Source organism: Mchenga conophoros, linkage group LG15 (genome assembly GCF_057382185.1).
Source record: "Mchenga conophoros isolate Kocher_MC1m ecotype Shallow Benthic linkage group LG15, M_conophoros_male_GT1.1, whole genome shotgun sequence".
Classification (NCBI taxonomy): Eukaryota; Metazoa; Chordata; class Actinopteri; order Cichliformes; family Cichlidae; genus Mchenga; species Mchenga conophoros.
Window position 1 is genome coordinate 14,206,022 of NC_140540.1, and position 492,405 is coordinate 14,698,426.

The following is a 492,405-nucleotide window of genomic DNA, read 5'->3' on the forward strand; positions in this document are numbered from 1 at the left end:
GCTGCATTGCCAAGCAGAATTGTGCCCAAGTGATTGCTCTGATTAGCCGAAGATGACCCTGTGGATAACTGATTTACTTATTGTAGAAAGATTAATGCAAATATTAATTGTCTTACAAAGTAGAAAGTTCATCTTAATGCTGGTGAGAAATTGTCTCTTTTAAATGTAGCTCTCTTTACTTTTGTGCACTTTAAAGATATTTGTAATTTTTTTTTTTTTTTTTAGTAGATTTAATCTTTTAGCCTAAGGTAATGAAAACAGCAATGTCATTTAAACCAAAGCATGGGCTTCGTAGACTCCTTTTCTGGCCTGATGATCCATTAAATTATTTTGGGAGATCTTGCCCGAGTGATTAATCAGAGAGGTCCTGCATTTTTTTTAAAGATAGAGCCTGAAATTTAAAGCATCTAGCCCGCATCTTCTTGGGTAATCTGATCAATTTATAAAAGTTTCCAATAAAAAACTTACAGCCAGATTTGAGGAAAGTGTAACTGAAATGAACAAGAATGAACTTTTTACCCCATAAAATTTGAGTTTACCATATCTTCAAGAACTTCCTATAGTAGACAGCCTCTTACTGTTGTTTATTATAATGAAATGTGTCAGGCATTTAATCATGAAGACAGTTAAAGATGTTGCTGGAATTGTGCAGATCGCTTCATGTCATCCTCACAGCATTAATAGCGTGTTACATAACATGTTTGCAGAAATCTATACAAAGATACAAGCACAAATCTGTGATAGCTGCGGAGAAGGAGCATCATTGTTTATGTTGGCGAGCAGATGTGGACGTTACCGGAGTTGTCAGTTCAATTTAAATAAGTGCCCAAGGAGCTGAAGAACAATCTCTGTGTGTAATGGACAGCGACAGTGTATTTACCTGAATATGTAAACAGAGAAAGCAGTCTTGGCCGAAGCAATTGTCTTGTTTAATAACACACAGGGTGCAAAATGTAGCCACCACCCAGAGAGTGAAATAACAGCCTTATGCAGAGTCATTAAGAGACGATAAGTCTGATTTAGATCGTTCCCAGACACCAGAGAGAATGTTCCTATTGATCGATTGCACAATAAAGTGCAACCAAAAGAAGATTTATGTGATGTTTTCTTCATTTCTGCATGCAAATGTGGCAAAAATAAAGAGATCAACAGTGCTTATGAGTGGAATGGTGGGCAATCAGTAAACTCCTGTCAAAATGTTATCCGTTACTTGGGGTGTTTATTGATTTTTCATCCAGTGCAGCTCTTCTTTTTACCTTAGTGAAGCTACAAACTGACAACTCTGTGCTGCAGTGTTGTAAACCTTTCCAGCCCTGTCATGAGAAATTAGTTCAGCATAAGTTTCCAGCAACAGTTTCAGAAAACACAACAAAGGGTACATTGCCCTTAAAATTGTCTGTCAAGCATTTGTGGGCTGTCACTGAAAAACAAGTTTGATTCATGGAGGGCCTGCAGGTATACCAGTCTGCAGGTATCCTGCACCACCCCTTTGAGTTCATCCTTCAAAAGGTCAGAGCAGTTTCAGTGAAACAAGGCAGATCTATGCAATATTAATGCAGCTACTTAATGCTGTGGCTAGATTTTATAAATGCATGTACTATCCTATTGGAATTTTTACCTTTTAATAAAACAGGAAAAGCCCATATATAATTTAATAAAGGCATAATGCTACAGTAGAATACTGTACTGTGCTTATACTTATATAAACAATGATGCAGACGTTATTGTCAAATTGAGGAAAGTCCCTCTGAAACAGCAGTGGTGCCTGATTTAAATCCCATCATGTAGCTCTTAGTACAGCATGCCCACTAATGGAGCTTTGGCTGGATGCCTTGATCGATCACAAGACCGCAATGCTGAAGATGTCCTGATTTCGACAAATCGGGACCCATCCTCCAGTTTATGTCCTGCTGACACTCCAGCACTCAGGATGCAGAAGGACTGCTTAATCATGGTTGCTGTGGGGTGGGGGTGGTGCAGGACAGGTGCAGGCGAGATGGACAGGACAGGGAATCACGCAATGCATGCGTCACTGACATAAATCTGAACATCTTGGCTACTACATCACCTCCGCTGTGAGAGGAAAAGGCTGAATGTTGATGACTTTCTGATGGATGACTGATTCAGGAGCCATCGGATCCAATGATGGATCACAGCCAGACTGAACAGGTCGTTGGCCACACTAAAACTGTCAGCTCAGGGGTTTGAGGGAAACGTCGCCATGCAGAAGGAAAACATGCTGATGCGGTTTGCGCATATTAACTGTGAGTTCAGTGGAGCATCGGGCTTTCTTGGAGGATTTTTTTTTTTTTTTCATATTTCTCATTTGACAAACATCTTTAAAATAGAATAGGACGTAAACGCCCCTGGAAGCAGAGGTTCATTCGCCATACATTAAATTTTGACAACACATAAACCACCTGAATTCTGCCCAACCAGCATTTCAATTTTCAGGCTTCCAGAGTTTTATTAGCAATTTAACAGTAGCTTCAAGGAGAATGTTTTTATGGCATCACAGTGGTGATCCATCAGTAATCATCAGTGGGAGGAAGATTAAGATGACAAGAAAGCCTATTTCTTTCAATGTATTTCATAAACAAATCTAAATCACCCCTCCAGTTACAATTTCTTAAGGAAATACAGTTCTTTTTTTGTGTCACATATAAAGTCCCATCTGAGTTTTTGGGATTTCCTTATTAGAAAGATTCTCTACCTTAAGCAGTTCAAAGCACTATAACAAAATATACTGCAAGGTCACTATACTTTATGGGATTATTGGTATTTTTTTACTCATTTCAAGAGAAGTAATGGTGTTTTATTGCAGCATGAGCGATAAATAGCGCCCTAAAAGGCTGTCATTGTTAAAGCCTGGACTTTGTGAGGATGGGCCAAAACCTTTTGTTCTCTCATGGGGAGACTGGCAGGAGTCGGGAAATGAGGACTGAATCAAGAGCACTTACACTGAGCGAGTGAATTTGGCAGGACTACAGCTGCCACTTTACTCACAGATCATTTCAAATTTCAGCAAGGTGGCCTCCCAAGCTGATCCTTTTTGCAGAGTCAGGCTGATGGAAGACTCAGTAATAAACAAGAAATGGCTTTATTGAAGAGTACAGCGCAAAAAGGCAGCCCCTTCTTCGTATTATTACAGCAGCAATTTATAGCAAATCACTCCTTTTTAAATGTGCCCCACTATTCAGGCTAGATTAAATTTCCATTTCCCTGTAAGATCTGCATATCTTCACCTTTTATTGCCACTGTCTACCTCAGCGATGTCATATTTAATGGATTATTCTGACATTTTTATAAAACAGCCCTATTTCCTTTTTTATCCCAAAGAGGTAGGTCAGGAAATTGATGCCACTTTAATAGCGATGGGGTAGTTAAGCTTAGCACATAGATAAAGATGGACATAACAAGGTGTGATGTCACTGACTGGTTTATAGAGACAGTATAAAAGATGCATTTAGCTTCTAGACCTTAAAAGTGAAGGTGATGTACAAGAATTTAAAAGGCTGTTCACCTAATCTATGACCTTAGTAACTGTTGTCATAAGTAGTTTATGTTCTAGTTGCTGGGCTAAAACCTTATGGTCCCTTTTAGAACAAGAATAAAGGAGTAAGTCTACAGTGCCCTAAAATTGCTTTTAAAATCCTGTTTTAATCCTCAGTCATCACTTGCATTATTATTAACCCTAAGCGAGGGTGTAATTTTTGCTTTCATTAAACTGTTCTATCAAGTCTTGGCAATTAGGGAACAAAGAAAATCATCATTTTCACTCACACACATCAAAGAATATTTGATGTGCAAAAAATTCTGATTTGGCCTTCTCCAGAATAGAGGGTCGGGGCAGGAGTAAGGTTACGATTGGCACCTATGATGATTTATGGTTCATTTATTTCTACAGTCAATGTTTGTAGAGCTTATGATGCAGCCTGAACTGTTGCCAGCATCTATACCTGCAGGCTGCAATGACTGCATACAGTAGGTTACTGCACAGGGTTTCAGAAAGCATCAAGGCTCTTAGAAAGACAAGGAACTACTTTGTAAATATGTCTTAGTGTATTTATGAACTATTAAACGTGTTTAAAGTCTGGGGAAAAGAAAATCTCCAGAGAGACTGTCATGCTACACTTACAGTAAGTACATGTGCTCCTCTACATCTACATCTGTTTACTCCATTTGTTTAACCCAGGGGTCGGCAACCTGCGCTTTGGAGCCGCATGCGGCTCTTTAGTCCTTATAGTGCGGCTCTGCGTGGTTTGGGAAAATAAATTAGAAGTATTTAGCTGAAGTGTAATTTATTTATGTTAGTTCTTTTTTAACTTGTAGTTCTAAATTGGAAGATTATTGTGATATTGAAATATTTTAAAAAAAATTATATTTTATTATTTTTTCATCGCTCAAAATAAGCGTCATACTCGCGGAAGCCGGTGTATCTTCGGATCCACATTATGTCAGCAGCTGTTCTCCACCGTGAACTATGTTAAAAACAAACACCGCTCACGCCTCACAGATGACAGCTTACAGTGCTGCATAAAGATGACAGTGACTTCATACAGCCCCGATTTGCAGACGCTATGCGCAGAGGTTCAGGAGCAGAAGTCCCATTGTAAACATACCACTGCAGACCCCACGATGTTCACATGAACATGCTTTTCAGCATCTCTTTATTGACCACTTTTCACACACGGTTGCTGACGCATAAAGCTGGCTGTAGCTTTGCAGCTCACAGCCCGACACATACCAACAACAACACAATAGCATATATAGCACAGACGTTAGGGTGGCGAGGTGTGATTGTGGGTGCCGCTCAGGTGCGTCCGCCTCCCCTGCAGACCACGCCCCGCCACACACATTAACCAGGTAAAATACATATTTAGGCAGAATTTTGCAAATATGTCTTTTTAATTTTTCAGCAGCATAGTGTTTTTTTTCCAATTATCTTTTAAAAGTCAGGTCAAGGCTCCAAAAGCCCAAAGCCGATATAAGGGTGGCGGCTCACAATAGTTTTTGTTTGCTACATTGATCATTTTAGTCCAGCTGGGTATCGTTCCTTTGTACGGAGCCCCGCAGGGGACATGGGAGAAAAAAAAATTAAGACGGACTTTTGCGAGATCTCGCAAAACTATCTCGGGATCTCGCAAAACTTTTGCGAGATCTCGCAAAACAAACTCGGGATCTCGCAAAACTTTTGCGAGATCTCGCAAAAGTTTTGCTAACGGGAGGTCTCGACCAAAACTTTTGCGAGATCTCGCAAAAGTTTTGCTCGCAAAAGATCTCACAAAAGTTTTAGCCGCATTCTTCCCGTTAGCTCGAAGCTAACGGGAGGTCGAGACCTACTACAGCCGGGAGGAACACCGCTTTCCCGGCACATCGTGCCTCGACCTCCCGGTCGGCTTCGAGCCGGCGTCCGAAGAATGTGGCTAAACGTTTTGCGAGATCTCGCAAAAGTCCGTCTTAATTTTTTTTCTCCCATGTCCCCTGCGGGTCTCCGTACCTTTGGTTATATTTCTTTAAGAGTTTAAAATGTGTTCATTACATAAATGTAATTTTCTCTGTAGCACTTCATGGATTTCACAAGCAACACACCTTAGTTGTTCACACAAAGCATAAAGGTAAAAAACAATATGTATAGTGTTATCTTCATTTTAGATGTCAAAAAGTATTTGCGGCTCCCAGTGTTTTCTTTTGCGTGAAAACCGGGTCCAAATGGCTCTTTGGGTGTTAAAGGTTGCTGACCCCCTGATTTTTTTTAAGATTTTTAAAAGATTTGATTTGAATTTGTAATACTTTACTTGAATCTCTTCATCATAGATAAAATCCAACTATAATAAGAAGTAAAAATTACTTTCTTACTTATGGTGTAACTTTATGTTAGTTAGTTTGTTTGTGGCATTATAATAGCTTTGCCCATCTTTCATATACAGTCTATGGTTTGCACTAGTTTATACTGGCGGTTTAAAGCCCGCCTGCACTTGGGGTAAAGTAAGCTGCTTTGGCTTGACTGGGGGGATAGAGCACATATCGTCATTAAATACTAACTTGTCAAATATTGCATGACAGCGTCCTGTTGGGTCTTTGTGTGTATTTAACATGAACACAAGCTGCCAAAGTCTTAGACAGAGGGAGTTCAGGGGAGAGCAGCCAGCTGACAATCAGCACTGTGGCTATTCTCTAGAGAGAAGGTGGAGCTTTCTGACTGGGAATCAATTTTTTTAAATTTATTTATTTTGCTTAGCATAATGAGTGAAATCATAGTATAAATAGCTAGCCTGGCTCTGCCACAAGGTTAAGAATTACTCCATCAGAACCTTGAGAACTCACTATTTATAGATATTTATAGAGTGTATTAGTACGCTTGTGAAAGTCTAGAAGGTTTAATGTGGTTAGTATACTCTCAGAACACCAAGCCTTACCATTTCCTTCTCTTTATTTATGGCTGGTGTTTCCAATCTTTCCATCTAACTTCTCACAAGAAAGTAAATTCACATATTTACAAATACAGAGCTTTTTGTTATAGATATAAGCATGAAATATAAGGATTAAAATGTAAAAATATGAAAATAAGAAGGGCCTCGAGCAACAGAAGCAACAACACACGATGCTGTTTGAAGGTACAGTCTATCTTTTCTATTAATCAGTCACAGACACCTCATAGCTTTAATGCACCAGATCTCAGTTGCACTGGAGACGAATGGAGTCCAGTCAAAGATCATTTACATAACCGAGTGAGTAATGCTGCTGACTCTTGCTAAAATACAGACAGATGGGTTTAATTCCATTAAGTGAGCTACTGTGTGAGAGTAGAGTAGCAGCTGATCTAGGCTCTAGACTGTAAAACGAAGCCGAGCTTTAGGTGGAGATGACACGGGTGCAGGCAATCAAAGTAAGAGATGACACGTGGCAGGAGGTCAGCTAAGCAGATTACATCTCTCAAGGCCACTGACCAAATTTCAGCCGAGTGGTTTGTCAGTTATATGGTCAATACGGTCATTAAATTAAGCGATTTCGTTTCAGCATCAAGGGCAGCTGGATGTAAGCAATGCTGCAGAGATTATGTGTAGTACATAGATCATAGCTTCAGAGGAAGCTGGAGGCACACACTCCATCATCATGAACAAGCTGATTTATAAATGCTTCAAATTATTTAATGGAATTTTTCGGGGTGTTTTCAAGCAAAATACAATAAATCAATGTAGTCTACAGCTTTCTGCTTAATAACATGTACTTCCAACTTAACTTTTTTTGGTCCATTTTCTGATGAGATGCTCTGTTTACCAAATGTGTAAGTTGTAACTAATGAATTGAGTCATAAATCATTTAAGCAACTTGAACTTTTCCATTTGTAGGCTCTGAATAATATCCATCAGTGTGACCACACACCTGCAAAATACACTAATTAATGGTGATTAGCTGACATTAGTATGCTTATGAATCTTTAGTAGAGCAAACCTTTAGGTTTTAGATGCATCATTAATCCAACACAGCTGATTTAAATGGCTGAATTTCATCCTCAACTTGTCTTGAAGTTCTCCAGAGTCCTAGTAATGAACTAATGGTAATGAACATTTGATTCAGGTGTGTTGACCCAGGGTGATATCTAAACCCTGCAGGACACCGGCCCTTGAGACCTGGAGTTCCCCACCAAAGAACCACCGTCCTTTCTGACCATGCGCTGCAAAAATAACTACAAAATTACTTGAACTTAGGTTAGTAATGGGCAGGGGCTGCTGCAAGGAAACCACTGATCATTTGCAATTATTTCTATCCAACTGAAATAACTACAATCTACACAACAACAACGTTAAGTCCTAAAATCTCTGTGACCCTATCTGTGCGATAGGCTCCAGCCCCAGACAACCCTGAATCGAATAAGCAGAAGAAAACTGACGCATGCATGTGCTATTGAAACGCGCAAGAGATAAATTGGATTCTGGTTTGGAAAGTTTTGAAGCAAACTGTAATTTTATAAAGTCTGTTAACACTAACCAACGGCTTGGCTTTTTAGGTAAAACATAATCACGATAATCCGAATAACTTCTCTTCAACAATGCATTGAAACTGAATGCTGATTTTTTTGAGGGAACAGGTTTTAAATGTGTAGCCAAAATTTTGCACGTACAGATTATCTTTTCTTTTTACCTTTTTGCCTTCATTTAAAAGGAGCAGTAGAGAACAGAGAAACAGTAGACATCGTGTCCCCTGTTCTACAAATGTGCCGAGGAAGACACAATCCAGGGAGAGTGAGGTTCGTGTCAGGTACCTTAACCCCTCAAAGGGAGGATGCTTCAGTTCGCTTTTGCTGTGCATATATATTTAAAACCATTTGCATGGACTGTCACCTTGGAACATGTGATTCTCCTCCATTTTTATGGACAGAAATTCTCAGACAGCCAGAGATTCTGAGTTTCACAATAACGAAACTCAGAAACAGACAGACAGGAACACAAAAGCTGTCAGTCATTCATCTGTCCTTTCATTGATTGATCAGAGTGACAGTGAGGGAAGTGGAGCCTGTACTTTTATTTTTCATACCTATCTTACCCTCCTCATTGTTACCCATCTTTGTCAACTAATATATTTACTTTCATAACTTTATTTGCATTATTTTCACTTTATATATTCGCTGGTCATTATTAAATTGGGCCCACTTTTGCAGTCAGAGCTGACACGAATCTTCATGGCATAGGTTCAATAAAGTGCTGCAAGCATTCCTCAGAGACTTCGGTCCATATCGCCATGACAGCATCACACAGTTGCTGCAGATTTGTTAGCCGCACATCCATGATGCAAATCTCCTATTCCACCACATCCCAAACGGGTCTGTCTACTGGACTCAGATCTGGTGACTGTGGAGGTCATTTGAGTACAGTGAACTCAGTGTCACATCTGAGAAACCAGTTTCACTTTAAATAAAGCTCGGTTGATAGTAAGGTGCCTAAACTTTGATACACCTTTGATACAAGACAGGATGGATCCATACTTTCATTTTTTTAAGCCAGATTTTGACCTTACCCTCTAAATGTGAGAGCAGAAACTCTGACTCGTCAGACGAGGTAACATTTTTCCAATAATCTTTTAGAAAAACGTCAAATTTTGGTGAACTTGTGTGAATTATCACCTCAGCTTCCTGTTCTTAGTTGAGGCTGCAGGTGTGGTCTTCTGCTGCTGTAGTCCATTTGTTTCATAGTTCAGTGCTTTTTAAGTGGCTGATTAAATATTTGTCATAATGAGCACTGTTATCACAGACAGCAAACAAGATTTGATGTCTTTTAATGATGAAAAATCATATCATGAATATTGAATGCTTTTGCCTGTTAAGGAACCACAATTTGAAATACTGCCTGCTGCATGGTGCGTCATCTATAAGGAGTTTCTTTTTGAGCATGCTATACACTTTGGCCTTGGTTTCCTTCCATATAGCTACCACAAGAATGAAACTGACCTGCAGCCGCACAGGTCAAACCGTGAAAATATTTTCTTGCTCACTGGCTGAACATTAATAATCTCTCTGCTTTGCATCAGATTTAACCTTGGCCCTGCTGGTTGAGAGCCACAGATCCCCGCATTCGTCTTCCAGACATTTAATGACATTGATTTAGCATTTAGCCTTTGTCTCCACTGTGCCACTCCAGTCTGAATTGTAATATCTTCATCTTCTACGCCCCAATCTATTTTATTGCATCCATATAACTGGGTTTCTAATGGGGCTTTATTAGCAGGCCCTGTGCTCAGGGAAGACATTTGATCCTCACTGTAAACCCAGTAATACTCTGTCACTTGCACGGCAAAACAAGTCCTCAGGACAGTGAGTACACCACACTGTCAGCTGCATTTCATTGCATATACACACACACACACATAGCCACACTTTTTAAACTGTTAATGTTTCCTAAGTTGCACACTTTAAAAAGCTTAATGATCTTAAGAAGAAACGTTTTAGTGTTTTATAAGGAAATATGTTACTTAGTGTATCCTTCATGTTTCATATTTTGTCTGTCTTTCAGAATCCAAAGTGGTCTCAGAAATTATTCATCTACAAGAAATTAACTGCTTACTTTTTATGTCCCATCATCACAGTGCAAAATTTATGCTTATGCCACAGGTGATCCACATGGAGCAGATGATGTGATTAGATTTTAGAGCATCTTTCTGCATAAATCTGCATGAGATAAAACTGATTTATTAAAAAATTCTCCCAATTTGTAATGAGAAATCTCTCCTGCGAGGATACACCGGTAATCTGTCACTGCACTGGTCACGCAGTCTGTTTTCATCCAATAAAGCAATTCCATCTGGGATACAGTTGACATTCTCCAGTGAGCTATTTCTTTACTTTTGTGTAACCTAAATCCGAATTCCCAAGGTAGTTTTCGGCACCATCTTTACACAGATCCTGATTTCAAATCTGCCCGTGTGGATTTGCGCAATCGTAAACATGCTTTACCAAGCATGTTTAGCTCCCAGTAATCAGCTAAGACAATAAAGCAATGAAAGTGCCTCTTGCTTTGTTCAACTGTTAGAAAAGGGCCGGGTAGTTACAGATAGCTTTAATGTCATGTGGTGGTTTATCATTTTTTGACTCACTTTCTCACATCAGCTAGTAATCTGCAAGATGAATATATCAGGATTAACTTTATATTACAAAGAGGGAATGTGTGTTGTATCTCAAATTCTTTTGAACCTTCTCTTTTTGTTTATTGGATCTAAGCAGAGCTTTTAAAAAAACCTTTTAGATGATATATTATAACACAAGGATTATCCTTCTCCAAATATACAGAGACTTTTCAGCAACACCTAGGAAGAAGTTATGGGTAACCAAATATAGCAGAAACCCACAGAGGAGCCATCATGTGCAAATGTCTAATGCCATGTGGGCCTGCATGGCAAGCAGACTGGTTTATTCAACTTCTGTCACACTGTGAGATAAAACAGAGAAGTGTGAATGAGGCTTGAATTTCACTGATGATGTAACAACAACTTGTGACAGTTGCCGACATTCTTCAAAGGCTGTGGCGTTTGAAATTTTATTGATTGCCATTAATATTCCTCAAACAAATGCAAAAGAAACAGCCTGGACTTTTGAGAAAGGACAGGGCAGATTTGTTTGTGGTCTTATGCTGTTGTAACTCATCAGCCTATGTGTTGGATATATTCTTCGTTGTGCTTTTTGGCTAATTTCAGTTATGAGACTGGTGATCTTTAGTTACCATACCCATTTTCTTTAGCTCCAAATCAGGTTGGCTGTTCAGCTTTATCATCAACAATGTTTTTTTTGTTTTGTTTTGTGGTGAATATCTCAGAAGGTCCGTTTCAGAAATCCTGCCCTTACTGATGTGTCATAGTTCCTGGCCTCCATCTCCAGTATTTTATCTTACATACTGCCTTGCCCCATGCCCTATGCTGCTTTACAACTGCATCGTGCAGTAATCACATGATTAAGCATGTGTAGAGGTGTTCTTATTCATCTTCTTGAAGTGCCCAATGAGTTTGTCATGTGCAACCCTCATCTTTTTCATTTTCGTTGTAAAGTCATTACATTTGGCCTGGTTTTGTGGCAGGGTGGTGTTGAGAGGGCCATCAGTAATGAAAAATTATATAGTGCAAACTGCAAGTCAGCATTTTGATTTCTACACCTTCTGCAGTAGAGGCATTAGCAGGATTTTTTTTTAAATGGGGTGGACCAGGAGTGGCAAGAACACAGCATGGGAACACAGTGAGGGGGGCTACAACACATGAATGAGACCAGAAATGTAAGGTTTATGTCACAGCTGCCTGAAATGTTTCTGTAATATTTAATCCACCGGTATGTGGAAGCGCTTTAGCTGGAATTATATTTATTGTTTTACAAAAAAGCAAAAACATGATCTTAAAGCATTTGATTATTTTTCAATTAAGATGCCATATTACAGCTATTTACTTCCATTTCTGAACAGAGAAATTAGTTTTAGTGTTTTTTGTTTTTTTGTTTTGTTTTTTTACAGAGAGAAGCTTTTAGTGGTTAAATATTTGATTAATTTCTGATTTCTCAGAGAAGTCTAATGTGATGGTTTAAATTCAGGTATAAAAAACATGAATTCAATTTGTTATTTAACTAATAACTAATGTTAAACTTGATTATCCAGCATACAGTGGAGTAAAAGGAAAAGGTAGTATAAGATGGAAACAGTAAAATAAAACACAAATACATTAAAGCTCAGCAAAGCATTAATTTGGGTTAGCCGCTATTAGCCTCAGCTACCAGATTAGCTTCGCTTAGCTGTTTTTAGCTTGCATTAGTGAATCTTTCTTTAAATAGAACAACATTGTTGAACTTGGACACTTGCCGAATAAACTCTCTTATGATGTGAGCATGTAATCAAATGATCAAAATTAAATCAGAGGAAAACTGTGATTTTATTTTTTTTTAGGACATTTTATATTAGGTATAATGTTAGCTTAAAACTAGCTCCTGTTATTATTTAGCTGGCTAGTTTTTATCTGACCAGACACACTACTCAATTTCTATTTATTCAATTCAATTCAATTTTTAAATTAAATTCAGTTTTATTTATATAGTTCCAAATCACACCAACAGTTAGTTGCTTTAATTGTCTTTGTACTGTAATGTAAAGACCCATAGAAGGAAAACAGAAAAAAACCCAAAACCAAACAACAACAATCAGATAATCCCTATGAGCAAGCATTTTGGAGACAGTGGGAAAGAAAAAACTGCCTTTTAGCAGGAAGAAACATTTAGCAGAACCAGGCTCAGGGAGGGCTGCCGTCTGTTGCGACCAGGTGAGGGGAAGAAGACAGGACATAGTTATGAGTATATATTTTTCCCGTTAAAGAAACAAAAATAAATAAATAAAAAAGCTCTTCTCATTTAAAACTTCTAGAGCGTGCAAAAAAATGTGTAAAACCAAGTGTTTCAGGCAGTCTGTAGCCTGAGCTTTTGGCATGTAAAGAAAATCATAGTAGGTCCACTTTAAATCAAAGGATTACATGAAACAAATGTGGATTTTTTTTTTCTTACACTCATCCAAAGTCAGATTATGTGTTTAAAGCAATGTCTGCTGCTAGATTTTTGCAGCAGGAGGAAAGTAAATGAAGGCCACTCAGTCACTGATGGGCTGGAGACAGAAACAGAGCCACTTTGTCTTCAATAATCTCAGCGCAATATCCCTCGCATCTCATCTCCCGAGAGCATCATTTCCCTTTATGGCTCACACTCCTAAATGGCTGAATTATGCCACCAAAGATCAATGCAAAATTTCACCACTCCCTAGCGTCTCAAGACAAGTTGGCTTTCCAGCCCTTAATCTTAAAATTATAGGCCTTTGGAGCCTGTCTGGCATATAAGACCTATGAGCACAGCATTAGAAGTAAATCTCTCTTTGCCCACTAGATGTATAAGGATGTTATGATTTAGGAATATAAAATGACATAAATCTTGACTTGGTCTACATAGAATTTAAGCCACGTTTATCTTAGGCCAATCAGACAACAGCAATATTTCCATTCACCTACAGGCAGCCATGAAGGGAAATTCTCAGATCACACTGAACCTCTGCCGCCATCTGCTGGTTAAACAAAAAACCCCATCCACTCCTCAGAAGAATATATTTCTTTAATACATTTCTCAATTCACCAGTCACATTACAGCCGACATGATTACTTTTTATATTATCAAAATCACTGAAGAAAAAAAAAAAAACGCAGTATCATAAATATATGACAGTCTCATATATATATTTTTTGTACATATTCATTTCAAAGGTCCCTTAGTTTAAAAATAAGTGTACAACCCACCTAAAAATCTGATAGAAATCTGCTAAATGCAGCGCTGTTTTTTTTCCTGTAAGAAGTATTTGAAACAGAATGGCTTCTGTCTTTAAAGGGAAGCAACTATAAAGTAATGATTGCCTTGATCTCATTTTATTGCTAGAAAGATATCCTGATTCATCAAACAACCATTGAAGATCTTAACATATGTTCAATTAAATAAGATTTAAAAAGGCCCTATTAGCAAAAGCAGAAGCATAGCACACGGACATTTTACACACACAAAAAAAAAAAAACCAACAAAAAAAACAAACTGATTATTTCAAAGGTACAAATGTGAAAATGTGGAGTGTGGCTTACACGCTGACGGTGTGAATCTGAATTACAGTCAAAGACAAACAGTTCAGGTCAGGAAACAAGTGAAAAGATCAACAGGAAGACTTTAAAAGCATCTTGTGCTTATTCTGCTCCTCATAGGGGAGCACATGTTTTTAAACACCTCCCTCCCTGATTTGTTCACCATCTCCCCTCTATTTACACGTCAATCCATCCCATTAATGTTCGTCTTTATATCGGTCTCACTGCCAGTCTTCATCGTCGTCATCCTCCCCCTCTGATGAGTCCTCTTGGCTGCTGGCCTCAGCCTGCTCTGACGCTCCATTCCCATTACCTCCCCGCTGGGTCTCTGCAGCAGACACAGCTGCCGCCGCTGCTGCTGCTGCTGCTGCCGCCGCCTTCCTGGCTCGAGCTTGAGCTGCTGCCTGCTCCTCCTCCTCCTTCTGACGCAGCGCTGCAGCCTTCTTCTCCTGCTCGGCATGACTCTTCATGTGAGCGCTTCGACTCTTCACTTTATAAAACACTCTGTAAGGGAGGAAAAGGGTGCAGCGTTATGCTTGATAGCAACTGTTTGGAATAAAGCGGCGCTATTGAAAAAATAAATAAATAAATAAATATATCACGGAATTCACGGAAACTTCTAAACACACTGTGCCCCACAGAGATCAGCACACTGAGATGAACCAAAAATCACCAGCATTATTTGGACTCTTATAATGAATGAGCAAACATTCATAACACAATGCTAACAGGTCAGGAATTAACGCCAATCTCTGTGATGGCTTTTGTCGTACCTGTTGCATTTCTTGCAAGGAAAAATCTGCTCAGGTTCCTGCGAGGGCTTCAGTGGCACCCGGGGCTTCTTTGCAGCAGGCTCGGCCCGAGATCTGGGAAGTGCTGGAGACTGATGAGCCTCTTTATGAACAGTATCTGGCTCTTTGAGCACCAGCACTGTTCCTGCCTGAAGAGGCAGAAACAGAAGGTTGCGTTTTAGCACAGTTGAGACCAATGGTTCATAAAATTTAGATTTTTTCAAATAAATAAATATATTGTTTTTTCCTTATTTTAAATATATTAACTGATAAGGATGTGTATCAAAGAACTATGAAATGAAACTTACATAGTCATGAACCTGTAGTGACTGAGCGACCCTCGCCTGCTGTTTTCTCTCATTGATTTGCTCTAAAGACATATTCTTCTTGTCATCCTCATCCGCTTCACCTTGAGTCATCTTCGGCTGCTGTGAACTCTGTAAGGAATCCCACCAGGGAAATTAGGCAGACTATGACCCAGAATCTTAAACATTACTTCAAGACAATAAGATCCTTGTTTCTTCATTAAAGGGGACCCGTTGTTTATTTTTTTACCCTAGTCTTTCTTCTTAATTGTCCCTCCCCCCCCCCCAAAAAAAACCCCAAACAAACAAAAACAGAGGTTTTCCTTAATAAAGTCGCAGCTGTTGAGAGTTTTGCAGCCTCCACTCCCTGGTACACTTGACTCAGCTTTCTCAAGATTTCCTCAAAATGCTTTCTTAGTTGCCAGACCCCCCCCCCCCCTTCCTAAAAAAAAAAAGAAAGCACATTAACAGTGGATACACAAAATGTATTACTCTATTCAAGGAACCCAGATGAGGGGCAGCCAATCAGAAGTAAAGTGGGTATCTTGTTTCAAACTAACAGGCTCTATATACGGGGAAGGATAGGATTAGATTAAAAATTGGATCTAGACATCTTTATATAGAGTAATAATCATATACAAATATGATTATTACTCTACATTTTTAGACCAGCTAATGTGCAACCCTTCTTTTCTCACAACCACCAACTCATCGTTCTTGATTCCAGTGGTCTTAACATTTTGCGTGGCCAGAGCACATCCTTATTTTGGTACTTTTGTAAATAACTGCTGTCAACCAGAGAATAGGTCCAGGGGTTGCTTTATTTAGGGTCACACAAATACATGTATCAGAAATGCTGAAGAAAGCCACTGGCTGAAGGGTGTCTGTTTCTTTTTGCTGCCGTGTATTTAAAATAACATAGCAGCAAAAAGACGTGGCACAAAGCATATTTCTCCATGTGCAGACATCTGTATTCACACACAATGAAACCCCTTCTTAAAAACACTCAAGTTCCATTTGATTAGTTGAAAAATGTTGACGACTTTTAATTAATCCTAAATATATTCAAACAGATAAATATAACATGGAAGACACATTCAACCATGCACAATGAAACGCACATGAGACATTGCAAATACTACATATACGGTCATGGTAAACAGTACACCAATCAATTCAAAGGTTTTATGTACAAGCACATAATCTAAAGCACACCTGGTGTACTTAATGCTAGGTAAATACAACCTCAGATGAGCAACAATACAACATATTACAAAGTGTTATTATTTATTTAACAACAATTTTGCCAAAAATTAAGAAGCAGTGTTTGAAAAGCTGAGTGCATCCCATAATTCAAGAGCTTATTTAACCACCTTTAGAAGCACTAATGTGAAGTAACTGTTTTCTGTGACTTAATCAGTCTCTCACATCATTGTGGAGGAATTTTGTCCCACCCTTCTTTACAGTGTTGCTTCAGTTCACTAAAGTTTGCAGGCATTTGTTTATGCACAGCTCTCCAAGCTCCTGCAAAAACATTTCAGTCAGGTTGACGTCGGGTTTTTAATTGGACAATTATAACACCCAGAAATGATGTTGCAGATTTACTGCTGGGTTTGGGGTCGTTCTCCTGTTTTATAACTCTAAGCTTAAGCTGTTGGACAAGTGGCCTCACATGGTTGACTTTGACTGCAAAACCAAGCCCAAATCCTCACTCCTCCACCAACGTGCCTGACAGTTGGTATCAGGCGCTTGTGCTCTAATGTGTGTTTGTATGAGAGGAGTTTCAGCAGATGTGGCGCTATTAATTATGGCCATGAGGCTGTTGAAGAGGCCTTGGTTTCAAGCCACACTGAAGTCATTTATTGCACGTCTTCCTCCTGCTCTCTTACCCAGCTTTCCCGATTCCTCTCCACTGCCCTATCTCAATAAAGGTTAACAAAATCAATCAAATGCATTTGATTAGCAGCACCTGGCTGCCACGTAGCCTCTTGAGGCTGTAATTTTTCACACAGTGCTTCTGCATTTTGGTTTAACTTTTGTTTGATAAACAACAAATTAAAGGACCAGATTACTTCACCTTAGAATTCAGGATGTGCTTTTTATTACCATGACTGCATATTGACTCTTTAAAATAAAGGTCAGATTTAACCGCGCTTACCTTGACGTCCACGACTGCCTCTGCGTGTTTTTCCACAGGTGAATCAGGAGGGCCGAACATTAAAATCCCATTGCGACCAACTTTCACCTGCTTCTTGTATGTGTAGTAGAACTCCACACACTGAGCCACGGTCTTAGTCCGCACCTTTAAAACAGTCAGAGAAGCGTGCACATGTAAAGCTTTATTGAATAATAAGAATACGTAAGATAATCCTTGAGAAGTCACTCTGTCTCAGCTTATTTTACCGCTTTTTTTTTTTAAAGCCCACATTTCCTATAAAAATAGTCATTTCCTGTCGCAAAGAGGATGTGAATTTTTCAGTCTGAATGACTTTTTGAACCTTTTTAAAGATGCAGCTCGTCTTTGTGTTGAGAGGTGAGCGTCCTCTTCCTGTTTACTCATTTTCCATTACATCTAAATCTGGCATCATGCAGCAAAGACCGAACGTCTTAACTATTATTGTCTTGTTTGATTAAAGCAATTACGTGAATGCCTCGAGGAGTGCACAAAGGATTTATTGACGCTACACAGAGTGCATTTAATCGTATGCAACTGTTTGTTTGGTTGCTTTCTTCCCCCCCACTGATTCACAGTTGTTCTTGCTGCAGGGTCAAATTAACGAACATACCAGTTTCTGCACCAGAAAGAAGTCCTTCCTGTAGGCAGAGATCCCCTTATTGAAAAACCGCTTCTCCTCTGCTGTCCAGCTGTCAGAGCCTGAGGGGAAAACAAATGCAGTAAAAATAGGCGAGTGAGCAAGAGCATAAATTGCAGAGAAAGGCAAAGAGAAAGCACGTGACAGCTGATTGAAGCAATTAGCATAAAAAGCTTCTTTTTGTTGTTGTTACCTGAGTAGTGATAACCTATCAATTGATGGCCTTTGGGGAAAATTGGATCCTGATGCATCAAACGTCCCAGTGTTTCCTTAAAAGTTGGCATCACCGTGAGCAAAGGCATGTCCCTCATTTGAAAGCTATGAAACACTTATAAGTAGTAGTGTAAATAATGTAATATCTGTACGTCACTTTACTCACAAGGAAATCTCCTCCACATTCATGAAAACAGTGCAAAGCCAGCTCCTGATTGGTTCCTCCTCCTCTCAAAACGCTCGAACATGCCATGTTCATCAAATCCTCCACTACAAAGAGAACGTGAGGAGTGTCGATGGTGACAAAAAGCTCAAAGTATGAATAAAAAGCGAGGTCGGTAGGTCACATGTTATGATGGACACTTACTGGTCTCTTTGTCACCATGTTTGAAGGCGGCGTCATCAATAGGAACCCAAACCAAGTCCGCTTTGTGCTGGGCGGACTGGGAAGAAGCTTCATCTTGCAAATCAGGAATTTCTGCCTGGTACTTTTGCCCAATGTTGATCCGTCTGAATGCCAACACAGAGGGCTGAGTTATGAAGCCGTCAGTTAGAAACAAACATCCAAACAACCTACTATTAAGTGCTACTCACGGTTCGAGGCTCACAGGTGTAGCCTCGGCATTCAAGGTGAAGCTAGGCGGCGTAACGTCTGAACTCGCTGGAAGAGGCGAATGAAAAAGCTCTTGCTTGTTAAGTAATTTATTCAAACAAGTAACTCACATATATCACTGCAAAAGAACTGAAGCAAACGAGACTCACTGGAACGCAGAAGGCTCCGAGCTGCAGACTTGGGCGTAGGCGGGGGCGGCAGGATTTGGTTGGTTACAGCTATGTTAGTGAGGAAGGTGGAGAAGTAGAGTCCGGAGCCCTCCCGCACAGGAGACAGGATGGGTGGTGGCGTGTATGGGGGAAAGGTAAGAGGGTTGTCCATCAGGCGCACCGGAGAACGGAGGTTGCTCTGAAAGGAAGTGATGCTGGAGTAGACGGATGGTGCGATGAAGGTGGATGGTTTGGGGGGAGGGATGATGAGAGGTTCGGGACGTGGCCTGCGCTTCAGTTTAGCTTTTCCGTCCTCATCAAGTCCTGTATCGCTTTCCTCATCCTGGATGGAAGAAGCAGAGTTAACACAAACCTATATTTTTTATAACAATCATGAGCAGGTTTCACGCCTGACTGATCAAATTCAAGGAATAAATTCTCCCTGCTATCCTCCACCTTCCTCCTGTATTAACCTTTATTGCTCCTGGATCAGACACAACCGGCCATAAAGCTGACTGAACATTCTCACGTGGTTTATCGTGACGCAATCTAAGTTTCTCTGTGAGAAGGGAAAAGCCACACACAGACGACAACGCCTCATCAGCTGGGGTGTAAATGGATTTTACACAACAAGTCAGGTTAGAAAGGCGTTTTTAAAGTTCACCGATTTATTATTAAATCTCAGGTCCAGATCGTTAACTGTATTAAAACATCCTTTTGGACTAAACCGTTTCTGATATTCAAATTATGCTAGTGTTTTGAGACTTATGTGATAAAGTTTTGTACCTCTATGTCCAACATTTGAGGACCTTGTTGGAAATTAAAGGAACAGTCCCACACAGAACAACTGAACATTTTCTCAGGCCTGTAGTGCCATTTCTCTGTTGGTGTCAAACGCCCAGCTTTGGAGGAATTGCCTGTGCATTCAGCTGGGACTTGCCTTAATTTTATGACTTTGCAAAAAATAAATAAAACTCAGCTGCAACTCCAGAAATCCCAGCGCCCAGTTTCTCCAGTAAACGGAGAAACAGAATCAGAGCTGGCACAAGCTAAAATCCCCTCTGAAGAAGTACTAGGACCACATTAAGGAAAAGTACATTGTTGTTCATTTCATTTTAAATTTGGAGATTAAAGTTGTAGTTTGAAGTCAAACAACTCCCACGGCTGCTATACTCTCTACAAAATGCCGGGTATAGATGAGTAATTGAAACGCCAACTTTAATCTCTGTATTTTGACTGTTTTCTCAAAATGAACAATGACATTTATGTTGTTGCACTAATACTCCTACCTAATACTATCATTAATGTTTACTTCTCACCCCACTGTCACAACCACATGCAACGACATGCATGCTAGCTTAATTTGCGATTCTAAACTGAATGTGTGAATGATCACCCATTTTTTTTTGTACAAGCCCTGTGACAGATTCATGACCTGTCTGGGTTATGTGGTTATGAAAATGTATGAATAAAGTCATTCTGAAAAAGACACTGAAGCTGAATTTTGCAAATGTATTTTTGGCACGTTTAGCCCTAAACGGGTCATGGTGTCGCTTTACAGTAAGAATAAGCAGACCTCTCTTCACCAAACCTACTCGACCAGATAAAAATATCTAAGCTCAATTCGGAGTTTGTCTTCTCCCTACATTGATTTTTTTGCATTACACACATAAAATAGATTTAATCATCTGGCCCAGTGATGAGTGTACTTCCTGAATCTGACTTCACTGTGAACCTACAGTCTGTAATGATGTTCATGTGGTTCAGGATTTTGGAATTAATGAGTCACATCATCTAATTCAGTCCATAAATTGTGGGTTGGTCCAAGTTTTAGTTGCACATCTCTGTTACTCCTCAGCAGATGTCTGAAAGACTCAAAGTCTCAATGTTTAACCACTGCGAGGTCTGAGCCGACCCATGAGAAGTTGAACTTTGAGGTTGTTTGTGTAACTGGGTGGGATGACATTGTCTTTGCTAACAATACTGCTCAAACTTGCATTTTAAAGGGGGGTATCAAGGTAGTTATGCAATGTGGTCTAAGCCTGAATAAACATCTACAAACACAACGGCTGTAAATGTTTCATCGTGGTATGCAAAAAAAGAAAAAAGTCCCTTTAAAGTGACTGAAAGGAAAACAATTCAAATCTCTCGTCCTTAGGGAACTAACCTGAGCAAAACTCTCAGTCATGGTGCTTCTCAGCGATCGCCGGCGAGCCACAATGACAGAAGGTTTGCGATCGGATGGTGCAGCAGGCCGCTCGCCCTGACCGGGCCGCCCCTGAGCCCAGCCACCCTGAGGATCTGTTTGACCTCTGTGGACTGGCACAGATACTGGGATGACCAGGGGCACCATTGTGGCTTGCCTGCTTGAAGCACCGTCTTCCTGTTGAGGCACAATAAGGAAAGAGGCAGGAAGATTAGAAAAGGCAGAAGAGAGTTGAGGAAGTAGCAGGAAAATAAAGGAAAAGGGATTGAGATATAAAAAGAGGAAGAAGTCCAAGTGGTCACATGAGCTTTTTTTGCATTCGGCTCCAATTTAAAAAAAAAAAAAAAGAAAAAAAAAAAAAAAGAAAGAAAGAAAGAATCAGAATTACTGTTTCTGAACAGAAATATCTATTCTTTCGTTGTTTTTTGTAACATTTGAATCACTAAAAAGTCCCCAAGATACAACAGACATACATTTCTTACATTCACCAGCCACTTTATTAGGTACAGCTGCTTTAACTGCTCATCAGTACAAATATCCAATCAGTTAATCACATGGCAGCAACCCGGTGCAAATAGACACGGTTAAGATGATCCGCTGAAGTGCAAATCAACCACTTGGAAGAAATGCGATTTAAGTGACTTTAAATGTGGCATTGTTGGTGCCAGATGAGCTTGTCTGAGTATTTCAGAAACTGCTGATCTACTGGGATTTTCCCACACAAGCATCTCTAGGGTTTACAGAGAATGATCAGAAAAAGAGAAAATATCCTGCGAGCAGCAGTTCTCTGGGAAAATTGCCTCGTTGATGCCAAAGATCAGGGGAGAATGCCCAGACTACTTTGAGCTGTTAAATAGGCAACAGTATCTTCAATAATAACAATCAAGGTACGCAGAAGAGCATCTCTTAACTCACAACATGAGCTACAGCAGCAGAAGACCACACTGGGTGCCACTCCTGGCAGCTAAGACAGGAAACGGAGGCAACAACTCAAACAGGCTCAACAGTTTCACAACAGATGAAAAATGTTACCCGGTCTGTTGAGTCTCAGTTTCTGCACCGACATCCAGGTGGTAGGTCAGAATTTAGTGTAAACAACAGGATAGCGCACCATCCTCTCAAACTGTTCTTGAACATCCCAGTGAGCTCAGTGGCCTTCGCAGCCACCAGATCTCAATCTGGCTGAGCACTTTTGGGATGTGGCAGAACTGGAGATTCATGCAATGGACGTGCAGCTGATAAATCTGCAGTGTTATGTCATGACATCAATATGCATCAAAATCTCTGAGGAATGTTTCCAGCACCTTGCTTTAGTTATGCATACACTAGCAGATCTAGTTGTACCTAATAAAGTGTCCAGTGAACATAGAAAGCACAAAAAAAAATGCAAATAAAGTTCAAAAATATATTATTCGAATAAAAAGTAGCAATGACAACAAAAACATGATACTATCACGTCAATCTGGACAAATTTCTCTGAGACAACTCATTTAATCAATGCCACAGAGGATTAAAGAATAGAGGGGAACATGTACCCAATAAAGTGGCAGATGAGTTTACTTTTAAGATTTAAAAGCACCTAAATGATAAAGTAGTAACTTATTATTTTCCTCAAAATTAATTCCTCAACCAATAAACCACATATCAGCTTGAAACGCCATAATTAAGAGATCAATTAAAAATGAAAATTTAAAATAAACACCACAGAGCAGAAAAATTAAAGTCTCTTTCAAAACATGTGCATTCCACCTGTAAAATAAAAATAGAAATATATAAAATTTCATCATAGGGCTTTACAAGCACATACTTTGGCAGGCTTTCGGAGACGTCCACATGCCTGCCTGGTATTTCTGCTCATTCTAACTCAAAGAAAAACTAGCAAAATGAGTAATCCTGGCTTCTAGTGGTGGGGGTTAAAGCATGAATCAGTTTTGTGATTTATAATTAGTAAAAGTTAAGAACAAAAGTAAAGACACTCGTCTCGTCTCCTGACCTAGAAAACAAAGTGCAGTTTAACTAACCACAACGAAACAGCTCTGGGTTGTGAATCGCCACCTTAAACCTGTTTGGCGTGTAGTGGGGAGAAAAGGAGTGTAGCTATACAGGTTGACAGTGCTGCCCCTCCCTAGCTCTGCTGAATGACTGGGAAAAGGCCTGAGGAATGTGGAGGTGTGCAGACATGCAGCTGCTCCAACGTGCGCGCGGTGCAAGAAAGCCTTCGATAAGCTTCGTAACCCCCTGAGGGAAGAGGACTACCTGTCCGTTTGCTTGCGTTAAAATGGACTCAGACTGAGTTTTACTCATTTCTGCGACTTGTGTTTATGTAAAAAAAACAACAACAAAATAAAAACTGCTAAAGAAACCTTAAAGAAGCAGACCCCAGTGGGTGTGCCACGATTAAAGTAAATATTATATATCCTGAATAAAACGACAGAGCGTATCATCTTTCATACAGCAGTAAAATGAGGAGAGCAGATCAAAAAGGCGAATCTTCAGTGAACGGCAGACATTCAGGTTTCACCAGATACGTTGTCTGCAGTATCGATGTGCAACTTGTTAAAACAGCCCGCAATGGCTGAGGCTCAACAGCTGCACGAGTCGAGTAAACAAGCCCAAGAAAAGGATTTTGTAAACCATAGGGAAGTTCTGCATAGAAACAGAGTCCTTCCTCTTTGTACAGCTGCTTGCCAACTTTGCCAGATGAGAAAATCTGCTCTCACTTGCACAAATGAGCTGCCTGCCCCGTTCCCTCTCAAGCAACCTGAGCCTAAGAGTATTTTATTTCTTTCTTTTTTTTTTAAAATCATATTACTCTCATAAATGATTGATATATTCCCTACAGCAGCAGTGTAATGAGCCATTTCTCTTTTACCTTTACAATTTTTGCAGGCAGGGACTCCATCTCTGACGCCTTCTGTGCCAGGGTTTCCAAGTTGATCTCCTTGGATGCTCTCCTTCTCCTACGGATGACCCCTCCTGTTGTCACTTGGCTTTCCCCTGCTTTCGCAACCTGCGCACCCGCTACTCCGTTTTGGGGCGGTGGAGGCTCTTTGGCTTGAGACCAGATGTTTGTGGAAGGGGGATCCAGTGGCGACTGCCCCTCCCTGGAAAGGCGACGCGAGCGCCGAGGAGCAGCCGCGTTTGCGGGCTCTGTGGGATTTGCGCCGGCCTTTTCGGGGCATTGATCAGGAACGGCTGACGCGTCACAGCTTTGAGCCTCTGCTTCCTGCTGCGGCTCCGTCGACTGAACATCTTCTTTGGACCCAGTTTCAGATGGAGGCGGCTCGGCAGGCTGATAAGCGACGAAGTTTTGGGTCTGCTGCTGTTTTGGTTGCACCTGTGGCTGTGTCGTGTCTTGCTGTGACACATTTTGCTGCTGTAGCTGCTGCTGTTGTTGCATTTGCTGGATTTGTTGCTGTCTCTCCTGGAGCTGCTGCTGCTGCTGATACTGTTGCTGCATTTGTTGCTGCAGCTGTTGGATTTGATGTTGCTGGATTTGGTGCTGCTGTTGCTGCAAATGTTGCTGTTGTTGCTGCTGCTGCTGCAACTGAATCTGATGCTGTTGATGCAACTGTTGTTGCTGCTGCTGCTGTTGTTGTTGGTGATGATGGTGATGATGAATTTGTTGCTGTTGTTGTTGTTGCTGCTGCTGCTGCATCTGGTGTAGAAGCTGCTGCTGAGTTTTGGGCTGCTCACTGTAGGGCAGGTTCGGAATTGCCTTGTTTGCTGGAAAAACCGAGTAATAGCCAGATGAGAACTGTTGCTTGCTGGGTCTAAATGTTGCCTGGAAGGGCTGCAGCATGGACCCCTGCAAACCATGAGGTGGCACATGTGACTGGCCTTGGAGCTCCACGCCTTTGTGGCCATGTTGATAGGCTTGCAGCTGAGCCTGGTGCATTGCCGCCGCTGCAGCATGCTGTTCCCACTCAATCCCCCTGCCTTGAGCCGGAGCCTGTGTGGCATCTCTATAAACCTCCACAGGTCCGGACAGCTGATTTTCCCCTCCCATCGGCAGAGCTACACCTTCGTGGACTCCCTTGTGGAACGTCATCTGATTCCTGACATTCACTCCGCTCATGTAGGGGCCAAAATTCTGTCCCCAGGTCGACACAGGAACTTCCTGGGACCAGCCAGGGGCCTGTAAGGAGTCCTGGTGCATCCATTTTACTGGAGCACCCTGTTGATAGTGCGGTAAACTCTGGGGCCCTTTCTCTTGATTATAAACACCAGAGCTGCTGGCAGAGTCACTGTGGCTTGACTCTAAAGCTGGCGGTCCCATACCATAATAAACCTCCCCTGGGTGCTGCACAGCCTCTTTCATGGCTGCAGCACGGTGCTTACCACTCTTGTCAGTATTTACTTGAGCAGGAAGACTCATAGTAATAGAGCTTTCAGTCCCGATCTGTGAGCGTGCAAAAGCAAGTTGGTGCCTCTGTAGTGCGCTTTCACTGCTTGTGGTGAAGAAATTCTTTAACTGTGTATACAGAGGTATCTGGGAGGAAATATAAATCCCAAAGGAAAGCACAGGGTGGAGAACACGCAGTCCTCCTTCAAGAATCAAATCTGAGGCTCGCTGTCCATCCTCTTTAGGGGGTGCAAGACCTTACGATAGAAAGAAGAAGTCAGACACTTTTGTTTTCTTAGAAGACACAGAGTTTTCACTCGACTCTCAGTCGTCTTTGGCAATGAGGAAATTGAGGCCTACGCCAGCAGATAGCCCCGTTAGAGTAAAGTGAAAATATACAGGATTGCACGCAGATTGAGCAGAGAGAAAGAGTGCGCGCAGATAGGGCATTGCAAGTTTCGAAGGGACAGACAGACCTCAACACGGCGGCGCTTACAGTGTAGCTGCCATTTGGCACAACAAGAAATACAGGAAACGAAGGGGCTCGTGCAATCACCCGAGCGATAGCCAGTGATGTTTGTGTGAGAGGAGAAAAAAAGAGCAATAAGGAAGCGTCTGAGGAGCGAAGAGCTCTTAGGCAATCCAGCAGATTAAAAAGCATTACTTACACACCGTGTGATCACCTTATCAATGGTGCAAAGAGTCGCCCGTGTCCAACTCCACGGAGTCACTTTGGTTTCGATCAACTGCGCGCAGCTCCATGAAGGGATCGTGCGCAGCAAATGTCATAACTCTTGACAACTTTCCCTCGAGTTTCACAGCGCGCAATATGGCGAGCAGGCGAGCGAGCAGCCCCGCGGAAATACGCTCCAAAGTCCGGCCAGGGCCCGGGGCAGGCTCAGTAACGCCGTAGTTACAATGTTGCACACTGTATCCGCAAAACCGTACACTTCCAGGAAAACATGTCCACAACTTTCCCCCCCTCCACCTCCTCCCCTCCTCCTCTCCTGCACGCAACGTAAGTAAACCCACACGCGAGACGCTGAACGTGCAGCGGCCCGCTCGGGCACTTCCTCAGATCAGTGCGCTTTCGCTGAGAGGAAAGCTCCGAGTGTTTAAAGCCGCCGTTTCGGTTTGTCCGAGGTGCGCGGAAAAAGAAAAAAAGGCTGCGAAACTGCGCAAAACACGCAGAAAGTTGTGCACCTCCAAACGCACCGCCTCACCCCAAAACAGCTCAAGTCACATCCTGTTATCCAATCCGATTGTTTGGCCACTCCCATCGCCGCATCCGTGTGCGTTTGTTTCTCAGTGGCGGCTTCCCCGGAAATCGGAGGCTCGTCACACGGACGCAGTTTGTTGTTGGTTAAAATCAGGCCTCCAACCGGGTTTACGTTTGGATAATTCATCTGGTTCAACAAACCCCAGCTCTTCTATTAGAATTTATTCATCGTTTTATTCATTAAAGCGGGCTTATTACGCGTTATTTAAAGCCCAGCTACTCACTTTTATCATTTCATCCATGTTTATGTTTTTAACAAGAAACCTATTTTAAGCAGCTTCTCTGTTTCCTGCCAGAGACGAATACATTTCCCGTCATCTGCATCTGTCCACAGTGTTATTTACGAGCAGGCACCACACTGATTATCTGGGGTGCATGCACAAACCATTTTGTGCCTAATTTTTCACATGCAGAAGACCCACCTACACCCACCAGCCACTTTGGTGGTACACCTGCTCAGCTACATTTTGGCATGCAAACATTGTCAACATGACCTACTGAATAAACAGCGCATCAGAATGGTGGAAGAAAAGTCAATGACAGATAGTTTTCATCTTCTCTATTTAAATGGGTTGTTTAATGGACTGTACTTAATATTATTGTTCACCCAGTCGCGTGCACATTTATGCAGGGTCTTTTTTTCCCCTTTAAGCCTTAAGTTCTTCCTCACATTCCCACAGACTCACTCATATTACAAGGGATGCATCGGGAGAGTTCAGTCTCTTGCCCAAGGATACTTAGACATACAGACTGGGTAAGCCAGGGGCTGAACTGAGAGTGTGTCTCTGTTGGTTAAATAAAATAAATTAAATATAAATACAGAGCCCCAAACCTCCTCTGGCATTAGCATCAAGACAAAAGCTGTGCACTAGGAGCTTTGTGGCAGGGGTTTCCACAACTGAGCAGCTTCTGGAGGTGCAATGTGTAAGCGGCCCAGTGCTTTTGCCCATATAGTTTATGTGGAACGGGGCTCTGGGGCTTTGACTCAAACATTTTGTTCTTCACCTGCTTGTTTTTGTTAAAACAAACTTGAGGAGCGACAGGTGGCTCTGATTGAAAATCTAAAGCCACTGCATGCTCATATAGTAGCCGACTTGCAGTAAATGTTTTCTTGCTTCTCTATATTTAATAGCAACATTATTCTAAATATTGACATCATCGTGACTTTAGACTCACAAGTAAAACAGAACTCATCAATAAAATGTTTGCTAAGGTCAGAAATCCGAGAAGTCAAGTATACTTAGAGTTCTTTTTTTTTTTAGAGGGGCTGCCACTGCTAGAAATTCCAAATAATGATGACAACTTTTATAATCAGTTGTTGACCTCATGCAACACACTTTATTTATCTTAGTTTTTGATACTCATTGCATTTAAACACATAAATGAGAACACGTCATGATTTCATGAAACAGATGTGTGTTTATTTTGCATGTGTTTCAAACACACATGCCTCTGTTTGTAGCACACATGTATAGTCAACTTTTGCATGTTCAGCTCTTTATCTTTGTTTTTGTATCCCCATTGTTAGTGGGGCCCTGTATTATCGCATGCACATACAGTCAGCAATCACAAAGACGTAAACATAATACAAATATCAACTAAATTCATAGAAGAGAACACAAAAATAAAATAATAGTCAAGCTTAATATTAGACACACAAATGTGGTCACTTGGCTGCTGAGATCTACCCAAATGAGGAAAAGATGGGCCTTCAAAATGCACCTCTTTCAAATGCAGGAACTGGAATGTACCAAGTGTCACGTCATCGCAGGGGAGGCCAAGAAATGTTTACTTTAAATAGGTTGTTTATTTTACGTGACATTTGAGTTTGGTATTCAGTTGTTTTTGTTTTTTGCATTAGATTATTGATAAGTTAAACTAACTGACAAACTAGTTGCTGTTTTATTTACTTCTTATAAGATAACTTCTTTGTTGTAGTTCCCCCGTTGGGCGTCTTTGGTGTGATCAGCCAGTATTTAAGTTCCCTTTTCTTTTGTGTCTGATAGCTCAGTTATATTTTCAGTCTGGTTTTGTGTTGTAGTTACTTTACCCTCATGCCTAACCAGCTGAGTCCCTCACAGTCTGTGTTTTTACCCCTTTTGGAGTATTTTGGAGACAAATGCTGGACTTTGTTCTCCACTTCAGGTTGACATTGTTTTGTTGATTTAGATCATAAATGCTTAGAATAAATAAGCTAATAAATGATGCATTATCACAACATTTGCACAGAACAGTAGATTTAAGCTGCAATCTCTGCATGTCTTCCTTCATTGCTTCCATGAACCGCCTTAGTGGCCTTCCGCTTTTCCTCCTGCCTGTTAGCTTCATCTTCAACATTCCACCATCCCTGCTCTGTGCATGTTGAGACTACCGCCGCCTCCTTACACTCTCCTCCATCTGCTTCCTAATCTCACCATAGTTGACAATGTGGTCTGCAATCATCACAATCCATGGAAACTCCAGCCTGACATTGTCCTTTAACCTCTTCATCACAATAGCAAAGAAGAAAGGCTCAGGACCATCCCTGATGTAATCCCATGCCCAGGTTGAACCCCTCTGGTGCTGTGCAATACAGCAAATGTTGGTATAGAGCCAATAATAAGTAAATACAGGGTTATACCAATACTGATACTGACACTTTTAATATACCAAAGGCAGACAATATAGGGGAGAGCAGTGTGTCATCACTTATGAAATGACCACTAAAACACTGTGATGTTTTACTTTCCATGGCAACATACACTGAACTGAGGCTAGAAACAAAGTATCGATCCTATCAACCTAGTATCGATCTGATAGTGATATCAGCATTGGTATCGATGGTATCGATGGTATCGATATTTCGATCGGCCCGCCCATCTCTTCCTTCTGCCACTCCTGCGCATACCTCACCACTATCTTGCTCATAACAAATGAATGTCAGGACTTTGGGATAAAGTATATCTGAATTCCACTTAAAGTAATACTTTAGCATTTTTCGCGGCCCGATTGGCTTTTGGGACCTCATGTTGCCATATTTCTTTTAATTTTTATTTTGTAAAGAAAGAAACGTAATCGTCCCTGGAGACAGTGTGTGTCGCGAAGTGAAGGCTTATCTGTATGTTTTTTTTCAAGGGCACAAAGCTGCGGCTCCCACTTCGTTTCTCAGCCGCTGTATTCAGCACTAAGACTCCTTTCCTCTGGAGCGGTCTCCGTCAGCGTCTCGCGGATGCGGGACTTTGTGGAGCAATCAGTGGACTCGAGTTCTCTGACGTCACCGCTGCTGAGAGAGAGCGTTCGGGGCATCAGCAGCAGGCTAGCTGGCTAACTGCGGCTAACGTCAGCTATGGTCCACCACCATTGTCTCATTTCTGAAATAAACAACTCATTGGAACCGCTCGCATAGCTCGGAGTACGCCGGGAGCATGGGGACCGCTTGGAATTTACACTCTAGCCGAAATCGCGATAGCGCACAGGAGCGAGGTGAGAGAGGCTTGCTACCTAACCGTTATCCATTGGTAAATGTGCTAGTTAGCTTGTTTACAGGACCACTGCAGTGAACACTGTGTGCTGGCGAGGGTACCCTCTAAATGGCTTATCTTATCTAACGTCAACTGAATATTCTGTGCTATCTGTGTTATGCTTTAGCTGTGATTCCAACTAACTACACTATAGTAGGTTCTGTCTTTAAAAAAAATCAGTTAGAGAAGGTTTGGGTTTTAAATGCTCCTTTGAGAGACGTGAGCTAACATTCACATATGAGCCACATGCTCCCGTCAGAGCACAGTAAGATGACCTGTATGTTCTGTGGATTCAGCATCACGAAGTTTGCAGTGTTTTGAAAGAGGAAACTGACCTGGTCTCTAAAAGCTGGTCCCCTCTTTGCAGTGAAGTGCTTGCGACACTGATGCTAGCTGTAGGCTGTAGCTGAGAGCACTCAGGATGAGTGGGGCTGGAGAGCACACAGACATCCTGTCGGTGGGAGACGTGGTCAGAGACAGATGGAAAGTGGTAAGTCCCACTTTAGAAGGAAGAAAAATCACGCTGGTTCATTTCTTCACTATAATACACTTGTTCCGACAATGAGACTTGCCTTCCTTTTCAGGCCAGGAAGATAGGTGGAGGTGGGTTTGGGGAAATCTATGAGGTTCTGGATCAGCTGAGCCAGGCCACAGTGGCATTGAAGGTTGAGTCTGCTCAGCAGCCCAAGCAAGTGCTGAAGATGGAAGTGGCTGTGCTGAAGAAGCTTCAAGGTGAGTTATACTGTGCCAAATCACTGGCAGAGTAGCTGAAGTAATTCTTGGGCAGGGTGTTTTCTGCGCTTAAATGCATTTGGCACCCATCAGAGAGTTTTTGGGCTTCCACCAAAACATAAAGAAACAAAGGAAATTCACTAGGACTGCAATTTTTGAGGCATATTTGTTTGTGGAGGTGAATTTATTCCGGGTTAGACTACATTTGTGTTCATGAAATGACAAAAAAACGACAGGGAGATGCAGTCTTGTGTTGTCAGGTAACGCAGACTCTTTGTCTTAACTAAATGTAGACCATTCAAGATTAAGTGCAAAGTCACTCCCCACAGGCTCAGTTTGAAAAACCCTGTTTGGGGGAAAAATAGTATGTAAAATGCCTTTTCTACCATTTCTTCTTAAAAATAGAATTTCTTTAATTCAATTAAAGTTGTTATTTCATGTAAATGTGGGTCATCTAGAGCACACAACACTGCAAAAAATGTGGTGTATCAGAATCATGCTTTGTAGCTTGTTCAAACAGGAAAGTAATGGATGACTTGTGTATTATCTCTAAGGAAATGTCTAGGATTGTACCACTTCATCGATATTTGCCTGGTTGACTGCAGTTGGTTCATTGGTAAATGACATGACATTCAGAAATGGCACTGGCTTTTTTTCTGTGGTCTCCTGTCGTTTTTGCAGTCTTTATAAAGGGTGTGATACAAAGCTGAGATAATTCTTCTTTTCCCCTTGTGCAAAATAGAATATGTAACAGAAATGCAAACTATACAAAAAGAAGAAGAGCAAATTCTTGTTTTGTACATTGGCTTTTGTACATTACAATTATTATTACAAATAATCGGTGCTGGAAAATATGTATTACTGAAAGAAATGTGTATATATATTTTATATACTATATATATTTATTTGCTTTTATAAAAATATATACCGTATACAGTATAATTCTAATAAATAATAATAAAAAATAGATATCTTCGTTCAGATTTACTAAGACAGGCTGCAGGCATTAAAATGCGCAGATGATGGAAGGGTGTAAAATTCTTCGGGTGGTCTACTAACAATGCAGTAAATTCATTTTCAGCTCATTTAAGTAATGACCAGCAATCTTCCAACAGCACTGCAAATTAGCAGCTCATACATGAGGGAGCGAGTACTCTACTAACAAAAATGATACAGTGTAACACAGTTTTACACATTTTCTTTATATCATAGAAATTTAGACCAATGATAGGCAGCTGAAGGAGAATCATCTTGTTTCTGATATAATGGCTAACTCTTCTCATCTATCATAGAGGTTGAGACAGCTGTGCTCTGGATACGTCTGACAGCTCAAGTGGTGCAGAACTTTTTCTCGATCTCTGTGTGAAGCTGAAATCTGTCAGTAACAGCTGACCTGTACGACATGTAGAGGAGCAGAAAACTTTATTTGCTGTCACATCCTGACCCATACACATATTGAACTTACTGTTGATTCTTACTGTTAATGTGCTCTCTGCGTTTTTTTTCTGCCTGCCACGTGAGGCTACAGTCAGTATTGCATGGCGTAGGAGTCAGACGGGAATCCAACACATTTCAGATGCGTCCTGTTAATTGCTTCATTTTCTCTGACATTTTAATATTGCGTGTCGTAGATCTGTTACTGGGGAGCAAAATAAAAAACTACATTGGAGTCGATTTGTAATGGAGCAGAGCGCTGTATGCAGACACACTCATCTGTGTGTTGAAATATGAATTAAAAACCCGAAACACTGTAAACACATTGCTGACTGTATAAAGTAAGTTGGCTGTCTGTTATACCCAATACACGACACAACCTTGTACAGTGATGAGCCACCTCTAATTCCTTTATATTTTGGTAGGGAAATGGGTATGCTTTCACTGCAATGGCAGTGTGTTTGACATCATTGTCGTGGTAACAAATAAAGTCATTGCCAATCAAATACTTCCCAGATGATGGATCAAAACCTCTTTCCTGCTCTTCTCTATACATATTGATGATAATTGGATTAATCACTCCATAAGACCAGTTACCAGACGTGTTGATTTGGGCTGGTATTTCTTTTTAGCCTGCCTTCTTTTGTTCTCCACTTGTCCAGTTTCCTTAGATTTTTCTAAGGACACGCTTAACACCGTGCAAATGTGCCAAATTATCAGCTAACAGTTCTTTGGGAATCACCGTGTTGATGTTTATCAAACTATGTTATCTTTGATGTTTTTCCTTGAGTCAGCTAAAAACATTGGAATGAGTCATGTTTTTTGCAAAAGGCTGCTAGTATCAAAATGCCTAAAGATGCATTTTAAGAACTGGTTCTTTGCTGACTTTTCTGTTATGTGGAGACAGCTCTGGTTCATCGAGTTAGGTGCTTTTTTTATATGCAAACAAAAATAAAAATCATTCCTTTGATAATGGGCTGGTAAAAAGTCTAGATGGAAAATGAGTGGAAAAGCAACCAATGTCCAAAGATGAATTTTGAAAGAACTTCAAAAATCCTGGAGAACTATTGCTCTAAAAAATACAAGAAAGCCTGACTCATTTGAAGCAAAAAATAAAGAAATGAGTGGTGGCTCAAGACTTTTGCACAGCACTGTATATCTTGTATAGGGATCTAATCCTTTGATGGGCTTGGCTCTAAACATGTTCAGCGTGAGACTAGGTAAAGAGCTGCAAGGCACACACAGATTTGAGTCATCCACCCTTGCTAGGTGTGCGCTTGTTCTCGTAACACATTCCCTGTCATTCGAATAAATTCAGATTCGCAGAAGCAACAATCACAATCACAGACATGGTATAAAACACGCTTTTTTCTGTGTTAAATTTAGCACAATTTGCAGTAACTTTCCAGCCATAAATCGCATTAATAGCTTAAATTACTCTCTGCCAGTGTTGGTCAAGTTACTTAAAAAAAGTAATCAGTAACTAATTACTGATTACTTCCCCCCAAAAGTAATCCTGTTACTTTACTGATTAATTATTTTCAAAAGTAATTAGTTACTTAGTTACTTTTTAAAAAACACGATTTACAACCTGAATAGGTGATAAAGCAATAGATCTTACAGCCCAATTCTACTTTTTCTGCATAATCCATCATACAAAATGTAATCAAATCTCTTTTTAAAACTTGTTTTATTAGTTTTAATCTTTATGCATCAAGCAAAAATGTAATTATATGCAACATTCTCTGACTGGAAGAAATTTGTTTAACATTTAAACCTTTTTTCTGCACATTCCAGCACATAAACTCACACTTACACTCAGTCTTTCAAATAGATGCAAGTAAAACACAGCAGAAAATAAATAAAATCAAACACTAGCGGTCCTGTTGCTCTATTTTCACCTGTAAAGCAGGAGTGGGGTAGGCAGATGTTTGCCCTGGTGCAGGTGTGCCGCAGCGGTCAGTTTCCCATTACGTGGTAGCGCACTTGGTGCTTGCTCGGAAGTTTAGGGGGGTTTTTTTTGCTGTAAAAAGAAGTTTTCTTCCCACGCACAACGGACGCTAATGTTTTTGTCACTTTTTATGGAATCAAACTCAAAGTAAGGTCAATACTGCCACGCTTTAAACGCTGCATGCTCATACTCTCTCCCGCACTCAATATATTATCCATTGTTGATCTGCACACAGCTGTTGTCACGAACGTCGCACTCGCCTACGTCACTGTCATGAGACATTCTCGCAAAAAAATCACGGTTTTAGTAACGCAGCGTGCTTACAGGAAAGTAACGGTAATCTAATTACCGTGTTTGCAATAGTAATCCCTTACTTTACTCGTTACTTGAAAAAAGTAATCAGATTACAGTAAGGCGTTACTGCCCATCTCTGTTCTCTGCCCCCCAAATTTTCTGGAGCAAAAGTAGCACTGACTCTGAACCTTATTAGTAAATCCTGATGGTAGTTTTTCAACACCAAATAGGGGTTTGAACATGAAGATGGGCAAAGCTCAAACTGTATAAATCTTTCTTTCACAGGCAAGGACCACGTGTGTCGCTTTGTGGGCTGTGGTAGGAATGATCGCTTCAACTATGTGGTGATGGAACTCCAGGTAAGAGCCTTGCAAATCAGCAGTAGTTTATTTAATCTGTTCTACTTCTTGAATTTGACGGTGTTGACTTTCTCTCTGAAGGGAAGGAACCTTGCAGATTTGCGCAGAACGATGACCCGCGGCACCTTTTCCGTCTCCACAACTTTAAGACTTGGCAAGCAGATTTTAGAGGCCATTGAAAGCATCCATTCTGTCGGCTTCTTGCACCGTGACATTAAACCAGTAAGTCGACCGTTGGGTTAGATCTTGTTTTATTTGAATATCACAAAAAGAAACTTTTAAACTTGTTTGTTTCTGTTAAAATTGTAGTCAAACTTTGCGATGGGAAGACTAGCCAGCACCTGCAGGTGCTGCTACATGCTCGATTTTGGTTTGGCCCGTCAGTTCACCAACTCCAGCCAGGAAGTCCGTCCAGTAAGTACTCTGTGCCGATTATACTAGAGCATAGTTGGGCTTTTAATCATAAAGGTACTTATATACATAAAATAATATGCTGAGAAATGGTTTTATAGCATAGTCTGCCAGCTGTTAAATTTTTTTTTTTTTTGGAAATTGATTTTAAATAGTGCCCAAAATAAATCAAAAAGAAGTTAGAAATGCATCACCCATGTTCTGTATATAAAAGTGCCAGTATGTATGTACACACGTAGACTCCCTGTGTAATGTTGTGCAGTTTAAAATCCTAACTTGATGTTAAACAAAAAAATATTGCTCTAGAGCACCAGAGCGTGATCCAGGTGTAATCCAGGGATTACAGAGTCAGAGGTATACATTAGAGTTCACACACAACAGCCTGGGACTCCACACTCAGAGCTAAAGTGTGTTACTTATGAGTTTTAAATGTGGTTTTAGCTTTGTGCTTGCTTTACATTTACACCCGTTTATCACTATCACTCTGCCAAATCTCTCTTTTCTTTCAGCCTCGTCCCGTGGCAGGCTTCAGAGGAACTGTGCGATACGCTTCAATCAATGCTCACAAGAATAAGGTGAGCTTGCACTGTAGATGTATTGAGCACATCGATTATATGGAAGTTGGATGTAGCCCCTGAGTCTGAAAAGTGAAGTGCCTTAAACTTAGCTTCTCTTTAATGGCCAGCAGGGGGCGACTCCTGTTGTTACAAAATAGTTTGGGTTGTATAGAAGTCTATGGGAAAACAGACCTTGCCTCCTTCGCTCTGTGACCTCGTCTTATCTTCCCTAACGAGTTAATGACCCAGTGGCTGGTTTCAGATCATAATGAATAAAACATGAAGTTTGTCAGTCTAAGAGTCAGAAAAGAGGGTTGTCTGGAATATGCTCAAATCATGTCTCAGATCCAGTTTTAAGAATCCAGTAGGTGAATATGGTGAAAATTGCTCAAATTGGGGCTTCATAACAGAACTTCACTAATCATATGGTGACATCACAGTGGCAGTGAGGAAACACTATTCCTGAGTATATACGTCTAGTTTTGGGAGCATATGTGTTTGTCATAGACATGGCAGGAAAGTCAAAATCCCTGCTGGCATTAGGTCCAATTTTACCCTTTAACCCCCGTGCCCCTTTTTCTTGTGTCCAAATTTGCAGGAAATGGGTCGTCACGATGACCTGTGGTCGCTCTTCTACATGCTGGTAGAATTTATGGTTGGTCAGCTTCCCTGGAGAAAAATTAAGGACAAAGTATGTGCCTCAGTGAGTTCATTACTACATTTTAGCAATACACTGTAAGGTCATCCTCTCACTCTTTTCCCTCCTGTCTTCCCAGGAGCAAGTAGGAAATCTAAAAGAGACATACGATCATCGACTCATGCTGAAGCACCTTCCCTCAGAGTTTAGTACCTTCTTGGAGCACATCATGACCTTGGACTATTACACTAAGCCTGACTATCAGGTTGGCATTCACTCCCTTGTTTGGCTTATTTTGCATGTGCTGTTTTTTCTTCTGCAACTGTAAAATGCTGATGCATGTGTTTTCTTTTTATTCTCCGTGACAGCTCCTGATGTCTGTGTTCGAGAATGCCATGAAGAGCCACAACGTGCTGGAGAATGACCCCTATGACTGGGAGAAATGTGATTCAGAGGATATGCTGACCATCACTGCCGCAGCAACCACTGCTCAGCAGCTCACCCGCCTCACGCCAGCATACTTAGGGTACGTGTTTGAAATGCCGTAGGTCCATCGTTTAACTCACACTTCCTTCACACTCGGTTGGGTATGCGCTCAGTTATATAGCTGCAGCTTTTTTTAGACTCGAAATCTGCACAGTCAGATATCCCTGAGAAATCACTGCTCTAAATTATGTTATGGGAACGAGTTGCAAGGTGACCTTCCGGTCTCTTCCACAGCATGGCCAATGCTTCAGTGCTGCCAGGCGAGCTGCAGAGGGAGAACACTGAGGATGTCCTGCAAGGGGAGCGCCTCAGTGACGCTGACAACTGCCCCCCGATACCCACGCCGACCACCCCTGGTGCAGACGTATGGGAAGAGATGGACCGTAACAAAAACCATAAACACGCTCAGCCAATGATCAGGAAGGTCAGTGGAATGTACTTTAATGTAAAGTATGATGCTCTTAGCTCGGGATGTAATACTCATACAGTAATGCTGCTCTTTTGTGCTGTCGGGTGGATCATTTTGCAACACTACGCTGGCTGCTCATGCCCCCCAGTCATCACACATCATCACAGAGTGTTTCCCATAAATATGATTTAAGAATACATTTATTTTTCAATGAGAAAAGCTCTCTCTGACCTCTGCTCCTACATCTTCCTCTGCTAAACTTTGGTTGAAATTGCTCACTGTCTTCCTGACGAATTGGTAAAGAAGAAACAACTTGGGCTGCCTTCCCCTCTTTTTAAAGTGTCTTGCTACAGTTTCTGAAACTCCTTCTTCCTCTTTCTTTTTTTCCCCAGGTTGTGAGTGAGGATGAACACAGTCAGAACCAGGGAAACCAAAGTCCAAACACCGGCTCCATGCAGAGCTCACCTAGACGGGTGCGTTCAGAGACAATGTTTTTGGAACGGGCTGCACCGTTGCTCCGGAGGATGAGACACAGTCAGAGCTTGGCTTTTGAAAAGAGGCTCGGACCAGAACCCAAGCCCACCATTGAGCGATTCCTTGAGGCCTAGTCAGTAATTAAAAATTGCAATTAAACAAAAGCTTCAGCCTTTAAGCAGACACATTCTTACCTTAATGCTTACAATGTGTCATTTCAGCCTGGGCAAACAGCGGCCTGTCCTTTCTCATGTTGGAGAAAAGTCAATTCCTGAAAAAGGCCCTGAGCAGCAGATGTCTTCCTGCAATGAAGAGCGCTCTGGCACAGCAACCCCCGACCCAGAGGAAGCCGCAGCAAGCAGCGGCTTTGTTGCTGTAAACTTTAGTCCTGTGCCTCAAGAGGGAGACTCTCAGGAGTGGGTGATGCTGGAGCTAGAGCAAGGATCTGGAGGAAGCAAGCCAGCAGCAGAAGCATCACACGAGGGCAAGCCTGGGTCTCACATTGCTGCTGACACGGAGAACCACTCGTCCGAGCGGCAGGATGGCCAGTCCACCGGTGTGCCCAGCAGCCCTGTGCTGTCACAGATGGCCATGCCTGGCACGTGGTTACTGGGACACAGAAGGCTGCCGGGCATGCTGGGACAAATGCCTTCAGTCATTATGGGAAGGTCCCAGATGGAGCAGGTAGGAATAACAATAATCTTGTTGTACATTAACTGAGATCAACACAGGGGAGATGAATTCGACTAAACAGGTTCAACTTAAGGCTGACTTCACAAAGAGTTTCCACAGTTGCTATGCAAATGTAGATGCAATTTGAATGTTGGATGGATAATTTTAAGAATAAAATTTAACAGCGTACAACAGAAAAGAAATATCCAGTTATTACATGCAAGGTTAATATTATATCAGTTAGCTATTGTCTTTAATCTTAAATGTTATTCCCATCTAATAATCATCTAATTCCCTTCAGTCCTCCAGCTGTGCGCCACAATCACCTGTACAGGAGAGGAGTGATGCAATACCTCTAGAGGCACCATGTGCTAAATCTGAGGAAGGGAAGTTGGACTTGGCTCCTGTCCCAAGCCTTGCCAAAGGCCCCACAGCTCATCTGGCCAACGACAGAGACCCAGAGAGCGATTCTGGTCTGCCCGATCGCTCATCGGAGCCGAATCAGCAGCCTCAAGCCGATACCGTGGGCGGTGCTGTGGAGAGCACAGTCACCGTGTCCTCCTCGCCGCCTCCTGCTCTGCTCAAACGAAGGGACTCTCCCTCATCGCCAAGGTTGAGTCGAATCCCTGTCCGAGATCCCAGCAACCCCCTGGACTCTCCGAGCAGGGACTTGAACATAGAGAAGCGTAACCGCTGGAGCAGTCCCATCCCTGGCTCCCCCACCCACTCACCCTCTCCATCTCTGTCCTGTGACAACCTCCCCTCCGCCCTGCCCAGAGACAGGCTCTCCTCAGACCGAGGCTCCAGATCCGACTGTGCAGGAGAAGACCCTCTCTCGCTGTCCTTGTCATCATGCAGTAAAAGTAAAATCCCACGTCCTGTGAGTGCCACGTTTGTGCCGGAGCAACTCACTAGCAGGTTTCTGCCCCGGCCACCTCCTGGGAAACCGCCCATCCGCCCATGTGTAGACAACAGGTATGTGGTCCAAACTGGGGAAATGTGATACAATCATTGTTTCCCAGTAGTTTTTTTTCTCACCTGCCCAAGAAAGTGAAATGATCTATAATTGATGTACTACTAATAATAATCCACTCATTCCTGTTCTGAATGTTCAGCTGCTGCTAACCAGTTAACTCTAAACTCTGAACCAGTAAGCAGTAAAATGTGCAAATGTCTGATGTGATTTGTGTGTAACTTTTGAGGACTCATGAATGCCCGCTCTAATCCACACACAAGTACGAAGCAATTTGACCAAACATAAAATTAATTTACAAATGCATACGATTTTACGATGCATGCGCACGTGGAGATTTGAGACTAATTTCATGCTGCCGGCTTCGGACAGATCCATGAATGTACGCAGTAGTCAACTCCCAGTGTAAAACTGGGACATCTGGGCAATACATAACTGTATATCTAACACAGCAGAGACAAAACAAATTTATGTTGTCAACAAAAGTGACAAAAGAAATTAAACTACAGCCTTACATTAAAAAAATCAACTATATGATTCTGTTTGGGAACATTGAGTTTTAAAAAAAGTGAAAATAGGGCAAATAATAATCTTTTTTTTCTTTGACTGCACAAAAATCAAAGCATCCATCCGTCATATTAAGTCTGTTTGAAAACAAACAACAACAAAAGGATGGACACTGCCAATAGGATAAGCATACAATGAAACTGGAAGCACTGCTGAACTTTGTGTATACAGACAAACATAAACAATCATACTATTAAAATAACAGAATAATAAAAAGTAGGTTCTTTGCTATAATAAATTAGAACGATAAATAAATATGTAATAATCCTAATGATAGCAGCTAATACTAATACACAGTAATTCAAATAGCTGCTGAGAATTAGTTTTGTTTTTTTGTTTTTTTTGCAGACGGCGGCGGTTAAGGGTGCGTGCCAGCAGCACCAGCGACGCAGACTTCCTGGCGAGCCTGACCCAGCTGATGCAGGACCGCAGCGGGATGCTCTTCAGCCCGCCTCCTTGCCCTCGCAGCTCATCTTCCTCCCTACAGCGTTCGCTCAGCTCCTCCCCGTCCCGGGAGCTCCGCGACGGCGGGGCACTGCAGGGCCGTAGCCGCTCTCCGTCTAGCTTATCTGGCTCCCCTCCTCGGCACGCTCACCCTCCGGACAGGTCTGGCGGGCTGGGTCAGTGGAGCCACGGCTCCAGAGGAAGGGGTTCGATCTACGAGGGTAAAGGCTCCGGCAAAGTGACTTGATGTGGCCGTGTTTCCACACAAATGACTGATCCGTATCGTGCAACTTGTAGCGAGAGGCTGCCTCACATCCAGTCACCCAGATAGCATGTGTAAATATGGTATTTACTCAAGGGAATGTACTGTATGTAATGTAAAGTGTATGATAAATTGTATTTATTTATTTATTCATTCATTCCTTGGATGTGTCTCTCAGAATACTTGACTTTGGTGGCTTGATACCTGCAGCAGAAACACAAATAGTGAGAAAATCTTGAGATTGCCAACTTTTACCTCTCATATCACTACACTCTCTTAACACTCCATATAGGCCTACTATGAGACCAAAAAGGTTATGTTTAATACTTGAGGGATGTAAAGAAATCTAAAATAAAGTAATGCTAATTGTAGATATGTACCATTAGGAAAATGGTATACACTAATAGAGACCATGTACTCACATTTAGAACACTACAGTAGTAAACAACACCACAAGCAGCACACAGACATCAGCATTCATGTATAGAAGCAGGGCATGCAGTCCCATATTGACCTCACTCCTGTAAAACTGCTAGATTAATTATAGTATGTAACAATGAATTGCTCATTTTGGCATATCAGAGTGTAATAGTGTGCTCTTACTTTGCTATAAAGTATTTAACATGCAGAAGGCATCAGCATATTAGAATGTACATGTTTAAGTGCACTCATACTTTAGTATTGTAATCGTGCATGAGTGTCATTGCAAATGATTTCTGGGTTGTTTTTTTTGTTTTTTTTATTTGTACAATCGGCTGAAGCATCTGCATTTTTATTGAGCTGCTTCTGATCAAAATACATCCATGACATAGACCAGCAATGACTTGGACTATTCCTTCTCATGAGTTTTAAATTGTATCTTGTTGTTGTGCTTCATGCTTATCTTAAAGACAGTTTTAATATAGTTTACATTATAAGTAAGTAAACAAATGACAGCTCCCCCACAAAAGGTTTTCCACCCCTTTACGTCTCTGCTTCTTGATAATTAACAGAATTTATGCAGTTTCTGTTAGAATCAGCCAGTTATCAGATAAGGGGGAAAGAATGCACAGATGAACCTCGACTGAGCACGCTCAAGTGAAAAAGTGAGGTCAGACAACATCTAATATTTAGATAAAGGTAGATTAACTATACATCACACTGTGTGGTCTTTAAGATATGATGAGACCTGATTACCTGCATACAGTAGTTCATGATACTGTGATGATCACGTTATCAGCTTAATACAGTACTTTTCTCTTTGAGTGGAGGCTTACTTGTTGTCCTAAAAGTAGAATGGAAGACAGACTTCAGCTATCACAGTCCTCTACTTAGTTGTGCTGCAACAGGACTTCCGGTGATGCACTGAACACTACAATTCCATTGATGTGCCATGATGTGATGTTTGTCTACTCAACCCCAGTTTGTGTTTTATCGTCATCTTTCTATGTTCTTTTCTTTCCTTTTCCCTCATCTCCCCCAGTTGTTTATAGCAGAAAACCACCCCTCCCTAAGTTTGGTTCTGGTCTCTTCCTGTTAAAAGAGAGTTCTTCTTTTCCACTGTTGCCAAGTGTTTCCTCTTAGGGGATTGTGTGATTATTGGGATTTTCTCTCAAATATTGTAGGGTATTTGTTGGCTCCATATTTTAGTGGATTGCATGTTTGTTTGGTAAATGAAAGGTGGCAATATAAATTCAAGTGAACCAAAATGGAAATTTGCTGGCACCAGTGTACAACTTCAACAGTTCCATTAGTGAAAATGTCTTAACATTTAAATGCTAATTTTTTATTTTATTTTATTTTTTAGATTTAAAGTAAAATAAGTGTTCTGGATTCATAGCATCATCCAACATGCAGGAAAGTGTAAGAAAAAGCTTTATAGTATAAAATATGTTTATTTACAATATAAGGTAAGCTGACAGTTTTTATGTCATAATGAAAGGTCTTTAAAAGTTATGCATACATATATTCTGCTCTCCTCCAATTAGCATACAGTAGTTCATAAACAGCCAGGAACTGCACCAAATGTATGACATGCTTAATTATAGAAGGACAAAACTTTGAGCGGATGACAAAAATGGTTGGAACCCTAAATGAGAAGCCAGCACCACACGAAACCTAAAAACCACAGGTTTCTTTTGAGGTCTAGAAGAGCGGCGCAGACTGTCTGGGGTCGTCTGGTAAAACGCTGATGGAGTCCTCCGCCTTTCCACACAGCATGCAGAGCATAGTGTACTCCTGGACAACACAGAAAAAGACCCGTAAAGTAACAGAATCCACAGTGTGAATCTCGACCGGTTTGGTGACGACAGCGCTACTTGCCTGATATTCATCGACAACAGAGAATGTGTATTCGTGCCTGGCGATGACGTGGTCACAGTTTTTACAAACATCTGGAAAGACAAACAGATGACGGCATTATTTTTAAACTTGCTTCTGGATGGGTTTTCCCACAGTCTGGAAGGAAAATAAAACGACAGCAAAAAAAAGAAAGAAAGACAGATTTACTATAAACTACTGTGTATGACCATTTTGATTTAATAATAATAACAACACTATATCTAGGAGGAAAAGAAAGGAGGAAAGAAACTTGTTGCATCCTATTACAGTGCCACGCTCTGATTCGGTGAGCTCTTTAGAACGACCCATTCGCTCACAAATGTTTGTAAAGGCAGACTGCGAGGCTACGTGATTGATTTTACACATCTAAATTAAAATACTTAACATACTTTTGAATTCTAAATTAAGATTAAAACTAAATTAAGGACGTCATGTTTTCGGTGGGAGAAACGTTTCATCACTCATCCAAGTGACTTCTTTAGTCTCACCTGACTGCATGTTTCTTTAGAAAAAAATGCAAGTAATCTCTTTTAGCCCAAAATTCAGGCTTCAGACTGCCTGAAAACCCTCCATTTCAGGCATTTTCTTTCCCTAATCTTGGATCTGTATGTTGCCAGTGAGAGTGGATATCCATAATATGGTCACCTCAGACATCCCCAATCAGAAGAAGCTTGGCCTAAAAAGGGAGAGTCTGTTTTGTGTCATCCACTCATTTCATGCAGTAGATGAGGGCGCACCCAGGCCCAGCTTAAGATGAATGTGAATGAAATCAAAGCTACTCTAGTAGATTGCATACAGTTACAGAGCTGTACATGAGAGTAAGGAGTCGTCTTTAAAGACTTTCCACAAGCTTTTGGAATTTGGCTCTTATCCATCTACAAGAGCACTTATGTATCGTCCAGAGGTTATGAGATTTTCCATGGAACCCACTACGTGGAAAGGGAAATAAAAAATTGCAAGGACAGTTTTCTATAAGATGTCAGTGCAGCCATACAGGTCCTTCTCCAAACCTAACAGACTGCCTGGGAATACATAACAGTAGGTGGGGTGTGGGCCACATACTACCGCCCCATTGAAGTGCATTTTTATCTGGTGGCACTGCTATTATCTTCAGGTTTTCTCTTCTAGTTGGAGCACTGTTGGGAGAGACTAACGGTCATATGTGACGATCTCTTCTCCATCATCGTCCTCGGTGGCCTTGTTGCTGATCATCACGAAGTCCCTGTGATGGCAGTTGGCACAGCCCAGGTAGTTCATCAAGTAGGAGCCGTTCTCCAGACAAGTGTTACCCTGTGCGGGGAATAAAGCATTGCAAACATATTTTGGCTCCTTAACGTGATTCTTAAGTATTTTATCAGAGCATCACTGTTTGTTTTGGATTGTTTACCAAACGGAAGTGAGACAAACGTCACTCATAGCTAAGTGTAGCGTTAGCTGGACGGGGTACTTTAAGTTTAGTCACTCGGTATCATCAACTTACCCGGTCCGGATACTCTTTCTGCACACAGCCGTTGCACATTTTAACCAAATAAAAATTTAACTAATTAAAATAATTATAATTATTAAAGAAGAAAAAACGCCACACATACAGTAACACCCAGCTAACAAATATGTAGAAAAACCGCCTCTTCCGCACGGGACGGCGGTCTCTGTAGCCCAACCAGAGCTGTAAAACATCCTGAACGGCGGACATTGCTCGAAATCCTTCTACTTGCCCCATCTTACCTTTTGTAGATCTACGACATCTCCTTTCCTCTCACAAGCTTCCGGTCTCCGGAACGCGATTGGTGGACTTTGACGTGACGTGATTTACGCAGGCAAACATGGCGGCATTAGAGCAGTGAATGCTTGTTGCCTTGTGAAATTTACGAGGTAAATATTATCTGCAGCTAAGATTTTGTTGCGTGGAACCCAAATAGGCGTCACTTTGATGCGATTAACTTTTCCCAGCGGCTTTGGCGAATCGTAATGTCGTTAATGCTCAAAAAAGTGTTAAAACCGTTTCAAACGAGTGGCTAGTTCTGAGTTGAAGACCACGTTGAGCTAATTTTCAATGTGTTTCAATGGCTGTGCTTCTTTTCTACTGCTCAGGTTCAATATAAATGCTGCCATCAGCAATGACATGTTGAGACACTGAACAGTTTGGGGTTCTAGTCTCACGTCATCAGAAATGGCAAACGTCCAAACGCCACACGAGAAGGTGGTCAAATCCCATGTGGAGCAGAATCCTCCACAAACCTCCCAGACGTCTAAAAGCAGCTACTGCATTTTGTGTCGCAGCTGGTATTTGAGGCATGTAAGTGGCTCTTAATTCACCGAAGCATCTGGATTCTCAGTAGAGATGAATAACCTGCAGTTTCTTTATAGATAATTTGTAATCTTGATAATATGTCTCTAACTACAGGAAGCACACGAGCATATGCACAGCATGCTGCATCACAGAGAGCTGGAGTCAGTGTTGGGCAAGTGAGTACTGTGTCTAATTTGAGAAATGTGTGTTTATCACTGCTGATGACAAACACTTTTCATTCAGTCAGACATACAGTGCAGTGCAAGAGTCTTGAACCACCTCTCTTTTCTTTATACGCTGCCTCGGAGAAGCCAAAACCTTTTGCAGTTTTTCAAGTAGCCTTGAACAATATTGAAAATGACAAAGTTTCACTGACATATAACCGTATTTTTAATTCTGACAGTATATGTTGTACCCTTTCTTGAACAGAGATTCCTTTCATGACTGTCAGGCATGCAAAGCTTCCTCCATGGGTTTAAATGAGTATGCCCAGCACATCTCGACCGTTCAGCACAAAGCCAAGTTGAAGAGCTTGATGTCCAAAAATGTGAAGCCCCTGTCTCTGTTTAAGACTCTCAGCACAGAGTCTATAACCCAGATCAAGGAGAGAAACAAGGCACTGAAAAGAGAGAAGTAAGTTTTTCACCTGTTTTTAATAAAACGATTGGAATCTCTCCATGTTATAATATGTTGTTGATGGAAACGACTGCCTTTTTTTTTTTCTCCCGCCGTAGGAAGAAAGTAACAAAAAAAAAGAAAAAGAAACTGAAGCAGGTGGCTGGTCAGAGGCGTGCTCATTTGTCAAAGGGAACCACCAAAACAAAGACTGGTGCATCCAAAGTGGAAAAGCATAGACAGTCAAAACAGGTGCAGCTGGAGCAAAGGCAGAATGATGAGCACAAAGGCAGGAGCAATGGTGTCGTCCAGAACAAGGAGAACAAAGTATCCAGTAAGCAAAGACCTCCTCACAATGCAGAATCAAGCCTTCATTGTCAAAGCAGGAGACTGGCTCCTATGTCTGGAGAGCCCGAAGGTCGAAGCTGGCATAACGCTTCTGTCAACAATCAGCCCTGCCGAGTCAAACTTGTGACCTCCCAAATGGAAAGATTCGTCGAGACTCAAGGGGGTGCCACCGACCTCTGGCACCAGATGGCAGGACCTTCTGTGAGCCAGTACAACTATCGCAGCAGGAAGTATAATGGTGCAACAAACACAGTCTTCACCAGCGACCAGCTCCCTGATAATGGAGCCATCATCTTTGATCGGAGCCAAGCTGCGACTACACGGCAGGAAAGTGTACGCCGCTCAGCTCAACCTGCACCGGCCAACAGCGCAGCTCCTATACGAGAAGTTGATGTCACTGCCATGCTGAAGCAAATCAGAAGAGCGCTGGGTGTGAGGGAGCCATGCAGAGCAGACCGAGAAGCCCGGAGACAGAAGAGTGAGGCCGGCGTCCAGGTGGCTGATCCCGTGACCTCACAACAAAGCAGAACTGAGGCAGAGCAGCCAGCAGGCACCTCCGCTCTGACTGAAAAAGCTCAGGACCATGAAAAGAGCTCAGGAGGTGCAGACAGACTGCCAAACAACGGGAATAATGCATCTCAGGTGGCCACCAACGGCCTGACTTCACCTAAAAGATGTACTGAAAAGACCGCTTCATCTGAGCCGGACTCAAACAAACCTAAGGTTCGAATTGCTCACAAAGCAGGCCAAGCTCATGGGGAGAAGGAGGCTGGATGTAAATCAACTACAAACACGTTGCTTAGCTTTTCGGGGGCCAGGAGTAATCAGAACTGGACAGCGGGGCATGAGGAGGTGAAAAGGAAGGCAAAAGGCACGCAGAGGTGAGGAAATCGCCATCCAATAAGGTGTTTCATTGTATTTGTGCTTTCCCAGTTTGGAGTTGATATTTCTTTATGCTATTTGTTGTCACTGTTTAAACTTTCAGGTTTGGAATTGAGTTGTCGAATCGTCCGACTCACCAAGGCAGCTCAGTGCGTCCGCAGGACTTTGACATGCCGCTGTCCGAAGGCTTCCACTGGGAGTCGTTTCCAGACTCTGTTTCGGTGCCACACTCGACTGCACCCCCTCCATTCCGAGACACTGCTGATACTGAGCGTGACACAGGGACACAGTCAGACTCTCAGGTTCAGGAAGCTTCAGGGCAGCCGGCTGCAGCTCAGGATCCTGGCAGCAGCCAGACAGCTGCACAAATACAGATGAAAGTGGAGCCAAACTTTGAGGATTTTAATTCAGATTTAAGGGGCAGCACTAGTGCCAGCAAGAGGAAACACACCACGGTGACGGTGATTAGTACTGCATGCTGTGACGCATTTCCGAAACATCCAGTTTGCAGATGCATTTCAGTGGTGGAATTGATATGTTTTTGCAGGTTGACGGTCATTCTGACAAGGAGCCAAGTGGGAAAAAGAAGAAAACAAAGTCAAACAAAGGTGATTCTGATGATTAGTAAGATTTTTTTTAGGTAACAAACCTTTTTATATGCAATGAAATATAAGAAACTGGAACAAACATTGTCACATTTGACCTCTGACCTCTCCGTCAAGGCCAATTGATTAAGCTTAAGGTCAAAGTGACAATCATGCTATATTTAAAACGATGTTTCTTGCTGCCATGGTTTGTATTGACATCATATTGGGAATGATATATGGGGATTCTAAATATCACGTTAACCTTCTACCTCAATCTGCTTTCAAACGTTCATAAACTGTCTTTTATCCTTAAAACTATGCTTAAATTCTGAGGCAGCTTAAGATAATGTAGCAGTTTTTTGAGGGGGGGGGGTCAAACATTCGTCAGTCATTCCCACTTTTTTTTCCCTCCACTTGCAGATCAGGAACAAATGGACCAGCTGTTGGCGGTGTCACTGCGTGAGGAAGAGTTGAGCCACTCATTGCAGAATTTGGACAAGTCTCTGGTCCAGGCCCGTAATGCCCTGCAAACTGCGTATGCAGAAGTCCAGAGACTTTTGCTACTGAGACAGCAGGTAATGAAGAAATGTCCAATAAATAAATGTTTGACCTCAAAGGAGCCATTCATAAGTTTGGGTCTTTCTGCTGTTTTAGTTCACTTCTGAGGTCAACAGCCTAAGAGCCAAGCGCATTGAGATCCTGCAGGGAATGCAAGGTACGGTAGATGTACACTGGCAGTGAAAACTTGAACTCAGAATGGTTCCGTGGGCAACAAATGCCTTTCTCTCGTCTTTCTTAATCTCTTCCAGAAGGGTACTCAGGAACATCGTCATCGGCGGGAGCTGCCAGTGTTCGATCTCCCTCCATTCCTCCTTCGAGCCTGTTACCTGGCTCCTCAACAACTCAGCAATCGGCTTCCACAGCTCCAGCATTATCCATCACCCCACCTCTTCCAGCTCCGCTCGTTTTAACAGTGAAGCAAGAAATGTGCCATCGGTCCACAGTTGGACAAGCCAGCCACTTGTCCACAGCAGTGCCCAGTAAAACCGATGCTGCTCAGGTCCCTCTGAACCAACCCGTATCTTTGTTTCCCTCCCTGCTGCTCCCACAAACACACTTAGCAGCTCCCTTAACTGCTGCTGCTGCCATCTCTGCCAATCAGTCCAACGCAGAGTGCTCCACATCTGCAAATATACTTCTTTCTCTTGAATCATCTGCCAGGCAGCAGCAGCAGCAGCAAGAAACAAGAGTGGGATTACAGGACTGTACAATGACAAAGATGGTGGCCAAAGAACCAGAGCCAGCCAGTGGTAATCCCGAAAGAGAAAAACGGCAACCTGTGGCAGATGACAAGGGGAACGAGAGCGACGATTCTGTTGAAATGATCGATCGCTCCAACATGGAGGTCATAGCCGTCGATGAATCGGACTGTGAGGACTCATTTGGAAAAGATTTAAAGGTTCCGGCGCAGCCACAGGAGCCGCTTCACTCTGTGAATGCTGAGTTCAGCTCTGCAAGCACACAAACGTCTCAACAAAGTCAGGACAACAGGTGAGGTTCACGCTTTGGATCGTTTCAGGGTTCCAATCCTGAACTTTACAGGAAAACTGATCCATTTCTCTCATCCCTTCAGTGAAATTAAGCCATCAGCTTTGGAAGGGAAAGATGCCAACACGCCTGCAGGTGAGTAATCTCTGCTGTTTGTCAGCAATGATAAAACATACTGCCTTTTTTGAGCTAAAATGTACCATGAAAATTTCAAATATGTATTATTATTTTTTTAGATTCTTAAAAAAAAGAAAGAAATAAACCTAGTCGCTGTTATTTCAGCATCCGTTGATGATGAGGAGCCATCCTTGGGAGAGTTTCTAAATCACAGCGGCCCCGTGAACAGCCTTCAAGTCCACAATGGCGTCCTGTACACGTGCTCGGGGGACAACACGGCTCGGGCCTACAGTCTAGTGGTATGTTCTTGGCACTTCAAAATTTTGTCCAGTTTTATCTCTAGTGCATTTTTTTTTCAATTTGAGTCTCTGAACTGGACTTCTCAAGTATCTTTGTGGCATTGGTGCAGTTTTTAATGAAATGAGCTGACAGTTAACCACGAGCAGGGGTTAAAGTGGGATTTGGCATTGATACACGCTGGGTGTAGAATTACTAACGGTACCAGCTGAATTCAGTAAGATGTAAGCAGATATTATGTAAGATATTTGTCTAATTTCCAGTTCCTATTTGCTAAAATTTCACTTGCAGTTCCCACCTGTGAAACTGTGCAGAAACCTTGCAGACATGCTCCTCTTTAGTAGGCAGCTATAAGCTTAACTACAGCAACCTCAGCTTTATGTGTGCACCATGAATGCATCACAGGGGTGAGACAGGGTGTGTTCAAGGTGTAAATGAGCCGTGGGACGTTATTTTCTTATCACTGAAGTATCTCCAGGCCATCACCAGAAGCAACGCCGGGCTGCAGCGTGTGAACTCATATCAATATGCACTAGCCTGACTGCCAGATTTAGTTGCTCATTAGCTGAATGCCGTCTTTCCAAACCTTTCTGGTCCACTTTAGCCCTGACTATGGACAGCATAGCAGATTGTAAATGGGAATAAGAGGTTGCTGGCAGTTGATTGGAGAAATTGGTCGTAAACTTGCAGTTGTGCCATTTAATGTGGTGGTTTCAGGTCCAAGCCACACCTTTCTTTGGAAGGTAAATGTGCTCTGTTTCTGATCTGCATTGCACTTTTACAAGTTTTACTGCCACTCTGTGGTTAGTTAGCCAGTGTTTGCAGACAAGCATTTTTCATGCAAATGGATGGAAACTGAGGGCCATCTGCTAGCGACCAAATTGATCACAATGAGGTTTTTGGTACAGCACCCTCTTTGAGAGGGATTTTAATCAGACAAAAGCGACTGAATGTCACTGTTTTGTCTTTAAAGAAATGTATGTCTCTTTCCTCTATTATTAACATCTATATTTTGTCTTATGTATCCAGACCAAGGAGTGCTTAACAATATTTGACGGTCACACAAATAAAATCAACTGTCTACTGGTGTCATCCATCCCAAATATGCCGACACGCCTCTACACAGGATCCAGCGATCAAACTATCCGCTGTTACAGCATAAAGGTATATAATGTCTTGATAGGACTTAATGTGGTTGGTGTTGGACGTGTTTTTGGAAGTAATGAAGTGCTGCTGTCACAAAGTTGCCCACTGGCTGGATTTTAGTGTGAAACTCAGTCAGAATGTGTTTGTTGAAGTAAACGTGTGTTTTGTTGAGCATTTATTGATTTTGTCTTATAATCGACTGTTTTCTGCAGTCTAAGAAGTGTCTGGAGCAGCTTGCCCTTCCTGACAGAGTGCTGTATTTGCACATAGCCTGGAATATTCTGTATGCTGGGACTGCCAGCGGATCAGTTGCTAGCTATGATGTAAAGGTCAGTGAAATTGGATAATTACTGTACATGCCATAGTGTTCATTTAAAAAAAAAAAAATATATATATATATATATCCCTTCTCTTCTTTCCAACAACTTTGATCTTTTTAGACTCTGAAACAGCTGGATGTGTTCGAGTGCCACGGCCCACGAGGCGTGAGCTGCCTGGGCACAGCTCAGGAGGGCGCTCGCCGGCTGCTTCTGGTCGGATCGTATGACAGCACTATCAGCGTGCGCGATGCCAAGAGCGGCTTGCTGCTGCGGTCACTGGAAGGTCACACCAAGACTGTACTTTGTATGAAGGTGGGGAAATTCTACATCCTTTAACAGTCTGTTTTGCTGAAAACGGTTATTAAAGTTTTCATAATCAACATCAAGTCTGTGTTGACATCAGAGCATGTGGTAAAACTTGATAGTCATAAAATGACAGCAGTGAAAATGTTTTGTTTTCTGTATGTGTGGGAGGAAATGGTTGGCTGGTGTTTGGTTTATGACCTGCAGGCAGCACTTCTTGCATCTTGTTGTCTTTGGTTGTTGTTGTTTTCAGGTAGTGAATGACCTGGTTTTCAGTGGTTCCAGTGACACATCTGTACATGCCCACAACATCCATGTAAGTGACTTGACTTACTTAAAAAAAGATCAATGAAATTATGCTAGCGAGAATTTTCAGAGTTATTAGTGTTATTTAAAAAAAGTTGAATTCTGTTTTAATGTTTTGTTTTAGTTTTTTAGTTTGGGTGTTTTTAGTCATAAAATATTGATGTTTTATCACATGAAAGATGCAGACACCAAATCATTTCTGCTAGCATGAGTTGTTTTTTTTGTTTTTTTTTTAAGCCTGGTTAGCAGTCAACCATAAACGGCTCATTTTTGTCCGGCAGCCGCGTAAAAACTCAAGTTTGAAAATGCAATAACTCAAGAACAAGCTGGTGAAGGATTTTGAAATTAACACAATTGGTGCATCTACTAAACATCTCAAAAGAATTTGAATCTCAGGGAGCTCGACCTCAAGATCAAGGTCAGAGGTATATTTTTTTTTAAACGTGAACAGAATAAATCGAGAAAGATGTCACTGAAGATTTTTGAACTGCTACCGTAGAGGCACTACTAAAAGTGTCTGACAACTTCTAATCCTGATAACCTTGATCTCAAGGTCAGAGGCCAACTTTTGTGAAAATCACTGAGGATTTTTGGATTTATAACATAGGTGCTTCTACTAAGAAGCTGAGGGCTATTACTGTTGGCTGCCGGTATTTTTAGTGTAACTTTAGTAATGTGTGCGAGCCTTGTGCTTTTGGTAAGTGATGTGTGTTTTTTATCGTTTAGTTTTGTTGCCATGTTTTCCTGTCTGCAGACGGGCGAGTTGGTTCGCATCTACAAGGGTCACGGTCATGCTGTCACATCAATTGTCATCTTGGGGAAAGTGATGGTAACAGCCTGTTTGGATAAACTGGTTCGAGTTTATGAGCTACAGGTATTATGACTCTATTTTCTTCCAAAGTAGAACAGAAAAGAACGCAACAAATGATTAGGTTACAATTTTTTTTCTTTTGTAAATGACTGTTGCAAATCCATTTAGACTTTAAATGCTGTGCGGCTTTGGTTGATGCTACATATTTGTCCCTGTGCATGTAACTACACAATTTGAGGAACTTTGATTTTTCTTTTTTCACCTTTTTGGGTATTTAAAAAAAAATAATTTTTTATAAAAACCTTTGTAATCTGTTTTTAGTTACAGTTATCTGTTGTCGTGTGTGTGTGTGTGTGTGTGTGTTTTACTTTGTGTTTAGTCTCATGACCGGCTGCAGGTATATGGCGGTCACAGTGACATGGTGATGTGCATGGCTGTACATAAAAGTGTGGTAAGTGCAATTAAAGCTGGTCCAGCTGTATTTTTTTTTTTTTTTGCTTTTTAAATATAAACTTGCTTGGCAGCGGTTCATACAGGAAAGGGATGAATAAACACTGCTGACTTGTTTCTCTGTGGTCGATTGCTCCACACGCAGATCTACACAGGCTGTTACGATGGCAGCGTTCAAGCTGTAAAGCTCAACTTGATGAAAAACTACCGCTGCTGGGTAAGAACCTGATGTTATAAACTGGAACAGTGACTCCTCCACGTTCACACAGTGCCTTTTTCTTGAAGATTTTTTGTTGTATTTGCTCTCTTTCCAGTGGCAGAATTGCTCTCTGATCTTTGGCATGCAGGATCACTTGCTACAGCACCTTACTAAAGATCACAGCAACCAAAATCTGCAGACGGTCAAGTGTCGCTGGAGAGGCTGCGACACTTTTTTTGCCACGCAGCATTCAGTCAGACAGGTAGTGAACAGTTTGTTAGCGTACCTCATTAGCTAGGCTATGTGTTTTCTTCTTGTGGTTCATTCAGAGAGACCAGTTTGTCAGCTTTGTTTGCATTTTGCCGCAGGAGCTTTCTGAACACATGCAGACTCACGTGGAGAACGACAGTAACGTGCAGCCCTGATGGGAATGGTGGTAAAGTGATGCAGCAAGCCAGGGTGGAGTCTCACACGCTCTCACGTTTTTGTTTCCAGCTTGTCATTTTGGTGGTATTCTGAGATTTCAAAGTCATCAAACTGCAAGTAAAATTCAGAAATTCTCTGAGATTAAAGTTAGAAAATTGAGAGAAATACACGACACAGATTGTGTTTCAGTGAGAATGAGCAGCGGGTGATAGCTTGAGCTGGAAAACATGAGCTTCTAAATCATCTAAATCACTCTGTTGCTTTCTCCTGTAAACACACAGTGCTAAAAATCACTAGTGTGCTACTGATGGTTATAAAATAAAGCATAATGCGATAACTCATGCATGAACCTGATCAGCATATCTATGCAGAGTTAAGCCACTTGCTTTGTTTCTTCCTCTCATAAATGTGTCAATTAATCTCAGGCGATTTGTATTTTCTCACCGCTTTGTGAGTTAATAATAATATTCGGCTTTTTTCCTCTTAAAATATTCTGCATTTTTCTCCTATATTTACCACTTTAATCCCACAAAATTGAACTTCTTTTCCTTGGACGTTTATAACTGGTATTTTCTTGAAGTGCCACTAATCCATTAGATCATTTCATACTTTGTAATTTGGATTTATTTGTTAATGAAAATTGTTTCCTGCTTTTTTTTTTTCTTTTTTTTCTTCCTGTGAAGACGTCGAGTTGTCATGAATATCATTCATTTGTATGTGAAGCTAATAAACATGCAGCAAATTGAGAAACGTGTCAGAATAACTGTGAAGTAGACTGTACGGTGAACTCCACCAGCTGATGATGTTATGGAAGCTCGTGAAAAAAAAAAAAAGTTTGCTCTCCATAAATCAACATTTCAAGTTGTATATCTTGAAATTTCAACTTACTCAGAAGCACCTTAAAATTTTGGGGTATTTAGTAAGCCAAAATTTTGAGATGCGCAACTCAAAGTTTCAACTTTGTCTGGCGATTTTTAAAAACTTATTTATTTATATTTTTCCAGTGGCAGAATTGAGATTCCGTATGATACCCATGAGTTTTCTAGGAGACTCCTCGACTCCCCAGACAGACGAGAGAGATCAAAGATGATGCAGCAGAAGCAGAGATACTGTATTTCTTTTACACATAGCTGAACCGCCATGATTTTATTCACGTAAAGCCTCAATTCTCCTGCTTATTATTCCTTTATTTTGTTAGCTGACTTTTGGTCATTTTCACATTTCTGACTGTAACTCTTGGAAATGTTCTGTTTCCCTGTTTAACTTTGTTCTACATCACATATTTGAAACCAGGCTGTCCAAAGACTCTCCAGCAATCTTGTATAATAAAAGTCACGCCTTAATTTTAGTACAGTATGTATTTTATTTTGTTTAATACCTACTGTATGTGTACATCAATAAAATTACAACAAATAATCACAGTGTTTGCTTCCACTTTAAAATAAAAGCATTGATAGCCACATATTCTTTACGACTTAACAACAAAGGGAAATTCTGCATCTGTGCGTGTCTGTTTACATTTCACATTAACATCTGGTGTAACCTGGTTATCAGAGCTCAGAAAACCTACTTCTTATCTGTTTTAATATTTAAAAGATTACAGGAATAAACCTGACCATTAAATCTGAATCTAGAGGAAATTGGAGCAATGACGAGCTACGTCGTGGTGAAGTTTATTCCAATCTCACGTGATGAGTCGCCAACTGACATGGACATGATCTATGAGTACATCGTCAGCTGAAGCCACTGTAAAGAGAATAAAAGAATTATTGTCATTTACTGTAGCACAGCAAAAGCCACATTGATGATACCATTTCTGTGTTTTGGTTTTTACTGTGTGACTCAAGTCAGCAAAAAAGATATTAGAAACACCCTTCAGGGAAATGTAGTTTTCACTCTGCACATAGTACACTTCTCGATTTCTGTAGTTCCAGGCTTTTCCCCCCTCATTTTATTCCTACTTTAAGTTTTATTCTTTACAAGGTCACAAATGACCTAAATAGGACCAGATTAAGTTATGGAACGAGGCACAGAACGGCAAAAATAAGAGTGTCTTACCTCCAGCACGTTGAGCTTGATTATTCCATCTCCATCTTTGTCAAAGGCACTGAATGCTCCTATAAGAGACAACAGATTATGGAGCTGGGTAACTTTTCAACCACTCAGAGCTTTAAAAATACATTAATTCATTCTGTAAGATAATTAGATTCAGTAAAGTAAATTTAATATCACTATATCATCATAACAATGTCTTAAATCTGTCAAATAGGCTAATAATCAGTCCTATGCAAGTGTTTTTGGCACCAGATGTGTGTGGTCTGTACTTACTGAACATGCCTTCTAGCCTCACAAAGCAGCAGATGTAACTATCAAAATCAATGTTCAGGCGTTCATCTGCATAGCGCATGGCTATGATGTCATACAGTTGTTTGTTGAGTTGAAACCCTGATATGGAGATAAAAAATATATATTTAAATATGTAAATTATATCATTCTCACATTAAACTGGAACGCACAGGCAAGGAGTGCATTGGCAAAATATGTTAATTCTAAAAAGAAATAATAATTATTGTGCTACAAATGAAAAATCTGTTTTTTCTGCTCACCTGCATCATTAACAGCATTCCTCATCTCGAAACTACTGATAGACCAGGTTTTATCTTTGTCGTAACGTTTGAAGATGAGCTGCAGACCCAAAGTCGGACAATCAGATAAAAACATATCAAGCATGAGCAGACATCAGCTGTGGTTAAAGCTATCCTACCTGCCAGTCCTTGATCTTTTTCCACAAGTGTTTGAACTCCTGCAGATTCAGCTTTCCTGTCCCATCAGTCTGAGCACAAAAGCATCAGTCATGGAAACACCTGCTACGTACTGTTCAACCCAACTGTTTTACTTTGACTTTCCAGAATAAAGTATTTACATAAGGTGCAATGTTCTGTTCTGTTACTGGGAAACTGGGCAAACAGTAGAGTTATGTGCACGCAATCCTCTAATTGAAATCAGTTGAAAGGATACATCCATTAAGGCGATCATACTCCGACACGTCTCGAGGCTGAAACCTTCTGACTTTATGTTATTATCTGTGGAAAAGCACAGCTCAGTGTGAATGCCGAGCACGCTGGCGGCAGCTGTAATCGCAATCTTTTCTGCGTACTCACGTTTGGAAAGCACGTTTTTTAAGATCGTTTTGAGTTCATTGGCACAGATCTGCATGTCCTGAGGGAGCGATGATTTGTTTCATATTAGCCGATGAGAGTCTTTATAGTGTTGTCCTCAAACTAACTGTGCAATACTCACATCACCAGCAATCTGTTGGTAAATAGTCCTGAACTGCTTTTCCTCGTCGGTTTCCTCAGGTTGGAGAAGTTTCCGCTGAAGGAGAGAGGAAAGAAATTATTTACAAAGACAGGTTCACAAAAAGAAACTGCGAAGACTTAGAAACGTGAAGGAAAGAAACACTGATGAACTTTGCTGTGCAGCAGTAACTAAAGATTAGAAATAAGGTTTCAAAGTTCGAATGCTTCTAACTCAAAGAGTCCAACACCTGTAGTTGTGGAAGAAGAAAGTTTTCACAGGAATCTGTGCAGTCCTATGAAAAACTAAAGCATGGCTGATTCAGTCACTTGTAGAACTGCACAATAACCTGAAGTAATCATTTTCTGTATGACTTTATGAGTCTTTACAATGTTGGGTCAGTTCATTGGGGACATTTGTGCACAGGACCTCGATTCTTTTCTTTTTCAGTCATTCTGTTGTAGCTTTCGGCAGCTGTTGACGGATGGCCTCACATTTGGATCTAGAATACTTTGGTATACACAGGAGTTTATGGTTGACTCAATGACAGCAAGGTGTCCAGGTCCTGTGGCTGCCAAACAAGCCCACATCATCACCCCTCCCTCAGCATGCTTGGCAGTTGGTATGAGGTTTTTGTGTTGATATGTTGTGTTTGGTTTTCACTAAACGTGATGTCGTGCACCTTCACTTTGGTCTCGTCTGTCTAAAGGACACTGTTCCAGAAGTCTTGTGGTTTATTCAGATTCAACTTTCTGAGCCAAAGCTCTGCTGCCATGTTTGTTTTAGAGAATAGAGGCTTCTTCCTGACAACTCTTCCAGTTCAGTTTCTCTGAGCATTACCTTGGGGTGAACTTGGTGATACATCCACTCCTGGGAAGATTGTTGCATCGTATTGACACACAACAGAATTTTTCTCATCAGTAAACAGTCAAAACCTCTGATTTAAAGAGGTGCTCCCACTTTCTGATGATCAATTAATCAAGTGCATTTGATTAAAAGCACCTAAAAGCACTAACAGTATACGTCGTTTCTGAGAGGACTGCAAAGAAAACTTTTTTACACGAGTTATGGATATAAGTTTTAAAACTTAAGTTTATATAGACATATAAGCGATCAAAGTGGCACCTTTGAGGAATTCCCCCTTTCATCAATTCATGACCCAATGCATGCGTCCAAATCAACAAAGACTGGTTTCACCAGAAGATTAAAGTACTGGAACGGCCCAGCCAGAGCCCAGACCGGACTCCACTACTGAGTCTGTGTTTGGCTTTGAGGGGAAATAATTGTGGATAATCTTCTTCCTGCCAGACAACGATTTTTCCTGATGTTCGAAGCAACAAAGTTGGGTCATTTTCAAAAGGTTTTCACTTGAAGATTTCACTTTAATTTCATACAGAACGCTGTACACTCAGTCAGTCTCTATTTGGTACTACTGTGCAGTATCATGTAGTCCAATACATCTTCTCTATCATAGGATGCATGTATAGCACTCATAATAATCAGTTGCTGCTGACATTGTTGTAAAAGTGTAAATCAAATTTCATATAAATTAATAAAGTCATATTTAAAGGTAGTGTTACACTAAAATATATCGACAGAGTGTTTTGCTTTGTTCTTGTTGTTCTTGTGAGCAAGTCACAAAGTTATTTAATTACCATACTAACTGGTCTTTATAGGCATTATAAAGGGAAAGCAGGTGTATATATATATAAGGTGTAACATTAGAAAGGGGTTTTCATGGCTTTTATCAGTCTATTTAATCATTAAATGATTGGATGTGTTTCTCTATGATACCAGAGGAGAGCAGCATATGGGAAAAACAAGACTGCGGACAGCTAACATTAGAGTGTCTCTACAGGAAAACAGGTGCAGCTGAGTTACTTGAGCTCTACTGGCTTCAGACTCAATTGTTTTATTCCCAGTCATGTTATCTGATCCAGTAAAGATTGCATTTTGGAGTCATCAGTCACCAGGAAAATATGACAGACATGAGCTGTTTGCCATGTGACAGAAGACTCGCCACACCAAGGACATTTACCTTTGGTTTCTTCTTCTTCTCCCCCCGAATCGTGTCGTGCTCGATTTCTTTGCTGGCCAGTGCTCTATCTGACACAAATACAATAGGCTGACATGTAGAAAAGACAAAAAGAATTTAAAAAAAGAGTCAGTTTGCAGTAATCCCACTGGTCATAAACTCTACATTTAATATTGTGTCGGCAAACGCTTCTAATAGCTGACACGTGTTGGAAAGGAGCAGTGAAGAAAGAGCTCAGCAAAAAAGCAGCCTAACAATCCAACTGCTACAGACATTCATTACCTTTTCTTTCTGTTTCTTTTCTTGCTGGTGACCAATAAGACAAGGAGAGACAAAAAGATGAAATGAGATGAAATGGAGGAGGAAACACTTGGAAGTTCAAGTCTATTAGTTGGTCTGAGTACAGAACATATGCATCAGAACAAGCTAGGGAAAGTTCAAGAGTAAAGTTAATGAATATGTAAGACACAAAGCTGGGCTTTGAAATCAAATTCTAACCGACATTGCAGTGATCTGTAGGACATGCTGATCTGAAAGGCATATTAATGCAGACTTTAAACAGGTCATATTAGTGTCATATTCAGCCAGATATATGTATGTATGAATAAGAGGGTGGGCGGGGCCCTGCCACTTTTTGTTGGAGCAGCCAATTAGGAGCGAGTGAGGTTAAGTGGAAGGGAGCTTGTTTCATACAGTGGATTAACTGAAGGGGGTGCACCTAGGATACATGAGGGTTATTTTGAACCAAATATATGCAAAGCTACTTAAGTTGAGTCCAAGAATACGGAGTTGTATGTGAGCATAGTGTTAAAGTTAAATGTGGCATCTAATGACTGTCTGCTGCACTCCATGGAAAGATGAATTTAGTATTTTCATCCTTCTTGAAGCGGGATTTTCCCCCCAATATTCTTTATCTTTTCTACTTTTCATCTCTAGTGCTTTGGTGTAAGGAACTGAACCTGCATATTTGTATGTATGGATTAACAACCCCGTCTTTGTGTCCTTCATCAGAGTCCTTCAGTTATATTAAAAGTCCCATAAAAAGGAAAAGAGGTGATCTCCATTTCCATTTTGTACAAAAGAAACAATTAAAGAAGATATAGTATGGTTTACACTTCCCCAAACAGTCAATACACTGTCACAGCTGAGAAAGTCCAGTATCTTCATTAACTGAGTGCAAGTATGATGAGGGAGTGCTACAGTAAGGATGTGATGCAACCCCAACTAGCAAATTTGGCACTGTATAAATAAATAAACAAAATTGAATAGATGTTTCTGAAATACACTCACCAGCCACTTTATTAGGTACACCCATTCAACTGTTTGTTAACACAAATCAGCCAGTCATCGTGTACATTTCTTCAACAGCAGCAGAAGAACAGGAAACCGAGGCTACAGTTTGCATAAGCTCACCAAAATTGGACAACAGGAGATTGGAAAAAATTTTGGGTGGTCTGAGTCTCAATTATGGATGGTTGGGTCAGAATTTGGTGTAACCAACATGTAGGCACAGATCCATCATGCCTTGTATCAACAATTCAGCCTGCTGGTGGTGGAATAATGGTGCGGGCACCTTTTGGTCTCCTTAGTACCAAAAACATTTAACTGCCAGAGCCTACCTGAGTATTGTTGGTGACCATGTCTATTACTTTCTGACCACAGTGTATCCATCTTCTGATGGCTGTTTCCAGCACAGTAACATGCCATGTCACAAAACAGGGGCAGTTATAGCTCAGTAGGTAGAGTGGTGGCCCCATGATCGGAAGGTCGGGGGTTCGACTCCACTGAACGGTTACCCCGAGGTACCCCTGAGCAAGGTACCGTCCCTACACACTGCTCCCCAGGCGCTGCCTTATTACATTATTAAACTCAGATAATCTCAAACTCGTTTCTTGAACATGACAATAAGTTCACTGCACTCAAATAGCCTCCACGGTCCCATGATCTCAATCCAATAGAGTACCTTTGGGATGTGGTGGAACGGGAGAGTCCTATCACGTGTGCAGCTGACAAATCTGCAGAGCAAAAAGGGTACAACCTAGTACTATGAAGGTATACCTAATGAAATGACCGGTGAGTGTGTGTGATTAAAACACAGGTTTCTAAACAGGAAAGATAAACCAGCCTTTCAGTTTACAGTCCACTGCAATAAAAGCAAGAACATATTTTAACCCCACTGCTTCTAACATTACGCTGCAAACCTGCGTTTGATCTGATCCAATCGTAGTCTCTGCCTCCCTGTGGAGAAAAGCAAACATACCTCAGCAATGCTGCCTTTCTACATCTTGTAATTTTAAAAGCAATTTGGCTCTCAAGAAAAACACGATAGTAACCCTTACTCTGATGTGCTCTGCTTCTCAGAGAAGACCCTGAGGATGAACTCTCCTTCTTCGTGGGGTTTAAAGATTGTGGGGATGATGACGTACTCACCGGGAGGCAGACAGAAACGCTCCGTTACCTCCCGCAGGTTAATGTAACTCTTGCATTTTGCCTTGGAGGCTGTGTAGAGGAAGAAGTCCTTCTGCAGATGTTGATTCTGCCCACACATCTGTGAACAGGGTTGTAGAAATGGTGACTTGTTAATGATAGCAATAAGAAATATTATAATGTATTGTAACTTTTCTTTCCCCCCTTTTTATACAAGTGAAACCTCTCTTGGGGATACAAGCAAATAAAGTGAAAGATGCAAGATCATTATACCTCCTTCGGCACCTGCAGAGACACAAAAGAAGTTAAATATCAGGTTAACTTCTCAAATCCTGGACACGTGTGTACTTTCTGAAGAAAAAATGAGGTGTGATCACTACCTCGTAGATGGAAAAGCCTATGGTGAGAAATTTGGCCCCTTGATGGCGCTGCATCCTTCGACCTTTCTGCATCAGTGCCACGACAACAGTGCAGGCCACCTGCTCGTCATCCGGGTCATCGTCCTCCTCATACAGCTGCAGACGATACTGAGGGTTTGTCCAAAACGTGTCTGTAAAATACACAAAGTAAATATGCAGCACAGATTCATATAAACACGAATTATGTAAGTGAGAGGTTTTACAATATTGTCTTTTAAAAGTATGAAAGCTGATCCAAAAAGAACAAAGCCTACCTGGGAAGTTCCTACAGCCACCAGCAGAGCTTCCTCTCACCCAGCGACCCTCGTGGACCGACACTGTCCAGGTGTTTCTTTCATCCCCCTGCAGCGTGTCGGGGGTCAGGTTGCACATCTCCAGCTTGCTGAAATTCTTCTTGAAATCAGCAAAGGACATCCTGAAGTGAAACACAAAAGAAGTAAAAATAAAAAAGGTGCTTGCTGAGTAAATACAGTCACTAGGTTCATCATTCCCTCACAATGCAATGCAAACAAATGGTTCTCAAGTAGGAAAATGTTAAGTAAACAGTGGCAGAACAACTCCAAAGAGTTTTACAGATATTTGAGTACAGTTAAATACATTTAGCATTCACCTAGGTTTTATTGGCTTTTGAAATTTGACTGTAGTATTATACTGTAAAAAGTTAGAATTTGTATCTCTTTGCAGGTTCATTTTGTAGTGAACAAAACTGCTTGGTGGATGGGTTTTGCTATTTATAGGTTTTTATCAGTAGTGGGGCAACAAAGAGGCCATGCACGGTGGCAGTTGAAAAGTCATTCTATGTACACTGATATCTCAAAGTCACCATAAGGTGTTTGATGCTAAGCTGTGATTTGAGCTGAACACTAACAGTGATGGTAGCTATATTATACTGTAGTAGGAACTTCTCACAAAACTGTGGATGAAAGATTAAAAAAAAAAAAAAAGTTAAGTCATTATAGACAAAAAGGTGTGTGGGAAGGTGTTTCACTCACCAGAACTCACTTGCCTCTATGGTCTGTTTTTTCAGGTTTTCTCTGTCTGCAGCGGAAATTGTCGACCACTCCTTTGAACTGTGGAAAGATCAAATTTCCTAAATACAAACTAAGCAAATAGGAGACACTATTTTTTTAATTATGCTGGCAAGTGGTGAGACCTCCACTACCACCATGTCTTACTTAAGGGTGATATGCTGCGTTATTTAAGAGTAAAAATATACAAACTTTGCACTCCAGGGTCCTTTCCAGAGCACAAAACCCCAGGGATTGCGCAAACGAATCAGGCGAATTCTTGTGTCCTTTGAAACCTCATCACACTTGCAAAGAAGCAGGAAAAAAAAATAACCAAAAAAATGCCTTGTCCACCAGACGATGTGCATTTACATGGATGTCTCACTCTACCTCCTCCAGGCTTATGATGGAATAGGCATGACCCCTGACCAGCCCCTGCTCAGTCCGACTCTCCAATTCACTCTCTGAAGAAACCTGACAGACAAAGCATACATCATATGTTTTATTATTAGACTCCATAGTAGCTTTGACTGATTCACAGTTCAAAATAATCCTTGGTTATCCTATACTTGGTATTGTTGTGGACACTCAGTTTATTCCCTGTCCGAAATAAGTCATTTTAACTCTAAGCCATTTTAAGCCAATAACAGCAAAACAGCAGGTGGGTGGGGCTGCGTGCCTGAGAGTTACATATGACAGATATCTGCTCTCTTTGACAGAGCTGAGGGGAGGGAAAAAAATGTAGAAAACTTTGTGTGAAATCTGTGCATTCTACTTGCTAACACTTAAAATGAAGTGAAAGAAACATGACAAAGAGTGATGCTTTAACCTCAAACACATACATCTATGGAGCAGCCCATCAGTGAGCCTCTCTCCAGTGCATTCTTCATGATCTTGTAGAGCTCTGTGGGATCATCAGACAATTCAAAGTACTCGGTAACTCCACCTGTGAAATCCTCCATGGCTTCCAAAGTGTTCCCTCCTTTCAGTGCCTCATAAGACCCGTGCAACCTGAGAGAGAGGTCGATCATTCTGGTCAGTGTGCTGACATGTGTGTTCTCCGGGGCTGATACTTTTCACACAGCTGGCTGTCAATTCGGGAAATATGAGGACGCTCGAGGTGTGTCACAAATCAGTGTGAGAGTACACTGCAAAAGTACATACGGCTCAGTAACACAGTTCATAATTGGTTGCTAAATCGCAGTTTAAGACTGAGATTTGTTGTTCAGACTAAAACTTTTATTGAAAAACCTCAATTTGCGTTAAAAACACCTGAAACAGTTCAATGGCAGACTTTTTTTCAATAAGAAGAAACAAGAACTGTCGTTCGGTGTATGGACTGGAAATCTGAACCACGCTGAACAGCAACGCATGTCAGATGACGGTGTGCATGACTGCTTGACTGCATGGGACATTAATAGGCTCTGCTTACTTGGCATAAGCTTTTTCCAAAAGAGCGCTCCAGAACTCGTTCTTTCTGAAAGACTTTGTGAAAACCAGCTGGTTGTTGCAGGTGGGAATGCGGTCGTCCACGACGACATCAATCCACTCGCCATAACGCCAGAACTGAGTGTGGAAACGACAGAGAAAATCATTGATGACATGGCAAAGTATTTTTACCATACAAGGAAAATAGCTCGCCATCCACAACATGATTGATTTATTTATCAATTTTAAGTAAGGCGAAACAACTGATAACTTTTCATGTGACATGTGAAAAACATCTTTTAAACTTTTATCATCAGCTCAAAATGTGTTCTATGCCCTGGACTACTGCAATTCATTGTTTTCAGGAGGTCCAAAAATCTCCCTGAAAAGCTTTCAGTTAATCCAAAATGCTCCAGACTGAGTACTGACATATAACTGACATATAGGGACTATAAAGAGAGCATATTTCTCCTGTATTGGCTTCCCTTCATTGGCTCCCTTTTAAATCCAGAATTGAATTCAAAATCCTGCTCCTCACATACAAGGTCTTAAATTAACAGGCCCCAGCTTATCTTAATGACCTTTTAGCACCATATCACCCCATTAGAGCACTTTGCACTTGTTGTTCATAGAGTTTTCAGGCCCCTCTTCTATGGAGTCAGCTTCCAGTTTGTATTCGGGAGACAGACACTATCTCTATTTTAAGATTAAGCTTAAGACTTTCCAACAATTGCATATAGTTAGGGCTGGATCAGGTGACCCTGAATCCTCTCTTAGTTATGCTGCAATTGGTGTAGGCTGCTGGGGGACTCCCATGATGCATTAAGTTTTTTCTTTTCAGTCACCTTTCTCACTCACTATGTGTTAACAGACCTCTCTGCATTAAATCATACTTGTGATTAATCTCTGTCTCTCTTCCACAGCTTGTCTTTTATCCTGTTTTCCTTCTCTCACCCCAACTGGTCACGGTAGATGGCCCCGCCCCTCCCTGAGCCTGTTTCTGACCGAGGTTTCTTCCTGTTAAAAGGGAGTTTTTCCTTCCCACTGTCGCCAAAGTGCTTGCTCATAGGGCGTCATATGATTGTTGGGTTTTTCTCTGTATGTGTTATTATAGGGTCTACCTTACGATATAAAGCGCCTTGAGGCGACTGTTGTTGTGATAAAATTGAATTGAACTGAATAAACATGAAGCAAAAATTCTGTCTGAAAAAAGGCATCAACATTTTTCATTTGACAGAAATATCTGTATATCCTTCATCATATCATGTTTCACATTAATAGATACTATAGTATAATTCCATGTTGAGATACTTGGACTTTTTAAAAAAGGTTTTATTGTCATCTACTCAAATGTGATTTTGAGTTACGTCTTTAAAATTTTATAACACTTTATAACACTGTGTTTATTCAAATATGTTTTTGAGGCAAACATTAAACGTTTTACCCCATTGTATTCATTTTAAAGACTGAGCTATGAGTGAACATATTCACAATCAGGTTATTAACACTAAATACACTCAACAAAACCAAACCAAGGCGCATTTTTACACTTTATCCAAGAACATAAAAATGTATTTATAAAAAATTACTCTCCCACTGACCAAACGATCATAGTAAAAAACTAATATATCGAAATCTGAAATACTCTTTGACATATGTTTTACTTGGTTTTCCTTTTACTATAAATTTGACACACATAAAATGGTTTTCTGTTAACAGCACGATGCCCAAAATGTCACATTTCAACCTGGAAGTGGAAGATGCCGGCGTAGTTTTCGGTGAAGCTCTGGTCCGGGGGAATAACTCTGTACAGCAGCTTCTCGTTCAGCGTGAGACAGGCGATGGCAGCCAGCAGCCAGCAGTCACCTGTCGACAACAGATTGATGAGCTGTGATTTCATCCAAACAAATTACTTCACAGGGTAACAGAGTTGTCACACACCAAATTGCTGCAAGTGTCAGAATTCGAACTCGAACTCAGGCTCGAGGTCAGTAATTGTTCAGCATGCTCACTTGCCCCATAACCAATATAAAATCAGATGCAGATGAAACTGACACTTACACTGCTCGACTTAATGCTTTCAGGCTCTGGTAGCTGTTTTGTTTGATGTCATCCCTTTTATAAAAATTAGTTAGAGGCAGGGCTTTTGATAGTAAACTATTTGCACTGCCAATTTAGAATCACTAATTAACCTATTAATTAAAACCATGCATGTTTTTGGACTGAGCACCCGGAAAGAATCCGCACAAACATGAGGAAAACATGTAAACTCCACACAGAAAGGCCCCAGCTGGAGCTTCTTGCTATGAGGCGACAGTGCTAACTTAACATACAGGCTTAAAAAAACCACTGTAATGTCTTTTCAAAAGAGTGAAATGTGGGTAAAATCACTTTTTTGAAAGCGCAGACAGTTCAGATGTTACCTAATTCTCCCTGACAGATGTCTGTTCTGTTGGCTCCATCTATGATGAACTGGGGGTTTTCACAAATTTCCTGGAAGACAAAAAACGTCAGGAAGGGAATTTTTAAAAAAAATATGTTATGAAATCTCAGTCGTTTCACATTATGAAAGTAATGATGTACTTTTTCATTTAACCAAAGGATGTTCTCCATGACATAATGCATTTGTTATGTGTCAGCAGATGACGAAAATGACTAAAAGGCAGAATAATTGTTCTTTCCGTGGAGAATCGGTATAGAATCTCAATTGTTATATTTTCTTCATCCAGGAAGTGAAACTCTTGAGATTAAAAATCTCTTTTGCAACACTTCCTGCGTCCTGACAGACAGTTACCCCGTGAGAAACCTGAGCACCAAGAGAAAACCCAGGACTTTCTTTCTTTGCGCCACTTTTCCTTTGGTATCAAACTGCATGGAAAAAGTTGGCTTTGTATATAAAACCAGAAACTTTGGTTCCAAGTTATTTGTACAGATTAAGCTCCTGATTATAATGTAACGGATACCAGACAAAGGTTCTGTACGGCTGTTTGTGTTCATACAACTTTAATATCTGCTTTCAAACATCAGATTTATGTTTATTCAGTAATTTGTATCACAAAATTATTTTTTGACATCAAATTATTTTGATCCCAGAGTTTTGTTATGTATGTTTAAATATACGATATATTTTATACATGTATAAATCTGTAATGATTTTCAAACCTGTTATTTAAAAGCTTAGGGAGAGGGTGGCAAAAGCTTGGAAAAATAAGTGGTACTAAAAAGAAACAGCTGGGGAAACATTTTGCAATTGAATAGTTTATTTGGCAACAGGTTAGTAATATGACTGGTTTAAAAATAACTTCTTAGAGGCAAAGTTTCTCCAGAGTAAAGGGCAAAGCTTCACCAATCTGCAAAGAAAACTGAATTCACGAATTGTGGCACAATTTTAGAATAATACTCCAAAATGTAAAATTGTGACAACTTGGAATATTTCATCATTTAAAGTGAATAATATCATCACAAGGTTCAGAAACTCTGGAGAACTCTGTGTATCAGAAAGGCTGAAAATCAGTATTGGATGGTCATAATCTTTGGGAACTGAGGCAGCACTGCACGATTCTGGCATGGGAATCACTTCCAAAAATCTTTGAATGTGGACACAGTTCATTCTGCAATCCGCAAATGCTTTGTGATGCAAAGAAGAAGCCATGTATGAACATGATCACATCTAGAAATCTCATTTAAAAACGACTGAAACAAACTGAAAAACTGTTCATCTCTGAATCTACGATCGTCTCTGAACTCAGCCTGTGCATCTGAAAAGGCACTATCAGTGCTGAAAGGTATATACGGGTTTTAGAGTGACATGTGCTCCTAACGTCTATTCAGAGAGAGCCTTACTTATTCCAGAAACACAATGGTAAACCACATATTGTGTCTATTAAAAAGCACAGCTTCGTAAAAGAAAAGTCCCTGTGCTGAACCTTTTCAGAATTGGGTTTGTAAATATCCGTCTCCTCAACTCTTCTCTCCTCGTGTCATTTCCTCACCTCTTTTGGGACGGATTAAGGTCTTTAGTTGAGGAGTTTCAAAGATTTGAAGCTTGTGAAATGATAAAGGGGATTTGTCCATCCTGACATGCTGCCCTGGTTTGCTTTCTGTTTTTACCAAACTTCTCATGGTTATATTTCAGATTACCGCTTCCCCAACACTCAATTTATTTGCAATATAAAATATATAAAATATAAAAGCTTATATTTCTGTTGATGGAAAACTAAAATCTGGATTTACAACTGAAAGCAAGTGATGTAATGCCTTCTGCCAGGTCAGGTTTTGGAACCATGAGACGCCCTCTGCATTCACTTCATATTTACATGGAAGCTCCTGTTAGAGGCCCTCTGGTATAAAAGACCTCACCTCATAACTCCTGATTACAAATGTATTTGTAAAACAAGGCGTTGTTGTCCAGACTGTCTACTATAATGAATATTCACACACATATACATACATGATTTCAGCATTTGACTTAAGTATGAATTATGCTGTGGGTCATACATCTCCATTGTATAATACAGCCTGTGACTAAGGCCGTAATTCCCCTGAATTAAAATGGAAAATGTATTTTATTTGAAATTACAAAATATTTAGATTTGGTACACAGAATATAATGTAAGCAATTTTTTAGTAGTGTGCAATTTCATAGTAATTTTGAAGAAAAACAAACTATTTTTCCCCATTTTACATCATAAAATATAAAAATGCAGTTTCATGTTCCTGATTTAAAGCACCCTCCACAGCTGACCCCTGTGTGGCATTCAAGTATCACTGATCTCAGCTGAGTGTCTCACGCTTCATTGGTGAAACTTGAAGCAGCAATCAGCCTTCGTGTTAGTGTTATACTGAATTTACAAAGCAGGCATTTAAGAATGAGATTAGCGAATAATGTTGGGTTGAAAATTATTTTCTTATGATTTAATGAAAATGTAAAAAATATATCATACCATCATGCTGAAAGGAATAGACAGAGCCATATGTATGCTGTTCATACAGGTCAGTGATGATGCAATACATATATGTATTTATTTATTTCTATTTAACACCTTTTATAATCTTGCACCCGGGTTTTTAAACAACTTTTTATCCTAACTTTTGATTTTCTTTTCATTTTTATCATACTTCCGTCAATTTTGTGTAATGGAATCGAATGCCTTTGTACAACACTAAAAAGCGTTGAATAGGAAAAAAAATGTAATACTTCCACTTTGTTGTGGTTTTAACTCCACTTCCTTTATCTGATATCCTATATTACACTACAGATTTCAATTTTTTTCTTCTTTTTGTTCGCTCATCCAGCCAAAGGATCGATGAGCTGATGTCATGGCGAGGCATCAACTGTCCACAAATCTGTCCGCCCACAATTGACAAGAACTAGGTGTGTCACGAAGTGTAACAGTTTAAAGCTCTTAAATCCATGACACATACCACAATGTGGTTTTTTGTGCATATTTCCAGCCTGTACATGCTATGCAGGGTAAGAAATATGGACACTGTAGCTCATAAAGCATTTATATTATGACGGAAACATTAAATATGCTAAAGCAAAAACAGCTGATTAGCAAGGCGTCCAGTTGAATCCACTGATTTATTTACTATGTAAAGATCCAGGTGGTCAGCTTACATTTGTGAGCTAATATTTGGAATAATTCAAAAAGAGCATTTTACATTCTGGCATTGATTCATAAGTTTTGTGTAACAGGCAGGACTTTTCTCATCGCTGCTTCTGCCTCTTGGTGTTAATGTCTTTCTCAGTGTGTTTGCATGTAACGCGAACATGTCTGAATACCTTTTGCCAAATGCCACTTTAACGACTGCCAATCTGACTCATTTATCGCCAAAGGCAAACGCCCTGGAAAAGTATCAAACCCTTTTGGGAGTGTGCATCATAAAAATATGAACCCCCGAGGTCAATGCTGAGTTGCTAGTTTGAATCCCAGCACCAGCTGAGTGCGACCCTCTGCGTGAGAGTCACAGCTGTCTGTGATTGTAGAAGGTGATAACCGAGCGCAATGCGTGAGCCACCATGCAACCGTCTGAACCTGACACTCCAGCCATGTGGTGTGGAGGAAGTGATAAGGTACACAGATTTAAGAGAAGCACCTATGTAAACATGTAAGAGACTCATTCGCATTATGTGCAACTTGGCCCAAACGACACGATCCCTGAAGACTGGCACTCACCGACGGACGTTTCCATTCAATCTTCATTGAAGGTTTCCTACTGTAGAAAAGTGAGGAGTCATCTGCAGGGAACAGAGGGTCTTCAAACATAACATTCTTCTCCACATATTTGTCTCGCAGCTCCAGAAAGGTCTTAAGACGCTTGGCATCTTTGACAGCTTCATTCCTGCTGAGAATTGCTGAGTAGATGGAGTTTGACCCTGCATTTGGGTACTCAGCTTTGGTATCCAGCTGGAGAGATGTCTCAGTTTCATAAAGCACTTTCACCTTTGTTTCTTCAACGAGAAGCACTTTGCCGTCTTGTTTCTCATCTCCCATCTTGTTAGTGAACTCCTTGGCCTTTCCTTGGCTCTCTCAAGTGCAAAACGGGAACTCTGTTGCACAAGAAGCTTCGAAATAGCCCCAAAAACGTTCTTGTAACCTCCCTGATTCCAGTGCTCACTTTTAGTTCCTTTATTTAATAAAAAGTGCTGTCATGGGTCATGGGCAGCCACCAGTCTTGCTCTCACACCAGCACTCACTGTTGTGTCCCTGGAGCTCATTGAACCTAATTATAGACCTTTTAAAAGAGGGGCGGGGGCTTCTCAGAGGGAAACTCTGACCCTGTCCTAACATTTCCAAGTCACAGTGAGAGGTTAAAAAGGGTGGTCCATATTCTAAAAGAGCTTAATCAATTTTTTTAAACTTTTGACAAGAAAATCTGCAATGTGGGTCAAGATGAGACTAGAAAATAAGCTGCTACTATAGTCCTCATGCCACTTCCTAAAAAATATTAATTGAATTGTTGGTTAGTCCTTTTTATAATGTACAGCTTGATAATTACTACTTTCATACAACAGTCAAAGATACACTCACTGGCCAATTTGTTAGGTACGCCTTGCAAGTACCTGGTTGGACCCTCTTTTGCCATCAGAGCTGCATTAATTCTTCATGGCATAGATGAGACATGGTGCTGGAAACATTCCTCAGAGACTTTAGTCCATATTTACATGATAACATCACACAGTTGCAATGTGAGGAGAGATGTGAATCTCCTCTTCCACCACATCCCAAAGGTGCTATATTGCATTGAGATCTGGTGACTGTGGAGGCTATTATAGTGCAGTGAACTTATTGTCATGTTCAAGAAAACAGTTTGAGATCATTTGAGCTTTGTGACATGATGAGTTATCCTCCCGGAAGTAGCCAGGTAGATGGGAACACTGTCATCATAAAGGGGGGGACGTGGTCAGTAACAATACTAAGGTAGGCTGTGGTGTTGAAATGATGCTCAGTGGGTGCTACATTGTTTTTCCAGTCTTCTATTGTCCAATTTTGGTGAACGTGAACAAATCTGATCTGCTTCAACGTTGTATGTTTTGTGTTCTTCAATGATGTTCTTCTCTATATCTTGGATGCAGTGACTGGTTATTTGTGGTTATCTGACACCTCAAAGCGCTCTGGGAATACTCTTTCTGACCTCTGACATCAATGAGGCATTTTTACCCAAAAAACGTTGCTCACTGGATATTTTCTCTTTTCCAGACCATTCTTTGTAAACGACAGCGATTACACCAACAACCAGGCCACAATCAGAGTCACTTAAATCATTTCCCATTCTGATGCTGAGTTTGAACTTCAGCAGGTCATTGTCAGCATGGTAAATCAGTTAGTTACACAGGTGTACCTAACAAAGTGGCCAGTGAGTGTAATTAAATTTACATACATCCAGCCAATGGGCAGTGAGGAAGAATTATTCTGGAATATTTCTGTGAATTTAGAGTTCACATTTTTGTAACTTTATCTTACCTTGAAACCACAAAATATTAAAAATGCAGCATAATACTACACAAATATCTACATATCGACAGAAAAGGCTGTTATACTATCTATAAATAAATATTTAATGCAGACTCTACAATATTTTGGATTTAATACCTTTACACAAACCTAATTATGTACAACACAAAGTCAAAAGTCAGGAGGTAAACATTTTCAATTAAAAAACAAATTAAGTGGTGTGTTCTGCTTGAATTTGGACTCAATTTAAACCCAGTTTAATTCAACATTAGTCGTGTAGACTGAAAAGACACCTAGCGGTAAAACAAACGCAATAACACTGACTTCCTTGTGAATGGTTTTATTTGGCTGACAAAGACAACCATTCACCGGCATTCACTATTCAGTTGGCCTACATGTCTGTCAGTCAATGCCCATAACAAATACAAAAAGGAAGGCCGTTAAACACTGGTTGCCAGGTCTGAGAGAAACACGCGTTCCCCCCCAGTCCTTTAATAAGATAAGATAAGAGATAAGATAGAACTTTATTAATCCCTCGGGTGGGTTCCTCTGGGAAATTCGACTTCCAAAAAAAGCACAGCAACGACCAAAGTTACAGTTACAGAACTGTTATATATACACACACACACACACACACACACACACACACACACACACACACACACACACACACATATATAAATACAGAGACAAATATAAATAAAATATACAAAGGGGATAAATAGAATAAATAGGAATAAAAAATAAAAATACAAGTGAATTGCACATTTCAAGTATTGAGTCTATTGCACTGTTGACTATTTACAAAAAATATTGCACAAGGTACTATTTACAAAAAGTATTGCACAAGGTAACTATTTACAAAAAGTATTGCACAAGATAACGAAGCATTATGACATTCATGCCTTCTAAATCTTCTTCTTCATTTGTGGCTCCCTTTACATGAATAAATCAAACTGATTATGTTTAACTGTCTTAAAATTATCAGGTAAAATGATGGCCTACCAAATCAAATATTGCAAATTTGACTTATTTATCATTTTGACTTTTGGATACAAATACTTAACTTCTTGCTGGATATTTTCTGACCATTCTCTGTAAACCCCAGAGGTAGCTGATTTGGAAAATCCCAGCAGATCCTGAAAACACTCACTTAAACAGTCTCTTAAATCCCCTTCTCCCCATTCTGATGCTCAATTTTAACTTGATGATAATGATAAAGACTTATTGCTAATCAGCCCAAAAGCTGTACTGTACCAAGTGTGACACAAAAAAATTATGTTTAGGGGGAAATTCATTTTTCACACGTCCCGTTTTTGTTTTTCCTTTAGTAAATCATCACTTAAAAGACTATGTTTTCCCCTTTTTTGTGTAATTTTGTCTGCTATTAAAATCAGCTTGATTTTTTAACAGTGAAGTGGGATAAATGTACAAGAAGAAGGCAACACCGTGTAAGTTACGTGGGAACGATCTGAACTCCCGAGAAGGGGGATTCAAAGCATTGTATCTGGCAACCCACAACGGCTTTGACGTGCCCGAGCTCGTAGTGCAGTGTGCATCTGGAAGTTGTCGCCATCATATCTAGCTAAATGTTAACCTAGCTCTCAAGTCAGTTAGCCACTGTGTTCGAGGATATAACGATAATGGTACGGTTAGCCTGCCCGTGCTTCCTGTGCTGAGCTCCTGTGATGGTCGTGATGCTTTAATCAACACTTAGGACTGTGGTGCTGTGACGTTTACTCGCACTACCAGCGGCTGTTGTCAGAGCTCACATTAGCAAGAGTCTTGAGAAGAGGTAAGGGGCGGAGGACTGCTCCGACTGACGAGGTCTAGCAAGTACAAACAGCGACAGACGTTTAATGTCAGAGTTAGTAAAGTAAAGGTTCTGGGTGTCTCGTAGACTCTTCGTTAGCTGTGTCTGCTGTCGTTGAAGTTCGCAACGTAGCTCCGCAAAGCTAGCTGCAACTCCGCCGAGAAACATTGAAGATTCGCAGCTGACAGAGCTAAACCTCCGGCCCGGATTGCTCTTCGGCGACGGGAGTCTGTTAAACTGGAGCTGGCATCGTCTCATCTCCCATCTATAACATGTATGTCCATGTGTTTGTGCTCATAGTTGTGACTTATTGTGGCCTTTCCCGTTGGAGCTAACTTCCTGTTGCAAAGTCTCCACGGTGACTCTTCACCTGCAGCTAGATTAGCCGGCTACAGCCACCACGTAGTTACATGTTGTTGCCTTGCTAGCTTTCTAATAACAGTCGTACAGCCCCAGCAGATGAGAAATGACATGTAGTGTGGCGTTTATATTCCGGTGGGTCATTTTGTGTGTCCTGCAGCGGGCTGCTGGGCCTCACAACCGGGAAGATGTCTGAGGGGGAGAGCAAGCAGGCCCCGGACACTGTCCAGGAAGTGAAGCCGGAGTCCGCGGCCGCTGCACCCACAGGTCAAGGTGTGTCATCCGTGTCTCCGCCGGTGTCCATGGTGACCCAGCCTCCTGCTACTGCTGCCACGGAGGATGAGGAAGAGGAGAGTGAGGATGAGTCAGAGATTTTGGAGGAGAGCCCCTGTGGACGCTGGCAGAAACGCAGAGAAGAGGTAGGGAGGGGGGCAGTTTTTTTTTTTTCTCCACAAACTTAACTTGGATAAACACCTGGTGCATTATTTATGTATTTATTTTTACTCCCCTAAAGGTGAATCAGCGCAATGTGCCTGGGATTGATAATGCTTACTTGGCCATGGACACAGAAGAAGGAGTCGAGGTGGTGTGGAATGAGGTCATGTTCTCGGAAAGAAAGAATTTCAAACTGCAAGAGGTGGGTGCAGAGCGAGGCCGGTGTGGTAAAATACAGCTAAAGCACAGGGTGACTGTGCATGTAACCACGATTGACCTATATGTAGTGATGGTGCAGGTCTCTGTCACCTTACTCGACAGAAGCCTGTGCATTTTTCTGCTTTCTGTACTGCTTTTTGGCAATCTCATAAACAAAACTGATATTTAAACTTGATTGATGGCCAAAACCTCTTTTGTATATGCAGGAAAAACCACAGTTATGGTCAGTTATATGATTGTTGGAACTAACAGCATACTTGGAAGCAACAAAACAGCCTAACAATGGTTTTAAGGCTTTTTTTTAATGGGATTTGTTGCTCTCTTTTCTGTAATACTGCTGCTTTTTTCCTCTTTGGTTTTAAGCTCCTTAGGCAAGTTGTTGGACTCATTGTGACCAGAACCCATAGCAGAGTTCACGCTGTACCCGTGTAGTTGCAGAAACAAATCAGAAATTTGGAAGGGAGGGAGTGTGTGGACTACAAGAACAGAACAGTACAATCTGATTCAAACTTGCTGTCTAAAAAGATTTCAGTGCTGGTTGATTTGGCGACACCTGGAGTCAGTGGTGGAAACAGCAATGACAGTTTTATGCTACAGGTCACAAAATTATGGGCAGCAAATCAAATTCTTGTTTAACTAAAAAAGTCAGAAAGAATTCGGACTTTGTCCATCGTGATATGAGGAGCTATGATTGATTGATTTGGTTACCTTTCTGGAAAAGTGAAGAAGTGCAGGCCGTCTTCTTCCAGCCTACTTTGGATTCTCCTTCCTGTTGTGCCAAAAAGTGATTTATGGTAATTCCCAAAAAAGGATTGTGGCAAAACTATCTCAAACATACCTCTCATGAGTGATATTAAGTCATTTTGAGCCACAAAGAGCATTGCTATTACAAGGTAGATGCTGCAATCGTTTTTGGTTTTTTTTGGCAAAGTGACTGTTATATAAATGTCTTTTTCAAGAGACATTTGGCCAAGAGGGCAGTGGAAATTGTAACAAATATAACATCAAAGTTCTATAAAGATATTTTAAGGGCCAAAAAAGGAGTAGATTGATTATAATGTAGGTACAGCACGTTAGGATACTCACCAAACATGTCATTTCTTTATTTTATATCTAACTCCTTCATAAAATGCAGTTCAACATATTTGAAATCACATTTTAGCAGACAATCTCGCCTCTGCAATATTTGTCGCAATGATCCATCTGAGTCAAAGCGTTTGTTTATGTTTTTTTTAAAATACCTTGAGGAACAAGATTTTTAGATTCTCTCATTCTAATTTTGTCTCCAGGGGTGGATTTAGTCCAAGATAATTAACACTGTGGAATTTGCATATTAACCTTTTGGTTAATAGGCATACTGTCCAAACATGCTAAGAAGATTTGGATCTTAATATTGTTTAGACTCTGTTTGACTCTTTAACTTGTCTGCAGTAAAACAAGAACATATGGGATTTTTCATTTATGAGTAAAGTGTTTCATTTTTTTTCTTGTTTTTACCAAAGGAAAAAGTCAAAGCCGTGTTTGACAATTTGATCCAGCTGGAGCATTTGAACATTGTGAAGTTCCATAAGTACTGGGCAGATGTCAAAGAAAACAGAGCGAGGGTAGGAGTTTGTTTCATCGTTTTATTCTTTGATCATTTCATCAAATGATATAAACACCGGCACAATGGCCTGGATTCTTATTTGAATTCAACATTGTCTTTTGTCTGCAGGTTATTTTCATCACTGAATACATGTCCTCAGGAAGCCTCAAACAGTTTTTGAAGAAGACAAAAAAGAACCACAAGACAATGAATGAAAAGGTGGGTGGATTTTGAAATGTTGATACATTTGAGAGATCAAACACAGTTAATTAAAAATCATGTTTAAAGATATTAACTTCTCTGTTTGTTGTTCTTATCTGACAGGCCTGGAAGCGCTGGTGCACACAGATCCTCTCTGCTCTCAGGTTGGTGTTCTCTGTCACAGTATTTGTGTGGTGTGGCACTGACATGATTCACTGCTACACTAATATGAGATACATTTATTACAGCTTTATTAGGTTAGCTATGGTACAAAGGTCCTGGTTTTTATTTTTGACCACTGTTTGCTATTCTCCAGTTACCTGCACTCATGTGAACCTCCCATCATTCATGGCAACCTCACCTGTGACACCATCTTCATCCAGCACAATGGCCTCATCAAAATTGGCTCAGGTGGGTTCCACGGATCGTTTAAAGCAGTTTGGTTTGGTTTCTGTGTTGAAGATGTTCACTGTTATTTTCTTTTTTTCTTCAGTTGCTCCTGACACTATCAATAACCATGTGAAAACCTGCCGAGAAGAGCAGAAGAGCCTTCACTTTTTTGCTCCAGAATATGGAGGTGAGGTCCTCCGGGTGTATCGTTTTATGCTGCTGAGGTGTGCAGTTGTGTTTCTGTGATACTGATTAGGCTTCCGTCTGCTTTCAGCTGTTGCCAATGTTACCACAGCTGTGGATATCTATTCCTTTGGAATGTGCGCCTTAGAGGTGAGGCGATGCCTTTTTCTGCTCCTAGCTGTTAGTCACCTGCTCTGTTGTTACTGTGGTAATATGAGCGCAGTTTGCCTGAAGACCAAAAGCAGTGAATGCTCAACCTGTTATTTCTGTCTTAAAAATCCTTCTTTTGTACCATAACAGCGACTGTTGTTGACTGAAGGCTCCTGTTTATTTCATGAATCTCTCCTTTGTCCATTCACTTGCTCAGATGGCTGTGTTGGAAATCCAAAGTAACGGAGATTCGTCCTATGTGTCCCAAGAAGCCATAAACAGTGCCATTCAGTCCTTAGAGGACCCGCTGCAACGGGTGAGCGAGGAGCAAGCAAGCATCTAAAGTTCTCGTGGCTGTTTGGAAGAGAGATTTATAACCTGCGTGTGTTTCAGGAGTTTATCCAGAAGTGTCTGGAGGTCGACCCCAGTAAGCGACCCACAGCCAAGGAGCTGCTGTTTCACCAGGCCTTGTTTGAGGTGCCCTTACTGAAGCTGCTGGCTGCACACTGCATTGTCAGCCACCAGCGTGAGTCAAAGCACGCGCACACACACACACACACACACACACACACACACACACACACGGACGGAAAATCTGATCCTTTATAAACACATACTTTCACTTTAATAATGCACTTGATTCCCTGTTCTTCAAGCTTGCTGTTTTGGCAGCATCGACTGGGCATTCTGCTCAGCAGAGCCCCAATAAAACACTAACACACCTACCAAATATCTATACTTAGACTTTATTGCAGTAACATAAGCAGTTTGAAATAATGTCCGCAGCTTTTAAAGGACAAATAGTCAATATTTTTTAAAACCATAAATAAGTGAGATGGAACAGGTTAGCAGTTACAGTCATTATGACTCTTCCATCGTATGCCAAAATACTTTGTTATGCAATCTGCAGGCACAAAGACTTGAAGACTTAAGCACAGTCACACAAATTGCCTGTAATGTTGTTCTTATTTTGGAAAACTAACTATCATTGATCGGTGTTTTTCTTTAATAGTGATCTTCTCTGTTTACCTCAGACATGATTCCTGAAAATGCTTTAGAAGAGATGACAAAGAACATGGACCCTAACCTGGTTATCGTTGAGGGCAAAGAGGGGATTCAGATGAAGTAAGTCTGAGTGTAAATGTAGGAAATGTAAATTGTGGAGATTTGATGATTTCTGTGATTTGATCATCTTTAGTTTATCATCATTGCCTTTCATTAAGTCCTACTATGTCTAAAGTTTTCTGACTGTTTAATTACTGGAGTGGAAATAATAGTCTTTCTTTTGCTCCAGGCTTTCCCAGTTTCCTGCTCTTGAGCTGGACAAATTTCTGGAAGATGTAAGGTAAGAGAACAGCTGGAAATGCAAATGCAGTTTTTAACACATTTGCAGTTGGTTATAAATTTTCTCACTTTAAAGCTTGGATCAGTTGGCAAAATCGGCTAAGGAAAGTGAAATGAGAGTTGTTTCCGCTGCACTGAAATCAAAAACAGGAAGCTGTGGTTGTGTTTGTTGTGTGTTCAGTAAAAGCTTTTTTGGATGCATTGAGCAATGTGCAACTGCCACATTTTAACTAAAGCTGTGGTGGCTTACATTTGACGTTGATTTAACAGGAATGGAATCTACCCTCTGACTGCATTTGGGGTCCCCTGTCCTCAGCAACCCCAGCAGGAGGCTGTGAAGTCACCCATAGTTCCCCCATCGGTCAAAACCCCGACCCCTGAACCCGCAGAGCTTGAGACAAGGAAGGTAAGAGCAGAAAGCACTACTCTACATAGATTTTAATACCATAAAAATAAAATGATAATGCACGGCTGTTGTCTTTATCAGCATTTTCCTTTATAAATAATAATAATAAAAACTTGAAATCATTTTAATCCCAACCTGTCAATGCATTAAACAGTTTTCCTTTTGGTCCTTGAAGGTCCTTCAGATGCAGTGTAATATTGAGCCTGTTGACGAGGGCACGAAACATCACGTAAGTCACAGCTCTGCCAACCTGCTGAGTGATGAAGTAACGACATCTGTACTACATGTGAACGTGCTTTGTTAGAACTCTGAATGGACTGCTTTCATTCTACTTTCAGCTGACCTTGCTGTTGAAACTTGAGGACAAACTGAACAGGCACTTGAGCTGTGATTTGTTACCAAGTGAGTGTCTTGTTTTGAGAATAATATTTCACCATGCTTTCATTTTTGCATGCCTTTCACAAGTGAGAAAATGGTTTTAAATGCTTTTTCAAGGGAGCACAGGTTTGCTGTAGAGGTTTAACTCAAAGCAGAGAACTTAAAGATATACTAATGATACTACGATTTAGAAACCCCCTCCCCCCAAAAAAATACTTAAATACACACTATCTCAAAGAATATTGCTACGATCTGCTGCTGATATTTGTTGCATTGCTACCCTTACATTGCACTCATAAGCAGTGCTGGGTAATGTTGCTTTTAAAAGTAACTTTATACGTCACACTATTAAAAGTCATCCGATATGTTACAGTGTTGCCCACTAAAAATAAACACCCCTTTTCAGTTAGCTTGCGCAAGTTGGTTATGTTGTCCAGTCTGTTCGGCCTGCTCTGCATTCACTTCTTAATGTGGGCCGTGGCCCCCTTGTGGGCTTTGTAGGTAGTGCAGGTGGACTATTTTAAGCTGCACATAGGTACCTCTTAAGCGATGAAATGCTTATTTGAAAAAGTAACTAAATATCTAATTTGAGTGCTGTAACCTGTGACTTTGGCACTGATCATTTCTCAGGTGATGCAACTGTTACAAACGATAGGACAGGACAAAGTAGGCATCTAAATGCTTTGTAACCCTATCACTATTTAAATATTGTGTTTTTGTTCAGATGAGAACGTGCAGGAGCTAGCTGTGGAGCTCGTTCAGCTGGGGTTTATCAGTGAGGTGAGGTTTTATCCGTGAAGTTACCACATACTGCTATCAGAGAACAATTAGAAAGATTACTTTGACTTCACTGCCTTTTCATTTCAGGGCGATCAGCCTCGACTCGCATCTGTTCTCGAAGAGGCCTTCTCTAAGTTTTACAGCCGGAATGGTTCGCTCAATCCGGTGACTGTTTCCTCATAGCCGAGGAGTCGCCAGGCCTTCTTTCAGCCTTCCTCATCCATTTACAGCGGGACTAGCTTTTGCTTCACCTCCGAGTTGCAGGAAAGCCTTTGCGAGGACAGAGGAGGAAGCCTTGGTCTGACTGCAGATCCCACAGCCTGTTCTTGTATCTTCTAGTGGGAAAAGCTGCCACTAAGTGGTTGTTGCTTTAGATCACTTTGTTTTCCCACCAAATACAGCCATCTGCTTCTCTATTAAGAGGAAATCCTAGTTGCAATGGAAAATACAAATGTTTTCACAGTTTGGCCTATTTCTTTCAGTTCTGAAGTAGTGAAGAAATGTTAGAGGTAAGCAAGAAAATAAAAAAGGGGGTGGTAAAAGTATTTTCCTTAAGTCAGTGTTAAAATTGTATTTTAAACATTTTTTCACTTTACACTGTTTAATAGTTGTCTGTATGGAAAAACTTTGTCTTGTGTGTGAGTGTGTGTGTGTGTGTGTGTGTGTGTGTGTGTGTGTGTGTGTGTGAGAGATGGTAATGTAGGGTTAAATCTGGTTGTCTGGTCCTTTAAACTGTGTCCTGAGCAGTGAGTGAGGAATCATCGTATCTTGTATCACTTCTGGAAGGCTGAATCGCATCAAGCGAGTATCAGTTTTACTTTACAGATCTGAAATTGTGCAACATATTCATGAAATGCAGCTGAAAAACAATCGAAAGAGCTACAGATAAAAAAATATTCAAAAGATCAAACTATTTATTTGTGTTACATCCTTTTTCTCAGTGTGTATTGTACTTCAATTCCAGCACTAAGGCCGGTGGGTGTTTGAATGTATGCTTTTACTTGCCCTTTTTCTTTAAAATCACACACTTATTTATCACAACAAAAAGGTGGCACCGCTTCACTGCGGTCCAGCTACTATAAGTAGGGAATTGCAGCACTTATGAGTCGGGGTTAGGTTAATGAAAAGTCTATAGGTGACATTTTACAAACAGGGTGTTTGTTCGCTCCATGTGGGCTTCCTCTAGTGTTTTAAGCATGTGATGGATGATCATCATTGAGGTTGGTGAATGCATGTATGCTTTTCCATGCCTAAATGGAAACCGATGCATGCGGTAGACTTGCTTCTGGAGTTTGTTTAGGTTTTTTTTTTGGTTTTTTTTTTAAGATTTACTCTGATAATGTACCATGTAGAGACTTGTGTCAGCTTAGGCCTATCAACCTTTAGCTCGAGTAGCTCTGACATAGGTTTCCTTCATGGATACCGGAGCTAAAATCTTTTGAGAAGTTCAGCTAATTGGCTCAGACCGCTCTTTATCTGTTAAGTGTCTGGGGATCTCTCTGCTAGTTTGCACATTTCTGTATCCTGTTGGGAGATGTCCTGTGGCTTGTTTCTCGTGTACACCAACCGGAAGTTAAGATTTAGAGATTGAAATTCAGTCGGTGATCCAGTCTCGGTGTCTCCATGCTGTAACAGGGCCTGTTACTGTGAGAGACGAGTGTGGCGCTGCCTGGCATGCTTGTAAACATCTTGTGCACTGTATGCTGGACACTGCTCTGTCTCTGCATTACCCTCTTTTTTCACTTCCTGAAATAAAAAAAATTACACTGTCAGCACTTAATGATATTGTTGTGTGGCATCTTCTTTTTATCAATAACAAACAGATCAACTAATAAGCAAATAATAGAAAAATCATCATTCTTATTTGTGCTCAGACCAGAGTTAAAGTTATCTGCCTTGGTCTTTCCATGGGGACTCAACAGTGCTTCCTACCCAACCTCCTTAAAATCTGGTTTATTTGCATAATTTTGGCATATCTCATGAAGTCCTATCACACTATTCCAAGTTACAGGCCCTTGAAGTATATGATAGATGGATGGAATGTAATACTTTATAAATCGCCTTGGTTTTTTTCTGCATTTTTGAACTCTCATTACTTCTACATTCCCAGAGAACTAAAAATCAGCTCTGTTTAAAAACTCCCACTGAATCAATTTTACAACCACTCCAAGGGTCACAATCTCCAGTCCAGTAGGGTTTTTTTTTGCTTGTCTTTTTAAAAAGATTTTTATTCTGTGATCAACTTTAAGCATGTACACAACAGAGATGATTTAAATGATAATAATAATAATAATAATTTAAAAAAAAAAAACCCTCACCGAAAGCTGTTTCCCCGTCCTTCCCAGGCCTTTACTGCAGCCACCTTCAGGTTTGTCTCCAGCAGTGTAGAGACGCGTTATTAAGTAACTACAGTAACTACGTTATTATTGTGGTAACGAGCACGATAACTAGTTATTATGCCAAAATCAATAACGCGTTTATCGTTACTGGGATATAGGGTCGTTATTCGTGTGTTGCGTTCGTTTTACCTCGGAAATCGGAATACGAACCTGGGAATGATGTCACACTCGAGTAAACGGCGTTCTGGTTAGTCTCGTCAGAGAAGCCGGGATTTCAATATGGCGACGCCTTCGAAAACGGTTGTTTTTCTAGCCCTCTACAAAAACAAATTACTACTAAACACATATTCAGCTCATCTGCAGTCTGGATTTACCTACATCTTCCTAGTCGGAAGGCAGAATTTCCGAGTTCAGAGCACAATCGAAAGCACCACGACTGCAGTTTCCGTGTTGGACGTAAAAAGCGCACGTGACGCTATGACGTAGGCTAGAATCTTAGACCACTGAAGCACTTAATCTACCATCATATTTTACTTATCTACATGGCCCGACTGGAGGAAATATTATTTTGGTTAAATATTGACTATTTGTGAGGCTGAAAATCCTTTTAAGTTTGCCCGTCAATACTGAACTGACGGGCAAACTTGCACAGTTGATGCAGTTCAGCTGTTTTCAGTTAAGTTTACAAAGAATGGACAAACTGTGTGACTAACTGTGTTTATGTTGAACCATTTTTGCACTATTTTGATACTTACAGCTCGTAAATGGTCTGAGGCATAGTTTAATGTTGGCACTGCTAAAAGTATACTTTCTACCCATTTCAATGGCAAAAATAAATATACCTTTCAAAAGTTTCAACACACTGTATGTCGTGTTTTGCGATCCACTGCTGCTTCCTAGTGATACTACGTACGATGATAGTACTGCTGCATCAACCCCAAAATGATGTGTTTGCATTTATAGACGTTTGAAACAATAGAAATAGATTAAAAGAGAACGATAAAAAGTGACACATAAAACAAACATTGTTCATTTCTAATTTAGTTTCATTCCTTTCATCATTAACTTGCACTCACACTACTACACTGCCATTTTAGGTTCAGGCCATTGGGTGGCACAGTGCACTTGTGGCAGGATAGTGCTAACATGTAAGCAAGCTGGCATCCTTGCTGGGTATTCAGTTAGTCGAGCAACACATTAATAAGAGAATTCTGAGTAAAACCAAAGTTACTTTCCCTAGTAACTAGTTACTCTGAAAGTAACGAGTAAGTAACCGAGTTCAAAATGTCTTCAAACCCATGCCCCAAAGGCACTCTGTAACTTAGTTCAGCATGAATCTACAGATCAGAAAAGGAGATCATCTTAAATAATCTCAGTGTCTCTTGTTGATCTGTTGTGAGGCCAAATTTTTATGAAGATGATCTTTATTAGCCATTACACTAAAGTTTTCAGAAAGCACTTCCATTTGCAGAAGAAGTCAATTTTGCTCGTTTTACCTTCAAAGTCAGAAAATGACACCATAAATGGCTCCTGAGTGAAGGAACATACACATGTCTGCACAAATTAGACTCATTTGATAACTCAAATAATTTATACAAAACAGGGTCCTGGTGTATCAGGAGTGTGATCTCCAGCCTCAGAGCATCATCGTTTGAATTAACAATTGTTCGTCCAAAAACGTTAAGAAACTGTAGCCCTTGTACAAGTACATCCAGGTACATAAAGTCACAATGTGTGCTCAAATAACGGTTGAATAAAACACATTTCATGCTGACAAACACAGTGCCGTACAAAATGACAGCAGTATAAGAAGAACAGCAAGACTAAAAAATATTTTTGATATAAAACACCCTAGAAACACGCTCTAAATAAAAAGCTACCAAAATGGCGACATCCAGTTCATGAGTGTTTTTCAGCTGCGTGGGTAATTTTTCAATTCTGTACACTGAGTAAAAAAAAAAAAATTAAGAAAGAAATGAAGCAAAAACTACAAAAACAGTACATAGCACTTCAATTTAAACACATTACTCTTTCACATTAAAATTTGTGTTTTACTTCCGAGTTTGAAAGTATATAGGCACAGTAATTTCATCCGTGAGCCATGTTTCGTCAACACCGTCCCCCTTGTCCTTCCCGGCTCTGCTTTACTTCTCGGACAAGGTCGCGGTCTCTCTTTTCCAGATGCCACTGTGGAGCCACGAGCTGCCAAACATCAAAAAAATAGCGGGCTCTCAGTCGCAGCTGAAGTGAGCTTTCTTTTAAAAAAATTATCAGGTCAGTAAGACAATAAAACATCACTTAACTATTCTCAAGAGTCTCCCGGATGGCAACCAGGAATATTCATACAAAGATGCCGCCTGTTATGCAGGAATATTCCAACTCTGAAGGGTTTCATTCCAAAGCTCTGTGTTGAACGCACATATTTTGTCTGAATTTCAGCACAATTAAGATACTCCTAAATCTCTATTTACAGGCACACACAAGAACATCTTGGTGCATACTTGTTTTAAACATTTGGGGTATATTAAATAGTCACATTTACACTTTGATAGAATGGTACGAGGATCGGCCACAACCTTAAAACCAGACAGGTGAAGTGAACAACATTGATCATCTTGTTATAATTTTCAGCAGGAAGATTTTAAATTTACTTTGAAACCCACCCACTCATCTGTTTTCGGGTCCGGGTCAGAGCTTCTAGCAATTCCAGGAAGCTCTGACCCGCTACATGGTAATGGCGTTTCCCGATGGCCGCGTTCTCCCACAAAAAGTGCTCATAAGCATATGAAGAAGCGCAGAAAACAACCAACGGTACTCAGTTTGGGACAACAGACACCTGAAGAGACCATAGAAGAGTAGTCCCTCCTCTTAAAGGGTCTCAATCCGAACTCTCAATCCAAATCGAGCCCAACTCAAAACCTACAGAAAACATGCAGCAATCCGAGGACCTGCAGCAGGGCAGATCCGTGAAGGTTTTCATGGCTCAAGAGGGTCGTGCACATTATTCAGCTGGTGGTTTTAATGATGTAGCTGACCAGGTTATATAAATGTGTGCATATATACCAAATTTATTATTCAAAAATTTTTTTCTCCAATAGAGACATTTAGAGAAACAAGTTCATTATCATAACCACTGAGGCTTTGACAAAAGTCTGTATACGAATTTCTCATCTTTCTATAATCATGTTTAGACATGAATGTAAATAATGTTCACAACTCCAATATTTGCCCAAAATCCGTTAAAGATTTAAGTCTAAAATATGGCCTCTTTTTCAAAGAAAAGCCGAGACGATGAAAAAAGCGTGATGGCTGATTTCCAGTTTCAGAGTCACGTGGTTTGACTGTCACGACTGACTGAGACACCGGAACAGAAGTCAGCCACTGTTTTCTTAATTTTATGATCAGTACCTGTACTGCTGGACCTCAGTGATCATTTTGTTCTAATAAATACTGACAAATAGGGCTTTAAAAAGATATTACTTTGAATCTTCTTGTCAGTATTGCAGCAGATCAAGAAAACTCTGAATTCTTACACATCTGTAAGTTTAACACATGAACGGACTTAAATAATGTTGTTCGGTTAGTTTTACTTTCATGCCAGGAGTTAAACTGTAAAGAGCGGTTTAATTAAATATTTTACAGCTGCAGCAGAGAACCTGTCAGTGCCATCTTCCTCTGGGCATGTCCACATCGGGCACCAGGTCTTCATTCAGATAAATCTACTTGGTTTGTATCTCTGCTGACACCTGTATTTGTATTTAATCGGGATAAGTAAACCTTTTTTGTCTTCCTTCAAAAAAATGACCAGCTCTTCATATTAGATACCTCATTTTGGAGTGAAACTCTTCGACCTGTGATGTGGCAGAAAACAGGAAATATACAGAATAATATCAAGTTAGCACCATCAGTGCAGCAAAAGGCATTCGACTCGTGGAGGCTTGGCCTGGTTCCACTCATGGCTGGAAGTAGAGGACTTCGCGGTGTTGTTTAGCTCTGTGATAAACTCGTCCGGATCTGACGAGTTCTGATGAGGTGTGAAAGCTCTGGGACGTCCCCTATTTCTTCAAACACTGGTACATCAATGCTCGTGGATTCAACACGTAGCGCTCGGAGTTGAGCAACTTGGTGAGATTCTGTGGCACGTGGGGCCGGGGCGCCATGTAGGACATGCCGGGGCTCACCGCCATCACCTCGGCAATCTTCTTCTTCATCTCACTTATCTCCCTGTCCTGCTTCATCACCTTATCTGTCAGAGGAAGGTGTAGATGTAAGGAGATAGATACTGAATGAGCTGCAACGCATAGGATTTCTGTTATTTCTGCACTCGAATGTAAGCTGAGCAAGATTTTCTCTGTCCGTGCAAAATCCCCTTAATCTTAACCTTAAACTCAAATCGAGGTAATAAGCTAGATGGATTATTCAAAGAAGACTTTATCTGAGCAGAAGTAGTCTAAACTCATCGCTAAGATTTGTGGTATCAAGGGTGTTATCTACATTTGGCTGAAATTCCCCACAAGGAGGAGAAGTGGTCGTGTGAGGTCTGACAACTGAAATGTTAAAACACCCTCTATTAAACCACAAAATCATTGGGTTTAATTTAATGGATTTTTGGTCGAATGCCTGAAATCAGATCTGCAGTTTAGCACAGCTCTGACATTTCTCCAGCCCTGAGACTGGCAGTAGGATTACAGTAGCCTGTCACCTCTAGAGGCTAGGGTTATGTCTCCACCTGCTCTCAAACTGGGAACATTTCACATGTTAAGTGAATGTGTTAACCACTACACCACAGAGCCACTTTCATAGTCTCTCACTAACCATTAAAAGCATTTGCCAAAGACAATACAAAGGAAAAAATTAAGCTAGTGCAAAACTTTTTCTTTCTAATGGCCAGGAGGGGAATGCACGGTGAACAGCTCTCAGCAGCCTCGCTCTGTCACCTCAGCACACACTTTCTGATGTATATGCAGTCTCAACTGATAGTTTCAGGTCGTACTGATGAAACAAGAAGTTCACTTTGTAAATAAAGGTCCATGTTAGAGTCAGACAGCAGCATCATCCATGGTACGCTCAGAGGCTTGACCATCTGGTACCCTCAGTTTTTCAGGCAGATCAACCTTGAGGTTAAGGTAACAGGGATTTGAACACCTACTGTATCTTGGACGTCTATGCTGACAACAATACCCCATCAGCCTTTTACGACTGATGGGTAAAAAGCTGAAATGCCAAAACTGCTTCAAATCGGGACTTCATTAACCAATCGGTAACATCATGGCTGCAACCATCTGTTATACTTCCTATGCTACTGACAAGTGGCTTAAAGGAAGATTACAGAAGTTCTTGGGGATAATACGCCTCATCGTATTATCCTAATCATACGCAGTGGCACTGATGAAGCCATGTAAGCATGGTCTAGTAGTTTGTATATTACTTAACATTAGCTTTTTACTACTGCCAATTGGATTCAAGCTTCCAAAATACAACATATAAACAAAAGTACTGGAGCAACTACACACTACACCTACAGGAACTGCTCAGCAATGGAAACCCATGCCATGAAGCTCCCACTATCACTAAGCTCTTTAGAACAGCTCATTCTTTCTTTTACAATTGCTTGTAAAGGCAATGTCACTGAACAAAAACTGAACTCAAAGATTATGAGGTGTGGCCCAATACTATTGTCTATGTAATTTATCATAACTGGCATCAATTTGTGAAGAATTTGTTTCCAAATATGTTTTTCTGTATTTAGTGATAACCCAAAAGTAATCAATTTGGCTTCTTTTTTTTTTTTTTTTGAGGGAACCACGACAATGCTAAAAGAAAAACATTAAATAAACAATTTTTAAAAATCCCAGCAGTCACACGGTGGTGCTGTTCAATCCGACTCACAATTTGCCCCACATATCATAGTTTACTTTTCCTTGACAGTAATTTCTAATCTAATGGCAGTTTGCAGATCAAACTGAAGAAGGGGAAAAAAACACAGTGATGTAAATCAGGGATGTCAAACTGATTTTACAGTCCGTTTAAAGCATATCATATTTGATACATGCGTTTTTGAGACTTTTACATCATCAGTATGATTTTTAACTAATTAATATATAACATTTTTCCCCAGAGGGTTGACTAAACACTTCATTTTCAAACAAATTGAATTTTCTGGCATTTATGTCATGGTTCACGATTTAACGGATTAAGTGTGAATAATTTTAACTAGACACCGAATCCCTCAGAGATCTTAATATAAGAAAAACGGTAGATCTTCTACATGATAAAGAAATTGCTGAAAGTCATCTGACGACTCTTTGAGCATAAACTGTAAGAAATAAATGTATAAAATTACAGAAGAAATTCTGGTTAGTCACTGTCCAGACTGTCCTGTAATTATAAAATAGGTTTTGCTAAGTCACAGAAAATATATTTTCTTTTGGTTTTACATTAATGTGGACCCCTTTCTGTCATTTAATAGTTTATCTATCACTTAAGTACTTTGGTGTCGTATGAATGCCAGTGGGGGAGGTCTTTATCTATATGAAAAACCTGTAAAGCCTCTGAAAATACAATAAAAGTCCCAAATTTATGTCATAGTATCCTTCACATTTTCCAAAGCTGTCAGGTGGGTTTGACACCCCTGATCTAAATTAATATCAGAAATAAGTATATCAACCTTGGGCGATTTCTAGCTGTCTGCGGGCATCTCCCAGCGCAGAGAAGAGGTCCAGTTTGATGCGAGTCTCAGCGCTCAGGTTGTACTCCAGATGTTGAGCCTTTTCCTGCATGGCTGACAAAGTGGACAGCAGCATATCTGTCTCTTTTTCCACACAGCGGTACTTTCCCAAAGCCTGAGTCCAGAGAACACATTAGCGGTAAGAATAAGTGCAAAACATCAAAATGCCAGTAGTAATTCCTGCAGCGACCACCTGTGGGAGTTGGTGCTTTGGTTTCCTGAGTATCTTTTTCTTTTTTTTGTATTTCAGACAGGCACAGTTTACGCTCAGAAAACCAATGCACCACACACATAATTACTTCCAAACAGTGATGACGGCCAGCCAGCCATTCAAAAAACATAAAATCTGCAGCACATTATCATTAAGATATTTTGAAAGATGACTCTTTCTAGGTTAACAATTTGCCTTTTGTGAAAGGTGATAAAAAAGTGTAATGTTTTTATGAAAGACCTGGCTTCTAGTACAGCATGCTCCATGGAAAGTATGCCACTAAAATGACATCAAATACCACACAGAACCACAATTTACACACCTAATGTCACACAAAAACACCCATACAGTAATGCTGCATACTGATGTGATGACAGAGTGCATTATGGTGACTGCAGGCCAAAATAAAATGGATTACAAAAAAAATGCTCAAGTTCCTCAATGAAAACCATTCTGTTTTCTTAGGGAGTTAAACACACAAAAATCAGAAACAGCAAATCAAACGGCAAAAGAAGGACTTCATGACCAAACTGAGGACAACCGAGCACTGGATCACTTGAGACTCACAGACACTTAAATGCACAAGTTCATTCCCAAATAGAGTAAAAAGATACCTCAACATCACTCTCTAGATCTACCACACGACTGTCTTTCACTTGATACTCCAGTTGTAGTTGTTTGTACTCTGTCTCTAGCTCTTTAACCTTTTTCCTTAACATTTGGGTTTCACAGTGTTCCTGCCTGGTGTGGGAAACGGAGAAAATGAGAGCGTTTGAGCAGTGACAGAGAGGCTTTGGCGGGAACTGAAGACCAGTTTCCACAGAAAGAAACAGAACATTTGATTTGCATTATAAACACTGCTGTTTTCTCTTTCAATTATTTTGAACACACACACGAGAGATTTCTTTAAAAGAAGTAACTGCTTATGGTAAATTAAAGAATCATCTGTTTTCTTGCAGAGAATTAGAGGAAAAGATCAATGTCACTCTTGGTTAGCTTAGAGCTAAGACAGGAACGCGGGAAAAGCAGCTAGCTCGGCTTTGTTCGAAGATAGCATACGCTCTTTGGCCACTCAAGTACGCCTGTTCAACAGCTCATTAGCGCAAATATCTCATCAGCCAATCACATGGAAGCAACTCAGTTCATTCAAGCTGGCAGATACATTCAAAGAGATCAGAATGAAGAATAAAAGCAATCAAAGTCACTTTGTTTATAGCACGGCGAATGGTGCCTGTATTTTAGAAAGTGATGATCTACTGGAATTTTCCCACACAACCATCTCTAGGGTTTACAGAGAATATCAAGAAGAGAAAATATCCAGTCAGTGGCACTTGTTTTTTAAAACGTGTCAACCCTGTATTGGACTATTTCTTGGCTAACCTTTAGCGAAAGAATGCCAAATTAAACGGTAAAGTGTCGGTTAGCATGGTTTTGGTCCCACAGGTTTCAAGACTGGTAAATGTATTCCCAACCAGTTGGTGAGTGGTTGTAAAGCTGTTCACAAAGGATGCTGCACTGAAAACCTCTTTCAATTGCTTTGATTACTAGCAGGTTGCCATGGTCGCCCCTAGTTTACATGGAAGTCGCTGACTTGCCTGCAAATGCTGGATAACTATTTACTGTGCTGTAGTGGAACTTCAAAAACTGCGACATAACCCAGAAATGGAGTTCAGTGACTTTCTAAGAAAATGTTGTAACAACATATGTTGACCCAACATGTATTTATGTTTCTAGGGAGGTTACACCATAGGCTGCAGTATAAGATTTCAGTGGAGGTTGCAGTTACGACATACCTATGGCACAGACGTCCTGCTGAATCATAATTCTTGCTGTAAGGATGACCGTGGCAATCTGTGAGCAACCAAAGCAGCTGCAAGGTAGTTTTCGTTGTAGCACTCTCTTTGCAACCGATTTCACTGACCGACTCCCAGCAACTTCATGCTGAGCAGTTAAGGAATACACATTTTTACTTAGCAAGTGCTGGTTGCCAGAGGGCCACCGGCTGGTCTCTGGGCCTGCGTGACTGAGGCTTAAGGTCTAAGTGATGACTGGCAGCCTTCTTAACCTCTGAACAACGCAAGGCTAACTGGCTAAGGAAGGCTACTCAAAATAATGTTAATCTCCTCATCTAACTCTCAACAAGAAAGCAAGTAAACATCATTTAAACCAAATGTTTGGCCGCATGCTTACAGCAACATTTAACTCAGAGCATGTTTCAGGAAATATAAGAGGGAATTTAAAAGTGTGGGTTACCTGTTTGTTAGACTCCGTGCTGTGCTCGCCGCCTCCTCCAGTTTTTGAGCCTGAAGCTCAGCCAACTGCTTCTCAGCAGAGAGTCTGGCCTCTGCCTCTGCTCTGGTCTTCTTCTCCAGCATCACACAAGTCTGCTTGTCCCTCTGCTTGTTTTTAGTTAGGCACAGAATCCTGAAGGGATGACATTAAAGTGGTTTTAAATAAGTTGCAGAAAAAGAGCAGCAATATGTGGGTTACTGCCACATGCAAATGGACTCGTTTGAGATCAGCGTCAAGCATACTTCAAAAACAGACATAAATGTTAAACAGGTTTCTTATCATCCTTGTAGTTGTTGTAGTCACTGGAGAGCACCTTCCTTTAAAAAAACTGGAGCATGGCTTATCACAGCTGGTGGTGCTGATCAAAACTGCATAACATGCTCTTCTCAAATGCGATTTTATAGCCTTTGGCTGCTGGACGTGGCTTTGATGTGGTAAATGTGTTAGGAGTACCTCTGTAGTGGGATAAAATAACTAACTGAGCCTCCCTCCCCCCATTTTTTTTTAGCTCTAAATGTGCTTAGAGTGATAATCTGAGTCACATATTGGAGGAAAAGGAGGAGTGGAAACATAATTTGCATAAAAAAAATAAAAAAGTAGATACTGTGGCAACGTACAGGTAATAAAAATGGTTTGTGTGACAAAGCAGGTCTGCAGCAGTGCAGCTGATCAGCAAAGTCAGTGATCTCATCATATTCTCTTTTATATAGTGATATACTATACTTCATTCATACAGCACATTCACCTGATCTGATATTGTAGCTTTACACACAAACCTTTTCTTTTTCTTGTGCAGGTTTTTAATTCTACAGTGACAGTTAAGTTCAAATCTTTTGCTTTGTTTCATGGACAGAAGAAACAATTTCATTGTCACTTTAGGTTTGGATAAGATGGGATAAACATTTTTTCATATTTACTGACAGTAACTACAGTATTTTAAGTACTATAAAATCCGGTTTTGTGTGATAACAACTGGACACTCACTTGCTCTGGAGAAGCATGTTGGACTGTCTGAGCAGGGAAACCTCTGGTCTAAGGCTCCTCTCGCTGTTGGTCAGGTTGCAGATGTGACTTCGAAGCTCCTGTTCGGTCTGCCTGCTCGACTGCAGCTCACTCTTCAGCCTCCTCAGCTCCTGCTCCAGCCTTCAAGATAAAAAACAACATTTTAGCACTGCTGTAAGCATCACCCGAGTCAAGCTTAGCTAAATACTTACTTGCTTGTCTGTTCAGTGTGGTAACTCTGAGCTGCTGTGGCACTCTTTTCTGCTGCATCCCTGTTGGGGCTGACTGTTTTGGAGCTAGACCTGTGTTTCTTCTCAGTCCTTCCCGCAGGAGGTGAAGGAGTATTTGAGCTGCTTCTTCTGACTTTTGGTGAGGAGTTCTTAGCTGCTCGCGTTGCTTTGCTGCCGTGCTCCTCTTGAGGTAGATTTTCTGGAGTTGTTGATGATTCCGGTCCTCCTGTGCTGCTGTGCAGCAGATCTTTGGACTCACCCACACTGGGTTTGGATGATGACGACGATGACGATGGTGGCCGGCGGTTTGGTTCGGCTGACCTCACCTCCAGTGACCCTTTCTCTGTTGCTCTCTCCTCACTGCGGATCTGGAGGCAGTCCACAGTGTGTGCCTCATCTTGGGCCAGCACAGCACCGTTCTGACACTGATACTGACTCGACTCAGGCTTGACTTTCCATTTGGAGGCTGTAAAATCAAAACAGGTCAGTTTTAGGAGTCTACTATGGAGCTCAGAAACATCTAGGATGAGTAAACATTTATGGCTATCCTCACTTTGGTATGAACTAACATTTAAAACTTTAAACAGGGCCAGCATCAGTCACTAGAATTACTTATTAATCACAATGAATTCTCACTGACTTAACCCAACCAAAATATTTGCCTGCAGTCCTTTCACTGATCCTATGGAGTGATAAATAGGTTCTCCACTGCTTTGCACAGTTTACACCAGGGATGTGTCAAATCCATTTTACATCATGGGGCACACACAGCCCACTTTGATCTTAAGTGCACCCGAAACACCCCTTTCTGTCAGTGTAAAGAAGTTTAAATACACATTTAATCCCTCAGATACCTTAATATAAGAAAAACTGTGTTTTTCTTATATTAAGAAAATCTCAGTTCTTCTACATGATAAAGAAATGTTGCTATAGTGAAAAAAAGTCACTTGACAACTCTTTGAGCTTAAATTGTAAGAAAAACATGTGTGAAATTACAGAAATCATTCTAATGAATGCCAGTGGGGGAGGTCTTTATCCATAGGAAAAGCTGTAAAACTTTTTAAAAGTCCAGCATAAGCTGGTTGAGAAAATGGGTGGATTTATGACGGGGACCACATTTTTTCATATTAGCATTATGTTGTTTTCAGTAAGACACGAAAGAAATAATTTGCTCTGTAAAGTGTGGGGTTATAAATTAAGATTCTTATTTAGACTTACTTTGGCCACCACAGGATTTTGAACCACAGTGGTTTCGACTTGCATCTTTTATATACAGTCCAAATCTCACCAGTACTGACTAGTAATGTGTGCCGAGTTTGTAATTAGTAAAATAGCCAGAAAATGAAAACATGGGGAGACATGACTGTTTAAAAAAAAAAAAAAAAGCAAACAAAATCTACAACTTAAAATGTCAAATGTATTTTTTATAATGCACGTATTGAAAATTTTTTTTGTCAAAATTGTTTTAAAAATGTCAATTTTTGCACCTTTGCTTCTTATTCCTTTCCCTTCATCTCTGTCCATGTTAGTTTCTCCCCCTATCATGTAATTACCATATTAAACGATACATTTATACATCGGTATGCAGCACTTATCTATTTTCAGAAGCACTCTGAAATATTTTGATAGCACAAAGCGTCAAACAGTTGCAGTAACAAGAAGATTGCTTACTTTGTTGTGCCAGCAGCAACACATCATGTTCTAGGAGGTTATTAAATACAGTTTCAGCTTGGGACTTTTACTGTCTCCGTCTTCTCAGCGAACTGACTCACAAATGTATGTTGTAATCACCTGACTGAGTGGCTCCATAAGTGGAGATTGTAATAAACTGTCAGCTTGAAAACAAGAACGACCGAAACCAAAAGAAGAGTGAAAAACCCTCCAGATAGTAAGAATGGTAGGTAGATGGTGCAGGTGCACAGACTCACTGCTGCTGCCATCTGTGCCTGTCTTGGGATAAACCTGCAGGCCTGGGGGGAGCGAGTGCTGAAGGAGGTGCATGTGGAAGTCATTCTCACTCTGCACTGCTTTCTGTATGCGCAGCTTAAAGATGTTGGTGAAGTAGCAGGTGGCATCAAACCCCAGATAAACTACAGGATATCCAATACTGAAAGTGAATACAAGGCAGTTAGAATAGAATAGAACAGCCCTTTATTGTCATTGTACATGTACAAGGAAATTGTGGGTGCTCCACATTAACTGTGCCGGAATAAATTATAAATATTAGAAAGTAGTCGGTATATAATATTTCAGTGATGAAATATTAAATACTAAATCTAAACTTTATACATTTTGTATCAAATAAACATACCAGTGAGCGGCAAAAAGATGGGACAGGTTGGCATGTGAGGTTTTAAGGTCTTTGAGTCGAAGTGAAGCCTCTGTGTACACGAGCAGGATCCACAGAGACACAGTTGATATACAGATGCCCTTCTCTGAGGAAAAATAATCAGATGAGAAGAAAATTACTAATAAATTTAAATAAGAGAATATTTTTTATTTTATGAGATGAAGAAAGTTGGGCAGATTTTGCCAAGTGGATGATAATTGTCATACTCACCTGTGTGCCATATGTAATTGAATAACACATAGGTGCTCGCCACAAAGAACAGCCAGTGCAAAGGAACAAAAATTAAACAAAAGATGTCCAGAGTGAAGGCAGCGCAAACAAAAACAACACAAATAACCTGCAAACAAAAAGGGAAAGAAAGAAAAACAACAACAACAACAGGAAAGTAAAATGTGAGTAATTCACTGAAAATAGAAGAAAAGCCATGTTCTTGTTCACTGCGTGAAGCCTACTACGCATCACTGGCTGGCTTATCATCATCAGGGCCAGTGCACAGAATATGAAATCACACACAGCAGGAGTCCTCACCAGCCCATGGCAGTGGAAAGTGGTGTACACGCTCCCAAAGAAGAGCCAGCACGGCCACAGGTACTCCAGTCTGAATTCAAGGATGAAGTCTGCCAGCAGCACCAGTGTCCACATCACCATAAACTTCAGGAAGGTGTACGCGCTATAAAGACATGCAGACATTATTAAAAAGAAGAAGGAAAAAATCAATCCTCCTTCATTATTATTATTTCACTTTGAGCTCATGGCAAACAAACGTGCCTCTTCCTCTGAATCCAGTAAATAAAGGCTGTCAGATAAAGCACCAGATACTCACACACAGCCCAGTATGAGACGGGAAACTGCAAAAACGGCATTAACCTCTAATTGAGCCAGCTGTGTCTTAAAAATACAGTCCTTCCTTTTAAGCAGGGCCACTATAACAAGAACAATGACTGTTCCCTCATTTTATTAGGCAGCCGCAAGCCAAACAGGAGCTGTGGTTTTCCTCCTTTGTTCTGCTCATCCATAGGCTGCTATCACATCACCCCTTCTTTGTTTGGTAACCATGGCAATATTTCATCTGGAGGAGAGAGGGAGCACCACAGCATCCTTCTGCAAGTCGACAACAGCCTTTTAATTTTACTTATAAAGAATGCATTTCAATTAATCTCACTTGTATTTATATTATAACTAACTGCTAACTGTGCAGGTTGTTCTACAAAAAATTAAAAAATAAATTAGAATCAGCTGGGAGAGGGCTTTTAAACAGCATATTAAATCCATCCTAGAAGCCCAATATAGTCTTTTTTATTATCTTATTCTCCTTGAGTAGCATGCTTAATTGGCCTAATAAAACTCCCAAGCAGAGCTGATGTAACTTTAGTTCTCTATATGATGTTATTGAAACAAGCTAGTGAAGTGTAAAGGAATCACCACAGCGTCTTTAATTCTCCAATCAAGTTCTTATCTGCTTTGTAGTATTTCCAGTAGTGTAATTCAATTATATGTGTTTGTGTTTGTGTGAAATCACTGCACACAAAGAGCAAGAAATATAATATGTGACTGGCACACAAAATAAAATAGGACGTCTAAATCTCAAAAATAAACACAATCTCTTGCATGTGTTGTTTTTTGTGGAAAGAAAGAAAGAAAGAAAGAAAGAAAGAAAGAAAGAAAGAAAGGAAGGTGCACAATGAACAGAAAAAGTGGTGTTCCGTTCTTATTTGCGTGTCTTTTCTTGTCTGGACTCAGTCTAGACGCTTCCAGATTTTGTGTGCCAAATAAGCCAAAGAGGAATGCGCGTTTGTTTCTATTTTTCCAAAGGACGAATGGAAATAAATAAACAAAACGCAATGTGGCCGTGTTAATTTCACGCGCGATTAAGAGTGGGGGATAGAGCAGGCAGTGAGAACGCAGATGAGACGAAAGTAGGCCGACGTCAACTTGCACAGCTTCTGTTTTTATTCTGTAAACAAGGCGGGCTGAAGTAACCCGGTGCAACATTTGCGCCTTAATTCCGCCGCACTGAGGCTAATCAAAGCGCCACGCTGGCTCATTTAGGATGTGAGGGGCGGATGGAGGTGATGGGATGCGAGTCAGACAGGTGAGCGGGATGACGACGGCTGAAATCTACACAAAGACGGCCACCACAACAAAAGCAGCCGCCGGGCGCCGCGGCTCGCTACCTTTCAGACAGCTTCTCCGTGATTTTCAGCTTTTTCATCTTCCGTAGCCTGTTCGCGTCCACATAACGTTTCTTCATCTTATGGCTTCTGCTCCCCGCGTGCTGACGTTGGACACACTGCAGCAGAGGCGACAGCGACGGGGGATAAACGACAGAGCCGAGAGGAAAGACAAAACAGCCCGGCTCCCTCTTTGTGGATGAGGATGCTCACTTCAACCTGTGATGATGTCTGCGAGCTAATGTAGAGGACCGACACTTCTGCGCATGCTCAGTGGAGGTTGTACCTACAAGCGTTTATCGCAGAAGGGGAGCAAATCAACACACTGTACACATGTGTTCTGTTAATTATGACACACACTGCACAAAAATACTAACCGGGCTCATTATAAGTTCGATAATAAAGGTGATTATCATTCAACTCTCAGTTTTTTAGTCTCTTTCAGTTCCTTGATTTGGCTTTAAACTGCATAACTTTACTGTTTCAATCCAAAGCGTGTCAAACATCAGGTCCGGGGACCCGGCAAAGACTCCTGTGCAGCCCACTGGACAGTTTGGGAAAATGTGATGGAGGGACTTCTAACTGTATTATAGCTTTCAGGAACTCCCCCTGCAGTAATTAAGTGAGAGATAAACACCGTCTACTATAGAAATTGCTTTTTTGTTTAGTTTGTTTTGTTTTGTTTTTGTTGTTTTTTTTATTTTTTTTTGGGGGGGGGGGGGGGGGGGGGGGGGGGGAACGGGACCTTATTGAAATAAAAGCACGAGATTTTCTGCCAATTAACAAAAACTTCCGTTTTTTAATTAGCTACAGGACAGGCTGGGCAATAAGCTATTACAACTTTTTTTGTAATTGTATAGTATCTTACAATGAAAGCTCCAAAAGTTGTGCTGGAAGATGATTTTCATTTACTACAGCAGCATGTCTTTGTCATGTAGAAAATACGGTTGAGACTGCATTACCTTTTTATATTAAAATATCTGAAGGATTAAATGTGGAGTCTACACTGATTTTTGCTGTTTTCACTGGTCTGGTCTACTTAATATAAAACTGATGTTAAATGAGTTGACAGGTGAGACGTTAATTTGTTATAGCAACATTAAGTTAAACGCAAGTAACTTAAATGTCTGTGAAGGTTCTCACAGAGCTCATTGTGAAACCTGGACCCACCCTATCGTGTGATTTCCTGAGGTCAGATGGCCCAGGGTGTGAGTGGGCGTTAAGGCGTCTGGGAAGGGATCTCAAAACTGGATTATAGATGGCAGACAGATACAAACACACCCTATCACACGATAGGGTGTGTTTGTATCTGTCTGCCTGTCTGATCCTCTACCTAATGTGATTAGGTAGAGGATCATCAAGGGGTCCTTTGTCCCTCTTTGGGGGGATACTCCCACTGGGTTTAAATCTGGGACTCTCCACCATTTGACCTTTAAAACTGAAGAAGCTTCTCGGATGAGAGGTGAAACATCTTCAAGCAACTTAAAGAAGTCCAGACGCTTTTCTTTCAAAACTCCTTAGACTAAGTAACTTAAATACACTCCTCGACTGATCTGAAAACGTGAACATCAAGTCAGTTAAACTTCAGGAAATCACTCAGTCTAGTAAGGAAATATAAAACAATGTGAATTTGTTTCACCTGCGTGGATGTGAATGAAAGTGACAACAAGTGCACTGTAGAGGCAAACCGTGAAATGGACACAGTGGACCTGCATGTTTATTACACACTTTGCCATGCTATCCGGTTGACCTGGTGCTAGGAATGGTCAGCAATCTGTCAGCAGGGAAATGGAGTAAAGTGACTGCTAAACCATTTCTGCTTTGGGAAGTTTTCTTTCTTGTTGCCTCTGTGAGAAAGAAATACTTTAACTTCATTTAAATGTAATGTTTGGAGATTTTGTAATTAAAAAAAAAACAATACACAAACAAAACAGGGAGATGCAAATAAATGACACAGAAACCATTTAAACAGTAGAAAATCTGACCATGTAGAGCATGTTTTGTAGTGAATGGTCTTTACAGCTAGTTTTTATTCATAAGTCTGAATACAGGAACACATTTTGTGCTCCACTGAAATGTTATGAAACAAGTGTTTACACTGCAAGGGAGTAGATTTATTTTTCCTCAACAGAAATAAACCTGTTTTTTCAAGTAAGATAAGATTACTTTTGTGGAAAGAAATGCAGAAAGTAGAGGAAATAAAAGAGAAAGACTCCCCCTAAATGGTTGTGAATTGAATCATGATGACTGGATATACCACAGATGTAATTTGCCATACTTTGACCAACACCCTGTGTTTGATATATCATTAGCTTGCAGTATTGTTATTACAATTTCTTCATATTTTATTGTATGAATTGTGTGTTTTTGCTTCAAAGGAGAAGTTTGCGGATCTGACCAGTTCTCCATAAGCTGACAAGGATATAGAGAGGAGAAATATTATCAATGCTCTTAATCGCATTTGAATTTTGTAATACCATTTATAGTCATGTTAAAAAGGTCTTCACGGGATTTCATGCAGTTCTGTGGAAAACTAAATAGATACCATGATTCAGTATTTTACAGCAGTAAATTGGAGCAATAATTTCCTGTATGACTTTATCAGTTACATCATTGCAGAGGAATTTTGGCCTTTGATAATGTTGATAATTATGATTTGCTTCATTGACATTTGGAGACATTGATTTATGCATAGCTCTCTTTAGGTCCCACCACAGCATTTGGACTTTGACTAAACCATCACATCACATTGATTGTTTTCTTGTCCAGCTGTTCTGTTGTAGATTTGCTGCTGTGATTGAGATCACTGTCCTGTCACATGTCCCCAATTTTTTCAGAGCTCTTTCCAAAGTCAGTAAGGTTTCGATAAAAGTCAAACAATTTGGCGTCTAAGGTTTAAAATTATGGTGAAAGGGTTTTTATTTGTGACTCACAGACGTGAAGTGATTGACTGTTTTGAAAAAGGTGATATGAGTGTCTTTTGTGCGGATGAGATTGCGCTATGAAAAAAGTCTTTTTCAAAGCATCGAAACATATGGAGAAAAATTCTAACACAGAGCTGCATGTTTCAGACTAGACAAACTGCCAAAACCTCTGCTTTTACATGGATGGTCACATTTGTTAAAGTTCAGTTGGAATTCATTTGATTAGCAGCACCTGGCTAATTATCCTTTTATTTCCCGTGGAAGCAGTAAGGATGCACTTAAAGAGGACTTTAATGCAATCTTCTGTTTGATATTCAAAATTACAGCAAAAGGAAACTATGCATAGAAAAAGAAAATAAACACAGGGGTGCAGTGAAAACACACACATGCGATCCACAGACATGGTAAATGGCCTGTATTTGTATAGCGCTTTACTTAGTCCCTAAGGACCCCAAAGAGCTTTACACTACATTCAGTCATCCACCCATTCACACACTGGTGATGGCAGCCACATTGTAGCCACAGCCACCCTGACAGAGGCGAGGCTGCCGGACACTGGCGCTACCGGGCCCTCTGACCACCACCAGTAGGCAACCAGGTGAAGTGTCTTGCCCAAGGACACAACAACCGAGACTGTCGGAGCCGGGGCTTGAACCAGCAACTTTCTGATTACAAGACAAACTGCCAACTCTTGCGCCACGATCGCCCCACATGACCAAGGACTTGTCCCATGTGCGAATCGAAGCAGGTGTGGTTATTCTCTCATTAGTCCTTGAATTTGTCTGTTTGTTTCACTCATGTCTAAGTGGTCCTGCCTGTATAAATCACACATGTGGGGGTCTTGGAGGGTGACAGGTAACCGCGATGATGTACAGCTCTACCCTGCTGTGCGCTCTGGAGTATTCGTGTAATAATTTCAAATATGCGATTGACATGAGTTAATAACGTTTCCTCTGAAAAACCTGCTTATTACAGCTTTAACAGAGCTTGCAATAAGCATAAACAAAAGAGTTTTGCAGACAACAATGTGTTATTTAAACATTAAAGATTAAATGGCCATTCTTCTGCTCTGCTCTCCAAAGAGATGGAACAAGGCTGGGGCCAGTGCTGAGAAATAGGACGATACTTGATCCATTAGTCACAGGCCAGCCAGTAAGTTCCTGTTTCTTTGACTGTTTTAATGTAGTAACTAGGAATCAGTCATTTTTTTAAGTAGTCGAAGGGCACATACAGAAAATCACAGAAGCATGCAAATAGCAGCACATTATAAAATCCTTATAGTTGGACAAATAAAAAAAAAAATTAACCTTGTTTCTTGTGACATTTTGTTGGCCTAAGTTTTAGTGTTATTTCATTTAGTCTTTTTTTCTGTACTGTAATCATGTTTCATTTATTTGACCGTTTTCTGAAGGGGCGTGTCGTCGTCATCAATTTCTTAGATTTCACAAGGCAAGACAGCAAATTTCCTTTGGGTTCTTAATGTGAGCACTCATTCATTTTGGGATTTAAAAAGTGTCACCACACTGATTAAACTATCTCACTCCTCCTCTTAGCCAGCGGCTGTGGGGAAAATCTGTACATGTCCAGCTTTCAGAACACCTGGAGCAACGTAATCCAGACTTAGAACGACGAGGTGAAGGACTTCAGCTATGGAGTGGGATCTATCAATGGAGGAGTGATGGGACACTAAACACAGGTTCTTCTCCACCTTCTTCTTTGGGCTGCTCCCTTTAGGAATCGCCACAGTAGATCATCTGCCTCCATCTCGTCCTATCAATTCCATCCTCTTCTGTCACACCAACCCTTCTTCCTTCTTCACTACACCCATGAACCTTCTCTGAGGTCTTCCTCTTTTCTTCCTGTCAGGCAGCTCCATCTTCAAAACCCTTTGTCAAGTATATCCTGCATCCTTCCCCTGCACATGTCCAAGTCATCTCAGTCTCACCTCTCTAACTTTATCTCTAAAACCCTGAAACAGACATATCCCCCTGATGCATTGATTTCTAATCATGTCCATCCTGGTCACTCCAAATGAAAATCTTAACACCTCCTGTCTTTTTGTCCAAGCCACCATCACTAAACCATACATCGTATCAGGTCTCACTACCAACTTGTAAAATTTCTTTTTTAGTCTTGCTACTATCCTCCACAGGTACTGTTTTATATAAATATAGAGACATATAGTATATATAGTATAACTCAGGCACCCTTACTTGAGGTAATGCCACTGGATATATGTGTCCTTCCACAGGTGGTTTGGCACAAGTCCAATCAGATCAGCTGTGCTATGGCCTGCTGTCCCAACTCCAAATACAAGTACTTCTATGTCTGCCAATGCTGCCCACCATGAGTATAAAGCTTCCTGTAGTGATGATGTTTCTTAAAATTTTATTCACTTCAAATGATTGTTGAAGAGTAATTTGCAGTAAATGGATCCAAATGCTTTGGAGCATCATGCAATACAAAATGAATTTGGAAGCAAAAGTAAAATATAATTTCCTTTATTTTACCCTGAATGCATTCATTTTCTCTTTCGTTATTATCTTTGTATTGTGAAACCTGTTCAGCTACTCTACTGAGTGCTTTCTTATACACACAATAATGAAATTATCATTAGAAGCAAAGGTGATGGGTGAAATGCGAGCAACTTGCATCTACTTCAAACACGGCTTGAGGAAAATAGTGACAACTTTGGGCTGATATCAAGTGTTTGCTGTAATGTTTAGTATTTGATGGTCTGACCTACAAGGTCCCTAGAAGAAGGGACCTTCCTGCGGTGACTGCCCCAACGGCTGTAAAAACAAACTATGCAGTAAGTAGCATCCAATCAGAATATAATTTGTACAATTTATTCATGATCACAGATTAGCTCTACTTTGAGCAGTTGCTAAACAATGACAAAATAAATATTCTTAAATGGTGAGGAAGGTTACAAAATATATTATATGGTTTATGCTACTGTTTAATGCTTCTGTATCAGTCTGATGAGTACATTGACTGTTGCGAAGTGAAGCAACAGTGGCGCTACAATCACTCAACTGTGACTTTGTGGTTTCCCGCTTCTTGCGAGTGCACCAATCAGATCATCTAAATGCCAAATATCTGCTGATTGGTCAGCTTCAATAAAGATATGCTTATTAAAAACTTGCATTTGTGTTGTGTCTCTTAGCTTGGTCACCTAAAATTGCTACATACAAAAAAGTCAACTTGTTATGCTTTTATAGAGTAAATTGTCTATTTGATGTGTTCAGTAATTAGCAGAGATTGAAGAGGAAATTTACTTTGGTCTATGCTCCTACTTTTCTGCATCTGAGGCTGAGAGTGCTTCTCCTCAGGGGTCAACCCCACATGTCCCAGCTACACAGCGGGTTCCTGGTTCACATAAGGTTGTGTCTGTGTGAGGCAGGCTCATGCAGTCTACCAATGAGGAGCACAGATAGAGCTACAGACTCATATGGTTGGAATTCATCCCAACTGGATCCTTTTTTTCTTGCCTTGAGTTTCCACTTTTCACTAAGTGGCGGGTGTTTTCGTTTCAGCCCATCAAACTTTCCATTCCAACTTAAACATTAGATTTCCTATTGCCCGCATTGTCGCACGGACTGCCATTGTGTGAAAATTAGTTCCCTTTCCATACGATAACAAACTTGTTTTATTGAAAATAAACACTTGGACCACATTTCTGTAACCTTGAGCGCATGCCAAAAAAAGCCTCTATGCTCATCCCCAACCTTATAAACAGTACATTGCACAATGATTGAAACTAGCACCACTGAATGAATAATGGGCCTGAAGGTCAGTTCATTGATCATTAATAATGATCAATGAACTGCAGGGCTGGGGAAACCTGCAGTCAGCTAAGACTGAAGAAGTCACTTGGATGAGTGACGAAACACTTCTCCCACTGAAAATGTCACGTCCAGATGAACAAAATCAACCTTTTGGGAACGATTTGAACTATGGTTTAACATCTCCACTTGTATCCTCCAGCCGCCCTACTGCTACTGAAAAAACACCAGTTACTCACCTGCTTGCCCTGCCTCTCCACTGTTACTCTACATTAGACCAACATTTTTGCAGAGCTCTTTTCAAAGTCACTAAGGTTTTGATAGAAATCAATTTGATGTCTAAGTCTTAAAAAGTAGGTGAAAGAGTTTCCATTTGTGAATCACAGAGCTGAAGTGATTGACTGATTTGGCATATTTTGAAAACGGTGATCTGAGCATCTTTTGCACAGGTGAGTTTGCGTTATGAGAACAGCCTTTACTGTTTCGAGAACTGCATTGAGAGTGGTGAGAATGATGTTCCTTGTCATGGTCCTGGGTCATGGGACACAGTGTTTTGAGTTTCACTGTATTTTATTATTCATTCATGTTCTAGTTTCATTTTAGCTTATTTAGTTAATATTTATTATGCCTAGGTTGCTGTTATTGTTCGTTGTTTAGTAGATTCCCCTTGTGTCTTCACCCTTGTGTTTTGGTCTCCCTTGCCCTTTATGTTGTCATGTCTGCATCTCGTCATGTTCATTGTGTTTTGGCTCACTTCCCCTGTGGCGTCATAATGTTCATTCTAGTCAGCTGTTTCCTCATGTCTCCACTTCCCCTGATCACCTCATGTGTGTATTTAAGTCTTTTGTCTCTTACTGTTCATTGTCAGGTTGTCTGCCTATATTTCCCCATGTTAGTCATAGTCAAAGTCATAGTCAAAGTTATAGTCTTGTCTTACTTGTCGGGTTTAGTTTTTCTTTATTCATGAGGTTCATGTTTGTGTAGTCCTCCTCTTGATTTTGGTTTTGATTCTTGTCACAGCCCAAATAAAGGTTCGCTTCTTGTTTAACTTCAGTTCAGTTCTCCCGTGTCTGCTTTTTGGGTCCATACCTTAAACTCAGCGGTTGCCCAGCCGTGACAGTTCCTGATTGGAGAAAAACAATAGAGAAAAAATATAAACTGACAAAACCTCTGCTTTTATATGGTTGGTCACGTTTGTTAAAGTTGACTTAGACTGTATTTGATTAGCAGCACCTAGCTAATTATCCTCTTACTTCTAGTGGAAGCAGTAAGTATGCACTTAATGAGGAGTTTAATATGATCTTCGATACCCATCATCCAGATGGATGGCAAAACAACTAGTAGCTCAGTGTTCCAACATTTGGTAGAAGTAACTGTTTTCATAGCTTGAGATCAATGAGGTACCACACAAATGTTACCGCAAGGGGGAGTCAGGACGACAGGTCATGGGCAGATATGATCACCCCCACCCAACATTGGGTAACACGGCCCAAGTACGATGGAAGAAACAACATTAAGTGGGAGAGTAACTAACCTAAAAGATAGGATCATGGCGAAGGTTTCAATCTGGACCCTCCGCAACCGGCTACCAATATTACGTGAAGTACCCTCTGAAGGTCTACTAGAAGATGTGAATACAGCACTAAGGACAAACCCTACTGCACAGAAACTAGTCAGCTGATCTACACCACAGTAACAGTGATCCGTGAGATGCTTGGCTACAAGATGAACAGCCACAAGGAGCAGTACCCTCCATGGAGAAGGAGACTAGAGGCCAAGATCAAGGTAGCACAGAGGGAAGTTAACCAACTATCACAGTTGCAGAAAGGTGCAATGAAGAAGGTGCCTTGGTACCCGAGGCCTTGGAAACTGCCAAACAAAGACTCACACCCAGGCGCTTGAAGAGGTATACCAGAGAGATAGAGCCCAGAAGAACAAACCAGCTCTACCCCACAGAACCATCTAAGGTGTACTCCCAGTAGCAGGAGAACAATATGAGAACAGCCTCACCAATGTTGGAGATGGAGCAAAACTGAAATAGCATATAGGAGAAGGACACAATCCATAATCGCGATGCTCAGTGGCTAGTGGATGTAAGAGCAGAACACAGGAATCTCCCTAACAGGGTCCAGTAACCATCACATTGACAAACATCCCAGGAAAGGTCTCCGGTATGAAGAGTTGGACAGCACCAGGTCCCGCCATGATTCATGCCTACTGGTTGAAGAAGCTGACTGCACTCCTTGAGTGTATGGCAGAATGGCTAACTGAAGGTTGGACTGTCCAGATCCCTAAGGATCCCCAGAAGAGACCCTCACCATCTAACGACTGGCCAATAACCTGCCTCAGTACCACATGGAAGCTCCTGCAACATGTAGAAGATGGTAAAACAGGCAAATGCTGAGAAATGGGCCAATACCTGCTCCATGAGTCACAGTCCTGCCAGTAACGGAACGATCAGCAGTAAGTTCCTGTTTCTTTGACTGCTTTAATCCAGTAACCACAAGGAATCAGTCATTTTGAATCAGTAGTACAACCATGCATGGAAAAAACACAGAAGCATGCAAATAGCAGCACATAATGAATCCTTACATGTTGGACAGAAAAAAAAAATCCTTATTTCTCGTTTTGTTGGTCTAGGTTTAACTGGTATTTTATGTTTGTCTTTTTTCTGTACCGATGTAATCATGTTTCCTTTATTGTTTTATGAAGGGGCCCTTCGTCGTCATCACTTTCCTAGATTTCACGAGGCAAGACAGCAAATTTCCTTCGAGTTCTTAATGTGAGCACTCACACTTGACTTCACGAAGACGATGAAGATGAATTTTCTTTGATGAGTGATCTCGAACTGAGCATTCATTTGTTTTGGGATTTAAAAAGTGTCACCACACTGATTAAACTATCGTACAGGTCCAGCTTTCAGAACACCTGGAGCAACGTAATCCAGACTTAGAACGACGAGGTGAAGGACTTCAGCTATGGAGTGGGATCTATCAATGGAGGAGTGGTGGGACACTAAACACAGGTTCTTCTCCACCTTCTTCCCTGGGCTGCTCCCTTTAGGAGTCGCCACAGTAGATCATCTGCCTCCATCTCGTCCTATCAATTCCATCCTCTTCTGTCACACCAACCCTTCTTCCTTCTTCACTACACCCATGAACCTTCTCTGAGGTCTTCCTCTTTTCCTCCTGTCAGGCAGCTCCATCTTCAAAACCCTTTGTCCAGTATACCTTGTATCCTTCCCCTGCACATGTCCAACTTTATCTCTAAACCCCTTGTTTTTTTGGATAAAAAAATATTTTTATGCTTTTGTTTTATGCTTCTTTATCACAGTAACTGTCCCAAACTGAAGCAACAGTGGAGCTCCAACTACCCAACTGTGACTTTGTGGTTTCCCACTTCTTGCAAGTGCGCCAATCAGATTATCTAAATCCCACAAACGGGCTGACTGGTCAGCTTCAACAAACATATGCTTATTAAAAACATGCATTCGTGTTGTGTCTTCCCAGCTTTGTTCCCTTAAACCGCCATATGAAAAATGTAAAATTTTTATGCTCTAGGAGAGTAAATTGTTTGCTTGATGTGTAATTAGCAGAGATTAAAGAAGAAACTTACTTTGGTGGTCAACTCTGAGGACAAGCACTGCTGTTAGCCCAAGGGCCGTTAGCATTTAACTTTATAGCAGGGTTAAACTTGCAGAGAGTAAGAGGAGCAGAACCAATAGGGTGCATTTCTTAAGAGTGATCACAAAAAGAATTCAATAAGAAAAATTCATAGTTTGACCAGTACTAGTATTTCTAATTAGCCTTCTATATTTAAAAAAAAAACTTGTTTAAAATAATAACTGGCTGAATAAACCATAAATTACGATATCAAATAAGTTTTTATAAAATCTCCGCTAACACACTCACAATGAGTTAATGATTAAATATATAAATAAATGTGCATTTAAACACTTTGCTAATCACTTTCTTTATAAATAATGAACATGAACACATTATTTATGAGCTCATTAATGAAAAAGAAACATGTATTTCCCTCGCCACATATTATGTACTAAGGATGAGTAATGCTTTACCAATGATGGATTAAGCATTTACTAATGCCTTATTATTGCTTAATGTCATTGTTGTGACGTGTTACTGGTTCACACATGTCTGAGTGGTACTGGCTCTATAAATGAGACCTGCGGGCTCTTGCAGTCATTGACAGTCTTAGATTAAACAATGACGTTTTACACTTTTCTTCTGCTGTGCGCTCTGGGCCTCACTGCAGTCCTTCAGGTGCCTGGCACCTTGGGGGTAAGTAAAGTCATATATCCTCTTTAAAGTTGTTTTCATTTGGTTATTTCTTCGTTTTTGAGCAATAATTTTTTTACCATTATTTTTTCTCTCATCTCTGAAAATCACATCTGAAGCAGGGTGAGTGTGGCAGTTATTCATACATAAATCTTGACTGATATGAACTATATTTAATCTCTCATTCAAGGTGTTAATTTGCTTTTAATGCTTTCATTTAGTGACCACTACAACTGAGAAGAATGAGATTGTGAACAAGCACAATACTCTGAGGGGGAATGTTCAGCCTACTGCGAGCAACATGTTGAAGATGGTAAAACTCAGAAGTTATAATGTTAATGCTTTGCACAACTAACATTATACTGTTGTGTCATGTTCAGCTTAATAATGAAAGCACACAGCACTTTTTTGTGTACACATTTGTTTTTATCTACATGTTCTGATTTAACGGGCCGTCTTGTCCTCTGCTCCCTGCAGAACTGGAACAATGAGGCTGAAGCCACTGCTCAGAGATGGGCTAACACCTGCTCCATGAAGCATAGTCCTGCCAGCGACAGAGTGATCAGCAGTAAGTTCCTCATTACTCCTCGCGCCTTACAAAAAAACACCACAAAAGCACAGAAAAAAAAGCACTTTTGTGTTTGTTTTTTACATGTTTAACTGTTTTGTTTTTTTACTTTTAAGTTTATAAAGTGATGTGGAAGTACATTTTAGATATATTTATGGCAGCGCGGTTTAATTAACTCAGTTGTATTTGTGTTTGCTTTTGTCCCGAAGGTAAGAAATGTCAGATTGAGAGTGGCACGGCAGTGCAATACGGAAAAACAGGGAAAGATGCATATAACAGCACATTATGAATCACTATCTTAACAGTTTGGTTTGTTAACATTTTGTAATTCTTTTCTGTTTGTTTCTCTAAGTTTTAGAAAGTGTTATTTTTCTGAACTGCCATCATCATCTTTCATTTATTGGGCAATATTTTGCAAAGATGCTTTTCTCAAGTCCTTTGATTTCACAAGATGATGATGATGATGATGATGATGATGAATTTTCTTTGATGAGTGATCTCGAACTGAGCATTCATTTGTTTTGGGATTTAAAAAGTCTCACCAACCTGATTAAACTATCTCACTCCTCCTCTTAGCCAGCGGCTGTGGGGAAAATCTGTACATGTCCAGCTTTCAGAACACCTGGAGCAACGCAATCCAGTCCTGGTATGACGAGGTGAAGGACTTCAGCTATGGCGTGGGATCTATCAATGGAGGAGTGGTGGGACACTACACACAGGTACAGTGATACATATACATGCACTTAACTAAAAGTGATTCTTAAGCCCAAACCCTGGCTTTAAAAACATTTGTATTTTGTCTCTCTGTGCAGGTTGTTTGGTACAGGTCTAATCAGATCGGCTGTGCTATGGCCTACTGTCCCAACTCTGCTTACAAGTACTTCTACGTCTGCCATTACTGCCCACCGTACGTATATAGCATCTTACCATAATGATGTGTTGTATAAAATGGCATATTTTAATCTTTTGAACGTCCTCTTTTGTCTGCAACCTGTATCAGTATTATTTGTACATTTTAGACCCTCATAAGCTAAGTCATTAGTGATTCTAATATACAATGATGAAATGATCACTAGGAGCAGTGATTGAATTGCAATTCCTTCAAGAAGAATATGTGGATTTTGTCATTCATTTAATGCACAGAAATTTGCATATAATTTGTCATTAAATTGTATTTCAGAGTTGCTTTGAGTTCTCATAGGATAACTGTGACATGTTTGGGATGACATCCAGCGTTAGTGTTTGCTGTGATTTTTAATATTTGATGGTCTGGCCTACAATTACAGTGGAAACTACCAGTTAACCCAACCCTACAAGAAAGGACCCTCCTGCGGTGACTGTCCCAACGCCTGTGAAAACAACCTGTGCAGTAAGTAGAAATATCCTATAGGAATATAATAGTTGTAAACAAGGTGAGATATACATGTTTTTGTTTTGCAGACCTTTAGGGACATTTCAATGTAAGCCTTTGATAAAGTAATATATTGTGTAAAGATGAAGTTACATTGGTTCTGTGTACACCACATACAATAAGATAAGATAAGATAACCTTTATTAGTCCCACACGTGGGAAATTTGTTTTGTCACAGCAGGAAGTGGACAGTGCAAAAGTTATGAGGCAAAAATTAGAATACAATAAGAATAAATACAGTACACAACTGTACAGAATAGAATAAAATACTATATACAGTAGAATAAAATAAAATAAATATACAATAAGATAAAAATAGAATACAAATACAAATACTATATACAACTGAGTAAAAATACAACGATGACAGAAAGGATTATTGCACTTAGTATTATTGCATATGTATGGATGTGTGTGCTTGATCAGTTAAAGTCTTTATTATGGAGTCTGACAGCAGTGGGGAGGAAAGACCTGCGAAATCTCTCCGTCCCACACCGTGGGTGCCGCAGTCTCCCACTGAAGGAGCTGCTCAGTGCTGTCACAGTCTGCTGCATGGGGTGGGAGATGTTGTCCATCAGGGATGACAGCTTAGCCGCCGTTCTCCTGTCACTCACCACCTCCACTGGGTCCAGAGGGCATCCTAGAACAGAGCTGGCCCTTCGGATCACCCTGTTCAGTCTCTTCCTGTCCCCAGCAGAGATGCTGCCGCCCCAGCAGACCACACCATAAAAGATAGCAGAAGCCACAACAGAGTCATAGAAGGTCTTCAGGAGTGGGCCCTCCACTCCAAACGACCTGAGTCTCCGCAGCAGGTACAGCCTGCTCTGCCCTTTCCTGTAGAGGGCGTCTGAGTTATGAGTCCAGTCCAGTCTATTGTTCAGATGAACACCAAGGTACCTGTAGCTGTCCACAGCCTCAATGTCCATACCTTGGATGTTCAGTGGTTGCAGTGGAGAATGCTTGTGCCTGCGGAAGTCTACCACCAGTTCCTTGGTTTTACTGGCGTTGATCTGGAGGTAGTTCTGCTGGCACCAGTCCACAAAGTCTTGGGTCAGACCTCTGTACTCCTTGTCGTCCCCATCAGTGATGAGGCCGACTATTGCAGAGTCATCAGAGAACTTCTGCAGGAAGCACTGGGTGGAATTGTGGGAGAAGTCTGCAGTGTAGATGGTGAAGAGGAACGGAGCCAGAACCGTTCCCTGTGGGGCCCCCGTACTGCAGACGACCCTGTCCAATAAAGTTGCACGCAACAACAGTCAGCTTAAGGCACTTTATATTGTAGGTTAAAGACACTACAATAATACAGTGGGGATTATATGCATAAATTTTGTTACAGCACTTTCAGAATGGCATCCACTTTAATTAAATGTATTAACCAATGTTATCAATAAATGATCAGACAGAAGAGGGTTTTCAGGGATTAGTGTTAAATGTTCAGCTCTTATGCTTTTTATGTGAGAACAAGATCCAGAGTGTGATTAAAGTAATCTTTTACATTCTGAGAAAAGCAAATTGAGTCTAATATTGGAGTGAATGTAGTGTTGGAGCTGTCATTTTCGGGTATCTAAATGGATGTTAAAATCATCCACAACAATTATTTTATCTGAACTAAGCACCAAATTTAATGGATCATCTTATAGCTAAATTTATTTTAGCTGATAAACAAAGCTAACCTAAAACTGTTGTCTCCTCACCAACTTAATACTTATTATGTTCTTTATGCTTTTCTCTCTCTCGCAGCCAACCCCTGTCCCTTCTCTGATAAGTACAGTAACTGTCCCCAGCTGAAGCAGCAGTGGGGCTGCAACAACCCAACTGTTGCCTCTTGGTGCCCCGCCTCCTGTAAATGCACCAATCAGATTATCTAAATGCCCCATGTCCAAATGTGTACTGATTGGTCAGCTTCAATAAAGATATGCATAACAAAAACCTGCGTTTGTGATGTGCATTCAGAATCAGAAATCAGAAAGGGTTTTATTGCCAAATGTTGAGCAGGTTTACAACATTAGGAAATTGCTGCGGTGCTTCAGTGCAAACATACTGTCATAAATTCCAGTTCTTCTTACCTATCTAACCACCATATGCTGTTAGTGAGTAAATGGTCTGTTTGACTGGGTCAGTAATTAGCAGAGATTAAAAAGGAAATTTACTTTGGCACACTATTTCTGAGGAAAAACACTGCCGGCAGGAGCAGATGCCCTTTGACTTTACGTGAGGTGTAAACTCACAGAGAGGAAGAGGAGCAGGGTGGATTTGGCAGAGGTTAGGAGGAAATACAAAAAAAAACCAACACAAACTTGAGCCAAGAAACATCCACAGTTTGAGACCGCATCTGATAGCAGTGATTAATTATGATATACACCACAAGTAGAATTTTAGATTTTTTTCTTTTATATTTAAGTGCCTTGATTTAAGTGGTTAGATTATAATTAGATTATTTTGTATTTATCAAATACAAAATAATGGGCCATTTGTCGCAGGATCTTTCAAGTATTTTTGACTTTCAAGTTTTGTTTTTGTGGTTTTAATTATTCTTTTTGATTCTTGAGTGTTCTTCTGAGTTCCTGGTTGCATTAGAGGTTATTGTTCCTTCCTCTTGTCCCAGTACTTCTGTATTAGGGTCATCCATGTGTCTGTGTTTCCCTGTTTAGTTATCTCTTCTCACGTCCCACTTTATTGTGATAGTTAGTCGTCCCTTGAGTCTTGCTCTTGGTCTTACTTCCCTTTTCTCATCCGCCATGATTTAGTTCAGCTGTGTCTTGCTTTCCCCTTTTGTCTCCACCTCCCTGCTTGCTCTTCTGTGTGGGTACAGATAAATAGTGCTGTCCTCCCATTAGTCGTTTGTCAGAGCTTTTGTTTGCATGCACTCAGTGTTTCCTGATTTCGTGTGGTCCTTTAACTTTGTACGTAGTTTACTTTTTCCTTTCAAACTTTGTTTCACATTTCTCCCTTGCCCTTTATGTTATTTTCTCTGGACATTTTTTTAACAGCCAAAATAAACTCGTCACTTTTTGTTACAGCTCGCCTTTTTCCCCTTTTTCGCATTTTGGGTCTAAAACTCCATTACTGACAGACTGTGACAGTATTGTGCATTTACATATGACTTTAAAAGTTTTAAAGGTCGCCCAACTGATATAATCAATAAAATAGTACGCTAATGATGTAATAGCTCATACAGCTTACAATCTATCACACATTTTTCTTTGAGGAGTACAGAAAAAGGTCTCATTCACCACCAAATTAAAGTGTTTAAATTCAGGAGCATGGATAAAGACTGAGTACTAACCACAGCCATGTCAATTATCTTACTGGTATTAGCATAATGGCAAAAGGAAGACCTCATCCATATCATCCCAAAAGTACCACTTTGTCCATGATCAAGACCAGCAAAATAATAATCATCACCATCTAGCAGGTGGTAGGGCTGGAGTCTTTGTAAGAATTAAAGAGAGAGAATGATGTGAGAGCGGGCCGGGTTTCTTTCAATTCTAAGTTTCCATTTTAGCACATAACAAAAGATGCTGTCGGCCACTAAGCATCTTTAGAACCAAAACCTTCATGATATGCCACCAAAGCATTTCTTGATGTTATCCGATTGACACCGAGCATTATTTTATTGGCTTGTAGCTTCCATCTAGAATTATCATTGAAAAGAAGAGACTCGTCAAAAATATATCAACAGGGTGGGAATAGCAGATATAGGATTGTGAATGTTGAAAAGCATCCTTCAGGTTTTTCACTCATAAATACAGAATGTTATGCTGATCATGTTGGTGAACCGGATTTCTGGCCTGTCATTGCCAATCAAGACCCAGTGCCATGGTACTAGCTTTTGACCAGACCTAACCTAGCTTAAGACATAATTATGCTGTAATCCAACTTACGTATAGATGGCAGAAAGGAGCACACAAACACTCATTTTCTAAACATAATAATCCAAACTGGCATATTCAGGAGTAGCGCAAAACAACAGATATGACCTTGACCTCAAGCATAGTTTATTTAAAGACCATTTGGGTGATCATTGTGTGCAAGTTTTAATAAAAGTTGACCACTACTCTGGGAGAAGTGGGGATTCCTGTGAATTGTGGATGGATGGACAACAGATGACATCCTTCAGGCAAATGAGCTAAAATGTATTTTGAAAAAAGTGCTACTTTGGCTCTGATGCGTCTCTGTGTTTGTTGTGGCTGATCTAGTCTAAAGCAACAGAAGTCTATCTGGCTCTGAATTATGAAAGCATACACATGTTCATCATTAGCAAGATATAGGTATAGCTTAGTTTTAAATGACAACTTCCCCGCTGTATTGGCCCTGAAAATAGCATCACATCCAGAGAAGGCGGGATTAAATTGTCAATACAGACTTATCCCTCCATGACCAGTTGGATACCATCATTTTCTTTCAGATTGCATGCTTTTACTTTAACTGCTCATTTGAAAAAGAAATGCTCTTACTTTCCCACATGCAAGGCTGAGAGAGAGTGCTTCTCCTCAGGGGTCAACTCCACATGTCCCAGCTACACAGCAGGTTCCTGGTTCACATAAGGTTGTGTCTGTGTGAGGCAGGCTCATGCAGTCTACCAATGAGGAGCACAGATAGATCTACAGGCTCGTCTGGTTGGAATTCATCCCAACTGGATCCTTTTTTTCTTGCCTTGAGTTTCCACTTTTCACTAAGTGGCGGGTGTGTTTATTCCAGCTCATAAAATAGTCCAATCCAACTTACACATTAGATTTCCTATTGCTGCCTTGTCGCACGGACTGCCATTGTTTGGAAATTAGTTCCCTTTCCATGCAATAACAAACTTCTTTCATTGAAAATAAACAATTGGACTGCACTTTTATAACACTGAGCGTAAGCCAAAAAGTCCTCTCTGCTCACATCACAGCATATGGGATTCAAACCAAAAGCTGTAAGACAGATGAGTGAACTACCTGAAGTGAGCAAACGGGGGAGCTGCAAGGAGTTTCTATTCCCCCAGCAGAGGGGTGATAAGGGGATGAGTTTTTCCTCTGCCAGCGGGTGCAACGATAGCAGAGGTCTTCTGGTTTGGTCGGACTCGATAAGCCCTGTCTTGCCATCCTGTGGGGCTTATCAGCTGCAGCAGCGAGTCTCAACAGTTAGTCCCACAGCCAGAAAATGTTTACAGCTTTGGCGTCGGTTTGTCTTCCTGAAATGCAGATTGTGTAAAACAGAAATAATTACATGTTTGTTAAAGCATGTTTGTTGTTGAGTTTATTCATATCTATAATTAGCCATGGTGGATTTTGCTGCATAAGATAAATTCATTCTCTATAGTCATTTTATCTAAACTTGCATGGGCTGAGTTAAAATCAGACAGCTTATGTTAACACAGCTAAAATAGCTTGCTACATCTGCTCCAACAGACAGCTTTGCTGCATGTGTAGCAAACAAGAAAAGTTACATTTCCCTTGTTATTTCTTTTAATAAACCAGTGATGGGAGGGGAATAAGTTGACGGAAGCACAGAAGAGACATTTTAATAGGCAGGAAGACACATACATCAGTCTGTCCAGAGACTGTCCAGCCCTTATCTCGCCACATCAAATACAGTCCCTTTGGATTAGAAACAGGATGCCTAAAAAAGAACCGAGTGCATCTGAACCTGACAAAAGATCTCGAGATTCAGTGCAACAAATTAGTATTGCATTCCTCCAACTTACTTGAAAACTAAGATTAAACAATACACACACAAAAAATTAATACTTTTCCCTCACAGACATGAAGCAATAATATTATTAAAATGAAAATGAAATATTTCAAATTAAAGGTTTATTCATTTCAATACTTAATCAGTGAGGAAAATATGCTTGCTATAAACTGAACGTTTGACCAAATTTAACATTTTTCTCTGTACTTGTGTAGCAAAGTGACTTGGAAAATTTACACAATATGATCATATTCTTTGAGTGCATGCAGAGAGAAAGTAACATCCAAAAGTTAAACGCTTTACTGCGTGTCTGTCATTACTGTCGAAACCATGAAGTGGTTATTGTTCATGTTCGTTATTCATGTTGTTTAAAAAGACAAAAATATATGAAATAAAAGGTTTTTTCCCCAGTATGTTCCTTGAGTTTATCTCAAATTGGGCTGAAAATTAAACATCTCCAGTAAATGAAAAGTTTTCATTTCAAGAATTGGACATTTAAAGTGTACTTTAGTATTATGCATCACTTGTAGCAGTATTAGTAGCATTAAAAATGCAGTTAATGCATTAACTGAACTTCTGGGACAGGCATCTTTGTCTGAGCTGTGATGTCAGGTGCTTGGCTGAAGGAACTCAGTGCAGACATTAATCCAAGTCACTCCTCTTCATTCACGTAGCATCACTATTTTATGTACTTATATTCACATCTCTTACTTGAAGAGCAGCTTTGTGTTGAGAACTATTTTCCCTCCATGACCTTTTCAGCAAAGGCCTCAAACGCACAGCACACCACGCTCAAGTATCACCTGTAGGAAGTGAGCTCCCGCTACACGAACAGTTAGGAAGGCCTCTAATGAAAGCAGAGCACTCGAATTGTGCCACTTCCTTCCTTTCACTGAGTGCCATTAGATGCGGAACAACAAAGCTTGCTGGCAAGCTCCTGACCTTGCTCTTAAGCTTTCAACACAGAAAACAAGAGGAGATCTGAAGCAAAGCTCTCTGAGAACAGCTCTCCTCTGTCACATGCCAGATCACTGACAGATCACTTTTATCGATAAATACTTGAAAGAAGGAGCGCTATAGCATGGTAAACACTGTATTTCTAATCTGTATGCAGTAGTGGGTGCTGCACTAACTTCCCTTTATTGTCCTGAAAGGTTCAAAAACTGTTGTTTTATGATGAGTGCAAAAACTGAGCTCCACCCTATTAAATATAACAGGCCTGGTTCATTTGATAAATTAGCAGGCGGGTGGTGTTCGTTCTCACTGATAGCCATACTCACGCCAATGAGTACATTAGATGTACATTAAGCAAACACTTGGAGAAGAGATCCAAACAAGCTGCAGAGGAAAGGGTTAAACATGGGTGTATCCCAAACAGAATACAGGGCAAAACACGCAAAGCTGCAAAAATAAAATCAAGAGCGAGAAAAATACACAACATATCGATGATGTGGTCATAGCATTTTAAATAAAATGTGTTTATAGTTGTAGAATAAAAACGTAGAGCTCTCCAATGAGGCACCTTCATTGAGGCATTATAAAATATCCATTTTGTGTTCATTATTTTAACAGTTTAAATTCATTATTAAGAGCAACACATGTGCCTGCACATCTTTTCAGTGTTTGGTGTGTTTATAATATTTTTAAATCTTCTGTTTTTCTGTTTCATTTTCTTAACATTTCCTTCATCTTTCCTTCATGTGCTGATTATGTAAAAAAGGTTAGAGCAGAGTGGGGAATTTGCAGGAAGTAGTAGAACACAATATGCACACGCATGCATACAAATATATAGTACAATGTGGAGTCTAGACACTGATGGTGGTGAAGATGAAACCTGAGGCTTGGATGGAGCTCTGACTGACTGGGGTTAGGTGGAGGTGGGGAGGAAGTGTGTTGCATGACTGAGATTCTGAAAAGGAGAATGATGAGAACACATGGTGATGTATGTGTGTGTGTGTGTGTGTGTGTGTGTGTCTCGAGTTCATTTTGAGCTGCAGATGTTAGGTTCTAAGGTAAGTGTATGTGTGACAGACTCAGAGTAAATTGCAGGGTGTGTGTCTGCAGCAGTGAGGCTCACGTATGTATTTGGATCTCTATAATCTATAATCTTGGGCGACTGTGGCTCAGGGGGTTGGGACTCGCATCTGTAACCGGAAGGTCGCCGGTTCGATCCCTGGGCTCTCTGTCCTGGCTGTTGTGTCCTTGGGCAAGACGCCTTAACGCCATCTGACCTCAGGAATTCGCATGATAAGGTGGGGCCAGGTTTCACAATGAACACACCTGAAACTCTGGCTGATTGGGACCTACACCCAGTTTCACACCTTGGCTCAGGCGATTAGAGGATCATCAGGGGGTCCTTTTGTCCCTCTGTGGGGGGTTACTCCCACTAGGTTATATCTGGGACTCTCCACCATTTGACCTTAGAACTGAAGAAGCTTCTCGGATGAGAGATGAAACGTCTTCAAGCAACTTAAATAAGTCCAGATGCTTTTCTTTGCAAGCTCCTTTGACTACGATGACCTGGATGACTGAGAACCTTCACAGACATCTTATTTCTTAGTATGATCATCTGATTCCTCGTGTGAGAGTCTTTGTGGGATTTGTGGACTATAAAAAAAACATAAGACAGAATTGTCAGATCAAAATCAATTTTCTCTTTCAAAGTCACTGAAAAGCCATATGTTCATTTATCACAGTGTACCATGCCAAGAAGTGTTGCAGGACTTCAAAGAAATCTTATTAAATGATGTTATCAGATTTTTGTGCGAGAGTCTGAAAAATTACTCAGCTTAGAAGTGAAAAAAAAAAACCCTGTAGTTTTGCTATTTGAAGTACCAATCAAGTGTGACTCCTCCAAGAGCAGCTCAGTCTCCACAGGCTGTAATGTTTAACGTCCAACTTTAGAATGGAAATGCACATGCTCGTGCAAAAACAGTTTTGTTCTCTTATTAACAAGAATTTCCCGAATAAAGTATGCCTTTTCTTATCTTACATTTTTCCTTCATACCGAGTGTTATTTTTCTGTAACTCATTTTGAATTGTTAAGGCTTGCAGATATGTATTATTACAGGCAGGACTGTTTGAAATGAAATGCAGGCGTGGGTCTGCTGGGCTTCACCTCCACTAATTCAAGTGACTGAAATGAACCATTGTGTTTGTGGTAACTGCACCTTTTGGCCTTGTGTTATCCAGTCATACTTTGGACTGCTGAGGTGTTATTTTTATTAACAAAACATATGAGAAGTCTTTGTTGCAGTTTTGGTGAGGGAAATTCTACTATTTTATTCTAGTGCTAAGTAGTGGTTGCTGAGTGGTGCTAAATAGTAGCACATATTGCTACTATATGGCTATTATTATAAAGCTAAAGTCATGATTTCAACACAGCACTTCACAAAACAGAAGGTGGCTGTCTGTCTTATGGTTCTCACACCCTCTCTGTGGCACTTGTGCCTCACCAAACATTAGTTTCTGCATAACATTACACATTTCCTGAAATATATTCCTGCACGAAATTATAGACAACTGATATTTGAGAACTGTGACAGAACCATTTACCTGTCCTGGTGTGTATCCATAAAGTATAACACCCTGACAAAAACTGCATGAGAGCAACATTTTCTCCAGAGCACCAGTCTCACTGCAGCACTCTGGGTACCCCCCACCCACTCGGCTCTTGGCCTTAATAATAAATAAGCCTCACAGGTCTTTACATCTGCTTATCTCTGCTGCCACAATAATCTGACACAGACATTTGCCGGGCCTGACATTTACACAGAAACCTGGGAGAGCAGTGCTCCTTCTCATCCTGTGAATCTGCTTGGTATTAGCTGGTGTCAGACAGATGCACTGCCGAAATCCATAAGCTTCGCTCAGGAATGGCTTGTTCGTGCATGGGGTCGATCACTCACGGTTCATTATTTCAGTGAGCAGCAGATGCATTCCTAGTACAGCAGTTGTGTGATGTGAGAGTTTGAAAGGTCAAGTCTTCCTGGAAAGACTGGCAACTGTGTCGAGTGTTTCCACTTGTAAATATTCTTTCTCACTGCAGAACGATGGACTTCAAATTGTTCATAAACGGTCTAACGGCTGCTGCACTGGGCCCGGTCTGGATGGGCCTGGGCCCCCCTTCCCTGGCGGGTCGCGGAGTATGGGGGTGCCTACTGGGGTCAGCGGGGGAGCTGGCCCCAGGGAGGGGTCACTTGCCCCTCCCTTCCTTCCCTCCCCATCTCCAGCTGCCTCCCTCTTCCCGCTCCACCACAACCACCCACACATGCAGGGCCTTGGAGTAGGGGTATGTCACCAGGGTGCAGAGGAGGCTACCCCCCCCCCCCCCCCCTCTGTCCCCTTCTGGCTGCCTCTGCCTCAATTTTATCCCACAACTTAGACATTCACATTACTCACACTCTCATTACACATACATATAGGATCTTGGGGGTGGGCACGATACACGGAGTCCAAAGTACCATCAGGGTGTACACCCCACCCCTGGCATCGTTGCCCACCTCTCAATTTTAAATACACGTAGACATTGAGGGCTAGCAGGAGGGACCATGCGCTTACCTGCTGCTCTCTGGCAGGTAGCTCCAAGCCCTCCTGGGTTTTAAATGCACCTTAGAACACACATGCATCAACACTACAATGAGCGGGTGGAGGGAGGTTTGGAGTCTTCTCTCACCCCCGTTCTCTGCGACCTGCTGGAGCAGGGGGGCTAGGACTAGGAGGAGGAGTTGGCCGTCCGACTGCGGTCTGGAGTTTGGAGCCTTCCTGCTGCTGCGGAGTCGGGGCGGTCTGCCTCCCCCCACCGCAGGGAAAAGGGAAACACCACCTGGGTCTGGGTGCAGTTCCCCCCTCCAGGGGCGGGGGCACCTAGACCCGGTTTGTAGAGTACGCTTGGGGAGTGTGATCGTGTGTACAACGTCTCTTTATGTCTGTCTCCACGTTGGTTGAGTGTGGAGTAAGTGCATATGAGAGCATGAGGGTGGGAATGGATGTTTGTATATGTGTGTGCCTGTATGTCTGTGTCTATATGTCAGGTTGGGTGTCAGGCGCCACCTCTCTGGGGACATCTCAGGCCCTCCAAGGTTTGGAGGCCTATCTCCCCCTACCACCACTTCCCCTGCCAGTGGCGGACCCCCTCAGACATCGGTGCGTTGGTGGTTCTTTGTGTCCGGGGATGGGCGTCCAGGTACACACCGGCTCACTCCTTGGCGGCCGCTTGTCGGGGCCTGGAGCCTGGGGCTCGCTCGGGCCACTTCGGAGGTGGGGTGCCCCCGGCCTCTCGGCCTGGGGCTCGGTCACTCAGGCGCAGCTGGCTGCCGGCGGAGCTCACGGGCGCGTCACTGCAACTCCCCCTGGCTTCTGCTCCGCGGCTGCTGAGTGAGCCCTCATCTGGGACTCTCCTCAGCTCTTTCCGGGACAGTGGCGCAGCTGCCCCTCTGTTGGTCTTCCTTGGTCTCTTGTGTTCTGGGGGCCTCTGGATGTCTGGAGTTTTGATCTCCTCTACACCTGCTTCACGCCCTGGAGGACGGGGCTGTGGCCCCCCCACACCCTCTAGCAGATTATTACATGAAGGAACCTTTTAAAAAAACAAAAAACAAGCACGTCCATGCTCACAGGTGTACACACGGGTGATCACACCCACAAACTACACCCTTTTTGGCTCCTACCTCAAAGCACACTGTGTTCTGTTGATCTTATGTGCTGCACAATAATGTTTAACATTTAGTATTTACTGTCATATTCCCATATATCATTGTGATGTTGTTTATTCTATTACTCTTGTTCTCTTCTGCTTGCTTTCTTTTTTCTTTCTCAGCAGGTGATCCAGGTGATTGATATATGCATTTTTTTTCTCTGCCCGTTCTGTTGGTTTTTGTCTTTTGCCCTTCTCCCCCGTCCCTCTTCTCAGCTGTTTCTCTTTCCCTCTTTCTTTCCCCCAGTCAAGTCTGTCCCGTATTCAGTAAGTGAAAATAAAATAAACAATAAAAGGTGAATCAAATGGACCATTAAGGCAAGGCTGGGATGGTCAGTTTGGTAAAGTAAATCCGTTGGGCATCTTTCTTTGCCTTTAGACAACAATTCTGATGGCAAAAGAGCCAAACGGGACAGGCCAAAAAAAATAAAAAATAAAAAAAAAAATAAACGGTCTAATAACCCTTTCCAGATCGATGAGCAGCAACAGTTGCTTATTATTGCCGATGTCCTTACTCCTTCGCACAACACTAAAAATCAACACCGCTCACACACAGTTTGGTTCAACTTATGTTAAATTCTGCATTTTATTTAATTTTTAAACATAAAAAGTTAATTCAGGAACTACTACTTCAACAAGCTCCAGGATCTCAGACGAGATTTCAAAATTCCAGGTTGCGTCTACGTTCCAGATTACAATATTGCAGAAGACGATCTGGAGGAAGCTTGGCGATAAACTAGAAAAAGAAGCAAAGACAGACTGAGTGTTGCAGTCGATAAAAAAACATCACGAGCCAGAAGAAATTCCTCATATGTTTCAGATTATATTCTGTGGCTGTATCGTGCTGAAGGAGAAAATATATATGTATTTACTGTGACAGTCTAAATCTCATAGGGAATATAAATGACAAGATGGAGAAAGATTCATAGCAGGTAATTATTTCTATAGTTGCATAATCAGAGCCCTCCTCTCACCGCTGAGTACTCTACACTAAAAACTACTGCCAAGTGTCATCATAAATTTCAAATTTATTGTTCTCTCACAACCAGCTACAGCTTTTAAAACAGCATGTATTTCACCACAGGCATGTGAAGCATTCTCATTGTCCTCTACAGATATATGATGACAATTTAAAGCACAGTTTAGTTATATTACTTAACGTGAAAAACATAAAACACTATTCTCTTACTGCAGCAGTGGTACTGGTTGTATGTGGTGTTTCCATGCTCTCTCTGGGCACTCCAGATTCCTCCCATGGTCCAAAACACCTGGGATAGGCTCCCTCCACCCCAGCCCCCGAGCAGTATCTCCCTCACTAGCAATCTCAATGCAGAGCAATTGAGTTGAAATTCTGCAATGAGTCACAATGCAAAATCTCCACACTCTGTGATCGAACTCCAAGATGACAACACATGGAAACAATCAGAGACTTCTAAGAACATTTGGGAGTGGAGAGGATGGAGCGGGCTGCCTGCAGTCATGATCTCTACCCCAATGAGGTCAGCTTGGACTGTTCATGCCAGACTGACCAGCGCAACCAGATTGGCTAACTTGCAACCAATACTGGTTGAATGCCATCCCACAGCAGGTGTATGACCAAGCTGGCGACCGGCACAAGGATGAGGTTCCAGGTTGTTGTGGTGGTGTATGGTTCCTCAACATGCTGCTGAAGCCCCTGCTTGTTAAATGAATAAATTATTAAACTGCTAATGTGGTTTGTTACTTTAGATTTCAATCCTCCAATTCAATAAAGGACACCAAACAAGAGTCAAGAGCAGAATAGGTCGTGTGGAAGAAAAGATTTGCCGAGTGTTTCATGGGGGCAACCCCCATACTCAACTCTGCTGCTCAGCCCACAAATGCATTTTCCTTACAAATTTAGGAGGAAATAAAAAAAACTGTCCAGCAGTTTAAGATTTGGTGCCAAGAAGCACCGTTACAACAAAAGAAACAATCGACTAAACACAAATTTCCTTACTTTTCGTGATGCGCTTCTTTGAATAACTAGTCCCATGACAAATAGTCGCAAACAACCCTCACGAGAAACTGTCCGTAGCATTGCAAGTATTCAACATTAAAAATGCCACAGTTTTAACGTTGCCCACTGGCTGAGAATAACTGGCTGTTACTATACCCACAACCACAGCCTCTTGGCTATCTTACACATAAATCATCATTGTACGCACACATACATATAAATAGAACATTCTAAGAAAAAGCAAAGTATTTGCACATCGAGCAGTGTGTACAACTCAAACACGGCTTGTTAGATTTGGAATAAACTGTGACTGGCTTTCACTGCTTTGACACAAGGCGTGTGACACAAACTGTGATGAGTACACATGTGGACACATTTGGTATATATTTAACACATGTCCTAGAAGATTAATTAAAGGGAAACTGATGTAACGTTCCTCTGTTTTCACCGGCTGCCAAACAATTCTGCAAACTGTAAATGTTTTCATTGATTCTGAGTTTTAATAATTAAGTTGCTGGTTACATCATAGGTCCTCTCAGCTGTGTAGTCTGTGGTGCTGTTTGCGTGACAAGTCCTTTTCTCTGTTTTCCTCCACTCCCCATGTTGTTTGGGCTGGGATGTTTTCTCATTTTGCACCCCCCCCCTTCCATTCTTGCTATTTCTATGGGACGTCCTGGGTTGTGGCCCAATCATTTTAGTTTTTATTAAGATGTGGTGATAGTCTGGCAGGTTGATTGCCCGCATGGAGATGCATGAGGAAAGGGTGCGGCAAAGGCCTGTAATTAGGCATCATTTAAAGAAACCCGTGCTAGATAAAGCAATTACCACATCACTGTAGGGAGGCCATAGTACATTGGGATGTACTGCAGAGGAAGCTCTAGCTATCAAAGTATTTCATCCAACAATAATATCGCAGCAATTCCTTTCAAGCTGGGCAGTTTATATATAAGGATAATCAGCGTGGAAGAATAGAACAGGGGTGATATTGAATGCCCTTTGACGCATCTCCACTTGCTGCTGTCTCTGCTATGCATGCAATTAGCTTGACATTTAAAAGGCAAAAAGAAGAATGTGGCTTAGCACCGACTTTACGAGAACAAGCCTGGCTCCTGACATGTCACCCGTCGCTCCGTTTGAATGCATTTCTCATCGTTTTCTGCACCAGAAGAAATGTCAAACTTTAATAGAGTTTTAACATATATTTAATGCTTGCACTGGCCTATTATCAGATGCTGCTGGTGTTATCTTTGTAATTGAGGAAACTAGAAAGCAAAGCAAAGATTTATCTATGTATGTGAGCAAACAGAAGAAGTCCCACGGCACTGCAAAGCAACCCCCACCCCTCTGCTGGCTTTCTGCAGCTGGCCTGTTACACATACTCCCTCGAATAGACCGCGTACTGTGTGTGCAAACAGTACACATGGCTTGAAAAAACTTTGTGGAAATAATGAAGTCAAACTTACTATAGAGTACACCTGCTTTCTTCTGGTCACTGATAAACTTGCACATTTAAAAATAATCTTTATTTGCATTCAAGATAAAGCTAAAAATCAAACTGATCTGCAATGTGCTTACATTGAAAGTGAAATTTCTATGAGCCTTCTGGGTTTAAAAATGCTGACCCCTCTTGAACAGCCGTGCCTCTTTAAAACTGCCTTGAGAGGCTAAGTTGCTGTTCATCTTTCCAAGTGCCATTTCCCTCTATCGCATTTTGCACATGTGGTTAGGTCCATCGGCATAAATTCAGTATATTCGCTCGTCTGTCCGCACTCTCTTGGGACTGATGCCTGCTTTGCTTCCCATGGTAACATGATAAGCACACATGGTACCAAATCCTGCCCACACCTGTTAAACATTCAAACTGAGCGATGCAGCTATCATCATCTGCAGTTGTCTGTAAAGATTTTGAAGTACTGTACTTTAATTACTATGAAGAGGCCAGAACTGATTGACATCAAAGTATTTTTTCTTATCAAGCTCTTATCTGAAAAGCCATTTTGGCCCCATGCTATAGTTTCTGTCTGACCTCACTTTGGTCCTCCGGGTTATAAATTCACCCTACACTACCGAGATGCTATGAAGCCCATAACTGCTCTTTACTTAAATAACATTAAGTGCCACCACAACATAAACATGATGAGAGTTTATGATTGTCCTTGATTGCTAGCATCCAACATGCTGATTACCCGCCTGAACAGGCTTCCCTCCAAGTGGGCTTATCAGGGCGTACAACTGTTTCTCAGCTCTAGCCACAGGAAACGAGCAGTGGGGTGCAGACAGGGGACTGTGGTGAAAAAGTAGCTCGAGATGGAGAGAATGAGCATCCACGCTATCTCCCTTAAATAATGTTAGAAATTATATGGTGAGACCAAGGACTTCGGTGGAGGTAATGGTGCAGAAGGACGGTGATGTTTGTCAGGATATTTCACTACAGTAAAGTGTCAGAAAATTGTAGGCAGGATTAAGGATGGCAGTTTTTTTAACTACTACAGTTTTTTAAACCTCCTAGTGATTGCTTTGGTTGCTAGCAGGTTGCCCGGGCTTTGTTGTATCACTAAATATACCTCGTAATTTATTGAAGTCAGAGTCTCTAGTTGGAAATAAAAACTTTTCAAAATCTGAACAGTCAAAGAAAATACAATAAAAGCATAAAGACACTAACTCAATTCTAACAGCTGGTTCAAATGCTTTTTTTAAACAAGTGAAATGATCTCATCGCCTAGGAAAGCAGTTATTTTAAAATGAACCGTAAGGAGTACAGAATATTTCTCTTTTTAGGTCTTTGAAATAAGAGGAGACCAGATCCTCTCTCCTCTCATCTTTAACTTGAATAGACACTCACTGAGTGTCTGAAGTGGACCTCTTCTTTGACACAGTACCCCCTGCTACTGTTGTCCCATTAAAAGGCTGTGGTTGCATATAGACCTAATGACATATGTAGAGCAGGACTGCAACACTGAAACACTTTTTGCTTTTGGAATACGAGTTCTTTTAAAATAACTCACTGCACAGGATTTTAATACATTATGAATCTAAGGAAATTTCAGTTTAATGTAAATTTCTGAGTAGTGACAGATTTGTAACAGATGCCAGCACATTTGTGATTTTTGCTGATTTATCACAATTAACTGTTATATTATCACAGATTGCATCTCATTTCCAGCATGGCCCCATTCAATTACATACCGATAGCAGTCATACTCTTGGCGCACCAAAATCACTTTAAAGACAGCAACAGTCATGTGAGCTTGTAGATCTGGTCCTAGTCTTCAAAGCAACCATTTGATAATGTTCCTTAACTCTGAACACTGTCTTCTCTAGATCTGCATTCTTATTACACTACTCCTAATATAAGCTAGAAATTGTAATCACCCAGTGTCCTTGTCACTAATAGATTGCAGCTTTCATTTACCTGCTTCAGCTACATTTACAGACAAACTGTTCTTTTTATTCAATGTAATATTTTTACCTTCCAGTTTTTTGGTATTCTGGGTTTTACAGGCAGAACTGACCTGCAGCGCTGCTCTTACCATGAAACAGATTAAAAACAGAAACAGTACAACAAATGTTTCCCAGTGGATGCACTAGCTTCAGAAAAGACTTTAAAGTATCACAGCTGCCTCACAGAGCGTAAAGGTCAGCGCTGACTTCAGAAATTCTCCTCGATTTCTTCATCAGACCTCATAAATCCAGATGGGTTACTACAGATGCTGCACATGCAAATCTCTTTGGATATCAGGCACATTTCCGTGCAAAGCTGCATGTGAAGTTGCATACACGCTACATTCAAACATCAAAGATTGATTGCTTTGACTTATGAGGTGAAAAGATCTGGGTTTTGTCTGTCACACTAATGGTCTCTGTTCCTAATCAGTCACACGCATATGGAGGAATCTTCTGTATGCCGGAATGCGGTGTTGCTCCCCTGACTGTCAAACAAAGTATGTAACTTTGCATGAAGTCGGTGTAAGGAGAGTAATCATCATGATTACATAAAGGTCTTATCTTAACTGATGGTAAGTTCTTTTACAGGGGGTGCAGAATTATTAGGCAAGTTGTATTATTGAGAAATAATTTTATTATTGACATTACACATTATACATTTCTGACATTCAAAAACAAAACAAAAACAAATCAGCGACCAATATAGCCACCTTTCTTTGCAAGGACACTCAAAAGCCTGCCATCCATGGATTCTGTCAGTGTCTTGATCTGTTCACCATCAACATTGCGTGCAGCAGCAACCACAGCCTCCCAGACACTGTTCAGAGAGGTGTACTGTTTTCCCTCCTTGTAAATCTCACATTTGATGATGGACCACAGGTTCTCAATGGGGTTCAGATCAGGTGAACAAGGTGGCCATGTCATTAGTTTTTCTTCTTTTATACCCTTTCTTGCCAGCCACGCTGTGGAGTACTTGGACGCGTGTGATGGAGCATTGTCCTGCATGGAAATCATGTTTTTCTTGAAGGATGCAGACTTCTTCCTGTACCACTGCTTGAAGAAGGTGTCTTCCAGAAACTGGCAGTAGGACTGGGAGTTGAGCTTGACTCCATCCTCAACCCGAAAAGGCCCCACAAGCTCATCTTTGATGATACCAGCTCAAACCAGTACTCCACCTCCACCTTGCTGGCGTCTGAGTCGGACTGGAGCTCTCTGCCCTTTACCAATCCAGCCACGGGCCCATCCATCTGGCCCATCAAGACTCACTCTCATTTCATCAGTCCATAAAACCTTAGAAAAACCAGTCTTGAGATATTTCTTGGCCCAGTCTTGACGTTTCAGCTTGTGTGTCTTGTTCAGTGGTGGTCGTCTTTCAGCCTTTCTTACCTTGGCCATGTCTCTGAGTATTGCACACCTTGTGCTTTTGGGCACTCCAGTGATGTTGCAGCTCTGAAATATGGCCAAACTGGTGGCAAGTGGCATCTTGGCAGCTGCACGCTTGACTTTTCTCAGTTCATGGGCAGTTATTTTGCGCCTTGGTTTTTCCACATGCTTCTTGCGACCCTGTTGACTATTTTGAATGAAACGCTTGATTGTTCGATGATCACACTTCAGAAGCTTTGTAATTTTGAGACTGCTGCATCCCTCTGCAAGATATCTCACTATTTTTGACTTTTCTGAGCCTGTCAAGTTCTTCTTTTGACCCATTTTGCCAAAGGAAAGGACGTTGCCTAATAATTACGCACACCTGATATAGGGTGTTGATGTCATTAGACCACACCCCTTCTCATTACAGAGATGCACATCACCTAATATGCTTAATTGGTAGTAGGTTTTCGAGCCTATACAGCTTGGAGTAAGACAACATGCATGAAGAGGATGATGTGGACAAAATACTCATTTGCCTAATAATTCTGCACTCCCTGTACAATAACAATGGATGGAGAGGTGATCTTTGCATGGGAAAGCCCAATAAAAGCATCAGTTCAGAATAATTCAGGTTTATTTATGTAGTGTCAGTTCACAATGACTATGAATAATAAATATAGGCTTAGAACAACACATATTGCATTGTGTTATTATTTGACAGAAATTACCCCAAAAAGCAGAAGCAGTGTGTGAAAAACTAAGGCATCTCATGACTCAACTTGTAGCTTGTTGAACAACCTTTAGCAGCAATAGCCCGGAGTAATCATTTCCTCTATGACTTTATCAGTCTCTCTCATCACTGTGGAGGAATTGTGGCCGACTCTTATTTACAACACTGTCCCTGTTCATTGAAGCGTCCAGGCATTAGTTTATGTACAGCTCCCTTAAGGTCCCACCACAGCATTTCAATCAGGGTGAGGTCCAAGTTCATGACTGGCTCATTGCAACGCCTTGATTCGTTCCTTTTTCGATCATTCTGTTGCAGGTTTGCAGCTGTGCTTCATATCACTGTCCCGCAGTGTGACCCAGTTTCAGCCAGGCTTTAGCTGCCAGACAGATGGCCTCACATTTGACTCTAGGATACTTTATTATACGGAGTTCAAGGTCGACTCAGTGACCACAGTAAATTTTGTTAAAAAAATAACGACACTGTGTAATGTGCTGTGATATGATACGATAAGGATTAATCCTTTTTTTCCTATTATGTCCCGAAATGTAAAAACCCTCTGGTTTTACAATTGAAAGGAGGTGCACTTTCTTTTGACCATGACTATAAGCATCAAGTGGCAGCATGCCAGACAGTAGAAGATAAAGATTTTCTATCAATGGGAAGATTTTTTTTTCTTGCTTTAAAAACCATTCACTGCAAAAGTGATGTAAAACTACATTTTGCCTCGAGGTGTAGAGTTCATTCAAAAAGCTACTATTAGGAATGTAACTATATGCATTATATATGATATACTGCGCTTTTATACCCTATTATACTCCCACAGTTGACTTAGTACAACTCAGTACATCAAAAGACTCATTTCTCTTGTCTCTACCTCTAGCTAGCTCGAAGCAAGCCTCATTTTCTTGGTGTCTTTCTGGATGTCGTGTTTATTGGCAGGTCTTCGTGCAGGGTCTGTCTGGTGAAGCTCAACGCTGGTTTTCATAAAGTGTGCCCAACCTATTCCCACCTCCTTCTTCCGAATTTGATTTCTGCTGTTTCCACAAGTTAATGTTGCTGATGTTGTCTGGCAAATGGATGTCTTCAGTATTCAAGATTGTGTATAGGGTAAGGACCTCTATCCTGTAAAACATTTCTTTGCAACAGAAACGTCAAAAAGAAAACATTTCAAGCATAGCATAATCCAAAAAAATACATTAACAGGAATGGATATGTACAGGGAGTTTTTATGTTTTGAAATTAAAATGGTTTTATGATTCAAAAGGGAGCAATTAAAAAAGTTGTTTTGTCTCAACCTACTCTGTTTACTGCACATCAAGCAATCAAGAAATCTAATTTCATGGTGTTTTCTAACTTTGAAGTAAACATTTATTCATCGAAACAAAAGAAAAAAGTTCAAATGCGAGAATGAACCTCCAAATCTAACTTTGACTTTTACATATGGGCTTTCCAAGAATGTCCTGAAACAGAAACCTACGGCAAATTGGAGTAGTGATTAATCATCCAAGTCCTTCCCGCTTTGATCCCGTACACTGAGTCGTGCTGCCATTATAGGAAAAAAAGAAAAGACTCCCGTCTCTGACACATGGATCAAACGAACAGAGTATCAGCTGGTTTGAAAGCAGAACAAGGAGCTCTGTGAAGTCATTTATGTTGCATAACAGTTCATGAGGATCCAAGACAAAAGGAGCCAATTTAGCCCTGATGTCTTGTTTATTTTCCACAAATCTGCATTTTACGGCGGGGTTGTGGCTGAGGAAAGATAAATGGCTTAATGGCTTTCCTGGAATGCGAAGTTCACAGGAAGGCTAGATTAAAACAGATTTTTGCAGATACAAGAATGCTTTCCTTTGCTTTCAACTTTAATGTTCAAAGTTTATCCGTTTTTGTGAGCCTTAACAAGCCAACACATTCCTTTGGAGAAATAACAACAGCATTTGTTTGATGAAATCGCCAACGTATTCCATATAAACCTGAGCGACTTGCAAAGTGCAAAAAACGTGATCTTGAACGCCTCACAGATTTGCTGATACAGATAAAATCTTATTGTGCTTTAACTACAAGTGCTTTTCATGCGGTTTTCACAACATGAACAGAGAGAAACAAACAGTCTAACTTTTATTCGGCTTCAGTTTCACAAGTATACGCAAACGGTGCATCAATCATGGAGCGCTTAAAGTCTAACAGAGGAGGTTATATGGATGGAAGAAGCATCAGTTTCACCATTTTAGAGTTTCTCCTTCAAAGGGTAGCAACCATTCATGGGTCATAATAAATCTGTATGTTCACAGTGATGTAAATAAATTCACTACGAGCAAACAATTTAATTCAAAGACACTCGCTTGGGGCCCAGCTTTAAAGAAACAAATACATATAATGAAAAAGTCATTAAAAATGAATTCTTCCACATATTTAACGTGTTTATTGTTTACTTGCAGCTCACACTTGAGCATCCCTGTGGCTTGCACCAAGTGTAAAATAATAGTAATAGTAAGATAAACAACTGCACATCACGACAGAATTATTAGCTAAATTTTAAAATTTCATGTGTAAGTATTTCCCGTCCTTCCATCCATCCATTTATCTTCTGCTTACACGATGATGAGTCGAGAAGCCAGCAGCCTAAGCAGAGAAGCCCAGACTTGCCTCTCCCCAGCCTCCTCCTCCAGCTTATCCAGGGGAACACCAAGGCGTTCCCAGACTACGAGAGATACAATCTCCACAGCGTGTCTTGGATATCCTCACCTCACCCATCCTAGTGAGATGCCCGCGAACCACCGGAACTTCCTCCTTTTGATGTGGAAGAGTAGTGGCTCTACTTTGAGCCCTTCTCTAACAACTGAAGTCCTCACCCTATCGCTAAGGGAGAGGCCAGCCACCCTTTAAAGAAAGCTCATTTCTGTATTGTCACTCTTATGGTTACAAAGCTCGTGACCATAGGTAAGGGTAGGAACGTAGGTCACCCAGTAAATCCACAGGTTTGCTTTTATGCTCAGCTCTCTCCTCACCACAATAAACCAGCACAGCATTTACATCACTGCAGATGCACCTAAGTATTTCCTGAGTGCTGTTAAACGGGGAAAACTTGTCTGTCTTTTTTTTATTTTATTTATTTTATGATTTTTTTAAGGCTATATAAAGTCTGATGACAGCCACTGTGAAATGAAATTGTACAAATAAAACTAATTTGTGCTGAAAGTTCAGTTCTCCATGCATTGTAATTTTAAAGCAAACTTCTTATCACAGTATGGATACTTAAGCCCTGCGTGGAGTCATGAGGCTTACTCTCCTACACATGCAAAGTTACACACTTTGTTCGATGGTCAGGGGAACAGCACCACATTCCTGCATCTAGAGGATTCCTCTGGATAAAGAGCAACATATTGTGCAGCTTTGCACACAAATGAGCAAAAACTTATCCACCCATATCTTGTTTTTTAAAAGTCATTAAAGATCTTTGCGGTCATTTCACTCTGGAAACAGCACACTTCAAAGAAATCATTAAAAGCCCCAAATTACCATAGCATTCATACAGATGATGTCTGGATATGAACATCTTCGGTAGGCTAAGCTTTACAAATGTTGTGATGTAATTTTTCAAAAGAAAGCAAATATTGTATTTTCTCAAGCTTATTTAGTTAGATATCCAGAGCAGACAAGCATGATATCATCTTTACCCATAAGGCCTCAACCTTTGTCTAATCACTAGATCAAACACTGGCACTAAATTAAAGACTCCTGGGGATAGTCGCTGTGAAATGTGAGATTGAGAGAATGTACTGTTATCGAAAAGTAAACAGTTCTCACGCTCTCTGAAAATGCCGACGGACTAGAGCCAAGTGAGAAAAAGCTAATCCTCAGAGTTCAAAGCAATCAAGTTAATATATTTTATGTCTTAAAATGTTTTCAGATTGGAGCTTCATTTCTCCAGGGTCCAGAGTTACACTGGGAAAAATCTGTACATAAAATGGACACAGCCGAGTAGCTTATTTTTTTTCAATAACTAAAATCCAGAAAAAGAATTTAAGTCACAACAGCAGTCGCCTCAAGTCGCTTTATATTGTAAGGTAAGACCCTACAATATGAAGAGAAAACCCCAACAATTAAATGACCACCTCAGAGCAACCACTTCTCAACGGTGGGAAGGAAAAACTCCCTTTAAACAGGAAGAAACCTCCAACAGGACCAGGCTCGGGGAGGGGCCATTTGATGCAACTGGTTGGGGGGTGATGGGAGAAATAAGAAAAAGAAATAAGATAAAAGAAAAAGAAATTACGACAAGAGGAAGCTGGTGTGAGAGAGTACTCGTCACTGCCATGAATGAATGGCTACAGGTGGTATGAGGGGCCGTACAAGCCAAAATTCTTTCTTTCACTTTCACACACATACATTCTTTCTTCACATACATATACTTTAATTTTTATTCTCATATTTACACATATTTAACATGCATAATGCAATATTATGCTCTCTTATACATGTGTTGTCATTCATGCAAATAACATATGTATGTAAGAAGAGAGTGCATGCATGTCTGAAGAAAATATATGTATGCAAGAGAATAATGTATGTGTATGAAAAAGTATAGTGGAAACATAAGGAGTAGTGGAAATGGAAGGTAGAGTGTCTGCACGGCTGTGATTGGCTGAGAAGCACGAGCCGGTTACTTTCAGGTGTCTAACAGCATGGACGGGGGAGAAGAAACTTGAGTTCTTCAGCAAGCTTTGCAATATCAGTCTTTTCGATATCAGACCCAGAAACACTTTGGCAACTGAAACCACCGATCAAGGAAAAGGTAAGAACAAAACAGGATGCTACTTATCTGCACATTTGCCAAATACAAAATATTAAATATGCTTTGCTGATTTAGCAACACACTTTGGTACAACATTTTAGCACTAGCTAATTCGTTCAGATAAGCATCCACATTAAAAACAGTAAAGGCCATGATGTTTATTTAAATATTAGTGGCACTATTTGTACTTGTGACCCAAATGTAAGTTGATGCGTACTTTGATATTATTTATACTAAATTATCTTTATTAATGTGGGAGGTGGTAGCTACATTAGCTTGAAGAAGAAGACTGAAGAAGGATGAGTGACGAAACGTTTTCCCCACTGAAAACGCTACATCCAGATGAACAAAATCAACTTTTAGGGTATGTAAATATAAAAATTAAAATAAAACTTTGTGAAAGTGTAAGTATATGTATGTGGAGAAGAATGCATGTGTGTGAAAGTGAAAGAAGGATTTTTGGCTTGTTTGGCCCCTCATATCTTTCTCTGGTTTCATAAGCAGTCAGTAAAAAAAAAAAATCAGTCATCCATTTAAGGACTGTGATGTATTCAGTTCTTAACTATTTCTCTCATTGTCAACGAATCTTGACGATCAAAACAAACAAAAAAATCGGTAGCTTCTCTTTGAATTTGTTCAATACGTTCGAATATATTGTTTAAGTTATAATGTCATTTTCATTACTACTACTAATTTAACCACAATGCTAGTAAAGAAAACACAATGGCTTTGACCAGCTTCATTGCTTGGTTCTTCTGGGTTAGGTCTGGGCATGTCAAATAAGTTTTCCAAGTGTATTCCATTTTTTGGTTCAAGAGTGACTTCCTGCTTAAGGATGAACTTCCTGTGTTACAAAATGCATACACGTGAATGTCAGAATGCATGTATGCAAAAGGATGAATATTGGGATTGTATGTATATGTGAGTAAAGGAGTACAAATATCTATGCGTTGAAAAATAAAGAGTATATATATGCACGAGTAGAAATGGCTGCACCTGTAAGGGTAATAAATGTATGTCAGCATAAAAATATGTAGCATTAATAAAAAATAGAATATGTGTGAAAGGAAAATTAATGTATGAGTGAATATACATGTATACACATTTTCACTGCAATGTTGACCCTGTGCTAACTTGCATATGACAAATAAAGCTGAAACCGATATGAAATAAGAAGAAGAGTGTACAAAGATGACAATACATGTACGCATGTGTGACAATATCTGTATATGAAAGAACAATATATTTACACAAGAGTGACATAACAAACTTTAGCTTGTATGGCCACTCATAAAATGGACCACAAAACCCCATATATTTTTTCAAATTTACCAAATAGCTCACTATACCTCTCCCCACTTAAACAGCTTTGTTAGAAAGCCAGAGTTAAATTCTACATCGAACACCAATGGAATATTTAGTCAGTGCAAGCAGAGCAGTCTCAGCAGTGCAGCAGTGTTTCTGATATCTATCAAAGTGATTTCCCAAAGGGTCAGGGTTAAAAAAAAAAACAAAAAAACGCTCACTGCTCTCAGTTCTAAAAGAAGTAGAAATGTGTTAAATGTTAAATGACTATTTTAAATCTTTGGTGGGAATAAGAAAAATCCTCCAAACAGCGTAAAGATGAAAGACTATATTTTCATAGTTAAATACTTGTAGAACACACCAATGCTCCTCTGTATATCAGAGACAGATTTTTACTCTCTACTGCGTTAGTTTACCTGGAGGTTTAATTATCTTGGGATGGTTTGGTTCTCAAATATGAACATGTACACACTGGTCACATTGTTAGGGACAACTGTTCAACTGCTTGTGAACCCAAATTTCTAATCGACCCGCTGAAGTTCAAACTAAGCATCAGAATGAGAAAAAACACGATTAAAGTGACTTTGAACGAGATATAGTTGTTTCAAAAATTGCCGATCTACCATCTCCAGTGAGCAGTTGGAGATCAAGGGAGGATGGGCATTCTCCCTTGATCATATCTGAATGCACAACATGTTCAACCTCGAAGCAGACTGGCTACAGCTGCAGAAGGCACCACTCTTGTAAGGTAAGAACAGGAAGCTGATGGGATAATTTGCATAAACGCAATAATATTGGAAAACAGAAGATTGGAAAAGCACCAACTGAGCATTATTTAAACACCACAGCTATCTGAGTATTGTTTTCCGTCCACATCCAACCCTTTATCACCCCAGTGTACCCATCTTCTGATGTCTGCTTCAAGCAGGATAACACAAAATGTCACCAATCATTTTAAACTGGTTTCTTGAAGATGATGGTGAGTTTATTGAACTCAAATGGCCTCCACAGCCACCAGCTCCAACTCAGTACTAGCAAAGTATTTAACAAAGTGGTTGGTGAGTGCATGTGAGATACTTGTCGGATGCTTGATACATCCGCTTGAAGACGCTTGAACTCCTTGGTTGAGTATTTAATAAGCAGTTAATGTCATTGTATGTTGATATTAATAAGTGCTTGTCTTCAATGCTGAGATATTTATATCATAACACCTGTTTTTTGCGTTGAAAATTGGTACGTGTCTTTTGATATACCAACCTCAACATCTCGGGAGAAGTCACTTACAACAGAACAAGCTGCTGTTAACCAAAACGTTGATACACATTTATATGTGTTTACAACTACATTAGAGAGCACAATAAAGTGCTCACTAAATGTTTACACACTGCTAAATGGCGAGGGGTGGAAAACAAAGTGTTCCTGGCTCTAATCTAATCTCATCTAATCTAATTTAGAGAAAATGTGGGACAGCTAAGTCACAAAATTTAGTATTATTAATAACATGATGTTACACAAGTTCAGTCATTGTAGATGTTTTCTTGTATTAAATTAAAGGAATTGTACAATTTGATTTTCCACGTGATTACCACTTGTTATGTAGTTTATTTTAGTGACACTTTGAGGGTGTTACCAAAGCGTAGATGATTACAAATAAATTACAACAAATCCACCACAACCTTTTCTTTCTACACATTTTGTGACAATATTTCTGTATATTTTGTATTTGTATCATTGTATCTGAAAATGCAGGTGCATCAGTAAAAACACAACAAAGAAAAATAAAAAATAAGCAGCATATTAGCAGTAAATAATTAGTATCCCCTTCTATAAAAGCACGTCTTATTTGCACATTAGATTTGCATTTTCTGATGCTGTATTTCAAGACATAAAATGATGAGTGCAAAGTTAAGTAAACAAACATGCAGTAAGTTTGACAGCGCAAAATGAGTGAGAAGGAGCAGTCATTGAGTCTTTTCATGTCCGCTCATTGGCTGGGTGTCGTTACGTTTGTGTTTTGTTTTGCCCCCTCCGGCATCCACAGAGGAAACCCATCCCTCATGAGCAAAGTGCACGACGGAGGGGGTGCTCACCACCGAGGCCCTGGTCTTCTGCCTTGTCATTGGTCACGGCAAAACCTACATCAGTTTAAAACCAGACACCACTTTCTTCACACAGCACAACCCCCTAAAAAGAGAGCTGAGGAGGGAGAGGCTGCATGAGAGATAAGCAGAGTTGGTCTCAGGATGCCTGCATATGCCACCAACATGAGGACAAAGTTCCCCATCATAGCCTTGATTTTGGAGATTATCACCATCATCCTATTTGCGGTATTTGTCGTCTATGATGATGGGGAACATGGACACCATGACTCACACGACACCCACAATAACACTGACCATAAATTGGAGCCTATGGACCTCTACCCCAGTAAGTCTACCTGGAGCCGCATGCTTGCTTGCTTGCTTGGTCAACATTTTATTTCTAAATAGATTTTTATGAATGCTACATCTGTTATATCACAGTGTTGAGACTGCATCTAAAAAAAAATTTAGACTAAAAGCAGAAAATATTAGTGACACTGAAATTTTACAGAAAACAAGATGACAAACATTTTGCTTGTTTCTCATAAAAATAGCAAAGTAAACGAAATTTCCACATTTATTTTTACTTTCTTTTTCTTGAATAAAATAAATTCTATTTTAGGGGTCTAGTTAATCAATCAGTCGCTTGCAAACATAAATTGGAGGTTGTTTGCAGCGCAGGTCAACTAAATGCAATAAAAGGAGTCATGGGGTTGAATTCTCATCTGTCACAAGGTCTAATCAAACACATGCAGCTGAGAAGACAAGTGAATCCTGTTGGGAAAGGTGGAGGTCACATGTGATTTCATTACTGTGTCCAAAAAAGGCTCATAAAGGACAGTCAGGTTGAAGCTGGAGGTTTTGTGCTGCATTCAAATTGATATTTTTCAAGTTATCCTGCAGTAGCTTTAGCATTTTTTGTGAGCTCTGAGCGGTTTCTACAGTTTAGCGGCTTCTTTGCAGCTTGTGCACTTATCTGCATTCAGATAGCTGCTGTTTTACTGCGTGAGTGCCTGCTCACGATTGGGTGGGGCGGTTGTGACACCCAAGAGATTAGCTCAGCATTGAAGCTGACCATATCTTCTGCTTCACATGGGATGTTTAAGTCACATACGTTGACTATCAAGAAATAAATTCTGAAGTAAAGATCACATTTAAGGCTAGACTCTGCTGTGAACTCTGCTGTGTCTTTTCTGCACAAAACTTATGTTATCTTTGTAACACTCCATTAATTCCCAGTTAGTCATAAAGGAGTAAAAAATATGCAGTGATTTATCTTCAAAAGTTCAGAAGGGATACTTGTTTTTGGAATAACAGGCCCAGAGCTAAAACTTTTGCAAAATTTAAATTATGCTTGATAATCTAAAACCATTAGCATTTAAACTGGGACTGCACAATGTTAGAAAGCATGAGGCTTGGGGTTGCATGCTGAAAGAGATCCATTATCTCACACATCCCAGACTTCTGCAATTACAAGCTCAAAGGACAACAAATAAGCAGTTAAAACATGCAATTTGCAGAAGTAAAATTGTGGTCTAGTATGAAAAAATACCTCAAAAATGTTGTAATTGTGACTTTTTGTCTTTCATTTCTTCTTAAAGAGTGATTAATATGCTAAATTAAACATTAAAGTAAAGGAAGAGTTTGACTTAATACTTTGTAAAATGAAATAATTATTCATCTTTTTTTTGCATGGCTTGAAAAAAAAGGCTGCACAGTTGCACCTGAGGTGTCTCTCGCTTGTCTTGGTTCAGCCAGTTCTTCAGAGGATTCGCGTTACCTAACATCTAGGCGTGGTGCCAGTCACTGTGGCTGCTTTCCAGTTTTATCTCATCCCCGTCCCCCATCTACTGTTCTACAAAGAGAGCAATTCTGACTCACCCAGCTGAGAAACAGAGAGGGGTAAAAGTGCAAGTTCAGGGGCAAAAAGATTTTCTTCAAAACAGCTTCATGGAGATAAGCTTAGTCAGATGTCTACACATCAGCTTGCAGGTGCAGATGTCTTCAAAATGCTGATTGTTACTGCTAATTAAGACTGAAATGGAAAGATGTGACTCTCTTGTGGTGTTTGGTTTTGATGTTGAACTGTCAGAACTTGGAGCGTTTTTATTATAATAGAGCACACAGTAATCAGATGTTGAGCTATCAGGGCTTTTAAGCACATATACAGATTCCTGACTAAAGCAGATGTGAGTGGGTTTGTATGTTTCCCAAATACCCAAGGATGTGTTAGAAATTTGCTGACATTCTATATGCAGAAACAGTTTATGGAAATAGATGTGGATGAATTTAATCTCCCCCATTATCGCCATTTGAAAGCTGCTGCTTACAAAATAATGTACTCTGATGTAAATGGCGCATGGGAGCCTGACGCTTTAAACAGCTTTAACGCACCTACGTCTGAGTTTGGGCTTTTTAGTCTAGGGGATAAAATCAAAATGTTGAGATTGAGTTCACATTCAACCTCTATTTTTACTTTTCAAAATGCTAAATCATGATAAATAATACTTCAAACTTTTAACATAAATGTCTATCTACAAAATATGAAGCAGATGATACTTTTATAGTATAATACAAGGCCACAGCTAGGAAAGGCTGATCTTGCCTTAGCACAAAGACTGGAAACAACTAATCTGACTCTTTTACAAGTCAACAAAAATCTCCAAAGTTTAATGTTTAACACATTTTATGTAAGTGTAAAAACAACATGTTGTCAGACTGTTTCTTGGCAGCGTATAGTAACATCCTCCAGTCTTTGCCATTTGTCTGATAAACTACTGACAACTTTGTGGTAATAACACTTCAGCCATTAAACAGATGAGATGTAAAATAAAGAATTTTAGAGGCTTAAACTGGCAGATCTTTTTTGCTTTTCTTTAGAGAGTTCAAAGTTGGTCTTCTCCATTTTCAGTCTTTGTGCTAAGCTAAGCGAAAAGGCTGCTTTATATATTACACATGAACACAGCAGAACCACAGACTGTATATAAAAGATGGGCACACTCACATTGTTTCTGCTCTCATTATGTTGAAGCTGTAATTTTAGCATTTTGGCTAAATGCTAATAGAGACAACAACTAGAGGAAACTGTCTGTAGCTCTTTTTCTAGAGACAGACTAGACTATAGTTGGATGCAAAAATAGAGTCCTAAACTATCAGCTAAACTTCATAACCTTGGTTAGCAAGTTGCATTCATAATGTATACAGAAGCATAGTGCAGACATAGTAGACAGGTAGCTGCTAACTGGTGTTGAGAGACGAATGTGCAATACCACATAACAGGCTTTTCAAAGCTACCAACACCAAAAACATGGTCAAGAGGTCTAGTCCAGTGATGCTAATTAGCCTAGTGAAGCTTAGCAGACAGCCATTCACTGTCCAGCTGTTTATATCAGCACATCAGGCAGTTAGAATAGCCACACCCCTAAATAAACTCACCCACTCTCTTCTATCCATACACCAAAACCTTATTTGTACCATGCTGTAAGCATGTTTACTTTCACTGTGAAGTTCAACATTTTAAAACTAGCTTTCAGATTCTGCCACCAGTGGCCAGCAGAGGAACTGCAGGTGTTTTTTGCACTTGTTTTAAGTCATTTAAGTACTCATAACTAACTAAGAACAAACAAACTGAGAAACAGCTGTAAAAGTATTCTTTAAGGCTGCAACACAGTGTGTCCTGTCTAGACAATAACAGACACAATGTGTGCTCATTATGAACTAAGGAAATTAGTCTATTGTTTCCCAGCCTACACATACATACAGCTTGATATATTTTCCACATGTAAAGCTCATCATAGCACGCTTAAAACCTTAAGGGAAAAAGAAGTCTCCCTTCCTGCCATGATGATGACTCAAATCCCCCTAAAATGAATGTATTTGGCCTTAATCCAGACTCATCTATCCTCACTTATCAAAAAATTATATATATATATATGTGTGTGTGTGTGTGTGTGTGTGTGTGTGTGTGTGTGTGTGTGTGTGTGTGTGTGTGTGTGTGTGTGTGTGTGTGTGTGTGTAATCAAACAGGGGATATAAGATGAGCAAACTCCAAACCTTGCTGCCTTTTTCAGTCTAACGGCTGACAAAAAGAGATAAGAGTGCACAAAGCATCCCCTCCCTTTGAGACATCTTAAGTTTAGACTTATTAACATCATATGCACTTAATAGAAAAGCACAAGCCCATAACCCCAACAGGGACAGTGGGGGTATTTTCTCAGCATGCCATTCATAGTGTGATTGAATTGCTTTTCCACCTGACAGGTCACAGCTGACAATGAGGCCACTGTGGACAGAAATGAATCCTGAGAAGTCCAGCTACTTCTCAATAAGTCATTTAAACCACAAAGTTAAAAAAAAACAAAAAAACATACCACTGTGAGCAGCAGGGTCGCAGCAAATACTTTACTTTGAACTGAATAAGTGTTTCATTCAATTCAATTATAAGACCACATTCAACTGAGGTTAAAGTGGGACTAGCTAACACAGCATTAACTGACCTCCCTTCTCATGTCCCCAGTGTTTCAGGACGTCCACGTGATGATCTTCATCGGCTTCGGGTTCCTGATGACATTTCTCAAGAGATACGGGTTCAGCAGCGTGGGCATCAACTTGCTCCTGGCTGCCTTCGGCCTGCAGTGGGGCCTCCTCATGCAGGGCATCTGGCACCTGGAAGGGGGCAAGATTAAAGTCAGCATTTTGAAGTATGGCTTTCTTCGCTGCACATATCGCTTTTCAAAAACAACTGCTATAAGAAAAATGCACATGGCTGGCTGTAGGTTTGGGGTTGCTGTCATGATGCAAGTCCCTAAGACTTGCACAGCCTTCTACATCATTACCAAGTACATGCTAAATAAAGCCAATTCCTGCACATGACAAGCTCTAATAGATCACAGATGATGTCTGTTGATGTTTTTTCTAATAACTTTTGTTCTCACTCCTGCAGAATAATCAATGCAGATTTCAGCACAGCTACGGTCCTGATTTCATTTGGCGCCGTTCTGGGTAAAACCAGCCCTGTGCAGCTCCTCATCATGACCATACTGGAGATCACCATCTTTTCCGTCAATGAGCATCTGGTGGTTGCTATCATGGAAGTGAGTTCATAGTAGCAAGTGCATGTGTGTCCATGAACTGAGCAAAAAAACATAAATCCCCACATAACAACCATGAATATTCACTGTTTTATCAAACACTACTGTGGGTCTATCATGCCTTTCTCTTCAACAGGCTAGTGATGTTGGAGCATCTATGATCATCCATGCTTACGGAGCCTACTTTGGCTTGGCAGTGGCTCGAGTACTTTACAGACCAGGTTTAAGAAATGGACATGAGAACGATGGATCTGTTTATCACTCTGATATGTTTGCTATGATCGGTAAGAGAGCACAGAAAATAATTCTGTGATCATATATTAAAATGTGTTTACAGAGATAGTTTTCCCTTCTTTCCCGTGACTTTCCCTCCCTGGTGCATCACTGGCCTCCAATGGAAGTCAGACTTATGCCATCTAGTGGACACAGACAGCTGTGCAGCATGGACCTTGACATTTCCGTTTTTAACATCCTCTTCTACAGGAACCATCTTCTTGTGGATGTTCTGGCCCAGCTTTAACTCAGCCATCGCTGAACCACCGTTGAGCTACACTCAGCTTACTGCAGTGATCAACACCTACCTCTCCCTGGCCGCCTGCGTGCTCTCTGCCTATGCCATCTCCAGCCTGGTGGAGCACAAAGGAAAACTGGACATGGTCCAGCAACTTTACTCTAATAGTTATGACAGTGACAGTTCACAGAGTTAAAAGCAGAAATTCAGTCATACACTTGTCTTTATGTCTTTCTACTGCACAGGTGCACATTCAGAACGCCACCTTGGCTGGTGGTGTTGCAGTGGGAACATGTGCTGACATGAGCATCGGGCCATTTGGAGCCATGCTGATTGGGCTCGTAGCTGGCATTATCTCCACCCTGGGATTCAAATACCTAAATGTGAGTCAAAGGAAAGACAACTGGTACAACCTGGTACAGGCTGAATCTGAATTAGCAATGTGTACTTTTGTTGGTGACTAAAAATCCCCTGTCATTCCTTCTCTGCAGCCTATACTGGCATCCAACCTGGGTATCCAGGATACCTGCGGTGTCCACAATCTGCATGGCTTGCCTGGCATCCTGGGTGGGCTGGCTGGAATTGTGGCTGCAGCTTTGGGGAAAAAAGACGGGTAATAGTCACCTCACGCACTAAAAATCTCACCACAGTATTATAATAACCCATATATACGCACACATAAAAGCAATATGGCTTTGACACGATTTACTTCATTTAAAAGTCACTTCTTCTCATCCTGTCTCCTTAGTGCTAGCGCTACCATGCAAGCTGCTGCCTTGGGTTCATCCCTCGGGTTCGCTTTGGTTGGGGGTACTATTACAGGTGGGAAGAGGAGATTAATAAAACTATAAATGTTACACCCAACGGCCAAATTGCTCAATGGAAAGACATTAAGGTTTAGAAAAGGGTGATCAAACATTCATTTTCTTCTTTAAGGTCTAATAATGAAGTTGCCTTTCTGGGGACAACCTCCAGACCAGAACTGCTTCGATGACTCTATTTACTGGGAGGTAAGAAATCCCATTCCTCATAAATATTATCTTCAGGTCTCTGACTGTCTGGTGCGAGTGGCAGAAGGCAGATTTGTTTATTCAAGTTATTAACTCAGATAGACTTGGTTCATATATCAGTATAAGTAGAGAAAAAGTGAGCACATCCAGGCACAAAAACTACACATACCTGACAAACACCGTGTTTTAATAATTAAAGTATTAAATTAGAGCCAAATAATAACCAGTCAATCAGTATATCATTAGATACAGATTTTAATTCACAGAAACACATTGTGCATATCATGCATGTCCATAAATGCATTGTGCATTTGTTTGAACTGTATTTTGCTTGCCTGGTGACCATTTATGCCACAGACAAATAATTTGCATTGCTCGTTTTCCAGGTTCCTAATGAGGAGGAAGAGAACGAGGAGAGCCTGGCTCACGGAGATCAATCAAAGCACAAAGCAGATGTTTAAACAATTGCCCACGATTTTGCCTTAGCTATAAATGAAGACTTTTTTAAAAAGTCACAGTTCAGCTCCACCACAAGACCAAATATCAGTTTGTTGATGCAGGATTCGCTTAAACGTGGTGCTTATTCCATTTCTGAACTGCGAACCACGCACAGAGTTATTTTCATCATAGTAAAGTTTGAATTTGTATCGGAAAGAGCACTTAAACATTTCCGCATAAAAGCTAAAAAAAAAAAATATATATATATATATATATATATATATATATATATATATATATATATATATATATATGCATGATAAAAAATTTAAATTTGGTTAAAACTTCAGGGATTTTTTTTTTTTTTTACACTTTGATTTATATTCACGAACCGCTCCACAGCTTCACTGCTGACACGCTTGTATAAGCTCTTTTTTTTTTTTTTTCATTTTATATGATAAAAAAACATAAAAGCATGTTTACTATATGATTACAGTGTGTATTTTTCTTATACATTATATTTTTCTGTAGAAGCTCGAGCAGAAAAACTGCGCTTTGACCTCACTGGAGCCCAGTCCTCATGTGAGAGGTTAAGTCAGGCATTGTAAAAACCAGCAGTGTGGCTCTGAAGTGTGCAGGGACAGCCGTATGATATTACTGCAACTAATAAACCTTCCTAGCATTTTCTATCTTTCTGAGCGCAGCTGTAGAAAAGTTGATTGGCTGTCACTGGGTGAGCTGGGGTTTGTTTTTCACTCTGTTTTCTGTTCAGAGCAAATGTATTCCTACATGTACATACAGTTTAGATCTTAGACATGGACATGGTTAGTTTTATCAAAGCTTTAAACATAGCAACTGGTACTGAATATTTTTCAGATATTATTCAAACAGTATAAAAGGAAGCTACCTACTGATATCCAGTGCCACGATGGCAACAAACAAACTGTCATACCATAGATAGTATCATAATATCCACCATTTTTCTTTCCTCTATTGCTGTGAAATTTGTGCACTGTGCACTCCCTCAATCTAGATTTTGAACAGCATGACGGCAAAGCACTGCAGGACAGGTTAAAACACGGGACTGAGCGCTAGATAAAACTGACTTAATGATTTTCTTGTTTTTTCTCAAATGATCTATGATGCTCACACTAAAATGCATCATGATTTTGTATTTTTATACAGCTAACATGAGCTCTTATTTGTATGGTATACTATTACTGTCATAATAAACATGTTTTTGTACAGTTTTTGTGGTTATTTTAAAGCATGTTTCAATTATTTCAAGTTCTCAGTTTAACTAAAGAAATGTTATGGGAGGATTTTTTTGTTTTGTTTTGTTTTTTGTCTTGGATTTTTGCCCTCCTCTGTATAAGCAATGAGAGACAGAGCATAATTTTAATTCTACACAATATGACCGAGTTAAATGATTACCAGAATGACATCAGTGCATAATCTGACTCTTCGATGGGTGCATGGCTCAATTATAACTGCAATTTCTCCGTTTCTTATTGATTTCTTTGATGGATCGCCATGAAATTTTGTTCAGACATCCATCACTCATCACTGGACCTGCAATACACACAATATACATGAGCTCTGCAGAGCCCACTACATGAGCTGAATTATTCGTATTAGAGACAACTAAACAAACAAACATCTGAAAATAAATGCATGGAAATTTTTATTTGGGGTCACCAAAGAAGATCATCTTCTTCAATCTCACCTTATCCATAGTACCTTCCTCTGTCACACAAAACCCTCTACGCCACCACCTCCAAACCAACTATCATAGCAGGTCTCACTTTTTATGAAACTTCCCCTTCACTCCTGCCACTATCCTTCTTTTGCAAATCACTACTAATACTCATCTCCACCTACTCCGCAATGTCTGCGTGCTCTTCTTGCTTGGGATGGTTGACCCCAGGTATTTAAATTCATCCACCTTCGCTCTTACTCCTCCTTTCTTCTTCACCTTCCCATTCACGCACGCATTCTATCTCACTTCTTCTGACTTTCATTGCTCTTCTCTACAGAGCATAAGTCCACCTCTCCAGGCTTTCTTCCAACTACTTTGTACTCTCACTATAGATCACAGTGTCGTCTCCTGCCTGACCTCATCTGTCACCCTGTCTATCACCACTGCAAACAAAAAGGGATTCAGAGCCGATTTTTGATGCAATCACACCTCCACCTTGAACCCATATGTTACTCCTACTGCACATCTCACCACTGCGTTGCTGTCCTCATGCAGTGTGGGATGAACACAGCGTTTGTGTGGGACAAAGAGAGACACGTTCACAATGCTGGGATGTTGTGAAATATATAATATAGAATGCAACTTTTTTAACATTCTTACTAAGGAAATATAATAATAATAATAATAATAATAATAATAATAATATGATAAAAGAAGGTCAAGTTTATTCTCATTTATCACTTGTGATAGTTGCTGTATTCGAATATAGCTGCTTTTCTCACTGGTAACAGTCTTGGTAGTTTGGCATACCTGTTTTAAACAAATTATGACTCAGACATATTATGTCAATTCACATTATATTTTCTCCTGTGCAAAATTGAAATACATGTCTAGCAGGAGAAAAAATGACCAAAGATTTTCAATGATATTCATCAAAATCTGCAAAGCTGTAGCTTGCAACCTTCTTTAGTGCACATAGCATTTTCTTGATTTTATTTTATTCATCTAATTAGAATAAAAAGCCTTCTTTTCACATACACTGCGTGAAAAGGCGAATTTTAGATGTATCTCCCACAGGACCTGTTAAAATGTGGAACACTCTCTCAAGATATGGGAGAGGAGGACAAGGAATAAAAATATACTTGTCTGCCATTCCTGTTTTCTAATGAAGCATCACAGTTCCTCTCTTGTTAACCTATCATAACCTTTCTCTAGACCACTTATTGATTAAATTATATTCAAAACTCCTTCTCTTTATTTAAATATAATAGTATAGTAGTATGTTTTCATCGAGCAAACACAAGCAGTACGAATACTCTGCAATGAATAATATCTCTGTCGCCACTGGGGGGCGCTGTGATAGCTTTCGGTTCTTCTCGCGCCTTTGTTTTGAAAGTAGCTTGTACCGGTGCATCATGGGATACAAAATGTTTCCTAAGGTAGCTAACTAGTGCTAATTTACCGGAGATAACTGGTTATAAACTCACAGTTTACGCCTTCTTAAATTTTTTGTAGATAGAAAATATTAATATAATTTTAACTGCACCCAACTGTCGCTATGGTGAGTACAAAAGCTCAGGTTTAATAGCTTATAGCGGGGTTTTTTTTTAGCTGTAGCTCTGTAAACGTAGCACTGTGCAACGTTTTTGTATATCCATATCTCCGTATTTGTCCATTTATTTGGGGTTTTGTTATTCGTAGCTTTGCCAGCTTATCCAGGAGCTTTAAAGGGTGACCTGTTTCTTGTCACACACAAAACCCGCACATATACACACACGCAACACAAGCAATAATGATTTCTCTGCGTTTGCAGTCGGCAGAAGCGGACTGTAGAGTGTCCACCTCCTCCAGCTCCAGGAAGGATGAAAGGAAAAGATCCAGAAGCACAGGCAAGTTTCCCCCCAGTGCTTACCGGTTGCGCTTTCATTTTATTTATTTTTATTAGAGTTAACAGCCGAAGACACATGTGACGTTACGGCTGGACATAGATAAATAAATGAATAGATACTTAATTGATCTCAAGGGAAATTATAGCAGCCGACAGTGTAAAACAGTGTCTCATGTTGGTGACTGGGGATCAAAGAGTGGACTGATTGTTGCTGAGAAGAAGGAAAACTGACTGTTAAATTAGTGTTTACCTATTATGTTTACTAGTAGAATAGTAGATGCAACATATCTCTCCAAATCTATTAAAAATTTGACTGAAAGTCTTCATTTTTTGTGAAGATATAGCAGCAAAAATACATAAAAAAGACTGAGTTCACATTAGCAGAAAAACAATAAAACAGGACACATTTCCTTTATGTTTCACTGCACCTAGAGCTATATAAATGCTTAAAAATAGTAAAAACCAGAGTACAAACTATGTTTGTGTATGTCATATTCAAAATTACACCTTAGTAACCAATTATACTACCTTACTGTGTCTCGCTTCCAGACACTGTCAGTCAAGGGAAATGATGAATGGCTGCATTTGTAATTTTGTAAATATGGCTTACGTTAGTTTATTGTGTAATTACATTTTTGTTTTGCCCCTTTTTTTTCAGGAAGAGAAAAAAGGAGGCGGAAACGCAGCCGTAGCAGATCTTCCTCATCATCCTCTTCCAGCTCATCATCATCGTCTTCGTCTGCATCGTCATCTTCATCGTCATCTTCGGGTTCTTCACGGTCATCCAGCCGAAGTCGCAGCAGCTCTAGCAGTAGTGGTAAGTGTGCACTAAATGTCTGAAATGTATCTAAAGAGTCTTTTTTTTCCTGAAGTTTCTCATCACAGTGCTGATATCTGTTTGGATTCAGCTTAGTGTGTTATTTCTGTTCCTGTTAGACTCTCGCAGTAAATCCAGAAAACAGTCCAAGAAAAGGAGAAAGGAGAAACATAAAAAAGTAATTTACTGTTCATTTGTTAGCTTATATTGCCAAAGAATTTTTAAGCCCCAAGAAAACTGAATTATGCTTTTTTCTTTTCTCTCCAGAAAGGGAAGAAAGAGAAACGGTCTAAACGTAAGAAAGAAAAGAAGTCAAAAGGAGAGGAGGACAGCTCAGGACCTGTGCAGATCTCCAAGGTAGGAAAACATTCAGCAAAAACCTTTACATGTTTCTGTTAGACGAGTGTGTTATATTGGTGCATTATATCATGTAAATATATTCATGCATTTGCAAACATTTCTTTCACAGGAAGAATAGAGTGATTCATTTTTAAGATTACGGACTAGCACTTTAATCATTAGGTGTTCTCACAATGGCCAAAGATGAATTATAGAATAAGTCTATTCATCTTTATTCTTAGAATAAAACATGCAACAATTTCTACTCATCCTCCTCATCTTTGAGGTGGGAATAACAAAGCACACAAGCACCTGTCCAAATGAAGCTCGCCTCACCATAAAGTCCCCTCCAAAATCCTATAGACCATAAAGGACTTCTAATATCAAAGCCATCCATAATAGGTGGTAATATTCTTCATTTTACAACTTTGTTTTTAAAGAGTTCTGACTCCAGCCTGGCTAATATGACAGGCATTTTAAAGTCAGAACACCCAAACGTTTTATTCTTTAATTGTTTTGATCCATATTTCTTCATACTGTTAATGCGGGTGTGCATCTTCGCGTTTTCCGACATTTTTATTCCATCCTTAACTTGGCTTTTATTTTGAAAATTGACCTCATTCTTTATTCTTTTCCTGTACCTGACTTCCTGCCATCCTCATACGCCATGTGCAGCTTCCATGCATAATAAACCCAGTGCTGTGTTAAGCATCACAGAACAAAGAGCTGTTTCTGGGGCATGCTGTGGTGCATTTCTTCAAATTGCAAGTGTTGTCTTGAGTACAGTCTGTGTTTGCATTGATATTGGAATGTGATAGTGCCTGTCTGGCATTTTCCTGGGATTAGTTAGAAGTTGAACTGATAAGATTCTTTAAAATTAAATGTGTTTTTCTTTCAGTATTTGAAGGACAGGAAAAAGGGCAAATACAGCATGATTTCAGGGAAGAAGATAAAGATGAAAGTAAAGAAATCAAAGAAAGACAAACAGGTAAGCAATCAGATGTGCCTTTTTGTAGTTTATAGATTGTTTGTTTGGTTTTTTTTTTCACTTGTCTTATGTGTGCTTTGTTTTCTTACAGCGAGACAAAAATCGAGCAGAGCTTCTGGAGTTCTTGAACTCTACCCTGTAATCCCGCTGTGAACACCGGTCCTGTTTGTCAGGCCCAGACACCTCAGCAGATCTCAGGAAAAAATAAAAGCAGAGTTTTCTGAGAAGGAAAAGATGACTGTAAATTGAGTTGCCACAGAGAGGCAGCAGCAACGTTGCCGGAGTGCAGGAGGAGATATTTCTGTGGGCAAAACAAGAAGCAGTCACACCGCAGGCTCATGATGTACGCGGTGTTATTATTAAGCAGTTGGGTAAGGTCATCTGTGGTCCACCAGATGGAAATAAAGTTGCTCACCTGCCTCTGACTTCTCAGATTTGCTCGCAGTTTGTCATCTCTTTCAAAAAAAGAACTCCCTAATTAGGTCGCAACATACCATTTCACAAAATACAGAATTCATTCAGTAATTGGTTCAGAAAAGATATGGGCTTAGATCTATATGTGTCTTCCATGTGTGAAGCTGGCTCCAACATTACCCACAGTGTATCTCAGCCACCGGCAGCCTGGTCGGAGTCTCACGTAGCAACAAAAAGAGGACTGATCAAGTCACACCCTCTGATTTTCTTTTTTAATAAACCTGATTTAAAGATTTGAAAACAGACTTTGCTGTTCTTCTTTCAGCTCTTAGTTACTTTCCCCATTCATAGCAGTCTTTCTACATTTAGAAAGGTTTCGTACGTTCATTTTCTGCTTGTAGCTGATGAGAATTGCGGTTGCAAAAGTGCAAGTCTGATTGTGTGTTGAAATAAGTTTTTAACATGTATATTATGTTAAAAATGCGAATCGACTCTGTATTGTTGAATTATTATAGTAAGTCTTATTCATAACCATTTATTCTCTCATGAACAATGTTTCAAAATCAGTTATTTTTATTGTATTGACATATAAAAACACAGACACTGTCAGTTCCTCTTGTATGGAGATAATGTCAAGATGTTTATGGATGATGGATGAAACCTTTTATGTATTGCTGAATAATGGTGGGTGACAAATGGAGCAGAAACAGCAATTAAAGTGCGTCAAAGCTTTTACTTTGATCTGACAGCCTTTGATGATTAATTCCTCTTCCCCCAACCCCTCCCCTCCAACATCCTCTTGCAAATAAAGAGCACAGGAAGAGAGCTTTCAGTTCACCGACCTTGGATGATGAATTATGTTCCTGGGTCCTTCTGTGCAGTTCAGGAGGGAACGTGTGACTCACCTTCTCATTGGATTAAGTCATTTGTTTTAAGACTGTTTTCCTTCTATACAAAAACTGTATGAACAAAATTTATAGCCCAGCCCTGCCTGTGTAGTCTGACCTAGCACCAAGTTTCTCCTCCCAATAAACAGCAGTTTAAATTAGATTAATTTCCCTATTAGGCTACATTAAAAAGCCCTCAGTGCTTAGATGCCAAATCTCTGCAAAATGAAAGAGGCATCACTTCAAGTAGTGATAATCTCATGAAAATTCTTTCAAGTACGGAAAAATATTTAAAATATGATAAACTAGAAAAAAGACACTTCAGATAAGAGAGTAAAGCAGGGTCAAATGCTGATTGGTACTGTACTGTAAAACCAGGCGGACAGATGGACTCATCCTCTCTCCTGGTGCAAAAGTGGACACTGCTACAAAGCATTAGTCCTACTGAAACGTCATTATCATCATCATCACCATCTCTGTCCCGTGAACTCCCGCATCAAACAATCTTACTGCTGCCGGTTCCTTTGTATCTAAAGTCAGGCATGCTCCACACTCTCTGCATCTTCTCGTCCTTGTCCATCCCTCTCTCCACGTCCTCTGACACGGTTTTGAGGTCGCTTAGACCCGCCCCTTCAGCTGCAGCAGTGGTCAGGCCCACTGTGCTTCCAAACGGGTTGATCTTGATCCGCGATCTAAAGTTCATGAGGGAAACGCTCATGGCACGTTTGTTGTTCCACTGGCGAGCAAGTCGCTCCGCCTCCTGCTCCTCCTTCAGGTGATCCAGAGCCTCCATGAGGACAGAGCGAAACAGACCAGAAACTTCATGCACTTCGGGCTCATTGGCCTGCATGGCCTCCCTGAACCTGTGCAAAGAAATGAAACAGTGATTGTGTGGTTGTCAGTGCGATGGTTTTGTAATTGGCTTTTTTCTTTTGGTTGTTTTGTGCACCCTTTCTACAAAAAGACGCCATTAAAAATGTTTTTCATTTAAAAAATATGAACATTATTAGCAATTAGCTTCTAACTAACTCATACAACAAGTTTGAATCATTTAGAGTCACATTTCCCACCTCTATATACTTGTTAGGTTCAGATGCTTGTAAACAAAAACATCAAATCAGCTAATCGCACGGAAGCAGCTCAGTGCATTTAGGAATGGAGACTTCATAGAGACGACCTGCTGAAGCTCAAACTGAACATCAAAAGGGGCAAAAGAAAGGAGATTTGCTACAAGACAGACTGGTCTAAGTATTTCAGAAACTGCTAATCTGCTGGGATTTTCCCGCACAACTATCTAACAAGCAGATTTATTAGATGAAATCTGAGCATTGTGAGATAACAAATGGTGGAACCTAGGTTCTTTGTCTTGTGTCCTTAATGAGTCCAGTGGAGTGACAGCAGATGCCTTTTAATACAAACGTGCTCACATTATAACACCTGCTTGCTCTTCTAGCTGTGAATCACTTGAGATCCTCAAAGCAGGACTGTCTATATATATGCTTTGCTTTTTTTTTCTTTTCTTTTTTAAGTAAAGTGCACGTGTGAAAGCGACTATGGTCAAATGATCTGATAAAAGGATGCTGGTCAGAACTAACGCTGGAACTGCAGTCAGTTAATGAGCATCATCATTTTCTAGCAAATTCTGTGTTTCTTTTGTCGGTACGTTCGATAAATGAAATCTTTCACACGTCCCATGACATGTAATGCTCAGAGCCATCTTAACCTGCCTGTAACAGATGAGGATCCACGTGATGGCAAATGTTCCTCCTCTGCCAACAAGTGCCTGAGGCCCTAACAAACCTTTAAATAGAAAACCTGGGAACCAGTTGCTCAGTAAGTACTTCAAACTGACTCATAATTGGCCTTTTGATCAACTCATGCTAGCTCAGATTTAGCATCTCTGATGTTGCTTTTATGATTCCAAAAATAGAATTTTAGAAATACAGTAAAATATTCCTATTAAGGATACAATTTAGTTTGGCAAGAAATTTTAAAAGAAACGGAAATCCATCCTTAGGGCTTCATATGTCATGATCCTGGGCTGACTTCTCAACCCTAGTAATCTCACTCAATTATAATAAATACTAGTTAAATGTATTATCTAAGGTAAGATGTTCAAAAACGTGTTATTAATGTGTTTGGCTGGCACAAAACTTTTCTTTTCGGTTGTAAAACAGATTAAAAATTAACCAACTTTACCGATAGAGTCAATCAGTTTCATTTTATGTATGAAATTGAGTAAGTTTAATATAAATTTAAAGATGACACTTTTAACAATTCCACAGAAATCAGACTCACCAGACAGAATATCTAACCTAAAACTGCTTGTTTAAAAAAAAAAAAAAAACAACACTTATTTTGGGGCGGGGGGATCTCCCAGTTGCCCTGTGGCAGCTGGAACAGGCCCCAGTCTCCCTTCTAACTTGAACTGGACAAAAATGGATGAATAAATGCAATTTTACTTTGTTAAATACACTTTATAGTAAGACAGCTGAGTACTTTGCCAACATGAGGCAAACTGAGATTGTAAAAACATGGTAATCTTGGTCCCTGCTGTGTTGGTGACTTCCACTTACCATTTAGCACCTCACCTCTTACTCACATTAACGCTGTTAAACTCTAACAAGGCACCTGGAGCCTCTGCAGCTTTCTACGAACAGACGCTAAGATGAGTTCAGGAAGTCTCTGTCGGAGATTAAATGGCTTTGAATGCACCAGAGCATTAAAGTCACGCGTCAAATGACGGAGAAGCTGGCCATCTTATCAGTTTGCCTCACAAAACCTTCCCCTGGTCTGTGCCAAAGAAGACGCTTAAGTGTGTCTCGTAAAAGTGTTAACACAAACAGAATTAGGGAGGGGTTATAGTTGGTTACAGACACAGACCAGTAGCCATTCCTGTTATAAGTTTTTGAAGACCACCAGAGTGCCTCGTGCCTAGTTGATGCAATGTAGTCTCAAACTGTCACAAAAGATTTTGTTGTCTTAAAAGGAATCAACACAGTCAGCGACAATACTCAGGTCAGTGTGGATTTTAAATGATACTCAGTTGGTACTAAAGGGTCTAAACTGTGCCAAAAAATAAGCCTCATGCATTACACCACCAGGAGTTTAAACACTGATACAAGGAAAGATGAAACTATGCTTTCTGACCCTACTATCTGAATAATGTACCAGAAATCAGGACAGGAGTGGCACTCAATGTGGTCTTCTGCTGCTGTAGCCCACCTGCTTCAAGGTTTAGAGTGATGAATAACAAGGTGTATTCAGCATGGTTGCATAACCATCAGCTTGAAGTCCAATCATTCTCCTCTGAACTGCCGTTCACTGGATATTTTGTCTATCCAGTTTAAATATCTCCACTCTGATGCTCAATTTGAACTTCAGCAGGTTGTCTTGAACATGTCTACCTTTCTAAATGCATGAAGTGTCCAGTGGGTGTGTCTATAAATACCTGAGCGGGAAAAATTAAAAAAAAGGCCAGATCCAACTTAGCCTCTAGTACTTAGGAAGCATGCTAACACAGCAGTCCCCAACCCCCCGGGCCATGTGAGTCGTTTGGTACCGGCAGAGAGTTGAGGCTCGGGTGTGAAATTTATGTTTTTTAGGGTTTTATCGGTTTTTATCGTTGCTGTTCCCCCACTGTCTGTTATGAATAAATCTTCTTTTTTTGGTACCGGTTCTGGTTTTATTTTGTTATTTATCCGCAGCACCTTACAGGCCAGTCCGTGAAAATATTGTCGGACATAAACTGGTCCGTGGTGCAAAAAAGGTTGAAGACCGCTGTGCTAACACACAAAACCAAAATAGCAGTAAACTTTGTACCACATTGGCTTGTTAGCATTGCCATGTTGGTTATGGGTATTGTTACAAAAAATAAATACAATTATATATTTAAATACATTCTTACAACATTGGTGATCTTATCTTTCAACTCGAAGCACAAATCTTTTTCTAATAAATAAAGCTAAGGTTAGCATGCTTGCTAGCTAAATAGCTTTATTTATTCATTGCACTGTGTGAATGTATGTGATTGTGCTGTCATTATTATCCAGTGTTAAATAATGTGTCAATAAATTTAATCTCTGAGTTCTTTTTTTCTTCTTCTTCTTCTTAGAGAATAGAAGCTAACTTGTAGCTATCCTCATTCATTTCATAAGTAGTCATGAGATAGTAGCTCTGAAGTCAAACTGTCTTCACATTTAACAAAATTAAAGTAGATTTTTGGCGACAAGGAAACAATATGGTATGCTACTAAACTGCTATAGTGATTTTCATCTCACGCCTACTCACTATCACCTTACTTGAGTATGACCAGCCCACAACAGGATGGGGGCACCTTGGCACAGAGGTCCTCCAGGCCAAGCCTCTCGCCTGTACTGATGTTGTAGGTGGACCGGGGCGTGCTGGCTAGCCAGCTGTAGTCGACCCCAGTCTTTGTGCGTCGGTACTCGTTCTCCCTCTCTCGCTGCTGCTTCTCAGACTCCTTCAGCTGCCAGCTGAACTCGAGCATCAGGGTGTCGGTGACCACGTCGGCCGGGTCCCGGCGGGGAGTCCGGTAATACGGCTCGTTCCAGCTGAACCAGGAGGCCATGGCCATCCTTCACTGTTCACTGATGAGGGGAAATGACAACCAGACTTCAAGTTTATTTCTGAAAGGCTGTGTCTGTGAGAACAGAGCATTCATTCAAACAGGCAACAAAGTCAAAATCAGCCTAATCCCAGATTAGCTGAACTGAGCCCACATCAGCTGACGACTCAGCTGACGCTCTTTTATGCATCCAATTGGCAATACAGGTTGCGCTATTTAATCTGCATTAACCTGCCAGTTCCTGGACATCTGCAAGCCACTTTGCAACCCACCTCTGTTGCCTGCTCTGCTCTGTGAACATTTTCGCTTCTGCTGTCCCAGAGCCACACTGCCAAACTTGAATTATAGCAGATGGAAATAACATTCTTATTCTCAATCGAGTGATAAATAAATAAATAAATAATGTGTTTAGAAAGAGACACGCTTGAAATGTTTAATTAGAATCTGTGGATGTTTGAAAATGGTACCAATAAAACATAACAGACAGCACAGAGTTGACCTGCAACGAGTTTTAATGAACATTCATTTTGTAAAACAAAGCATCCTCTGAAGTGTGTTCGATATCTGCATATTTTTCAAAAAGACAACATCCACCATGCTGCGTCGGCTCTTTGTTCTGCAGGTGTCATATCCGCTCCAAAGGATCTCTATTCAAGCCCATCAATAGTGGGCCTTTTGTTAGCTTGTATTAAAAAGCACAGCTGTGCAGGCCACTGATTCATGTGTCGTGAGTCATTATTCAGGATTTTAAAGCATTGATTTTACATGATGGGACTTTGGCACCTTTTTTTTCTAAATGAAAAACACTGTTTCCGATTCACAGCTTTAAAGCTTACAAATCTAAGTCCCATTTTTAGTGGTTTTTCTAGTATAGCTGTTGTTTTCAGCATGACCAGCCCCTTTAATGCTTGACCACAGTGTTTTTATGGTAGGTTAATCTATTTACATGCTGGAGGTATCTTCTGGGCCACATCAGTTGTACATGCGCCTCCAGGTGCTGTGGCTACAATAAAACATGCGCTGAGAAAAGGTTTCACAACAGAGCGATGGAGTGAGATTACAGCCATACCTCGACCCCAAGTGTCCAGCACTTTAACCCCTAAAAATGGAGCAAGTAAAATAGTCACTGCATCAGTATGTTTTACATCAGGAAGGATAAAGGCTGCATTTTTCAATCTATCAAGTAATCTGAACACAAAACAATCTGATAGCATCTTCTTTTTAATCAGAAGTCCAAAATATTAAACTTGCTAGGAAGTAAAGTCAGAAAAAATAAAAATAAAAATAGGTGAGTCTTTTAAAGAGAAATGACATAAACTAAAACCACAAAATAACCAAGCATTGAAAGACCTGTAATCTCAGGTTGTTTTTGTAATATTTGTTAATAAATGACCTAAAAGATCACTGGATTTCCAGCCATTGTCAATTAATTTCTCTGTCAATAGCAACCATTTAAACTGACCACTCCTTTCAGCCCTGAATTGGAGACTGGTCTGCTGCTCTCTTTCAGGACTCCAAATCTGAGTGATTTCTTATTTATAAGTGGCGTGAATACCAGAAAAAAAATACATGCTTTCTTGAAGTCAGTTTTTTCAGCCTTTATTTTGAACCAGCTTGTTGCTTCAAAGAATGCCTTACCTCTTCCTTGTTTCTGAAGTTTTCTTTGGTCTCCACAAGATATAAAATCACCGTAGAGCCGGACAGTAAAAGTCCTCAGAAAGCAGAAGACCTGGGTGGATGTCGAAGAGACTGGCTGAATGAAACGCAGAGAGAAGAGAGAGGAGAAATGGTTTTTCTCTCGCCTCCTCTTCCATCCTCTCTCAGCATTATCGCCACCTCTCGCTCTCCCCTCCTCCTCCCAGGAGCCTCTCTGGCCTGCCTTTACTTGTTGCAGGAGGTTGGGGGCACCATCTCCAATGGGAGCCGTTGGATCATGGCCCCTGATGAAGTGCTTATGTAGCTCTTTACGATCCGCCGTTGCCATAGAGACACTTGTAAGCCTATTTGTCCACAATAAGCTCCATCAGCTGAAAAGGGAGCCTGAGAGCGATGAAGAGGCAGATAAACAGGACAGAGTGGGTTGAGCAGCGAGAAGGAAAGAGGAAGACAAATCAAAGAATGTTGTTCGGAGGACAGTGTTAGTGGCGTGGGAGCTCGGCGGTGCACGGACAACACATGCGGGAGGTCATCCTGTGTAAATGAACAAATTAACTTCCCACAGATAATGGGAGTCACTGGGTTACAGTGGATGGTCCTGAATTTTTGGAGGGGAGGAAATGTGCTAATTACAGGAGGAAATGTTTGTCAGTGTGTGTGATGCACAGGATAGAGTCCAGACTTAATGTGCAGTTGTTGTGTAGGAGGAAATCAAGGTTTGTTGGCTTATTCTGTGTGTAGGTGTGAGTAGCAGCAGCAGCAGCAGCAGCAACAGCAACAGCAGCTAACCTCTGACAGTTTCCTTCTGTGCATTCTCACTCCAACCTTAAAATCCTCATCACCCTTCCATTACAGCACAACACCATCCTCCTCTTTAGCGATACACCGCTAAATAAAATGCTGGATGAACCGCGACCTCTGTTTAGTCACTGCAGAAGAATCCATTACTGAGAATGCTCACTAAGTAAAACAAGAGAAACATTTATATTCACTGCTGCATCTTCTAATGATAACATGGTGACACCAATATAAAAAGAAATAAAATAAAAGCTCTAAATGTGTCACAATATTTATGGTTCATAAAAATATTGCAGCAAACAATTCAAGCAGGTCTGAAAAGTACTCTTTTTTTCACAGTGACATGACAGTAAGTTGGCGTAAACAATACTCACTGTGAATACATGCATTACTACATCTATTATTTCTTGCTATTACAACAGAAACAGGGGATTGAATTTAGAAAGTGTTGTGTCCTAAGTGCCTGGCTAAATGTAAAAAAAAAATTGTAATCATGTTGAGGAACTATTGAGGAAGTCAAAAATCAAAAAATCCAAAGATTATGTAGTTAACATTTCCCATTTACTTACCTGTCATTGTATACACTTTATCTATCTCATATCCAGAATCATCAGTTAGCCCAGCATGGATGTCTTTGAACTATGGGAGGACACGAGAGCATCTGGAGGAAACATGCAGGCACAAGGATAACGTACAGGCTGCACACAGAAAGGGCCCTCGAGTTGGTAGTGCTAACCACTATACAGCTGCTGTAGTGATGCCAGCCATGAAAACTCAAAATGTATTCATAAGAATCCTGTGGGCAACACTTGGCAATGGTGGGGAGGAAGAACTCCCTTTGAACAGGCTTCAGGCAGAACACAGATTATAGAGAGACTGTTAACAATAAATCACAGCTTAAGCTAATATCGTATCAAGGGATAGCATTTCCCATCATGCCATGAGGCTTAAAGATAAAGATGAGATGGTTTAGCAAGCTGCACCCAAAGACCATATGGGTGCATTACACAGTCCCAGGGGCCTGCTAATGAGCAAGATCCAAATAAAATCCTAGAATTTTACACACAGTCAGTCAGTATAATTATATGGCAAACAATATGGCATAGAAAACGGTATTATTTGTAAGATAAAGGCATTATAAATACTCCAAAAGGAATCAAAAGCACAACCCAGTTACTCCAGTTAGCAGAAGTGAAGCAAAGCAGAGAGCTAGTAGCTACAGCCACTTGTATCGGCATCCACCAGTCATCCAATAATAAGACTTAGTACAATTTCACCAGGAGATTTCAGAAACTGTTTTTGTTTTTTGTAGAAAACTGAGCATTTTAACATGAGCTGAGCTCAGAAAGAAGGCTCAAAACTCACGAAACTGTTCTTTCTTATATGCATGCCACAATGTGCCCCAAAAGTATGTAACAATCTATATAATGACACAGTGTTAAATTAAGAAAGTAAATCTGTCATGTGAATAAGTATGCAGTCACTGCGTTAAGAGTATGAATATAAAACACAAAGAGCTTTTTCAGTCGCCCAGGCAGCTGAAGACATTTATCCTCCGTGCAGATAGAGTGAAAGTGTGTAGGGGGAGGGTGCATTGTCTGGATTGGAACTCAGCCACAGTCTCCTCAGCCCTGCCTGATCGGGTGTGGTGCATCTCTAACCAGGTCAGCTCCACTCACCTGTTTCCTGGAAGAGAGATAAAGACAGTGCGAACAAGGAGAACAAGAGTTCACATAATTCAAGTCTGTCTGCAGTCAGCACACACATCATATGAAAGAAGTATGACATGCTGCAGCACTTCCTTGTGTTTCTGTAGCGTTTTTACGAAGGCGCTGTAAAATGAAGAGGAAGTATTTTTCTGTAAATAAGTTACAAAGTGATTTTTTTAAACAGGACAGATTATTACACCAAGCAAAACTATGGTTAAAGTGCATAGACTCTACACTTTTAGAAAGTATACGGCTCCTTTACTGGAATGATGAACAATAATTGTCGGTAACACTTTATAATACAGCCTGTCACTTAATTCTCCTGTAATTAAATTGAATATCAGGGTATTATATTTGAAATTACAATGCAATTATATTTATCTGCAAATACTTAAAGGTAGGTGCACTAGAAATAGGGGTAATAGATCAGATTATTACAGGAAACAAAAACTATTAATCCATCCATCCGTTCGCTTCCACTTATCCTTTTCAGGGTCGCAGGGGGCGCTGGAGCCTATCCCAGCTGTCATAGGGCGAAAGGCGGGGTACACCCTGGACAGGTCGCCAGTCTGTCGCAGGGTTAACACATAGACACAGACAGCCATTCGCACTCACATTCACAACTATGAGCAATTAAGAGTTTCCAATTACCTAAAAGTGTTTTTAATGTAGCTCTTAAGTCAAGTGGGCACTCTGACCATTTTCTTTTTGTACATGGTCTAATCTGTTTAATAATAGTAAACTACAACCTAAAGATCCTGTGTCACCTACAGCTCATGATTAAGTGATATTGATCAGTCAAAGTCTCTATACTGCCTAATTTCCCTTGAGTTTTTATTAAAACATGAATCTAAGGTGGGTTTTCAATCAAAAGCTGCACATGCACTGAGTTTTCGGGCACTTCTTTACAAATAGAAGATGTAATATAACACAGAATGAAGGCACTGAATACTTCCAAACATCCAACACAATTGTGTCATGGTTTCAGTCTGTCTGGCTGGATTGAGGCCTCCACTATCCAAAGGTAGTCTCTCTGCCACAGTTTGAAGGTGACAGATGGGCAGGTAAGCTCTCGCTGTAATCCAACCAGATGACAGTTTTAATCCTCTAAAGTGATTCCCTCCATCCGCCCCATGTTAAACTCAGAGTGAGCGGCGGCAGGGCTCGGACAGTGCGTCACCGGCACGGAGTTCATTTGGACGGTTTGGCAGATTTGATGTGTGATCTGACGCATCTCACTTCTGGGTAGCAAACTGGTTAGACTCACACTGTCTGCATTTGCACCTAGTCGCAAACAATTACCAGGCGGGTGAAAATTGCTTCAGTGGGACAGCGTGGTGTTTTTCTGGGAAAATAGGCTCTTGAATGGGTTTCCGTGACTGCCCGAGCATGTTTTGCACTAAATGATCAGAAAGATTCCATCAAAACCAGTCAGGATGTGCATTTAAAAAGAAACCATTCCACATTTTGCACAATTCATTCATCATGCTTATTTTAGCATGAAGACTGGTACTGTGCTGGTAGCTATGAGGTCCTAATGAGAGCTTTGCAGGCTTATTTTAATGTGTTGTTTTATCTAAACTGTGAAGCACTTTGTAACTGAGTGTTTTTTTAAAGTGCTACACAAATTATATTGTTGTTGTTTTAAATATATGCCCTAAATATGTGGGCTACTCTTGTTTACTGTGCTGCTACTGGTCACAATAATATAAGGAAGCTCTTTGGTAAAGTGAAACAGTGAAAAAACAGTGAAAAACATCAAATGCAGAGGGTTGTTTGTTAGTCTTTATTTTAGCTGTCATAGGGCCAGAAGTAGGTTATACCCTTGACAGGTTGCCAGTCCATTTCAGGGCCAAGAAACACAACCATTCACACTCATAGTCTATTTGGAATCAACAGCTAACTTAACCGACATGCTTTTGAACTGTGGGAGGAAGTCCAGTTTGAACCCGCACAGACATGGGGAAAATATGTAAACTTCACTCAGATTCAAATCCGGGGCCTAACGATGCTAACCCCTTCATCCATCCTAAAAAACAGACAAACCAAAAAGCCTTTTCTTGGTGTTTCCCGTTTTTACACAGATCATTTTTCAGGCCTAAACTGTTCCTTGTAAATTTCCTGTTCATGCTCTGTTATGTTATTATTTCAACAGGTGGCAATTCACTGCAAACAGCTCGGCATCAAGCATCAAAAATCTTTTTGCCATTCTAGTAAATTTGCTTTGATTACTAAGAGTGAACAAGGTGGTTTCATTCTACAGCTGACCGTGATAAATAAACCTCTTAAGCTCCGTGAGGTGAACAGGACACGGCAAATGTAGACAGTGAGTCAGAGTGACTCAAGCAGGGGATTGATTGCAGGAAGCCTGGAAAACAATACTGAGAAGGACATCATGCTCCAGTGAGGCAGCTGGTCGCACTCTGGTCATTTTCATGTATATACTGGGATTTGCATAAATCCACTCAAGTTCTCACTCAGTTTTATCCATGTTAAAATCTGCATTTAAATACTTTGTAATGCTTTGAACTTCCTTTGTGCTAAAGTGGCCTGCATCTAAAGTGATTTTATACTGAAGCATTTTAGCAGTCTACTTATAATCACAATGAAACCAGATGATTAAGTTCCTCTTAGAGCCTCATGCTTTTGCAATACCCAAACCCACCACAAGGGGGAAGAAGCTGACCACGTTAGCTGCCGAGAGGCTTCATATACACCCCGCATAAGCTCGTTTATTTCTTTATCTTTGCAAGAACGTCGGGTTTGCTTGTAAAATAGTCACCACAGGTTTTGGGTGGAGAAAAACGGGAGCAGATGGAGCAAGCTGTTTTGTTTTGAGAACTCATGCTTGACATTCTTGAGATGAAAAGCCTGAAAAGTTGGACCAAACAAACAACAGGCAGCCTCACCTGCTGAACAAACATTATTCCACATGCATGAACGCATTCCTGAACTATCAACACAAATGAAAGGGGCGAGGAGGACTTGTTATCTGTTAACGGAGGGACGTGTGCAGAAATGTCACACTAACCTTCAGAGCTCGTTGCGCATTAAAGTGAAGTGTCATGGTCAGACACGGTGCTGAACGTGAGCTTTGTTTCATTGTCAGCCTCTTTTCCACACGCGTCGGGCTTTGTGCGCTCCACACTGAAGTAAACTGAGTAAGAGTCACATGATGAGCCGAGCACAAAATACTGGCACTGACGTCAGAGGTCCGTTCCTCTGACACTGACTTTTTGTCTTTTTTTTCAGATATTTTCTCTGTTCCGTGATAAATATCCAGCTTGTGATTTCCCAAAACGGTTTGATCTCGCCACAGTCTTGTATTATCTCCCAAGTGACAATCTAAACTCTGGTCTCATAATCTGACCTTGAGCCCTGACCTTTATTTACTGGTGTGAAAATGCCCCCAAACTCTAACTTCAGCAAAGGTTTAGTGGATAACCTTTAGTTGTTGCTTAAGTCTACAGAGGGTCTTAAGCTTTGTGAAGCGCGAGTCTTCACAATCTATTGTGTTAAAGACTAGAGCATAGAAAGATAACTGCAATACATGCTTACAATACACATATAATCTAGAAATATGCCAGGCCTGAGGCCTTAACTCATTTAGCTTCTAACTGCATTTTAGTCTACTTGGTAACAGATGACCGGAGTCAATAACCAGCCCTCAGACACCTTGAAGGCTTGAAGTTATTACCTTGTTTGGAAGGTGTTATAGAAATGAGAAGTTCTATGTCTGTTTATAGCCATCTAAGGTGTACCATTTACTGTAACTAACGTCTTTAACCTATTTTTGCCTTGGAGGGGCAGATACCTCACTGCTTTTAAAGTGTTCACAACATGTATTTTTGTCAGAAGACATATGCTGATGTTTTCTCCTGTGTGTTAATAAACTCATCGTTTGATTGCACTTTTCTGGGGCCTCCGTGGTTTGTTTCACTGCTCGGCATTGATTGATTTCGCGACACTCACTTAAAGTAAACAAGGCATCTCATTAAAGAAGACATCATCAGGATGGCAGCATCTGTTGTTCCCTTTTTTGATATTTTGAGGCATATTTTTGTTGCAAATTTTAAAAGCAGGTTCTTCACTGTGAAAAGATTTTTAAATGAATGGAGGACTTGGTAAGGGTTTCTGTAAACCAAAGGCAAGAAAAGTAATGAAGAACTGCGATGCAGAAAAATCCACTTATCAGAGGGCCTTGGTCCTGCTATCATGGCATTTCATTGTTTCTTTTATTCAATCCACCTTCTTCATTGTATGACGCAAACTTTTGATTATTTTGTAACCCTACAGCACTGGAAGAAAGGACATGTTATCAGACTTCTGCCTGGAAGTGAAATTGGCCTGACAGCAATGTCCCAAACTGCCCTCTGCTGTGACAATGGGGAAGGAAATGCAGGGCAGATCACATGAGAGCGGAGACTTAGGGAAAAAAAAACTCCAAAATGCTGACATCCCCATTTTCATTGGCCTTTGTCCAGCGGCCCATTTTACTAGAAAAGCCTCTGTGGGGTGTGTGGATTGTGGAGTGTGTACTAAGGTCAGTGAATCTGTGCTGCGACGTGAATGCTCTCATAGATCATCGCAGTCAGAGGAGGTGGAAAAGAAGCCATAAAGAAACTTTAAAATCAAGCAAAAATAATAATAATTAAACCGTTTACAGGTACAAGATACATCACACAAGTATTTAATGAAATATTTTTTTATTCATATTCCAGTGCAAAATTACACGTTTAGGGGATTACTTGAACTGATGGTATAACACCAGTCCTTTGCATTTATGGTAACCTTCATGAAACATTTCTTAACTTTAACTGTACAGCTCTTTAACACCATTGTGCAAAAGTCTTCTGCCTAAAAAACGGTTTTAAAAAAGGCATCTAACTTAAGGGATGAACCACTGTGGTGTCTATACATGATTGATTGCTTAGCAAAAGAACGAATATTAAATATTATCGTTATGCACTTTGTTACTAAGCATCTCTGTGTCGCATCATTTGTTACCATTTCTTAGAATCTATGAAAAGTGTCAAGTTTTACAGGCATAAAACTATATTTTTGTACAACAAGGTGATTCTCAGTGAGCTTTTGGACAGATATTTGGGATCTCCACATTATGTGCAGTGTCTCAAAATAAATAAATTAAAAAAATAAGAAACCTGGACAAGGAAAAAAAAAATGGGAATCAGTCATGGATCGGCCTCCTCAGAGCAGAGTCAGATCATCTTGACAAAAATGGAACAAAAGGCAGCCGACATCCAAAGAAGAGAATTATTCCTGAAGACTGCTGAAAAAAAGACAAGACTGATTGTGTTGAAGGAGGTAATATCAAATTTTGACTTTCATTTCAAGCTCTTTCTGTTTTGTACCTTAATTACTTGAATTTTGGGTGCATGTTTGCGTGTTTCAATAAATCGTTCCCATTTTCTTAGCAAAATATAAGACAAGACAAGACAGTACAAAGTTTAACATGGTAAAACATACACTAGACACCTATACATCACACATCACTTTTCCATCCAAATTCAATCAAAATAATCATGTTTCTTTCCTCATTTTTCTTTTCCTCATCATCTCTTTAGAGAAACATCTGGCTCCATTATCCTTTTTTTGCGCACCAGGGACTTGTAGACTGTCAAACTGCTGTTTGAATCTGTGACGTTAAAAAAAAAAAAGCTGTGCGTGAAAAGCACTAAAGTGGGCTGAAAAACAAAGTGTCAAAACATTTGGTTACAGCTGAGGGGAACCGCAGAGGTGTGGGTGTGCTGAAAGCGACACCTTTAACCATCTACATCTAGCTCTCAAAACAGCTCTGTCAACAACATGTCCGAAAAAACACGAGCAAGACTAGTGATGAATTACTTTACAAAAACATGTTATGTAAAACAAATCCCAGCGTTCCCTGTTCACCGGTCTGCACTGAGATCGGCCTGCCAGCTTACAGTCGGCTAGTCAGCTTGGCATGGCCACCCTGAGGCGTGATTTGCTGGCTGTCACGGCCATATTGCAATGGCAGATGGGTAGAAATGTAATGAAACGAAAGAATAAAATCCTCCATGAAAACTGGAGTTCACCTTCTGTGCAGAATGATCTCTCTTAAGCCTGGGTGTTGGCAAATTACTGGCTAATTGATTTAGTCTATATTCAAAGTCTAGGGGAAAGCATTTGTTTTCAGAAAAGCAATAGTGCACAATAAATGTATCTACATTTGATTGACAATAACATCCATAAATTAAATTATTATTATATAGCTTTTACCCTTTGTCACTTTCCTCTGTTGTGGTTTATTTACTTTCACAACTGAGCGAACATTGTTGCACAAAATGTGGAAAATGAGAGGGAACATTTCTGTTACTATAACTACTGCAATTCACTATAACTCTGATCAACGAATAATACCAGCTAATTCCAGCTTAGCACTGAAAAACACAAAGAACTTGTACCTGGTGCTTTGAATAAATACTGTTTCTAGTCTGAAAGTACTGATGGTTATTTTCTAAGCAGTCAAAGATACACTGCAGGTTTGTTGGAAATAATGTCTTTAGCATCAATGTTCAGTGAACTGACTTTGGTGTCTTTATTGTGCAGTCAAAAAGAAACAAGCTCCCTCAGGCTGGATGGAGAGCGCTGGTGAACTTCAGTTTTTAGGCCTCCTCAGGGATCTGTTGGGATCAGATTCAGACTCTGACTAGACTACTCCCAGATTTCCTGATAGAAAAACTTGTTCTAAACCTTCAGCCCAACCAAAGGTCCTCGGCACCTTTTGGCTAACTCCCCATTGGCTGTCAGGTACCTTTAGAAGTCAGACTGGTGGAGTATGTCACGTCCAATCAGTCACAGCAGACGGCTGCCCCTCCATCTGATAGAGGGTTCTTCCTGTTAAAATGGGAGATTTTCCTTCCCCCTGTCACCAAGTGCTTGCTTAAAGGAGGTCGGCTGATTGGTGGGATTTTTTTTCTAATATTGTAGGCTCTTTATCTCACAATATAAAGCACCTTGAGGTGACTGTTCTGATGTTACTCATAGAGACCACTGGGTCTGACCCCAGCCACACTGAGCTAGACTGTGGTTGGTTCTAATCTTCTTCTGTGTAACCAAATCCAATAAATTTGGTTATTACTGATTAAATGATTGAATAATTTAACAATAATTGGTTATCATTGCTCACAGCTAACCCAGCATACATGAAAATACCAACAAAGAGAACAACCCTTCAATACAAATTCGAGGGTAAAAGGGTGTACTCTGTTGTCATTGGTAGTTCAGCTTTTAATTTATCCTTACCATAAAAGTGTTCAAGTCCAGATCTGCAGTAACTTCTCCAAATGGAGGACACTGCAGTCGTTTTCCCTCCAGAATGCCTTTCATCATAAATAATTTAAAAGACTTAATGTCCTTCAAGAATAAATGAGATGTACAAGACTATAATATGCCGGAGCGCTGGTACATGGAGAGGTTTTTATCCATGTACCAGGTCTCATCTTTGATTGTTTTTCTGTGTTGCTGTCGAATATTGAGCAAAGTCAATTTTAAACTGGGTTTGAAATATAGCAAAATGTGGAATTCACTGAATCTGTGTGTGTGTGTGTGTGTGTGTGTGTGTGTGTGTGTGTGTGTGTGTAGGAGGGGAGCATATTAAAGCCTCTTCAGTCAGGGATAGTCCTTCCAGTCGTGAGCTTGCTGGTTCTCACACACGGTGATGATAGCTTGCGCGTGTGTCAGTCGGGGGAGGAGGGAGGTACGCAGTGTCCAACAGCAGCTCATACCTGTGTGTTTGTTTCCAAAGATAATGTTTGTGAATCATCACAAATCTGTGAGCTGGAGGCGGAGAACGTCAGGAGAAAAGGAAGCGCGGCTAAGATTGCGTAACAGCAAAAGTCTGTTTGCAGCTTCATCGTGACGTGCGACAAAATGCAGAGGAGTAAATGTTCTAGCCTGATTTAATTATCACCAAACAGTTACATGATTCAAAACAACTTTATTGATCAGTGACAGGCAAGCTGGGGAAACTAGCTGGTCATTGCTTCTGCAGTCATAGCTTGGGGCCTCCCCACTGAATAGGTCAGGTTTCTCTGACGTGACTGATTAACTCACATAAAAAGGAAGTGCCGGAGTGGAGGGGGGGGGTTACAAAGCAGCTTGCAGAGTCAAGCTGAAGCAATTTAAACAGCACAGCCCATATGAGATTTGCCAACAACACATGTAGAAGAGTGCTGAGCAGTCAGCTGATGTGGGCGGACACTGAGATCAGCTGATCTTGACTAGATTGCTGGCTGAGAATGACTTTCCATGTTCAGTTTATATGCCGTTTATAAATGGAAATAGCCTATTAATAACATTTTATTGTCTTTTATGTCACTGACTTTATGATATATTCAATACAATATAAAGGAGTTGACTTTCAATCAAATTAAATTAGTTTAGGTTAAAAAAAAATCCATGTAACCGTATTAAAGTTTGGATTTTGCTGTTGTTAATAGTGTGTATAGTCTATTAATTCTTTTTACAAAATCAAACTGGGACACGATTACATTTAATCTATCCATTCTTGCTCAGTTTTTGAGATTTTCTGGTCCTTGGGAACTTCACACTTAAAGCCTAGCTGAATAAAGCTGCATAATAGGTGACGGTTCATGAGGCTGACAACAGTTTAGTAAAAAGAGATGGTAATAAAACTAACACAAATATAGAAACAGAGAACCACCTTTATTAAAACACGACTGTAACTTCAATCAGGTCAACTTAGTGCAGTAGTAGGATAACAGGATTTTGCATTAAAATGATGGGATTATGATTTTAACTCAAATAAAAGTAGCTAATATTTAACTGTCCTGTGTCCTCAGATCTTATAGAGATGATAAGCTGTTGCAGTGTCCGCATGCTGAAATGCTGAGCAGCCGTTACATGAGTCTATGAGCATAAGACATTAAAAGAGGAATCTTCCCTTTATGCAGATTGCATGATAGAGGACGGGGAGAGTGAGTGTTTGCTCTCTTCTCTTCCTATCATGCTGTTTATCAGTGAGGAATTATTTAACGCTGGGTTGAACCCGATCAACTCTGCGATCAAAGTCTGAGAGGCTGGCCAGTGAGGCCGTACAGTGCGAGCGTCAGTGAAACATTAACCGAGTGTTTTCCCTACATCTTTCTTCAACAGCTGTGAGAACAATCCAAGATTCAATTTGCTACTTTCTCCACTTTCAGTTTTTCAATTGTTTCACAAGATCTGAAACTGGGTACACAATCCAAAATCGATAGAATAAAAACACAGTAAAAAAGTATAAATGCATCTGTGCTTTGATGAAACAGCATGTCTTGACCTTTTTTCTGTTGTCCACATCTCCACAACATCAGCATTTCAGCAGCGCTGATAAAACTTTTCAGTCTACGTGTCAGCACGATAAACTGGAGATAACTTCCACGAGAAATTGATTTTTGACCTTTGAATTTGCTGCTTGACCAAAAAGAAGAAAATCAAAGCACTCCTCTTGTTAGATTCTTCCTGCAGACTAATACAGTCACATGATTTTAAAACTATATCACTGCTGTTAACACACAGCTGCAACAGCTGTATTTCATATGTCCTATTTTCAGACATGAGGATACTGTTTCAATTTCGTCATTATAACTTCCTTGTCTCCTCCCTGTAGTTGTGACATTACTTTCAACCTGTGCACTGCACTGCAGGCATGCACTCCTGCTGTGGTGCAGACCTGTTTATGATGTTATACAACTGAGTGCTTTGTCCCTGTTTCTCACCTTTATATTAATGTCAGAGTCCATGCTTAACTTCTGATGTCACTGGGAAAAGACACACATAGAGGGATTCCTTCTTTTAGTAGTTAGCTGTCATTATGGTCTCATTATGTGTTTTATTCTACTTTTGCTTCAACTTTTTTAAAACGGGGAAGATTTGTTTTTAAATGCCACTAAAAATCTGCACTTTGTCTTACTTTGTTATTTGTGAAAGTGTCTTTCGTGAGGTTTAAATGAAGTGCAAGTTCCACTTTAGGTTGACAAGGAAAATGTTACCTCTTTTACACAAATGCCTCTTTTGATGAATGACTTAGCACTTCTCTAAGGAGAGGAAACAAGAAAAGAAGAAATGATTTTAAAAAGCTGAAAGCTATTTTAACTTTGATCAGTAAATATGTGTAGGTAAATATGATTACATCGTAATTTCAGATGTAATCAACAAAAATTCTGTTTAATTCAAGGGGTGTTAAACCCTTCATCACCCTTGTGTATCTCCTCTTTGTAATTTTTGGCTTTGCGTCTGTGGCGTCAAGATCCAGCAGTTCTTCAGCTTATTCCTCACAGTTGTTTGTCAGCAACATATCAGCTGATTTCATTAAACTTGTGTGATCTTTGTGTGTTGAAAACTCCTTTTATGCCCTGTTTACACCCCACACTTGTTCCTGGACCACTCTGAGAGGCTTGTTGCCGACAGAAGTTGTTTTTTTTTTCTTTCTTCTTCATTAGAGTCATTTTCCACTCATTTGAGAGTTGCCCTGAAGGGGCAGAATATGCCTCTCGTGTCTCTTCGGTGCATGTTGACTGAGGACAGATATTTTCTAGAGCACAGATTTGCTGGCTGCAGGCGGTAACCTGACAGCACACAGCCACAGTTAGATTGTGGTGCCTTACTTTGAGGCCACAGGCGTGTAAATGGTTACATTGTAGATGTTATTTGTTGTCTTTTAACAGTATATTCCAATTTATATAATATTTATTCAATTTCTTTTTACCTTTTAATGGGAAATTGGACCATTGTGGTGGTTCCATTTTACTCACAAAGATCAGTTTGGGGTTTTCTTCGTCTCAGGATCATCATCTGAGTAACATTCCTGCACTGTTAATCTCTCTAAGATGGACAGGCCCTTTGTGGCTACAGGCCTGCCATGTGATTAAAGAGAGAAGCGTGAGAGAGGACATTCTAGTGGTGAAATCCAGGGAGATTTCTAAGTGATTCCCTTGCTTTCACTGCCTGAGCAATAGGTTTGGATCTCATGTCATGTTCATTTTCTACCTGGGAGGTCTCTGACTCACTCTGATGAATCCCCGGAAGCGTGGGCACTGATGAACTGGTTTGTTCGGTATGCACTGCATTGCTTTCCTTTCTTTGCTTTCGTTTTTTTTTTAACATTGTATAGATAGAAATGTCAAAATCAGCAATTCAAATAAGGGCATAAACTTGTGCTATGCACAAGCACAGCTGGGAAATGGTCTCGGGTTCAGTTTAGTTTACATTATCTGAACCCACTGGTAGATTTGGTCTGCAGTTCATAAGTCATATATCATGTGTGCATTTTCAAACCTAATAAGCATAGATACAATATAATGCACATATTGTATAATTTGCACATAATTCACATTCAAAGAGTGAAGTAAAATTCATCTACAACAATATGAGAGGCAGAAAAATTATTTCAAGTTATTTATGCTAAAGGTGGCTGTACAAGCTGCTGAATCATGGTATGTAGTTTTTTTTCTCACCAGGCTGCACATACTCCTGCAGAGATTTTCTTTATCACAGAACTGTAAATCAATTTCTTTTTAAGTCATCCTCTCATATTTACAGCCTAGCAACACACCCAAAACCACCCTGATCTGTCACATTTACTCAAAACAGACTCCCTCAGTAATCAAAGTTCTGCTTTTTTCACCAAAAATCCAGGTTTCAGTTCATAATATCTGAAAGGAACCCATGCCACAAGTGTGCTGTTACTCTGGCAGTCTGTTGTATCAGTCTGCTGAATGACTTGAACCAAAATAATGCATTGCTGCTGTTCGGGTTTCAGTTTAAAAACACCCCAAAGAGGCTCAAAACATCAGCAGGCCCGGAGGGGAATCGTTTCTGACCTGAGCTTGGACAACAGGTGGAGTCTCTGTGGTTTTGGCCTCCTGTCGAAGTCGCTTTCCCATTCTTCTGCTTACAAAGCATCAACTGCAGGACCTGACTGATGACTTGCTGGCTAATAGACATCCAGCCTTGAACAGGTGCTGCTGTAACCTGATGTTATTCAACTCACCTGTCACTGGTTTTACTGATACGGCTGACTGAGCAGGGTCATTTATCAGCTCAGCTGTATGTGCAGCAATAGTTTTAAAGTTAAAAATGTTTCCTAACATGAATTTATTTGCCCGATTTATTTGCCCACTGGCTTCTAATCACTACATTGTTTTGTTTTGTAGTGAACCACGGCTAACGGACCTAGAATAGTAAGATTTACTAGTGAAGAAGCCTCGAGGTTAACATTTAAACCTTTAACACTTTAGTCACCAAAATAATTTGGTAGCTGCAGGCCTAAGCTATACTTAAGTTATACTTAAGCCTCAAGCCTTAAATAATAGCTCCTTTCATTTTGATTAAAAAAAAAAAGGACAGGACATTTATGTAGCAATAACCAGTCACTGGATAGAGCCAGGCTGCTTGTTTTCTTCCCTAGTTTCCTGCCGTTATGCTAAGCTAAATTAACCAACTGCTATGTGGGTTAATAACAACCAGCCTTCATTATTGAAATAAGTGCATTTAAAAATGCAGAAATGCTTCTTTTACATCTTTAGATCCTGAGATTTTGTTTTTCATTTCTGACCCTTATAATTACTGTTTTTGAGAAACTATGACTGTATTGTTTTTTGTTGTAAACTTATTGTCCTTATATGGTGTCACAATTTAAATGGAAATTAGCAGAAAGATGCTTAGTTTTTATTTGAGATAATAACTCAGGCGAGAAATATATTTCTCCGTGGCTGAAATGAGCTTCCATAGAGTCACAACATTAACTGCTTGTGCTGGATTTAAGCTCTATGTTACATTGTTAGCTGCTATTCCAGTGTATATACTGATATTACTACACACATAGTAATAACCTTCCCTAAATTATTCCATAATTTACTCTGACATCTTAGTACTCTGCACCATTACACAAATGAATATCATATAGCACGTGTTGCTATTGTCTGTAAAGAAAAATCAATTGCTTCATCAGCTGATTGCAGTGACTTTGTGTCAGTGACCTCTGTGGGTGGCTGATATATATACTTTGCACTTTGCTTTCTAGTGTTAGGTGATAATATTTTGAGACAAACCTTTCTTTTAGTAAAAGGATTTTTGCATCACAGAACCAAAGTAGTAAACAGAATATTTCTTTAAATCCAGATGTTCTTATATTCTTAAGCAGCCTTAAGAAAAAAACATCACAACACAACAGCTTTAAACTGCTGTTAAATGAGCCTCTGTGTTTTTCACAGATTTCCGTTGCTTATCTCAGTGATACGGATGAGATGGAAACACACACAAGCCACAGAGTAGAGGATTGTTGTATTCAGGGGGCTGCAGGAGAACACCTGACTTAAACCCAAGAGTACATAATGAGAGACAACCACAGCACGAGCCCCTTTCTGTCCATATGAAAGGATCCAGTGAGAGCCTCATGCTTGTTGCCCTTGGAATGCCCCTGGGTCTCTTACATAAGGCCTCTCGGGCCAGCGGCAGCCACATATTCAGTCAGCAGCCTCTCCACACTTCCATAGAAACCCAGTTGCAGACGGAGGCCAGGATTCCCTGCTGCGAACCGTGGAGAAGAGTTGTGAAACACTGCAATTATGGACTTATGTAACTGCACAAGTCACTCAGAGAGATTTACGGCTAACCGTTATCACTGTTTAGGTAGTTGAGGTTTCTGGAGCTGGATAGAGGACATAAGCCACAAATATCCGCTTGGCCTTACAAGCTACATGAACGTGCACGGGTCTTTACACACAGCGGGCTTGTAAATGTCTCTTTCTGTGTTAATTTGACTTTAACTGATGGCTGTGACACAGAAAGATTTAGATTTCAAAGCACAAGTTTAGAAAATTCGTAATTGTTGCTTAAAACTCTTTTCTATATCCTCACAGATTCTTTTTGAGTGACAGCTTTTCACCTTTTTTTTCCCCTTAACCTCAGCAGCAAACCCACATGCACCACTTGTTTCACCTTGTGCTTCTTTGTGGGTGTTTTGTGCATTTGAAAGTTCTCACAAGTCTTTTTCTGTGGTCATTTCAGTCTTCTTTCGCAGGTTTGCTTCACTTCGTGCTTGTTTTCCGTTTGTGTTTGTTTGATTGACATGTTAAGTTAACTTGGAGCTGATCCAGGGTTACTGGACAATTTCCTGACTGAGGTAGGATTATCTAGGGCAGCAAAGGCACCCCTGGGCACTCCTTTGGTCCTTCTCTGCAGCAGGGAAAAGCTGAAAGGTGCTCTGGCTTTTGCCATTACCACCTTCCACCTTCTGTAATTTACTAACTTTTTAAAAAGTGGTGCTCTATGTAAAAATGTACATTTGAAAAGCTGGAGAAAGTAAGAATGAGACTAACTTGGGTTCTTCAGCTTTAACGAACATGTTTTGCTTTAATTTCACAATAACACACTAGACAGGTACTTTAGGTATATATGTCAATACAGTGGCATGCAGAAGTGTGGATAATTTGCAAAATAGTTTAGGTTACTGTGAACAGCTAAGCAAACAGAGGATGGATTGATCTCCAGAAGGCAGAAAATTATAGATTTTTAACATTTTACGCAAGATTTGATCTCACAAATAATTTTTACTAAAGTCTCAGACCTTAATTTGCTTTTAGGTCTATGGCTTATTCGCGATAACTGGGAAAAGTTGTGAGTTTCATATTTTAAAGCTTTATACACTCTGATATTGCTCCTCTAAGGCGCTCCATAGCAGTCTGGAGATTAAAACAAGTGGTGCCCACTCAGGAGGAGAGAGCAAAGCATTTTCAGATAGTTGATCCTGAAGTCTGCAAAGAATTTAAGGTATACTGGAAATGCAGCTCAGGTGCGAAAGACAAGGAAAACTTTGACCTTTGGGAAGATTTATCAGAGGCTGGAGACGTTGTGCACCGACCTCCTGCGCCGTGAAACGTGCAAATATGACTCATTGGAGAGTCAGCAGACGAAACTCATCAGGCCAAATAAGCAAAGGTATGCTTGGGGGAAAAAAATGGATAAGGACTTTCATTAGAAGAATACTTGTTCAACTGTTAAGCATGGGGATGGCTTTGACCATGCTGTGCTGCAGCCAGTCCTGCAATCACTGGTGAAAAGAAGAGTGGATTGATTTAAATACCGGCAAACACTGGACAAAAAGATCTGAAGATGAAGTGCAGACTTCTGACAGTTTTCCAAGACCCTCACAGTCAACCAACAGAAAAAAGTGACCATGCAGAGGGTAAACCTATTATTTACACACTTTAAAAATAAGTCCATTAACCATTATTTGCCTTTTGGAAATAAGGTAATTGTTTATTAACTAGTCACAGGAAGTCATGTTGACCAGCAGTGGACAAACTTTTGCATGCCACCATACAGTTCAAAAACACATCAGCTGATTCATCATAACTAAAATTAAAAAAAAACAAAAAAACAAAAACAAAAAAAAAACACACCACACGCACGCACACACACTTGTTTTCGATTTGCACATAGAGCTCAAGTCATAAAAGAGTAAAAGTGACCAAACATTACAAATGGAAAAAAATACATATCCCAGAACACATTTCTATAATGCAAAATAAATCAAAGAGTGGAAATCCAAAACTCATCAACAGGTCAACTTCACACGGTATCTGTGCTGATGAGGGGAAAAGTCGAAACAAATTCAAAGGCCACTGTATGGACTTCAGTTCAGAAAACAACCAGCTCGGCTCAGCTGTCCACAGCAGAGGACACACAGAGCTATATGATGAGTCATTCCCCCACACACTGTCATGAGTAATATAGTAGGATACCAGCAGACGCTGGTAAGCAGCAACTAGAGCTCTTAGTGGAGCTGTTAAAAAGTCGAACACCAGGTCTCAGTTTGGTCATGCAGACAACACAGAAGGTCCTGGATATATAGATATTTAAAATTAAAAAATAAAAAAAAAAAAAAAAACCTCCCTCAGCATGGATTGTGACAAGGTGCCGAACACATTCATGAGGGTTTTTAAAACCCAACAGGCCAACAGAAAGCTTTCCGGTACAAATTCAGACGGAGGTTTCACTAAATGGCGAACAGTGCTCGTTTCTTTGCAACTCTCTGGCTTGCGAGGCATCGAAATTTAAGAATAAACGTTTATTTAATTAATTAGGTGACTGTGCCACTGCGAGAAGTCCTGTTACACCGAGTCGACTATGCTTAGTGCCATATTGCAACAGTTTTCTTTAATTAAAAGGCAAGGTGAGAGAGGTGTTGGTACGGCTTTTGTATCCAGCTAACGACTGCAATTAAATCCGAGTCAAGGCCAGACGAAAACGTCTGAGAAACAAAATCATTATAAAAACATCACACCTGGAAAAAAAACTGAATTCAGCATAGATGGTCTGTCAAAAGATTTCAAGAAGAGAGAAAAGAGAAAAAATAAATGTTTATCATCCAAACTAAACATTACAAACAGCATCTACAGAGAATAGATCATTTCTAATAACTTAGGTACATAAATTATTATGCAATACAATACTATTCCATCTGGAGGCCAGAGGGTAAAGAAAATAGGTCTGCTTGAAGCCTACACAAAAAAACAGGAAGGTAGACTCTTTTCCAGCAGGTCCATAGGCTAAATAAATAACCTAGTGATGTGTGTGCTGTGTGTCCATTTGGAGGAGGGAATGTCCCTCTGATCCCTTCGGTCCACTGAGAAGCTTTGGCACAGAAACACCATGAGACGAGATGAGACATCACAACACGGTGCTAATGACGCTCATGCAGGCCTTGATCCAGTCCTAGCGAGATGAGGTCAGTGCAACCCAACATGCATCGCAACCATACCCCCATACTGCCAGAGCCACAGACAACAAGGGAGGGACTGAGTGGCGGAGGAGAGGCTTGGGGGGGTTGAACTAATGCTCAATGTATGAACATGGGAGGGAGTGAAAGGGGTTCAGGCGTGTAGATGGGCAATAATCGAAAATAAAAGGACCTATCGGGGGAAATGATTAAGCCACAAATAGTACAGCTTCCTGCAAATGATGATGATGTTTTTGCTCAAAGTGGAGGTTTTCTTGCTTCTCCTCTGCTCTTCTCCACACCCTTCATCTCACAGAGATGACTCCACTTCTCTGGCAATCCTGACCTCAGCCTCAGACCCAGGGCACACCTGAACTACGACCCCCGCCGCCTCTGAAGTCTCACTGATCACCTCCAGGTTTGAAGCGACTGCAGCCTTCTTGTCAGAGCCAGTGTTCTGTTTGTCCGCAGCGCCACAGCATAGCTTGGGAGCGCACTGAGTCCGACAGGAGAGCTCGCACAGGGAGTCTCGAGACTCTGAGCTGAACGTGACAAACTCGGGCTGGATGGTGGTGGCGTGGATGCCCTCGTTGTGGAAGAAGTCCTTGATGCGTTTGGCCACCTCCATGTAAGATGTGGGGTCGTGGCATTTGATGTGCGCCGTGGCGATGATGCGGCTTCCGGCCAGCTGCCAGATGTGCAGCTCGTGGATGGCCAGGACGCCGTCCAGGCTCAGCAGACGCTCGTTGAGCCGGTGCATGTTGATCTGCTTGGGCACGGTCTGCAGCAGGATGAGGGCCGACTCTTTGAGGAGAGGGTAGGTAGTGTACAGCAGGATGCTCACCATGATGATGCACAGCGTGGGATCAAGGTAAAGAACCCAGCAGGGGCCGGCGAACTTCATGGTCGGCACAGTTGGACCCACGTGCAGATCGACAACGGTGTTGTTGTCATGGTAATGGTCAGCGGAGTGGCTGTTGACGCACGGATTCACGCACTTCTCACCTTTGATGCAGGGCTGCCACACAAAGGTGAATATTACAGCGTTGACCACTACGATGACGGAGCCCAGGGCGTCGCCCAGCACATGCAGGAAGACCCCGCGCATGTTGAGCTGCGACGACGAGTCGTGGTCGGGATCCATCTCCTCATAGTGGGTGTTTCCATTCATCTGCACCTCTGTGCTGCCTTTACAGCTGATTTCTAAAGATTAAAAAGGGAAAACAGAGATTAGTTTGGAACAGTTAAATAATCAAATGGACTTTGACACACAGGTTTCACACAAATTATATAGACCAGGGTTTATCCTACATAAAGAAGCATGTGTTTCCCACACACCCTGAAAGAAGATTTTATCTGGGGCTAACAGGTTTGTTAGTATTTAATATACTAAACCATAATAACACAGTTTAGGTTATCAAATTGTAAGAAATTGCAAGGACTAAGGTAACACAGTCCCTTTGTCTAGACTGACTGTACCCCCCACCCCACCCCACGGGCCCATTCTGAGCATGGGGACTATGCACACTGAACGATTGTTAATCATATAGTTAAGATGGGGGGGGGGGAATCATGTCACCTGACAACAGAATTCTGTGCATTGTCCTGTTGTTTTTGGTCATGTGATAAGAAAACATGTATTCAGTTTTGAATAAAATTAAACCCCACTTTCCAACACCGTCAAAAACTCCCAGTGAACCCTACTCGGTTTTGTTTTTCTCCTGGTAAAAACTCTGGATGCCATCAAATGGCAGCCAGCTGTTAAATACAATGCCATTATTAAGAGCGAAAGGGGAAAAGTTCATGTGAAACTACATACAATGTTGCAGATTTCACTGCTGAAGACTTCATCTTGTGACTGAATCTGTGCTATATAACTGCCCAAGGCCACACTCAGGAAAACAACATGCCAGATGACCAAAGAAAAAAACCTAAACGCAGCAAAATGCTGCTCAGTAATTCACATTAGGCAAATTCAGTTAGTAATGGCAGGCAACACACTCTAAGCTGGGGCAACGGCACCTGAGCAACGATGGCTCGCTTCCATCCCAGGGACCAAGCTGGTCTATTCATCAGTGGCTAATGGTGTGTCTGGGGCTGTCGACTCCACAGCTACACTGATGTATGGCCCAGTAACAGCAATCAGTGCATGGAGGGGCGGGGGATATAACCCCCATTTATTGAAACTGGCAGGGTCTAACAGTGCGGGGGGAAGAATAAATGAGTTTCTGTATGTTTAACCCTTCAGTTAGACTGACCAGCAGAAAGGGCCACGGAAGCTCTCCAGTGCTGCTGTGAAACTTTTTAACTGACATGCAGACACCAACATGAGGTTATCAGTACAATCAACTTGTCTGGTAAGAAGCGTTTAATGTAACAAAAATGTATGGTGGACAAGCTGATTGTCCAGCTGCTGCCCCACTTTGGCCTTTGACCGGTTTTTCTTCCACTCAATACCTTGTAGAAGCACAATTAAATTAAGAAGAAGCTAAAATAAAAGCTGCCTGTATGCAGATGAGTTTGTTTTGCTTCTGATTCCTTGCTGATAGTGATAGCTGACAGCCAGGTGAGTGTAAAGGGGGGGCACCTACTTCACTGCATTTATTTTTAAGCTTTAGTTACTAATTATTTAGCAGATAAGGTAACTCACTAAGCCAGGGGTGCCCAATCCCGGTCCTCGAGAGCTACCGTCCTGCAGCTTTTAGATGCATCCTTGTTCCCACACACCCAAATCAAATGAATGGCTTGTTATCAGGCCTTTGCCAAACATGATGGCATGCTGAAGAGGTAATCAAACCATTTGATTCAGCTGTGTTGGAGTAGGGATGCATCTAAAAGCTGCAGGATAGTAGCTCTTGAGGACTGGGATTGGGCAGCCCTGCACTAAGCTCTTCAGGGGGTCAGGAGACTTTACAAGGATCCCACTATAAGTTTTAAATACCGGCCCAAGCTACAGTCAGTGTGGAAATTCAGGTAAAAACTTAAAATCGAGTTCAGTTTGACTCAGCTGTGTCAGTCAGAAACTTCTCGTTATCATTATTTAGAAGCCAGAGTGAAACCTGAGGCTTTACCCAGGAATGTCACCAACACGGAGACCATGTTTCCAAGGATAGAATAACCCAACAAATATGAGACGCCAAACACATATGTCAAGAAAAACCCCAATACGGATTAGTCACTTGGGCAGTTCTCAGGGCAGGCTGATGCACTGTTACACAATCTGGAGTGCTAACAGTGAAGATAAAGACTGGCACATGTATCCAGATTAATGGTGAGATAGTGAGGGTGGACTGTCCATTTCAAAACTAAAGCACCAACAACTCATTGCTCACCATTTCTTGGTCTCCCATCGCCTGGGCTGTTGTGATTTCCCACCAAGTTGTTGGTCTCCTCTCCCGAAGACCCGTTTCCAGCCTTCGAGTTCTTGCTCGTTTTGCCCCGCTTATTCTTACTCCCATGAGAGTGCCCTCCGTGAGAGTGTCCGTGGCCTCCGCCCGCGTGGCCGTGGAACAAGCAGAGCCCCAGCAGGTTAACCAGAAGCCCCGCGGCACCGACCCCGGCCACCACCACTGGAGACTCGATCTCGTGGGGCTCGGTGAAACGCTCGACCGCCTCCAGGACGATGGTGAAGCACAGCGCCGTGAGAAAGACGGCATTGACCAGAGCCCCCATCACCTCCGCTCGGATCCAGCCGAAGGTGTTCTTGTTGGTCGCCTGGGTTTTTTCCGCGAACCGAACCGCCACTAGAGCCACGACGAGTGCGATGACATCCGACAGCATATGGAAGGAGTCCGACAGCATTGACAGGGACGAGGTCATCCGACTGACCACCACTTCCACGATGAAAAACCCAAAAGTCAATGATAGCATGCACAGCAGCCGGGCACGATTGGGTTCGCAAGCCATTTTTCCTTCCTCACAGTCGATTCAAGTTTAAGTTAGCGTTGAAGAAATCAGCAGGTTTGAGAAAGCCCAAGAAATCCCCACGACATCCGCTGGTTGGCTTTCCCGTTTAACTCCGGGCTACGTTAAGCTAGCTTGGCTCCCTGAGACAATACGATCGCTGGTAATATCATCCGCGTAAAACACTCTTATTCGGCGACGGCAGCAACACTCGGCTATATCTGAGGACAAACACACACCGAATCAATTGGCGATTAAAAAATGATTCAGCAACCGTATAAATACCAGCACCTTCCTCGCTCGTTTTGCCGACGAGCTCCGCTTTGCAGACGGCTGAAACTTTGCACCCGAGCCGGTAAACTTTCCACACGGAACACGGCACATAGCGGGACACGCCTACTACGATTTCCGTTGGTCGACGAGCTACAGGGAGGAACGTAATTGGTCACGTTCTGCAACTCTTGCAAGTAGGCGGCGCAAAGAAGCCAAACAACGGTGGTTGCTACGCACGCTAATGGCAATTGTAATATCGCGATGAGGTCCGTAACTGATTCGTAAATCTTGGCGTTTCAGCTGAAACCAGGTGACTGCGAAGAATCACAGAAACTGAGCCCTTATCAGTAAAAACACTTTTTTATACAATCAGTGGTCTTTACTCAGCTTTTAATCACGGAAAAATCCCTAAATAAATTTACTGATGTTCCAACTACACACTATAATTGCTTCCTTTATTTTATATTTTATTTTCCAAATGTCCGTATACTTACGCTGTAAAATGATTTAATTTTACATTAAGTTAAATACAAGTTGCCCCCCCCCCCCTCCAAGAAAAAACCAACCAAACAAGCAAACACAAAAAAACTCAGTAATCAAGCCAGTAAGCTACCAGCTTCAATGGAAATAAAGACAGATGTAACAATAAATTACATCTAATCTGCTACTTACTCAAAGCAAAGGCTTGTTTGCAAATTGCATTTTAATATCTTTTCATTGAAAAGTGATGACCCCTTGTGGGAGCTAGTGTTATATAAAAACAATTCCATTACTATGAAAATGATCAGCCCAGCCTGTAACTTCTCTTTTTCATATACATCTATTGCTACGCTAGTGTGAAAAACCACAGGAGAAACTAGTTTTGGCCCAACTTAGACCCACTACAGTCTGTATACATATGAAATATAGCATATTGCATAACAGCCCTGTGATAGACCCCAGGGCAGATTCTTTTTTTGTGGCCGGGCAAAGATTTATCCCTGTTAAAGTAACATAGACAGCTGTAATGTCTCTAGGCAACAAACAAGAGAAGCACACATTTCCCCACAAACTGAGTGGAGTAAGAATTCCTCATTTATCAGTCATGTTTGCTTGTTGATATATCAAGTATACACATATTAGAGCAGGGGTGGGGAACTCCAGGCCTCAAGAGCTGGTGTCCTGCAGGTTTCTCACCCTGGGTCATCACACCTGAATCAAATGATTAATTCATTACCAGGCCTCTGGGGAACTTCGAGACATGTTAAGGAAGTAATTTGGCCACTTAAATCAGCTGTGTTGGATTAAGGACATATCTAACACCTACAGGACACCGGCCCTCGAGGCCTAGAGTTCAACACCTGTGATCTAGACCCTCTACACCACTTACTGTACAGGCAGCAGAACATCTTCTCTAACTGAAGGATTCAGCTCCACTGCCACCAGAACACCTCTCAGACCACATCCTCTTTCCTTCTATAATACAGCATATCTGTTTGGCAGATACTAAAATTATTACATCATTTCAACTGCTATATAAAAAAAAAACAAAAAAAACAAAAAAACCCAAATGGTATAGAACAAGTATTTATCATCACATCATGCCTACTTTAATGTAGTAATGAATATAATCACTTTGTTTATTGACATCACAGGATCATGTCATTCCACATAGTCTCCCTTCTTCTAGAGATGTCTCTAAAGAAGGTCTACAGCCATAAATACAGCAAAAAACTATACACAGTACATTGATAATCGCATTAGCTGCCCAAGATAACACACTCACTCATCAGGCTACATAAAAATAAGACAGTAACACACACACATTCACTGCACTTCCACAGCTACACATGAACATTTTCATCCAGTTGTTATGACTCCAGGCCTTCAGAAGCTTTCATGGTCACACCTGTGCGATCAGCGCAGGCCGAGGATTTGCCTGCTCTTGAGCTGGCACATCTTCTCCATTTCACTCAGAGCTTGGCTCCGCTGGGCCGCTGCCTGCAGCCTCTTCAGCAGCACCAGCTCCTGGGACGGCGCGCTCTGCAGAGCATCGGGCCGCTGGTTCTCTTTGCTCTCGCCAGCAAAGTGGACCTTCTTCTTACCCGGAGAGAGGTTCTCCGCATCTAGACCAAAACAGTCACGTAAACTTGTTAACAAATCACAATCTCAACAGCTGTGATTCTGAGGTGTGTCGTGTGAGCTTTTAGAACTGCAACTTTTTAAAAATAATTTCTTTATTGTTGTATAAAAAAAAATAAAATACATTTGATCCAAAGTCATTCACATTGTCGACACATGCGTTAAAACACACGTTAAAAGTAAACTGCTCAGCTCTGGTCTTGGTTCAGTAAGTTCAGAAGTCTTTGCTGGATTCCCATACCTATGTCTTTGTCATAGATCGGTGTCGTGTGCCTGTGGTGCTGTAGGCGGCTGTAATTCTTCAGCAAACTCTCCGCTCTGAAGCGGTTGATTCAAAATAAAGGGAAAAAAAATAAAATCAGCTGGAAAGACTGCCAAAGAATGGTTAGAATGAAAAAAAATGAATTGCTTAAATCATTTCTATCTTAAAAGTTTTTTTTTACCGCACGAGCTTCTCATTTGCAAGTCGTTCACGAACACACAGCTCCTGCTCTCTTCCTGTAATTAAAAGACAAAAATGGACAGTTTCAGTTTGGGAATTTATCCCTCACTTTTCAAGAAAGTACACCCTCTTTCAAGTCTAAACACCAGGACATCCCTCAGAGGGTCTTAAAAAAATCAGGTAATATTTAAAAGGTTTCATTATGTCTGCACATGTAAAATCTTAGAATGAAAAGAGGAGGCATTTTATTTTATCATAGCTGTGTGTGACTAACAATCTCTTATTTCCACATATTTCTGGACACACACACACACACACACACACACACACACACACACAGCTAGGAGCTGTAGGTGTAGAAGTAGGTCATCGTTTGGTTGCGACACCCCAAGCAACATGAACAAACCTGTTCCATCCACACAGGTTTCTTCAACTACACTTCCACCCTCTTAGCAAGATGTACCTAGTACTTTCTATGGTATTACTCAACTTTACTTATTGCTGCCAATGTGAAAACAAGTCCATAAACATGAGATAATACTGATGAGTCCTCTTTGCAGAAGAGGATGTTCCTGTTAGAAGTAGCCTCTTCAAACTGATGTAAATCAAATATTTCTCTACTAAAAATACAATACACAGTTTTTCTAATTTCTCCCAAAATCTAGGCCAGACTACAGCAACACTGACAGACATATGCTTGAGGTATGTGCGGCTCAAAGCAGGGCTTAAAAAGGTCTTACTCTCCAGCTGCTCCTCACGTTCTTTCAGTGCTTGTTCTCGGTCCCGCAGCGCCTGCTCCTTCAGTCTGATCTCCGTGGCCGAGGCGTGCGCCGTCTCTGCCGGTTTGTGGAGAGGAACATCAGAATCAGCTGATCTCCTTTGGAGTCGCGACTGTGCCTTCCTCTGCTCCTCAGCAACCGCCTCGCTCAGCAGGCTGCTCTGGAGAATAGATTCTACAGAAGGTCTCAAATAGTCCTGCCAAGAGAAGGGGCCCATAAATGAAACATAAATAGCCTTTTTTGTTCCTGCCAATGTGGTGCTAGTGTCGCTGCCACTGCCAGTGGTTTCATTTTGAGAACTAGTTCCCATTTCCACAAGTTTGAGGTCCAGTTATTATGTAATGCTGCTAGCAGAGGCTAGGGTAATATCTGTTGGCACTTTAAGGGTGGAAATGCCCCGAACCCATTCCAGATCAGACGCCAGCATCACGTCGGTGCAAAACCTTAGACCGCATAAAAGATGGATGTAGCCACCATGACATCCCAATCCACATGTCAAGTGTCCTTGGACAAGATACTGAACAACAAATTGGCCCAGTTCAGGATCTACCGAAGAGTGAGCAAGCGTGAGAAAGTTAGAAAAAGCACCTAAAGGCACCGTATGAATGTGTGTGAGAATGGGTGAATGTGGGTGGTGGTAAAAAGTGCTTAGAGTGCTCATTTAACTAGAATTTACAAAATTAACTTCACGTTTTATTCAGTGACCTAAAACTAGCACTTGAGTCCATAAAGTCATGGGAAAGTAGTTACTGAGGGCCAGTTTGCCATGGAAGGCACTAAAACTAGAGCAGTTGCCCCCTGCAGGCTGTTAGAAAGAATGCAAGGTTTGAAGTATTTCTGCACAGACTTCCCCTCTTCCAGATGTGGACACATGGTCCATCTTTTATACCATCTAAAATAATCAGATAGCTCAGGCACCATATCATGTAAATTTTAAAAATAAATTCAATTCCAACCTTTAAGTTGAGCATTTTGCCGAGCAGAGTGTTCAGCTCCTCAGAGTACCGGTACGGGATCCTTCTGAATTTGCCCTCTCTGATCTTTTCTGCCAGCTCTTTTTGGTTGTAAGCAGTAAAAGGAGGCCTGGAGAGGAAAAAGAAAAATGCAGGAAAAACTGCAAGATCTGCTGCCTAACAGTTTGCAGTGGGGAAATCAGCTAAAGTGGAACAGCTGGAAAACTTACGATAAGGCACAGAGTTCGTAGAGCAGACATCCCAGAGACCAAATATCAGACTTCTCGTTGTATGACATCCGGTTTATTTGTTCCTGACAGAAAAAAAAAAAGAGATTATATTTGTCCCCATTTTTTTTTAATCATGAAGTAAAACAAAGATTAACAAACAAGAATAAAATCAAAAGTTCAGGCAAGGAAAGTTGTAAGCTCAGATTAAACACTTCAAACTCCAGCAGCATGAAGCCACTCACTGGAGACATGTAGTACGGCGTCCCGACAAACGTCTTTGCAAAGCTGGTGTCATGGTTCAGGATCCTCGCCAGGCCAAAGTCGCCCAGTTTGACATTCTGCTTGATGTCGAGGAAGATGTTGGCTGGTTTCAGGTCCCGATGAAGGACTGTGGCCCTGCCGTCACTCCGCCTGTGACACTCCTTCAGGGCCAACGTGAGCTGGGCCATGACTCGCAGGATGAACTGCTCCTCCAAATAGCGCCTGTCAAGGTAAAAAAAAAACACATGCATACACCGATGAAGGGAAAGGATTCACCAGCATGCAACAGTCAGTATCATTTAGCATTCAACCCCACCTCTCCTTGATGCAGCGGCTGATGAGACTGGACAGGTCGCCGCCTTCGCAGTACTCCATGACAATGTACAGAGTGGTGTTTGTCCGGTCTATGATGCGGTCGTAGTACCTCACTATATTTGGGTGTTTGAGCTCCCTCAGCAGGTTCACCTCTGACACCAGCATCTGCTTCTCACCCTCTGCCATGGTGCCATAATCCAGCTCCTTCCACACCAGGATCTACGATACAAACCAGCTTTGAATTAACCAGAATTACAGAGATAAAAGTCAAAGAACCGTGGTTATCTGAATCAGAGATCAGAGAATGTCCTTCCATAAAGGCCAGTGTCGTAAGAAGACAAGTGGAAGCTATGGAAAAGTAAAGCTAACTCGGGCAACTTGTCTTTATTCTAGAACACGGGTGGGGGAACGCTAGGCCTCAAGGGCTGGTGTCCTGCAGGTTTTAGATGTGTCCTTGATCCAACACAGCTGATTCAAATGGCTAAATGACCTCATCAACATGTCTCCAAGTTCTCCAGAGGCCTGGTAATGAACTAATCATTTGATTCAGGTGTGTTGATCCAGGGTGATATCTAAAACCTGCAGAACACCAGCCCTTGAGGCTTGAGTTCCCAACTCCTGCCCTAGAAGAATAGAATAGAATTCAACTTTATTGTCATTGCACATGCACAGGGCAACGAAATGCAGTTTGCATCCATCCAGAAGTGCTTTAGTGATATAGATATATTACAATATATATTAGCAATAATATAGATGTGAGTATATTACAGAAATGGGTCTATTATGGTATGTTATAATGTACACGGTATGAAGTATGTTGTGAATATTGTATAACTATAAGTATGTACAGGCTGTAGTGAGTACAAGCTATGTACAGGCTATGAACAGGATATAAATATGAAAAACTATACAGAATATGAAATAAATAACTTTACAGAAATCTGAGATATACAGCTATACAGAAATGGGAACTATGCAAGTTGTAAACAGTTGTAGGATTAAAGATTATCGAATGTACAGAATGATTATTTACACAGAGCTATACAGTAGTGCAGTTAAGATAAGTGAGGGTGTAGATAGTTTCTAGAGAGGCTATATAAAGTGCTAGTGGTTGTGAGTGGTGGTTCAGTCCATGTTATTATTGTGTGTTTGAGGGTACAGTTGTCCATTGTGGGTAGGGATGGGTATCGTTTAGGTTTTATCCGATACCGGTGCCAAATCGGTACTTTTGAAACGGTGCCGGTGCTTAAACGGTGCTCGAACCGGTGCTTAAAGAATGGAGAACACAAACTTTGTCCAAAAACCTCTCATGTTCAGCTGTTTGTTTGTTTTTTGTAAAAAGATAGCAATGTTAGCCTTTTCTGCAGCTATGGGGCATATATGGTATCACTCTTGGCTGGAAGCAGTGCTTAAACAATGGAAAAAAAAAAAAAACACAAACTTTGTCCAAAAACCTCTCATGTTCAGCTGTTTCCCACTTTTTCTTTGGTCATTTTAGCCTTTTTGTCCAGGGTGAAGGGAGTATCTGCCATCAAACAAGAGGACAGCCGCATGTAGCTATGATGATGTTTGCTAGTTCACCTTACATGCATTAATGTAATAACGTGGTTAGCCTACTCAACGTAAATTACACTCGAACAACATTAAGCGACTCACGCAGAGAAGAACGGCTGCTGCTGCCATCATCATCCTCATCATTTCTGCTACACTGGCAGGGCTAGGGGCCAGGACTCTCCTCTTCGTGTTTTTGGGGGATGTTGCTCCGGGTCCGATAACTGGCAACCCACCCAACGTGCACAGTGTGAGGTCTTGCAGCAAGCTATCAAATACGGCGCATTTCTCGGCTTTTAAAAAAAACGCTATGCGTCGCCAGGTGTTTCATCGGATTCGAGGTGTTACCTCCTTTGACAGTATCACAGTATCAGCTTAAAGCACTTGTTGCTGCTGAGTTTGCATATTTTGCTGTGAAGTACAGCCAGACTTTTGACCGCTTCGCCTTGGGCATTTTTAATCTGTAGCTCTGCTCTAACTGAACGTACGTACCTGGCCCCGCCTACTATCCTGGGAAACGTAAAATGATTGGCTAGAAGTGTATCACAGCTCAGGAAAAAAAGCACCGAAATAAAGCACCGAAATGTGCGCTGCTTTTCGGTCTGGTTACTACCGTTTATGTCAGAACCGGTGCCATCATGGCACCGGACACCGGTACCCATCCCTAATTGTGGGTGTGTGTATGTTCAGTCCATGAGTTTAATGTGGGTCAGATGTCAGGAGGCAGAGAAGGATAAACTGCATACAATGTCTTAATGTACAATCAAATGTATTATGTTATGAATTGAGTTATGAAATGCTCCTTAAAATAGGGACGGCATTTAAACACGTCACTGTTGCCAATGGCTATAAAACCAGAAAAACAGGCTTTACTGTCAGACACAAACGTAAATAATAACTGATTACAGCACAGCAGGAAGAGTATTAGGTAAATACAAGAATTTACACAATACAGACCTTAAAAAGGGCCTCTGGGGGGGTGACTATATAGCAAGGCCAATCACAATCAAGGATTTCGGCACCAGTATACTCTTGTGGGATATTGATCTGGGCCCTGTGCTCACTGTCTGAGAAGCCTTGGAGAACTTGTGCTGTCTGTAACATCATTCAGCATGACCAGTGTGGTGCTGGGTGAGTAAGGGTCTGTGGAGGTATATCCATGAAGGGACTGCCATTAGGTATTGGGATGAAATCCTGGGTTCCTCCTGCCATTCAAACTACTGGGTACATTTTGGCAAAATCTACACATTATTTTTTACTTTGAGTTTCAGGGTCTTTAAATTAAGCCCTCCAAAGGTAAATCATTTAATAATTTTCACTTTTGTCAAGGGATCTGGCATCATTTTATTGCTAATGCATTACCCAGTCTATATGAGTGTAAATATCCAACATGTTTATCTCCTCATTGAGAGCTGATGTATTTTCAAAGTAACCCTTGACCCAAAGAAAGGAATTTCCTTCATTGGAATAATTAAGTTACCAACAACAACAAACGTTTAAAAAAAAAAAAAAAGATGAAGTCAGTAAAATAAAATAGTAAAACATAAATATCTAATATCAATATAAAAATTAACATAAAATATTAAGTCATTAATAACTGACCTTTTTAATCTAACGCTGCTCATTTTTAAGGTCCACATTATAAGCTAACAGCTTACATTTTCAAAATTTCTGTAACGCTACAGGCAGGTAGCTACTTGTTAGCGGTTTGAAATAAAGTTTATTGAGGTGGGGGGAGGAAAAAAAACATGACTGCGACAATATTGCCTCGCGGACTCACGGACAGCAGGTGAGTTTAACCCACAGGTATGCGGGAAGTGTGTTTTACTCACCTTTCTGTCAGCTTTTCTCTTTATTTTCTGGCACCTTCCATATGAACCGGAGCCTATAGTGTGCAGCACCTCGTAGTCCTCCACCCGGGACGGCATGCTGATTTGTAACCGATTCTAACGTTCAAAACTTACCGGACTGGCGTCACCGTCAGCTAACGGCAACGTAAATATAAACCGGAAGTAGTGTCCTTCAACACAGGCTCTCAGTTTAATCCTAAACCGCCTTTTATGTCTATGTATATGTTTAAATGGTCATTTCCTTATATTTCTTTCCTCTATCGTGTACTCGTGTGTTAACTACCAAAACAGGAAGTGATTACTCTCTGTTTAAATTGGTGCCGAAATCCTTGATTGTGATTGGCCTTGCTCGCGCAGCTAATTGGCAGCCGATTGGTCAGCGCAGAGACGCAACTTGTGAGGTTGCTAAGCGCCGGAGTACCGCGAGAGTTGAGCGGGTAGACGACGCACAGGAGTTGTGCTCCACGAGGTGGCGCCAGAATCGCATGGTCCGGGTGAGCGCAACCGCGGGTTTGGGAGCCGGCATCTGCGCAGCGTGAAGGTAAACGGGGTCAGGAAATTCATTTATTCAGGAAAATTGAATTTTACGATGGTTGTATTTTTTTTTTTTTTATACAAAAGACGGAACTGGGATTTGCCATTGATTTTGAAATGTATTTCTCTCTGAAGTGGAAGGAGATAGTATGCACAATTTTTTTTTTGTGTATATTGAAAAGAAGAATGCGGTTTTAGTAACGTGTGGCCCGACATATGAATGACACCTCAGCAGCACTGCCGGTTTTGAGCTCCCAATAAGATTACATTTCTCTTTCACAACCCAGCTTTATTAGAATTCATATATATAATACAATTGTAATTATAGGGAGAAAGATAAAACCCTTTTATACTGTTTTGCAGAGATATAGGGGGATCTAAAAATTGTCTTTTTTAAAAAAAGACACATAATAACAAAATGTAGTATTTCTTTAACTTTTTCTGCAGAATATTTATTGAAAATCATTGGAGAATTAATATATTTACTGGCAGTTTTTAGTGTTTATGTAATTCTGTTAGGTTAGTATGACATTGATTCTTTTATTTTCTACATGTAAGGTATGCACAATTTAAAATATGTAAAGACAAAAAAATTTTACTTGCTTGACAAAAGCTTCTGTTTACCTCTTGGGCTTGTCTTTTGTACTGGGGGACTGGGATTTATGGTTTTACAAGGAACAGCAGGAGTAGCTCTCTAGAATATTAATCATGCAAAGAAGGGAACAGCTCGATAAGATATCCATAACAAAGGATCGAGTAACATTTTTTTTAAGGCTATGTGGAATCATTGGAAAACCTAAATGAGGTCTGAAGCAGTCTGAACGATCAAATTAAAAACATGCATCTGTGTAAATGTTTGCCATCTCTGAAGTTGGGGGAGAATCATCTTCGGGGACACAAAAAGGTCACCAACTGTTAGTGCCCGAGACTGCATATGTTAAAAGCTGGTAGTCGTCTTATTGTCACTGGTCATTTGATTTGACCAGCAGGACCTCCTGAAGAGTCGCCATCTGAGAGCGGCAACACGAGAGACCTCTCACTCTGCTCTCACTTGCATATGTCCTACAGACAGTCTGCTCTGACCGACTGGCGCTGACGGAGAAGAGGGAGGGAAAAGAAAAAAAAAAGGTGGTAGTGGCAACTCAAATTGCCATCCACATGTTTTTGTTTGTTTGTTTTTTACACAAACAAATAATAATAATAATAATAATAATAATAATTGTGGTACTGCACGAGGAAGGAATTATATCATATATATATATATATATATATATATATATATATATATATATATATATATATATATATATATATAAGGAAGGTCCTCATATCACATGTGTGAGGACAGGGAGACAGTGGTCAGGGTAAGAGTGACAGATGGGTTCAAGGTGGGGGTGGGATTACATCAGGGATCGGCTCTGAGCCCCTTCTTCTTGTTTGCTGTGGTGACAGACAGGTTGGCAGATGAGGTCGGGTAGCAGGGTCCGTGGACAATGATGTTTGCAGATGACATTGTGATCTATAGTAAAAGTAGGGAGCAGGTGGAGAAGATCCTGGAGAGGTGGAGGTATGCTTTGGAGAGAAGAGGAATAACGTAGTAGGTAGAAGTAGAAGCAAGACAGAATACATGTCTGTGAATGAGCGGGAGACAGGTGGAAAGGTGAAGCTACAAGAAGTAGAAACAGAAGAAGGTGGATGGTTTAAATATCTGGGCTTAGGTATGCAAAACCCAGGAGAGTCCTATTCTCGGTGTAAAGAGCATTGTCTTTAATTAAAGCAGGAAAAAATAAGAGCGAATCATTAGCAGACAAAGACCAAATTTTGGACGTTTTTTCAAGCTGACGGAATCATAACTGGACAATGTTTTTTACTTCAGCATTAAAGCTGAGTGTCAAAAATCACTCCAAGGTTTCGAGAGAACTGCTTGACATCTTTGGTCACTGAGCTATCCTTTCTGTGGACAAGATTTGAATTTTAGAAACTTATGAGATACTCAGCATTTGATATCACTTATAGGCATTTTTTATTATTTGTTTTTTGGAAAATGTGTTTGTGGCGTGATGTGTTTTTTGTATTTATTTATTTATTTATTTATTTTTAGATATTTTAGTCTAATTCACTTTGTCAAACAGGTTGTATTTATGTGATTTCTTGATTCAACAGGTCTGCCAGTAATCAGGACTGGGTGTAGCGAGTGAAACTGAATTCAGGTTTCCAAAGAAAAAGTAGTTAATCACAGTTAATGATTTAACAAGAGGGGCAAAGACTTTTTCACATAGGGCCAAGTAGGTTTAGATAGCTTTATTTCCCCTTAATCGATGAGGGGAAAAAAGCATGTTTTATTTACTCAGGTTATCTTTATCTAATATTAAAATTTGTTTGATGATTTCAGTGTGACCAACATAAAAAAGGAAGAAGAAAAAAAGGAAAACAAAGTGGGCTAAGGATGGAGCCTTGAGGAATGCAACAATTAAAATTGGCAACAGAGACGCCACAGAAAAGGTTTTGTTCAATGAGTAGGAGCCTACGAACTTTTTTTTTTTTTTAGAGCAGATCCCTTAATCCCAATTCATGATTTACTAAGAAATTGATTCAAAAACTGCATAATTTAATTCATTCCTCAGATTTCTTATCGATGTGATCTTGTTATCAGCCTATATTCTCATTTTCATAATTTTGACATCCACTTTAGTGATGGGTCGTTCGCGAACGAAATGGCTCTTAGAGCCGGGTCTTTGACGTGAACGACGCGCTCTCTCTCTCTCGCACTTTTTTCCGCTTCACTCCGCATGCGAGCCTTGTGCTTTACGCTGGGCAGAGGGGGGAGGGGCGGTAGTTACACTGAGAAAGAGAGCCAGGGACAACAACATCACATTAGAAAGGTATAGTAATCATCCACAACTATTTTCGGTTGCAGATGATAAAGGATTCAGAAAGTTTATTCATGCAGGCCCATATGACAGAGAATATGCATCTTCTTTTTGTTTTCATATTTTAATTGATATTTAATTGTGTTGTGGTTTACAGTGTTTTGTGTTGTTTCACTTTAAATTTGTAAAAGGAAAAAGCTGAAGATTTAAATAGTTAAAAGTTGAAATGTGAATAGTTGATTTTTGTATTATATGATTTATTTATTACATTTTATGTGGAGTGAATAAATAAAAGTATATTTACGGTGGCCCCTAGAGACAAAGCACATACAAACTTCAAATCACGTACAAACTCTGAAGCACGTACAAACCCTGAAGCACGTACAAACTCCAAAACACGTAAAAACACGTACAAACTCCGAAGCAAGTAAAAAGTCAGAAGCACATAAAAAGTCAGAAGCATATAGAAACTCAAAACACGTACAAAAGACAACAGAAGTGCTCCAGGATGCTGGGCGCAGTGTTGAGCTTTTGTTACCTAGTGGCTACACAAGCCAGCAAGTACCAACGACCGGATTTGGTGTGTGGTAGTAACAGGTAAATGAACTTTTTTTTTTTTTAATTATTTGAATATATATGAATGCTTGTGTATAAATACACAAACAACACACATATGCTTTCAATTGTGTAATTTAAGTGATCTAGTAGCTCTGCTTTGGAAGTTCAGTTCATGCTAGAAATGCGTTTTGGAGTTTGTACGTGTTTTGTCTCTAGGGGCCACCGCATATATTTATATATAAACATATATAAATAAAACCACTTTTTTTTTACGTTAGTAATTCCTTTTGTGCATAATTTTATATTATTGTTAATAATAAATTAATTAAAGCAACAAAACAACCTGAAGAGCCGGTTCAGAGCCGAAAGAGCCGGCTCTTTTTAGCGAGCCGAAACGAAAGAGCCCGATCTCTAAAAAGAGCCGGAAATCCCATCACTAATCCACTTCACTCAGAACATGGCTTGAATAAGATCTTCCTGTATTTTTATTTCAACTTTATTCATCACAAATAAATAAAAGTAACTGTCATAAATGTATTAAACAGAATTATATAGACTAAGATTTATAGACTAAGAAAGCGCAGAAAATAAACAAAAACTGTCACAGTCTGGCGAGGGCAGACTGTATGAATTGAAAAAGGACCCAAAATGCAGACTCCAAGGAACAGGGAACAAAACTTGAATGTTAACAAAAAGCGAGCCGTTTAATATGGCTGGAAAAAAAGGTACAAACAAAGGGCAAGGCAAACTGAAGCAAAATTAACACAAACCTAAACTGGGAAATCTAAACAAACAATAAGAAAAACCTAGACAAGAAACTTGGAAGCATGACATAGGAAACATGGCGTGGACAACAGATGACCTGACAATCACATACTGAAAACAGAGGACTTAAATACACAGGAGGTGATTAGGGGAAGTGGAGACACATGAGGAAACAGCTGGCACACATGAACATAATGACGTCACAGTGGGAGAGTAAAACTGAACATGATGAACACAGAACACCAGACCTCTTCACAATAAAACAGGAAACATAATGAGACATAGACATGACAACCCGAACTTGACAACGTAAGACACAGACATGAAACGCATGAAGAGCAGGGGAGATTTAACATGGTTGGAAACACGAGGAGAAAATAATAACTAGAAACACTTAGGCATAATAATACAAACTTGATAACATAAGACACGCAGCATGAAACACGAAGGGTGAGGGGAAGCTTAAATACAGGGGAAGAAAACACAAGGAGTCTAATAACCAAATGAACTTAGATAACCTAATGAACAAAATAAACTCAAACTTAAAACGCTGGGTCAAAAGACCCAGGACCATGACAAAAACAAGAAAAGTGATGCAGCGGCTGATGAGACTGGACAGGTCGCTGCCTTCGCAGTACTCCATGACAATGTACAGAGTGGTGTTTGTCCAGTCTATGATGCGGTCGTAGTACCTCACTATGTTTGGGTGCTTGAGCTCCCTCAGCAGGTTCACCTCTGACACCAGCATCTGCTTCTCACTCTCTGCCATGGTGCCATAATCCAGCTCCTTCCACACCAGGATCTACGATACAAACCGGCTTTCTGGTTTCTGGTTGGGTCGTGAGATGATGGTCTTGGAGACAGTGACGTCATCGGTGCACTTGTTGATGTAGCTGGACACTGATGACGTGTACTCCTCCAAGTCAGTGAAGTCGCCATAAGGTGCAGCCTCCCTAAACATGTTCCAGTCAGTGCTCTCGAAACAGTCCTGAAGAGCAGAGATTGCTCCTGCTGGCCAGGTTTTCACCTGCTTCAGAACCGGTTTTGATCGCCTGACGAGTTGTCTGTATGCTGGAATTAGCATAACAGAGATGTGGTCTGAGTAGCCGAGGTGGGGGCGGGGCTCTGCCCGATATGCGCCGGGGATGTTTGTGTAAACAAGATCCAGCGTGTTTTCCCCTCTCGTTGCAAAGTCCACATACTGATGGAATCTAGGAAGCACTGACTTGAGATTTGCATGGTTGAAATCTCCAGCAACAATAAACAGTCCATCCAGGTGTGTATTTTGCAGTTCACAGATCTTTGTATACAGTTCCCATAGCGCTTCCTTAGCATTAGCGCTAGGTGGAATGTACACTCCGATAATGAAAACAGTGGTGAATTCCCGTGGTAAATAAAAGGGTCTGCATCTAACAGTCACAAACTCCACCAGCGATGAGCAATAACTAGAAACTAGCGCAGAGTTCTTGCACCATTTCGCGTTGATGTAAACACACAAGCCGCCACCGCGAGTCTTACCGCACAGAGCTGCATTTCTGTCGGCGCAAAACGAGGCCAGCCCGTTTAGCTGAATAGCGGCGTCCGGTACTCTGTCGCTGAGCCATGTCTCCGTGAAAACAAAGACACAGCAGTCTCTAACCTCACGCTGTGTAGCCTGCTGGAGTCGGATGTAATCCAGTTTATTATCCAGGGAGCAGACGTTGGATAAGATGATGGACGGTAGAGCCGGCCGGCTAGGGTTTGTTTTTAGCCTAGTCAAACCGGCTTTGAATTAACCAGAATTACAGAGATAAAAGTCAAAGAATCGTGGTTATCTGAATCAGAGATCAGAGAATGTCCTTCCCTAAAGACCTAAAGGATCTGGCATCATTTTATTGCTAATGCATTACCCAGTCTATATGAGTGTAGATATCCAACATGTTTATCTCTTCATTGAGAGCTGATGTATTTTCAAAGTAACCCTTGACCCAAAGAAAGGAATTTCCTTCATTGGAATAGGTGAAGTCAGTAAAATAAAATAGTAAAACATAAATATCTAATATCAATATAAAAATTAACATAAAATATTAAGTCATTAATAACTGACCTTTTTAATCTAACGCTGCTCATTTTTAAGGTCCACATTATAAGCTAACAGCTTACATTTTCAAAATTTCTGTAACGCTACAGGCAGGTAGCTACTTGTTAGCGGTTTGAAATAAAGTTTATTGAGGTGGGGGGAGGAAAAAAAAACATGACTGCGACAATATTGCCTCGCGGACTCACGGACAGCAGGTGAGTTTAACCCACAGGTATGCGGGAAGTGTGTTTTACTCACCTTTCCGTCAGCTTTTTTCTTTATTTTGTGGCATCTTCCAAAAGAACCGGAGCCTATCCGGTTGTTCAGTGATGACGCGACGAATCCTACTTCCGGGTCTAAAGTAGTCTGCGTTTAATATGGCTTTTGTGTTGTTAACATGTTTAATGTTATGTATTTTCTTCTATTTGATCTCAAAAAGCTCCTAAAACAGTCAGTGATCCCTGTTGACCTTTTATTACCACTAATCATTTATTTAAGCTCAGTTTTTAAAACCTTACGATGTAACTACAGCCCAGCCCATGCAGCAGTATATGAATGACTAACCTCGTATTGTGGATGGATTATCTCAGTTGTTCTCCTGGCTGAAGTTTGGTCCTTTTACAGCATCCTGCCATGCGATTACATTTGTTCCTGACCACCAAGAACACTCACGTTAACTTTTATCGAGTGGAAAAAAAGTTAGCTTGTTTATATTATGCTAACATAGCTGTGTGTCGCTAGCGGTCACGTAGCACATCATTATATACCAGCTAGCCCAACTTCAGTAACCCTACAAACGTCACTGCTGTTTAGTTTTCTGTCTTCATTTATGCTGGAAGTGATAGCAGAGCTGTACGTTTTAATTTGTTTCCAAAACCCCGCAGTCAGGACATGCTATATTGTATTTAGATAGAAGCTAGCGAGCTAACTCCCTGCTAACTTCTAACTCCGTTAAATGTCATAAATTCCGTTTTCATGGATGCCTGGATGTTAAACTCAATTGTTACACCTGGTAGAGCAGAATGCTGATCATTTTATTAAAGATGAAAGACTTTAGACAGTTTTTCAACTCTCAGTAATGCCATAGGGATCGTTTGATATATGGACCTGCAGCGGAGTTTAGACCCAGACACGGCTAGTGACGTCAGACTGAACAACCGGATAGCTTGAAGAACCGCGTAGTCCTCCACCCGGGACGGCATGTTGATTTGTAACCGATTCTACTGACGTCCGAAATCCTTGATTGTGATTAGGGCTGGGTGATATGACCCAAAATTCATATCTCGATATTTTTTAGCTGGATGGCGATATAAGATATATATCTCGATATATTTTTTTAAAGCCATAAAGTAAGAACAAAAAGAGAGTTCTTAGTCAAAGCTGTGTCCCAGATGTCACACAGGCACTTTTATTAACATAGAGCAGATGTACATAAAATTTACTCAAAAATAAATTATGAGCATTTATTAAATAATAATTTAATAAATGCTGGGCAGAGGGGGGAGGGGCGGTAGTTACACTGAGTAGCACAGGAACAGAGCCGGAGGGAGAGAGAGAGAAAGAGAGCCAGGGACAACAACGTCACATTAGAAAGGTATAGTAATCATCCACAACTATTTTCGGTTGCAGATGATAAAGGATTCAGAAAGTTTATTCATGCAGGCCCATATGACAGAGAATATGCATCTTCTTTTTGTTTTCATATTTTAATTGATATTTAATTGTGTTGTGGTTTGCAGTGTTTTGTGTTGTTTCACTTTAAATTTGTAAAAGGAAAAAGCTGAAGATTTAAATAGTTAAAAGTTGAAATGTGAATAGTTGATTTTTGTATTATATGATTTATTTATTACATTTTATGTGGAGTGAATAAATAAAAGTATATTTACGGTGGCCCCTAGAGACAAAGCACATACAAACTTCAAATCACGTACAAACTCTGAAGCACGTACAAACCCTGAAGCACGTACAAACTCCAAAACACGTACAAACTCCAAAACACGTAAAAACACGTACAAACTCCGAAGCAAGTAAAAAGTCAGAAGCACATAAAAAGTCAGAAGCATATAGAAACTCAAAACACGTACAAAAGACAACAGAAGTGCTCCAGGATGCTGGGCGCAGTGTTGAGCTTTTGTTACCTAGTGGCTACACAAGCCAGCAAGTACCAACGACCGGATTTGGTGTGTGGTAGTAACAGGTAAATGAACTTTTTTTTTTTTTAATTATTTGAATATATATGAATGCTTGTGTATAAATACACAAACAACACACATATGCTTTCAATTGTGTAATTTAAGTGATCTAGTAGCTCTGCTTTGGAAGTTCAGTTCATGCTAGAAATGCGTTTTGGAGTTTGTACGTGTTTTGTCTCTAGGGGCCACCGCATATATTTATATATAAACATATATAAATAAAACCACTTTTTTTTTACGTTAGTAATTCCTTTTGTGCATAATTTTATATTATTGTTAATAATAAATTAATTAAAGCAACAAAACAACCTGAAGAGCCGGTTCAGAGCCGAAAGAGCCGGCTCTTTTTAGCAAGCCGAAACGAAAGAGCCCGATCTCTAAAAAGAGCCGGAAATCCCATCACTAATCCACTTCACTCAGAACATGGCTTGAATAAGATCTTCCTGTATTTTTATTTCAACTTTATTCATCACAAATAAATAAAAGTAACTGTCATAAATGTATTAAACAGAATTATATAGACTAAGATATGTAAGTGTGTTATAGAAACCAAAATTGTTTCAACACTGTAATAAAATCAAATATATTTTTAAAAATAGAATAATGACAAAACAAGAATACCAAATATAGCTTAATAAGTAACAGTAAAAAAATAAAATGTGGAATATAATACAGTAAGTGGATATGTTTTTGAACATATTTTAATTTAAAAAGCTAAAGCAATAAAATATAATTATATTAAAGGCTCGGAGGTTCAGTATACAGAAACTGTACAATGTGGTGCTAAAACACATTATTAAAAGGGTTTAAACTACATAAAAGGGAGGAAAAACATGAAAGAGACTGTGCAAGAAGCTTTTCTAAATCTAACAAAAGTAAAAAGTCAATTCAAATGAAATAAATGATAAATAATTTCAGAAAGACAAGACGCATGAATTATAGAGGTTTGGTTTTCTCTTGGTCCCTTTCATTTCCCTGCGTTCGATAAAAGCTGATTTCGGAGTTTAGCAGTGATGCGTGATCTCAACCCGAGATAAACGCAGTCTCTGGGATCTCCGTCAGTAAACGGTCCTCTCAGCGGGGCAGCCACAGTCACAGCTCAGATTATCCTTTCAGCCCCTTCTCCGCTGCCAGCGCCACACACTGACACCACTCACACCACCGAGAGAGTGAGCGCCCGGGCCGGTCTGTCAGTCTGCCTCTGCAAAGGTCACTCCTACAAAGCGCTGGAGGAGTTTGGATATCAGCCAGAAACAGTTGCGGTGGGAGGAGGGTGCGAGCGGAAAACTGACAGCTAAAAACAACAGAGACAGTCGGGTGCCCGAGGCCGCTCTGACGTCAGCTGGCCCTGTTAAAGGCCAGGAGATGGGAGGGAGTGACAGGGAGGACAGAAGAGATCCATCCCATACTATCCTCCTCCCTTCTGCCGGGGTGTTGGTGGGCTGTAATGGGGGTTACTGAAAGCTTATGGGTCTTCTGTCACCTCTGATTCCCTTTTATTGGGTGCAGCTCCAGTCAAAGCCTTTTCCAAACACATAAACGTGGCACACATTTTATAGCACTATCGCTCATTCAGGTGGGTTATTTTTCTTTGGCGGACAGTGTAAAGGACAAAGGAGGCAAACACATGCTTGCAATGCATGCAGCTGCCAAGAATGAGTGCTGCCGCCACCGTGTCGGCGTTTTGAGACCGGATGTAATGGACCAAAGGGTGGATATTACTGTGAAATCTTGATCCTGGATAATCTTCCCGACTCTTAGAATGACCACAATCTACAAAATTAACTTCATTTTTTATCCAGTAAGGCTTAAAACTTGAGACTGAGCCTATAAAGTCGGGAGGAAGTGTTTGCGGAGATCACAGAGCGAGGGCGCCGAGAGCAGCTTTCCCCATAGGCTTCTATTTAAACAGAAGTATTTTTGCAACTACAGAAGTCGCCCCCTGCTGGCTGCTAAAACTATTGCCGCTTTAACCATCAAGGTTTTCATGAGTTTGAGTTCAGGACTGCAGGCTGGCCATTCCAGCCTCTCCACTCCCAAATTCTGAAGGTAGTCTCTGCAGACAAGATTTGGATTTGTTTTTGTGGGGCTATGCAGTAATTTTACTTGCCTAACTAATCTGAGATGAAATTAGTGTGTACTTGTTTACCTAAATATTAAGCTAAAATGGGTGCCATTTATGAATTCAATCAAGGATGTGAACTTACCTGAAGAGGACGGCGACAATTAAATGTACAAAAGAAGGAGAAAAAACAGTCTATAAACAGAGTCGTTTTTTAAATGAGAGCAGTTTTTGTGATTAGTGACTGTCACAGCACCAGTTCAGATAGTTTAGCTTGGATTGTTTTCAGCTTGCAAGTCTGTCTGGAAAATCATGAAGATGGACACAGCAGCATCTAATAAAGGTGCTTTAGAATAATTTGGCAGGATATTTCCAACATTACAGCACTACTACCGTCCAAGCTGCAGACACAAAACATTACAGCTGTTAAATTTAGGTTAAAACAGAAGCTGAACTTGAGCATGACTATGATCTGACTCATGAAGAAATCCTAAATAAGTAGAGATCATCTAGCTGTAATACCAGTGAGTGTTCGTCTGCACCCAGCTGTGTGGGTAACACACTTATTTGGTTAATCCGCTGAAACCAAGATATGTCGACATATTGCACTTTCTTGTCACCTATTGCATTCTAGTAATACATTACTATTAATGTATCAGCATATAAGCATTACATTGACTGGCCATTGTGATAGTTACATCTTGGTGGCTCATTCCTCAAAATTGTGTGTGCATACTGACATGAAAGCATCGTTTTGTGGGGTTCTTCATGATGGACACTTGTGTTTTTCCCCACATCCTGAAGGGGTTCTGTTGGACTAAGATCTGGTGACTATAGAGGCCATCCGAGCGCCGTGACATTCAGGAAACTTGCACGAGCTTTGCAGCATGGTGCATTAACCTACTGACAGTAGCAGCTAGAAGATGTGGACACTATATTTACACCTTTGAAGTGTGGAATAGAAATAATCTGCAATCAAAGCATATTTTGACTGATTGTTACAAAATGAAGAGTATATGTTTTGTGTTCCTTTTTTTTAATAACAGAAAAATCAGCACTACCTCCTATCAAAGAAAAATACATAAAAATACTGCCTGATAGTATTTTGTCATTTAGCTTTTACTTTTCATTTGCAGTCGTTTATTATGTGACTTGGTTCCTGATTTTGTTTATTTATTAGGATCCCCATTATCAGAAACACAAAGCACAGGGTTCAAGTTAAAAACACCACGTAATAGTTCAAAACAACATTAAAGCACCAAAAATGCTAAAAGCAGAACAAAAACAAAAGGTACAAAAACAGTAGTGTGTCAGTCACATCTAAATGAAATCCCACAGGTACTACCTTCTTGAATTGACCTGTTTATAAATTAGTTTTTATCAGTTAATCCACTCAGTGTCAGCCAGTTCTTTCTTTTTGTCACAGTGAAATGTTTCAGATCATCAAACGATATCAAATATTAGGCAAAGATAACCCAGTATTAATGATTTCATTTATTAAAGGGACCATTATGTGAAAAAGTAATTGCTCTGCCTTGTTAAACAAATTAAGCATACAGTGGCTTGCAAAAGTATTCGGCCCCCCTGAACTTTTCCACATTGTGTCACATTACAGCCACAAACATGAATCAATTTTATTGGAATTCCACGTGAATACAAAGTGGTGTACACGTGAGAAATGGAACGAAAATCATACATGATTCCAAACATTTTTTACAAATAAATAACTGAAAAGTGGGGTGTGCGTAATTATTCAGCGCCCTTTGGTCTGAGTGCAGTCAGTTGCCCATAGACATTGCCTGATGAGTGCTAATGACTAAATAGAGTGCACCTGTGTGTAATCTAATGTCAGTACAAATACAGCTGCTCTGTGACGGCCTCAGAGGTTGTCTAAGAGAATATTGGAAGCAACAACACCATGAAGTCCAAAGAACACACCAGACAGGTCAGGGATAAAGTTATTGAGAAATTTAAAGCAGGCTTAGGCTACAAAAAGATTTCCCAAGCATTGAACATCCCACGGAGCACTGTTCAAGCAATCATTCAGAAATGGAAGGAGCACATGAGGAGTCTTGGGAACGGGCTATAACAAGGATACGATCTTCCACCTCCTGTGCTCGTCTTGGACTTATTCAATTTAAGGTCATACACAGGGTGCATTTCTCTAAGTCTAGACCTTCTGAATTGTATCCAGAAGTGGAAAATAAATGTGATAAATGCCATGGTTCTCCTTGTCACCTTAGCCACATGTTTTTTCTGTGCCCTGAGCTACAAGGTTTCTGGACAAGGTATTTTGCTATTATGTCAACTGTTCTTGGGGTAACTCTTCATCCTTGTCCTCTGATTGCTGTGTTTGGGATTCCTGCTCGCTCACTTACACTTGATTCCACACAAAGGGATATTATAGCCTTCACATCCCTATTAGCGAGACGTCTAATATTGTTGCATTGGAAGTCTGCTAAGTATCCTACTATTTCCCGGTGGCTTAAAGATGTCATGTTTTTTTTAAAACTTGAAAAAATTAAATATACGTTGAGAGGTTGCACAGCCAAATTTTTTCACAAGTGGCAACCCTTTATCTCTTATTTTGCTAGTCTAGAGGTATTGCCTGTTTAAATCTACTTTTGTTACTGTTATATTCCTCTAATATGTTTGATGGTTGTGTTGATCTGTGTGGGACTGGGGGGGGGGCGTTGTGTTTTGTTTTTGTTTTTTTTGTTGTTTTTTTCATATATATATATATATATGTATGTATATGTATATATGTATATGTATGTATATGTATATATGTATATGTATATGTATATATATATATGTGTATATATATGTATATATGTGTATATATATATATATATATGTATATGTATATGTGTGTATATATATATATATATATATATATATATATATATATGTATATGTATATGTATATGTATATATATATGTATATGTATATATATATGTATATGTATATATATATGTATATGTATATATATATGTATATGTATATATATATGTATATGTATATGTATGTGTGTGTATATATATGTATGTGTGTGTATATATATATGTATGTATATGTTAATTTACTTAGGAAAATTAAGAAAGGTTGATTGTATTTCGGTAACTGCAAGTACTGTTTTCTTTTTTCAATAAAAATATTTTCAAAAAAAAAAAAAAAAAAGAAATGGAAGGAGTATGGCACAAGTATAAACCTACCAAGACAAGGCCGTCCACCTAAACTCACAGGCCGAACAAGGAGAGCGCTGATCAGAAATGCAGCCAAGAGGCCCATGGTGACTCTGGACGAGCTGCAGAGATCTACAGCTCAGATGGGGGAATTTGACCATAGGACAACTATTAGTCACGCACTGCACAAAGTTGGCCTTTATGGAAGAGTGGCAAGAAGAAAGCAGTTAACAGAAAACCATAAGAAGTCCCGTTTGCAGTTTGCCACAAGCCATGCGGGGGACCCAGCAAACATGTGGAAGAAGGTGCTCTGGTCAGATGAGACCAAAATGGAACTTTTTGGCCAAAATGCAAAACGCTATGTGTGGCGGGAAACTAACACTGCACATCACTCTGAACACACCATCCCCACTGTCAAATATGGTGGTGGCAGCATCATGCTCTGGGGGTGCTTCTCTTCAGCAGGGACAGGGAAGCTGGTCAGAGTTGATGGGAAGATGGATTGAGCCAAATACAGGGCAATCTTGGAAGAAAACCTCTTGGAGTCTGCAAAAGACTTGAGTACGGTGTACATTTTAGGACATCGTCAGGTCTCAAGAAAAAAGTTGTCAGGTATCAGACAAAAAATTGTCAGGTCTCAGTTCTCAAAAAAAAAGTTGTCAGGTATCAGACAAAAAATTGTCAGGTCTCAGTTCTCAAAAAAAATTGTCAGGTCTCAGTTCTCAAAAAAAATTGTCAGGTATCAGACAAAAAATTGTCAGGTCTCAGTTCTCAAAAAAAATTGTCAGGTATCAGACAAAAAATTGTCAGGTCTCAGTTCTCAAAAAAAATTGTCAGGTATCAGACAAAAAATTGTCAGGTCTCAGTTCTCAAGAAAAAAGTTGTCAGGTAGAACACAAGGTACCATACAGAGAGAAAATCTTCCTGCAGGTGGCGGTGTTGTCATGTCCCACCCAATGACACGACAGCTCCCCAAAAATGAAGCCAAAACGTCTCTATCGCCCCCTGGTGTCTGGCTGCAGTATATACGTCATAAACCCCGCCTCCTCCACATTAGCGGATGGGACTGGGGTCAGACTAAAATAAAGTTATTCTCCTCAGATAATTTTTTTCCAAAGATTCTTTCTTTTGTTATCAATAGTTCTCATCACACTGATTGATGTTCAAGGGGTCTCCTCTCCCATAAGTTTGATTCTAATTCCTACCGCGGTGATGTTAAATTGGGGTGAAACGTCATCATAACAGCTTTGACTGGCAGCTGCAGTTACGGAGAAACTTGCGTATCTCTGTTCGGGAATAGCAGATAGAACGTAGGCTCTGAGAGGAGGGCCAGCGTTTACGCTACGAAAACACGACCGAGTGTTTTAACCTGACAGCCTGAGGTGTTCTTCAGTAAACTGGACTACCCGACAGAAGGACCCGAGGCCCTGCTGCACTTTTTCGGTAAGTTAAACGTGTTTGTCAGCTAATCCGTAACTACCGTCCTTAGCTCGGTCCTGAGACCTAGCTAGCTAAGATGAGGACTCGGCTGTCAGGGTTCGTTTAGCTAATCTGTGCAGGTGAATGAATTTACACCGACTAAAGAAATCAAGAGAAACGCTCCGGGCTACTCAGTCACTAATTACTGTTACTGTACTTTTATTACAAGTATTATACTGTAAAATCAACAGGCTGCATCCTGCTTCAGCTCCTGTGCAGAGCTGATTATTAAATATGTGCAAACAACAGCATGTTTTCAGTCTCTTGCCACATCTGTAAAGACAATAACTTTAAAAAAAAAAAAAAAAAAGAAGCTTGTACCTTGTAGCTCTTCATTAATCAGGAACTATGGATTAAAGTACTGTAGTGTACTGTAATACTGAAAAAAATGTAAGAGAACAACTTCAGATCCTGAGTGTGTGAGGACAGAAGAATCAGCTTTATTTCAATTTTGAGGGATAAAATTTATATTTGAGTTGGATGGTTCTGTTCTCTTTGTGATTACAGGAGCTGCCCTCAGATTCAGACCTCAGCACCACCCCGTGACAGCAGACAGATCATCCAACATGTTCACATGTTAACTGCAAAATGAACTGATGAAAACAATACAAAGGTTAAAGTACCACATGTGCTGTAGTGAAAGCTGCAGCTGTTTTATTGATAAAGTTAAAGACAAAAAAACAAAAGGATTAATCACCCATGTAACTGTGTCACTATATATCAGCATTAACAGGACCTCAGTTTTTATCTCAGACCTGCACAGCTTCCGTTTTAAACACTTGATGTACTCAGCTGTATAAAGAGCACGTTTGAGTTTCTCTAGCACAATTAAATAAAACCTGATGAAGGTCAAAGGTCACAGTTTTCTGCAGATAGTGTGTTATTTACCATAAAGTGATTCAGAGTTATTCATACCAGAGTAACCAGAGAGGATCATATCTTTTTAAATATATAACTTTCTACAGGACTGAATATAATATCTTTATGTAAAAGTCCGGAGCCTCTGGGGAGTATCCGAGTATTTATAACATTACACAAACCAAAGGTCTCCATCACAGTGTTCATGAAATGCTGGGTTTATCCATCTTCTGGGGCGGGCCTACGGAGGAGTGCTGAAGATTTCCCTGTGAGGGAGCTGCTGGTGAAGATCATGAGTCCTGCTTGATCAATGCGATGAGCTTCAGTGTTCCTGGTGTTTCTTAAATGATGCCTCTTTCAGTGGGTCAACAGAACTTCTGGCACAGGACAGCTGTGATGAAAGAAAGGGAAGAAGTTTCTCCAAACCTCTGGACCCAGGAAACCCAGCTTGGTCCTGATGGTCTCCCTCACTAGTTTCTCTCCAGGGTGAAGAGATTTAAACAGTTTTAGATCCATTACACTCACAGTCTTAAATGTTAAAATCTCAAAGGACAGCATTATATTTTTGATATTAACAGTAACTCTGGGCTTCTGTGGAGTGTGTAGCCGATCTCATCGCTGTCTAAAAATGGATTTTAAAAAAAACATAAGAAGTGCTGAATCCTTCAACAACACAGACTATTAGAGTAGCAGCTGTCTGTGTGAAGCACTTGCTGCAGGGTTGCGCTATGAATGTATTCAGCTGCCAACAAAAAGCAGGACTCAGTGCGGGCAACTGCCATGAGTCTGACGATGTTGGGGTGAGACAGTCTCCTAATAAAACAGAAACATCTCCGAATAAAAAACAAAAAAAAAAATCACGTTTCAACACTGTCGCTAGCTAGAATGAATTAGCCATACAAAAATAGTACTGATTTGATTTCGTACAAAACTAGCTTTCCTTCTGATATGTAACTTTCACAACATAACCGCAACTTAATATAATACAACTGTGGCAAAAATATGAACAAAAGTTAAACTTACCTTGTGTCGTTAGGAGCCTGCACCGCGGTAAAACTCCAGTGAGGTCAATGACCTTACGCTCTCCCACAGTCACACGTTGATGACGTATTTGGAAATCAATTCGGGTGGGACATGACAACACCGCCACCTGCAGGAAGATTTTCTCTCTGTATGGTACCTTGTGTTCTGATACCTGACAACTTTTTTCTTGAGAACTGAGACCTGACAATTTTTTGTCTGATACCTGACAATTTTTTTCTTGAGAACTGAGACCTGACAATTTTTTGTCTGATACCTGACAACTTTTTTCTTTGAGAACTGAGACCTGACAATTCTTTGTCTGATACCTGACAACTTTTTTCTTGAGACCTGACAATGTCCTAAAATGTACACCGTACTTGAGACTGGGGCGGAGGCTCACCTTCCAGCAGGACAACGACCCTAAACATAAAGTCAGGGCAACGATGGAATGGTTTAAAACAAAACATATCCATGTGTTAGAATGGCCCAGTCAAAGTCCAGATCTAAATACAATCGAGAATCTGTGGGGAGATCTGAAAACTGCTGTTCACAAACGCTGTCCATCTAATCTGACTGAGCTGGAGCTGTTTTGCAAAGAAGAATGGGCAAGGATTTCAGTCTGTATTTGTGCAAAGCTGGTAGAGACATACCCTAAAAGACTGGCAGCCATAATTGCAGCAAAAGGTGGTTCTACAAAGTATTGACTCAGGGGGCTGAATAATTACGCACACCACAGGAACAGTGGTGAAGCTTCCCAGGAGTATCAGCCCGACCAAAGTTACTCCAAGAGTAAAGACCTGCAGGTCTCACTAGACTCAGTTAAGGTCAGAGGTCACACAGCTCCAGGTAGGTTGGCATAACTTTTAGACCTTAATAAATGAAGCTATTTAAAAATTGCATTTTGTCCATCATTACAGACAAATGAAAATAATAATAAATGAAATGGGTAATTGCTTTTTCACAGTACTGTTTCAGTACAACGGTGTGCATGAATAGCAGAAGACTAAGTGACTTATGTATGTATGTATATATATGTATATATTGTACTATTCTTAGTTAGCGTATTGTCTGTCTTGTCTTAATGTTGGTTTAAAATGGAGCACTGTAACAAAAAATAATTTCCCCCAGGGATCAATAAAGTATTCTGATTCTGACTTCTCTACACTTAATCATCCACAGGTAGCCAGGATAATCACTTCTGCATCACACACACCTACACCTGGCTGCTTTATTCTGCAAGTTTATTACTTTTAATTATTATTATTTTAAGATGCTATGACCAAACAACAACAATCACACCAGCAGTGCGAGGTTTTATTTTTCTAATTAATTTCATTTTTCTGACTGCTGATGAGTTCCAGCAGGATCTGTTGACAAGTATTTGCACATGAGATATGAGCACAGAGGGTTCAACCAGCATGACAGGGAGGAAAAGAGAGGGTGAGGACTCTGATGCCCATGGCTGTTGCAATGACATTCAAGCCTTCTCTCCACAGCTGGATGTTTTAGTGCTTGCTGACTCAAGGGACACCGCCATCACCCGAGCATTCACGAAGGAGCAGCCATCAAGGCGTGACATTGAGGACCTTGGGGAGCAGTGCCCGTGAAATAGCTCATTGCAGGTGTCCGAGGAGGAATGCCGGTGCTTCTGCAGAGGACAGTAAAGTTCCTCTAGAGACTAATGTTTCTGTGTAATGCGGCCGACCTTGGGAAGAGTTCTGCTGAGGAGCAGGAGAGTGATGATGCTCCTCCCTCCATCTGATCACCACAGTGAGCAACAGCCACCGTCGCTCCTCACTCTTAGCCCTTTGGTATGTTGGTGAAGCTCGGTGCATGCGTAATCCCATTTTCCAGCTCACTTCCTGTCTTTTTCCCATTGGCGTGTGGCATCCCGGAGCTGTGACCCGTCAAATTTCACTCCAGCTGCTGCAGAAATGTCACGCTGGCCTTAGTTTCTGTTTAGTCTGCAAAGCCAATAATTTTAGGGCAAATTGGCAAAACAGGAAAGGTGGCATTTGGATTTCTGTCAGTGCATCTGATTTGGGAATATAACAGTGTTTGTTGACCAAGTGGTTTAAAGTACCAAGTGCACTGCCTGGCCACCACTGGGATTTAACTAAGCAAATAGGTAGCAGGTTTCCACTGGATAATCAGTGCAGCTGGCAACAAGTTATTTAACCCTAGCCGATGCGGTCAGAAGTTGCTGAGTCATTCCTGCTATTCAGTGCCATTTCAAGGTGGCATTATTGTGTCAAATAATTCAACTTTCTATTATTTTGTTTGTTAAACTGTTAGAAAAATATACAAGTCCACATTCTCCATACAGAACACAGGTCAAAGGTTCCCCCTTGTACAATTTTATTTTTAGCCACTTTTGCTCATGTGATGAACAACAGGCTCATGAGGACAAGACTTTTAGCAACCACATGTTCAAAATGACAAATGACAGGTTACACTGTAAATGACACATCAGCGAACCACTAAAACATGATGAAAAGAAGTTGATGAAAGCGTGACGATTACCCTGATCTTGCGTTATCTTCCTGGTTTAAATAAAAGATTTGCATTGCAGGCATTTTATTTTTCAGTATGAAATGGGGCTGCATTTATAGATCATTTTTCTTACCTCAGTTTGCATCGACACTTTGGTCAATTCAGAATCACCAGTTAACCTAACATGCAAACGGACTATGGTAGGAAGCTTGAGAAGACCCATACAGGCACAGGGAGCATATGCAAACACTCCATAGAAAGGTGACAGAGCCAAATAACCAATTATAAAAACCTCAAACAGGCAAGGCTTCTGGGGCATGAAGGTCAGACTGAGAGAGCAAACATAAACTTAGACACCCTGTTAGAGTTGGACCAGCCTTATAGATGATGATAAACACGCACTGATGGGGAAACGCAGTATGCTTCAGAACTGCGTGATGTTACGTCTTGACGTGTCGGGTGTCATGATATTTTTATACCAATGTTAATCTGTGATTGATGCATCTGTGGCCCTCTCACCAACGTAAGATCATCTCCATCTGCTGCCGAGAGGCCTCGTAGTGTCTGAAATCAGAGCTCTGTAACAGAACCCAGTTACTTTGAACAGCCAGACATCGATGCCACGGTTAAACAAAGGGTACAATACTGAGCAAATACAGGCCTTCGGTTACCCCAGGACCTCTGATAGTTTGTTACCTCACTGAAAACAAGACGGGAACATTTGCTGGCAGAAGAGAGGAACCCTTCCTAGACGACCAGAATTAAAAATCAGCAGGAACTGACGATTTTCACAGCACGATTTAGGAGATTAATTCTGCACATTCATCTCCACTCGGATCTTTTTTTAGACTCCTTTGGGTACATTAGTTTGTCATTTCCAGTGCATGTGTGAATGACAAACTTCCAACTGAAAAGAAAATGGCTTGATCTGCGTTTCTAACATTCAGTTAAAACATGCACCCCACCCCAAGTTTTGAATTTAGATAAATTTTTTGAATTTATCTAATTTTAGCCGTTGGTAGCTTTACTTTTTTTTTTCTCCTTTAAATCGATCTATTGATCTACTAGGATTTTCCTACATAACCATCTTTAAGGTTTATAGAGAATGGTTTGAGCCCAATTGCTTTAAGCTGATAGGAAGAAAACAGAAAACAAATAACCCCTCCTTACAACCAAGGTATGCAGAAGAGCATCTCTGAAGGCACAGTGTTTGAAATAGGGCTATGCGATATGACCAAAGTCTCATATCCCGATATAAGAATTCTATCGTCTTGATAACGATATAAATCACAAAAATGTAAGCTGCACGTCATGTAGCTTGAGTCGAGTGTTTTAACCGATGTATGAAACTATATATTTCTAGACATAAGTTGTAACGGCCGTTTTTATTTTTTAGCACCTGGCGGCTTTTTTACTTCTCATCCGTAAATAATCTGCTCTTTCACGTGATTCAGTTTATTTTGAAAAGTCTCAACAGGATCTTGAGCTTTATTGTGAAAAGTTTGTGGAAAATAACCAAGCGGACACGCGATGGTGTTACCGTTGTTGTTGCTAACCATAAAGCATAAAAGAGGCGCTTGTCCGACCGTAGTGTGGTTAGATTAAATATAAGAGAAAGAAAGAACTTTGAGAAATTAATATAGCCACTACAGTGACCATCAAAACGATGAAAAAAAATATTGCCGTAAACAGTTTATTTTGCGACACTACGAAACAAACGATAGCGTAAAATGAAACTAGACGTTTTTATTAGTGATGTGCGATACCACTGATTTCCTTTCCGATCCGATACCAAGTAATATTCAGGGTGGTATCGACGATACTGATCCGATACCGATACTTTGTACAAAACGGATTTTATTTATTGTATCTCAAATTATAGCGTCATAATGATTACAGGACATCAGAATACCTTCTTCTTATCACTTAATAATGCAGAGTTCATCATATAGAAATAAAAAAACTAAAGTTGTGTGCTATTTGAGCACCTTGCCTGCCTGGAGGACTAAAGGACTCCGTGAGAGACTCTCACCCTAGCAGCACCTGTCCCTCTCCTCCTCTTCAGTTCGCCTCAACATACGCTCGTCATATTTTGTGATATGATTTACTCTGAGGTGTTTGACAAGGTTAGTGATGCCAACCATACATGCCAACCCTCCCGATTTTTCCGGGAGAATCCCACCTTTCTCCAGATTTTCCACCCGGACAACAAAGTTGAAAAACCATATCGCAGAATTCATAGCGCGGCCCAGCCAATTCCAGTTTCCAACAATGACGGCAGCGACTTAGTTTTAATATCACTCTTATTTCTCTTTCTGGGTCGCAAAAAAACTTTTAACATATTTTCAGGTGAGAATGTAGCTGTGTAAACTTCAAATATCTGAGCCGACCGACACATCGTCTTCAAACCCCCGCGGTCTTTCACCACTCGGGTTAAACATGATGTACAAGTCACTTTGATAACTTAAAAATGTTCTTGTTTGGCTTTTTCAGTGTTTTATTTGTTCGTGAGTAAATCGGTTTGGCTGAGATTAAAGTTATTAGATTAGATTAAATTAAATTAAACTTTATTATTCCCTCGGGAGGGTTCCTCCGGGGTTTTCACACAGCTGAATAAACGTCAAACAGAAAACTGATTAAACAGAAGAGTTTACGTCAGTGTCCGGTTATATTTTAGACAGCAAGGAGCAGACGGCAGAGTTTCACTCCACCGAGGGAGCTCGTGACGTACTACCCGGCTTTCTTTAGACCGCGAAGGCCGGTCCTCAGGTGGAAGCAGCCTCTGAATTTGGACACCCCCGCTGTTTCCGGGCCGGCCAATAATAACGGTGACATTTAACGTATTTTATCCGATAAATAAACCCTGTAAAATATATTTATCCGCCCAAACAGCCCTTTTGAATGTCTCCCTAATTCTGAGGTCTCAAGGTTGGCAAGTATGGCCACAACACCTCCCTTTTTTTGCCACATTTATTGCAAACCACGGCTCAGCTGTTTGTGGAGGTAAAATACATCCGCACAATTACGCTCAGCCATTGTTGTGAGTGCGCACGCCAAGGGGCTGCGAGACATTTATAAAGCCGTATTTCGCACATGACTATGAAAGGCGGAAGAGGAAGTAGTTCCTTTGAATGTAGGCAATCCGAATGTTATAGTTTCTTTCCACTGTGTTCCTGTTAATGATAAACTACAAATTTACTCTAAATTACTAAAATATCGATATTTTAATGTGAGAATCGATTCTAGAACATAAATGATTGGTATTGGAGGAATCGATATTTCAGGATCGATCCGCACATCACTAGTTTTTATATCGTCATCCGATATACATTGTTATATCGAACAGCCCTAGTTTGAAACCTTGAAGCAGAAGACCACACTGGGTGCCACATATGATAAATCTCCAAAAACCGTGTCATGCACCTTGTTGAAGCCATGAATAAAAGCAAAAAGGGCTCTAACCCAATACGACTTCTTTTTTTTTTTTTTTTTTTTAAGAGTGCAAGAATACATTGACGAGAAGCACACCGTTAGGATCTTTATGTTTTATTCCAGCACAAGTTTGTTTGTGTTGTAAAATGGCTGTGTAGCTAGGAATTAAAGGAGAAGTACAAAATGGAAAATTACAGACAGTTCTAGTATAATTTGTTTAAATCCCTATTGTGTTTATGTCCTAAAACCACATCTAGGAAAACATGATTTCCCTGCCTTCTTTGGAAACATGGTCAACAAATTGAAAAAAGAGGGGGGAAAAAAAAGATTTTAAAAAATGCTTCAGTTTAAGTCACGCTCACAATGGAGGGGAATCTGAAAGGGTCAAAGGATGAAACACCATTACAGCCTGATTTTACATGTTTTCACCTACCTAACTAGCCAGGTAGCCCTTTTTTTTTTTTGCATTTCACACATTTTTTTATTTTTATTTTTTATTTAAATCAACAGTGGCACAGAGGGAGGGCAGCAGCTACTAGAAATGCACCTTTTGGGCATTTTTTTTACAACAATAATAATCACTGCTCCTCAATCATTTTCATATTAAAGCAGGCTAAGCAAAACCACAACATGAGTACATTCGAGAGAGAACATCTGCATCTTCGCAGGGGCCCTGGTGGAGTTTCCCCCTCAGAGATTTCTCCCTCACTGGACCAGTTTTACCTGGACACCCCAAAATCTTTCCTCACAGCAACGTTTGTCGAGCGTTTAAAGCGAGGGAACAGCATTATTCAGAGGACTGTGGTCAACCAGAACATCTGGTAAGGCGTTAATAGTTTTTCCCGCAAAACTGGGACCGTGTGTCGCTTTTCACATGGACCTACAGCAGCTATAACCTCACAGAAACGGATCACACGTCAACTTCCTGGTCAAAACAATACGGGATAACACTGATAAGTGAAGAGGGGGAGGGGATAAAATCCTTGCTTTCTTCCTATTTTTTTTTAAAAAACATTCATATCTTGAAATAAATTGTTTTGAAATGTTCACGAACCAAAAAGAAACAAAGAAAAGAGACAGGCTTCAGTCATTTCACACATTTCCTCAGCTTTGTTATATACAAGATTTAAACATACTGGGACATAAGGACAGAGCAGTTCAAGTAATTTAAAAAGAAACTAAAAATTTGAAACCGCAGCCACACTCTGACAACACAGAGCAATACAACTTGAATCATATATCAACAATGGTTGGATGGGGGTGTGGGGGGGAAATAAAGACGACCACACACTCACTTAGGCAGGTTATGCTGTAAATTTACAGTAATGATGACACCTATAGTTCTGTAAGCCAAAATTTCTATTGTAGAATGCATTAGGGTATCTTTCTATAAAAATCATGTTTATTTTCCGTGTCTTTTTCCCCACCTCGACAACAATAAGCATATGGCTTAAATATTTGTAAAACTACGTAGTCCGATGGGGGAACAGTGTCTCTGCCTTCTCAGTCTTGCTGAAGCGATCCTCTGCTGTATCGGTATTTATTTTGGAAAGCAGAGAAAGTAGGGTTACTTTTTTCAAATCCAAAATCTTGCCAGTACTTTTCTTTTTGTTTCATTTGAAATAAGTGTTACATCAAATCTCACCAAGGGAGGAAAAAAAGAAAAAGAAAATCCAATCCCTTAATCAAGCGCCACATTATAGCCATCGTCCCTTTTAGCGTTTTCAGTCAAGCCACCAGTGTAAACATGATCCCCCCGTTTCTCAGCAAACTCACGGACACGGAAAAAAAGAGTCCAGACAAGAGAGAAAAAACAAAGAACACTTTAGAAAAAGAAAAGAAAAGAAAAAAGAAAAAAAAAGACATCAACAACAAATACAGTGGCCGTTGTTGTGAAGATATGCGGGCTAAATGAGGAGAAAAAAAAGAAGAAAACACCGACAGCTACCGTTCAGGAGGTTTTCCTGGAGCAGGGAGCAGTTAGGGCAGTATGGATCCTTAGTGCAATGACAGTCAGAGGAGCGGCCGGCTGCTCGGCCTCAGCGTTCGTACGGCCGCTCGCTCTGCAAAATGTAGCCAGCTGACTCATCAGCGGACCGAAAGATGTCCGGTGGGCTTCGTCGACTCTCGCCAGAAGGAAGAATAAGGGCAGACATGATGCTTCTGGTCACACATATTCCTGCACACGCATTCGCATCCATTCACACTTTACTCTGTAAAACTACTGCGGCGAAAGCCTGGGAGGGGGGAGAGGGGGGAAGAGTCCAGTCCAGAGCATCTTCTGGAGGAGTCCTGAGCCTCATATCGTTACCTTTGAAACAAAAGTCATGTACGTGTGAGTGTCTACATGTATGAGGACGTGTAAACATCAAAATGTGGGTCGTGACAAGTGAGATTATTCTGCTAGGCCGCCTCTCTCGTGTGTGTGTGTGTGGGGTGTTAGGGTTGTGTTAAAGTTAGTTAACTATGCCTGTAACCAGTTTCATATCGTATGGGGTTTGTGTGTAATCTGCGTGTTTTTGTACTTTGTCTTCATATGTTTTCCTGTCAAGTCTCGCCTCTGAAAATTGTACATTCATCCATCGTATGGGGGGAGGGGGGTTATGTATGACACTTGGGCCACACACCATCCAATCCTGAGGCTCTCCCAGTGGTCCAATAAAGACTCCCGTCTCATCAGCGCACTCAGAATAAACAGCAGTAGATGTACTGGAGGACGCTGTACCACATGTAGCCTGAGGCGAAAGCAAACGACTGGATCAGGCACAGCCACACTGGGTCGAGGGTCATCTGCCGGGAAACCGCCTCCTTCTGTCCTTCTGGAGGAGGGAATGATCCTGTTGGGGGACGAATAAATGCAGACTCATCACCAGGATGCTCTTATGTGCTTTCTCTTGGGTTTTGTGCTTATTTGGTTATGATAACTTGTAACTACCAACAGAGGTTCAGGCAAAGCACCCCCTATTTTGGTCATAAGTCTGGGTGCTCCTGGTAACTTATTTACTTACTTGTTGTTCCTAGGCTATTGAAAAGTAGAATGGGGGGCTGCAGAAGGCTGCAGGGAGTTTTTCCTTCCCACAGTTGCCAAGTGCTAGCTAATAGTTTTACTAGTCAACTAATTAGCATAAAAGTAGGGGAAAAAACTGAGTAATAAACTGTAGGCAAAAGTCAGTGAAGCAACTTTCATGTACGAAACACTAGGAAGGCAAACTTTGTGTTTATATTTAAGAGAATTTGAAAGAGTCAATAACATGCTTCACTAATGAAACTGTATTTTAAATGTTACCTAGTGCATTGTGAATAACATTGCTAGTTAGTTTTTGCCACCAAGTTGGAAAATACATGTTGTCCCTAGCGACAGATGGGTGCCAGGCGGTCGCTGACTGGTCTATAGACCTGTGTGCTTATTCACTTGCCCCAACATCTAGTGTCTAGCTGACTAGTGACAAACATCCCCAATATAGAGTAAAAACATTAAGATTTATTTTGAAATTTCTACCAGTAAGCAGCTCATCAGCCTCATTACTTTATAGATGAATCTGGTAACAGGTTTGCATTTTCCATCAGTGTGGCAATGTCAGGTAATATTTCCATTGACAGATGAAGGTACCTTATATTGATTCTTACTGCACCTGTTGTGTAAGGTTGCACAGTTAAGACATTTTCACATAAACATTGGACAATTTCGGAGGGGATTAGGATGGAATATTTTTTTAAGGGAATTGCTTGTACACTGCTGGAAAAGTCGGTGCTTTTGGTGAGGAAGTAGGATGGATAAATTGTGCAGAAGAAGATGCCCACCAAATGCACCAGGTACCTCGCCTACACTGCTGGAGTCCAACATTATAGAGATTTTGTATGCGAGAGCATGTCTCGGTTTTTCTACAAAATGTAGAAATGCTGCTGTAGTACATGACAAATGTGTCAGCACGATTGTTTGGGCTTAAATTTAAAGAAATAAAAGTGCAAAATTGCAGAAAAGGTTCTAGCAGCTTATTGGCCAGACTGCTCTGTAGTTATGAAACAAAAGGTTTTGTTAATTTAAATAAATAAATAATTTAAAAAAAAAAATCAGCATTTTCTGTGAATTAACGGATTCATTTATTACCGTGAACCCATAATAAAAATGAACATTTCTATAGAAGTTAGTAAAAAACACATTAAGTTTTATGTAATGTATATGTTTATAATGTCCAAACTTTATGCCCTCCTTCACATTTTCCAAAGTGAAGACATTGCTAGGTCGATTTTGGCCCGTGGTCCTCATGTTTGACACCATCGGTATAAAAGATGGACAGCTACAGTGACATCACAGACAGACCTCTGAAATCCCTTTCTGACATCTTGCAATAATCTTTTTTGGCTTTGTCACTTTGGTATCCTCAAACTGCATTTGATGCAAGCGGGCGGATCGGACTGTGAAAGTGCACCCTCATTGATTACCAACTCATCAATTTTAGATATATGCTGGATAATCATCTCTTCTAACTTTAAGAACGACCAAATTTTACAAAATGGACTCGATATTTTATCCAGCATGACCCAATAAGGGTGACTGACACTGAAATTCATTAGTAAAATATATATAGTGGTTCACTATCCCATATATTTTAGTAGGACAAGAAGTCTTTTTGCAACCACACACATCGCCAACTGGTGGCTTTTAAAATGAATGCAGGTTCAATGCAAATGAACATTGGCTTCACTTTTCAGAGCCTGAAACTAGCTCCAACTTTTTGCCTGTTTTAACTGTGTTAAGCTAGGCTGCTGCACACTATTCACTGTTAGACTGAGTATAGTTAACTCAAACTGTGCTCTTGTTATTAGGAGCACTTTTGTCATCTATTTCTGGCTTGTGCACGCTCAGGGAACAAATGTGAAGTGCTCAGGCAGGTGTATTTAACATTCAACTGCACAGGTTCTCCATTCTTGATCAATACTATCAGCATCATCCACTTTACACCCTGACATTTAGAACAGGGTAAAGGAGAAAGCAGCATAGCCTCAAACCACAGCAAAGCGCAGTAAAGACAGAATATTTAGCTGAAATGAGACCACTGCCAATAAATTGAAGTCATAGCAGTGGTATTGGATAAAGCTGAACCAGTTCATCCCTAGTACCATAGTTCTTCAGTTTGATTTTACCACAGTAACATACCTGTGTCGTAGAAATGGGCCAGTAGATCTTCTTTCTCCACAAACCTCTGATATAGCCAGTCAGTCAGGGCCTCAGCCTCCACAGGAACCTCTTTTATCGGGTACATCCTGAGGAGAGAAAGAAAAAAAAAAAAAAAAAAAGAGCCGGGCAGTCAGGGAGAGACAAAGATGAAACACAGCAAAGGGTTTCTGGAGTCTCACTCAGCAAAAATTGTCTGGATTGATCTGTCGTGCAAGCTGCAGTCCAAAATCCCAGGGAGTCAGCTGTGGACCCTGTGCACAGCAGTCCATTTCAACCTGGCGTCTATTACAGCAGCCTGTGTTTGCTGTAGCTTCAGCTTGTTTGGGGGACTCATTAGCTGGCCAGCTCATCAGAGTGTCACAGAGAGACAGAAGTGCTGAGGGAGCCCCCGACAGCAGACAGACCACTCACTGAGCTCGCTCAAAGGTGAGTGGGAGGAGAAAGTCAGATTTTCTCTCTGTCCCTTTTTTCCCCTCAAACTGACAAAGTTAGATCAGTGCAGCTCTCAACAAACATAGAAGCTACATTTGTAAGTCACAGAGAAGCCACACTATTAAATCCTGGAAATTCAGCTTCCAACTCATCTATAGCCATACAGAGGAACTAGTAAAGCTGCAAACTGCAGTTACTTCTTAATCATCTGGTAGTTTCTTCATTTATAACTTTGCATATAGATGCTAGGGACTTATAGTTACGGTGCCAGCATTTGTTACCCGCCAGGCCTCGGCCTGAGGTCCTTAGGTATTGACAAAAAGGTGATCGAGCATTTATTTATTTATTTTAGACTACTGAGCGTTACACGGTTATATTCCTCATGTACTTGCACTTGAGTCTTGTACAGCTAATTTCAAAATTCACATTCTAATGCTTTATTATGTTTAAATGTGTCTGCATGACGCACTTTATGCTTCTTTTGATAAATGCTTTTAATTTTATGATCATGTAAAACAAAGAAAACAGCCATTTCTCACATTAGGAGAGCAGAGTCTGGTAGAGATTTGATACATTTTTGCCTTGAAATGACTCAAATCACTGTGAATCACTTGTGCTTTATGAGATGTTTTCAGTGGTCATGAATATTTATATTCAAGCATTCCCTTCGTAAAACTTCGCGTAGTGGTTCTCAGACTTTCACTGGCACCCTCCCCCTCACTCGCTCACTCACAATAAAGAAGGATCCAAGTTGAATGTTAGCAAAACAAAAAGTTCATCTTGTAAGATCAGCAAAGCCTTCGATATATTGCTTACACATCATTTTGAATTCAAACTGAAAGTAACTGTTTCTGTACCTCAAAAACTGACTTGATGAAGGTATGATAGGAAAAGTGTCTGAAGAATAAAGATGTACTAAAGAAGACCTGAATGGATCTGGACTAAAACTAATTAAAACCTCCCTGTAAGTGTTTAAGCAGCTCTTAAACACTCTAAAAATGTGACAACCTAGAAGACGAAGAAAACTAGAAAATATTCCCATTTAAGAAGACATCACAAAAAAAAATAAATAAATAATAATAATTGTATTTTTCGTTAATAAATTCATCACTTCTAGATGGCTCAAACTCAATTTTGGATGAGAAATCTGTGTCTGAACAAACTGAATGACTGATTTGGTGGCTGACGTTGCACAAACTGTAGGTGGCTGATAAAAACGGTCACTGTTAAACAGCATAAAAAGTGCCGATGAAATCTCGTCTCTAGCCAGAAGGGGTCTCCAACAGGCTGCACTCCCACACAGCCTGCCTCTGGTCACCTTCAAATAGAGGTTACAGTCTCCTCCCTTAGACAAAGCATTTCCTCTGCGCTCAATATTCCTGACCGGATAATGTTTGCAGTAAAAGTACATCCGCACCATTGAGAAAAGCATCTTACGAAAGGAATAGCAAGTAACGAGTATGATGCTAAAACGATCATTTAAAATGTGACCTGTGGGTTCATCGTTTAAATGTAACTGAAGAGAAGAGGCACGTTTCTAAAAGGCCTGCTGCAGACATGATTGCCATGACGATTACCTGTGCAACTAAATGAATCAGTATTCACATGAGGCTCTGAATACAATTATAAATATTAAAGAAACAATGAAAAATGACGAGTAATAGCCTGGATAATGTTTAATCTATTAGTTATCAAGCCAAAAGGAATCAATTAGTTGCCCCCAGTTGGATGAATTTATTAAAATCAACCAAGCAAAACAAGAAATAAGGGATTGAATTGATAAAATAATCTTTACTTGCAGACTTACTCAACAAAATGAATAAGAAGATACTCTAAATGAAATTATGACTTTTTAATAACCAGAGCAAACAGTCACATGAAACCTTCCATTTCCAAGTTTAAAATGTTGAAATTTTTTTTAATTTGAAACAAATGCTTATCACAGAGCATTTTTTGTCTCTTTTTTTAATGTAATGGGTTAAAAAGGCTCAGTGTAAAGGGACTGATGCAAAGATGGAGAGTCGCTGCAGTAAAGACTTGATCTTTGAACTGAAACCGTCAGTATGACCAAATGAGGGAAAGGCTCGGCCTGCTTGCCCCACAAACGAGGAGGACAGGAGCTGGTGATTGTGCACAAGCTCCCTCGTCTGGTTTATATACTTCAAGCGCATGTCTATAGACACTCCTGCTCATTATCCAGCAGTTCACGGTGTGGGTGTTGCTCTGAACAAGATCCTGTCTAAGCAGACCAACTTTTATGTCCCTGCCAGCAAGAAACGCCTGTTAAAATTCAAGTTAAAGCTGACTCAAGTCAACCACTTTCATCCGTTAAAGGCTCTAACAGAGCTGAACTTTTGAAGATAAAACAGCTTTTGACCAACAGCTACATTGGGCCCCCTGAACGGCTCAGCCTGCCCAGAACTGCTGTGGAAACCTGATCGGGTGATTAGAGGCCAAAGCAAGACGTTCCTCGAAGCTTCTCCTCCTGTGTTTGCAGGTATCAGGTCTCCTCCTTGTTACTGATGTGTCATAGGAGCCAACAGCACTGAGGCTTTGTCTGAGCACTAAGAAAAGAGAAACTAAGAGACTGAACGCAATAGGAACATTATTATCTTTTAATAACAGTACAGAAATCAAGCGAGTTACCACCATAACAACAAAAGCCACTAAGTGCTTCTAGTTTAGTTTATGGTTGGCCATTTTTGACTTTGGGTGCATAAATAGCGTCTATTAAAAGCACAAATCTTCAGATAATTGACTGCCTTTTTGCAGTAATGATCATCAATGTGGCATCATTAAATAAAAGCGAATGAATTAATTAATTTATGATTTGCAAAGCCATGCAAGGCTTGAGAGTCTTTCACACCTGCTCCACTATAGGATGCCTTTGAAGGGCTCTCATGCTCCAAAATGTAAACCAATAGTGCTGTAACTGTGGCAGAGGGAAACAAAAACCGACTCGGGCCACTTATCAAGAGGGTTGGAACGTTTAGGGCGTTGGGTAGCAGGTGGCTGCCACAGTGGTTTCCTGCAGCTGAAATATTCATGCACAAATCAGGATCTTGTTGGTGTTCAGAGCAGCTGCAGGAGCTGAGGTTGAAGGCGGTGATGCTGGTTCGGGCCCACAAACAAAAACCCCCACCAAAAAAAAAACCAAAAAACAAAACCCAACACGCATAGATAGAACACACTCGCCCGTATCAGCTGCTTTCTCTGCTTTATCAGCCTGGTTTGTTTGGCGAACAATGGCCATAACCACATCTGCAGAAGTGGCTCCAGATAAACCACTGACAAACCAAATCACTCAGTTTATGGGATGTTCACTGGTTTCATTTCCTGCTCAGAAACCAACTGACGCTTCATTTGCATCTCACACCAGCTGCAAGAATATTTTCTAATTACAGCTCTAAGTAACCATCATGATCATTTATCTTTCAGGTTAAGCGGCTTTTTCTTTCTCCAACAGTACAGTGGCACAGTGGGTAGCACCATCACCTCAGACCAAGAAGGTCTTTGGCTCCCACACAAACGCAAAGCAGGAGATGAAGCATCGCCAAATATGTTTCCAAACCATCTTCATTCTAAGCCAAAGACTAAAAAAATATGGTGAAGCAAATATTCCCTTTGGCTTCACCTGCACAAGTGCATAATTGGTTTTCCCTGCGTCAGGAGCAGGCGCTGGGCTCTCCAAATCACGGACAAACAGAATTCCACATTCTTGATTTTTAGTTCACAAACACTTCTTATAACGACTCCTTGTAAAGCAAAGGGGGGTCTAGCAAAAAAAGTTTGGGAACCACTGGCCTAACCTGAGGCTTCAAAGCAGGACTTCAGAAAACGGGGGATTTGCTACTAGTAACCTGATCTGACAACATTATTCTCCCTGACAGATACAAAACTAATAATAATAATAATAATAATAATAATAATAATAAATTATTTTTTAAAAAGGTGAAATGAGGTCAAAATAGACCTGGGTACCCCGCCCACTTAAAGTTGTGGGGAAATACTAGAAACAACTTTATACGTCTTTCAGAAAATGTCCTCTAAAAGTGAACATTTAAAAACCTCTAAACTATCCATGCACAGTATGCAGCATTTGTCTATACTCTAAATCCATCTTTACAGAGTATTTAAGAAAAATATGAAGGATTATATGTCCTATTGCATCTGCACAAGTTACTATGACATAATTATTGGCTGCCTTCACTTTAAATCTCTTAAAATTTCTTTCTGGTGTCACTACACACAAACAAAGCTCTGCTGGATGTATGTATAAGGATATCACTCCAAACACTTTTTTTTCTTTCATTTTTAATAGCTGGTAAATTAGCAAGAATCCAAGAGCATGTGACACTGAAAAATATAAATCTCTAAAAGTTAAGGATTTAAATTTTAGGTAAGAAGAAATTTTTAGGTTAGCGATGAGGGCCACGACTCTGCTGGCTGCTGATGTTTTAAAGTTGTGAACATCATCATGGTCTCACTCACAGGAAACAAATAGACCGGTCAATCAGTGCATCGCTGCACCTACGGGTCGCATCATTACAGTGGCTGCCGGAGGACGAGCCGAGCGCTCTCTAACAATGCTCCGCTGCGTTTGCAGTGGTGTGAAAAATGAAACGCTGCTCTGCTGTGCCAATGTTGTGCTGAGAGAGAAACAGAGTATGGTGGTGTTTGTATCTGCTGTGTGCATAGTTTCAGCACCACGTGTTACAGCGTACAACAACGGTGGCGGCGGAAGCAAAGAACCGGCGGTGATGTGTTGGCGCGGGGCCACGGCTGCGCTCTCATTTCCACCCTAACCCACTTGGCACCGACTCGCTTGTTAACCTGAAACTCTGGCGAACGGACAGACAGCTGGGGGAGAGCAGCAGTTTCTCCTGTCAATAACCTTCAACGTCAGGCTTTTACAGTGTGCTGACCTGCGCTACGGGCAGCAGAGGACATAGATCCTCACTGACATGTGATGTACAAACTACTGCAGTCATTTTCAGGACTTCGGTGAATAAATGACCAATTTTAATAGCATAATTTTCTTGGATTGATGTGCACGTGTTTATTCACCAGGAAAACAAATCAGGGTAATAAACAGAGTAAATAAGAAGCTTTAAGGCCTTCATATTTACAGTCTTGATTGAGTCATTTAGCTTCTGTACAGCTCTTATTCTTGAGATACTGTTTCCACTCTGAACCGGCGTAGGAAGCTAATTAAATTTGGACAGTGGCTGTAAAAGCCTGTCCACTCGACAAGACTCTTTGGAGCGAAGCCAGTCATTGTTTGGGGACTCTATAAGGTCCTAAATCTCCGGCTGTGAAATCTCGGGAAATAAAGACTGTCTGGGAGATCTGCACTTGGACACAATGGTGCAGAAGGTGAATATTAAGATTACTGGCCAGCGTAGCTCAGGGACAAAAAGAGAAAAAAAGCCTCCTGTTCCTCTTCCTGTATCTTTCTCATATAGATAAATGTTTTCAACAGCATGCAAAAAACCTGCCGCCTCTGATTTCAAACTATCAGTCTTCCTGAAGAGTGAAGGTACACTGCACAAGATGAAACAACAACAAGTGTTTTATTTCTACTATGCTACAACAACACACCACAACAGCGGTCATGTGATTTCCTCGAGGTCAGTGCCAATCCCAAAGCAAACCACACGCATGCTCTCTGAGAATCCTAAGGGTCGCTGCTTGTGAAACACCAAGAAGCCCTTATCTGCAATCAGAGAGAAGTTGAGGGATGGTAGGAGTGTGCTCGTTAATTGCTCCATTTAGTCTTTAATCTGCTTTCTCTCCGTCTCAAGACTGTCTGTACTGGAGGAAATGGTTTGATGCTGGCATCAAGAGGCACGACCAAAACAGATATAAAAAGACCACAGGCAGAGGGAGGAATGGTACTTTCCCTTCACATATAAAACTAGGGCTGCTCAATTAATCGAATTTTAATCACGATTACGATCTGGGCTTTCAACGATCATTAAAAATGACTGAGCCGATTATTAGCCCCTCCCTCATTTATCCGCGACACCTTAAAGGTCGGTCCGTGAAAATATTGTCGGGCATAAACCGGTCCGTGGCGCAAAAAAGGTTGGAGACCGCTGATTAAGAGGACCCGAGGGAAGCTCGGAAAGCTAAGCAGAAGTTATTTGGAGAGGAAAGTGACTGCCGTTGGTTGAAAAGAGGTAAAAAAAACTTCAGTGGTGTTGCACACTATTTTATATTATTTTTTAAAGTCATTATTCAATACGTTGTTATTGTTAACCCTTTAAAGCTGGTCAGAGCTGCACGCTCCGTTTTGTGTAACTATTTTTAAATCCCTGTAGAACCTGAACCGGGTAAGCTAGCGCAATATTTTTTTTTTTGCATATGAAACCAGAGGAGTTGTACTTACATCTGATGCCATCAGCTTGTCCTCGGTCACGGTTTCCTTCCACATATAGCTTTGCAAAAACTGCATAAAAAGCGCTTGCAGGAACAAATATAATATTCCAGAAACACGCTTTGCCGATCCGATCAGCTGTTCCTAACACTTCCCACAGTGAAACCGACATCAATGCGAACTATCGCATGTCCGCCATTTCCTGCCCGAAACCGGAAGTGATGTCATTTTCGTGGAAAATGTAGTTTTTTACTTGTAGGCCTTAAAAGCCTATACTGGTGTTTTTATAAGTCATGTTTGACTTTTCTGAATAGTTTCTGTGATGCTTAGAACTCGTATTGCACTGCTGGAAATAGTTTATTTTGATGCACCTGCTGTTTTCTTTGCAAATTTGCATCATAGGATTGTTTTTTCGTTTTTCCTGCAGTATATAAAAATTGTGTATCTCCAAAATAAAACTATGAAGACACTCAAAATAAATTTCCTGTTGTTGTAAACTATTTTTTGCAACTTTTTTGTATTTAAAGTTTTGAGGGATAAACCTCTTAAATTTCTCCAAGTAGAAATATATGTAAAAAACAAAACAAAAACGATTTTCAATTTTTTTGTAGTTTATTGCACTTTTTTGCAATTAATGTAGTTACTATGGACTTAATGTATACATATTATTAAAATATGGGCTATAACAGTTGTATAGCAACTTGAAATGCTCCCACAAATGGCACTACAACATGTAAAAAAATAATATAAGCTCTGGCGGACTTGGTTCTATAGTAGGTCGTAAGGGTTAAATAAATATCGTCAAATAATCGAGATCTCAATTTCAGTGAAAATAATCGTGATTATCATTTTTGCCATAATCGAGCAGCCCTATATAAAACTAATTCACAATACTTTTAACTCAGTTCAATTCAGTTGAGCTTTATTCATATAGCACCAAATCATAACGACAGTCGCCTCGAGGCACTTTAAACTGTACGGTAAAGACCCTACAATAATACAACAATCAGACGACCTATGAACAAACCCTTGGTCACAGTAGGATGGAAAAACTCTCTTTTAACAGGAAGAGACCTCTGGCAGAGCCAGGCTCAGAGAGGGGCAGCAATGTGCCACGACTGACCACTTATTTTGTAAAGTTGTTTTCCGATTCAGTACACAAAGACGCACCACGTCTTCAGTATCAAGCCTCAGTAGCAGCATGATTTCCCCATAGCAGCTGAAACTGTATGAACAGAAACATCAACTTGAGGCCCAAATTTTTATTTCCTTAACCCAAGCATGTTAAACAGTTACCAACAAACACTCATGTTTTTGTCTCAACTTTGATCTTTTGCATCCACGTGGCAAGATCAAAGTTTCACCTTGTTAAAGTGACCACACACACCCCCCCTCGACAGACTACTGCTCTTGTCTTGCAGAGATTAAGGGCCATCAGGGGAGCATCGACCTGTTATCACTGCAGAGGTTAAGAGTAAGGGCATTAAAACCACTGTCAAACGTAGACGTGGCACCAGTCCTGAACTAACTTAACGGTCACAACACAGATGTCAGAGCATCCTGTTATTTACGCGGATTCATAAAGGTCATTTTAACTAGGTCTCACACACACACACACACACACACACACACACACACACACACACACACACAAATACAGTAAAATAAAGCACTTAAGTTCCTTTAAGGTTTCCCAATATGAACTACTTCTGTAGTTCATATTATATACTGCATGACGTAGATATTCAGGTATCTGAGGTAAATGTAGGCCTTTTTAATCCACTACATTATTCACACATCAAAATATTCACACCAACTGACAGAGCGACATGAAACACAAAAACTCTTATTTATAAAAAAAACATATAAAAAATAAAATAAAAATCTAAATGTGGCAATGCTCCAAGCTGCATATTTGCATCAGACACCTCAACTCTGTCTGTCAATAATGAGTGCTGATAAAATCCCAGTGTTTCCCTTTTCTAATTTTAAATTTACAATACTTAAAACTCACTGGATTTTATTTAATTTAAAGCTTCAAAAAAAAGGCCGGGAAGTGAAGAAGGGTTAATAGAAACTGGCTGGAAAGAGGGGAAAAAAAATAAAAACAAAAAACCCCTCGCCACCTCTCTAATCTCAGAGGTACATTCTTCTTCATGAGATGAAAGCAGCTAGTCCAGTGCAGCCTGAAGCACAATTATCAATGTTCATACAGCAGTGGTTACGTCTCAATTTTGCACAATGACCAACCAGTCAAGTAATATTGCGTGTCTAATCACTGGTAACAGAACAACTTTCAGCCAAAAACATGAGAAGCACTGGTGAGAAGCTGATACGCATGAAGAAGAAGAGAAGCTTTAGATGTTAACAAATGCAGGACTTTTCCATTGAGGCACTGCTAATTCTACCGAAATATCTGACTACTCTGCTAATGAGCCTCTGGACGAGGGTTCACTATCGAGTGGAGCAAACACGGGTGGGGGATGCTTCCTTTAATGGGTTTCTATAGCAACACCAGCCCTTTGAAGACCCTAAGCTTTAGGAAATAAAACTATGTCTTCTACTCCTGTTTTTTTTTTTTTTTTTTTTTTTTGTATTGCAACATGCAATCTATAATCACAAAAACACTCATACTGTTACAGGTAAGACACATGAGACGTACTGATCCTGAGAGTAATGTTGGGACATTGATTAGCACACAGCGTGTATGTAGGGCTGGACGATATGACCCAAAATCCATATCTCGATATTTTTTAGCTGGATGGCGATATACGATATATATCTCGATATTTTTTTTTTTAAGCCATAAAGTAAGAACAAAAAGAGAGTTCTTAGTCAAAGCTGTGTCCCAGATGTCACACAGGCACTTTTATTAACATACAGCACAGATGTACATGAAAAATTACTCAAAATTAAATTATGAGCATTCATTAAATAATAATGCTCCATAAATAAAAGAAAACAATGTTGTTTTTGTGCTAAACAAAGAGCTCACAATTGTGCAGTCAAAATGTAAACTAAAAGACGCTGAGCGTAATAACAAAGACAGATTTCACAGCTGCTCTGTTCCCAAGTTTTACTGCGTGACTGACAGCCTGGAGTTTGAAATCCGCTTCATAACCACGTCTCTTACAGGTGCCATTTATGGTCCTTATACACACACAATACGGTAATATTACGTTGAAGCACAGTACGTATCACTCCGCGAAGCTCTTCGGTAGCCGTAATGCGCTGACAATCCATCAAGTGGTGCAGCTCCGTAGCTTACCAAAGTCGTACTCAAACATTTTTGACAGATTGCTGAGCGCCGTGTTCCACATAAAATCGGTTTGCGGCCATCAAGCACAACCAGAATTCATACATAAGGCGCGCTGTCAACTTTTGAGAAAATGAAAGGATTTTAGGGTTAGCGCGGTTAGCTCGTTAGCATGTTTAGCTCGTTAACACGTTGACGCCGTCCAGCCCCACGCATGGGGCGATGCGCAGTAACTCGTTAACGGAGATTTGCCGTGTCCATCTTGTCGCTGCCTGCACGTGAAGCGATGGGGGAGGAGGGGGAGTTGTCTTCAGTGAAGGTGAGGCGGAGTAACGTTGCGTCAAGACAAAAGTGGACGAAAGAGAGGCAAACCTGCGGCTATATAGTTATAATGTAACATAGACTATATCGATATAAAGGATATTGTCACATCTTATATCTCGTATAAAAATATATCGATATGTTTTAAAAACTCGATATATCGCCCAGCTCTACATGTATGTACTATGTAAGGGCTCAGAGAGGGGAATGTGTTATATATTTTAACAAAGCTATATGTGCAGTTTGCAAGCTCAACACTTCTATGTGAGTCTGGAAAGCCAGGTGTGTGGCTCAAAAGCACCCATGTGATGACCAGGCAGACTCCAGAATCCGTAAATCATGTCACCTTTCAGATATTTTCTAAACAGCAGCTTTCAGAAATGTACACAGCAGCAAAAAAAAAAAAAAAAAAAAAAAGGAGGACAAGGTACATTTAGAAAGAAGGATTTCACCATATTTAACACCCACCACTGCCCTCGTTCGGCCTCTGTACACCCACCTAGCTCTTCCATCTGCCATTCACAGAGAGCTTATGATGCCGCAATCTGGGAGGCTGAGATTATACGGAGAGAGGGCAGGAGACACAGCGAGGGAGGGTGGAGTTGAGGGATGAGGACTGGAATAGTGAAGCAGAGGTGTTCAACATGGATCCATCTACATCATTACCCAAAATTCAGCTGCCCGTTGTGTAGCTGAAGCTCAGAGGGTAGCCAGCACCTTTGGAGCCCCCTTAAAGCGATAACACGGGAGGAAGACAGCAGCTTATAATGAAGCTCAGTTAACACAGAAACAGTCAGGCTGAAGCAGTTAACTGCAGGATCCCCGACGCATCAACACGACCTGCCTTCTGTAACCGCTGGACCTGAATGCACCCAAACTACAGCAAACATCTAGCTGACATACATATCTCGCGCTTAGAAAGCTGGAAATAACTAGAGGAAAACTAAAAATACCCAGCATCTCAAAAAGAGAGACAAACAACAAACCATTTTTATGCTGCTGTGGTATTGAGTTAATGGGTTTTTTGCTTGTGGGATGGGGGTGTATGCAAAAAAAACATAACACGACCCGCTAAATGGGTGAAATCACTCTTTTACTAAGCTGAGTGGACAGTCAGAAATCTCTCTCTCAAACAGTCTCCCTGCTGAATCATGATAATCCTACAGATGACTTTCAACTTGGTGTCACAGCCGCTTACTCTGTATGTGATGTCTATGGATCATCTTTTGGGATAAAATGAGCAATTCACAAGGCAGCCTAATAGCACAGCAACGGTGGGCAACTAATTTTCCCAAAGGGGGCCACATTAGAAACTGTGGAAGGCCGCACCATACAACGAACTCAAGTCTGTTCAGTATTAATGTTATAAACTACTACTGGTAAGAGTAGATGGTACAATTATAAACATGATGCGGCTTTGCTAGCAGAGGTTCAGATGCCCCTTCCGGCTCTGCATCAGTCAAGCTCTTGTAATGATGATTCAAATTATAAGCCTTAAACTCAGCAATTAGCTATCCACAAACAAAACACACAGCTTCACCACTGACTTCTGCATTACTGTTTGTTTTCTTAATTTAAGTTGACATCTTTCAGGGCTAGCAAACATCTTATGAATGTTGTTTCCAAGGCATTTACAGTGAAGGTGCATTCACTTGCACGCATCTACATACGTACATTTAAAAAACACCAGTTGCCTTGGAAATAAACATTGCTAAAGTTGTATTGTTATTTCATACAAAACTTATCACCCCAGGTGTTAACTAGGTGTGCAACGATACACAAAATTCACGGTTCGGTTTGATACTTTGGTGTCACGGTTCGATGTTTTTTCGATACAAAAAAAGGAACCCCATTGTGTTAACTACTAGCTCCATTGAGTAAGCATTAAGTAAACTACATTTCTTCATTTATTTTAGTTCAACTGTACTACTAGCTTTGATTTTGACTATCCTTGTTAAAATATGACTCAAGGTGTTTAGTGTTATGGAGGGAAAATACTCATCAGTCCATGTAATCCCTCTAGAATCATGCATCCTGAGTATCAAGTGGAGATGGGCTTATTTCCAGCACCATATTTTGTTTTTGTACTCTGAATCATGCAAAGCTACCATCAAAGTTTAAAAATAATCCTTTTATATCTTATACTTGGACTTGGCGCAGCTCCTCTGAGTTTTGTGCCCAAGATGACCATTTTAGGGATATCTGCTCTCAGTGGAATATTCCAGAGCCAAGAATTACAAAAAATAAAAACTGCCTGAAAAACGGCAATCTTTCACGGCATTCCTTATTCTGAATTATTTGTAGCCATGACAGTGATTAAATGCTACTCTCACAATAAAAATTCCCCTTAACTGACCCAGCAGAAACACCGCTGTAGGGTAGCACTTGTCCACCCGCGTCTCCTATTCGCATCACCAAAGTGCATCGCATTGCTCACTCCCCTACAGCGCTCCCTTGATCAGCAAGGAGATTAATCCTCTTGTTGACTCTGCACCTGTACCAGCATGGGTCTAAGTTGTCTATGATCAGCACTGTCTGCACGGCATGGAACTGAGTGCGCACGCTTGTAACAACTGTAGTCGGGTGGCTTCTTGTCCATCCCCTGGCTGCAGAGATGCTGACAGAACAGGGGAAGCTGATTGTATCGATGGCTGATTAGAGAGTCTCGGAGGTGGGGAAGAGAATCCAGCATCCCCTCTAATTACAGAGCTGATGAATTCTTAGTCGCAGACAAAGTGAGCAGAGGGGCCTCTCTAGAGAGGGGGCGATGGGCCAGGGTTCATAAATCAACCTCTATCACACCAAGGTGTAGACACACACCTGAGCTGTTTGAGGAAGTTGTTCAAGGCAACATTTAGGCTCACTGTGACTTCTACCTGATGACTACTGCTTTGATGCCTGGATACATCTTTTCTGATCTACCCTAGGGGATTATATTCATCTTGAACACAGTCTACAGAAAATCTAATCCTAGCCCACCTTCACTTTATCCTCAAGTGGATAGAAAAGCAATAGAGAGGAGAATCTGAAGGGCAAAGAGAGCAGGACAACGTGGAGTGACACCTGCATTTGCTTTTCATACGAAGAGGAATATTCTTAAGATGGCAGCCATATACTGTAGCTTATTTCTACATTTTGTTTTTCCAGATGTATTTTTTAAACACCCGGACATTGGATCCTGATTTTCTCAATATTTCACATATACTAAAGCCTATCATAGACAGGTACTGGCACATGTTTACTCCAAAGGGGGCAGTCGTTAAAGAGCAAACATATAAATCTGTTTTTTGTTTGTTTTTATGCTGCTAGATAAGGTTCAGCCAGAAGCCAAATCAGACAGGTATGAAGGGTGAAAACTGAAGGCATCTTTTAATTCTTTAATGTCAGAATTTTACAGCAGTGGTTGAACCTGCCTCGCAAGGGAAAACTACTTCCGCTAATCCCAAGAATATTTAAAATTCATGAGACACATCCACAGTAGTATTAAACCCAATGTCCACACTAGTGGGGGTTTTAGGAACCCTAAAACTGAGACTTTTTAAAAAAAATGCTGCTGACCCAGTTTCAGCTATAATTTGAATTATAATTTAGTCTCAAAAGGGCAGAACTGGGGACTTTTGGAAACTATGAAGCACACACCCACATTCATTTCCTGATTAGATCTTATCAGTCACACAAATTAAGCCAAAACATTATTATATCAAGGCTCACATACCATCTGTGAATTCATCCCACTTGTGTGTGCTGCTTTTCCATAATGATCCCATAATGCTGCTCATACTGCACTAATGTGTCACCATATTTGCTTTGCAATGATTCCCAACGTTAACAGGTTTCCTGCCAACATGACTGCCTTTGCATATAGGCTCCACTTAAGGTCCAAGCAAAGTAATCACTAGTCTTGTACTCATTGCTCTTCTTCCTGTTTTGTCTAAGCAACCAACCTCCTGCTTCCTGTTTACATTGGCAGAGCATGTCCAGTGAATACTAATGCTCAGTGTCCTATGTCTACAGGTGTGTATTAGGATGGCCAGACTATTCCTGACACTTTGCTAAAATATTATCTCACTAATATTACAATATTAACATTTGCTAAAGGCATCACTATTAGCATACTGTGAGGTAAAAACGGAAAGGCAAAGTTGGGTTGGTGCAGCTGCAGCTGCTTTGTTGCTGCTGAAGAAAAGAGTAAATCGAAGTTTATAGTCACCACATTGGTGGTTGCATGTGCCACCTTGTAATTTCGCCACAGCCCTGTAACCATTTATCCTGTCGCTTGAGGTGCAGCAGACTCCCTGCAGTCTTCTCCTGATTGATGAGTGCCACCTCTCAGAAAAAACGCTTACGCATCAGCAGCGGCACAGAAGCAGATAAAGTCTAAACAGAAACCAAAGAGACTGCTTTTGTCTCTCTCACATCTTTTTCCAGAACCTCTCACCTTTACTGCAGTATTCCCCCCTCCCTGTAATTTGACAATCTCTGAGCTTCTGTACTAAAATGACATTTAAGTGGCAATAAAGACCAACTCGATCGCACACTCGTGCCTCCAACTAAGACATGTTTTCCAATTTACAACCAGAACGACGTAGTACTTCATCCAGCTCACAATTCATCACATTTCACAGGTTATTGCACATTAAATTACAAATTTAACCTCGAGCACAATTTGGGCGAAGATCCATCAGGTGGTAATTGTGTGCAAGTTTCATTTGTGCATTGTGGACAGGTCGACTCCTTGATGTGGTTTAAGCTGAGCCATCTTTCATCAGGACGAGCTCAAAATTGAAATGTGAACAACCAGTCGAAAAGACGCACAAGTGGTATGTGTACCAGTAGCTGTGATGTCACTTTTGGTGCATACTGCACTTCTTTAAAGTGAGAACAGTGAGCATAATTCGGTGTAAAAAGACACCAAAGAGTTGATTTCCTATCTTTAGTAGGAAAAGAAATCAGCACAAGCCATCTGCCAATCCAAACAGAGTTGAACATACATATGCAACCAGCTTAAGTTCATTATTATCTGTACGATGGCTGGACCCTCCCTCAAAGAAAAAAAAAAAAAAGGGAAAAAAGAGAAAGAAATAAACCTCTCAAAACACTTGCTTGACATAAATTTATGTGGGAGTCGGGACTAAAATAAGAGCACCAGCTACAACACTCAAAGAATGATGAGAAGTAAAGAACGAAGGGTCAAGAATGTGACAGTAAAGAGCAAAACATGCTCAGCTGCCAATGCTACATCAAAGCTATGCAAGCACCTGCAAAGACCATGCTAGCAGCGAGGCCTCAGGTTCAGAGTGATGATAAAGGGCAGCATCTGACCCAAACCAGACAGGCAGGCTGACTTCCATCAGGCAGCAAATGCAAACATGAACAGGTGTACATTAGCACCTGTACTTGTTTCTACAGTGGAAACACTGACAACAGTTTTCTTTACTAAATTGGGGATTTGCATGATGTGTGTGCATATAAAAAGTTAATGTACACGATTGCAACTGTTAATTCTGAAGGTGCTAATACAGAATAATACAAAAGTAATACAAAGGTGGTGCAACAAACTACTTTCTACAGGGAGTAAATACGTAATACTCTTTACCCAAAGTGAAGAGTAAAGAGTATTACAAAATACACAACTTACAATACACACAAAAAAAACAATGTGAAATTCAGTGCTTTCAAATTTACAATCACAAGTGGATGGATAACAGCTGAACAGGTACAACTGGATCTGAATGCTAACATTCTTCTGGCTGTTAGTTTTAAGGTTTTATTTTTTAAAGTTTCCTAACCCTTTCACACTTTAAAAACAAAACAACACAAAAAAAACTCAAACAGAAATGTGAACAGCAGCCTGATGAGATAAATCAGCAAATTTAATAGCTTTAGGGAAATAAATAAAAATCCCTGAACATCTTAAGATAGACATTAAATGTCTGATACCAGTGCATTTATAGCTTAAGTGACTTGATTTCAAGCTTATTTTTATTTTGTTAAAAAAGAAAAAACAACAACTTTTGTTTGCTGGGAAGACATAAGGAGGCGGCCTATGTGAACTGAATGACAGAACTGACCTTAAATAATGACCTGAAAACACAACAAGCACAGTAACACTGTGGCTGATCAACTCTCTCTGCCGACACAGACGTAACTTTGTATTTATTTTAGTGTTAATATGCGTATTAGGATTTTTATAACTGCACTGGCAGAAGGGAGACTGACAAAATAGTGTAACAACTGTGCGGTGTGCATATGACAACAGCACTTCAATTAACAACTAACATGTTCAAGATTCAGCAACATGGGCCTCTCCCTACATTGCGCTGTCTGATTTTGTGATGTAATGTGATTTTCATGCGACAAAGTCTTTGCTGCACGCGTGCTGCAAAGTACATTTGCATTGTGGTTCTGTTTTCCCTCCTGTGAATGTGACAGATTAGTTTACTGTTCCCTGCATCTCATGTGAAAATGCTAAAGGTAAATGGAGAGTTTAACGATCCAACATTTAATTCTTACCTGTAATGTACATGTGTGACTGTAGGAGGCCTGTAGCCAAAGATCCAGGTCTGGATGTCCATCGGTCTTGCTTTGGGGTACGCTATGGTCATGTCTATAACCCACTGCAAGCCTTTACGTTTATTAGCTGCCAGGGAAGAAACACAAACGCAGAAAGTGAGAAGAACTGGATAAAATCAGTCATCCAAAAACGTTCACTGACACTTCAATAGCTGAGATCATCCTGATTTTTCCGCTTTAAGACCGTATCTGTAATCAGAAAGTTTCCTAAATAAAATACCAAAGCATGCAAATTAGGGCTGGTTACCTGCCAAAAAGACTGGTGGAGTACCAGCTGAAGTCCCTGTTTGACAGAACTTGGCTGGCAGCTATGTTTGTGAGTCATAGCAAAGGAAACATTTTCACCTCTACAGCTAATCTTTCATAACATGTTTTTCTATCAGCGAACTCTTACTGTTGTTGTTACTTTTAGTTCTAATGGAAAAGGCAAGAGGAAAAAAAATAGACGGGAAAGCGGGGGACGACAGATGGGGGAGGGAATGCCAGACATGCGATTAAATCTGGGAGTCAGCTGCAGGGTGCATGTGGGTGAGTATTTAGTTGCATTAAGCAGGGTCAAGTCTGTGCTCACCTGCTCATAATCACAAAGACAATAAAATAAATTAAGTGATGTGTGTAAGGCCAATTTGTCGAACCTACACTCAACTTCCTGCTTCTTGTTATTACAGGTTTGGATATGACTCTAACATTACAGCGATGTGAAGCCTTCCACCCTGTGTTCCTTCTAGGAAAAAAAAAAAAAAAAAAAAAAGCAGAGAGAGCAAAACACAAGCCAGTCTCAACATGTCCTCAACCTGCTTCTTCCATCACTACACAACGAAGAAGTTGAAAACAACAACTGACACTGGGAATCAAATTAAGTTAACGGGACTGCAAAACATAAGATGATGGTGTGAAAAAGTGCTTTCCCTTAAGCTAATACTCGGAACAGGCTTGTCAAATGTAAAACAGAGGAGACCAGCAGTCTGAGCTGTAAAGCAAAGCTGACGTGGAGCAGTGCAGCATATTTGACTGCTAAGGTCGCAGTCCTGTCTGCTGTTACTGTGCAGCAAGCACTTCCCCCTCAGAACACACTGGCGTCTTTATGGGAAGTAAATATGCCGTGTCACAAACTGGAGCTAAATTTTACAGATGACTGACTACAGCAGTTAGAAAAAAGGGAAATAATGCAAACTAGTTATAAATGATGGGAACAAAATGCAGAGAAAAGCAGGGAAAGGGAGTTAAAAAGTGCAGCAGAGACGTTATCAAGTGGAGTACAGACAGTTACACTTCACGTGTTGCTCTTGTTTAGGTGACCTGTCAGGTCAGTACAAATCAATAAGGTTATGTTGACAGGAACAGGTTATGTTGACCCGTTACTCTAGATATGTTGGCAAATTCTACAAACTAAATTGCCAAAAGGTAGGCATTTAAAATTTAAACATCTATGTTTAATTTTCCTTGTGAACTGCAAAAAGTTTAATTATCACACAGCAAAAGTTTAGCTGCCCCCAGAGACAATCAAGCCAGTGTTTCTTCTAGGGTGTACTCCTGTTTGACTGCAGAATACTACCAGAAAGATTGTACCATTTTACAACGCTACGCCATCGGCACAAATCAGCGTCACAGAAGAGGCATTCCCACCTCGAAACAAGACTGAAGTGGAAAAATATCTATTTTTTGCAGTGACTATGAGGAAACAAATATTCAGAAAAGAAGAATTTTATGAAGAGAATAGCCCTCCTCAACTGTTAAATATAGGGGTGCATTAGTTTGGGCTTGTGTTGCAGGCAAAGGCTCGGGAAGCATTTCACTGCTAAAAGGGAAAAAAAAATGGATTTAATAAAATGCCAGCAAAAATCTGACATGATGAAAAAACAAAACAAAAACATCACAGTGTCCAAAAGTTTAACTGCTCCTGTTGTTCGGGTGTGAGAAGTATGAATGATCAGCACAAAGTGGTAAAACACTAACAGGATTGAATGGGTTACCCAGATAAAAGGCATCCAGATATGCTTCAGTTTCAGTAACAGTCATTCAAATGATGTGTACCATGTAAACTGTAAAATGAAATAAAGGTCTTTTTAAAAAAATAATAAAAAATAATAATAATAAATGCAATTTTACAATGGTATTTCTACTGCCACTGAGGCTTGGCAGAGTAAAGACCATTATAAACACTGCAGAGCTGAAGAAGTAACCTGTGTCAAAGTTGATGTTTGAGTTTTTGGCATTTTGAATGTTGAGCTTTTAATTGTCTGCATTCTGGTGAACTTTATTAATAATAATAATAATAATAATAATAATAATAATAATAAATTTTCTTTTAAAGCGCCTTTCAAAGCACTCAAGGAAACTGTACACAGCAGAATAATAAAAGCAACATAAAAGAAAGCCGTTTACACAATCATAAAAGCATAAGACATAAAACAAATGCTCCCCATGGTGGCAAGATGGGGAGAGGGGACAGAGAGAGAAAGAGAAGAAGATCTCAGACACCGAGATGGGATGGAGGTATGGAGGGGAGAGATGATGAATAGTCTTAAATGTGAACAACAGTATTTTGAAATTGATGTGATATTTGACCAGGAGCCAATGAAGCTGCTGCAGGACAGGCGTGATGTGATGGATAGAAGGGGTCCTGGTGATAATACGAGCAGCAGAGTTCTGGACGCGTTGGAGCTTGTGGATGGATTTTTGAGTAAGACCAAAAAGAAGAGAGTTGCAGTAGTCGATCCGGGAAGTAACAAGGCTGTGAACAGGCAGTGGCATGTGGGGTGAGAAAAGGACGAAGATGATGCACCGCATTATGGTGTAAAGTCACTATTAATGTAAAGTGAGATGTGATGAAGCAAGGCTTGGGTACTGCTTTCAAATATTTATTGAAACAACTGTCTAATTATATACATGTCATCCACACGGAGTCGAGAAACATTCTGTTGTGTTTGTTAAGTAACCTTTTTTTAAATGTGAAGGTGTCACCTATTCATGTTGGTAATTAATTTAATTTATCAACCCCTAATCTGCAGACATCAGTGACCTGCAGGGAACCTGTAAACTGTGGAGGATATATATGCGGGCCCATCAGTGGGGGTTACTGGATTTCTTCTGGGCAGCTGGGACAATATAACTGATTACAAAGGTTGTCTACACTTCTATGAATCTAGATAAGAGACGAGTGCGTAGAAAGCTTGACCTTTAAGAGTACACACCTCTGTTTCTATAGTTTCAACACCAGACAGAAGACAGAAAGAAGCAGCTGAGGAGCAAGTCGACTGATTCATACCAATATTAGTGACTTGACAGGCATCCTTGGTATTAATGGAAATAGCTAACGTCAGTTATCCCTGTGTGGGTAACTGGATCCCTTCTCTATCAGTCTCCCGTGAATGGCTGGTCAAAGAATGGGGCCCTGAGCCAAAGTATTGTTGGCACCCTATATGCTGTGGCACACAATAGTGTAACAGCACCGGCCACGGTAATTTAAAATGACAACAGATAGGCCCCATCCTTTGGTAAACAATTTGAGGAAGGAAACACTGTCTCTCTTTGAGGCCACTCCTCAGGCCAAATTGCTGCACTTTAAGCCTACAACTGTCTGTCTATCCTACTGACTGAAAAGTGGATTTAACCACTTTTGGTGTTATCGAACATGTTGACTTTTGGGTGATTAGGAGCTCCCTAATGACCCACCCTAAATGACTCACAATGGCGAACTTTGTTTCCTGGCAACTGTAAATACAGTTTTATGACACACACCTTACTGGTCCAAGGGACAGCCCTTTCCACAGAGCTGTGCTAATCTTTGTGTTTGCACCGAGTGGCATTTTCAGCCCGGGTGACATTGCATGGCTGCATCAAATCCCATTTTCTCCAAGTGGCCCGGTTGTTTCCGAGTGAGTCAGCGAGCTCTGGGTACCTCTGCAGAGCATCAGTGAGGGTCAGAGGGAGACAGAACTGTGTCTTTCATCAGACAGCCACACACACATACACAAATGAAGAGCACAGGGTAGTGAGGGACACAACGCTCCTTTGGGCATGTGTATTTTCTTGACCTATGTTTTAATGCCATTAGCTAGATTTAAGTGGAAGGACAAGCCCTGCTGCAACAACCAGCTTCCCCTCCTCCTGAGCTGCTGGAACGGAGGAAAGGACATAACATGAACGAGGATATGAACTGGATGTACAGCAAGGTCAAATTATAATGCACGATTACACATGAATAAGACTGACGTGCCTAAAATGCTTAAAAAACGTTCGTAATAGTTTGCCTTGATGGAGATTATAAACACAAAAACCTCTGCACACACCTACGTTTGTTAACGCAGTAAATATTTTGAACTTAATCAGACCGGTGCATTAAAAAAAATGCACATTTAGCACCGTCAGTATGTAAATAAAGCTGCTGTACTCATTTAAATTTTACAGTGGCCAATCAAGAGACACCTCATCTTCAGTCTGAGTGTCTGTCCTGCAGAGGAGTAATCAGACAGCATCTTGCTGTTAGTGCTGAGGCTGTAGGACACAGAGCTGCACTAGCAAACTTGAGGAAGGCTAAAGTCTGGGCCACATTCTCAATAATGCTGGCTCAAAGTCCCTCCAATTTGCTATTAACACCAAACCCCCGTAAATGGATTCTGAACGAAAGCCAAGAAGAGTCCGCTGGGTCGACACTGAGTGTGCAGCGTACACAGGCATTTGGGGGGGGGGGGGGGGGGGGGACTCGTTGAAGCTTTACATTTATCGCTGTTTTAATGCCTTCTTTTTACTGAGGACTGCTCCAAGCAGCAGATTTACTGAGTTATCTGGATAAATTTGCTGAGTAAAAAACAAAACATGTATTCCAATATTAGTCCACAGAGCAGATTTAAGTGGGTCCTCCTGAAATAGGGCCCAAATTGAGAAAGGATTGGTAAGACTAGATTTCATGAATTATAAATATAATAATAATAAATACATACATAAATAAATCATTTAATTTATCCTCATATTTCTTGGTCATGTGTTAAGGAAACGTTGGGAGAATATGTATTTAATTATAAGAGTTTATTATGGGTACATGTTAGAGGATTGATCCCTGAGGGCAGTATGAAGTTGCGTCTTGGACTGATTGAGGTGGAATTGGTAGTAAAAACATTACAGGAGAGAGACAAGACCCTCAACAAATCAAAAAAGGAAATCTATGGGAGAAGTCAGCAGTAGCAAAGATGACACCTGTCACACCCCTCACCCCAAAGAGCCCATCAACAACTGAACAGGAAATGTGAGCAAATCGTGTAGTTGCATTGATGCAAGTCCACACTAGAGTTTTACAACAATTTCTTCATGTAGTTGCAGGCATGTTTCCCTCCCTGTTATTGTAATGATGATCCACTGTTTCTTGGTTAGACTTGAGCAATAGCACAGCCTCCACTGGAAGCTGGTGGGAGGAGCCTAATTGATACATTCAGTATCAATTCATTTATGGGTTGTTTTTTTTAAGCAAAATTGCTGTATAGAAAAACTGACAGGTCAGACATTGCAGTGCTTTGTCCCAGCAAACCAAATATGGCTTCTTTCTTTTAGAAGTACTTTGATGGCAGTAAGAAGTTACCTGCACATCTGGAAAAACTGGAACCTCCTAGATTTGTACAATGGGTGGACACTGTAGTGGTGGTATCTGTAATGATCAAACTAATATCTTAACTGTAATATGAAAGATATTTCTTCTAGAAAAGATAGACAAATTCATTTCCTGCACTCCAAAAATGTCACACAGTCACACTGTGATCTGCATATATCCATAGGTACAAAAAGGTAGGTGAGTGACACATTAAAGGAAAACTTAAAGGCCACTAAAAGTAACCGGATTAAACTTATCATGGAAGCCACAGCAGGAAGGAGCCACTAGGGGGGGGAACAGGATTCAACAGCATGACGGTTTCACTCCCTTCTCAACTAAAAATTATTTCTCAACATAAAAGTTAATAACATTACAACAGTAAAGATGACCAGAGGCGTAGTTTATGGTGGAGCTGCAGTGTGTCCATACAGAAACAATGGACCCAGATCATGTTTTTCTACAATATACGATGCTTGTTAAATGTAGTTCAAAAATTTGCAAGTAAAAGACAACAAGAGTTAAATATTAAACCCATCTAACTTCCCTGCTTATCCAATTTCGAAGGTTCAAAAAGCTTAAATATGAAGAAAAGTGATTTTTTTCAGCTGCTCCCATCCACAAAGCAAAAACACAAACTGTATATGCACACAAACTACTTGTTTAGTTTGCTGTGACCCTTAAATCTGCAGCAGCCCACAGCAGCCATCCCATGTTCACGTCATGATACCCACAGCTAGCATAGGTTAAAAACTGCACAGCACTTACTCTGCTACATTTATTTTACAGATTTAGTTACCAATTAGAAATACACATTTATAGTATTCACATCAAAGTAATAATAAACTACTGTGGCTGTAATTGTGGTCCCAACAGCAGGTGGATCAGCATATTTATCACATTTTTAAAACAAATAAATAAATAAATAACAGACACAAAGCACAAAGCACAATTTGTCTCTCCTGCTGGTATCAATTTAGGAACTTTCACATGTCAGGTGAAAGTTCAACTCTTTATATAGGGTCACTCCATCTGAATTTAACCAAGCCTTCTGCTAAACCGTCTCTGATATGCATAAAAATTTCATGATGCAAAGTCTGAACAATGCTGTGAAATTGTAGCTTCATATACGAATCCTTTAACATTTTTTTTTTTTTACTGTTATTGTGTTTTGTTAAACTGTCTTTTGATCCACTTTCAAATATTGCATCCGATTTTTGGGATAGATGTTCCACAAATTGCTTGATTTGAGATGAAATGACCATATGTGCTATAATACTCCAGGTCAGCTTACCCAGCAGTATGTAAAAAAAAAATCAACATTAGCTTATTGTGGCCCATAGGAGCCACTGGGAAAACAGAATAAAGTTACGCTTGACAAATAAAATTTGTTACAAATTTTAATAAAGTTAAAAATAAATAAATAAATTTTCACCCTCAAAGCTTGTTAATTGCTGCATTATCATCCTCTTCATTGGCTGTATTTAGGGCTGGTCTCTAGACAGAAAAATTACTCCCCTGCAAATCACGGCTGGGGTTTTCAGGGATACTGATGCAATTTCTGGCACCTCTGTGCGTGTCAGTCCTTTCCTTCACTGGTGGTTAGAGCTGGGCGATATATCGAGTTTTTAAAAAATATCGATATATTTTTTATACGAGATATAAGATGTGACAATATCCTTTATATCGATATAGTCTATGTTACATTATAACTATATAGCCGCAAGTTTGCCTCTCTTTCGTCCACTTTTGTCTTGACGCAACGTTACTCGGCCTCGCCTCTCCTTCACTGAACACAACTCCCCCTCCTCCCCCATCGCTTCACCTGCAGGAAGCGACAAGATGGACACGGCAAATCTCCGTTAACGAGTTACTGCGCATCAACCCGTGCGTGGGGCTGGACGGCGTCAACGTGTTAGCTAGCTAACCACGCTAACGAGCTAACCACGCTAACGCCATGCAGCCCAGAGGTGCTGCACGGCCTAAAATCCTTTCATTTTCTCAAAAGTTGACGGCGCGCCTTATGTATGAATTCTGGTTGTGCTTGATGGCCGCGAACCGATTTTATGTGGAACACGGCGCTCAGCAATCTGTCAAAAAATGTTTGAGTACGACTTTGGTAAGCTACGGAGCTGCACCGCTTGATGGATTGTCAGAGCATTACGGCTACCGAGGAGCCTCACGGAGTGATACGTACTGTGCTTCAACGTAATATTACCCTACTGTGTATAAGGACCATAAATGGCACCTGTTAAGAGACGTGGTTACGAAGAAGATTTCAAACTCAATGCTGTCAGTCACACAGTAGAAGTTGGGAACAGAGCAGCTGTGAAATCTGTCTTTGTTATTATGCTCATTGTCTTTTAGTTTACATTTTGACTGCACAATTGTGAGCTTTTTGTTATGCACAAAAACAACATTGTTTTCTTTTATTTATGGAGCATTATTATTTAATAAATGCTCATAATTTATTTTTGAGTAAATTTTATGTACATCTGCTCTATGTTAATAAAAGTGCCTGTGTGACATCTGGGACACAGCTTTGACTAAGAACTCTCTTTTTGTTCTTACTTTATGGCTTTAAAAAAATAAATAAATAAATTTAAAAAAATCGATATCTTATATCGCCGTCTAGGTAAAAAATATCGAGATATGAATTTTGGGTCATATCGCCCAGCCCTACTGGTGGTCTTTACCACCAGTCGTCTACAGTTTAAAGGACAGAGACGTGCAGAGGTAATGATCTAAGGTTTCATATTTGAGGCATGATTTATCCCAGCTTTTCTACCAAAAAAAAAAAAATCAAATAACTACAGTAAACGGGAGAGAGTTCACAGAAACCAAGAAAAAAGAAAAAAAAGAAAAAGGGAGAAACAACTTTATCCAGACTCTGCTTTTTAAACCCCAGAAAACTTCCTGAGATAAAATCCTGCACTTTCAAAGAACACCTTCAGCCTTGGCACCAAGTCTAAACTAACAGTTTCTATATCAGTTTGTCTCACTTTAAACCAAAGGCTTTTCCCATGTGTGTGTTTTAGTTACCTGTCGTGTTCAGCATGCTGGTGTCGCCGCCCACACTGCCGTTCTCCTGCTGGGCTCCCAGAGTTTTCAGTATGACGTGGCTGGCCCCGAGACGAGGCAACGTGACGTGGGTCAGATGGGGGAGCGAGTGCTTCTTGGCGAACAACTGGCTCGTTTCCCGCCTCTTGCGAAGAAAGCCGCCCTCAGGAAACAGCACTATCCACTTCCTGTCACGGCTGTGGTAGTATTTATCTAGGTGCTCTTTCAGGTAAACCAGCTGCTTGTCTCGGTGAGCTTTACCCTGAAGAAACACAGAAAATAAGCATTTATTTTCAAAAGAGGTTTCAGGTCTATTTTTCAACCTAAAAATTCAACTTAAAATGGGCTGACCGCATTTAAAATAAGCAGTTCTCTTCACTAGTTGCCCCAAGGATACAAAAAATTTGGGGCTACACCCTAAGTTCATTAACTTGATAAGATAGAAAGCATTTTCGACAGAGCAGAACCGACTAAGCAAATGAATTCAAACACACACAAATCACAAGTTAGGTGCAGTAACTCCCCGAGCCGCATTAACGGCACCACCGAAATGGATGCAAACATGATGGCCTTGACAACATTAAGAGCATTAGCAGGAACAGGATGAGGAGGACCGGGATTGATTTTTATGTTAGGCCTGGTCAAAGTTCATTTTAAATGCATTAGGACAGCAAGCTGCTCTCTGTGAGCACATGTGTTTATTTAAGCAGCTGTGCCTACTACAACTGCTGCATCACAACAGCTACAGCCGAGTATTCGGCCAAGAAGGTCATTTCAAGATTTATTCTTAGCGGCAGCTACAAATGCTGATTTCCAGAGGTAGAAAGGCATTAGGAGACTCCACACATCACAAGCTCAAAAATGACCTTGATACCGTTGATGTAGTTTAACAGCAGCTACAAGAGCCACATGAAAATGAAGAGTATAGTCCACGATGTTGCTTTTAGAGTTACGGTGCAGTGGGCAAAGGGAATGATCTGCAAGCATACAGCAGCTTTCTCACAAAGCACTTACTCAGGTTTTTCCAATTTAAAGAGAGAAACACGTGCAAGGTGCCGGTCTATTACTGGAACCAATCTTTGGTTAAATCTTGCCCAAGAACACTTTGGGATCAAACCTCTAACCCTGGGGTCCCCAACCCCTGGGCCTCGGACCGGTACCGGTCCGTGAGTCGTTTGGTACCAGGCCGCAAGAGTTGAGGCTCAGGTGTGAAATGTATGGTTTTCAGGGTTATTTTGTTATCGATTTTATCGTTAACTTGGTTCTCCTGGGTCTTTTCACGTGCCTTATGAATAAATCTTATTTTTTCGGTACCGGTACTAGTTTTATTTTGTTGTATATATCTGCGACACCTTAAAGGCCGGTCCGTGAAAATATTGTCGGGCATAAACCGGTCCGTGGCGCAAAAAAGGTTGGGGACCGCTGCTCTAACCCATTGACAAGTGGACAATGTGCTCAAAATAAAAGTTTTCAAAATATGGACCTGGACCTATATGGCCTAAATATGGACCTATTTTCGACCTGGATGGGTAAATATTGCAGCTAAAAGGTGAAGAACAAGAAATTGTTCATTGTACATTTTGTGACTTGACAGTGTAGGACCAGAAAGGTTCTGGTAGTATCAATGTGTCACATTATTGTTGTGCCATAACACTACAGTTGGCCAAGTTCCAATGTCAGGTAAACCATTCCTAGAGTTAAAAAGGGGCTGCTACTGACAGTCAGGGTTTCTGTGGAGAAGCGAGGATTTCCCCAGTAAGGCAGGGTTAGGAGAGTTCATGTCTTGGTGCCATAATTTATGCCATTCTGGCAGCAGTAAATAAATACGTCTGTCAGTTGCTGTGCTATCTGGCATTTTTGCTTCAAGTTAAACTTGAAGATGTTCAGAGAAAGGCTGATGGGCTATTAAAAACACATTAACTTCAAGATACAGAAAATATTTTTTGCTTCTATGGATAATTACCCCTTCATAACTCTATAGGGGATTTATTTATTTTAATAATGCCAGAATTAGGGATACGACCATTTGGCACAAGTGTCCCAACTTCGATAGCATGAATTGTTGTTTGCTAGTTACTGAACTTGACCACCGAGTTTGTGCTGTTGGCTTCTACTGGAGCTTTTAATTTTAATCTTTTTGATTTCTTTAGCCTTTAGGACAGGACAGACTGTATGCACATGCACAGCAGATCAAATCACACCCAAGCTGCTGAAGCCTTTTGGCATTTTGATTTAATTTACTGACTAATAAAATGGCTCGCTGTGAGATACGGACTGCAGCCTGCCTAAATGTTTGTGCTTCAGTTCTGATGAATAAAGTTCTAGGATCTTGGTCATGTATGCACTGCACCTGTACAGTTTATGGAAGCTGCTTTTTAACAGAGATGATAGCATTTACTGATAAACTAACACTACTTTCCTATTCAAGGTCACGTCTAGCTCCAAGAAACCAACATTGTGGTGGCAAAAATGCTAAAGTTGAGGCTTCAATTTATGGAGCTCAAATCCAATATGTGACCTCATGTTGGCTACATTCATATTTACAACACATTTCTCATCTCTCTATGCTTCTCTCCCCCTCCCTACTCTTCCTGTTAAAAGGGCGTTCTTTGGTTTCCCTGTCACCAAGGGCGTTGCTCACAGGGGTCATAGGCTCATTCTCCCTATCTCTCTAATACGGTGTGTACCTTACAAAGCAACCTGAGATGGCTGGTGTTGTGAACTACTGCTAAATAAATAAAACTAAATTATTACAGGATAATATTACATTTAGATTTGGGGTTTGATGTGACTCAATATTCAGCAGCTGAATTTATAAATGAAACTAATGTACTCCACCTGTCTCAGCTTTGTTTTAGCTACCCTCCCACAGGCTTTAGTCAAGTATTTACTCACTTGCCAGTTTATCGGGTCCACTGAGATAAACTAAAGCAAACAATAGTGCTGCAATAAATCCTAATATAAAGGTTAAAGGTGAATGGAGGTTTCTTTCACTTAGGAGGCTGGAGGTTGTTTGTTTTATGAGCTAACAAATGTTTTTCCACTAGAGAGGAAGAAATGCAAGGTGGTGAAGGCAATGCTCTTCAATGACAGCAGCATTTAAAATGACCATGAAGTTCAATTTCAACAACAGCTCTAAATGACACCATCTTCATAAGGGTTAAAGAGTGTGTGTGTCTGTTATTTCCTTTAAGGTAGGGCTGGGCGATATGGCCTAAAATTCATATCGCGATATAATTTGAAGCATGTGTGGTAGCGATAGATATCACAATATATTCTTTTCTTCTATATAACGTATTTTCCACACTATAAGGCACACTTAAAATCCTTTAATTTTCTCAAAAATCAAGAGTGTGCCTTATGTATGAATTCTGGTTGTGCTTACTGACCTCGAACCGATTTGGGCGTGCAGAAATCTGTTAAAAAAAAATGTTTCAGTACAACTTTGGTAAGCTGCACTGTTTGATGGATTGTCAGAGCATTATGGCTGCCGTAGTGAGTTGCTTCGCGGAGTAATCTGTGTCCAAAACTCAGTCCTCTTCAGGTCCCAAAGTCAAACAAACACTAAGAGTTAAAAACGATCTAAATTCTTTCATCTTTAATTAAATCATCAGCGTTGCTGCTTTATTGGGTGTAACAATTAAGTTTAACATCCAGGCATCCATGAAAACATAATTTATTAAATTTAACGGAGTTAGAAGTTAACAGAAAGTTAGCTCGCTAGTTTACACCTAAACATTTCATACCATGTTCTGACTGAGAGATTTTTGAAACGAATTAAAACGTACAGCTCTGCTACCACTTCCAATATAAATGAAGACAGAAGACTAAACAGCAGTGGCGTTTGCAGGGTTACTGAAGTTGGACTACCTGGTATATAATGTTGTGCTACGTGATTGCTAGCGACACAGCTATGTTAGCATAACATTAGCACAGTGAAGCTGGAGGATGAACGCCAACTCTTTTTCCACTCGATAAAAGTTAACGTGGGGGATTCTGGTGGTCAGGGACAAATGCAATCACATAGCAGGATGCTATACACGGGCCAAACTTCAGTCAGGAGAACAACTGAGATTATGCATCCACAATACAAGGTTAGTTATTAATATACTGCAACAACACGGGACAAGAACAGCTGCAAGAGAATTCAACACTAATGAATCGATGTTACGGAAGTGGAGGAAGCGCAGTTTTTGGCTTTCCCCATATTTCAAAAGTGCTTCATCTCTTTGCTGTGACTGTCGCCCACCATAATTTGCAGATGATAATGGTTTTAGCCGCTGTGATGCTTTCGACCAAGACAGGCGCAGCTTGATGACATCGTCAACATGCGCTATCGCGATAGAGCGATATAGTCAAAATCTCTATCGTTGGCCAAATTTATATCGTTTATATCGTTTATATCGCTCACCCCTACTTTAAAGAATGGTGGACTGTGTTTTGCATAACAATGTCTGAGACACGTCTGGCAGCCTGGGTGGACAGCAGATGCTCAGAGTGGCCGGGGCAGCTGCTTGCTGCACTGTGTGGATGTGTGAAAGATTCTGAGGAAGGATGTCAAGAATGCACGCGCAGGAATGCCAGAGGGGACTTCAGAGAGAGACGAGGGCGGCAGAAATGACTGAGCCCGCTCAGACTTCCTACTACGGCCTGTCCAGCTGGCTGTTAGCAGGCTCGGGTTGCTTCACCCTCGGCACGGTGGCTGATGTGAAATTCCACGGCAATGCATTTCCATGACCTAAAAAATTTAATTCCCTCTTGTCAGGGCATTTCTGCTCAGCTCAGAAAGTGCAACAACAGCATGATAAGCGTGAGGAGCGTGGGAGCCTTCTCATTCAACAAAACAAATGTGGATCAACACAGACAGCCCCTCAGCAGCGCTTCTGTTTAATATTAAGTCATGACCTCCGAGATTTTGTCCAGTTGGAAGCTAGTGCCGTTTAGGTTCACCGGCTTTATTTACTCAGTGAAGTTAAACGTGCTGATTTCTAACATCCAAGGCAACAAATGTTTATGTAACCCGATAAATGTTTATTACATCCTGTGTACTCTGGGACACAGGGGTACGATAGTCTGGGTGATGAATATGAATATATGGCTTCAATTTCATGACTGAATGCCTATCATGAAAAATCTGCTTTGTCTTTAGAAAAACCTTTTTAAAAGCTTATTTTTAGTCAGAAATAATGCAACTAAATAATACTATTGCAGATCACTACATTATGTTTCATGACTAATCTACATTCACTAGATGTACACCTCTTTTTATATTTGCGATTATTTTGTCTTGCCCCTTCTTTGCTGTCGCTTGCCTCTCTGTGTGTACTTAAGCTTTTGCATTTGTGTAGCCCGTCCTCTCTCGTGGTTTTCATCATTGTGATATCAAGATGCTCACGTCCCATTTTTTGGTAAAACTTGGAAATTGCCACAATATAGATGTGCTGTGCTGTTGTAGTTGATATCTAATAGATGTCCCCTTGGTTTTGTGTAAGTGTATCACTGACACTAATGAGTTTAGCACAAATCTTGCCTAAAATTAACCTCTCAAACTTGCATGATATTCCAAGAATTCCCTGGCCAGTCAGAGCCCTGTAGGATGTGTGTGTAGTCCTGTCAGAGCTCTGCTTCAGCTGCCCCCACAACAAAAGAGCCCAGTCTGACCCAGAGGGGCTCAGCAGGCCTCCCACACCACTCTCTGCTGACATTTTCCCCTTCTCGGGACACCATGGCTGCAGGAAAGCCTGCTAACATATCTGCTGTCCAGCTGGAACAAGCAGATGGATAGCAGCTTCACTTGTGGACAGCGCAGAAATAACAGGCTTCTAGTAACTGGGGTTTAATGAGATGGGTTGCGACTTCAAAGCTCTGTGGTTTGAACTCTCAGAACTTCAGGGGAAGAAAACAAGGTGTTGACAAGTGTGGAAAAACAGACTTTTATCCTTTGGCAAAAAAGTGTTTCTGCAAGCTTTGAGGCTAATATGCCAATTAAAAAAAAAAAAAAAAAATAGGCTAAGAATGTGAAGCAGACTGTGTTAATGCTGACAACAACCAAAGAAAAGAAAAAAACATATTAAAGTCAAAAGTAAAGATAAAAGTAAGACCTCCAGATTTTGGGCTACTTACCTGTCTAATGAAGAAGTCCCCATGGATCAAGGACACTAGGCCAAAGTTGGTGTATTTAAACACGTGGTCCATCAGCCACATCATTTTTCGTACCACCTGCAAGAAAGAAAAAATTCAATAATCATTTAAATAAAAAACAAAAAAAGAAATTAAATAAGCAGAGTTTACGTGAACAGCACAAACTGATGCTGCCCCTCTGAGTATTTCTGCCCTCGTGACCTGCACCCATGTGGCTTTGGCTTACTGTCCTTTCAGTGCTAAGCGGATAAAGTGGGCCGGGATGCGGTTGTTGAGGCGAATCATGTCATCATGTTTGTGCAGTGTAGCTCGGCTGCCCCGATCCAATGCCAGCTCTCGGCAAAAAAAAAAATAAAAAAGGGAAAACAACAACACTGCCCTCTGCATTGATTTTTATAGTGCTAGCCAATTAACAGGAGTCCTATAAGAACGCAGGCATGACATACATTTAACTAAACACATGTTGACTGAGGTTAGTTATTACTCCTGGAGGAATAGGTGTGCATGTGCACTGACATTACACTTCCCTGTATGTTTACAGTGATCGGTGTGGAAAAATGCAAGAGAGCCAGCATCTGCACACTCCCATCACTATTGCTCTTTCTCAAGGAGATAATAAACACATTCCCCTTGGTGCTATGAAAACTCAAAGCATGAATCTATTAACACAGTACAACAGTAGTTTGAAAACACTTAACGCTGGAATTCACTAAACATCACTAAGAATTCATAGGGAAAATTTCCTGTAGCGGTCAAAAACAATTTTTATTGTGACGTTAGCAGCGGACTAGACAGGTAAAATTGGGGGTGTTCCTGATGACTAATTTACAAGTCAAGCAACATCCACTCATTTTCAGCATCCTCTGTTCTGATCGGTGACCAGCTGGTTAGCCTCAAGCATGTCCACTGGTCTGTTTGGCAACACACAAACAAGTAAATAGTTGCAGGGTTAGGAGAGTTCACATCTTGGTGCCATAATTTATGCCATTCTGGCAGCAGTTGTTGACTGCGCACCTCACAGCCACATACCAAATCATGTTATCATGGAAGCTCCTCACAGCGAGTTAAAACACAAAGTTCCAAAATTAAATCGCAGGGGGATTCACAACAAAAATGACTGAACTATCAGATTAGATTTATTGTTATAATCACTTTCACCCAACTTAACAAACACATTTTAAAGATGCTAACAGAGGAAAAGTGCCTAAAAATAAAACTAACCATCCACCTTGCCACAAGCCAGCAGCCTCAACATAAGCAAAGAAGTGAAAACATTGAGGGAGGGGACAAAAAAAAGGGAAGATATCCTGTTACCTGGCGGAATTGAAATGTTGCAACTACCGGTAACTGGCATTTGTTTTTCCTCATATAAATCTATTAAACCAACTTTGGCTTGCTACGGTAAAACATGTCAGGTAAAGGTGAGCGTGGAGTAACTTACTTACTATTATTATTTCACGAAGTCACAAAGAAAGCCTTAAGCAGGCAGCATGAGTGTATGGTATGAGCTTCCTGCAGCATTCATTTTAACAATATTTTTTTAAAAATCCAACTTTAGCTGTTTTATGTGTTCATATAATGTCATTTTGATCACTTCACAGCTGGAGTTCTCTAATGCAGTAATCAAAAGGGCTGTTCAAAGTGGCCGACTCCTGTATTTGTGTTCGAATCAGACTCTCAGCAATCATTTCAATGAATAAATAAATTAATAAATAGAACATGTTTTTTATTTATTTGTTTATTAAAGTGGTGTCCCACTGCACACCACTGTGTGTCCTCGCTTTCCTCAGTTACTACAACAGAGGTGAAACGTTCAAAACTGGCATGATGCACAAAGTCAACAGCCACATTAATGTGAAATGCTTAAGGATGAATTGAGACAAGAATTATGTTTCCAAATTAACATAATTTTAGCCAAAAGGCTTTTCAGGGTGATGTTTGTTCTCACAGGAAGAGCCCGCAGGTCCAAACGTCCGCACTGCTTTTTGTGTAAAGATGTTGACAGTGCATCCTTAACAGTGTTGCACACTTTCCCCCAAGGGGAGGTGACAAGAAAGCAACACATCCCTGTCCTTTCTTACCGTTCCCTTGTCTTGCAGGCACATCATGAGTGTGCACACATCTCCTGTTGATTGGTGGTTGACGATGACCATGGCTTCTTCCTCGGAGATCGGCCGCACATCATCACCCCATTCTGTTACTGTGAGACCAAACAAAAAGACACATGCACTTTAATGAAAAACACGCTGTGCAAGTACTACTCTTCAAACCTTTGGAGCTTTAATGGAAACAAAGTTTGTATTTACATTAGTTTTCACTAAACCTCCTGTCTTTCTGCAGTGTAACATCTTAAAGTGATGTTACACTGCAAGATGCATTATTATGCCATGGTAGAGTTGGGCGATATGATAACGATATGTATTGCGAAATAACTTTTCCTCGATAGAAAAGTTAAACTATTGCGATAGGCCTCATCTCTCTTGTCCTCTTAACAAAAACAGCCAATCCAAATTAAGTAGCGCAGAGCCGAACCAATCACAGCCGCAGCGTCACGTCACGTAACTTGTTACGTGCCGCACATGTGTATTTGTTTGGGAAGCAGCGAGCGGTAATGGAGGAAATGAGTGTGCCGACTAGAGAAAAATTTACCGAGCGTGACCGAAGGTTACCGAAGAGAAAACAGATGATGGTTCCAATGCCGGAGAGATTGTTGAACAGAAGAGCCATAGAAGTTCCGTAGTGTGAAGGTATTTCGACTATTTCAAGTCTGACAAAAAAACAGAGTAGTGCGCACTTTAAATTGTGCCGAAAGCAAGTCTGGAAATACAATAAAGCGGTGCAGCTCAATCTCTGACTGGAAGCGCTAATTCGTCATTCGGCTTTTGTCAGACTAAAGTAACTGTTAAAACTGTTTGAAAAGCTCAGCTATACAACAAGGAGAGCTTGAGAATTTCCTTTTAGTTCTCAGTTTATTTGATATTGACAAAAGTTAGTCAGTTTTGTCTGTTCTTCTGTAAAACAAACTAAGATTTATTTTTAGAATTAATATTTTGTTTCTAAGTGGAATTGACAATTTAGTAGTCTGTTTCGTTTGTTCTATTTTGAAACTTAAACGCTTTAGCGGCTGCTTGTGTAGTTTGCAATATTTGCCTTTATTTATCTGAAAAAGTCTCATGTTCCTTAAGTACATCTACTCTGTTGAACTTATTATGGGAAATAAATATTTAAATCAAAACAAGCTGCTGATTATTTCACATTTTACTTGTGAGCAACGGCACATTTAAATCTTACAAATATAGTTATTTGGCTTATATCGTGATATATATCGTTATCGCCTGAAATGAAAAAACATATCGTGATATGAAAAAAAAAAAAATCTTATATCGCCCAGCTCTATGCCATGGCTTATCTGCCTCGCAAAAGGTTCTCTTTTATTTCAAGTTATTCGGACCTCCTCAGACTTTCTTACTTCTCTTCTCTCCATCAGTGGCTGTTACTTATTTGTTGTACCAAATGTTTTGTGCAAGTTATTTTTCAACACTGTGATGAACAGCTGAAAGAAGCAAAACCCAGGAAATTAAGATCAATTAAGATTAATTTGTCATTTCTGTAGGACAAAGGGGGAATAAATAAGAACAAAAAACAAACAAAATATTGAAATTGATGAAGGCCCAGTTTTTTTTTCTGCAATTCTGAAAGGAGTCTCCAACTTGTTGCAGGCAAGTAGCCGTCTTCCACTCAAACTGTGGCAACTCAGGTAATCTGCTAGCAACCAAAGCAATTGCAAGCAGAATTTCCATGGAGCACGGTATAGTTAAGCAACTATTAATACCAGTCATGAAATGCATATTTTTCTTTAACGGCCAATTGTTGTCAACTGGACACCAACTAGTCTCCAGGCCTGTGTGACTAGAGCCTAACACACATCCTGCACACCCATTCATACTGTCATCACTCCCCTGAAGTATCACATAGAAACCTCAATAAGTAATTATATATGCCAAAGTTGTAAGCTCAGCCTTTTTTTTTTTTTTTTTAAAACCATTTTTTTAAAAAAAAATCAAAAAAGCCAAACAATCATAAACCGTATCTTCCGAAAGTTTTTCCATTCAGGCACTCCAATTTGGAACGACCAAGCGGAAAAATGAATGTTTTCAATCCATCTGAAATTCCTGGTCTGCTTCCAGACACATCAGCGCTCACTGTAAACTGTTAAGGATTTAAAGGTATTAAGCTGAGAAATAAATACACACAGGAATCAAAAACAGTTTGTTTAAGCCAGGTGTTTTATTTTACCAACACAGCAACAACAGAGGGAGTGCCAAGGTGTCTCTATTAGTGAAATCCACTTTGTCTGTCCGTAGTTCTACCTCTGGTTGAAAAACAGAGACTGTATCCCTTGTTTCTTGTTCCTCTTGCCATAACTATTCCTCCACTGTGATAAACTATCAGCTATCAGCCTGATTTGCATACTCTCCCTACCTGGATCAGCAGGTTTATTCACACGTATCTACCTCCTAAATGGGCTCTATAAACATTTACACTGTTCTGTTAATGTGCCCAATGGGTCTAAGACCATGGCAGAGGTGCCTTAGATGATTACATCATATACAGTGGATTTTTATGAGTTTCGCTGTGCCGGATTAGTCATCACCGAACATGCATATTCATCTGAGCTGAAGGTAAACAATAAACTGTTGGTCTGTGGTTTGGAAATGAGGAAAGAGAAGTGAGTTTCAGGAAATGGTAGCACAGTCACTTTCTCTATGGACCTGGCAGAGCAAAGAAGAGGAACAGCCCCATTACAAATAAAAGGATGACTTTCAAATGCCGCTTTAATGATGAAAATGTTATTTTATGCAGTGTATGAAATCAGACTATGCATTTATTTCCCCAAAAAGGTCTAAATTATGATACAGACACAAACATTTAGTATAAAAATGTTATTTTGGGGGGGTGGTGAACTTTATTTTTAGTAATAAAAACAACAACAACAACAACAACAACACCACAGCAAAATCTAAAATAATCATCAGGATATGTGTCAGACAGACAACATTGTTGTTGGTATGGGAACGCCCCGACAGAAATAACATTTTCATTTGGATAAGCAGAACGTTAGGACTACATCCTGTTACAGAGCTGAGCCTTATTTGCATGTCCATAAATAATTCTTCCCTCCTCAGTGAAACCACGTAAGGAATCCATGTACGTCTGAAGGGAACCGGGCCTTTGTTCACCGTCAAACTGATATAAATAAGACTAAGCAAAATATAGCTGCAAGCTGCAGTTCTGTGGAACAAGTACAGAAACATCAAGCAGGGCACACTGCTGCACACAGGTGCACCCAGGTCTCATCTACCCACAGAACCAGTCTCATCATGATCCCACAAAATGTTATGCAGATATGACTCATTATCTCAGTTTACAACTTTAATGCCAGATGCCACAGCCAGTGACATTTAGACATTGTGACAAAGTACATTTACAAAGAAATCTGATTCAATTAAAATAAATAATGTGAAATAGTTATGGAAACACTGGATAAATGATCACCCACTTATTGTTCAATTATGCCAATCGAAACAATTTCGTGTTCATAGCAGTAGGGCTGGGCCCTATCATACAGTTCACGATTATACCGGTATAATGTTGGGCAACAATAAGAAAATGAAATATCGCAATAGAATATGGGTAAAACGCGCACCGCTTGATGGATTGTCGGAGCATTACAGCTATCGTAGGCAGCAGCCTCACGGAGTGATACGTACTGTGCTTCAACATAATATTACCGTATTTTGTGTGTGTGTGTGTGTGTGTGTGTGTGTGTGTATGTATAACCTCTTTTTAAGTTTTGTGGATATTATACATGGTTATGCTGAGGGTATGTCGGCCAATTTCCACTGGAAATGCCTTTTGGTTAAACTGTCAGCAAGGAATTTGCATTTGCACTGTTAAATTTTTATATAGCGTTAATGCACATAATAAAACAGCTGCTTGTTTAAGTGAAAATACATTGATGGGTTGTTGTTGTTTTTTGCACTAATAAAGTTGTGGAGTTGTAAAGTATTTTGTCTAGTGTCAATTATATCGTCAGTTATATCGTTATCGCAAATTTTCAAATGTATATCGTGATAAATATTTTTTGGTCATATCGCTCTACATAGCAGTAAGCACCACAACCTTCACAGGCGATGTAGCCACCATGTGCAACAGCACACCACAAAGAAAAGGGAAATTAAAACTTCTGTGGTTTTACTTGCATTAAAGTTTTAAAATAAAAATCCAATGCCATACCCGTTTTGTTTTTTGTTTTTTAAAATCAAATATATATAATTTCTTTGTTTTCAACCATCATATTGAAACATGTAATACCGTGTTGCTCACTGAAGGCTGCAATAATGCACCTAGAATGCATTTTCCAACCACAAAAATTAAAATCAAATGCAAAACTAACTACCATGTGTGAATGATGACGTGTCTGAGATGGTGAGACGAGATGCTGCTGTTCAAACAGAAGAAACATGCAAAAACTCAGGCTGCTCCTTTATTTCCCTAAGGCGTCAACACAACAGATGGACCTTTTTTTTTTTTTGTTTGATTGCACATGCGTTAGGCCAATGTTAGCCACTGTAGTGTGGGGCTCATGCCAAAAATAAAGTTGAGTGTAAACTGTGGCAGGTAAAGCTAACACAAGTCAAACAACTTTGCACAGTCTACTGAGAACAGATCGAAGAGTGAAATGAAGGTGGAGCACGAGGTGGTGTGAGCAGTAATGCGAGCGCTGTACCAGTCTATCATCGTAAAGCAGAGCCGTGCCAAAATGTAAATTTACTAGTTAACCTCCATTCCAACTATGGTTCTAAGACTGACTAAAAGACCGATGACTAAGGGACCGAGGTCAAAAATACAAGCAGCAGAAATTGGGTTTCTCTGTAGCATGGCTAGGATTCACCATAGAGATAAGGTGAGAAGCTTGGAATTGAGCCGCTGCTGCTCTGTGTCGAAAGGAGCTAGTTGAGGTAGTAGGGTCACCTGGGAGGTTTTCCATGTACACCCAAATAGGAGAAAACCCCAGATTAGATCCACAACTAGCTGGAGAGCTTACAACCAACCAAACCTAGTCTAAAATGAGCAACTCCACTCTGGAAACTAACTGAAACTAAACTCAATTCAATAAAGAAAATATAACTAAATAAAACAAAAATCATGAAGCCTTACAGATTATAATTATAAACCACCATGATTGTTAAATAGGCCTTTACTATGAGCTTAATGATAGACTCGCTACTGTTTCCATGTAATACAATGTTTCTACCTGTCAAGTGTGATCTGTCTAACAATGTCCAGTGCTCGTCAGCGGCTATAGCAGTGGATCTCTTTCTGATTTACGTTGTCAGGCCTCTATACAGAGCATCAGGGCTATTTCACTACATTCACCTCTGATTGTTGTCAGAATACACAGGGAGCTGCAACAATGAAGGAAACATGGTTCATGTAAGATAAGGGCTGGCAACAGTAGCACTGCAGGAGAACACATGAAGCTTCCTCTCCACATTAAACACACTCCAGCAAGCTTTGCACATAAACGGAGCATCAAGGAGGGGAAAAAATCCAGCTGGACTGCAGTAGTCTACTTGTGAGCCTTGTAGTTTGAGGAGGGTCTGACAATTTACAGGTCTGTGTATTGCAAATGTTGCGTCAGTTAGGCTCTAGGGTACAGAGTGACTGAGCTCTTCCTGTCTGTGGAGAAGCAAATTTCAGGATATAAAGATAGAGGATTTTTCCACACCAGTGCCTCAGATAATATCAGGAGAATGGGGTCAGGAATAATGTCCTTCCTCATATGTAGCACACAGGCAAGTCAATGATTTTCACACATGCGTTAAAAGCTCTAGTTTACTGCGCGCTGCCAGATACAGATGGATGCAAGACGTCTGGTTGAAGTTCAGCAGGAATAATGAAGACGAAGACGACGAAGAAGAAGCTCAAATGACAATTTCTATACACATGGTAGCTTAGAGAGAAGACAGAAAGTGCAAAAGTGTTTGTGTTCATTTGGTTAAAACGGGAAGCTCACATTTCTTGTTCCCACTACTGTGTGAGTTTACACACACAAGGGCTACAGGTTTAATAAAAAGAGGTGTACAAAGAGGGAATTACGAAATCAATCTAATTTTTTTTTGTCATGACTAGTGACAAAAATGGAAAATCTCCATCTTTAAGATGAACTAAACCATTTTTTTCCAAATGAAATTGTTTAACAGAACTGGTCAAGAAATTTGACGGAGCAGAAACAAACGGGAGGTTAAAGGAGTCAAACGGAAAAATGACTAAACTGATAAACTGCCTGAGGAGCAAAACTGCTTCTAGACTGGAGTGGGCAACGTAATATTGTGCTGCAATTTTTCCCACTGAAATTTATGTGGCAAGCTTCTCCTTCTGCTGCTTCTTCTTTGCCCGAGACAACTCACTCTGCTTTTTAATGTAAAACAGCCTGAAATATTAGGGCTTCAACGAAGAGAAAAGCAAAACCTTTAGTTTTACTTTGCCTCTGGGTCTTGGGAACGAGTTCAGTGTTTCCAAACACAAGGTGGCGAGCAGTTGCTAAAAGCCAGGAGCTGCATCTTCAAGGAAGACTTCAAGACACACTAATTAAAATAAACTCAAATAGAACTGAAAGCCTTCTTAATTGCCAATTTATCCCAACTCTATGGTTCAAGACTAATTTTACCCGAGAAAATAAAAGTCCCTGAAATAAAAGTTTTAAATCTGTTCATTGTGTCACTTAAATAACAGGTGGAACCCAAAACAAGACTTGTGTGAAAAAACTGAACACCAGTCTTTGTTTGTCCATCGGTGTTCATTGTATTCAAACTTTGCAGGTAAAGCACATTGTTTGAAGTTCATCAGATGAGTAGTTCTCCTTTTTTTCTTCTCAGTTACCAGTGTTTCCTCTACAGTGACTGCTGCCTGCTCTGCTCTGTGTGTAGGAGGATGTTTATTTTTGGCCATCTTTATAAGGACATTTGATGCATTCCAAAGCCTCTTAGCAAAAGTTTAAGATAACAAATGAGTGCTAAACTCTTAAAGGTTTGTTTCAATTTCAGCATTTGTGAGTACACTGGTCTGAGTATTGTAAATGCCATATAGTGATCAGCACATGGATCTGTGTGGACTACACTACACACGCACCCTTCAAGGAGACTCTGGAGAGACGAATCTCGTTTCTCCGTCTGGCAATCTGAGGGACAAGTCTGGGTTTGGCGGTTACCAGGAGAACGGTACTTGTCTGACTGCATTCTGCCAAGTGAGAAGTTTGGGGGGTGGGGGGGATTATAGCATGGAGTTATGTTTTTTAGGAGTTGGGCTTGCTCCCTTAGTACCAGTGAAATAATGCTTAAGCACATCAAGACATGTTGGACAATTTCAAGCTCCCAAATTTGTTGAAAAAGTTTGGGGATGGTCCAGCATGACCAGTGCATAAAGCAATGTCTATAAAGACATGGATGAGCGAGCTTGGAGTGGAACCTCTGTATGAATGGTCAAAATGAGTTGAAGCAGTTTTAGCTGCAAAGGGTGGGCCCACATCACATTGAACCCTATGATTAAGAATGGGATTTCAACTCAAGCACATTTGTGTTTCAAGATATACCAGCAAATACTTTTGTCATTATGGTGACATGGTGGTAACCAGATGCACAGAGCCTGAAATCAGCCATCAGCAACAACAACAACAACAACAACAACAATCTGACATGCAAAACATTTTACATGCAGATGAGGCTAAACCAAGTCTTACCCCTTGAACATGCCTTTGTAATGCTATCAATAAATGAGAGCAGGCCAAAAAGTTCTAACAAAGATTTCATTTGATTTATTGTTTCTGGTTTCGTGTGACAGATTATATCATTCACACCTTATCTGCATGAACAGTTCTTGATTCTGCACTAAAACACATGCACGCAGCAAATACGTCCTTCCAGCGGTCCTCTTTTTCCAAACAATAACTTAATAATTGTCTGCATGCAATGTATTTAGGTTACATCTATAAATGACAGCTGTATAAACATGGGTTACAGGCAGGGCTCTAGGTCCTCTACAAGAGTAAGATCTGTGTTTCTGAAAAATTTTGCTTTTGAATTTTAACTTGTTCCACCTGCTGCTAATTGTTTAGCATGTTCACAAAGTTATTTAGTCATAGTGCCAATCCACAAGTAATTCCGCACTTCATTAGAGCTATTAAAGAACTCACTCTGTAGCTGGAAGCATGAAAGACAACTGATGACACTTAATGGAGGAAGCTCCTTCCATGGTAGACATTTGACATATTAAAGCTTCAGTAAATGAAGAAAACACAAAGAACTAACAGCAGCAATACACCAGCTGCTGAATTACTTTTCTCTAACACACGTTACAGGCTGGTTTCCAAGGTTGTATTTGAAGTACCTGCATCTCAAATCCTCATAAAAAGATCTCACTGAGGGTTTAAAAAAGTAGAATAAAGAATAGAATAAAGAACTGAATTTATTATTTGCATGTTTAATTAGGCCTTTGTTTAACCTCCAAAGATAAGACACCTGATCCACACGCACACAGACATCAGCCACATACTTTGTGAAAAATGACATATCTGTGATACAGTGACATGGGTATATGGGGTGTAAGTACCCTAAAGGCAATGCCATTTCATAAGGAGCATGCCTTCATGCTAGCTGAAGTCCCTATTTTTGCAGGCGAATAAGTGATATCACAAAGATGGGTCATCTGTCAGATAGAATACATTAGGGAAATTGTCTTTGAGAGATGACACAGTTTGCGCAGCAGGATGACAGCCAGGCTGCAGGCACAATGTCTAATCCGGTATCTATGGTCAGCTAAACGGTGTACCGCTGACCTTGCCTGTCCATCCCTATACTTGCTTCTCTCTGTCGAGGACAGATAATTGGCAAAGTATCATGACATCTACTACACAAAAGTGGCTTTCCACCAGAGTGTATAGCTGCATGATTCGGGGAGTGGGGGGGGGGAGATTTGGTTACAAGTATGTGGCACAGTTACAGATTATATCTAGACACTTATTGCTTAAAAACCCTGTCTTTCTAGAGTGGATTTTGTGAAATTAAAAACAGAATTCAACTAAAAGTCAAGAAAATCAGGTGGAGCTGATAGGAAGGGACTTTGACCGTGAAGCCTGTCTCCCAAGGGCATCTGTCACTCCCCACTGGCCTCCTCTGCCATCACTGGAGGGATGAGAGACAACAGGCCCAGGCAGGCAGGAGCATACTCCTGTGCCTGGGGAAACCTGCATGGAAACCACGTAGAGGGAAATTGAGGAATGAATAACACAAGTTTCGTCTGGTTCGTTTGTGAATAAAACACACTAGAAAAATGCCAAAGACTGGGCAACAGAGATCATTTAACTTCATTTTTTAACTACAAAAGCACTACTTTAGTGACTCTGATTGCCTACATGTGATGCATTTAGGGGAAATCTGTAAATAAACATGGGTTACGCTCTCTCTGAATGGACACGGCTCTAGTTCCTCTAAAAGAGGAATAAGATCTGCTTTCATGAGTTCAGGAAAAAAAGACATTTGAACAACCTGTCAGTATTGACAGTTTCTGCATGACTCAGTTATTACCTTGTCGTTTTAATTTAATTTTTTTAAAAATGTACATGAGTAACGGTACCTGCTGCTAACTGTTCAACATGCTCACAAAAGGATTTAGTCATTCAGTGTGCAATTTATTCAGCACTTCATTAGCAGATATTAAAGTACTCACTCTGTAGCTGCGAACACGAACAACTGACAACACTTAACAGAGAAAGCTCGCTCCATGTTACTGTTTATTAGTAACATCAAATAAGATAAGATAAGATAAGATAGAACTTTATTAATCCCTCGGGTGGGTTCCTCTGGGAAATTCGATTTCCAAAAAAGCACAGCACCGACAGAAGTTAGAGTTATACACACACACACACATATATATAAATACAGAGACAATATAAATAAAATATACGAAGGGGATAAATAGAATAAATAGGAATAAAAATAAAAATAAAAATGCAACCAAGGTAAACACACAACTTTCTGGTAAATACAGAAAATATACATTAAAAAGTCTCAGAGAGCAGCTCATGGCCACACAGTGGGCTGCGGAAGATAGTAAAGTTGGGCCAAAGAAGTGATTTACAACAGACAAATGTATGATAAAGATTTCTGATGTAAAGTTTAGTCAGAGTTGCCATCATACGTTTACAATTAAAAACAGAACCAGGGAAACAAAGCCACAGGATTTATCAACTGTCATTCTTACTCAACCGTTTGATCCTGAACAGTTTTCATTTTCGTGTTGATAGTGGGAAGGAACTGTCACGCAATTCAAGCACAGCTTTCCAATTTAAATCAACCCACAAAACGCAAATCAGCAGAATATCAAAATGAACGGCCGAAAACACAAAGAAAGCTCACGAGGCCAGCGTGATGGTCAGATTTGTGAATAAAGGTTTGTGTGGGCCGCTGAGAAGTTTCATATTTCAAACTGAGGTGCAGCAGTTTGGATTCTGGGAACAGGTGCTCCGTAACATGCCATGGGTATTGCTGCTGAAATAGTAAAGTTTGGAAACCTCACAATCCAAGCAACAGACTTTTTCTTATTTTTCAAATCTCAAATCACCGATCACCATGTACCCCAACCAGAAGCCTTGGATGAACCGTTATGTTCGTCTCCTCCTGAAGGTCCGCAACACTGCCTTTAGGTCAGGAGATGCACACGCCTACAGTACAGCCAGGGCTAATCTAAAGAAGGGCATCAAAAAAGCCAAACACCATTACAAAAAGAAGGTAGAAGAACACTTCTCCAACTCCAACCCCCGATGCATGTGGCAAGGACTCCAGACCATTACAGACTACAGGACCACCAAACCCTCCCCCGCGTCCTCTGATGTCTCCTTCCTCAACGAGCTCAACAACTTTTATGCTCGTTTTGAGCGAGGGAACCCCACAACCACAACAGACATGACGCCAGACCACCAACCTCTGACTCTCTCCCCCACCGATGTAGGAGCGGTGCTGAGCAGGATCAATGTCCACAAGGCTGCAGGTCCTGATGGCATCCCCGGGCGTGTTCTCAGAGCGTGTTCTGGGGAGCTTGCAGGAGTGCTCACAGACATATTCAATCTGTCCTTGGCCCACGCTGTGGTACCGGCCTGCTTCAAATCCACCTCCATCGTCCCGATACCCAAAAACTCCAACCCATCTAGCCTCAATGACTACCGCCCAGTAGCACTCACCCCCATCATCACTAAGTGCTTAGAGCAGCTGGTCCTAGCACACTTCAAATCCTGTCTGCCCCCCCTGGCCTCATCAGTGACAACGATGAGGCCGCCTACAGGGAGGAGGTGGATCGTCTGGCTGAGTGGTGCGACAGAAACAACCTGCTGCTTAACATCGAGAAGACCAAGGAGCTCATCGTGGACTACAGGAGGAATGCTGACCCACATCCACCCATCCACATTAAGGGGACGGCTGTGGAGCGTGTGAGCAGCTTCAAGTTCCTGGGAGTCCACATCTCCGAGGATCTCACCTGGACGACCAACTGCTCCAAGCTGGTCAAGAAGGCTCAACAGCGCCTCTTCTTCTTGAGGACTGAGGAAGAACCACCTGTCCTCAGACATCCTGGTGAACTTCTATCGTTGCACCATCGAGAGCATCCTGACCAACTGTATAACAGTCTGGTACGGGAACTACTCTGCCTCGGACCGGAAGGCGTTGCAGAGGGTCGTGAAAACTGCCCAGCGCATCGCCGGAGCACCACTTCCTGCCATAAAGGACATCTACAGGAAGCAGTGTCTGAAAAGGGCTGGGAAAATCATCAAAGACCCCAGTCACCCATCACATAGACTCTTCACCCTCCTGCCTTCTGGGAGGCGCTACAGGAGCCTCCGGACTAAGGCCACCAGGTACCGGAACAGCTTCTTCCCCACAGCTGTCAGACTCCTGAACTCTGCCTCCTGACATCTGACCCACGTTAAACTCGTGGACTGGACTGGATGCGAACACGCGCACGCACGCGATAACATGGACTGAACCATTACTCACAACCACTAGCACTTTATATAGCCTCTGTAGAAATTATCCACAAATCTCACTTATCTTAACTGCACAACTGTATAGTTCTGTGTAAATAATCATTCTGTACATACGATCATTTTTAAATCCTACAACTGTTTATAACTTGCATAGTTCCCATTTCTGTATAGCTGTATATCTCAGATTTCTGTATAGTTTTTTTATTCCATATTTATATCCTGTTCATAGCTTGTACTCACTACACTCACACTTCATAACATACTTCATACCGTGAACATTATACCATACCATAATAGACCCATTTCTGTAATATACTTACATATCTATATTATTGCTAATATATATTCTAATATCTATATCACGGCTAAAGCACTTCTGGATGGATGCAAACTGCATTTCGTTGTCCTGTACCTGTGCATGTGCAATGACAATAAAGTTGAATTCTATTCTATTCTCAAATGATTATCTGCCTTCAAAACCCTCGAACAGGTCAGGATACATTCATGACTAAATATAGTTTGGGCTAGGGCTGTTCGATATAACGATGTATATCAGATGACGATATAAAAACATCTATCGTTTCATTTTACGCTATCGTTTGTTTCGTGGTGTCGCAAAATAAACTGTTTACGGCAATATTTTTTCATCCTTTTGATGGTCACTGCAGTGGCTATATTAATTTCTTAAAGTTCTTTCTCTTATATTTAATATAACCACACTACTGACAGACAAGCACCTGTTTTTATGCGTTGTGGTTAGCAACAGCGACGGTAACACCCTCGCGTGTCTGCTTGTTTATGTTCCACATAAACTTTTCACAATAAAGCTCAAGATCCTGTTGAGACTTTTCAAAATAAACTGAATCACGTGAAAGAGCAGATTATTTACGGATGAGAAGTAAAAAAGAGCCACCAGGTGCTAAAAAATAAACCTTAGACTCAAACGTTAGAACAGGCTTTTCCCCGCAGCACGCCGTGTAATAAATACTCAAAGAAAACGCGGCCGTTACAACTTATGTCTAAAAATGTATAGTTTCATGCATCGGTTAAAACACTCAACTCCAGCTACATGACGCGCAGCTGGAAACACTTCCTGCAAGTCGAGCTGCCCGAGATTCACAGAATTTACAGAAAATGTTACATTTTTGTGATTTATATCGTTATCGGGACGATAGATGTCTTATATCGGGATATGAGACTTTGGTCATATCGCACAGCCCTAGTTTGGGCTGGGGACTCTACCCCACATCGATTTTTTTTATCCTTTCTTTTTGCGTCAAGTCCAGCAGCAATGATAGCAACCTGAAGGTTGAAGGACAAAATTTCATGAAAATATCAATTACTGGTTACCATAACTCTGTTCTCATAATACAGGAGCAGGTCATGTCCAGTGAGTGTGAAGAACAGACAGCCCTACACAGTAAAAGACCAGGTTAAATCCAGTTATCAAGGTCTCCATATCAATACAATGATTGTGGAGTATCATGAATTGCTTTTAAATTCTTACTCTCAATAAAAGCTAAAAGCCAGTTTGACCTCATTTTGCTCTAAAAGTTTGTTGTGTTACAACATATCGACATTAAAACATGGATTTACCGCATAATGCACAGTGTTCATCCAAATCAATACCCCACAGTCTCTCTCTGCACACCGGGGATTTAAACGTCAGCCTCCACTTATGCAAACATGTTTCAGGGCTTCAGAACAAAAGAGATGTTAATTTCCATTCATGCTATCGCCCTCTCCACTGATCCCGAGCCGCAGGGCCATTATTCCACTCTGGTTCACTCCTTCACTCATGATACAAGACATGACTCCAAGTCCATTTAAACCTACAGTATGTTTTCATGCACTACACACATTAAACATTTACCAAAGTGGTGCCAATACACCGACAGTACTGTTTCTCTAGGTAAAAGCTTTTAACAGTGCATGCTGTTGTTTTTATAGTGAATATTCTATCGGTGCTTTCATCTAGATGCATTTCTTTGATTACCGAGGACAAAGACCTTGTTAGCCAGTAGGATAAATGACTCAAAATACCAGCAATGCTGAGGTCAAACAGAACAGAATGCTGACAAAGACTGACGTAAACGGAGGTTGATGAAATCCTGAAAAGAGAGCAAAGCTGTCTCAGCCTAACAGGTGCGACACAAATAGCTCAAGACAGTCGAGGAAATGTCCGTCAAAGATGATCTGTGGACACCCACACAGTCCAAAGAACAAGTCTAATCAGCCAAGTAACTGCAAACACTTCCGTGGGTGTACGGAGGCTTTGACAAATGAAAATCAGCTTCAGAATGAATTTACTCCAGCCGGCCACTGTCTACTGCTCAGACAACCTGAAACACGCTCAGTCTTATGCCATAACATGGAACACTGAAAGTTATCCCCAGTTATCCCCCCAAGATGGGGATATTAGAGAGAATATATGAACAACACTACATCCAAAATTGTTCTTTTAATTATACTTCTAATCATTTAGAAGCATCTAATCACTTGAAACTCCTATCAGCACAAAAGCATCTATTCTTGAGTAGGTATTCAGAAAAACAACGTGATAATAAGTTATCATCAGCATGTTATTGTCTCTATAAAAGAATGATTGTATTGGGCGTAGACAGCAAGAAGGAATCACCATTCCTGAAAGGCGAACCTGACTTTTCACTTTCCAATACCCAAAAGCAATCAGATTACTAACTAGCATATAGTCACATCCGAGAAGCTAGAACCTGTATTTTGTTGGCAATTTGCTTTTATTCTTGATTAACATAAATTATGGTTTTAATTTCTACTGATCAAGTAGAAGGAACAAAACTAGTACTGATCAGAATAAAAAAAAAATAAAGATAAAACTCCAGTATACCAATGATCAAATCTATTTTTGCTCGCCATTAAGACACAGGTAGCTGCTGCAGACTTCTCCTGAATGATAGGTGATGTCACTCAGACAATACTGATACATCAGGGCTGATATAGGAAGAAAATAAGTGAACACCAGAAACAAAAACATTGTCTAGACATAGCTGGCTCTCCTGCTAGCAACTGGTACTCAAGACAGAGGAAAACTAATTAGATCAGTCCATTGTTCAGTATCAGTATCAGATATCCTATGACCTTTGCAAGGTTTGTAAACTTTGACCATGTGGTGCCAGAAAGTGGCTGTTCAGCATAAGCATATCTTTGCATACCCTGTAGGAAATAAAACAAACAAAAACAAAAAACAAAGCAGCCCTAATATGGAAGTAAAACTAAAACATCCCAAGTCTAACGGCATATCAAAATGTTTCCATTCTGCATTCAGGATTTGTAGCACCAAGTTCTGCTAACTGATTTTTGTATAACAGACCAATGTCTGACTATAGCTACAGACAAAGAGATACAACCCTAATAGAGCTGCGTTGTATCAGGAAGGCCATAAAGTCAGTGCAAAATCAAACACGTACATCCATCTGCTGTGGCGACCTCTGGACAAATGAGGTAGTAGCCGAAAGTACCTTGTTAGACGCGGGACATATACGAAAAAAAAAAAGAAAGAAAAAAAAAAAAAAAAGAGTCAAGTTATAGACTTACAGATCCTGATTTCAATGACTGAAACTGAGAGGGGGGGGGGGGGGAGGAGTCTGGGCTTTCTGAATTCATGGATGCAGATTATCTTCCATCATACTATAACCACAACTAAGTAGTTGTAAGACTGCATAAATGCTAGCAAGCAGTTTGGTGTGTGGGTGGCATAAAGTGACATAGACAGCGTGGAGTCTTGTTATGAGCCCATGAGTTGAAAGTTTTCAGTGTTGCCAACTTGGTCTTTTGAAACTGCATGTGACGAACAAGGGTTCATTGTGATTGTGAAGCTGCACGCTCGCTGGCTAACAACTTGTGATTGACAAGCCAGTAAGACCCCCAAGTAATGAAATGACTGCCTGAGCCCATAAAATCCTTAGGAAAGTATCTTTTAAGGCCAGCTAAAGCTACGTCGACAGTTTATACTGTCTGTGGTTTGCATACTTCTCCTGCTAACATACTGATGCGGCACACATGGTGTTTAAATGGTGATAAATTCTAATGAAGGTACAGTTTTTACAGATACCAATTCTGAACGATTTCTCTCAGTCCACACACTCAGCCGTGTATATAGTTGCGCTGCTTCTCTTGGAAACGTCACATTCCCGGTGAACAAAGAGTGACGAAAGCAAACAAGTGTGCAGAGTCTGAACATTCAGTCATCATCTTTGATCTCATCGCAGGTCAGACAGTCAACCCACTCACACAACATGAAATGAAAACTTAATCCCACTGGCTTTAATGCACCTGTTGTGAGCATGACAGTCTGATCAGACCTAACACAATTACAATGCTTTCAACAACAAAAACAACAACAACTTTCCACAGAGCACTAAGGTTCACACGTTTGAGGCTTTCTGAGGCATCTTCCTTGCTTAACATATGTTTCTTAATAGCGGGATAGTTCATATTTGATGCATGGAAGTCCTGGCAATCAAGATTTATCCTGTAAAAAGTGGCCTAATGAATTCTAACGGCCACTCTTTGTCGCAGCTATAACAGCACATCTGTGCTTTATTTCTGCTGACATAACGTAAACCAGCAGACAAATAAAAGGACAAAACATGCTGTAAAAAAAACCTTATTTATAGCATGCTTGTAGTTGTAGACGTTAATGTTAAAGTAACAGGCTCCCTGCTATTGAGATTACAGCTTCAATACACGATTCATAGGAAGGATTCAAACACTTTGGTGTGAATAATACTCGCGAGCTTAATTACAGGTCTTGCACCGTCTTTTTCCTTTTGTCATTCTTTCATGAAAATAAATAAACAAACAAAAAGTGGTGCAATTTCTTGTCCACTTCTCCTTTTTTGTGATACTCTCATTGAGCTGCATCAGTGTCTTTGCTTTTCGTTTCCTGTCCTCTGCACTTCAGCACTGTGTAATTTACTAATTCAAACAAGTCATTTCATCATTAGAAGTTTGAGCTACTGATATATTCTGAGCCCATTAGCCTGACACGTGCCTCTGGAGTCAGAACTGCTGTGTCTAGGCTAGTTGATGTTGCTAAGCTCTGATAGGGTAGGAGATAGCGGCACACCCTGGTTGCTAGTCCCTTTACAGGACTAACACAAAGAGACAGAACCTTTCATGCTTATAGCAGATTTATCTAACATGTATGTTTTGGGACTGTAGGAAGCCAGAGAGAATCCACAAAGGTACAGGGAGAGCATGCCAACCGCCCACACCTATGCAAACGGCAGGACCAAAACACAGCAACAATTCACCTTTTCTGTTAGACTGGGATCAGTTTTGAGTTTCTTCTTTTATCGAAATATGTTAGGTGATTCACCTTACTGCCTGAGGATCCTGAGGAATAACATTATTATCAACATCACTAGAACTATGTTGATCTTATGGTGCCCAGTCCTTCATTAGTTGAAGCAGATTTACGGTTTACTTTACTAAGCACATTTGCAGGACTACCACGAGAGCTCACACAGACTGTATGCCAAGCAGCATCAGTCCACTTTTGCAGTGCTACCAGCAAGTCCTTCTGCTCTGGTCCAAATGTGAGAATACCTTACAATATAATTAATATTTTGCAATACTCATTTTGAAACCCAAGCCCTGAATATATGCAATACATCCTGTGAGAGTGTAACACAGCAGGACACGCCTTTATGAGTCTGGTGATGGAATAAAGGGTGAGCAGTGCTCACTGATGTATCGCACACTCTTGATTATGTATAAGGTGTCACATTATGGCTGTACAGGTGTACTCGCAGTGACATGAGGTGTGCGTCACTTGTGCATCGTGGCGGTTTGATTATTGCTGCTGTTATCAAGCACTTTTTCCTTAATGTAACTGTACCTGTGCATGAATTTGAAAATAATACAGTGTATTTTTAACATTACTCAATAGGACTGTCAGAATAAATATTTTTATTTATTTCACTTTAAGTAATACAAATTAAAGTGCCAGTAGTATTTCAATAAAAACAATAATATGCAAATAGGAAACTAAAAATGGCTTCTGTCCGTAAGTTTAAATAAAGCTTCAAATTAGAGCTGGGCGATAGAACGATAACGATATGTATCGCGATATAACTTTTACTCGATAGAGAAATTAAGCTATCGCGATAGACCTCGCCGCTCTTGTCCTCTTAAAATAAAAAAATAAAAAATAAAAAAAATAAAATAAAAAGGTCAGCCAATCCAAACTAAGTAGCGCAGAGCCGAACCAATCACAGCCGCAGCGTCACGTCGCGTGACTTGTTACGTACAGCACAAGTGCCAAGCCGCACGTGTGTTTGTTTGGGAAGCAGCCAGCAGGTAATGGAGGAAATGAGTGTGCCGACTAGAAAAATCAACCGAGCGTGACCGAAGAGAAAACAGATGATGGTTCCAATGCCGGAGAGATTGTCGAACGGAAGAGCCATAGAAGTTCCGTAGTGTGAAGGTATTTCGGCTATTTCAAGTCTGACAAAAAACAGAGTAGCGTGCACTGTAAATTGTGCCGAAAACAAGTCTGGAAATACAATAAACTGGTGCATGCGTGACACTGTGCACCACGTTATTGTTTCGGTGAAATGAATTTCTACAATACTGTTACTGTTAATTCTACTCTCTGCAGTGTTTAAATGCTTACATATACACACAGTTACTGACCATCCACACATACGACTCGGTTCTGCTTCTATGCCGCAGCTTTGTTTACTTTTTCCCACCGAGGCTTCTAGACTTCTGATTGGCCAACATTTCTGCACGGTTAGGAATCTAGCGCCACCTGCTGCTTTGGCATGTTCATAGCAGCGTTTTCCTTCATTTCTGCCTTTATGTGTGGACGGGATTATTTTTTAAAACGAAAACGGAAAATCTCCGTTTTCAAAAATACCCGTGTACGTGTGGACGTAGCCTCAGTCTCTGACTGGAAGCGCTAATTCGTCATTCGGCTTTTGTCAGACTAAAGTAACTGTTAAAACTGTTTGAAAAGCTAAGCTATACAACAAGGAGAGATTGAGAATTTCCTTTTGGTTCTCAGTTTATTTGATATTGACAAAAGTTAGTCAGTTTTGTCTGTTCTTCTGTAAAACAAACTAAGATTTATTTTTAGAATTAATATTTTGTTTCTAAGTGGAATTGACAATTTAGTCTGTTTCGTTTGTTCTATTTTGAAACTTAAACGCTTTAGCGGCTGCCTTTTGTGTAGTTTGCAATATTTGCCTTTATTTATCTGAAAAAGTCTCATGTTCCTTAAGTACATCTACCCTGTTGAACTTATTATGGGAAATAAATATTTAAATAAAAACAAGCTGCTGATTATTTCACATTTTACTTGTGAGCAACGGCACATTTAAATCTTACAAATATAGTTATTTGGCTCATATCGTGATAGATATCGTTATCGCCTGAAATGAAAAAAAACATATCGTGATATGAAAAAATCTCATATCGCCCAGCTCTACTTCAAATTAAATCAAAAAGACTATATTTTCCCATCCAAAATAATAAGCTTTCAGAGTTTCCAGATGTTTCAGCTCATGGAGTAATGATTGCAGTGGACATGCTGTGGAGTGAGTTTTGCTCTTATCCGTGAGATGATGTTCCCAGCTGCTGATAACCACACTAAAGATGTTCTCTGTCCTGACTTCAGCCATTTGAGAGGTGCATGAACCTCTTTACAGGACAAACTCATCTATTCAATTTTGCTTAATACTAGTAAAACAGAACAAAACAAACATTTACATGGTATTAGTACATGAAGTGTCGTCACATTTTTAAAGCTGATGTCATCCTTTATTGCAACCCGAATAATCAGCAGCCAACAAACCAGAAAAGGTGCAAAATTCCCACAACTGTCCATTAATTAGGAAAGAATGCAGCTCTCGGTTGAGTATCTAGTTTAGAAAAAAAAACATTAAAAAATAAAGAGAGATTAAGAGTGCATTCACCTCATAGTAACATAGCTACTTTAACCCTCAGCCTTCACTTGCACCTTCAAACTGTGAGAAAATCTGGAATTATAATTTAATTTCATATAAACTGCCCCTGTGATCACCAAAACATCCTCATGCGAGTGTTTGTTACTGATAAAATGATCCACGATATCTACAAAGCACCACTGTTCTGTTTCTCCACAGGAGGTGATGCAACATCCGTCATGTGTGATAGTTAACCAAAAGCATAGCTTTAAGACTGCAGCGTATTAATCTGTCAGAGCCCTTCCTGACATATTTCTAGACTTTCTGGACTGCAAACACAGCCTGAACAGACTCCAACTTATAATATCCATCATACGCCAAGATATTTACTTATCAGTCTTTAGGAACATCATAGATAAAAACAAGCAGCTAGGAGGACTCCTTGTTTAACACTATGCTGTCAGTTAATTGGTATAAATAAAATCATAATCTTGTGCTTAAATGCTTCGGTCAGAATGCAACGTTTCATTCCATCCAATAAAACATTTATGTGAAATTTCATCATAAATTACTGATGAATTCTTGAGTTATGGCCAAAAAAGACATTTTGTGAGGTCATGATGGTGCAGACCATGGATACCATCTAAAATCTGGAAAAAGACCATTCATAAGATAGGATGCATGACTGGACAAAAAACAAATTACTTAATTAAAATCATTCCAAAAGTACATAAATAGTTTTTGCACAGTTTCTTAAAACATGGCTTATCTGACCAATTTATTGTTAGATTAAATGCCAATTAGGATTCTGCCGATTACACAAAACTGCAAAAAGAGTGTTTATTACGATGAATCTACAGCAAAGTTTACAACACATTTGTTTGCCACATAACAGGGCAGCACAGCATCATGTTAAGTATGGTATGCAGACCAATCATGAATACAGTCACAGTCACCCACAGGCCCATTTGGAGTCCAACTGTTAGCCAAACAGCAATGATTAGACTCCACAGCAGGAGCATTTAAAGCAACCAATACCCGCTTGTTTTCAGCATCGTAAAGTCTGGCCACTGAACCTGCTGCAAATGAAGGTGCTGAACCGTTTTCACTTTTGCTTGCAAGGCTTTCTATTAATGTTGATTTAAATTATGGGAAGATTTATGGAAAAAAAAAAAATCAGATTGCCCTTCCCTTAGAAATTGGAGTAGAAGCAATGTGCGATTTAAGATTGAGATCAAGTCTGATATCAGACTACAACATTTATTGAACACGGAAAGAAAAATATGGACTATAAATGTCGAAATCTGTGACCTTGGACAAAAACTAGAGCACTGAAATAGTGCTGTATCGTCCACACTAAAAGATTGCAAAGACAATGCGGGGAACCGGGGTTTGAGCAGGTCCGCTTTGTGTTGAGAGGTAACAGTGCTAACTGACTCAACCTTGTCCCAGTGCCCTTGAGCACAAAATTCAGACTGTCACATACAAAAGGACAACCAGGACTGCCCGCTGAACAGTTCATCTCATGCTTTTTCCGTCTTTTCCCATTTATGTTTTTTTTTTTTTCCCCCACATGTCAGAACTGTCTGAGCATCAAAGCCACAAATGAAATTTGGTCGGAGCTGCATAATGATAACATCCTCAATTGTAATTATACCGCTCGGACCAAATTGGAGCTGCATAATGATAACTTGGATTCTTAAAAGCTATGCAAGTATATTTACATAGCTTTTAAGCAGAAGTAAAACTGTAGCAGGTAGCTCCACATCTTTGACTTAGCAGAATTTTTATAACAATAACATTACTCAGACTTTGAGAATAATAATAATAATAATAATAATAATAATAATAATAATAATAATAATGTTGCATCATAGCTGGCTCATCTCTTGCGCTTATGTCCATCTGCCCAGCAAACATTTCAAACTAACCAAACGCCGACTGCTGGTCTTTTCTTGATATCTAATCGATTCAAAGTTAGTCCTACTGGAGCTGTCCAGTCCAACCACATTTGAGTTTCACACATTTTGTAAAATTTGTATTAATATTAATTATTTATTGTGAAGAATCCGTTGGTAAAGTTTAGGTATTTGCAACAAACTTGGTTAGGGTTACAAAAAGATCCCGGATTGGGTTAAAAATAAAAGGACTCTCTCGGTTGCCATGGTAATGCCACCCTGCTTTCACTGAACAAAATGACACAATGTCTTCTGTTATGAAATGTACTTCCTATTCAAATGCAATACCTACACGTTTGAAGAAAAAAATTAACCCCTGCTGGATAATGGTAAGGTTTCAACTGACTGGAAATCAAAATGGGGACTCAGTAAGCCATTTTTTTCTCTCTCCATCGTGATTTGTAATGCAGCAATTCTTAAATACAAAGTTTTCATTCATTTAAAGAAAATGTATTTTTTCTGTGGACCCACTGTAAAAACCATATCATTTATTTTATCTAATACTTATTTAATTTGGCATATTATGAATAATTAATAGAAAAAGATGTAAAACTTACGAAAATACAATTAAAAGCTCATAAATCTATACACTCCTTCACACTTCCAGAGCTGTTCAGTGGGCTCTTTGCCAGGCTGATTCTGGCCCCTGGGCCTTATGTTTGACACCCCTGCTTTAAAGTGATTTTTCAAATTTCGAAATTGCAAAGCATTAATGGCAAATGGCCTGTATTTGTATAGCGCTTTTCTAGTCCCTAAGGACCCCAAAGCGCTTTACACAACCAGTCATCCACCCATTCACACACTGGTGATGGCAAGCTACAATGTAGCCACAGCCACCCTGGGGCGCACTGACAGAGGCGAGGCTGCCGGACACTGGCGCCACCGGGCCCTCTGACCACCACCAGTAGGCAACGGGTGAAGTGTCTTGCCCAAGGACACAACGACCGAGACTGTCCAAGCCGGGGCTCGAACCGGCAACCTTCCGATTACAAGGCGAACTCCCAACTCTTGAGCCACGATCGCCCCAATGTAATTAATTAATGTAACTAATGTCCCATTTTATCTGGTTTTCATCACTTTAAAAGATCCAGAACAAATACTAGTACGTACACATAGCTATACATAGTATGAGTAGTACCAGATTGCAAATTACAGTGTATGTCATACCTTTAAAATCTGAATTAAACTTTAATGGCCAAATATCTCACTCCAAATCCTGTCGATCAAAGCCTGCAATACATTTTGCTCAACGCAAGTCCAGGTGCTCTATAGAGTGAAAGCTTTGAATTATTAATTAGCATGCCTTGTTGCTTCCTATGTTCACCACTTAGCAGTTTGTAAGCATTTTGCTCCATATAAATGAACCCGACTGTAGCCTGAGTCACGTCAAGATATCCAACCAGCCATTCGAGTGGAAACAACGACGACCTGTGATATTCGTGTCTGTCAGGTGAGTGTGTCTGATATTCTGTCTCCATCTGTCATTTGTGGAGCACACCAACAATTAGCTTCATTACTGATTTATCTGGCAACTACGCTCTCAGTTAATTAACCTATAAAATGTCAAAAACGGTGAAAAATGTGCATTGTAATTTTTTGAATGCACCAGACGCTTTTTTAATGTCCTATTGTGTCCGACTACAAATCCAAAAGCTATATGGAATTCATTTACTGATAGAAATGACAAAGAAAAGCACAAAATCATTACAAAAAGGTTTTCTTAATCTATAATTTAATCGGCTACTTTAAATGAACCGTCTGCAAATGCACAATTCTTATTTAATTAAGAAGAAATATATTCAACCTTATAAACAGCAAGCAATGCATTTCAATACAACACCACTTAAACAGAATCAGTTATTAAAGCAAGTAACCACAATTATTTGAAAAAGCTCTACTGAAAGTAGGGCAAAGTTTAGCTTTTTAAAATCAATCTCTCTTTCTTTGCTCTGTTGCACAATCTCAGTCACACTTTTCACTCTTCTTAAACTTAACTTCATTTTTATTTTTTTAAGAACTGTTGTATATAGAAAAGTTTTTGCACCATCTTACAATTATTTCCCTTGTGGGATCAATAAAACATCAATTGAACGAGCTGTTTATTTTTATTGAATCATTTGGCCAAAACATTAGTAGCTTATTAATCAATTAACCATACACCTGAAGCTGCAAGAGGTAACATGTTTCCACAACTTGGAATGTCCAAGAATAGACAAATAGCTTCCTTATTGACTCGTTTTTTCAACAAATGGTATTTAAAAAAAAGAAAAGAGGAAAAATTACTAAATTTACCCCATTTACTGTCTTACATCAACCTGTGATGCTGCATCAGTTTTAAACTATATAAATATATATTAAACTAGTGTGGAAGGATTTTAAAATGCTTCTGCTATTTATCATAATAAAGATATTACAAACAAACAAATATATCAGTATCATAAATGGCCATACTGTTTTTGTAAACGCTGATATCAGCCCTTTATTTTGCAGTCCATGCCCAATATAAAAAATAAATAAATAAAAAAAAAATTATAAAAACATAGTTACACAGGCCAAGAGACCAGTTGGCAACCACCTGTTGCTACAGAAAAAATTGCATTCTTCTGCTAGTCGTAAGTGCCTGCTGAAGGTGCTTTGAAATCAAATGCTAAAGCCTCGTTCATGTCGGCCCAGAGCGTGGCGAGTGACGCAACGATAACCATCGGTCACTATGGAAAAATGTGTATGCCACAACCAGTTTGCTATTGCTAGGTGAAGTTGGTCACAAAGTGGTATACCACACAGAAAACCTGTGACTCATTTGGCCAGTAGCAGATTGTGAAGTTCACCTGTAGTTTGCATGGAATTTGCTGATTTTTCTGCAAATTCTCGCCAACCACTGTCCGAGCAGTGAAAACTATCAAACATGAAATGCAAAGCAAAAATGACGGCCGTTCAGCTTCAACGTAAAATGTGCCCCTTTTTGATTTGGTTTGGTTCAGCAGTAATGCAAAACATCAACTTTTACAACGTTTTACAGTAGGACATTCAGCAAACCCCAAGTTTGTTAAATAACATGTTTACACAATATTTAGTTGTCATGATGCTGGGCGGTATTAGCCAATGCTTGTCTCGCTCTCTTTCATGTAAGTACATCTAAGTCACAGCAATAAGCATTTGTTTCTCTCAAACAGGTTTTGGGTTGATGTTATATGCATTAAGCATTAAAAATGTGTACTTTACCCTACAGCAAACAGAATACTTCTATTAGCTTTTGAAGACTTTGAAATTATCTTCCCAATAGCAATAACTTCTTAAGTAACCTCATAGGACCTGGAAGAAAACAGGCCTATGTGAAGAAAAGACTTGAAGCTCATACTGGTGTTAGAGCAGGCTCCTGCATTATTAGATGGTCACCACTGAACCCATCATCCCCACACACACACACACACACACACACACACACACACACTGGATGACAAAAGAGGAAAAAAAAAAAAAAAAAAAAACATCTTACCTGTATAACCTGCAACCCAACCCCATGAAGACACCATGGCCAGCAACCACTTGAACATGATGCCTTCAATGTGCCAGAAAACGGAGCGGTCCCATATTCTCAGGGGTTGAAGCAGCATCAGGTACAAGCAGTAGGATGGGATGGCTACACAGTTGTTGATGAACATAAAAGTGAAACGGAGCACGGATCTGAGGAGAACCCAGACCAGTTTCCCGGCCCCATCCAAGAGCTGTGCCATCCTGATACACACCGTCTGCAAAAGGACACACGCACGGCAGCAGTTAGCCTCTCCTACTGACTTGTTTCACAAGACAGGAAACAAGTCATGTGTGCAACTTGCATCACGTTATCCTCACTGTACACAAACTGTCTGAACCAATCCCCAAATTTACTCATAGCTATTACACACACATCCGTACACACACTCTAAACCAAGCAGAGTCTGCCGCTAACCGGCTGAGGCTATTTCACGGAATTTATATGTAACACACGCGTCCTGGACGCTGCAGTCACAGTATTGATAATGAAGATTTACTCTTAAATATGCCCGCTCCTTCTTCTTTAGCGACAGTCTGCTAGCGGCCAATCTTTTACAGTTTTCCTTGCAAAGACAGCACCATAAAAGGACCAGCCGCTCAGGACACGGTCGAGTACTTCATGACATGCTAGCTAGCGGTGGAGTGAGTTAGCATAACGAGATTAGTTAATAAATATTGGCACTATTGCAAAATAGACCGACACGCACAGCATAGGAAGCTAAGACTTAACACTCCAGTGTTTTACGAGACAATAACACACGTTAACTCGTACGCTGGGTGTCTGGAGGCTCCTGCAAAGCGCAATAGCCGTGTGCCTCATCCAGAATATAGCCCGACCCCTGTAATTGAGTAGTAAAAGTCCTGTAGCTCATGTTACTCACCCGGTTACCGTCACTGAAGCATCCAAGGACGGCCGAAGGTGCAGCTAATTGTTGGAGCGAGATAAACGCTGTCACGTGTACCCAACCCAGGAGGTTAAGTTAGCAGTATTTGCAGGTCGGCATGGTCGGGCTATCAAACGTGGGGGTCAAAGGTGGAAATACTGCGCGATAAAACTGCGGCTGCACCCATTTAGCTATAAAACGCGGACTGCTTGGGAACACGCTCAATCCCGGAGGGCACCGTTAGCTCGCTAGCTGGCTAGCAAGCGACTCCACTCGAGCGCCGCTGGCTCCATCTCAGTCAGACACCGGGATAAATCCTCTGATGCATCATCATCATCACCATCATCGTCATCGTCAAGTTAGCCGACCTCCCATTAGCGAATATTGACGAGAGGCGGCTCAGCCGACGAGGGGAGGCCTGTTGGGATCAGCCCTGATCGTTAGACAAACGCGCCTTAAAATATGCACCGCAGGTACACATCAAATACAAAGATCAGCGATTTCTCGTCTCTAGCTTCCAAGAGCCGTTGTCTTTCTCCGGATGCCGATCACACCGCGTCAATGTACACAAAAGATCAACAGGATCGGAAATGATATGATCCTGCCTTCAAAATAAAATCTTCTTAGTAGTAATCGTACAAAGTGAAGTCAGCTTTTTTTTCTTTTTTTTTTGGTCTAGATATTATGCTATTAAATGAAAATAAAAGGCTTAACTAAAAATCCTTACATGTCCACGCCAGGAACCTTTAGTATTTAGTCACTTTTGTAGATTAACATAGTTAAATGTTCTTATAAGGTTGGATTCCTCACTGAGAAGATAAAGTAGTTTGAGGAGCTCCTGAGAGAGAGAGGTAATAACAGAAGGAGGAAAGTTAGTAAATAAGGAAGTGCAAACGATTACTAAAGAGGAAGTGAGATTAGCTATTAAGAGGATGAAAAGCAGAACGGTCCATATGACATACCTGTGGAAGTATGAAGATATCTAGGAGAGAGCTCAGTGGACCTTTTTACACAGTCCACTGAAAGGATGAGGTGCAGAGGTGTAGTAGCTTCAGAGGGATAAGGATTATGATCATCATCATCACAGAGATCATTCCTGTTATCCAAATATCTGACTATAGTCTATACATTTAAACAATGATCACCCAAACAGAATTAGCAAAAATTATTGCACTTTTTTAGAGTTTAACTCAACAAATTATAAATTAAGTAAACCCCGAGCAGCTGCTGGAACAACTATCAGCCTATATTGGATGATTAGCAAGACCCCACCCCCAACGATCAGCCTATATTGGATGATTAACAAGACCCCCCATCATACTTCCAGTATTCACTTTGTTTAATGTTTTAGGAAGATCATCCATATAAAAACGGAAACAAAACACCTGACAATATCCTGCCTAGTCAGATCACGCTGGTTACTAAAAAGGATGTAGGTTCCAACGAATAAGTCTTGATTAGTTCACTAAAGATTCAAATGTCTGATTATTTACAAAGTTACAAACAGATCATTGTCACATAATCATCATGTTTTTAATCTTTGAGCTTTTTTTTCTCCATATTTATTTGTGCAATTTTTATACCTGAATATATTAGATTTTTAAATGTATTCTTTTCGCAGAGTTATGAAAAGCTTTAATGTTGATGGTGTTGTCCTGTGAGGATGTTTTACATACATTTATGTATATGGTTTCTTTTACTGTTTAGTTTTTGCCATAATAAATCATTTCTAACTTTTTTGTGTAATGAAATGTTGGGCTCTTGTATTAAGAAAATTAAATGTTTCTAAACATTTATTGTTTGGCCAGATCTTGTATAAAATAAATTTTCACATTTATTTTATTTTTTACACTTTTTTTTTTTTAATTCTCCATAATTAAATATCTTGAACTTATAATATGAACTGTATTCTTAAATGTTTATTGCTCTGGTCATGTGATCATACTCTACTTATTCTTGTTTTTTGTTTTTAATACTTTTATTAGTTCAATAAAATATTACCTATATTATGGAATAATGTTATATATACTACAATACTACCACTACTACTAATGATGATGATAATAATATTGTAATCATTGCCACACTAGTTCAATGTGAACTAGAAACTAATTTGAATTTCTATTGCACAATGAGGTCATCGAGACACTGATTTTGAAAACCAAAAGCGGATGTTGTTGTTTTTTTAAGAGCTTCTCGCTTGATCATCTGACGCCTGCCAGTAGTCTGAGTGCGCAGACTCCGAAGTGCTGATGGTTGGTTTCAGTCTACGACCACAAAAATAAATAATAAATTTAAAAAATCTTATGACTACATCTGAAGTCATCTCGGCACATTTCCAGTTAGTTTTTAAGCTCACATTTGGTTGTGGATATTTTATAATTATTATTTTTAACAGGCTTTGCCTTTTCTTCTCTAGGATTAGAAACAGCGTTATGGTATTTTAGGAACGCTGTGAGCGCAAAATTAATAATATTATAAAAGTTTAAAATAATTATAGCTCACTTTTAGGTGCTTAAATGCTGATGAACATAACAGGAAAGTCAACTGAGGGGTAAAAAATTAAAACGCTAAACTATCAAGAAAGTGTTAAATATGATGTTATAGACCAGTCATTTAGATAAATATGAGGCTGACAGCACAGATTGTAATGGTCTTCAAATGAAGATGCTCCGTTAATTACTATGGGCTGCCCCCTGTTGGCTGTCTGTGCAACTGCATGTATGTAGGACGCTAAATCCAAGGACGTTTAGCATTAAACTATCCCAGAGAGGCTACTGCACGCATGAAATCCTATTTGAGAATATGTGAAAAATTAAAAAGCTGCATTAAATCAGGCATTTGGATGTTATCCAGACAGCAAAAGATATAAAGATGAGCATAGATGAGCATAGATAAAATAGATGAGTTAAAAAAAATAAAGTGTTCAAAAAAAAAAAAAAAACACACTAAGTTATTATTTAAATCAATTTGGTATTTTAATCATTAAAAAATATGTACATATTTAATTTCTACAAGGTCAAGTGCAGAAGGTCAAACTGTAAGCGCTACTAGAAGCGAGTGTATGTGCTCCTCTGTGGCGCGGGCTGAGCTCCGCCCTGCTGCAGCTGGTGACGGAGTTGCTGGGAGTACGGGTCCTCCAGAGACTTTACTGACACCGTCGTCTTGGGCCCCGTCTTCCACTCTATGCCGCTCTCATCCACCACAGAGGCCTCCACGGTGACGGTGTGGGTGCCCAGGATGGAGAAATTCAGCAGGAACTGGGTGCTGAAGTAGTCGTTGTGGGGCTCCACACGCTGCTTGATCTCATTTGTTTTAGTATCTAGTGGAATCTGAAATGGGAAAAAAACTGTTTAAAACGTTTATACTGGTCAAACTGGTCTAATCTGTGTCATTTAATCCATCTAAACTATGTTGTAGTGAGTTGTCCAGTTTTAGAGATCAGCTGAGAAGATCTCTGACCTTTCTTAAACATAGTGAACCAGACAGCACCTCAGAGAAATCACAAGCTCATTACTCACAGCAACGCTAATGTCTATTAAGCTGCTTTGTTAGATACACGTTCTGCTGCTCAGTAATGAAAACATCCAATCAGCCAACCAGATAGCATCATCTCGATGCATTTAGGCATGCAGACGTCATCAAGACAACCTCTGAGTTCGAACTGAGCATCAGAGCATCAAAAGTTAAGGTGTATTTTTGGGCTTTTCGCCTTTATTTGAAAGTCGGGTAGTGCAGAGTAGACAGGAAAGAGGCGAGGAGAGAGCAGGGATATACGCAGCAAGGTGTCAGGGGTCGGACTTGCATGCAGAAGAGCATCTCTGACTGCACAACAGTGAAGCAAATGGGCTGCAGCTGCAGAACAAGAAACAGGAAGCTGTAGCTACAGTGGGGCAAAAAAGTATTTAGTCAGCCACCGATTGTGCAAGTTCCCCCACTTAAAATGATGACAGAGGTCAGTAATTTGCACCAGAGGTACACTTCAACTGTGAGAGACAGAATGTGAAAAAAAAATCCATGAATCCACATGGTAGGATTTGTAAAGAATTTATTCGTAAATCAGGGTGGAAAATAAGTATTTGGTCACCTCAAACATGGAAAATCTCTGGCTCTCACAGACCTGTAACGTCTTCTGTAAGAAGCTTTTCTGTCCCCCACTCGTTACCTGTATGAATGGCACCTGTTTGAACTCATCATCTGTATAAAAGACACCTGTCCACAGCCTCAAACAGTCAGACTCCAAACTCCGCCATGGCCAAGACCAAAGAGCTTTCGAAGGACACCAGGAAAAGTATTGTAGACCTGCACCAGACTGGGAAGAGTGAATCTACAATAGGCAAGCAGCTTGGTGTGAAAAAATCAACTGTGGGAGCAATCATCAGAAAATGGAAGACATACAAGACCACTGATAATCTCCCTCGATCTGGGGCTCCACGCAAGATCTCATCCCGTGGGGTCAAAATGATCATGAGAACGGTGAGCAAAGATCCCAGAACCACACGGGGGGACCTGGTGAATGACCTGCAGAGAGCTGGGACCAAAGTAACAAAGGTCACCATCAGTAACACACTACAACGGCAGGGAATCAAATCCCGCAGTGCCAGACGTGTTCCGCTGCTGAAGCCAGTGCATGTCCAGGCCCGTCTGAAGTTTGCCAGAGAGCACATGGATGATACAGCAGAGGATTGGGAGAATGTCATGTGGTCAGATGAAACCAAAGTAGAACTTTTTGGTATAAACTCAACTCGTCGTGTTTGGAGGACGAAGAATACCGAGTTGCATCCCAAGAACACCCTACCTACTGTGAAGCATGGGGGTGGAAACATCATGCTATGGGGCTGTTTTTCTGCCAAGGGGACAGGACGACTGATCCGTGTTAAGGACAGAATGAATGGGGCCATGTATCGTGAGATTTTGAGCCAAAACCTCCTTCCATCAGTGAGAACTTTGAAGATGAAACGAGGCTGGGTCTTCCAACATGACAATGATCCAAAACACACCGCCCGGGCAACAAAGGAGTGGCTCCGTAAGAAGCATTTGAAAGTCCTGGAGTGGCCTATCCAGTCTCCAGACCTCAACCCCATAGAAAATCTGTGGCGGGAGTTGAAAGTCCGTGTTGCTCGGCGACAGCCCCAAAACATCACTGCTCTCGAGAAGATCTGCATGGAGGAATGGGCCAAAATACCAGCTACTGTGTGTGCAAACCTGGTAAAGACCTATAGTAAACGTTTGACCTCTGTTATTGCCAACAAAGGTTATGTTACAAAGTATTGCGTTGTATTTTTGTTATTGACCAAATACTTATTTTCCACCCTGATTTACGAATAAATTCTTTACAAATCCTACCATGTGGATTCATGGATTTTTTTTTCACATTCTGTCTCTCACAGTTGAAGTGTACCTCTGGTGCAAATTACTGACCTCTGTCATCATTTTAGGTGGGGAACTTGCACAATCGGTGGCTGACTAAATACTTTTTTGCCCCACTGTACAAATCACACGGGCTCATCAAAATCAATCTCTAGAAGCCTGGGAAAAGTTGCCTGCTCTGATGAATCTCAGTTTCTGGTGTAACTTAAAAATACAAAATCAAAAATCCACTTGACTGTGTTAAACTGGGACTCATTTGCAGTCATCTGTAATTATTACTATTGACAATAGTGGAAACTATATCCTGCAACATATATGTGGCTGGATAGTGACTGGGAAATTCGTCTTTTAGAACCAATAACATGCTCTTTATGAGGACATGGAGACCTATTTTTATGATATTTAAACAACAAAGAGAGAGTTTACAAATCTGTGTTTAGCATTGTACTCTGTCGCAACAATTGTAAAAGTGGCAATGAAAATAAGATTTGTGACGTCTAAGTTGTTTAAGTGTCAATACAAACTAAGTACATAAAAAAACTTTGACTGAGGCCACACACCTTGTAGTCAGGTCCCGTCTTGCTCTGAAGAACTGAGGTAACATTAAGACAGACTGACTGGATCTTTCTGAAGAGTCCCGGAGTTGAGCCGTGCTGCACCACACCCTCCACCTTCAAGGTCAGCTGCTGAGTGTTCTGCACTGGGATTGGCTCGCTCGGTGTTCGCGGGGATGGTGAAAGGGCGAGCTGGAAAAAACACAACACACATAAACCTTCAGAGTACCAAAGGAAGAATGTCTTCCTTCCTCTGATGAACACCCACCTTATCGACCAAAACAGCCAAGAGAGATGTACACGTTAAAATACTAAAGTGACACTGTGGAAACGTCTCATGCGTTCCTCTTACAGCGGGCTATTTCCTGGACTATTTCTTGGCTCGACGCACTGCTTTCCAAGAAGCCCAGCCAAGAAACAGTCCAGCACATAATCCCCATAAAAACACAGAGAGGTGATTTTACATAATATATGAATTAGTGCGCTTTAGAAGTGCTGGCAGGCAGATTTTACCTCGTCTCCAGTCTTTGTCCTGAGCTGAGCCTGCCGTCTCCCTGTATTAGCTACATATCTACTCCTAAGCGATATCAATCTTATTATCCAAGTCCAATAAACAGCTAGCTTGGGGGAAGACAGCCTGTGGTGACTGTGCCTTAGAATATGCATATCATTATTGTGCTTTTCTCTTTAAACCAACTAAAAACAGTTACCTTGATGCTGGTGGACTGCAGCTTTTGGAAGAAATATCTCTGGAAAGACAGCGGCACCTTCAGCAAAGCTATGACAGCATCACAGAGACAGCTGGTGTGCTGAAAAAACAAGCAACACATTTTCATCATTTGCTCCCACTTCATTTTTGTCATTTCCATTTTTTCCCCCAACCTTAAAGCAACTGAATGGGGTCCTTTATGACCCTCGCTCTACTGTAATATGAAAGTTCTCCAATTTTTTATTTTATTTTTTTAACCGGACTTCATCTATCGGTGCGACAGGTTCACGGAAAGTTATGTGAGGTAGTTTGCAGCCCCGCAAAATTTGCTTTTTTTTTGCTTTTAACATTATAGATTTTGGTTGTTTGTCTGTGTTTGTTTATGAGATGTTCAAAAAGAACACTAAAGTCCTAGGGTTAAATAAGGTAACACAGACTCTTTGTCAGAGCTACAGTATATGCAGACCATTTGTTGTCAGCCCCTGAGAACCCTTCTAATATTTGGGGCTATATTTCTAATTATTGTAATGTTTTCAGTGTTTCTACATATTCATCCATCCATCACCTCCCACTGATCCAACTCGGAGTTATGGAGACCGCCCTGTGACACTCTCCAGTCTTTCACAGGGCTAACACTGAGAGATGGACAACCATTCACACCTACGGCCAATTTAGAATCACCAGTTAACCTATCAAGCATGTGTTTGTCTGTGGGAGGAAGCCGGAGTACCTGGAATGAAGCCATGCACGAGTTTCTGCACAAACTGTGTGAAATATTACAAAACTGCAAACAAGACGTTTCTTTAGATTTTGTTAAAAAACATTAACAAATAACAGTCACGGACTGACTAAAGAAACATAATTTCATCCACACAATTTGGGATTTTTAACTCCTTTGTCTGTGGCATTAGTACCAGACCATCGATGATGAAGTACCGAGTGTTAATCTTACCAGATGTGAGACAGGAGGGTGTTTCTTGGTGAGGCTCTCCGCTTCCTCCAGCACATGGTTAAAGACCGACATCATCCGTCGCTCATATTCGCTCTCCGTCTGGACAGACCCCACAGTGCCGTACTCCTGAAAACTACATTACAGAAACAGATGGAAGACATGTCGGGGGAATTCACAGAAGGGACCTGTTGCTGCAAAGCGCTTTCTCTACAGATCAGTCGAGTACACGGTCCAGTGGAGGAGCTTTTGTCAAATAAAATAAGGTGCATTTACTTTTATTACACTGTCATACATCTGTGTGCAGCTTATAAAGGGCTACCTCTACGTGTGATGCTGAAAGCTAATAAAATAAAACCAAAATATAGAGGAAAAATCCTTAGTTTCACATTTGTTAGTTTAGTAAAAAAAATTCGATGACAAATTGCCTGATGAGGCACTGATGGACATGTTATCTGATACTCTGAAGGTCTACCAGTCTGTGAGTCTACTGGTTTAATGTGGTGGTGTTTTCATTGTAATATATGTGCAGATTTTCATAAACCTAGTCTTTGACACACGTCCTCCATGCAACAATAGCTAAAAACACTAAAACTACCACTGAAAGTCAAAAACTGGACTGAAACTAAACATATTCAAACAACAGAAGATCTGGACTATTCTAGAAGATACACCTGTGGTATCGTTTTGAAAATCTGAGGCAACTTCCTTCTCGAATGACTGTATTTACAAGATTTTCAGAAAACCTGATCGCTGAGATTCAAACTTGTCCGAGATTTTTCTAGATATGCCTATGGTATCAATTTGAGACTCCTATGTTGCCCGGCTGGCCAGCAGGGTGACAATAATGCATTTTACGGCTGAAACAAAACTAAACTGAAACAAGAAATCTGGAAACTAAAAGTAAAGAAAACACAAAACTATAGTAACTCCGGTACAGAAAAACTCAACACAATCTAAACTAGATCCATTCAAATCAAATTATTTGTTGACACTCAGAGCAGCCCTCACCTGGCAGCCTGTGGGTCCAGTATCAAAGCTTCAATCACGTGGGAGACGAGCAAGCAGCTCTGCTGTTGTCTGGGCAAACAGTTAAAGAAAACTTAAGGACATAAGTTATGAGATGATATTTAAAAAAGAAAAAAAAAAAGAGAGAAGGAAGAAGTATAAAAGTATGATGATGTGCGTTTAAGGATACAACTCCACATTGCGAAGGGTTGCATAATCTGCATCAAACGACGACTGGTGTAAGTCAGCATAGCGAGCAGCAAGACTTCTGAACTCATCCATGCACACCTTCATCTGGAGAGAAGAGAAACGCATCGCAGCTTCACAACTATGCTTTTATTCCTCTAGATAAAGCTAGGCAAATAAAATAATTATACTGGCTTTTTGTCGTCCAGTGAAAAGATCCAAGTAAAACTGAGCTACTGACCCGGAGGCCCAAAAGGGAAAACTATATTGAACACTGACCTTAAATCAAATTTACCTCCTAATTAAAAGCAAATACCTCTTCAGCATGATGAACAATCTGCTCCAGTTTGCTGGTGCATTAACAGAAAGCCTAAATAGTGACCTTTGACATGCTGTAACCACAAATTCAAAATAAGTACATAAATAAAAGGGAGTCCACTCCTCTCAGGCCAAAGTTCAGCATGTCACCTGCATTGAGATGCGGCCACAGCGTTGCAGCTCATTTCCTGAAGTGAGGGCGATGGTGGTTGCGATGGCGGGAGGAGGGCTGGTTTTCAGACTGTTGCAGGTACAAATGAGCTGCGACAAAGCTTGCAGGGTGTCGATCCGGAGCTTAATGAACTCGCACTGGAATGTGAGCGGGCTCAGAGGAGTGCTGGCAGCCTGCAGGGAGGGATTAATCAGATAAATAAGGACACAGCAGTTAAATAGTGGCGCGGCTTGAGTTGATCTAACGAGATTCTAGGTGAGTCACGTCATTAGCAGTTAGAGTTGCTTTGAAATCAGCTCTAATGGCACCCCTCTCCACACTGGCTATCAGCAGCTCTCAGCATCCTGTCACTGGTGATAGATAAACAGTATTAATGCTTTTTGACTGAAAATAAAGGAATTTCTCCAGTCACAACAAAGCAGGAAGTTTCCATATAGTCCCTAACACTTAACACTAGTGATGTGACGTTCTGTATCGAGGCTTCGAAGCTTGTGTCAAGTAATGGAGGGGGCGTTTCCGCGATGCATGTATCGAGGCTTGCTTCATTTATGGGAGGAGCTGAAAATGATGACGTCCGAAGCCTCGGTGCCCAGCTGTACCACGTGACTGGTTCATGAAGTGGTTCGAACTTTGCCGCGAGCTATGACAGATATAAACCCCTCAGACTTCATTCAAAAATGTTGTTGTTTGATGGAGAGTTGCGGTTAGAGAGAGTTTGGAGACAGTTTGGAGGTTTATGAGAGTGAGGAGAGAAAGTCAGGAGAGAATGGAGCCAGCTAAGAAGAGGAGGATGTCCTCCCCTGTGTGGGAACATTTTGATCTTATTCCTCCCAACAAGGTATGTAAATTTCTACAGAAGATGTATTTTCATAATACTGATGGTGCAATACAATTTATGTTAAGCTGTTGTTACTTTTGTACAAGGTGAAGTGTTTGCTATGCGCCAGGGAGCTGGGATATAACAACAACACCTCATCCATGCTTAGGCACTACAGAGCTTTGCATGAGAATAAGGGGAACACCGATTGTGGAGCAAGACCAGGTGAGCCATCAAATGTCATGATAATATAGCATGCCGTAATGTTACTAAATGATATAACAATATTATACAACTGTAATAAGTTACATGTGTGATATTTATATTTGTGCTTTGTCTTTATTGTCTTTCCTCAGGAGAACAATCTCAAATAGATGAAGACCTGGTTAGCATGGTGATTGAGGACTCCCAGCCATTTAGCATTGTAGAGGACAAAGGATTTAAAAGATTTGTTAAATCATTAAATCCTAGCTATGTTCTCCCCACTAAAGGTCATAAAAGCAGTGAAAATTTAGTTTTTACAGAGTAAAATGTGAACAGGCAGGACTGAGCTGTCCATACCTCAACGTTATAAAAGCACAACCACTGTCCATACCCCAACCACACCTCACCTCACAGTAAATGATCATTTCCATTTTAAGCATTTCCAAATGATCATTTTCCATACTGCCAGTATAAATATACACAGTATACTGCCATCACTACAATATACATGTTTTACACACTCCTTTTGTTGTTGACATTTACAAGCTGTGTGCAAAAGGCCACACTCTTCAAATTCATGCCAACATATATTTTTACGTCCAGTAGGTGTCCTACTAGAGCAAATGAAGCTTCAAGAAGCTTTGCGCTGGGATGAACCAATTGGATGAAAAGCTTCAGTGCTTCATGAAGCTTCATCTGCCCATCACTACTTAACACATGACGAAAAACGACACACCGGATAAGAACACAATCAATGAACCATTTGCTAAGTCTTTAGCCAGCGAGCTAACACACCTTTGTCCAGCTCCATGAGAGCGGAGTTAGCGTCGAGCTCCTGTTCGCCATAACAAGCCACTGACAGGAATGAGCGTGCGGTGGAGAGCGACATTACTGTGCAGTTTTTACTCCTTAAAAGAAGATACACCCATGAGATGTTAGCATTTCACTGTTCAGGCGGCATTCAGGAAAACACTGAGGATACAGAGACAGAACATCCGGTCTGGAGATTGACTTTCATAATAAAACGCCAGTTGTTACTTTAGTGCTTCTGTTGAAAAGAACATTTTTACGTGTGATTTTCATAACTTTTGTTGCAGTCACAGATATTCAATTTCTAGTTCAACACTGCGCACAACCTGAAATTGTGTGTTGTCACACAACTTCCAATTATACTTGCACCACTAAATGCAGTTTGGCAGTGGTTGTATACACCAAAGTGTATTTACTAAACTAACAACTGTCTAACAGGATAAACATGCTATGCAAAGAGGGACTAGTTATTAGTTTAATCGTTTTAAAAATATTTATTTATGCTGAAGGGGCGTCTCCTTCTCCAGTTATGGTGGGAAAGTTTACAAAGAAAGCGGAAGCAGAAGCGCTCCTGCCCAGGAAGTCGCCGTTTCCACCAATGGTTGCGCGTAACGCAAGTTTAGCGGGGAATTCAGTCCTTCTGCTCGGACGATCTCTTCGTGGGAAATAGTACCCCAGCTTCGGCACAGAAAGCGGACCGGCAGAAGCTTGACATCGAGAAAAACGTTACGTTTTTATACAAAAGCCTTTGGATCGAGTTGTGCTGCAGTGCAGGGATGCTTTTCCGCTCAGTGGTGGACAGAGGAGTGGGCAGACGGAGGCAGAATGGTGAGACAGGGATGGGTTATTTGCACGGCCATGGCTGGGCTTTAGCTAGTCTAACATGGAAGATAATGCAGTCTAACATATCTGCTTTATGTTTCGAGGAGTCATGCTGCCAAGAGGGCTCCTAGAGTATCATTTGCACTTGCTTTTCTTTTGCCTTCAGTGTGGACTTTAACGTTTAATTCTACTTTCTTCGTGAATGTCTTTGTCGGGCTGTTCAGACTCTTAACTGGTGGCACACCAACAATTAGTGGTGTGCGGATCGATACTGAAATATCGATTCTTCCGATACCAGCAATTTATGTTCTAGAATCGATTCTCATATTATAATATCGATATTTTAGAACTCTGGGGTAAATTTGTAGTTTTTCCATTAAAATGAACGCAGTGGAAAGAAACTATACAATTCGGATCGTCTAATTTGGAAGGAACTACTTCCTCTTACGCCTTTCATAGCCATATGCGGAATACGGCTGTATAAATGTGTCGCAGCCCCTGGCGTGCACACTCACAACAATGGCTGAGCGCAAACAGAGTCCTGTGTGGACACGTTGTTGTGGCAACACCACTGACCTCGTCAAACACCTCTGAGTAAATCACATCACAGAATATGATAAGCTTATGTTGAGGCGAACTGAAGAGGAGGACAGGGACAGGTGCTGCTAGGGCGAGACAGACGTCTCTCGCAGAGTCCTTTAGTGCTGCAGGCAGGCAACATGCTCAAATAGCGCACAATGTCAGTTTTTTTTTATTTTTTATTTCTATATGATTATTCTGCATTATTAAGCAAAACAAACAAGTTGTCTGATGTCCTCTAATCATTATGAAGCAATATGGTTATGTTACTATTACAATTACATAATACAATTATATATTGTATTATGTAATGCAATGAAACCTTAAGTTTTGTACAGAGTATCGGATCAGCATCGCCGATACCACCCTGAATTTTACTTGGTATCGGATCGGAAAGGAAATCAGTGGTACAGGTGATTATAGTAAATGGTCCCAAAAGAAGAAAAACTCAAAATCTTCTGGTAATTCAAAGAATACATACTATTTTTTTCCTGTTAAATAAAATAGGAATTGCCCATTGATTCATTTATAATGAAACCCAGCAAATCTTCTATTTGTTTATTCATTTATTTTATTTTTAATGGTGTCTATTACTTATTTTGGTATAGTATAGCAGGCCAGGGGTGATTTGTTTGTTACTAAGAAGGCTTTAAAAATGACAATGAGTCAAATCTCTGGACCGTTAGTTTGGACTTTCGTGACGTGATCGGTTCACAAGTACAAATGATCCCGTGTGAATAGCAGCCCCAGGATCCTGTTCTTGGCCTACAGGAGCGGCAGCTGGTGTGGTCTTCTGCTGCAATGACTCCAAGGTTCAATGTGTTGCATGCTCAGAGATGCTCTTCTGCATATCTTAATTGTAACAAGTGATTATTTGAGTTACAGTTGCCTTCATATCAGCTCAAAGTGGTCTGATGATTGTCCTCTTAAATCTGCAATGCTTTTTCTGTTAGTTTTACTGCTGTGTCTCATTGATGTCCTTCCTCTGACCATGCATCATTCTCTTCAGCTCTCCCTGCAGATCCCCGGTCCAGGTACCCTCTGAGTTCCCTGCTTGAAGGCTACCGATGCGTCCGACATGATGAACATATCTCCTATGGGAACCTTGGCGACTCTGTGCCACCGTTTGGATTAGCTTTCTCCTCTGGTAATTCATTTGTGCTTATCGTTGTAAGTGCAGAGAGAGCAAGGCCCTGTTGTCATTAATCTGTCTAACTGCAGTGTCTCTTTTCTCCTGTTTGTTTTCAGCCAGGGACCTGCAGAACATCCTCGCAGCAGCTAATGAAGAAGGCATTGTTAGGCTCTACAACACAGAGAGCCGTGAATATCCACTTCTTAAAGGTATTCTTGTGACTTGTGTTCATAATTGTCATGCCACGTATTTTGAAATGTTGGTGGCTAAAAGTGTGTTAACCTTGCAGCATGGCTGGCTCATGAGAATGCTGTCTTTGATATCGCCTGGATGCCAGGGGAGCCTCAGTTAGTAAGTGCAAATTCATTCTGTTTAGTCAGAGAATTGCAGAAAGTCAGATGTTTTTGCGTCACCCTCAAATGCATGACTCATGTAATTGCATCTGCCTTACCTGGGATTACTAATTTTTGGGTTTTTTTGTTGTTCTTTATTTTGTTGGAACCCATTAAAAACTCTGAAGCCTTTTCTTATTATTCTTTGGTCATCTGTGATCTCTTCAGGTAACTGCTGCGGGTGACCAGATGGCCAGGCTCTGGGATGTGAAGTCTGGAGAGTTGTTAGGCAGCTTCAAGGGCCACCTCTGCAGTCTTAAGTCTGTTGCATTCGCACCAGAGGAGAAAGGTATACCTTTTACTGAGCTAACATTGTGTTGGCTGTGCATTGATGATATATTGTTGTATCATGTGATTAATACATTTTCTTTTGTCACGCAGCTGTGTTTTCTACTGGAGCCAGAGATGGAAATATTATGATCTGGGACATGAGGTGCAGCAAAAAAGGTATTGATCGGAACAGTAATAGACAATTTAGCAATAAATTTTAAATCATATCTTTAGCCACTTTGTTACTAGCAGCCTGTTGCAAAAACACTTATTTTTTCCTGTTTCTTTAGTTGAATTTATGAAAAATGCCACAACAATAATCAAACTTATGTCTTTCCCTCAGATGGTTTCTACAGACAGGTGAACCAGATCAGCGGAGCTCACAACAAAGCAGAGACCAACCCTCCCTCTAAAACGAAGAAGAGACGGGGCGGCATGCGCGGCATGGCTCCGAGCGTGGTGAGTTTTCTCGACAATCAGCCGTTTAATGGAATGAAAAGAGCGATGCTGCAAATGGAAATCTAATCTTTAGCTACTCCATCTTATTTGCAGGACTCCCAGCAGAGCGTTACAGTGGTTTTGTTCAGGGATCAGCACACCCTCATCTCTTCGGGAGCTGTTGACGGGTAAGAAAAGAAAGGCTTCTTGTCACCTTTTTCACATTTATAAGAGCCGTTACCAGACATTCTCGATCATTTTCTGTCTCCTTCAATTCCCTTTATCAGAGTAATCAAGATGTGGGATTTGAGGAAGAACTACACTGCACACCGTCATGATCCTGTACCCCTGCAGACATTTCCGTATCCAGGTTCTTGCACTCGGACGCGACTGGGTTAGTTCCCTAACATGCCAAGCATCACCTTTACCTGAAATGTGCAAATAACACACAAATAACCCAGCTGTCTTTTTGACGTGCTGCAGGATATTCCGGACTCGCTCTGGACTCCGCGAGAGCCAACGTGATGTGTAACTGCACAGACGACAGCATCTATATGTTCAGTGTCTGCGGAATAAAAACGACACCAGGTAAAGAAGCTCCTCGCTCTGGCTCAACAGTGCGTGTATGTGCACTAGAGTAGAATAGGTCTTTTTTTCCAGTCACCCATTCATCACTAGATGGCGCTAATGCGCTTTGTTATGGGAGCAAAGCATCCAGCAGCAGAAGCCTCTTGATGCAAATAAAAGCCATAGATGCTTTGTTTTCTACTGTTACGTGTTAAAGTCTGATCTGAAGTTCTGAATAGCAGTGGGTTAGGTGCTGTTTGACAGGTTGCAATACAGGAAACCATTTCAAAATGCATCATGACAGTTTTTTAATGGAAACGAAAGAGGAAAGTGTTACTAAATGTACAGAAACTAGAGGAAAGTTCAGCATTTCTCTTTTTATTGTTATATACACAGTACTGTACATTTTATCCTTTTATTTGATTGTCCTTAGACTTGTTTGTTCTCTGATCTTTGTGAATATTTTGTCATTTTTAAGAATTATGTTTCATCCACAGTGGCAGTTTTCAGCGGTCACCAGAACTCCTCGTTTTATGTAAAGTCCAGCGTTAGCCCAGATGACCAGTTTTTGGCCAGCGGCTCGAGTGACAACCACACGTACATTTGGAAGGTGCGTTCTCGGTTATATTTTACCTGACGTAATAAAAATTGCTTTATTTTCACTCTGGGGGTTTTCTGGTGTTGAGGAACTGCGAATTTAAGGTTTTTGAACATTTTTTTGTTACATTTCAGATCTCCAATCCTGAACTTCCTCCCATGACGCTTCAAGGTCATAGTGAGGAAGTGACGTCTGTTGCATGGTGTCCGACAGATTTCACTAAGGTAAGACGTGAGTGGTTATACAAGTATGAACACTGCTGTGAATTGGAGGAGTTTTAATGAGCCGAGAAGCACCTGAACCAGCTGCACTTTGCTGGAAGATGCGGGGCGCTCTGACTTTATTCGATTTAATGAGCTTCTGTATAAAGCCCTCTGCTCTGTTGGCAGATTGCTTCCTGTTCCGATGACCACACCGTGCGCATCTGGCGACTTCACCGAGAAAATGATGAAGTGCAGTCCTCATTAGGAGAGGCTAACCTAGTAGGCCATGCACGTCCTAAGATTCTCCCAAGTAAGTGCTTCACCTACAATGTATTCTTGTGAATAACTAGCATATAGTCATAAAAGCGTAGAGGTTTCACTTACAGTATGTGCATGTGAATTTGTGCTTCATCATAAATCACTGCTGTCCTGCAGTTAAATACAAAACATGATCACATCTGGACTCACACTACTTTATTCTGCTGTTAAGGGCCTTCCATTCCAGCTGAGACAACCCCTGCCAAGCCCCAGAGGAGAGTGAGCCTTGGTGGCATAGCCTCACCTCAGCCTGCAGCCTGTGCTCCCAGTGGAGCCGCCCTGCCCCTTTCTTCCAGCACCACTACACCCAACCGCTCACAGGACTCTAAAACTGCAGCTGTTCGGCACAGAACTCCGCCCACTATCAAACAGTGGTTGTCCCCAAGCAGCAGAACTTCCGAACAGGCTGGCTCTCCGGCCCATCGGGTGCTGAGCCAGTCTCCCCAGAGCTCTGCAAGCAGCACGCCCCCCACAGAACGACGGGCCAAACGCAGGCTGGAAACCGGTGACGGCTCGTCTTCGAACTGTGAGGGCACTGAGCAGTGCGACCGCGTTACTGAACTCTCTCCTGCAGCCAAGAGGAGCCGGACCTTAGCTTGGTTTGTGTGACCAAAACCAAAGCAAACCAGCAAACAGCAAATATCCACATCCATCATACGCCATGATATTTACTTATCAGTCTTTAGGAACATCATAGATAAAAACAAGCAGCTAGGAGGACTCCTTGTTTAACACTATGCTGTCAGTTAATTGGTATAAATAAAATCATAATCTTGTGCTTAAATGCTTCGGTCAGAATGCAACGTTTCATTCCATCCAATAAAACATTTATGTGAAATTTCATCATAAATTTCTGATGAATTCTTGAGTTATGGCCAAAAAAGACATTTTGTGAGGTCATGATGGTGCAGACCATGGATACCATCTAAAATCTGGAAAAAGACCATTCATAAGATGGGATGCATGACTGGACAAAAAATAAATTACTTAATTAAAATCATTCCAAAAGTACATAAATAGTTTTTGCACAGTTTCTTAAAACATGGTTTATCTGACCAATTTATTGTTAGATTAAATGCCAATTAGGATTCCGCCGATTACACAAAACTGCAAAAAGAGTGTTTATTACGATGAATCTACAGCAAAGTTTACAACACATTTTTGTTTGCCACATAACAGGGCAGCACAGCATCATGTTAAGTATGGTATGCAGACCAATCATGAATATAGTCACCCACAGGCCCATTTGGAGTCCAACTGTTAGCCAAACAGCAATGATTAGACTCCACAGCAGGAGCATTTAAAGCAACCAATACCCGCTTGTTTTCAGCATCGTAAAGTCCGGCCACTGAACCTGCTGCAAATGAAGGTGCTGAACCGTTTTCACTTTTGCTTGCAAGGCTTTCTATTAATGCTGATTTAAATTATGGGAAGATTTATGGAAAAAAAAAATCAGATTGCCCTTCCCTTAGAAATTAGAGTAGAAGCAATGTGCGATTAAAGATTGAGATCAAGTCTGATATCAGACTACAACATTTATTGAACACGGAAAGAAAAATATGGCATTATCTGTGATTGGCTGACGTTGGTCAGTGGGATCAAGGTGGTGGGTGGCCCCAGAAGCAGCCTTGCCTCGTCCTCCAGCTGCTGACTGACCTGGATGGGCGCAATGATGTACACTGCCGTGTCCTTACTTGAAAACATTGATCGTGTGGTTCCAAATTTGCCAATTTTGAAATTCCTAATGGTATAGGTTTTACCCTCTTTAATTTGGGAGGCCAAGTTTTCGAATATCACAAATCTTAAAACATTTGTCCCATCACATACTGCCGCACTTATATTATTGTGGACAGCTTTGGGCCTTGCACTTCCATCGGAGAAATGCTAGCCAGTGACTTTTGGGGTTTCTTTAAGACAAATCACTTTGACTGTTAGGGGTGGCAGCCTGGTGTACGGCTCACCGGTACTGCGATGATGCTTTGATGAAGCCATTCTGAAATTACACACACACACAAACACACACACACACACACACACACAGTTTTATGAGACACCATAATGTCCATTTAATCAAATATGACAAACACAGAAACGTGTTTTTGTGTTTGTCATATTGATGTTTTATATATTGATGTTTCATATATTTCCCTTGAGCCTGTGAATTAAAAATAATCTTGATGTTTGTGTAGGCCCTCGGTCATCTTACGCATGTTAGTGTTAAAAACTCATAACGTGAAACGAGGCAACTGAGGAAAACATTTAAACCCGAACATGCAGGTAAGACTTATACGTTTTTCAATGCTCTCTGTGTTAATAACTTGCAATGTAAACTTCACAGTTAATTAGCCAAGAGTGTACAAAGAGCATATGAATTTAAGAGTATAAACTGTGTGGCTAGCGGTCAGTGTACCTGCTACGGTGCTGCTAACTTGTGAAATTCAAGTCGCACAGGTGTTCATGGCTTAGTTAACGTAAGCAGAGTTACACGGAGCCTTTATAACTAAGAAGTATGTCGCATTGTTATTTATATGCTGAGAATCTGTTAAAAGGCATATAGCCTTCTGTAGGCTACATCACTGTTTTATGTTCTTGTCTTTGCATATGTCACGATAACTGAAAAAAAAGAAAAAAACGGCTAATTTTTAACAAACCAGTAAAATTGGTTTATTTCACAGATATTAAAAAAAATGTTTATGGTCATTTCTTTGTCACCTTTGCTTAACTGACAGCTTAGCTAAAGGAGTGCCTGCTAACTGCAGAATTCGGTTTTTATAACCGGAGGTTTTAGGTACTTATTATTTGTTCGTGCTGGGTTTTTTTTTGTTTTTTTTTTAATATAATAACATCAATTATGGAGTTGTTATTTATTTGGGTCTACATGTTTAACTGTGCGTTTAAATCAATAATACTCACCTACCTTTTGCAGTTACGTTTTAGACGTCAAATAACAGCCAACGGTCTGATGTTCTAGAAGGAATCTGCTCGCGACCATCAAAGTGCGTGATGGGCTCGAGACAAAAGCCTTTTATCTCGATATGCTTAGTGTGTAGAGGGGTGTCTACTCATAAGACAAACAGTCAGCTGGTTAAAAACTTTAATCATTGTTAACCATATTACAGAGGCACTGCCAGCTCATATTAATGTCATCAAGAGTCACCATGAACTGTATCTAGCAGATGTTTTGTGCCTAACATCTGCAGCTGTTACTTTTCTGCTCAACCCCCCCCCCCCCCCCCCAATATTAGAATTCACCTTGCATTTTCAGGAAATAACAAGCAAATACTTTGCAACTAACCTATAGATTGTATTATCTGTCAGGAACAGGAGGAAAGACCCAACTTTTGAAATTGCCTATGTGGCCACATTTTTGACAGCTGGAGCATAAAGTTACATTGTTGTGTAGAACAAGTCCTTTTAAGACCCTCACAGTTCAAATTGTATTTTCATTGCCTTGGGTTTAGAAGCAGTATTTCAAAAGGTGCACCGATGCAAATTTGACAGGGATTTGCCACAGAGAAACATAATGTCATTAGTTACTACAGGCATATTGGATAGAGCATTTTGATTGGCCCAATAAATTCAAACTTATTTTCCATTGGTAGAATTGTCTTCAGCAGACAAATGGTTTAAATCAGGGAAGGTGGAGTTGGTTGACGACTTTAAGAGTCATCTTTTGTGAATAGATGATCAGAACAAAAACTATATACCTCTCCCTCATTTCAACTCATCTGGACTAATTTAATGTCTCTGTTTTTCGGCTGTATCATTTATCAGTAAAATTACAATTTGTTCAAACACAACAGACACCTATCCTACACAAACTTTCCCCAGATTGCAAACAGAAGTGGTGGTGGAGTTGCTGTTTATGTGAAAAGTGACATTCAAGTGCATGAAAAACGGTGCATCCATAATGTACCTAACTTTGAATTTCTGGCTTTAAAGGTTGAAGCACCAGTCAGTGCTCTGATTGCAGTTGTGTACAGACCTCCAGACTACACTCTGAGGCCATTCCTGAAAAACCTGGTAAGCCTATTAGACTCATTAGAGATCATGGACTGTCATCCCATCATAGTTTGTGGTGATTTTAATGAGAATGTTTTATCCAGTGCAAACAAACCAATCCTGGAGCTGTTTGAGTCTAGGGCATATGCACAGGTCATCAGGTACTCAGATAGCCCGCCCTCTTTTATTGATATATATTTCATTAAATAATTTGCAGCGCCAAAAGCATCTAAAACAAAGCTTATGTCGATATTACTGTTCCAGGCTTCAAGCAAATGTGGATTATAGCCATTTATCCAAGAGTCTTTTGGATCACGCTTTAGTATGATAGTACTCCTTGTGTTCATTTTATTCAAGTATCTCTCATATTCTGCATGTGTCATCTTGCCAAGAGCTGCTCTAAACTCATGGAAGCAGTTTCAGGCTCATTCAGCAGCTGGTTCAGTGGTCTGAGCTTGTTCTTTGCTGTTTCAAAATCAACTACAGACAGGTAAATGCTGTGAGCTTTAATTATCCAGTCATAAAAGATGATTTTAAAGTCATCAACTCACTCCAACTGCCCAGATCTGAAAACCCTGTGTGCAGAAGACAAGTCCACCATTAAACAATAAGCTTGAATTTAACAGGCAAATCACAATGGTCTACTTAGTTGGCATATACTAACTACTGACAAACTATTAATCTGTGGCAAAACCCTGTCAAATCTGTCTTATTGTACCTATTGAAAAAGTTAATCTTACTACAACTGCTTAGATGCAACAGACATTTTTAGGTTTAATCTTGGCAGAGTGAGAGAGAGCTCGTTAAGCAGGCAGGTGTGAGCCTCGTTGCTATAGTGACTGCAACCAATGGCTCCACACAAAGGCACACAGACATGCGCCTCACTTGTGCTGCTTAAAATGAATTTCAGACATATACACATGTGTATATCATGTTTAATAGTATTACATACATCAATTTGTTTTGTATGTCATAGAAAATAACAAAAAAATCTTAAGTCATATTTTACAGCTTCTTTCTGAAAAGGACTAGTAGAATAAATAAAAATAACTAAATTAAATAACTAAATAAAAAATAATAAGCAACATATGAAATACATGAAAATTCAACTTTTAAAACCACAATCCTGAACCTTTAAATTGTGTTGGTTTCTTAGAACATGGCTGAACAGCTGTTTCTATCGGTCTCCTTAATCTTCTGATCAGTCTACACATCTTTTTATTACTCATTCTTCTTTATGTTTTAATGTAAACAGAATCCACACAGTGGTAAAAGAGAACTGTATAGAGATTTGAGTAAACTCAAATGAAAGCCTAAGGTGGTGACACAGTTTAACACATGCAAATAATCAAATAAACACATTAGTCCTTTTTGTGAACATGGATAAATAAGTATCAATAGCATTGTTCAGCCATGCCACTAAAGGCTTTTTTACACATTGTTTTAACCTGGGCTCAGACACAAAGACCCAAATTTAGTTAGTCCCTGACTTTGAGTTGTGGTTATGACTAATTATTATACACAAGCCTTTATCTATCTGAACTCCAAGGACACAAATATGAAAAAAAAACTATACTTACCAGCTGATACTAGGGCTGAACGATTATGGAAAATAATCTAATTGCGATTTTTTTGCCCCAATATTGCGATTGCGATGCGATATGCGATTATTTTTTAAGGTCTTTGTCTTCTGTATTAATAAACAAAGACAAGCAATACATCATATAGTATGGCCAATACTATATTACATTAATTTTAAACTGTTCTTTCCTGGAAGACAGACCTCTGTTATGATGACATGAGGTGATGCATGAATTGATGACTGACATTTTTATTTAACTTCTTCAATCACAACAGTATATTTGAACATACACAATAGTTTATTTTTAGCTTACAAACATCTGAGCATAAAGTGCTGACAAGGAACCCTGGTGTAAACATTAAAATGAAAGTCAGTACAATGTGCAGATTGCAGAAATATACATAAAAAAATCAGTGGCTTTACCACACTCAGTTTTTCGACATCTGTGAACTACTAGACAGTCATTCAATTAAAAAATAATATTAAATAAATAAAACTAATAAATAAAAAATACACACATCTTACTGATCTCTGCAGTCAGTAACATTACACATAAAGTGCAAACATAATAGCAATTGTATAAACACACACACAAACACGCCTTTAAAATTTAAAGGCGTGAAATTGGACGGTCTAGTTCTGATTAGCGTCACCGCTGTCTCGGTGGAGTTTAATAAACTCGGCCGTCTGCTTCTTGCTATCTAAAATATAACCAGACACTGGCGTAAATTCTCGACTGTCTCATACTTCTGTTTAATAAGTTTTCTGTTTGACGTTTAGTCAGCTGTGTGAAAACCAAGGAGGAACCCACCCGGGGGATTAATAAAGTTTTCTTTTATCTAATCTAATAACTTTAATCTCAGCCAAACCGATTTACTCACGAACAAACAAAACACTGAAAAAAGCCCAACAATAACATTTTTAGGTTGTCTAAGTGACTTATATATTACGTTTAACCCGAGCAGCGAAACTCCGCGGTGATCTGAAAATGATGTGCCAGGAGTTGTGCCGTTCTCGGCCGCATCAGTAACCCTCAAGCTCCCGGCTAGCTGTCGAGCTGGTGGGTAGCAGACGCCTCTGAAAACGTCGAAGCACTTTTGCAAATATGTGATATCTTGATAAACCGAGCAGATATTTGATGTTTACACAACTACTTCCTCGCCTGAAAATATGTTAAAAGTTTATTTTGTGACCCAGAAAGATTAGTATGAGTAATTTTAAAACTTAGTAGCGGCCGCCATTGCTGGAAACTGGAGTTTGGCTGGGCCGCGGTATGAATTCTGGGATATGGTAGTAATTTGGACAGCCTTCGGCGCGTCGCTGTGACGTAATCGGTCTACAAATGCGGCCTCAGGAGGATGCAGCCCATGAATTTGGACATGTCCAGAGTATAATCGCAGCCTTTGCGGTTAGAAAATTGCACTTGATCATGTCGCGATATTATCGCAAATGCGATATATCGTTCAGCCCTAGCTGATACCCCACACGACACACTAGGTGTGCCATGTGACCTGAAACTTTGGTACAAACTCATCATAATCATTCTGTTAACACTGTTTGTGTTGCTGTTCAGCAGTTTAAAATGTTTTAGATTGGATTACATGGAATGAATTTGAATTTTCTTGGGGGGTTTTGTGTGCGTTTTGTTCTTAGCAGATTTTGTCTTCCATACTGTTGAATTCCAGTTACCACATTTCTGGTCATATGACATCCCGAGTGCCCACTTAAAAAAATCCCCACAGTTAATTCAACATTAAAACAAAATAAAAATATCTTAAATAAAGGTTTGCTCTGTGATGAAATATTAAATAAGCATACATTGTACAGAGCACTAACAATGAAAACAATCCTTTAGCCTGTTGATCTGAGAGAGGCAGTCATTATGTCCATTTAAAACCTGTAATCAAAGAGTACGTTTCTGTGAAACTATAAAGTCCCATATGATCCTTATCATGTCCAGTGACTTCAGAGTGGACCCTCCCTGTCATCCGGCCAGTGTTTGATGTGTGGCAAGCAGCACAGAAGCAGGATAGCTGAGGACTTTAAAAGAAGAGCAGAAAACGGGAACTTATGTAGTTGTAAATGTAAATATCAGTGATACTTGTCTTGTCAAAGGGAATAAAATGATGAAAATGTTAACTTACACACTCATTTAGGGAGGAACTTGACACTGCACAGAGGAGGCACAGTCAGTCTGACAATGATGGTGATCTCCAGGGATGTTTTCCTGCAGCAACATTCCTGCCAACTGGCCATATGATCCAGAGTAGTTGGTTTGTAATGAACAGAAAGGTGTATATGTTAGGTAGTGTGCACTCAGAGCTGGTCCTAAGAAACAAACACATCCTGTAATAAACTGAATACCTGTAGTAGTGCTCCTGCAAATATAAAGCCCTTCATTCATGAGTGGTTTCAAAGAAGGTGTTTTGGAGGCTCAGTCACAGAAACTGTGCAGTCTGTTCAGTCCTTAGTGTCTCAGCTCTGAAGGGGATGGATCACAGAGGGAAACACCTGAGTACAGACATTACAATACACTCCAACACTCCTAAGGTCAAGTGAAAACACAATTTAAACACTTTACAAAGAATGAATATATGTTTTCATGGAAATTTTGTCATTAACCCTTTTTGTTGTGAGTAAATCTCACCGACTGCTTGTGGGACAAGCTAGAAGGAGGACTTATCACAGAATGTCTCCTGTGCTCCAGATGTGAAGTCTCACGCTCTGATCGTACGGCGATGAAGATGGTGATGATGAAGCCTCCCTGATCTGTGGCATTACAGTTTCTGGCTGCTATGTGCTTCACACTGTTGGATTTTACATATATATATATAAACTTTGCATTACTCACAGCTCATAGCTCACAGCTAATCACATGCCTAATCACTATGTGTCACTGTGATCCACAAGTATGGTCACAAATTCGTTTCCAAACCAACAAAATAATCAAAGAAAAAACATCCATGAGTCAGGACACAAAAAGAAAAAAAATGCTGCCACTGAAACAAAGCAGAAGTGTGAGGGGAAAAACTGAGCTCACAGACAGCTGCATGTGTTTGTTTTTAATAGAAATCAGAATCAGAAAGGGTTTTATTGCCAAATGTTGAGCGGGTTTACAACATTAGGAAATTGCTGCGGTGCTTCGGTGCAAACATACCGTTATAAATACTGTTATAAATTAAGCTTAAATAGACATGAAAATAAAAATGAGAATTAAAAGTGCTAAGTAGATAGATAGATACATGATATATACATGAGTGCAGGTGGTGATCAGTGCCAAACATGGAATGATGCAGTGAACACAGCGTAGGGTCATGTGTTAGTGGTGGGAACAGTCATACGGTTATTGTTCATGTGTCCAACAGCAGAGGGGAAGAAACTGTTCTTATGGCGAGAGGTTCTGGTGCGAATGGACCGGAGCCTCCTGCCTGAGGGGAGCAGGTCAAACAGACTGTGTCCAGGGTGAGAAGGGTCAGCTGAGATCCGAGCTGCACGCCCCAGTGTCCTGGAGGTGTACAGGTCCTGCAGAGATGGAGTCTGCAGCCAATCACCTTCTCAGCAGAGCGCACAACACGCTGCAGTCTCTGTTTGTCCCTGATAGTGGCTCCAGCGTACCACACGGTGATGGAGGAGGTGAGGGTGGACTCTATGATTGCAGTGTAGAATTGCATCATCGTCCGTGTTGGCAGGTTGAATTTCTTCAGCTGCCTCAGGAAGTACATCCTCTGCTGGGCTTTCTTAATGACGGAGGTGATGGTGACGCGGGGATTAGGTGGATCATGACGTGGTCAGAAAGTCCGAGTGAAGCGCGGGGCACCGCACGATAGGCCCCGCTGATCGTGCTGTAACAGTGGTCTAATGTCCTCTCCTCTCTGGTCGGGCATTTAATATACTGCTTGTATTTGGGGAAGCTCATGGCTCAGATTGGCTTTGTTAATGGTGTGGTCCTGTGAGGATGTTTTACATACATTTATGTATATGTTTTCTTTTACTGTTTAGTTTTTGCCATAATAAATCATTTCTAACTTTTTTGTGTAATGAAATGTATTAAGAAAATTAAATGTTTCTAAACATTTATTGTTTGGCCAGATCTTGTATAAAATAAATTTTCACATTTATTTTATTTTTTAAATTCTCCATAATTAAATATCTTGAACTTATAATATGAACTGTATTCTTAAATGTTTATTGCTCTGGTCATGTGATCATACTCTACTTATTCTTGTTTTTTGTTTTTAATACTCTTAATAGTTCAATAAAATATTACCTATATTATGGAATAATGTTATATATACTACAATACTACCACTACTACTAATGATGATGATAATAATATTGTAATCATTGCCACACTAGTTCAATGTGAACTAGAAACTAATTTGAATTTCTATTGCACAATGAGGTCATCGAGACACTTTGATTTTGAAAACCAAAAGCGGATGTTGTTGTTTTTTAAGAGCTTCTCGCTTGATCATCTGACGCCTGCCAGTAGTCTGAGTGCGCAGACTCCGAAGTGCTGATGGTTGGTTTCAGTCTGTGACCACAAAAATAAATAATAAATTTAAAAAATCTTATGACTACATCTGAAGTCATCTCGGCACATTTCCAGTTAGTTTTTAAGCTCACATTTTGGTTGTGGATATTTTATAATTATTATTTTTTAACAGGCTTTGCCTTTTCTTCTCTAGGATAGAAACAGCGTTATGGTATTTTAGGAACGCTGTGAGCGCAAAATTAATAACATTATAAAAGTTTAAAATAATTATAGCTCACTTTTAGGTGCTTAAATGCTGATGAACATAACAGGAAAGTCAACTGAGGGGTAAAAATTTAAAACGCTAAACTATCAAGAAAGTGTTAAATATGATATTATAGACCAGTCATTTAGATAAATATGAGGCTGACAGCACAGATTGTAATGGTCTTCAAATGAAGATGCTCCGTTAATTACTATGGGCTGCCCCCTGTTGGCTGTCTGTGCAACTGCATGTATGTAGGACGCTAAATCCAAGGACGTTTAGCATTAAACTATCCCAGAGAGGCTACTGAACGCAAGAAATCCTATTTGAGAATATGTGAAAAATTAAAAAGCTGCATTAAATTAGGCATTTTCATGTTATCCAGACAGCAAAAGATATAAAGATGAGCATAGATGAGCATAGATAAAATAGATGAGTTAAAAAAAATAAAGTGTTCAAAAAAAACAAAAAACAAAAAAAAACACACTAAGTTATTATTTAAATCAATTTGGTATTTTAATCATTAAAAAATATGTACATATTTAATTTCTACAAGGTCAAGTGCAGAAGGTCAAACTGTAAGCGCTACTAGAAGCGAGTGTATGTGCTCCTCTGTGGCGCGGGCTGAGCTCCGCCCTGCTGCAGCTGGTGACGGAGTTGCTGGGAGTACGGGTCCTCCAGAGACTTTACTGACACCGTCGTCTTGGGCCCCGTCTTCCACTCTATGCCGCTCTCATCCACCACAGAGGCCTCCACGGTGACGGTGTGGGTGCCCAGGATGGAGAAATTCAGCAGGAACTGGGTGCTGAAGTAGTCGTTGTGGGGCTCCACACGCTGCTTGATCTCATTTGTTTTAGTATCTAGTGGAATCTGAAATGGGAAAAAAACTGTTTAAAACGTTTATACTGGTCCAACTGGTCTAATCTGTGTCATTTAATCCATCTAAACTATGTTGTAGTGAGTTGTCCAGTTTTAGAGATCAGCTGAGAAGATCTCTGACCTTTCTTAAACATAGTGAACTAGACAGCACCTCAGAGAAATCACAAGCTCATTACTCACAGCAACGCTAATGTCTATTAAGCTGCTTTGTTAGATACACGTTCTGCTGCTCAGTAATGAAAACATCCAATCAGCCAACCAGATAGCATCATCTCGATGCATTTAGGCATGCAGACGTCATCAAGACAACCTCTGAGTTCGAACTGAGCATCAGAGCATCAAAAGTTAAGGTGTATTTTTGGGCTTTTCGCCTTTATTTGAAAGTCGGGTAGTGCAGAGTAGACAGGAAAGAGGCGAGGAGAGAGCAGGGATATACGCAGCAAGGTGTCAGGGGTCGGACTTGCATGCAGAAGAGCATCTCTGACTGCACAACAGTGAAGCAAATGGGCTGCAGCTGCAGAACAAGAAACAGGAAGCTGTAGCTACAGTGGGGCAAAAAAGTATTTAGTCAGCCACCGATTGTGCAAGTTCCCCCACTTAAAATGATGACAGAGGTCAGTAATTTGCACCAGAGGTACACTTCAACTGTGAGAGACAGAATGTGAAAAAAAAATCCATGAATTCACATGGTAGGATTTGTAAAGAATTTATTCATAAATCAGGGTGGAAAATAAGTATTTGGTCACCTCAAACATGGAAAATCTCTGGCTCTCACAGACCTGTAACGTCTTCTGTAAGAAGCTTTTCTGTCCCCCACTCGTTACCTGTATGAATGGCACCTGTTTGAACTCATCATCTGTATAAAAGACACCTGTCCACAGCCTCAAACAGTCAGACTCCAAACTCCGCCATGGCCAAGACCAAAGAGCTTTCGAAGGACACCAGGAAAAGTATTGTAGACCTGCACCAGACTGGGAAGAGTGAATCTACAATAGGCAAGCAGCTTGGTGTGAAAAAATCAACTGTGGGAGCAATCATCAGAAAATGGAAGACGTACAAGACCACTGATAATCTCCCTCGATCTGGGGCTCCACGCAAGATCTCATCCCGTGGGGTCAAAATGATCATGAGAACGGTGAGCAAAGATCCCAGAACCACACGGGGGGACCTGGTGAATGACCTGCAGAGAGCTGGGACCAAAGTAACAAAGGTCACCATCAGTAACACACTACAACAGCAGGGAATCAAATCCCGCAGTGCCAGACGTGTTCCGCTGCTGAAGCCAGTGCATGTCCAGGCCCGTCTGAAGTTTGCCAGAGAGCACATGGATGATACAGCAGAGGATTGGGAGAATGTCATGTGGTCAGATGAAACCAAAGTAGAACTTTTTGGTATAAACTCAACTCGTCGTGTTTGGAGAACGAAGAATACCGAGTTGCATCCCAAGAACACCATACCTACTGTGAAGCATGGGGGTGGAAACATCATGCTATGGGGCTGTTTTTCTGCCAAGGGGACAGGACGACTGATCCGTGTTAAGGACAGAATGAATGGGGCCATGTATCGTGAGATTCTGAGCCAGAACCTCCTTCCATCAGTGAGATCTTTGAAGATGAAACGAGGCTGGGTCTTCCAACATGACAGTGATCCAAAACACACCGCCCGGGCAACAAAGGAGTGGCTCCGTAAGAAGCATTTGAAAGTCCTGGAGTGGCCTAGCCAGTCTCCAGACCTCAACCCCATAGAAAATCTGTGGCGGGAGTTGAAAATCCGTGTTGCTCGGCGACAGCCCCAAAACATCACTGCTCTCGAGAAGATCTGCATGGAGGAATGGGCCAAAATACCAGCTACTGTGTGTGCAAACCTGGTAAAGACCTATAGTAAACGTTTGACCTCTGTTATTGCCAACAAAGGTTATGTTACAAAGTATTGAGTTGTATTTTTGTTATTGACCAAATACTTATTTTCCACCCTGATTTACAAATAAATTCTTTACAAATCCTACCATGTGGATTCATGGATTTTTTTTTCACATTCTGTCTCTCACAGTTGAAGTGTACCTCTGGTGCAAATTACTGACCTCTGTCATCATTTTAGGTGGGGGAACTTGCACAATCGGTGGCTGACTAAATACTTTTTTTGCCCCACTGTACAAATCACACGGGCTCATCAAAATCAATCTCTAGAAGCCTGGGAAAAGTTGCCTGCTCTGATGAATCTCAGTTTCTGGTGTAACTTAAAAATACAAAATCAAAAATCCACTTGACTGTGTTAAACTGGGACTCATTTGCAGTCATCTGTAATTATTACTATTGACAATAGTGGAAACTATATCCTGCAACATATATGTGGCTGGATAGTGACTGGGAAATTCGTCTTTTAGAACCAATAACATGCTCTTTATGAGGACATGGAGACCTATTTTTATGATATTTAAACAACAAAGAGAGAGTTTACAAATCTGTGTTTAGCATTGTACTCTGTCGCAACAATTGTAAAAGTGGCAATGAAAATAAGATTTGTGACGTCTAAGTTGTTTAAGTGTCAATACAAACTAAGTACATAAAAAAACTTTGACTGAGGCCACACACCTTGTAGTCAGGTCCCGTCTTGCTCTGAAGAACTGAGGTAACATTAAGACAGACTGACTGGATCTTTCTGAAGAGTCCCGGAGTTGAGCCGTGCTGCACCACACCCTCCACCTTCAAGGTCAGCTGCTGAGTGTTCTGCACTGGGATTGGCTCGCTCGGTGTTCGCGGGGATGGTGAAAGGGCGAGCTGGAAAAAACACAACACACATAAACCTTCAGAGTACCAAAGGAAGAATGTCTTCCTTCCTCTGATGAACACCCACCTTATCGACCAAAACAGCCAAGAGAGATGTACACGTTAAAATACTAAAGTGACACTGTGGAAACGTCTCATGCGTTCCTCTTACAGCGGGCTATTTCCTGGACTATTTCTTGGCTCGACGCACTGCTTTCCAAGAAGCCCAGCCAAGAAACAGTCCAGCACATAATCCCCATAAAAACACAGAGAGGTGATTTTACATAATATATGAATTAGTGCGCTTTAGAAGTGCTGGCAGGCAGATTTTGCCTCGTCTCCAGTCTTTGTCCTGAGCTGAGCCTGCCGTCTCCCTGTATTAGCTACATATCTACTCCTAAGCGATATCAATCTTATTATCCAAGTCCAATAAGCAGCTAGCTTGGGGGAAGACAGCCTGTGGTGACTGTGCCTTAGAATATGCATATCATTATTGTGCTTTTCTCTTTAAACCAACGAAAAACAGTTACCTTGATGCTGGTGGACTGCAGCTTTTGGAAGAAATATCTCTGGAAAGACAGCGGCACCTTCAGCAAAGCTATGACAGCATCACAGAGACAGCTGGTGTGCTGAAAAAACAAGCAACACATTTTCATCATTTGCTCCCACTTCATTTTTGTCATTTCCATTTTTTTCCCCCAACCTTAAAGCAACTGAATGGGGTCCTTTATGACCCTCGCTCTACTGTAATATGAAAGTTCTCCAATTTTTTATTTTATTTTTTTAACCGGACTTTATCTGTCGGTGCGACAGGTTCACAGAAAGTTATGTGAGGTAGTTTGCAGCCCAGCAAAATTAGCTTTTTTTGCTTTTAACATTATAGATTTTGGTTGTTTGTCTGTGTTTGTTTATGAGATGTTCAAAAAGAACACTAAAGTCCTAGGGTTAAATAAGGTAACACAGACTCTTTGTCAGAGCTACAGTATATCCAGACCATTTGTTGTCAGCCCCTGAGAACCCTTCTAATATTTGGGGTTATATTTCTAATTATTGTAATGTTTTCAGTGTTTCTACATATTCATCCATCCATCACCTCCCACTGATCCAACTCGGAGTTATGGAGACCGCCCTGTGACACTCTCCAGTCTTTCACAGGGCTAACACTGAGAGATGGACAACCATTCACACCTACGGCCAATTTAGAATCACCAGTTAACCTATCAAGCATGTGTTTGTCTGTGGGAGGAAGTACCTGGAATGAAGCCATGCACGAGTTTCTGCACAAACTGTGTGAAATATTACAAAACTGCAAACAAGACGTTTCTTTAGATTTTGTTAAAAAACATTAACAAATAACAGTCACGGACTGACTAAAGAAACATAATTTCATCCACACAATTTGGGATTTTTAACTCCTTTGTCTGTGGCATTAGTACCAGACCATCGATGATGAAGTACCGAGTGTTAATCTTACCAGATGTGAGACAGGAGGGTGTTTCTTGGTGAGGCTCTCCGCTTCCTCCAGCACGTGGTTAAAGACCGACATCATCCGTCGCTCATATTCGCTCTCCGTCTGGACAGACCCCACAGTGCCGTACTCCTGAAAACTACATTACAGAAACAGATGGAAGACATGTCGGGGGAATTCACAGAAGGGACCTGTTGCTGCAAAGCGCTTTCTCTACAGATCAGTCGAGTACACGGTCCAGTGGAGGAGCTTTTGTCAAATAAAATAAGGTGCATTTACTTTTATTACACTGTCATACATCTGTGGGCAGCTTATAAAGGGCTACCTCTACGTGTGATGCTGAAAGCTAATAAAATAAAACCAAAATATAGAGGAAAAATCCTTAGTTTCACATTTGTTAGTTTAGTAAAAAAAATTCGATGACAAATTGCCTGATGAGGCACTGATGGACATGTTATCTGATACTCTGAAGGTCTACCAGTCTGTGAGTCTACTGCTTTAATGTGGTGGTGTTTTCATTGTAATATATGTGCAGATTTTCATAAACCTAGTCTTTGACACACGTCCTCCATGCAACAATAGCTAAAAACACTAAAACTACCACTGAAAGTCAAAAACTGGACTGAAACTAAACATATTCAAACAACAGAAGATCTGGACTATTCTAGAAGATACACCTGTGGTATCGTTTTGAAAATCTGAGGCAACTTCCTTCTCGAATGACTGTATTTACAAGATTTTCAGAAAACCTGATCGCTGAGATTCAAACTTGTCCGAGATTTTTCTAGATATGCCTATGGTATCAATTTGAGACTCCTATGTTGCCTCGTTCTGGAGTTATCGCATTCACAAACTTGGATATCCACATTGCCCGGCTGGCCAGCAGGGTGACAATAATGCCTTTTACGGCTGAAACAAAACTAAACTCAAACAAGAAATCTGGAAACTAAAAGTAAAGAAAACACAAAACTATAGTAACTCCGGTACAGAAAAACTCAACACAATCTAAACTAGATCCATTCAAATCAAATTATTTGTTGACACTCAGAGCAGCCCTCACCTGGCAGCCTGTGGGTCCAGTATCAAAGCTTCAATCACGTGGGAGACGAGCAAGCAGCTCTGCTGTTGTCTGGGCAAACAGTTAAAGAAAACTTAAGGACATAAGTTATGAGATGATATTTAAAAAAGAAAAAAAAAAGAGAGAAGGAAGAAGGAAAGTATAAAAGTATGATGATGTGCGTTTAAGGATACAACTCCACATTGCGAAGGGTTGCATAATCTGCATCAAACGACGACTGGTGTAAGTCAGCATAGCGAGCAGCAAGACTTCTGAACTCATCCATGCACACCTTCATCTGGAGAGAAGAGAAACGCATCGCAGCTTCACAACTATGCTTTTATTCCTCTAGATAAAGCTAGGCAAATAAAATAATTATACTGGCTTTTTGTCGTCCAGTGAAAAGATCCAAGTAAAACTGAGCTACTGACCCGGAGGCCCAAAAGGGAAAACTATATTGAACACTGACCTTAAATCAAATTTACCTCCTAATTAAAAGCAAATACCTCTTCAGCATGATGAACAATCTGCTCCAGTTTGCTGGTGCATTAACAGAAAGCCTAAATAGTGACCTTTGACATGCTGTAACCACAAATTCAAAATAAGTACATAAATAAAAGGGAGTCCACTCCTCTCAGGCCAAAGTTCAGCATGTCACCTGCATTGAGATGCGGCCACAGCGTTGCAGCTCATTTCCTGAAGTGAGGGCGATGGTGGTTGCGATGGCGGGAGGAGGGCTGGTTTTCAGACTGTTGCAGGTACAAATGAGCTGCGACAAAGCTTGCAGGGTGTCGATCCGGAGCTTAATGAACTCGCACTGGAATGTGAGCGGGCTCAGAGGAGTGCTGGCAGCCTGCAGGGAGGGATTAATCAGATAAATAAGGACACAGCAGTTAAATAGTGGCGCGGCTTGAGTTGATCTAACAAGATTCTAGGTGAGTCACGTCATTAGCAGTTAGAGTTGCTTTGAAATCAGCTCTAATGGCACCCCTCTCCACACTGGCTATCAGCAGCTCTCAGCATCCTGTCACTGGTGATAGATAAACAGTATTAATGCTTTTTGACAAGCAGATGCCTGGCAGTTAACTGACTGTGAGGGAGGCGATGCCCTTTTGGTAGGAGCGCAAGGCCTCTGCGATGGCGCTCATGGCTCCGCTGTAGTCCCCGTCTTCCACGTGACTCAGGCACTGCTCAGCCTGGGAGAACTCCTTCAGGCTGCTCAGCCAGAAGTAGAAGTGCTCCGAGGCCACACGAGTCCGCACACACTGGTACAGCTCGCTGGAGAACTCGTGGCATCCCTGCAGGTGAACGATAAGAAAATAATCATCTTGCCGGAGATCCGAGGCACTTCGTGGCTGTTTGCAACACCGTTTTGATCCAAAAATCTCACCATGCGCGAGGCTTGCCGTGCAATGCGATACACCGTCCAGCCGTTAGCAACGTTCTCCAGCTGCTGTTTGATGACAGTCTTCACTTCGGCTGACAGAGACGACTGGCTTGCAACAAAAATCACTGTTGCCAAGGAAACCTGCAGCAGTGACAGTAGGGGGCGATGAGTGTGAAACTCTAGAAATCGGCGATATGTAAAGGCAGTAAAACAAGGAGGTAAATATTAACAGGATGCTCCTGTGAGGTTCCTCTACCTTCTATTAAAACATGAAGGCTAAATAAAACTGCATCATGTATCATTTAGTCTCACATCAGCTGATGCGTGAACCCTTGCACATCTCTCACCAGAAGCTCCTGCTGCTTATCGGTGGACGAGTGACTGGCCACCCGGTAGAGATCAACCAGATCCCCCAGCATACCGTCCCCCAGCACAGGCAGGTGGGTGGCGATGGCCGCCAGAGCGTGACACATGAGAACACGAGAGCAGTCGCAGGACAAGTGGAGCTGGCCGAGCAGGAATTCCACTGCAGACTGGCTGAGATGGGGTCGACTTTTCAGCAGCTTAACCAATGAGGTGAGAGCTGTCTAAAGTTGAAAACAAGAAAATGCAGAGATGGGTGTTACTACAGCAAAATGTAGGTAAGGGTTGGCTGATGAGTTGAATGTAAGGAGAGGCATGGAGAAACGCTCCCAAAATAATTCTCACCTCATTTGCAAAGTTTGTGCAGCTGGTATTAAAGAAAAATAGTTCTAATAGTTAACGAGTATTTTTCAGGCAAACATGAAGAACTACAGGCAACGTGCGCTCAACGCAGGCAATCACTGGGAGATTTTTGTTGTGGCAGATCCTTCGCAACTAATTTCATCCAGTGAGAACCAGAAACCTCCAGGAACCACCGTCAACCAGCTGCCGTTACACATTTCTGTCAGACAAATCCCTGAACCATGTACGCATGAGAAACTTCAATTGGTCCAGTGAGCAGGGCAGGAGTAACAATGAACCTGTAACTCTTAAAAGTCCAGCCAAACCAAACCAGTTTTCCAAATTTAAATTAAAATACATTGTGGTACTTTTTCAGATGTTTTATAATGTAAACTCTGCCTCCTCAGGGGTCTAATGTCTTACTTTCAGTGTGGCTTGTGCACTGGGGCTGTTGTCCTGACTGCACAGCATCAGAAGGGACTCCACTCCCAAAACTGTGTCCTGCTCCAGCTGTACTATATCTGAGGAGGGGGAGATGCACACAACAACAAATATTACCACACTGATTAAGAATTAAAAGCATGTCAAGCATGTCATTGTCAAGAACAATGAAATTGCGTTTGGGGCTTCCATACAACCCCAAAAAAAGAAGAAAATAATAAATACCCCTTAAAACCCAAGTGTATTGGGGTAATTTGATGAAGATGTTACAATTCTCACAGAGAATGCACAGGATAAGAAAGGAGGGACACCTCAGGTTGAGCATATTGGAGTAAAAGTTAGAGAGGCAAGGCTGAGATGTTTTGGACATGTGCAGAGGAAGGACACTGGATACACTGCAAAGGATGCCAAAGCCAGGCAAGAAGGCCACAAAGGAGGTTTGTAGATGTAGTGAAGGAGGACATGCAGAGGGTTGACAGAAGAGTGTGCTAGGGTCAGATGCGCCACTCGTGTCTATTCATGATTTCACATTATTACCTCAGAGTGATGGCTCTGGCCACAGGGTCATTACTGTGGATGACTGAAAACACCCGTTTCACAAACTCATCCACATTGAGAATCTTCTCCAAATGTTTCTCACTCTGTTGAGTCACTTTGAGTACACAGAGACGTAGAAAGTTGTTACTGGAAAAGAGAAATAAGCTTCTATTAATAAAGATGTTTGTGGCACAGTAAAGCTCATCTTTAACTTCTCGCATCTTCTAAATAGATCTCACCAACTTCAACAACATTCTATTAAAAAGTGCATAAGATGCACACCTTTATTTATTTAGGCACTTTTGAATAAAATTAAAGTTTGAAAAATCCACTTAAGTAAGAATAGTTTGTTTCTTATTCTTTCTTAAAGTGAAATAAATTCACTCTTTTCTCTACACTCTGAAATGCATTCGGATGCCTATATTAGATTCAGCTATAAAGGAAGTGGGAAACAACTGTCAGTAAAGTAGCCTTTAACAAATAAATACATAAATAAATGATCATCTAAAGCAATCATACCCGAGCCTGAAGATGTCTGCTAGTTTTAAAAAAATGCAGAGTTGATGAGGATGGGAAAGGGGTACTTCTGGAAGAGTTTGGGGAACAAAACCACAGGCTCACACTGCTCACCGAGCTTCCCCGACCTCAACCCTGAAAATAAAGGAATTTCTCCAGTCACAACAAAGCAGGAAGTTTCCATATAGTCCCTAACACTTAACACTAGTGATGTGACGTTCTGTATCGAGGCTTCGAAGCTTGTGTCAAGTAATGGAGGGGGCGTTTCCGCGATGCGTGTATCAAGGCTTGCTTCATTTATGGGAGGAGCTGAAAATGATGACGTCCGAAGCCTCGGTGACCAGCTGTACCACGTGACTGGTTCATGAAGTGGTTCGAACTTTGCCGCGAGCTATGACAGCGATATAAACCCCTCAGACTTCATTCAAAAATGTTGTTGTTTGATGGAGAGTTGCGGTTAGTGAGAGTTTGGAGACAGTTTGGAGGTTTATGAGAGTGAGGAGAGAAAGTCAGGAGAGAATGGAGCCAGCTAAGAAGAGGAGGATGTCCTCCCCTGTGTGGGAACATTTTGATCTTATTCCTCCCAACAAGGTATGTAAATTTCTACAGAAGATGTATTTTCATAATACTGATGGTGCAATACAATTTATGTTAAGCTGTTGTTACTTTTGTACAAGGTGAAGTGTTTGCTATGCGCCAGGGAGCTGGGATATAACAACAACACCTCATCCATGCTTAGGCACTACAGAGCTTTGCATGAGAATAAGGGGAACACCGATTGTGGAGCAAGACCAGGTGAGCCATCAAATGTCATGATAATATAGCATGCCGTAATGTTACTAAATGATATAACAATATTATACAACTGTAATAAGTTACATGTGTGATATTTATATTTGTGCTTTGTCTTTATTGTCTTTCCTCAGGAGAACAATCTCAAATAGATGAAGACCTGGTTAGCATGGTGATTGAGGACTCCCAGCCATTTAGCATTGTGGAGGACAAAGGATTTAAAAGATTTGTTAAATCATTAAATCCTAGCTATGTTCTCCCCACTAAAGGTCATAAAAGCAGTGAAAATTTAGTTTTTACAGAGTAAAATGTAAACAGGCAGGACTGAGCTGTCCATACCTCAACGTTATAAAAGCACAACCACTGTCCATACCCCAACCACACCTCACCTCACAGTAAATGATCATTTCCATTTTAAGCATTTCCAAATGATCATTTTCCATACTGCCAGTATAAATATACACAGTATACTGCCATCACTACAATATACATGTTTTACACACTCCTTTTGTTGTTGACATTTACAAGCTGTGTGCAAAAGGCCACACTCTTCAAATTCATGCCAACATATATTTTTACGTCCAGTAGGTGTCCTACTAGAGCAAATGAAGCTTCAAGAAGCTTTGCGCTGGGATGAACCAATTGGATGAAAAGCTTCAGTGCTTCATGAAGCTTCATCTGCCCATCACTACTTAACACATGACGAAAAACGACACACCGGATAAGAACACAATCAATGAACCATTTGCTAAGTCTTTAGCCAGCGAGCTAACACACCTTTGTCCAGCTCCATGAGAGCGGAGTTAGCGTCGAGCTCCTGTTCGCCATAACAAGCCACTGACAGGAATGAGCGTGCGGTGGAGAGCGACATTACTGTGCAGTTTTTACTCCTTAAAAGAAGATACACCCATGAGATGTTAGCATTTCACTGTTCAGGCGGCATTCAGGAAAACACTGAGGATACAGAGACAGAACATCCGGTCTGGAGATTGACTTTCATAATAAAACGCCAGTTGTTACTTTAGTGCTTCTGTTGAAAAGAACATTTTTACGTGTGATTTTCATAACTTTTGTTGCAGTCACAGATATTCAATTTCTAGTTCAACACTGCGCACAACCTGAAATTGTGTGTTGTCACACAACTTCCAATTATACTTGCACCACTAAATGAACCATCTACATGCAGTTTGGCAGTGGTTGTATACACCAAAGTGTATTTACTAAACTAACAACTGTCTAACAGGATAAACATGCTATGCAAAGAGGGACTAGTTATTAGTTTAATCGTTTTAAAAATATTTATTTATGCTGAAGGGGCGTCTCCTTCTCCAGTTATGGTGGGAAAGTTTACAAAGAAAGCGGAAGCAGAAGCGCTCCTGCCCAGGAAGTCGCCGTTTCCACCAATGGTTGCGCGTAACGCAAGTTTAGCGGGGAATTCAGTCCTTCTGCTCGGACGATCTCTTCGTGGGAAATAGTACCCCAGCTTCGGCACAGAAAGCGGACCGGCAGAAGCTTGACATCGAGGAAAACGTTACGTTTTTATACAAAAGCCTTTGGATCGAGTTGTGCTGCAGTGCAGGGATGCTTTTCCGCTCAGTGGTGGACAGAGGAGTGGGCAGACGGAGGCAGAATGGTGAGACAGGGATGGGTTATTTGCACGGCCATGGCTGGGCTTTAGCTAGTCTAACATGGAAGATAATGCAGTCTAACATCTCTGCTTTATGTTTCGAGGAGTCATGCTGCCAAGAGGGCTCCTAGAGTATCATTTGCACTTGCTTTTCTTTTGCCTTCAGTGTGGACTTTAACGTTTAATTCTACTTTCTTCGTGAATGTCTTTGTCGGGCTGTTCAGACTCTTAACTGGTGGCACACCAACAATTAGTGGTGTGCGGATCGATACTGAAATATCGATTCTTCCGATACCAGCAATTTATGTTCTAGAATCGATTCTCATATTATAATATCGATATTTTAGAACTCTGGGGTAAATTTGTAGTTTTTCCATTAAAATGAACGCAGTGGAAAGAAACTATACAATTCGGATCGTCTAATTTGGAAGGAACTACTTCCTCTTACGCCTTTCGTAGCCATATGCGGAATACGGCTGTATAAATGTGTCGCAGCCCCTGGCGTGCACACTCACAACAATGGCTGAGCGCAAACAGAGTCCTGTGTGGACACGTTGTTGTGGCAACACCACTGACCTCGTCAAACACCTCTGAGTAAATCACATCACAGAATATGATAAGCTTATGTTGAGGCGAACTGAAGAGGAGGACAGGGAAAGGTGCTGCTGTGTCTCATTGATGTCCTTCCTCTGACCATGCATCATTCTCTTCAGCTCTCCCTGCAGATCCCCGGTCCAGGTACCCTCTGAGTTCCCTGCTTGAAGGCTACCGATGCGTCCGACATGATGAACATATCTCCTATGGGAACCTTGGCGACTCTGTGCCACCGTTTGGATTAGCTTTCTCCTCTGGTAATTCATTTGTGCTTATCGTTGTAAGTGCAGAGAGAGCAAGGCCCTGTTGTCATTAATCTGTCTAACTGCAGTGTCTCTTTTCTCCTGTTTGTTTTCAGCCAGGGACCTGCAGAACATCCTCGCAGCAGCTAATGAAGAAGGCATTGTTAGGCTCTACAACACAGAGAGCCGTGAATATCCACTTCTTAAAGGTATTCTTGTGACTTGTGTTCATAATTGTCATGCCACGTATTTTGAAATGTTGGTGGCTAAAAGTGTGTTAACCTTGCAGCATGGCTGGCTCATGAGAATGCTGTCTTTGATATCGCCTGGATGCCAGGGGAGCCTCAGTTAGTAAGTGCAAATTCATTCTGTTTAGTCAGAGAATTGCAGAAAGTCAGATTTTTTTGCGTCACCCTCAAATGCATGACTCATGTAATTGCATCTGCCTTACCTGGGATTACTAATTTTTGGGTTTTTTTGTTGTTCTTTATTTTGTTGGAACCCATTAAAAACTCTGAAGCCTTTTCTTATTATTCTTTGGTCATCTGTGATCTCTTCAGGTAACTGCTGCGGGTGACCAGATGGCCAGGCTCTGGGATGTGAAGTCTGGAGAGTTGTTAGGCAGCTTCAAGGGCCACCTCTGCAGTCTTAAGTCTGTTGCATTCGCACCAGAGGAGAAAGGTATACCTTTTACTGAGCTAACATTGTGTTGGCTGTGCATTGATGATATATTGTTGTATCATGTGATTAATACATTTTCTTTTGTCACGCAGCTGTGTTTTCTACTGGAGCCAGAGATGGAAATATTATGATCTGGGACATGAGGTGCAGCAAAAAAGGTATTGATCGGAACAGTAATAGACAATTTAGCAATACATTTTAAATCATATCTTTAGCCACTTTGTTACTAGCAGCCTGTTGCAAAAACACTTATTTTTTCCTGTTTCTTTAGTTGAATTTATGAAAAATGCCACAACAATAATCAAACTTATGTCTTTCCCTCAGATGGTTTCTACAGACAGGTGAACCAGATCAGCGGAGCTCACAACAAAGCAGAGACCAACCCTCCCTCTAAAACGAAGAAGAGACGGGGCGGCATGGCTCCGAGCGTGGTGAGTTTTCTCGACAATCAGCCGTTTAATGGAATGAAAAGAGCGATGCTGCAAATGGAAATCTTATCTTTAGCTACTCCATCTTATTTGCAGGACTCCCAGCAGAGCGTTACAGTGGTTTTGTTCAGGGATCAGCACACCCTCATCTCTTCGGGAGCTGTTGACGGGTAAGAAAAGAAAGGCTTCTTGTCACCTTTTTCACATTTATAAGAGCCGTTACCAGACATTCTCGATCATTTTCTGTCTCCTTCAATTCCCTTTATCAGAGTAATCAAGATGTGGGATTTGAGGAAGAACTACACTGCACACCGTCATGATCCTGTACCCCTGCAGACATTTCCGTATCCAGGTTCTTGCACGCGGACGCGGCTGGGTTAGTTCCCTAACATGCCAAGCATCACCTTTACCTGAAATGTGCAAATAACACACAAATAACCCAGCTGTCTTTTTGACGTGCTGCAGGATATTCCGGACTCGCTCTGGACTCCGCGAGAGCCAACGTGATGTGTAACTGCACAGACGACAGCATCTATATGTTCAGTGTCTGCGGAATAAAAACGACACCAGGTAAAGAAGCTCCTCGCTCTGGCTCAACAGTGCGTGTATGTGCACTAGAGTAGAATAGGTCTTTTTTTCCAGTCACCCATTCATCACTAGATGGCGCTAATGCGCTTTGTTATGGGAGCAAAGCATCCAGCAGCAGAAGCCTCTTGATGCAAATAAAAGCCATAGATGCTTTGTTTTCTACTGTTACGTGTTAAAGTCTGATCTGAAGTTCTGAATAGCAGTGGGTTAGGTGCTGTTTGACAGGTTGCAATACAGGAAACCATTTCAAAATGCATCATGACAGTTTTTTAATGGAAACGAAAGAGGAAAGTGTTACTAAATGTACAGAAACTAGAGGAAAGTTCAGCATTTCTCTTTTTATTGTTATATACACAGTACTGTACATTTTATCCTTTTATTTGATTGTCCTTAGACTTGTTTGTTCTCTGATCTTTGTGAATATTTTGTCATTTTTAAGAATTATGTTTCATCCACAGTGGCAGTTTTCAGCGGTCACCAGAACTCCTCGTTTTATGTAAAGTCCAGCGTTAGCCCAGATGACCAGTTTTTGGCCAGCGGCTCGAGTGACAACCACACGTACATTTGGAAGGTGCGTTCTCGGTTATATTTTACCTGACGTAATAAAAATTGCTTTATTTTCATTCTGGGGGTTTTCTGGTGTTGAGGAACTGCGAATTTAAGGTTTTTGAACATTTTTTTGTTACATTTCAGATCTCCAATCCTGAACTTCCTCCCATGACGCTTCAAGGTCATAGTGAGGAAGTGACGTCTGTTGCATGGTGTCCGACAGATTTCACTAAGGTAAGACGTGAGTGGTTATACAAGTATGAACACTGCTGTGAATTGGAGGAGTTTTAATGAGCCGAGAAGCACCTGAACCAGCTGCACTTTGCTGGAAGATGCGGGGCGCTCTGACTTTATTCGATTTAATGAGCTTCTGTATAAAGCCCTCTGCTCTGTTGGCAGATTGCTTCCTGTTCCGATGACCACACCGTGCGCATCTGGCGACTTCACCGAGAAAATGATGAAGTGCAGTCCTCATTAGGAGAGGCTAACCTAGTAGGCCATGCACGTCCTAAGATTCTCCCAAGTAAGTGCTTCACCTACAATGTATTCTTGTGAAGAACTAGCATATAGTCATAAAAGCGTAGAGGTTTCACTTACAGTATGTGCATGTGAATTTGTGCTTCATCATAAATCACTGCTGTCCTGCAGTTAAATACAAAACATGATCACATCTGGACTCACACTACTTTATTCTGCTGTTAAGGGCCTTCCATTCCAGCTGAGACAACCCCTGCCAAGCCCCAGAGGAGAGTGAGCCTTGGTGGCATAGCCTCACCTCAGCCTGCAGCCTGTGCTCCCAGTGGAGCCGCCCTGCCCCTTTCTTCCAGCACCACTACACCCAACCGCTCACAGGACTCTAAAACTGCAGCTGTTCGCCACAGAACTCCGCCCACTATCAAACAGTGGTTGTCCCCAAGCAGCAGAACTTCCGAACAGGCTGGCTCTCCGGCCCATCGGGTGCTGAGCCAGTCTCCCCAGAGCTCTGCAAGCAGCACGCCCCCCACAGAACGACGGGCCAAACGCAGGCTGGAAACCGGTGACGGCTCGTCTTCGAACTGTGAGGGCACTGAGCAGTGCGACCGCGTTACTGAACTCTCTCCTGCAGCCAAGAGGAGCCGGACCTTAGCTTGGTTTGTGTGACCAAAACCAAAGCAAACCAGCAAACAGCAAATATCCACATCCATCATACGCCATGATATTTACTTATCAGTCTTTAGGAACATCATAGATAAAAACAAGCAGCTAGGAGGACTCCTTGTTTAACACTATGCTGTCAGTTAATTGGTATAAATAAAATCATAATCTTGTGCTCAAATGCTTCGGTCAGAATGCAACGTTTCATTCCATCCAATAAAACATTTATGTGAAATTTCATCATAAATTACTGATGAATTCTTGAGTTATGGCCAAAAAAGACATTTTGTGAGGTCATGATGGTGCAGACCATGGATACCATCTAAAATCTGGAAAAAGACCATTCATAAGATGGGATGCATGACTGGACAAAAAATAAATTACTTAATTAAAATCATTCCAAAAGTACATAAATAGTTTTTGCACAGTTTCTTAAAACATGGCTTATCTGACCAATTTATTGTTAGATTAAATGCCAATTAGGATTCCGCCGATTACACAAAACTGCAAAAAGAGTGTTTATTACGATGAATCTACAGCAAAGTTTACAACACATTTTTGTTTGCCACATAACAGGGCAGCACAGCATCATGTTAAGTATGGTATGCAGACCAATCATGAATATAGTCACCCACAGGCCCATTTGGAGTCCAACTGTTAGCCAAACAGCAATGATTAGACTCCACAGCAGGAGCATTTAAAGCAACCAATACCCGCTTGTTTTCAGCATCGTAAAGTCCGGCCACTGAACCTGCTGCAAATGAAGGTGCTTAACCGTTTTCACTTTTGCTTGCAAGGCTTTCTATTAATGTTGATTTAAATTATGGGAAGATTTATGGAAAAAAAAAATCAGATTGCCCTTCCCTTAGAAATTAGAGTAGAAGCAATGTGCGATTAAAGATTGAGATCAAGTCTGATATCAGACTACAACATTTATTGAACACGGAAAGAAAAATATGGCATTATCTGTGATTGGCTGACGTTGGTCAGTGGGATCAAGGTGGTGGGTGGCCCCAGAAGCAGCCTTGCCTCGTCCTCCAGCTGCTGACTGACCTGGATGGGCGCAATGATGTACACTGCCGTGTCCTTACTTGAAAACATTGATTGTGTGGTTCCAAATTTGCCAATTTTGAAATTCCTAATGGTATAGGTTTTACCCTCTTTAATTTGGGAGGCCAAGTTTTCGAATATCACAAATCTTAAAACATTTGTCCCATCACATACTGCCGCACTTATATTATTGTGGACAGCTTTGGGCCTTGCACTTCCATCGGAGAAATGCCAGCCAGTGACTTTTGGGGTTTCTTTAAGACAAATCACTTTGACTGTTAGGGGTGGCAGCCTGGTGTACGGCTCACCGGTACTGCGATGATGCTTTGATGAAGCCATTCTGAAATTACACACACACACAAACACACACACACACACACAGTTTTATGAGACACCATAATGTCCATTTAATCAAATATGACAAACACAGAAACGTGTTTTTGTGTTTGTCATATTGATGTTTTATATATTGATGTTTCATATATTTCCCTTGAGCCTGTGAATTAAAAATAATCTTGATGTTTGTGTAGGCCCTCGGTCATCTTACGCATGTTAGTGTTAAAAACTCATAACGTGAAACGAGGCAACTGAGGAAAACATTTAAACCCGAACATGCAGGTAAGACTTATACGTTTTTCAATGCTCTCTGTGTTAATAACTTGCAATGTAAACTTCACAGTTAATTAGCCAAGAGTGTACAAAGAGCATATGAATTTAAGAGTATAAACTGTGTGGCTAGCGGTCAGTGTACCTGCTACGGTGCTGCTAACTTGTGAAATTCAAGTCGCACAGGTGTTCATGGCTTAGTTAACGTAAGCAGAGTTACACGGAGCCTTTATAACTAAGAAGTATGTCGCATTGTTATTTATATGCTGAGAATATCTGTTAAAAGGCATATAGCCTTCTGTAGGCTACATCACTGTTTTATGTTCTTGTCTTTGCATATGTCACGATAACTGAAAAAAAAGAAAAAAACGGCTAATATTTAACAAACCAGTAAAATTTGGTTTATTTCACAGATATTAAAAAAAATGTTTATGGTCATTTCTTTGTCACCTTTGCTTAACTGACAGCTTAGCTAAAGGAGTGCCTGCTAACTGCAGAATTCGGTTTTTATAACCGGAGGTTTTAGGTACTTATTATTTGTTCGTGCTGGGTTTTTTTTTTTTTTTTTTTTAATATAATAACATCAATTATGGAGTTGTTATTTATTTGGGTCTACATGTTTAACTGTGCGTTTAAATCAATAATACTCACCTACCTTTTGCAGTTACGTTTTAGACGTCAAATAACAGCCAACGGTCTGATGTTCTAGAAGGAATCTGCTCGCGACCATCAAAGTGCGTGATGGGCTCGAGACAAAAGCCTTTTATCTCGATATGCTTAGTGTGTAGAGGGGTGTCTACTCATAAGACAAACAGTCAGCTGGTTAAAAACTTTAATCATTGTTAACCATATTACAGAGGCACTGCCAGCTCATATTAATGTCATCAAGAGTCACCATGAACTGTATCTAGCAGATGTTTTGTGCCTAACATCTGCAGCTGTTACTTTTCTGCTCAACCCCCCCCCCCCCCCCCCCCCCAATATTAGAATTCACCTTGCATTTTCAGGAAATAACAAGCAAATACTTTGCAACTAACCTATAGATTGTATTATCTGTCAGGAACAGGAGGAAAGACCCAACTTTTGAAATTGCCTATGTGGCCACATTTTTGACAGCTGGAGCATAAAGTTACATTGTTGTGTAGAACAAGTCCTTTTAAGACCCTCACAGTTCAAATTGTATTTTCATTGCCTTGGGTTTAGAAGCAGTATTTCAAAAGGTGCACCGATGCAAATTTGACAGGGATTTGCCACAGAGAAACATAATGTCATTAGTTACTACAGGCATATTGGATAGAGCATTTTGATTGGCCCAATAAATTCAAACTTATTTTCCATTGGTAGAATTGTCTTCAGCAGACAAATGGTTTAAATCAGGGAAGGTGGAGTTGGTTGACGACTTTAAGAGTCATCTTTTGTGAATAGATGATCAGAACAAAAACTATATACCTCTCCCTCATTTCAACTCATCTGGACTAATTTAATGTCTCTGTTTTTCGGCTGTATCATTTATCAGTAAAATTACAATTTGTTCAAACACAACAGACACCTATCCTACACAAACTTTCCCCAGATTGCAAACAGAAGTGGTGGTGGAGTTGCTGTTTATGTGAAAAGTGACATTCAAGTGCATGAAAAACGGTGCATCCATAATGTACCTAACTTTGAATTTCTGGCTTTAAAGGTTGAAGCACCAGTCAGTGCTCTGATTGCAGTTGTGTACAGACCTCCAGACTACACTCTGAGGCCATTCCTGAAAAACCTGGTAAGCCTATTAGACTCATTAGAGATCATGGACTGTCATCCCATCATAGTTTGTGGTGATTTTAATGAGAATGTTTTATCCAGTGCAAACAAACCAATCCTGGAGCTGTTTGAGTCTAGGGCATATGCACAGGTCATCAGGTACTCGGATAGCCCGCCCTCTTTTATTGATATATATTTCATTAAATAATTTGCAGCGCCAAAAGCATCTAAAACAAAGCTTATGTCGATATTACTGTTCCAGGCTTCAAGCAAATGTGGATTATAGCCATTTATCCAAGAGTCTTTTGGATCACGCTTTAGTATGATAGTACTCCTTGTGTTCATTTTATTCAAGTATCTCTCATATTCTGCATGTGTCATCTTGCCAAGAGCTGCTCTAAACTCATGGAAGCAGTTTCAGGCTCATTCAGCAGCTGGTTCAGTGGTCTGAGCTTGTTCTTTGCTGTTTCAAAATCAACTACAGACAGGTAAATGCTGTGAGCTTTAATTATCCAGTCATAAAAGATGATTTTAAAGTCATCAACTCACTCCAACTGCCCAGATCTGAAAACCCTGTGTGCAGAAGACAAGTCCACCATTAAACAATAAGCTTGAATTTAACAGGCAAATCACAATGGTCTACTTAGTTGGCATATACTAACTACTGACAAACTATTAATCTGTGGCAAAACCCTGTCAAATCTGTCTTATTGTACCTATTGAAAAAGTTAATCTTACTACAACTGCTTAGATGCAACAGACATTTTTAGGTTTAATCTTGGCAGAGTGAGAGAGAGCTCGTTAAGCAGGCAGGTGTGAGCCTCGTTGCTATAGTGACTGCAACCAATGGCTCCACACAAAGGCACACAGACATGCGCCTCACTTGTGCTGCTTAAAATGAATTTCAGACATATACACATGTGTATATCATGTTTAATAGTATTACATACATCAATTTGTTTTGTATGTCATAGAAAATAACAAAAAAATCTTAAGTCATATTTTACAGCTTCTTTCTGAAAAGGACTAGTAGAATAAATAAAAATAACTAAATTAAATAACTAAATAAAAAATAATAAGCAACATATGAAATACATGAAAATTCAACTTTTAAAACCACAATCCTGAACCTTTAAATTGTGTTGGTTTCTTAGAACATGGCTGAACAGCTGTTTCTATCGGTCTCCTTAATCTTCTGATCAGTCTACACATCTTTTTATTACTCATTCTTCTTTATGTTTTAATGTAAACAGAATCCACACAGTGGTAAAAGAGAACTGTATAGAGATTTGAGTAAACTCAAATGAAAGCCTAAGGTGGTGACACAGTTTAACACATGCAAATAATCAAATAAACACATTAGTCCTTTTTGTGAACATGGATAAATAAGTATCAATAGCATTGTTCAGCCATGCCACTAAAGGCTTTTTTACACATTGTTTTAACCTGGGCTCAGACACAAAGACCCAAATTTAGTTAGTCCCTGACTTTGAGTTGTGGTTATGACTAATTATTATACACAAGCCTTTATCTATCTGAACTCCAAGGACACAAATATGAAAAAAAAACTATACTTACCAGCTGATACTAGGGCTGAACGATTATGGAAAATAATCTAATTGCGATTTTTTTGCCCCAATATTGCGATTGCGATGCGATATGCGATTATTTTTTAAGGTCTTTGTCTTCTGTATTAATAAACAAAGACAAGCAATACATCATATAGTATGGCCAATACTATATTACATTAATTTTAAACTGTTCTTTCCTGGAAGACAGACCTCTGTTATGATGACATGAGGTGATGCATGAATTGATGACTGACATTTTTATTTAACTTCTTCAATCACAACAGTATATTTGAACATACACAATAGTTTATTTTTAGCTTACAAACATCTGAGCATAAAGTGCTGACAAGGAACCCTGGTGTAAACATTAAAATGAAAGTCAGTACAATGTGCAGATTGCAGAAATATACATAAACAAAATCAGTGGCTTTACCACACTCAGTTTTTCGACATCTGTGAACTACTAGACAGTCATTCAATTAAAAAATAATATTAAATAAATAAAACTAATAAATAAAAAATACACACATCTTACTGATCTCTGCAGTCAGTAACATTACACATAAAGTGCAAACATAATAGCAATTGTATAAACACACACACAAACACGCCTTTAAAATTTAAAGGCGTGAAATTGGACGGTCTAGCCTTCGCTAGTTCTGATTAGCGTCACCGCTGTCTCGGTGGAGTTTAATAAACTCGGCCGTCTGCTTCTTGCTATCTAAAATATAACCAGACACTGGTGTAAATTCTCGACTGTCTCATACTTCTGTTTAATAAGTTTTCTGTTTGACGTTTAGTCAGCTGTGTGAAAACCAAGGAGGAACCCACCCGGGGGATTAATAAAGTTTTCTTTTATCTAATCTAATAACTTTAATCTCAGCCAAACCGATTTACTCACGAACAAACAAAACACTGAAAAAAGCCCAACAATAACATTTTTAGGTTGTCTAAGTGACTTATATATTACGTTTAACCCGAGCAGCGAAACTCCGCGGTGATCTGAAAATGATGTGCCGGGAGTTGTGCCGTTCTCGGCCGCATCAGTAACCCTCGAGCTCCCGGCTAGCTGTCGAGCTGGTGGGTAGCAGACGCCTCTGAAAACGTCGAAGCACTTTTGCAAATATGGGATATCTTGATAAACCGAGCAGATATTTGATGTTTACACAACTACTTCCTCGCCTGAAAATATGTTAAAAGTTTATTTTGTGACCCAGAAAGATTAGTATGAGTAATTTTAAAACTTAGTAGCGGCCGCCATTGCTGGAAACTGGAGTTTGGCTGGGCCGCGCTATGAATTCTGGGATATGGTAGTAATTTGGACAGCCTTCGGCGCGTCGCTGTGACGTAATCGGTCTACAAATGCGGCCTCAGGAGGATGCAGCCCATGAATTTGGACATGTCCAGAGTATAATCGCAGCCTTTGCGGTTAGAAAATTGCACTTGATCATGTCGCGATATTATCGCAAATGCGATATATCGTTCAGCCCTAGCTGATACCCCACACGACACACTAGGTGTGCCATGTGACCTGAAACTTTGGTACAAACTCATCATAATCATTCTGTTAACACTGTTTGTGTTGCTGTTCAGCAGTTTAAAATGTTTTAGATTGGATTACATGGAATGAATTTGAATTTTCTTGGGGGGGTTTTGTGTGCGTTTTGTTCTTAGCAGATTTTGTCTTCCATACTGTTGAATTCCAGTTACCACATTTCTGGTCATATGACATCCCGAGTGCCCACTTAAAAAAAATCCCCACAGTTAATTCAACATTAAAACAAAATAAAAATATCTTAAATAAAGGTTTGCTCTGTGATGAAATATTAAATAAGCATACATTGTACAGAGCACTAACAATGAAAACAATCCTTTAGCCTGTTGATCAGAGAGAGGCAGTCATTATGTCCATTTAAAACCTGTAATCAAAGAGTACGTTTCTGTGAAACTATAAGATCCTTATCATGTCCAGTGACTTCAGAGTGGACCCTCCCTGTCATCCGGCCAGTGTTTGATGTGTGGCAAGCAGCACAGAAGCAGGATAGCTGAGGACTTTAAAAGAAGAGCAGAAAACGGGAACTTATGTAGTTGTAAATGTAAATATCAGTGATACTTGTCTTGTCAAAGGGAATAAAATGATGAAAATGTTAACTTACACACTCATTTAGGGAGGAACTTGACACTGCACAGAGGAGGCACAGTCAGTCTGACAATGATGGTGATCTCCAGGGATGTTTTCCTGCAGCAACATTCCTGCCAACTGGCCATATGATCCAGAGTAGTTGGTTTGTAATGAACAGAAAGGTGTATATGTTAGGTAGTGTGCACTCAGAGCTGGTCCTAAGAAACAAACACATCCTGTAATAAACTGAATACCTGTAGTAGTGCTCCTGCAAATATAAAGCCCTTCATTCATGAGTGGTTTCAAAGAAGGTGTTTTGGAGGCTCAGTCACAGAAACTGTGCAGTCTGTTCAGTCCTTAGTGTCTCAGCTCTGAAGGGGATGGATCACAGAGGGAAACACCTGAGTACAGACATTACAATACACTCCAACACTCCTAAGGTCAAGTGAAAACACAATTTAAACACTTTACAAAGAATGAATATATGTTTTCATGGAAATTTTGTCATTAACCCTTTTTGTTGTGAGTAAATCTCACCGACTGCTTGTGGGACAAGCTAGAAGGAGGACTTATCACAGAATGTCTCCTGTGCTCCAGATGTGAAGTCTCACGCTCTGATCGTACGGCGATGAAGATGGTGATGATGAAGCCTCCCTGATCTGTGGCATTACAGTTTCTGGCTGCTATGTGCTTCACACTGTTGGATTTTACATATATATATATAAACTTTGCATTACTCACAGCTCATAGCTCACAGCTAATCACATGCCTAATCACTATGTGTCACTGTGATCCACAAGTATGGTCACAAATTCGTTTCCAAACCAACAAAATAATCAAAGAAAAAACATCCATGAGTCAGGACACAAAAAGAAAAAAAATGCTGCCACTGAAACAAAGCAGAAGTGTGAGGGGAAAAACTGAGCTCACAGACAGCTGCATGTGTTGGTTTTTAATAGAAATCAGAATCAGAAAGGGTTTTATTGCCAAATGTTGAGCGGGTTTACAACATTAGGAAATTGCTGCGGTGCTTCGGTGCAAACATACTGTTATAAATACTGTTATAAATTAAGCTTAAATAGACATGAAAATAAAAATGAGAATTAAAAGTGCTAAGTAGATAGATACATGATATATACATGAGTGCAGGTGGTGATCAGTGCCAAACATGGAATGATGCAGTGAACACAGCGTAGGGTCATGTGTTAGTGGTGGGAACAGTCATACGGTTATTGTTCATGTGTCCAACAGCAGAGGGGAAGAAACTGTTCTTATGGCGAGAGGTTCTGGTGCGAATGGACCGGAGCCTCCTGCCTGAGGGGAGCAGGTCAAACAGACTGTGTCCAGGGTGAGAAGGGTCAGCTGAGATCCGAGCTGCACGCCCCAGTGTCCTGGAGGTGTACAGGTCCTGCAGAGATGGAGTCTGCAGCCAATCACCTTCTCAGCAGAGCGCACAACACGCTGCAGTCTCTGTTTGTCCCTGATAGTGGCTCCAGCGTACCACACGGTGATGGAGGAGGTGAGGGTGGACTCTATGATTGCAGTGTAGAATTGCATCATCGTCCGTGTTGGCAGGTTGAATTTCTTCAGCTGCCTCAGGAAGTACATCCTCTGCTGGGCTTTCTTGATGACGGAGGTGATGGTGACGCGGGGATTAGGTGGATCATGACGTGGTCAGAAAGTCCGAGTGAAGCGCGGGGCACCGCACGATAGGCCCCGCTGATCGTGCTGTAACAGTGGTCTAATGTCCTCTCCTCTCTGGTCGGGCATTTAATATACTGCTTGTATTTGGGGAAGCTCATGGCTCAGATTGGCTTTGTTAATGGTGTGGTCCTGTGAGGATGTTTTACATACATTTATGTATATGTTTTCTTTTACTGTTTAGTTTTTGCCATAATAAATCATTTCTAACTTTTTTGTGTAATGAAATGTATTAAGAAAATTAAATGTTTCTAAACATTTATTGTTTGGCCAGATCTTGTATAAAATAAATTTTCACATTTATTTTATTTTTTAAATTCTCCATAATTAAATATCTTGAACTTATAATATGAACTGTATTCTTAAATGTTTATTGCTCTGGTCATGTGATCATACTCTACTTATTCTTGTTTTTTGTTTTTAATACTCTTAATAGTTCAATAAAATATTACCTATATTATGGAATAATGTTATATATACTACAATACTACCACTACTACTAATGATGATAATAATATTGTAATCATTGCCACACTAGTTCAATGTGAACTAGAAACTAATTTGAATTTCTATTGCACAATGAGGTCATCGAGACACTGATTTTGAAAACCAAAAGCGGATGTTGTTGTTTTTTAAGCGCTTCTCGCTTGATCATCTGACGCCTGCCAGTAGTCTGAGTGCGCAGACTCCGAAGTGCTGATGGTTGGTTTCAGTCTATGACCACAAAAATAAATAATAAATTTAAAAAATCTTATGACTACATCTGAAGTCATCTCGGCACATTTCCAGTTAGTTTTTAAGCTCACATTTGGTTGTGGATATTTTATAATTATTATTTCTTAACAGGCTTTGCCTTTTCTTCTCTAGGATTAGAAACAGCGTTATGGTATTTTAGGAACGCTGTGAGCGCAAAATTAATAACATTATAAAAGTTTAAAATAATTATAGCTCACTTTTAGGTGCTTAAATGCTGATGAACATAACAGGAAAGTCAACTGAGGGGTAAAAATTTAAAACGCTAAACTATCAAGAAAGTGTTAAATATGATGTTATAGACCAGTCATTTAGATAAATATGAGGCTGACAGCACAGATTATAATGGTCTTCAAATGAAGATGCTCCGTTAATTACTATGGGCTGCCCCCTGTTGGCTGTCTGTGCAACTGCATGTATGTAGGACGCTAAATCCAAGGACGTTTAGCATTAAACTATCCCAGAGAGGCTACTGCACGCATGAAATCCTATTTGAGAATATGTGAAAAATTAAAAAGCTGCATTAAATTAGGCATTTTCATGTTATCCAGACAGCAAAAGATATAAAGATGAGCATAGATGAGCATAGATAAAATAGATGAGTTAAAAAAAATAAAGTGTTCAAAAAAAAAAAAAAAAAACAAAACACACTAAGTTATTATTTAAATCAATTTGGTATTTTAATCATTAAAAAATATGTACATATTTAATTTCTACAAGGTCAAGTGCAGAAGGTCAAACTGTAAGCGCTACTAGAAGCGAGTGTATGTGCTCCTCTGTGGCGCGGGCTGAGCTCCGCCCTGCTGCAGCTGGTGACGGAGTTGCTGGGAGTACGGGTCCTCCAGAGACTTTACTGACACCGTCGTCTTGGGCCCCGTCTTCCACTCTATGCCGCTCTCATCCACCACAGAGGCCTCCACGGTGACGGTGTGGGTGCCCAGGATGGAGAAATTCAGCAGGAACTGGGTGCTGAAGTAGTCGTTGTGGGGCTCCACACGCTGCTTGATCTCATTTGTTTTAGTATCTAGTGGAATCTGAAATGGGAAAAAAACTGTTTAAAACGTTTATACTGGTCAAACTGGTCTAATCTGTGTCATTTAATCCATCTAAACTATGTTGTAGTGAGTTGTCCAGTTTTAGAGATCAGCTGAGAAGATCTCTGACCTTTCTTAAACATAGTGAACTAGACAGCACCTCAGAGAAATCACAAGCTCATTACTCACAGCAACGCTAATGTCTATTAAGCTGCTTTGTTAGATACACGTTCTGCTGCTCAGTAATGAAAACATCCAATCAGCCAACCAGATAGCATCATCTCGATGCATTTAGGCATGCAGACGTCATCAAGACAACCTCTGAGTTCGAACTGAGCATCAGAGCATCAAAAGTTAAGGTGTATTTTTGGGCTTTTCGCCTTTATTTGAAAGTCGGGTAGTGCAGAGTAGACAGGAAAGAGGCGAGGAGAGAGCAGGGATATACGCAGCAAGGTGTCAGGGGTCGGACTTGCATGCAGAAGAGCATCTCTGACTGCACAACAGTGAAGCAAATGGGCTGCAGCTGCAGAACAAGAAACAGGAAGCTGTAGCTACAGTGGGGCAAAAAAGTATTTAGTCAGCCACCGATTGTGCAAGTTCCCCCACTTAAAATGATGACAGAGGTCAGTAATTTGCACCAGAGGTACACTTCAACTGTGAGAGACAGAATGTGAAAAAAAAAATCCATGAATCCACATGGTAGGATTTGTAAAGAATTTATTCGTAAATTAGGGTGGAAAATAAGTATTTGGTCACCTCAAACAAGGAAAATCTCTGGCTCTCACAGACCTGTAACGTCTTCTGTAAGAAGCTTTTCTGTCCCCCACTCGTTACCTGTATGAATGGCACCTGTTTGAACTCATCATCTGTATAAAAGACACCTGTCCACAGCCTCAAACAGTCAGACTCCAAACTCCGCCATGGCCAAGACCAAAGAGCTTTCGAAGGACACCAGGAAAAGTATTGTAGACCTGCACCAGACTGGGAAGAGTGAATCTACAATAGACAAGCAGCTTGGTGTGAAAAAAATCAACTGTGGGAGCAATCATCAGAAAATGGAAGACGTACAAGACCACTGATAATCTCCCTCGATCTGGGGCTCCACGCAAGATCTCATCCCGTGGGGTCAAAATGATCATGAGAACGGTGAGCAAAGATCCCAGAACCACACGGGGGGACCTGGTGAATGACCTGCAGAGAGCTGGGACCAAAGTAACAAAGGTCACCATCAGTAACACACTACAACGGCAGGGAATCAAATCCCGCAGTGCCAGACGTGTTCCGCTGCTGAAGCCAGTGCATGTCCAGGCCCGTCTGAAGTTTGCCAGAGAGCACATGGATGATACAGCAGAGGATTGGGAGAATGTCATGTAGTCAGATGAAACCAAAGTAGAACTTTTTGGTATAAACTCAACTCGTCGTGTTTGGAGGGAGAAGAATACTGAGTTGCATCCCAAGAACACCATACCTACTGTGAAGCATGGGGGTGGAAACATCATGCTATGGGGCTGTTTTTCTGCCAAGGGGACAGGACGACTGATCCGTGTTAAGGACAGAATGAATGGGGCCATGTATCGTGAGATTTTGAGCCAAAACCTCCTTCCATCAGTGAGAACTTTGAAGATGAAACGAGGCTGGGTCTTCCAACATGACAATGATCCAAAACACACCGCCCGGGCAACAAAGGAGTGGCTCCGTAAGAAGCATTTGAAAGTCCTGGAGTGGCCTAGCCAGTCTCCAGACCTCAACCCCATAGAAAATCTGTGGCGGGAGTTGAAAATCCGTGTTGCTCGGCGACAGCCCCAAAACATCACTGCTCTCGAGAAGATCTGCATGGAGGAATGGGCCAAAATACCAGCTACTGTGTGTGCAAACCTGGTAAAGACCTATAGTAAACGTTTGACCTCTGTTATTGCCAACAAAGGTTATGTTACAAAGTATTGAGTTGTATTTTTGTTATTGACCAAATACTTATTTTCCACCCTGATTTACGAATAAATTCTTTACAAATCCTACCATGTGGATTCATGGATTTTTTTTTTCACATTCTGTCTCTCACAGTTGAAGTGTACCTCTGGTGCAAATTACTGACCTCTGTCATCATTTTAGGTGGGGGAACTTGCACAATCGGTGGCTGACTAAATACTTTTTTTGCCCCACTGTACAAATCACACGGGCTCATCAAAATCAATCTCTAGAAGCCTGGGAAAAGTTGCCTGCTCTGATGAATCTCAGTTTCTGGTGTAACTTAAAAATACAAAATCAAAAATCCACTTGACTGTGTTAAACTGGGACTCATTTGCAGTCATCTGTAATTATTACTATTGACAATAGTGGAAACTATATCCTGCAACATATATGTGGCTGGATAGTGACTGGGAAATTCGTCTTTTAGAACCAATAACATGCTCTTTATGAGGACATGGAGACCTATTTTTATGATATTTAAACAACAAAGAGAGAGTTTACAAATCTGTGTTTAGCATTGTACTCTGTCGCAACAATTGTAAAAGTGGCAATGAAAAAAAGATTTGTGACGTCTAAGTTGTTTAAGTGTCAATACAAACTAAGTACATAAAAAAACTTTGACTGAGGCCACACACCTTGTAGTCAGGTCCCGTCTTGCTCTGAAGAACTGAGGTAACATTAAGACAGACTGACTGGATCTTTCTGAAGAGTCCCGGAGTTGAGCCGTGCTGCACCACACCCTCCACCTTCAAGGTCAGCTGCTGAGTGTTCTGCACTGGGATTGGCTCGCTCGGTGTTCGCGGGGATGGTGAAAGGGCGAGCTGGAAAAAACACAACACACATAAACCTTCAGAGTACCAAAGGAAGAATGTCTTCCTTCCTCTGATGAACACCCACCTTATCGGCCAAAACAGATGTACACGTTAAAATACTAAAGTGACACTGTGGAAACGTCTCATGCGTTCCTCTTACAGCGGGCTATTTCCTGGACTATTTCTTGGCTCGACGCACTGCTTTCCAAGAAGCCCAGCCAAGAAACAGTCCAGCACATAATCCCCATAAAAACACAGAGAGGTGATTTTACATAATATATGAATTAGTGCGCTTTAGAAGTGCTGGCAGGCAGATTTTACCTCGTCTCCAGTCTTTGTCCTGAGCTGAGCCTGCCGTCTCCCTGTATTAGCTACATATCTACTCCTAAGCGATATCAATCTTATTATCCAAGTCCAATAAGCAGCTAGCTTGGGGGAAGACAGCCTGTGGTGACTGTGCCTTAGAATATGCATATCATTATTGTGCTTTTCTCTTTAAACCAACTAAAAACAGTTACCTTGATGCTGGTGGACTGCAGCTTTTGGAAGAAATATCTCTGGAAAGACAGCGGCACCTTCAGCAAAGCTATGACAGCATCACAGAGACAGCTGGTGTGCTGAAAAAACAAGCAACACATTTTCATCATTTGCTCCCACTTCATTTTTGTCATTTCCATTTTTTTCCCCCAACCTTAAAGCAACTGAATGGGGTCCTTTATGACCCTCGCTCTACTGTAATATGAAAGTTCTCCAATTTTTTATTTTATTTTTTTAACCGGACTTCATCTATCGGTGCGACAGGTTCACGGAAAGTTATGTGAGGTAGTTTGCAGCCCCGCAAAATTAGCTTTTTTTTTGCTTTTAACATTATAGATTTTGGTTGTTTGTCTGTGTTTGTTTATGAGATGTTCAAAAAGAACACTAAAGTCCTAGGGTTAAATAAGGTAACACAGACTCTTTGTCAGAGCTACAGTATATCCAGACCATTTGTTGTCAGCCCCTGAGAACCCTTCTAATATTTGGGGTTATATTTCTAATTATTGTAATGTTTTCAGTGTTTCTACATATTCATCCATCCATCACCTCCCACTGATCCAACTCGGAGTTATGGAGACCGCCCTGTGACACTCTCCAGTCTTTCACAGGGCTAACACTGAGAGATGGACAACCATTCACACCTACGGCCAATTTAGAATCACCAGTTAACCTATCAAGCATGTGTTTGTCTGTGGGAGGAAGTACCTGGAATGAAGCCATGCACGAGTTTCTGCACAAACTGTGTGAAATATTACAAAACTGCAAACAAGACGTTTCTTTAGATTTTGTTAAAAAACATTAACAAATAACAGTCACGGACTGACTAAAGAAACATAATTTCATCCACACAATTTGGGATTTTTAACTCCTTTGTCTGTGGCATTAGTACCAGACCATCGATGATGAAGTACCGAGTGTTAATCTTACCAGATGTGAGACAGGAGGGTGTTTCTTGGTGAGGCTCTCCGCTTCCTCCAGCACGTGGTTAAAGACCGACATCATCCGTCGCTCATATTCGCTCTCCGTCTGGACAGACCCCACAGTGCCGTACTCCTGAAAACTACATTACAGAAACAGATGGAAGACATGTCGGGGGAATTCACAGAAGGGACCTGTTGCTGCAAAGCGCTTTCTCTACAGATCAGTCGAGTACACGGTCCAGTGGAGGAGCTTTTGTCAAATAAAATAAGGTGCATTTACTTTTATTACACTGTCATACATCTGTGGGCAGCTTATAAAGGGCTACCTCTACATGTGATGCTGAAAGCTAATAAAATAAAACCAAAATATAGAGGAAAAATCCTTAGTTTTACATTTGTTAGTTTGGTAAAAAAAATTCGATGACAAATTGCCTGATGAGGCACTGATGGACATGTTATCTGATATTCTGAAGGTCTACCAGTCTGTGAGTCTACTGCTTTAATGTGGTGGTGTTTTCATTGTAATATATGTGCAGATTTTCATAAACCTAGTCTTTGACACACGTCCTCCATGCAACAATAGCTAAAAACACTAAAACTACCACTGAAAGTCAAAAACTGGACTGAAACTAAACATATTCAAACAACAGAAGATCTGGACTATTCTAGAAGATACACCTGTGGTATCGTTTTGAAAATCTGAGGCAACTTCCTTCTCGAATGACTGTATTTACAAGATTTTCAGAAAACCTGATCGCTGAGATTCAAACTTGTCCGAGATTTTTCTAGATATGCCTATGGTATCAATTTGAGACTCCTATGTTGCCTCGTTCTGGAGTTATCGCATTCACAAACTTGGATATCCACATTGCCCGGCTGGCCAGCAGGGTGACAATAATGCCTTTTACGGCTGAAACAAAACTAAACTCAAACAAGAAATCTGGAAACTAAAAGTAAAGAAAACACAAAACTATAGTAACTCCGGTACAGAAAAACTCAACACAATCTAAACTAGATCCATTCAAATCAAATTATTTGTTGACACTCAGAGCAGCCCTCACCTGGCAGCCTGTGGGTCCAGTATCAAAGCTTCAATCACGTGGGAGACGAGCAAGCAGCTCTGCTGTTGTCTGGGCAAACAGTTAAAGAAAACTTAAGGACATAAGTTATGAGATGATATTTAAAAAAGAAAAAAAAAGAGAGAAGGAAGAAGTATAAAAGTATGATGATGTGCGTTTAAGGATACAACTCCACATTGCGAAGGGTTGCATAATCTGCATCAAACGACGACTGGTGTAAGTCAGCATAGCGAGCAGCAAGACTTCTGAACTCATCCATGCACACCTTCATCTGGAGAGAAGAGAAACGCATCGCAGCTTCACAACTATGCTTTTATTCCTCTAGATAAAGCTAGGCAAATAAAATAATTATACTGGCTTTTTGTCGTCCAGTGAAAAGATCCAAGTAAAACTGAGCTACTGACCCGGAGGCCCAAAAGGGAAAACTATATTGAACACTGACCATTAAATCAAATTTACCTCCTAATTAAAAGCAAATACCTCTTCAGCATGATGAACAATCTGCTCCAGTTTGCTGGTGCATTAACAGAAAGCCTAAATAGTGACCTTTGACATGCTGTAACCACAAATTCAAAATAAGTACATAAATAAAAGGGAGTCCACTCCTCTCAGGCCAAAGTTCAGCATGTCACCTGCATTGAGATGCGGCCACAGCGTTGCAGCTCATTTCCTGAAGTGAGGGCGATGGTGGTTGCGATGGCGGGAGGAGGGCTGGTTTTCAGACTGTTGCAGGTACAAATGAGCTGCGACAAAGCTTGCAGGGTGTCGATCCGGAGCTTAATGAACTCGCACTGGAATGTGAGCGGGCTCAGAGGAGTGCTGGCAGCCTGCAGGGAGGGATTAATCAGATAAATAAGGACACAGCAGTTAAATAGTGGCGCGGCTTGAGTTGATCTAACGAGATTCTAGGTGAGTCACGTCATTAGCAGTTAGAGTTGCTTTGAAATCAGCTCTAATGGCACCCCTCTCCACACTGGCTATCAGCAGCTCTCAGCATCCTGTCACTGGTGATAGATAAACAGTATTAATGCTTTTTGACAAGCAGATGCCTGGCAGTTAACTGACTGTGAGGGAGGCGATGCCCTTTTGGTAGGAGCGCAAGGCCTCTGCGATGGCGCTCATGGCTCCGCTGTAGTCCCCGTCTTCCACGTGACTCAGGCACTGCTCAGCCTGGGAGAACTCCTTCAGGCTGCTCAGCCAGAAGTAGAAGTGCTCCGAGGCCACACGAGTCCGCACACACTGGTACAGCTCGCTGGAGAACTCGTGGCATCCCTGCAGGTGAACGATAAGAAAATAATCATCTTGCCGGAGACCCGAGGCACTTCGTGGCTGTTTGCAACACCGTTTTGATCCAAAGATCTCACCATGCGCGAGGCTTGCCGTGCAATGCGATACACCGTCCAGCCGTTAGCAACGTTCTCCAGCTGCTGTTTGATGACAGTCTTCACTTCGGCTGACAGAGACGACTGGCTTGCAACAAAAATCACTGTTGCCAAGGAAACCTGCAGCAGTGACAGTAGGGGGCGATGAGTGTGAAACTCTAGAAATCGGCGATATGTAAAGGCAGTAAAACAAGGAGGTAAATATTAACAGGATGCTCCTGTGAGGTTCCTCTACCTTCTATTAAAACATGAAGGCTAAATAAAACTGCATCATGTATCATTTAGTCTCACATCAGCTGATGCGTGAACCCTTGCACATCTCTCACCAGAAGCTCCTGCTGCTTATCGGTGGACGAGTGACTGGCCACCCGGTAGAGATCAACCAGATCCCCCAGCATACCGTCCCCCAGCACAGGCAGGTGGGTGGCGATGGCCGCCAGAGCGTGACACATGAGAACACGAGAGGAGTCGCAGGACAAGTGGAGCTGGCCGAGCAGGAATTCCACTGCAGACTGGCTGAGATGGGGTCGACTTTTCAGCAGCTTAACCAATGAGGTGAGAGCTGTCTAAAGTTGAAAACAAGAAAATGCAGAGATGGATTGAACACAATCAATGAACCATTTGCTAAGTCTTTAGCCAGCGAGCTAACACACCTTTGTCCAGCTCCATGAGAGCGGAGTTAGCGTCGAGCTCCTGTTCGCCATAACAAGCCACTGACAGGAATGAGCGTGCGGTGGAGAGCGACATTACTGTGCAGTTTTTACTCCTTAAAAGAAGATACACTCATGAGATGTTAGCATTTCACTGTTCAGGCGGCATTCAGGAAAACACTGAGGATACAGAGACAGAACATCCAGTCTGGAGATTGACTTTCATAATAAAACGCCAGTTGTTACTTTAGTGCTTCTGTTGAAAAGAACATTTTTACGTGTGATTTTCATAACTTTTGTTGCAGTCACAGATATTCAATTTCTAGTTCAACACTGCGCACAACCTGAAATTGTGTGTTGTCACACAACTTCCAATTATACTTGCACCACTAAATGCACCATCTACATGCAGTTTGGCAGTGGTTGTATACACCAAAGTGTATTTACTAAACTAACAACTGTCTAACAGGATAAACATGCTATGCAAAGAGGGACTAGTTATTAGTTTAATCGTTTTAAAAATATTTATTTATGCTGAAGGGGCGTCTCCTTCTCCAGTTATGGTGGGAAAGTTTACAAAGAAAGCGGAAGCAGAAGCGCTCCTGCCCAGGAAGTCGCCGTTTCCACCAATGGTTGCGCGTAACGCAAGTTTAGCGGGGAATTCAGTCCTTCTGCTCGGACGATCTCTTCGTGGGAAATAGTACCCCAGCTTCGGCACAGAAAGCGGACCGGCAGAAGCTTGACATCGAGGAAAACGTTACGTTTTTATACAAAAGCCTTTGGATCGAGTTGTGCTGCAGTGCAGGGATGCTTTTCCGCTCAGTGGTGGACAGAGGAGTGGGCAGACGGAGGCAGAATGGTGAGACAGGGATGGGTTATTTGCGCGGCCATGGCTGGGCTTTAGCTAGTCTAACATGGAAGATAATGCAGTCTAACATATCTGCTTTATGTTTCGAGGAGTCATGCTGCCAAGAGGGCTCCTAGAGTATCATTTGCACTTGCTTTTCTTTTGCCTTCAGTGTGGACTTTAACGTTTAATTCTACTTTCTTCGTGAATGTCTTTGTCGGGCTGTTCAGACTCCAACTGGTGGCACACCAACAATTAGTGGTGTGCGGATCGATACTGAAATATCGATTCTTCCGATACCAGCAATTTATGTTCTAGAATCGATTCTCATATTATAATATCGATATTTTAGAACTCTGGGGTAAATTTGTAGATTTCCATTAAAATGAACGCAGTGGAAAGAAACTATACAATTCGGATCGTCTAATTTGGAAGGAACTACTTCCTCTTACGCCTTTCGTAGCCATATGCGGAATACGGCTGTATAAATGTGTCGCAGCCCCTGGCGTGCACACTCACAACAATGGCTGAGCGCAAACAGAGTCCTGTGTGGACACGTTGTTGTGGCAACACCACTGACCTCGTCAAACACCTCTGAGTAAATCACATCACAGAATATGATAAGCTTATGTTGAGGCGAACTGAAGAGGAGGACAGGGACAGGTGCTGCTAGGGCGAGACAGACGTCTCTCGCAGAGTCCTTTAGTGCTGCAGGCAGGCAACATGCTCAAATAGCGCACAATGTCAGTTTTTTTTATTTTTTATTTCTATATGATTATTCTGCATTATTAAGCAAAACAAACAAGTTGTCTGATGTCCTCTAATCATTATGAAGCAATATGGTTATGTTACTATTACAATTACATAATACAATTATATATTGTATTATGTAATGCAATGAAACCTTAAGTTTTGTACAGAGTATCGGATCAGCATCGCCGATACCACCCTGAATTTTACTTGGTATCGGATCGGAAAGGAAATCAGTGGTACAGGTGATTATAGTAAATGGTCCCAAAAGAAGAAAAACTCAAAATCTTCTGGTAATTCAAAGAATACATACTATTTTTTTCCTGTTAAATAAAATAGGAATTGCCCGTTGATTCATTTATAATGAAACCCAGCAAATCTTCTATTTGTTTATTCATTTATTTTATTTTTAATGGTGTCTATTACTTATTTTGGTATAGTATAGCAGGCCAGGGGTGATTTGTTTGTTACTAAGAAGGCTTTAAAAATGACAATGAGTCAAATCTCTGGACCGTTAGTTTGGACTTTCGTGACGTGATCGGTTCACAAGTACAAATGATCCCGTGTGAATAGCAGCCCCAGGATCCTGTTCTTGGCCTACAGGAGCGGCAGCTGGTGTGGTCTTCTGCTGCAATGACTCCAAGGTTCAATGTGTTGCATGCTCAGAGATGCTCGTCTGCATATCTTAATTGTAACAAGTGATTATTTGAGTTACAGTTGCCTTCATATCAGCTCAAAGTGGTCTGATGATTGTCCTCTTAAATCTGCAATGCTTTTTCTGTTAGTTTTACTGCTGTGTCTCATTGATGTCCTTCCTCTGACCATGCATCATTCTCTTCAGCTCTCCCTGCAGATCCCCGGTCCAGGTACCCTCTGAGTTCCCTGCTTGAAGGCTACCGATGCGTCCGACATGATGAACATATCTCCTATGGGAACCTTGGCGACTCTGTGCCACCGTTTGGATTAGCTTTCTCCTCTGGTAATTCATTTGTGCTTATCGTTGTAAGTGCAGAGAGAGCAAGGCCCTGTTGTCATTAATCTGTCTAACTGCAGTGTCTCTTTTCTCCTGTTTGTTTTCAGCCAGGGACCTGCAGAACATCCTCGCAGCAGCTAATGAAGAAGGCATTGTTAGGCTCTACAACACAGAGAGCCGTGAATATCCACTTCTTAAAGGTATTCTTGTGACTTGTGTTCATAATTGTCATGCCACGTATTTTGAAATGTTGGTGGCTAAAAGTGTGTTAACCTTGCAGCATGGCTGGCTCATGAGAATGCTGTCTTTGATATCGCCTGGATGCCAGGGGAGCCTCAGTTAGTAAGTGCAAATTCATTCTGTTTAGTCAGAGAATTGCAGAAAGTCAGATTTTTTTGCGTCACCCTCAAATGCATGACTCATGTAATTGCATCTGCCTTACCTGGGATTACTAATTTTTGGGTTTTTTTTGTTGTTCTTTATTTTGTTGGAACCCATTAAAAACTCTGAAGCCTTTTCTTATTATTCTTTGGTCATCTGTGATCTCTTCAGGTAACTGCTGCGGGTGACCAGATGGCCAGGCTCTGGGATGTGAAGTCTGGAGAGTTGTTAGGCAGCTTCAAGGGCCACCTCTGCAGTCTTAAGTCTGTTGCATTCGCACCAGAGGAGAAAGGTATACCTTTTACTGAGCTAACATTGTGTTGGCTGTGCATTGATGATATATTGTTGTATCATGTGATTAATACATTTTCTTTTGTCACGCAGCTGTGTTTTCTACTGGAGCCAGAGATGGAAATATTATGATCTGGGACATGAGGTGCAGCAAAAAAGGTATTGATCGGAACAGTAATAGACAATTTAGCAATAAATTTTAAATCATATCTTTAGCCACTTTGTTACTAGCAGCCTGTTGCAAAAACACTTATTTTTTCCTGTTTCTTTAGTTGAATTTATGAAAAATGCCACAACAATAATCAAACTTATGTCTTTCCCTCAGATGGTTTCTACAGACAGGTGAACCAGATCAGCGGAGCTCACAACAAAGCAGAGACCAACCCTCCCTCTAAAACGAAGAAGAGACGGGGCGGCATGCGCGGCATGGCTCCGAGCGTGGTGAGTTTTCTCGACAATCAGCCGTTTAATGGAATGAAAAGAGCGATGCTGCAAATGGAAATCTAATCTTTAGCTACTCCATCTTATTTGCAGGACTCCCAGCAGAGCGTTACAGTGGTTTTGTTCAGGGATCAGCACACCCTCATCTCTTCGGGAGCTGTTGACGGGTAAGAAAAGAAAGGCTTCTTGTCACCCTTTTCACATTTATAAGAGCCGTTACCAGACATTCTCGATCATTTTCTGTCTCCTTCAATTCCCTTTATCAGAGTAATCAAGATGTGGGATTTGAGGAAGAACTACACTGCACACCGTCATGATCCTGTACCCCTGCAGACATTTCCGTATCCAGGTTCTTGCACGCGGACGCGGCTGGGTTAGTTCCCTAACATGCCAAGCATCACCTTTACCTGAAATGTGCAAATAACACACAAATAACCCAGCTGTCTTTTTGACGTGCTGCAGGATATTCCGGACTCGCTCTGGACTCCGTGAGAGCCAACGTGATGTGTAACTGCACAGACGACAGCATCTATATGTTCAGTGTCTGCGGAATAAAAACGACACCAGGTAAAGAAGCTCCTCGCTTTGGCTCAACAGTGCGTGTATGTGCACTAGAGTAGAATAGGTCTTTTTTTCCAGTCACCCATTCATCACTAGATGGCGCTAATGCGCTTTGTTATGGGAGCAAAGCATCCAGCAGCAGAAGCCTCTTGATGCAAATAAAAAGCCATAGATGCTTTGTTTTCTACTGTTACGTGTTAAAGTCTGATCTGAAGTTCTGAATAGCAGTGGGTTAGGTGCTGTTTGACAGGTTGCAATACAGGAAACCATTTCAAAATGCATCATGACAGTTTTTTAATGGAAACGAAAGAGGAAAGTGTTACTAAATGTACAGAAACTAGAGGAAAGTTCAGCATTTCTCTTTTTATTGTTATATACACAGTACTGTACATTTTATCCTTTTATTTGATTGTCCTTAGACTTGTTTGTTCTCTGATCTTTGTGAATATTTTGTCATTTTTAAGAATTATGTTTCATCCACAGTGGCAGTTTTCAGCGGTCACCAGAACTCCTCGTTTTATGTAAAGTCCAGCGTTAGCCCAGATGACCAGTTTTTGGCCAGCGGCTCGAGTGACAACCACACGTACATTTGGAAGGTGCGTTCTCGGTTATATTTTACCTGACGTAATAAAAATTGCTTTATTTTCACTCTGGGGGTTTTCTGGTGTTGAGGAACTGCGAATTTAAGGTTTTTGAACATTTTTTTGTTACATTTCAGATCTCCAATCCTGAACTTCCTCCCATGACGCTTCAAGGTCATAGTGAGGAAGTGACGTCTGTTGCATGGTGTCCGACAGATTTCACTAAGGTAAGACGTGAGTGGTTATACAAGTATGAACACTGCTGTGAATTGGAGGAGTTTTAATGAGCCGAGAAGCACCTGAACCAGCTGCACTTTGCTGGAAGATGCGGGGCGCTCTGACTTTATTCGATTTAATGAGCTTCTGTATAAAGCCCTCTGCTCTGTTGGCAGATTGCTTCCTGTTCCGATGACCACACCGTGCGCATCTGGCGACTTCACCGAGAAAATGATGAAGTGCAGTCCTCATTAGGAGAGGCTAACCTAGTAGGCCATGCACGTCCTAAGATTCTCCCAAGTAAGTGCTTCACCTACAATGTATTCTTGTGAAGAACTAGCATATAGTCATAAAAGCGTAGAGGTTTCACTTACAGTATGTGCATGTGAATTTGTGCTTCATCATAAATCACTGCTGTCCTGCAGTTAAATACAAAACATGATCACATCTGGACTCACACTACTTTATTCTGCTGTTAAGGGCCTTCCATTCCAGCTGAGACAACCCCTGCCAAGCCCCAGAGGAGAGTGAGCCTTGGTGGCATAGCCTCACCTCAGCCTGCAGCCTGTGCTCCCAGTGGAGCCGCCCTGCCCCTTTCTTCCAGCACCACTACACCCAACCGCTCACAGGACTCTAAAACTGCAGCTGTTCGGCACAGAACTCCGCCCACTATCAAACAGTGGTTGTCCCCAAGCAGCAGAACTTCCAAACAGGCTGGCTCTCCGGCCCATCGGGTGCTGAGCCAGTCTCCCCAGAGCTCTGCAAGCAGCACGCCCCCCACAGAACGACGGGCCAAACGCAGGCTGGAAACCGGTGACGGCTCGTCTTCGAACTGTGAGGGCACTGAGCAGTGCGACCGCGTTACTGAACTCTCTCCTGCAGCCAAGAGGAGCCGGACCTTAGCTTGGTTTGTGTGACCAAAACCAAAGCAAACCAGCAAACAGCAAATATCCACATCCATCATACGCCATGATATTTACTTATCAGTCTTTAGGAACATCATAGATAAAAACAAGCAGCTAGGAGGACTCCTTGTTTAACACTATGCTGTCAGTTAATTGGTATAAATAAAATCATAATCTTGTGCTTAAATGCTTCGGTCAGAATGCAACGTTTCATTCCATCCAATAAAACATTTATGTGAAATTTCATCATAAATTACTGATGAATTCTTGAGTTATGGCCAAAAAAGACATTTTGTGAGGTCATGATGGTGCAGACCATGGATACCATCTAAAATCTGGAAAAAGACCATTCATAAGATGGGATGCATGACTGGACAAAAAATAAATTACTTAATTAAAATCATTCCAAAAGTACATAAATAGTTTTTGCACAGTTTCTTAAAACATGGCTTATCTGACCAATTTATTGTTAGATTAAATGCCAATTAGGATTCCGCCGATTACACAAAACTGCAAAAAGAGTGTTTATTACGATGAATCTACAGCAAAGTTTACAACACATTTTTGTTTGCCACATAACAGGGCAGCACAGCATCATGTTAAGTATGGTATGCAGACCAATCATGAATATAGTCACCCACAGGCCCATTTGGAGTCCAACTGTTAGCCAAACAGCAATGATTAGACTCCACAGCAGGAGCATTTAAAGCAACCAATACCCGCTTGTTTTCAGCATCGTAAAGTCCGGCCACTGAACCTGCTGCAAATGAAGGTGCTTAACCGTTTTCACTTTTGCTTGCAAGGCTTTCTATTAATGCTGATTTAAATTATGGGAAGATTTATGGAAAAAAAAATCAGATTGCCCTTCCCTTAGAAATTAGAGTAGAAGCAATGTGCGATTAAAGATTGAGATCAAGTCTGATATCAGACTACAACATTTATTGAACACTGAAAGAAAAATATGGCATTATCTGTGATTGGCTGACGTTGGTCAGTGGGATCAAGGTGGTGGGTGGCCCCAGAAGCAGCCTTGCCTCGTCCTCCAGCTGCTGACTGACCTGGATGGGCGCAATGATGTACACTGCCGTGTCCTTACTTGAAAACATTGATCGTGTGGTTCCAAATTTGCCAATTTTGAAATTCCTAATGGTATAGGTTTTACCCTCTTTAATTTGGGAGGCAAAGTTTTCGAATATCACAAATCTTAAAACATTTGTCCCATCACATACTGCCGCACTTATATTATTGTGGACAGCTTTGGGCCTTGCACTTCCATCGGAGAAATGCCAGCCAGTGACTTTTGGGGTTTCTTTAAGACAAATCACTTTGACTGTTAGGGGTGGCAGCCTGGTGTACGGCTCACCGGTACTGCGATGATGCTTTGATGAAGCCATTCTGAAATTACACACACACACACACAAACACACACACACACACACACACACACACACACACACACACACACAGTTTTATGAGACACCATAATGTCCATTTAATCAAATATGACAAACACAGAAACGTGTTTTTGTGTTTGTCATATTGATGTTTTATATATTGATGTTTCATATATTTCCCTTGAGCCTGTGAATTAAAAATAATCTTGATGTTTGTGTAGGCCCTCGGTCATCTTACGCATGTTAGTGTTAAAAACTCATAACGTGAAACGAGGCAACTGAGGAAAACATTTAAACCCGAACATGCAGGTAAGACTTATACGTTTTTCAATGCTCTCTGTGTTAATAACTTGCAATGTAAACTTCACAGTTAATTAGCCAAGAGTGTACAAAGAGCATATGAATTTAAGAGTATAAACTGTGTGGCTAGCGGTCAGTGTACCTGCTACGGTGCTGCTAACTTGTGAAATTCAAGTCGCACAGGTGTTCATGGCTTAGTTAACGTAAGCAGAGTTACACGGAGCCTTTATAACTAAGAAGTATGTCGCATTGTTATTTATATGCTGAGAATATCTGTTAAAAGGCATATAGCCTTCTGTAGGCTACATCACTGTTTTATGTTCTTGTCTTTGCATATGTCACGATAACTGAAAAAAAAGAAAAAAACGGCTAATTTTTAACAAACCAGTAAAATTGGTTTATTTCACAGATATTAAAAAAAATGTTTATGGTCATTTCTTTGTCACCTTTGCTTAACTCACAGCTTAGCTAAAGGAGTGCCTGCTAACTGCAGAATTCGGTTTTTATAACCGGAGGTTTTAGGTACTTATTATTTGTTCGTGCTGGGGTTTTTTTTTTTGTTTTTTTTTAATATAATAACATCAATTATGGAGTTGTTATTTATTTGGGTCTACATGTTTAACTGTGCGTTTAAATCAATAATACTCACCTACCTTTTGCAGTTACGTTTTAGACGTCAAATAACAGCCAACGGTCTGATGTTCTAGAAGGAATCTGCTCGCGACCATCAAAGTGCGTGATGGGCTCGAGACAAAAGCCTTTTATCTCGATATGCTTAGTGTGTAGAGGGGTGTCTACTCATAAGACAAACAGTCAGCTGGTTAAAAACTTTAATCATTGTTAACCATATTACAGAGGCACTGCCAGCTCATATTAATGTCATCAAGAGTCACCATGAACTGTATTTAGCAGATGTTTTGTGCCTAACATCTGCAGCTGTTACTTTTCTGCTCAACCCCCCCCCCCCCCCCCCCAATATTAGAATTCACCTTGCATTTTCAGGAAATAACAAGCAAATACTTTGCAACTAACCTATAGATTGTATTATCTGTCAGGAACAGGAGGAAAGACCCAACTTTTGAAATTGGCTATGTGGCCACATTTTTGACAGCTGGAGCATAAAGTTACATTGTTGTGTAGAACAAGTCCTTTTAAGACCCTCACAGTTCAAATTGTATTTTCATTGCCTTGGGTTTAGAAGCAGTATTTCAAAAGGTGCACCGATGCAAATTTGACAGGGATTTGCCACAGAGAAACATAATGTCATTAGTTACTACAGGCATATTGGATAGAGCATTTTGATTGGCCCAATAAATTCAAACTTATTTTCCATTGGTAGAATTGTCTTCAGCAGACAAATGGTTTAAATCAGGGAAGGTGGAGTTGGTTGACGACTTTAAGAGTCATCTTTTGTGAATAGATGATCAGAACAAAAACTATATACCTCTCCCTCATTTCAACTCATCTGGACTAATTTAATGTCTCTGTTTTTCGGCTGTATCATTTATCAGTAAAATTACAATTTGTTCAAACACAACAGACACCTATCCTACACAAACTTTCCCCAGATTGCAAACAGAAGTGGTGGTGGAGTTGCTGTTTATGTGAAAAGTGACATTCAAGTGCATGAAAAACGGTGCATCCATAATGTACCTAACTTTGAATTTCTGGCTTTAAAGGTTGAAGCACCAGTCAGTGCTCTGATTGCAGTTGTGTACAGACCTCCAGACTACACTCTGAGGCCATTCCTGAAAAACCTGGTAAGCCTATTAGACTCATTAGAGATCATGGACTGTCATCCCATCATAGTTTGTGGTGATTTTAATGAGAATGTTTTATCCAGTGCAAACAAACCAATCCTGGAGCTGTTTGAGTCTAGGGCATATGCACAGGTCATCAGGTACTCAGATAGCCCGCCCTCTTTTATTGATATATATTTCATTAAATAATTTGCAGCGCCAAAAGCATCTAAAACAAAGCTTATGTCGATATTACTGTTCCAGGCTTCAAGCAAATGTGGATTATAGCCATTTATCCAAGAGTCTTTTGGATCACGCTTTAGTATGATAGTACTCCTTGTGTTCATTTTATTCAAGTATCTCTCATATTCTGCATGTGTCATCTTGCCAAGAGCTGCTCTAAACTCATGGAAGCAGTTTCAGGCTCATTCAGCAGCTGGTTCAGTGGTCTGAGCTTGTTCTTTGCTGTTTCAAAATCAACTACAGACAGGTAAATGCTGTGAGCTTTAATTATCCAGTCATAAAAGATGATTTTAAAGTCATCAACTCACTCCAACTGCCCAGATCTGAAAACCCTGTGTGCAGAAGACAAGTCCACCATTAAACAATAAGCTTGAATTTAACAGGCAAATCACAATGGTCTACTTAGTTGGCATATACTAACTACTGACAAACTATTAATCTGTGGCAAAACCCTGTCAAATCTGTCTTATTGTACCTATTGAAAAAGTTAATCTTACTACAACTGCTTAGATGCAACAGACATTTTTAGGTTTAATCTTGGCAGAGTGAGAGAGAGCTCGTTAAGCAGGCAGGTGTGAGCCTCGTTGCTATAGTGACTGCAACCAATGGCTCCACACAAAGGCACACAGACATGCGCCTCACTTGTGCTGCTTAAAATGAATTTCAGACATATACACATGTGTATATCATGTTTAATAGTATTACATACATCAATTTGTTTTGTATGTCATAGAAAATAACAAAAAAATCTTAAGTCATATTTTACAGCTTCTTTCTGAAAAGGACTAGTAGAATAAATAAAAATAACTAAATTAAATAACTAAATAAAAAATAATAAGCAACATATGAAATACATGAAAATTCAACTTTTAAAACCACAATCCTGAACCTTTAAATTGTGTTGGTTTCTTAGAACATGGCTGAACAGCTGTTTCTATCGGTCTCCTTAATCTTCTGATCAGTCTACACATCTTTTTATTACTCATTCTTCTTTATGTTTTAATGTAAACAGAATCCACACAGTGGTAAAAGAGAACTGTATAGAGATTTGAGTAAACTCAAATGAAAGCCTAAGGTGGTGACACAGTTTAACACATGCAAATAATCAAATAAACACATTAGTCCTTTTTGTGAACATGGATAAATAAGTATCAATAGCATTGTTCAGCCATGCCACTAAAGGCTTTTTTACACATTGTTTTAACCTGGGCTCAGACACAAAGACCCAAATTTAGTTAGTCCCTGACTTTGAGTTGTGGTTATGACTAATTATTATACACAAGCCTTTATCTATCTGAACTCCAAGGACACAAATATGAAAAAAAACCTATACTTACCAGCTGATACTAGGGCTGAACGATTATGGAAAATAATCTAATTGCGATTTTTTGCCCCAATATTGCGATTGCGATGCGATATGCGATTATTTTTTAAGGTCTTTGTCTTCTGTATTAATAAACAAAGACAAGCAATACATCATATAGTATGGCCAATACTATATTACATTAATTTTAAACTGTTCTTTCCTGGAAGACAGACCTCTGTTATGATGACATGAGGTGATGCATGAATTGATGACTGACATTTTTATTTAACTTCTTCAATCACAACAGTATATTTGAACATACACAATAGTTTATTTTTAGCTTACAAACATCTGAGCATAAAGTGCTGACAAGGAACCCTGGTGTAAACATTAAAATGAAAGTCAGTACAATGTGCAGATTGCAGAAATATACATAAAAAAAATCAGTGGCTTTACCACACTCAGTTTTTCGACATCTGTGAACTACTAGACAGTCATTCAATTAAAAAATAATATTAAATAAATAAAACTAATAAATAAAAAATACACACATCTTACTGATCTCTGCAGTCAGTAACATTACACATAAAGTGCAAACATAATAGCAATTGTATAAACACACACACAAACACGCCTTTAAAATTTAAAGGCGTGAAATTGGACGGTCTAGCCTTCTGAATCAGAAGGCTAGTTCTGATTAGCGTCACCGCTGTCTCGGTGGAGTTTAATAAACTCGGCCGTCTGCTTCTTGCTATCTAAAATATAACCAGACACTGGTGTAAATTCTCGACTGTCTCATACTTCTGTTTAATAAGTTTTCTGTTTGACGTTTAGTCAGCTGTGTGAAAACCAAGGAGGAACCCACCCGGGGGATTAATAAAGTTTTCTTTTATCTAATCTAATAACTTTAATCTCAGCCAAACCGATTTACTCACGAACAAACAAAACACTGAAAAAAGCCCAACAATAACATTTTTAGGTTGTCTAAGTGACTTATATATTACGTTTAACCCGAGCAGCGAAACTCCGCGGTGATCTGAAAATGATGTGCCGGGAGTTGTGCCGTTCTCGGCCGCATCAGTAACCCTCAAGCTCCCGGCTAGCTGTCGAGCTGGTGGGTAGCAGACGCCTCTGAAAACGTCGAAGCACTTTTGCAAATATGGGATATCTTGATAAACCGAGCAGATATTTGATGTTTACACAACTACTTCCTCGCCTGAAAATATGTTAAAAGTTTATTTTGTGACCCAGAAAGATTAGTATGAGTAATTTTAAAACTTAGTAGCGGCCGCCATTGTTGGAAACTGGAGTTTGGCTGGGCCGCGGTATGAATTCTGGGATATGGTAGTAATTTGGACAGCCTTCGGCGCGTCGCTGTGACGTAATCGGTCTACAAATGCGGCCTCAGGAGGATGCAGCCCATGAATTTGGACATGTCCAGAGTATAATCGCAGCCTTTGCGGTTAGAAAATTGCACTTGATCATGTCGCGATATTATCGCAAATGCGATATATCGTTCAGCCCTAGCTGATACCCCACACGACACACTAGGTGTGCCATGTGACCTGAAACTTTGGTACAAACTCATCATAATCATTCTGTTAACACTGTTTGTGTTGCTGTTCAGCAGTTTAAAATGTTTTAGATTGGATTACATGGAATGAATTTGAATTTTCTTGGGGGGTTTTGTGTGCGTTTTGTTCTTAGAAGATTTTGTCTTCCATACTGTTGAATTCCAGTTACCACATTTCTGGTCATATGACATCCCGAGTGCCCACTTAAAAAAATCCCCACAGTTAATTCAACATTAAAACAAAATAAAAATATCTTAAATAAAGGTTTGCTCTGTGATGAAATATTAAATAAGCATACATTGTACAGAGCACTAACAATGAAAACAATCCTTTAGCCTGTTGATCAGAGAGAGGCAGTCATTATGTCCATTTAAAACCTGTAATCAAAGAGTACGTTTCTGTGAAACTATAAAGTCCCATATGATCCTTATCATGTCCAGTGACTTCAGAGTGGACCCTCCCTGTCATCCGGCCAGTGTTTGATGTGTGGCAAGCAGCACAGAAGCAGGATAGCTGAGGACTTTAAAAGAAGAGCAGAAAACGGGAACTTATGTAGTTGTAAATGTAAATATCAGTGATACTTGTCTTGTCAAAGGGAATAAAATGATGAAAATGTTAACTTACACACTCATTTAGGGAGGAACTTGACACTGCACAGAGGAGGCACAGTCAGTCTGACAATGATGGTGATCTCCAGGGATGTTTTCCTGCAGCAACATTCCTGCCAACTGGCCATATGATCCAGAGTAGTTGGTTTGTAATGAACAGAAAGGTGTATATGTTAGGTAGTGTGCACTCAGAGCTGGTCCTAAGAAACAAACACATCCTGTAATAAACTGAATACCTGTAGTAGTGCTCCTGCAAATATAAAGCCCTTCATTCATGAGTGGTTTCAAAGAAGGTGTTTTGGAGGCTCAGTCACAGAAACTGTGCAGTCTGTTCAGTCCTTAGTGTCTCAGCTCTGAAGGGGATGGATCACAGAGGGAAACACCTGAGTACAGACATTACAATACACTCCAACACTCCTAAGGTCAAGTGAAAACACAATTTAAACACTTTACAAAGAATGAATATATGTTTTCATGGAAATTTTGTCATTAACCCTTTTTGTTGTGAGTAAATCTCACCGACTGCTTGTGGGACAAGCTAGAAGGAGGACTTATCACAGAATGTCTCCTGTGCTCCAGATGTGAAGTCTCACGCTCTGATCGTACGGCGATGAAGATGGTGATGATGAAGCCTCCCTGATCTGTGGCATTACAGTTTCTGGCTGCTATGTGCTTCACACTGTTGGATTTTACATATATATATATATAAACTTTGCATTACTCACAGCTCATAGCTCACAGCTAATCACATGCCTAATCACTATGTGTCACTGTGATCAGGCATTACTCACAGCTCATAGCTCACAGCTAATCACATGCCTAATCACTATGTGTCACTGTGATCCACAAGTATGGTCACAAATTCGTTTCCAAACCAACAAAATAATCAAAGAAAAAACATCCATGAGTCAGGACACAAAAAGAAAAAAAATGCTGCCACTGAAACAAAGCAGAAGTGTGAGGGGAAAAACTGAGCTCACAGACAGCTGCATGTGTTGGTTTTTAATAGAAATCAGAATCAGAAAGGGTTTTATTGCCAAATGTTGAGCGGGTTTACAACATTAGGAAATTGCTGCGGTGCTTCGGTGCAAACATACTGTTATAAATATTGTTATAAATTAAGCTTAAATAGACATGAAAATAAAAATGAGAATTAAAAGTGCTAAGTAGATAGATAGATACATGATATATACATGAGTGCAGGTGGTGATCAGTGCCAAACATGGAATGATGCAGTGAACACAGCGTAGGGTCATGTGTTAGTGGTGGGAACAGTCATACGGTTATTGTTCATGTGTCCAACAGCAGAGGGGAAGAAACTGTTCTTGTGGCGAGAGGTTCTGGTGCGAATGGACCGGAGCCTCCTGCCTGAGGGGAGCAGGTCAAACAGACTGTGTCCAGGGTGAGAAGGGTCAGCTGAGATCCGAGCTGCACGCCCCAGTGTCCTGGAGGTGTACAGGTCCTGCAGAGATGGAGTCTGCAGCCAATCACCTTCTCAGCAGAGCGCACAACACGCTGCAGTCTCTGTTTGTCCCTGATAGTGGCTCCAGCGTACCACACGGTGATGGAGGAGGTGAGGGTGGACTCTATGATTGCAGTGTAGAATTGCATCATCGTCCGTGTTGGCAGGTTGAATTTCTTCAGCTGCCTCAGGAAGTACATCCTCTGCTGGGCTTTCTTAATGACGGAGGTGATGGTGACGCGGGGATTAGGTGGATCATGACGTGGTCAGAAAGTCCGAGTGAAGCGCGGGGCACCGCACGATAGGCCCCGCTGATCGTGCCGTAACAGTGGTCTAATGTCCTCTCCTCTCTGGTCGGGCATTTAATATACTGCTTGTATTTGGGGAAGCTCATGGCTCAGATTGGCTTTGTTAATGGTGTGGTCCTGTGAGGATGTTTTACATACATTTATGTATATGTTTTCTTTTACTGTTTAGTTTTTGCCATAATAAATCATTTCTAACTTTTTTGTGTAATGAAATGTATTAAGAAAATTAAATGTTTCTAAACATTTATTGTTTGGCCAGATCTTGTATAAAATAAATTTTCACATTTATTTTATTTTTTAAATTCTCCATAATTAAATATCTTGAACTTATAATATGAACTGTATTCTTAAATGTTTATTGCTCTGGTCATGTGATCATACTCTACTTATTCTTGTTTTTTGTTTTTAATACTCTTAATAGTTCAATAAAATATTACCTATATTATGGAATAATGTTATATATACTACAATACTACCACTACTACTAATGATGATGATAATAATATTGTAATCATTGCCACACTAGTTCAATGTGAACTAGAAACTAATTTGAATTTCTATTGCACAATGAGGTCATCGAGACACTTTGATTTTGAAAACCAAAAGCGGATGTTGTTGTTTTTTAAGAGCTTCTCGCTTGATCATCTGACGCCTGCCAGTAGTCTGAGTGCGCAGACTCCGAAGTGCTGATGGTTGGTTTCAGTCTGTGACCACAAAAATAAATAATAAATTTAAAAAATCTTATGACTACATCTGAAGTCATCTCGGCACATTTCCAGTTAGTTTTTAAGCTCACATTTTGGTTGTGGATATTTTATAATTATTATTTTTAACAGGCTTTGCCTTTTCTTCTCTAGGATAGAAACAGCGTTATGGTATTTTAGGAACGCTGTGAGCGCAAAATTAATAACATTATAAAAGTTTAAAATAATTATAGCTCACTTTTAGGTGCTTAAATGCTGATGAACATAACAGGAAAGTCAACTGAGGGGTAAAAATTTAAAACGCTAAACTATCAAGAAAGTGTTAAATATGATATTATAGACCAGTCATTTAGATAAATATGAGGCTGACAGCACAGATTGTAATGGTCTTCAAATGAAGATGCTCCGTTAATTACTATGGGCTGCCCCCTGTTGGCTGTCTGTGCAACTGCATGTATGTAGGACGCTAAATCCAAGGACGTTTAGCATTAAACTATCCCAGAGAGGCTACTGCACGCATGAAATCCTATTTGAGAATATGTGAAAAATTAAAAAGCTGCATTAAATTAGGCATTTTCATGTTATCCAGACAGCAAAAGATATAAAGATGAGCATAGATGAGCATAGATAAAATAGATGAGTTAAAAAAAATAAAGTGTTCAAAAAAAACAAAAAACAAAAAAAAACACACTAAGTTATTATTTAAATCAATTTGGTATTTTAATCATTAAAAAATATGTACATATTTAATTTCTACAAGGTCAAGTGCAGAAGGTCAAACTGTAAGCGCTACTAGAAGCGAGTGTATGTGCTCCTCTGTGGCGCGGGCTGAGCTCCGCCCTGCTGCAGCTGGTGACGGAGTTGCTGGGAGTACGGGTCCTCCAGAGACTTTACTGACACCGTCGTCTTGGGCCCCGTCTTCCACTCTATGCCGCTCTCATCCACCACAGAGGCCTCCACGGTGACGGTGTGGGTGCCCAGGATGGAGAAATTCAGCAGGAACTGGGTGCTGAAGTAGTCGTTGTGGGGCTCCACACGCTGCTTGATCTCATTTGTTTTAGTATCTAGTGGAATCTGAAATGGGAAAAAAACTGTTTAAAACGTTTATACTGGTCCAACTGGTCTAATCTGTGTCATTTAATCCATCTAAACTATGTTGTAGTGAGTTGTCCAGTTTTAGAGATCAGCTGAGAAGATCTCTGACCTTTCTTAAACATAGTGAACTAGACAGCACCTCAGAGAAATCACAAGCTCATTACTCACAGCAACGCTAATGTCTATTAAGCTGCTTTGTTAGATACACGTTCTGCTGCTCAGTAATGAAAACATCCAATCAGCCAACCAGATAGCATCATCTCGATGCATTTAGGCATGCAGACGTCATCAAGACAACCTCTGAGTTCGAACTGAGCATCAGAGCATCAAAAGTTAAGGTGTATTTTTGGGCTTTTCGCCTTTATTTGAAAGTCGGGTAGTGCAGAGTAGACAGGAAAGAGGCGAGGAGAGAGCAGGGATATACGCAGCAAGGTGTCAGGGGTCGGACTTGCATGCAGAAGAGCATCTCTGACTGCACAACAGTGAAGCAAATGGGCTGCAGCTGCAGAACAAGAAACAGGAAGCTGTAGCTACAGTGGGGCAAAAAAGTATTTAGTCAGCCACCGATTGTGCAAGTTCCCCCACTTAAAATGATGACAGAGGTCAGTAATTTGCACCAGAGGTACACTTCAACTGTGAGAGACAGAATGTGAAAAAAAAATCCATGAATTCACATGGTAGGATTTGTAAAGAATTTATTCATAAATCAGGGTGGAAAATAAGTATTTGGTCACCTCAAACATGGAAAATCTCTGGCTCTCACAGACCTGTAACGTCTTCTGTAAGAAGCTTTTCTGTCCCCCACTCGTTACCTGTATGAATGGCACCTGTTTGAACTCATCATCTGTATAAAAGACACCTGTCCACAGCCTCAAACAGTCAGACTCCAAACTCCGCCATGGCCAAGACCAAAGAGCTTTCGAAGGACACCAGGAAAAGTATTGTAGACCTGCACCAGACTGGGAAGAGTGAATCTACAATAGGCAAGCAGCTTGGTGTGAAAAAATCAACTGTGGGAGCAATCATCAGAAAATGGAAGACGTACAAGACCACTGATAATCTCCCTCGATCTGGGGCTCCACGCAAGATCTCATCCCGTGGGGTCAAAATGATCATGAGAACGGTGAGCAAAGATCCCAGAACCACACGGGGGGACCTGGTGAATGACCTGCAGAGAGCTGGGACCAAAGTAACAAAGGTCACCATCAGTAACACACTACAACGGCAAGGAATCAAATCCCGCAGTGCCAGACGTGTTCCGCTGCTGAAGCCAGTGCATGTCCAGGCCCGTCTGAAGTTTGCCAGAGAGCACATGGATGATACAGCAGAGGATTGGGAGAATGTCATGTGGTCAGATGAAACCAAAGTAGAACTTTTTGGTATAAACTCAACTCGTCGTGTTTGGAGAACGAAGAATACCGAGTTGCATCCCAAGAACACCATACCTACTGTGAAGCATGGGGGTGGAAACATCATGCTATGGGGCTGTTTTTCTGCCAAGGGGACAGGACGACTGATCCGTGTTAAGGACAGAATGAATGGGGCCATGTATCGTGAGATTCTGAGCCAGAACCTCCTTCCATCAGTGAGATCTTTGAAGATGAAACGAGGCTGGGTCTTCCAACATGACAGTGATCCAAAACACACCGCCCGGGCAACAAAGGAGTGGCTCCGTAAGAAGCATTTGAAAGTCCTGGAGTGGCCTAGCCAGTCTCCAGACCTCAACCCCATAGAAAATCTGTGGCGGGAGTTGAAAGTCCGTGTTGCTCGGCGACAGCCCCAAAACATCACTGCTCTCGAGAAGATCTGCATGGAGGAATGGGCCAAAATACCAGCTACTGTGTGTGCAAACCTGGTAAAGACCTATAGTAAACGTTTGACCTCTGTTATTGCCAACAAAGGTTATGTTACAAAGTATTGAGTTGTATTTTTGTTATTGACCAAATACTTATTTTCCACCCTGATTTACAAATAAATTCTTTACAAATCCTACCATGTGGATTCATGGATTTTTTTTTCACATTCTGTCTCTCACAGTTGAAGTGTACCTCTGGTGCAAATTACTGACCTCTGTCATCATTTTAGGTGGGGGAACTTGCACAATCGGTGGCTGACTAAATACTTTTTTTGCCCCACTGTACAAATCACACGGGCTCATCAAAATCAATCTCTAGAAGCCTGGGAAAAGTTGCCTGCTCTGATGAATCTCAGTTTCTGGTGTAACTTAAAAATACAAAATCAAAAATCCACTTGACTGTGTTAAACTGGGACTCATTTGCAGTCATCTGTAATTATTACTATTGACAATAGTGGAAACTATATCCTGCAACATATATGTGGCTGGATAGTGACTGGGAAATTCGTCTTTTAGAACCAATAACATGCTCTTTATGAGGACATGGAGACCTATTTTTATGATATTTAAACAACAAAGAGAGAGTTTACAAATCTGTGTTTAGCATTGTACTCTGTCGCAACAATTGTAAAAGTGGCAATGAAAATAAGATTTGTGACGTCTAAGTTGTTTAAGTGTCAATACAAACTAAGTACATAAAAAAACTTTGACTGAGGCCACACACCTTGTAGTCAGGTCCCGTCTTGCTCTGAAGAACTGAGGTAACATTAAGACAGACTGACTGGATCTTTCTGAAGAGTCCCGGAGTTGAGCCGTGCTGCACCACACCCTCCACCTTCAAGGTCAGCTGCTGAGTGTTCTGCACTGGGATTGGCTCGCTCGGTGTTCGCGGGGATGGTGAAAGGGCGAGCTGGAAAAAACACAACACACATAAACCTTCAGAGTACCAAAGGAAGAATGTCTTCCTTCCTCTGATGAACACCCACCTTATCGACCAAAACAGCCAAGAGAGATGTACACGTTAAAATACTAAAGTGACACTGTGGAAACGTCTCATGCGTTCCTCTTACAGCGGGCTATTTCCTGGACTATTTCTTGGCTCGACGCACTGCTTTCCAAGAAGCCCAGCCAAGAAACAGTCCAGCACATAATCCCCATAAAAACACAGAGAGGTGATTTTACATAATATATGAATTAGTGCGCTTTAGAAGTGCTGGCAGGCAGATTTTGCCTCGTCTCCAGTCTTTGTCCTGAGCTGAGCCTGCCGTCTCCCTGTATTAGCTACATATCTACTCCTAAGCGATATCAATCTTATTATCCAAGTCCAATAAGCAGCTAGCTTGGGGGAAGACAGCCTGTGGTGACTGTGCCTTAGAATATGCATATCATTATTGTGCTTTTCTCTTTAAACCAACGAAAAACAGTTACCTTGATGCTGGTGGACTGCAGCTTTTGGAAGAAATATCTCTGGAAAGACAGCGGCACCTTCAGCAAAGCTATGACAGCATCACAGAGACAGCTGGTGTGCTGAAAAAACAAGCAACACATTTTCATCATTTGCTCCCACTTCATTTTTGTCATTTCCATTTTTTCCCCCAACCTTAAAGCAACTGAATGGGGTCCTTTATGACCCTCGCTCTACTGTAATATGAAAGTTCTCCAATTTTTTATTTTATTTTTTTAACCGGACTTTATCTGTCGGTGCGACAGGTTCACAGAAAGTTATGTGAGGTAGTTTGCAGCCCCGCAAAATTAGCTTTTTTTTTGCTTTTAACATTATAGATTTTGGTTGTTTGTCTGTGTTTGTTTATGAGATGTTCAAAAAGAACACTAAAGTCCTAGGGTTAAATAAGGTAACACAGACTCTTTGTCAGAGCTACAGTATATGCAGACCATTTGTTGTCAGCCCCTGAGAACCCTTCTAATATTTGGGGTTATATTTCTAATTATTGTAATGTTTTCAGTGTTTCTACATATTCATCCATCCATCACCTCCCACTGATCCAACTTGGAGTTATGGAGACCGCCCTGTGACACTCTCCAGTCTTTCACAGGGCTAACACTGAGAGATGGACAACCATTCACACCTACGGCCAATTTAGAATCACCAGTTAACCTATCAAGCATGTGTTTGTCTGTGGGAGGAAGCCGGAGTACCTGGAATGAAGCCATGCACGAGTTTCTGCACAAACTGTGTGAAATATTACAAAACTGCAAACAAGACGTTTCTTTAGATTTTGTTAAAAAACATTAACAAATAACAGTCACGGACTGACTAAAGAAACATAATTTCATCCACACAATTTGGGATTTTTAACTCCTTTGTCTGTGGCATTAGTACCAGACCATCGATGATGAAGTACCGAGTGTTAATCTTACCAGATGTGAGACAGGAGGGTGTTTCTTGGTGAGGCTCTCCGCTTCCTCCAGCACGTGGTTAAAGACCGACATCATCCGTCGCTCATATTCGCTCTCCGTCTGGACAGACCCCACAGTGCCGTACTCCTGAAAACTACATTACAGAAACAGATGGAAGACATGTCGGGGGAATTCACAGAAGGGACCTGTTGCTGCAAAGCGCTTTCTCTACAGATCAGTCGAGTACACGGTCCAGTGGAGGAGCTTTTGTCAAATAAAATAAGGTGCATTTACTTTTATTACACTGTCATACATCTGTGGGCAGCTTATAAAGGGCTACCTCTACGTGTGATGCTGAAAGCTAATAAAATAAAACCAAAATATAGAGGAAAAATCCTTAGTTTCACATTTGTTAGTTTAGTAAAAAAAATTCGATGACAAATTGCCTGATGAGGCACTGATGGACATGTTATCTGATACTCTGAAGGTCTACCAGTCTGTGAGTCTACTGCTTTAATGTGGTGGTGTTTTCATTGTAATATATGTGCAGATTTTCATAAACCTAGTCTTTGACACACGTCCTCCATGCAACAATAGCTAAAAACACTAAAACTACCACTGAAAGTCAAAAACTGGACTGAAACTAAACATATTCAAACAACAGAAGATCTGGACTATTCTAGAAGATACACCTGTGGTATCGTTTTGAAAATCTGAGGCAACTTCCTTCTCGAATGACTGTATTTACAAGATTTTCAGAAAACCTGATCGCTGAGATTCAAACTTGTCCGAGATTTTTCTAGATATGCCTATGGTATCAATTTGAGACTCCTATGTTGCCCGGCTGGCCAGCAGGGTGACAATAATGCATTTTACGGCTGAAACAAAACTAAACTGAAACAAGAAATCTGGAAACTAAAAGTAAAGAAAACACAAAACTATAGTAACTCCGGTACAGAAAAACTCAACACAATCTAAACTAGATCCATTCAAATCAAATTATTTGTTGACACTCAGAGCAGCCCTCACCTGGCAGCCTGTGGGTCCAGTATCAAAGCTTCAATCACGTGGGAGACGAGCAAGCAGCTCTGCTGTTGTCTGGGCAAACAGTTAAAGAAAACTTAAGGACATAAGTTATGAGATGATATTTAAAAGGAAAAAAAAAAGAGAGAGAGAAGAAGGAAAGTATAAAAGTATGATGATGTGCGTTTAAGGATACAACTCCACATTGCGAAGGGTTGCATAATCTGCATCAAACGACGACTGGTGTAAGTCAGCATAGCGAGCAGCAAGACTTCTGAACTCATCCATGCACACCTTCATCTGGAGAGAAGAGAAACGCATCGCAGCTTCACAACTATGCTTTTATTCCTCTAGATAAAGCTAGGCAAATAAAATAATTATACTGGCTTTTTGTCGTCCAGTGAAAAGATCCAAGTAAAACTGAGCTACTGACCCGGAGGCCCAAAAGGGAAAACTATATTGAACACTGACCTTAAATCAAATTTACCTCCTAATTAAAAGCAAATACCTCTTCAGCATGATGAACAATCTGCTCCAGTTTGCTGGTGCATTAACAGAAAGCCTAAATAGTGACCTTTGACATGCTGTAACCACAAATTCAAAATAAGTAAATAAATAAAAGGGAGTCCACTCCTCTCAGGCCAAAGTTCAGCATGTCACCTGCATTGAGATGCGGCCACAGCGTTGCAGCTCATTTCCTGAAGTGAGGGCGATGGTGGTTGCGATGGCGGGAGGAGGGCTGGTTTTCAGACTGTTGCAGGTACAAATGAGCTGCGACAAAGCTTGCAGGGTGTCGATCCGGAGCTTAATGAACTCGCACTGGAATGTGAGCGGGCTCAGAGGAGTGCTGGCAGCCTGCAGGGAGGGATTAATCAGATAAATAAGGACACAGCAGTTAAATAGTGGCGCGGCTTGAGTTGATCTAACGAGATTCTAGGTGAGTCACGTCATTAGCAGTTAGAGTTGCTTTGAAATCAGCTCTAATGGCACCCCTCTCCACACTGGCTATCAGCAGCTCTCAGCATCCTGTCACTGGTGATAGATAAACAGTATTAATGCTTTTTGACAAGCAGATGCCTGGCAGTTAACTGACTGTGAGGGAGGCGATGCCCTTTTGGTAGGAGCGCAAGGCCTCTGCGATGGCGCTCATGGCTCCGCTGTAGTCCCCGTCTTCCACGTGACTCAGGCACTGCTCAGCCTGGGAGAACTCCTTCAGGCTGCTCAGCCAGAAGTAGAAGTGCTCCGAGGCCACACGAGTCCGCACACACTGGTACAGCTCGCTGGAGAACTCGTGGCATCCCTGCAGGTGAACGATAAGAAAGTAATCATCTTGCCGGAGACCCGAGGCACTTCGTGGCTGTTTGCAACACCGTTTTGATCCAAAGATCTCACCATGCGCGAGGCTTGCCGTGCAATGCGATACACCGTCCAGCCGTTAGCAACGTTCTCCAGCTGCTGTTTGATGACAGTCTTCACTTCGGCTGACAGAGACGACTGGCTTGCAACAAAAATCACTGTTGCCAAGGAAACCTGCAGCAGTGACAGTAGGGGGCGATGAGTGTGAAACTCTAGAAATCGGCGATATGTAAAGGTAGTAAAACAAGGAGGTAAATATTAACAGGATGCTCCTGTGAGGTTCCTCTACCTTCTATTAAAACATGAAGGCTAAATAAAACTGCATCATGTATCATTTAGTCTCACATCAGCTGATGCGTGAACCCTTGCACATCTCTCACCAGAAGCTCCTGCTGCTTATCGGTGGACGAGTGACTGGCCACCCGGTAGAGATCAACCAGATCCCCCAGCATACCGTCCCCCAGCACAGGCAGGTGGGTGGCGATGGCTGCCAGAGCGTGACACATGAGAACACGAGAGGAGTCGCAGGACAAGTGGAGCTGGCCGAGCAGGAATTCCACTGCAGACTGGCTGAGATGGGGTCGACTTTTCAGCAGCTTAACCAATGAGGTGAGAGCTGTCTAAAGTTGAAAACAAGAAAATGCAGAGATGGGTGTTACTACAGCAAAATGTAGGTAAGGGTTGGCTGATGAGTTGAATGTAAGGAGAGGCATGGAGAAACGCTCCCAAAATAATTCTCACCTCATTTGCAAAGTTTGTGCAGCTGGTATTAAAGAAAAACATTTCTTTATTCTTATAGTTAACGAGTATTTTTCAGGCAAACATGAAGAACTACAGGCAACGTGCGCTCAACGCAGGCAATCACTGGGAGATTTTTGTTGTGGCAGATCCTTCGCAACTAATTTCATCCAGTGAGAACCAGAAACCTCCAGGAACCACCGTCAACCAGCTGCCGTTACACATTTCTGTCAGACAAATCCCTGAACCATGTACGCATGAGAAACTTCAATTGGTCCAGTGAGCAGGGCAGGAGTAACAATGAACCTGTAACTCTTAAAAGTCCAGCCAAACCAAACCAGTTTTCCAAATTTAAATTAAAATACATTGTGGTACTTTTTCAGATGTTTTATAATGTAAACTCTGCCTCCTCAGGGGTCTAATGTCTTACTTTCAGTGTGGCTTGTGCACTGGGGCTGTTGTCCTGACTGCACAGCATCAGAAGGGACTCCACTCCCAAAACTGTGTCCTGCTCCAGCTGTACTATATCTGAGGAGGGGGAGATGCACACAACAACAAATATTACCACACTGATTAAGAATTAAAAGCATCCACCAAATAGGTTATTGCCCAGTCTAACTAACCTTTCTCTGGACAGGAAATGGCAATGTTGGTGAGCACTATGACCCCGTGAGCTGCTACTGCCAGGTTGCTGTGGTAACAGCATTCCTGTGCCAACTTAACCAGGTCAGTGAGCCGGGGTGGAACCAAAGAGCCACCTGAGAAGAAAGTTTTAGAGAATGCAGATCAGTTCAGAGTGGCATTCTTTGTTTCCTAAATGCAGCGATTTAAGCGTAAACATTACCTCCCACATTACTAAAATACTGTTTGATCGCAATAGTTCCAGAGAGGGTGGCGAGAACGGCCAACATCCCCAGCTTCAAACTGTTGTAGGGGATAGTCAAAGCACATTCGCACAGCACCTGCAAAGGTAAAAGCTGTTAGATTGCAGACAGATTTTAAACATCACAACAACCCTACAGTGCAACTGTTGCCATCTGGGGCTCTACCTGAGTGTTTTCTCTTATCCACAGGTGAGGAGCCTTTTTAGCCAGGAGCTTTAAATCGTTAACTGCAAGTCTCTTCACAGCTTTTCTCGGATCATCTTTTAGGTACTGAAGGAGGAGCTGCAGCTGCAAACAGATTAGGAACCAAATCAGAGGTTCACCACAACAAACCGAAAGAAAGGAGGCATTGCTGTGTGCGAGCAAGTTGGGTCTACCTGCTTGGGGATATCTATGAGGGAAGAGGCGGCCAGCTGGGTGAAAGTATGCAGGGAGACGATGACCATGGGGGTGGAAGGATAAGAGTTCACCAGATGCTGTAAAAGCTCTCTGCTGCTGGATGCCAGGCTGGCGTCATGATGCATGTGCTGCAGCATGGGGATCAACTTCAGTTTCAGTTCCACAGGAGTGTCTAAACCTGAGGCGGAAGAAAAGATCAATGCAAACGTTATGTAAAAGATGCAGATGTTATCTGCTGGGTTATATTTGGGTTCAGCAAAATGTGTATTTGCAGTCTTTTGTGTTTCTTTTTCTCTGTGATTTCAGCATGAAAAAAAAAAAAAAAAGAATAGCTGCACTCAGTTTTTTTTTTTAGTGAGAAAACTAAAAACAAAAGACATCAGTAATAATGAAGCTTTGAACCACGACAGCTCTCGTTTATCTTCACGTGATCTGAGACATTTTAAATACAGAATAAACATCTTACCTTGAATCATCTCACTAACTTTGTTGCAAATACCAGCTGCAAAGTCTCTGAAAATGAAAAAGAATTAATTAATTAAAAAGCCACACCACAATTAGATCATCTAAAACATCATCCCATACATCAGAGTTCACTTTTAGTCATCGTTTCCTTACTTTGACTGTGCAGAGAAGCTTGCGGCAGCAAAGATGGCTGCCTCGACTTCCACATTGTCGTGAGAGTCCAGGCTTTGGCGAATACTGTGGTGGGCATTCTTCCTCTCTGGGATGATGGAGGCCAAACTACCAAGCATCCTGAACACATAAGACAGCAGGAATTTTCTTTTGAAAAATCTGAGATGACTGAAAAAAACTGTGCACAACAAAGGTGAAGAAGAAAGTGCAGGCAGGGTGGAGTGGATGGAGACTAGTATTGGGGTAATTTGATGAAGATGTTACAATTCTCACAGAGAATGCACAGGATAAGAAAGGAGGGACACCTCAGGTTGAGCATATTGGAGTAAAAGTTAGAGAGGCAAGGCTGAGATGTTTTGGACATGTGCAGAGGAAGGACACTGGATACACTGCAAAGGATGCCAAAGCCAGGCAAGAAGGCCACAAAGGAGGTTTGTAGATGTAGTGAAGGAGGACATGCAGAGGGTTGACAGAAGAGTGTGCTAGGGTCAGATGCGCCACTCGTGTCTATTCATGATTTCACATTATTACCTCAGAGTGATGGCTCTGGCCACAGGGTCATTACTGTGGATGACTGAAAACACCCGTTTCACAAACTCATCCACATTGAGAATCTTCTCCAAATGTTTCTCACTCTGTTGAGTCACTTTGAGTACACAGAGACGTAGAAAGTTGTTACTGGAAAAGAGAAATAAGCTTCTATTAATAAAGATGTTTGTGGCACAGTAAAGCTCATCTTTAACTTCTCGCATCTTCTAAATAGATCTCACCAACTTCAACAACATTCTATTAAAAAGTGCCTAAGATGCACACCTTTATTTATTTAGGCACTTTTGAATAAAATTAAAGTTTGAAAAATCCACTTAAGTAAGAATAGTTTGTTTCTTATTCTTTCTTAAAGTGAAATAAATCCACTTCCCCCCCCCCCCCCCCCAAATCCTCTTATTTGGAACCTTCTCTCTCTCTTTTCATACAACTTTTTTTATTTCATTTTTTTCATGAAGAATAATTATAGTTTGTTTATTTTTAAAACCTTCCTCACACCAACATTTTTTCCTCTGTACTTACATCTATTCATACTTTTCATACAACACAATTACACATTAACACGCCTGCCCTCAATGATCAGTTTACTGGGTATGCTTAGTTTAAAGTATCTTGTACTTTTAAAGATTGATAAACATCAAGTTCATTAGAGACATCAAAGACACGCAATTAGACATTAAATATAAGAATAAAATCTATTATCTGTTATTTTTTGGTGTTTCAGAGTTTATTTTATTTTTGCATTAGCTTGAGAGTGATTATGTGAACTGCATGACGGCTTAGGCTTGTGGTTAAATTGTACGCTGAATTACTAGGAGATGTTATTAAAATTTTCTCTACACTCTGAAATGCATTCGGATGCCTATATTAGATTCAGCTATAAAGAAAGTGGGAAACAACTGTCAGTAAAGTAGCCTTTAACAAATAAATACATAAATAAATGATCATCTAAAGCAATAGTGATGTGCGATACCACTGATTTCCTTTCCGATCCGATACCAAGAGAGACGTCTGTCTCGCCCTAGCAGCACCTGTCCCTGTCCTCCTCTTCAGTTCGCCTCAACATAAGCTTATCATATTCTGTGATGTGATTTACTCAGAGGTGTTTGACGAGGTCAGTGGTGTTGCCACAACAACGTGTCCACACAGGACTCTGTTTGCGCGCAGCCATTGTTGTGAGTGTGCACGCCAGGGGCTGCGACACATTTATACAGCCGTATTCCGCATATGACTATGAAAGGCGTAAGAGGAAGTAGTTCCTTCCAAATTAGACGATCCGAATTGTATAGTTTCTTTCCACTGCGTTCATTTTAATGGAAATCTACAAATTTACCCCAGAGTTCTAAAATATCGATATTATAATATGAGAATCGATTCTAGAACATAAATTGCTGGTATCGGAAGAATCGATATTTCAGTATCGATCCGCACACCACTATAAAGCAATCATACCCGAGCCTGAAGATGTCTGCTAGTTTTAAAAATGCAGAGTTGATGAGGATGGGAAAGGGGTACTTCTGGAAGAGTTTGGGGAACAAAACCACAGCCTCACACTGCTCACCGAGCTTCCCCGACCGCAACCCTGAAAATAAAGGAATTTCTCCAGTCACAACAAAGCAGGAAGTTTCCATATAGTCCCTAACACTTAACACATGACGAAAAACGACACACCGGATCAGAACACAATCAATGAACCATTTGCTAAGTCTTTAGCCAGCGAGCTAACACACCTTTGTCCAGCTCCATGAGAGCGGAGTTAGCGTCGAGCTCCTGTTCGCCATAACAAGCCTCTGACAGGAATGAGCGTGCGGTGGAGAGCGACATTACTGTGCAGTTTTTACTCCTTAAAAGAAGATACACCCATGAGATGTTAGCATTTCACTGTTCAGGCGGCATTCAGGAAAACACTGAGGATACAGAGACAGAACATCCGGTCTGGAGATTGACTTTCATAATAAAACGCCAGTTGTCATGGTCGCAAGCTAACAAGCTGTTTTAGGGACTGTTGTATTTAAAAATATATATTTAAGTTAAATATCTAAGTGAAATATGTATTAGTATATTATTCTAGTATCTCCTTAGCGTCAAATGATAGATTATGGATGAATCGGTAACACCATAATACTCTAAATAACAACAATTACATTGGAGACATCAAAGTCATGGTGACTTTTAAACCTTTGTTACTTTAGTGCTTCTGTTGAAAAAAACATTTTACGTGTGATTTTCATAACTTTTGTTGCAGTCACAGATATTCAATTTCTAGTTCAACACTGCGCACAACCTGAAATTGTGTGTTGTCACACAACTTCCAATTATACTTGCACCACTAAATGAACCATCTACATGCAGTTTGGCAGTGGTTGTATACACCAAAGTGTATTTACTAAACTAACAACTGTCTAACAGGATAAACATGCTATGCAAAGAGGGACTAGTTATTAGTTTGATCGTTTAAAAAATATTTATTTATGCTGAAGGGGCGTCTCCTTCTCCAGTTATGGTGGGAAAGTTTACAAAGAAAGCGGAAGCAGAAGCGCTCCTGCCCAGGAAGTCGTCGTTTCCACCAATGGTTGCGCGTAACGCAAGTTTAGCGGGGAATTCAGTCCTTCTGCTCGGACGATCTCTTCGCGGGAAATAGTACCCCAGCTTCGGCACAGAAAGCGGACCGGCAGAAGCTTGACATCGAGGAAAACGTTACGTTTTTATACAAAAGCCTTTGGATCGAGTTGTGCTGCAGTGCAGGGATGCTTTTCCGCTCAGTGGTGGACAGAGGAGTGGGCAGACGGAGGCAGAATGGTGAGACAGGGATGGGTTATTTGCACGGCCATGGCTGGGCTTTAGCTAGTCTAACATGGAAGATAATGCAGTCTAACATCTCTGCTTTATGTTTCGAGGAGTCATGCTGCCAAGAGGGCTCCTAGAGTATCATTTGCACTTGCTTTTCTTTTGCCTTCAGTGTGGACTTTAACGTTTAATTCTACTTTCTTCGTGAATGTCTTTGTCGGGCTGTTCAGACTCCAACTGGTGGCACACCAACAATATGTCATGCCTTATAACCGTAGTACATATTAGGACAGTTTCTCATATTTTGATTGGCTTTGGTTTATACAACTCAAGAGCAAGTGAGAAGACAAGCGTGCGGATCTATGCTCGTAGGTCACTTTAATAGGTACACCTGGCGAGTTGGACCCTCTTTTGTCTTCCAGGCGTAGATTCAACAAGTTGGTTAAAGCGTCCCTCAGATATTTTGATTCATATTGACGCGATGGCATCACACAGTTTCTGCATATTTGTCGACTGTACATCAACGATGCAATGTCCTGTTTTACCACATCCCAATGGCTTGAGATCTGGCGTCTGTGGAGGCCATTTGAGTAAAGTGTGCTCATCGTCATGTTAAAGAAACCAATCTGAGAGGAAGTGAGCTCTGTGACACGGTGTTATCCTGCTGAAAGCGGCCATTACAGCCATTAGAGAAGGGTGTCACGTAGTAAAGGGTAACGTATAGAACAATCTGAAGTAGGCCAGGCTACTACAGACTACCAGACTAATGGAAAGTGGGAAGATGTTTGAGTATATTGTGAAAATATTAAAGAGTTATTTATAAAATAAGAGCCTCACTGTTACCAGTCTAAATTCATTACCCATACAGGTTATTATAGTAAATGGTCCCAAAAGAAAAAAAAAACTCAAAATCTTCTGGTAATTCAAAGAATACATACTATTTTTTTTCCTGTTAAATAAAATAGGAATTGCCCGTTGATTCATTTATAATGAAACCCAGCAAATCTTCTATTTGTTTATTCATTTATTTTATTTTTCATGGTGTCTATTACTTATTTTGGTATAGTATAGCAGGCCAGGGGTGATTTGTTTGTTACTAAGAAGGCTTTAAAAATGACAATGAGTCAAATCTCTGGACCGTTAGTTTGGACTTTCGTGACGTGATCGGTTCACAAGTACAAATGATCCCGTGTGAATAGCAGCCCCAGGATCCTGTTCTTGACCTACAGGAGCGGCAGCTGGTGTGGTCTTCTGCTGCAATGACTCCAAGGTTCAATGTGTTGCATCTCAGAGATGCTCTTCTGCATATCTTAATTGTAACAAGTGATTATTTGAGTTACAGTTGCCTTCATATCAGCTCAAAGTGGTCTGATGATTGTCCTCTTAAATCTGCAATGCTTTTTCTGTTAGTTTTACTGCTGTGTCTCATTGATGTCCTTCCTCTGACCATGCATCATTCTCTTCAGCTCTCCCTGCAGATCCCCGGTCCAGGTACCCTCTGAGTTCCCTGCTTGAAGGCTACCGATGCGTCCGACATGATGAACATATCTCCTATGGGAACCTTGGCGACTCTGTGCCACCGTTTGGATTAGCTTTCTCCTCTGGTAATTCATTTGTGCTTATCGTTGTAAGTGCAGAGAGAGCAAGGCCCTGTTGTCATTAATCTGTCTAACTGCAGTGTCTCTTTTCTCCTGTTTGTTTTCAGCCAGGGACCTGCAGAACATCCTCGCAGCAGCTAATGAAGAAGGCATTGTTAGGCTCTACAACACAGAGAGCCGTGAATATCCACTTCTTAAAGGTATTCTTGTGACTTGTGTTCATAATTGTCATGCCACGTATTTTGAAATGTTGGTGGCTAAAAGTGTGTTAACCTTGCAGCATGGCTGGCTCATGAGAATGCTGTCTTTGATATCGCCTGGATGCCAGGGGAGCCTCAGTTAGTAAGTGCAAATTCATTCTGTTTAGTCAGAGAATTGCAGAAAGTCAGATGTTTTTGCGTCACCCTCAAATGCATGACTCATGTAATTGCATCTGCCTTACCTGGGATTACTAATTTTTGGGTTTTTTTGTTGTTCTTTATTTTGTTGGAACCCATTAAAAACTCTGAAGCCTTTTCTTATTATTCTTTGGTCATCTGTGATCTCTTCAGGTAACTGCTGCGGGTGACCAGATGGCCAGGCTCTGGGATGTGAAGTCTGGAGAGTTGTTAGGCAGCTTCAAGGGCCACCTCTGCAGTCTTAAGTCTGTTGCATTCGCACCAGAGGAGAAAGGTATACCTTTTACTGAGCTAACACTGTGTTGGCTGTGCATTGATGATATATTGTTGTATCATGTGATTAATACATTTTCTTTTGTCACACAGCTGTGTTTTCTACTGGAGCCAGAGATGGAAATATTATGATCTGGGACATGAGGTGCAGCAAAAAAGGTATTGATCGGAACAGTAATAGACAATTTAGCAATAAATTTTAAATCATATCTTTAGCCACTTTGTTACTAGCAGCCTGTTGCAAAAACACTTATTTTTTCCTGTTTCTTTAGTTGAATTTATGAAAAATGCCACGACAATAATCAAACTTGTGTCTTTCCCTCAGATGGTTTCTACAGACAGGTGAACCAGATCAGCGGAGCTCACAACAAAGCAGAGACCAACCCTCCCTCTAAAACGAAGAAGAGACGGGGCGGCATGCGCGGCATGGCTCCGAGCGTGGTGAGTTTTCTCGACAATCAGCCGTTTAATGGAATGAAAAGAGCGATGCTGCAAATGGAAATCTAATCTTTAGCTACTCCATCTTATTTGCAGGACTCCCAGCAGAGCGTTACAGTGGTTTTGTTCAGGGATCAGCACACCCTCATCTCTTCGGGAGCTGTTGACGGGTAAGAAAAGAAAGGCTTCTTGTCACCTTTTTCACATTTATAAGAGCCGTTACCAGACATTCTCGATCATTTTCTGTCTCCTTCAATTCCCTTTATCAGAGTAATCAAGATGTGGGATTTGAGGAAGAACTACACTGCACACCGTCATGATCCTGTACCCCTGCAGACATTTCCGTATCCAGGTTCTTGCACTCGGACGCGACTGGGTTAGTTCCCTAACATGCCAAGCATCACCTTTACCTGAAATGTGCAAATAACACACAAATAACCCAGCTGTCTTTTTGACGTGCTGCAGGATATTCCGGACTCGCTCTGGACTCCGCGAGAGCCAACGTGATGTGTAACTGCACAGACGACAGCATCTATATGTTCAGTGTCTGCGGAATAAAAACGACACCAGGTAAAGAAGCTCCTCGCTCTGGCTCAACAGTGCGTGTATGTGCACTAGAGTAGAATAGGTCTTTTTTTCCAGTCACCCATTCATCACTAGATGGCGCTAATGCGCTTTGTTATGGGAGCAAAGCATCCAGCAGCAGAAGCCTCTTGATGCAAATAAAAGCCATAGATGCTTTGTTTTCTACTGTTACGTGTTAAAGTCTGATCTGAAGTTCTGAATAGCAGTGGGTTAGGTGCTGTTTGACAGGTTGCAATACAGGAAACCATTTCAAAATGCATCATGACAGTTTTTTAATGGAAACGAAAGAGGAAAGTGTTACTAAATGTACAGAAACTAGAGGAAAGTTCAGCATTTCTCTTTTTATTGTTATATACACAGTACTGTACATTTTATCCTTTTATTTGATTGTCCTTAGACTTGTTTGTTCTCTGATCTTTGTGAATATTTTGTCATTTTTAAGAATTATGTTTCATCCACAGTGGCAGTTTTCAGCGGTCACCAGAACTCCTCGTTTTATGTAAAGTCCAGCGTTAGCCCAGATGACCAGTTTTTGGCCAGCGGCTCGAGTGACAACCACACGTACATTTGGAAGGTGCGTTCTCGGTTATATTTTACCTGACGTAATAAAAATTGCTTTATTTTCACTCTGGGGGTTTTCTGGTGTTGAGGAACTGCGAATTTAAGGTTTTTGAACATTTTTTTGTTACATTTCAGATCTCCAATCCTGAACTTCCTCCCATGACGCTTCAAGGTCATAGTGAGGAAGTGACGTCTGTTGCATGGTGTCCGACAGATTTCACTAAGGTAAGACTTGAGTGGTTATACAAGTATGAACACTGCTGTGAATTGGAGGAGTTTTAATGAGCCGAGAAGCACCTGAACCAGCTGCACTTTGCTGGAAGATGCGGGGCGCTCTGACTTTATTCGATTTAATGAGCTTCTGTATAAAGCCCTCTGCTCTGTTGGCAGATTGCTTCCTGTTCCGATGACCACACCGTGCGCATCTGGCGACTTCACCGAGAAAATGATGAAGTACAGTCCTCATTAGGAGAGGCTAACCTAGTAGGCCATGCACGTCCTAAGATTCTCCCAAGTAAGTGCTTCACCTACAATGTATTCTTGTGAAGAACTAGCATATAGTCATAAAAGCGTAGAGGTTTCACTTACAGTATGTGCATGTGAATTTGTGCTTCATCATAAATCACTGCTGTCCTGCAGTTAAATACAAAACATGATCACATCTGGACTCACACTACTTTATTCTGCTGTTAAGGGCCTTCCATTCCAGCTGAGACAACCCCTGCCAAGCCCCAGAGGAGAGTGAGCCTTGGTGGCATAGCCTCACCTCAGCCTGCAGCCTGTGCTCCCAGTGGAGCCGCCCTGCCCCTTTCTTCCAGCACCACTACACCCAACCGCTCACAGGACTCTAAAACTGCAGCTGTTCGCCACAGAACTCCGCCCACTATCAAACAGTGGTTGTCCCCAAGCAGCAGAACTTCCGAACAGGCTGGCTCTCCGGCCCATCGGGTGCTGAGCCAGTCTCCCCAGAGCTCTGCAAGCAGCACGCCCCCCACAGAACGACGGGCCAAACGCAGGCTGGAAACCGGTGACGGCTCGTCTTCGAACTGTGAGGGCACTGAGCAGTGCGACTGCGTTACTGAACTCTCTCCTGCAGCCAAGAGGAGCCGGACCCTCTCTGGTGTTTGCTGCCCAGCTCAGGAGAGCCCAGCACAAACAGGCTGCCACACAGAGGACAACAATGCGGCTTCATCCAGACAGACCGACAAGGAGAACTGCTCTCCCAGAGGAGTGAACTGGCTGTCAGTGATGAGCCAGAAGCTGAGGAAAGGTCAAAGAAGCCCTAGAAGTCCCAAAGACCCCAGAAGTCCCAGTGCTGCTAAGAAACAAGAAAGCAAGACACCAGCATCACCAGTAAGTATAAAACTCACAGGTTTGGGAGTGGATTAACATTCTCATCTGAAATTATCCTCAAGTTTGGTGCTGTGATGCAAGGGTGGTGTTATATGTAGTTCAGTTATACTGAAACACAATTGGCAGCCGATGAGGTGGAGATTTTAAACCGCAGCTGCCCATCAGCCACCTACAGACGCTGCTTGTTTCCACCTCCTGCTACAGCTGCTGTAGATGGTGGAGTCAAAGCAGATATGATGCCATTCCTTAAATGATTCAAGGAGATTTTCAGCAAAATATTCTTTAAGGAAAAGGAACCCATATTGGCACATACAGCAGGGGTGTCAAAAATAAGGTCCGGGGACAGAAATCGTCCCAGCACAGAGTCCTGTCTGGCGACACCGAAAGGCTTTAAAAAGCGAATGAGTGCATGGATTTTAAACTCTTATCTGTATTTTTAGAGGTTTTAAAGCTTTTTCTATTGATAAAGAGCTCCCCCGTAGCAATTCATACTAAATCAACTATTACTATTACTCAACCTAAAAGTAGTTAAGTAATAGAAAAACACCTGTTTTTTTTGTTTTGTTTTGTTTTTCTTAATATATGTTTATTCCATAGAAAAACTGCAACGCAATGGTCATTTTTCTTAGTCTTAAAGACAGGGATGAAATATTTAGTTATCAAAGTGGGCTATATGTAGCACACGATGTAAAATGAGTTTGACAGTCCTTACATACTGTAGGCATTGGCACTGATATGTCTGGGTGATTATATTTTAATTAAATGTGGCATCCATGCATGTTGTTTTAGCTTTTAAGATGATCCTTTGTTTTTTTTTTCATTTCTGTTTTCCAGAATGTGTGCACCCCTCCAGCCATGAAGAAAATCTCCATGTATTTCACAAAAAGGCCTTTGGATTGACCTGGTTGTACCAAACTTGGTGCTTTTCTTTAAGAGGGTTTTATTCAAGGTGGTTTTTAAGTGGCACCCAAAAACTATAAGCCTCTTAAGATCACTGATTACTGAGATCAGAAGAGATCAGTCACTGAACATTTGATGGTTTGGATTTGACATCCAGGGACTGCTTTCAATTTTATATTTAAATATGTTCTTTTCTTTTCTTTTTCTTTTTTCTTTTTTACGCCTCCTACAGAAATTTCTGGTGCTGTGCAGAATTTCTGGCTGGTGACTAAAGTTGCGAACATGAGTACTTCTAAAGATGCTTCAGCATTAAATCGAAGACTCCACATTTAAAAGGCTGATTAGATTTTAAAAAGTTGATCCTCAAGTGCAGAGAAAAGCATTTGTTCACAGAACAATTTAAAAAAAATCTAGTTATTTGGTTCATTTTGTTAAACCTTTTTATGAACCGCACTGTAAGCTGCTCACAGATCAGCTCTATAACATTTGTAAGCCAGCCATCGAAGTCACGTGTTTTCCGTGTACGAGTTTGCTCCTTCATATCGGAGTTGCACACGTGGTTTGCAATAGATTTTTTCCTTACTGAGCAAATTTTTGACTTGTCTATATGTACAGAAGAACCAATGAATGATGCTTGATTTATTTGTATTTAATTGATAAATCTAGCTGTAGTCAAATTTTATTAAACAGTTTTCTGCCTGTGTGTGTATTTGTGTGTATGTGAGGGACAGAGAGGGTCTGATGGGGAAGTGGTGAGAGTTTTAGTCGAGGTAATTAAAAGAGAAAATCTAAAGACTGAAAAACATTCAAACCTAAAAAATTAAATCTCTATCATCTCACACTTTTCTTTAGCTCCCTGCAGATTCGTGTGATTAGTGTTTTACAGCTATTTTGTTCCATTTGGACAGTTTTAATTTTTTTACTTATTTTTTTTCATTTTGTATTCCAACTATAGAAATGGTTGGAAGACAATGCCAGAAAAATTGACAATCACTGCCTCTGCCCCAGAGAGGCAGAAGGGTTGTTTTTAACATGTATGTGTGATGGTAACTTATTACAGCAGCTGTGGTAAAGACTTTCAATGAAGTGACTTCCTCTGATTATAAATGCAGCTGAACTGAAGAGCACACAAACCCAACCTAAAAGCATGATAGGTGAGAAAATGGACAGTAAGTTATTAAAGAAAAAAGATGGTATACTGGTATTTGATGGTAGTTACTTAAATATTTGACTTCTGTATGACTTTCAGTCTCAGATCACTGTGGAGGAATTTTTGCACGCTCTTCTTAACTGTGTCACTTCAGTTCATTGAGGTTTGTGGGCAAAGTTTATGCACAGCATTTCAGTCGGATTGAGGTCTAGACTTTGACTGCCGCTGTGCTCCTGTTACATATCACAATTTTGGCAAACGTTAGCAGTGAGACAGATGGCTTCACACTTGACTCTATAATACTTTGATTTACAAAGGAGTTTGTGGTTGACCCAATGACTTCAAGGTACCCAGGTCCTGTGGTTGCAAAACAAGCCCAAATCACCCCCCACTCCGCCATGGCCATTGATAGTTGGTAGGAGATGTTTGTCCTGATATGGCGTGTTTGCTTTTCTCAAAACATGATGCTGTGCATTATGGACAAACCTCTGCACTTTGGTCTTGTCCATCCAGAAGACATTTTCCAAAAGGCTTGAAGTTTGTTCAGATGTAATTTTGCAACCCTAAGCTCTGCTACAATGTTTTCTCCTGGTATGGTAGCACTAATTGTACTGCCATGAACTTTAACATTTAGCATGCCGACTGAGACCTGAGATGTAGCTCTAGGTGAATGTGTAGTTTTCTTGAGCATTGTAGAGTCTGACCTTGGGGTGACTTTGCTGGGACGTCCACTCTTGGGAAGATGTTGGTAATTCTAAATGCTTCGCTTTATGAAGTGCATTTGATTGGTAGCACTACTTACCCTCTAAATTCCCGTGGAAACAGTGAGGGACTGCATAGACTCCTGTCTAATGAAAAACTTGTTAACACTTACTGTTCCGTTTCCATTATAATAGCAAATAATTAATAGGGAAAGAAAATGGTAAAAATCTACTACAAGATTGATCTAAATAGATAAAGATAAATGACAATAATTAACATTAAAGATGTTAATTATTAACATCTTTATACAATCCATATTTAGAATTTGGCCAAAGGTTTCAGGACTTAGCTCTATGGCACTCTCTTTCATAATTTAGGATTTTACAATACATTATTCTAGATTTCTTTTGTGTTACTTTTGATGTAAGTGTAGTGATAAAAAGAAAGCTTTCTTCTTGTCTCTATTACAGACAAAGTAAATGTACTAAAATAGAAACCCAATTTCCTGTGGAAAGGCCCTTATTTTAGGCTTTATACCTGTATTTTATAAACACATACAGCATGTAATGCGGAAGGCATTGAGTTAGGGCATAGCTGTCAAACTCTGGCCCGTGGGCCAAATTTGGCCCTCAGCCTAATTACATTTGGCCCGTGAAGCCATACCAAATTACTATTAGAGCAGGCCTACTGGTATTATACAGCTAATATATATATTGTTTAGTATTAAGCTTTGCTTGTTCTATATTCAGTCTTCCAGCAAAACTTATTTGAGTCCATAAGAAAAGATTCATTCTTATATCTGGAGGAAGATTTTTTTTTCCAATAAATATTAATGTTAGCCCGCGACTTTGTTCCAGTTTTGAATTTTGGCCCACTGTGTATTTGAGTTTGACACCCCTGAGTTAGAGAGTGATACAGGCAGGGCCAAAGCGTGTGTGAATTCCTGAATAACATACAGTTATTATCAGTTTTCCAGGGTGGAATGACTGAACAGCATACATCTTTAATGACCAGGGTGCACATGGTTGAATTTATTTTGGATTTTCTCTCGGGGGTCAGGAGCGTACATACAGGCTCAAATATACACTTAAATATTTTAATAAGTTTTCGGTGGGAGAAACGTTTCGTCACTCATCCAAGTGACTTCTTCAGTCTCTTTGTTATCGGAGTTTTTCCAAATGCAATATCCCAGGATCTCTTTTTTAAATCCTAAAACAATCTGTGGCTAAAAACTGAAAGTATAAGTGGGGTACTTCTTTAAAAAGCGCAAAGAAACACACGGCGACAAATGGAACTCTTATTATATTATCTTATTATTATTTTAAATGTATTGCTACGAGACGTGTGTCAGTTTTTGTTTAACGCTACTGCCTGTACCGCATCACCTATTTGTTTTCACATGTCACATGTTCAAGTCCCGCTTTCTGCGCGGCTCGATTGGTTTAAAAAGTTCTAGTTTTTTGAAATTTTCGCCTCTGATTGGCTGTTAGCAACGTCAATCAGTGACGTGCCCCCGTCAGCGCTCCGCAGTCAAGCTCACAGACACACAGTGACGGAGCGGCTTCGCTGGGAGTGTTTACGGCTGCCTGCCTCAGCTCGACATCCAGTAATTTGCTGTTTTTGACAATACTCGGTCTTTATCGAGGTCGTGCTAGCGAAACAGTCTCACACTATTCATTCGGAAGTGTGGCGAAAGGTGAAGTTTCTCTTAGGTGGATGAGGCTAACTTTCAAGCGCTAAATGAGTCGACGAGCGAAATTTAACTTCATCGATCGCGGATAAATTTTTTTCTCTCAAAAACACACTCAGCAGAATTCTGTCTAGGATTAAACCAGTGCTCGAAGACGCGGACTGTGTGTTTTACCGAAGAGCTGCAAAAAATTAACGGGGCAACTTTCTTTGGTAACTTTTCCCCCCCTCAGCAGCGGTGCAAATTGTTGTAACCGTCAGCTAATTTTAGCAGGCTAGCTAACTGTCAGCTTAGGTCTACTGTAGACAGCTTCAATCCGGCATTGCCTCTCTTATGTTTTGCAACAGGTAGACGTTTTTCGATCACAATGCAGCAGTAAAAATAATGTCAGAAATTTAGGAGCTTATTCTTGTCGTGTTGGTCGCTCCGTGCTGTGTAGTGTGGGCGGTGTCGTGTGACTAAATTCGTATTTTTTCGTATTTTGAAGACTATCCCCCTCCTCCGTATTTCATAGAGCAAGATAATGATGCAGTCTTTGGGCACAGCTTAACCTCCGTACCGACCGACCATGTTGGATCATACAAAAATAACACAAACCTTCTGATGTGAAAAGGGGAAGGAAGCTTTTCGTATGACCTAGGAGATACAGTGCAAAAAGTGTCAAGGTAGTTTTTTTTTTTTATTTTTATTTTATGCATCAAAATGTCGGCCATCTCCGCATCAGAGAAAGTGGATGGGTTTACGAGGAAGTCCATGAGGAAGGCACAGAAGCAGAGAAAATCCCAGGGCTCCTCTCAGTATCGCACTCACACCGCTCCGGTCGAGCTCTCCCCGCTGCCGCAGCTCAAAGGTAAGAGGATGAAGGGGTCCGCCGCTTAAAATAGTCTGCCTGTCATGACCGCTGTGTGTGTGTACACTGCCGGATCCACTGCAGGTACACTGTGCATGCAGCCAGAAATGCATTACACATTTTAAAGCTGGCCTGTATTCAGAAACCTGCCAAAAAATAATGCACACCTATTAACACTTGCAAGCAGCTTGTAAGAGTTGACCAAAGGGTGTTTGAAAAGGCTCTGTGCCAAAGTATGTTACATTGGTTTTGTATTCTTGGACAGTTTTGTCAGTAGTTGTATTAACATCTCTTGACCCATTGTTTTGTTTTTTGTTTTGTCCTTGCTGGATGTTGTGTAATGACAAATGCACATCCCCAGAGCCATGTTGTTCTAGTGGCTAAGAAGGATTTATGTATTTGCGTCAAGGTGTTTTGAAGGATCAGTGTCTCTACACCTGATGCACTGATTGGAAAATTCAATTTGGCTTTGATATAAGTTTTTGATTTGTCACGATTTTAGTGTTTATTTCTTGTCTTGTACACACACAAAAAAATAGTTTCCTTTTTTTAAAGTCCAGCCAGTACAGCTCTTCATCACTCTACCGTTTTATTTTATTTTTTGGCAAGCACGGTCTGTGTAGGGTCTCAGTAAACCAGGCCACGGTAGTCTTGAGGGTTTGAAAAAGAAGGCCTCTCGACTTCTTTAGGTTTCTGAAGAGGTTTCGGCTTCCATCCAAGAGGCTTCTTCAGTTCTAAAACAACGAGTCCTGGGTAATTAAACCCTAGTGGGGACTATCCCCTTTGGAGCTGATTCTGAGCATCACGTTGACTGACATGATCAATAGTGGGTCAATAACCCTTTTGTCCTCAAAAACCTAAAGAAGTCCAGTTACCTTCATGCATTGCATTTTCAAGCTTGTAGGCAGCTGGTTCACAATAATAATAATAATAATAATAATAATGATAATTGATTGCATTTATATAGCGCTTTGCAATTCCACTATTCATTCACTCTCACATTCACACACTGGTGGAGGCAAGCTACAGTCGTAGCCACAGCTGCCCTGGGGCAGACTGACAGAAGAGAGGCTGCCATATCGTGCCATCGGCCCCTCTGGCCAACACCAGTAGGCGGTGGGGTAAAGTGTCTTGCCCAGGGACACAATGACCAGGACAGAGAGCCCAGGGATCGAACTGGCGACCTTCCGGTTACAGATGCGCTTCCCAACCCATTCTGGCCCATTCTGAGCCACGGTCACCCTTGCCTCAGAATTGGCCTTTGATGGGTAAGAGTTTGTCTTGCCTGACTTAACAGAATTTTATGGGGTTTTTTTTCCTGTTATCTCTGCCCATTTGATAAACAAATATAATAATTTAAAATATCTGTTTATAAGTTTTCAAATTCTTAAAAATATGAAAAAGAATAATACCAGAAGCTTAAAAACAGACTAAATTAACTTTATTATTTTGTGTTGCAGGGGTTGATATTACAGTAGGACATTTTATATTGTAATTTATAAAAGCAATAAAGATTCAGTTTTTCAATCAAGCTGATGACTGGTAGCCAGATTTTCTGAAGGAGACCTGCTTTGTTTGACACGGGTGTAGCGCATTTTCTAATTCCTTCAGCCACCAAACTGGTAAGTTGGATGTATCTCAGACTTTTAAGATTGTAGCACAATTTTTCTTGCTAACATTGTCTATAAAGCCTGAGCTTCACAACGACACTTCACGCTATTCAAATCAACCACCCCAAACAGTGCTGTAAGAGGAGCAAAAGGAAGCACCCTGGTAAACGCCTTGATAAGTAGCTCAAATACATGAACCCCCCAAAATCTGTAATCTGTTACACTGCACAAACTGATGAGATGGATTTCATTGCTCAGTTGGACATTTCAAACACAGCGGTGAAGTGCTTTTGAATAATCTGGTTGGAGAGAAGTGTAGGCTGTGGTAAGTTTTGAATTGTCTGTGCCATTTATAGAGTGAGCATGAATATTTCCCAAGGATTGTTAAGGTAAATACCATCTTATTTGATATACCAATTGGTAAGCAAGGATGTTCCTGGCCCATACAGATATTGACTTGATATCTCTGTGCAACCCAACAAAAAAGTGACAGCAGTTTGGCACTACAGACTGTGTGGTTGTCAGTAAATATTTTAGTTTTGATTATGAAATCAGTAATTTAAAATTTACTTGAGAAAATTAAGAATCAACTTCCTCCCACAACCAGTGACTGTCACCCAAAGGACACAGAAAGGGAATCTGGATAACCACCTGAAAAGTTGTAAGACCCAACTTATCTGTGAGCAATATTGTGTTGTCAAAGTCAGACCAGCTATGTGGCATAGGGCTAGGTGCAGCTCTGCTTCAGACACACAGCTATCAGTGCAAGGAGACGGGTGAATGATTTAGCGTAGCTTAATGAGTGGACGTAAGTGGGTGGATATTGGCTGAACAAGTAAAGGTAAATGTTAGTGAGCCATAACAGTTGTCTAATGGCACCAACTCTTCCAGGCTGTTTTGTGTGTAAATAACAGTTAACAGAAACTAATTATACTGTATATGTGAGCTTAATGGTTGCAGCTTGTATCTAAAAGCTCCCCTGTGATTAGACCTGATGAGGGGAAATGCATATTTGAGTGGTTTTATTATGCATGTTTTAAAATTAATATTGGAGCATAGTTTTTGGACACCTTTGACACCGCTAAGCCATAAAATGTTTGCTTCTGTTGTCTCCTGTATGTTGTTAATGGTACAGGCTCTTAATAGAGAAGACAACTTTGTCAAAGCTGTAATCTTTTTTCTTTTCACACTGAGAAGTTTACATAGTGAGCTATTGTAAAGGGATTCCTAGTCCAAACATACTGAAATATAACTCTTTTGCTAGAGGCAGAATTGCTGCAATACTTAACAAATAAGGATGAGGCAGGGAGTCCCATACACACTCCCATACTTTACTGAACCAAGCTCAATATTTAAAGCTCAGTGCTGCAGTTTGTCTCCTGTGATGCTTCACAAGGCTGAAAGGACCAGAGAAAGCAAGAACCACCTGTTACATGCCATGACGTTTGTTTTGTACTTGTCTCATTCTCATGTCAGTGACAGCCAGTAAGCACAGCCTCTGACTGCGCAGGAGATAATGCAAGACAGCAAAATGTGATCATCAAGCGAAATGTGACACTGCTTGGTTGAAACACGGGAGGCTGGTATAAAACCTCCTGGAGTCTGTTGTTTGTGTGTTTTAGGTGGAGACAGGCATGTGGGGTGGAGGCCTGGTTGTGTTTGTTATGTTACATGCCTACCAGTTGTACTTGTGTAGACTTTGCAATGTTGTTTTTTAGGAAGTGTTCTCACCTGACCCCTTCAGAATTAGGTGTGTATTTATATTGTATGGTAAATTTAAGGCTTTACTAAATATACCAAAGTTTTACCTTTTTATAATATGGAAACTACAGGTCCTCAAAATACATAGGTCTGATTTAAAAGTCTTTATATACAAGGAGTAGACATGTGAAATTCTTGCAACTAAAAATACATTTACATTTACAAATTGCAAGAAAATTAATTTTACATTAACTTCAAGTCTCACAATCTGAAGTCAATATATAGCAGTGCCAATGGACCGATGTAATATCTGTGACACAGGGTAACAGAAGCAAGCACTGGTAACATGGATGTTTGCTCTGTTTCCTGAGGTTTCACTGAAGCAAACTTGAAAAACTGCATTTTGGGTAAACGTTCTTGGGCTATAGTACCATGTAGTTTAGAGGCTGATCAAAACAAGTTATAGCATATAATAGGGCTGCACGATTAATCGTTAGAAAATCGCGATCTCGATTCATACTTATGTGCGATCTCATTTCCAAATGACAACGATTTAAAAAACAAAACAAAAAAAAAACCTACGACGACGATTGTACCACATTTTGATCCGGGACGTACTCTGCATGAAAAAAAGCGCTCACTCTTCCTGCTCAACAAATGACAAGGGCGGAGCCTTATACCACGTGACACAGAAGCTGTGCCGTGTGATGTTAAAATTAGCAGGGAAAAAACAACGGAGAGCACGTCAGGGATGACGAGAAAGTGACAGGAGAAAATCCGTTCCGGTCAACCACCCAAACACCAATAACGGGAACCTTATACAGCGCTTCCCTATACACGTCGAACTCAAAGAAATTACGGAGGCTATTACTTACCTGACCAAAGATATGGCTCCCATCAACACTGTGCAAAACGAGGGATTTAGGAAAATGATCAACACCCGGCCTAGACAAACGCTACACAGTGCCGTCCCCCAACTATTTTTCTATTGTTGCACTACCTGCTCTATACACGCAGTGTCAAGCAACGGTGGAGACGAAATTTCAAGCAGTACAACATTTTGCGGCAACAACAAAACGTGAGACATTTGTTGTTTTTATGTTTATTTATTGTTTTTATGTTCACTTTCAACTGTTACGAAGTTGATGTGCAGTTAATAAGTGCAATAAATATTTATACTGGAAAAGAAAATCGTGAGAGAATCGTGATTTCAATTCTAAGCCAAAAAATCATGATTCTCATTTTATGCAAAATCGTGCAGCCCTAGCATATAACAAGGGCTAGTTGTTTTACCTACATTTTGATACCAAGCTGAGCTTTTATCCATGATTTCTTCTGTGTCAAAAGCTTGTGGTAAACCCATATTATCAACAACCCGGCGAGTTATCCTGTATAGTATCATATTGTTTTGTAGCATGTCAGGATATGCTCATTGGATTTACAGATTGGAATCATATATGTGATTAGTGTGCATCTAATTTGTATATATGATAGAAACAAATAAAAAAGTCAAATACGTGTATTTCGGACCATAAGGTGCACGGGATTATAAGGCACATTAAGCGAAACAAAGCAGTCAGATAAATCAAACTTTATTCAACTCATTCTTCTTGCTTCCTGCACTTCTGTACCATTGATTCATTAATGCTGTATTCTGTCACAGCTGCTCTATTACCATGTTGTTGCAGTATATTAATGACTAACTTCGTATTGTGGATGGATTATCTCAGTTGTTCTCCTGACTGAAGTTTGGTCTGTTTACAGCATCCTGCCATGCGATTGCATTTGTCTCTAACCATCAGGAACCCTCACGTTAACTTTTATCGAGTGGAAAAGTGTTAGCTTCACTGTTTATGTTATGCTAACAAAGCTATGTCACTAGCGATCATGTAGCACAGCGGTCCCCAACCTTTTTCGCGCCACGGACCGGTTCATGCCCGACAATATTTTCACGGACCGGCCTTTAAGGTGTTGCGGATAAATACAACAAAATAAAACTAGTACCGGTACCGTAAAAAAGAAGATTTATTCATAACACACGTGAAAAGACCCAGGAAAACCGAGTTAAAGATAAAAACGATAACAAAATAACGCTCAAAACCGATTAAAAACCCTGAAAACCATACATTTCACACCTGAGCCTCAACTCTCGTGGCCCGGTACCAAATGACTTACGGACCGGTACCGGTCCGAAGCCCGGGGGTTGGGGACCGCTGACGTAGCACATCATTACGGTATATACCACCTAGCCCAACTTCAGTAACCCTACAAACATCACTGCTGTTTAATTTTCTATCTTCATTTATATTGGAAGTGATAGCAGAGCTGTAAGTTTAAATTTTTATCAGAAATCTCTCAGTCAGAACATGCTATATCATGCTTAGGTAACTAGCGAAACTAGCGAGCTAACTTCCTGCTAACTTCTAACTCCGTTAAATCATTTAACGGAGTTAGAAGTTAGCAGGAAACAGAATTTATTACATTTAACTTAAATGTAATAAATTCTGTTTTCATGGATCCCTGGATGTTAAACTTAATTATTACACTTGGTAAAGCAGCAATGCTGATTGTTTTATTAAAGATGAAAGAATTTAGACAGTTTTTAACTCTCAGTGTGCTGCAGTGTTCGTTTTGACTTTGGGACCTGAAGCGGACTGAGTTTTTGGACCCAGATTACTCCCAGATTTATGAACACCTTAGTGCGACAAATACGGCAATAACAACGCCCTGCTTGCATGTTTTACAAAAAACAGTGAACACTATATTATGGCCCAGCCCTACTTGTTGGTTGTTTACCTTTAACCGGCAGGTAAAACAAATCCTACTTGCATACACACACTTGGTTGCAGAGTGAGTTTCATCCATAACAATGTGTACATTTACTTTGTGCAGGAAATTGTCTGACTTATATAAATACAGACAGTTAATGACGAGTTAATGAGCTTTATAATGGTGATATGAGAAATTATCACTGTTGTGATCAAAGAACTGATGACAGGATTTTAATTGTCAAGTTTCTTTCACTTATAACTTCAGCAAGTCATATCAAATGATCATTTTTTGTCGATACTAAAGGAAGGAGCAGACTTGCCTGATCAAGTAGTTGCAACTTTTCAACATGATGCAACTTCTTAAATGCTGGCAATAAAATGTGTTGGTATTAATGCTGACTATAGTTATACAACAGCAAAAAAGGCTTTGTAGATTTTGAAAATATATTTTATTGTTATGGTGCATCTGGAAAGCAGATGATCAAAAAGATGGGGGCTTTGGGAAGGATTTGAACACTGCACCACAGCAATGTGCACAAACTGACTTGAAACAACATGACAGATGCTGGTTTGACAAGGGTGGAAGTGACAGGCAAATTATCCAGCGTTCTTCCACTGAAAGCTGGAGGGTGATTTGTACCTCATGTTTGTGGCAACTGCTGGCAGATAGATGAGAAAATCTTTTTTTTAATTCTTTTTTTTTTTTTTTTTTTCCGTAATGGGTTTGCAGATGTTTGACCTGCTCATTTGGGTTATTGTGCCCTGCTTTGCCTCCCCCCAAAATCTTATTTCTATTTGTATTTTGTAGGAAAATGAGTATAAAGAGTTTCTACAAGCACACTTTTCCTTTCTAATAAGCGTTAGTGTTTCAATTATTTATTGGGAAGGACTTAAGCACACGATCTACTCAAAGTATGAAGTTACCTTTTTTATTTAAGTGGGTCAGTATAAAAGAGTACAAAAAAGCTGATAAATGTAACAGCTAAGGGAAACAAAGCAATGATATTTAGATGGAAATACATTCATACGCAAATGCTGCGGGATCTTAAAAAAATCGTATTGCTACAGAAATCAGGAATTATTGAACTTGTGAAATATAATGCCAGTATATTTAATGCTTATGTTAACAGCTTGTCAATAATTGTATTTAAAACCATCAGCCGTTTTGCTAATATTGTGTATATACTTCGTCAGTGCAGCACCATGTGACTCTGAGACTAACCAATTACAGTATTTCTCTTTGGGGCATCTCTGCATGTGTGTGTATGTGTGGTTGAAAGTAGGTAGAAGCAGTCTAAATAATGCATGCAAACATTTTAATTTCCAAGTATGTTGTCACAGGCAAATTATGGAGCATTATATTTGCTTGTCTCTCCAGGGGCTTTTAGACAGACTTTGATTTCAGGTGGTGGTCTTGCCCTCTGTGAGCTCGGCATGGCAGCACATGAATCAGTTCTCTACTGGCTGCAGGTTCTAGCACTTCAAACAAGAGTACAGTTCAATTTTTTACTAGGAAATACATTTGACTACTTTTGTGACATCGTGCTATAACAAGCTGCACAAATACCACTCACATAGACATTCTAGAAGATGGGCATAGCCGTTAGATCTAAAATGTGAAACCAACACTGTGCCTCAAAGCTCCCTCTTTTGATGAGCATGACAGGGCAATAACCTGTGGTCTTAAAAAAGGATTTTAGGTCCTAAGTTCCAAAATTTGTAGGAAAATGGCCCACTCCCCACTGAGTTCATGGACTTGGTTTGGGTGAGACTGAATAAAACATCAAGTATCAGAAAGGAAGATTTTTCAGGGGATGCTTACTGCCTGTTTGCCACGGAGCATGCTTGTCCTTTAGTTTGTCAGTCGGAACCAGAAACAACAGGAAAATATATATATTTAGGACAAAATAAATAAATTTTTACTTTGTTTTTTGTTTGTTTGTTTGTTTTTATACTTTTTATATATTTTAAAGTCATCCACATCCTTTGTGAGTGACCCTTCTCCTTGCAGCAAATTTCCAGATCAGATCAAAGAGTAGTAGTCTTCTGAGCACTTTAAGTACTACCCGTGCATATTAAGGCATCATTGCCAGATTAATAAATATCACCCAAACACTCCCATGTCTGCTCATACGTGCAACTTGGGGAAGTTTGCAAGAGTAACCACAATTTTTCTAGCATGTTTACACTTATTGATTAGCCATCTGTTGCCTGGTAGCACTCAGTTGTGTGAGTCATGATTCATTTACAGAACAGAGTCTGTGTTGTGGTTACATATAGGCTCAGTACACTAGAAGAGCTGTCAGTATACTGTACATTGAGGTGTTTATGAAATTATCATTTTTGCCAGTCAACCTCGAACTATCTTTAATTGGATAAGAGTGTTGGTTTATTCAGTTGCCTGAAAGCCAAAAATCACAAGTACAGTGTTAACTTGCAGAAAAAAAATGTTTTTAATTGGCACAACATAGAAATCCTTACATCATTTTGCACAAACTGCACCTACTTTTAATGAGTCACAATGGTTTTATCTGCACTATTTCTGGTTTCTGGAGTAACTCTTAAGAATGGAAATTTTTGCAGCCAGCTTTATCAGGTGCTAAAAGATAGTAGCCTGCAAAGATGCTTCTTCCCTCCTGCAGTGGAGAGGCTGGAGTGCTTACAGCTCCTGTTGTGTGATAGACACTGAAAAGATGAGTCATTCACAGACCAACATTGTTGCCATGGCAGCCAGAAGCCTTGAGAGCAAGCCAGGGAAATGTTTTACTTTCCAAATACATGCTGCTACATTTAGGTTGATATTTCTGTCCTTGGAGTGAAATTTTCAGCTGAGCCTTGGTTCCTAACTAGATCTGACTTTACGTTTGGGTGGTGTGGGTCTTTCTGTCAGCAACCTAAATGTGGCACAGTCACAGTGGTCCATGGCTTGTTCCTACATGGAAAAATCTGTTGCGCTGTGCATCTGTTTCTCACTTTCTGTCTGCCGTATTATTTTAAAAGAAGATGAATGTATAGTTTTTTTTTTTTTATTGTTTCATTTATCAGCCCTGGAAATTAGCTTTTTCCACAGTACATGTTTGGTTAAAATGTGAAACCAGAAGTCATCCTACATGGCTCTAAAATCAAATATGTGCTGGCATCACAAAAAGCCAGCAGAAGGAGACAGACTTTTTATCTGTGAAAATATTCATCAGTCTAATCTTCTCTAAATTGTATTTTGCACAATAAACAAATTGCAAAAGACCCTTTTAAAGCTAAAAGTTATAGGAATTGTATAGCTGATCGGTTCATCATTGCAGTACTGAACAACTGTTATCCCATATTACAGATTTGCCTCACATTGCACAGGCCTAATTGTTTCCTTTTGTCTTGTTTTGTATCTTTAATGGAAGTGACTAAAGGTTTGTTCACACCAAATGGGAAGCAAAGTTTTGCCTAGCTTTATTTATGAGAGTACAGTTGCTTGGAGGATCTTTGAGAACTGTTTGTTCAGAAGAGCAAACAGAAGGAGGAAGAGTGCAGCTGATAGCTGGCAACAAGTTGTAGTAACATATTTTCAGATTTTCCCAGCGCTCCTGTTTTTTTTTTGTTTTTTTAATGTCTTTAAAAACATTTTTAAAAATGGAGAAATGGAAGAAAACAGCATCAGTAAGCTTGTCCTTGTCTGATTGTCATTGTCTTGAAAATCAACATTTTATGGAAGACTCTCAGCTGATAGACTTTTGTGACACAGTGCTGCATCTTTGCATAAGCTTTGAATTTGTAATTGCAGTGTGTGAAAACTTCACTTTGGCGAACCCATCATAAGATGCTAAACTTTGTTTAAGTGAGGAAAATGTGTGTAATTGAGGCAAATGGGCTGTACCCAGACTATTTTCTTTCTTTTTTTTTTTTTTTTTTTTATAAAGCATGCGCTAAATTATAGTAGCTTTTAAGTATTAAATGTTCTGTGCTGTAATTGACCCTTAGTTTATTATAAGGTTGTGTCCATATGTTTTCCTCTCCTCTAGCTTAGGATACTAGCACAGAAAATGAGCTTCCTCTGAAGGATGTCTGGGCTCTTATAGATAAGGCGAGGAGCTTGGTCATTTGTTAGCAGGCCAGAGTAATAGTAGAGATCAGCTACTCCTCCACAATCAAAGGAGTCCATTGAGATGGTACAGGCATCTGACCAGGATGGATCATAGATGAGGTGTTTGACATCTTGGGACAGACCCAGGAAACAGCTAAGACTGTACATCTCTCAGCTGGCTTAGGAATAGTTTCGTGTCCCTAGAGGAGGTGGTTAGGGAGAGCGAGGTCTGGGTGTCCGCGCTTAGATTGCTGCACCCACAACTTGCACCCAAATAGTTGGTAGAAGTGGATGGGTGAGACCTTCGCAATGATCGAGATTTCTTTGTTCAGTATTGATAAAATGTGGTTTGATCTTTATCCACAGTTCACAGTGAATAAATGTGTAGGATAAAATCTTGTAAAACCTCCTGTAGCGTCAACAATCTCAGACATTTTCCCAAACCTTTTTTTTCTAAACATCAGCAAATATTAAGATGTTGGATTGGATGTTCATGTAAATGTTACATTAAACAGGGGGGGAGTGGACTCTGTTAACCCCCATCGATTGACAGTTGTCCCACACAGGCAGTTTCCATCATATCTGCCAGCGGATAACAAATCGATAAATAATTTCCTAGGAAACACAGGGACAAATCTTTGTGTTTGGCTGAGGTGTCAGTTGTTGCTATAATTGTTGCCTCTGGTAGGTTAGGATTTCATTGTTTTATTGTTTTTATTTCAACATGTGATGTGCAATATTGTGCTAAATACCATGCATAGATAACATTCGGAATGGGTGTTAAATATGCAATTTATATGAGTCTGTGTCAAAGCTATTAACTTTAACCACAACAACAAAAAATAGAATTTCAACTTACTTTAGTAAGTTAAGTTAGTTTATGTATGTTTTAGTTAATCTAACTTAAAAATGGTACAGGAAATGTAAGTTTTGGTCAAATTTGTCAACACAACCAGCATCAGACGGCTTTGGTTAAATTATTTCCCGAGAAGTGGGTTTCAACATATGATGAAGTTTAAAAAAAAAAAAAAAGTATTTATTGTAATATTTGATCTGAACTTCCCAAATTTTACTACAGACAAATACCCTTCTCTATTATAAATAAAAATATTAAAAAAAATTAGAAATCATATTATAACCATATATGGAAACCATATATTGAAAAATATATATATTTTGGGAAAAAAGAGAAGTAAAACTAAAGGAAAGCTGCAGACCCAGTACGGAAACTAAAAGGGAAAAAAAATGTTCTGACATATTTGTCAGTGCATCAAACAAAAAGGTATTGGCGCTTATATTTACTGTAAATGAGACTGAGTCTTAAGTGTTATGCTTGTTTTGTTATCTGTAATCAGTAAAGCCCCCCAAACAAGTCTGTATTATTAAAATAAAAATAAGCATCCAGTAGAAACTAAACTGAGCACATAAGAAAATCCACTGTAGAAACTAGAGCTGGGCGATATGAGATTTTTTCATATCACTATGTTTTTTTCATTTCAGGCGATAACGATATCTATCACGATATAAGCCAAATAACTTGTAAGAATTTGTAAGATTTAAATGTGCCGTTGCTCACAAGTAAAATGTGAAATAATCAGCAGCTTGTTTTTATTTAAATATTTATTTCCCATAATAAGTTCAACAGGGTAGATGTACTTAAGGAACATGAGACTTTTTCAGATAAATAAAGGCAAATATTGCAAACTACACAAAAGGCAGCCGCTAAAGCGTTTAAGTTTCAAAATAGAACAAACGAAACAGACTAAATTGTCAATTCCACTTAGAAACAAAATATTAATTCTAAAAATAAATCTTAGTTTGTTTTACAGAAGAACAGACAAAACTGACTAACTTTTGTCAATATCAAATAAACTGAGAACTAAAAGGAAATTCTCAATCTCTCCTTGTTGTATAGCTGAGCTTTTCAAACAGTTTTAACAGTTACTTTAGTCTGACAAAAGCCGAATGACGAATTAGCGCTTCCAGTCAGAGACTGAGGCTACGTCCACACGTACACGGGCATTTTTGAAAACAGAGATTTTCCGTTTTCGTTTTAAAAAATAATCCCGTCCACACATAAAGGCAGAAATGAAGGAAAACGCTGCTATGAACATGCCAAAGCAGCAGGTGGCGCTAGATTCCTAACCGTGCAGAAATGTTGGCCAATCAGAAGTCTAGAAGCCTCGGTGGGAAATAGTAAACAAAGCTGGGGCATAGAAGCAGAACAGAGTCGTATGTGTGGAGGGACAGTAACTGTGTGTATATGTAAGCATTTAAACACTGCAGAGAGTAGAATTAACAGTAACAGTATTGTAGAAATTCATTTCACCGAAACAATAACGTGGTGCACAGTGTGACGCATGCACCAGTTTATTGTATTTCCAGACTTGTTTTCGGCACAATTTACAGTGCACGCTACTCTGTTTTTTTGTCAGACTTGAAATAGCCGAAATACCTTCACACTACGGAACTTCTATGGCTCTTCCGTTCGACAATCTCTCCGGCATTGGAACCATCATCTGTTTTCTCTTCGGTCACGCTCAGTTGATTTTTCTAGTCGGCACACTCATTTCCTCCATTACCCGCTGGCTGCTTCCCAAACAAACACACGTGCGGCTTGGCACTTGTGCTGTACGTAACAAGTCACGCGACGTGACGCTGCGGCTGTGATTGGTTCGGCTCTGCGCTACTTAATTTGGATTGGCTGACCTTTTTTTTTTTTTTTTTTTTTTTTAAGAGGACAAGAGCTGCGAGGTCTATCGCGATAGCTTAATTTCTCTATCGAGTGAAAGTTATATCGCGATACATATCGTTATCGTTCTATCGCCCAGCTCTAGTAGAAACTCAATTAAACTTACTTCTTTTTACATGACTGTGTATAGTAATCAAAGGCAAGTTTTATTTTTTAAAAAAGGTACTTGAAGGCTTGTGAAAAGTTATACACTGCATTTGTGAGAATGCAGATGTCTGATTCAGGTCTATCAGACATTGGGTAGGTTTAAATCTACCAGTTCCCCACTGAAAAATCTGTGATTGTGGTTTGAGTTGATGTGCAAAGAGTGTGCAGATTCTGCATTCACTGGTTGTAAACGTCCTTCCTCCTGCACGCTCTATCCAGGGAGCTCCCTCTAAACCACACAGAACATTTCCACTAGTCAGAACCAGTAGTGCACACCTCCCCTCTTGAAAACATCACACACTCTAGCATATTGTGTTAGCTTCTCATTGTCTTAAAAGCAACTGTAACTGGGGCCCTTTAGAGTGACATGAAAGAACACCAAGTTGTGTTGTAGTTTAGCAGCTGAGGCAGAAAAGGGAATACGCTGCCTGTTTTGTTCACCCTTTCTCTGTGCACAGCCCTAACCTCCTTCAGCCAGATCATCTGACATTCAGCTTTCTCAGCAGCTGTAGTACATGCTCAAATTTCAGAATAACCCAGAGGTCGTGAAGAGGTAGTAAGAAGGCACTTTGTCCGTTACGGGCTGGAAATGGTGCGGCAGTGTAAAGATTAAAATAGAACCAAACTTCTCATTTGTGGACAGAGGAGTTCTGGCTTTCTGCCATAGCAGTTTTAGTTCTTGTCTCAATTTTAAATCAACATTGGGCACTGGTTTTAGTATTTAATGTACTTGTAATAAACTGATAAACAGAACTTGTTAAATAGTTTATTTTACTGGTTTGGACCTGAAGTCGACAACCAATAAAAGTTGCATTCATAAATACAAATACAAACAGAATTCAGCAGCCAACTTTCACAGTCTAGCTCAGCACGATCTCAAATAACTGAATGATGGCTGATTAACCTGCATACATTTTGTAAACAGACCCGTTAGCCTCAGCTGTTACTTACTAGCATTCTTCTGGTGACAGAGCATTCAGCTTCCTGTGCTGTTCTGATTGCTTGCCCTATTAATATAATGCTTGATTACACTTTAGTGTTTGATCACTTATGCCAGTATATTGTACTTTTTTATTAGAGACTTTGTTTGGACCGTAATTACTAAAAGGGGGAAACTTCACATCTACTTACTTATCATGTGACTTTCCCAAGGTCATTTTCCTTAATACAGCACACTGAGTGAAAATCATTAGTATATAATGAATAAAGCTTACCCTGGTGGCTAGATTTGCACCATTATCCATTCCTTTGACTCTGAGGCATGTTGCTTTTTCCCTCTTTCTCTTTGATCACAGTACACACGAATCCACCCTTCTAGCAAACCGCAAAGTGAAATCTAACAAAGTGCTTATTATTTGAAAAAGAACAAAATGGTTCATACTTTAACAAACCACAATTCTACTTTGCTTCTAAATGAAGAATGATAAATGTTGACTTGTACTGCAAATTAAATAAATGTATACAGGTGTGAAAAAGTTCTCACTGTACTCTATGCAGTCCTGTCAAAAACCAATTATCTCATGATTCAGTTGCTTGTAGAACGTCCTTTAGCAGCAATAACGTAGTTATACGGAAAATGATTTGGCCATTCTTTTGTAGATTTGCTGCCTGGGACCAGGCTTCTGTTATTTGAGCCAGTTTCAGCCAAGTTTTAGTTGTCAAACAGATCAACAGATCTCCTACTCCTTATAGTAGAATAGTTTGGTACACAGGGGAGTTCATGGTCAACTCTGTGACTGCAAGGTGACCAGGTCCTGTAGCTGGAAAAACAAGCCCAAAGCATCACCCTTCTACCTCCATGCTGATAGTTGGTATGAGGTATTTGTGCTGATATGCTGTGCTTGGTTTTCATCAAATGTGGTCCTGTGACACATGGGCAGGCATCTCCACTTTGATCTCATCTGTGGGAAGGCCATCGTTCCAGATGTTTTGTTGTTTGTTCAGATGCAATTCTGCAAACCCTAAACTGTAGTGCAGGGGTTTGTTTTGTTTTTGTTTTTAAGAGAAGAGGCTTTCTTGTTTGTTTGTTTGTTTGTTTACTTTGTTTATTATTGAGTTCTTTCAGGCACGGTCTGTAAAATCCAATTAATCACACATAGGAAAACATGCTTATTTAACAAGTAGCTACTATCCACCTGTTGTTCAAAAAAACAATACTACAGGTCTTTTTTCTGCAGGTGTCCTGTGAAAATTTCCTACCTCACCCTCACCTGCTGAATTTATGAAGTTATGAGGAATCAAAAATGCTTTGAATTAAAATGCACCAAATTTCAGCCCTCCTTATGTACTTGCAGAAAAAACATTAATAGTGTGAGGATAAATTTTTCTGCATTACTCATGTTTGTGGTTTGTAGTTTAAGTTAAAACTATTCCTGAGATTCCTTCAGCTGCCTTGTGGCTGCCATGAGGTCATATTTATGCCCACATTATGTTAATGTGCAGTCTAAACAAATGTGGTGGCTTGTTCTTAAATCGCATTGTACTTTCAGTACAGTACTATCCTATCCAACCAGTTCAGCAACAGCAGTGTGACCTACCTGGCATCACTCCTGTCATGCATTAACAGACTTCAGTTAACTCTCACTTCTGTTCTTTGGTCTTTGTTTTTTGTTTTCCCCTCCCCACATATTTCACATTCTGCACATGTTCAAGAATCAGAATCAGAAACTTTATTGTCATTGTCATGAGAACAACGAAATTAAGAATGGTCCCCGATCATTGCATCATCCCTAGCAATATCAAAATATAAATAAAACAGCAAATGAAACTCAAAGTAATATATTTTAGTGTATTGAATAGAAGGCCTTCTTATGTCTTTTCCCTTTATTTTATCTTCATTGTAAAGACTGTGTACTTGTATAATGGGCAGGAATGCAGTCCTAAGCAGTAAAAGTTAATGCTGGGCTCATTATAAATGAGCACCTGCAGATGTGCAGACTCAAAAGCTTTTACTGTCTCTTCCCACTGTGAATTATTAGCTGGTTCTCTGAACAATTCTTAGACTGAAATTCTTTCAAAACCTGTCATGAAAGGAGGATTTTTTTTTTTTTTTAAAGCAGTCTCAACCCCCAGAAAGCATCCCATGTAAAATGAAATATGCATGAGTAGAAATTATTATTACTACTCATATAAGTGAGATGTCTTTTTTGGTGGAGCGTCCCAGGTTACATGGAGTACAGAACATTCTCTAGCTGGATTGGCAGAGAGCTTTCAGGGGCCTAAAGGTTATGTCAGTTCAGTTTGTGTTATCAATTGGTAATTTTACCACACCAGTCTTAATCCTAAGAAGATTTTTTTTTCCCCCCTTCTTTATTTAACTAAAAATAACTTTATCATCAAATGTTAAGCTGTAAGACATGGACTGCTGGGGAAAAATATTAATTTGTATGTTTTTTTAAAAAAAAAAAAACAACAACAACAAAAAAAAAAAACCTATGTCTAGGTTCAAATGGGCTTCTGGAGCATTGCCAAGATAATTTCACATCTAGGGTCTCAGGATAGAACTTGAGGACTAATCTGTCACTTCAGAGGTCACCTGACCTGCATGCCTTGCCTCAGTTTGTTTTGGTGTCTTTCCACTAAGCTTTATTTCTGTGAAGTGTTGATGGGCATCAAAAGCCCAAGTATTAGTGTAAAGGGTTCTTAAGGAGTTGATGTAAATATATTTGGGGACTCCCAGTGTTTGTACCATCATGATGATTGTTCCATGTTGACAATGGCGATGTGTCCTTATAGTGTGCCTGTCACACATGCTGCCTGGGGCACAGAACTGCCCCGCTCATATGTTCAGTCTGGACCACTGGGCAAGAGTAAGGTTTAAATTTTGGTCTTTTTCCTGTATGTTGGCCTTAAAAATGAATTACATCGTCTTACTGACAAATACTGTACCCCCAGCCTACCACAAATAATAGATAAATGATTAATAATCAAATGGTTTTTTTTTTTGTTTTTTTTAATGTTTAAGTCCATTAATTTTTTTTTGTTTTGTTTTAAATTGTGCACGTGTTTGTCACAGTTGCGTCTAGTGAGATATGCTGACTTGTGTTGGGTAGTTTCCATTTCTGAACTGGTACCTAAACATGGATTTAAGTACCCAACAGTACCATTACTAATTTTGAAGTAATTAGCTCTAAATTTTATGATACAAAATTAGTCCAAGTCTCAATTGAAATATTTTTGTTACATATTTACATCTTGCAAACTGCACCAGCTGTTTGGTTGCTTTCTACAATGTCTCTGACATTGACGTCACTGCCACATTATTTGAATGCTATAATATTAAGCAGCATGATCACATACTAAGGTTTCAGACATACATGTTGTGTAATGTGTTTGTTTAACATAAACAGTATTCTAGCAAGAAATTTCATTTCAATCCGTGTAAAAAAAAAATAAAAAAAAAATAAAATAAATGCTCATCTCAAGTGGTTGAAAAAGAAATGTAATCGGCTTCTTTAGGTTTGTAAAGACATTTCACCTCTCATCAAAGAGGCTCCTTTTTTTTCTAAAAACGTAAGGTGGACAGTCCCAGGTATTTAAACTCTAGTGGATGTGTCCCCTTTGGAGATAGCCCTTGACCTACTATTAATGTTTCATCATTAACAGCCAAGGTGTGAAAAGAGGGGTGGGCCTTTACCATCAGGGGTTGGTGGCGAAACCACTATGAGACCTTAAATTACTAATGCTAGTGAAAATGCAAAGTTAAAATGTTAACCAGCACCATGAAATAAGTGTGATATCTGTTTGATGTCTCACTAAAAGTCATCATCATGCATGGGTTCAACATCTTTTGGGGTGTTATGCTTCAGTGAGAAATCTGTCGTTGCTGCATTGTAACTGCAGACCCCTCTAAACTCTATGGTATAACCCTACCTAGAAATGCACCTACATGCCATGTCGACATAGCACAACTAAAGTGAACCAGCCTGTTCAGCACCGTGGATACCTGCTGTGCCTTTCAGGCTACTCTTTTGCCAGTTTTTGAACCTATCAGTGACAGAATAACAATCATCATCTCAATATAAGGAATCAAAATCATAGCATTAATGAGGACTCACATATGTCAGGAAATTCCTGAAGGGAAGTGGCTGAAACTGTTTAAATGGATCTGAGGAAATGTACAAAGATTTGGAGAAACTAGGGACAGAGATGTTTTCCTACTCTTCAGCTTTTAGATGTTTTGTGTTTGACCTTGTTTCCTCAGATTAGATGTGTTGGCCTGTTTTGCATTTTTTGCACTACAAATATTGTATCAAATTTTGACAAGTGTAACCACAGCTGAGAGCGTTTTTCGCTCACTGCCATTGCCATGTGTGTTTCTTGTTCTTCAACGTGTTGCAGGAGTGATGATACGTTCTTTCTGTCTTTCTTCCTAACTCAGTTGGGCTTTGCTAATGAAAAAAATACATTGTTGAAGTTCCCCATCTCAGGCTGTTCATCATCAGCTTCATAACATTTCCACAGCATAATTAAACATCTTTATCCCAGAAGAAAGGGAAACCTAACCTTTATTTATTTAAGTTATTAGTTAATGGTTTGGCTGTTTAGAGCCAAACACTGAGCCTGAATAAACCACTACGCAAGCCTTAATATCAAAGCAGGGACGTGATGCATTCCCTCATAGTGTGCATGAGAGTACTGTGAGGCACTAAGTTCTTTTTTGGGGGGGATTTGAGAGAGGACACTAAGTGCTGTAGCTGCACAGTGGTATTCATCAAAATGTAAATAGAGGTTAAACACTTGAGTTCAGCTGTTACAGCTTTTTATAGCTATGTCAGCAGCGTGTTGTTAATAAAATCACCTTCAATAGTGTTAAATTCTATTTTAACTTTATATCCGATGCCAAAATCCTCCCTGTTTGTTCCCTCTGAATACTGCTTTTGTGCTTTCCTGTTGGACTGTTGCCCTTTGTTGCAGAGCACTGTTCATCAAGGGCACAACAAAACACTCATTGGGGCAATGAAACACGGGATGCTAAAATGGAAACTGATTGTGTAACTGCAGTAATCTCAGTACATTGTTTCTTTGTGTTCCAGCATCAATGATATTCAGATGATATTTTAAAATTCTGTGAAAACTGCCCACTGTGATAAAACCAGCCATCCTGCATGTTGCAGTTGGCATCAAGATTTGCGCAGTCTTTTGTGTCTGGCTAATATCAGAGGCTGACCTACGTAGGACTGAATTTGGCTGATGAGTTCCAACTTTGGTTCAAAAATGTTTTCGCATTGATTAATCCTAAGAAGTGATAGCAGAATTTTACTTTTAGGTGCTCTGCTCAGAGATCCTTGGATATCATGACCATATTTAAGCAGGATTTGCCTTTGTGATAAATCAGGTCTTCTCATATCTAATAGGTGGTCACTGGAGAGCTGTTGTGTGCAACCAAGGGCCTTGGACAAACTGATACCCATCATCATTTCTTATCTGTAAACATCTTAACAACTTCCTGCAGGGTGGGGCAATTAAACTAATTCAATCTGAATGATTAGGTTTTGACAATAGTCCTCGTGTTTAAATTGTTGTCCTCTTTCACCGAAACTCCAAATGAAGACCCAACTGACATGTTCTATTCAGCTCTAACCTACAGGATTATGAAAGTGGTTTGATAGTTGAACATAATTTAAACAGGTTGGCCCCCCACAAGGAAGGTGATGTTATTGACATTGTTTGTTTATTGTTTAGCAGGTTCCCTGAGAAGTTATAGATATATTTGGATCATATTACCAGAGGTGGGGTGTAGCGTACCTTGGATGTAGTTAACACAAATCCACACTAATTGAAGCAGGAAAAAAATTGCAAACTAATGTGGACCCAGATATCCTGCTGGATGCAGGGGCTTAGTTCGTGCGTGCTTTTGATTGGTGTGGGCTGGTTTAGTTTCTGTGGATATGAGGGAACACAAGATATTTGCCCTGTGTGCATATTAATGAGAGCCCTCATGCTCATAAATCACTGGGTGCATGTAATTATGTACTCTGCTGGAACGGATGCTTCTCTTATTGAATATTGAACTTGTACAATCTGTGCAATTAATTGTACAATGCTTCCACTTCAGCTCTTCATCTCCTTTTACCATAGCTTTCTGTAAAACCATGACTGTGTGTTGACTCTCTGTGCACGCACACCCTAACATTTTATGGTGTCTTTTTTGTTTTTTGGTAAAAGGACAGTTAAGTTTAATGTTATGAATGCAAAAGGTCTAAACATGTTTAGTCTATGTGCATAGTGGAGAAGGTTTTTGACATTAAAAGTAAAACGTGGGCACTATTTGGAATATTTTTTTTATGACTTTTCATTCTTGTCAAGCTATTCAGTGAACACCTCTACTCCATATGGTAGCATGTTCATTTCTAGTGTTTCTTCATTAAGTTTTTTTTTTCTTCTTTAATTTGTGGCTCATCTGTTTGTGGGTAATTGAATAATTCATGCCGTGTTTAGACTCTGCAGTTGTGTGGTTGTGGAGCTGAGATCATATTTCCTGTTTTGTCATCAAATCTGGTCTTTATTCTTCTTCCACAGTGCACAGTGTTTCTGTGAAACAGCCTGAGTTGTTCATGCAAAACATTTAAGTGTCTTTAAGATGATACTGAAAATACATTACACTGGTCACAACCCAAAACTGCTGCTTTTAAGAAAGTCACTGCTGCAAATACTTCTGCAAATAATACTACTACTGCAAAAACTGATGTAATTGTAGAGTTTGTTAATAACAATGACACATTCCTGACCAAACTTGCTTTGTTTCTCTAAGTCTGATGCTCAAAAACGCTTGAACAGTGACAAATCCTTCAGATTTGTTTTCTTTTCTTTCTTTTTTTTGTGGTATTTGTCTGTCTACAGAAGCTTTAAGAAATTTGACCAATGTAAAATGGAGCCCAGAAAATACTGTTACTAACAGTTTTGTGCAACATGTGGTTTCTTCATGACAGCGGTCGGCAACATTTAGTCTGGTGTTGCTAAATGTAGAGCATATGACATGCTGTCTTACTTCAGTATTAGAGTTTTCAGCAAACCAATCATCAGTATATTTTTGGAATTAATCTCTGGATTTAAATATTATTATTTATTTATTTTTAAACGTATTTTCTCAAATAATGACATCTATTCTTAACTGCTGTGTAATGCTGAGTAATCATGATTCCTTTCTCTGTAATTTAAAGGCCCTCTGTCTTTTTGAAGATGTTCAAAAAGGTCAGTAATGAATAGTTAAACCTATAATTCAGGGCTCTTTTTGTTCAGCCATCAAAATTCACTCAGTAGAGGCATTCATACTCAGAAGATTCAATAGTTCAGTGCCTGCAGAGATCAGCCGAGACACAGTTAAAGCCATTTATGAATTTTTTACTGAGCTACCAAAATTGACTCTAAGGAATAATTATATATCTGTTTTTCTTTTCAAGCCCAGATTCACTTTGTGACTCATGTATGCCGTTTAAATTACATCAAGACAGTGTAAGTGATTTTCTAAAGTTGTGTAGGATTAGTGTTTAAAAAAAAAAAAAAAGTGACTACCATTGGCTATACTAAAGTCACTCGATATACAACAAGAGTCCTGTTTTATCTTTAAGAATAAAAGGAGTGTTTGCTGCTTTAAACTTTGCATCTTTGGCAGCTTGATTAATTTGGTATTTCTGTCTGATCTCGCAGATGCTTTCATGTTCTTTGTTCTCGTTCATGGCTCCTTGGTTCTAATGGAAATATTTCCTTCCTTGGTAAGCACCCTAAGGAATTTGTGCACTAATGCATCTGTATGCGAAAGGCAAAAATAGCTCCACATTGGGGATAGCATCCACAGTGTCAGACTGTATCTAGTAGGCCCAGCCATCCTTGGTCTTGGGAGAATAAAGACAATTCCCTCTAAAGAGATGAATTTTTTTTTTTTGCAATCTCTTACATGAAACATATTCGGAGTATGTGAAAACAGACAATGAAGGGTTTCTGTTTCCGTCAAGCAGTGGCAGAGAGCTTTGTCATTTTCTGCATGACCATGAAAAATCATAAATGAATTGTGCTTTAGAGAGAAAAATATTAATAATGCACTGAAGAACGTTTAACTTTAGACTCAAAGGAACAGAGGTGCGTTTAGCAAATACCTTTGTTTCATATTGATAAATGGATGACTTGTATGGGTGACACTGAAGCTGCAGCAATGATGGGAAGAAGAGAAGCGTATAGAGAAGGAAGGCAAGGGCTCATTATCCCATGCATATCCCATCATCTGTGAAACATGGTGGAGGCAGTGTGATGCTGGAGGGATTATAGCTGCCAGTGGAACTTGGTGACTGGTGTTTATTGATGATAGCTGTACTTTCTGCTCAGATTCAGTGAAATGCTCTAAAAATGATTGTGTGCTGCTTCAGAATAATAAGCACTGACCCCCAAAAGCAGTTTAAAAACAATGAAGTCAGTCACCTAACCTCAACCCACTGGTTCTTAAACTTGTTTGGGATGTTCCAGTTTGGTTGGGGGAAATAAAACTTCACAGCCCACAAACCCTGTGATCATTAACAATAGAAACAAGTTGAATGACACCCCCCCACCCCCACACACACACACACACGAACACACACACACACACACACACACGAACACACACACACACTGTTTATCCAAGATAAACTGCCTCAACCCCAGTGAATATAATTTTTAAGTTTCTTTAAAGGTCTGCACTAGTCCAGAGGCTAGTGTTCTTCCTTCCTTCCTTCCTTCCTTCCTTCCTTCTGTTCTTTCTTTCTTTTTAATCCCTCCAAGACAATGATTTACTATCCTTTTAAGCTGAAATGACAGTTGCTGGGAACCAGTTAGCCCTGATTATTCCAATCTCATATTTTCACTGCAGGTTGTCTTGCTGGCTGGCCTCAAATGCAGTGGTCCTCAGTATCAGTCTGTTGCTTCCCTATGAGTGTTTCTTTTTCTGTTGGTGGATGTACACAAACAAAAAGGAACAAAAAAGCAAAAATGTTTGGTACTTTGAGGCTTAGTGACCACTGAACACCATATCTGTACAAGTTGCTATCACTTCTAGTCATCAGCTGTCTTTACTTCCAGGTTAACATCCAGACACCTCTGTATAAAGTGGTGCATACGTCATTTAAGTCAGGCCAGATTACTTTGACTCAGCTGACATGCAAACTCTTTATTTTGTTCTTGAAAGTACTGTATCATTTACTTCCTAAGTCTTAGGAGCATCAGGTAACTGCTGTTGTATATCAGTACAATAGCCCCACGCGTCATTACTTGACAAATAAAATATTTGCAGTGGGGAAACTGAGAAACGTACTTTACCGTATTTATTTTGTACATAAGCTGTATTGCTCGTTCTTGGAGGCTTAACTCTGTGCTCCTCACTCCCTAGATAATACTGTGTGTTTAAATCTAGCATGACTGCCCAGTGTGATGGCACCCAGGCTGACACATGTCTACCATTCACTGGGAGGAAATGGGAGCTATCCATGGGTCATTTTAACCACAGCACATTTAGGCTGCAGGGGGCATCATGGCCCTTTTACCTTTCTTGTTCCAGTTTGGTATTCTGTCTGCCCTTTCTGTATGGAATCCTTTGCGATCTGATACTTTGGAAAATTGGCATTAAGGCAAAGTCGTTATTAACAAGTAAGCATTGGTACAGTTACACTTCCATATTGAATTCACTCTGAACAGCAGCCAGTGGTCTGGCCAGCAGAGTTCAGTTGTATAAGTACCTCGTCAACGCTGCTGGAAAATTTTCACTACGTGTCAAAGTCATTGTGAATTTTTTGGCTCTGCCTCACTGTGAGATCTCCACATGTCTCACCATTTCATGGGGGTATTGCCTGTTCAGTTATGTAATATCACTCAATAACACAGTCTCTCACCCTGGCTGCTCATTCTGTTTAAAAGATTCTGTAGCAACAGACTGAGAGACCACAAATGTGTTTGCGTGTTTTAAGGCTGCAATTTTATAGTTTTAATGATTTGGTAATTTATTATTTCAACTGTTCTGTCTATCAAATATGATAAGATATTACAGTGGCCCTGAGGGCATATGCACTGCAACTTAGCAACATAACAGCAAATGGAAAAGCTCTATAAGAGCACACAAAACACAATAGAAATTGAATGAAACACATTAGAAGTGCAGCAAAAATAAACTTTACGCCAATATTTTTTCACCGTTTTAATGGTCACTGTAGTGGCTATATTAATTTCTTAAAGTTCTCTCTTTCTCTTATATTTAATATAACCACACTACAGACCGCTTGTTTATTTTCCACATAAACCTTTCAGAATAAAGCTCAAGATCCTGTTGAGACTTTTCCCCACAGCACGCTGTGTAATAAATACTCACAAAGAAAACTGCGGCCATTACAACTTATGTCTAAAAATGTATTGTTTCATGCATCGGTTAAAACACTCTACTCCAGGTACACGACGCCCAGCTGGAAACACTTCACGCAAGTCGAGCTGCCCGAGATTCACAGAATTTACAGAAAATCTTACATTTTTGTGATTTATATCGTTATCGGGACAATAGATGTCTTATATTGGGAGATTTTTGTCATATCGCACAGCCCAAATTCTTATTTTCTTTCTTCCTTTCTTAGAGTTTTTTTTTGGGGGGGGGGAGGGTCTTCTTTTCTTCTTTTTTTTCTTTCTATTTGTCTGTGTTTTGTTAAATTGCAGTCAGTTTGACTTCTCATGGCCACTGTATGAATCACATAATAAGAACCCTCTTCATTTCAGGATTTCTGGTGTCAGCATAGGTTGCAGTAGTTGCATAAAAATATGGCTTAAAGTTAATCGATTTACAAAAGTTTTCTGGTGATCAATAAATCAGTGCAACATATATATATTGAATATTTATACACATGGAGGATGTAGATCTGTTTTATTCTGGCACTGCTCACATGGACTCTACTAGAGCTTTGCATGACTTAAATAAAGATTATTTTGAAATTGATCTGATACATGGCCTTTGTCAGCTCATCCACTGCCTCATGTGGGTGGAGCTTTTGTTCACACAGTCAGAGCTGAGTTAGGGATATCTGATAATGATGACTAGGTTGCCTCTGCATGGCAAATACATTTGTTGTATTGTCCGTCTGATCAGCAGAGAAGCTGTGTACTACTCATACTGTATTGTTTTGAATTGCCGAGAACAAAAATCAGCCTAGGCAGATGTCCTGTCACACAAACAACTCACACCATTTACATCATTATCCCAAATTGACTCTTATCTATAACTTGTTTCAATGGGGAATAAAATAACGCTTTGTAGACTATATCAGCAGTGAATCAATGTATTTCCTCCTTTTGTGTGATTTCAGATGCCCCGTCCACAGAGCAGCAAGAACTGTTCACCCAGAAACTCCAACAGTGCTGCATGCTCTTTGACTTCCTGGATTCAGTCACTGACCTGAAAAGCAAGGAGATCAAGAGGGCCACACTTAACGAGCTTGTGGATTACGTTTCGACCAACAGGGGCGTTCTGGTGGAGCCAGCATACCCGGAGATCACGAACATGGTGAGGTTGCACATATGCATTTCAAACAACCTCATGCAATTCCCTAAACAACAGCCGCAATTAATCCCCACCTGCTAATTATTTAATAGAATAGATGGCTCATCTGTGTCCCGGTGTAACATCCTGTACACTTGAGCAGGATTAAAAATGAAGGCTGATCTTGTGTCTAGACAGGCGTGCCAGCAACGCACGAGGTGCATGCTCTTGTCCTCATGCAAAACCCTTTTCCATTTTAAGCACAAAGGCCATATTGTAAACACAGAAAGAGCACAATATTATTTGATTTATTTAAAGTTTTCTTTCTCTCTGCCCTTTCCTCTTCCCTGCTCTCAGGCTCTTTCACCTTCCTCTGAATACAAGTTGAGCAGTGTTTGTTAAAGTAGAACACATATGGGAAAAATACGGCTCGAGGACTAGAACTGGCCTGTGGGTTGTCTCAGCCCAGCCCCTGATTTCCTCAAAGCAAACATTCAACCCTTCCGGCACTTCTCACTGTGTATAAACAAACCTCTTCTGTGATGAACTACAGAAAAGGTAGCTGTATAACACTTAATGTTTGAATACAGCCCATACATTTCTTTGTTTTTTAAGAATTCAGATTTTATTTACTTTAAGGGTAGAAGTGTTTCTCATTTTAGGGTTTAATTTTGCACATTTGCATTTCCGCAGTCAGGAACTTTGTTGCATCATTTAAATTGCAGCATGAATTGCTAAATGTGTAAGTATGGTATAGTTTGTTTGTTTTTTGTTTTTTTGTTTTGTTCCCTCCCCGGGTTCTAGATGGTCCTCAGGGAGGAAACTATGCACATAGTCATGATTGGTGTGAATATACTAGATAGGACAAAGCTCCTTTATCACCTACCTAACATAAGTCTCAGCATGTTGCTGTTATTTTGGGGCACTTGATTTTAAAACAAAAGTTTGCGCAGTTTCACTAGACTAAATCCAACTTGCTGAAGGTATTTTTTGGTAGTCATGGAAGATGAAAACATTCTTTGGAATGTGCTAGTTTTCACTCTGGGTTTAAGATAAGATATGTGCTTCTGTTCCTTGTCTGGTGTGACTGCTCTCAGAGATTCAGTTTAATTCAGTTTTATTTATTGCCCCACTACATACCAACAGTCAGCTCAAGGTGCTTAATATTTTATTGTAAAGACCTTACTATATTAGAAGAAACTAGAACAATCACACGACCCCCTGTGAGCCAGCACTTGGAGCATGCAAAGATAAGAGAGTAATACTCAAAATATCATACAGTGGGGCAAAAAAGTATTTAGTCAGCCACCGATTGTGCAAGTTCCCCCACCTAAAATGATGACAGAGGTCAGTAATTTGCACCAGAGGTACACTCCAACTGTGAGAGACAGAATGTGAAAAAAAAATCCATGAATCCACATGGTAGGATTTGTAAAGAATTTATTCGTAAATCAGGGTGGAAAATAAGTATTTGGTCAATAACAAAAATACAACTCAATACTTTGTAACATAACCTTTGTTGGCAATAACAGAGGTCAAACGTTTACTATAGGTCTTTACCAGGTTTGCACACACAGTAGCTGGTATTTTGGCCCATTCCTCCATGCAGATCTTCTCGAGAGCAGTGATGTTTTGGGGCTGTCGCCGAGCAACACGGACTTTCAACTCCCGCCACAGATTTTCTATGGGGTTGAGGTCTGGAGACTGACTAGGCCACTCCAGGACTTTCAAATGCTTCTTACGGAGCCACTCCTTTGTTGCCCGGGCGGTGTGTTTTGGATCATTGTCATGTTGGAAGACCCAGCCTCGTTTCATCTTCAAAGTTCTCACTGATGGAAGGAGGTTTTGGCTCAAAATCTCACGATACATGGCCCCATTCATTCTGTCCTTAACACGGATCAGTCGTCCTGTCCCCTTGGCAGAAAAACAGCCCCATAGCATGATGTTTCCACCCCCATGCTTCACAGTAGGTATGGTGTTCTTGAGATGCAACTCAGTATTCTTCTTCCTCCAAACACGACGAGTTGAGTTTATACCAAAAAGTTCTACTTTGGTTTCATCTGACCACATGACATTCTCCCAATCCTCTGCTGTATCATCCATGTGCTCTCTGGCAAACTTCAGACGGGCCTGGACATGCACTGGCTTCAGCAGCGGAACACGTCTGGCACTGCGGGATTTGATTCCCTGCCGTTGTAGTGTGTTACTGATGGTGACCTTTGTTACTTTGGTCCCAGCTCTCTGCAGGTCATTCACCAGGTCCCCCCGTGTGGTTCTGGGATCTTTGCTCACCGTTCTCATGATCATTTTGACCCCACGGGATGAGATCTTGCGTGGAGCCCCAGATCGAGGGAGATTATCAGTGGTCTTGTATGTCTTCCATTTTCTGATGATTGCTCCCACAGTTGATTTTTTTCACACCAAGCTGCTTGCCTATTGTAGATTCACTCTTCCCAGTCTGGTGCAGGTCTACAATACTTTTCCTGGTGTCCTTCGAAAGCTCTTTGGTCTTGGCCATGGCGGAGTTTGGAGTCTGACTGTTTGAGGCTGTGGACAGGTGTCTTTTATACAGATGAGTTCAAACAGGTGCCATTCATACAGGTAACGAGTGGGGGACAGAAAAGCTTCTTACAGAGGACGTTACAGGTCTGTGAGAGCCAGAGATTTTCCATGTTTGAGGTGACCAAATACTTATTTTCCACCCTGATTTACGAATAAATTCTTTACAAATCCTACCATGTGGATTCATGGATTTTTTTTTTTTCACATTCTGTCTCTCACAGTTGAAGTGTACCTCTGGTGCAAATTACTGACCTCTGTCATCATTTTAAGTGGGGGAACTTGCACAATCGGTGGCTGACTAAATACGTTTTTGCCCCACTGTATGATTCAAAGGTAAGAATAGTGAGCTGGACATACTAGGTTTTATCATGGTATAGACTTGTGGTTGCAGCCGGTGGCCTGAGCAGCCCGATTTCCTCCCACAGTACAGTAATGAGTCATGTGCAGCATTTAGAAACACAACAGTCACTGCTGCAGTGATTCACTCCACACTGCAGATCATCATGATGGATACCCGTGAGCACAGGCACAGCTGAGTCGAGGAGTCTACTTACTAATGTGGGCAGCAGTTCATGTCATGCTTTAAAGCTACTGATTTAGGGTTTGATTTATGTGAAATTTGTAACTCTTAAGGTGTTTTTAACAGTGCAATTACTCAGTTAATGGTTTAGCGGTAGTAGCACGTGGGAAGTCCATTGGCAGTCCATGGACTGCCTCTCTACCTGCAGAGAGTGTCTGTTGTCAGATGGAGGCAGTGTCAGAAGTACAGCCGGTCTGTGGGCCACTCCTCTTTATGCTGTTGTGGGTGATCTAGAACAAAAATATAGACATAGGTTTGCGGTGGCTGGGGTGCAGTGACCTGGTTCTGTCTGGGTGACCCTTTTCTTTTCTTTTTCATATTTTCTTTTTCCTTTGGTGTCTTTCTTTCTTGTCATCATAATTCAGTTGATAGAAATATGAAATGCATTGCCAAACCCCAATGTGTCTTTAAACACATAGAGTTTATGTTCTGTTCTATTTTTGAAACTAAAACAGAAAAAGAAGCCAAAAAAGCAAAACTTGTTTACAACTGCACAGCACACAAACTTCAAGCTTCCTCACCATTAAAAGAGAAATATTATGCTGACTTTCAGATTTTTGTGGTTAAACTTTTAATGCTCTCACAGTAATGGCAAGTTGTGATCTACTTGCTTAACACCATCTTTGCGCCACCTGTCTTGCCTCCATGTTGCTCCATGTCTCTAGGGAGGGCACAGTTGACTAGCTAAACGCATATGCATGCACACATGGCAAATATCCACAGTTTCGTGGTAAATAAAAGCTTTTTAGATGGTTATTTTGCCATCTGCCTCGGCCTGGCATGAGAGATTGCTTCATATTAATTCAAAGTAATAAAAACAAAACAAAAGAATGTGTTATAATTTCACTCCTAGAGTCATCATAATAAATCATATTAAGCCATTAAAAAGCAATAGCTGTTGTGGTTAATTTATAATTTATATACAAGTTATTAGTTATTTGCCTGCTCATTAAAATATGCTTTGATCCGATGCGTGCAAAATATGCTTTTGCACTTTTTCAATCATGATGTGTGAAAAGTGTTTGAATGAAAAGCGGGGAGAGCAATTTAAAAAAACAAAAAAAACAACAACTCAAATCAAAATGTAGTGATGACAGTTTCATAGCAGTAAATGTCAACGCTGATGCAATTTGTTTAGCGTTTTAGTTTGTAGAAACATGGTTAGTAAGACACCAATCAGTGACAGCTGCGCCCAGCCTCCCCTGTATGTCATGGGCCATGTAGACCAGTAGTTAATGGTAGACTCAAATGCACGAGTCAAGAAGAGCGTATCAACAGGTTTAAATATAAACTGAGAGATGACTTTAAGATGACTCTGGGGAACTGGGGCAGACCACAGAGGAGGAGAGAGCCAGTATTCTGGGAGACTCGAGGAGTTATTTCCCATGATTTTTCACAAGGTGTATTCAGTGTGAGTGCAGAGGGTTCAGGTTACCTGAACTCATTTTAACTTAACTCTGCTTCGGTAGTGTTTCATTTCAGTTGAGTACAACTACATTGTCAGTGGGGTCGTTATAGCAAGGCTGTCCAAAGTTCCCGTGACCTCATTTGTATGCAGCACAAATACAACAAAACAATGTAGGACATTGAGGCATACAGCCCACTTTGATTTTAACTGGGCCAGACCAGTCTAACTCTGCTTTTTATCAGTGTAATGACACATTTAAAGTATGCCTTTAATCCCTGACAAATCTTACTATGAGAAAAAGAAATTGAGTTTCAACAATATGCAAATTTTTCCCACATGACAAATGTGAAAAATTACAGTAGTTAGCTCATGGCCTAGACAATTGTTCAGTAGATACTTCTATAGTAGAAACTGAAAATAGGAATACGTAATTATTTATGCCGAGTTTCAAATGTGGCGGGTTTGATTCTTGTAGAGAAGTTGCTCCCATGACTCATCCAATGAGGTCAGTCCCTGGCCAAATCAGTGGTATGCAGTCTTTTGACTTAACATTTTCAGCTTGACTCAGCTCCCTTGGAACCCTGGCCGAATAGGCAACAAAAATGTACCAGGTACTACCATTTAATGAAAAACCCTAAAAAAAGAGTAGAGTTGAGTTAATTTGAGACGAGTAGGTGCTAGTGGAAAAGAAGCATTAAAAAGCTGAGGGAGAAATCCTGAGGGAGAGGCCACTACTTTGTTCTTCCGCAAGAGCAGAGAACATCGGAGCAGGCAGGTGAGTTGAGAAGGTGAACCCGCTAAAGGTGCTTGCAGAAGTGAGAAGTGGACCAGCTCGACCAAAATGGGTAGCTGATTCTGGTAAATGGTCCACACTTCACCTAAGGAAGCAGGGAGACAAAGGAGTTAGCGCAGGGAATCGACAAGTTTGCATGAGTAACATAGGTAAGTGTGATTTCCAGACAGACAATCGGGCAGAGACTGGGTGCACAAACAGGTCCATAAATGTAGGTTATTAATGAGGGTGATAAGTAACAGGTGGTCAGGCTGCAGTGTGGAAGTCTGGGCTCCACCCAGAAGGTGAACAAACCTCTGCTCAGCTCCTTTAGGAACCGGACCGAGTTGAGGGACCAGAAAATGTAATAAATAAATAAAAAAACAAGCCATTGTAGGACTATGAGACTGTAACCTTGAATTGGATAAATTCTTACAAAAGGGGGATGCTTTCTTTCAAGGTTGGATCTCTGCCAACCTGATAACCTGCCCTCACCAGCAGGTTATCAGGTTTGTTACTTTAAACACTCCTGGCATTGTCATTTCTTTATAATCTCATTTGTCAGTGCTGCTTATAATAGAGAAACATGGGTTGAGCTTAAAGGGTAAGCCTAGTTCACAGCTGTCTGTACAGACAGGCTTCTGAAAGAGGTTAGACAAATAGCAGCGGCACTATCAGAAAACTGGTTTGATAATAGCTCTCCTGCATACTCCATGCTTGGCGTCACATGATAATGAAGAGGTGAGTGTTTAAAGTGATGGCAGTGATTCTGCTGCAGAGAGGACTGCTTTGATCACAGGAGTACAACAGGAAGATTTCTCATCTGAGTGAAAGGTGGTTTTTGCCTTTTCTGACAGCTCTATAATTAGTGTTACTTCACCTCTGTCAGACAGTTTTCATTAGTTTGTCATATGGAAAGACTGCAGGTTTAGCTGAAAATGAGATAACTCCCCTTTTATTCCCTTGATCTCCTACATTTTTCATTCACTGCATTCAGTGCTTGCACTTTTGCCACATCCTCCTCCCCCTCTCTCATCCTGTGTGTTGCTAGGTGTTGGTTGCTACTGCGCTCACCCTAAGACTGACCCAGCTTCCCATCATCAGCGAGCCTACGCTGGTTTCAGCTGCACCACCGTCACTTAAGAACAGCTTCTTTTTTTTTTTTCCTCCTACGTCACTTTCACATGCTTCATTTTCCCCTGCGTGAAAATTTCTCACTCGCCTCCCATATTTGCCATCCTCCTACAGTATTTTGTCTTGTTTTGTCCAACTGTAGTTATTTTTCAATATTGTGTGGTGACTTGGGGAATTAAATAAGCATGCCTGCTGCTTGCGTGGTGAAATATGTTACATAGACGGTGTGAATCAGGACAAAGAATAGCCAATGAAGTTACGGCTCTTCTGAGATGTTAAATACCTTACTACCAGTGGTTCAGATTATTCCTTGTTCATTACTCTTGAATGTTGTGGGCATTTGGCTGTCATCTGATTTCAGCTCAGTCAATGATCTGTCTCCAACCAAGAAAAGTTAAGAGGTCATTTATCTATCTTATCAACTTCGGCATAGTCTACAGATCAGTGTTTCTGCTAGAGGACCGATGAGGAAGTCAGATGCACAAGTTTCATCCTTCATCTGTCATATTTAATCTCATTGAAGTAGACATAAGTGGACTGATTTCAGCTGAATAGACACAATGGTATTAAGCCATATCATATTTTCTGGGTCCCTTAAATGTTTTTTTTTTTTTTAACTTTATTTTTTTCTACCTTTTTTGAATGTTTAAATAAAAAAATACATTACATGTGTACAAGCAACAAGATAGATCTGCTGACTTGAAGGTTGTAACGTTTTTTCTAAATTATACAAATATATCGAAGTCATGTTTGAGAGTCCAGTGGGACCTTATAATTTACACTGGCAGAAACCCTACTATAGGATAATATATTTTACAGGCATCTGGAAAGTTACCTAAAAACAAGTGATGCATCCTCGGATCTGGTCAGACCTGAAGCTGTAAATCTTTATGTACTTAATAAGTGGAAATGAATTTCCCCAAGAGGCTACATGAGAAAAAGGGATGTTGTGGAGGGTCACATCTACAAGCGGAACTCAATTCTGGTCAATATTAAACTGCTACTGAGAAGAGTAGCTGTTATAGTTGAGCCCTAATTGTGCCCCCTTGGGAAAGTTTATTGCTCACCTGGATGTGCTGTGTTGCATGTAATTATCATGCAGAAGGTATAAGTATAAGGTTATGTGATGTGCCTGTATCTAATTATTCAGGATTGCTGGAAAAACCTGAGTAGGTGGCGATATGTTGTGTAATGTTCCTCTTACAGATTAATCCACCATTATTGTGTTCTTTTGTGAATTTGACTAAATAACACAGCGTCTGTGTCTTTTAATGGATGGAAATGCATGTAGTGTTGTATGTATTTAAAGCTACTTTTGGATGCTGCTGTATTTGCACTGAGGATCAACCGTGGGTACCTCCATGTTTAATCATTTGGAGTCACTATAGAATCACTAAGTTTTATGTATTTGCTATTGGCTGTAAACAGCTCAGCTTTGAATTTTTTTTTAATTTATTTATTTATTTTTTGGAGAAGTGTTTTAGTGGTCTTTATGTGTGCAGAAGTGGAGCAGCAAAGACAATGAAGCCAATTGGCTCGTTGCAAGAATGAGGTTGGAGACGTGACAATAAGCCACCACCTGAATGAGTCTCTTCTTTATCTAGTCTTTAAGTCTGACGTCCTTGGCCGTTTCCGGGTCCAAACTCCTCTTCAGGTCCCAAAGTCAAGCAAACACTGCAGCAACACTGAGAGTTAAAAACTGTCTAAATTCTTTCATCTTTAATAAAATGATCAGCATTGCAGCTCTACCAGGTGTAACAATTAAGAAAAACAGAATTTATTACATTTAACAGAGTTAGAAGTTAGCAGGAAGTTGGTTCACTAGTTTCTACCCAAACATGATATACTATGTTCTGATTGAGAGATTTCTGAAAAAATTCTAACGTACAGCTCTGCTTTCTCTTCCGACATAATTGAAGACAAAAATAACAGCAGTGACTTTTTTAGTTTTGCTGCAGTTGGGCTAGTTGGTATATAATGATGTGCTATGTGGTGCCTAGCTACACAGCTATGGTTAGCATAACATAAACACAGTGAAGCTAGAGGATGAACGGTAACTTTTTTTTCCCACTTGATAAAAGTTAACGTGATGGTTTCCTGAAGGTTAGAGACAAAAGCAATCGCATGGCAGGATGCTGTAACCGGACCAAACTTCAGTCAGGAGAACAGCTGAGATAGGCCATCCACAATATAAGGTTTACCATCAACATACTGCTGCATGGGCTGGGCTGTCGTTACCTCGTAAGGTTTTAAAACTGAGCATTAAAATGAATAGTGGTAATAAAAACCGAGAGAGGCCAACGGTGACCATTCCCTTTTTTTTCTTTTTTTCTTTTTTTAGGGGCTTGTTCAGATTAAATAGAACAATATACAGAGCATTAAAACATGTTAAAAACACAACAGCCTTAATAAACCAGAGTAGTTAGGAGCTGGAAGCACGTCCTCACTTAATATAGATATGCTATCCGTTCTTTAACTTCTAGTTGTTGAACAGAAAGTTATTCTTTTCCAGATGGCTTAAAAACAGATTACCTAGATTTTCTAGGTTTTGCTAAAACTTGCTAGGTCCAGTATATTAAATTTGAGTATTTCTGGTTCCTGTGCAAATGACCCCAAATATGGTTTTGCATGTTACCTCTTGGAACAAGTGATGGACATCTTTCTCTATTTTCTGAAATTTGACAGGCCATATTATGAGTCGGTGAACAGGGAAACATAATCTTTTTTTTTTTTTTTTTTTTTTTTCTGTTTAGCTTAGAAACCAAAATACACTGGATACTTTGGGTCTGGCAGATAGTGAATGTTTTTGTTTCTTACTGTTCCTAAGAACAATCAACCTGAATCTCCAACTGAAGAAGTATAACATTTTCAGGCTACCAATATTTTGTCAGCATTTGGCTAAAGAATGCACAAGATGCTTAATGTAAAGGAGTTTCAATTGCCAGGTGGTGTTTTCATCTTCACAGAAGCAGCTACACAACACTATCAGACTTCTTTTAATGAAGCAGGAAGGACACACAGGCAAATACCAGCACAGTACAGGAACAGTGGCGAGCTGAAGGGCTCATTCATCCTTGAAGGGGATGGGCTGTGGCATCACCAGATTGAACGTCATACATTCCTTTCAGCTAATAGTGAAATTAGACTAAAATAGTAATGAAATCAAAGCTGGATCATCTGGATGTCACAGTAACCTAAGCATTGTTATTGAAGGTTACCATGCTCAGTGGACACTCCCACCAACTCTGTATAAGCTCAGAGAGACTTGGCCTGAGATTCAGCCGACAAATAAACAACAATATTTCATCTCTTAGAAGTGGGGTGGAGAGTTTACTGGCTGTCCAGAGTTTTGTTTGCTTGTCCAAGTTGAGTAATTTAGATTGCTTTCAGGCTGTTGCTCCATGGACAAAACAAAGTATACATTTTGGCTATAAATCGAATTGAAAGAGATTGTACTGTTGCAAGAGCAATCATCATTTGTTCATGTTCTTGGGCATATGTGCTTGAAGCTTTAGACTATAATATGGTCATGTCCATTGTGTTTTTTTATTTAGAAATGTTTTAAGGGGCTTTAAAACCAAAGGCAACTCTGAGACAGCCGAGCAAGTCACGGAAGGGAGCTTCACATGCACGAAATAAAAAGTGAATGTTTTTCCACAAAGACGCTGACCTATAAAAAATGCATCAAGTGAGGTTTTTGACAGTGACAGATGGAAATTTTGGCAGCAATCATTTCACTCTGAGAGAAACTGTTAATTTTGTCCATCTCAGCATTCCTGCCTTATAACTTTCCTCAAGGGATCACAAGGAAAATCTGCATTCACAAGAATCAAAACGGCATATAACCACAGAAAATGTACATCTCTGCTACACATAATCAACACTTTTTTCCTATGTGCTTTAAAAAAAAAAACCCTCTGTTCTTTGTATTTGTCTTCCAAGGACCCTGGGCTTTCTTTCTTTTTAGTTTTTTATTTTGGACATTCACTCATTTTCAGTCCTTGTACCTGACCATTTTCAGAGGAATGTTGTTGTTTTTTTAAAGCACTTAAATATAAATCATTCAAGCATAAAAAGGGCACTTAACTCAAGGAAAAAGTTTTGTGTCTGCACACAACAGACAACTTGGCAAAGAACCAATTTTAAATGATATATTTAGGCACTTTGTTACTAGCAGCTTATCACAAAAAAATTTTTGTTTTTATTACAGGCCATTTATTTGGTGGAATCAATGATAAATGCCAAAGATGATGCAGTTTATCAGGCAGAAAACTTGACAGATATAGGCATGGTGTGCAGGTTTTCCTTTTAAATTTTTTGGGGGAATGGACGAGTACAGGACAAAAGTGGCAGGCCCAAAAATTATCTACCACAGATGCAAAGCAAAAGGCTGACGTATCTCAATTTGCACAAGAACTGGCCTGAAAATCATGAGAAACTGGTCTTATCTAGTGGTAAGTCGAAACTTGAGTCCAAATAAATCATAATCAATAATGTACTGAGGAGGTCACTGTGATACAACATGCAGTACCATCTGGGATGCATCTGGTTGGCAATGGCTTCATTTCTCGGCATTACAGTGATCCCAGTGCACTAAAAGCATACCTGGATAGAAAAACACAGTGGAGCCCTATGAGTCAATGTTTGGCCTCCCCAGAGCCCGGACCTCAACATTATTGAAGCAGGGTGGGATCATCTTGCACATCTTAGTTTAAGACACTTGTGCAGAACTGCTGCTTTGGATGGGTCTGATATCGGTCAGGGGTCGATGCCTATGTGTAAGGTGACATTAATTTTGTGGTGGCAAAATTATAAAAGCCAAAAAGACTTAAAAATAAATAAATAAATAAATAAAAGGTCAGATATAGTTGTTATTGAGGAAGAAGTGCACTGTAAAAAAATTAGCATTAGAATTTTAATTCTTTTTAAACATCAGTATCAGTTCATTTTTGCAATCTGTAGATCAATAATTACTACATAATTACAACTCTTCATTCCTCTTGAGGTATGAAATGGAAAACTTGTGTAAGCATAATTGCAGTTTTCACAACCAATCAAAATGCTGTAACTTTACTATAGTTCTTCTGGGACTATGACAGAGTCCCAGAAACAGAGCAAGGCTTATAGATTGTAGTTTCAAATCCATGTAGAATCTGGTTATTTGATAGCATTGTGTAACAAACCTTAATTATATGTTCTAGTAAGATGTCAGTAATGTTCCGACTTGCTGTGTAAATGTAATAACTGCATTTGGATAGAAAGTTTTCAGTGGATTACTGAGCTTGTCAGAATTTGGGCTACTGTCTGGTTTTAAATTTCTTTGCTGCCTTCCTTTCCCATTAGTGTCAGTTGGATTTTCCAGCTGCCAATAGTTAATTTGATGTTGTCTTTATCACTTCAGCGTGACAGTGTGCATCCAATCACATAATGGTAGCTTTTCCAGCACCCTGCTGCCCTGTGTGTCACTCTCAAATTTACTCTTGCTAAAAATAACAAGGTGACGGTGACCTGTCTACCGGTGATTGTCTCTGCTATAGAATTTTAATAAGGGGTTGCAACTCATGCAGAATTGGCAGCGGCTTTTTGCAGGTGCTGTCCTGTATTGGCAGCAGAAGTACAAGTATGGAGAATAAAGAAATGAGGATAAAACGGTTGCCTTTTTATTCATTTTTACTACAAAGCTTCTTCTTGCTCTTGCGTTATAACCAAGCATACCCTTATCCTTTACAGCAAAGCTCCCCCCCCCCCCCCCCCCCCCCCAAAAAAAAAGCTCCAATCAAACACTATTCAGTGCAGACAAGACGACTAAAGCTTAATTTATACTTCTGCATCATTCTGTGTAGAGCTCACAAGGTAGTCTGTGCAAGTGGCAAATTTTACAAAAGAGGCAAAATTAGGGTTTCAATTAAAACATACCTGCAGTGTAGATTTAACACACAGCATTGATGTAGAGGAAATAAAACTCACAAGGTTTCCAACTCTGATCCCGTGAAGGAATATTTAACTGTTATTCTGAGCCTGAGCTCTCATTTCATCTCTTGCCTGCACCTGCATAGGGGGCAGACCAGCGAGACAGGCTTCGTGTTCAAAAACATTGACGTTCCCTGTGTTGGCCAGCACCTTCACTTGGTTTTTAATTATATTGATAGATTAAGGATTTCATTGAATAATTCCATGATATTTCAGTTAAAAAATAATCATGTTAAACAATCAACAAAATACACAAACCTACCTGAATGCCTTTCTCTACTGCTGTTTTAGCTGGCCTGATCTTATCACTAAGATCTCATCTCTCCAATCAGGCCATACAGCAGTGGACTATAGTTTATTTTGGTTCACCAGGTAGCATCAGTTGTTTGATATTTATACAAAATATCTGTACCTAAACTCAATAAGAGCTTTGTCACACTATGAGGACATGATGATCATTTGCACTACTTTACAATGTTCGATTGAAAAAAATAAATAAATAAAAGAAAACAAGGCGGGGTGTGAGAATTAGCATTAGTGAAAGCCAATTATAGTAACAGATTTTGAATAAGGTAGCTAGTATCAGGGAACTAAATGCATCGTTGGTTAAACACAACAAAACTTTGTGGGAAAATGGAGACGAGAAAAAAACCTGTAGACATAAAAAGCTGAGAGAAGCCAGAAAATCCAGGTCGCACTGTGAGAAGCTTAGAAGTAAAGAACACGTGTGAATAATGTTGTGTTCTTCTGCTGCATTGTATTCCATGTACTCCTTAAAAGTTAAACCCTCGACTTTCATTTGGTTTGGTTTTAAGTTAATGAATCTCTCCCTTTCCCATGCAGATCTGCACCAATATTTTCCGGGTTCTCCCACCAAGTGACAATCCGGATTTTGACCCAGAAGAGGATGAGCCCACTCTGGAAGCTGCATGGCCTCACATACAAGTAAGGATCTTGTGTTTCACTCTCTGATTTGAACCGTTCTGATTTAATACTTTTATGTCACAACCTCTGCAAAATGCATATTCCTATTTAAATTGGAATTTTTCTTGATATTCCAGCTGGTCTATGAGTTTCTTCTGCGCTTCTTGGAGAATCCAGACTTCCAACCCAGCATTGCAAAGAGATATATTGATCAGAAGTTTGTTCTGCAGGTGGGTTTTTGTTTGTTGAAAAGAAGGTGCATTGAATTATTCTTTTTATTTATTTTACTGATTGCAAGTAGTTGTGGAGACCTGCTGCTTTGATGTGATTTCATAGGTTACCTGATGGGAGGAAACCTGTCTCCAAACCTTCATTGTCCAACTTAGACTGACTGCAGATGCTTTCAGGCTTCAATTGAATCCAATTGCTAACTTGGCTCCATTCAGTGGAAGACTGATAGCACACTGACTCTGTGTTACTGCCATTTTGACACAAAAAAGTCCCATTACAGATGGAAACTGGCCTGCAGACCTTTTTTTAAAGCAAGATGTCTTCAAAGAAATCATTTCCAAAGCAACAACGTCTAAAGTGGTTCAAGAGTTGGCAACACTAGAGGAAAAGGAGCAGTCTCCAACCACTGTTTTCATTAGTGTAGTTGTAATATTAAAGGCCTTTGATTATTTTTAGGTATGTGTCCCCTCCAAAGAACACTTCAGACAACTTTCATAATAATGATGATGATGATGTAAATAAGCAGTTTCTAAATTACCATACCACGACCAGGTTATAGGGATTTCAAAGAAATAAGAAATTGTGTGTTTAGGTCAATAAATTAAAACCAGACAAGATAACATAAACCTTTGTGAACATTATGTGTGGAGCATTGCTACAACACAACATTTGCAGCTTTAGCAGTTCACAAAAAAATGATGGTAACCTTTCTTGATGAACATTTTTCTGATATTGTTTATATAGAGTTCACTGATTTCTCTCCGCTTGTATATTAATGACCAGCACATATTAGAAAAAATGAAAGTGCCATTGTGTTTTAAGTCTTTTAGCAATAGTTTGGTCCTTGATAATTATTTATTTGCTTTGTTATTTAGCATATTCACGTTATAATTCGAAATGAACTTCCTTTGATGCGCTCAGTCTAGAGGTAGGGTAGGTTGGGTACCTGATCTCTGCTCAGGTGAGAGGTATGAGACTCCAGGGCAAATCCAGGACAGCATTTCTCTGGGAATGTTTGAGAGCACCTCGCTGCAAAAAGAGGTGGAGAGGGAGGAAGAATGGACACTTATAATTTTTGCTGTTTTTGCTTGAATGTGACAAAAACTATTGATCAGGTAATTCTTGCAACCATTTACAGATTCTGCTAATTGTTACAGGTGGTGTCTCATCTTACTGGAGTTTGTGTGCGTGATTAAATATAACACGAGTCATTAAAGCCCATTGTGATGTGTTTTGGGAGTTCACAGGTTTCAGTGCTCTCTGTAGATGAATCAGACTGTTAATATGTTGCAGCTCGTCTCCATGTGTCCTGGATCTGTACCCACCTACTGCAGGAATGTTTCACTTCTTGTGAAGCAGCAACTAAAAGGAACCACAAGGTCTGGAATGCTGGCTGGGGCACATCCGAGGTGCCTGCTCTGACTTTCCATGATGCGAGTGTGTCGTTTGTGAGCTTTAAATAGCTGCCAGTTGTTTACTCTTAAGGAAAGCGTACTGTGGTTGAAGCATAGAGTGTGGGATGGATGTATGGGTGGTAGTAAAGGCAAGGCTTTGTTAGCCCTTAGCATAATACACACACAGCATGAGACTGAGTATTCAAAGATACTTCTAAGGTGCTCATAAAACACAGAAGAGGCTTGGATAGCTAGAGGAAGAGATAGAGGTTCACTAGTTTTGGTCAAGAATATTTTCTCTCTGGAAGGAAACGCATGATCAAAATCATGAGCTTCCAACACCACACAAGGAAAAATTCTTCTTATTGTGTCTTATACTGATAAAACTTTTTTCCTTTGTACTTTGCCGTAACTTAGTCGTTACACCTTAGTTACATACCTACCTAAAATAAACCCTGCAGTTAATTTGCACTCTATTAATATTTCATGTTTCTATTATTGCATCACTGAACGTCCACACCCATTTCCCCCGTTAAAATGGGTGTGGACTATACAGAAAACGAAACACAGCAGTTTAGAGTGAGGGGGAAAAACAAACTGATAAAAAGAAATGCATGTAAAGCTAACTGTTAGCTTGTGGTTGGAAAATTTGGGGAGTGCAGTTCCTTATGACTGAATTCTGCCGATCTTCTTGCCCCGGTGGTATGGTGTTTCAGTATGTTTGTTTGGGCTTTTCTGTTTCATGTTTACATGTTTTCCCTGTACTTGCGGGGTTTACAGTGTTCTGTCATAATTCAGTCATGGTGGGTAGGTTAATTGGTGATCGTAAATTGGTTTTATGTAAGACTATATGGCTGTTTCTCTGTGTGACTCCTGTAATCGATTTGCAGCATGTCCAGAATGTAACCAGACCATTGCTCGTGGCTTGCAGTTCAGTGACTTGATAGATGGTTACATTCATAGCTTATTTATGAGGAGTTTGATAGTATCTGTCGTATTTCCTCATTGGTTTTGTGCTTTGACCAGAATGACAAAAACCACTCAGGTCAAAAAAAATGGGTACAACTCGGCCCTGTTTAAATGCTTGCAAATTGTTGAAATTAGAAAGAAGGAAGGCGTAAATTTTGTAATATTCTCAGCATTTTGCATATTGGAAACAATATATAATAAGATGTTAAGAACTGTTCATTTAACATGGCTAGATTTATAGTAGTTAACTGACAAAGTAATTCCTCAGCCTGATGTAGCAGAGCAAAGTAAGGTGGTTAACCCAAGGAGCCATGCCACAGCATTTCTGCAGTCGACTGAAGGTGGAAAAACTGAGACATGTTTGAAGAAAGTGCATTTGCAGGGTCATCATCTTCATCTAACTTTTAAAGTTTTCATCGTCATCTGGCAAACACAAAGTCAGTCAGAATTAAATACAAGTGCTTTGTGGCAATCAACCAACACCTACAGCATGGTATGTAACCAGTTAGAGGTTGCTAAAAATGGAAAGCAGAACTCCCTCTTAGATGTCAAAATAGTGCAAGTGTACCAAAACTGAAAGTGAGAGTTCTGCAAAAGCACCAAATCCTGAAGAAGAGTAAACAATACTCAGAAAAAAGCCCTAAAATAAAACTATCTCATGTAATGTCCCAACTGTAAATGCAAACAATAACCAGGTAGTTAGTAAAAACAATAGGATTTGCAAACGTGACATACATGAAATAGTTTTAGTTTTTGGGGGGAATTGGGCTTGCAACTGCCTCCTGACTGGAGGAGTCATTTCAACAGATATTTTAACAGAATATCTGGAGCTTCATGCTACAGTGGTGTCAGTTCATTGTGACATTTGGCACAGCTACATCATAAATAATTTTTTATCGTTCAACTACAGCTGCATTTATGATCTCAGATCTAAAAGTGTTGATAATATTGTTTTTAATTTATATTTGGCGCTACCTTTGATTAAAATCTCATGTGACAATGTGACTTGATGTTTTGAATCGCACACTAAAGTGTGGTCATCTTAAATAACCAAAACAGCTTGTGAATACAGATGGACTAATTGTTTGAAGAGTCCTCTCACCACGGGTCACAGGCAGGAGGCAGATGGCCAGAGGAGAGGAGGCACTAATTAAAGAAGTGAGAGAAACCACAAGTATGAGCATGGTGCAATAATATGATATCCCTGTTAGCAGCTATGCATTGCTATTTATTTGACAATCAATAAGGACCTCCAAAACGCCCAAAAACTGAAGTCACATCTGCTAACACAGAGTGCCGTGTCATTCTCATGCAGTACAGCTGAGCCGTTAATGTGACATTGTCCGGTCAGTGTCAGTGAGTGCCTGAGGTTTTATACGCAAATAGAAAGCTGTTGTTTCACTTGAAAGTCATTGCAGTCAGTTTTTAACTCATCTTGCATGTACAGTACGTCTCTGTTCATGTTGTCTCAGCATACCTGGACAGGTCTATCAGAGGGGCCCAGTTTTTTAACATGTACTCTAAATTCAGTAATAACTGGTTTCCATGGTTGTCATCTGTGCAGACTCATAATATTGTCATATATTCCTTTACATATTCAGTGGTTAATGAAATTAAATCTGACATAGACCTCCCTTATTTGTGAAAAAATACTCCCGATGACTTTATCCAGTGTCACCCTGTCATTGTTAAATATTTATATTACCTAAGGCACAAACAATATGTCTGAATAGCATGCTTTCATTTCATTTAAAAAAACCTCCAATGTTCACATCCACATAACATTTTGTCATCACTGATAGTCGATCTGGTGTAATAAAGTTCAGCTGAGAGATCAGAGCGATTCATTTTCTGTCAATCAAGTTATTGTTTCAGCCCTGCTGCTGCTCCGACCCCCTCGGGGTATTTTCATGGAAACGACTAATCACTGTTTTGGTTTTGGCTTATAAATAAAATATTTAGTTACAGTTACATAAGTTAACATTTTTTCATAACATACATTTATCACAAAGTAAACATTAGAAAGTGTTGGTGGATAACCTTTGAAAATGACTCCTGACAAATTGAGTTACTTCATCACTTTGATGGAGAAATGTTGTTACTCTAGCAGGTGCTATGAAGCAGTCCTGCTTTAAAGAAATCAGCACAACATCTTGCAGATAGTTTGGATAGCTACTTTGGAATTAGTGTGTCGGTTTTCTGCGATTTATGTATATTTTATAAATTTGTACTCCACTCAATCCTCAACGTAGTGAGTCATGTTTGCAGTTATGCATGGGTGCTGTGTCTGCATTGTTTTGCCAGGTAATGTGAAACTGTAAAGCTGTTGAAATTGGACTCGGAGCGAATAAATCCTGAACAACAGAAAAGAGAAATGACTTCAGAAACAACTGAGTCTGTACATACAGTGGGGCAAAAAAGTATTTAGTCAGCCACCGATTGTGCAAGTTCCCCCACCTAAAATGATGACAGAGGTCAGTAATTTGCACCAGAGGTACACTTCAACTGTGAGAGACAGAATGTGAAAAAAAAATCCATGAATCCACATGGTAGGATTTGTAAAGAATTTATTCGTAAATCAGGGTGGAAAATAAGTATTTGGTCAATAACAAAAATACAACTCAATACTTTGTAACATAACCTTTGTTGGCAATAACAGAGGTCAAACGTTTACTATAGGTCTTTACCAGGTTTGCACACACAGTAGCTGGTATTTTGGCCCATTCCTCCATGCAGATCTTCTCGAGAGCAGTGATGTTTTGGGGCTGTCGCCGAGCAACACGGACTTTCAACTCCCGCCACAGATTTTCTATGGGGTTGAGGTCTGGAGACTGGCTAGGCCACTCCAGGACTTTCAAATGCTTCTTACGGAGCCACTCCTTTGTTGCCCGGGCAGTGTGTTTTGGATCACTGTCATGTTGGAAGACCCAGCCTCGTTTCATCTTCAAAGTTCTCACTGATGGAAGGAGGTTTTGGCTCAAAATCTCACGATACATGGCCCCATTCATTCTGTCCTTAACACGGATCAGTCGTCCTGTCCCCTTGGCAGAAAAACAGCCCCATAGCATGATGTTTCCACCCCCATGCTTCACAGTAGGTATGGTGTTCTTGTGATGCAACTCAGTATTCTTCTTCCTCCAAACACGACGAGTTGAGTTTATACCAAAAAGTTCTACTTTGGTTTCATCTGACCACATGACATTCTCCCAATCCTCTGCTGTATCATCCATGTGCTCTCTGGCAAACTTCAGACGGGCCTGGACATGCACTGGCTTCAGCAGCGGAACACGTCTGGCACTGCGGGATTTGATTCCCTGCCGTTGTAGTGTGTTACTGATGGTGACCTTTGTTACTTTGGTCCCAGCTCTCTGCAGGTCATTCACCAGGTCCCCCCGTGTGGTTCTGGGATCTTTGCTCACCGTTCTCATGATCATTTTGACCCCACGGGATGAGATCTTGCGTGGAGCCCCAGATCGAGGGAGATTATCAGTGGTCTTGTATGTCTTCCATTTTCTGATGATTGCTCCCACAGTTGATTTTTTCACACCAAGCTGCTTGCCTATTGTAGATTCACTCTTCCCAGTCTAGTGCAGGTCTACAATACTTTTCCTGGTGTCCTTCGAAAGCTCTTTGGTCTTGGCCATGGCGGAGTTTGGAGTCTGACTGTTTGAGGCTGTGGACAGGTGTCTTTTATACAGATGATGAGTTCAAACAGGTGCCATTCATACAGGTAACGAGTGGGGGACAGAAAAGCTTCTTACAGAAGACGTTACAGGTCTGTGAGAGCCAGAGATTTTCCTTGTTTGAGGTGACCAAATACTTATTTTCCACCCTGATTTACGAATAAATTCTTTACAAATCCTACCATGTGGATTCATGGATTTTTTTTTTTTTCACATTCTGTCTCTCACAGTTGAAGTGTACCTCTGGTGCAAATTACTGACCTCTGTCATCATTTTAAGTGGGGGAACTTGCACAATCGGTGGCTGACTAAATACTTTTTTGCCCCACTGTATTAGGGGAAAGCTAGATGTGCCGTTGGTCCGATTGTCCCCCAAACACTGGGGTGTGGCTGCAGAGGAGGTTACCCCACTTTAGCAGCCACCCCACGTAAAGCACAATGCATGGCCCAAAAGCAAAAATCAATCAGTAATAGTTAGTCTCAAAAACAACACATTTAATCTCCACTTTTTGACCTTTTTTCCTCGAAATTTTGACTTTGACTATTCTTAATGTCACACAAAATATAAACTATATAATGTGTAAATGTATCCATTAGTTGAATATCTTGCATTAAGTACATTAACCAGCTGGTGAAGGCACTGTGATAGTATATTGAAGATTTCTGAGTCTCAGAATTTTAGACCTCCTGTTTTCTCAGCATCCTGCTGAAGTGGTCTGACCAGCTGCTTTCATTTCAAAATAACTCAAAGTAAATTAAACCAAACAAACATTTCATGATCCATAGTTTGTCTGTTGTATCTCATGTTTAATTGTGATCTATACAGTTTGAAACAAACTGGGAAATATGGGAATGACCAGGATGTGCTCTAATGAACCAGAGGAAAGCCTAATAGCTAGCTGCTCATTTGCAGCATAGAGAAAGTGGTTGTGCCGTTTAACAGCCAGATTTTTGGTTCTGAGCTGAATGAATGTGAATCAGCACCGTGCAGAAGAACAACATGTGAAACCCTTTTTCTGGATATAGTTAAAAATAGATGTCAGCTCTGTCACCGAGGTGCTGATGACATGCTAGTGGAAGATGAGTGCCATGTCCCGAAGCTGATCAGAGCCTGAAAACACTCCATTTGAACTCGGTGGCATCGGCTTGACTCCCTTCAACAGTATTGTAATAATGAGTCATCGCATGTTAATGCAAGTGGCTGCTTTACACCAGGGCTCTCAAATCTGTTTAAATGATAGAGAATTCACTCACACATGCTCTGTGCTTGTTAGAGAAGATGTTGGTAGCTGGTTAAGCACCTCATGTGTTGTCTCTTATGTATATATGTTTGCATAATTTAAGGTGACAGCTGGCTCAGTGAATGTAAGTCACTTTAATCTGTTTTTAATAATAAGATGTGTCAAGAGACAATGTGGCAGTGTCAAACAGTCACTTGATGTGATGAAAGCCATGAAGAATTATAACCTGAATATACACCTCCCCCTTTCTTTACACAGAGTGGGTCTGCTGCTTTACTCTGTGAGCAGTTTGACTGTAAACTGACCCTTTTTTGATAGGGAGTAGCTGCTCTGCACCAGACAACATACAGAAATAGCAAGTTGATTACCGAATCATAAGCAGTATGCCAGTTGATAGCCACTACGACATCATATGATTTTTTTTTTTTTTTTAGAATTCTGACTATGACAGCGTTGGATTTCTTTCACCAGAAGTGAACATCTTTGGATGAGTGGGTAGACTTCAAGTTAGCCACCTTGAGTAGCGATGTGCTGCTGAATGCAGTTAAGCGTGCACTATTTTTGGCCATCAGGAGTACTGTGGAGTGTATCCAGAGGGATCTTTTATTAACTAAACGCCTTTCTTACTTCCAGCTTGTCATATGATGCAAAAATTAAGATGAGCAAGAACGAAACAATTACCCAGCTCACTTTCCTCAGTAGGGCAAAAATGATACACGGAAATAAACAGCTCCCTAGAATCTAAAAATACTGTCCAGCACTAATAATCTGTATGGGTGCAATGCACAAGCACACACATAGCTCTGCTAGTTAATGTTAAGTAACATACTAGAACTAGAACTTCACTCAACAAAACACGCGCACACACAGAATGAAGAAGTCCAGTTTAATGATTTATTTTTTAAATCTCCAAAAATAAGCTGTACACAGCCAAGAGGTACACAGAACTGCTATCACAGTGTGTGATCTTCACAACATTTCAGTATTAAGAAGAAAGCATTACATATTTACGAAATACAAAATTGAGCCACACTGCACACCAGAGGCAGTGTATTGAATGAGTCATATAGTAGTATCATAGTGAGATGAAATGCGTCATGAACTAAACTCAAAAGATGACTGATTATATCTTACCGTGACTATTATTAATCAGAGGAGCACGTCACAGCATTTAAAAATATACGCTTTTGTGTCCAACCAGTGACGACCACCAACCGACCTTCAGAAGGCCTAATAATACTGTGCTAAGTGTTCAAGTGTTTCTCTTTCTCTTTAAAGTTGCTGGAGCTGTTTGACAGTGAGGACCCAAGGGAGCGGGACTTTCTAAAGACCATCCTGCATCGAATTTATGGAAAGTTCCTGGGATTGCGGGCCTTCATCAGGAAGCAGATTAACAACATTTTCTTGCGGTGAGTTAACAGCAGTCAGAAAACGTGTCTTAGTTCATATTTTTTCTTATATGTGGTTTTAAAGAACACGTGGCAGAAAATCACCAAAAAACACGCCAATTAAGCAGTAACCACAAGCATACAAGAGGTTGGTTTTAATGATCAGAAATAAGTTATCTTAAATATATGCACATCGGTCATTCATGTGTGTAGTCACCTCCTAGAGGCCCATTTTGAGCTGGGAAAATCCCTGTAATCAGAATGTCTCTAGATCCAAACACCTGTTCCCTGTATTTGTTTTTACCTGTCATTAGCCAGTTGCTCTGAGTTAGACTAGAGCAGGGGTGCCCAATCCCGGTCCTCGAGAGCTACCGTCCTGCAGCTTTTAGATGCATCCCTACTCCAACACAGCTGAATCAAATGAATGGCTTGTTATCAGGCCTTTGCCAAACACGATGGCATGCTGAAGAGGTAATCAAACCATTTGATTCAGCTGTGTTGGAGTAGGGATGCATCTAAAAGCTGCAGGACGGTAGCTCTCGAGGACCGGGATTGGGCAGCCCTGGACTAGAGGCTTGGCCTTCTGGGACAGAAACCAACAGGCAGTAGCTTCCCGTGAAGTATGTAGTCTTACACAAGAACTTTCTCGGGGGACTAAGCTTTTGTTTCAACCTGATAAGCCAGTCACTAAATTTAGTTAAGGTATCAAAAAGTCTTTTGGGATATAATGCAAATTAAGGGCATATAAAATAGACCTAAGAACATCTATAACTTATTATGTACTGTCTTTTTACGATAATTTTTGTTATATTTACAATTTAAAAAGAGTGAGAAGAAAAAGAAGAAAGGATAAAGTTTAACAGCTGTTAATGGATACATTTGAACAGGTGTTTTATAGCACTTCACTGAGTACATGTAGCCCAATTTGATCTGTAGTGAGTTGGGCCAGGAAAGCAGCTGCACTGTAAACCCCTATGGAAAAACCCAAAAAGCACTTACATTTTTTGGTTGTCACTAAACAGACTAAAATCTTTCACATTTAATGAGATTTTTTTTTTTAACGAATAAATGTCAAGATTATTGTGGGGGTTTTTTTTGTTTGTTTGTTTTTACTTTTAGCAGGTTCTCTTAAAGACACAAAACCTTTAAAGTTTGTTTTCATTTTGTTTTGGGGTTTTGGGTTTTTTGTTTTGTTATCTGATTTAAACAACGTATTTAGATCTGATATTTTTCTCTACTGTTTCAAGAATAAGAATTATTATGTTTCTTTACTTGTGTAGTATTGGGTCATCAGATCATCTTCATTTATTTCTGACTAAACAAAACAAGAAGAGGCACAAAACCAATACAAACCTGTTTTGAGGTATCATTAGATATTGTTTTGGCCTCCTCTCCTTAACAGTTCTTCTATATAAGTTCGACCAAATATGAAAAAAGTTCCCACCCGATCCCCAAACAAATGATGCTAGATGGCCTCCCTTCCCTGAGCTTGGTTCTGCCTGAATTTCTTCCTATTAAAAGGGAGTTTTTCCTTCCCACTGTCGCCAAAGCGCTTGCTCATAGGGGATCATCTCATGGTTGGGGTTTCTCTGTATTATTGTAGGGTCTTAACCTTACAATATAAAGCACCTTGAGGCAACTGTTGTTGTGATTTGGCACTATACAAATAAAATTAAATGGAATTGAGTTGAAAATTGAACAAATGAAAAAAATGTACTTGCATACTATGAACATTTTTGCGCTACATTATGTGGTGATGTATTCCCCTCTAACACCATGATATGTTGAGGGGATTGTTAAACAGGTGAGAGTCTTGGTGTATTTGGTACTGCACTTCTGTCAGTGATGCAAATTCTGACTGTTAACGAGAGGATACGGACAACCGTACAGAAAACCCCCTGGGTTCGTCAGCATGACTTTACATTACAATTCACCGGCTGCACACCCCAGGCTTTAAGCAGACTTCAAAGGAGTGCAACAGGAATGACTTGACCGTCTTTACTCCAGCTCTCCACGTCTGCACCAGAGGTTTAAGGTTTATATCTCACAGAATAAGCTGTCCCCAATAAAATCAACTAAATATTCTTCTGAAAAAGTATTACAGCGGTATACAACAAATTTATTAGAACCAAACAACAGCTACCCTAAATTAAACATTTTCTAAATACCAAAATCATGTTGTGTAATGGTTAATTTACCTATATGCAGAAGCTCTTTAATCAAAATTATATTTTTAATGCTAAAATATAATTATTGTTGTTGTCCATGAATTTTTAAATTAGCTGTTTTATTTATTTATTTATTTATTTAGTTTTAAAAGCAGAAAAATAGTAAAGCAAATTATTTTTTTTAAATTAAGATACCAAATTGCAGCAATTAATTCCTGAACATGCACATTCTTTTTATTGGCTGAATGTTATGTTTGACTAACTTCTTAGAGAAGTCTAGTGTGTCAGCTCAAATTTGGATATATTAAAAAAAAAAGTAAAAATTTTTAGTTTTGAGCAAGTTTTTTGATAGATTTTTGAAAAACTGATGAGCAATGTATTCAGTCAGTTCTTTTCAGTTTTAGTGTTTCTGGTCTGTTCAGTTGACCACCTCTTGCACAAAGTGAGCTAAAGTCTTCACTCAGATTCACTCCAGGCCTTAAACACCAGGAGAAGTAAAACGGTTCAGTTGGAGGTGTCACTTACTCCTGGCAGCAGTGTGTTGTGTCCTTACTGCTCCTGTTGCTGCGTGACAATGAGCTTCAGATGATTGAAACAGGGGACACTTGATGTCATTTCCAACAGGCAAGGTGGCAAAACGGGTGCACCCACTTTGACCATCTGCTGTAGAGGATAAAAATAGTGCCACAGTTGTCAGGCTCTGTCTGTACATACCAGGTCTGCACAGCTAGATGGAAATGTGTTACCAAACAGACGAGCTAAATGATGCATGGATCATTTACTTACATAAGAGCCTCCCAGTGTGAAGCCAAATATGTTTGATTTTTCCAGATAATTATTCATTGCCTACATAGATTAGACTTATTTAGCTTTTTCCTTTTGGCTGCAAGTATGCAGGCGATGCCCGTTTTCTGTGGGTTTATTTTTAGGCTCCAATCATAAATTAGCTAATTATAAAGGCTATGATGGTATAATTTTGTTTGTATTCTTGATTAGGAATCATGAAATATCAGTGTAATGGTACTTACCCAACTTGGATCCCAAATCAGAGTGATAGCATTTGAAAGGAGCGCAGCGTTGGGAGCGGTGCTAATCAATTCTTCTGATCAGGGTGCTCTGCTTTCACAGTTGTGATGTGTTTGATAATTTCAATCGTCAATGTGTTTGCTGCTGTTCCAGGTTCATATATGAAACCGAACACTTCAATGGAGTTGCTGAACTGTTAGAGATCCTGGGAAGGTGAGTGACAAAATGTTGTGTGATGTAAAGTTACACAGTAACTGTACACTAAAGCTGATCATCAGACACGTTTATTGATCTATGAATTGAATGAAATTGTAACTTCTAAGAAAGATTTCTTTTTTATATAAGATGTTAAACCCATAAAATGATCCCCAATTCATAATAACCACTACCATTGGTCATAGTTTAGTCACACTTACAGTGATCAGCTAAAGGGTTTTCATCAAAATTGTGCTCAAGATCAATGTCACATACAACATAACCTGCATGGACACCACTTAAAATTCCACCAAATCCTTGATCCTGATGTGTTGATTCAACAATTTTAGCAAAGTCGTTAACATCACTTTCTCCGTGTTGATTAATTGTGCATAACAAACCATAGAAATAATCATGAAATGCTAAATGATCTTGAAATATTGTATGTTGCATATTACCTGATAGAAGGTGGTGATCATGGAGGGAGTGATCCTATTGGTTGACTCCCACACTGCAAAGGTGTGGTTGTGGCCTCACATTAGTAAAACGATGATGTGATGGTGTGCTCACATATTTTCCTGCTCAATATGGCCGTGGTTAATACTGACCATGCAGTCATAGCACTCAGACACCCTCAGTTGGTAGTGAATGAGATTAATTTGACCTGGTCATAACTTTTGAGCCCACTTGGACGTCTCAATGGGTTTTAATCCTCATTGGTTTGTGCAATACAGCCAACCAGTGACAAGAAAACGTATCACTATCTTGTGTAGTTACAATAACCTGCGAGTTAGTTTTACTTGTTAATGTTGAGGTAAAAGGCTCTTCAGGCCTTTTTAAAGCCATGCTCTGCTCTATTCTCACAGTTCATGCTGCTGTTTTGTGTGTAATCTAACGTTGTCCTGCTGTTTCTATGTTTGCAGTATCATCAACGGGTTTGCGTTGCCTCTGAAAGCCGAGCACAAGCAGTTTCTGATGAAGGTGCTCATCCCGTTACACACAGCTAAAGGATTGGCTCTTTTTCATGCACAGGTAGAGGAAACTCTTCACCATGTCCTGGAAACATTATTGGGGGTTTTGATTTGTGCCATTGCACAGAAACTGTTAGACTGTTTATAGCTGAATTATGAAGCTGCTTGTCTCAGGAGGATTAAGCAAGGCGATGGTGTAATCTCTGTACTGCAGCACCTTCTAGTGGCTTGGAAATTAAAATACTTATTTAAGAATTCACTGCTTTGTTCAACACAGTGTGGATTCATTAAAATAATTATATTATTTTCAAATGGTGTGATGCCTGCTTTGTCTGATGCAATTTTTGGGTTTGTTTGTGTTTATTTTTATCTGTGCTCCTCAGCTTGCCTACTGCGTGGTGCAGTTCTTGGAGAAGGATCCTACGCTTACCGAGCCGGTACTTTTTTCTTTTCTTTAATCATTTCTCCCACTGAAAGCACAAAGACTAGGCACTATATTTGTCTACACTGCAGAGAAATGTGTTGTGGATGCTAAAAGCTGCCCACTCAAATTGACACGAGAGAGAAAAACTCAAGGAATATTCTGTTTCTTTTTCAAAGGTGATCCGTGGTCTGCTGAAGTTTTGGCCTAAAACCTGCAGCCAGAAAGAGGTAGTCTGCATGTCTACAAATAGACAACACGTTTAAAAATCTGTATGCTGCCAGCCACATTTCAATATTCTGCACCTCCTGTCCAATTAGGTGATGTTTCTTGGCGAAATTGAAGAGATTCTGGATGTCATCGAACCAACGCAGTTCAAAAAGATCCAGGAGCCACTATTCAAGCAGATCTCCAAATGTGTGACCAATCCACATTTTCAGGTATGCTTTTAAAAATATTGCAGTATAAAAGTTTATCTTTAAAGCTGTTTTTCACACACGAAAGGTGGTGTTGCTCATAAGAAGTACAGAAGGTGGTCATCTGTGCCCAACATGTTCTTACTACAGGAAGTGCTGTTTCAGGGTTGAGGACCAGCACATTAAAGAAAAAGTGCATCAAACATTTTTAATATTTGTAATATTTTTTTTTGATGGTAGTGGTGGTTTGTGTTAGTAATTTTGTATTTTGCTGATTTATAGTTTATTAATCATTAGTTAGATGCTGTTAATATTTCAGTTAATTCAGTTTTATTTCTGTAGCACCAGTTTACTACAACGATTGTCTCATAGCTCTTTTTATTGAAAGCTAAAGACACTACAAGGGAAAACCCTAACAATCAGGTAGCCCCCTATGATCAGCCCAGTGACCGTGGGGAGAAAAAAACCTTTAACACGAAAAGACTTCCTGTATCACCCGACTGGGTTATGGGCAGCAATATCTTTTAACTGGCTGGTGAATGAGGGGAAAGTGAAAAGAGGAACATAGAGCAAAAGAACACAAGCTAGTTATAATACCAGAAAGTAGTTGCATCCCCTGGAAACCGAAGCCAATAGCAGCGTAACTAAGGGATGTTTCAGGGTGATTTTAATTCTGCGGGTTAATTCTGTGAACCCAGCTGTGGTTGTTCAGTAATGGAAGGCTTAGATCATTATGTTGGCAAGAACAGGAGTTAAATATTGAAGGGAAATGCTCAGATGGTCTGTTCTGTGTTTCTGTAGTGTAACATGAACCGCTAGTACATTAGTTAATGCTTTACTTATCACAAGCCACACAAACGCTTCCTTTGAGAACCGTGGCTCTGTTTAGTTTAGTCAGGGCAGGAAGCAGGACACTCAATGGCCACTTGAAAGCTATGAAAATCACCAGACTGTTCTCTTTAATTGTCTCACAAAGACCGTGCGTAGACCTTGCTGCTGAATGAATGAATCGAATGTCTGATAAAATTGTGTTGAGCATTTACGTTCTTTGATTCAACCTATAGGCTACAGTGCACATGTAAAAGTGGTGTAAAACCCTTAATGAAATAAGAAAACTGAATTATGTTTAGCCTGAAGTGTCTTATAAACCAACAGCTTTTCTCGTGTTATCATGACTGCTACATAGAAATTACCCATGTAAAGCTGGATTTATGCAAGAGGCACATGTCTGAAAGGGCTTTGGTCCCCTACTTTCTGAGCATCATTATCATAACACTCCCAAATTCCAGTCAGCTTTCATTGTTTAAACTGGAGTTTTTCTTCTTTCTCTGTGTTTGCAGGTAGCAGAGCGGGCGCTCTACTTCTGGAATAACGAGTACATCCTCAGCCTCATCGAAGAGAACATCGACAAGATCCTTCCCATCATGTTTGGCAGCCTGTACAGAATCTCCAAAGAACACTGGAATCCGTATGTACCGTGATCGCCGCGCGCTAGAAACAATTGTTATGTAATGAATAAAAGTCAAAGGACCGCTTTCAACCTCATCTATGAAAATGTGCACTGAAACCTGTTGCTGTGTCTGTGTTAAGGCTGCTCTCGTGAGCTTTTCTTAAGAATGTGTTGACATGTACACATGGCAGGCGAGACAAAAAGACACCATCATGTCTGGCACGTCTCACACATCATTTAGCATAGATCTTGGAGGTCAAAGTATTACAAACCTCTCTGAGAACAGTGCATGCTCTTATAACCCGCTTACAGGGATTTTGATCATGAGTGGTTAACTTGGAAAGCTTAAAACAATGAATATTGTTCAAGCTTTCCTGAAGCCAACAGTCACCTGTCACACACATTTACGAGTAGGATGTAGCTCACACGTGTTTCTGCATCGCTTTGTACTGTTTTCACTGTAAAAGCGGTGAAGCTAAAGCTAATATGGCCAATTCATTCAGCTGATTTGCCTTCCTGTTTATGATTAGCTGCGCTCGCACTTCTCGATTCAGGTTGTCAATTGCCATTTGGCACTTAGAGACTTGTTGACACGCACACACAAAACTTTAGGGTGTGTGTAATCCAGTTATTTATTAAAACAAGGTCTGAGCATCACAAAAACTACAGAAGTTTCTAACAAAAATGTAAAGTCACTAGGAGATGGAGAAATGTGTGTGAAAACTAGAGTGTTGGCTGGTTTGGGAATGATTCACCAGCAAATAGATTTTCTGCACAGTTACAGCGAAATATGACATCCACTCATGCACATTTCACAGCTGTGTTGCTGATGGCAGTCTCTGTTGTGTTGCAGGACAATCGTAGCTCTAGTCTACAATGTGCTGAAGACGCTGATGGAGATGAACTGCACACTTTTCGATGAGTTGACGTCCTCCTATAAAGCAGACCGGCAACGGTGAGTGACTCAAACACTCTTTTTCCTGTCGTGTTTCTGTTATCTAAAGGAAAAATGTCTCTGAAGTGTTAAAGTAATGCTGTGCAGCCTCTGACACATAACTTCAGAAATCATTTAGAATGTTTTTGCTGATCTCATCTCTTTTTTTAATGTTTAATAGTGAAGAAATGGTCATTTTGGTTTGTTTTATGCATTTATCGTTACACCCAAGTTCTGTGTTCTTCCCACCACAGGATTATTCATTAATTGCACAACATTCACCTGTCGTTTAGTCACTGCCAAACATTCATGCGTGAACAGATCACTTCATGCACAGCCGACACAGCAGAAGGCGTTTTAATGAATGGGAGCAGAAGACGAGTGTCGGCAGGTCAAAGTAAAACTCACGCCTCCTCATGCAAATTCATTTAATGTTTAGCAACCAGAAGCAGAGTGGAGGAAAAGGAAGAAAACGAGTATTATATCCAGCATGGCTGACAATATTTCTGCTTGTAATAATGAATGCGAATTTAGAGGATCAAGACATTTAGTTTTAATCATAATTATAATTTGGACATTTATGCTCTTTTAGTTTTTGTCAACTACATATAATAACTGACTAAAGTATAAAATGTAAAACCTTGTTTTTACCAGTGAACGTTGCTACACACAGTTTAGTCTGTTATTTTCCTTGACATCAGATGTGAAATGTGTCCTTATGTCTCTTCACTTCCTCTCAGGTGTTCACGTTTTGTCACGTTGTTAGCCAAAGCCCTCTCCTGATTCTTCAGGGTCAGATCAAATGTGTGCATCTGATCTTACTACACAGCTTAATTAGTTCAGATTGGATGTCATCTCTCCAGAACATCTTGTTTTTATGAATTTCATCATATTTTTTTGTCCTCATGCATTAGTTTTTATTTCGTTAGGGAAAAATAGGTTGTTTTGATTAAAACTGTGATGAAAATTATTGGTTTGGTGATATCAACACTGGTGTCTGGTGTTTTGCTTAGTTTTTGTTTTTAAATACTGTGGTTTCACAGGGAAAAGAAGAAGGAGCAGGAGAGAGAAGAGCTGTGGAAGAAGCTGGAGGAGCTGAAGCTCGGTGACATGCCGCTGGTCCAGAACAACAGCCACGGGCTTCCGAGTGTCCAAAACAACAACAACAATAATAGTAACAGTAACCACGAGGACCAGGAAAGGAGCGCCGCTGCCGTTACCGCAGACAACAAAGACCCCGACGCCACCGCAGCTGTCAGCAAGAGCACCCCATGTGCCAAATGACACCGGACGTCAGTGTTTTACTCTGTAACGGTTTGATGCTGCGTTCAGGACTGCCGGGGTAGGATCAACAGAGACGTAAAAACACAAATCACACCTCAGCAGTATATGAAATCTACTTAGAGTGAACGCCAGCATTTCTTTGGCAAGAAAAAAAAAATCTATATTTCAACTTCAGACTATTTTTGGATGTTACAGTGTGGCTGCAGTATACTGTTTATTTGTCTGATCAAAGATTTATCCTTTCACATTTAGTTTCTTAACTGAAAATGTTTCTTTTCGGTATATTCGTTGTATGATACGCGGAGACGGGGGAGGAGATAACGATGACTTGAATTCAATGTTTCCGATTTGTGCTGCACTTAGAAGAGCTGAACAGCTATTTAAAGATGTCTATTTTTAATGTGCTTTTTCCTCATCGCTGCCAACACTTAAGAGAACGGCAAAAATTATTATTTTTTGTTTTGTGGGGTGGGGTGGGGGGGTGTTTGGGACCAGACCCAAAAAGTAAACATTTGGTGTGCATTAAGATACAGGAAAGCTAAAGAACACAACCATTTCCTTTTTTAAAGATGGCCAAAATGGATAGAGATATTAATCCCAGATATAGAGTGAGCGCTCTGTAAATGACTCTGCCTGAGACGATGAATTTAATGAACAATAAGACTAAACACTTATTTTTGTGTTTCAGGTGTTGGTAAAATTGTATTCATCTGGGTGATGCCGATTTGAAAAATGCAGAGCTGTGTTTATAAAATCCTTTACACTAAAGTATTGAGAAAGAGCTTTTCAACAAAGGAAATATTTTTCTTAATAACTGGAGTTTTAAAGGAGGAGTTCAGCATTGTTTCTTTTTTTAAGGCGAGGGGAAGAGGTTGAATATATGTGGTGAATGTGAAGCAGCTGGCCTGGCTCTACCCTGAGAAATAAAATCCACCCAAACAGCACCTCCAAAGCTTAAAAATTAAAAAGAGATGTGGTTTGTTTAATCCATGCAGACGCCTGCGGTGTTAGAGTTGGAGAAGCTGGTGGGTGAACTTTATTAGCTTCAGGCTGCTTATTCAAACCAATCTTCACCTCTTACTCTGATATTTCCCAAGCTGCTAAACTATTCCTTTAAAAATGAAAAGAGAGAGACCTACAGTGCTATATTTTTCCAGTGTATTGATAACCCGAATATTTTTGGATGTTTCCCTTTTTTTTTGCAGCTGGCTCATGATGGGGATGCAGGATGCGCTTGAGTGTATATTTGTCGCGTGGGTGTATATGTGTATGTTAGCTTGGAGGCTACTTAAAGGGAAAATGCCACTTGGTTTCTGATTTAATGTACAGCGTAACATTTCAGTGGTCTGAGAAAAGTGTAGTCAGTGCAAAGACTTCCAAGCGTCTTAGACATTTGATGCACAGAAGGCTTTCGTGCTACCATGTATTTTTATGTCCTAACCAAATGAGGCCCTTTATGACGTAGTGCAACAAAGGAAACCCTTTCTTTTACCATCTATGCCTCTTCACTGTCTCTTTTCTACAGACTTCATGAAGTCACGATTGCTTTTATTCTCCAGTTTCTGATGTTGACAACTGCTGAACGTCTTCATTAAACTATTGTAACTGCCATTGGATTGTAGGAACGACTCGTGAGAGGGTTTCTTTCTCTCGACTCTCTCTGAAGCTCGTAGTTTTCAAGCTTTATATTTTAGGTCAAGTCTTTCTGATGCCTTTTCTGTCAGTACAGCATTCCAGCCTCTGTGACATTGAAAGAAACTACATGGGGAGCCTGTTTTGTAATCACAGATCTTATTTAGGTTTCACCATTAAATAAAGTCTACTTTATCTTTCTACTCAAAGCCTCCAGTTGTCTTTTTTTTTTTTTTTTTTCCTCCTTTGACTTTTTTGCTTTCTTGCAGTTCTTCATAGAGGTCAGCAGATGGTGCCTCAACCTGCCATAAGCAACAGTGATGATTATTATGCTTCCTATTGTGCAGCTCGGGGACCAGAACCAGCCCTGATGTGGTGCTATTATACCAGCATTGCTGCACAGGAGTGAAAATACATGGGAACTTAGCATAAAATTAAGGATTTTCAAATGTAGATCAATTATCTGAATCATTAAGTTTTAAATACTTGGTTTTTGGTTTGAAGGGCTCATGAAATCAGCTCACCAGAAGTTTGTTCTAACCTTTGTGAAGCAGGCATCAGAACATGATTGCACCGAGGTCATAAAGGGGTGGACAGGGTCAACAACAATAACCAGGTAGCCTCCGACATGCAAATGAACCCCCCCCCACTATTACGCCATCAACAGTTGATACAAGGCTTGATGGATCCATGCTTTCATGCTTGCATTTATCCAATTCTGTGTTGCCCATGTGAACTGTAGTTCAATTTCCTTTTCTTGACACAGGAAACCCACACCGGGTGTCACTCCTGCTGCAATCACCATCTGCATCAAGACTTGACGTATTGTCCATTCAGAGATGCTCTTTTGCACATCTTGGATGAGTGAGTGGTTATTTGGGTTACTCAGTTTTCCTCACTTCAAAGCAGTCTGGCCATTTTCCTCTGACGTCAACAAGGTATCTTCACCCAGAGAAATGCTGCTCACTGGATGTTTTCATTTTTTTAGGCCATCTTCTGTGAAGCCTAAAGATGGTTGTCTGAGGCAGGCTGTCTGACAACCATACAAGTCACTTATATCACTTTTGTTCCCAATTCTGATGCTCAGTTTGAACTTCAGCATGCCATCTTCACCATGTCTACATATTAAAATGTGCAAAATGAGGTGACGGACACGTCTCCCAAGAAATGTGTGGCTCGAAAAGAACCACAAGTGAATCTCCGTTTAGCAGCTGAAACAGCAGGTCCTAGTTTTAACAGGTTTTGCAACACAGCTTTCAGGAGTGTACACTTGCATGTAATCCACTTAATCTTCCGAAAAGTTTAGCAAATACAATTTTGTGCATTGGGCTCACAGTGTGTGAGCCATGCGCAGGTTTTTGAGATCTCTAGACGTCACCTATCAGTTTCTGACCTCTGCATGGTGACATGTTGGTCTTTTGAGGCCAGAAGTGTCATATTTGGATGAGAGGGTGACTAATGCACCAAACTACTAAAACACTTAATATTCACTCACCAAAAAAGAATCATAAATGTCCCAGATGGTCTATATTAGTCAAAAAAAACTCCCATTAAAAATGCTTCAAAAGGAACCACAGCATAAACACAGCTTGCGATGATCCACCTACAGGTGGAAATGAAAGCAGCCATGCCACCTTCAGTTATAAAACACCACCTTCTCTATAGTTATTGTGAGGGCAGAAATAAGCCACAAAGAATGAAAACCAGTCTTTGTACCACGCTGTGAAAAGTTCATCTAATCTCTTAAGTTTTTTGTTTTTAATGTGGAAGACTGACTCTCTTATAGACCCAGCTTCAACTGGCCGCTGGAGGAACTGCAGTTTCTGGCTCTCTGATGTGGTTTTAAGTTGAAGTCAACAAAATGTTAAGGAATCGTAATATTGCAGGATTAAAAATAAACTAAACTATAATACCTTAGAATAAATGGAAAAATAGCTAGTTAGGCTGTTAAAGCCCAGGCTCTTGGAGATATTGTGGTGGCATTTGCAAGTTAAGCCAAAGTCCTTATAACGTCCTTGTCTATAGAGCTCCTGGATCCCCATCCTCAGTGTATTTGAAGGACATCACACACTTGAGTTACCATGGCGACAGAACCCCATGCATAAAAGAAAGTCAGCCTCATCTCCCTTTGACAGACAGGACTGGATTTCAGCCACTGCAGCATCAGCAACACCAGCAGCAGCGACCGATGCCTCTGAACTCCTCTGATGGAAACCGGACCACCTCCGCCTTCACCTCCAAACTGACCCCAGCTGCTGACATATGCGTGGGACTGGCCATCTTCTCCATCGGTATGCTGAGTTATCTGTTCTCTCTATTTCTGCTTTACCTGGAAAACAAAAATGCTGTTGACTATTTTTTTTTGATAAGCTTAATTCACGCCTTTAAGTTATAAAAAGTGCTTTAATTTCCACTAAATATAAAGTATTTAAACTTTAATCATTTCATTTTCTTTTTCTTTCCATTGGTTCGTTTTCAGTGAACTTCTCAGATCTTATATTTGACTTTTATTTGTCTGCAGGGCTCAGTCGCTCATTAAACTAGTTACACTTGACTAGGAGCGCTGAAGGTGTGCATTGCAATAGCAGTAACTATAAGTAAGGATTTAACCTGTATTGTGTTGTCACTCATATAAATGTGTGCTCGGTTTGCCTCTAAGACGTCAATAATCCAGTTATTCTGCATGGTGGCTCTCACTTTGATATGTACGACCTAAAAATGAACTCCTAGCATGTCAGACTGCTGGGCAAATAGTGCAAAGTGCCCATAAGAAGGTTATTCTGCTAAAGATGGTTTTCTTAGATTTTCCACACAAGTATACAACATCTGCCAACATCAGGTGATTCTCAAACTAATGAGCAACACTTATATTAACAGCTGGATATCGCAAAATAAGAGGGAAATATTTGTTGCTGCTCCAAAAAGTCAAGAACAAAAAAAATTGTTCCTATTTGTTGTCCTTGAAACACAGTGATCAAAACAGGAATCTTGGCTGAAAAAATCAAAATGTATTTGCTTATGTGAGTTTTGTGGAATTTATTTTGTTTTTTCAGGGGAAAACAAATCGCACTGATGTAGTCAGAAAGCCTCAGTTATCAAATATGATACCCTCAGCATTAAGAGTTTAAGTGTGTTGTATTTTATTTTTATGTATACTTTTATATTGCTTTTTTAAATTGCCTTGAGGCATCATTGTGAGCCTATGTTTTTATCTTTATATTAAACAACATTGACATTATCTGTAATTAAATGTGCTATTTAAGTAAAACTGACATTGGCATATCTGATGGGAACATTTTCCATGGGATACGCTCACTTTAAAGTAATAACGATGCCCTTTTGAAGGTATAAAATATGTAAACATTTTTTGGTTTGTCTCAAAAACTTTCTAAATGTTTGCTAACATTTTGGTCATAGCAATTATAAAAATAGTGTTGCTTCCAAAGAGGCCAAATGCTAAACGAATGCAGCAGTTTCCTTCTGACCTTCTTCCCGGTGCAGCTCTGCTCTCTGTAATGGGGAATGGGCTGGTGCTGGTGATCTGTTACCTCAGGAGGAAGAAGATGGTGGGCTCGGAGCTGCTGTGCGTCAACCTGGCTGTTGTCGACTTCCTCAGCTGCATCTGCTTCTACCCGCTCGCCATCCTGTCCTCCTTCCACCACGCCTGGCTGGGAGAAAACATCACGTGCGTTTACTACGGCTTCGGCTGCTACACCTTCGGCTTGTGCGGCATGTTCACCATCACTGCCATCAGCATCATCCGCTACCTAAAGACCTGCTACAGCTTGGCTTACGGTGAGGACTGTTGTTGTTAGTTAATAAGAATTTGATGCTAAGAGTAGTAGTTTCATGTAACTCATGTCCCAAATGCCCCCAATCTTGCAGTCTCTATCCTTTTTTTTGCCTTCTTGCTGTAGCTGTGTGGCTGAAAGGAACCAACATCCGCCTCTTGTGCTGTGCTATCTGGCTGGTTGCTACAGTGTGGTCCAGCTTCCCTCTGTTCGGCTGGGGCGAGTACGTCCCCGAGCCTTACGGACTGTCCTGCACAATCGCCTGGCAGGGTTATCACACCTCCGCCAAGGATGCCTTCTATGTCATCTGCTCCTTTGCCTGCTTCACGCTGGTTCCCGTCCTCCTCATTGTGTTGTCGCAGTGCAGGATCCTCTACAAGGTGTCCCGCTTCTCCTACTTGCTGTCTGCTAGGGGCATCCGCAACAACCTGCGCCGCGCTGAGAAGCGGCTCTCCATGGTGAGCTTCAGTCTTTACATTATATCTGCAGACTTGACAAACACACATGAACTGAGAATGTTGAGAGAATCCAGTCCAGGCAGCGCTCGAATTTGCTGCTGGGTGCACACCAACAGGAAATTCTCCATCAGTGGTCGAATAGTGCCAAAAATGACCACCCGTGTCTCTTCCTGATAACTGATCCTTGACCTCATCATCAGATAACTACACCAAACTAGTCAGGTCATATGAAAGAGAACAACCCGAATATCCCGTGAAAAACATCACTCAAATACCACACCTGTAATTTTAAAGAAAAATTAATATATACTAGCCTATAAAGTGAAACCAGATGCTTTTCATATTGAGCTCAGCTCATGTTGTCTATTCACACTGGGGAAATGATTAAGTGACCATGCAGCAAAGGATATTGAATAAGGAGGTGGCACGCAGGAGGAAAAGAGAAACACCACAGAGAAGATTCAAGAATGTAGTGATGCAGGATGTGCAGAGGTGTAACAGAGGAGGATGCTAGAGGCAGGATGGAGATGGAGGCAGATGATCCAGAGAAATTAGAGAGATTTTTTTTTCCATTTACATGTAAAACTATGTTCGGCACACAAGGCAAAAACTTTATAAGAATTAGAGTTAAATAAACTGTCTTTATAGAGTTATCTCAATATGCTTTATCTTGCAAAGTAAAAACCCTGCAATATATTAGCAGCTGGTGACAGTGGGAAGGAAGAAGTCCCTCCTGACAGGAAGAGGCCTGCAGCAAAACCAGGCTGGGTGTGAACCATGAATATTACAACAGCAGGGTATGGCATTAAATGAAAAACAGGCTAATAATTAGTATTTACATGCTAGTTGCCAGTTATATCTCCTTTCCTTTCATATGGGATGGTCCAGTGTATCTTAAAGGAGGTAATAAAGAAAGCAATGAAGCATCTTTCTTTAAGTTTTGGAGCTTTTATAATTTCGAACCTTTCTCTGTAAAATTCTCACTTTGACCTCGTGGCATTAGATCAGACTTTATCAGTTATAGAGGTATCACAGTACTAATGCATTGTGAAGGTCGTACAGGCATTCACATCTTTTACTCATCAGTCATTACTCATTGCTTTCATTTAGCCCTCTGTGCATTTTTATTGTGGTTGGAGATCGGATCTAAACTTAGTTCTTCTTGGAGTTTTAAGGCAACAGCATATCTTGGTATGTAACAGGGTTTTGAACAAAGCTGATAATGACATGTATCTGTTAGAGACTTTGAAGCTGGAAGAAGAGCCTCCAGCGTTATCTCAGAACTAAACATTTGAGCCTCTTGTCTCTCCAAGTTGAGTCACACTTTATACTTGACTTGTCTTTTGTCTGTAGAACCTTTGATTTTGAATGTTTGACTGTCCTGCAGTTTATCACAGATACATTTCAGCCACATCAATCGATGTATTCTTCCTCTGAATGGAAGGGAGGATGTAATCAGTTCCGTTTGTCTATTTGTGTTTGTTAGCACTCTACTGTCCACAGGATTTCACATTTCTTTGTGATGGTAGATACCAATAACAGCTCAAGCTGATTTAAATTTGCTGAAAATCCCCTCGAGGTCACAACAAACCAACTTTATATTACTCACAATTTTTTATCGATTGTCTTCGTATTTTACAACAATCTAAACCTTGGGGGATACGAGTACCTAGGTTGGTTAAGCATTTGACCTTGACCTTCACTATTAGCACCCGAGGTCAAAGCTGACCTTGAAAAAAAATTCAAGAAATCCAGAGTACCAGGAGAGAGCCCACGAGGCCCAGAACACAGTGTGAGGCCCAGATGACCAAGAGGTTGTAGGGAGGAGTTGCCTCTGCTATGTTTTTTCTATTAATATTTAAGGGAACGGAAATGGGTTCATTCCAACCACACGAGATGGAAAAGATAAAGTGAAGGTAAAAATAACAAAAATATCGTTATATTTAAAAGAAACTCGTGTCGCTTTAAAAATAGAATTAGTGCCATAATTTTTTCCTGAACACGTCAATATTCACATGACCGTACGAGATCCGTTACTAGGAAAGTGTAGACATGAAATATTCAGTCTGCTGCACCACATGATCTTTGCTTTGTTTGAAAATGGATCGTTTCATAGGAAACCAGTTATTTGTGTGTCAGAGATGATTCATCAGGTCTCTGATTAGTTTCCAGTGTACTAACTTACCCTCTTTACTCTGTCGCTTCCCCTTCCAGATGTTTTTCTGCATCAGTTTGGGTTTTGTAATTGCCTGGGCTCCCTACGCTGTCGTGTCCTTCCTTTTCATTTTCCACAAGGAGCACCGGTACATGGCTCCGGAGGGTTTCGTGTTTCCCGCCCTCTTCGCCAAAAGCTCCCACATCTACAACCCATTCATCTACTTCTACTTCAACAAGACTTTCCAGCGGGAGCTCCACCGGCTGCTTCTCTCAACCTACCACAAGCTGGGAGGAAACCGAGTTGGGGTCCACGTTACCACAGCCCATCAGGCCCCAAACCCCATCCATATTCAGCTCCAGGAACAAGGATCCAGCCAAAAGAATAAATTGGGCTCGTCTCAGGGTGGAACTCAAAGCAAACATAAACGCAAAGTACTGCAGAGCAGCAACAACCACGACAGGCTGGTGTACACCTGCTGGGGCTCCACATCGAAGAAAGCCTCCACCATCTCCAATAATAAACCTGCCAGGGCCTCCATGCCTATCTCTATATAAACAAATTAATTAGGAGTCATTTCACTAATGTTTGAGAAATTGCTGACTTCATCATGTATCCCAACAACCATTAGTCTAACCCACGTGGGCCAGGGTACCACGTAGTGTTGCATTTGAGTTCACTGAGATGAGCAGTTCACATATTTGGGCTAATTCTGTGTTGCCAGTGTTTCCCCTGCAGTGGCCGCAGCCTGCACCACTCTGTGTGTGTTGGGGAAGTTTTACAGTAAGAAACTTTTACCAAATGTCATCATCTATGTGGTCTTAACTGATCGTAAAGAAAGCTGAAGAGGTAAAAACCACATCAAAACTGTACAGATATTTTTATTTTTTGCTATTTTGTCTCGTTTCTTGACTCGTGTTGTTTGGATGAGCAGCTCTTGAGAAAAGCTGCGACCAGTCTGCCCGTTCTGCACGACTACGTTTTGAACACACACTCACACACAATCAGTGAATGTATCTTTGTCGCTGTCCTCTTTTTCAAACAATAACTTGCCTGCATGTGATACGTTTGCAGGCTCTGTACTGCATTTGCTGATTTTGTAACTTATGCGTGAGACTGTGAGAACGTATTTCGACCAGTGTGTGTCCAAATACTTCGACTCAGAGAGAAAGCATGTGAGGACTGTTCACAGGCGTCAGACGAACTGGAATTCAGCTTGACACTGGAATTTCATTTTTTTAAAACGAGACTTGCAGTCTTTGAACATTTATGTAATTTGGACATTTCAGTGTTTCATTTTTAATAAACTTATAAAACAACTCAAAACCTGTTTTGTTTTGTTTTTTTCTTTTTCATTATGAAATATTGTTTCTTGGCATAGTGGCCATTGTTGTGGGTTTTTTAGGCACGTCTTAATATAAATGATTCATCATCAGTGTTTTAATCCCTATGTTGCCACACTAACAGCTAACTTCTGGGGAAAGCGGTGATGATTTGTCAGCCCAGACTGTGCCACGAAATTTCATCACAACTGGGGAAACCCAGTTAAATTGTTTTTTATTTAGTTAAATATTTTCTTCTGAAATAAATAAATCACTTCATCAGTGTGGAAATGTAATAATACGTCTGAATGACGACAACAACAACAAAGCCTTGATTATAAAAACTAATCATTATTGGGTGCCATTAATAATTTAAAAGGGACTGACTCTGTGCGTCTGCAGTACAACAGAATAATTGATCGGAAGTACAAAAATCAAAATTGTTGTTCAAATCGGTTGACAAAGACTGGACCACAAAACTGTGAATAGAGCATGTGAGAAGGTTACTTTAAAGATGAACAACACAAATCCTTGACAACTATTTTAAAAAGAACTGGTGTGAAGGAGCGAAAAATCCATAACCTCAAAGAATAAGACGGCTGGGATGACTTTAGCAAAAGAACAGTTCAACAAAGAAATATTAGGAAGTTATGAGATGGAAAAACTCCAACCAGACATGATTATTTACTGGTTCAAAGGCCGAGTCTGATCCTCACAGAAGCCCTACCTAAAGCCCAAAGAGCGCAAACTAAATACTAAACATGGGAACTCTGATCTTCAGTGACGCCATTCGTGTCGCATATTTAAAATAAACGCACCCTTCCTTGACATTTTATTATCTCATTATTAAGCTTATTCATTCACATTTAAGTGTAGCTGAAGTGTCTGGAAATTAATGAGAAACATTAATACAAGACCAGATCCATCTTAACTGAGAAAAAGGCTCCAAACCGGTCTATTCTCATTGTAATTATTTTCAAAATCTCTCAGGATTCTCGCATTTTTATTCAGACCATGCAGCTGTCTGAGGGTTCAACAGCTGCATGAACCAAAGCAATAAAGTTTCCTCACAGAGCAGAAATGCGAGGCTTCGTCTCGTGTCTTAATGCTTGTCTAATAACTTAATAGCTTCTGAAATGGTGATCAGTGGCTAAACGATTTGTCTAGAGCTCCTGGGGTTTAGAAAGCTTATAGAGGCACTTCCTCAAATGACTTGTGGTGCCTTGATTTTTGTGTAAATGTGTCTCTAAACAACTGAAATTTCACAGCATAGTGAAGCACAGCAGATGTATTATTTCCTGTAGCGCAAAAGCTGAGCTATGAGAGGATACACATTGACCTTCCAGTGTAAATGAGCAACTGTTTGCTGTTTACAGTTTGTTCCCGTCTCACAGAATGGTCTAAAAACAGTTACTGCTTCTATAAAATAAAAAATAAAAAAGATAATTATCAAAGTCATGCACGATCAGCTTGCAGGTATGCTAATCAAGCTTTTTGCAGAGGCTTTGACATTTGATGCTTGTGCAGACCGCCAAACAGTTTCCCACAGATTTTGTGTGTGTGTGAAGTTACATGCATGCACAAACAATTCAATTCAATTTTATTTATATAGCGCCAAATCACAACAAAAGTCACCTCAAGGCGCTTTACACACACATGCACAGAAAAAACAAACGGACTGAACGTGACCAAGAGGGCGACATTTCTGTCTTAGTGTACCAAAGCACCAAAATCCTGGACTCCGTGTTTCTATCAAAGCTCTTTGAAGATGAGCAGTGAGATGTGTAGCCGGTCTTTGTTTATGTGCTGGCGATGATGTAACCTCTCTTGACAATAGGCCGCATTGATGAGCCACAAAGCAGCTCAGTGTTTCCCTCATCATCCAAATCAGCAGGAGAGCTTAATTGCATCTCGCTGGTCTTCATCTGGAATATTACAATGACGCCAAACACTCACCAGAAAATGCTTTGAATGCTTAGCTATCATAGCTTTTTGCAATGCACTTGCTTATGTTTGTTGGCTTTCATGTTTCTCTCTCTGCCTTCGTTTAAATGTCGTCGCACCTCCGTGTTAATCATTTGCTCTTTGTTGCAGTGGTTAGCACTGTTGACTCACACCAACAAGGTCGTGGGTTCGAATCCACTGCGCGGCTCTCTCCAGGTACTTCAAATGCAGACTTGTTAGGTTAATTGGTGATTCTAAAGTGGCCTTAAGTATGAATGTTATCATCTCTGACGACTGACGACCTGTCCAGGGTGTACGAATCCAGCCCACCTGTGACCCTCAATTGAAGCATTTAAGAAAATGGATGGATGGTTATTTTTCTGTGTGTTGTTTTGGTTTAATTTCACCTCAGTGTGCTCATATATAGTCCCGTCTTTGCTCCAATCTACTGTTTTTGTTTCTTTTTGGTACATTCTGTTTCTGTGTTTAATCATTTTTGCACACTAGTATATTTAAACACATCATCAATCATGTATTACTTTTAATTTGATTCGAATGTGATACTCTTACACATGTATTCACAATTTATACCATTTAAAAAAAAACAATAAACTGTAAAACTTTTTAAATGGACTAAATTAGTACATTCTTAGAACAAGCCCATCACTGCCAGCAGACAGGAAAGATCAAACCAGTCATGAAAACAGAGGCCTCCTCTGAATTGGCCACATGCTGAGCTTTTGATAACTGCATGGAAACTTTTCCAAACAGGACTAAACAGAGTCCTCCAGGATCGTGGCCAGCTCAAAATCTTTACAGAAAGGCAAAGGTCCTGTTTGTTTGTTTGTGTGAATGTTTCCCTGCTGATAAATTAATTCTGGAGTTTCTGGAGCTTGTGTTTTCTTGCAGGACAGGTGTAATAAAGAGATTTCTGTCTGTGACCCATAGTAGGAAGGTTTGAGATTTCAGTGCTGAGTGAGGGCAAAATGAAAAAATAAACTGGGTGAACGGGGCTGTTAGCATACAGTACGTAGGAAAAAAGTGCAAAACCATATCTCAAGCTTTTAACACTAAGATATGGCAGGCCACCTACAGTAAACTGGCAGGCCAATCAAAGAGCTTTAATCAGAGAAGCAGCCAAGAGGCCCACGTTAACTCTAGAGGAGCTGCAGAGATTGACAGGTGGGAAAATCTGGACTCCCCAAATCTGGCTGTTATAGAAGAGCGTCAAGACAGAGGCCATTGTTGAAAGAAAGCCATAAGAAGTCTGCCACAAGCCATGAAGGGGACACAGCAAAGGTGCCCTGGTCAGATGAGACCAAAATTGAATCTTTGGGCCTTTATGCAAAACTGTACATTGATTTGAAAACACAATCCCAGCTGTAAAACATGGTGGTGGCAGCATCATGCTGTGGGCACACTTTTCTCCTGCAGGGAAAGGGAAGCTGCTCAGAGCTGATGGAAAGATGGATGGATGTAAACACGGGGCAAACCTGGAAGAAAACCTATTAAAGGCTGCAAAAGACTTGAGAATGGGGAGGAGGTTTGACCTTAAACATACAGCCCGACTTAAATCCTGTTGAGCACCTGTGGCAAGACTTGAAAACTGCTGTTCACAGACACCCTGCATCTAATTTGACTGCACTGGAGCTATTGTGCAAAAAAGTCAGAGTCTGCAGTCTGTAGATGTGCGAAGGTGGTAGAAACAGCCCAACAGAATTCAGTTAGTGTTACATCGCCAGTAATTAGGGCTAGGGGATGAGAGCCCTGTTATTCGTAAAACTTTTTGAACACCAAGCATCATTTTTCTTCCACTTCACTATTATGGACTAGTTTGTGTTTGTCTATCTTTTTTTTCAAATATAAAGCAGGAAGTAAGTGTGTGAGGTTACGTGGCCAGATTAGAAATGATATCTTCAAATTATCTCGAGACACTTTCAGGCATTCGTGATGTCCTGATGTTTAGTCTGTCTGCTGTGAGATACCATCAGCTCTATCAAAATAGCACCTGAGCTGGGGGACTTTTTACAGTGAGTGGTTCTCTCTGCCAGAGAAATGACATTTATTATGTGCTGAAAAAACATTTTCTCCTCCACAGTACACTGGCAAGCATGATTTCAAGTTAAAGGGATTGGCCCGACAATCAACCACAAAAACCACAGGTTAACAGCCACAGCTGTGAAAGGAGAGCAAGAAAAACATTTTTCTGAATCACAAAACCTTCATGTTCTTTGTCTAGCAAAACAAAAGTTTTCTGGGAAAAGTTGTTTTTTTTTCATCGTTCGTCTATAGAAACCATTAAAGGCAAGAATATAGTCTTTATTTATTTAATGTTTTGTAGTAGAACAAAACTGTTCTAATTTCTTTGTCTGATTATGGCCTTGAAAAGTGGCACAGTGAGAAATGGTGATTAGCTTTGTGAGTATTTATTGTGTTGAAATAAAGAGTTGTAGTCAGAGGTTTACATACACTCATCATGGGCATGAATGTCATGGCGATGTTGGGCTTAATATGATGCACAAGTTTGAAATTATTTTGGATTTCCTCTTATCCACACAGACTCATTGAGCTTATAGGACTTGATAGTATAACCTCTTAAGTAATCAGCACTGCTTAATCCCTCATGTCTTTAGTGGGAGAAGGGTAACTGCTTCACTGGGACACCTCCAGACAGCAACCAGGATCCCATGTGTAAATAAAAGATTTTAAATGAACTTATTCTTGTATAGAGCCTTTCTACTCTGGAGGACTCTTCAGTACTTCATACAACATGCCTTATTCGCCCAAGCACTTTTTTTTAAAATGCTGATGTGCTTTCTATCTAGCAGTCATACTCCGATGGATGCATCAGAGATTAATCCAAGTAATACTCTTCACCGCTGATGTGTCCAACTATATCTCCATGCCGGAAAGAAAGCTTTGCCTGCTGCATGGGTTCCATGGTTGGCTCCAAAACCGAGGCAAAATCAGTTCTGTTTCAAAAAGATCAAGATAGGGACAGCCACAATACTATAAAGCACAAGTCCCCCTGAAAAGTGAGAGTCAGGAATACGGCTACTTCCATCTTTCACATACAGTTTATGATATAGAGTAATGGAGGAGGTCAGGATGGATATGTGAAGCTATAAAACAATAGCTCTTTCCACAGGAACTTGCTGTTTGTTTCCTGTTTCAAAGCTTTGCGACACACATACTGTAACCACACTGGCAAATGTTCTTTAACTCAAATAAAGCATCCGTTTTTGAACAGAAAACAAACTTTTACTCCTGCACTGTGACATCATCACACGATAATTTATCTATTTTTTAACTTGTGGTTTGCGTGAGAAGCAGAACAGGAGGTGTGTCTACCGCTTGACTCTGATTGGCTACTTTTTATTGCACCACTCTTTAGGTTTGCCCGCTCACTCTGGGAATGGAATTATTTTAGACTTAAATACATACTTGGCTAAAAATTGGCTTTGATTTTCATTATAAACATTCAGAAGTACATCTCTATATGTTTAACAGGGACGTGGGACCGATCTGTGAGGCCTTGTTTTTCTGAGGAACCTGTTGTCACGGTATCTCACCCTCGTTAGTCTGGAAATGAGGACGAGCAGGCCATGAGAGGATGCAGGCCGATCTCATTATGGGAGGAAGCTGCCTCGCTGAAGCGTAACGGGACAGTCTGGGATGATCAGACGGAGGAAGTGGTGGCTTGGAAAAAGGTTTTAAGGGGGCGAGGGGGGGTTAGAGTGGCACTGCAGGCCCAGGTCAGCCACAAACACCCCCCCTCCCCCTCGCTCTTCTTCTGTGTGCCAGCCTGGCCTCCATTGTTCAAACCCTCATTAGCACCAGTTAGAGAAGAAGCTGTTGTGGATGCGCTCCCCCACCACATTCACAGCAGAGCCCTCAAACCGGGACGCAAACTGCTTCTCCTCTGCTTTGCCAAGTGGAAACTGTAAACTGACAACACAGACTACAGCACAGGACAACAGAGGGGTCGAGGGCTTCCTCTGGGATCTGAGACACCAGGATGGACGGTTCAGATTATGGAATTGGAGCAATGAGGAGAGGAAGCTATGATGATGGTGCAGCTTCACTGCATCCCGTAAGTATGCGCCCATTATTTACTCGCAAAGGTGATAATCGTGACAATTTTGTGATATCAAAAAGAAGAGTTATTTTGATCAGTTCCTATGCGTCTGTGAGGGGTTTATGATCAAAGACGCAGAGAGGAAATACAACATCACAACACTGACTGACTGCTGAAATGTGATTACATGACAGAAAGTGGGTGAGTGGGAGGGTTCAGGTAAAATTGGTCGTTCCAGATGAGGTTCAAAGGCGTGTGGCAAGTGAGAGGTGTAGCGATGTAGCCTCTCAGAGCTTCCACGGAGTGCAGATGCAACAGAAGCACGAAAAGCTGCAAGAAAACATCTACGAGCCTTTCAGGTTTACCGCAGTTTGTTAACTGATTATTCACTGATTTGGCCGGATCTTCATCTAAGTCAAAATTAGATAAACCAAATAGCTTTATAATACGGGAACAATTACATTTGATCTCTAATGAAAACCTTAAACTTCAAACTCTTCTGTTTAAAAAGCGATTAACAGCTCGCTCAGCTTAGCCAGGTCCGTCAACAGATGATGGACCTTCATGAAAGAAAGTTTGGTAACAAGCAGTCAGAAGGGGCCAATCTTAGTGTCTAAACCTGCAAATTTGCATCAGTGAGGTCTCTAATTTGGCCAAAAGGTGAATTTAGGCAGGTCTTTCCAAAGATGAGAGATCCTCACAGCAGAAATATGTTAACCCCCTTTTAAGGCTTGACGTTGAAACGGCCAATCACAGGGTCTAAACCTGCAAACTGGCTTATATGAGGTCAGCATGTGTGCTATGTAGATCGGGGCAACACACAGAAGCACTTTAAAAGTGCCTTTTAATCAATTCCATAACATAGAGGACATCATTGGATTTGGAGGTTTTGATTTATACAATTCAAGTGAATTCAGTTTTGTTTATACAGCGCCAAATCACAACAGGCTGGCTCTCTGCTCACTGCAGTTGCCCCCATTGATGAGTATTTTTGCCCTCACTTTATCCTGAACCCGAGCAGATGAATCCGCTTTACTGTGAAATGGCTAACCATAACCCAACCTACACTTCAACTCTCGCCGTGGCAAGAGTATACACAAGGCATCACCACACAAAATGCTGTTTACAGAGGAAATCGCATTTTTTTGTGGCAACTGCTTTGTTTCCTGTCTCTACTAAGCAATGCACGCTTGTTTCTTTGAACTGTGATAATAATATTTCCGGAACCGACACCTATGATCTCTCCTGGATAGGCTTAGGCACTCAAAACTATTTGGTTTTATACCCAAACCTAGCCAAGTTACAGCCATAGTAATAAAAAGCATTAATTTATCGTTTCCCTGGTAACAAGAAGCTTTATTAATTCTTAATAGAATGAATATTGAGTGCATTGATATTCTTATTCTTATTGTTGTGATCAAGAGAAATTAGCCCCACATGGACCCTCCTCTGTAAATATCAAACGTTCGGTAACGGAAGATTTTCCCAACAAGTGTGTTTAAGAAAACAGCCGAGCGTGAGATACTTCAGAGGGTGGGTGCTGTTGGTCTATTTGTTGACTGTGAGAGAGAAATATTATCAGCTTTTCCAAAAAGAATAAAAAAAAGTGTTTATTAGACAACAGCAGAGACTCTAAAAACAAAGCAAATCTCCATTAGATGGGACCTACAGCTTGTTAATGGTGACACTTTTGGTCCCTTAGTGGCGTGCATTTGTGGTTCCAGGATTCAGGTAACAATGAGCCTCTGTGTCCTCCGTCGCGTCCGTCATCAGTCGGCGGACTCCGAGCTGCAGGGACAGAGGCCAGAGAGAGACACTTTGTTAAGAGTTCCAGCTCTTGTTTGTTTTGTGTTGTTGTTCTCCTTCATCTCCAACTCTGCTTCATCCAATTTCTCAGTTTGTCTGGCAATTAGAGCGCAACATCATCATCCGCAGGAGCCATAACAAGGATGGAGAGAGACTGTTTGTTTTCCTTCACGCAAATGAACAAATGTCCAAGTGCGTCGGAGTGTTACCCAACAATTATTAGGCAACTTCAGAAGTTCCTCTAAACTCTTCAAATGCATTCAAAACTCCCCAAAGAAAAGCTGTTTACAAGAAAAAGGTAGAAATAGTAGAAATAGACTATTCATCCATCAGTGCAACTAAGTAAAAGAAAAGTAAGTTAAGGAAGATATACATGTGTGAATAAACAAGCAAATAAAAGAGAAATCCTCAAACACAGATCCAGATGGACTGCTCTGAATATTTCAGAAACAGCTGATCAGCTTCGATTTTCCCACATAACCATCTCTAGGGTTTACTGAGAATGATCTGAAAAAGAGAAACTCTCGGGTGAGCGACAGTTCACTAGGTGAAAATCTCTGGTTGATGTCAGAGGTCAGAGGAGAATGGGCAGAGTGCTTTGATCTGATAGGAAGGCAACAGTGACTCAAACCAACTCACAAGGTATGCAGAAGAGCATCTCGGAACACACAGCACATCAAATTGTGAGGCAGATGCGCTACAACAGCAGAAGTTCACATGAGCTCACTAAACTGGACAAGAGCAGATCAGAAAAATGCCATCTGGTATGATGAGCCCTGATTTCTTCCCTGATTTCTTGCATTTTGTAATGTAACTTGCTGCGAACAACATGAAAGCACGGATCCCTCCTGGCTTGAGTCAACGTTTCAGTTTCTTGGTACACTTTAAACTCCTTAATGCTAACTGGGCATTATTTAACCACCGCAGCCTGTCTGAGCGTGCCGCTGACCTTGTTCATCCTTTTATGAGTACAGTGTAATTACCTTCTGATGGCTGCTTCCACCATCATTACACACCATGAATGTTTCTAGCACCTTGCACCTGTGCCACGAAGAATTAAAGGCAAACAGGGAGGTCCAACCCTGTAATACCAAGATGTACCTAATAAAATGGCAAGTGAGTGTCTAGCTGTTATGTTGTCTAACTTTTCTAGTCATATTAATAGATTTAAAATGATCAAAAGTGTTTTTGATAACCCAGGAAAATAAATATTTTTTTGTATCTGAACTTTGTAAATAAATGTGCCTTAAATCTAAAAAATAAAATCAAACCTTGAGACAGAGGCGTAATTTCCAGGGGGGTTAGGGGGGTTATATTTACCCAGATGTATTTATTTATTTAGACAGAGATCTTGACCCCCCCAATGTTCAGCACAAAGTTACGCCGATGCCTTGAGAGCAATAAAACAAACCTTTTTAATGCTCAAATCAGTGTTTCATATTTGTGTCCAATGACTTGTGTCGACAATTTTATCACCTGAAGCAACTCTTTCAGCGTTTTCAGCGTTCACGTGAGATTTGTTTTTATTTGCAGATCGTTACGCGGCCCGATGCAAAAAACCTCGACACCAACTGCAGTGAGAAAATACAATCAGGCAATCAGCGTCCTAAACTACCGAGACTGAAGCTGATATGTGATGGAGGAAGTGTTTGACCCAGATTTCAGAGCTCGTATGTGTAGTTATGGCTTCAGTTTACCTTCGCTTTCCACACAGATTCTCATTGGCCCCTCCTTCATGCAAACACGTGAGACGTATTCAGTGCACACGGTGCTGACTAATTTCATGGAAGCGTAGTCTTGAATTTCAAATCCTCTCTCGGTTGTCCTTTGTCACGAGAAAAAAAAAATCTTATTATTGCACACAGATGTTTGGCCTTCAATATAGATGACAACTGAACCACACAGGAACTCATTCTTACATTTGGCTATCTCGTACAATTCCTTATATTTGAACATTGTATATTCTGTGCTAAGGCACTTGAATCCTTCAGTCTTCAGAAGAAGCCTTTATCTGTCCCCTACAAACATTTATTTGTCCACATGTATTCACTTGTTAGAGCAGAGAGGGACGACCTTCTGATTGGAATCCAGAGCATTATGCAGGATTAAGTTCAGTACTCAATACTTTAAGCAGTGAAATGTAAAATTCACCCTCTGAAGGGTGGAAATTGGTAAATGAAAGTACTTTGTGTTGTTTGCTTTCATTTCTTTTCTTGGTAAATGTATTTACTTTAATGGAACCTCTGACTGAGCAGCTATTTTAAGCGATTAAGCTGCCTTTCTTGAAGCTGTTCCTGTACTCGTTTGTCTGCAGGTGGAAGGTCACTAGGGAATAAGTTATTTCCTCAGTCTAAATATACGCTTGACTGCGGTCACAGCTCCGCCATCTCTGCCATCTCTGATTGCGGCCCAATATAAAGTGTATCCGTTATTAAATTTCGCAAATCAGCAAACCTTCTGTTGCGGTTTTCTTCCCTGACTGAAATGCTTCTGTGTCTCTTGTGTCTTGTCAGCAAAATGTTGACAGATATGAGTTAATGATTTTTATTTTCCCGGCAGACACAAAAGGTTTTGTTTATCTATCACTTCTGCTTTCTTACAGCACCTCAGACACTTGGCTCAGAGACGGCGCTCAGCTCCATCCCTGGTCTTTGGGAAGGCTTTGGGGATGCCATGGTCCCCTATCAGGTGTGCAAAAGACTCTCTTATTAGATGCATTTACACATGTGCAACCGTTATTTTCTTGTACGGCCTGGAGTCATTTTTAACACACTCTGATCATAGTGCTGTACGCACAACAGTGCCTTACAGTTTTCTGCTGCGACAGTCTCTGCACAGCTCAGCATAACTCGTAGGGAAGGAAGTGTGCGCCAAGTAAGGCTAATTATCTGATGCACAGTTATGTATTTGTTTTTATGATGGAAATGGAACACTTAGCTTAAAAATGTCAAAACATTGAAAAAAGTACTGTTTCCATAGCGATTAAGAGGATAAGTACCAGTAAAGGTGCAATCAAATGCATTTGATTAACTGATTAATGGCAAGTGTGCTGGAGCATTCACTACAACCTTCCCAGAAATCAACCTGGAGTGCAGAGCACCATGTTTGGAGAATTGTATTGTATTGTCTACGCAAACACCTCATACCAGCTATCAAGCACGGTGGTGGAAGTGTGAGGATTTGGGCTTGTCTTGCAGCCACAGGACCCGAGTAGCTATGAATCATTGAGTCAGCCATTAACTCCTCTGTCTACCAAAGTATTCTAGAGTCACATGTGAGATTTAGGTGACAGAAAGCTAAATCTTGGGTGCGATTGGGTCATTCAGCAGAAGAATGTTCCCAAACACAGTAGCAAATCTACAACAAAAGATAAAACAAATCCCCGCAAACCTCAATGACCTGAAGCAACAAGTAACTGGTAAAGTCATACAGAAACATACAGAGTCTCGTGAAGCTTTCTTTTTCACTTGGCTGTCTGATTCAGTTTGATCTAATTAGAGAGTCAGGCTCCAATGTTTAGTCAAGTCCAAAATTCAAAAATCAAAACAGCAATCACAGGAAGAAGTAGCCTCACTGTCGCCTCCACCCTATAGATGGCAGCACACTCTTCATTAGAGAATAGCCTCACACTATTATACAGACAAGCAAAAAACTAACTTCCCCTCCATCCCGCCACGTGTCACGCTTTGTCACCCTGCAGGCCACGCTGCCTACTCTGTTCAGGCCACAAACACAGATGTCCCCACGGGGAATTACACAGCAGGGTTTTGAAACAACAACGTGCACATGTGCTGTGGCTCCTCACCTCGGCCATGACCGGGCTGTGAGGGGCGAGCAGCGTGGACGATATCGATCTGTCAAGGAAACCTAATGAACCGGTTATTCTCACCCATAACAAGTTGACCTTTTTGAATAAATCAACAGGAGGTCATTACCAGCACCTCCTTGTTTTGACAGCACAAGCAATCAGTTCAATATGAAACTAAACAGCGTGCTTCCAGATATTACTACAGCAACATCTTAACTCCTGTCCCTGAGTTTAATTTCATGAACCACAAAAGGTCCTTTCTATGTTTCCCGTAAAGCAGTTTCTTTCAGTAATAACACTGGATGACTGATTTTAGAAGCTGTGCGATAACTGCTCGCTGAGTGTACAAGAAGCCAAATAATCTCTCAGTTTTAAAATAATCTTTTAAAACAGAAATTAATTCACGGCTACAGCTGCTATTTTAAACACGCTGAGCTCATATCCTGAGGGGTTTTAGCAACCTGCGGACATTTCTTTGGAATAATAACGTAGCTTATCTTATCATTGTAAGCTTAGGCCGACAAATAACCTGAAATGTTTTCTGAAAACGTTGTTAAATAGATGGAAACGTGGCCTTAGATGAGACTCAAACATAGAAAACTGAATAATTAAAATATGTTGTCAATGCAAAGCTTTTTTTTTTTTTTTTTACTCCTCTCAACAAACCCTCAGTTTGACAGTTTTTTTTGTCTTTGGGCATTTCAGACACGTGGGCTTTGATTCGGCTATAAAATTTAACCTTATAACGATCACACTCGTCAGACGTTGTCATGTGAAGACCACCAAAGCACGCAGTGGGCGATCCCTTCAAAGCAGAAAGAGAAATGTCAGACACATCCCACTCTCACACATTCAACTAATCAGCGCGCAAACGCAAACACACACACACACATCAGGCATTTCCATGAGGGGGCTGGACTTCGTGGGTGTCAGTTTCACTATGGTGGGACTGCCACTGACGTAGAGTATACCTCAGCATGAAGAGGCAGAACCAGACATATGCAGCTATATTATTTCACAGAGTTAAGCACTATGTTATTATTGGATTCTACATATATATGTGTTAATGATGTAGTGGGGTGAAAATACAGTGTTAAATAAAGCTGTGAATCATAGTTCTAACGACACTGAATCAATAGTTTTATACTTATTAAATATAAAGATGTTTAAAGCTGAACATATTTAAACACCAGGCTCCTGAGTTAGCTAATAAGAAATGCTGTGCGATGAAAGCAAAAAAACCCAACCCCTCCCCCACGTGACTATTTCAAAATAATACTCTAGTTTATTGCTTAACTAAGAAAAAGTACCTTCAATTCACTGTATCAGATTCCCATTTTCGACCAGTTTTCACGTCTTTCTGACACTATATACACTCACAGGCCACTTTATTAGGTACACTTTGCTCGTAGTGGGTTGCACGCCCTTCTTATGCTCAGTAACACAATGTGTAATCTAGTGAAGCAGCTATCAGAATATTGGTATACTGTGGTCATAAAGGCACAGACACAGTCAGTAACAATAATCAGGTAGGTTGTGGTGTTTAAACATCACTCAGTTGCTCAGTTGTCCAAAATGTGCCAAGAAAATATCCCCCGCAACATTACACCAGCAGCAGAAGCCTGAGGTGTTGATCCAAGGTAGGTGGATCCATGCTTTATTGTTGTTCATGCCAAATTCTCACCTTACGATATGAATGTTACAGGAGAGACCAAGACTCATCAGACTAGGCTGAGTATTTCTGTTCTGTTGTCCTGTTTTCGTGAGTCTGTGTGAATTGTAGCCTCAGTTTTCTAGCTTAGATAATATCAGTAACACCTGGTGTGGGTGTGATCTTCTACTGCTGTAGCCCATCTTCTTCAAGAACCTATGAGTTGTTACCGTTGCATTCTGTTGCATTCTTATCAGCTGGAAGCAGTCTGACCCCTGTGACCTGTGACATAAAAAAACAACAACATTTTGGTCTTTTCTCCCCATTCTGATGCTCAGTTTTGAACTTCAGCAGGTTGTCTTGATCATGACTGCATGCCTAGATGCACTGAGTTGCTACCATGTGACTGGCTTGATTAGATATTTCTAGTAAGGCACAGTTGAACAGGCATGATTACGCCTCTTATACCTGATTTAGACCATCTACCTCACAGGGTCACTGTGAATGGTTTACTTCAGTGCTGCTAAATTTGGACTTCTTTGTAATGAATGGAAATATTAGTACATAAAGAATATGTTAAAAAAAAAAAAGCAGTAGAACAGTAAAAAAACAGTGTTGCCCGCCTAGCTTGGTTAGCAGGCTAGGTCTGTGTTAGCTTTAGCGGAGCAGCTGGCTTAGCTTTGTTCAAAGTTTTGATGTTTAGAAACAACAAAATACATTTATGGACCTGTGTGCCAAGTAGACAAATATCTAATCTAGCCTCGTGCCTTCAATTTTAGTCCACAAAACACAAATTTAGGTTCATTTTAACCAAGCGCAGCTAGCTACAAAGCAAAGCTATCTTTTGCCTGTGTAGCCTGGCTAATTAGCAAAGCAAGAGTAGGTAAAGTGCATTTATCTTCTGATTTTACATCAATATTTACTAAGAAAAAAAAGTGGTCCCAGTCTGTAAAACTTATCTTTGAAATTTAACAAAAACAAAACAAACAAAGCAGTGGCATGCTCGTGTTAACACACTTTTACTATTGCACTTCTATGGTTTATCCTGTTGTAAGTACAAACACAAAGCTTCTCCCACAGTTTATATGCCCGTAGTTAATGTGTCATCTCCAGCAGTCAGGGGAAGTACCTCTACTATAACAATTTGAATTTCTTCCCCCGGACCAAGTGGGACGATCAACCACTAAATGTGGTTTCATATGCATTTAGAACAAACAACTCTTACTTGCTCTTACTCTCTTGTCATCTTCACAGGCTCACTCTAGACACAACAGGGAGGCAATAACATGAGCATGCTGGCTTTTTACATTCATTTTTTGTTATCTGACCGCAAATATTTGTGTTATTTGTACATTAATTCAGTGCGCCCCAGGGTGGCTGTGGCTACAATGTAGCTTACCATCACCAGTGTGTGAATGTGTGTGTGAATGGGTGGATGACTGGATGTGTAAAGCACTTTGAGGTCCTTAGGGACTAGTAATGCGCTATACAAATACAGGCCATTTACCATTTACCATTAATTAACACCAGTAGTTAGTCCAGTGAAGTAAATGTGACAAACTCCTCCATCCAGGTAGATGGTATTTATGAAGAGTAAGAGAAAACCAGCGTCTATGCATAGATAAGAATATGTGAGTCAGGTTTTAAGTTGTGTTGGTAAATGTCATTTCTGAACAAATAACCAAACTTTAGTTAGTAAGTTGATATCAGACCACTTGTCTGTAAAGAATAAGATGACCTTATTGATCCAAGATCAATCAAGCAGGGTTGGCGATGCCGTTATGCACACATCTGACATTTATTCTCTGAATTAGAGCATCATTTCTGCTCTCTGTGATATTTGGAGGAGGAACAGCGCTTTGGAAGAAATTGATCAGACAAATAGTGGTTTATTGTGTTACCCATATTGGAAAATAACCAGAAAACACAATAGCAGTGACAAATTTAAGTTTTTAGGATATTATTAGGATATTATTATGTTATATACCTATGTGGTATGTGACTTTTGTTGCCATGATGCCAGGTCTCTCTTAAAGCATCAGCTTCTAAGTATGCCACTTGAAAAACATGCCGTAGTCCACTAAGTATTAGTAATGTGACCCTGTGGTGTTATTTACAAGACAGTGTGCCTACAGAAAAGTTTCAAAAACGAGGGGTGGGTGGCTCAGCAGGCTCTAATCATCCATTTTTTCTGCACTTACGCTGTATTTCCTTAGAATTCAAATTACTTATTATCGCAAGTAGCCTAAGAGTAAAATTAAACATACATAGCGGTAGTTATGGATTCACTAACTCATTCTTCATTTTCTGGTATGTCCTCTTATGACAAGGCAGTTTCATGCATACCAATTCACATCTTAACCATCGGCTTTCATACGTTTCTGGTGAAAAACTTATGCAGCGTGTTACATATGAATTATACATTTCTACGGAAATTTGTTCTCCTGAAGTGATTAATATTCATTTTTAGCAGAAACATCTGGAGACAGATGCATAAAATTTAAGTCTGATTCTGTTTTAGTAGAAACTCATCTTTTTTTTTAGCCACATTTACGATGTTGTGCATATTCCTTTGTGCATGGTTCCTTTTTTTTTTTTTAAATAAATTCATCAAGAAGCCTGGAAGAGTTAAAAAGAATATATACATATACTTATACAGTCAATGGCCACTTTATTATGTACACCTTTATAGTACCATGTTGGGCTTAATTTTGCTTTGAGAACTGCTTTAACCCTTCGTAGTGCAGATTCAGCGAGGTGCTGGAAACACTCCTCTGTGATTTGGGTCCATATTGACTTGACAGCATGTTAGGGAAAATATTTAAGTATATCTAAGTATATCTGGTTGAATATTTCCTAATACAAATAACTACATGCAGTATTCTACCATATGCAAACTTATATCACTAAAAGATTATACTGACTACTAAATACAATTTTCCATTGACACAGCATCACATAGTTACTGCAGAGTTGTCAGCTGCACATCCAGATGTGAATTTCCTTTTCAACCACATCCCAAAAATGTTCTATTGTCCTAAGATCTGGTCACTGTGGTGGCTAAATGCACCATTATACTTCCGCCAGCAACCTGAACTGTTGATACATAATTTCATGTTGTTTATGCCAAATTCTGATCCGTCCATTTAAATGTCTCAACAGAGATCAGGTGTCATCAAACAAAGTTTTCTTATATTTAGCCTCAGTTTCCTGTTCTTAGTTGACTGGAGTGGCACCCAGTGTGGTCTTATGCAGCTGTAGCCCCTCTGCGTCAAGGCGCTCTTCTGCATATCTTGGTTGCACTGAGTATTTATTTGGGTTAGGGTTGCCTTCCTATTAGCTCGAAGCACTCTGGCTATTCTTCTCTGACCTCTGTCTGGCAAAGGATTCAAAGATTTTTTGAAACAAAAAAGGATTTGAAACAAAGGATTTTTTCTTCCAGAAAACTGCTTTTAACTTGATGGGCCATTCTCTGTAAACCCTGATGAGATGGTTATGTGGGGGGGGGAATCCCAGTAGATTAACCGTTTCTGAAATACTCAGACCAGCCCATCAGTTACCAAAACCACAAGAGCCACATTCAAAGTCACTTAAATCATCTTTCTTCCCCGTCGTTGGCTTCAACTTCAGCAGGGTCATCTTGACCATGTCAGGTGCTGGGATTGGCTGATTAGAAAGTTGAACGGTGTACCTAATGAAGTGGCCGGTAAGTGTATATATGAGTTTTTGATATTTATCCTGAACTACATCTAACTTTATTTTTCACCTGTGCTTCACCTTATCAGGATTGACTTACATGTATACGCCTATTCTTCTATGAAAAAGTCATATTATTGTTCATACATCAGGCTCCAGCTGTTAAATGAACCTGATCTTTCTCAGATGCAAAATCAGTCTCATTTCCATGTGGAAATCACCATATTTAGACTCGTTTGGCTGTGGGTTCTCCCCGTCACCCACTCCTTTTTTTTGGTGTGTATCCTCTGGCTCAGGGAGGAGGCTCCCTGCTGGGTGTCTGTGGAGCAGAGTCCATTTGTCCTCGGCCTCGCCAGCGAGAACGGAGAGCTGCTGCTGGACGAGTGCGTTCAGGTCACCGAGGGCTCAAAAACCAGGGAGAGACACCTGTTCCTCTTCAGCGACGTGATTGTCTTCGCCAAACTCAAGTAAGATATTATTAATCTAAAACCCCAGCATTTTAGCTTGTGATGATCAGATATTTTCAGGAGTGTGTGTATGAAACCCAGATAGTTTCTGCTTGTAAAACTGGAGATTTTAAAATAAATCACAACTAAGGAAACTGCCACTGTGTTGTTTTAGCAACTTTCTGTTGAAAATCATCATGTGTTTGTACAGTAGGAATGGGAGAGCGAAAGAGGAAGTGAAAACAAAATGTGTATTTTTGGACTCTACTCGGAGAGATGGGGAATCTCCCAGCAACAGACATTGTTTATGAGTCGTTTCTCTTATTTTAAATTAGTAGAAGAAGAGAGTCGGGTGGTTCCCTTAGAGTGGAGTCACATTAGGGGAAACTCAACAGTTATTTTAACCTTCGCTTCAGCTTTGAAGCGAACAACAGAGCTGCTGGTTCAATACTCTCACAAGTGCTTGTGTGGCTCAAATCACTCTTAAAATTCTTCAAATTTGAAAACCCTGAGATGTTCTGAACACTTACTCGCACCTTTTCTTCACCATTAAACATCCTAGTTATTGTTTTTCCGTATAAGTAAACCTCTGTTTCCTTTCTTTTTTAAATGTAAACAGCATTTAAATACACCTTCAGGCAATCACTGTTTACATGGCTTAGTCAGATCAGATCTGTTTGTCAAACACGGTGGAAGTTTTATACCTAATGAGTGGGAGGACATCACACTCATCTCTGTACCACAACCTGCCTACTGTTCCTGTAGACACACAGCTGGCACACCACTGTCATACAGCATAGCAGCCTTTTTTGAGCCTATAAATCTATGAGATCATTACATCTAGAGATGATTGTGTGCTACTATTATTCATTATGTGTTTGCGTGTGTGTTTTTTAGTTTGCTGTGAAGAAACAGGCACACAGCAGGTGTCGGAGGCCACTTTTTCTCATTTCTCCTACAATGTGAAACAGCCCATCTCAGCGTTTCAGCAGCGTGTAGGTGGATGGTGAGGTGGAGGTGTCACGAGCACACCTGATTTTTGATCCGCGCTTCGAGTTCGGGCCAAAGTTTAGCTCCGCTTTGCTGTTTACTTTCACTTTCTCACTCGTGGTCTTGTTAGGTTCATATTCAGAACCACTATGGCTAAGGTGCAGCACAAAACCTGGTCACTTAATAGTCAGGAGGAGATCGTATTTTGATGTCAAATGCAACCTTTCAAACAGTTAAAAACACGTTACACAGCTGTGTTGTGTTAGATTCCAGTGGTGGTAACTCTACCCAGTTCACACAGCTTTTGTTTATCTTTTAAGATGTGAACCCAGATACCAGGCACGTTTGGGGAACTTCTGATTCAGCTGTAGCATGAGCAAGACTTGAGAGGCCCAGATGTTGCCCTAATGTGAAAAACCGCCCGATAACTGACCTGTATAAGGTGTGCCTGCGGCTGAGACAGTGCATCCAGATTCACTCAGAATCAGTGGAGGCCACATATGGGTCGCAAGAGAACTGCATACCACATTTGGGCCAAATGTTCATTGCTATCAGGTCATTGTAACAGCTTACACAAAAACAACCTTTTCATGGGGAGGACAGTCTCAGAACAACAACTTATGTAACAACACCTTTAAACAATCTCTGTTGTTTTTGTTTGTTAGATCTATACCAGTCTAATGCAGAGTGTGCACAGATGGGCTGTGTTTAAACAGAAATGTAAACTCAAGCGCCAGACTCCAAATTAAGAACACGTCACAGTCCCACATAGAAAACTTATTAACATCATGGATCTCTCATTTAAGTAGGTGTCTGTACTCTAGAGGATTTCATAACTTTACATGCCTATAGTTTGCCTATAAATGCTGGCAATTTTCAATATGTGTTATTGTGATGAAATTATGACGACACACTTTGTGTATTTATAGTAAGATACTGTTGACGGAAACTGACTTTGGGCAAACAGTACTGGCTGAAATCTGCCAAATTCTGCCAAATCAAAACAACAACAGCTGTGCACATAAACAGCACCCATGTTTACTTCTATCAGTGCATCGCGTCTCTCCTTCTGTTTTAGTACCGAAACACCTCCCAGCTCCTTCTTTTTTTTATTTTTTTCAAATAATAATTCCTCTCTAATCTCTTATGAGTCACCTTTTCTTTTTTAGATTCTTATTTGTCATAAACTTGTATCTATTTTAATAAACTGGGGGATAATCGAAATCTTGACCCTTTTTTTGACACTTAGCATGTGACCATTGTTGCTTGACCAAGTGCAGCAATCAGTCCGCAATTCAGGTACAAGAGTAGATCATTGATTATTTCGCAGAAATAACCAATGATTATTCGCATGAAGGACCAACTTTCAAAACAAGCTGTCACGGGAGAAATTACGGCCTTTTTTTTTCTCTCCGTGTTTTTATTTCTGTGTTCAGTGCCAATGTTTTCACAGAGAGGAAATGCGCTATTTCATATAAAAGATATTTTTTCAATGGTTTCACAGGAGGGAAGAAAATCAATCACTCATCCAAAAATTATGGAACTGAAACCTGCTTTGTAATCTTGAGAAAACAACACGTTTAGAAACAAATTAATGAAAATTATTTAGAGGAGTGTTGGTTTTATTTTTATTCCCGTTTCGACAGGTCGCCTGCCAGCTACCGACTGAAGCATAGAGTCAGTCTTGAGGACGTCTGGCATTACAGTTTCAAGGATGAACCGGAGGAAGAGGATGGACTGATTGGTGACATTGACCTCAGGCTGACCCTCATCCTGGCCTGGGATCTCACGTTTTGTCTGGTGTGTTTCCGGTGAGAAGCTCCCCTACCCCTCCCCGCACACACAAACTCATACACACAGTGAATGACTCACATGGAAATGGCCAAGCATATTTAGTGTTGAGTCACTGATTCACTGTACACTCAAATACCTGGGTACACGTGTCTAAACATCACAGCTCACATGTGGATCTTCATTTGATTGTTGCTCTTCCTTCTTTATGGTAAACCTTTAATATTGAAATATGTAATCTAAATAAGGCAGCACAATGACACACCACGAGGAGGTCCTGGGTTCAAATCCTCCATCTGGTCTGTTTGTGTGGGCTTTGCATGTTTTCACCATGTCTGTCTCTGGGTACTCTGACATCTTCCTACAGCCCAAAGACATGCAGTTAGTGGGGTTAGATTAATGAGTTGGAGGTGTGAATGAGTATTGTTGTCTGTGTTTCTGTGTTAGCCCTGCAGGCTGTACCTGGCTCTCGCCATGTGGCAGCTGGGGAAGGCTACAGAGCCCCGTGATCCTGAATTGGATAAGCAGAAGTAAATAGATGGATAATCTCAATAAAGAGGTGTCAAAGTTGAGTTGACGAAAGGCCACAGTGGGAACTGAGAATCAGATTAGAGACCAGACTTAATTTAATTGACTGTATAGGCTTCTGGTTACTATTAGTCAGCACAACAGCCTTTTTCATAAGCTTAAAGAGGACAGCTGTTGGCAATATGGAGAATTTAATAAAACAAAATATATTTACGGTCTAAAGTCAGGGCTCAGTGGTAGTGTGGCAAGTTTATTTGAAAATAAATTGCCTCTTGGCAAACAGATACACACACCTCTCAGAGCTTAACCTTTGTGCTGCCATGCTGTGCAAGCTTTCAGGCGCAGTGGAGCTTATCCTGTTTTTTGCTTAATTCAGTATTTGCATATGTCGTAAACCACAGCTGTGAGTAGATGGAGTGAAATTTGATGAAAACCAAAAGAATAAAATTTCCAAAAGGCCACATGAGCTCTTCAAGAAAAGATTACAGAGAGACATCAAGGCAAACAATCTGTTAAAGCACTGACGGAGGAGAAAATACGAGTGTATTGCAATATAAAAACACTGTTGCAACTATAAGCTTTCTGTTTCTTATTCGGCAGACTGCTTTTTTTGCCGGTCATTCAGTTTATGAAATGCACACTCGTGCATATGTAGTAAAAGGTCAGATGATCTGTGGCCTTCATGAAATAGGGAAGTGGCAAGTAGAAAGTCCGCAGAGTAGCATCACAAGACAAAAAGGTTATAAAATAGGAAGTGTGGAGCTGGGAGGGAATTAACATCAGATGATCTTTATCTGGAAATGCTGGCCTTTACAATAAAGATAAAACACAACAGATGCTTTATGTCTAGACATTTTCTTTGTTAAAGGAGTCAAAGGAGATTTTTCTCTCTTCAGTGAATTTATGATGAAGAGCACCAAACGGCACTAAAGTCTAGAAATGCTTCATTTGGGGCAGTCACTCCCACGTTTCTCGCAAACTTATTAGAATCAAACCAAGAGCCGTTTCACAGCTGGTGCTGTATTCCAAGAAAGTGATGAATGCACTAGTAGGTTTTGAGTTGTTTTGTTTGAAAATGAGACGATTTGTTTCTCTGATTGGATGCTCGGACTCTAGTGATGATTCAGTGTGTGAAACTTTCACTCCTGCTCACTCACACCGAGTCGACCGTGGATCCCGTGAGAGGCCGCGGCCTCGTTTGTTGACACTTTCCCGTCGCCTGTGCGCAGACAGTTTATAATTAAAGCGCCTGGCATTAAATCAGGTCATGAAAGGTGAAAGCGCACAGGTGTATATACGTAGGCTCGTCTGTTTCGTCGGCGTGTTTCCACTGATGGACACGAAGCCACAGCAAGCATATGAGGAAGTGGAAGATGTCTCTGGTCGGGGCCCGCCGTGACGTTGCTTCCTGTTCCCATGACTGAGTTACACTTTCCGACAGAGCTGTTAAAAGACCGCGAGGGCCGCACTTCGTGTCATTCCTCCCACTGTAATCTGCCGGCTTGTTTCAGTCGCTCTGTGTGGATTAGTAACTCATACCATGCCGTTATTTTGCCCACAGCTCGCCTGAGGTGAAAGAACGCTGGTTAGATACTCTTCACAGGTAAGAACAAGATCATTGTTTATATCAGCAAACTCTCATTCATAAAAAGCATTGTGAAATTTTTCGATCACTTCTGCCACTTATTGTAATTGTTCTGCACATATTCATATCGGCTTCTTAAGTTATGCAAACATCGAGGCAGCATTTGTAACAATGTAAAACTGTATTTCTTTAATAATCTCTTGAGGCTCCATTGAACCACAATAACTTCATCATTTTATTTTTTGTTTTACTGCTTTATAAACTCAAAATTCAGACTTGATAAACAGTCAGTGAGTGCCACTCCTCTAAGTGTTTCATCGTCATTGCAGAAAAATTAAAGAAGCAAAAACGAGGACCGGTTCTTCTTCTTTTCCTCCAGACGTCCTGATGAAGGTGTTGAGTGGCAACATCACAGTAAGTCTCGCTATCTGCTCCGCCACATTTCTTTTTAAAAAACATAAACATTTTTAAGAGCCGTTATTAAAGAAAAACTACTCATTTCTTTCTCCCACAGACCAAAACTCTAACAGGAGGTGGCATGGAAGAATTGATTGAGTTTCCACTCGATGTAAGTAATCCCAGTTTTTCTGGCTTCTTATGGTAGAAAATGTTCAAAATAGACACCTGCTGGTAAAAAACAGCTGTGCCTCTGCGCTAACGCTCAGTGGACAGTTGTTACATAATAAACATAGTATGTTAAATGCAGAAAGTGCAAACATACTGATAAGTTGCACAATTAATGCAATAATTATATTAGAATGCTGAAAATAATTAGAAATCTGTCTTTTGAACATCTAAAAGACTAATTTAACATTTGTTCATTCACGTGTTAGAAGGCGTGCAATTTGACACAAAAAAAGCCACAACCCCTCCCTTGGCTACTGTTGCATGCTCATGTTCCTCTTCCACGTTGCTCACCATGCCACTTTTTCTTTATTTTGTCACCAGGGCAACGCAAAGATCTGCGCTGTGTCGAAGCAGTTGAATAATCAAGAGGAGAGGCAGAGACAGCCCACTGGTGAGTTTGAAAATCTCTTTACGGTGTTTTTTTTTTCTGGTGGGAGGGAGTGCCTCGCTAAATGTGCCATGTGCAGAGAAGAGACCAAAGAGAACAACCACAGACGAGAGGAAATCTAGCCGCTGATAAGAGAGAACGAGTACAGAAAGCTTGTCTTTGGCACTCGGGGCTTTGACTCTTTGCACGTCTGCCTTTGTTGCCGTGTCTTATGAGTATAAAATGTTAAATGGATAAAACATTTCTGCTCCTAACAGACACCAAGTGGAACGTGGTGAGGAGGAGGCTGTCAAAGGGCCGCAAAAAGCGACCAGAAATAGAAAACAAGATTCAGCTGTTTGGAGAGCCCCTCCACAAGATATGCCCAGACGATTGCTCACTTCCCAAACCAGTCACAGTAAGTTGCCCTTTGATAAATGTCAGAGTTGATGTCATATCAGTAGCTTAGCTCACTTTGAGAACTTTCTGTGCATTGGTTTCAAGATGTTAGCAGCCTGTGTTTTAAAATGATTTCTTAATGCTTTGAAGATTGAATACAATATGATAGCATGCGTGCACGCACAAACGGTGCACATTAATAAGCCAAGACAAAAACACACACACACACATGCAGAGCTGCTGTGTTTGTGGGTGTGTTTTTTTTTTGTTTTTTTTTTAATTCATATATGATAATCTCATCTTCCTTCTCTCCCGTCCTGCTTCATCAGGAGCTGCTGGTGCTGCTGAGGAAGAAAGGCCCCTCCACAGAGGGAGTGTTTCGAAAGCTGTGCAACATCAAGAGCATGAAAGACATCAGAGAGCAGCTGAACAGCGGCGGCAGTGTGGACATGGGCGAGCTGCCCGTCGTTCTGCTCGTCGGACTACTCAAAGTACGTTTGCATACTGAGAGGCGCTCGCACTTCACATGTTCTGCGCATACTATTAGCGTTACCACGTATGTGCAAATCCACGATTAATATTAGCGCTAAAGTACTTTCTACATCACTGATAAAGAAGCATTACGGCTGTAGGTTATTTTAACCACTGCTACCACAACGGCCACACTACTACTGCTTTACCCTCTGCTATAGTTTCTAAGAAAGCAGCAGTACTTCCTTAAATATGTTAGACCGCTTGACAAGGAAGCTGTCAAATAGGTGGTCTTGATTATATTTAATATGCTAGTGCACAGCCTCTAATATACATGTGCCTAATCAATGCCTTTCTCCTATTTATAGAGTTTTCTGAAGGAGCTTCCTGGCAGCCTGCTAAGATCTGACTATTATGACAAGTGGATGGCAGCTCTGGACATTGAAGACACCCAGCAGAGAACTCTGGAAATCACAAAGTAAGCAGTCGATGTCTGCTAATGAGCCTCGGCACTGCCTGTCTAAAAAACAAAAAACACAAAAAAAGAATTTATATCTTTAAAAAAAACAGTTATGTTCTTTTTTTTCATGACTGGTTTTGTGGTTTTGAGGGAAGTTTTTAATCATTCCATATGTTCGCTATACAATCTGACCGGAACATAGCCCACTTCTCTTTTTTAAGTCTGTCTACTGTTTTAAAAAAGGAAGAGACTCTAAAAAAAAGAGCGGCAAGCTAACCGTTTTTTGTTTTTTTTTCCTTCCTGCTTCTCCTTTTTTTTTGCTACCCGCGAGCTAGGGTGGTAGATGATCTCCCCGGGCTGAACAGACTCCTCCTGCAGCATCTGATCTGCGTCTTCCATCACATCCTGGAGAGCGCAGACATCAACAAGATGGATGCCTACAATCTGGCGGTGTGCATCGGCCCCACGCTGCTGCAGCTGGATGACACCTCGCTGGAGGAGCAGAAGGAGAAGATGCAGAAGGTAAAAAGATGTGATATGAATTTACTTTCTCACGTTGAGCGCTTTGAAGCCTCGCGGCTCACAGTGCAAAAAACCTCAAGCGGTTTCATAAGTGGGAGTGCACTAGCACATACTTAGGTGCTAATAACAAGCCGAGTATTTGGACCAAGTGAAGCACTGAATTTGTCTACAGAATCCCTTGACTTTGTTGTTGTTATTCATTTTACTAATGCTTGCTTGTCTTTGTGTGATTCTCTGCAGGTGACAGATCTTACTCAGTTCCTGATTGAGAACTGTGACATTCTTGGAGAGAATACCAGAGTCTTACTGGACACAGATGAAGGTAAATTAATTAGCAAATAAAGCCCCCAATAATGCTGAGAGACCTTTATGGGCCTTTTTTACAGAGGTAAATGAGATTAAATGGATTCTAATCATGTCTTCCTTTCCTTGCTCGACAGACTCTGTCTCCTCCCAGCATCAGGACTCTGCGTATGATAGCACAGACCCAGATGGAGATGCAGAGGTGGGAGAGAATATCATGTCCACGTCTACAGAATATGGCTCTACTTCTTCATCCTCATCGCCCAGCCCCAGCACGACAACCTCTTCTTGGTCCGATGCTGTCTTCAACACAAAGCCAGAATTCAACCGCCGGTGCTCCGAGCCCATCATCCTCCTCTCGGACGATCTCAAGGGCCTGTGCAGCCACGCCAGGAGCCACGAGGACTGCTCCACAGAAAAGGCAGATTTTGCCGAGCAGCCTCTGAAAAAGCAGATCTCCGATGACTCCTTCTTGCTCAGAGGCCGTAGCGTAGCCAGGCCAACTATGCCTTTCTTAAAATTGAACAACTCCAATGGAGATCTGCAGCCCTTCATGGGCAAAGACTGTTCTTGCTCTTCCCTCGAAAGCACTACCTCTAACCATTCAGAGAGCTCTGTTTTCACCAGTTCCCCAATGGTGTCACCAGGATGCTCGAGGAAGGCAAACGCCAGCAGCCAGCCTTCAGTGGCTGTTAAGGGACAGCAGGAGATTTCCAAACCACAAGAAAGGAAGCGCTCTCAGTCCATGAGAGTTGCCACTAAAGTCTTAATGAGGACCAGGAGCTTAGGAGCCTTTAGCAGAAACAGCCAGAAAAGAGACTCACAGAAGGAAAACGCCTTCCCCTGCGAAACCCTCCAGGAGGACTTACAGAGCGAAGCTGATCCACCGGCCGAGCCTGTGGATAGACCACGCCCTCTGTCTGCGATTGAAGTTTTCAAGCATGTTGACAGCAGGCAGCCCTGCAGCCCTCCATCATACGAACAGGCGGTGCAGAATGTGGGTCCCCCCCCACAGTATCGCTCATTGACTGTAAAGGAGATGAGGAGCAGGTCTCGTCCATCCTCTGTAAATTATGACTCTAATCCTCAGTGCATCCAAATTCAGGAATGCATTCCCCAGGAATCAGACATTGTCAATCTACGGCAGCCTTTCCGCCAGAGAGCCATGTCGGAGTCCGTGTCGACGCGTCAACACGATGTCGTGTCACGGAGATGCAGCCAGCCTGTGTTTGAGGAACTTTCCTATGCAAAGGAGTCTTACGTTTGATTGACTTAATATCTGCTCTGCAGATTGGATTTTGTCACAATCTGCAAATATTGTAGACAGAAATAATTCACAGGCATGAGTTACTGGGAGCAAAGCTGAAAGCCAGCAGCAACCCAAGCTTGGTGCACAAAGTCCAGTGTTTTTATCGTTCACTTTTTCACTTTGGATAAATGTCAGCTATGTGATGCCTTTATGGCTGCACATTCTCAGTAGTACTGTTAAGAGTACAAGTATTAACTTCGGTGTAGTTACGATGATAGATATTTAGTCTATCACAATGAAGCTATGAACACAGTTTGCTGTGGAGAAAATATGCTACGAATTTCTGTGTTTCGTCTCAAGTGTTGTTTGTTATGGTGATATTTACCGTATAGTATAATATATGTTCACTATGATTTTTGTGTGTTTGTTTGTTTGCTTTTTGTGAATCTAATTCACTTTGCATATTTCTTCTTCTTCCACTACATTAAAGCACTTTTCTGATAATCTTTTTTTGTATTTGTATGCTGAATTGTACATAAAGTAAGCTAGCAATGTATGTAATCTTTATCAATGAGTGTTTTGGCGCCATAAAACGTCTGGTTGAACAGTTTTAAGTAACAAAGTAAAAAGAATATAAGAATGCAATAAAAACAATTACAAACTAAACAAGTTCCAGTCTGTGTATCTGTGACCTTCACAAATGCCTGTACATTTGTTTGCTGCTAAATCACCCTGCAGTGCAATCATTAGTGTCTAAATTAATGACAGAAAGGAGGAGAGTGACTACTTTGGCCAGAGTTCTCTTTTCTAGACATGTTGCATAACGCGCTAACAAGCTTCATTGAGAGAACAGCGTGTTCTGGCACACATGCTAAAGCTGAAGGAAACCAGATTCTGTCACATGGGCGGATTTGGTTTTTCTGCGAATTGCTGTTCCTCTTGTCTGTGACTGCAGATGAGCTGATGCCACCTCTCCTTCCTCCTTTCTACGCGGTGTTAACACTCTTTCCTTCCTTGACGAGCTGATTTTCTTGTCTAATTTTCCAAATTTAAACTGATTGAAAGTGAGCCTGATTTATCCAGCTGAATACTGAACACCAAGACAGACACACAAAAACACACAAAAAAATCATCATAATCTGCTATACTGACAAGCAAGTGCATGCATGCACAGAAGTGGTGTCAGTATTTTGACATTCAGTGTCAAATATACAAACTATAGAAATCAGATAAAGGCAACTTGTGCAAATAAAAAAGTTAGAAATATATATGTGACAACAGAACTATTCAGTAAAAATGTGAGGATGTGCAAAATGTAAACTGTGCATGAAAAATATGCATGCATGAAGAAAATAACCCAGAAAATAAAACACAGATATAGGAGGAAGCTGATGGACAGAAGCCTCCTTCCACAGGGGAAGAACTCAAGAAGTGCATGTTCACTTTGGAGGGTTCAGCTTGAACAGTTCCCCACCAACATTAGGTGTCAAAGTGTTTGGAGACTAAACTGCACTGGAAAAAGTTTAATAATTGTAATGAATGCTTTCAGGTTAACAAAAGCTAAGCATGTGCCGCAATTCAGGAGATTATTATTCATGCAAAGGATGCGAGTCTCTTGTTTTCTTCACAGGTATTCCAGGTACCACAAAGTTCAGGCCGATGTTAATACAGGTAACTCTTTGTGACTTTAACTGGCACAGACTCAGGTGAGGATTCTCAGATTCTCCACAGGTTTGAGCTCAGGTAAGTGCTCTCTGATATCTGCAGGTTTGTGGGGGCGAGAGCGGGCCAGGCGGGGTTCTTTGTCCAGGACAAAATCAGTGATAGAGAAAGAAAGGTAAGATAAGTAGCAAAACAAAGACAGAGAGAAAGGGAGAAGGCAGTTCAAAACAAAGGAGGACCGTGACATTAGTGTCCTGCAAGTACTTTTATTACCCATTTCCATAGGAAAGCACAGAAAAACAAAAATCAACAGCAATCATATGCTGTAGGCATTCACATTGAATCCTGTGTCATATGTAAGAGACAATTGTTTAATCTATAATCTTTTAGCAAATGGCGAACAAAAACAGGAAGAACTTGTGTAATACAACAAGCCACAAGCCTCAAAAACAACCAGGGCTCTATTAGTACCTCTCTGACAGTCCAACTCTGCACATTCTTTGCACGATTCAAAATTCTTCCAAAATGTAGACCTCAGTTTATAGCTTTCGTTTTTTCTTTATTGGGGTATCTGTCGAAGGATCTCCACATAAGAACACGGTGGCTCTGTTTCAGGTTATTTCCAAACCCCCAAACTAAGATGCTGCTAGTAACATCAAAAGGTTTGATAACAAACAATTATGCAATAGAAATCTTTTGAGTTGCAATGAAAGAAATATGTTGTCTTCATTTTAAAAGTCCGTTTTTAAACTCTACTGTGGAGGAAGCTGACAGTCACTAGCACGGCGTTCTGGATACATTTGTTCAGCAGTTGGTCACTTGGTTTTTTTTTTGTCTTTAAAAGGTCAGAAAATATAGCACGCGAGGCTGCACCGCTTTGAGGTAAATGCTAACATCAGCACGCAGCGTTTCTAGTCAGCACTTAACATGAATACAGCAGAGGCTCATGGGAGTGTTTTTAGTTTTTGCAGGCTTTTGGACTTGTTTTGGGAAAAATCTGAAAAAATCTGAATCAGTTAGTAGCGTTGGTCTTATGAAAGCCTGTCATCCTGTAGTTGTTGAGACATTTCAGTCAGATTGACAAATTACTTTCAAGTCTTGTGGAAGAAGGAAGCAAGAGTTACAGTACATGAAAACATGAACCTGTTCTTAAATAATCCTTCAACTGGTTGATTTAACATTGGATAATCTTTCTGTTATCCATTTCAGCGTCGCACGGGGGGCTGGAGCCATAGGGCGAGAGGCAGGGTATACTGTGGAGGGGTCACCAAGCTAACGCAGGGCTAACACAGAGAGAGACAGACAAACATTTGCACTCATATTCACACCTATGGGCAATTTAGAATCACTATTTAACCTTACCCACTACGTGCATGTCTTTGGACTGTGGGCAGAAGCTGGAGTAGATAACAAGAATCCACACAAACATGGGAAGAACAACAACCTCCACACAAAAAGCCCCTGGCCAGTTGTTGGATTCAAACTCAGGACCCTCTTGCTGTGAGGCAACAGTGCTAACTACTGCCCCACCCCACCATGATTAGAGTTATTACACCTAATCTGATATATCTGTGATTGAAAAGACAGTTTCATTAATATTTTATCCACAGGTTAAATAAAAATAGTCCATGTGTTCTTGATCTTTTCTCTATGTGGGATCTTCTTACTCTGGAAAAATAGACTATACACTAATGAGCAGAGATGGGCAGTAACGCGTTACTTGTAATCCGATTACTTTTTTCAAGTAACGAGTAAAGTAAGGGATTACTATCGCAAAACCGGTAAGTAGATTACCGTTACTTTCCCGTAGGAACGCTGCGTTACTAAAACCGTGATTTTTTTTTCGCGAGGTCTCATGACAGTGACGTAGGCGAGTGCGACGTTTTTGACAACAGCTGTGTGCAGATCAACAATGGATAATATATGGAGTGCGGAGAGAGTATGAGCGTGCAGCATTCAGGGGTGTCAAACTCAAATACACAGTGGGCCAAAATTCAAAACTGGAACGTTAATATTTATTGAAATATATTTATTCCTCCAGATATAAGAATGAATCTTTTCTTATGGAGTCAAACACGTTTTGCTGAAAAACTGAATATGGAACAAGCAAAGCTTAATACTAAACAATATATATATTAGCTGTATAATACCAGTAGGCCAGCTCTAATAGTAATTTGGTGTGGCTTCATGGGCCAAATGTAATTAGGCTGCGGGCCAAATTTGGCCCACGGGCCAGAGTTTGACACCTATGGTTTAAAGCGTGGAAGTACTGACCTTATTTTGAGTTTGATTCCATAAAAAGTGACAAAAACATTAGTGTCTGTTGTGCGTGGGAAGAAAACTTCTTTTTACAGCGAAAAAACCCCTAAACTTCCAAGCAAGCACTGAGTGCGCTAGGATGTAATGGGAAACTCACAGAGAAACTCACGGATTCTTCCACTGACCCCTGCGGCACAACTGCACCAGGGTAAACCTCCGCCTACTCCACTTCTGCTTTACAGGTGAAAATAGAGCAACAGGACCGCTAGTCTTTGATTTTATTTATTTTCTGCTGTGTTTTACTGAAAGAGTGAGTGTAAACAAAAATATATATATTTTATTTTATGTGCTGGAATGTGCAGAAAATAGGTTTAAATATTAAACAAATTTCTTCCAGTCAGAGAATGTTGCATATAATTAAATGTTTGCTTGATGCATAAAGTTAAAAGATTAAAACTAATAAAACAAGTTTTAAAAAGAGACTTTTCCATTTGATTACATTTTGTATGATGGATTATGCAGAAAAAGTAGAATTGGGCTGAAAGATATGTCGCTTTATCACCTCTTCAGGTTGTAAATCGTGTTTTTAAAATGTAACTAAGTAAGTAAGTAATTGATTACTTTTGAAAATAAGTAATCAGTAAAGTAATGGGATTACTTTTTGGGGGAAGTAATCAGTAATTAGTTACTGATTACTTTTTTCAAGTAACTTGACCAACACTGCTAATGAGCAGGTTATATCTGTCCTCTGCTTGTATCTTTGACTCTCAGCTCTGTTTTTGACATACGAATGATCACTTGTCATAAAAGGGTTAAAAGAAATATTTTCTATCTGAAGCAGACATTGTAAATGCCCTCCATGCCTTCATCTTATCACATTTAGGCTATTCCCAATACTCTGGTCTCTGCCAAAAGTAAATCTCCTACTTCACCTGGCTCTAAATGACATGGCCTCACTCCAGCCTACACTATAGATGTACTCAGACCTCATGAACCAATGTCAGAGCCCCCCCCAACTGTTCCCACAGCCCACCTCTTTACAGAAGCCACCTTAAAGACGTTTTCTGTTAGAGACTTGCAGCTGGAGCGCGCTTTACAAGAAGACTGAGGTTAGCAAACTCAGTATCTACTTTTAACCCTTTACAGGGGCCTCACTGGAGTACCCACCATTAACTGAAGCATTACATGTTTCAAGACTTTTTGTTATCTTTTCCCCAAAATTTGCTATTAAAGGCAATTTTTACAAAAAAGCTTTTCTATAAAAACGTTTCTTATGCCCTCTCTTTTTCTTTATAGCCCTATGTATTTAATTTTATTTCTAATTTTTTATTTATTATTCTATTCAGCAAGTCAGTGTACTCTCCCTGCTGGTCCCAAGCCTGGATAAATGGCACCGGCTGCGTCAGCAAGGCTAAAATCTTCACTAAATCAAACATGCTGATCATCAAGAATGAGATATTGGATCAGGGATGAGCTGGAAGCACATGATCACTTTTTCACTACTGGTTTCACTTCACGACCAGTAAATGCCTTCCATGCAAAGCACAGGTGACCGTGCCAATCTGCTAGTCACCAAAGAAGAAGTGACCTAAGAGGTGGTTGGGGCTCGAGAGGTAATCTACTCATTGCACGTCTGGTGTTTCAGTCCCTGGCTCCTCCAGTCTGCATCTCAAAATATCCTTGGGCAGGATGCTGGACCACAACTTTCATATATGCATCTATCAAGAAGGTTTAAATTATCGCCCTGCTGGAGACTCTTTGTTTCCCATGTATGTGCGGGTCCTCTGTGGAATCACCAGCTTCCTCTCACAGAGCAAAGACAAGCATGTCAGATTAACTGAAGTGTAAGTATGAGTGTGAATGCTTGTCTGTCTTAGCCCTGTGACCTGTCCAAAGTATATCCTGCCTCTCTCCCAGTGATAGCAGGGATAGGTTAGCAGCCCTGAATCAGATCAGCAACACAAACTGACATGGCTTGTGGTCTGTAAAGCACTTTACAGTCATGTTTTGAAAAATTCTGTACAAATAAAACTTTATTTGTATTATTCTGACACTGTTTGACTGCAGGTCTCAAACCAGTGTTAAATTGGATTGATTTTACTTGTAATGGTTTTCCATCCCACACTCATCAATAAGCATGCTGGAGATTTGTTTTTCATTTACAGTAATTACCTGCCGCAGGTTTTACTACTTTCCTTGACACTGGTTTACCACTTTCCGTGTAGGCTTGGGGGCATGTTGACAGACCTAGAAGCCCTCCCCCCAACCCTCACCCGCAACCGCCTTCTGTGTGTGTCGTCACCGAAGTTCGGCACAACACATTTAGACTTGTCCTTTCGCTCTGCTCATCCAAATCCAGGCTCCCAGTGGGGTTGAAGTCTTGAACCAAAAGTACAAAAGATTATGTTGTGAGTCCATTACTGTACTGAAAAAAAAAAAAAAGAATGAATGTGTGGAAGCATGCCCTGCTGATTACATAATACCATGGCTGTCAGTCAAGACTAATGAGAAGAAACTAACAGAGTGGCAATCTGCAAAGTTTGCCCTTTAATAATGTGTAATGATTTTAATGATTTGTGGCAGCTGAGGCATAAACAATACACTGTGGTGTAATGTTAACAACAGATTACCCCCCCCCCCCCCCCCCCACCCTCACGTCCTCACCTGAATAGACATCAAGGTTCATTATTCACCCTTTTTTAGAAAACACATGATGCAGTTCCAGCAGGGGGGTTGCACTTGCAGCAATTAGACGAATTAGACAAGAAACCTTTTTTTGGATATTTAAACATTTTGCCTGTTATGTAACGATATCGACAGACAAAGGCATAATTAAATCATCGATACGGAAACGAAGAAAAGTGCCACTTCTCACCACAGAACGCTCACCTTTGTCCTCCCTCCACACAGAGTCTGGTGTCAGTTCCTGTGCCCTATTTTTCTCTGACATGTTCAGACTTTTTCTTTTTTATAAAGCTCTGAAAACTCTGTGGTTGAGCATCATCTTGAGCTGAGTTTCTGCTTTTTACTAAGACACTCATGTGGGCCAGGATGAAGTGTTAGCTGTGGGTAAAAACAAATCTGTTTTCAAGTGTACTGCTTTCTTTTTCTTGCTTGTTTTGTTTCTTTATAGGCTGCAATAGTGTGAAGAAGCACCACATTTGCACCACTGCTCACATCTGAAGTCAGACACTGAAACTCTGTTTATGTTTACTGTCAATTCTAGCTTTTAGAGAAAGTCTTACCTCGTATAGTGCTAAGAGATGTCTTTATATGCAAAAAATACAAAAAGATGCAGGATGACACCGTCACCTTTTGGCTTTCTTTTCTGTGCAGGAAGTCGTTCTTGCATCAAGAGGTTATTCTCAGAATTTCTGATGTGTTGTAAGAGTCTAGCAGGTGCTTACAATACTGGGTTTGTTTTTGACATTAATAGACTGTTTATGGGCTGAAAAGCTGTTTCTGCGTGTCTGTTTGTCTGAAACTGGCAGTTCAGTCTTGACTTTGAGATGGAGGCTTTGATCACAGCAAGAATTGAAACCTTAAAGAAAAATCGTTACAGTAGAAGCATTTTTAATGGCAAAAAGATAACAATCCACTTCTCTTTAGTCTCAGGAATTTAGTTGAGGAATGATTTAATTTAGCTCAGTTTTGAGACAAAGTACAATCATCATAGGAATAAAAGCAGTTTGATAAAGACATGAAGAAATTAACAGTAGAGGCATCGATGAGACAATACCTGAAACAGGAACAGTTTTGCAGGTGGAGGTCACAGGTTTTTTTTTCCCCTTCTTCATCTTTTCTCATCATTTTTTTTATTAGTTTTGCATTTTTCTAAAGGTTAGTTTTGCATTGTCACTGCTGGCAGCATGAGGCGATATCTGGACCCTACAGATGGTGCACAGCATAGTTCAAATCATCAATACGTGCCATTGCCAGAAGGCTTGCTGTGTCTCTCAGCACAGTCTCAAGAGCATGGAAGAGATTCCAGGAGACAGGCAGTTACTCTAGGAGAGCTGTACAGGGGTGTAGAAAGTCCTTAACCCATCAGGACCGGTATTTGCTCCTTTGTGCAAGGAGGAACAGGATGAGAGAGCTACAATGCCAGAGCTACGAAGTGACCTCTAGCAGGCAACTGGTGGCTTGAATGTCTCTGACGAAACAATCAGAAACAGATTTCACGATTGTGACTTAAGGGGCTGACATCTTGTAGTGACCCCTGTGCTCACTGCCCTGCACTGTGGTGCCACACTGGGAGTAGCTTTAGAATACTAGAAACAATACTAGAAACTGTGCTTTTCACAGATGAGAGCAGACTCGCCCTGGAGAATGTTGTGCTGCCAGAAACATCTTTCAGTGTGACAGATTTGGTGGTGGGTCGGTGCTGGTCTGGGGAGGCACATCCATAGAGGGATGCACAAACGTCTACAAGCAGGCAACGGCACCCTGACTCTCCATTAGGTATCAGGATGAAGTCCTTTGACCCATTTTTCTTTTCATTTTTATGAGCTGTATACTTGGCACTAACAAACAGCTGACTTTATGTTTTACTTGTGATTTTCACAAGACCTTCACTTACAACACATGCTCAGCTGAAACCTATACAAGTGACAGACGATATACAAAGACATACACTTTCAACTTATTAGACCACATGACCATGTGGCATGAAACTGATCTTAAAGCTGGCAAAAAAGGTTAAAGTTCAAACACATCCCATCACATGTCTTGAAGACATGAAAAAAAAATCTTACATCATGGCTACAGTTTAATCCAAAAAAGTCTAATTCTAAACAGAATTTGTCGTTTATGTCAGAGGGCTAATTTTAAAAGCCGACTCTTTTGGTTTTATTACATTCTGTATTATTAGAAAGCGAAAACCAAAAAAAGAAAAAAGAAAAAAAGAAGTGACTCAATGGACCTTATATGGTACACTTCCTGGAGACGGTTGCTACAACAGTTTGTATCCTCTTGGTTACCGTTTGTTGTCAGGCCTAAACGCTGACATTAACAAGCTAACAGTTAGCTAGAGTATCTGGGGTTTTCTGAAAGATGGCTTTTGCTTCACACAGTCACAGAGATCCAAGCGGAACATACACCTTCTCCAGCCGCCCCAGAGCTGTCGAGAACCGCTCAAAGTACAGCGAGACGTCGACTGAAGAGTACGGTGCCGTTGTTCATGGTGTCTTAGATGCGAGCTTATAAGTGGCTAACTGTACCTGAAATATAGCATATTGGCTGTGGAAATAAAATCCACTACAGCGGCTTTACTGACTGTAAGAAAAAGTAGCTGAAGTTTATATTTCATTTACAAGTAATAAAAATCCGAGAGCTAAAGCATCCTGTTACTTGAATAATTGAGTAAATCAGATAGTTGTGGTCAGAAGTTTAAATACACTCGTCATGGGCACGAATGGCACTATAATTTTGGGATTTTAATGATTTCTTTGAACTGTTCTTTTTTCTATGTTGAAATGATTATACAGCATACTTCTCTAATGCCAATAATTAGGTGCAAAAGTATAAACACAGGCTCAAATCATACATGTATCTTTTGAGATTTAAATGTAGGTGCTGAAGGTACTACATTTTTAATAGGCCAAGACCTAATAAACAATCATGATTATGCACAACTGGTAGTTTCTTTTAACCAGCATAAAAATGATTGGAGCCATTTCTATACAACTCCAGATTTCTGGATCATCAGTTCAGACAACTGTTAGAATGTGTTACCACTTTTCCAGACCTAAACGGTTACCTCAGATGAGAAGAAATTGGTTAGGATGTTCACCAACAAGGTTCAAACCTAAGAACGCTGTACCAGCTGGCTAGTATGGTGGTGGTCGCATCAAGCTCTGGGGATGTTTTGCTGCCAGTTGCACGCTTTGTGCAGCATACAAGTAAAAATAATGAAGAAGGATTACCTCCAAATTTTTCAACTTCACTTCAAATCAAAAGCCACATGGCTGAAACTTGAACAATAATGCTGAACACAAATCAAACTGGTTTTGGATTAATGAAGCAGGCTAACATTGAGCTTCTCGAATGACCTTTCCAAAGCCCCGACCTCCTTGAAAATATGGCGACTACACTTAAAAGCCATGTGTGAACCTGGAAATCAAGGGATTTAAATGAATTCTACTAATTCTGACACTGAATTGAAGTGGTTGAAGGACATTTAATCAATTATAAAGGGAGGTATGTGCAAATATTTCAGAAAGATTTTCAGCCTTTGAATTCCCACAGACCTAATAGAGTCAAAGCAGTTGATGGTTGTTTAGAAGTGGTGAACATTTATAGGTGCTGGAAATAGTTGGAAACTTTTTGCATGCATTAAAATGAATTGTCGTCTTCCTGCAGGACAAAGCGTCATTATGGAAACATTATGTATGATCGCCGTGTTGTCAGAGGAAATACGTACGCCAAGCATATCCTACCAACTGTAAGTGTGAAACATTCATTTTCTGTTTTTTGTGCAGTGTAGGTTGTAGTTCTTTCCTTCTTTTCCCCACTGATAGACAGCTCAGCCAGACCCTGCAGAGATACGAAGACAACAGGCCAACAGGAGACGAGCCATCGCTCGAAAACAGGCCAGGGAGCAATTTAGACCCAACACTCCTGAAGCACTGGAGGGCAGAAAACACACTGATGTACAAACTGGTAAAATAATTCCCTGGACAACTTCGGCACATGTAAAATAATTATTTCTGACTCCAAAAACATGGAGTTTTTATAATGAGCTTGCTTAATTTTCAGAGCTCTACCTTGAAGAACTGAGCAATATTATTGCAACTACGGACATTGAGTGTCAGACTGACCCCTTCCTGGACAGACCAGCAACTCCACTCTTCATACCTGCCAAATCTGGCAAAGATGTCGAAACACAGATAGAAGAGGGAGAGGTAAGTAGTCCCAGTGGAAGGTTTGTTTAATAGCATTAACATAGTTCTAATAAAAAAAGGTTAGACCTGTTTGTTGCCTTCTGTTTTTCTGGAGGAGCCAATAACCCAGACCTAGACTTCTCTTTATAAGGCTGCCAATCACTTTGGCTCGGAGACTAAAGTACAGAATTTACTATACATTCAGGCATGTTTTGAGGCAAAACCTTTTTTCAAATTTAGTTGGCAGGGGACAAACATGCAGAAATGAGCTTGCTTTACAGGCGTTACTTCTTTTGGTTATTTTTGCTTTCTGTGTTTTAACAATTCTCTAGTTATTCTATATTTTGTTTTGGCTTTTTAACCATTTTGACCATATTTTAACCGGGCCGATCGTGGCTCAAGAGTTGGGACTTCGCCTTGTAATCGGAAGGTTGCCGGTTCGTGCCCCGGCTTGGACAGTCTCGGTCGTTGTGTCCTTGGGCAAGACACTTCATCTGTTGCCTACTGGTGGTGGTCAGAGGGCCCGGTGGCGCCAGTGTCCGGCAGCCTCGCCTCTGTCAGTGCGCCCCAGGGTGGCTGTGGCTACAATGTAGCTTGCCATCACATGTGTGTGTGGATGACTGGTTGTGTAAAGCGCTTTGGGGTCCTTAGGGACTAGAAAAGCGCTATACAAATACAGGCCATTTTTTTAACCATATTAATTTGTAATTTGGGTTTCATTATTTTATTTTATTCACTGGAGGTCATTTAATATTATTTTTTTCTGGTTTATTTATTTTGAAGTTGATTTTTCTTTCTTATTCCATGTTGCTCTGTTTTATTATCAGCTTGTCAGTAATCAAGACTCAAGTGTTGGTCTTTGCCTTTAATTCTGTTGCCTGTGAATTGCCCAACTTTGTGGAACTGAAAAAGAAAAGTGCTGCTAATTTATTTTGACTTTGTAAGGTAGTAATGAAAACAAGTTTTTAAATATTGTAAAATTCACAGTAAAACACCACTTTTTTATACTCGCCCTATGCAGCTGTTTGACTTTGACATTGAGGTGCAGCCAGTGTTGGAGGTCTTGGTGGGTAAGACAATCGAACAGTCTCTGCTGGAGGTGATGGAGGAGGAGGAGCTTGCCTGTCTGAAGGCCCAGCAAAGAGCCTTCGAGGAGCTTCGAAATAATGAGCTGGCAGAGGTGCAGCGGCTCCAGGAGATGGAGAGACGACACAACGAGGAGAAGGTATTCAAGTTCTAGAAACGGTCTCTTTATCCAAACATGTCTGTCTGCAGCCTGTAAACCCTAAACATGCAACTGGACTTATGCTAACCAGGTTTTAAGTTTTGAACTTAAAGTACCATTTTGTTATCTATTATAATTACACTCACTGGCCACTTTAATAGGTACCCCTGTTGCACTTCCCATTAATGCAAATATTAGCCAGTCACAGGCCAGCAACTCAATCCATCATCAGCTTGGGTTCTCTTTAAGTGCTCCAGCTTCCTCTTCACAGCCCAAAGACAAGCATTTAGTAGGGTTGGGTTAATTGGTGATTCTAAATTGACAATGAGTGTGAATGTTTGTCTGTCTCTTTGTGTTAGCCCTGTGACAAACTGGCAACCTGTCCAGGGTCTGCTTCCGCTACGACTACTGGACAGGCCCCAGCTCCCTCATAACCCTGAATTAGATAAGCTGAAGAAACTGCATCGTTGTTGGCAAAATTAACATTGGAACTGCCAGACTGCTCTGAGGTGATATGAAGGCAATCAAAAGAATCACTTGTTATGAACCTTAAAGCAGATGGACTACAGCAGCAGAAGAAAAGCACACCAGGTGCCACTCCTGTCAGCTAAGACCAGGAAACTGGCTACAATTGCCTGATCTGATCAATCTTGATTTCTGCTGTGAAATTTGGATGGTAGGGTCCAAATTTGGTGAAACATAGAAATTTCAATAGGGTCCATGTCAAGCTGGAGCCAAATCTCTGAGGAGTGTTTCCATCGCCTTGCTTAATCCATACAATGAAGAATCAAAACAGTTCTCAAGGCAAAAGTGGGTCCTGCCCCTTATTAGCGTGGTGTACCTAATAAAGTGGGAACAGTTTAGACATCTATTTCCTGTCAAGATTAGCTGTTGTAGATATGTGTGGTGATTCATCATCTTTTTAAAAAAAAAAGAAGTCACACAGGGAGCACAAATAATGTTGCCAGAGAAACAGTGTCATCAAACCAAGTCTGATATGGTAGTAATGTCACAGTGCTGATGAAGCAGATTAACTGTGTTTGAGTACTAAAATTCATATTTATGAGTCACTATGCATACTCCTGTAGTGAAGCTACATGAGTATGATCTCACTGACATTTTTTAGATATAATAGAGGTCATAGTGTTTGTGCACTGCTTACACCTGCTAGGTATGGTGGAGAATTTCAGGATTTCAGACATCATGAATGTGAGTTTTTTGGTGCCAGATTAAACAGATTAATCTGGGTTCTTTCCTCCCTCAGGAGCGTAGAATTGCACAGCAGAGGGAGGTGCTGAGGAAAGAAAAGGAGATTGCAGAGAAGATCGCCGCCCGGGCGTACACCCAGCAGTACTTGGCCGGTCTTCTACCCGCTGTCTTTACCTCACTAAGAAGGCACGGCTACTTTTACAACCCCGTGGAGAAAGGTCGGCCTACTTGACACACGAGGGTGCCGCTGCCCTCTGTTGCTAAAGCGTAATTTCCTTACATCTGTGTCTATTAATAGATGAAAAGGTAATTTTCTCAAACTTTGCGGATGAATCATATCTGTGGTTTTGATTTACAGATATCGAGACTAATTTCTTCCCATGGCTGATGGACGAGGTGAACAACAGGGTGGAAAGGAGATACACAGCAAGAGAGATTCTTGACAGTAAGAGACATTAGTTATTTTATTTCATTTTTTGATGACATCCCTTTTTTTGAGATTTTTTGGGTTGATGTATGCAAACCTAAATTTGCTATATTTAACAAAAACTTCTGCATAGCTATGTTTAAGTATTTTTTTTTCCAGCTTATCATTTTCTGTAGTCCACTCATCATTGCTGTAGATTTTCTGTAATTATACTTTTATTTAGCATTAGTTTTTTTTTTTATCACTTCAAAGTGCTTTATAAGTTCAAACCAACTCAAATAGAAAGCAGAGAAATGAAAAGAATGGGACGTGCCACTCAAATTGAAATCTATTTGAGGATTCTGTAACAGCACTGAGGGTGGAGGAAGTACACCTTGCAGGTGAAAAAAGGCTTTTTAAAAACTTTATTTTAGACCCAGGTCAGCAAGTTTTAAAGCCTTTAAACATTAGATTTGACTGGTGACCATGTGTGCAGTTTATAAATGACTGATGAAATTAGTCATTTATAATAATTGGGCAAATAATTGAGAGGAAATAGCAGTTTTAAAAAAAAAAATTCTAAAAAACTTGGTTCAGGAGGGTAGAGGTCTGCATTTACTTCTTGTAAACTTTTCCCCAGCATGCATTGTGTGACTACCATCTAGTGGTGCGTGATAAACATTACAGCTGTCACTGAAGTCAAACAGGACGGGGTGGGGTTGCACCTGTGTGACTGAAACATTTCCATGTTTTTGTCTGTTTCAGCTATGATCTACGATGTAACCCAGAAGAGACTTGAGCGCTTCAACGAGGAAGAGACACAGCCAGAAAAGTCTGATTCATAGAGAGATTTATACACAAGTATTTACCACAAATAAAAGTTTTTCTTCATGAACTGGTTTTTGTTTACGGCTCCAAACCCAGGCTACCAACAGGGAAGGTAATAACTGCCCTCAGGTGGACAAACTATGCCATGTCAACATTCATACTTTGGTTGAAGGGTGGCTCTTCTTAACTTTTTAAGTTAAGTGTCTTTCATTGGCTGTTCATAAATGACTGATATGATAGATCGGTAAATAGCTAATATCAAATGATATTAGACAGGAGGCCAAGGTGAAGGTGGCAGAGCTGGAATTGAAGATGTTAAGATTTACATCTGGAGTTGCATGAATGGGCAAGATTAGAAATCAGCATATCAAAGTGACAACTCATGTTGAGTGGTTTGGAGTCAAAGTAGAAAAGTGAGGCTGAGATGTTTTGGCCATATAGTAGTGGAGGAGGAACAGAGAAAGACCTCAGAGAAGATTCATGGATGTAGTGAAGGAGGACATGCAGAGGGTTGGTGTGACAGGATATGAGGAATAGGATGAGATAAAGGCAGATGAGCCTCTGGGGAGACCTCTAAAGGGAGCAGCACAAAAAAGCAAAGATGATGACATCGGCCTGTTTGATATATCAGTTAATAATAATAATAATAATAATAATAATAATAATAATGATAATAATAATAATAATGGATTGCATTTATATAGCGCTTTTCGGGACCCCTCAAAGCCCTTTACAATACCACTATTCACAGTGCTTTAAGTGGGCCGGTACGCGCCGGTACTCAGTACCGCCACTTCTAAATATAGCTCTTGAGAGTACCGCCACCTCTCCATGCGCCCAGAACGTGCTTTTAGCGTACCGGTACTCTCATTTGCACATCTGTTATAATCGTTTGGCTGCGCTGCCGCTTTTCAGAGCGCCCTTCACAAGCACGCTTCCTAATTCGTCCCACCGAGAGCAGAGACTACATTACCCATACACCAATGTGTTTTACAAGTGAAAAGCGCATGCGTCGCTTTTGCCGTTGTCATGTCAACAACTCAACGTGGTCCGGAGAGGTTGTGTAAAACGCGCAAACAGCTGCTCTGTTAAAATACAAAAACAATGAACACTTAATATGCTCTCCTGGCTTCAGACTCTGAGTAGTAAAAGAACAAGGTCAGCATCAGAGGACTCGCTGGCTGACACCCCACCAAGCCAGAATGATATCGCTGCAGGTCAGATGAAAGCTGCACTAGTGCCGCAGCCGCGGACTACGGCACTTTTTGCGACGACGAGGACGAGAATGACACCATTTCTACCGATGACAACAGCCGCGTTAGCGAGCATGAGTGGCCAGAATGTTGGTCCCAAGCACAAGTCCGGTATTTCTCCACAAATTACAAGTGGCTGATCAGCAGAAATCAAAAGTTGGGTTGTAGTGTGTGTAGTCAAGTTTGTGCTCGCGTGGACATGCAGCAAGGGCAGAGAGTGTCGCAGGAGTGGAGTGGGTGCTTAATCTCGTCTTTTGGAAGGGACAAGGCTGCACAACAAAACTCACTACGAAAAAAAATAAAAGAGCACAGAGACTCAATTTATCACAAGAAAGCAGTTGAAATAAAAGAGAAGGCAACACAAAATACAATGCAAAAACACAATGAAGATATGAGAAAGGCTGACTACGCTTCAACTTGCAATGTGTTTAGAACAGCTTATAAGATTGGCAAGCATGGGCGTCCCTTTACAGACATGCCAATAGATGTCCAGTTGCAAGTCTTAAATGGTGTCAAGATGGGCAGAGTTTTGCACTCTAATAACTCATGTGCAAATATACTGGATCACATTGCAGCTGAAATGAAAAAGAAGGTAGTCAATGACATAGTGATGAATGAAAGAAAATTGTGTGTGCTCATTGATGAATCCACTACAATAAGTGGAAAGTCTGTGCTTGTCGTGTGCCTGCGGTCAGCTATTTCCAGTGAAAATCCAGACACAATATTTTTTGAACTGATTGAGCTGCAGGGGACCACAGCAAAGGACATCACTGAAGCACTGTTAGGATGTCTTCATAATAATGGCTTTGACCCTCACTACCTACAGGAACATTTGTTGGCATTTGCTTGTGATGGAGCCTCAGTGATGCTTGGGAGGAAAGCAGGAGTTGCTGCGCAGCTTTGTTCCAAATTCCCTTACCTGTTTGTCTGGCATTGTTCCAATCACAGACTGGAACTGGCAGTTTGTGATGTTTTGAAGGAGGTAGGAGGAATCAACCACTTTAAAATATTCTTAGATCAGCTTTACTCCCTCTACCATGCATCACCAAAAAAACCAAAGGGAGTTAACCGAGAGTGCTCACAATGTTGGACAACGTCTCCTTGTGATAGGCTGTGTTTTATCAGTGCGTTGGGTTGCTTCAAGTGAGAGAACAGTGAAAGCAGTATGGGAGAACTACCAAGCTCTGCAGGTACACTTTACAAGTGCTGCTGCTGATACCAGCAGGGACTCAAGAGAGAGAGCAAAATACAAAGGACTCAATGATGTTCTCACTACTGTTTCTTTTGTGGTCAATCTTGGCATCATGTATGACGCTCTCACAGAACTCAGTGACCTCTCAAGAATGCTCCAGAGACGGGACATGACTTTGGATCAAGCCGACAGGCAGCTGGACCGACAAATCCGGGTGTTTGAGTCAATGGTATCCACACCTGGTCCCTACACACAAACTGCCATTGAAGCTGAAAAGGAGAAAATCTTCAGAAATGTATGCCTGCATGAAAATCAGAGGGTTATAAAAATCAACCATGGCCAATTTTTCCATAGCCTGGCTGAAAATGTTAAGTGCAGGATGACTCCAACAACTTCCTCGCATGTCAGTAAAACCTCATCTGAAAAGACAGATAGTCACCTCCTCTCAGACATCAAGGTCCTCCAGTCTGACTCCTGGCCTGCATCTCTAGATATTCAATATGGGGATGCAGTGGTCAGACATTTATGTCAGAGATTCAGAGTTGGGGAGAGGGAAAGTGTCCTAGGATTTAGGGAGTATAAAGACCTTAAAGCTTCCAAGACACCAGCAGCCCTGAAGCCGCTTCTTACAGCTGTCCACACCATTGCAGTATCAACAAGTGAATGCGAGCGAGCTTTCAGCTCAATGAATGATACTTTGACAGATAAAAGAAACTCTCTTGACATCAAAAGGCTTTCAAATATGATTTTCCTGAAATGCAACGGACCACCCTTGGATCAGTTTAACGCACAAACATATGTGCAGACATGGCTGGCACTAGGGAGGAGAAGTGCAGCATCCACAAACTGCGAAGCCCAAAGTGAAAGGAAAGTGGAGCCCAAAACGTGCTGGAGCCTTTTCTAGGTAAAATGATTTGTACAGTATTTCTCATTTTTCATTTGGTGTACTGTGATTGTATTTTGCTGAATCTGCTTTTGTATATTTTTCAGGGGTAAAGAAATGAACCATCTTCAAGACTCAAGATTATATTCTACTGTTCTATGGTTATTATGTTTGGGTTGCTTCAAGTGAGAGAACAGTGAAAGTAGTATGGGAGAACTACCAAGCTCTGCAGGTACACTTTACAAGTGCTGCTGCTGATACCAGCAGGGACTCAAGAGAGAGAGCAAAATACAAATTATTTTATAATTTATTTTATATACATTTTGTGTAAAAAACAAAACAAAAAACTTTACAAGTGCTGCTGCTGATAGCAGCAGTGACTCAAGAGAGAGCAAAATACAAATTAGTTTATAATTTATTTTATGTACATTTTGTTAAAAAAAAAATTTCAATACCTTTTTGCACATTTTATTTATGTTCAGTAGCTCTTTCTAGCTCAAGCAAATCCACAAACTAATAAAATGATTTATTATTTTGTATAAGGTTGTCTGTTGACTGTTGTATATAAAACCCATTCAATATAGTTGTTGTTACCTCAGGGGAGGCGAAAAAAAATAGAGTACCGGCACCTCTTTTGGGCCACTTAAAGCACTGACTATTCATTCACTCTCACATTCATACACTGGTGAAGGCAAGCTACAGTTAGCCACAGCTGCCCTGGGGCAGACTGACAGTTGGGCTCCAATGATTAGTAGTTCTGTGGGTCTTTTTTGCACTTATGAATTCGATGCAATAGTTGTCAATTATAGACCTATAAATAGAAACAACATGTTACAACCTCAAGATAATAGAATTATTAAAAAGCTGAAGTTCAGGTTTCCTCATTTTTCCCCCTTGAAGGCAAGCTTTTTCGTTCAGTTCTGCAGTACAGTTGTTCATTTACTGCTTATCTGAATTAAGTTCCTGTGTGCTTCTGAGCTGTCAACATACCAATGAAAGAAAATCAGCCAAAATCTAATGTTCAAAGAGCAATCTTAAAAAGATTATCATCGGCAGAGCAGGCAGTGAAACAGGTTTTAAGGAACTCCAGATATTCAAGAAGAGCATTCAAAGTGCCTTCCTGTGTATTTATCCATTTGCATCTGGCATCCGACTGCAAACAGTTTATTCAGGTGCTCTAACAGGCAAATTCAAGAATGCTTTGCATTACTGTGACTGTTCGGCTCCATTATCCCAGCACCCAGAAAATGTATTTAAAGCAGCTGATAATGTCTCCTGCTTTAAAAACCAGCGAGGATTAATATGTTGGTACCAGCTTTGTTTCATGGGTTTCAGGCTAACCTCCAGGTGTTAGAGACACACCTATTTTCAGTAGACTTTGCTTAGAAAGCGGTTGTGATGACGATGATGGTGCTGGTGAAGCTGTAGTTGTTGAAAGCGAGGTAACAGCAGAAGCAGGGGCAGGCGGGACTGTCACCTCGCTCTTTGGTTTCGTATTATGGTGAGAAGTAGGTCTACCTCCGATATATACGGTCTATTTTAATCCCGTCCTCTCATTGGCCGGTTCACCTCTGACGCCAGCTCTCGGTACAGCACGCGCAGGGCGGATGACACGCGCTATTTCCCGTGTTAAAGTTTCAGCAGTGATGCAACTCCGCGCTCAGGACAGGTGACACCTGAGTCTTTGCGCTCTAAATTGAGGAAGTATTAAAAAAACAATATTAAAAGACAGTTGCCAAAGTGACAGCGCTCTTAACACGACAACTTACCGGAAAAATAAAAGTTT

General features: G+C 40.5%; 26 protein-coding genes, 5 long non-coding RNA genes and 1 pseudogene across 43 annotated transcripts; 15 read left to right on the plus strand and 17 right to left on the minus strand.

The window, feature by feature from the left end:
* Window positions 1–13,597: 13,597 nt before the first annotated feature.
* Window positions 13,598–26,557, minus strand: mideasa (mitotic deacetylase associated SANT domain protein a). 4 transcript variants are annotated; one of them, XM_085246906.1, is made up of 13 exons: window positions 26,246–26,557; window positions 24,090–25,819; window positions 21,179–21,394; window positions 19,012–19,354; window positions 18,844–18,910; window positions 18,617–18,759; window positions 18,416–18,519; window positions 18,230–18,305; window positions 18,010–18,098; window positions 17,382–17,525; window positions 15,227–15,355; window positions 14,901–15,067; window positions 13,598–14,631 (listed from the first exon to the last, which is right to left on the minus strand). In XM_085246906.1, exons 2-13 carry the CDS (start codon window positions 25,593–25,595, stop codon window positions 14,349–14,351), a joined length of 3,267 nt encoding a protein of 1,088 aa, XP_085103032.1. In that variant the 5' UTR covers window positions 25,596–25,819; window positions 26,246–26,557; the 3' UTR covers window positions 13,598–14,348. The 4 variants fall into 4 exon arrangements, with proteins under 4 accessions (XP_085103032.1, XP_085103031.1, XP_085103030.1 ...); XM_085246905.1 differs by having other exon boundaries at window positions 26,235–26,557; XM_085246904.1 differs by having other exon boundaries at window positions 26,231–26,557.
* Window positions 26,558–29,756: 3,199 nt separating this feature from the next.
* On the plus strand, window positions 29,757–41,819 carry ttbk2b (tau tubulin kinase 2b). Its single transcript, XM_085246908.1, has 15 exons — window positions 29,757–30,303; window positions 30,709–30,831; window positions 30,926–31,073; window positions 35,038–35,111; window positions 35,193–35,333; window positions 35,421–35,525; window positions 36,032–36,097; window positions 36,678–36,770; window positions 36,856–36,981; window positions 37,085–37,242; window positions 37,437–37,626; window positions 38,004–38,218; window positions 38,307–38,769; window positions 39,059–39,732; window positions 40,646–41,819. Exons 2-15 carry the CDS (start codon window positions 30,763–30,765, stop codon window positions 40,986–40,988), a joined length of 2,865 nt encoding a protein of 954 aa, XP_085103034.1. The 5' UTR covers window positions 29,757–30,303; window positions 30,709–30,762; the 3' UTR covers window positions 40,989–41,819.
* Window positions 41,820–42,815: 996 nt separating this feature from the next.
* churc1 (churchill domain containing 1) lies at window positions 42,816–45,006 on the minus strand. The gene is made up of 4 exons (XM_085246929.1): window positions 44,803–45,006; window positions 44,477–44,612; window positions 43,305–43,375; window positions 42,816–43,220 (listed from the first exon to the last, which is right to left on the minus strand). The coding sequence occupies exons 1-4, from the start codon at window positions 44,839–44,841 to the stop codon at window positions 43,128–43,130; spliced, it is 339 nt and encodes a 112-aa protein (XP_085103055.1). The 5' UTR covers window positions 44,842–45,006; the 3' UTR covers window positions 42,816–43,127.
* Window positions 45,007–45,076: 70 nt separating this feature from the next.
* znf106b (zinc finger protein 106b) lies at window positions 45,077–55,388 on the plus strand. Its single transcript, XM_085246903.1, has 21 exons — window positions 45,077–45,194; window positions 45,414–45,618; window positions 45,727–45,788; window positions 46,042–46,245; window positions 46,347–47,456; window positions 47,561–47,918; window positions 48,005–48,065; window positions 48,465–48,619; window positions 48,699–48,759; window positions 48,854–49,595; window positions 49,678–49,727; window positions 49,875–50,008; window positions 51,036–51,170; window positions 51,365–51,481; window positions 51,593–51,784; window positions 52,029–52,091; window positions 52,836–52,955; window positions 53,272–53,343; window positions 53,488–53,559; window positions 53,657–53,803; window positions 53,910–55,388. Exons 2-21 carry the CDS (start codon window positions 45,493–45,495, stop codon window positions 53,964–53,966), a joined length of 4,038 nt encoding a protein of 1,345 aa, XP_085103029.1. The 5' UTR covers window positions 45,077–45,194; window positions 45,414–45,492; the 3' UTR covers window positions 53,967–55,388.
* Window positions 55,328–71,279, minus strand: capn3b (calpain 3b). Its single transcript, XM_085246912.1, has 23 exons — window positions 70,760–71,279; window positions 67,004–67,073; window positions 66,328–66,446; window positions 64,585–64,718; window positions 63,995–64,163; window positions 63,543–63,626; window positions 63,366–63,457; window positions 63,138–63,215; window positions 62,400–62,560; window positions 62,107–62,276; window positions 62,000–62,011; window positions 61,639–61,847; window positions 61,501–61,537; window positions 59,582–59,605; window positions 59,303–59,389; window positions 57,268–57,342; window positions 57,129–57,186; window positions 56,986–57,050; window positions 56,732–56,800; window positions 56,574–56,652; window positions 56,296–56,412; window positions 56,026–56,084; window positions 55,328–55,713 (listed from the first exon to the last, which is right to left on the minus strand). The coding sequence occupies exons 1-23, from the start codon at window positions 71,075–71,077 to the stop codon at window positions 55,687–55,689; spliced, it is 2,313 nt and encodes a 770-aa protein (XP_085103038.1). The 5' UTR covers window positions 71,078–71,279; the 3' UTR covers window positions 55,328–55,686.
* Window positions 71,280–74,054: 2,775 nt separating this feature from the next.
* Window positions 74,055–82,562, plus strand: nrbp1 (nuclear receptor binding protein 1). 2 transcript variants are annotated; one of them, XM_085246916.1, is made up of 19 exons: window positions 74,055–74,333; window positions 74,439–74,625; window positions 74,872–75,130; window positions 75,226–75,348; window positions 76,868–76,969; window positions 77,080–77,169; window positions 77,275–77,315; window positions 77,468–77,562; window positions 77,645–77,728; window positions 77,816–77,874; window positions 78,092–78,190; window positions 78,268–78,400; window positions 78,909–78,999; window positions 79,169–79,219; window positions 79,489–79,624; window positions 79,800–79,853; window positions 79,963–80,026; window positions 80,727–80,782; window positions 80,870–82,562. In XM_085246916.1, exons 3-19 carry the CDS (start codon window positions 74,900–74,902, stop codon window positions 80,963–80,965), a joined length of 1,605 nt encoding a protein of 534 aa, XP_085103042.1. In that variant the 5' UTR covers window positions 74,055–74,333; window positions 74,439–74,625; window positions 74,872–74,899; the 3' UTR covers window positions 80,966–82,562. The 2 variants fall into 2 exon arrangements, with proteins under 2 accessions (XP_085103042.1, XP_085103041.1); XM_085246915.1 differs by having other exon boundaries at window positions 74,055–74,625.
* A 1,584-nt stretch (window positions 82,563–84,146) lies between these two features.
* Window positions 84,147–98,350, minus strand: LOC146558047 (macoilin-1). 2 transcript variants are annotated; one of them, XM_085246913.1, is made up of 11 exons: window positions 98,108–98,350; window positions 96,462–96,603; window positions 96,144–96,270; window positions 95,895–96,018; window positions 95,512–95,690; window positions 93,566–94,049; window positions 93,336–93,494; window positions 92,313–92,483; window positions 90,674–90,800; window positions 89,789–89,963; window positions 84,147–87,367 (listed from the first exon to the last, which is right to left on the minus strand). In XM_085246913.1, exons 1-11 carry the CDS (start codon window positions 98,182–98,184, stop codon window positions 87,177–87,179), a joined length of 1,956 nt encoding a protein of 651 aa, XP_085103039.1. In that variant the 5' UTR covers window positions 98,185–98,350; the 3' UTR covers window positions 84,147–87,176. The 2 variants fall into 2 exon arrangements, with proteins under 2 accessions (XP_085103039.1, XP_085103040.1); XM_085246914.1 differs by lacking the exon at window positions 98,108–98,350 and adding an exon at window positions 96,757–97,372.
* An 8,669-nt stretch (window positions 98,351–107,019) lies between these two features.
* LOC146558048 (cysteine-rich venom protein-like) lies at window positions 107,020–112,972 on the plus strand. Its single transcript, XM_085247737.1, has 7 exons — window positions 107,020–107,200; window positions 109,336–109,427; window positions 109,592–109,682; window positions 110,259–110,401; window positions 110,495–110,589; window positions 110,969–111,051; window positions 112,834–112,972. The coding sequence occupies exons 1-7, from the start codon at window positions 107,020–107,022 to the stop codon at window positions 112,959–112,961; spliced, it is 813 nt and encodes a 270-aa protein (XP_085103863.1). The 3' UTR covers window positions 112,962–112,972.
* A 25,263-nt stretch (window positions 112,973–138,235) lies between these two features.
* Window positions 138,236–145,471, plus strand: rhag (Rh associated glycoprotein). The gene is made up of 10 exons (XM_085246924.1): window positions 138,236–138,505; window positions 142,676–142,859; window positions 143,102–143,252; window positions 143,386–143,533; window positions 143,733–143,905; window positions 144,006–144,143; window positions 144,252–144,373; window positions 144,509–144,582; window positions 144,697–144,770; window positions 145,157–145,471. Exons 1-10 carry the CDS (start codon window positions 138,322–138,324, stop codon window positions 145,229–145,231), a joined length of 1,323 nt encoding a protein of 440 aa, XP_085103050.1. The 5' UTR covers window positions 138,236–138,321; the 3' UTR covers window positions 145,232–145,471.
* Window positions 145,472–148,291: 2,820 nt separating this feature from the next.
* On the plus strand, window positions 148,292–151,833 carry LOC146558050 (uncharacterized). Its single transcript, XM_085246927.1, has 7 exons — window positions 148,292–148,468; window positions 148,721–148,800; window positions 149,458–149,612; window positions 149,732–149,790; window positions 149,880–149,969; window positions 150,850–150,939; window positions 151,031–151,833. Exons 1-7 carry the CDS (start codon window positions 148,466–148,468, stop codon window positions 151,079–151,081), a joined length of 528 nt encoding a protein of 175 aa, XP_085103053.1. The 5' UTR covers window positions 148,292–148,465; the 3' UTR covers window positions 151,082–151,833.
* Window positions 151,834–151,874: 41 nt separating this feature from the next.
* rd3 (retinal degeneration 3, GUCY2D regulator) lies at window positions 151,875–164,127 on the minus strand. Its single transcript, XM_085246926.1, has 4 exons — window positions 164,023–164,127; window positions 158,467–160,968; window positions 156,542–156,850; window positions 151,875–153,103 (listed from the first exon to the last, which is right to left on the minus strand). Exons 3-4 carry the CDS (start codon window positions 156,835–156,837, stop codon window positions 152,737–152,739), a joined length of 663 nt encoding a protein of 220 aa, XP_085103052.1. The 5' UTR covers window positions 156,838–156,850; window positions 158,467–160,968; window positions 164,023–164,127; the 3' UTR covers window positions 151,875–152,736.
* Window positions 164,128–175,359: 11,232 nt separating this feature from the next.
* slc30a1a (solute carrier family 30 member 1a) lies at window positions 175,360–182,039 on the minus strand. Its single transcript, XM_085246918.1, has 2 exons — window positions 181,089–182,039; window positions 175,360–178,959 (listed from the first exon to the last, which is right to left on the minus strand). Exons 1-2 carry the CDS (start codon window positions 181,660–181,662, stop codon window positions 178,067–178,069), a joined length of 1,467 nt encoding a protein of 488 aa, XP_085103044.1. The 5' UTR covers window positions 181,663–182,039; the 3' UTR covers window positions 175,360–178,066.
* A 1,443-nt stretch (window positions 182,040–183,482) lies between these two features.
* Window positions 183,483–190,789, minus strand: nek2 (NIMA-related kinase 2). 4 transcript variants are annotated; one of them, XM_085246921.1, is made up of 10 exons: window positions 189,649–189,703; window positions 189,542–189,567; window positions 187,035–187,252; window positions 186,700–186,940; window positions 186,458–186,540; window positions 186,231–186,357; window positions 185,236–185,470; window positions 184,497–184,551; window positions 184,295–184,371; window positions 183,483–184,037 (listed from the first exon to the last, which is right to left on the minus strand). In XM_085246921.1, exons 1-10 carry the CDS (start codon window positions 189,689–189,691, stop codon window positions 183,829–183,831), a joined length of 1,314 nt encoding a protein of 437 aa, XP_085103047.1. In that variant the 5' UTR covers window positions 189,692–189,703; the 3' UTR covers window positions 183,483–183,828. The 4 variants fall into 4 exon arrangements, with proteins under 4 accessions (XP_085103047.1, XP_085103046.1, XP_085103045.1 ...); XM_085246920.1 differs by lacking the exons at window positions 189,542–189,567; window positions 189,649–189,703 and adding an exon at window positions 190,417–190,789; XM_085246919.1 differs by having other exon boundaries at window positions 189,542–189,703.
* A 15,964-nt stretch (window positions 190,790–206,753) lies between these two features.
* LOC146558054 (uncharacterized) lies at window positions 206,754–208,343 on the minus strand. Its single transcript, XR_014888725.1, has 2 exons — window positions 208,021–208,343; window positions 206,754–207,810 (listed from the first exon to the last, which is right to left on the minus strand). It is a non-coding gene; the product is annotated as an uncharacterized LOC146558054 (long non-coding RNA).
* Window positions 208,344–211,555: 3,212 nt separating this feature from the next.
* On the minus strand, window positions 211,556–279,837 carry lpgat1 (lysophosphatidylglycerol acyltransferase 1). Of its 2 annotated transcripts, XR_014888568.1 has the most exons (9): window positions 279,267–279,837; window positions 278,348–278,600; window positions 252,949–253,067; window positions 250,850–250,945; window positions 244,709–244,988; window positions 236,026–236,152; window positions 219,104–219,210; window positions 216,573–216,782; window positions 211,556–216,256 (listed from the first exon to the last, which is right to left on the minus strand). XR_014888568.1 is itself a non-coding variant. In XM_085246925.1 (8 exons), exons 2-8 carry the CDS (start codon window positions 278,583–278,585, stop codon window positions 216,631–216,633), a joined length of 1,119 nt encoding a protein of 372 aa, XP_085103051.1. In that variant the 5' UTR covers window positions 278,586–278,600; window positions 279,267–279,837; the 3' UTR covers window positions 211,556–216,630. The 2 variants fall into 2 exon arrangements, 1 of the variants encoding a protein (XP_085103051.1); XM_085246925.1 differs by having other exon boundaries at window positions 211,556–216,782.
* A 2,385-nt stretch (window positions 279,838–282,222) lies between these two features.
* On the minus strand, window positions 282,223–290,544 carry LOC146558056 (integrator complex subunit 7-like). Its single transcript, XM_085247846.1, has 8 exons — window positions 290,352–290,544; window positions 288,514–288,708; window positions 288,050–288,153; window positions 287,863–287,931; window positions 286,855–286,987; window positions 285,904–286,002; window positions 285,200–285,385; window positions 282,223–282,601 (listed from the first exon to the last, which is right to left on the minus strand). The coding sequence occupies exons 1-8, from the start codon at window positions 290,400–290,402 to the stop codon at window positions 282,320–282,322; spliced, it is 1,119 nt and encodes a 372-aa protein (XP_085103972.1). The 5' UTR covers window positions 290,403–290,544; the 3' UTR covers window positions 282,223–282,319.
* A 465-nt stretch (window positions 290,545–291,009) lies between these two features.
* Window positions 291,010–296,521, plus strand: LOC146558057 (denticleless protein homolog). The gene is made up of 14 exons (XM_085246767.1): window positions 291,010–291,194; window positions 292,777–292,914; window positions 293,016–293,108; window positions 293,189–293,250; window positions 293,460–293,580; window positions 293,673–293,738; window positions 293,905–294,020; window positions 294,114–294,187; window positions 294,287–294,393; window positions 294,483–294,587; window positions 295,064–295,176; window positions 295,299–295,388; window positions 295,554–295,677; window positions 295,858–296,521. The coding sequence occupies exons 1-14, from the start codon at window positions 291,143–291,145 to the stop codon at window positions 296,292–296,294; spliced, it is 1,698 nt and encodes a 565-aa protein (XP_085102893.1). The 5' UTR covers window positions 291,010–291,142; the 3' UTR covers window positions 296,295–296,521.
* A 6,704-nt stretch (window positions 296,522–303,225) lies between these two features.
* On the minus strand, window positions 303,226–304,238 carry LOC146558058 (uncharacterized). The gene is made up of 3 exons (XR_014888710.1): window positions 303,634–304,238; window positions 303,414–303,517; window positions 303,226–303,309 (listed from the first exon to the last, which is right to left on the minus strand). It is a non-coding gene; the product is annotated as an uncharacterized LOC146558058 (long non-coding RNA).
* A 2,261-nt stretch (window positions 304,239–306,499) lies between these two features.
* LOC146558059 (integrator complex subunit 7-like) lies at window positions 306,500–317,528 on the minus strand. Of its 2 annotated transcripts, XM_085246998.1 has the most exons (14): window positions 317,333–317,483; window positions 315,767–315,898; window positions 315,248–315,394; window positions 314,693–314,790; window positions 313,912–314,151; window positions 313,568–313,705; window positions 313,269–313,475; window positions 312,836–313,030; window positions 312,372–312,475; window positions 312,181–312,249; window positions 311,127–311,259; window positions 310,183–310,281; window positions 309,479–309,664; window positions 306,500–306,878 (listed from the first exon to the last, which is right to left on the minus strand). In XM_085246998.1, the coding sequence occupies exons 4-14, from the start codon at window positions 314,738–314,740 to the stop codon at window positions 306,597–306,599; spliced, it is 1,701 nt and encodes a 566-aa protein (XP_085103124.1). In that variant the 5' UTR covers window positions 314,741–314,790; window positions 315,248–315,394; window positions 315,767–315,898; window positions 317,333–317,483; the 3' UTR covers window positions 306,500–306,596. The 2 variants fall into 2 exon arrangements, with proteins under 2 accessions (XP_085103124.1, XP_085103123.1); XM_085246997.1 differs by lacking the exons at window positions 315,248–315,394; window positions 315,767–315,898 and having other exon boundaries at window positions 317,333–317,528.
* Window positions 317,529–317,998: 470 nt separating this feature from the next.
* On the plus strand, window positions 317,999–322,896 carry LOC146558060 (denticleless protein homolog). The gene is made up of 14 exons (XM_085246999.1): window positions 317,999–318,188; window positions 318,896–319,033; window positions 319,135–319,227; window positions 319,308–319,369; window positions 319,579–319,699; window positions 319,792–319,857; window positions 320,024–320,130; window positions 320,224–320,297; window positions 320,397–320,503; window positions 320,593–320,697; window positions 321,174–321,286; window positions 321,409–321,498; window positions 321,664–321,787; window positions 321,968–322,896. Exons 1-14 carry the CDS (start codon window positions 318,137–318,139, stop codon window positions 322,402–322,404), a joined length of 1,689 nt encoding a protein of 562 aa, XP_085103125.1. The 5' UTR covers window positions 317,999–318,136; the 3' UTR covers window positions 322,405–322,896.
* A 5,106-nt stretch (window positions 322,897–328,002) lies between these two features.
* Window positions 328,003–330,352, minus strand: LOC146558061 (uncharacterized). The gene is made up of 3 exons (XR_014888612.1): window positions 329,748–330,352; window positions 329,528–329,631; window positions 328,003–329,423 (listed from the first exon to the last, which is right to left on the minus strand). It is a non-coding gene; the product is annotated as an uncharacterized LOC146558061 (long non-coding RNA).
* Window positions 330,353–332,602: 2,250 nt separating this feature from the next.
* Window positions 332,603–340,510, minus strand: LOC146558062 (integrator complex subunit 7-like). Its single transcript, XM_085247159.1, has 11 exons — window positions 340,333–340,510; window positions 340,006–340,245; window positions 339,662–339,799; window positions 339,363–339,569; window positions 338,930–339,124; window positions 338,465–338,568; window positions 338,280–338,348; window positions 337,226–337,358; window positions 336,280–336,378; window positions 335,585–335,770; window positions 332,603–332,981 (listed from the first exon to the last, which is right to left on the minus strand). Exons 1-11 carry the CDS (start codon window positions 340,381–340,383, stop codon window positions 332,700–332,702), a joined length of 1,704 nt encoding a protein of 567 aa, XP_085103285.1. The 5' UTR covers window positions 340,384–340,510; the 3' UTR covers window positions 332,603–332,699.
* A 510-nt stretch (window positions 340,511–341,020) lies between these two features.
* On the plus strand, window positions 341,021–346,779 carry LOC146558063 (denticleless protein homolog). The gene is made up of 14 exons (XM_085247160.1): window positions 341,021–341,188; window positions 342,768–342,905; window positions 343,007–343,099; window positions 343,180–343,241; window positions 343,452–343,572; window positions 343,665–343,730; window positions 343,897–344,012; window positions 344,106–344,179; window positions 344,279–344,385; window positions 344,475–344,579; window positions 345,057–345,169; window positions 345,292–345,381; window positions 345,547–345,670; window positions 345,851–346,779. Exons 1-14 carry the CDS (start codon window positions 341,137–341,139, stop codon window positions 346,285–346,287), a joined length of 1,698 nt encoding a protein of 565 aa, XP_085103286.1. The 5' UTR covers window positions 341,021–341,136; the 3' UTR covers window positions 346,288–346,779.
* A 5,963-nt stretch (window positions 346,780–352,742) lies between these two features.
* Window positions 352,743–354,068, minus strand: LOC146558064 (uncharacterized). The gene is made up of 3 exons (XR_014888609.1): window positions 353,676–354,068; window positions 353,456–353,559; window positions 352,743–353,351 (listed from the first exon to the last, which is right to left on the minus strand). It is a non-coding gene; the product is annotated as an uncharacterized LOC146558064 (long non-coding RNA).
* Window positions 354,069–356,608: 2,540 nt separating this feature from the next.
* Window positions 356,609–368,733, minus strand: ints7 (integrator complex subunit 7). Its single transcript, XM_085246825.1, has 20 exons — window positions 368,534–368,733; window positions 368,256–368,385; window positions 366,789–366,935; window positions 366,240–366,377; window positions 366,088–366,134; window positions 365,600–365,799; window positions 365,388–365,510; window positions 365,183–365,300; window positions 364,962–365,096; window positions 364,769–364,866; window positions 363,981–364,220; window positions 363,637–363,774; window positions 363,338–363,544; window positions 362,905–363,099; window positions 362,441–362,544; window positions 362,251–362,319; window positions 361,243–361,375; window positions 360,292–360,390; window positions 359,588–359,773; window positions 356,609–356,987 (listed from the first exon to the last, which is right to left on the minus strand). Exons 1-20 carry the CDS (start codon window positions 368,625–368,627, stop codon window positions 356,706–356,708), a joined length of 2,883 nt encoding a protein of 960 aa, XP_085102951.1. The 5' UTR covers window positions 368,628–368,733; the 3' UTR covers window positions 356,609–356,705.
* Window positions 368,734–369,342: 609 nt separating this feature from the next.
* On the plus strand, window positions 369,343–376,395 carry LOC146558066 (denticleless protein homolog). The gene is made up of 15 exons (XM_085246826.1): window positions 369,343–369,602; window positions 371,057–371,194; window positions 371,296–371,388; window positions 371,469–371,530; window positions 371,740–371,860; window positions 371,953–372,018; window positions 372,185–372,300; window positions 372,394–372,467; window positions 372,567–372,673; window positions 372,763–372,867; window positions 373,344–373,456; window positions 373,579–373,668; window positions 373,834–373,957; window positions 374,138–374,796; window positions 375,631–376,395. Exons 1-15 carry the CDS (start codon window positions 369,551–369,553, stop codon window positions 375,694–375,696), a joined length of 1,986 nt encoding a protein of 661 aa, XP_085102952.1. The 5' UTR covers window positions 369,343–369,550; the 3' UTR covers window positions 375,697–376,395.
* A 2,665-nt stretch (window positions 376,396–379,060) lies between these two features.
* Window positions 379,061–437,207, plus strand: ppp2r5a (protein phosphatase 2, regulatory subunit B', alpha isoform). Its single transcript, XM_085247588.1, has 13 exons — window positions 379,061–380,088; window positions 405,450–405,646; window positions 418,892–418,993; window positions 419,110–419,202; window positions 427,768–427,898; window positions 431,225–431,284; window positions 432,190–432,298; window positions 432,621–432,674; window positions 432,838–432,888; window positions 432,979–433,098; window positions 434,415–434,542; window positions 435,378–435,479; window positions 436,502–437,207. The coding sequence occupies exons 1-13, from the start codon at window positions 379,941–379,943 to the stop codon at window positions 436,740–436,742; spliced, it is 1,536 nt and encodes a 511-aa protein (XP_085103714.1). The 5' UTR covers window positions 379,061–379,940; the 3' UTR covers window positions 436,743–437,207.
* Window positions 437,208–438,806: 1,599 nt separating this feature from the next.
* opn8c (opsin 8, group member c) lies at window positions 438,807–446,092 on the plus strand. The gene is made up of 4 exons (XM_085247589.1): window positions 438,807–440,665; window positions 441,876–442,169; window positions 442,292–442,623; window positions 444,838–446,092. The coding sequence occupies exons 1-4, from the start codon at window positions 440,563–440,565 to the stop codon at window positions 445,333–445,335; spliced, it is 1,227 nt and encodes a 408-aa protein (XP_085103715.1). The 5' UTR covers window positions 438,807–440,562; the 3' UTR covers window positions 445,336–446,092.
* Window positions 441,864–460,746, minus strand: LOC146558069 (uncharacterized). 2 transcript variants are annotated; one of them, XR_014888659.1, is made up of 4 exons: window positions 460,613–460,746; window positions 459,555–459,669; window positions 453,792–453,910; window positions 441,864–442,042 (listed from the first exon to the last, which is right to left on the minus strand). It is a non-coding gene; the product is annotated as an uncharacterized LOC146558069 (long non-coding RNA). The 2 variants fall into 2 exon arrangements; XR_014888658.1 differs by lacking the exon at window positions 441,864–442,042 and having other exon boundaries at window positions 453,468–453,910.
* On the plus strand, window positions 451,876–473,325 carry tagapb (T cell activation RhoGTPase activating protein b). 2 transcript variants are annotated; one of them, XM_085247587.1, is made up of 14 exons: window positions 451,876–452,137; window positions 456,531–456,616; window positions 463,380–463,550; window positions 466,166–466,330; window positions 468,400–468,441; window positions 468,753–468,837; window positions 468,938–468,991; window positions 469,372–469,441; window positions 469,696–469,835; window positions 470,146–470,307; window positions 470,656–470,765; window positions 471,083–471,269; window positions 471,510–471,591; window positions 471,710–473,325. In XM_085247587.1, the coding sequence occupies exons 1-14, from the start codon at window positions 452,063–452,065 to the stop codon at window positions 472,837–472,839; spliced, it is 2,559 nt and encodes an 852-aa protein (XP_085103713.1). In that variant the 5' UTR covers window positions 451,876–452,062; the 3' UTR covers window positions 472,840–473,325. The 2 variants fall into 2 exon arrangements, with proteins under 2 accessions (XP_085103713.1, XP_085103712.1); XM_085247586.1 differs by lacking the exons at window positions 451,876–452,137; window positions 456,531–456,616 and having other exon boundaries at window positions 456,660–463,550.
* An 8,385-nt stretch (window positions 473,326–481,710) lies between these two features.
* Window positions 481,711–487,362, plus strand: rsph3 (radial spoke head 3). Its single transcript, XM_085246931.1, has 8 exons — window positions 481,711–481,904; window positions 483,103–483,184; window positions 483,261–483,402; window positions 483,499–483,644; window positions 484,645–484,848; window positions 486,113–486,275; window positions 486,416–486,502; window positions 487,229–487,362. The coding sequence occupies exons 1-8, from the start codon at window positions 481,795–481,797 to the stop codon at window positions 487,306–487,308; spliced, it is 1,014 nt and encodes a 337-aa protein (XP_085103057.1). The 5' UTR covers window positions 481,711–481,794; the 3' UTR covers window positions 487,309–487,362.
* Window positions 487,363–487,515: 153 nt separating this feature from the next.
* Window positions 487,516–489,691, plus strand: LOC146558072 (E3 SUMO-protein ligase KIAA1586-like; annotated as a pseudogene).
* Window positions 489,692–492,405: the final 2,714 nt, after the last annotated feature.

Coding starts and splice junctions, on each gene's coding strand:
- nek2 (XM_085246919.1), bottom strand. CDS start 189,691: ATGATGTTACAGACAGCACAAGTTCTCCAAGGCTTCTCAGACAGTGAG. Junction 186,941..187,034: donor AGCCGCTGCATCAAGGAGAG/GTGGGGTTGAAT, acceptor TTACCTTGACAG/GCGCTATTTGGAGGAGCAGT. Junction 184,552..185,235: donor ACGTGAGGAGCAGCTGGAGA/GTAAGACCTTTT, acceptor TTTTAATTACAG/GAAGAGAGCAGGAGCTGTGT.
- LOC146558047 (XM_085246913.1), bottom strand. CDS start 98,184: ATGAAGAAACGTTATGTGGACGCGAACAGGCTACGGAAGATGAAAAAG. Junction 94,050..95,511: donor AGGCACAGATGGCAGCAGCA/GTGAGTCTGTGC, acceptor TTGATTTTACAG/CCTCCAAATGGAAAGTCAAG. Junction 89,964..90,673: donor ATCTAGAGAGTGATGTTGAG/GTATCTTTTTAC, acceptor CTCTGGACTCAG/GCTTTGGGAAAGTACCGCTG.
- ttbk2b (XM_085246908.1), top strand. CDS start 30,763: ATGAGTGGGGCTGGAGAGCACACAGACATCCTGTCGGTGGGAGACGTG. Junction 36,982..37,084: donor ACACTAAGCCTGACTATCAG/GTTGGCATTCAC, acceptor TCTCCGTGACAG/CTCCTGATGTCTGTGTTCGA. Junction 37,243..37,436: donor CTCACGCCAGCATACTTAGG/GTACGTGTTTGA, acceptor TCTCTTCCACAG/CATGGCCAATGCTTCAGTGC.
- tagapb (XM_085247586.1), top strand. CDS start 463,204: ATGAAAAAGTCATATTATTGTTCATACATCAGGCTCCAGCTGTTAAAT. Junction 463,551..466,165: donor ATTGTCTTCGCCAAACTCAA/GTAAGATATTAT, acceptor CCGTTTCGACAG/GTCGCCTGCCAGCTACCGAC. Junction 469,836..470,145: donor CACTTCCCAAACCAGTCACA/GTAAGTTGCCCT, acceptor CTGCTTCATCAG/GAGCTGCTGGTGCTGCTGAG.
- LOC146558057 (XM_085246767.1), top strand. CDS start 291,143: ATGCTTTTCCGCTCAGTGGTGGACAGAGGAGTGGGCAGACGGAGGCAG. Junction 293,251..293,459: donor TGCCAGGGGAGCCTCAGTTA/GTAAGTGCAAAT, acceptor TGATCTCTTCAG/GTAACTGCTGCGGGTGACCA. Junction 294,394..294,482: donor TTGCACTCGGACGCGACTGG/GTTAGTTCCCTA, acceptor GACGTGCTGCAG/GATATTCCGGACTCGCTCTG.
- LOC146558066 (XM_085246826.1), top strand. CDS start 369,551: ATGCTTTTCCGCTCAGTGGTGGACAGAGGAGTGGGCAGACGGAGGCAG. Junction 371,389..371,468: donor TGAATATCCACTTCTTAAAG/GTATTCTTGTGA, acceptor TTAACCTTGCAG/CATGGCTGGCTCATGAGAAT. Junction 371,531..371,739: donor TGCCAGGGGAGCCTCAGTTA/GTAAGTGCAAAT, acceptor TGATCTCTTCAG/GTAACTGCTGCGGGTGACCA.
- LOC146558060 (XM_085246999.1), top strand. CDS start 318,137: ATGCTTTTCCGCTCAGTGGTGGACAGAGGAGTGGGCAGACGGAGGCAG. Junction 319,858..320,023: donor CATGAGGTGCAGCAAAAAAG/GTATTGATCGGA, acceptor TCTTTCCCTCAG/ATGGTTTCTACAGACAGGTG. Junction 320,698..321,173: donor CGGAATAAAAACGACACCAG/GTAAAGAAGCTC, acceptor TTTCATCCACAG/TGGCAGTTTTCAGCGGTCAC.
- LOC146558063 (XM_085247160.1), top strand. CDS start 341,137: ATGCTTTTCCGCTCAGTGGTGGACAGAGGAGTGGGCAGACGGAGGCAG. Junction 342,906..343,006: donor TGGATTAGCTTTCTCCTCTG/GTAATTCATTTG, acceptor GTTTGTTTTCAG/CCAGGGACCTGCAGAACATC. Junction 345,671..345,850: donor ACGTCCTAAGATTCTCCCAA/GTAAGTGCTTCA, acceptor TCTGCTGTTAAG/GGCCTTCCATTCCAGCTGAG.
- ppp2r5a (XM_085247588.1), top strand. CDS start 379,941: ATGTCGGCCATCTCCGCATCAGAGAAAGTGGATGGGTTTACGAGGAAG. Junction 380,089..405,449: donor CCCGCTGCCGCAGCTCAAAG/GTAAGAGGATGA, acceptor GTGTGATTTCAG/ATGCCCCGTCCACAGAGCAG. Junction 405,647..418,891: donor ACCCGGAGATCACGAACATG/GTGAGGTTGCAC, acceptor TTTCCCATGCAG/ATCTGCACCAATATTTTCCG.
- ints7 (XM_085246825.1), bottom strand. CDS start 368,627: ATGTCGCTCTCCACCGCACGCTCATTCCTGTCAGAGGCTTGTTATGGC. Junction 359,774..360,291: donor TGCAGTCCACCAGCATCAAG/GTAACTGTTTTT, acceptor TGTTTTTTCCAG/CTCGCCCTTTCACCATCCCC. Junction 356,988..359,587: donor AGACGGGACCTGACTACAAG/GTGTGTGGCCTC, acceptor TTCCCATTTCAG/ATTCCACTAGATACTAAAAC.
- LOC146558059 (XM_085246997.1), bottom strand. CDS start 317,426: ATGTCGCTCTCCACCGCACGCTCATTCCTGTCAGTGGCTTGTTATGGC. Junction 313,476..313,567: donor CACGGCAAGCCTCGCGCATG/GTGAGATTTTTG, acceptor GTTCACCTGCAG/GGATGCCACGAGTTCTCCAG. Junction 310,282..311,126: donor ACCCTCCTGTCTCACATCTG/GTAAGATTAACA, acceptor TTGTTTTTTCAG/CACACCAGCTGTCTCTGTGA.
- lpgat1 (XM_085246925.1), bottom strand. CDS start 278,585: ATGGCACAGCTCTTGGATGGGGCCGGGAAACTGGTCTGGGTTCTCCTC. Junction 253,068..278,347: donor TTGGGTTGCAGGTTATACAG/GTAAGATGTTTT, acceptor TTGGTCTCACAG/TAACAGAATGGGGTGATGAT. Junction 219,211..236,025: donor GTCACACATGTACATTACAG/GTAAGAATTAAA, acceptor TTCTCTCCTCAG/GATGTACCCGATAAAAGAGG.
- LOC146558048 (XM_085247737.1), top strand. CDS start 107,020: ATGATTCATGCCTACTGGTTGAAGAAGCTGACTGCACTCCTTGAGTGT. Junction 107,201..109,335: donor CCTGCAACATGTAGAAGATG/GTAAAACAGGCA, acceptor GCTTTCATTTAG/TGACCACTACAACTGAGAAG. Junction 109,428..109,591: donor CGAGCAACATGTTGAAGATG/GTAAAACTCAGA, acceptor TGCTCCCTGCAG/AACTGGAACAATGAGGCTGA.
- LOC146558056 (XM_085247846.1), bottom strand. CDS start 290,402: ATGGCGAACAGGAGCTCGACGCTAACTCCGCTCTCATGGAGCTGGACA. Junction 288,154..288,513: donor GTGGCCGCATCTCAATGCAG/GTGACATGCTGA, acceptor TCTTCTCTCCAG/ATGAAGGTGTGCATGGATGA. Junction 285,386..285,903: donor TGCAGTCCACCAGCATCAAG/GTAACTGTTTTT, acceptor TGTTTTTTCCAG/CTCGCCCTTTCACCATCCCC.
- znf106b (XM_085246903.1), top strand. CDS start 45,493: ATGGCAAACGTCCAAACGCCACACGAGAAGGTGGTCAAATCCCATGTG. Junction 49,728..49,874: donor AGATGCCAACACGCCTGCAG/GTGAGTAATCTC, acceptor CTGTTATTTCAG/CATCCGTTGATGATGAGGAG. Junction 51,785..52,028: donor AGACTGTACTTTGTATGAAG/GTGGGGAAATTC, acceptor TGTTGTTTTCAG/GTAGTGAATGACCTGGTTTT.
- nrbp1 (XM_085246915.1), top strand. CDS start 74,900: ATGTCTGAGGGGGAGAGCAAGCAGGCCCCGGACACTGTCCAGGAAGTG. Junction 77,170..77,274: donor ACAAGACAATGAATGAAAAG/GTGGGTGGATTT, acceptor CTTATCTGACAG/GCCTGGAAGCGCTGGTGCAC. Junction 77,316..77,467: donor CAGATCCTCTCTGCTCTCAG/GTTGGTGTTCTC, acceptor GCTATTCTCCAG/TTACCTGCACTCATGTGAAC.
- opn8c (XM_085247589.1), top strand. CDS start 440,563: ATGCCTCTGAACTCCTCTGATGGAAACCGGACCACCTCCGCCTTCACC. Junction 442,170..442,291: donor CTGCTACAGCTTGGCTTACG/GTGAGGACTGTT, acceptor TTCTTGCTGTAG/CTGTGTGGCTGAAAGGAACC. Junction 442,624..444,837: donor CTGAGAAGCGGCTCTCCATG/GTGAGCTTCAGT, acceptor TTCCCCTTCCAG/ATGTTTTTCTGCATCAGTTT.
- rsph3 (XM_085246931.1), top strand. CDS start 481,795: ATGGCTTTTGCTTCACACAGTCACAGAGATCCAAGCGGAACATACACC. Junction 483,185..483,260: donor CCAAGCATATCCTACCAACT/GTAAGTGTGAAA, acceptor CCCCACTGATAG/ACAGCTCAGCCAGACCCTGC. Junction 486,503..487,228: donor AGCAAGAGAGATTCTTGACA/GTAAGAGACATT, acceptor TGTCTGTTTCAG/CTATGATCTACGATGTAACC.
- rhag (XM_085246924.1), top strand. CDS start 138,322: ATGCCTGCATATGCCACCAACATGAGGACAAAGTTCCCCATCATAGCC. Junction 144,583..144,696: donor GGTTGGGGGTACTATTACAG/GTGGGAAGAGGA, acceptor TTCTTCTTTAAG/GTCTAATAATGAAGTTGCCT. Junction 144,771..145,156: donor ATGACTCTATTTACTGGGAG/GTAAGAAATCCC, acceptor CTCGTTTTCCAG/GTTCCTAATGAGGAGGAAGA.
- LOC146558050 (XM_085246927.1), top strand. Junction 149,613..149,731: donor CAGCAGCTCTAGCAGTAGTG/GTAAGTGTGCAC, acceptor TGTTCCTGTTAG/ACTCTCGCAGTAAATCCAGA. Junction 150,940..151,030: donor AATCAAAGAAAGACAAACAG/GTAAGCAATCAG, acceptor GTTTTCTTACAG/CGAGACAAAAATCGAGCAGA.
- mideasa (XM_085246906.1), bottom strand. CDS start 25,595: ATGAGTCTTCCTGCTCAAGTAAATACTGACAAGAGTGGTAAGCACCGT. Junction 19,355..21,178: donor TGACTGAGAGTTTTGCTCAG/GTTAGTTCCCTA, acceptor TCTTCCATCCAG/GATGAGGAAAGCGATACAGG. Junction 17,526..18,009: donor TCTTTCTGGTGCAGAAACTG/GTATGTTCGTTA, acceptor ACTGTTTTAAAG/GTGCGGACTAAGACCGTGGC.
- capn3b (XM_085246912.1), bottom strand. CDS start 71,077: ATGGGAGATGAGAAACAAGACGGCAAAGTGCTTCTCGTTGAAGAAACA. Junction 63,458..63,542: donor CCATCATAAGCCTGGAGGAG/GTAGAGTGAGAC, acceptor CTTCTTTGCAAG/TGTGATGAGGTTTCAAAGGA. Junction 57,187..57,267: donor ACCAACAGATTGCTGGTGAT/GTGAGTATTGCA, acceptor TCGCTCCCTCAG/GACATGCAGATCTGTGCCAA.
- slc30a1a (XM_085246918.1), bottom strand. CDS start 181,662: ATGGCTTGCGAACCCAATCGTGCCCGGCTGCTGTGCATGCTATCATTG. Junction 178,960..181,088: donor CGATGGGAGACCAAGAAATG/GTGAGCAATGAG, acceptor TTTAATCTTTAG/AAATCAGCTGTAAAGGCAGC.
- LOC146558062 (XM_085247159.1), bottom strand. CDS start 340,383: ATGGCGAACAGGAGCTCGACGCTAACTCCGCTCTCATGGAGCTGGACA. Junction 336,379..337,225: donor ACCCTCCTGTCTCACATCTG/GTAAGATTAACA, acceptor TTGTTTTTTCAG/CACACCAGCTGTCTCTGTGA. Junction 335,771..336,279: donor TGCAGTCCACCAGCATCAAG/GTAACTGTTTTT, acceptor TGTTTTTTCCAG/CTCGCCCTTTCACCATCCCC.
- rd3 (XM_085246926.1), bottom strand. CDS start 156,837: ATGGCCATGGCCTCCTGGTTCAGCTGGAACGAGCCGTATTACCGGACT. Junction 153,104..156,541: donor TGTGGGCTGGTCATACTCAA/GTAAGGTGATAG, acceptor TTCTTTGCACAG/GTTCAGGGAGGCCATGCAGG.
- churc1 (XM_085246929.1), bottom strand. CDS start 44,841: ATGTGCAACGGCTGTGTGCAGAAAGAGTATCCGGACCGG. Junction 44,613..44,802: donor AGAAAGAGTATCCGGACCGG/GTAAGTTGATGA, acceptor TTCCCCGCACAG/GGTAACACTTGTCTGGAGAA. Junction 43,221..43,304: donor CTGTTGTCGATGAATATCAG/GCAAGTAGCGCT, acceptor TGTGTTGTCCAG/GAGTACACTATGCTCTGCAT.